This window comes from Alligator mississippiensis, chromosome 1, assembly GCF_030867095.1.
Source record: "Alligator mississippiensis isolate rAllMis1 chromosome 1, rAllMis1, whole genome shotgun sequence".
NCBI lineage: Eukaryota > Metazoa > Chordata > Crocodylia > Alligatoridae > Alligator > Alligator mississippiensis.
Window position 1 is genome coordinate 126,310,867 of NC_081824.1, and position 576,716 is coordinate 126,887,582.

At 43.9% G+C, this 576,716-nt stretch overlaps 2 protein-coding genes across 7 annotated transcripts; both read left to right on the forward strand.

Moving 5' to 3' along the window:
• The first annotated feature begins 775 nt into the window (after nt 1-775).
• On the forward strand, nt 776-48,033 carry RAB32 (RAB32, member RAS oncogene family). The gene is made up of 3 exons (XM_006271632.4): nt 776-1,105; nt 40,178-40,455; nt 44,527-48,033. The coding sequence occupies exons 1-3, from the start codon at nt 871-873 to the stop codon at nt 44,674-44,676; spliced, it is 663 nt and encodes a 220-aa protein (XP_006271694.1). The 5' UTR covers nt 776-870; the 3' UTR covers nt 44,677-48,033.
• Nucleotides 48,034-83,495: 35,462 nt separating this feature from the next.
• On the forward strand, nt 83,496-382,532 carry ADGB (androglobin). 6 transcript variants are annotated; one of them, XM_019488360.2, is made up of 37 exons: nt 83,540-83,627; nt 102,054-102,103; nt 108,873-109,032; nt 115,077-115,169; nt 126,585-126,656; nt 129,680-129,889; nt 151,281-151,420; nt 157,296-157,382; nt 161,988-162,190; nt 164,885-165,013; nt 177,831-177,925; nt 183,263-183,437; nt 185,915-186,005; nt 202,896-203,040; nt 226,917-226,962; nt 236,979-237,147; nt 238,334-238,397; nt 240,104-240,206; nt 241,489-241,630; nt 243,559-243,673; nt 245,182-245,349; nt 254,383-254,521; nt 281,435-281,569; nt 289,579-289,672; nt 298,505-298,639; nt 300,452-300,605; nt 317,005-317,192; nt 318,390-318,574; nt 329,966-330,162; nt 336,782-336,893; nt 347,712-347,849; nt 358,320-358,504; nt 362,305-362,460; nt 365,249-365,357; nt 369,343-369,451; nt 374,461-374,644; nt 376,486-382,532. In XM_019488360.2, exons 3-37 carry the CDS (start codon nt 108,895-108,897, stop codon nt 376,675-376,677), a joined length of 4,797 nt encoding a protein of 1,598 aa, XP_019343905.1. In that variant the 5' UTR covers nt 83,540-83,627; nt 102,054-102,103; nt 108,873-108,894; the 3' UTR covers nt 376,678-382,532. The 6 variants fall into 6 exon arrangements, with proteins under 6 accessions (XP_019343908.1, XP_019343906.1, XP_019343903.1 ...); XM_019488358.2 differs by lacking the exon at nt 102,054-102,103 and having other exon boundaries at nt 83,511-83,627; XM_019488361.2 differs by lacking the exons at nt 102,054-102,103; nt 298,505-298,639 and having other exon boundaries at nt 83,510-83,627.
• The last annotated feature ends 194,184 nt before the right edge of the window (nt 382,533-576,716 follow it).

Consider the following 576,716-nt stretch of genomic DNA (forward strand, 5'->3'; position numbering starts at 1 on the left):
TCTGGGCAGCCTCTTCCCACTGCTTTCCTCCCCTCCCAGGTGAAATAGTGTTTCCTAATATCCCACTTCAACTCCCCTTGCTGCAACTTGAGCTCCTTGCTCCCTGTCCTGCCTTGTCCCCCGCTGAGGACAGTCCAGCTCATGAACGCCGCATGCCCCTGGTGGCTGGGGGGGGCCCAGCCGCGGCGCTGTCAGTGGTGGCAGCAAGTGGGGAGCTCCCGCAGGCGGCCACAGCGCTGTTGGTGGCTGGAGGGGAGGATGGCAAGTGCCGACCGGCAGCCCACGACCACCAGCAGACCCCAATGAGAGCGTCATTAGCTGCCAGAGACTATTGCGGACTGCCTGTAGATGCCATGGGCGGTGTTGGCGGTGGCGAGCGGCAAGCGCCTGCAGGTGCTGCTGGCAGTGTCAATGGCACCTTTTCGCAAGGGGTGCACCCGCTACGCATCGCTAATGCTGAGGCCTGTCCAGCTCCAACCTCTTTGCAACCCGCCTTCCCATTCCTCAGGTGTCTGAAGGGTGGAGACACAGCAAGGAGCAACGGTGGCAGCAAGGGAAGTTTTTAGAGAAGAGGAAACAACTTTCCCACAGGGAGAGGTGGGGAGGGGAGCGAAGCGCTGGAGCAGGCTGCGCTCGAGGCGGCCGACCGGCTGAGGAGTCCCCGGGCTCGGGCCGGGGGAGGAAGCACCAGGCTGCGGCTCCTCCTCCTGCTGCTCCCGCCCGGCGGCCGAGCGGGGTTATATAAGGCTCGGGGGTTTCCGCGTCCTGTGACTGTAGTCAGGTGGTTGCACCTCCCCTGCCGGGGCGGAGCGGAGCGGCTGCGACGAAGTTGCTACAAAGTTGCGGGGTTAGGAAGTTTGTGCCGGGAGGATGGCGGGCGGGGAGGGCGCGGGTGGCGGCGGCGGGGCGGCCGAGTGCCGCGAGCATCTCTTCAAGGTGCTGGTGATCGGGGAGCTGGGCGTGGGCAAGACCAGCATCATCAAGCGCTACGTGCACCAGCTCTTCTCCCAGCACTATCGCGCCACCATCGGCGTGGACTTCGCCCTCAAGGTGCTGCACTGGGACAGCAAGACCCTGGTGCGGCTGCAGCTCTGGGACATCGCAGGTAAGGGCCGACGCCGGGGCTCCCCTGCGCCTGCCGGGGCCCGGCCCCTGCTGGGCTCCGCATCCTCCTGCCCCTGGAGCCGCAGGCTGGGCCAGCGGTCCTGCCGGCCGCCCTGCTGTGCCGCAGGTAGGGTGTCCGTCCCACGGGACACTCCAGTTGGCTGCTACTCCATTGATACGAAACCCCGTGCCTCTGTCCTCTGTTTTTTTTTTCTCCTTGAGAGAAAATGGGTAAATCTCTTTCAAGAGAAACAAGAGGACATCAAGGCACCAGTTTTCATATCAATAGAGGACAGAGTAGCAGCCAACTGGAGTGTCCTTTGTGAAGAGATTTATCCATTTTCCCTCAGAGGAAAAACAGAGGACATAAAGGTGCCCGGTTTCATATCCATAGGGGACAACTGGGCTGGCCTCTACGACGGCCACCCTAGCGGTGATCCTGTCTCTCCCATTCCTCCGGTGTCTGAAGGTTAGAGGGCTGTGGGGTGCAACAGAATGAGGAGCAATGGTCTGTTGCAGCCAGGGAAGTTTTCTAGCTAGGAGGGGAAACTTTCCCAGGAGGAGGGGAGTGAAGCACTGGAGCAGGCAACCTAGAGAGGTGGTGGAGTCCCTGAGAAGCACGTGCACATGGGATGGCAGTCCCCACCCCTGAAAAGCACTCGCTGGACTTCTTTCTTTTGAAAACCTAAAACGGCAGGTCATACTGCTTTCTTTCTCAGGTGTGGTCCATTTGCTTCAGGTTTTAACATGTCCTTGCATGGTTTGGTTTGGTTAGATCTAATTGCTGGGCTCCAAAAAGAAATGACTTCCTCCCCCCAGCTTTCCCATGAGGACAAGGCAAAGTAGCTTATGTGGTTAATAACTCCTTTCAGTATGGCAGTAACTGTAAAGCTTCTGGGTTGCTTTGCTTTAACCCATGCAGAGTTGTTGGTTCAAAAATGGGTAAATCTGGCTCTTCTGCACCTGGCTAGTTTTAGGCTGACTTGAAGTAACGCTCAGAAAAAGCTACCAGCAAAGATCACTTGGCTGGGATCAGGCATGCCCACACTACCTTATCTGGGCCCACCTTTATGTGAAGGGCAAAATTGGTCTTTCTGCAACTTCTGGTGATGCAATAAGCATTGCTTCGTGGTTAAGGTGGCTTGTTTGGGGGGGTTGGGTTTTTTTTGTATGTTCTTAATCTTTACCAATACAGAAGAGTGTAAATAATCCTCATGCATTTCTTGTTACATGCATCTAACTTCTAGTTTACTAACCTTGAAAAAAGAAAGGGGGGGGAACGCCCCCCCCCTCCAAAACCTGCAGCTGAAATCTTTGCTCACATCCTGCAGTTATGTATAGAAGAAAGAAATGCCATACAGTGCAAACATCATGTTTCTGTTGAGGCATATCTGGTTTGGAGAACTGGGCCAATTATAAGGGTGTTGCTCTGTCAGCTTGTCTGCTGCTGCTGTATTAAGTAACCTTACAAATGTGATACTACGCGTTGTTTGCTCATCTCTAATCCATTTTGTATGGCACTCTAATCTGGTAATACCGTTATCATTTAGTTTGTACATAGGCCTTGGGGTTCAGCCAGACATCTGTTTTCCATCCTCCTTCCAACACTTCTTCTAACTAGTCTTCCTAGGGCTGAGGAACTAAGCTTCAAATTTCACCATTTTAATATGTACTTAACCCCATGAAAGCTGTCTTAACACTTGCCTTCAAAGGGCAGCTTCTGAGTGTTGGCATCTTTCCTGGGAGAAGTAGCTGCTGTCTTACTCCTGATAATATTTTAACCATATAAAATGAGGTAACTACTTGCATAACAACAAATTATCTTGTCATTCACAACTTCAGTTCAGGTACCAAAGCTGATTGATTCAGTAGGAAAAAATACAGAACTGGGATGCAGGACAAAAGGCTAACAAAGTGAAAACACAGATGAGCAAGGCAACTATTCAGTGATGCACTCGGGTGACTTTTGAAAAGCAACTACCTGTTAGTTGCTTTGTGTTTCCTAAGATTGCATAACTTCTCTTTTATAGTGGCTAACAGTAGGATGTGGTGATCCTGAGTTCAAGATGGACTGGATAGAGAGAAATGAAGAACTTCTTGAAAGGAAGAGTATATGAAAACTTATGCTTTGCCTCTCTGGCTTTGTCTGTAAAATGCAAATATATCTTGCCTTCTGCCTGACATCAGACTGACTTACTTAAAATCAAAAGACTGGGAAGGAGGGCAGGGATGGGAAGGGAGGAGAGGGCAGTGCTGAGAGAAGCAAGTGTGTTGGAGAGAACAACAGAGTAATAAACCCTACTGACTTAAAGCCAGTCCAGGTAATGGGATAAGATCCAAAGTGACTACATTGTCAAATTGATGGTGAAACAAATAGGTGGTCCCAGTAACTATGTTGGTATCACACCTGATCTTTACACTTTTGTTGAAAGGGTTATATTCTGGAGTAGTGGCAAAATGGCACACTTTCTCTGGATGCTGATCATTTAATTTTATTGTTTGGGTGGCTGTCTCACTAGCAATTTCCTTTAGCTGGTCACTGGCCTTCTCTGTAGTTGTATGTCAATCTTTGGCACCAAAGATTTGGCTTTGGTTATGGTATGATAGCAGAACATCAAAGAAGCTTCTACAGTTGCTAGAAGGACAAAGATTAAAATTTTGTCCACTGTTTAGTTTGTCTCTAATGAATTCCTACATTATTGTAAGTACTGCTGTTAACTCCTTGATGGAAAAACTAGTACATAACCCATTACACTAGAGCAGAGGGGCTGCATCTACCACAGATTAGCCCTACACCCTCCTTAAGTGCCACTCCAATCCTCTTCTCCTGCCTAGTCTGCTTCCTGCTTCATTCCCCAGGCTCCCTATCCAATTTCCTGCCTTGCTTTCTGCTTCCTGCCCCATCTGTTTTTGTGCTGCATGTCTCCTACCTCATCTGCAGCATGCGACACAGGTGCTGCCCACGTACAGGGTTGGGCAACTTGTGGCTAGAGTAAGCTTATAGCGATCTTTTTCACTTGACACCAGCTTCTACAGACAATCCTTTTTGTTTTGCCGTCTCACAGATACTAGAAGACAAAAGTTGCCTACTTATATGGTTCCCATAATATCTATTGGTGGCTCTTAACCTCTGGCCTATATTGCCCACAAAGATGCCTGCTTTTATGAAATGGAAAAATAAGCCTGTTCCTATTCTTGGTGTCCATTCTACTGAAGTCACTTTCAGCACATAGCAGTTTCCATAGCACATCTCGCCTGTTACAGGCTTCTGCAGATCTTCATGTATCAGCTGGTCTGTATAGGTTGTCTACACAATCTTGGTTACGTCATCATTTTGGTAAGGTAGCCTGCAAAAAGTACAGAATTTAAGTGATAAATCTGGCTTGCTTAACTGCTACAGACAGGTTGAGATGGAAAAGAAAAAGCTACTGCTTTAAAAACGAACACAGTAACAGGCTTCCTCATAAATAGAATTAATATTATATGTGTTCTCAAACTGTCTTTTTATCAAAGAGGGTGACTGAGAATCTGAACATGTGATAGTCATTCCCTTTTACTCAGATCAGCTGTCCTCTGGCCTTGTATAATGGGTGTAGATAACTGTGGCTGCCTGAGTGTACAGCATAACAACTTTAGACATGGTTTAGGAAATGTAATGCATTAATTATTTTTGCTTTCAGCTGTTTGCATAACTCACTTCAGAGACAGGGAGAGTGGAGCTCAAAGTAAAGGTACATAGTGCTTAAAGTGACTGCATGCTGAAAACTGATGTTAAAACAAAATCACTTCTAAACTTGAAATTTTTCTTGCAAATTTGAGCTTGAGGCTTGACTGGGGTGGGTGGGTGTGGGGAGAGAGCAGAGGGGTGAAAGTATGATACTAGTCCACTTTTACCAGGGGCTTTTTTTTCTAGATGGAAGGCTGAACTGAGGATTCCTTTTCAGTTTCTGAACTCAAAATTATTAGACAACTTAGCTCTAGGACTGGATTCTCATTGGGTTCTTGCCGAATGATAAGTTATTTTATTTATTCATATGGAATACAGCAATCAAATGACAGAATAACCTATAAACAACTGCACTGAGGGATAATACTAGTGTGACAATTTTGATATATGTTGCAAAATGTTGTCAGTAGCCTGGTGCAGGTCTTCATTGCAACCATAAAAAGGATAAATAGGTTATCTTCCCACACAGTGTGTGCTATAGTTCAGATGTTTCCACAATCATGCTTGGGGTATTTAATAAAATTTCATTTATGTAGTGGGTAGTTCCATTTACCTTGTGCAGTAGAAACCCTCTTCAACTTTGTCCAGCTCTGCGTTGATAAAGTGAAGCCAAAGGGTTTTTAATGTGGGGTCTGTATGTCTGAGGGGACTAGGTCATACTCCTAATGTGGCTCACTTCTGAAGTGATCTTTTGTCTTGGTACTAATTGAAAAGAAAATAGGGTACACTTGCACTTTGCAGACTAACCAAAGTCAATTTACTTATAATCGCAAGCTTTTGTGAGCTGGTTTGTTTCATCAAATTCTCAGCTTTGGACCTTTAGAATTCCCTAGTGTAGAGATGGCCTAGATATAAAGTAGGTGCCAGGACTCATTTTCTCAAATTGAGAATGTTTCCCCTATGTAGGAGAAGAGAGCATGCAAGATAAAGGGAGTGGAAAAAAAGTGTATGTGGATTTTTTTTTTGTTTACTGAAGGCATTGTGTCACATGTAGTCACTTAAAATAACGTAGGGTTGCAATCTTTTGAAGGTTAGGTTAGTGGATCCTTAATCATGAGAGAGAGAGATTTGGAAACCAAATGTCCTGAACTCTTCAAATCTTGATCCTGGTATCTCTCTTTTTTTTTTTTTAAGGAAAATCTATGCAGTGACTACAAAGGCATTTTGCTTTTGGAGGCAAAATCCTAAGGCACGCTTAACTTAATAGAGAATTTTTCAATTCTTTTAAAGATCTGGTAATGTGATTTGACCAGGCATTTGCCTTCATATGCCTCTATATAAATGTAGTTTAACCAGCCTGGTTCTAACAATCCTTAGGAGCGTGGAGGGAGGTACTATGACTCGTTCTGGTGTGATTTCACAGCATTTAATGATAGGTGCCTTAAAGTTAAGGATTTTGTTCCAAGTCTCTCAGTGTATGGTGGAGGAAATTTTCTTGGGTATTATGTTTTAAATATTAATTTTAAAAGCAACTGGCTTTAATGGCACATCATACTTCTCCAATTGATCACTGTGGAAGGGGCACTTTTTAGAGACTTCTGAATTGTAATCTTTCTTGCTGTTGGGCTAAATATGACCTGGTCAGTAAGGTCTGTAACATTAAAAAAAATGTCAGAAAATATCATCCTAAAGAAATGACTACGGTTACAACAGTATGTTGGCTGATTTAAACCCAGCATGGTATTAAAATACCACCGTTCAGCAAAGAAAAAGGCATGGGCCTGGGATTGGTCTGCTTGAAATAAGGTCACTAACTTCAGTGGAAGATGATGGTAAAAGCACTATTGCAGTTTAAATGGCTGAAAATACTTGGTATGAATTTTGGTAGCCTGTTATCAGTCTCAAACTTGGGTAGAGAAAAATGGATCCAAAACATTAGATGACCAGCATGCTTTAAATAAAACAGTACGACTGAAACTTGCCAAACTTTCTCCTGATCTCGCATCTTGTGTGTACTTCAAACAGCTTCAAATGAGAAACTATGCTGAATTCAAACAGATGCCTATGCAAAACTTCTGGGTAATGGGGCTCTGAGTTGCTACAACTTTTTCTATTTTGAGGACTTCAAAGCACTTTGGCAGATGTGAGGAAAGTGACATGGGTGATGTAACTTCATTAGAATCCATGAGTCGGTGTAACCAAGAGCTAAGAATAAAACCAAAGGAATATATTACAAAAAGGTTTAGGCACCTGAAGATAACTGCAACTCACTTAAGGACCTGTTAAGATTGGCAAAAGTTGCTGTCTCCCTATGACCTCATAGTTTACAGGGAAGCAGATGCTAGAAATTGGGCCAGTAATATAAGGAAGATGAACTTCATAACCTAAACCTACCTGTGATTTCCCACTCTTTTTCTTCCCCAATATTTCACTGGGGTAAAGGCAAACAGAATGCACCACTCCCTTCACACGGTCAACAACAAAAGTACATTGTTGGGTAATAAATAAACTTTCGTCAAATCTGTTTGCTTGCTACATATATATGGAAGGTTACTGTAATAAGGTTTTAAACGGACTTGTAAGTGGAATTAAAGCGTATCCTTAGAAAAATGTTAGGACCCCCCCCCCCCCCCCAAAAAAAAAAACCAAAAACAAAATAAAACAGTTGCACATTTTAAATTTTGTTCCTCTTGTAAAATCAAGTTGGGAACTTGTGTAGTTCAGTCTCTTCAACTCTAGCAAAACTTTATTTATCTGCATGCCCTCATTACAGAAGAGTTTTTCAAATATTAAAACTGATCTTGTATAGAGCCTGCCTCTCCAAGTCTGCATTCCAAAGCAAGTCTCAAATTCTGCATTTGGTTCACTTTATCTTGACATGGGGCTTGGCAGAAAGTAAATTCCTTAGACCCTGCAAAGTAAGGAGACGTAAAGCAAATAGTAAAAGACTTTTTGTCGTATAAATAAAGAAATAGAACTTTTAGTGGAGATGAAAGAAATCCAGCTATTGCCTGCATGTTCCAAAACTAAAATGAATACTTTTTGCTTGGTTTATAGTAAGGGTTTTAGTATTAAAAAAGGTGGAGGGTGCAGGATAGTTGATGTTGATCTTTTTTTGCTTTTGAGATGAAAGCACAACTCCCAAGAGCTTTCATATGCTTGATCTGGGCTAGACAGTTTCACATGCTAATCAGTTCAGTGTTCTGGAAACGAAGTGAACCTAGTTGCTGTATTCCATTACTAGTTCATCCGTTGATGGCTCTAGTTGAAGAGGTTACCTGAGCTGCCCTGCACTGGTAAACAAACCCACTCAAACTGGAATTGGGTGTGAAGAGGCTTCTGTAACCTGTTTGGGGGAGGGGAGGAGCAAAAAGAGGGTGGAAAAGGCATGACTGCAATTTCTAAATCCACCTGGGAAGAAAAAAAAAAAAAACTACCACTCCCTTCCTTTCTTTCCCCACCCCTGAGCTGGGGTAAACTTGAGGCGTGCATTACACAAAGAAGAAGGTTTCTTGCTGGTCCAGAAACTTTGACTGGTGGGTGGGTGTGCATGTGGGGGTATCGGTGACCACATTCATTCCCACCGCTCTGGGAGATCCCTCCAACCTGGGCCAAACTTCTGGACCCAACTGTGCACTATATTGGGTTGGTCCCTTGAGTTCCTCTGTGGCTCGGGCATCTGGTTTGACCCATCATGCCAAGTCCAAACTCATACATTGGCTTTAGAACCATGTGCCAAGCGGGGCCTGGTACACCAAGTCTGGGTTCATGGTGAATCTGGGACTTCAGACCTGAGGTATTTACCTGTAGTCCAAGGTGAAATCTCCTTTCCTCCCCCCCAATAAAAGATTGCATATTACATTTGGGGGCATGCTTGTATGTGAGGAAAATACAGGTATTTAAGATGATGGTAATGTTAGCAAGATATACCCTGGCCATGAAAAACACTGAAGCTGTATTTTAGAAGGTGGCTGACTAGCTACAGTGTGAATTTTTGCAAGAGCCTCCCAGCAGGACTTGAGAAGATGGTAGGGGAGGGGGTGGGGCAGGAGTGGTGCTTGCAGGAGTTCAGGAGGAGGGAAGGGGGATGAGGATGAATTGCTAAGGTAAAACTTGTAGGAGTGGAGCATTGTAAATGTGATTGTCTAGGAAATATGCAAGTTTCTTCTGTCTGATGTATACAGTTGGTCCAATAAAAGATATTTCCCCCCCCCCCCAAAAAAAACCTTGCTTCTGTTAAGATGATACATGATCAGCTTGTGAAAGGGGATTGTATAGTGACTGAAGACAGTTTAATGTTTCAATGAAGAATGCCTTGCATTCAAAAATTTATCTAACTTTTTTTTTTTCTTTTTATTTAATCCCAGCCATGCAGCTGGTCCAAAAAGACATCCCCCTTCTTCCCCAACCCCAAAACCTTGATGCTTATATGATACAAAGTAACTTACTGTGCTGTGGTAGAATACTAGAGCTTTAGTTTTAATTTAGTATTCTGTAAGGCACTATGGGATCTCAAACTTCATAATTTTAATGCTATAATCACTTTACATAACACAGTAAAATGAATCCTAATAATTGGAAATGAGGGCAACTTTATTAGAATGCCTTTCTCTGTGTAAGACTTTTAATAATACATATGGAAAAATGGCTATAGCCACCTCTTACGAAGGCAAGCAGCATAGTTTATGTATAGTGGCATCTTACATATTACTGTTATGTGAGAGAGGATTGCGTTTGTTTGTTTGTGTAGTTTTTTGTTGTGGGTTTTTCTTTTGTTTCTGCTAAATAGCAGATTTAACTTCAGATGTTCATTTACCGAAGCAGCATATGACAACTACAAATCACTGCAACCTGTGGGGGCTGAGGTGGTGTGGGTGCTACAGTGCATGGTTGACAGCCCAGAGGTTGCAAGTCAGACCACATCAGAAGCACTCATAGTGCAGCCCTGTCAGATTCCAGTCAGTCTGCAAATTCTGCTGAATACTTTGTGACAAATACACAAGGCTGCAGTCCTTTCCTTTGTATGTTACAAAGGTGTTCATTCACAGCAGTCTTCCTACTTGGAACAACCACTTTTGGCAGGGGATTTTTGTGTTGCATTGCTCCACCACAGTTGAAGAAAGTGCCCTGAGCAGAAAACTATAAACATTACTGTGCCAGTCCCTTCTGACTTCATTTAGTGCTTCATGTTTGCACACATTCATTGCTCACTGCAGAGACTTTTAGGTTCTAAGCAGTAACTGCTGTTGGAATCTTAGAAAGCATTCAAAATTACAAGATGTACTGGCTGTCCCATTACAAGGTTGATCAGGATGCATTAAGTCATTTCTAGGAGGATGGAACAAGAATACTGCAGTACATTTTCCTTGTAACTTCACTCTGAAGTATGAAGTGGAAAGGTCAAGTGAATTCAAGCGCCACTGCCAAAAGGAATAAATACTTGAAATGGATCATCTAAACTTGTATACATGTCATTCTGCAGACTATGGATGATTTCTGTCTTGCATGACTAGTTGTGGGGGCAAGGTAGGTAGCTTGGGAATCATTTGTGGACAGCTAGTTTCAGTATATTTCAAGCGGAGAAAGGTATTTTAAAAAAAGCTAGAGAGGAAACAACTGGAGAAGTCCTTTAAACTAGTTTAAATGGGAACTGACTTTGGCAGGCAGTATGGGTGGATCTGGCAATGGGGCTAGGTCACGGATCCTTCAGGGATGGTTCACAGATGTAATGAGCTCTCTTCATTGCATATTCGTCATAGATAAAGGGGATGTGGCCATAGACCCTCTCTGATCTTGGATGCCAGTGAGCTCTTGGCAGCATGTGCTGTGAACTCTGTGCTTCCCAGTGCAGGGTCTACCCAGCATTTCTGCTTTCAAGCAGCTCCCAGAGCCTGCTGCTCTCTTCTCTTTCTCCACCTCCCACTGCTGAATTCAGCATCGGGGAAAGGAGGTACTGCAAGCCTTTGGAGTTGAGTGAAAGCAGGACCTGCACGTTGCCAACTGCTTTCCTTCTTTCCACTGTCACTGAATAAAGGGATGGGGGGGGAGGGGATGAGCAAAAAGCAGTAGGTCCCTGGATCTGCTTGAAAGCAGGGGCTCCAGGCAGAGTCTGGGTCAAACTACAGTGAACTTATATTGCTTGCAGCACACATGAAACTCCCAGTGCTGTACACAGGGTCTAACCCAGGGGCAGGCAGTTAGTTTTGGCGGAGGGCTGCTTACCGAGTTTTGGCAAGCTGTCAAGGGTAGGTAGCCCTGCCCCTTGACAGGTGCCCTGCCCCTTTGTCACCATCTTGTGACAGGAAGTCGCTCCTCTTGCCCCCAGCAGTATTCCTTTCAGCAAGTGGTTTTGCCACCTCGGAGCAAGAAAAATACAAATTATATTCTACAAAGCAAACATCTACAGCATTCATTCATTTGATTTCAAGAAATATTTTTTGTCTTGATTTTTATATACGTTTGTGTAGTGTATATATGGAGGTGATTGCACAATAGCTTAAAATTAAGTCTTACCCCATAACCACACACACAATACAAGAGTAAGGGCAGGGGGTGTGGGTGCATGTGTATGGCAAAGGGTGTGTGTGTGTGTGTGTGTGTGTGTGTGTGTGTGACTCTTCCTATGAACATATGCGCACAAACTCTACGCCTTGGCCTGCACACCCCTGTACTGGTGTAGTCCTGTGCTCGCAGGCTGCATCACCAGACTGTGGGCATGTGGTGCTGGAGCACGGCCAGGGCAGGAAACTAGCTGGGGGTGGGGCAGGCTGGGCTGATTAAGCTTGTTAAGGCTCCCTCTGTGTCCTACTGCCCCTGTCTCCTTCCAGCTTTCACATGCAGCCAGAAACTAATAAATACTAATTTTATTAAATTTTTAGGGGTCCCACGGGCTGGACAGAATGGCCTGGCAGGCCGAATGGCCCACAGGCTGTAACTTTTGCCTGTCCCTGGCCTAACCAAAGGTGGGTGGGGGTGTGCATTGGGAGGCTACAGCTATGCCAACACATCACATCCCCACCCTGTGCAGACAGAACGTGTTCACACATGAAGGTAAATGATAAATTTGGCTTGGTGATAGTAGTGTGGTGTAATTTGGTGATAGGCTGGAGGAGGAGTCTTGTTGGGATTAGCTAAACAAATCTCTTTGAATTCATTTTTTAAATGGGTGTTCTCAAGAGTGAATAGGAATTAAGTTGTCTTAATGACTGCAGTGCAGCTTGTATCTGGTCGGCAAACTCTTAATTTAACTAAGAACTCTTTGTTTGGTTATATAAACAGCTTTTAACTTGATGTACCTATTGCCTGCATAAAGACCACCTTCTTTGGTAATGAACTTGACCTGATTAGTTAGAACTTGGGTTTTTGGTGTGTGTGTGTGTGTGTGTGTGTGTGTTTAGTTTTTTATACAAAAAAGCAAGGTCTATCTCCTCAAAGGGAAAATTCTCTGTATTTATAAACTGGCTTAAATAGGGCAGGGGAAATCCAACAAGAGGCAAGAGGGTCTCCATTTATCTGACAACCAACCTTTCTGTTTTCTCCTCCTCCTTTATCCCTGTCCGCATCTTGTACTGTTCCACCAATTGTCCTGTTTGTTGCCAGAATTTCTATAATTACCTGGAACTTCCAGATACTTTGTGTTTAGAAAGTATTCTGCTGGCCCAGAAGCAAGTAACTAGGAGTTGTCTTCTATACCATGGAGGGATTGAGAAATCCCACATTATTCTTTTAACATATTTTGTCCTTTCTAAATAGTATAGAAATGATTCTAGACTAGAAGTTGTTGGCAGTCCCTTGATAAGAGGAGATCAGTCTTCCAGTGAACAGGGAAATCATTTGGTGAGTCCATAGTTCACTGAGGAGACTGATTTGGGATGCACATTGAATCATAGAAAGAAGGACTGGAAGGGACCTATAAGATCATAAAGTCTAGTCCCCTGCCCTGGGCAGGAAGTAATTGGGCTCAAACAAGTTCAACAAAGTATTTGTCCAGCCTTCTCTTAAAGACTGCCATGGCAACTGCACCGCCACTGCTGGAAGTGTTCCAGATTCTGGTTACCTGTACAGAAAAGAAGTTTTTTTTCCTTATGTCCAGCCAGAACTTTTCCTTGACTAGCTTGTGTCCATTGATCCATATCTTCCTGTAGGTGGCTTTTCTGAAAAGTTGTTGTTTACCTAGATCCTGGTGTTCTCCCTTGATGAATATTTATAGGCAGCTGTCAAGTTGCCTTTCAGCCTTCTTTTGCTCAGGCTGAGGAGTCCCAGATCCTGAAGTCCCTCCTCATAGGACCTGTCCCCCCAGGCACTTGAGCATGCAGGTGGCCCTTCTCTGCACCCTTTTGAGCTTATCTCCATCCTTCTTGAAGTGTGGTGCCCAGAACTAGACGCAATACTCCAGCTGTGGCCTCACCAATGCCAAATGGAGGGGGAGGAGCACCTCTCTGGATCAGTTGGCAACACATCTGCTGATGCATGCCAGAGTTCTTTTTGCTCTGTTGGTGACTTTGTCACACTGGTGGCTCATTCATCTTCTGGTCAATTGTCACCCCTAGGTCCCTTTTGGATACAGTGCCAGCCAGTGGACCACCACCCATTGTATAGATATGATGAGGGTTCTTTCTACCCAGATGAAGGACCTGGCATTTGTCCCTGTTGAACCTCATCTGGTTTTGTTCAGGTCCTAGGACCAGCTTGTTTAAAGTCATCCTGAATCCTTGACCTGTCCTTTTATGTGCCCACTTGTCCCTACAGTTTGGTATTGTCTTCAAACTTAATTGCACTTTTCACTCCCTCATCCAACTCATTAATAAAGATATTAAAAAGCTTGGGCCCAAGCACTGATCCCTGGGGTACACCAGTGGAAATGGCCTTCCAGGACGAGGCCACCCCATCAATCAAGACTCACTGGGATTGGCTGCTGAGCCAGTACCCAACCCACCTCACTGTAGCTTGGTCTAGGCCAGAACTCTCCAACTTAACTGAGAGGATTTAATGGAAAACGGTATCAAAGGCCTTGCTGAAATCTAGATGGATGACTTCCACCTCCTGTCCCATGTCCAGGTGGTTAGTTAACAGATCATAAAAAGACACCAGGTTTGTTAGTCATGCCTTCCCCTCTACAAAGCCATGCTGGTTGCTTCTCTGCACCCTGCCAGATGTGAACTTGGATGTCAAGGAGGATGTCACCCACATGTTTGGTTTGACTGTGGGTGTGTCAAATAGTTTGCAGAGGAAGGAGTAGATTCTGGCCATGTGGGTCACAGTTCTTTCCCTGCCTCTACTTCTGATAATCTCTCTCTCTGTCTTGTTGTATGTCATAGTACCATTGGGGACACTTCAGTGCTCGAGTCTCCCAGGTACTGATTCTAATATTGTGGTTGTTTTTCAGGTTGGTCTTTAACATGTCCTTGAATCTCTCCTACCTATCTCTGGAGCAGTGATTATTGAGTTGGGAGTATAGGTAGTCAGGCATTCTTATAACATGCCCTGTCCAGTAGACCTGGTGCTGTATAAACCTGGCTTCAATGCTGGTGATGTTGGCTTGAGCCAGACCACTGACACTTGTTCTTCTGTCCTTTGAGTTAATGTGGAGGATTTTCCAAAGGCCTTGCTGTGATTGATAGTAATGGACAACTTCAGAAACACCTAACAGAACAAGTTTCAGACCCATGTAACAGGGTAAGGATGGCAGTGGCTTGATAAAGAGTAATTTGGTTGGGTCTTGATGTAATGATCACTGAAGACATCCAAAAACAGCACTGGCAGATTTTTATCCTGCATTGAATATTGTCTTCTCTTTGGGTAGCTACCTCTTCACCAAAAAGAAGCAAAGGGGAAAACTTAGCTTTCTCCAGGGATTGCCTTCTAGTTTTAATGTGTAGAGGATTAGCTATTTGTTAGGGGAGGCAGGGGTAAAGCACCTTGGTTCTTGTGTTTTAGTAAGCCCAAGCATTTGGTATGCCTTGTAAAAGCAGTCAGGAGTGACCTAGAACTTTTCAGCTGAGTGAACACACATGACATAATCATTAGTGCACTTCAAGATCATTAATGGAGGTGTGGGTTTCTCTTTTCTTGGATCTGGAACATAATCAGTTGATGTTGGAGATTCCTATCCATGTGATACTAGATGCTGACTCTAAACAGACATCTTTCTGCAGTGAGATGTGGAATAGCTGCAATATAGCTAGAAAAGAGTTGGCTCACTGCAGTTCAAACAGTGAAGGGGTGTGTTTCTGAGCAGTTGCTTAGGATGGTTGCTGCTGTCATGTTGTCAACAAGGAATTTGATAATGGTAACCTTTTGGCAGGCATCTAGATCAACACTTTGGTTATAAAGTCTGTTGGGGAAGTAGAAAGCTTTTAAGGTGATTTTTCTCTTAGTGGGCCAACTGCATAGCTGGCCCAGAGTTAGACAAGCTTTCGGATGCAAGGCAACTTTCTTTAGGGTCCTTGATTTGTCTGACTTTGGTTCCAGTTATGCAGTTGGTCCAGTAGGAAGGTATTGCCCAAAAAATCCTTGCCTTTCACATAATTCCTGGACCATCATGGCTACAACACCATTCTACTGCTGCCATACAAGAAGTAATTGCTTGATGGTAAGAATCTTCTCCTAGGGCTATTCTTCATAACGCTCTTTGAAATGTATAACCAATTTCTGGAGTGAGTGGCTTCATTCTTAGTGTCTTCATGCTAATGCCTTTTTAAGGCAAGCACCCCACCTCCAAACAAAACTAAAATTTCATGTCTATTGAATATACTTGGGTGTCATGCCTTCCTTACCCAGGCATTTAGGAAGAAAGTGGCTTCCAGCTGAGGCTTTATGATCACCTTGGTCTTGATTGGCAGCAACAACAGCCATGAGTTGATTATGGTCCTACATCTGACATCTCTGAGCTTTGTGCTTAATTTACTTTATTTTAAAAAAAACAAGCTTTTTATTCCACATTAATCTGCTTCTATTCTCTTCTCCCTCCCCTGCTGTCTCCTAGGAAAGCAAGGGGATGAGCACAGTAGTATTGTATTCAGGTTTGCAATGTTTAGAAATGTTTAAACTAACAGATGCGATTCCAGTGAAGCTGCAGGAGAACTCCCACCTGAGGCATTCCACAGAATTGCCAAGCTTTGCTTAAACCAAATTTAAGAGCTAATTTAGACTTAAATTCTAACTATTGAGCTTTATGCCTCTTCACTGAATATCTGTGTAAGAGCAGCTTCTGGTTTGAATTTTTTCTTGTTTTGTAATCCAATACAACTTTCTACTCCAAATGCATTTTCCAGTTGAAATAGAAAAATCCTGATACAGTACCAACATCCTGGGGTGAAATACAGAAGTACTCCTTGACTCTGCCTAGCTCTGAAAATCTCTAAAGGTCGCATAAAGATTTCCCCCCCCACCCAGCTACATCTTGATGACTTGCATCTGCATAGATTTGGGTAGAAAGTCTCATAAAACAAAACTGGCTGACTTGAATCTCTTTCCCTGCAGTTTAGGGAAAAAGCTCACTGAACAAACAGAAGCAACTATTTCTTGTATAAAAATACATGGCTGTATACTAGAATATTACATTCAAATTTTTGAATTTGTATCACTGGTTTATCTAGAAAACACCGTTTTAACTGACTCTTAATCCTATTGGGAGTTTGCCTGTTAATGTAAAGTGGTTAGCACTTCAGAAGAATGGCTCTTCTGGCATTTTGGAAAATGGCAATATTTTTACAGAAGTCAATTAAGGTAGGCTTCCAGTAAGCTCTGCTGGCTTTGCATGCTCATTTGTCTCAAATATATCCATATGACTTTGAGTAGTTTAACAAATATAAATAGCATAACTACCCCATACTTGTTCTAGCTTAAGGATTTGGAAGTGCCCACTCTTTCATGAAAACAATAACACAAATAGATTATGGTGATTCAAGCAAAAAAAAAAAAGATAGGTTACTAATATGCCCGCTTAATGCCACATTTTAAGTTGTCTTTCAGTTTGTTATGCCTCAGTATTGTTTCTAGCTTTTCCCAGTACCAAGCAGTGAATATAGAATTTGCAAAGACAAGCAACTTGACAGTTGGTCAGTGCTCAATTCTAGTTGCTGAATTTGAATTTAAACATTTTACTATGGGGAAAGTTCTAACTTTTTTCCATACTGTCTCTTGTTTCTGGAGAAAATGCTTTAGGGAAAGGATATTCTGTACTCTGGATTGAGAGCAGTTGGATTTTTCTCTTTCAGTGGTACAAAATAAGGAGCCTCAGCAAGCTGTGATTAATTCTTTTGAAAGCTAAAACTATAGGAACTAAGTTGGTGTTTCCACAAATAACCCTTTCTCAAAGCTCCCATACTTGGTAAGATGTTAAGCAATTCAGTCTTTTTCTTGACTTCAGGTAGATATTTATAAATAATCAATCCCTTCAGTATCTCTATCCAGACCTTTTATGGATCAGGTAGCATCTAATGTTCTAAATGAATCAGCTTGTTCTTCCAGAATATCAGAATAGAAGGGCCACAGACATGCAGTAAAGCAGAAATGTTCTATTCTGTTGACTCAGTTGCAGGTACTGTGACAGAAATGTTTAACTTGCTACAAATCCTCCTTACTATTAAATAAATAGCTTCACAGCTGTCTCTTCCAGGCTTGGATTTATTTTCATTATAATGTATTCAACATACACAATGCATTTCGTTACCAGACTAAGGACGGAGCACAAAACCAGATGAGGAGCCTAGACACTACCTCACTTATCATAATCCTGACCTCCCTTTCCTCCCCCTGTAAGAACAAGTTTTTCTGAGGTGAAGAGATGCAGACAGCTCACAGTATCTCCTTGAATAGCTGTTGTTTAACTAGGATCTAAATCAAAAAGAGAAGGTTCCAGTCACCATAGCCATTTTCTATGGAGATGAAATGGAGTTGTCCTAACTGCATGGGAATGGAAAGCATTATTCTGCATTATGAAATTGAGGTTGGTCTTCAAATGCATACCTGAGTCTCACAACTATAGTGCAGTAACCTAGCTATGAAGTACCAGATGGGAATGACTGGCAGGAGTGATTCCCTCTTAAAATCGGTCTCTGGCTTGTAAAGTTGCGTAACTTTATTTCTAGCTGCTAATGAAGTCTTCAATTTGTAGTTAAAGGACCAATCTAAGATGGCCCCAAGCTTAGTAACTACTCCTGTAATTACAGTCAGACTTGCTTAGTAGCCTACTATTAGTTCTTTATGCAAGTCAGCTTCAAAACACTTCTTGTTGTTAATTTTAATGGGAAATCTGGTGAAGTAATAATGGCAAGACTGCTGTAACTAGTGGCTGGATTTCAGGCTATCCAGGGATCTTGCTTAGAAAGATGCCTCTTGGCCTGGATACAAAAAACATTGTCACTAAATGTGCTGTTTTTAAAGTGAGGCCAAATGTGATCCAGAAATCTTTACTGTTTTCAGTGGTTTGTGCCTTTTAAAAGAGGACCTTTTTCCTTTTGTGGGGAATAGAAAATGGTACCAATTTGATCACATTTCTGGCCAGTGTTCTAGACTTCTAAATATTAAATGGCTGTTTTTGCCTAAAAGTTGGAATTCTATTTGGTAGCAAACTGTGCCACAACACATCAGCTAACAATGTCTTTCAGTCCCCCGATTACAGTATTGTCTAGGGGTAGATAGATTTTTTTTTTTTTTTAATGGCATTACACACCATCTGGACTTAACTTCCTAGGGAAATGGTCCTCGCCCCTACCTTGGGCAAATTCAAAAAGAGGTTAGATGATCACCTGTCTGGGGTCTTGTGAACCCAGCATTCATTCCCGCCTGTGGCAGGGGGTCAGGCTAGATGATCTGTTCAGGTCCCTCCTGACCCTAGCTACTATGAAGCTATGAACACACCATGCACCAGGAGTATCAGTGTCTGCTTATCACTGCTGAGTGTGCCTTGCTGTGTTGGCTGCTTTCCAGCATGCTGGAGGAAGGATGGGAGGTGGGACTTGAGAAATTGGAAGATGCTAATCTTGCTTAAGTAGAAATCCATGCTGTGGTCTGTAGGCTTTAATTGAACCAAGTCTCTCATGAGTGGATCTGTACAAACTCTTTAGCCAGTGTTAACGACAGAAAGGAGGGGACTTTGAATGTTGCTCTTAAACAGTTGTCAAAACTAAAGTTAGCTTATCAAAGCCAAGGCTGAACTAGTAACCATCTTCCCAGGGCAGGAAATCTCATTGACAAAAGACTAAATTTGTCTGCCTCTGCTAATTAAATAAGTGAAATTGATTTCAGTTCCTCTGCTCTCAAGATTACAGGTGGTGATGCGCTTTTTTTTTTTTTCCTGGTAGTTACATGGCAATGCTGGTGGGGGAAGAAATATTGTGCATATGTGTATGGATATGGATATAACATGATGAGGGATTCACTCATACCTGAGCTGTTTGAAGTCTTTGGAGTCTTGACAAAAACAGAGCAGAATACTCCAGATGCATGGAATTCTTGTCTCCGAACTCCTCCTGAGCTTTCTCTCTTTTTTTTTTTCAATACAGTTGGCTCTTTTATCACTTCAACATAAGCAGGGTCTGTCTAATAACAAGCTTCCTCTAAAAATCCTTATATTGTATAATATCTTGCAGCCATTGTTACAAAAACATAAGAACTGGCACTTATTGGGTCTTACCCAGTATTGTCTCACAGTGGTAGAGTAAATGCTTAAAGGAAGAATGAACTGAGTATGACCAGGACTTTTTTCCCCACTGTCCCTCTCACTTGTAGTCTCCAGCATTTAGTGAGCTCTGATTTGGAGTCTGTACCCATAACTTTCATGGTCAATAGCTACTGATACCCCTTTCCTCCCAGAAGGTTCAGTCCCTTTTTTTTTTTTAAACTGGGTTCAGCTGCCAGCTTCCACGACATCTTATGACAATACATTCCATACTTCAAGTGCATGCAGGGGGGGTCCTTTAGGGGTTTTTTGTTTCATTTTGGTTTGCTTTTTTAAATGAAACTAGTAAGTTTATGACCCCTTAGTTCTTGTAGATTACTTACTCTTTCAATACCTATTTTACTTTCACCATTTAATGTTTTGTAAACCCTTATCACTTTTTTTCCCCAACTGAATAGACCTCGTCTCTCCCCAGATGGAATCTCCCTCACACTACTGATCATCCTTGTTGCTCTTCTCTACCTTCTAGTTTTCCTGTATCCTTCTGAGGTGTGGGGACCAAAATTGGCCATTATATTCCAGGTATGCATACACCATGCATTTTATAAATGAGCATAACAATACTTTGTTTTGCTTACAGTTCCTAATAATCCCTAACATCTAGGGCTGTGTGTAGATAAAACGCGGGGTGTTTGTGCACAACACTTTAAAGTGGGCTAATTGCTTTTGCACTGCTTTAATGGTGTCAGTGTTTTGCATGCCTCAGCAGTGTATTGTGCATTTAATTCCAGCTGCTGTAGGAAATTTGGCAGTGCAATGTGCCTTAAATGACTTGGGGTGCAGCAAATTAAAACTCCTCAAAGGCGTTTGCTGCCCCTACAGCTATGGAGTGAAGTACTGGGCTCTGTGCAGCTCTGGGGCTCTGTAGGAAGACCACCAGGTAGCTTGGCAGCAGCCCGGGAAAGCAGGCTCTGCCCAAGAAAAGTGGCAAGTCTGATCTTTCTTCCTTCCCCTGGAGCTTGCCTGCCTGCCTACCTGAGTTGAACAGGGGCCCAGTGCTTCCTTCTGTGGCTGTGGTGCCCCCTGGGACCACCTGCTCTGAGTGCTTGCAGGGGGGCTGCTGCTGCTTCTGCAGAGGGTAGCACCAGCCCCACACTGGAGCCCAGGGAACTCTGCCCACTGGCAGCTTGCCCTCTCCTCTCCACCAGAGAGGAAGGTAAGTTGGCGGGGGGGTGGGGGGGTGCACGCATGACACAAGTGTTTTAAATTGACCCTAAATTGAATTGGTCTTTTTAAAAACCCACCACTTCAACTTAGGGCCCTTGTTTCATCTACACACTCCCTTGTTTGATTCTATTGGCTGCGGAGCACTGAGTTGATATTTTTAGCAAACTGACTCCCAGATCTTTCCTGTCTGGTAATGGCTAATGTAGAGCTCAACATGGTAAAAGCCTGACTTGTATTTAAGCTGGGTAACTGTGGGCGCATCTATGTGATGCGTTTACTACAGAGCTGCCTAATTAGCTCCTCAGTAAAGTCTCAGTATCTACTCTACAGCCCTCTTAGGCTGCAGTTAACTAATGAACTCTGCTGTAGATTTAGTACAAGTAGTATTCTATGGTGGTGGTCTTTATTGCTTAGCAACGCATGTAGTAGGGCTGTGCAAAGCTTCAGTCACAGATTTTTTTTTTATTTTTTATTTTAATATTCTGCCTGATTCTTTTTTGAGGTGGCCAAATCTTTGAAATTGGATCGAATTGGGAGATGCATTAAAAGGTCCAAATTGGATTTGGAGATATTTGGCTTGGCTGGGGAGAGACAGGCACAGCCAGACAGCTGCAAGTTCCCTGGGTGGGGGGAGCCACGGGAGAAGCCCCCATTGCTCCCCTGCCTGGCCCTAGCCTCCTAGCACTTCTTTTAAAAAGCCCCACACTCACCAGCTGCAGCAGTGGGAATTGGGGCCTCTGAGGGCTCATGGAAGAGCCCCCCCACCTCCCTCTTGTGCAGTGGAGGGGTAGCAGGAATTGCCCCAGCTGCCCCATGGCATGGGTGCAGTAGTGTGGCAAGGTTCTGCTCATGCTCTGGGAGCTGGAGCTGAGCAGTACCAGGCTCTGGCTGACTGCTAGAGCCTCCCCAGCTCCCAGATGGTGCATGGCACCCTGCCAAGCTGTGCCACACCTGTGCCAAGCTTGGGAGGGGGCAATCCCTGCTGTGCATGGGGGTTCTGTCATGAGCCCTCTGAGGCCCTGATTGCTGCTGCCACAGCCAGTGAGTGTGAGGCTTTAAAAAAAAAAAAAAAAAAAAAAGTGCTGGGAGGCTGGGGCTGGGTAGGGCAGCCATGGGGGCTTCTCCTGCAGCTCCCCCTGCCCCAAAAGAAGCAGGCACAGCCAGAGGAGCTGCAGGAGAACCTGTAGCCACCTGGCTATGCCTGCCTCTTCCCAGCCAATCCGAATTGGCACCAAACTTCCATTTTTTGTTTTTGTTTTTTTTTTGGGGGGGTGGTGGTGTTGTTTTTTGGAAGAATCGGATGGGAACAGATTCGAATTGCCAAATTGAATTGCTTTCCTCCAAATCTGAACCAAATACTTCTCTATTGGCACAGGCCTAATGTGTAGCCACTGGTGGGGCTGGCTGGGGCATGAGAGTGCTTCAGTGTAAAGGCTGCTTGCCAGCTAGCCCTGTACTAGAGCATCCTTATGCCCCAGCCAGCCCTTCCACAGCACATGCATAAACATGGCACCTGGGAGCAATAAACTCTGGTATGGTATGTGCCATAGTTTATTGTGTTGCATTAATTGCATTTGCAGAAATGCTGTGTGTGCCTTTAATCTAGTTTTTGTGAAAGAGGTTTGCCTCTGAACTGACCTGGCATGGTAGCAAAATGAGTGGAGGGAACCTGGCTCTTGGGTTTACTATCCATCATGGTTAGATGGTGGGAAGGTAGTTTTGGAAGGTCTCATAAGGGAAGATGTAAAATAGAAATTCCTGGAGTACACTGGGAATGCTGCCATCCATAATACTTATGGGCTCCTTTACTTACCTAAGGGAGTTGAAAGTGCTGGAATATATAAGCTGAGGAAAGTAAGGGTACACTCATCTAAAACGGTGAACTTGTTTTTGAGACAAGGATTCAACTTCCAGTCTTGCTAGTAGCATCTTGCCGAGCTGTAGAAGTCATTTATGCCCAGAGCTTTGGAGGCATTTTAAGTGCCTGACTCCTGAATAGACTCCTTAAGTGTTGGAGAGTTGGGCAGCAAAGTAACTTGGAACCTCTGGGCCTCAGTCTCTCTACATCTTTAAAACCAGATGTTTTCTTTTCTGCTGCTTAAGGTCCGAATATGACAATGGCCAGAAAATGGTGAGGTAAAGGGGCCTAGGCAGGAAGCAGGTGCTGACTAGCCAAACCTCTATCTCCTCTGCTACTTAGAGGAGGTGACGGAAGCAGGAGTTCTGTAATCTGAATATTCAAATCTCTGGGACATAATCTTTCTTACAACTTGTTCTCTAATATTGTTAAATGTGGGGGGTAGGAAGAGGGGGAACCTACTAAAAAAGAATGGTCTCCTTTAGATAAAATTTGCTTTTAGATGGAACATTTCAAATAATCCAGTATTTGAATATCTAATTTTCCTGTGTATTTGAACAACACTAATTTGTTCAGTGAATGTTATACATCCTTTTTTTGCTTCTGTGCTGATTTGCAGTACGTTTGAATGATTATTCAGGCTCTGAGGTAGGAGCTTGCTGAAAGTTCAGATTAACGAGCTGCCAGGTTACAAGGACTCAGTTGATCAGACTTTGACTTCATTTGAATTATTTACCCAGTGATCAGCCCATGGAGCCAAGTAGCATTGAATTCTTGCCATTGGGGCTCCCCACAGATCCAGAAATTTGGCAGCAGGGTACAAGTAGCAGTATTGCTTCCTGCAGCTCTGGGAGCCCCATGGCATGAATTCAGTGCTAGTATCTTGGACCCATGGGAAGCCCCAGAGTCCAGCAGACATGGCCCTAGCATGCAGCTGTAGCCCTAGCATATGACCCCAGTTGCACCTTAATCTGCCCTTGATGACTATAAATTTGAGGGGGTTTATTATGCATTTGTCAGCAATATGTATGCAGTTCTGCTGTTCCTTTCCTCTTATGGGTCTTGCCCAGCAACAGTGTTTTGGGGGGGTGGAGACTGGAAGATTTTGTTAAAGGAAGTCATGGCAATAAGACCGTTGGCAGGAAAAGTACAGAAACTTAATTATGCTCTGTGATCTGGTCTTTCAGAAAGACTTGGCTACAAGCTTAGGAGAAAATACCTGTACATGAGACGCTCGTCGTAGCTGGCTTTATGGCCTGGTGCTGGATCTAGACCAGCCGTGGAAATCCTAAAGTGCAGATCAGGCCATTGACTAATCATTTGGTGCATAATGTGGTATGTGCTTGGAGAGGGGCAGGGCAGTAGTAGCAGCAAAGGGGAAAGTTTTCAATTAACAGCAATTATTAAATGCCTACTTTGAATTAAATAGTATGTAGATTGAAGGTTGTTTGAAATGTCTGGACCTTGAATGGGATCTAGCATTCATAGTTTAGTGTTACACAATGTAAGAATTTCTCCTAACTGACAGGATGTTCCTGTCACTCTGTGCAATCTTTATCAAAGGCAAGGACCTGACCAACTTGCTCAATATCAGTGACTAAGAAGCTTCTCTGTGGAGCATGGTTTTGGCAAGGAATATGAACAACCTCTGTAGGACCAGAAGTAACTGCTTTTCTGCCTGCAGGAATACAATGACCCTGCAGATGCAGAAGTGTAATTCAGCCTGTATGTTTTGAAAATTTAATGTTAACTAAATATTAACTGAGCAATGGCATGCTGGTGCTAGGACCTGGTTGCTGCTACTTCTTCCTGCCAGCAGGGTGAAGTAGAAGAAGGGTAGACTCCTGGCTGTGGTGTGATGTGGACAAAGCTTTTGCCACAATAGCCCCAGCTCCACAAACTGCATCCAGTGGTTCTGGGAGATGGATCCAATCCATAGGGCATAAATTGTCAATCCCTGGACTGGACCAGTAGTTCTTGGCTGGGGAGCTGTGAGCAAGCTTTCAGGGGGACCATCGTGTCTGGCATGGGGAAGAGCTGCCTCAGCTCCCTGGGTCTGAGGTGAGTTGCAGTGCAGGGACAGGCCCACCCCGCCTGGCCCCACAGCTTCCATCTTGTGGATGGTGCTACAGGTGGGTGGGTGAGGCCCTACACTGGTGCTAATGCTGCTCAGGTGCTTGGGGTCCCAGGGCTCCATGACTGCTGCACCCAGGGCTGTGCAGGTTGTGCTGGGGAGCTGGGCAGTTGTTGTGGCACAGGTAGGCTGTGGAGATTTTGTAGCATGCTGAAGGGGTGGGTGTGGAGGGGAGCTTGGGAATGGAAAAAAGGTTGAGAACCCCTGGCCTAGATTATGTCCTGTGAGTCCTTCCGACTCTGATTCTGTTCCCAAAACTAGCCATTCAAATCAAGAACCAAACTTAAACTCTATTCTAATCTGTTTTTTAAAATGCCCACTATGTGACTAGGACGGCACAATCCCAAGAGTTCAGGCTGGGGGTGTAGCATCCAAAATGTCACCTATGAAAGCCAGCTGCTTTTTTTTTTTCTTGATCTCTCCTACTTGCTGTAATGCCCTCCGTTTTTTTTTCTTTTTCTTTTTCCTTTATCCTTTGTATTTAAATGATGTCACCAGCTTCTATTTGGTTCTCTACCTGCCAAACAGGAGTTTGCCTGTCCAAGCAAGTCAGTCTATAAGATGTCACATGCATGCTGCATATGATTTTTTGCAATGACCTATGACTCCATCTAATGGGTGTGAACAAGATCTTTCTTTGGACATTCTATCCTATTTAAATAATGCGTCCTTAAGTAATAAAGCATACTGCAAATCAAATACTGCAGTTGTTTGTTACCTGAGGATGTATATTAAGCATGAAAATACATTACCAGACCCAAAATATTATGTACTAGTTAACATGTCATTTTTTGGTAGTAAAAATGCTTTGTCCCTCCCTCTATGCATTTTAATTTGACTTAACTTTTTTTTATTTTTGGTTATAGCTGAGCTTCCTGAGAACTGAAGAGTTACTTTTTTTTTTTTTTTTTTTTTTTTTTTTTTAACTAATGAATGGCTTGTGCTAGTTGTCAGGGTCTGGACACTTGTTTTTAGTGGTTGCTACACTAATACTATTTCCTTTTGACCATGACATTAAAAGTTCCCTGCAGCTTGTTTCCCAGAAAGGAAAACTTGAGGGACAAGACTCTTGAGGTGTTGGGAACTGATGATGGGGGGGGGGGGGAGAGATCACCACAGTGATGGAGAATTTAAACTCAGCATTACACATCATTTAAAATTTGCCCTTACTGTTTGGCTCAGTGACGGTTTTAAAATGTGTGCTCACTGTATGGGTGCAATAATCATTTACAAAGCTGCCTAGCTGTAGAGAAGTAGTACAGCAGAAGAGGGAAACTTGGATGTGGGGAGAGGGAGGAGGACACGGCACAGTGGGGGTTGTTAGACCTTGAATGTGAAATCCTGATAGCAAGAGTACCAAGTGTCTCAGACTTCCCAATGGCCTTAAGAGGGGCTGCTTCAAGTGACAGTCAGTGGTTGACCTTCCATATAGCTAGGCAGCACCACACCATAGCTTGGACTTCAGGGTGGAAAAGTTGGTTAGTGCTTTCAGAATGACCCTGGAGGGAAGATTGCAGCCCTGGACCTTGGCTGCTGCTAACCCAGGTGATACCATTTAGGAAGGTTGGCAGAAGCCTGTTGTCCCTGCCTGCAGCTGACCCAATTAGCACCTTCGAGCCAGACTGCAGAGTTCCATGGATCTTTAAATGCTGCCAACCCAAACAGTGCCTTAAGGGAGGACCAGAAGCCCATGAACCTGACCATTGTCAACACAAATGGCGCTTTAAGGGCAGACAGCATAGGCTTCTGGCCCTGACCACTACTGACCCTTTCCCCTCCCTTCTTTTAAGGGCCATACCCTTGCTTGAAGTTTAATGTGGACAGTAGGTACATGGAAGTCCCACAGTCGCAAAGCAAATGGCCAAGTGCTGAATTCCCATAGTAAGCTGGGCAGCAGCCCTTGCAACTTGGGCGCAGAGGCACACTACACAGTCCTTGGGAAGAGAGGGTATAAGGAGCTCCGCAACATGACCTCTCCCTGCTTGTGCTAGCTGCCTGTGGCTTGATGGTCTTCCCTACCAGGCAGTCCCAAATCCATCTTGAGCTTGCTAGTATTATACCACAGGGCCAGCAATTTTTTATTTTATTTATTTATTTTTACTTGCTCAGGACTGATGAGGGAAAACTGCAAGCAGTGCCTATAGGACATGAGGAGGACCCACACCACTCTCCCCATGGTATTAAGGTAGCAGCATATGTCACTTTAATACCATGAGGCAATGGCTGCAGCTGGCAACCAAAGCTACTAACAGTTTTTCACTACATCTACCACTGGACATTTGCTCAGTACTCCCCCAGCTGCCTACAGTGAGCACCAGATTCGGAGGACACTGCTTGTGTTGGTCTGCAGCAGGATCCACAGGCAGATTCTGGGCTCAGTCCTGCTGTGATCGATGACCAGACCAATGGTGCATCTGAAGGCTATTTCAAGGGATGGGTAACAAAGATACTACCTTGGAATAGAAATTAGTAGCAAGCTCTTCACTAGATACAAATACTTCCCGTGTTCATGAAAAGTAAATCCCAAAAACCAATTTGAAGCAGGAAGTTTAAAACTGCACTACCAGTAACAAATTCAGTGAGGGCTCAAATGAAAAATGTGAAATGTATTAGAATATTGATCTTTACAAGGAAGGTACCTATAAAAATTTATTTATTACAAATTTTGTTTTAGAACATCGTATATCAAAAGAGGCTACAAGCCACAGGAATTCTAACCATGTTGGAAGTAGTTGTGATTTAAACTGTCTGATAGGCTTGCAAACAGCAAAATTCGCACTGTTCTTATGAGGTTCCCTGAAACATTTCACAGTTATCATGCGAGACGAGAGAGAGAGTCTTTTTATCTAGAGGCATGGCATATCTATTTCTGCCCATCTGAGCCACATGTAAGTGTCAGACTAAATTATCTCAAGTCTATGGAAACTTGCCACTCTTAACAAGGGTGAAGTGGTGTTTCCAGGCTGTTTCATTTCTAGCTTGTCTTCTTTAACTCAAACTTGTTTTTGAAAATGCTGCTTAAAACTAGTCTTTTGGGGGGGGGGGGGAGGATTGTCTTGGTTTTTTTTCCCTACATTCAATCAAGAAAGAACTTGGAATGTAGCAAACTAGCATCATGAATTGTGGCAAGTGCAAGTGTTGGCAAGTGCCTTGTTAGTCGCATGGATTATAGCCACCTAGTAGCACCAAGTTTTCAGGACTACAGCTAGCAATATTTAATTAATTATTAAGCATGGCAGCAATAAAACACTAGCTGATATAGAGCAGAGAAGTCCAGGTTCAATGATTTGAATACCTAGGACTGGTATGTACTGGAGCTTCAAATGCTACTATCTGGTATGTTTTTAGCTGTGTATTTCAATGGACACGGAGGTGGAAACTTGTTAAGTAACTTCTCAGTAACCACTCTCCCTCCAACTAGAGCATCTCCATTCACTTACTTTCTACAATAGATGAATGGAGGTTAGGAGGCACTCTGACTATAAGTGTGTCACGCATTGCAACAGGCTAGTTGTGGAATCTGCTTGGCTACTTTAAAAAGCACAGACACTTGGCTGGAATGTTTTAGATCCTGCCTTGTGCAGTGGGCTGGACTAGACCTTGTGAGGTCCTTTCCAGCCCTACTTTCCTACAAACAAGATGACATGGCTTGGAATTTGGACTTGAAAGTTTTGAATGCTGCCATTAAAAGAACAGATGTCACTACATGTACAGCTAGGCTTACAAGTAAAGTAAGCAAAACTTGAATATCTTAATACTCTACTGTAGTGATTCTCAATCAGGGTACCTTATGTTTCCTGGGGTGCTACACAATGTTAGGCATGCAAACATGATTTGTAAGAGAAACCCAGAGATTTCAAGTAGTGAGTCATAATGTTAGAAGCATTCTGACCTGCTGTGGTCCTTTGAGCTCTTTGTAGTAGAAGAGTTGCTCTCTTCTTTTTTTTCTGTAGCCCCCAAAAAACCCAAATGAAAACTAAGAACTGGCACTTTCTAAGGGGTGCTTCAAATGTAACAAGGCTGAGAACCTCTGTTACTGACCTGAACATCAAGTGTCTCGCAGCAGAACTAGATCTCACTGTCAGTTCCTTACATAGATATTGCTCTTCAGTCTTGTAACGATAAATAGCATAAGTCCTGTTAGCTGGCTCTCATCAAAATGCTGACAAGCAACAGTAAAAATACAAGAAACCAAGAAATTTTCTGGTGGGGGGAAATGGCAAAGTGTACTTCTTGATAGATGCAGGTTTTCCTTCATCTTGGCAGTAATATTCCTGGAAGAAGGGACTGATCACCTGAGTCTAGTCTGTGGGCAGTGATGTCCCAGAGACTTAAGGCCTTTTGCAGGGGTGTCAAAGATTTGACCCTCAATCTTTTATCACCTGGCCCCTGGTGTGCTGTTCACATGTCTTGGATGGGACTTGTGCACTGCATGGGGAGTGTGGCACTTGATGAGACTGGCACCCTCTGGCAAACTGCAGGTTAAGGCTAGGGTAAAGCCGCATCAGTGATGGACATACGGGATGATGACAGGATCACTCTACCTGTATTTTGTTTTTTCTTTAAAGGCTCTATCAACCAGAAAACTAACTTTTTATTTCTCTCTCCAGAGGACTGGAAGAGGGAGCAGATATTTCAAAACTCAAGCTGTAGTGAGGTGCCAGTGTTGGCTTATCACAAAGTTGTTTTTTTTTTGTGAAACCTATCAGCAGTTTAGTAAATTGATTGCCTTTTGCTATTGAAGCAGTCGTAGCATTAATTTTTCTTCTCTTGAAGAGACGTGATTTATATTGTATGCGCTGGGCTTGTATACCAACTGCACTACACACCTTTTTCACAAAACTACTGTATTGTTTCCCTGGTGCACAAGAGCAGTGGTTCCTGAAGCCACCAAACCCCTATCCTAGCTCTGAGGGCCATGTGAGCTGATGCGGATCCAGGCAACTTAGGCTGGCAGTGGTGGTGGTTCACCACCTCCCAACCCACTCTTCACAAGCCTTGGAGGTAATAGTAATATCTGACCTATTGCAGAACCCCAGAGTTCATGGGGGAAATGAATTGAAAACCACAGCACTAGAGGGAGCTCATTCTCCTATGTTGTTTCCTGAACTCTTACCAATTTCAGCTATTTCTTTCCTTCCCCTGACACTGAGGTGAGAAGGCAATTGTAAGGGTAGTTCTGTTCCTGTAGCTCTCTGGAACAGGTTTAGAAGCACCCCATGGATCTTCATTCTGTCCCACAAAGCCCCATAACCCTCCAGTCCCTATTAAACACCTCTATTCGGTATGCAGCAGCAACATCCATGTATTGTTAAAACATGGAGACTTCTAGTAAAAGTACTTCCATAATATTGATTAGATTCTACCCACATGCATACTGCTAGCTTCCTGGAAGGGATGGCTATATTTTGGGAAGAAGAAAAGGGAGGGGAGGTGGGAAATAGTAGTTTCAGATAGAAAAGTGTTGCTTAGTATTATGGTACACAATATTTGGATGGTGGAGAGTAGCCTTGCAATATATACCCTTGTACACTTAACTGAGATTATCTTCAAGGAAACTAACTTACTTAGGTGTATTTCAACACATGGTGGATGACTTTTGTAGTCAGTTGAGGTGGTATGTTGGAGACTGGGTGTGTTGGCTTACGTGAGTCTATAGAGTAAATAGCAGCGGAGAAAAACTTTTGGATTTTCTGAATACTCAAAACTGGCAATTGGATTTAAGCAAATCATTATGTTAAGTAATGAGGATTACTTTAATGTAAGAGAACAAACTGATAGCTGTGGTGCTGTGTGGGAGTAGGCCCCTTCATGAAATAGGTTTGTCTCCTCCTGGAGGAAAGGAAGTAGGATAAAATCTATGCCTACAATAGCCCAAAGCAAGCTGTATAAAGAAATAGTACCCTTTCTTACTGCCAGGGCAGATAAAAAAAAATCAATGATTTATTTTAATAAAAATCTGGGGGTTTTTTGGGTTTTTTTTATAACTTAAATCAGATTTTTTTTAATCTATTTAAATTTTAAGAGGGTTTTTTAATGTATATAAAAAGATTTTAATTTTAAAATAGCTTTGTGCTCAAAGAGATCATTATGGAATACAGGTTATAACTACTTATTCATACTATTTAAGATGCACCTTCATGTAACCTTTTTAGAAAAATATTATAAATGGGTCATAGCAGGCCATGGACTATATTAGGGGCCCAATCTTATGGGGTTCCCAGCAGCTCCTCTATAGATTAATAAAGGCTAAAGAAAAACACTCTCCCCATTGGGACTTGGTGCTTATTGTAGAAGATCCCATTAAGCATCTGAGAGAACTGAAAGTAAGCATCAAACTGGATTTGTGTCTGCAGCAACAACATCCTTGTTAACAGCAGTGTATGGAGATGAGAGATATAAAAGAGCTGATTACCATCAGCACTGGGGTCTCTGCAGGTTTGTGTTCACAGTCGAGCCCTTTCCTTTCTCTAAAAGTGTAAAGTTTTGAAGAAGTTAAATTAATAGAGAATATCAAACAAGAACATACTTTTTGTAGAAAACAATGATTAAATTGAGGTTTCCTGGCCAGTGGTTTTAAAATCTATTTGAATTAAATCAAATCCACCCTGCTTACCACCCCCACACCCCTCCCTACCTCCTTGGCAGCGCTGCAGCTGGAAAACTAGTACACACTTTTCCTATTTTCATGTTCATTTTTTTTTAACATGCTCTTAACAGCTACATCACCTTCAAACAAAGTAGTGTGGAGAACTTGAATGTAACAAATCAAATGGTGGTTCTCTAGTTTGTAAGCTTATGACTAGAGCTTTAAATTTGTCATATAATTTTTGTAACATCATGACTATAATGAACACACTAGTAACTAAATGGGAATTCTGTCAGCCTGATCATGTGTCTCTAATCTCTTTACTACTACATAAATACTTCCCAGAAACTTTGGCTTTAGTCTTTCAGTGAATTACTTCTGCAAATTTTTGTATATGCAGTAAAGGAACTGAGTGAAAGCAATCTTTAAAGAGGGTTTTGTCTTCAGACTCATTTTAAGATGTGGCCCAAACTGTTCTCCCAACAGGTTGCAGAGATCCAGTTGATCAATGTACTTCTCATACTTATTAGGGGTGCACCAATAAAGTTTCTTTTTAATTTTTATTTGTTTTTGTTTTTTGGCCGATACTAGTGGCCAATTAGTAACCAGCCATATCGGCCAATACTGATCCAATAGGCCATATGGAGCACGGCAGCTTGGAGAGCAGCGTCCAGCCGGTAGGTCTGTAGTGTGGGGAGGGGCATGTGGGAGGGAAAGGATTTGGAGGGTGCAGATTGAGGCCCCCCACCCCCCCCATGGGGAGGGAATGGGGCTGGGGTAAGGGTAGGCGCTGCCCAGCTGGGGCAGGGCAAGGGACAGCCACGGGTGGTTCATCTGGGGGTATGGGGAAGAAGGACACTCCCTTCCACTGCGTGCATTCTAGGGGGAGGCATAAGGGCATCTGCCCCCCTGGATTTGCATGCAGGGCAATAGCAGGCTGCCTGCTGTGGGCTTGGGGCCAGGGACTGCGCTGGTCTTTCTGGCGGGGGGGGGGCTGGGCCAGGGCTGTGGTGAGGGCACACCAGGTGGTGGTGGCACTGGAAGGAGGGCTACAGGTTAGGCTACAGCCACCCCAAAACTTGTCATGGTCTCCCTTCTCAGTGCTGCCTCCACCCACCCTAAGTGCAGCCCCAGCACAGCTGCTGGCTCCGAGCCCACAGCAGGCACCCTGCCTCTACCCTGTGCACAAATCCAGGGGGTACATGCCCCCCTATATGTCCCCCAAGGGTGCATGTAGTGGTGACAGCTGCCCACCTGCCCTGCCTGGGCAATACCCACCTTTGCCCCTGCCCCACTCTCTCTCACCGTGGGGGCCTTGATCTGCCCCCTCCATGCTTCCTTCCCTTTGCAATACGCCCCTTGCCCCACGATGTACTGGCTAGATGCTGGTCTCCCAGCTGGCTGCATGCATGCTGTGACTGCACCCAGCATTTAACAGTAACATGTACTGGTTAAACCAGCCAAAAAAAAGTTAATTGCTGATGCAAGGAAAATTGACGTGATTGGTGCCAATCTGATGTGGACAGATATATCGGTGCACTTTTAATACTTATAAGTAGTCTGTGTCAGACCCACTGCCAGAGAGATGCCCTCCTTTCTATCTCCAAAGCTTCTGCTTCTGTAACTCAACTCAATCTCTTCTCTTCGGGTGTCTGAGGTTAAAATTTTCTAACTTTAATTGTCATGGGTGAAAACTTAGTCTGTGTTTTAAAATTGGTTGCTGAAGGTGCAGTTAATTTTGTAGTTGTCTCCTTTTTTTAGGCTTGCTGACTCTTACCAACAGTGAAGTGTTTCTTTGGAATAAGGAAATAGCATTACCTTTTCTTGGGGGTGCTTAGCTTTACTTCAGAACCTCTTTTGGTAGCTTCCCCAAGCATCTGCTGCTGTAGCAGCAGTAAGCATAGATTCATAGATGTTGGGGTCGGAAGGGACCTCAATAGATCATCGAATCTGACCCCCTGCATAAGCAGGAAAGAGTGCTGGGTCTAGATGACCCCAGCTAGATACTCGTCTAACCTCCTCTTGAAGACCCCCAGGGTAGGGGAGAGCACCACCTCCCTTGGGAGCCCGTTCCAGACCTTGGCCACTCGAACTGTGAAGAAGTTCTTCCTAATGTCCAGTCTAAATCTGCTCTCTGCTAGCTTGTGGCCATTATTTCTTGTAACCCCTGGGGGTGCCTTGGTGAATAAATACTCACCAATTCCCTTCTGTGCCCCTGTGATGAACTTATAGGCAGCCACAAGGTCACCTCTCAACCTTCTCTTGCGGAGGCTGAAAAGGTCCAGTTTCTCTAGTCTCTCCCCGTAGGGCTTGGTCTGCAGGCCCTTAACCATATGAGTGGCCCTTCTCTGGACCCTCTCCAGGTTATCCGCTTCCTTCTTGAAGTGCGGCGCCCAGAATTGCACGCAGTACTCCAACTGCAGTCTGAGCATGGTTGAGCATAACAAACTGCCCCATTAACACTGAATAAAAGTTGGATAAAACTAAAGTCATGGTCTCTTATACCTAAAAGCACTGTTCCAAAGTTGGTGTGGTTTTCTTATTGGACTTGGGTGCATACTTTTTTAAATCAGTCAGCTAAAAATACTCTAACTCCTATTTTTATCCTTTTTAGCTGACTTTGAAGTTCAGGGCATGAAAAGCTAGTGGCATGTTCCTTAGCACTGATACTAGTAGGCTACCTCACGTTGAATGCCTGTGTGTTCTCGCTGGGTTTTGGATCCCTCCATTGGTATATGCATCTGCCCATGGGTACATTTGGCTTTCTTCAGAGACTATAAGCCCCGCTAGATTTGTTCAGCTTTCCTTTTGTAGTAGTAGATGGGAAGCCCAAGAGGAGGAAATATTTTTCAGCAACTTGTACCATTTCAGTTTAATATCCCTCCCATGAAGGAATCTGTTTAAGAGTACTTAAGACCCCCTCATGTGGGCAGTTGTTCAGTATAAATTTACAGCCTGTCCCCATGTCTCAGTGGATATAAGACATGGGAACTACTGGCAGAACGAGATCAGTGGAGAAAACAATGACATGCTTTTATAGGCCATCTTCATGAGCAGCTAGACATTGAATTTCTTTAAGGTATATACAAAAGAGACAAATCCATTAGTTACATTCCTTTATTCTTAAGCCAGAACTTTAGGCACAAATAGTGGAGAGAGAGAGTTTTTAAGCAAGCTTTTGTTTTACATGGCTAACTTCATAGTTTGAAACTTAACATCACTTGGGGTTTGTCCCTTCCCTCTTCCTCCCCCCACCCCACCACCAGCAGAGACTTTTGTATGGCTCTGTTCACAGGGGATTAAAAAAAAAAAAAAAAACCCAAATTTATGAAATACAAGAAACAGCCTCTAAAGCTGTAGATTTTTGTGAAACTGACCAAATGCCATCCAGTAATCTTTTTTTATATAAAAAGATTAAAAAAAAAACAAAATGGCTGTATACTCTAATCCTATATAATGTAGTACAAGTGAACCATAAAGCAGCTCACTGAGGACTTGTTCTAGCTACAGCTTATTGAACTTCAAGGGGCATTCTAGCATGGTTAATGTAATAATTTCTGGAGTTAATGACCATGTATAAAGTTGAACTAGTCATGTTTGCCGCTAATACCAATTGCCATAAAATGAGGGAATGCAGCTGCTGTGGTTCTGGCCCCGACCCACACATGCCAGCTGTGCATGCCATCACGAAGTAAATACTGCAAACCACACTTGATACTTGATGATGAAGAAACCATAGTTTGAATGCTTAAAGATGCTACTATTAGAAGTTTAGATGACAAATTCAACATGCAGAAAAACTGTACAGACTTCAACTTGGTGCTCCTACTGTCATCCTGCACAGTACAGCAGTAGAAGAGGCTTAAGCTAGACATGGCTCTAGTATGATCACTGGCTTCTATTGGAGAGGCTACTGTTTTTGCATGCTAGGCTTCCCTGACAAAAACAGTTCTATAATTCAGTGGTCAAATAGAAAAGATGCAAAAGGACTATAGGACAAAATGACTTGTTTGCTGCTTTGTCCTCTGTTCTAATAACTGTGCAGAAAACCCTTTAAACTCTGCCTTCCTGAAGCTTTTTTAACCTTGCTGAACAAAGGTCAGTCAGAAATGGAAAAAGCATTGCGTTGGAAATTGGTTGTTCTGTCACGGAAGATCTGTCATGAAAAAGGTGAAAATGAAGGTCAAAATATAGTGCGGCCAATTGAAAATACTATCAGGGACTTATCTAGAATCTAGTTAGGATTCTTGAAATTAGAACTTTTCACTGCAGGACTATTGCAACAATGAGCTCTTCTGTTAACTACAAAATTTCTTGGGCAGTCTCCCCATGTGGGAACTAAATATGATTATGTACTTGATAAATGCCGAAAGCCTGCTTACAATCTACTAGTTCTGCTTACTAATAGATGGTCCAGGATATAATGGCTTTACTCTGATATATCACAGAGTTTGTTTTTTGTTTTTTTTCCAGAGATTCATGATTTACTTTGGAAAGAAACTTCTAATGTTAAAGAGAACCACTTTTTCTGAGAAATTGCTATTGTTTCTCATCACTTGAAAAACCAGTAGTCTCCTTCACCTGGTGTTGGTAACATCTGTAGCGTGATTTCACATGCATCTCTTTTGGTAGCACTCCCATCTTTTAAACTATATCACTTCTAGCAGAATGCAGACCATTTCAAGCATGCCATTATTTTGGAAGATAATCCAGAGGGGGGAAAGCAAAATGGGTCTAGACATGTTGGAACAAGACTACTTCTTCACATGTAGATGATGCCAAATCCTGCAACAAATGTTTTAGTTGACAATCCACCTGTAGTTAGAGGGGCCTTGCAATCAGTACAGGAAAGACATTCCACTCTGAAAAAGCACAATTGAGATCAGGGATGATCTGCTTCTGCAAATGATGTATTGAGCATGACGCTAAAGTGAATGTGGTATGGGGATGGCTCTCAAAAGAGAAGAAAGAAGTAGGGCAGCATTTTAGGGGATAGGATTTTGACTAGGATTAAAACTGAATTAGCACAGATGAATGGTGTCTAAATTTACCAGAGTAGGAGATAGAGAACAATCTTGGCAGCTTTCCTTTGGACTTTATCAGGAGCAAAACTTGAGTGTGCTCTTTGGGTACCAGTTGTGCTGAGTGGCACCCAAGGTATGGATACTTGTTCTAGTGTCCAATAGTTAAACTGAGATTCCAGAAATTGATTCTGCAAGAAAAATAATGAATAACCCTTTAAAATAATCTTACTCTTTCTTAAATATCAAAGGCATACTGAATCTTGATGTCTTATACTGCTATATTAATATCCTCCAATGCTGTATGTATGGCTTTTGTAATGTTTCTGGTTTAAGGCTTTGCATTTTGTTATGTGGTCATTTGCACTGACTAGCTTGTGCACCGGGGAAGATGGGGTTAATAGGCCCCTCTCTAGGACCTAGAGCTGTCCTACCTGCAGGAGGAGACAAGATGCACCTCCAGCAACAAAGAATTAAATAGCCTTGTGGGGTGGGCTTTGCAAACATTCCCTTGTCAGAAGACTCCTTGCTGCCTGAGAAACATTAAGGGAAAGAAGCAGCTTAGCATGAAACTGAATAGCAGAAAAGGAGGGTGTCCTCTTGAGGGCTAAAGAGACTGGAGAGACAATCATGGAGCTTGCTTTTGGGTGACCAGGGCTATGTAGATTGGAAAAGGGTGACTGCTTAAATCTTTAGAGGGGCTAGAACTGCTTGCTATGCTGTTTTGCCCAATAAAGGCCTTCTCCTCTTTAAAAGAGGAGCAATCCTTGTCTTAGGATTTTGGAGCATTCTTTCACCCTTTGAGAGAGGGGCTTACCTTCTAGTTCAGCTCCTGAAGAGAGACAGTCCCCTGAAGGAAGGCCATGGGTAACTAAGGAGGGTTGGGGACTGAACGGCCAGGTCAAGACTGGGGTTTGGATTGAGCTAGGATTTGCCCCACTTCAAAAGCTATGCCTGGGCTGGCTTCAGAGGCTACATAAAGCAGACAGTCCCAAGTAAATGCTTTCCTGGGGAGTCCCTGACCACCAGCTACACTTTCTTCAAAATAAATAAGGGGTACACCTAAAACTTATCCAGCATTAACATGGCTCCCTTACATAAAACCAGCTGTTCAAGGTAAAAGTCTCCTTTTTTGTGAGTGCCTTCTAATTTTATAAAGGAAAACATGACTTTGTGCAGTATGGGTATGCACTTTATTTATTTGCATCTGATGTGCACCACTTCACTGAAATTTGGGTGGCATGTATTAAACTAGGATGTGTGGAGCAGAGATCCTGTAGGAGCCAAATGGCCTATTAAAGTGTCTGGGCAGTCAGTGGTGCCTGCTAGCTTTCAGCTGAGAGTCTACCTGGCTTGAAGAGAAAAGGGTTGACATGGATAGCTTGGCTCCAGCAGAATTGGCCCTCAGTTGAATTGGTGGATGCTGCTGGCTACCTATCTGGCTAGAGAAGAGGGGCCAAGCTGTTCTACCTCAACCACTACTACCTGCTGAGTCAGCTGAGGGCTGATCTTGCTGGAGCTGAACTGCCTGGCTGCTCTCCTGGACCAGTGGACAGTGAGCAGTACCTGCCATGTCCTGCAGCTAAGGAGTTACAAGAGTTGCAGGTGTTTTTACCCTGCAACAGCTGCCTGTCTTCCTTGCAAAAATACCATACTTACTACTATTTGCAAGGAAAGAGCTCTTCTTTGTTCTGCCTTTTGAAAACCAGGTGCATGGCTTTATTCAGTGGCATGTGAGAATATAGTAATATAGTCTTCAATCCAATCTGTTCCACTTGATCAATTAAATAACCTAAATCTCTGCAGAGAAGATTCCTAAATTTAGAGTATATTTATGGCTCCCAGTGACGCACAAGAATCCAACTACTTACAACTTGAAGGCAGATTTTGCTACTGCTGTGTGGCACACTTGTAACTAAGCAGTCATTGGCATGAGTTATAACAAGTTTGTGCATTTTTACTAAAATGGCGTCATTTATTTTGGCACAAGAGACTGTTTTATTGACTCCAAATTTTAGTTTGAGGCAGTGTACCCTTCAATTGAGCTGCTATAGAATTGCCTCACCAAGTAAAGGAAGATTTAAAATAGCTAAGCTTCACTATCTAAGTAATTCTGGAGGCACATACTATGAGAGCAGAGCTGGCAAATTCCTAATAAATATTTACCTCAGGCCTTTACTGAAGGGAACTATGCTGGTTTATTTGCATATGGCCAGCACTTGTTTTTATACTAATTGATCTAATTGAAAACACTGCCCTGAAAACTACTGGCACTCTGAACACACCTTTTCCATATAGCCCAACTTGTCATACTTAATGTACAAATTCCCATAAATAACACTAAAGCATAGGGATGGAATTGCCTGGGAAAATGTCACTATCTAAAACTAATTTATGGAACCCAGTTTAAGGTTTGAAATATTCAACTGAATTGCTATGGCCATACCATAAATCTAGCAGCAGGACCCTGGAGTGCACTAGGTTCAGGCTGCTGCTTAACAAAGCTTTATGGTTGTATGTGTGTGGTGCCATGGGAATGCAAACTGGCAGTATTTCCCAACTCTTCCAAAATACTGTGGCTACACTGCATCAAATTCTGGCAGCCCAGGTGGAAAAGAACAGTAGAAAAAGCACCTGGAAGAATGAAAATTTTAACCTCTGCATTAGAGTGAGCTGCCTGAGCCAAAGACCAACTGGCTGTTCTATATGGGCTGAATTGCCTGGAAAAATACCACTGTATGTTCTGAGTAGTTCCTAACCCTCCCTAACTAACACCCCTACTTATGTTGGTCATTTGAAAGGGCTTTCTCATTTTGCCCTATAACTTCATTCAGTTCAGAAAAGCTTTGCAGTTCTCTCTTTACCCAGTTCCATCCTTGGGAATGTGTTGCCTCTTGTCTTATTTGGAGGATATTGGACTTTGGGAGAATGAGTTTGCTTTACAACTTTGGGACTTGAACATCACCTAGATTCTATGTGACCCTTTTTTGATAGCTGTACCCTTTTTGAGTGGAGCCAGTTGATGGCATTTGGACTTAAGAGTGACAGAATGAAGGCAGTTTCTTCTCTCAACTAGCTTGCATGGTCTCCTACAGAGACTCTTGTGTTTTGTCTTCTGTTCATGTGTTAATTATCCTATTGGAGTAATATATCTTCTGGCTTTTTTTTCCTTTTTAATAAAGTCCAGACAGATGGTTCTTGGGTTCTCTGCATTTACTGCTGACTCCAGGTGATATTAACAGCTGCTTAGCTGGCATTTTTTTTAATCCTAGGAAACTCCTATTGGGAATGAGCTCATCACAGACTGCAGTGAAGTACTGATCTTATTAAAATGGGGAGACTGCTGATATTCTAGTGAGCAAAACAAATGGTTCGGTTCCTTTTTTTAATGAGCTGAACAGCACTGCCAATATTTTTTTTTCTTGGCTGAGAAGAGCAGTCTCTCTCCCCTCCTTTCCCGCACTGTACCTGGCTGGATACAACTGATTTTTACTTCAACTTCATTTCCCAAAAAAGTAGCAAGACGAATGCCTCTTAAATATTGCTCAAGTGAGTGTAGTACTTTACTAGTAGATAATAAATTCCCATCTCATTTTGACTACCTCCTGTTTCTGAGCTTGCATAACACTCTCTAATCTTTGTTTGATTTGGTAAAATTGGTCTAGCTTTAGTAAAAGAACAACCACTTAAAAGACACTGCTAGAGTTCTGTAGGATGCAAGCTATGCACTATTGTCCAAATTTGAGATGAAAATCACTGGCTTTAACTACTGGCAGATACGCTCCTAATACCAACCAGCATGTGGCCCAATTCCTGTTTGCTCATCCAACACCTTCACCACTTTTTAGAGTTGATCGCATTTTATAAATCGGGTATTGACTCATCTAGCCCTCTGTTTCAATGGGGTGGGTGGGTGTGAGACCAAGTCTTACTGATTTACTTTTTGTCTTTCAGGCCAAGAACGATTTGGTAACATGACAAGAGTTTACTATAAAGAGGCTGTTGGTGCTTTTGTGGTCTTTGATGTCACAAGGGGTTCCACTTTTGAGGCCGTTTCAAAGTGGAAACATGACTTGGACAGTAAAGTGCTACTTCCAAATGGCAGTCCCATCCCTGCAGTTCTTCTTGCAAACAAGTGTGACCAGAAAAAAGACAATGGCCAGACTCCTTCTCAAATGGACCAGTTCTGCAGGGAAGGTGGTTTCGTTGGATGGTTTGAAACCTCTGCCAAGGTGAGTAGTTTAATAAAACAGATGTGTTCAAAAATCTCTTGAGAGATCAAAGAAAAAAAACAAATCCTAGCAAAGTTCATAAATAACCATGGGCAGGAGTATGGAGTACAGGACACTTACCTACACTACCTGTTGTAGCAGAGACTAGAAAAACTGTTTTCATAAAGGTATTCCTTTACTGAGAGACTTGCAAAATGTGTTTAATTATACTGAATGAGGGTTAATGCTATTCTACAAGTGAGCTAAATGCTTTGACATATCAGAGTAATGGTGGGAAGTATTCAGTCTTGTTTTTGTAGAACTTCATTTATTGAATTACAGTTACCTTCAGACCATATAAAACTAGATGATTCAGGAGGCAAGACCTGCTTTATCAACTTCTCTGATCCTGTTTTGGGACTGATTTTTATACTAAGTAATCTGTTAAATGTTTCTGGTATATGACTTATACATTGATCCTGTGCTGTTTATAGGCAGCCTAATTGAACTGAGGCAGTGTAAAGCAGCTAACTTAATTTGTGGGAAGAATGACTTAAAATAACTGTTACATTTGGTTATGGTGTGGACAGGGAGACAGAAGTAATTGACAGCAGTTTTACAGGGCTCCTGTCTCCCAGTAAAAATGCAGAACAAACCAAAATACCACTTTACTTGATGTGCATGTGCACTGAAATAATTATTGGCAACTCAGACTTTGTTACCTATAGCTTAAATGAGGGAAGAATAATACCCAACTTGTAAAACGGCACAACAGGAATGAGTTTGTAAAAACCATTCAGTGTGTTTACCAGAGAGGTGAATGTCTCCCGAAAGCCTATAGATGACTTGCTTAATAATTTACAGAATTCTAGTTACTATTTAAATTTTCCACGTTGGCCTATCAGTGTAGTACCCGAGTATTGTCAGCCTGTGGCAAACCCTCAAGTTTCTAAAAAGCTTCATAGAATCTGGCTCTCCTCCTTTTTCATTTTAGTAGCTTATAGTTCAGACTCAAGTTGGCTTTATCTATCTGGTACTTACAAGCTACATTTTTATAATGCAGCCAGTAGAGAACTCAAACCACAAAGCCTCTCATCTCCTTCCCTTTTGCTTGCTCACTTCCCTTTCAACTGTCACATGAGACACACGGGGGGGGGGGGAAAACAGACTTAAATGTGAGGTGGCCGTTCCCAGCAACTCCAAGTGGTTGGAAAGGGTTGGTTTGGGGTGGGGTTGGGGAAGCCTTGAGGCAAACAGATACCTACAAGAGGGGAGTAGATGGAGCATGGAATGTGCATCAAATGCAAGGAGTAATTCAGAAAGGACATCTGCTTTTCTGAACAGAAGATGCTTGAGCAATGAGGTGTATAGCCTCTTCTCAGGACTTCTTTGCTAGTTCAGACCAGAAAAATATGACTACTGTTAAAAGACCTCAAGAGCAGTCTGTTTCTTTAGGGAGCTTTGCTGGCAGAATGATCAACCTCTTTTTTAAAACTCGTATGGCAGAATAAAAGCTTTTTTCAGTCTGAAATTTTAATTATGGGCAGTGCTTCTGCCCACTTGAAACTTCAGTTGCCTCATGAAGTGAAGCAGTAAACTTAGCAGTTTAATGCATCATGAAATAGTGTTATTAGTAAAGTGTGTCTAGGGTTCTTGGAGTGAAGAACACTTCAACAAATAAGGTACAATTACCCAAAGCATGAGCTGAACATCAGTATGTTCTGCAGCAGTGAAAGGAACTGCAATTATTCTGTTAGTACAGTAAGCAAGACGTGTCTTGGCAGGAAACTAATCAAGAAGTCTAACAAATACTTGAAAGTCTAGTTGAACTGACTACATCTCAAAGGTTATATGCAGGGCCTCCAATTAAAATACATACTCTAGCGTGAGCTACGCTTAAACTGTTTTAAAGTCCCGTAAAACACGCCTCGCAAAAGAACCCAAATAGTTGGCTGTTTGAAATGGAAAACTTAAAGAAATAGTATGATCTGAATGAGCACTTTTTTGTTTTCTTTTCAAATACTCCCATAAAGGTTGCCTTCAATCTTGGTGTTCTGATTCTAAGTAGACAGTTTATCGTACTGCTGGTGGCTTTTTTTTTTTAGAGAGCAAATATTAGAGCTAAAATACACTGCAAGGTCATGTGCTGTCTTGTGGTTGAGTGGCAAGCTTCATTTGGACAGGTAGGGGTCACAATGCCTGGGTGACCCAGGTGGTCACAACTATCTCCAGTTCCCAGTGGACTTGCACTCCACTGAATGGACCATGAAGTCGGGCATTTATTCTCCAGCAGCAAGAACAGGATCCAGAAACCTTAAAGGTCTGTAACTTGAGGCTTCCAGTCCCCTGGCTCCAGTGCAGTGAGCTGGAGAGTTCTGAGCCCCTGGTTCTTGGGCAGTCCTTGTGGAGTCGCAAACAAGAAACAGCATGGCTTCCTGCCAGGTCGCCTTGCGTGCTAAGTTCTGTTGCACTTGCTTGTGTTTCACTAGTTTGTTTCAACCAACTTCTAATGAAACATTTTGCATTCACCCAAATGCCATTTTTTGTTTTTCAGCAAAACAAATTATCAGAAAATTCCCATAAAAGCACCCACTCTTTCTCTACAACTTTGAGCCGCTAATAAGTAGGACTATTTGGATTCAGAGTTGGCTCTGTGTCAATTGAAGATTTAATTTGAAACCAGTTCAAAAGTTCAAATCTAGCCCTTTAAGGGCCTGTGAACGGCTCCAATTTAACTAAAAATCTTTTATTTCATATTGACATGGAATTTTAGGCTGAACACAATATAAGCCTTGGGTGGCACCATCTTTGGCACAGAAAATGGCTCTTATGTTTAACTCTCTAGGTTCTTTCATTGGTAATTCTGATACTGGTGCAGCAGAATTCGGTACAATTTCCTGTTGGGAGACCTTGTGGACTGTTTCCTGGCTCTCCTGCTGTAAGACTTTGCTGTTGCTCATGCCTGCCTTCTTTCCTGCTTTTGTCTCCGATGAAGCTAACTACAGATGAGGTGATCCTCTTGGTCTTTCCTAAAACTGTGGTGTAGGGCTATATGGAAAGCTGGCTTGTCAGAATAATGCACTAGTACAACTTTTAACTTGAAATTTACAGCTGTACGTGCCAGTAATATGTACTGCATTCTGTTCTGGGTGGTGCATGAGTTGAACAATGTACCAACTCACTACCTCAAACCTTTTAAAAATGGAAAGCATGCAACTGAAAGGGAGCAACTAAGAGCAAGATTTTATATATAACCATGGCTATCCACCATGTCTTTGCCTCTTTTTAGTGTCCAAATATATGGTTCTGTCTCTTGGCTTTTGCTGCCCTATATAGTATGAGAGTACAGATCATGTTTTCTACTTTTGCCTTGTTTGTGTGTATATAGTTCTAAATGCATGCTAGTCTAGTGTTACTTTTAAACTAAGCTATTTGGTTTATTTCTGAGCCAAATTAGTTGTGTTGTATTCCAAAGTCATTCTTTCTCCTACTCTGTTTTTGCTGAGTGGGTAAGTACCTGGGGGAGAGAATAGACATTCTTAGGGGATTTTTTGGCTCCTAAGCACTTATCAAAGCTTTCTGACTCCTCATTTGCATGACTAGATGGGTGCATGCTCCAAAATGAAGGATGCTAATTTAATTGCTTTCCCTTTTGTCTTGAACTAATAAGTGCTATATACTGTCATCTGCTTGGTGGTATAGGTGGGTGAATATCCAGTTTCTGCAGTTACAGATTGAGGTAATTGCAGCACTTGCATAAACCAAACATGATTCTCCAAATAGAAGCTACCAGCCCACTTCAGTTTTACTAGGGTAAGCACTGGCCAGAATACCTGTACTTATAAAATTGGTGAATTTTCCCCTTTGCTACAGAGAGAATCTACGGAGAGATTGGATCAAGCTTTTCATGTCTTTATGAAAAGACTTCTAGCACTTTTTTCCTTCTGTGAAGCTACATCATGAATAGATTTGTATCTAAGCTGCTGCCTGTCATTTGCACTGTTTTGCAATGGCAAAGAATTGGCATTTGTCAGACTTGTAACTGATTTATATATGATTAACTTTAACTTTATCTCCCTTTTTTTGCTTTAGGACAATATCAACATAGATGAAGCTGCTAGATTCCTGGTGGAAAATATACTTGCCAATTACAGGAGCTTTCCTAATGAAGACAACGATGTGAGCAAGCTAAAACTGGACCCAGACCCCTTGAAAGCAGAGAGTAAATCACAGTGCTGCTAATGTTACTGTAACTGTGCATGCAACTTCAATGGAATGAGCAGCAAGACTTGTTACTTGGCTCAGACTACTGCTATGGTGCTGCATTATGACAATCAAGTGGGATGTTCTATTTTCTGTAAGTGATTATTGAGGTGTTTATACATCTTGTTTGGTATGAAACTGCGTATCTTCTGTGAATTGCCATTCTTCCTTTAGTAAAACAGCAGTTACATCTCTAGTATTCAGCTTAACCACTTTGACAAAAAAGAGGATGGTTTACACTTAAAGGAATAAAAGTAACCTTCAGTTTGGAGTTGCAATTTCTAGGATGAATATAGTGTTCCATTCCAGAAATGGAGAACGAACTTGCCTTCAGTTGAATTAGTACTTTTTTCTCTGCCATGAGTTCCTTCCTTGTCCCCAACAACCTCTTCTTCCTGCATGCCTCTTTTCTATCGATGCACACAGTTCTGATTGTTCACTACCACTGGGGCTCCCTAACAGCCTTCAAGGAGCCATCCAGTCCAGTACTGACTGGATATAGGTGCATGCCTTAATCTATAAACAAAGTCACAAAAGTCCCAAAGTCAAATGAGCACACTGCCTGGAAAATTAGAGGAACAGGATGGGAAAACAAGTGTCATGCATAGCAGGGAAGTGCAGTAGACACTAAAAGTCTAGAGATTATTTTGCTTCAAGTGCTGTTGCTATTTGGAGTGTATTTTCTTAGTCAAACACTTGCCTTTCTCTTAGTTCGCCTGCACAATTAACATGTTTTAAGGAATGTCATCCATAACGTAGTAATTTTTAAATAGCCAGACAAGACACTTATTCATGCACTAACACTCTTTTGCAAAGTATTGTCTTTAACTTCATATGGGGATATTGAAAATTTAAATGAAACTACCATACCCTTTGGTTACTTATCTTTAAATACTGTTAAGTCTGCATTCATTCTCTTTGTAGTTGAGCCTTCTGAGTATTACCAAATGTGCAAGAAGGATGTCTTAGTTCATAGTAAGAAAAAATAACTGCTCTTAAAGACTTTTTTTCACTAGCTTTGATACTCCATTCATCTATTTCATACAGGCTTTCACTAATTAAGAATGCTGCACTTAATTTATGTGTGAAGAGTGAAAATGGATGTTCAGTTTGGAACTTGGATATAATAGGAAGATCTAAAATTGTTACCAAGCAAGGAAGCTAATCTACATTGGTTTACCTCTCTCTACTCCTGGTGGCAGGCAAAATAGGTCATGGCTTGACTCTTCCTCATAACATCTTTTTTTCCAGATCTGGGGAGCTTCGGCTTGCTGACTTGAAGGTGTAACATCTTCAGTATCTGGTGATCTTGTATTAATTGTACTCTGCTTCCTCCCTGGCTTAGGCTGCATTTTTGGCTAGGCATAACATAAAAAATGCTGCTGATGTCAGAAGTCTCTTGCTTGGTCTGTTGAAAGTGCAAAGTAGCCCATAAACTCTGCTCATGTGTTTTGGTTTAAATGCACTAGAATATGTATGACAACTTTTTTTCTAAGCTGCTTTTTTTTTTTTTTTTTGAGATAAATGTGCCTAAACTGGTTTGTGTTGTTTCTTTTGTGAAATAAATGTCTTGCACATTCAAGTTGTCAAAAGCCTACGATTTACACAGACACTTTCACTGAAGCAAACTTCCTTCCAATCCACTGGCTGTTGCATGAAAAGTCCACCCCCAGTGCCTAGTGCTGTATAACATTAGGCACAGAATTGCAACTGGACTGTAGTGGCTTCAGTCCTTGGATTGTTCTCGATTTTTCAGAAACCTGGCCACTCTTACATATTAGCCTGTCTTTCTGAAGAAGGATGAACTTTAAAAGAATATCCCCGCTCACAATTAAAGAAGAGTCATTTTAGGGGAACACTATCATCTGAAATACTTCCACTACAGATGGGGTTGAGTGGGGTCTCACACTTAATTCATACATCATACTAGTTTTCAAGACCATCAAAATCTGTGCGCTAAATATGAGCTGTAAAATCCTATCTCTTATAGGGGCGTACAAGAAAAATGTACCAGCTACATTCATAACCAAAGTGTCTTTAACTGGTCAGCAAGATGCATGATGTCCTATTATTTGATGCTGTTTAAGTTATGTGCAATATCTTCTGAAAGAACCAGGTCTTGTTTGATTGTTTTCATGCTGACATGGTTTCAAATATGTATATCACTGATATGAAGTAGTATGCTAACTTCTGTGCAGTAGGTATGGCCTGTTTTAAATATTCATTCTTGTGACCTAGCACTTCATATTCATAGAAATATTCATTCTTGAGACCTAGCACTGTTGTTATCCAATTGACTGGTTTTTAAACAAAGTGGGGGAAAAATGTAAAAACAAAACCAGAAGAAATGTAGCTTATGGAGAAATGGTGTCTGTAATTTCCAAAACCATGTGCCTTATGGAATAACTGCTAATGGGGAAAAATATAGCTGTGTGTGCATGCACACTTCTTAAAACTTTTTTATTTTGCTATTAACATTATTGCTTTTCTTGGAAAACAAAGCATTTGATTTAAAAAATGATCATATTCATTTCAAGGTAGCAGTCTTAAACCACAGAATAACTGCAATAAGTGTTGCAGTGTCAACACTTCTTGAAACGAACTATTAAATACTTTGACCTGCTTTTTTGGTAAATGATCATAAAAAAATTAGTTTAATTTGGTACAGTTCTTAGTTTCAGCAGTTTTTTTTTTTTTTAAATATTCTTTTTGAGGACCTTGGATTGATGGAAATAAACATTTCTAGATGGCTTTGAAACCACTTGCATGAATGTGTCAAAACCAAACTCAAATACAGCCATATAAAAGGAGACATCTTGCTTTCAAGTTTTCTAGTTTAAAAAAACTTGGTTACAGAGTTGAGGTTTGATTGCAATGAAGTAGTTGAAATTTAAAAAATATTCTCAAAGTAAAGCGAGTGAATGGCTTAAAAAAACACAGCCCTGAGACAAGTTGTTACCCTTGTACTTTTGTATTAATAATGCTGCAGAGCAGTCTGAGACTTCTATTCCTAATGATAGGTTAGGTATAACTTGAAATTTTGGTACAGTATCTTGGTTTAATGGGAAATGGAAGGAGGCTTTGAACAGATTTTAAAAGTTACTATTTAAAAAAAAAAAAAAAAAAAAGCTTAAGTGTGACTGATTGCTCGTGACTGGAGTATTGAATTTCTGTAGTGAATAAATACTGTTGTGAAATAGTTGAATGAATCAGTTAAGCAAACTTTCAGCTTTTTATTTGGTATGTATATCATCAAAATGGGCCCCAAAATGTAAGTTGCTATCTCTTACACTTCATGTTGCTAAAACTTGAAACAAAATAAAAATGATTTGCAAACCTTGTGTTTCACTACTGGATTAAGTAGTTACTGGCCTAAATGTCACTTTTCTGATGACCCTCTCCTTAAACTGCCCTTAAACTACACAACATTTCTTTGCATTATCCTTGTGCCGCCATAAATTTTTATAGCAGCACAAGGTTGCAAGCAAACACTTTCTTGCACCTGGTCACATTCCATGTAGCCAGAAATGTTGCTGTGACCAAAGGCTGTCGTGTGTGGGGTTTTTTTGTGTTTTTTGTACTATATCTTCACATGTGCTTGCTGCATAGCAGGCTGTCACACCCCAATTTAGGGCTTGTGTCTGCAAATGGGGAAGCCCCCTTCCCCTACCTGGGACTGTTGTCCCACAGGTTTGGGGCCCTGAAGCCCTAGGCGTAGGGCAACAAGGCAGCAGCTCTGGGTGATGTCTATAAATGCCAGTGGAATAGATTGGCTGTGCCAAGACACATCCCAGCATAGCTGGTCCTGCTCCAAAGATGACATCTCTTACCCTGAGATGATGATGTGTTCATGACCTTTTGTTCTTTTTTTGCTTAGGATCCTAACTGGACTGTGCTCCTACAAATGTGCGTACCTTAGTCCCAGTTCCAGAAACTTTCTTAATTATTAGACCGGCTGAATCATGCGTATGTAGGGATGGCTTCTTTGCATGTTCAGGGATCTTGTTTCCCACTACAGAAAGGAGTACTCAAAATAACTGACCATACAAAGTTCTGTTTAAATGCATCATCATGAAAATAATTTTTCTTTTGCCTTTAACCTGGGGCTGCTTTGAAGCATACGGTATAGAAATGTTTCAGGCACTTGAGTTTTTACTTCCTCTGTCCTTGCAGCCCAGAGCTGATGGTCTAAATTTTGCCACAGGAGATAATTAAACTTTTTTTATTGCATGCTATTAACTAAGTTTTTACTGGATATTTATAAAATAAAGAACTTGGGAATCTATTCCAGTGTGCCTTTTTTTTTATGTGGATACCATGTAGGGAGAACTGATGATGCACCTCAAATGTTATTGCCGTAATAAAATAGTTAAGGGGCTGGTTTTAACTTGGTATCAATCTTCACATGTTTAAAGTGCTCCATCACATTAATTAGAAGTGGACTGATATCAGGCTTGGGTCCCAAATGTAAGGAACTTTCTTTTGCTTAAAGTCAAAAGTACTTTTGTTCCGAAGTGAAACTTGTCTCGGTTTCAATAATATTCCCCTGAAATTTTTCCAGGCACTGAGTTATTTGGGGTCTTGGTTTTTAATTGTGAAGTATTGCGCTTAGTGCAAAAGTGGCCTCAATCCACTTAAATTCATGTGTCATGGTGTCTAGAGCAATTGAGTCTTTAGTATGGAAATTTTTGAGGGGAACTAACTGTGGAGGGTAATGGAGAAAAGTTTCTTTATGAAGAACAATATTCTATTTAATGTTTTAAGTTGATTCAATTAAGTCTGTAAAATTTCTTAGTTTTTTATGTTGCTTCAGTAGGGAGCCAGCATCTTTTTATATTTTGAGCAGCCCTACACTAACCAAGTGATTGCAGAGGAGATATGGTAAGGGAGCAGTATTTTTTTTTCTTTTTGAGTAGTTACCTAGTGATATTGAATTTAAGCAACTCAATTTTTAAAAACATCTTTTCCCCCCCCCCACACACACACTTAAAGTAGAATCCATAGCACTGATGTTGAATTAAAATCTTTTTTTTTTTTTTTACATAAAAGACCTTTATGAATTATAATAAAACAAGCTGGTTTGAGTATGTTTGGCTCGGTGTGTGACAAGAAATATTAAGGAATGGAAGCTCTAGTATGTTTTACAGAAATAGAGAAAAGTATATAGCAAAACATCATTATTTACTCCACTGAAAGTGTATTGAAATGTTACCTACTTGACAGTAACATGAAAGGTTACTCACTTTAGACAGAAGTTTAATCCTACAGTAGAAGAGTGAAAATATGAAGCTATAAATGAAAAAAATCTGAAAGTAAGGAAATCTAGAAAATCATATCTGGAATATTTGCCCATATCAAAGCTCTAGGAGAAAGTGATGAGGTTTATGGTAAACCTAACAACTTTTACATGCATTTTAAAAGTATTTCCAAGAAATTATAGCACCTAAGAATGCTGCCTCTTTAATTACACCAGCACCTTGGCTTTTTTCTGTCCTTTTTAAAAAAGAGTACCATTCCTTTAATAAAATTGTTTAACATGCTCATGTTTAATATTTTTATGTTTATAGTTGTATGAATAACTTTTTATATGTTCCATCTTACTGACTTGAATAAATGTGCATACAAAACACTTACTAGGTGCATTGCTAAGATTCTGGTTTAAGTTGCTACTAGTACTTTTTCTATGGGTAGAGTCCCTTTGCTGGTTGAGTCTAATGCATGATGGTGCAGAAAACCATGGAAAGACGGACTGTTTCTCTTATCCCAGCAGCAGATGGACAGAGCATTGCCACTAACACTTTCCTTCCTTAAACACCTATAAAGAAACAGCATCCCAGTCTCACTTGCTATCCCCACCTCAGTGAAGCACATGCCTGTCTCAGGGAACTGGCCACCAGGAATTAATGGCACCTATCTTGCCTTGCCATGTTCTGGTTACGGAGAAGTACTGCTACTAGATCTAAGTGTGGGGGGAGAGGGAAGAAAGGGTTTCTGACAGCAGGAGTGGTAGAATCCCTTTCTGTGTTACATAGGGATTTGCTAATATTATATTTATATTATATTATATTTATATTATATTTTCTGGATTTATTGGTCTAAAATGTCCTTTAACAACTTCTCTGGGACTGGCTGCAGGCCAGATGCCCAGCTTGGGTTGGAGCGGGGAGGCTAGAGCTCAGCCAGTGCTGCTCCCCACAGCAGCATTGGAAAGCAACTGCTGTCAAGACCCCTTGGCTGCAGGCTGGATCAAATGGTTCCATGGACTGAATCTGGCCCATGGACTATAGGTTGCCAATCCCTGCTGTAGATCCAAAGCGCTCGACTTTTAGAAGCAAGCTAACAAATATGGACAGCCTACTGCTCCTAAAGAAAAACATCTGGTCTAATAAGCAAATGCACATCTCTAGGCTTTCCAAGGATTCAGAGGAAGAAGTATGCAAATGACTAGGTAAGAAAACATACTTAAGTCATACCTGGAGAAACAAATGGTGTATCGCTATTCCAGCATGCTGGAGACTTGATCTTGTAGTGGGAAAAGCTGGGTGATACAAGCTGACAGTCAGGCAGGGACTTGGGCTTGGTCAAAAGTAAAGCTGCCCTTTTAGGGATATGATGCAGGGAGGTAAGATGAAATCATTGTTATTTTCTTTGGCTGTTCTCATTTCTGTGTCAACACAAGTACTGATCCTTTTATGATGCAACTTGCATAATAAGCCTTTTGGCTACTACTTACAATTTACTTCCTGTTTGTGATGAGCATGATTTTGGAGCATTTGACCAGACAGCTCTCCTCTGCTGAAAAGTCCCATCTGTGACTTATTCAACTTTGGGGGAGGGGAATGAGTTGTCTTAGCTTGCAAAATCATCTGTGCTAAGAGCTGGTAAGGCCTGGGTGAGAGAGGAAGCTGAGGCACACTGCCCCATTGGCACCTCTGGTATGTAGAAGCAAAGCTGCTTGGCACTTCCAGAAGTGTTCTTCAGCCCCAAGCTCCTCTCTCTCCTGTCTGCTTGCTTGTCTTCAATGGACAGTAGAGAGGAGATTGGGGCTGAAGGACACGCCTGGAGATGTGAAGTGCCTTCTTTCTGAGTCCTCTTGCCCCTCCTTCGAGCCTGTGTGTTTCATTTTACCAAAATGATTTGGAGACTTTCTGACTTCATACAATTTGATATCACTCACCCATTGAATCTTGATATCAAACTAAAAAGCTGTGCCTAAAACAGGTTAGCTTCAGTGCATTATCTACTACTTACCTAGGCAAGCTGTTTCAACACTTAACATTTGTCATACTTTGAACTTTGAGGTCTGGATTTTTTAAGCTCTTATCAGCTACCTTTCAGGAACCCTGTAATACCAAATCCAGTGTTCCTGTCAGAAGTAGGTACTCCAAAAAGTAGGAAAGTTGCCTTAATGTTCTTGTACATAAGCTAATAGTTTGAGTTCTGCAAGTCTCTCACTGGCAGATATATTTACTTTGCCTTCATAGATTCATAGATGCTAGGATCGGAAGGGACCTCAGTAGGTCATCGAGTCCAACCCTCTACCCTGGGCAGGAAAGAGCACTGGGGTCAGATGACCTCAGCTAGGTGCTTGTCCAGGCTCCTCTTGAAGACCCAGAACAAGCAGGATGAATTAGCGCTCCTGCTTGCACTAAACAGGAACAAGCAGGATGAATTAGCGCTCCTGTTTGCACTAAACACCTATGACTTAGTGGGGCTAACAGAGACCTGGTGGGATTCATCCCAGACTGGGCGGTATATATGGAGGGCTATAGATTGTATAGAAAGGACAGGTAGGGGAAGAAAGGGGGGGGGGGGGTTTGCACTTTATGTCAGTGAGCAATATACATCAACCCTCATCAAGACAGAATCCAAGGTTGAGGAAGTAGAAGGATTGTGGGTTAGGCTACATGGGGGGCAAGAAGAAAGGGATTTGGTGGTAGGGGTCTGCTACAGACCCCCACACCAAGGGGAAGAAATAGATGCGGGGCTCCTGAGGCAACTCTTGGAGACCATAAAAGCTAAAGAGGCGGTAGTCATGGGGGACCTAAACTACCCGGACATCTGCTGGGAGTCACAGACAGCAAGGTCCCACCGCTCACGCAGGTTTCTAACCTGTGTACAGGACCTCCACCTGACACAGGAGGTGCATGGTCCCACTAGGGGGAATGCCATACTGGATCTGGTATTGGCAACAGGGGATGACATGATAGGGGACCTCCAGAGCGGTAGCCATTTGGGAGACAGTGATCACCTTATAATAGAATTCAACATAAGACGGCGAGTGGGTAAGGTAACTAGTAGGGTGAAAGTGCTAGACTTTAGGAAAGCTGATCTCAGTGCACTCAGGCGACTAGTCAAGGACGCACTGCAGAGTAGGAGTTTTGAAGGGATGGGAGCCCAAGAAGGGTGGCTGTGCCTAAAGGAAATGATCCTTTGGGCACAAAGCAAGACGATCCCCGAGCGAGGCAAAAGAGGGAAAGGGGCCAGGAGGCTTCCATGGCTGACCAGAGAAATCCAGGGCAGCCTAAGGGCCAAAAGGGGAGCACATAAAAAGTGGAAACAGGGTGAGATCACTAAAGATGAATATACCTCCTCTGCTCATGCTTGTAGGGAGGCAGTTAGGCGGGCCAAAGCTACCATGGAGCTGAGGATGGCAACCCAAGTAAAAGACAACAAGAAATTGTTTTTTAGATATATTGGGAGTAAAAGGAAGGCCCAGGGAGGAATAGGACCCCTGCTAGATGGGCAGAAACAATTGGTGACAGACAGGGGGGACAAGGCTGAACTCATCAACGAGTTCTTTGCCTCAGTATTCCTAAGTGAGGGGCACGACAAGTCTCTCACTGGGGTGGTAGAGAGGCAGCAGCAAGGCGCCAGACTTCCATACATAGATCCTGAGGTGGTGCAGAGTCATTTGGAAGAACTGGATGCCTTTAAATCGGCAGGCCCGGATGGGCTCCATCCTAGGGTGCTGAAGGCACTGGACGACATCATTGCAGAGCCACTAGCAGGAATATTCGAACGCTCGTGGCGCGCGGGCCAAGTCCCAGAGGACTGGAAAAGGGCTAACGTGGTCCCCATTTTCAAGAAGGGGAGGAAGGAGGACCCAGGCAACTATAGGCCAGTCAGTCTCACCTCCATCATTGGTAAAGTCTTTGAAAAAATTATCAAGGCTCACATTTGTGAGAGCCCGGCAGGTCAAATTATGCTGAGGGGAAACCAGCACGGGTTTGTGGCAGGCAGATCGTGCCTGACCAACCTAGTCTCTTTCTATGACCAGGTTACGAAACGCCTGGACACAGGAGGAGGGGTGGATGTCGTATACTTAGACTTCAGGAAGGCCTTCGATATGGTATCCCACCCCATACTGGTGAACAAGTTAAGAGGCTGTGATGTGGATGACTGCACAGTCCGGTGGGTGGCGAATTGGCTAGAGGGTCGCACCCAAAGAGTCGTGATAGATGGGTCGGTCTCGACCTGGAAAGGTGTGGGCAGTGGGGTCCCGCAGGGCTCGGTCCTTGGACCGATACTCTAATGTCTTCATCAGCGACTTGGACGAGGGAGTCAAATGTACTCTGTCCAAGTTTGCAGATGACACAAAGCTATGGGGAGAAGTGGACACGCCGGAGGGCAGGGAACAGCTGCAGGCAGACCTGGATAGGTTGGACAAGTGGGCAGAAAACAACAGGATGCAGTTCAACAAGGAGAAATGCAAAGTGCTGCACCTAGGGAGGAAAAATGTCCAGCACACCTACAGCCTAGGGAATAACCTGCTGGGTGGCACAGAGGTGGAAAGGGATCTTGGAGTCCTAGTGGACTCCAAGATGAACATGAGCCGGCAGTGTGACGAAGCCATCAGAAAAGCCAATGGCACTTTATCGTGCATCAGCAGATGCATGACGAATAGGTCCAGGGAGGTGATACTTCCCCTCTATCGGTCGCTGGTCAGACCGCAGTTGGAGTACTGCGTGCAATTCTGGGCGCCACACTTCAAGAAGGATGCGGATAACCTGGAGAGGGTCCAGAGAAGGGCAACTCGTATGGTCAAGGGCCTGCAGACCAAGCCCTACGAGGAGAGACTAGAGAAACTGGACCTTTTCAGCCTCCGCAAGACAAGGTTGAGAGGCGACCTTGTGGCTGCCTTTAAGTTCATCATGGGGGCACAGAAGGGAATTGGTGAGTATTTATTCACCAAGGAGCCCCCGGGGGTTACAAGAAACAATGGCCACAAGCTAGCAGAGAGCAGATTTAGACTGGACATTAGGAAGAACTTCTTCACAGTTCGAGTGGCCAAGGTCTGGAACGGGCTCCCAAGGGAGGTGGTGCTCTCCCCTACCCTGGGGGTCTTCAAGAGGAGGTTAGATGAGTATCTAGCTGAGGTCATCTAGACCCAGCACTCTTTCCTGCTTATGCAGGGGGTCGGACTCGATGATCTATTGAGGTCCCTTCCGACCCTAACATCTATGAATCTATGAACCTGCAGGGTAGGGGAGAGCACCACCTCCCTCGGAAGCCCATTCCAGATTCTGGCAGCCCTTACTGCAAAGAAGTTCTTTCTTATGTCCAACCTAAATCTGATCTCCATTTAATTTGTGGCCATTGTTGCCCTAGTAAATAGAGCATCTCCTATTCCCTGCTGCCCTCCCCTGATTAACTTACAGGCAGCCACAAGGTCACCTTGCAGCCTTCTTTTGTGAAGGCTGAAGAGATTTAAGTCCCTCAGTCTCTCTTCGTAGGGCCTTGGCTGCAGGCCTCTGACCATACGAGCGGCCCTCCTCTGAACCCTCTCAAGGTTCTCCACATCCCTCTTAAAGTGTGGTGCTCAAAACTGGATGCAGTACTCCAACTGCAGCCTGACCAGTGCTGCATAGAGGCGAAGCATCACCTCCCTGGACCTGTTCATCATGCGTATGCTAATGCATGATAAAGTGAGGTTAGCCTTGCTGATCACTTCATCACGTTGACAACTCATGTTCATCTTGGAGTTGGGTATGATCCCTTTCCACTGCTGTGCTGCTGAGAAGGTCATCCCCCAGCCTGTAAGAGTGTTGGTGGTTCTTTTTGCTCAAGTGCAGCACTTTACTTGTCTTTGAACAGCATCCTATGTTATTCTGCCCACTTTTCCAACCTATCGAAATCTGCCTGGATCTATTCTCTACCCCCTGGTGTGTTAACTTTGCCTCATAATTTTGTGTCATCTGCAAACTTGGACAGGATGTTCTCCACACCCTCATCCAAATCACTGATGAAGACACTGAATAGCACCAGTCCAAGGACCAAGCCTTGCAGGACTCCACTGCCCACATCTTTCCAGGTTGATATCAACCTGTCCACCACCACTGTCTGGGTGCAACCCCCAAGCCAATTTGCCGCCCACCTGACCGTGTAATCATCCACATCACAGCTTGTCAGCTTATTTATGAGAGCAGAATGAGATGCTGTATAGAAGGCCTTCTTAAAGTCTAGGTAGATGACCTCTACCTTGACTCCTGCATCTAAGCATTTTGTTACCTGGTCATAAAAAGAAACAAGGTCAGTCGGGCAAGACCTACCTGCAATGAATCCATGCTGATTTCCTTTCTGCATTATTTCCCCTGCTGGGCTCCCACAAATTTTGATCCTTAATGATTTTTTTTTCCAGAGTTTCACCAAGGATACAGGTGAGAGCTAACTGGCCTATAGCTTCCTGGTTCCTCCCTCCTCCCCTTCTTGAAAATAGGGACCACACTGGCCCTTTTCCCATCCTCTGGGACCTGGCTGGAGTACCATGAGTGCCCGAACAGCTGTGCCAGTGCCTCTGCTATGACACTGGTCAATTTCTTCAGCCCCCTTTTTGAATGAAGTTCATCTGGGCCCACTGATTTGAACATAGCCAGTCCCTTCAAGTACCCCTTTGCTAAGTCTGTGTTAACAGTTGGTGGGCTAGTGTCCCTCCTGTGTCGGTCTATGATCCAGTTGGGAGATATGTCTTGGTCTGTGTCTAGGAATACAGATGCAAAGAACTCATTAAAGAGCTCAGCTTTGTCCCCTGTCTGTCACCAATTGCCCTAGTTTGTCCTGTAGGGGTCCTATGCTACCCTGTGCCTTCCTTTTGCTCCCTATATACCTAAAGAAGGACTTTTTGTTGTCCTTTAATTTTTGTTGCCAGCCTAAGTACTAATCCTGCTTTGGCCTTACTGACTGATTCCCTGCAAGTGCAAGCCAGGGAGGCATACTCCTCCTTGGTAGCTACCCCCTGTTTCCACAGTCTGTATACCTCTTTCTTTGCCATTAGGCTTTCCTGGACTTCCCTGTTCAGCCAAGAGGGCTTCTTGGCCCCTTTGCTCTTGTTATGTGCAATGGGATTGTTTCCTTCTGTGCCTGTAGGATCACTCCCTCGAGGAACAACCACCCTTCCTGGACTCCCATTTCACCAATGCTCTTGAGCTTTAATGACTCGCTAACTAATCTCTTGAGCACACTGAAGTTAGTCTTTCTGAAGTCTAGCACTTCAGCCCTGCTGGTTAGTTTACCCACCCTTTGCCAGGTAGTGAACTCAATCAATCGATGGTCACTATCCCCTAGGTTACCTTGTACCTGCAGATTCCCCACCAAGTCATCCCCTGTAGGTAACACCAAGCCCAGTAAGGTGTTTTCTGCTAGCAGGATCATATACCTCCTGCACTGGGTCCTAAGCTCCTCCAGCCCACTGACCACCACCCTATGCTCCTTATCCATGTGCGTACCAATGACACTACTCAGAGTGCTCTGAGGGATTTGGGAGCAGGGCTAAAGGGTCTGGGGGTGCAAGTGCTGTTTTCTTCGATTCTCCCAGTCTCGGGCTATGGGCTGAGGAGGATCAAGGTAGTAAACCATAGGCTGCAGCACTGGTGTCTTCAGGAAGGCTTTGGCTTCCATGACCACGGTCCGCTCTTTGGTGAGAGAGGCACCAAGCTGCTGGGAAGGGATGGCCTTCACCTCTCTCCACTGGGGAAGAGGCTCTTCTCAGCCATACTGGCCCACCTGTTCCACCGGGCTTTAAACTAAGCCCACCGGGGGATGGGGGGACTACTGCCACTGCTGGCCTGCTGAGCAGCCCTTGCAAAGCCAGCAGGCCGAGGCACGTAAGGGAACCCAGCCCTGGAACAAACTGTAGGCAAAGGCAGGGCCCCCAAAGGGCCGCTTGCCTGCCTATACACAAATGCCAGGAGCTTGGGGAATAAACAGGAGAAACTTGTCCTCCTGCTAAATGCAAATAACTATGATGTCATAGGGATACCAGACACCTGGTGGGACTCCACCCATGACTGGGCCACAGGTATAGATGGCTATACCCTGTACAGGAGGGATCGAGTGGACAAAAGGGGCGGGGGTGTAGTTCTCTATGTCAAGGAAAGCTGCGTGTCCTTGCAAGCTGACATTGGCATCTATGGTGGACGACTTGAGACCCTCTGGGTTAAAATCCGTGGGAAACACAGCACAGGGGATACTATGTTGGGAGTCTACTACAGGCCCCCTACCCAAAGTCGAGACCTTGACCAGGAGTTTGCCAGGAAATTGGCTGAGGTCACGCACTCCCAGTGTATGGTTGTCATGGGAGACTTTAACTACCCAGACATCTCGTGAGAGGAGCGCTCAGCCAAATCTGAGAGGTCGCAAACGTTTCTCTCATGCGTGGATTACCTCTGTCTGACGCAGGAAGTTTATGGGCCGATGAAAGGTAAAGCACTGCTCGACCTGGTACTGGCAACTGGGGATGACCTAATCAGCAACCTAATGATCGATGGGAGGCTGGGTGACGACGACCATGAGCTGATCACCTTTACCATCTGCTGTAAAGCTGGCAAGTCCGTCAGTAATGCAGAAGTCCTCAACTTCAGGTAAGCTGACTTTGAGAAGCTAAGGAGGCTTGTCAGTGAGGCCCTAAAAGGCCACAACCCAAAGGGGAGGGGAGTTCAGGATGAGTGGTAGCTCCTCAAGGGAGTGATCCTGGATGCGCAAGCAAAGTCTATCCCATCTCGAAGGAAAGGCAGCAAAAGGGCACAGCAGCCCCCTTGGCTCTCCAGGGAACTGGTGGACCTCCTTCATCTTTAATAGGAAGACCTACAAAGGATGGAGGACTAGAACCACCACCAAGGAGGAATACTCTGCTCTGGTCCGGACCTGAAGAGAGCAAACCAGGAAAGCCAAAGCTGCGACGGAATTCCATCTAGTTACAAATATCAAGCACAATAAAAAGTCCTTATTTAGATATATGGGGAGCCAGAGGAAAAGCAAGGGCAACATTGGACCCCTGCTAAACCAGATGGGACAACTGACAACCGATGCACAGGAAAAAGCGAACTTGCTAAATGGGTACTTTACATCAGTTTTTCACCAGTCCCATGGGATGCCCCTGCCCACTGTGGGTCAGGGATGACAGGGTGAGGGAGATTCTTTACCTTCCATCAAAGCTGACCTAGTGAAGGAACACCTTGACAGGCTGGATACCTTCAAGTCAGCCGGCCCTGATGGTTTACACCTGAGAGTACTCAAGGAGCTGGCAAGCATCATAGCTCAGCCCCTGGCATGGATCTTTGAGAACTCCTGGCGCTCAGGTAAAGTGCCCAAAGATTGGAAGAAGGCCAATGTGGTGCCTATCTTCAAGAAAGGGAGGAAAGTGGATCCGGCAAACTACAGGCCCATCAGCCTGACCTATCCTGGGGAAGGTCTTGGAAAAGATTATCAAAGAGGCCATCTTTAACAGACTAGCTGATGGAAATATACTGAGGGAATAGCCAGCACGGGTTTGTTGCAGGTAGGTCTTGCTTGACCAATCTCACTTCCTTTTATGACCAGGTGACTTATCACCTGGCCAAGGGGGAAGAGATTGACATTGTATATCTTGATTTTTAAAAAGCCTTTGATCTAGTTTCCCATGATCACCTTTTGACAAAACTGGCTAACTGTGGCCTCAACCTCACCATGATCCGCTGGCTGGGGAAGTGGCTCCACAGCAGGACCCAGAGGGTGGTGGTTGATGAAAGTGAATCATCATGGTGCACTGTGACCAGTGGGGTCCCTCAAAAGGCTCTGTCCTAGGGCCTATACTTTTTAACATCGTCATCAATGATGTAGACATTGGTGTCAGAAGAGGGCTGGCCAAGTTTGCCGACAACACCGAACTCTGGGGTAAAGCATCCACACTTGAGGACAGGAGGGTGCTCCAGGCAGATCTTGACAGGCTCAGGAAATGGGTGGATGAGAGCCTGATGGTGTTCAACACCGAAAAATGCAAGGTTCTCCACCTTGGGAGGAAAAACCTGCAGCATCCTTATAGGCTCAGCAGTGCTACGCTGGTTAGCACTACAGATGAAAGGGACTTGGGTCATGATTGACCACAAGATGAACATGAGCCTTCAATGTGATATTGCGGCTAGTAAAGCAAGCAAAATGCTGGCTTGCATCCATAGATGCTTCTCAAGCAAATCCCAGGACGTCATTCTCCCGTTGCACTCCGTCTTGGTGAGGCTGCAGCTGGAGTACTGCATCCAGTTTTGGGCTCTACAATTCAAAAAGGATGTGGAGAAGCTTGAGAGGGTGCAGAGGAGAGCCACGCGCATGATCAGAGGTCAGGAAAACCGACCTTATGATGAGAGGCTGAGAGCCATTGGACTCTTCTGTCTGGAAAAGCACAGGCTCAGGGGTGACTTGGTGGCCACCTGTAAGTTTATCAGGGGTGTTCACTAGGATCTGGGGGAACGTCTGTTCACCAGAGCACCCCAAGGGAGAACAAGATCGAATGGTCACAAATTCTACCACGACCGATTCAGGCTGGACATAAGAAAGAACTTCTTTACTGTATGTGTCCCCAAAGTTTGGAACAGGCTGCCACTGGAGGCGGTTCAAGCACCCACTTTGAATGCCTTCAAGACACATTTGGATGCTTACCTTGCTGGGATCCTATGATCCCTGCTGACTTCCTGCCCCTGGGGCAGAGGGCTGGACTCTCTGATCCTTCGGGGTCCCTTCCAGCCCAAATGTCTATGAAATCTATTAAATTAACCTGCGTACAAGACCTCCACCTATGTAAGCAGTTGGATTTACTTTAAACTCCATACACTCCCATGCCAAGCACAGCATGTGCCCAGAAGAGGCACTGCATGCATTTGGACCCGGCTCACCCAACATCTGTATAGATTGGGCACTTTACTGGGGTTTTTTGGTGCTTTTATCTAATAGCTCAGGGGTTGTCAACCCGGGGTGCACATACCCCTGGGGGTACTTGGACTAAGGGGTACGCCTGGGCAGGGATGGACCAATGCTGCCTCCCAAGAGCAGGGCTGGGACAGAGTGGTGGCAGTGGTGCCCTTCTGCAGGGAGGGGAAGCTCGCACATGGCAGCCACCACTGCCACACACCAGCCCAGTGAGCTTCCCCACCTTGCAGAGGGGCCCTGCTGCTTGCAATCCAGCCCAGTGAGCTCCTTGGCCCTACTCCTGGGAGGTGGTGGTGCTCTGTCCCTGCCCACCCATGCGCCGTCCCCACTTCCTTGCTCCGTGTCCAACCACGCACTAATGCCACACACCACTTCACACAAATGCACACCAACTCAGCATTTGGCCACTGGGGGTACTTGGACTAAAAAACATTGAAAACCCTTGTAACAGCTGATTGATTCCGCTATAGATAAAACTACTAAAAAGCCCTGGTGCAGAGTCAGGTTGAAGTAGCATATTGCGTCTTTTAGTAAACTATAGGGCTTTTTGTTTTGCGTCTTGTTTTTGTTTTTGTTTTTTTGTTTTTCGTGTTTGTTGGGGTTTTTTGTGTTGTTTTTTTGAGGGATTTAATTAATTAATTTAGACTTTAAATATCTGCAAGCAGCCTTTGAGTTAGTCTTTATTCTATGACTCCTATGAACTTCATCATGAGGGTAGCCAGTTAGTATTAGATTTTTTTTTTTTTTTGGAAAGTCTTGTGGTTCCTGCTGCTATGCAATTTGATTGGAAGGAAAAAACGTTCCTGCTGTTGGATGTTATTTTGGACTATCACTGTAAAACATAACTTAGGGTTTGTGCTTTGCTTCAGTTCCTATATACCCTAGATGCATCCTTTCTTAACTGTAAATGACCACGCCTTAGCCAATGTGATTTAGGGGGTTGCAAACCTAAACCTTTCTAAAGCTGAGAGATCTCTTATACTTGTAGGAGAATACAAATTGACCGCCATGAAACAATTGTCTTGCACATGATGATTACTTCTGTCCTCTTTTTCCTCTGGCTACTTGAAGTGCCAGAGTTTCTTGTTCTGTTCTTTTGTTCACAAATGCTTTGCCTCTACATACCTGAGGTTTTCACTTTCCAATATTGGTTATTGTAGGAAGGCTTCTCTAAATTTACTTTTAAACAATGATTTTCGATTAGATCTCCACTCAGTACTGTTCTTTGGCTCCTAAATTTAATCCACAACATGTGGTTGTTTGGGGTTAAAGGCCTTGATAGCGAAGTGGTTTTGGCACTTAAGCGCGTACCGTCACCACTTTCTTTGGCCTTTTTTATTAACTGGCATACGACTCCTGAAGCATTCAAAGAGAGATGTGGGGGGGAGCAGTGGTTTTCAACTTTTCCAGAGTTAAGTCACCTCTCAGATTTGCCAGCTCTGTTTTTGCTTGTGTTTTGGCTGCAGAGAAAATAACAGTGCACTTCTGTTGCAAAGAACTCAAAGACCACAACAGGTCAGTGTTCTTAATGCTAAAAATTCATATTGAAATTTCTGTGTCTATTTTGTGAATCATCATGTTTGCACACTTACCAGTGCTAATGTGTGGCACCCCACAGCACACTTGAAAGGATCTCAAGGCACCCCAAGGTCTCGTGGCACCCTGGTTGCCAATCAGTCAGAGGATGCAATGAAGCAATGGAGCATTGCAAGGGAGCAATGAAGAGCAAAATTTGGACCAGTGAAATCGAGCATGTGACTTGTTAATGTGGTGGGAGAGAGAAGAGGGTTGTTTTGTTCCAATTTTTTTTTAATTCTATACTTTGGGCACCATCTTTAGTTCTTTATTTGGGGCTACTTGTTTTAGAGTACATTGGCCTCTTTCTGGCTTTGCAAAATGAAACCAAGAGTGAAATGAATAAAATAAATAACTAAATTGTGACCAACAAGATTTGACAAAGTATCTTTTTACTCTTAATTCAGCTTGCATTCTCTACTAATCCTTAAGTAACTCTGCTCTTCATAGCATAAATGACTTTCCAATTAAACTTTCACTTGGGGAGAAATTACAGATACTGTATTGTTAATTACTTTTAATGTTGTACTGTTAATATGTTAAAGATGTACATTTTCAAATCTGTTAAACATCTTAAGGGATAGAAGCTAATTTGTCAAAATATAGATAAAACACCCATTGAAAACTAAATTCACAAGTGTGGATTTAGAGCTAAATGTTAAGTGGTGGTTGTACTTCTACCACTGATCCTCACAGTAAATAAAAGTAAGGCTTGGGTTTAGTTGCTTTCCAAAAGTTGTCTATATTTAAAAGAAAAAAATGCAGGGGTGGGAACATTTAGGGGCTTCTAGTAGCCTGTTTTTTCCCCTCATACTGCATGTTAAATCTCACTATTTTTAGAACACTCAGTTCAGTTTCCTACTACCCAATCCGATACCCGCCTTTCTCATGAAACTAAGAGGCTATTTGACCAATAAGAGAAGGGAGGAATTTAAGTACTGTACGCCATATTTCAAGTAAACTCTCTAACATTAATTGGGAAAACTGTTTTGATGTTGATCAAGTAGGAAAGGAGACCTACAGGTCCTTCAGAAGGACACAGGCCTATAGTTTTATATGAAGACACTGTCTCAGTTGGCAGTGGAAGAAAAATGACTGAAGGGTGGGACAGCTGTAGCCAGCATCATATGTGGAAACAGCTGTTCAGACTTTGATTTCCTGTGCTCACTTCCTCTGATGCATTGTCTTTATTTTGCCAGATAAGCCTTTCAGTTGTTGCAAGAAAATGAGAAGAAATGGGCTTGCCTGACTCTCCCTTATTGCTGCTCTTTTTTTGCTTTACACTATTTAAGGGTATGGCCCCCCTCCCCCAAATACTGTTGCAATAGGTGTACCATTCTACAAAGCATCCCTAGTTGTCTTGTCTGACAATTCCTTGAGAATTTGCATGGGACTTCTATGTCCTTTTTAAATAACAGGACCTCTGACACAACCCCAGAGAATTTGCCAGAATTTTTTTTCTGTCCAAAAAAGTCACTTCAATTGCTTGGCAAGAAACATCCTTGAAATAAGATAAAATACAATTTAAAATACAATTTTATCCATCTTGCTATGGGGTTTCTACATGAAATCTTCTCCGGAACTCTTCTGCTTTGCTTCTGGCTATGGACTTAAACCAACAAACATGCACACAACTGTAACCTGTGATCAAAGGAGATTTCACTTAAAATTGAAGGACTCCCTCTGCAAGCAGACAGACTTCTTTTGGGGAAAATGCCATTCTGGTGTTGAATGAAAGTGACAGTTCTGAGAGCAAAGGCTAAGCTTAGCAACACCAATTAACTTCTCAAATCTTGGCATCTGCCTCTAAGTCTATAGACTAGGGTGCTGAATCTTTTCACAGATGTGCCAGGCAGTTGATTTAAATCCTTATTTTTCTTTCCTTTTAGTATAAGTTTGTGTATATGGATGTGATCTGACACCTATGGAGAGAGCAAAGTTGCATGAGGCTCTAGTAATTAACATGAAAAGTTGTCTACATTCTGTGATGTTATTAAGGGGAGGTACAGGTAGAGTGTGTGGGGGGGGGGGGAAACACCTGAAGTTTAACATGTTATATCATCTGAATCTTGCAGCAGGCTTCTAATAGGTGTTGGAATCTACCGGAAATAAAGTTTATTGGCAAACGTTAATCAATGTGGTTCTAAATTGGTTGCAAGTTGTGTATAGTTATCCACATAAAAACAGAACAGTATGTTTATAACTACCTGACAGCATTGTACAGAGAAGGCTCAGCACTAGAAGGGGTAGTGGGAATAACTACACAGCCGTGACAGCTATGACTGCAAGCAAGTCTGAAACGGGTTAGCTCAGGTAACTAGCTCTGTAATATAGAAGTCAACACGGGCTGTAAAACATGCTCAAGAACTATCTCGGGGTTAGCTAAGCTCTGAGCAGCCACAGCTATGCTGCTATGTGTACTTTACCAAACTACTGTGTTTATGTCCACACAGTTGTTGTAGTAGTAAAGCACCCAGAGATACACAGTGCCCACAAAATGCAGTGGAAAAATGAGAGTGATAACATTAGGTAACAGTTTACTAAAATGTATTGCTAATAACATAATATTTATATTTTGGGAAAGCAAGTGTGGTAGTTAGGCAGTAGAAGTGAGGTAGGATAGTGGTTGTAACAACCAAACAACAGATTTTGGCCATGGTAAACTTGCCATGCCCAACAGTAGTGACTTGATGCTGTTCTGGTTTGCCTCCTAAACCAGAAACAGTATAGCTGCATCAAGGAGGCACTATATATATGGGCTAATTAGTTTGGACTTGGTTGTGCCCAGCAAGGTACTGCCAATTAACTAATTATCCTGCCTAAAATACTGTACAGCTGTGGCTTCCTGTTCAGAAGGTAGCACACCAGGCTGAGCACTGCTGTCAGGTATGGTAAGTTTACAGTACTAATATGGCCTTTGCAGCACCCGAGTAGGTAACAAACTGTGTCCATTCCCCAAGTAATTCTATACATCATTTTCAGATGCACTAAAACACCCTGATAAAAATGCACATTTACATTTTTACCTTAAAAAATATTGTGGAATATAGGGTATTCTGAAAACGGCATTAACTTGATGCTGTGTCATGACTCATAAAAATGATACTCTGCAGAAAATCCCATTTTTGTGATATGACATTTTTTGTACATCAAAGGATTTTTTTCTTGCACGTGGCATATTGAACACATCAAACAGATAAATAAACTGTTTCATTGTGAATTAAGACTCTAGATTTCAAAAACATAGATTTCACTTGACTCAAAGAATTAATAGCCATAGTGCCATGGGATGATAGACTGAAAGATAAAGGCACCTAGGAGGGCACAGTATTGGAAGCCCAGCGAGAAACTGTCCCAACACAACATGAATAGCAAGATACTAAGGTGGCTGCACAAGATGCTTTTAGGCTGTCTCAAATGCAGAAGGAAAGTATACAGGCAATGGAAGAATGGCTGTCACCAAGAAAGCATACCAGGAAACAACAAGAACCTGTAGGGACAAAATCAGGAAAGGAAAGATAATGAATGAGCTACACCTGGTGAAGGAGGATGTTGGCCAGAAAAGAAGGACAAAGGAAGCTGTGGGTCCACTGGCTGGAGGGAACTCTTAACAGAGGATGGAAAGAAGGTGAAGCTGCTATGCCTCAGTCTTCTCACAAAAATCAGATTGCAGCCAACATCTAATTAAGGATTATATAGATAAGTAAAGGGGCAAGCTGAAGGATGAGAACAAAAGAGATGGTAAGAGCGCTTTGGATGGGTCTGATTAATTCAAATCAGCAGGACTGAATGAATATCATACCAAGGTACTAAAGAACTGGCAAAGAAGATCTCCAAGTCCTTGGCAATGATCTTTACGAAGCTGGGGGGAGATGGGCCAGGTACCAGAGGACTGGAAAGGGCCAAAAAAGGCAAAGAGGATGGATAACATGGGGAACTAGACTGATTGGCCTCACCTCAATACCTGCAAAATTACTGGTGCATAGCTTAAGAAAAGCCATCTATAAGCATCTGGAGGAGGAAAGGCTCATCGCAAACAGCCAGCATAGATTTATAAAGAAGAAATGGTCAAACAAACTTGAGCTCCTTTGAGGAGCTGGACCAGGAATTTTCAGGCCAGCTTGCAGAGGCACTTAAGGCAAGAGATGTAGTTGTCTGGGTAATTTAGATCACCCATAACATCTGCTGGGAGGAGCAGTCAGCCAGGTTGGACTGCTCCAGGAGGTTCCTGGCTGAGATACGGGACCTCCACTTAACCCAGGAAGCGCACAGTCCCATCAGAGGAAATGCCCTGTTGGACCTGGTCCTGGCCACAGCCGATGATCTGGTAAGGGGGCTCCAGGTCCTTGACCACCTGGGTGATAGCGATCATCGCTTGCTGGAATTCATCATCCAGCGCAGGGTGACAAGGGCCTGCAGCAAGGCGGTAGTCCTAGACTTCAAGAGGGCCAACTTCAACGAGTTGAGGAGATTGGTGGGAGAGGCGCTGGGGTTCTCGAGGGCAGGGGAACTCAGTGCCCAAGATGAGTGGTCGTTCCTTAAGGAGACGATACTCAGGGCCCAAGGGGTGACGATCCCAACAAGAAGCAAGGGGGGAAAGAGTGCCCAAAAGCCCCTCAGCTCACCAAGGACATCCAGGAATGCCTGGTTGCCAAAAAGGCGCGTACACCCGGTGGAAGCAGGGGGCTATCTCCAAAGAGGAGTATACCTCCACTGTTCGGGGGCTGTTAGGAAAGCTAAGGTGGACATAGAGCTAGGACTAGCGTCCAAGATCAAAGATAATAAAAAGTTCTTTTTCAAATATATAGGGAGGACGAAGAAGGCCCCGGGAAATGTGGGGCCCCTGTAAGATACGCTGGGCAATCTGGTGGTTGCGCCAGAGAAAAGGCAGACCTCTAACAAATTCTTCACCTCTGTTTTCTTGTGCAGGGACCGGGACTCCCCCAACGTGATTCAAGACAGACTCGAGGGGAACGCCTCCAGACCTAAGGTTGAGGAGGACTGAGTTAGAGTGCTTCTGGAGGGGCTGGACGTGTTCAAATCAGCAGGTCCAGATGCTCTCCACCCCAGGGTGTTGAGGGAGCTAGCAGGGGTTATTGCAGGGCCCTTGGCACGGCTTTACAAGCGCTCGTGGTGCTCGGGCCAGATGCCAGATGATTGAAAGATAACCAGTGTAGTCCCCATCTTTAAAAAAGGGAGGAGGGAGGACCCGGGCAACTATAGGCCCGTCAGTCTTGCCTTAATCCTGGGGAAACTCTTTCAGAAGATCATCAAGGAGCACATCTGTGATGGGCCAGCCTCGGGGATGATGCTCAAGGGCAACCAGCACGGTTTCATTAGGGGCAGGTCATGTCAGACCAACCTGATTGCCTTTTATGATCAGGTCACAAAAGCATTGGATGCAGGTGTCACCGTGGATGTAGTCTTTCTGGACTTCAGCAAGGCCTTTGACACTGTCGACCTCCCCATCCTCATTAAAAAAAAACTAGGTGACTGTGGCATCGATGCCTACACAGTCAGATGGATTGCAAATTGGCTGAAGGGTCGTACTCAGAGGGTGGTGGTGGACGGGTCATATTTGACCTGGGGGGAAGTGGGCAGTGGAGTCCCTCAGGGCTCGGTCCTTGGGCCCGCACTGTTCAATTTCTTTATCAGCGATTTGGACAACAGGGTGAAAAGCAACCTGTTTAAATTTGCTGATGATACCAAAATTTGGGGTGACGTGGGCACGCTACTAGGGAGGGACAGACTGCAGCAAGACCTGGATAGGTTGCAGGGGTGGGCTAACAAAAACAGGATGCGTTTCAATGTAGACAAATGCAGGGTGCTGCACTTGGGCAGTAGTAACCGGCAGCACACTTGTAAGATGGGAAACTCCCTTCTTGAGAGCACGGCGGCAGAAAGGGAACTTGGAGTCATTATTGACTCCAAGATGAACATGGGCCGACAATACGAGGTCATGGTCGGCAGGGCTAACCAGACCCTATCGTGCATCCACAGGTGCATCTCAAGTAGGGCCAAGGAAGTGATCCTCCCCCTCTATGCGACACTGGTCAGGCCGCAGCTGGAGTACTGTATCCAGTTCTGGGCACCCCACTTCAAGAGGGATGTGGACAACATTGAGAGAGTCCAGAGGAGGGCCACCCGCATGATCCGGGGACAGCAGGGCAGACCCTACAATGAGAGGCTATGGGGCCTGAACCTGTTCAGCCTTCACAAGAGAAGGCTGAGGGGGGACCTGGTGACCATCTATAAACTCACTAGGGGGGACCAGAAGGGTTTAGGGGAAACCTTGTTTCCCCTAGTGCCCCCCGGGATAACAAGGAATAACGGCCACAAGTTGTTGGAGAGTAGGTTTAGATTAGACATCCGTAGGAACTGCTTCACTGTTAGGGCAGCTAGGATCTGGAACCAACTTCCAAGGGAAGTGGTACTGGCTCCTACCCTGGGGGTCTTTAAGAAGAGGCTTGATTCCTACCTGACTGGGGTCATTTGAGCCCAGTTTTCCTCCTGCCCAGGCAGGAGGTCGGACTTGAAGATCTACAAGGTCCCTTCTGACCTTACTTCTGTGATTCTATGACAAAGTAACTACTTGGATGGATGGAGAGAACACTGTGGGTGTAGTGTATCTGGACTTCAGCAAGGCTTTTGACATAGTCCCCCACAATGATCTTTTGACAAACAAACTGGAGAAATGTGGGCTGAATAAAATGACTACAAGGTGGATAGATAACTGGCTCAATAGCCACAAGTAACTTCACTGTTAGAACAGGGAGGCAGTGGAATAGACTGCCAAGGGATGTTGTGTTCTCTTCATCACTGGAGGTTTGCGAAGAAGTTGGACAAGCACTGGTCAGGGATGATCTAGGCACAGCTATGCCTATATTCTACTACGGGGATTTGCCTATGTTCTACTGTGAATATTTCCCCGGCTTCTGGACTTTGCTGGTTGACTTCTGTCCTCCACAGCCAATTCTGCCTACATGTCAGGGTATTTTTAAACCTTCCCCTGAAGCACTAGGTTTTGGCTGCAGCCAAGGCTGGAGACTTTAACTGTGGTGTGCTAATGCTTCTGCTGGGATCAAAACCAGAAGCTAAAGGGTCTTAGCCCTCTGCTTAGGGTCAGACTGATCACCATATTTGGGGTCAGGAAGGCATTTTTACACAATGGTCAGATTGGTAGACACTGGGGGTGTTTGCCTTCCTCCATAGCAGCAGGTATGACCCTGTACCTGGGATCTCTCAAGTGGACATTAATAACCTTTTATAAACGTAGGACTTTGGCTGCCATGGTCCACCTACATTTACCTGTGGTTGAAGGGTTATGTCTTGTGTTGTATTAGGGTTGTCGGTAGTTTTTCAAAAAGTTTAGATTATGGATGTGTATAAGATGGTTAGGATAGGGATGATCTTTCCTCAGGCACAGGGCTGGGTCAGATGACCTCTGGAGGTCCCTTGCAGCCCTACTCTATCACTTCTATGATGATCTCTGATGTGAACAGTAGTATCTCACTGGAGAGCTGTATTAGTTAATAATTAATTACCATTCAATAACGCAGTATTTGCCACAATAGTACTGTATACTGTTTTGGAGTTTTACAAATGGTTGTGTTCAGAACAGACTTCAGTTCAGCAAGAGAACTAAGCACATGTCTGACTAAACATGTGTAACTCATTGAAATCAATGGGACTATGTGAGGCCCTAACATTGGCAAATGCTTAAGAGGTGTGCTAATGCTGACACATGAAGATATAACCTCCACTAATCTCTCAATTTGAGGCAAAAGTGGTTCTAGGAGTAGGGAACATGATGAAATAAAGAAGCAGGTAAAAGGCAACTAGAGTTCCTCAAAGTGTAGATGATAAGCTGTAATTTTGTTGCAATGCATCTGCACTCTTGGGAACCTGAGACTAAGGGCATGTTGGGGGCAGCACAGAAGTAAGGTCAGGTTTTTTTGCAGGGGGGGAGGGGAGGCAGGTATATGGAGGGAAGGTGAAGCTCTTCTCTGAAATACAGACATGCAGCTCCTTCAGAGAACTGATTAGTCCTCTTCATCTCTGCCCCACCCTCCAGACAAATCAAGTTCACCATCATCCTCCATATCTAGTTCTACTCTTGATCATCTCACCCAAGATATCCGTTTTTGTCACAATCCACTGCCCAACTCCTAAGTCCTCATGGACTTGAGAAATGGACTGAAGAGGAACTTAATTCTAATGAAATTCCTGTAAGATGACAAACTGCAGCTGCTTATCATTAGCCTTGGATTCAGTCAGTTTGTTGGAGCATGGCTTTGTTACAGCTCCAATCCCTCACACTGTGATCTCCACTCAAGCAGAAACTCATTGTCCTTACCCCATTAACTCTGCATATATTCCAGGTTTCCTGAACGCTCAAGAACTGGGGTCTAGAGCCACACCCGCAGATGGTCACGTGCTGATGCCTCATTTGGCACAATTCTATTGTCTTGTGAGACAGACGGATGCCTACTATTCTGGTTCTCCTGAGGTCTACTGCTTGCTGCCATTCCATTCCACATGATCACTTTAACAGCCAGGTTAACCCTTTTGCTCTAGAGCTTCCCTGTCCCCACCCTTGTTCCTGGTTCCTGCACAGATCTTTCTTCTTCCCCTTTTCCACTCCTACTGTGCCAACTCACCTCCATTGTCTTCCACCCACAAGTCTGCTTTTAGACCAGAGGTAACCAACCTGCAGCATGGGTGCCACCTGTCCCCTCCCCAGCCTGCTGTTGTGCATCGGTGCACAGCAGCCAGTAGGGCAAGACGCAGAAAACAGAGCAGGAGATCAGACAGGGAGCACAGGTCAGGAGGCAGAAAGCAGAGCAGGAGATTGATCCCTTTCACCTGCTCAGAGTGACACTTGGTGATGGTACAGAGTTAACCTGTGGTATGCCTGCCAAAAAGGCTGGCACTGCTCTCGACTTCCCTAACATCCCATTTAACCAATATGTACAAAGGCAGTAGATGCAACAATTATCTTAAATTAATTCAGCAATAATTACATTTATATGAATTGGACCTTAGTGTTATCTTTTATTTTAAAAAATGCAAAAATGGCTTTGCTCTCACCTCCTGACTGTTTGGGCTGTTGACTGTTGTTTTACTGTTACAAAAGCTAAAATTTTTAACTTTTGTGAAAAGCTTTTCTCCCCACCTTGCTTCAAATCCATTAACACCCTTCAGAGAAACAGGGGAGCAATCAATTTCATGAGCAGGCTCTCTCTTGGGGAAGTCATGGTGTTGCTCCTGTCAGCCTTTGGTGGGCCTGTCATCTCCAGTAGCACTTACAGCAATCCCGCCCCCCCCCCCAAAAAACCCCCCCCCCAAACAAACAAACCCAAGCAAAAAACAACATTTTGACATCAAAGTAACTCATAAATGCTGTTGTAGATGCCAGTGTAATTTTTAAAGGGGGCAGGGGAAAGATAGGAAAATTTAAACCAGTGCTTTTAGAGGTGCGGGAGCATTCATCCACAACTAATGAGTACCTCTGTGTTCCCAGGATCTGTTCAGCTGCCTCCCAATGGGACCTTCCTGCATACTTCACTGCTTCTTGCAGTTTTCATTTTTCTTGTACATTTTTTATCACTTTCTGTTTTTAAGGTTGCTACAGTCTTACCTCTTTCCCTTGGGAGCTTTCCCTGGGAGTGTTTCTATATAACACTTGATGATCTGGGAGGCTTCTGAAATATACCAGTCTAGCACAAAATATCGGTTATACCTCCTGTAATGAGGAAACATGGCATTTGTAGTGCAGATTATTTTCTCTTTCCAAACAAACTGCCCTTGTCAGTGCTCTTAAGTTTTTAAACTAATTTTTCTTATGTAGATAAAATAGCTGGGCAGCTGCAGGAAGAAATCTCAGAATTTTTCCTTTCCATAGAGTGCACAATCCAAAGAACTGCTGCCAGCTCAAGCATTTTTTCTCTGTTGTACTATCTACATTTGTATACAGAAAAGCACATTTTTACTGGAATTTTAATTAAAAGAAAAATATGTTTAAAAAGCCCTTAGATCTTAGTATGTACTAGCTGGCTGTCTGCAAAACAGAAGACAAAGGGAATTGATACTCATGGGCTTGCTTTTTGTCACACCACCGGTATTTTTACCACACACTTGGCATTAAACTGATTATGTTCCTGCAGATTTCCCAGCTGCTGCTCCATCTCTTCTGTTCCCTTGTACTCAATTCCTAGACTAGAACCAGTCCCTACCATCTGAACTGGGATTCCCATTGATTTCTGTGTGTATTTATGTAACCCTGGCACATGGTGCTACCCCCGTGCCACGTCCAAGCGCTGGAAGCCGGGGGTGCCTAGTGGTATATGCCTCACTTGGCTCTTCTAAGAGCCAAAACGAGGCTTTCTGGCAGGGAGGGCCCCTCTCACACTTACAAACCCTTTACAACCACAGATAATTAAATATTTGTAAATAATTATATCTACAATTTAAATATATAGACAATAAGATCTAACTAAAGCAGATACAAATTGCTACCAAAATAACTCTATACATTACACAAAACTGGCACTGGTGACATAGGGATAGTCACTTGGGTGTCCAGAGGGTTCACAAACTGATAACGTCTCAGCTCTGATATAAGTTAAAGGAGAAGCATAAACAATAATTAGACATCAAAACACTAACAAATAAATTGCTCACTATTAAAAAAAACAACAAACAAAACCCCCAAATAATCCCCACCTATTCCCACTGGCACTGTGGCAGGTCCTTCATGGCTGGGGTCCTCCCAGGTTGGCCCAGGCATCACCACGCTGCTGGCAGCTGCTCCCCTGTCTGGGTCCCTGCATCACACAATGTACACTGCCCTGGCTCGCAGCCTCTGCACAGTGGGTTGCGCAGCTTGGGCTGCAGGCCAAAGCAGATACACTTCTCCTATCAGTGAACACACGGGTGCACTGGGTTTGGCTCCCACAGCCTGCATCCCTCCCTTTAGGTCATGTGCATACTGATGAACTGGGGCTAGTTCTCAGTCTCATCTGTCCTTGCCTGAGCACTGGAATGCACCAAGCTGGACTTTTGTAGCCGCACACATACATACCGGGGCTTGCTTCCCCACCAGCAAACACATGTGCTCCTCAGGCAGCTGCCTGAGGGGATCAGCCCACTCCCTCCAAAGCCCTGGAGCTGTGCGTGCATCTCTGGCCCGCCAGCAGCTCAGCACAGCTCCTGCGGGCTCTGAGTGGGTGAGTCACTGAGTTTGGACCTGCATAGCCCTCTCCTCGAAATGCATATCCTTCTTTCCCCCTCTCTTCTCTTGCTGGGCAGGGAAAACTCCCTGCCTTTAAAGAAACTCTCCAGGTCAAGCAGAGGTTGGGATTTTCACGGGTTTTCCCTAGCCATCCCTCTCTGATTTCAAACTTCTCTAGCCGGGGTTATTCCATTCTTTTCCTTTATCAAGATATCCCTGTCCGGGACAGCTTCATTGTCTACTACGCTTATAAGCCTCTTCATGCATAAATTGGCAAAGATATGACTGTCAGGATCAAGTACCAGTCACGTTTGTAACAGACTTCATGTTCACACACAAGTATTTCCAAGGCCACTATAATAGCAGATTCCAAAATTCCTCCTAAAATACAAGCAATGCTAACTGTCATACTTACTGAGTATTATGAACTCATTTAACACTACTTTGAACTTTTCCATTGGCTTTTTGAAGCTGGTGATGGTAAAAAACAACTTTCTGGCATTAATGAATTTGTACTTATGAATGACTGACTGCGTGATCTGGTTTTATGTGTTCTTGAGTATTATCAGCCTTGTGGTAGTAGTGAAAATACATTACTTGTCCCACTAGATTAGAAACTTGAGTAAGGTCAACAATGTAGTGGAGAGAAACGGGGAGAGCACATATCTGTAAATGTGGAAGAGAGCCATCATCCCTCTGGCTAGACCTTCCTCTTACCTTCTTTCCTCCACCCTTATTAATGTAACAATTTTGCCTTGGGTGTGGAGTGTCTTGCCGCTTTTCACTGTCTCGCCCTCCCTACCTGTATAATACAAGCTGTGTTTTTGGGGTGCTATGGATCCACAAACTGTATGTTCTGAAGTTTTGGAAGGGATTTTTTTCTCTATGTGGCAAAAGAATTGGTAGAAGATGTTTCAGCTTCTTCAAACATCCTGGAAACATTGTTGATTAGAAGTAATTTATGGTAGATTTCAGCAATTAATATGAATCATTTATAGGAATGTTTAGTTTGGAGACACTATAAGCCATAACAGTCTGGTTAAAATCCAAAAGAAGTAGTAGTTCCTAGGTGAGAGAGAGACCTGTGATTTTGCAAAAGGACCCAGTGCCTAAGAGCGAAGGAGAATTCTAAAGTCTTTTGCAAACAGTGGTCTCCCTTTTTGAGATGAGAGGGTTCTGGAAAGAGAACCAAATCCAAAGTGTGCTGGGAAGAAATTCTGGTGATTCGCACTACACTTGCCCAATTTACATGCCTGATATGTGTACCTGGGCAGATGGAATGTAAATTAACACTCTGGAGGGATAGTATACTAATGTTGTGGCTTGCCACTTCAATTTCTCATTGTGCTATCTGCATTCACCTGTGTGCTCCGATCAATATTTGATGATGTAATTGTCTGGAGAAGGACCAGCTGCTCAGTAAAAAGTTATCAAATGAACCCTGTCCCAAGGCACCTTTATTTAAACAAGATGATGTTGGACACAGTGTCTGAAGAAAATGTCAAGAGGCTGAAGAATTTCCCACTTTGAACTTTTATAACAGTTCCCTGGCCTTCTGTCATCGTGATATAGTCCAAGACCTGTTATCTGTGTGAAATAAAGCTTCCAGGTGTAGCAGCTTTTGACTAGGAATGAATAATCTTCCTGCATCTTTTTCATTTATGACTTCACAAACAAAATTCCATTGATTTCCAAGCTTCTAAAAGACTTGATTTAAATGAGCCAGTGATTCAAAAGCAAGTGAAAATGTATGTTTTCTTCTATCAGGTTCTTGCCTTAAGTCCTAAAGGTATGAGAATATTAACTTAAACTGAGTCATTCAGAAAATGGGATTTGATGGTGGAAATCTTATTTCTCTAGAATATACTTCAGGAAAAAAACTTCTTTTTATTTTAGTTCAAGTACCCAGAGATTTTTCAGATCCATTAAATTAAAAAAAATATTTCACCATTGCTGATTAATTTGTATATTTATGTGAAATTAATGTAAATGCATTCACTTCTATAGACTTCATTGAAAGTACTTCGGGAATGTATTGTTTTATCATTTTGAAAGGAAAAAAGATATTATTTAGAAGTGACAAACAGAAGTGACAATTTTCGCTGAATCTGGACACAGAAAGTAGTTTATAGCTGTGATCAAACACAAGTGCATGGCTGCAAACAGCTTAAAAAATGGCCGATTGGGTGAAAATCTGACCCCTTATTGCATGAGGTATCAGATAAAGATGTTACAAAATGCAGCATCTTTTGTAACTTGTGTCTGCGAAGCTCCCAGCCTGTCACTGCTTTCAGAATGGGAGTGGGGAAAGGAGCAGAGGGAGTTTAGTCTGGGTTTTTCAGCCCTCCCTGGAGGGTGAGGCGAGTGTATTGCAGCTGCCTCCCTGCCCCCAAAGTACGGGGCTCCAATTCACTCACCGGAGGAAATGAGCTCCCTCGGCTGCCTTTCCCCCCTCCCATTCTGGACACAGGAGCACTGGCAGAGCGCCCTGGCTGTTGCTATTTTACCACTATTTTCATGTGTTTTGTTCTGTGGCAAGCAGTGTATATACATAGGTATGTGTTACAGATTAGCCAGTATGATTAAACTTTAAACAGCTAATTTTTTTTAACAATATTTACATCCCTAACTTAGAAGCACTATCTAGTAAACAAAAGACAATAGTCATCTTATTAGGTGTAAGTTTACCTGATTTCATACCTACCTGATGTATTAAAACATTTATTATGTGACACTCATTACAGAACTAAGGTCTTAAAGGTGACTTCCTCAGAAGTACTTAAAATTGTGGGTGGCTGGTTGGTTGGTTGGTTTATTCATGCCTTCTTAAAAACTTTTTTCCACAGCTCAAACACTCTCTAGCATGTTGAAGATCTTGTAATATTATTAAGTCATTGGTCATTAACTTAGTTATATTAACTATATATTAAGTACATTTTTGAAAAAAAAAATCTTATAAAAAAACACTTCACTGCAAAATCTAATGTTGCAAACAAACACATTTCTTTATGCATACTACTAACAGCAAGTTAGATCTAAAAAAATAAACGTTATGTTTAAAATGTAATTTATTTGCTCCTTGTTTATACAAGCTGCTGTTTGTTTCTTTCACTTCTGTTTATAGTGAACTTTACTATTATGTGCTACTGTGTTTGTATTGTAGACATGAGCTTCATGTTAACTAGTTAAAAATGGCTAATTTCCATTAGATCAAATCCCATCTCATCTACTTCTCTGGTGAGTACTCTTATTACAAGACTATTAAAAGTTGGGTAGCGACAGAACCACCACCCCAATTTCAAAAGAAGAGTGAGCTACTTCATGGGAAGATTTTAGGCTCTGGAACTGTAGTGGACAGAGGTACCTATCTGGACAAGTTACCTTTCCTCAGGTCCCTGAAGCTATTCCCAAGAGCTTGTCAAAAACTTCTCCCAATATGCAGTTTGTCCAATAAAAGATATTTCCCCCCAACATCCTTGCATGTGTGCATCTGCAGGACTGACATTGTATATGGGGTGTAGAGAGGTACTAGGACAGTCACGTTTCTTCTGTATATTTTGGATCAGTCCACTAGTTCTCTAGTTGTTCAGGGGACTGGGACCTACCCTCTGGAAACTGGTAAGATTTTAGCAATTCCTTCTGGATGACTGTGTGAGGCTTCTGGCACTTCTTGGTGCATGGTTTTTATTTATTTGGCTGGTTTTTGAGGCATTTAATTTTCTCCATAAATTGTGTAGGGAGCTTAGGCACCCAGTAGCCCTGAATTCCACTGTAGCATCATGTGCCTAAAAGTTAGGTATCGCATAGCATACATCTTCTATTAATCCTTTGTAAAGCATTTATTTTGGTAATTTAACGTTTGAGCCAAATACAAATATGGAGATTCCTTTTAATACACCATTTTTTAATGGAGGAAACAAAACTCAAACAAATAATCAGACTGAAACTGTATGTTTCTAGGTGTCTATGTCAAGTTTAAGGTATATTGCCAAGCTGGTATGCAGAAGCTTTGAAACGGAAGTCTAGTACACATTTTTAAGTGCGATAGAAGGGTGAATTTTTCTACATTCTGGTATATACCTCCTCTCACACATACGCTGTCCTCACACTTTGCATAGATCCTTCACACTCCTCTCTCTGCCTATAACATCCATCTACAAGTTGTAAATACCTTGCATTTCCCCCTTCCAAAAGCCCGCTTGTTAGCTCATGTCAGTCTCAACCTTATCAGCCCAACCTTAGTTTTCTGAAGGAATTATTGGATCTGCTTCTATTGATTTCAGGATTATGATAAGGGCCATGTCCATAGAGACTGCAGTTTCCAGGATTTCAAACACTGTAAGGATGAAAAAGGCAATGAGCCTGGCTCAAAGCATATGTAAATTAGCCATTATTAAATTGCATACTCTGTCATCCCCTATGTACTGGGTCTCAGATTGGATGACTCCTATAGAACAAGAATGTTCCCATCTATTGCTGATATCAAAGACAACTCCTTAGGCCCCCAACTCCTTAGGCCCCCCCAGAGGAGCTGGTCTTTGCATGTCACAACAGCAGTTTTGCAGGTGATAGTGTTGGAGTGATGCTATAGTTGTGATGGTCCAGGAAATGTGAGAGGAAAGGATTTTTTTTTGGGTGATGCCACTTATTGAACCAACTGCGTACTTGAGAGATTTTAGATCAGCTCTTGGGCACAAGTTACCTTTCAGGTCCCTGCAGCTATTCTCAGAAGCTTGTTAGAAACCTCTCCCAACTATGACATTTGTTGAATAAAAGGTATTTCTCCTCCAAATCCTTGCCTCCTTATCAAGTTTAGCATGTGTGTGTCTGCAGGTCTGACACTGTATATGGAGTATATAGAGGCAATAGAGATTGCTAGTACAGTTGCCTTTCTTCTTCTGCATGTTTGGATAAGTCCACCAGTTTTCCAGTTGTTCCTAAAATACTTTAGGAACAAACAGTGTATGTGAGAAAGTAAACTAGAAAAAAGTAAACAAAATCTTTCAAGGTCTTTGTTTTTTATCATTAAAAAGGAAGTAGTGGATTTTTTTCCTCCCCACTCTTTTTGTAGGACAAATAGGATTGGAAGGGATCTCAGGGGGTTATCTATTCCAAGCCCCTGCACAGGTGATGCACTATTCCTAAACAGATGAGACAGATACCTATTCAGCCTTTTCTTCGGTGAAGGGGATTCTGCAACTCAATCTCCTTCACTGTAATTTTTCAAGAAGCAATTAGAGAAGCACTGGTCATAAATGTATTAGGAGTAGCAATGTCTGTAGCGTGATGTAAGGAGCAACAGTTAGAAAAGCAAGTTCTCGGACACGCATTTCTTAGGACAACGAAAAGACCTCTCTGCAACCCAGAGCAAGTGGCAACTGGAGAAGACCCTGCCTAAGCAGAAGGAGAATGAAGCAGAGCTTCCCAACAAGACTGGTTAGGAAAGATGAAAGGGAGCAAGGCTAAGTTTATGAAGGTGATGGGATGATAGAAAAGGGCGTTTGGGTTTTCTGGTCAGGGTGAGAGGTGCATGGACTCATGTTTGCAGTGCCCATGTTACAGAGCAGAGTGGAGGCTGTCTGATTATTTTATGCTTCTGGGCTTTGCTGGTCACTAGATCAGGCCAAGAAGGAAAATTTTCCCTTCCTGTGTATTTTAGTCCTATCCTCTAATGTCTGCAGAGTCCTCAGCTTGTCTTATCTGCAAATTTTATCTGTACGCAAGTCATTGATAAAAATGATCAACAGCACTGGACCTAGAAAGACCCTCGTGGAACCTCACTTGGGACCTCCTGTCAGTTGGATCTCAATCCACTTAGAGTTATTCAACTAATTATATAACCACTTAAAGGGAGTCTTATCAAGCCCATATTTCTTTAGCTTTTGTAAGAGGATGGATTTTGAGAGGGCCTGTTGAAGTCTTGCTAACGTCTGTTATGACCCAGGACCTTCCCGTTATCCACCACACTATCTATCCTATATTAGCATAATTTGTTCTTAAATATCCATGACCCATCATTTTCCCTTCATCCTTCATGTATTTATAAACTACCTATCTTATGATTTTGTTTGAGTAACACACGTGTGGGAGTCAGGTTACCACTAACTTGATCCCCTCTTCTAAAAATGACTGCTATGTTAGCCCTTCTCCTGAGTTTTGGGACTTCATCTGTTATTCTTGAGTTTTCCAATATTATTGCCAGTAGCTCTGAATTTTTTTTTTCAGCTAGCTTGTTCAGCACTGTCTCAGACCCTACTGACTTGAATTAATTCATATTACTCACAACTTATAATGCATTCTTAGCTCATCACAATCAACATCCCATATCCTCTGTAAACATTCATTCTCTTGGCCATAGTATATTTTTTGTGTGAAGTAAAATTGGCATTGCTCAGTTCTACCTTCTCTGTTTTCTGTTTTAATAGATCATCATTTCCACTGAGTAGTAGACCCATCAATCTTATTTTTTCTGACTGTCATACTTCTAGAACTTCTAGTTGTCTTTTAATACCCATTGGCAGTTCTAACTCCTTTTTTGTCTCTTTGTCCTTCAGTTCATGCTGTCTTTGTATGCTTTCTAAGTGACATTCTTTTCTTTAACTTGCCTCTTTCAATTTTTAAATAGCTAAAATACTTTTGCCTGTACATCAGTCTTGTGCATTTCTTTTCCACTTTCCGCTACTGGAATTGCTTGATGGTGATGCTCCAGTAGAGGCACGAAGGAGGTGATCCCCCTGATCACCTCCTGAGTCTGGGGGGGCACCAGATCACGAAGAGGCATGGAGGTGATCTGGAGGTGATCGTGCCTCTACTGGGCACTGGTTAGATCTCATCTAGAGTACTGTGTGCAGATCTGGGCTCTGTATTTTAAAAAGGACATGCAGAGAGAGTCCAGAGGTGGGTGACAAGGATGTTTGTAAAGTGTTTGGAAAGCAAGTCAAGAGGAGAGGCTGAAGGAGGTAGGCATGTTCAGAGAAAAGGGAAAGCACCTTTTCTCTCTCGCTGTAGAGAGCAGAATGTGGACCAATGGCTTTAATCTGAAACAAACAGCTTTAGACTGGATATCTGGAAAAAACGTCTTCCCTGTTAAAATAGAGCAGCAGTGAAATAGACTACCTAGGGAACTCTCCATTATTGGAGCTATTTAGGAAGAGATTGGACAGCCACTGGTCCAGTATGATCTAGGCGTAGCTATGCCTATTTTCTACTATGGGTATTTCCCAGGCTTCTGGCCTTCGGGTGCCACATGGGGCTGGGAGGGAATCCTAACCTGCCTGCACCCCTCCCTCCTCCTTCTGCTACTTCTTAGGCTGGGTTTTAAGCCTCTGTCAGAGGCACCAGGAGTTGGCTGCAGCCAAGGCTGGGGTTCATTGCATATTGAATTGCATTGGTGATGCGTAAGGGGTGAACATGGGTGTACATACACCCTGAGATTGACCGTGCACCCCCTGGAAGCACCAGCCACGAAACTGCAAATGCACTTCTGGTTTCGCTGCTGGTGGTTCTGTGCTCAGTGATCGGCTGTGAGGGCTTCCCCTCCCCACCTGCCATCAGTGATCTGGTGCCCCCCAGACTCAGGAGGCACCAGTTAACCATGCTGGGGATTTTGATGAGAGTGTGCCAATGTTTTTCTTGGACTTAAAGCTAGAGGTCTTTGTTCCCCTACTTGGGGTTAGACTGATCATGCTATTTGCAGCCAAGAAGGAATTTTACCCCATGGTCAAACTGTTATGGACTGTGGGTGTTTTTGCCTTCCTCTGTAGCAGCCGGTATGGCTTTTTACCTGGGTAAATTAATGACCTTTTACAGCAGGATACTGGCTGCTGTAATCCCCCTGCTTTACCTGTGCCAGGTTATGGTTATGTCTTGCTTTGTGTTGATAGTCATCTTAAGTATAATTTAAATTATGGGTGTGTATAGGATGGTTTGGATAGGGATGATCCTGTCTCAGGCAGGAGGTTGGAATAGGTGACCTCTGGAGGTCCCTACTAACCCTACTCTGTGATTCTCAATCAAGGGGCCAGGGCAGGCTGGGGTGCCTTGATACCCTATCAAGGGTGCCATGAGGTGCTCATAGTCTCTAAATAATAACCTCCTGACCTGCTATGGTTCATCCTGAAGTCTAGTTCTAGTAGTTTTAGAGGTGAGAATGAATGAGTACAAGAGAAAAACCATATTTATACACACTGTATGCTGTTCTGAAGCATAGATACTTTATTCCAATTCTTAATTTTACATTTTTGTCATGCTGCATTTCATTGACTTCGATTGGGGACTGGGGTGGCACAGGCACTAAGGTGCATGTTTGACAGCACAGAGGTCACACGTTTGAGGCCATATCACAAGTGCTCCCCCTGTGGCCTGTCAGATTCCAACAAATCTACAAATTCTGCTAAATACCTAAACACAAAGACAGGAAAAGGGAAAGGAAAGTAAGAACCAAGCAGTGGCATTTTTGGAGAGCTGCCTCAGGGCCTTTGTACACATAGGTGACTGGTAGGTGGTGCACGGGAGTGCACGTTCCCCCCTGACGGGACCGGTGTCCCCCCGACGGCTGACACTGATGCTGTCGGTAGGGCTGGTGCCCCCCTCTGACAGGGCCACCACTGTCAGCGGCTTCTGTGGGTGCCCCCCCAGATTCAGGAGGCACCAGCCACTCATGTTTGTACACATCACAAAATTGGCCTTTAAAGCGGCTTAAATGCCCTTTTGCACCGCTTTAATGCCATTGCTATTTGCACGCTCGGCAGAGTATTCCGCTTTAAACGACTTTGGTAGGTAGCAAGATAAAACATCTCTAAGGTGTTTTAGTTTGCTATTTAACAAAGTGCAACAGTGCATGGGGTGCTGGAAGCCGACAGGCTCGAGGCTTAGTGGGCCCCGCACAGCTTGGAGGCTGTGGGATCTGGCGACAGCCCATGCAGGCAGGCTCTGCTGAACAGAAGGAAAAAAAAGCGGTGACCCTCTGATAATTCTTTTTCTAAGGGGAGCCTGCCTGCCTGCCTGAGCTGTGCGAGGGCCCAATGCTTCCCTTCGTAGCTGCGGCGCCCCCTGGTACTGCCTGGGCCGGGTGCCAGCAGGCGGGTGCCACCTGGGGGGTCCCCTATGCAGTTCAGCCTGCTGGCAGCTCCCTCCCTGCTGCCGAAGAGGCAGGTAAGGATCCTCCTGGTCACGTCCCCCCTTGTGCACACACCATGGGGGTTTAGTTCTGTTTAATTCTCCCTAAATTGAAGTGGTGTTTTTAAAAACTCACCCTTTCAATTTAGGGATAAGTAACTCAAATGAAACCCCCATGGCATGTACAAGCAGCCTCAGCTCCCAACAACCAAGCGGCAGATTTTCTGAGGGCCGCCTGGGCTCCTAAAAGCTGGTGAACCGCTGACTTCGGAGTCCAAAGGCAGTGGAGAGCCAGGCCTTCAGCAGAGGCTGAGCAGTTCAGTCATTCAGGTGCCAGCCTGTAGTTTGAAAGTGTCCAATTTGTATTGTGGTGCTGATCTTTTAATGCGTGCTCAGCCTGCCAGGTCTAGCTAGGAAAGTATGTAAATGGCCAAACCGTTGAGGAAAAGGTATTAAAACTTCTTCTGCTTTTCAGGGGTTTCTTAGTGAAGGGCTCCCAAACTGCGGTGGCGCCAGCCTCAGGGCCCACCGCTGTCGCCCCGGCCAGCAACCTGTCCCAACCCTCCCCGGATGCAATTAAAAGTCCTCTGCACCACATTATAGGTGACTCTGTCGGTTAGATTTTGTTGTTGTTGTTGTGGTTAGATGTTCCCGGCTGGCTATAGCTGCCCGGCCCCTTTGCCTTCTGCCTCAGGGGCGGGGCACGTCTCCTAGCGACACTGCGGACGCGGGCCGGGCCGGGCGCCGCAGCCATGTCCTCCTACAAGCCGGGGAAGAGGAGGGAGACGCTGACGCGCAGCAGCTCCGTGCACGGGGGCAGCCCCAAGGAGTAAGGCGGCGGTGGGGGCTCCCGCACGTGCCGCTTTCCCGCCACGAGCGGCTGTTCCCGCGCTCCGGGCGCTGGCGAGGGGCGGGGGGGTGTTGGAGCGCTGCGCCGCTGCCCCCTGCTCCGAGCGAGCAGCTGGTTGGATGGACTGGGCACGTGACTCGGGAGGGACCTGGGCTTGTTGAATGTGGAGTACTAGCGGGGGTGCGTTTGATAGCGGGTTTCAGTGAGGATGGGGCTGGGCTGGGCTGAGTGGGGGGACATGACCAGGAGGAGCATAGGGGTCAGGGTACAGCAAGGGGAGTTGAGGTTGGAGCGGAGGGAAAGCTTTCTCACAAGGAGGAGAGAAAAGCATGGGGAAAGGTGGTGGCCTCTCCTCTTCAAGACCTGGGTAGACAAAGCCTTGGACCTGGGATGGTCCTGCTTTGAGCAGGGGGGTGGAGTAGATCAGTGGTGCTCAACCCTTCTTTGGTACCAGGACCCATTTGGAAACGTGGATGGGCAGGGCACCTCACTCCCGACCTGCGTGGCATGTGCAAGCACGAGCATGGCAGTGCATGTCGCACACCTTAGAGGGAATGCTGCCCTCCACCCTTGGTATGTGTGGGGGGCGGTGGGAGAGGGGCAAGCAGCCCCTCACAGGCTGGAGCTCTGCCAGCCTGCAAGGGGAAAGCCCCAGTTGCCCCCGTTTTTCTCCTTTAAAAGCAGAATCCACTTTGTTTGTTGATCCATTTTTCAACTTTGTTAAAGAACATTTCATATATTCTTGCGACCCACTTGTGGGTCACAACCCACAGGCTGAGTCACGCTGGACTAGATGAGCTCCTGAGGTCCCTCCCAGCCTTCCTTGTCTATGATTCTGTGATGGGCACCAGGGTGCCTTTGTGTCACTTTGCACCCACTCCTTCCAGACCAGACCAGACCAGACCAGCCCAGCCTAGCCTCCACTAGGCCTCCACCAGCCATTCAAAGGAAGATTTTGGCCTCCAAGCAGCTGCAACCAAGCTGGCTTCACTGAAGCCTTGTGTAGCAATGGCTGGGCCAGGCCTGCTGGAGTGCCAGTTGTCACTGCCCAATTCAGACACCCCAAGTCAGTTGGCTGTGTTTTCAGCCTGATTCCTTCCCCCCAACCTGGGTGCACTGTTTGCTGCAGTTGCAGCTGGGCCTCAGCAGAATTGTGCCCATGAAGCTGTCCTGCTGCTCACACCTGAGCAGGAAGGCCTGGATGGGAGGGAGCCCAGTAAAATCAGTAGTTAAAAATGTCCTGCCCAAGTTCAGGCTCTGCCTTTTTTCTCCCTGTGAAGTTTCTCTGTTTTCTTAAAAATAATCAGGTCTTCAGCTCTAGTGCTCACCACAGTTTTGGGGGAGGTCTTGGTACAATTTGCCCCTCTTGGTACTGTCAGCTCCCATGATGTTCTTCCAAATATTTAAACCAGTGATTTTCAGCCAGGGCCCTGTGGCACTCTAGGGTGCTGCAAGATCCTTTGAAGTGTGCTGCAAGGTGTGAGGACACAAGCAGATAAGCCAGGGGCAGGCAATTATTTTGAGTGGAGGGCCGCTTACCCAGTTTTGGCAGGCTGTCAAGGGCTGTATGGGTAGCCCCACACCTTAGCAGATGCCCCACCCCTTGACAGGTGCCCTGCCCGCTGGTCACCATCTTGGGACCAGTGTCCCAGGGACAGCACTGGTGGGGCCCAAAGGCTGGCAGAGATCCACGGAGCTAGGTTGGGCTACACCAGCAGGGAGAGAGGAGCTGGCCTGGCTCCATAGAGCCTCTGCCAGCTGGGACCCCACATTTCTGCCACCCTGCTCTGGGCCCCACCGGCCTTGGCCCTGGGACACTGGTGCAGGCCCCATGCTCCCGCTGGCTCCCCACCTGCTCACACCCAGTGCCCCCCAGGCCTGTGGTACAGGTGGGGGGCAGTGCACAGCCCCAACCTCCTGCTCGCCAGTAGGAAAGAAGCTGGTGCTGAGCATGGGGAAAAGTGCCCCCTCACCTGCCCCATGGCGCCCTGAGTTGCAGGCGCTTGCAGCCCATGCAGGGCTGTCTGGAGCAGGCACAGGCAGTCCCAGGCAGGCTGTGAGCGGCTGCAGTGCGGGGCTCTGGCCATGAGGTGGGCAAAAGGCCACTTTTCTTCACACTCAGCACCAGCTTGTAACCTGCCCCACTGCCAGCCATTTTTGACAGGCAGAGAAATATTAATTTTCCAGATTTTTTTAGGGGCCCTGTGGGCCAGATAGAATGGCGAACCGTGGGCCATATTTTGCCCCTCCCTGAGATAAACGCAGACTAGGGCTTATCCTGCCTAGCCCAATCCCTCACCCCTGCTACGAGGAGATAAGCACTGTAATATATAGATTTGGTTTTTTTTAATTGGGTGTCACTCAATTAACAAAAGTCAGGGAGGGCACCTTGAGTCTGCTGTGAGATGCCTGGAATCTAAAAAGGTTGAGAATCATGGATTTAAACCTAGAAAAAAAAAACATTTCTTCCTCTCTCAGGGCGTAAGACAAACTGGTAGACTGGGCAGAGGTGGGGTCTCTCTTTACTTGTGTGTTGTGTGAATATGTTGAAATTGCTCTGGGAAAGTGTAATTGAGTAAGTGAACATTGAGTTTAGTTAAGAAAATGGCTCGCTTTTAATGTTCCTGCAAGAAAAAGCAAGACCTAAGCTCCAGAGTTTCGGTCCAGCTCTTGTGACAGTCCTTTTCCCTCGATCATGATCCTCCTACACTGGTTGACAATTTAATTGTTCCCTTGGAAAAGAGCTGTTTGTGGGAGGTCATGATTACAGAGGAAGACCGAACTTCCAGGACAGCTAATGTCAGCCCTCTGGAGGGCATTAACGAACAGTATCTTGTACAGTAATGGGTTTTGCTTTCAGTGAGGCCTGAGAGAGAATCCCTGTGCTTTGCTTGCTCTCTTTATAGTATGCTATGTTGCTGATTTGGGAGGCTGCTTTTTTTTAGAATTTGTCCAAGATGTGCAGCTTCCTAGATCAAATATAAGTGGCTGCACATTCAGACCGCGTGGAGCACACAGTGGCCTGTTGTGGCTGCATGTTTTTCTAGTAGTGTGGAACTTGGTTTTCTGGCCAGGTGAAGAAAGAGTTGGGTTTTACTACCATTTGGATCCCAAGCTGTCGACTGATTTAGAAATTTGACAATAGATGCCTTCTGTAGCGGGGGTTGTTATTGAAGAGGTACACTTTTTTTCAGAGTAAAATGGCCCCTGAACTGATCTGTATTTGCACAAAGGAAAGGCAATACATAGTGTTTGCTGCATGTTATAAAACACTGAGGATGTTAAGTATAAACAACATTAGAAATATTTATGCACTGAATAGAAACAGCATGTAAGCCTCATCTCTTGAGAGATTTAAAACTAGACTAGACAGGAGTAAAGCACTACCAAATATACTGCAGGGAATATCTTCCTCCAGCAGAGATAAACAAATAAATAAATAAAAGCACAGTGTAGAATGACATGATATTTTCACTGCTTCTTATTTAAGCTCTGTTCTGTTCCCTCTCTTCATTTTTAAATGTAAAGGGACTTGATCTTCCTCTAATTCTCAAGCCTGTAGATCATGTATAATCAGGATCCGTGCCAGGGCACTGGATGACAGCCCTTTTAATGGTACTGATGGATGTTCTCTTGCTGTTCTTGAATGGTGGGCAGGCACCTGTTCTCACCATCTTGGATCTCTGCATTATTTGGTGCTGTTGATCATGAACTACTATTATCTTTCCTGAGACAGGTGCTAAAATGGGTCTAGTCCTTCCTGCAGCTCTTCCTCACAGGTACAGTCCTACTTGTATCATTTTTCGTTCTCCCTATCAACAGTTATGTTCAGCCAGTAGGTGAATTTTTGAGTCAATAAGGAACACCAGTGCCACTCATAGGCATACAACACAGCTCTATATAGCCTCCACAATGACACTAAATCAGTAACACTAACGTGTCCCATTGCTTGGTTGACATAGTTGTGGATGAAAAGCAACTGATTGAGGCTGAACTCAGACAAAGTAGAGGTTATGCTGGTTTGCAGTGTTTGAATCCACTATGCAATCTCCCTTGACTGAAGGCACCAACTGGTCAGCTCAGTTTATAGTTTAGGAGTGATCATGGATTCCTCACTAATGGCAAGTTGCTGTAGCACAGCATTACTCATGAATGTTGCCTTCTGTCATTGGCTAAAACTTCTTTTTCTGTTATGGTGGATGATGATGATCTGATATCATCTATTATATACACCATCATCTTCTATCTGTCTGGACCAGAACTATGAATCCTAGCATGAAGTTATTTGCTCTTTGGAAACTGACTAGTACAGTGTTTTTGTATGGTTAACAGCTCCACGCTTCAGGCACAGTGGAACATTTTGCCTTCAGGATAAAGTTAGCTTACACTTGACTCCTACGTGTAAGACATGCTTTTTCAGTCATGCTTTCTCTAACAAATACACAGTAGTTTGTACATTTAATTATTTTTTCCCCTCTCCCCTGAAGAACTACATTGCATATGCAATTCAGCCTGGGGAAGAGGATGAGAGAAAATATGTTAGTTATGTCATTTACCTCTGTATGGCAGTACAGTATTTGGAAACATTTTGTAGCAGCAAGCCAAAGTGACCCAGCTCAGTTGTGAGATGGGGTGGCACTAGGACCTGACCGCCACTGCTGCAACTGCCCCTTCTCCTGGCTGTGGCATGGGCAAAAGCCCTGCCATTGCGATAGCTGGTTGTGGCACAGGCAAAACCTTCTGGGTCTGGCAGATCAAGTTGCTGACCGCCATTCTATGGGAAAGTGTTTGTTAAATGCTTCTTTGATCTCATTGTATATAAAATTTGCATTTATCACATAATGTGGTCCATCTCTCCTCTCTTACCTGCTGCTGGATTAGAGCAATTAATATGTAGATAACTCTGTCACAGCTCAAATTTAGCACCTTTAATCCTTTGTCCTCCCTCTTCATCTCTGCATTTCCTTGCTTAATATTAATAATCTAATATTATGTTAGATGATTGATTATTTATCTTTTAGCTATAGCTATTTGATTACAGTTAATAATTCCATGTTTTAATCCAGTATTCAATTTTAGCTAATCCAAATACAACAACCTTTTTTTGTGCTGCAATCATATTTCTTTGTTTTCCAGCATACATCTATTTTAGGGAAAGGCTGTCACTTTTAAGTTCACTTGTAGTGAAATTTGACAAAGCCAGTATTTCAAATCCTGTATTTCAAATTGGATCAGGAAGAAGTAAGCGACTTCATTAGAAACTGAAATACTTATTTCTGTGTAGTAAAATCACTAAATTGCACAGCACAGTTTGCAAAAAAAATCATCATTCAAGTGAAAAAATGATCACATTCAGTTAACCAGAATAACATTTGACCTTTTCTTTAGTATCTACCTCTTGCTTCAAGCTTTATCAAATGTGAACACTGTGGGTTTGTCAGAAAATGAATTCTTAATGTCATGCTGAGACTAGCAAATATGTAATTAATTATAAATTATGTGTCTGGTATTACTTTTTGTTGAGAGAACTTCAAAAGAACAGGAGAAAATTCTGACATTCATTATATTTGAGCTTTAATATTGGAAATAAAAGACACAGGGCATGAATCATTGCTCACCTTGGTGTAAGCTAAGGCCCAGATGCCCAAAGGGACTTAGGGATGATAAGGTTTGCTACACACAATTTTTGGTACCTAGCTCCAGAAGTGGAATTCACATAAGGTTAAGTGCCAAGTTCTTTGTATAGCAATCAAGAAAAGTTATATATCTTCAAGCAGGATTCACAAGTCAGCTTGCTGAGCAGGGGGAAATCAGACAACAGGAGATGTTGAGGAGAGGTGCTTTAAGAACTTTGCTGGTAAAATCTTTAGTGCTTTTGAGCTAGAGACAGAAGTTGCACATAACTTAGTTTAAGTGATTGGAAACCTGTTTAAACCTGCAACAGGACAGAAATTCAGTGCACGTAAACCAGTTTCAAAGTGGCTGAACCCAGCTGAAGGTATAACCTGGATGGATGTAGTATCAGACTTAACTGATTTAGATTAAACCAGATTGTGGAACTTCTGTTCCAGATTCCCTTCCAATTCAAGTTACTTCATAGTCCCCTAGGATCCCAAGATTCTTTGCAGGCCTGGGCTGTGCTGTCTGCTCCAGTGGAGCAGAGCTGGGTCTACCCTCACTTGTCACAAAGCTGAGGCAGTAAATCCTCTGCTCCTTAGCTTGCTTCCTGCCTGTGTATGTCAGCCGGCTGGGATGGGGGCAGGGGAACAGGCCCCCTAGCTCTGGTCTGCACAGTGCAGGGGGAGGGAAAGCCCTCACAGTGGGGGTTTTTAGTCTCTCCACAGCCTGGAGAACCAGGCTAGGATCACACCAGCCCCTCCTGCTCACCGGCCCATGACCTCTGAGAGGTCATAGAGATGGGGGAAGGGGGGTGGTGGAGGGGAACACACTTCTGGCCCAGCAACAGCCCTCCCCACCAGGGATCTTTATGGGGGAGCCCTCATGTGGGGGGACTTTTTTCCCCCGCCTGCAGCCCAGTGAACTGGGCTGCAAAAGCCCCAGCCCTGCTCCCTTGCCTGTCATGCAGACCCATAAGAGGCAGGTGGCTGGAGGCAGGCAGGGATGAGGAGAGAGTTGTCTGCTGGCTCTCCCCCTACCTGAGGCTGAGAGCAGGGGTGGGGATGGGGTTACCAACATCCAGTCAAGTATGGGTTGCCAATCAACTGGGTTTGGCAACTTTCAGTGTCCAGCATGATGGGAAGCCCATATGAGCGCCCTTGTTTCCTGGCTTGGACCAGTGCAGGCGTCTGCCTGCTTTGGCCACTGCAATACTTAACATTGGTTCAGTTCATTATTGGTTCAATCTACACAACTTGGAAAAAAATGCAAAGATTGAATTGATTCAACCCTGGGCTTTTTGAACCTCTGTACTTAGACTTTGCATCGAAGAGACCATAGGTGCCTTAGCAGGTTAAGCAGAGTTTTTGAGGATTTCTTGAGGACATTTTTCTTTTTCCACTTTTACGTTCATCTGCACCGCCATCGTGACATAAAGCAGGGGTTCCCAAACTGTGGTACGTGTACACTTTGGGGCATGCAAGATATCTCAGGAGTATGCAGGAAAAATTGCGTAATGGTGGATTTAATTTTCATTATAATAATCAGCATTGAATGGGGTTACAATATAAAACGTATGCTGGTAGGGGTATGTGGTCAGCTGGTAAATCTGGAAGGGGGTATGCAATAAGAAAAAGTTTAGGAATCTCTGCCTTTAAGCACCCTTAATACAATCAAGGAGCAGGCCCTTGGTTGCTGGGGCTAGATGTTAAAAGTTTTTAAACCCTCTGATGCATGTGTTCTCTATATAATACCATATATAGTATCTTATAAAATTGCCTGCTACTTGGGCATACACAAGCGTACAAACTTTTTTTTTTTTTTTTTGCTTGAGTAGCGACACAAATTGTAACATAGGATAGAATCAGGCTCTATTTCTTTGTTACTAGTGAGGACTAGAAATTCTGGCAACACTAGGATAAACAAATCTATTTGAGAAATTACCTAGAGTTGCAGTAATTCTGGTATTGTAGTCCAGACTAATCAGTCTCTCTTTACATTCTGTCAGTCCCTCATGTGATTAAGAACTTTTGGATGTCAACAGCCCAAGTTGAAGGAATGCCAGCTCAGGACAAAATATCTCTTGTAGTTCAAGAAACTATCCAATCAGCCTTCTAGTCTTAGCTGTCAGGAAATATTTAGGTTTAGCTTCTGTTTAACGATATATAGCAGATTTAAATCAAGAAGAGAAGGCTGGTGGAAGATTGTTATAAACTATTAAGATGTGATATTTTTATCTCCAGACAGATGTTTTACAGGAAGGCTTTCCCTTTCCTTCCTGTCATGAGAAAATAATGATCAGTCTTTTGCTGTTCCTTTAGTGGTCTTCCTGCCTGTCCGCAGGTGACAGTGATTGCCATTAATGAGTTGTGCACGTATACTCACTGCAGAATGCATTAGGCTTCGGCAGCGTTAATCCTGACAGACAAGTCTATAGAATGATGCAGAAAGTTTGAGTAGGAGACAAATATTTTCTTAGTGGCTTTAAAAGTCCCTGTTTTTGCTGACTTTTAGGAGAATTTTTGTTTCAAAAAGATCATTCAAGAAAATAGTTCTAGTGTTGAATACAGTAGACAAATCAGCTTTAATGTGCTTTAAATATGTGCTTTAAAGTTTTCCTCTCAGTTTGTTTATTAGAGGAAGGAATTCTTTGTCATTGTTTGCCAAGATCGAATAGAGTACAAGTGGAATAGAGAAGGAGCATTTTTAATTGAAATAACTAGAATACCAGGAATTTCAAATGAGCTTGTTCATGTGCTGTAAGATATATGAAAATAGATTTTGAAAAAATACTAGACTTTGAAATGGTGTCTGGGTTAACACTTTTTCATAGGCAGTGCAACTTCTCAGCAAAGAAGTTAGCACACTTAGGTATGCTCCTTGAATTTAAGATCTGGATGAGAGTCTGATGCTAGTGGTGTGGGAGTTTTGCCATTTGATTTCAGTGAGCCTTGATTTAACCCTTGAGATGAGAAGTGACTGGCTGGTGGAATGGCTGGCCTTTTTTCTTATTCTGTTGTGAGCTAGTGCTACTCAGTCCCCTGAATATTGAGGCCCAGATTTTCTTACCTTTTAATCAAGCACATCTTTCTTTTTCAGCTAGGCTGTAAACAACATATTTTGGTCACCATCATGCAGACACTGTGCAACGCATTACTAAAACCAGTGAAAGCTATGGGAATCTTTCCATTGACTTCACTGAATTTAAGATCATGCCCAGAGGAAGTAGTAAGTGTTTTTGATTTTTGACTTTTCAGAAAATGCAGCTTTTGAAATATGGTACTGAAGGCATGGAAAGATGAACAAATTAAATCTCTGTAAAGGAAGGGGGTTGCTACTTAAGAAGGACCATGTCAGCTTATCCCCTGTAACTGTTAGGTCTGTCTGCTCTTACTCCTCAGTAAGTCAAGCCAAACTGCAATAATTTACCTTTGATTAAAACCAGGGCAATATAACTGAAATTTAGCTTCACTTTCTACAAGTTATACGTAGATAAAACAGTTGCACTGAATTCACTTGAATCCTTATAAATCTTCTAGCACCCATTCCAAAGTGTGTGAGTATGTAGTCTGCTTACTTTCTGTCTTTGGTTAGAAAAAAAAAAGAGCATGTTCAATTTTCCAACACAGTGAAGAGCTAACCTGCCAAAATGTTTTAGGTGGTAATGGTGGAATGTAGGAATTAATTATCTTCATGTCGAAATAGAAGTCTTTGCAGCAAGAGATGGGCTGTCTATATTTGGGAAAAGATTATGGCATGGATCTGCAACTATAGGATAAAGGACTACAGGCAACCCCTGCTTAATGTGGTTTCGCTATAGTGCTCATTTAAAATACATACCTGATTTCACTTAGCGCTCAGAGCGTTTTGATATAATGCTCAGTGTGGGTCTAGAGAGAAGGAGCAATGGCGGCGGCAGCAAGTTCAGAGTTGAATGACGGCCAGCAGAGGCCCAGGGCGGAGCAGCAGGAGAGCGGGATTTGCTCTTGCATGTGGTGCTGGGGCTGGCAGGAAGAAGCGGTGGCCGTGAGAAAGCAGGGCAGGGTGGGGGGGCAGCGGTGGCATGACCACAGAGCCTGGGCTGGTGCCCAGGGCTGGCAGGGCCCAGGGTGGGGCCGCAGGAGCCCGCAGCCGGCAGGCAGGTGGGGAGGAGTGGTGGCAGCAGCAAGAAGGGGCAGGTGGGCAAGGGGCGTGAGCGTGGGGCCCGGAGGGGCGGCAGGAGTGCGGGGCCCGGGGTGTCAGGACATGTGCGCGTTGTCCTCTGCTCTAGGCTGCAGTGGGGCTGAGCCTGCACAGCCTTCCCTGCTCCTGGGTTGCAGCCCCCCCTACCCCATTCCAGTCACACACTCAACCATGAAAACCGTCCTGGGCTTGCAGCAGTCTGGTGGTGGCAGATAGTTCCAGTGTTGGGTGCCTCCGCTGGGCAGAGCAGTGAGCGGGTGCTGGTGGGTTGGTGGCCCCACTGCTTCCCACGTGCTGGCCAGAGCCCCGCTGTCTAGGGTCTGGGCCAGCAAGCTGTGCAGAACCAATTATATTTATTTACATTAAATCCTATGGGGAACTGGGTTTCACTTAATGCTGTTTCGCATAGCACTCTGTGTTTCTGGAACCAATTAAGAGCGCTAAGCGGGGGTTATCTGTAATGCTTTTTTTCTTCTGGGAGCTAAGACTTGCAACATGCAAGTTGGATCCATGCTGCTTATGCCCAATAAAATCCAACAGGGTTTGGAATAGATTCATAGATGCTAGGGTCGGGAGGGACCTCAGCAGATCGAGTCTGACCCCCTGCCTAGGCAGGAAAGAGTGCTGGGTTCAGATGACCGCAGCCAGATGCTTATCCAGCCTTCAATAGATTTTGAAAGAGAGATTAAGAGATTACTGTTATGTGACTTCATTATCTCCCTGTAACAGGTTGCCCCCCCCAATGGCATTCTAGTGGCCTATGAAGGACACCCTTGAAGTCCTTTAATACTTCACTTCTGTATTTTGTCTTGTATCCCATCTTTACTCACCTGCCACGTCTTGATGTAAATATTGTTTAGATGTTCTTACAAGCGGAAGACTGCCTATTGCACTTCTATGTTAGGGTTCTCAGCCACCACGGGCTTTTCCCTTGTCTTTCTCTAGCTAGGCCTACCAGCCTAAACCCCCCAGGTAGGGTTTGACTCTGAAGATCTAGCTCCCTAATACTCTGGGCCCATGGCCCTCCTTTTGTGCCCACTATGGCATCAGGCCTTCTGGTCCCCCTTTCACACTGTGCCCCTGGGTGCCGGGTTGTTGTGTCTTCTGCCTCTTCAGGCTTGGCCGCTTTCTTATAGCTCGGGCTACTAGCCAAGATCCACCCGCTGGCACCTGGCTTCAAAGTTCTGCAGCCAGCTCTAGGCCACTGGCCTTAAACAGCTGTACCCACTAGTGCACTGGGCCCTTTGGACTTTTATGACTGCACCCCAAGGTGCTAATGAGGTCTCCTCCTCCCCTACAGCCTCAACTACAAACCACCAGATTACCAGTCAAACACAAACATAAGCCAATGGCCTATAACCAAAAAAAAAAAAATTAAAATTAAGTAAGGTTGTCTGCCAGCTCACATTTTTTCATGGCTCTGTACTTCTACTTCCCACCATCTGCTATGCCCCTTCTTGTAAGGCTACCACAGCTTCTCTGGGTGTCATCAGGAGTTCACCCCTTCTGCAGCCAAAACTCCCTTTGCCAGCTCAGCCCAGGGTTTTTATAGTTCTGGGCTGCCCTCTTCTGGTCACCTGACTAGCCGGCAAGGCTCAGCTTTTAACCCCTACCCTGCCAGCAGGCTGTGCCTGGAAAGTTCTGGTCTTAAAGGGGCTGGCCTGATTTCTGGTAACAGGGTAGCCAAGATGATGCTGGGGGAATCACACAAGTCTGCCAGAAAGAGATAAAAGGCATGACCCTCAGTAGTGCCTTGTCATCCAGCACCTGACCTACAGAGACAGAAGGATAAGTAGGCAACCCCCTTCTGGAGAAGACATTGCCTTGAAGGAAGCTGACCATCAACAACAGACTCCAGGGCCTCAGATAGGTAGATATACTGACACCAGTGTTCTCACAATCACTACAGCAGCTACTATACTACATGGGTTTAAATGAGATGGGTTTGAATGAGTGAGTGCATGTGTGTGTGTATGTGCTAAGGTGACCAATGCCACCCATAACTCAAAGTTTGCATTTATCATTTTATTGGTAACTTCACATTCCGTCCAATAAACTAGAATTTATTATGATTCCATGAGTTGATCCTTTGTAACCAACACAGTCAGCATACACATAATATGTAACTAGATTAATTGAGCCCAGACAATGTAATAAGAGGTGTAACAAGGGCAGCAGTGACTGCTGGGCTTTTGGTATTAGCAATGCAGTCAGCTTGTAGCTGCAGTGGATACTATTTTTATGGCCCTTTCCCCCATTCCCCCACATAAGTTGGTCCCTGGGGCTCCTGCCCTAGTCAGCCCCCATTAGTTATGTGACTCAACGTCGTGAAGCCTGTCTCTCTCTGTTAGTAAAGGGGATGGATGATTGCTAGTTAGCTGAGAAAAATATTATCTTGTAAATTCAGTAGTTTGCAAGGTAGATTATTTCTTATGCTCTAACATTTTTTATAAAATGACTCTGTTGCTGAGTGTTTTTTCTCTGAAGCAAACTTTGCTATGGTAATTGTTTTGTATTATCTTGTTTTACTACTTGTAAGCGATATTTATTGTTATCCAGTACATGAATTAAATCACTAGACTTAAGAAAGTACTAGTACTATAAGACTAAAAATGACTGAAGTCTTGAAAATTGTGAAATCAGTTGTGAATAATATTGAAAACTAATTCCGTAAATTCGGGTACTATAATGTTTATTCACTTAGCCTCATTTTTATGATCTACATGTGACCAGGTTATTTTCAAGGTGTGTACAAGTCATGCATACAGGTAGCCTCAAAATGTAATTTCTTGCCCAAAGTAGCTTTGCTGGATTGCCTGGGAGGCTGGACTTTTTTGCTTTTTTATTGAGCCATTACAGTCTGATTCTGTTTAAGACGTCTGCCTGTAGAGCAGGCCTAATTGGTCTAGTATTATTGGTGTAGCCTTTATTACATGAGGTTGTAATTTTCATTATAAGTCATTCAGTGTCACAAATGCCCTGGTATCATGGCATATGATCAAACCAGTGTGGGCAGAGTCTGCAATGTTTTTAAGCTAGCAGGAGCAGTGTATTTCTGGAGCTAGTTGCTAATGCTTTCTTGATAATTCTTAGGACTGAGAGGCTTGAGGCGAGTTTGATTAGTAAGATTGTGTCAAGCAGTTTTTGAGGATGAGCAGGGCACTTTTGTGTTTTAAGTGGCTGTTAGAAAGACTTTGTGAGGAAGGCATTGACTGCTTCTATTATCAGTAGGCCAAAACATCCTCTGTAAGTCTTGCCCATACACAAGCATCAGGAGTCCAGTTCACAGACGGAAGCATAGGATTTCTGTAGCTCTGAGGGCAGAACCTTGACAAATTGACAAATGAGAAGTATGTGGTTAGCTTGATATTTTAAACATGTGAAACTTTGGGTGCAGGAGATTTATCATGGAGTCACCCGCTCTTGTTTTCAAAGTAATGTTATTCATTAAATTTGTTAACTATTGCAAGCTTGAATTGGATTGAACTATTTTGCTCCTGAATTCCTACCTTCCATGCTGTTTTGTGCTACAACATTGCACGGTCGTAATCTTTGTATGTAGGGTGAAGAAACATGCAACTATAATTCTTGTACAAATGCTGTCGCTGTGGCTGATAAAAATAGCAGTACACTTTGTGCCTGTATATTGTCTTTTCTGCCTAAGTATAAAAGATCACTTTTTCACGTTAGCTTTTTGTACCTGTTTAAGTAGTTTTGCTTACACATGGCATTTCTAGTCTATGACTTTTTGTCTCAGCAATAGGTTGAGTATATCTGTAGGTTTTGGTAAATGTGTTGACATTCTGGCATACAAACCATGTGAGTTTTCTTACAATGGGATGAAGTTCGAGATTTCAAAATTCTTGTGGGTTTGACTTCCATTGGTGCTTCGTGTACACACTTTCCTTCCGACTTTAACCTGTTCATGGTCAAGGATTTTTTCTCCTTGGTGGAGCATAACCATGCCTAGTGTTCCTGTACAAGGTTGGTTTGGTATAATACACATTCTTTTTGCAAGCTGGTGCCTATTAAAAACAGGTTGAAAAACCAAGATGTTAAAGAGAATATTTTCAAGAGATTCTTAATAAATTGTAACCTAGAATTAAATACACAGGGACTGTATTGCTTGCAGACTATCCCCAAACTTAACATCAGTGCAGAACCCTTCATTTTGGAGAAAATTAAGTCAATTCTGGGTTTAAAGAAAGAACTTAGTAGGTACTCAACATCTGCAGTAGTACAAATAAAAGCAAGAACGTAACGTGACTAGCAAAAGGGCTTAACTTATTTGATTTATTCAAATAATTTAATAACCAACTGCTGAAGAAAGGAGGTCTGATGGATTGTAACAACAAGAATGGAACAATATTTCTTACAGTATGAGCAGAAGTTTATAGTAAAATGATATTATGGTGGATGAAATAAATGGAAGACTAGCAACAGAGACGAATAAATGGGTTGCAGAGAAGTGTACAGAACTAATATGCATTGTGAAAAGTCCTAGAAAATGCACTAGACAACAAAATGCTAATTGACATTGATCTTTTAATTATTTTATTATTATTATTATGATTATGGCTTTATTATTTTAATTGGCTTTGAAAATCCTTTTAATAGTCTTGATGAAGACATTTTATGGGAAATAATGGCTAGTTATGGGGTATTCCAAAGATAAAGTAATATAAGATTTTCTGAAGTCTTATGGGTGCTAATGGCTAGCTATGGGATATCTCAAAATATATCTTTCTAAAGACAATTAATTTTATTTTACTTTCTTCCAAAAACAACAGGGTGGTTTAATGTAGTAATAGGGGTTGAATAAGTACATGCATTACTGCTTCTAATTTCTAGATAGACCGTAGCTTGCCTATGAAAAAAGCTGTGGCATTCCTTGAATTGACAGTAGAAAACTTGAAGACCTAGGCTTTGTGGATAACATCTTTCTCCTTTTATATGTAGCTATGCCAAGGAGATAAAAAGTTAAATGACAATTGATATAAGGAAGAAAATAAGACCAGTGGTTTCCATAAAAAAGACCATGATAGCAGAAATGGATAATATACTCAGTATTAAATGGTTCGGAAGAAATAGAGACAATTGAGGTACGTAGTTGTTTTAGTAATCTAGTAGCAGATAATTTTTCTTCCAGACAACAAGTTTAAGAGGCAGGAATAAAAATGCAAAAAAAGGAAAAGCAGCTGGAAATAAGACCTGAAGTAACAGAAAATCTGCTGATACATATGAAGATGCATCTATGTAATAGCAGTATAACATTAAAATCAATGCTAATTTATGGAGGAGACAAATAGACATGGATAACAACGCTTTTAGCAAAATTATATATTTTTGACTCGGGTTATATAGGAAGAATAGGATTCATGTCATCTCAGATATTCAGGGGATATGTGGATGGACAAGGTTACAAATCTGGAAATATGTAAAAATACCAGCCAAATACCGAAAGCTTAAATTACTAAAGAAAGGGCAATGAACATGCATTAGGTAAATAGCAAGAATGGAAGGAGTAAACTAAAAGGTTAAACAGAAAGAGTGTAACAGGGCCCCTAGCTTGTTACTAAGAGGGGGAAGCCCAGAGTGGGACACGGTACCTTCAAGAGGGTATATAATCCAAGAGAGATAATCCAAAATTTTAGACTGTGGAGGGGCTGCTGCCAGGCCCAGAGCTCTGGGAGAAGTGGCAGTCAACCTCCACAGGGCTGAGAGATGCTACCCATGTCCCGCTTGATGGTGACATTAGGCAGTAGAACTCAGCTGCCAGAGTGCCAAAGGATTATATTAGGAAGCTGCAGGATTCAAACACCGAGCAGAGGCTGGCCAAGGCCCAGCAAACTGTGACTGAGCTACTAATGCCTTGAGCATCAGTACAGAGGGTACAGGAGCCCTGAGAGGTAGTGCAGAGAGCCCAAGAGCCCTGAGAAACTGGACAGAGGGTAGAAAGAGCCCACTGACTGAGCTGAGGGGAGAGAGCCCGATAAACACTGCAGAGTAGAGTGGGATACTCAAAGCCACACCCTGGTTATTGGAAGGCAGTCTTCCAAATGCTCCTAGTAACATCAAAGTTGTAGCAGGCAGGAATGAGGGATATGATGAATGGAGTGCCTAATTTCTAAACAGGTCTCTGTGGGCCACTAGAGCTCTCCCAGAGCATTTATACACTTTTATGCAGCATTTTTTGTGTTGCGATGCTCCAGCATGCTGGATCTCTGGTGCAGACTTGATTAATCGAGTCTGCTCTGTGCGCGAGCTGATGCGCACTGTGCTGTGCTGCTTGCTGTTGTATAAGTGGTGAAATGCGCATTAGTGCAGAGAAAATGGTGGCAGTATGCTTTTGAACGAAAACACCTATGTGTATTATTTCAAAAGTGGACCATCGCCATTTTTTGTGCGCTGGCATGCATTTCACCACTTATACAACTGCATGTGTTACAGTTGCATACATATGTAAAAATGTATATGTACATAGGTACATACTGTGGTGCGTACGTATGTAAAAATACCTCAAGTGACTTTGGGGAACTGAGGCCTGTTACAAGACAATGGCAAGAAATACTAACAAAAACCTGGGGGTAAGCTGAAAAAAAGCATAAGAATTTGTCCAGGAACAAATTTTTTTTAGAAATACCATATACTTGCTACTGGGCGCAAAAAGAGACAAGAATTGAGTAATGCAGTGGTTCTCAAACTTTTTAGACTCGAGGCACCCCTTGGAAAGTGCTAGCTTTTAGCTTTCACTCATTTTTTGACTAGAAAAATAATAGAGCAATTCTGTTACAAAGTACTCAGAAGGACCACATCTGGTCAGATTGTTTTTAACCTTATGAATTATTATTTCAAATATCTGGGTTTAACTTGTGAATCATGTTTGCATGCCTAATAGTGCCAATATTGCATAGCACCCTATTGCACCCTCGAAAGGCTCTCAGGACACCCTGGTTGAGAATCACTGGAATGAGGTGTAGTTCAAGGAGGATTGATGGATTCAGCAACAGTTCACAAGTTCTTGAGTGGGGATGTGAAGATGCATAATAGCAGTGGAAGAGAGGAGAAGTTGCAGGTATGAACTGTGGATGGTGAGGCAACAGAAAAGCAGGATATGAAGCCAGAAAAGCAGGATATGAAGGGCTGAACTATAGATAGCAGCAGAGTGTATCAAAATAGAAGTAGGAATGAAAACTAGCAAGAAAGAAGCTTGTGGAGAATTTGATCAGGTAAGATCTATTATTTGGTAAAAGACTGGAACTAAGTCTGTGCTGTTGTACATCAGGGGAAGATCTGAACCTGAGAAGGGCCAGCAGTTTGTAAACAAAGGGTTGGATTACAGTGGTAATGATAGAGCCATGTGTCATTTTGTAGAAGCTGCTCCTTGCAAAACTCTTTCCGCTTTTTATGTTGCATTATTTCCAATTAACATGATCAAAGTTTTATATATCAGGGAGAATGGACCACGCAAATGAATATGATCAAAATAACGTACTAAAATAGCACGAAGGCAATCAATTAATTTAATGTATGAATTGAGTAGATTATATTTTAATTAATTAGGAATTTATATATTCAAATTAGTATTTCCTAGCTAATTCTAATTAAAACAAATTAGATATTTAATTAGACCATCCCTATATTATTATGATTTATGAAGAACAGAAAAAGTTACATTCAGCAGGAGAACTATGGGGTAGAATATGAATTAATTGTACCTAGATTTTTTTCATCTTCAAAGGGTTTTGAGGTGAGGTTTATTATTTTCCATTCATCTCATGGGGCTAAGGTAGTCTTTAGGATTTTTAGGGAGCTATCCAGGAAGTGACAACTGAGGAAAAGCAGTTTTTTTTTTCTCTCATAGTGTAGGCAGAGTATAATAGATGCTTGACACAACAAATAAAAGCACACAGGTCTAAATCCGCAATAGTATTGTGGTACCTTAGTGTTTGTCCATTAGGTATCCTGGTGCTGCCCAGTGGGATTGTCATCCCTGAATAAGGTACCTGAATTCCATGTTTGATTGATTCATTGGATAATTAAGTGAGAAGTGAGGAAGCTGCATGTAGAGTTGCCTAATCTAGCAAATAGGAAGTGCTGAGGAGAGGGGTAGTACTGAAGTCCTGTCCTTCTAAGGTAGCCAGGTATTTAAACATAGGTTTCCCACATTCCAGGAACATATACTAGCTGTCAGGCTGTTGTGCATCTTGGGATGATTCTCTTGTTGATTCTGTTCCATTTTTTAAAAAATATTGACACCTTTGTTTGGCCAAAGAGATTGAGAGAAAATGAAGTTGCTTCTCCATCCCTGTGGTTTAGGAACTTACCTGAGATATAGGAGAGTCAAGTTAAAGAATATTCTCCAGTGCATATTATTATATTATTTGTATAACATGGAAAAGTTTCAACAGGAGAGAGACTTGCCAAGAATAGTAGATAGCCCTATGGGCAAAACATTCTTTAAGGATATGGGACATCTGGTCTCACACTTTGATTTTAAATCGGTCATAGTAGGTATTTTGTCTTCCAGCTGATTGTCCTAATAATATCACATAATTGATTACTTCTTAGCCCTTAAAGTCCCATTCTCTGCTTCTTTTCGGCCAGGCCTGTCTGACATGTGTGTTCTGAGAATGTCTGCAGGATTCGATCCCAAGGTAAGAAGCTTAGAGTGCTTATTTTGAGCTAGGGTGCTGAGTAGCTTGGCAGCATGAGGACATAGGTGGTTTTACCACAAGCAGAAAGTTACCCGTGATCCTCCAAAACTCAGCTGCCCTGTTTACAGTGCTGCAACAGTAGATCCTGGCAATAATGGGCTCAAACATGCCCTGCTTACCTGCGCCCATTGATACTAAATTGGAAATTCCCTAGTGCAGTTGTTCTGGGCTCACCCCCATCAATACTCTCACAGACTCACTAAAGCCCAAAGCTTCAGGATTGCGTTCAGAGGTAAAAACCTAAGCCACCTCACTGATGTATTTTTGAGTTTGGTGTGTGTTAGTGGACCCAGTGAGCAGAGATGAGCAGGGGATGCTTGGTCCTATTCTTGCCAGGACCTGCCATCAGTACAGCAATGCCTCTCAGTGGTACCTATAGTAGGAATTGCATGTCTAGCTCTGTGATTTTAACCTTTTGGTCTCTACCCCAAAATTCTTTCCATTCCATTTAAATGCATTGCAGTAAGTTAGAGTAGCAAGCACTAGGGATATGGAGCACTGTGAAAAATGGCACACAGTGTTAAAAGCATATGGTTAAAGAGTTCAGATACAGGCACATGAAGGTTCTGTTATAAGGTGGTTCAGTTATTTGATAAAGACTCACTTTTTATGAACTAATTCAACCATGGCTCTTTTTCTAGAAATCATGGAAGAAATCTTCAAGAGGGATCTTAATGCAAAAAGGTTGTTGGCCTCTTATCGTTCGGTTTCAGTAATCTCAGAGATTATCTGTAATACCAACAGTTAGTTTTTGGCAATGAGTTCCTATAAAGTACCATTAGAAAAGTTCAGATCCGTGAGGGCCAACCTTTTTGGTGTGTCACTGGCAGAGCTAATTTCATGGGGGGGCACACTGTGCCCCCCTACCAGCTGGAGCACTCGCTGTCAGGAGGGGCACCAGCACTCTCGGGGAGGGGCATGAGCCCTTTTCCCCCCCGCCTCCCCCATGTGTCACCTATATATATGTGTATGCGTGCAGGTTTGTATTTACGGATATCTAATATATAAATCAGTGACGTGAATATGCAATGGAAAAGGTCTGGCTTGGCAGTAGGATTGTGGGAAAGGGTGTGGGAGCCATAACAAATCACAAATGAAATGCGAGTCAGCAATATCTTTCAAGTGAGAAAAAAACAAATTAAGACTTATAAATAGGACGGTCATATGCAAGACCCATGAAGTAATTATAGAAAGTTAGGGTTGGAAGAGACCTTGGGAGGTCATTGTTGACAGGAAAGCATCAGGGTCTCTGCTTGAATAAACCCAGAGGGTTGTTCTCCCCTTTACGCTGTCAATTAAAGTTTTGGTGGGCTTAAAAGGGACTGTTCCCTAGGTATAGACCTATGGCCTGGTCCCGCCCAGATGGCAATAAACCAGTAACTCCAAGACAATTGGATATAAGTGCAATTAAAATATATATAACAAATCCAGTCGCTAACATAACAGCACTAACAATAAGAAGAAATAAGAATCACAAGGTAGAACAGCATACAGGCAACCCTCGCTTCACGCTGTTTCGCTCAGCACTATTTCACCAGAATGCTCATTTTACATAGATACCCGATTCCACTAAATGCTCAGTGAGTTTCCTTATAACGCTCACAGGCATCGTACAGCTGGCAGCAGGGAGCGTACACTAGCGCCCCAGCGCATCGGCAGCACACAGCCTCCTTGTGCAATTTAGCGCCTGTTTGTGTTGCCACCTTGGTTCATCAAAAAATTGGTTTCGCTTAACGCTCGTTTTTTTGAGAACCAATTAAGAGTGCTAAGCGAGGGCTGCCTTTATACAATACTAGCCAATTGCCTGTCTGGGCCTGCTCCCCATTCCTTCCTGCTGCTTGGGGTCTGGGCCTGCTCCCCCCCCCTCGCCCCGCCCCGCTCCGCTCTGTCCCCCCCATCATGGCAGCGGGCTGCCTTCTGTCAGAACGCCTCTTCGCACTTGGATTGGCTGTTTGCAGCCAATCAGAGTGTGAATGAAGCGGTATGGACGGACAGACAGACGTAGGCTTTGATGATATCAGAATTTACAAAAAACAGCCCAACCCCCGCTGAGGTACCACAAGAGGGCAGTCAAGAGCACCAAGTGCCTAATGTGGAGACTGCGAGCGCTACTTCAGCCTTAGCCACGGTCACTGAGGCTGTCTCTGCCCTTCCCCAAATGGGTACCAAGCACCTCGGATACAAAGGCAGGCGATACTTTACCCTCATGGAGGATGGCAAGTAGATCAGGCAGGTGCGTTTGTGTATGGCGGGAATCTCTCCACAGCTCAGTGATATCCTGGGAGTTCGGCCCCTCGCTCACACAGGTGCCCTTTGCCTCAAAACAAACACTGCATACTCCCTTTCAGAGATGCAGACATGACTAGTCCTCTCACAAACTCCTGCAACCCAGCAGTTCATTATCATATTTTTCCTGCCATGATAGTTGTATAATCCTGACAGACCCTGCATGCTTGCAGCTGGGAAGCAGGTTGCAGCATCACCAAGGTCAGAAGTTCACAGATTCCAGAGGCTTGTAACCTCTAGTCATCCTACACATGTGTGACCAGGCCAGGACTTACTGCTAACAGTTATCTAGTCCAACCCCTGAACAAAGTAGGAGCATCCCCGACTAGATCATATTAGCCAAAGCTTTGTTTAGCCCAGCGATGGAGCTTCCACCACCTCTCCGGGTAACCTGTTCCAGTGTTTTACTACCCTCCTAGTGAGAAAAAATTCTTTCTAATATTTAACCTAAACTTCCCTTGCTGCAACGTGAGACCGTTGCTCCTTGTTCTGTCATTTGCCACCACTGAAAACAGTCTAGCTCCATCTTCTCTTTAACTCCACTTCAGGTAGTTGAAGGCTGCTATTAAGTCCCCTCTCAGTCAGTCTCCTCTTCTTTAGATTAAATAAGCCCAGTTCCCTCGGTCTTTCCTCATAAGTCATGTCCCCCAGCTCCCCTCACTATGTTTGTTGCCCTCTGCTGGACTCTCCAATTTGTCCACATCCTTTCCATGGTGGGATGTCCAAAACTGAACACAGTACTCCAGATGTGGCCTCACCAATGCTGACTAGAGAGGAATAATCACTACCCTTGACCCACTGGCAAGACACCTACCAATGCAGCCTAGTATGCCACTAGCTTTCTTGGCAACAAGGGCATACTGCTGGCTCATATTCAGCTTATTGCCCACTGTAACCCCTAGGTCTTTTTCTGCAGAGCTGCTACCCAGCCAGTCAGCCCCCAGCCTGTACTGGTGCATGGGATTGTTCTGTCCTAAGTGCAGGACTTTGCACTTGTCCTTGTTGAACCTCATGAGATTCCTTTTGGCCCAATCCTCCAATTTGTTTAGGTCACACTGAATCCTAGGCCTACCATCCAGCCTATCTATTACACTTCCCAGCTTGTTGTCATCTGAAAACTTGCTGAGGGTGCAGTCTATGCCATCTTCCAGGTTGTTGATGAAGACATTGAACAAACTGGTCCCAGGACTGACCCCTGGAGCACTCCACTTGACACCAGCTGTCAACTAGACATCGAGCCATTGGTTAGTGCTCTCTGAGCCCTATGCTGCAGCCAGTTTTCTTTCCACCTTACAGTCCATTCATCCAGCCCATGCTTCCTTAGCTTGCCTGTGAGAATGTTGTGGGAGACCATACCAAAAGCCTTGCTAAAATTAGGCACACCACATCCATTGGTCTCCCCGCATCCACAGAGCCAGTCAGCTCATCATAGAAGGCAATCAAGTTGGTTGCCTGCATAACTTGTCCACGGTGAATCCATGCTGACTGTTCCTAATCACCTTTTTCTCCTTCAAGTGCTTATAAATGGATTCCTTGAGCATCTGCTCCATGATTTTTTCCAGGGATTGAGGTGAGGCTGACTGGTCTGTAGTTCTCTGGATCCTCCTTCTTCCCTTTCTTAAATATGAGCACTATGTTTGCCCTTTTCCAATCGTCCAGGACCTCTCCTGATCACCATGAGTTTTCAAAGATGATGGCCAGTGGCTCTGAAATCACATCAGCCAATTCCCTCAGCATCCCCAGATTCATGTTATCTGGCACCATGTACTTGTACACATCCACTTTTTCTCAGTAGTCCCTAACCTGGTCTTTCACCACTGAGGGATGCTCACTTCCTCCCCAAACTGTGCTTCCTGTTGCAGTAGTTTAAAAGCTGACCTTGCCCGTGAAGACGGATGTAGAAAAACGCATGGAGCACTTAAGCCTTTTCTGCATCCTCTGTCACAAGGTTGCCTCCCCCATTTAGTAAGGGACCCACACTTTCCCTGATCCTCCTCTTGTTACCAACATACTTGTAGAAACCCTTCCTTCACATCCCTTGCTAGCTGCAACTCCAGTTGTGCTTTGGCCTTCCTGACTTCATCTTTGCATGCCAAAGCTAATGCTCTTATATTCTTCCCTAGTTATTTGTCCAACTTTCCACTTCCTTTAAGCTTCCTTTTTTTTATTTAGTTTACCAAAGAGATCCCTGCTAAGCCAAAGCTGGTTTTCTGCCATATTTGCTAGTCTTCCTGCATGTTGGGATGGTTTGCTCCTGCACTCTTAGTAAGGCTTCTTTGAAGTACAGCCAGCTCTCCTGGACTCCTCTCCCCCTCAGTCTGGCTTCCCAGGGGTCCTGCCCATGAGTTCCCTGAATGAGTTGAAGTCTGCTTTTCTGATGTCCAGGGTCCTTACTCTGCTGCTCTCCATCCTTCCTTTCCTCAGGATCCTGAACTCAATCATCTCATAGTCACTGCTGTCCAAGTTGCCATCCACTACTACATTTCCCACCAATTCATCCCTGTTTGTCAGCAGCAGGTCAAGAAGAGCATGGGCCCTAGTTGGCTGCTTCAGCACCTGCACCAGGAGGTTGTCCCCAACGCTCTCCAAAAACTTCCTGGATTGCCTGAGCACTGCTGTATTGCCCTTCCAGCAGATGTCAGGGTGATTGAAGTTCCACAGGAGAACCAGGGCCTGTGATCAGGAAACTTCTGTCAGCTGTTTGAAGAAAGCCTCATCTACCACATTCCTCCTGGTCTGGTGGTCTATTGCAGACCCCTATCACAACATCACCCTTGTTGCTTTCCCCTCTGACCCTAACCCAGAGACTCTCAACAGGCTGATCTCCAGTTTCATGTTGGAGTTTTGAGCAATCATATGGTTCTTTTACATTAAGTGCAACTCCTCCTCCTCTTCTCCACTGCCTGTCTTTCCTGAACAGTCTATACCCATCCATGACAGTGCTCCAGTCATGTGAACTATCCCACCAAGTCTCTGTTATTCCAGTCACGTCATAGCTTTGTGATTGTGCAAGGACTTCCAATTCTTCCAGCTTGTTTCCCAGGCTCGGTGCATTTGTGTACAGGCATCTGAGGTAACTAGTTGATTGCCCTGATTTCTCAGGAAATATGAGAGCACCTCCCTTTTTGTCCCCTCCTGCTTGCTCTTCCTCCGTCTCCCGCTTTCCCACTTACCTCAGGGCTTTGGTCTCCATCCCCCTACAAAACTAGTTTAAAGTCCTCACTAGGTTAGTGAGCCTGTCTTCAAAGATGCCCTTCCCTCTTTTGTTTGGGTGGATCCCATTTCTTCCCAGCAATCCTTCTTGGAAGAACATACCATGGTTGAAGAAGCCAAAGCCCTCCTGGGGACACCACCTGCACAGCCATGTGTTGATCTGCAGGATGCACCTGCTCCTTTCTCTTGACCGGAAGAATTGATGAAAACACAACCTGAGCCCCAGACCTCCTCACTTTTGCACCCAGATCCCTGTAGTCACTTTTGATATGCTCAGGGTATCATTGGAAGTATCATTGGTACCCACATGGATGAGCATCATGGGGTAGTAGTCAGAGGGCCAGATGAGTCTCGATAGTCCCTCTCTGACATCTCAGATCTTGCCTCCAGGCTATCAGTAGACCTCCCAAGACAACAGGTTAGGTCAACAGATGGCTCCCTCCATCCCTGCAGAAGGGAGTCTCCAACCACTGCCACCCATCACTGCTTCTGGGTGGCAGTCATCTCAATCCTTCCCACTTCGAGTCCTGGCCTGCCTTCCTCCATCAATGGAACATGCTCCTCCCTCTCTGCTGGTAGGGCTGCATAGCTGTTCTCCAGACGAATTACTACAGGTGGAGGTGAAGATCTTGACTTTCTGCCAGAAGCCACAAGCCTTCAGCTTCCACCATCTTGGGTATCCACGTCCTTTCTCTTCTCTAGTGCTGTGTCTGGCATTTCTTCCTCCACAGTCCTGGAGGTCTCCAGCATTGACTCCATGAATGCCTCATGGCAGAAGATGCTTCGGAGCCTTGCCAGCTCTTTCCGTAGTTCTCTTGCCTGTTCCCTGAGACATATCACCAGGAGGAACTGCTTACGCTGCAGGCACTCCCCAACCTGGCCGTCACTGGAAGGAACCTGCAAGCCACAGTCTCCATAGCGCCAAATTTGGACCTGGGTGGAAGCGTCTATGGTGAGTGGTCCTGCCTCACAGATGCAAGCAGAGGCAGTGGCAGTGACTCTGGCATTGCAATGTCCTCCAGCCATTGAGAGCTAATTCGCAAGAACTCAGCAACTGTAATGGAATCCTTCTGTTCTCCTCAACTGTTCACTATACTGTTCCCAAATAGTACATTATGAAAGTTTGGTGCTTGAAGATTCTCAGAAGTATGTTTTTTTTTCTTCTTCAGTGTATTCTTAATTTTTAATTGTGATGTTGATTGCTTTCCAGGGGAAGCTCTGTTTCAAGCACTATGGGTACTGCTGCTGAATCAAAGAAAGGGAAGTTTCCCATTTGGCCAGAATGGAATGAAGCAGATATCAATGCAGAAAAGTGGGATACAGGAAAAACCGGAAAAGAGAAAGATAAATCTGGAAAAAGCCCTGTTTTAGTAAGTTGCATGTGTTATTTCAGGTTTATTTATTTATTTTAACATATGCTTAATAGAGTAACACTTTGGCCTAACTTCAGTATAATGTTTCGGACAAACATTATTTTCTTTAATGTATCTTCAAAATCATTGTCTAACTTTTAAGTGGCTTCTCACTAAGGTAATTCTAGTCTTAACATATTTTGCCTAATTTTATTCATTTTTTTAATTTGCCATATTAATTATCAAATTGTTTGTGCAACAGTTCTCAAAAATCCATCAAAGTAGAAAATAGTTCAGAAGAGAATTAACATGGAACCAGTTGTGGGATCAAACAGTTTGTTAGAAAAAGATACAAGTGCAATCCTTACCCAGCGTAGCTGTTATTGTAGACTACAAGTTTAGAAACGGGATTCCCTTTTCAAACAATGGTTAAAAATACATTATAGTTATGGGGCCAGTTTGGGGCCCAAGTCTTGCCACATAGACTTCCATGTAGCAAATACATTTTCCTTTATCTGAACTGGCCTCTGCAGCCATAGGGTGCTTATACACGAGTATGGAGGCTGCTCCTATGTGCTGTAATTACAGCGCTGTCAGAGCAGACTCAAATAATCGAGTCTGCTGGAGCATGGTAATTACCGCACTGCAGCCAGCCTCCATGTCTTGTGTATTAGTGTCCCCACGCTTCAAAATGGTGGCGAGGGGTGCTTTATCTAAAGCTCATTGAACAAGCTTTAAATAAAGCACCTCTGCCACCATTTTGAAACTTGGAAACACTGATATATGAGATGCTCCAGGCGCTTTAATTAGAGCGGCTCTCCTAATTAAAGCCCCCCCCCTCCCCCAGAGCATGTGTATAGATGCCAGGAGAGTGTAAGAGTTGTCTTGAGGAGACATGAGCTAATTTTCAAGAACTCAGCATCTGTAATGAAATCGTTTCTGAGTTTTTCTGTCTGCTGATATCAAGATTGGTGTGCCTTCTGCGAAGCAAAAATGAAGTCACATTCCTTTTTACTGTTACATAGGGCTCCTCTACACATGCAGATAAAGGCGCAATGGGATCGGATGCACAGTCCATACAAAATTGTGCCTTCTGCCATGTACACATGCATGGAAGGGGACCTGATTGTGGGATGGTGCATTAGATCCCATTTGGCTTTATCGCAGGTGCAGGGAGAGCGTGGGATTCCAGGCTCCCTCTATATCAACTCCTGCATCTGCAAGCCCTGCAGCTGATGGGACTCACAGCAGGGGCGGCGTTCCTTGTGTTGCCCGCACTGCGAGCCCCACAGCTGACTTTCTACTGCCACCGCAGCAAGTCCTGCACATTGCAAAGCTTGCAGTGGAGACACCAGGGAGAACTCCCTGCTGCAAGCACCTCAGCTGACAATGCTGCCCCTGCTGCAAAGTCCACAATGGGAATGCTGCCAGAACTGTGAGCCTTGTCAGCTGCAGTGCTGATAGTGGGTGGTGCACCATGTGGCTGGGAGCTCCCAGTTGATGGGGCTCCCAGCCACCTGGGAGCACTTGGTCACATGTTCAATTAATGGCATGATTAGAACAAGGTACAAAGTTATTTCACATTTTTTGTGGAATAACTTTGCAACTTATTGCTTGTTTCATCACACCATTCATTGGTTGAACATGCAGTTGTGTCAGCCTAAGGCATGGGACGCCTGTGCCTGCTACAGGGCCGGGAAGTCCGGGTGAGGGTGATCCCCTGCCCTCCATTAATGCTGACTTTGTGAAGGAACATCTTGAGAAGCTGGATACCTTCAAGTCAGCCGGCCCTGACAATCTTCACCCCAGGGTACTCAAGGACCTGGCGAGCATCATAGCCCAGCCTCTAGCGCGGATCTTTGAAAACTCTTGGCGCTCTGGTGTAGTGCCCGAAGACTGGAAGAAGGCCAACGTGGTGCCTATCTTCAAGAAAGGGGGGAAAGTGGATCTGGCTAACTATAGGCCCATCAGCCTGACTTCTATCCCGGGGAAGATCTTAGAAAAGTTTATTAAGGAGGCCATCCTTAATGGACTGGCCGACGCCAACATCTTAAGGGATAGCCAGCACGGGTTTGTTGCGGGTAGGTCTTGCTTGACCAATCTCATTTCCTTCTACGACCAGGTGACCTATCACCTGGACAAGGGAGATGAGATTGATGTCATATATCTTGACTTCAAAAAAGCTTTCGATCTGGTGTCCCATGATCGTCTCTTGGAGAAACTGGCCAATTGTCGCCTTGGGTCCCCCATGATCCACTGGCTGGAAAATTGGCTCCGGGGTCGGACCCAGAGGGTAGTAATTGATGGAAGTCACTCATCGTGGTGTCCTGTGACCAGTGGGGTCCCCAAGGGCTCTGTCCTTGGACCCATACTGTTCAACATCTTCATTAACGATGTGGACACTGGAGTCAGAAGCGGACTGGCCAAGTTCGCCGATGACACCAAACTTTGGGGCAAAGCATCCACGCCAGAAGACAGGCGGGTGATCCAGGCTGACCTGGACAGGCTCAGCAAGTGGGCGGATGAAAATCTGATGGTGTTCAATGCCGATAAATGCAAGGTTCTCCACCTTGGGAAGAAAAACCCGCAGCATCCTTATAGGCTCGGCAGTGCTATGTTGGTTAGCACTATGGAAGAAAGAGACTTGGGGGTCATCATTGACCACAAGATGAACATGAGCCTGCAATGCGATGCTGCGGCTAGTAAAGTGACCAAAACGCTGGCTTGCATCCATAGATGCTTCTCAAGCAAATCCCGGGACGTCATTCTCCCCCTGTACTCGGCCTTAGTGAGGCCGCAGCTGGAGTACTGCGTCCAGTTTTGGGCTCCACAATTCAAAAAGGATGTGGAGAAGCTTGAGAGAGTCCAGAGAAGAGCCACGCGCATGATCAGGGGTCAGGGAAGCAGACCCTACGATGACAGGCTGAGAGCCCTGGGGCTCTTTAGCCTGGAAGAGCGCAGGCTCAGGGGTGATCTGATGGCCACCTACAAGTTTATCAGGGGTGATCACCAGTATCTGGGGGAACGTTTGTTCACCAGAGTGCCCCAAGGGATGACGAGGACGAATGGTCACAAACTACTACAAGATCGTTTCAGGCTGGACATAAGGAAGAATTTCTTTACTGTCCGAGCCCCCAAGGTCTGGAACAGCCTGCCGCCGGAGGTTGTTCAAGCGCCTTCATTGAACACCTTCAAGATGAAACTGGATGCTTATCTTGCTGGGATCCTATGACCCCAGCTGACGTCCTGCCCTTTGGGCGGGGGGCTGGACTCGATGATCTTCCGAGGTCCCTTCCAGCCCTAATGTCTATGAAATCTATGAAATCTATGAAGGCATGATTTACTAGTTAATCACATCTAAAGTGTAACGTGTAGAGGGGGCCATAGTAACAGGTACGTTTGTGATCGGTCAGTAAACTAAGGAGGAAAAATACATTAAAAAGAAAAAAGGCTGTTTAGTAAGCCTTCCAGCATTACTTGGTGATGTTTATGCCTTTGACATATATTATTGTGGAATGGCAATTCATGTTAGAATCTTATCCATAATCTGATTTATACCTATGGGCTGTATTTTTATATATTTGTGATACATATGTAGGATCATAGGAAAGTAGGGCTGGAAGAAACCTCACAAGGTCATCTAGTCCAGCCCCTTGCTCAAGGGTTGATCAACTCAACTCAACCATTCCGGTCAAGTGTCTGTCCAACCTGCTCTTGGAAATTTCCACGGATGTAGATTTCACAACTACTAGGTAGCTTCTCCCAATGCTTGCCCATCCTCACACTCAGAAAGTTCCTCCTAATCTCCAACTTAAATTTCCTTTGCTGCAATTTCAGGTCATTGCTCCTAGTTCTGTCTTCTGTGGACACAGAAAAGCCCTTCTCCATCCTCTTTCTAATGCCCTTTAGGTATATAAAGACTTATCAGATCCTGCCTCAGTCATCTCTTCTCCAGACTAAATAACTGTAGTTATTCCAGCCTTTCCTTACAAACCCATATAGTTGCTACAGGTTGTGTATGCATATTTATATATAAATAACTAAGTATCTGTTTCCTCCAGCTAAGTTTAAATTTAAGCAAAACATCAAATAGATATGTATTAAAGTGGGACTTAGAAGTCCTGCACCCTATTCCCAGTAGTGCCACTAGCCTGCCAAAGCAAGGTATCTCAGTTCTCTTTGTTTTTGTTTCTTTCTTCTCTGACCCTTCATCTTTTTGGGGTCATGCTTCAAAGGGTTGCACAGTACATTGTAATACAAATAATAAGTAAAAATAATTAGAAATGAAAATCTGTTGTCTTCAGCAACTTTCAAGGCATTTCGCAGGTCACGTAAGCCTCTTGCATCAAGCTGTGTGCAGCTTTTACATGTTTGATGTGGGAGAGGGATGCTAAAAGTGTTCGTCACACCATGTGTGATCATACATTTTAAAGAGCTTTATGTAGTTACTGTCTTTGAGCAGCTGGCAAAAATTCAAGTTCTTGCAGGTTAGCCCATTTAGGTGGTAGATTCTGGTATGAGAATGTACAAAATCCTGCTTTTCTGAAGACCAGGGGAATCTAGTTGGAGACAGTTTCTCTCTTCACAGCTCTTGACTCAACAGCCCTTTTTCTTTAGGTTTCTCTCAAGGCAATGTACCACATATTTTTCAGATTGCTGTGCCTTGTTTCTCACTTTTCCCATGCCTGTCTCCCATCCTCCTCTCTTTCCCAGCAAAACTCATAGCCAGTCAAAGCCCATTAGCTTGGAGCATTCATATTCTTGAGGGACCTTGATTCAGCTTTTGGTTATTGGCAAAACCACATGCCTAAGGCCCCTAGCACATGTTACATGATACAGTTAATGACATCTTAAGTAATTATCTGGCCACACGTTAATGCAATGAATAGTGTGATAAAATAAGCAATAAGCTACAAAGTTATTACACAAAATGTGGCTTACTCCTTGTTATTACACTGGTTAACACACAAAGTTATTACACAAAATATGTGTAATAACTTTTGTGGTTGGTTCCTATCACACCATTAACTGAACTTGTGGCTAGGCTAATTGGAGCCCTAGCCTCCAGACTTTACTTCCATGTATTCCTGAGGCTAAGAGTGCTGATCAGTTGATTGTGGGTCACAGCCTTGGGGGCTTTCATGATCAGCTGCTGTTCCCAGCCACAGGGACACATTGGAGCCCTTGACTCCAATATGCCCTCCTCAGCTGAGATCAGCAGCGTATCAGGGCTTCCAGCCTACAGAGTGCAGTTAGAGTCAAGGATTCCACTGAGCCCCCATGGCAGGTAGCTCTGATCAGCTGATGGCTCCTAGCCATGGTTGCTGATCAGGGCTCCCAGCCCCAGGAGCTTGCTATTTGCCAGTGCAGGGGGAGCCCAGGATCAGGCTCCAAGGTTCCCCCTGCACCAGCACTATGGCATGATGGGATCTGATGGTTGATCCTATAGTCACATCTCCTGCCATGCATATGTGGCATGATGGGAAGTGTGATTGTGTGGATCGTGCATGAGAACCCATCTCACCTTTAATTGCACATCTGCCAGGGACCTGTTTCTTGTAGTTATCCTAAATGAAAAAAAAATCTGTTAATATCTCATATCAGATAATATCTGTTAATATTAGATTAACCTAATATCCAATACCAACTGTACAACTATCTGATACTGTACCAATATCTGATACCTACATACAGATATGTTTCCACTCCTGAGAGCATAATTCAGGTCAGTATTTGGAACTCTGTTGACTTGAGCAAACAGGTAACTTTAGTCTCTCTAATAGTAAGTCCTTCAACCCAACCTATGAGGCTTCCTTTAGACTTTCAAAACAGTAACTATTTCTTAAAATCTTTACATCCATAAACACCTTTCCATTTTTCTCAGATACAATTGTTACTGTTCAAGTCGCAGATTAGTACACTGAAGTTGTAGTTTATAAATAAAAGGGAGACGGTAACAAAAGTAATGAGTATTTGTGGGTGGGTGGGTGGGTGGGTGTGGAAGATTCAGTAGGTTAGCAAATATACATTCTTCAAGTCTTGTACATGTATGTTTTATGTAGCATGTCTTTGAGGACCCTGAAGGGAAGATTGAATTGCCACCATCCTTAAAAGTGAATTCATGGAAACGCCCACATGAATTTTTATTTAATAAGGTAAGAAACATCTATTTAAGCAATACACAGGAGTAGGTACGAGCAGTAAATATAGAAATGTAGACTTTGGGTGAAAATGAACTGATAGCCTTTCTGATAGCTTGTTTTCCTGAATATTTTTTATGGAGAAACCTGGAAGTTTGTGTTTTACTTGCCTTCTATAATGTCTTACAGAAATTATGGGACATAATTGTGTCATTTTACTCAGTTTAATGATGCCTCAATCTCTGAGTTGTCCCAGTGAAAACAACTGCATTATCTTGTTTGTTTGTTTTTAATACAATTTAAAAAATGTTATGATTACCTGCCAGCCAAGTATTGTCAAAGATATGGACATGTGTAGGCAGATCAGAGAAGTACAACACTTAAAGTGGGAGTGGAAGGAGAGAAAGTTGATTGTTTTGACCTGGACAAGAAAACTGGATGGACATGGGAGGGATTTATTGCAGCACTGGTAGAAGCTACAGTGGTTGTCAGACTGATAGAATCTAAACTCACCATTATTTGGGTATTGTATTGCAAATGCTTGGGTTGTCTTTGGTGGATGAGGTAGCGACTACATTTAGGGTGCTTGTACACGTGATGCCATTACCATGTAAAAGTGACAAAAATATCACTGTGCGGCTTAATGGCATCACGCTGTCCACATGCAAGAGTTTTGGGGATTTTAAATGAGTTTGCAAATGGCCGGGGGGCAAGCTCACAGCTGAATTATTGCAATTTGCAATGTTGCAAACTAAACTACATCCCAATGTAGTTTAATTTGCAACTTTGCAAATTGCAATAATGAAGCAGTCAGCTTGCCCCCCCCCAGCTGTGAAGAGATGGGCAGGCTCCACAGAAAAAAAGGATTTGGCACCTCGCTGCTTCTGTCTTCAGCAGGCTCCTGTGGCCAGCAGGATGACTGGGGCCAACTGAGAACAGTCTGGTTTGCCCCTGGGGCAGTGCAGGAAGGCGGCAGTAGGGCAGCCAAGTTTGCTGATGGTGGGGATGGTGCACGAGGTGATGCAGGCCTGGGCAGGCTGCTAGCTGGTTGGGTGCTGCCCCAGCTCAGAGGTGCCTGATCCTATGGTTCCTCAAGCCTGCCCAGGCTTCCACCACCCTGTGCACCATTCCCACCAGCTTCTCTGGCCGCCAGCAAACCCAGCTGCCCTCCTGCCACCTTCCTGAGCTTCCCCAGGGGCAAGCCAGCTTGTCCCTGGCTGACAGGTTGCATTTCTTTCTCAGATATACCTTTCAGTTTTTTATGACCATATGAATGTGCTCTGACATGGGTTCACAGGTAGCAGTTAAATAAAAAAGGCACTGCTCTGCTGGTATCTGACATTATGTGACCCTCGGTGCCTTGGGGAATGTGTAATACAGTAATGGCTTGCCAGGCAATGAGAAGCTACATTTATTGTCTGAAGGAGGTACTACGTACCAAATTTAAGGTATCAATCTCCAGGATTTCTGTAGCTGACATGCAAAAAAGAGTGCATTTGTGTGGACACAGTTTCTAGTTCCTTCATTTTTAGTTTCTTTTTCAAATAATTGAGGAAAGATAGCAAGATGGTTCCATAATTAGGAAATGAATCTCTTCTAAGGTGTCCTCCTGGGCACAGGAGCTTGCTGAAGGCAGAACCAGTGAGGGGCCTGATCCTTTTTTTTTTAAATTATTTTTGGTAGAGCCTGCCAGCCTCTCCTGCAACTAGGGGGTGAGCTGCCAGCAGGCCAAGCAGCCCCTGGTCTGCAGGGGGCCCTGGTCCTTCCCTCTGTGGTAGTGGTGCCCTGTGGGGCTGGCTGGGCAGACTGATGTCAGGCCGGGTGCTGCCTGGTCAGATTCAACTGTTCCCTGAGTCGGCTTGGGGAGCAGTGCCCAGTGGGCTTCCAGTGGGTGGGCTTGGGGAACAGTTGGATTGGGCCAGGTGCTGCCTCTGACCTGGGGCAGCACTTGGCCCACTAGCACCGTGCCTGGGCGGCCCCAGGGGTGGCGCTGCTGTGGAGCAAAGGAACACAGCCCCCCCACATAGCTCAGGGGCTACGGCTGTGGCCATGTCCTTCCTCGGCTGCAGGCAGGCTCTGGCTCTGACCAAAAAAAAAAAAAAAGGATCAGGCCCCTCGCAGTAATGTGACAGAAAAATTGAAATGCTGGGTTTCAATTAAAAACCCACTGTTTCAATTTAGGGGGCATGGAATAAAACCCGGAGGACTAAACCCCCATCAGCTGTACAAGCTCCTTTAGAAGAGATTCATTTCCTAATTATGTAACCATCTTGCTATCTTTCCTCAATTATTTGAACAAGAAACTAAAAATGAAGGAACTAGAAACTGTGTCCACACAAATGCATTCTATTTTGCACGTCAGCTACAGAAATCCTGGAGATTGATACCTCAAATTTGGTATGTAGTACCTCCTTCAGGCAATAAATGCAGCTTCCTATTGTCTGGCAAGCCATTACTGTATTACACATTCCCCAAGGTACCAAGGGTCACATAATGTCAGATACCAGCAGAGCAGTGCCTTTTTTATTTAACTGCTACCTGTGAACCCATGTCAGAGCACATGCATATGGCCATAAAAAATGGAAAGGTACATCTGAGAAAGAAATGCAACCTGTCAGCCTAGCATATTCTTAGGACAAAGATATGTCATCTTGATTTTCTGGAGAAATCAAAGTTCATGTACCTCTTTTTTCCCCTCTCCTGTTTGAGAACTGCAAGTTTTTGGTGAAATACAGTATAAGTCAGAAGGTCTGATCCTAATACTTTCATGGGGCTATTCAGACTATGGCTTCTCTTGAGCAGAACAAAGAAGTAAAGATCTGGTGTACAGACCTTACATTGCTGTGTACCTAAGATTTAATGCTCTCCTTCCGCTCCCACTTCAAGTGTTCTACTTCTCTGATCTGCCTACACATGTCCATATCTTTGACAGTACTTGGCTGGCAGGTGATCATAACATTTTTTTAATTGTGCATAGCTCCTTTTAATTAATCTTCAGCTGCTTCTAAATAGAAACCAAACGAGAAATTAATAACATGTTTGTTGCAGGCTGGAGTGCTCTTCAGCTCAGAAAATCTGTTGCTTCTGATTATGTTCAAAACTGTCCTTTTCCCCTTTTGCTTCAGTCAAAATGCTTAAGTTTGTAAAGCTTTGCCCACTCCTCTAGCTTTTCAGCTTTTTCAGTTTTTTCAGTTTTCCTTTTGTCAGCTTGTCAGTTTCATTTTATATTTAATATGTACTAAGCTGTGTGAAGTTTAATTTTAATTGGGGAAAAATAAATTGACAAGACCTAGTGATTACACAAGAAATGCTGCCAAAATACATAGATTGACTAGAGAGAGATATGTGAAAGATTGACGCAAAACAATATGGCAGGCAGAAATAGATAAGAGTATCAGAAACCACATATTAGAGTCTAACATCCATTTTCAGAACCCAAGGAACAAAGCTATTTTTTAACAATGTAATTAAATTTGGATCTTGGCTTAATTAGTCACTACAGTTATCGGAAGCATTATACATTATTCTAAAATTGATCATAAAAACTAGTGGTGGGAAACAAAAGGATGTAGTCATTAACAAATTAGGCACTGGCAAACGAATGTGTGTGTATAGAGTAGTAAGGAAAGACTCAAGCAGTTGATGAAAAATAAGAGGTACAGTTTTGTTTGGTTTCATGGCTACAATCCTCATACCTCTTATTGCTTGATTGACTTATAACAGGGCTGTATAACTGAGGGCCTGAGGGCCACATATAGCCTGAGAGCTTTTAAATTGTGGATTGCAAATGAGATGCACCTTGATGCCAGGTGTTTGCTGAGCAATATCAGTGATTAGCCCATGAGGTGGGGCTGCTTCTGTCCAGATTGTGGGGTAGCTTCACTTGTCCTGGGTCCAAGTTCTGGCAGTCACCATGCTTGCGGACTGGGGACTGCTTCTCTGTGGTGGTGCTGGGCTGCACATTATCTCTGTTCCTACCTCCACAATGCTCATTGCCTTGGCTAGGGCGCTGCTTTTCCACAGTGTACAAGTGTGGTGGGGAACACCCTATTGGAGGAAGGGAATACCTTCTGTTTCTCCTTCCTTCACCCTCCATTCCCTCTGCATTAGTCCAAAAAAGTCTGGTGTTATGTGCCCCATAATTCATTGCATAATTCACCAAGAATCTTTGTGTGGAAAATGTGTGAAACAAGTTGAAGATGTAAAAAGTGGTTCTGAAGGTTACCGGTCTCAGTGGTGGTGGAGGTTAAATTTTCGTCATGCAGGAAATTCCAATAATTCTTGGAAGAAATGCAATCTGTGTACAGTGATTTATGTCTTCATTCAGAAATTTGCTGGCTAAGTGCTGGTAAGGTTCTCACAAGGTTCTTTGCTCTCCGAAAAGATATTTCAGTTTTCCAAAAGAGAATAAATAAAAGTATGAATGGATCTAGTATTCTGAAATGGGAGGGTGCAGATGGTGTGGTGCATCAGCACATGTAACACAACACATACTTCTCCAGGTAAAAAGAAACAAGAGGCTTCTATGCTAGAGGCCTACAGTTATATATTCAGTTTAAGAGTACAGCAAAAATAAATATAACTTAATTGGAATGTATATTATTTGCTATATGTAATATGCTATGTTATATATTAAAAACATAATAAGAAAAAATACTCAAAAGATATTATTTCTTAAGTCCTGTACTCATTGGGATTAAATATACATCGTTCAGATTCATATAACAAAATCAAGGCTTCTTGAGCACCTTGACAGTGCATCCAATGCTTCATTGCGTTGTTTCCACACCTGAGTTAATGTTTTTAGCTAGTGTTAAAAACAGTCTGCAAGGCTATGAAATAGGAACTACATTAACAGGAGCAGCTAGCAGATAACAGAAAGAAATAATAGCTTAATTAGTGGAACGCTAAGACCATTAAAAAAGAGAAAGCATTGTTAGCACTTGTGAAATGAAGAGTTTAGAAGGAATCGGGCAGATTATAATGAGCCATGAACTCAAGTGACTCCCTCACCACTACCTGAATAGAAATGCTGCTGCCACTGCCAGACAGTTTGTTCTAAACTTTGGGTAGACCAGAAATCAAAGGGTGTGCAACTGCAGCACTGTACCTACCTTCCCCGCCCCCACCATCTGCTCCTGAGTGAAAGCCGACACTGCAGAACTTGAAGAGACTTCTGTCTCTAGAATTTCTGTCTGAGATGGTATTGCCATTCACTTAAATTCAGTTCATTTAAAAATGCAGGGTAAGAATCTGATAATAGCAGACCTCTTTGGATGCTTGAGTGGTTTTCATAGCAAGCTTATACTATTCAAGGCTACCTTTTACAAGGATGATCTTACAGATTTTTTCCATCTTGCAAAGAATTGAAGAAAGAAACAGAACAATTTAAAAGTGGTTTGGGAATTTTCATCCAATGTGGCAGTCATGATGGAGGAATTTAACAATTTTTTTTTACCAAATTGAGTTACTGAAGAACAAACTGATGCTCTTCAACAGCTTGCTCAGAGTTGCAATTTAAAATCAGTCTTCCACCATATACTTTGAGCTGTGTGATTTACAAGCCAACCCATTTTGCTAGAACACAAGAAACAGGATGGTACTTCTTTAAACTTGTAGCAGAGAATCTCTTCCCAGATATAAGGGACCTCAGTTTAAAGAATGTTTTAATGTTTGGCAGCACATACCTATGTGAAAGTGCTTTTCCTACAAAGAAGTTTATAAAATTCTGGTATAATTATTGATTTACAGATAAGGCGCTCACTCACTTGCTTCAGCTGGCCTTAACTGAGGAGGGAAGAATTCTTGTGAGTGATATCTTTTATTGGACCAATTGCATAGTCCAATAGAAGATACCACTCACTAGAATTCTTGCCTCTGGCATATTTCCTGGATAGTCATTTTAGCAACATCACCTCATCACTAACTTAATTGAAGTCAGTTGATATTGATTCTTTTATGCAGTAAATGGATTATCTACACTTCTTACATTAAAAAGTTGTTAAATTACTACATTTTAATACTTGTAGTTGTTTCATTTAAATATGTAGATGTTTTAATTATGCCTCTTCTCTATACTAAAACACACACAATCATGTATATAAAATGAATTACTTAATTTAAGTACTTATAATTTTAAATTAATATGTATTATACTTAAACTATATATAATATAAAGTTAATTATATATCTACCTGTCTATATCTATATAGATAGATATATAAAACTAATTATTTGATTTTTATCCACTCAAAATAAAAAAAAGATCCAGCCCATGAGAAAGATATGAATAGAAATCTTGGCCTGTGGTAGATCAGAAGTTGGACAGCTCTGATTTATAATAGGAAAACAAACAATTCTGTGTACACAGGTAATATACATAATAGCAAGATGGTAAATTCTCTGTCAGTACCTTGATGGACTCTGAAATTGATACAAGTTGATTCTTAGCTTGGATTTTGTATACTTTCACTTGGAAGCATCAATAATTGAGATCAGACTTGAGTGACTTTCTTAAAAAAATGTGTACTTATGTTTTCGCTTGAATTCCTGTCAAAACATAAGCTGGCATGCAATTAAATTGTTTGGAGAAGAGACAAGTAAAACAAGCTGGGAAAAAGTAGACATGTCTAATGAGAGAGAATGTGAATTTCTAAGTAAAGCTGACCAGATGATAAGAATACTAGTTTGCATAAATTGTCAATAAGTTGTCAATATATGGAGATGAAACAACTGATGAAATAGATTTAGCTTGAAGAGAAGAAAAGCGTGTTAAATAAATAATTCTTAGGAAACTTGAAAAGTTTGCTTAGCTAAAAAATGAGTAAAGATTTAAGGCTCAAATAGAAACGAACAACTGTTATCTATTTTAAAAGTGTCTACTAATATTCAGTGTAGACATATGCTAATCTCCCAAGAGCAGTTGCATTAACACATATCTTCTGTTACGTGTTATAAAGTACAATAAAACTTTTGAGGTTCACTGTCACTCCTGTAGTAAAAATCTCATTTCATGTGATTATTATTTAACCATATGATCCTAGAATGATGAAAGCAGAAATGTAAACCACAATAGAACATTGATTATCCAAAATAGTGTCACCATTATTCTAGAAAATCAGTTTTTCTGTTAATCAAACATCTCACTCAGTGTGAAGTTCTGAAAATAATTATTGTACAGGAAGTATGGGGGGAAAAACCAACAAGAAATTGAACTCTTGGGTAATGTTTTAAAATCTCAGAGCACCCTAAATAAGCAATGCACAGTTATCTCACTGAAGACCAAAATCTGAAAGTGGACGGATGGTTTTGTTAATACAAAACCTTCTATTTTATTGACTTTCTAGATAACACTCTACTGTACAAGCAAATAATCAGTTTTTCCATTAATTATCTCAGAGGAATGATAGTCCTAGCTGAATTAAGACAACCTTCATCGCATACTATACAGCAGCTCTGCAAAACTAATATCACAGTACTTGTATTGCCCAATTCCATACCTCATAATGGTTGTAGGCTTTGGAAGGAAATTTTCAGTATCTGAAGTCAATTGGGTATTGAGTCAACTTATTCCTCTTACAATTATTAAAATTACAAAACGTGTAATCACTTGTAAATCCTTAGTTCTGGAAAGGCTGTTTTGACAATGGATAAATTATAAAACGAATAGAGATAAAAATGACAGGGTTTGCTAAGTAGATCATCAGCATATATTACACTCTGGTGATGACTCAGACCCAGATGTCTACATCTTTGTAAACTGTTGTGCTACATTTATGCAAATAAAGTGAGTGTTCTTATTGAATGCCATAGCAAAATTTACATCAACTTCATTAAAAACAGGGGTGTAATTCTGTATTTTGTAAAATACAATTCTCAGTGGCAAGTTATTCAAGAATTTTTTTGATATGTTGGTAGAAAATAATTCTCTTGGACCCTCTCTAATAATATACCTTCAATTAATCTAATAATCATAAAAAGTACTCAAGTTGTTAGATCCAGCTGTAATATAAACTATCTTCCTTTGGAAATATGCCGGTGTTTCCCTTTTGTTTTTCAGCATCCTTGGTATATTAAAGTTTATCATAGTTGTTTTACAGACTCATTTCCACCTGTGAGAAATGAAGCAGTTTCTTTCAAGACGTAGAAAAAAGAACCCCTAAAATTATTTGTACGTGATTGTTTTTAAAGCTGTAGTTGAATGTTGTACAATAAAAGGAACAAATCTATTACAGTTAATATTTCATCCTAGAGTTCAAAGCCAGAAAGATCATGTTTTCTGGCCTCCTGTATATCATAGGATAGTACATTTCATTCAGATATCCCAATATTAGGCCTCAGGCCTTTACATAGGCTAAAACATTTCAGTCCTCAAGAGGCAAAATTATTGTGCATCACTGACAGAGAATTGAGCGACTCAGGTGCTACCAATTCTTGAGACCCATGTTGTGTCAATGATTTGATTAAGCAACATATGGCCACATGGTTCCTCTCTTGGAATTATGCTCCTTGTTACAGAGGCTATAAACTCTTAAGGTCCTTTCCCAATCTGATTGGAAGGACAGTTCCTTACCAAGCCAAATCTGATGGTCAGTTTCACCCTGAGTTATATAAGCAAGACATGTATAACATCTAGAAAAGAGAACTGTCTTAACTAATTCAGTGCAGCACAGAATACATTTGACTAATTTGGAATTGGAGGAAAAATTATTTTTGGACTCTTATTGGTGACCACTAAAACCCTGTAACAGAAAATTAGCATATAAGTTTCATAATGCAGAGCTGCAAATACTTATGAGTATGTTGAGAGCATCAGTTATCCTTTACGCAAATCCTTTTTGGTTTTGGTTTTTGAGAAGTATCACTTTTTAAAGAAGGTTTTGATGCAGTTTAATAGTGATTAACTTAAGTTTTAAACATTTACACTGTTTTGTCATTTTCTGTGTTTTTCTTAAAAATTTTGAAGCAGATGACTTGACATTCTTTTATTGTATGGACAAACATATTTTTAGCTGAATTAAAAATGGAGACAGAGCTACTGCTCAAGGGTACACATTGATGGTTATAGATTCATAGATTCATATAGAGTCAGAAGGGATCCAATGGATCATCGTGTCCGAACCCCTGCCCCTAGCAGGAAAGAGGACCAAGGTCAGATGACCCCAGCCAGGTGATCTTCAAGAGGAGGCTTGACAACCTCCAAGTTAGGTGATAGGACCACCTCTCTTGGAAGCCCATTCCAGACTCTGGCCACCTTTATTGTTAAACATTTCTTCCTTATGTCTAATCTAAATCTACTCTCCACTAGTTTGCACCCATTATTCCTAGTTACTCCCTGGGGTGCTCTGGTAAACACCGCATCCCCAATTCCCTGCTGTTCTCCCCTGATACATTTATAGGCAGCTACAAGGTCACCCCTCAGCCATCTTTTGTATAGGCTGAAGAGATCCAGATCTCTGAACCTCTCCTCATAGGGTCTTTCACAGAGAGTGCTAATCATGTGAGTGGCCCTCCTCTGAACCCTCTCCAGATCCTCCATGTCCCTTTTGAAGTGTGGTGCCCAAAACTAGACACAGTACTCCAACTGCAGCCTGACTAATGCTGCATAGAGGGGGAGCATCATCTCCCTCGATCTGTTGGTCATGCATCTGCTAATACACAACAAGGTGTGATTGGCTTTGTTGATGGCCTCGTTACAGTGCTGGCTCATGTTCATCTTGGAGTCAACTGCGACTCCAAGATCTCTCTCAGCCTCTGAGCTGCTGAGGAGGACATCCCCCAACCTGTAGGTGTGCTGGGGATTCCTCCTTCCTAGATGGAATACCTTACATTTATCTTTGTTGAATTGCATCCTATTACGTTCCGCTCATTGATCCAACCTGTCCAGGTCAGCCTCTAACTGTTCCCTACCCTCTGGTGTATTAACTTTGCCCCATAATCTGGTATCATCCGCGAACTTGGAGAGGGTGTTCACCACACCCTCATCCAAATCGCTGATGAAGATATTAAATAACACCAGCCCAAGGACTGAACCCTGTGAGACCCCACTGCCCACCTCCTTCCAGGTCGAGAATGACCCGTCAACCACCACTCTCTGGGTGGGGTCCCTAAGCCAGTTAGCCACCCACCTAACTGTGTAGGCATCCACTCCACAGCTTGTTAGCTTCCCAATGAGAATAGGATGCAAAACTGTATTGAAAGCTTTCCTAAAATCCAGGTAGATGACATCGGCCTCCGCTCCTGTGCAAAGCAGTATGTGACCTGGTCATAAAAGGCTATAAGATTTGTCAGGCAGGATCTACCTGTGATGAACCCATGCTGGTTTCCTTTCAGCATCGTTTCCCCTGCTGGGCTTTCACAAATATGCATTTTGATGATTTTTTCCTAGTATTTTCCCAGGGATGGAGGTAAGACTGACTGGCCTAAAGTTACCTGGCTCCTCTCTGTTATGATATAACTGTTATATCTGCACAATGCTGTATTCTTACAGCTTATCTACATTTCTGTAACCTTGATCCTGAATGAGATAAATGTTAAAGTTTCAGGGAATTTGCTACACTTGTACCCATATTTTCTTACATATAATATGCACCCTATTTTTCAAAAAATCCCAAGAAGAAAAAAGAATTTACCCTGGAGTAGAGCCAAGTACCTGAAGTCTGGGGTCTCTGTGGTTGAGTGTTGCATGCTGGGGCTAAGAGCTGGGGGCTCAATCTGGTGTGCCAACACTGGGGCTGCATGATAAGGGCTTGATCTGGCATGCTGGTGCTGGGGCTGCACAATGGGACTCCATCCAATATGCCTGCACTGGGCCATGTGGGCACTGGGCACTCGGGAGCCATGTGCTGGGTCTGACCTGGAATGTAGTCCTGGACTTGACATGTGGTCCTTGACTCAGTATATGGTCCCAAACTTGGCATGCTGGGTCAGACTCAGAAGATGGCTGCAGAACTAGTACATGGGTTTAACCTGAGTGTGGGTTGCACCTGGTGCCCCAGCCATGGGCTAATTATGCATGCTTACCTGATCTGATTTTCAGCTGTGATGGGGAGAGGGGGCAGCATTAATAGGTGATGTTCCCAGAGCTGCAAAAAATTAATGTTACTCCTTCACCCACCCCCCACTGTATGGGGAGCCCTTTTCTCTGCATATAATGTAAACCCCAATTTTACCCGGGGCAGGGGGGAAGTGTGGGTTATATGCGGTGCTTCTACACTATCCTTCAGATGTAACAGTTCCATAGTAACAACTTCTATTGGTATTCTTTGATATTGCTAACAACTCTTATGTCTGTCTATACACTTAACTATGCACTGACACATTTAGGATTTGTGCAGTATTACACTTATAGGGTGCTATTTCTGTTCATTGATATTTAGTCTTTTCAATGAAATAATGATAGGCATTTAAGCAAAACCTCCTCTCTTTCAGGTTCCTGTGGTAGTGAAAAATGAAAGTTGGTTTGACCTTTTTTCAGGAAATGAACACTTATTTGGTAGTGAGGTATGTAGAAAATGGATGGTAGCTCACTTTTAAAAAAATGACTGATCCTACAATATAGGGGGCATGGGAAATGAATTGTGGGCATTTTTTCAGTAGGAAAAACATGCAAGACAGCCTTTTCTCAGGAATCAAATACAATTTTAATAATGGTTAGCTACTATTAGAATTTGAAAGTATAAATATATAGATCATGATAAAAGGCTGACCAAACACATTTTTTTAAAGAAAACAAATCTAATTTGTGACTAAGATTTAATACTTGATGAAAGTTAACATATGTTTATGATAAAAGGTCAAAAAAGAAAAGAATAAGGACATATTTTTATATTCACGTGGAAGTACAGATTATCATTTAAGGTTAAATTTATTCCCACAAACAGCATTTTAAGTAGTGCTCAGAGAAGTCAAATCAAAGGCTGTCAGTTTCAACTTGACCAACAGAGATGACAGAAATACTAATAAAAATGAAAGTACGTTTCTAGGCATACAATTTTAAGTTATGTATTTCATGTATTATTTCTTCTTTACATGTATATCACCATTTCTTTAGGGCAGGAAATCTGTGCTATAGAATAATTAGTTTTAAAGTAGTCATATTCCTGTTTAATTGATTAAACCATAGTTGAGTAACATAAATAAAACAGAGGCTTAATTCTCTAAGCCTTGCAGAAAAGGACCTGGGAGTTACAGTTAGGGCTGCACTGATGAAGATTTTTTGGGCTGATACTGATGGCTGATTATTAACTAGCCATATCAGCCAATATCGATCTGATAGCTAGTATGGAGCCTGGCAGCTTGGAGAGCAGCATCTGGCCAGTAAGTCTGTGGGGGAGGAAGGGGCATAGGGAGGGGTGCGCTGAGGGCAGATCAAGGCTCCCATGGTAAGGGAGAGAGTGGGGCTGAGGCTGATGCAGGGTCAGGGGTTGCTGCTGCCCAGCTACGGTGGGGCAGGCCGTGGGATGGAGCCATGGGCAGCTCGTCCAGGAAGTGCAAGGGGCTGGCTCCCACCACTACATGCACCCCCGCAGTAGGCATGGGGGGCATGTGGCCCCCAGATTTGTGTTCAGGGTGAAGGCGGGCTGCCCGCTATGGGCTCAGGGCCAGGAGCTGCATTGGCCTCTTGCTGGCGGTAGGGCTGGGCCAGGGCTGAGCTTGGGGTGGGTGGCAATGGTGCTAGAAGAGGGTGTATGGAGGAGGGAGGCTCCTAGCAGGGAGGGAGACTCCCAGCACCACCCCTGCCCACCCGCCCACTTGCCCTGAGCACAGCTCTGGTTCAGCCTCCCTGCAGGGAAGAGGCCAGTGCAACCCCTGTCCCTGAGCCTGCAGTGGGCAGGCAGCCCGCCCTTGCCCCGTGCACAAATCTGGGGAGTGCATGCCCCCCTGTGCCTCTCCTGGGAGTGTGCGCAATGGCGAGAGCTCCCCCCCTCTTCCTGCGCCCCCTGGATGCCCCAGCCACACTCCCTCCCTCACTGTGTGGGCCTTGAGTTGCACTCTCCACACCCCTTGCCCCCCACAGACTTACCAGCCAGATGCTGCTCTCCAAGCCACTGGGCTGCATTCCTAGTCGCATACATACTGTGGCTTGCGTGCATGCACGCAGCATTTATTGGTGATATTATCAGCTACATTAGCCAAAAAAGCCAATTGCTGGTAATGTCAATTTTCCTTTTATCAGTTCCAATACGATATGGACAGATATATCAGTGCACCTGTACTTACAGTGGACAGTAAGATAGATGAGTCAGCATGTGCCCTTGTTGCTAAGAAGGCTAATGACATACTGGGATGCATTAGTAGGAGCGTTTCTAGCAGATCAAGGGAAGTAATTATTCCCCTCTATTCTCTACTGGTGAGGCCACATCTGGAGTACAGTGTCTAGTTTTAGGCCCTCCACTATAGAAGGGATATGGACAAGTTGGAGAGAGTTCAGCAGAGGGCAACAAAAATGGTTAGGGGGCTAGGGGCATGACTTCTGAGCAGAGGATGAGGGCACTGGGTTTATTTAGTCTACAGAAGAGAAGACTGAGGAGGGATTTAATTACGGCCTTTAACTACCTGAAGGGGGGAGGGGGGGGGGTTCAAAAGAGAATGGAGCTAGACTGTTCTCAGTGGTGAGAGTTGACAGAATAAGGAGCAATGGTCTCAAGTTGCAGACAGGGAGGTTTAAGTTGGCTATTAGGAAAAAAAACTTTCTCACTGGTAGGGTGATGAAGCACTGGAATGGGTTACCTAGAAAGGTGGTGGAGTCTCCATCCTTGGAGGTTTTTAAGGCCCAATTTGACAAACCTCTGGCTGGTATGATATAGTTGGTGATGGTCCTGCTTTGAGCAGGACTATATGACCTCCTGAGGTCTCTTCCAACCCTAATGTTTTATGATTCCCTAATGTTTTATGATTGTATGATTTTATGATATTAAGTTGCCCTATCTAGCATATTTAAGAAAAAAGATTGAGAAAATCCTTCCAGCGAAATTTGCACCTGATATCATAAGTATATGATACAGAATGTGTGATCCAGTTATAAGAAAGACAGCTTCCATATTTTACAAAACTTGTTAGCATTTCTCTTTTGATTAGTACCAGCTTATATAGGGCTTATTATATTTTTGAATCCTGATTTGGTTAATGAAGTGGACAATCTTTCTGCTGATAGACTATTGCTCTGTAGTAGATACGTGCATTTTCTTGAAATGAAATTAAATGCCATAAAATACTGATTGCACTCTGTACAAAACTGAGCCCCTTACACTTAGGCTGTACTTTTAGAGATAATGTCTTTGTAGTATAAACTTTAAACTTTCAGCATGACTTTTCAGATCTTCTGATTTATAAATCAAAACAATCGAAGCATAAAATTAATTTTTGATGGCATGTGTTAACTTATATTCTGTCAATTAATGTTAATTGACACTTAATATTTGGAACTATCATGTCTTTTATTAATTTAATGTAATTTAATATCAACCTTCAAATATTTCAGGTGGAAAACTTGAGTCTGTTTTCTGACTTTTCTCTATTTTCAGCTGATGAGATGGATAATAAGTGAAATTTGCGCTGCATGGAGGCTATATAATGCAAATGTTTTAATTAATGATGGCAAAACTAATATAAATGAAACACCTGCACTCTTTTGGAAGCCATGGGAACATATATATGCCTTATGCAAAGCTATCAAGGGACATATGCCACTGTACAATAGCTATGGAAAATATGTGGTGAAGCTTTATTGGATGGTAAGTGATTGTCTTCCTTTATATAAAAAGTTCTTTTTATGCACAGTTCCTGAAGGCAATATGGACATGCTATAACCTTTTTAGTTGTCCAAGTAAGTATTTTTTTTACCCACATACTTTGATGAATTGAAGAAAAAGTGATTTGGTCCTTCTCTACTACAAAATTGAGGAACTGAAAATACCGTTTTAGATTATTATTTTTAAGTGACCTGTTTTGAACTGTTCTAGTATCTCAGCAGTTTGCAGTGACATGTCCACCCCATACCTGATCAATTAGGGTACTCTGCTGAGACTCCATATGCATGGATTTAAGGCTACTGAGGCTGACAAGGGTCCAGAATGTAAATCTTTCATCTTCTGAACAAGGTTTCTAACCACTAAGGTATTTTGTAGGAAACCAAAAATCCTTATGCTACTGCCCCTGTAGAAGTCTTATCTACTCTAGGAGTCCTGTTGAGACATATGACTTATGAAGATGGGAAGAAGTGAAATTTTGAGCACGTAGAGACATATCAGCATCTTAGGTTAAAATTCCCAATATACATGGAATGAGGGGAGCCATATGCCACCAGGATAACTGAAGATCTGTCTCTGGAGTCATGTAAGTGGGTCCCATTGAGATGAAAATGACGACAAATGTTTGTTTTTGTGAGGTAAAGTACTGATAGAGTTCACTTCTGTAGGAGCATGAGTTTGGTGCTAGCTTCTCATTGGAAGTATAGAAGAACTACTCATTGTCATGGGATGGAGTCCTCAAGGATGGCCGTGTTACCCCTAGGCCCCCTCAACCGTGCCAGTATGGCCTGCTGGGCACCCTCTATTCTCACCCGCCACGTCTTGATGTAATGGTAATGAGTAGGGAGGCTGCCTCTAAGCCTACTTGAGCATGGTCCTGATGGACTTCCCTGAACCCCAGGGGTCCTGGACCCCTTGTGGGTCCCATTTCAAAATAGATGTCCCAGGACACCCCAGCCTTATGGGCTACATGCGTGGCTCCAACCGTCCCTTTACCACGCCCTAAGCATCACAAATGGCATTGACATTGTCCGGTCTAGGCCTTGCTGTGATTTGGCCCCCTTGTCCTCTCTGGGCTCTCCGCAGCCTTGTCTCTGTGCCTCACTGGTGCCTGGGCTCTCTGCAGCCCTGTCTCTTTCCTCTGCCTCTGTGCCCCTAGTGTCGCGCCCTCACTGGTACTGGGGTCTGTGCCCTCAAAATGCCATGCCCTCACTGGCGCCGGGCTCCCCACACTGTAGTGGGGCCCCAGTGAGGCCTCCTCTTTCCCCAAATAGCCTCACCCAAACCACCAGTGTTATAAACAGCAAACAAATATAAGCCCCTGGGCTATAACATAATACAAAAGACCAGGGTGTGCTCTGCCCCTTTAAAAGCATCGAACTTCATCCCTGGCACTAAGTGTCTAGTAGGCAAGGGTACCTGCGGAGCTCATGGAGCCCCATTAGCCCTAGGTGCAGCATATCAGGCAGTTGCTGCATCACTGGGAACTTCCTCCCTGGAGGCTCCTTCACTTCTGGCTGCTAGCAGGGAACTGCCCTCCCTAGTTCCAGCCTGGGGTTCATGTGGGCCCAGGGCCCTGCCCCTTCTGGTCAGCTGACCACGTGCAGGTGCAGGCTTATTTGCCCTGTGGTTTGTTGCCCTGGTAACCTGCACCTGGGCTTCTGTCTTTCTCTTTGGGATCTCTCCTCAAGCAATTTCTGCTCTTCTAGGAGCGGGCACCTTACTGGCCTGTGACACTCATCTACACAGACAAAGTAGAATGCCTTCCTGATTCTGATTTTGTAAGCCAGCTACATATTTCATGTCTAGCAGAGAAGTATAACTTAGAACTTTAACTCTACCAGAGACTCTTAAAAAGTTAGAGGGGCAAATTAACTAGGTCTTTCAAATTTGACTATAGAAGTAAGGCCCCAATTCTAGTGTGAATATATGTATATATGAAAATATTGAACAATTTTTTAAAGGTTAAATCAGGCATTTATTTAATATTTGAGAGCCTACTAGAAAATTCCATTTGCCTTGAATTGAGGGGGGGGGGAGGGGGTTGTGGTGATTATAGTACCCTTAAAACATTTTATAATTTATAATTTGCAAATATTCCTTTTCTCTTTTAAGATGAAAAAGATGGCACTCAGTACTATTCACATCATTTAAGAAAACTTAAAACAATATACTATTCATTCCACTGGTGCTAAGTAGAAATTTTAACAAAGGGTAGTGAAACTTGACCATCTGGAGCATCCTTAAGTGATTTCCCTCACCCCACCACCAATTATCCTGGAAAGAGACATTTTACAGAAGAGGGTGCTGAGTAAAAAAAAAAAAAAAAAAAAAGAGAGAGAGAGAGAGAGAGAGAGAGAGAGAAGGGAAAACATCAGAATAGTATGAGAGAAGCAATTATTTTGCCAGAAAAAGAGCACAATTATATAATTAATAAATCCAGCACAATCTTTAAAAAAATGTGAAACTAGTTTTAAATGAAGCATTTAAAGACATTATGCAAAATATTTCTAATTTTGTGGATTGAGGGATATAATATTGAGACTAGATGCAAACGTGCCGTCGATTTAGATTAATAGCCAAAACCTCTAGGGTATTAGGATTAGCAATGAAGTCCTTGTCCAAAAAGCTCAGTGTACTTGCTTTTAAGTAGCTGTTGACATCATTACCATTAGAGGTAATGAGTACTTAAGACTTCAACCTGAGAGACATTTGCTGGACATTTCATGCAGCCATTAACAAGACTTCCTTAAAGTTTTTTAAAATGATAGATGATGATTTCTCAACACAAAGTCCTGCAGAGATTATCAGTAATTGGACCTTATTCTGACAGACAAAGACCAATTGATCACTGACCTAATAATTAGCAGTTGCTTAGTAGTAGTGATCACAATCCAGTTACAGTATCTTTCTACCAAAGGAGTATGGCACTAATCAATATAACTGGAAATTTCCTAAACCCTTATACCAATTATTGGCATAACTATCTGGGAACATAAACTTTAAAGTGGTAATTATTAGTGGGATCTTCGAGTTGTTCAAGGACATCTTGCTGGACATCCAAAAATTCACAATTCTGTGGACACACAAAATTTATGGTGCGCAAATACCTTGATTAAAAGGTTCTCTGAAGGCTAAGCTAAGCCATAAAAAACTGATATTAAAGTTAATTAACGGGGAAATTATTGTCATTGAATAAATTTATAAATTAAAAATGTAACAAATTGATAAGGGAATCTAAGGACATCAATGAAATACGAATGGCTAATAGGTTTAAAAATAATAAGACATTTTAAGCAGATTGGAAATGAAAAGAACAGTAACTCAAATATCTCTCTTCTTAGATGCTAATGGGAAAATCAATCAGTAGCATCATAGTGAGGCACAAAATGCAGAAATTTTCAAATGATAGGTCTGCTCTATATTTGGGATGGACCATATGATGTTGTAGATGGAACAAAGTTAATGTGCAATAGCAGGCTGCATCTTGTAAAATCTAACATTTTCAGACCTGGATTATTTATGTTTGGAAGTCTTTAAAAAATGAGCTGAGGAGCTCTCTGACCCAAGTTTGGTGATTTTTAGCAAAACTTGGAAACCTGGGGAAATTCTAAAGAGTTGGAAAAAAACGTTGACCCAGTGAACTATACAGATTGGCTGTATAGCCTGTTTTCAGTCACAGACAAATGAATGGAATGGTTCATTCAGAACTATTGATAAAACATTAGACACTGAAAATGCCAGTAAACAAGGTTTTCTGGTCTTGACAAAAAAAATATTGTCTTTTATTGATTGGTTCACACCCCACCCCACCCCTCACGACTGACCAGCGCCAGCGGCTCCCCCACTTGCTGCCACGGCGCTCCCACCACGGCTGCTGTGCCCCCCCAGCCACTAGGGGCATGAGTTGTTCATGGGGCGATCTACCAAATACCACCCAGACAGGCATTTGAGGGCCACTTGTTCATGGAGTGAGATTTTGGTGAGGAGTTACTGAAGAGTAGCAGAATTCCCAAGAAATAAGGACTGTTGGGAAGTTCTGTCCAAAAGAGGAAGACTAGTTGAACTGAAAGAACTGTCAGGGTGTTATTAGTCTGGAAAAAAATGTAAGGGTTTATTTTATGGACGAGAACATATATAATTGGCCATAAACTGGTGGGAGTACCCACCTTCTAGCCTGGCATAGCTGAGGCATCACTAGATTGATGTGGCTAAACTGTTTCTTGATTGGAAGGTGGCAAAGGCAGAGCGAGCTTGGAAAGCTCTACATGTTGCTGCCTTTCACTGACATAACACTGCTGAAGCAGCTGTGTTATGCCACTTCCTTTTTTAGTGAGACTGCTTCTACTTCCAGAAGATGTGCAGAATGTTACCTGGAATACAGGTTTCTGGTAGGTTGGCTACTGATAAAAGACACAAGAGATAGGACTACAGCCTGACCTTTTATTATTTACATAGCAAAGCACAAGAACAAGCACTCACCTGTGCTGCCTGGGGGAGACTCAGGAAGTTGGAGAATGATGGCACAGACTGGCTGTGGATCTTTTTGAATTTGCTGAGTTTTCCAATTTCCCTCCAGCCTATACTGCTCAAGTATATATGGCTTACTTTAACAAACATTCTCTGGGCATGTCATTAATGCGCCATAATTATGGTGCATTAAGTTAGTACCTGTTATTATGTTATAGATTCATAGATGTTAGAGTCGGAAGGGACCTCAATAGATCATCGAATCTGACCCCCTGCATAGGCAGGAAAGAGTGCTGGGTCTAGATGACCCCAGCTAGATGCTTATCTAACCTCCTCTTGAAGGCCCCCAGGGTAGGGGAGAGCACCACCTCCCTTGGGAGCCCGTTCCAGACCTTGGCCACTCGAACTGTGAAGAAGTTCTTCCTAATGTCCAGTCTAAATCTGCTCTCTGCTAGCTTGTGGCCATTATTTCTTGTAACCCCCGGGGGTGCCTTTGTGAATAAAACCTCACCAATTCCCTTCTGTGCCCCCGTGATGAATTTATAGGCAGCCACAAGGTCGCCTCTCAACCTTCTCTTGCGGAGGCTGAAAAGGTCCAGGTTCTCTAGTCTCTCCTCGTAGGGCTTGGCCTGCAAGCCCTTAACCACACGAGTGGCCCTTCTCTGGACCCTCTCCAGGTTATCCGCATCCCTCTGGAATTGCGGTGCCCAGAATTGCACACAGTACTCCAACTGCGGTCTGACCAGCGCCTGATAGAGGGGAAGTATCACCTCTTTGGACCTATTCGTCATGCATCTGCTGATGCACAATAAAGTGCCATTAGGTTTTCTGATGGCTTCATCACACTGCTGACTCATGTTCATCTTGGAGTCCACTAGGACTCCAAGATCCCTTTCCACTTCCTTGCCACCCAGCTGGTCATCTCCTAGGCAGTAGGTGTGCTGGACATTTTTCCTCCCTAGGTGCAGCACTTTGCATTTCTCCTTGTTGAACTGCATCCTGTTGTTTTCTGCCCACTTGTCCAACCTATCCAGGTCTGCCTGCAGCTGTTCCCTGCCCTCCGGCATGTCCACTTCTCCCCATAGCTTTGTGTCATCCGCAAACTTGGACAGCGTACACGTCACTCCCTCATCCAAGTCGCTGATGAAGACATTAAAGAGTATCGGTCCAAGGACCACGACTCTTTGGATGCAACCCTCCAGCCAATTCGCCACCCACCGGACTGTGTAGTCATCCAAGTCACAGCCTCTTAACTTGTTCACCAGTATGGGGTGGGATACCATATTGAAGGCCTTCCTGAAGTCTAAGTATACGACATCCACCCCTCCTCCTGTGTCCAGGCGTTTCGTAACCTGGTCATAGAAAGAGACTAGATTAGTCAGGCACGATCTAACAATTTTTTGTTATCCTTAACTTGGGATCCCATCCTCAGCTGCATGGTAGGTTTGGCCTGTCTAACTGCCTTCCTACAAGCGCGAGCAGAGGAGGTATACTCCTCTTTGGTGATCTCTCCCTGTTTCCATTTTTTATGTTGCCCCCCTTTTTCGCCCGTGGGCTGCCCTGGATTTCTCTGGTCAGCCAAGGAAGCCTCCTGGCCCCTTTCCTTCTTTTCCACGCATCAGGATTGTCTCCCTTTGTGCCTGAAGGATCATTTCCTTAAGGCACAGCCACCCTTCTTGGGCTCCCATCACTTCAAAACTCCTACTCTGCAGTGCGTCCTTGACTAATCGCCTGAGTTCATTGAAATCATCTTTCCTAAAGTCTAGCACTTTTACCCTACTAGTTACCTTACCCACTCGATGTTTTATGAAGAATCACTTCTGGTGAATTCGTCCCCCAGATGACCACCAATCTGTAGGTCCCCTACCATGTCATCCCCTGATGCCAGTACCAGATCCAGTATGGCATTCCCCCTAGTGGGACTGTGTACCTCCTGTGTCAGGTGGAGGTCCTGTACACAGGTTAGAAACCTGCGTGAACGGTGGGACTTTGCTGTCTGCATCTTCCAGCAGATGTCGGGTAGTTTCGGTCCCCCATGACTACCGCCTCTTTAGCTTTTATGGTCTCCGAGAGCTGCCTTAGGAGCCCCAAATCTAGTTCTTCCCCTTGGGGTGGGGTCTGTAGCAGACCCCTACCACCAAATCCCTTTCTCCTTGCCCCCCATGTAATCTAACCCACAATCCTTCTACTTCCTCATCCTTCGATTCCGTCTTGATGAGGGTCGATGTATATTGCTCATTGACATAGAGCGCAACCCCTCCCCCTTTCTTCCCCACCCTATCCTTTCTGTACAGCCTATAACCCTCAATATGTACTGCCCAGTCATGGGACAAATCCCACCAGGTTTCTGTTAGCCCTACTAAGTCATAGGTGTTTTCTACAAGCAGGAGCACTAGTTCATCCTGCTTGTTCCCCATGCTCCTAGCATTAGTATATAGGCACTTGAGCCCTGTGACTGGTGCCTTTGCTGCCCCCCAGCTCCGAGTCCCAAGGGGCCCCTTATTTCTTACCTGCTTATTGCTTACCTGTGCTGTACTGCTGGCTGCCCCATGGCTCACAGGTTTCCAATGTTCTCCTTCTTCAGGCTGGGCTGTCCTTGTGGGTGCCACATGGTTTGGTGGTCCACAGCTTCCCCCGCCCTCATCTTCCCCTCCCCCCGATGAGCCTAGTTTAAACCCGCCGGAGGAGATCCGCCAACCTAGAAGAAAACACACGCTTACCTTTGGGGGACAGGTGAAGCCCATCCCAACTGAGCATGTCCCTCGTTGTGATGTGCGGGTCATTGTCCAGGAAGCCGAAGCCTGCCTCGAGACACCACTGCCGAAGCCGCCAGTTGGTCTCTTTAATGCAGTTCTCATGTCGTCTTCCTTGTCCGTTCACTGGTAGGATGGAAGAGAATACCACCTGTGCACCAAACTCCCTCAGCATGCCGCCTAGAGCACTGTAGTCCGCCATCAGGTGATCAGGGGTTCTTCTGGCCGCATCATTAGTACCCACATGGACTAGGACCATGGGGTAGTAATCGGTGGGCTTAATCCTGGCCTGGATTACCTCCTTCACGTCCCGAATCTTTGCTCCGGGCAGGCAGTAGACCTCTCGTGTTGAGGGGTCCTGGCAACAGATGGGCCCTTCCGTACCTCTCAGGCTGGAGTCGCCTATGACAAGCATTCGTCACCTCCTCCTCTGGGTCTGCGTGGATCTCTTGACCTGTTTGGAGTGTGGAGAATGTGGTGTTGCTTCCTGCCCAAGGGTTTCCTCCTCTCTTTCCATCTCCTGCAGGGTCGCCAGGGCCGCGTACCTGTTCTCCAGTCGGACTGGAGGAACTGGTACCAGTTCGCTGCGAGCAGCTCCGGTCCTGGATGTGACCGTCTGCCACTGTGCTGTGGAGGGCACTCCCTGGGATGCTTCTTTCTTAGGTGCCTGGTCCTGCAGGGAAAAGAAATAGCTGTCAATTTCATCCTCCGCTTCCCTGATCCCCCTCAGCCTGCTAACCTCCTCCCGGAGCTCCCTCACCTGCGCCTCCAGAGCCCTAAGACGGGCTCCTGCCGGACAGGTGTGGGGGCCTCCAATCTCTGCCCCCCCCGACCCTGCTGGGGATCCCCTGCAGGCCAGGAGGTAGGGGGACATCAGCTCCCCCATGGGCTCGGTCTGGGTGGAGGCCTCAGACCAGCCCCGGGTAGGCTTGGCCCCCTGGGCAGAGGCCCTAGCAGCACTCCTCGTCGACACCATTCTATAAGATGCTGTTTGTAGATCTGTGTGGTGTCTACGCTCTACCCTTACAGGAGTCTCTCTCCTGGCCCTTTCTGCCCGCCTGCCGGCGCGAACGCCTGCGCAAACGCCAGCGTGCTCTTACAGAGTGCGCCTGTTTGCGCGCTCTTTTTGCGCTGTGCGGCTCGGGAGCGCGGCTCCCTACTGGCTCAGCTATATGGGACCCGGGGGGCTTCCCCTCTGGATCTGGCTCAGCTGTGCCAGGTCCCTCCGCCCCGCTTACCTTCGGGGGATCAGCTGTTGCTGACCCCAGTGCCGAATCCTCTGCTGCTGCTGCTGCCTCCGCCTCCAGTCAGCAAGTTAATAAGGGGGCACACATGCGTGCGGGACACATGTGTGCCTGGATCCTCTCCTTCCCGCTGCTGGTTCCCGAGTGCTGGGAACTACGTCACCCCGTGGCTTTTAAAGCCCGCAGTTTGAATTTCCCGCCCCTGCCCCAACAGCCAATCAGGCGCCCCAGTCTACCCGGAAGTGCCTGCCGGCAGTTCCGCCCCCTACACTATTATTATAGTTTATATATAGTTACACTATATATTATAGCACAGTTATTTTGTGCTGTAATTGGCACTACTGTGCAGTAGCACCACTGCATGCTTTTTTGTGACACTAATGCACAGTAGACTAATTCTACTCTGCATTAGTGCATTAGCATGGTTTTTGCCTCCTGCATTTATGCACAGTAGAATTAGTCTACTGCACATTTAGTGTCTTGTGGAGATGCACCCTCTCATTGGTTTATTTAAAATTCTTTGTTTCATTGAGACTTTGGGAATTAAACTAAAACAGCTTTTTTTATGGAGCTGGGGTGGTATGGGTGCTAAGGTGCACAGCTGGCAGCCCAGAGGTCACAAGAACGAGGCCATGGCAGAAGTCTCAGGGCACAGCCTGTCAGGTTCCAGTGAATCTGTGAATTCTGCTAAATGCCTTGTCACAAGGACACAACAAAGGAAGGAAAGTTTCTCCTATGCTCTTGAAATGGTCAATTAGTGGGGATTTATGTCCTTGTGGAAATTAAATTTTTTTGAAGGCAGGATGTCTTTATCTCCTTCCTTTACCATTTTAGAATGTTGCATGCCACCATTGTGTTTTCTTTTTACTGATATGTGGTCCTCACTGACAAGGTTGCATTGTTTTTACAATTTATCTAAACCTTTAAACACTAATAGATATATTATAGCAAACCTATATTTAATAGAATTGGTCACATCAATCAATATTACTCACCAGCTGAAGCTATAATAATGTAATATTCTGTATTATATTTGGATTATCTCTTTTAAGGCCTCCTTGTTAAATATTTCCTTTCAGGCCTTTTACCCTTTTTAATTTAATCTCATTACTGGTTTAGTTTAGGTTAATTTCTTTTTTTACTGTGCTGACCTAGCTAATTGTAACATCTGCAAAGGTTCACTGTGTGGTTATTCAGAAATGGGATTAGGGCCTTCTGCTTTAGCAACATTTCTGCAGCTTGGCCTAGGCTAGCAAGAGGATCTCTTTTATAGTAAAAAAAAAAAAAAGAAAAAAAAAAGAAAAAGTTTTTTTTTTTTTTTTTTTTACTGGCATGGAGGACTGAAGTGATCCTGGAAGGACCAAAAGCATGTCCCATCTCATCCCCTTCTTTCCCCTCCTTCACCTGGCTTTCCCCAGTGTCCTGAGGGACAGGGAAGCACCAAAGCCCTTCCTGCCTGCTGCACAGGGATGGGCTCAGTGGGAGACATAGACAAGAGCAGCAGGGATGGCAGGAGGGTTCCCCTTCCCCTTCCCTTTCCCCATGCCTGTTCCAGGACTGGGCATTGTAGGGAGAACTACTCTCCAGGTACCCTGTTGCCACTCTTCCTTCCCCAGCTGAGCCCAGTCCCTACTTTGCCTGGCTGGGTCTGGAGCTGCTTCACCCTCTCCCCCTCCTCGAGAAAGCAGCATGGGGAGGGAGGGATGATTTTCATCTGCTTTAGGGATTTTAAAAAGTTCCCAAGAGGCTGCTGCAGTGCAGTCTGCCTGCACTGGAAGAGGAGGCTGGGAACAGAAGATGCAGCTGTCTTTGTAGTACAGATTGCTGCTTCTGCCTCCCGTTTTGGGAAATTCTGGAGCCAACCCTGGGCACAACAGGTGTTTGTTGGGTCCCTGCTTACAGCAGTCTCTCTGAATTAGTAAATGTTTGCTCTTAAGGCTTTCTGCAGAAAACATGAATTGTTTCAGTTCTCAGCTACCAAGACAGTTTTACATTTTGATGTATTTTCTGGTTTAGCTCTCAACTACACTCTCCCTTACTGGCCTAAGGTACTAGTTTTCCATCCTTCAGAAACCCACACCCCTTGCTCTGTATAGTTTTTTGCTTGGTGTATAGAGTGTTTGCCTGTTGGAGCTCCACTGAGGCAATGATGCGAGTCTCACTGTGCTGCTTGAAAATCCTTCAGCCCGTTAAATAGCTGCTTTCTCTCTTGTCAGAGTCCAGCAGGTTCCACAGAGATTTCTACCTTTCTCAGCGTGAAAATCAGATACTGTTTTGTGTTCTAAAGAAGTGACAGCAAAAAAGGGCACTCAGACATTTGAAGAAAGAGGGAGCTTATAAAGAAATTTGTGTGACTATGTAGTCTCATAGAGAACTGAAGAGAGGATTGCCCTAAAGAGTTATACTTTAAACACAATCTTTCCCCATCCTTAGCTCCTGAAACCCATGCCCATTTTTCTTTTATTGTTAACCATATGTCAGTCCCTTCACACTTGCATCCCAGAATCCTTTGCAGTCTTGGGAAAAAGTTCTTTGACCTTATTTATTGCTCCCTTATAGACAGAGCTCCCTACACTCCCACTCAGCAATTATTTTCCCTTTGTTCTGAAAGACTAACCATTTATTGCCTGTACTCAGTCCATGATTGATACTCTATTCTTTGTGCTATACTGCCGCACAGCAAGGGACATAGCTCTGCTTACCTGTCTCATAAAAAGTGCATTGCTGTATGCACAAAAGACCTTGCAGTGATGAGAGCTGGAATACAAAAATCATAGAATCCTGTGGCTGGAAAATGCTGCTACTGGACTGGGATAGCAGCAGGTATGAACCTCATCATGAGAAAATAAGCTGGGTTTTGTGGTAGAAATATTGAAATATTGCTTGTAATATACATTGCCTGTTGCTTAGCAACTACTTGACTTTGGGTTCTTTCAGAAACCTCTATAGATAAAAATAATTACCCAAACTTCCATGACCAGTGCAAAATCACACAAATCCCCCTCTGATGTTTAGAACTGCTGCTTTAGCAACTATATTGTGTAAGCTTTCTGTGAGGGGAAAAAAAGGTCTCTACTTTTATCCATAACTGTTTGTTTATGGGCCCTTGTGACTTTTGGAATGAACACCAACTCAAAGACGAGGAGAACATTTAAATATTAGTTCTTATACACATAGGTAGCATTGCAATCTTGTATGTCTTTCATAATAGAAGATAAAGCCCTGTGGATATAGCCATGCTTTTGTTTACTTTACTACATCATCTCTTCAAATTAAGAAATGCACACCTGCCTTATTTTCCATAGCCAAAACATGAAGTTTTACAAGGTCATTTTTTTCATGTGGAAGTAATTCAGAAATGTTTTCACAGATTTTTTGTAAAGACTCTTTCTAAGCAGGTTTGCTTATAGGACTAGCCTGGACATGTGATGCTTCTCAAAAAGTAATTTAAAAAGACACCTACAAGTAACTAAAATGGAAGTGTCAGTCCATTCATAATACAATATCATGAAGTGCTACATTGTTTCCGTTTCAGCTTGCCTGGAGTAAGGATTAGTGAGCTACTGAAGGAGCAGGCACAGGAGCAAATTAAAACTCTGAAAGGCTCAGCTCTGAAAGACTCAGCTAATTCCCTGGTTCCTTCACTTTAGTGGGGAAACAATTTGCTACTGATCAATGCAATACTTAGCTTTGATGGCTAGTGTGCTTTTCAGGGTGAAGGGAGGGCAAGTCTTTTCTCTGTCTGCTACCATGAGACCCTAGATCAAGAGATCTTTGGGCTAGGGATAGAAGTTACACATATGTTTTATGAAACTTCTGTCCCAGACCCCACTTCATGGTTCCAGTTAAATCAGAGCCCCACCACCAGCCCAGCATGCTTTGCAGGCTGTGCTGTGTGATTCAAAGAGCAAGGCTGGCCCCTACCCTCTGCTTCCTAGCTGGAGTAGTGAGGGCTGCCTTGTATTCTGGGGAGGGGTCAGTGGCCACCCTATTCCCTCCCCTTCCTGCCCTTCTACCTCTTCCTCCCCCCCACAAACTTCCTGCCTACTGCTGTTACTTTCTCTATAGTTTGGGGGCAAGGAGACTCCAGACCCAGATGGCCTGAGCAGGGGCTGGGCTCAGCTGTGGAGGGGACAGTGGCAACAGGGAAGCTGGAGAGTAGTTCCCTCCCCCTTTCCAGTCAGTTTGAGACCAGGTGCACTGCTGTTGTTGGCATCCCCAGCTGATCCCAACCCCCACTCAGGGTCAGGAATGGTACTATCCCAGTGCTTCCCGGCCCCTGGGATAGCAGGCAAAAGCAGGTGGGGGAAGCCGGGAGCGGGGGGCATGCCTTTGAGCAGGAAGGGAGGATTTTCACTTGTTTTAGGGACTTTAAAATTCCCTGGAGGTTCCTATGGTACTCTGCAATCCAAAGGAAGGAGTGCACTTGTACCATTGTACCCACTCTGAATCTGCCCCTTGTTGGTCCAATAAAAACACCACCAAAAAAACCCCTCGTTGCTTCTGATATATTTCCTGGACCATGACAGCTATAAAAACCCTATTACTTGTACTAAAAGACAGGTTACAAAGTTCATCAATAAGGCCAACCCAAATGAAATTGCAGCAGATAAGAGATCTGAATTGGTGGGAATATGTATTTAGTGCGGTGTTGATGACAGAATTTTGCATGCTTCCATGAGTATTTTTGCCTTTATTTATGTCAAGGTTTTATATTAGAACTGTGCAAAATTTTGCTGGCTGTTTTATTTCAATGCTGTTTCAATTCATTTCAAGCTCAAAATGACAAAAATGAAATGAAACAAAGGACTTTGAAACAGCCTCAAAATGAAATGAGGGCAGTAGAAATATTTCAAAAGTTTTGAAATGTTTCGAGTTTCAAAGCTCAAGCTGGGCTTGCCTTCAAGGAAAACAGAAAGTAAGGAGAGGGACGGGGAAGAGGGGGAAGCACTATTCTCATATTGACTGTGTAGCTAGCCAGTGACTGTGATCCTTCCCTGATGTCCCTTCCAATCCCAGTGCTCTGGGAAAGGAATGGAAAAACAGCATAAAAGGCAGCATTGTTTGAACTGGCCTGCTTTTTGCCTTGGGGTCTGACAGTTACTGAGCTGTGTCTTCCAGCAGCTCAGGAGCTTTAGACAACAAAGGCTACTAATAGCATTGATTTGAATGATTTCATATTTGCTACCCTAGCCTAGCAAGTGGGATTCAACAATACCTTTTGCTTTCTTCTAGACCCTTTTATTTTATTATTATATTCACTGATTTATTCTTTTCAATTTTATAATTATATTGGCAATTACACTATAGAATTTATATAGGAAGGGGGATACATTTGTATTTTATTTCTATACATTTATGCCTTGTGGCATATACATATATTATAGAATTTATACAGTAAGGGAGATACATTTATATTTTATTTCTATACGTGTATACATTGCAGCATATACTGCACACCTTATAGAATTTATATAGGAACACAGATACATTTATATATTTGTCTAAGAACAAGATACTGTGAAACACACCATGAAGTGTGGTGGAAAGGCAGTTGGCAAGCCTTCAGGGAGGGGCAGAAGAGGGGATAGAGGGAGAGGTTTAAGTGCCCCTCCCCCCCCCAAACTGAGATGCATCCTCTTTCCTACAACTATGGAGGAGGAGAAGCAGCAAGGAGAGGGGAGCAGTGTCAGTGCCACTGCCTGTGCCTGAGACTGCATCTCCTCCAAAGGCACCTGCCATAACCACCCCACCACCACCATAATGACAGCAAGCACCAGCATGACAGTCTCCTCCACCCCCATTTCACTTCCCATGCTGAGCCTTGCAGTGCCAGAGAAAGAGCTGGAGCTGATTCTGGATCTGAGTGCCTTAGCAAGGGAAATTCTGGGGAAGGAGGAGGAATCAGCTGAGTTTGTGCTCCACACCCATCAAGTGTCCCCTAGAGCCAGGTCCCCTTCCCCAGAAGGCACTTCAAAAGAGGCTGAGGTAGAGGTTGTGGAGGCAAGCAGCTCAGCTGAGTCCACTCCTTCTGTTGCTATGTCTCTGCCTGCTGAGGAGTGGGAAATTGCAGCATCCAGACATGCAGCTGCATGCCAGAAGCAAGCGGATAGTGTGGTCTGGGATCATTTTGAGCTGGCAGATGATCCAACATATGCTATGTGCCTGCACTGCCAAGCCAAATCCAGCCGGGGCAAGAGCACAAAACTCAAGAGCACCATGGGGATCCTGATGCATCTCTGCAGGCACCGCCCCCTTGCCTTTGCCCCTGTCCCCGCAAAGCAGAGGGAGGCCACCCTGGAACAGTGGGGGAAAGACGGACAGAAAGTGGGGAGTGTTACAAGGGCAAGCGAGATCACCAAGAGCATTGGGGAGATGCTTGCTGTCGATGGCAAGCCCTTCTCCCTACCTCTCCCTTACAGGGCACTGGTGCGACCAGTCAGGCCATCGGTGGGCTCTCCTTCAAGCCGAGGTGATGGATGTGTGCCACACAGCAACAGAGATCTTGAGGGCCATGAGCTGTTTGGTGCAGGGGTGGCTCATTAGGCAGAGCGAGCTTACCTGCGGGTTCATGGTCACTGACAATAGGGCCAGTATGTTCAAGGTGGTCCATGATGCCAACTTTGTTGGCATCCACTGCGTAGCACACAAGTTCCACTTCATTGTTAGGAATGCCTTGGAGGGGGACAGGGCTGCTGGTGGCTGCTCAGTTCTCAGTGCCTGCTGGTGCTCAGGTCTTGGTGGCTGCCTATCTTGCCGAGGATGTGGAGTCACTGCTGTGCGACCCCTTGGCCTACTGGGCAAGCCACAGCCAGATGTGGCCAGATCTAGCCGCGATTTCCCGCAAACACCTGTCCTGTCCACTGACCAGTGTTCTGAGTGAGAGGTTGTTCAGCATTCCTGGGGATGTAGTGACACCCTACTGCACCTGCTTGGATCCTGGTTTGGTGGAGCAGCTGGTATTCCTGAAAGTGTGGCCTCTATGCGACACTGGTCAGGCCGCAGTTGGAGTACTGCGTCCAGTTCTGGGCGCTGCACTTCAGGAGGGATGTGGACAACATTGAGAGGGTCCAGAGGAGGGCCACTTGCATGATCAGGGGGCAGCAGGGCAGGCCCTACAAGGAGAGGCTAAGGGACCTGAACTGTTCAACCTCCACAAGAGAAGGCTGAGGGGGGATCTAGTGGCCCCTTACAGACTAGTCAGGGGGGACCAGCAGGCATTGGGGGAGTCCCTGTTCCCCCGAGCGCTACCAGGAGTGACTAGAAACAATGGTCACAAACTGGCAGAGGGTAGATTCAGACTAGACATCAGGAGGCACTACTTCACTGTCAGGGTGGCTAGATCTGGAACCAACTTCCAAGGGAAGTGGTGCTGGCTCCTACCCTGGGGGTCTTTAAAAGGAGGCTGCATGAACACCTTGCTGGGGTCGTTTGACCCCAGTACTCTTTCCTGCCGTGACAGGGGGTTGGACTTGATGATCTGCTCAGGTCTCTTCTGACCCTCCAACTATGAAACTATGTCCCTGCTGAGCTTCCGTGCCAGGATGAACTTGGAGGTATTGACTGGGGCTATGGGGAAAGAGGAGGCCCCAGGTCCTGGTCATGACTACTAAAACTGCAGTCTGCCAGGGTTGGGGAGGCCTTGTGGGATTCCTGGTGGCTTGGCAGCCCTAGGAAATGCCAGGACTGAGGATCCCCCTGGTGAAAGGTGGGTAGGAGGTGCCATAACCTTCAGGTACCACATGCACGCACACAGTGCTGTCTGGGAAAAGCCCAGACCTGTCATGTCTTTGACACGTGTGAGGCTTACTGGTTGCAGTGGAGTTGTGTTTCGCCAGGTGAGCTTAGCTTAGCTTCCTGGGATGCCAGCTTTCGGGTTGAAAAACTCTTTGTCAGGATGAGGAAGCACCTGCAGTTGTTGTTGTGTGTGTGCTGTTTCTGGATGGAAGGAATAGTAGAGAAGCCAGAGGCTGGCCTGCAATGCAGACAAGAAAGTCAGTCACTGAAAATGGAAATGGAGGCATCAGGGGGTGAGGGACAGGCTGCGGGGGGAGGGGATGTAGCAGTGCAGGTAAAAGTGGAGAGGTGCCTGGGGAGTCAGATGTCTGGCAGGTTGTAGTGTGTCAGAATTCCAACATTTATATTGAGTGCATGAGTTTCTGTACCTAGGAGGCTGATGAAGTGCAGTTCATAGGCTCAGCTGTGAAAAATGGTTTGTAAATTCCCTTTCAGGATCAAGCACCAACTGTAGGTGCTTCCTCAGCCTGACAAAGGGTTTTTCAACTCGAAAGCTTGCTAAGTTTTAGTTCTGTAACTGTCTTCAATTGGTCTGCTAAAACATACCAGATTAGATTGACCCAAAGGACCTTGTTTGCCAGTGCCACATCCTTAAACCAACACCCCTAGCACCTGACCGGAAGGACATAGGGCCCTGGGCACATCTAAGCCCCAGGGCTGGGGCTGGCAGGGAGAGTTCTCTGGCAGCTGCTGGAGAAGAAGCTCCTGCAGGAATGAAAAGAAAGGCTCTAGTCTGTGACAGATTGGCTGCCTGAGATGCTGCTGGTGCTACTGTGCTGCTTACTAAGTTATTACCTGTTGTCATTAAAAGTGGTGGACTGGGATGAAGCTGTAGGGGAGAAGGAGACCTCATTGGAGCACACTAGTGTGTCATGTAGAAGCCCCAGCGCCAGTGAGGGCGCACCTTAATACACACACAGTGTCACCCATGTCACGAGTTTTGCTTGTCGGCAGCTTGGGCTGCAGTTTCCCATAAACCCCTGTACCCCTGTCCTTGAAACTTGGCAGGTTTTGTGGCCTGAGAAGGGGCTACCATCCCTGTAAGTTTCATCTGAATGAGGCAAGAAATGACAAAGTTATAGGCAGTTTCATGCTTTCCATTGTAGCCTACGGGCGAAACATTGAAACAGTTTCGATGAAACGAAATGGAACAGTGCTTTCAAAACAAAACAAAACTCAAAATGAAACACTGTCCCATCAAAACATCGAAACAGAAGTCGAAACAGAATGGTGCTGTTTCGCACAGCCCTATTCCATATGCTCTAGTATATATTTTTGCAATACTGATCTTGATATTTCCTCACGTGTTTTTCCCATCTTACTCTTGAATTCTGAATTATAAAAGTTCATTGATAGTCCTGTGTACAAGGTCACGATTATGAAAATGGGAAGAATTACTGTTCTACTTTTTGACATGAATATTTAAAACTTTGAAATGCTCCTCATTTTTAGAGGCTGTCAATACAAAACCAGAGGGGGTTGGACTTTCATTAATAATACTAAATTAAATGTGAAGTTTGATAAGAAGCTCAGATGTGATAATGGTAGGTCACTCTAAATCCCTGCAGAAATTGACAGAACCAACAGCATCTTTTTTCCTCTCTGTATCTGATTTAGACTATTTTCTTGGGAACATATATGAGATATAAGAATATATAAAATGTGTACATGAGAATCTAAACTCACTTTTTGCTGAATCTGCTGATTGTAATTAATGCATAGTTTTACCTTGTGTTCACAGTATATTCCAGATTTACCAGTCTGGCAGCACTCTTACCCACATTGTAGCTAGAGTCATTTTATTTCTGAATGCCCTTGGATAGCCACAATGGCACACACATCTACTATTTCAGTATAGGTTTTTATTACCATACCTTTCACCACAGTATCTAGGCACTTTGAACAGAACTTACAGTAACATGACTAACATTTTTAGCTTCAGATACAAAAACAACATTATTGAAAAGCTATAGGATTACTTGTATTTATAAATCAAGTATATGCATACATATTTCCAGGACTGCGGCCTTTGTGAGGCATTTGTACTGGTTGTATCTTACTTGAATGAGCATTTATTTTTTCCCAAGCTGAAAAATATAATAACAACATTATCTGTGCATACATTTGGAAAATAGCTGCAATTAGATTGCTGTATTAAAAAAAAAAAATCAGATCAATAAAGTAGGGGTGCACTGATAAAGATTTTTTGGGCTGATACTGATAACCGATTATTAACAGGCCTTATCCAATTACTGGTATGCAGCCCTGCAGCTTGGAGATCAACTCTGGCTCGTAAGTCTGTTGGGGAGAAGGGGCAGGGGAGGGAAAGGGCATGGGGGGACAGATCAAGGCCTCTGTGGTGAGAGGGAGTGGGGCTGGGGCCGGGACGGACACTGCACAGCTGGGGCAGGGTGGGGTATGAGATGGAGCCATGAGTGGCTCGTCCAGAAGACATGGGCGGGGAGGCAGCTCCTGCCACTGTGTGCACTCCTGTGTACACAGTGGCAGGAGCTGTGTGTCCCCTGTATGGGGGCACACATAAATTGTGTGCCCCCATACAGGCTGTGTGCCCCCATACAGGGCAAAGGCGGGCTGCTGTTGTGGGCTAGGGCCAGGGTCGTGCCAGGCTTTTCTCAGTATGGGGGCTGGGCCGAAGCTGTGCTTAGGGCGGGCAGCAGCGGTGGCACTGGGAGGTAGGGGCTACGGGGATGCTACGACAAATTCTGGGATGTATCTAGCCTCCCAGTAGCCCGCTCCCAGCGCTACTGCCTGCCCCAAGCTCAGCCCCAACCCAGCCTCCCTGCCAGGAAGAGCCCAGTGCAGCCCACAGCAGCAGCCCACCCTCTCCCCGTGCATGAATCTGTGGGGCATGTGCCCCCCATACCTCCCACGGGTGTGTGTGGAGCAGTGGGAGGCTACCCCCCTCATCCGGGCCCCCCCTGCACAAAACGCTTATGGCTGTCCTGTACCCCACCCTAGCTGGGCTGTGCCTGCCCCTGCCCCACTCTCTCCCCGATCGCGGGGGCCTCAATCTACCCCCCCACACTCCTTCCCTCCCCCTGCCTCTTCCCCCCCCAACAGACTTACCAGCTGGATGCTGCTGTCCAAGTTGCCAGGTTGTCTGCGTGCATTCCGTGGCTGTGCACGTGCACCTGGCATTTATCATTGACATTATCAGCCATATCAGCCAAAAAATGCTGATTGCCAATACGATGTGGACTGATGTATTGGTGCACCTCTAGTTTGGACACATTTGTCAGTACATCAGCAAAACTTTCAACCTCTATCGGTGCACCTCTACAATAAAGGGTTTTCCATGAATCTCATGTTCTTATATTTCAGAACCAGTTATGGATGTGTTAGAAATGTTAAAATATGAACACAGGCATGAAAAAAGCATATACATATTTAAAATTTTTGTCTGCCTGAAGCATGTTTGGTGTGTGGAGGTGTACAAAATGCCAGATTACAGCCTTATTCAAATTATTTGAAAATTAATACTGAAAACCCTCGCTATTCATGGGTTTGACATTTGCAGTTTCAAATATTCGCGAATGCTGAACACGCATCTTAATTACACTTAAAGGAGCTCCTTAGGAGCTCCATGCTTCCCACAGCTGGGCTCCCACTGCTGCTGCTGTGCTCCCGCTGCCACTGCCACACTCCCACCGTTCCCAGTGCAGCCGTGCCCCTCCGACCCTGAGCCGCCAGAGGCACTACGTTCATGAAGGCAGACGGCATTCATGAACACAGTGCCTTATTCGTGGTTTTTGCCATTAATGGGGGATACAAGAACGTATCCCACCTAAAAGGCGAGGGTCTCTTGTATTAGGTTACGATCTAACTTGGCAAAAGTAATCAATGAGGATAGTAAAATTAGATATAATTAATCAGTGCCAGATTTGGGCTTAAGCTACTTAAGCTACAGCCTTCAGATGTGTGCAGATGAAACGGGGGACCTAAATTGAAGTGGTGGGTTTTAAAAAACACCGCTTCAATGTAGGGCTGATTAAACCCCTGTATCATGCACACACCCTGCTAACTTACCTGCCTCTCTGGCGGGGAAGGGAGGGCGAGCTTCCGGTGGGCGGAGTGGTCCCTGTGCTACGGTGGGAGGAGGAGCGGTGCTTCCCTCTGCAACAGCAGTGGCACCCTCCAGGTGGCCCCTGCCCACAGGCACATGGCTCGGGTGGTCCCAGGGACACTGCAGGCATGGGGAGAAGCACCAGGCCCCTATGCAGCTCAGCCAGGCAGACAGGCTCTGGGTGGGGGAGGGGAGATCAGGCTTGCTCCTTTTCTTAGACAGAGCTTGCTTTCCCAGGCTGCTACCAGGCTACCTGCAGAGATTCCTACAGAGCCTCAGAGCTGCATGGAGCCCAGTGCTTTGCTCCATGGCTGTAGGGGCGGCAAACTAAAACTCCTTGAAAGAGTTTTAGGTTGCTGTGCCCCAAGTCATTTAAGGGTGCATTATGCTGTTGAATTTCCTACAGCGGCTGGATTTAATGCGCAATATACCGCTGAGGTGTGCAAACATCAACACCATGAAAGTGGTGCAAAAGCATTTAGCCTGCATTAAAGCAGTGTGTGCACATGCCTCTCGTTTTGTCTACACACCGCCTAGGGCCTCACAATATGAGCAGCCTGTAAATAAGAAAAAAAACCTGGTCATTTTCATTCTAATATGGCAAAAATATACATATATATGACTCCACAGTTAGTATTCATATTGACTTCATAAATGTGTGCAGAAATTATAATAATTCATTTTAAAGTGTCATGAAAATCCATTTTTGTGGATTTTGTGCATTATTTTTATCATATAGGGCCTCTTAAACTAGACATAGTTTAGGGCCTTAGCATGTCATTATCTGGCACTGTAATTAATTAGATATAAAGGTCTTCCAAGGTAGTAGAGGACTTCAGTTTCTATCATACTGATTGCACCTAGTAGAGTTTCAAATTGCAATCTGTTACTTTATTTATTAAAATCATCAGTACTATAAATCAAACTACAATAGGATTGGGTTCTTGGGAGAGTATAGATATTTCATACATAAGCTGTTTCCATTTTCATTCCATCATTTTAATGTTTCTTTTCTTTCTCGTTCATAGGGGTGCTGGAGAAAGATCATTGTGGATGACACTATGCCTTTCAATGAAGAGAATAATTTGTTGCTTCCGGCTACAACCTGTCAAATTGAACTTTGGCCAATGTTGCTGGCTAAAGCTATCATTAAGCTGGCAAACACTGAGTATGTCTATGACCATTTTTTCATTTTGTTCTAAGAAATCAGATAGAATTAATAAGCAAAATGCCAGTTTTAATATACGTGAGGAATGTTTATTGGCAATTGTAATGGTAAATCTGTACTTTTTGAGTTCTAATGTGAAAACTGGCACAGTAAATCAATATAGTATGATTTTCATTTTCTCTAGCAAGCATATCTCCTCTCTCTCTCTCTCTCTCTCGTCTAATACATAATGCACTGAAAACTTTATACAGAAGCTAATCTGAGAAATCTTCCCATCTTCTTTGACTGCCTACATTATTTTATGTCCCAAAAGATTTTACACGCTGCCTTTTCCACAGTGAAAGCATTTCAATTTTTAAATGTAATTTTAATTGTCATTTTTAATCAGTCTAAGAATAGTGGGGGCATTTGTATGTGCAAAGGTAATTTACATGCAATATTGTCATAATGTATCAAGGTTCCTGCGTTTAGTTTGTGGTTTTTTTTATATTTATTTCTTATGTTTTTTGCTTTTCTAAATATTTTTTTAAAACAAAAGCCACCAAAGCCATCTACAGTCCAAGCACTCAGGGACCCAACCTCCTTAAGACCTATGGATGGAGGACATCTGATCAAGGAAAGGGGAGCCATCAACACACTTTGGAAGGAGAATTTTGAAGACCTCAGTTGAGACTCTGTTGTTGACAAGTGTTCTTAGCTCCTTCCCACAAAACCCAGTCAGGGGCAATCTCAGCATATCTTCAACCTTTGCCGAGGCGAGGAAAGCTATCAAGATGTAGAATGATAAGGCATCAAGTGGCACAGCCAACATGACCTTCACTGCTCGTCAGCTACAGGAAAGATACCAGGAACAACATAAACCTCTCTGTGTGGCCTTCTTTGACCTCACAAAAGCCTTTGACTCTGTCAGGCAAGAAGGACTGTGGAGTATTCTTCTGAGGTATGGATGTCTACCGAAATCTATCACCATTCTTTGGCTGCTCCATGACAGTATGTGGCAGTTTTTCTTTGCAACAGATCTATAACATCTGCTTGAGGTTAAAATGGGAGTTAAACAAGGCAGTTTCATCACTCCAATATTCTTCTCAATATTCCTCACCATGATGCTACATCTGACCATCAACAGGGTTCCAGTCAGAGTGAAGCTAAACTACCAAAAACACGGTAAACTGGTTAATCTCAGCCAACTCTGAGCCAAAACCAGGACCATGTTGACCTCAATCATCCTGCTCCAGTATGCTGATTAGGCTGTGGTGTGTACTCACTAAGAATCAGATCTTCAGGCAGTCATCAGTGTTTTTACTGAGGTTTACAAGAAATGGGACTGACACTTAACAACCAGAAAACTAAGGTCCTCCATCAGTAAGTTCTTAATGAGCAGTTCCCGGCTCTGTAATTCAGATTTATGGTGAGACTTTGGAGAATATTGAGTATTTCCCATCCCTTGGAAGCCATCTTTTGCAGGAGGCTGACATTGACGAAGAACTCCAACATTGCCTCAGATGTTCAAGTACAGCTTTAAGAAGCTTGAGGAAATGGGTGTTCAAAGATTACAACATAAGATTCAAACCAAAGCTCATGATTTTTCAAACAGTCATAATCCATACCTTACTGTATGGAGCTGGGATATGGAAATACCTCAAGTCATTGGAAAACTACCATCAGTGCTACCTGTGGAAGATCCTTCAAGTTCAGTGGGAAGACAGACGCACCAACATTAGCATCTTCTTGCAAGCAAACACCATAAGCTTTGAGGCAATAATAATCTTACATCAATTTTGCTGGGCCAGCCACTTCATCATGATGTCTTCCAGATGATGTGGAAAACTTGCTTCAAGAGGACTCCAGACGCCTGAAGCAAGTTTTATTCTCCCAGTTCAGTCAAGGTGTGTGCTCAAGAGGAGGGCAACAGCACTTCAAGGATGCCCTCAAGGCCAACTTAAAGTAATGCAACATCAACATTAACTCATGAGAGCCTGTTACTCAGGACTGCCCCACATGGAGGAAAAGTCTGTTGCAAGCATCTCAGTACTTTTGAAACTTCACAATGACAACAGGAGATGGAAAAGCAGGAGTGGCAGAAACAACGTGTCACAGACAGATCCAAGAATCCAGAGCCACCTACCCCACACTGAAACATGTGCCCAATTTTGCAGTAGAACCTATCAATCCTGGAATGACCTTGTGCAACCATCTTTGGACCCGCGAATAAGGCAATCATGGAAGATTGTTCTTGACTGTGAGGGACTACCAGTGATGATGGTGGCTTTGTTTACATTTATTTCTTATGTTTTTTTGCTTGTCTAAATATTTGTTTAAAACAATGACACTATATTACCTAATACTTATCTAGTCAACAGTGGGCAGTTGATGTTTTGGATCTTGACAAATATAAAATAAAATTCAGCACAGAATTCATTTCCCTTCGAATACCTAAATATTGGTTACTGTGTACTTAAAATAAGTAGTTAGAAATTGGCATTTGAAATGGGATATTCTGGGTGTGAGCCAGAGGGATTAGTAATAGTAATCCATGTTCAAGAGTTTGGTTCTAGTCAAGGTATTGCTTGCTTCCTAAGCTAAAGATTTGAAGTGCTATTGCATGCTCAGTCCCTTTGGCAGGGGCAAGAAGCTAGTGTTTCTGGAAAAAACCCCAAAAATATAAAAAGAACTCTTGCAGCTAATTAAGGAGTAATACCAACTTATTCTGAAATTCTGTCTGCTCCATCTCTCTTGTACAGAAAAACAGTGCCAACATGGACATAATATATAAATTAGGGATGATAGAGAAATAGACCTCATTGCTATAGCTAGAACAGAAAAGAAAAAATAAAATTAAGAATGAATTTTCATTTCTAAAACTACCAGGCAACCAGTGTTGGATTGTTATTTTTAATAACAGAAATAATTAATATATTTTATTAGGGCTTTTTTTTCCTTGAGTAGCCTTTGAAAATAATTAGCACACCTGATTAGGAAAAGGAAAATAAAAAAAAAATGGAGCAGGGTGCCCATCCTAAAAAAGTATTGTTTGAATGGCAATATTTATTTATGCTGCAGTTTAGTGGCTGTTTTTGGTTAATAGTATAGAGGTGCTAGTCCTGCGTACTTTGCATGTGTAAGACTTAACAGTCATTTAAATTATCAGTTTAAAAAGTTCAGTCATGTACTGGAACTTCTTTCACTCCATCTTGGGTTATTTTCTATTCATTGTTAAATTATTCTAATAAATACCAGCATGCATTCTTGTGAAAGAATAACTGCAGAAATAAAACCATAAATTATGGAAGTATTCATAAAGGAGTGTTATTTAATAGGTATTGGGCACATGTTACTTCTGTAGCCCTAAATATGCCTTTATAGCAGGGGTGGGCAAAATACAGCCCATGGGCTATATCCGGCCCACTAGGCAATTTCATCCACCCACTAACTCATTGTCCCCCTCCCAGCCCTAATTCTACCCCATCTGCCTGCAAGGGTGGGAGCAAGAAGTCCACATATACACCTCCCCAACTTACCTTATTGTACCTTGCTCCTGCCCTTGTGCGTGGAAAAGCTCAGCCCAGCTGCTGTTGCTACTACTTCAGCCACTGGGGGGAGCTGCTTGGCTTCCCTGGCATCCCGCTTGCTCCAGGTAGCAGGTAGGGAAGTGGCAGGGGTGGGAGCAAGGGGAGAGCTGCAGCTGGGTGGAGGCAGCAAGCACAGGGCTGGGGTTGGTGGCAGCATGGAGTCTGCACCCAGAGGGGCAGCAGGAGCATGGAGCTTGGGTGGGGGTGTGTGTGGATACTCTCCACACACTCCCCCCCCCGGCCATGGTGCATAGCCCACACCAGTAACAGCAGCAGCAGGTGAGAGTGCTTGGGGTGCTCATGCCCAGTGCAGGTGCTGCAGCTGGCAGCACATGGCTCCAGCCAGCGCTGCAAGGAGCGCAGTTCGCCTGGCCCACCTCTATTGCACAGAGCTCCATATGGCTCATGTGCAGCTTCTGAATTGCCACCAGGGGAAGCCCTGTGTGATGGAGCCAGCTGCCTTCCCCATCCCCTGCTGTACAGGTCCTGGGACTCAGCTGGGAAGCAAGGATCAGCGCTTCCATCCACATCTGGTGGAGTCCTGAGACCTGCATGGCATGAAGCAGAGAAGGCAGCTGGCTCCATTGTGTGGGGCTTCCCCCCAGTGGTGTGTGAGTGTGGGAGCTGCATGTGCTCCGTGGGAAGCCCAGCACAGTAGAGATGGGCTAGTCAGGCTACATTCCTCGCCACATATGCGGCACTGGCCAGAGCTGCACACAGCCAAGCAACAGTGCCTGCTGCTGCTGCTGTCACCGGCAGGGGCTGTGCACAATAAGGGAAGTATGTGGCGGTTCCCCACACCCTGCCTCCCTCCCTCACACCCCACACACCCACACCCTGCTTCCACAACCCCCCTCGCATACATACACCCTCCAACATACCCTATTGCCCCCACACACAGCCACACCCGCTCACAACCCCCCACACATCCCCCCATACCCCACCATATGCACCCCACCACCCCCAACTACACCCCACACCCCTCACACACAATATACAAGAATAAGACTTTATTTTTTGAGTTATTATGTAATCACCTCTATATATACTACACAAATACAAATCATGACAAAAATATTTTTTGTAATAAAATTAAAATGTTATAAAGTAGGGGTTTGACTTTTTGTATGAGTTGATTTTTTTTTTTCTCCTGGTTTCAAGATGACTAACCTCCCATCTCAGAAGGAGTATTTCTAGTGGGAAATGGGAGGGAATTCTGGTGACAAAGATTAAGGGTTAGGGGAAAAACACCCGGTCCCAAGATTGTGACTAGGGGGTGGGGCATCTTTCAAGTGGCGGGGCTACACCTGTGGCCCTCAACAGCTCACCAAAACTCATTAAATGACCCTCCAGCTCAAATAATTGCCTGCCTCTGCCTTACAGCTTTACAAAAAGTGAGTCTGTAGTCATTCAGGCTATTTGTACCACCACAAAGCTGGCTGGGTCCCCACTAAAGTTTGTTTCAAACAGGAAGTCCATTGGCACACTTCCTTTTGTAGAGTTACTGTAATGCATGCACAATTACATATAGTACTATGAGGGGTCTTCCAGATCCCCATCCTTCCATGGTGCTCTGCAAAAGAGGAGGGAGGAAAAGCAGTGATTCCCTGAAAGCCCAAAGGGAACAGAACTGCAGCTCTGACAGGCTTCATGCAGGCTGGGAGGAGCCTGAGGGATGAACCCCTTTGCCCCTCGTGGTAGTGTGCCACTTTGAGGCGTCTGTAGTATGCCAGCAAGGGGGATGTGCACTTGTGCATATACCAATAGCACTCTGTTTTTGTAGGAATGTGTGTCCAAGGCCTAGGACTTGTGCTGGGGAATTCTGAGTTTTGGTCTCTACTCCAAGGATTGTTTGCAGTTTTTTGCAAGGGGCAGGGGGGGAGTAACTCCATGATTGCTTAATATGAAATGCTTAAAAATTCCTGTGGCAATTATAAGCGACAAGAACTATCAGGATAAACTTGAATTTGTAGCAAACCCCTTGTATGATATCGGATAAAGAAATACCATGGTCTTTCTTGAACTATAACTTGTAGCAAAATAGATTTTTGACAAGGGTGTGTTATCTACTTCGAATAACTTAAAAGGAACGAACTTATGCTAATGAGGCTGAAAAAGCTGAAATGTCTATTGAGAAATTATCAATAACAGTAGATTCAAGACTACCTAAAATTTCTGTCTTACAGTAATATACTGATTTGATATTCCTGACCTAACTTATATTTGACAACAAATGGGAAACTCTGACTGTGGATTTTAATGAGGGTAGCAGACAAATTTGTATTTATTCTTTGTATTTGTTACAGCATACATGAATCTGGAAAAAGAGAATTAGGAGAGTTCACTGTTCTGCATGCCTTGACTGGATGGATACCAGAACTCATTCCTCTCCAGTAAGTTCTTCTACTAAAAATTCCATTTATTTGTTATTTCATATTTAGTTTCTCTAGGTTTTCCAAAAAGATCATAGAATCATAGAAGTAAGGTCGGAAGGGACCTTGTAGATCTTCAAGTCCGACCCCCTGTCTGGGCAGGAGGAAAACTGGGCTCAAATGACCCCAGCCAGGTAGGTATCAAGCCTCTCCTTAAAGACCCCCAGGGTAGGAGCCAGCACCACTTTCCTTGGAAGTTGGTTCCAGATCCTAGCCACCCTAAAGTGAAGCAGTTCCTACGAATGTCTAATCTAAACCTACTCTCCAACAACTTGTGGCCATTATTCCTTGTTATCCCGGGGGGCTGTAGGGGAAACAAGGTCTCCTCCAAACCCTTCTGGTCCCCCCTAGTGAGTTTATAGATGGTCACCAGGTCCCCCCTCAGCCTTCTCTTGTGAAGGCTGAACAGGTTCAGGCCCCATAGCCTCTCATTGTAGGGTCTGCCCTGCTGTCCCCGGATCATGCGGGTGGCCCTCCTCTGGACCCTCTCAATGTTGTCCACATCCCTCTTGAAGTGGGGTGCCCAGAACTGGACACAGTACTCCAGCTGTGGCCTGACCAGTGTTGCATAGAGGGGGAGGATCATTTCCTTGGCCCTACTTGAGATGCACCTGTGAATGCATGATAGGGTCCGGTTGGCCTTGCCAACCATGACCTCGCATTGTCAGCCCATGTTCATCTTGGAGTCAATAATGACTCCAAGATCCCTTTCTGCCTCCGTGCTCTCAAGAAGGGAGTTTCCCATCTTATAAGTGTGCTGCTGGTTACTACTGCCCAAGTGCAGCACCCTGCACTTGTCCGTATTGAAACACATCCTGTTTTTGTTAGCCCACCCCTGCAACCTATCCAGGTCTTTCTGCAGTCTTTCCCTCCCTACTAGCGTGACCACCTCACCCCAAATTTTAGTATCATCAGCAAATTTAAACCGGTTGCTTTTCACCCCGTTGTCCAAATCGCTGATAAAGAAATTGAACAGTGCGGACCCAAGGACCGAGCCCTGGGGGACTCTGCTGCCCACTTCCCCCCAGGTCAAATATGACCCGTCCACCACCACCCTCTGAGTACGACCCTTCAGCCAATTTGCAATCCATCTGACTGTGTAGGCATCGATGCCACAGTCGCCCAGTTTTTTAATGAGGATGGGGTGGTCGACAGTGTCAAAGGCCTTGCTGAAGTCCAGAAAGACTACATCCACGGCGACACCTGCATCCAATGCTTTTGTGACCTGATCGTAAAAGGCAGTCAGGTTGGTCTGACATGATCTGCCCCTAATGAAACCGTGCTGGTTGCCCTTGAGCATCATCCCCGATGCCGGCCCATCACAGATGTGCTCCTTGATGATCTTCTGAAAGAGTTTTCCCAGGATCGAGGTAAGACTGACAGGCCTATAGTTGCCCGGGTCCTCCCTCCTCCCTTTTTTAAAGACGGGCACCACATTGGCTATCTTCCAATCATCTGGCACCTGGCCCGAGCACCACGAGCGCTTGTAAAGCCGTGCCAAGGGCCCTGCAATAACCCCTGCTAGCTCCCTCAACACCCTGGGGTGGAGAGCATCTGGACCTGCTGATTTGAACACATCCCGCCCCTCCAGAAGCACTCTAACCCGGTCCTCCTCAACCTTAGGTCTGGAGGCGTTCCCCTTGAGTCCGTCTTGAATCACGGTGGGGGAGTCCCGGTCCCTGCACAAGAAAACGGAGGTGAAGAATTTGTTAAAGAGGTCTGCCTTCTCCTCTGGCGCAACCACCAGATTGCCCAGCGGATCTTGCAGAAAGATATTACTCTGAGTTTCGGATATTAAAATCAATCAAAATCAATTTAGTGAAAGGTCACATATTTAACTTCAGTATTTGGGAGATGTACATTAAAAGTGGTCAGAAACTTGCAGTTCTTTAAGAATTTTATTCTGTTTTTATCTGTAAGGCCTAGGTGCTTGTGAATCTGCTACCAGAGAGGAAGCTACTGATTTTTTTTCCTCCCAAGTAATTACACCAGTAATTGTCATTGAACTCAATAATCAAAACAATTCCATTGATTAGATACAAGGCTGTTTCAGAAACTAATGACAATTTTGAACTAAAACTATTTGGTATGCAATGATTATTTACTGGGCCACATTACTTCTGTATATAGTTGTAAATGATGGGTACATTTAACAATGCAATTGGTGTTCCAAGCTGTTATGTAGTTTCCCACTTGCTGCAGACATACAGCATGGGCAGCCATTTTGCCATTAGTTTCTGAAACACCCCTTTATTGGTAGTTTATTTTAATATGCATAATTTCTATATGAATTCATCCAGAAAATGCATTAAGTCCTATGTGTAACTGGGAGTGAGAAAGTTTAGTTCAACTGATATTTTTTCATACTGTTTTCACATTTCCAGGGTGGTGCAACTCATGTACTTTTATTTCCAACCAAATTGTAATCCTGACCTTCACTTATAAGACTTGTTTGTGTGTCTGTTTACCTTATGAATGGGAGCTTATTGAGCTCACTTCTACAGCCATCATTTTTTTGTGCCCACACTCACTTGTGCTCACAGTTTAGATCACTTACATATCATAATGTGTCTGTAGACATCAGGCTTGCCTAATTTTGTCTCTTGTACTCCACCTCCCAGTGCAGCAATAAAAGGTACTGTTTGCAAATCTATCCCATTTATTTTGACCAAATCGAAAAGTGTGAGTATAAGAAAATGTTGGTAGTAACAGTATGGAGTTAGATATAGCTTATTGTCAAACCAACTCTTCAACTCATATCCCCAGATTTTTCAGCTGTTTCCATGGTGTCTTTTCAGTTATTTTTTCTCTATGTCCTTTGATCAGTTTCTGTTCTGTTTCCGAGCTCAAGATGCCCCTGTAGTAGGGTTGTGCAAAATTTTGCCGGGTGTTTCATTTTGAAGCTGTCTTGATGCGTTTCAAGCTTGAAACAGTGAAATTGAAACAAAACAACAGCCTTCGAAACAGATATGAAATGAAACAAGGGCACTCAAAATGTTTTGAGTTGCGAAGTTGGGCTTGGCTTCAGCGCTGGTCCCAGATGACAGCAGCAGCCTCCTGTCATCCAGCGGAAATATGCCGACCGTGCCCTCTGGGAAGATTCTGGCACAACCCTCAGCCCTTCCATGGGGCACCAGCCCCCAGATCTGTGTGCCAGATGACAGCATACTGTTGCTGCCAGCTGGGGCCAGTGGCAGCTCCAATTTTTCCAGCGCTGGATGCAGGCTGTGCCCAGCATTGGTCCCAGCCGGCAGCAGCAGCCTCTTGTGATCCAGCAGGCAGATTGGGGGCCCCACAGCCCTCCTGGGGGTGCAGATCCCTGATCTGCCTGCTGGATTACAGGAGGCCGCAGGTCGCAGCTGACAGCAGCAGCCTCATGTCATCTGGCAGGCAGATCAGGAGCCTGGCTGCACCCCTGGGAGGGCTGTGCTGGGCTCCTTCTGGGGGTGTGGACCCCCAATCTGCCTGCTGGATCACAGGAGGCTGCTCATGCTGCTTGGGACTGGTGGCAGCACCAATCTTCCCAGTGTTGGGTGAGGGCTGTGCCCACTGCCGGTCCCAGGCAGCAGCAGCAGCCTCCTGTCATGTGGCAGACTGATTGGGTGCCACACCCCCAGGAAGAGTCAGGTGCAGCCCCACATCCCTCCCCCGGGGTGGGGGCCCCCAGATCTGCCTGCTGGATGACAGGAGGCTGCTGCTGCCGGCAAGTTACAGTTTTGCTTGTCAGCACCTTGAGGTGCAGTTTCTGCACCTATCTCCTTGAAACTTGGCGTGCTTCATGCCCTCAGAAGGGCCTACCATTCCTACACGTTTTGTCCAAATCAGGCTAGAAATGACAACGTTATAGACAGTTTCATGCTTCCCCATTATAGCCTATGGGCAAAATGCTGAAACAGCGAAACAGTTTTCGACAAAATTAAATGGAACAGTGCTTTCAAAACAAAATAAAACTCAAAAGGAAACTCTGTTCCATTGAAACGTTTGAATGGTAGCTGAAGCAGACAGGTGCTGTTTTGCACAGCCCTACTCTCTAGAGAACCAACACAAGAGCTGCCACTATATTGAGGAGGTGTTGGTCCATATTGGAATCCCTGGGGAGGCTGTTGCAGCTGTTAAGTTATCAGGATTCTGGAACTACTTCTGGAGGGGAGTTTTATGTAGTTTTAAAGCTATTGTATTATATATTCTAGTTTAAAACTACACATTAATATTTTGCTGTTGCAAAATGAACTATCCAAGGTTCTTCCTCATTAATTCTTGATAACGTACCATTTAAGTACTGGTACCCTATTAAAGTACCAGTATTGTCATGATATTGTTTCTTAAATATACCACTGTCAGCATTCCTGATAACTAAAATGCCCAGTTTTGCCTACTTTTGCTGACTCTTGTTAGTTGTTTGTAATAATGTCATACAAAACATTAAAAAGTGTAAGCTTTTATAATACATTAATATTTCTAAAGACTTTGATTCAGTTGGACCATTATAATCACTGAATAAAAATCAAGAATTGAATTCTGTTAAAAATAAGTGACATTGAAACGTGCATCTGTTTTTTGTTCAAGGTCTGGATATTTGGATAAGGTTTGGATCTTTTTAAAAGATGTAGTACCAGAATTTAAGCTACCAAATGAGACCATCCCTGAATTCAAAACTCCTTTGTCAGATACAAAAGCTAAAGAGACCAAAGGTCCTGAGGTAAAAAATGAAACTTCCACTTCCAGTAAGCAGTTGGAGAAGCCTGAAAAAGTGGAGAAAATTGGCAAAGGTAGGAAACTGTAGAAACTGTAAAATCTGAAGACAGACAAGGATGAAATAATGATCAGTGTTCAGATTTATCACTCTTTATTGCACTGCGTACTACTGTAGACCCAAGTTCACTTCCACTGAAGTCACTATATGACGTTCTGTCATACCTTTATAAACTGGGGAAAGTGTGGTTTTAATTCCTGATCTCAGTGGAAGTAGGGCTCAGCACTAATTTTAGGAAATGTTTGTTTTCTTTAATTCATTTTATGGAAGAATGCTGTGTTCCATTTTGCTGCATGGGTGTTTTTCTTAAAGGTTGTTCTTTGTAGAAAGATAACAAGTGTATCAGTTGCAGTTTTTCCTATGATAATATAATTCTGACCAAAACGAACTTAGTAGGAATATGTATTTCATTACAAGTGTTACAAAGAAATGATTACTTACAGATTGCTCTGAAAACTTAATTTAATATTCCTCTGAAGTTTTTCAAACAGAGTCTTGTTTCTTTTAAAGAAAAAAAGAAGAACAGCAAGATTTTTTATTTTGTATCTTACGATGGTGTGAAGATTAGAATCTCACCACTTTAAGCAAGGGCCTAGTTTTTAGATTTTTGATACTTAAAATGGATATTTTTCTGTAGTCACAACTTTGTAGATCAATAACAGAAGTAGGTATTGAGATTACGATCCCTTTTTGTTTTGTTGTTACAGGCAAAGCTGATAACACCATGTCCTTTCGAGGCTGCCCAGTGTTACAAGACCTTTTTTTCAAATGCTTATAACTCTGCTAAGTTTTAATCAATTAGGGTAAAAATATCTATACCAGATATCTTCCTACAGTTGAACATTTTTGATAATTTTCAACAAAAATAGTTCAGTCAGAGAACAAGAAGAGAAAAAATAAATTTTGCTTATATTAACACACTTAATGTGACTTACTTTGAAAGCACTGGCACCCCCATACTTTGGAATAGGGGCTTACCCTGTTATCTATTTGGTCAGGAACTTGATTTTCGCTGTCACCTTGAAAATGCATCCAGACTTTCCCACTTAAAAAAATTGAGAAATGGTAGTTTGCATTTGCACGGTGAAGACTTCTGAGATTTTTACCTACCGTATTGCCTGAAAATTCTGTTTATGCTGGATATAGTCTAATCTAAGACTAAGGAGGAATTTCTATGCAGTGACAGTCCTGGCACCTTTGATTAAGAAAAGGAAAGAAAAAAGGGAGCTGTGCCAGTTCTGGGTCCAAGGCACCTAAACTCAAAAGAGCCAATGTCTCAGTCACCCTCATGGTGGGGTGAGGTATATTAGAAGGAGAAGTCGCCTGATCTAAATGCAGGTAGGTTATAAATTAGACCAGAGCAGAAGGGCTGAGGTTTAGTTCAGTAGATTGGGGGAGACTGGAAGCCTAGTTGGGTTGGGACTTGAGGCTGGGGTGGGACACTGGGGCTGGGAACTTTGGCTGGGAATTAGCAGTAGGATGTGGGGAGAACTGAAACAGAAGTTGGGGAAGGGAGCCTGAGCTTCCATCACTGCTACCTGACAGTATTTTTTTCTAGTCTGTTTTTTTTTAAAGGAGCCTAGGAAATTATAGGGCCTTGTTACACAGTAATTATGCAGCTCAGTTATGTCACTCCAGCACAGGATTATCCCTAATCCATGCTACCCAGCTCATGTTATACTAAGGTGTAGTACTTCTCGGCTACATCTTAGTGTAAACACTTCACCTATCCCAACTCCTCCTGTTGGCTTGGATCAAGCCCACTTCTCCACCACCTTCCCCATCACCCCAGATACCTGCTCACTGCTGCCTCAGTAATTCCCCCTTTCCCCTCCTCCTCCCCCCACTCCCATGCTTATTTGTGGCTTCCCATGCTGTCTACCATGGGAGAGCAGGCAGGGAAAGGTTAACATGTCTACCTGGCCACTTCCGCTGCTGCTGATCTCTGGGCCATGCTTAGCCTGGAGATGAGCAGCAGCCTAGTGGCAGTGGGGGCCCGGGAGGTAGGCTAACCCTTCCCAGCCTGGTCCCCTGGGACAGACAGTATGGGCAGCCACAAGTACATGGGGACAGGGGGGAGTCCCAGGGGCAGCTGGGGATAATGGGAGTATTCTGGGGACAGGGGGCAGGGGGAAAGCCTGGAGTGGGTGGGAAGTCTTACCTTTCAGTTCTCCAGGCTCCTTCTGGCCTGAACGTGTGACTGGTCCAAACTTGAGCTAGTGCTAAGACCAATCAACGTTTGTGCGGCTCAGTGTAAGGTATAACAAGTCCCATACATATAGACACAAACTCACACAACCAATTAAAATAACACTATTAAGGCTGCAAAGACAAGCACTCAAAAACTAGGAAGTACCACAATTAAAGTGGTCTGTTTCCCATCTTTGCTTTTATTGGCTCCATAGAGATAACTCCAGTTCCTCATCTTAACTAATTTTATATAGATTTCTCTCATTGTAAAAATAGCAACAAAATCTTTTTTATGTTGTGAAAGCATAGATTTCCTTTTTACTATATCTTTCATCTTTACTTCCACTTTTCAAACTGGAGCAAGAATTATTTGTCTCTTCATTTATTTAAAAAAAATAAAAACTACTTGAAGTCCTATTATTTTAAATACTGCAAATAAGTAAAACATATAGAGTGAGGATGCATGACTAAAAGCTAGTTCATAGAAAGAAAATATGTAATCTTTATTTTATTTTGATAGAAAAGTCAGAAATAAAAGATATTGTAAAAAAGAAAAGTAAAGATGGTGAAAAAGAAAAAAATAAATCAGCCCCTCATTCCGCACGGACCCTTACAGAGACTCGGAGTTCTCTTCAGTCCTTTGTTGAAAGTAAGTTATAAATCTCATATAGGTAAAATTAGAGTTTAATCACCACTAAGAACCTGGTGTTATGCACAAGATAGATATTAACCTGTGTTTTGGAGGTTTTTTGGTATTTTTATTTAAATATGTTTTTCTTGTTCAAAATAAAGCTATTTAAAATTATTTGTTGATTTATATAACCTATATTAAGGCAGCTCACCATGATTTATTAAAAATCATTTATATTGAATTAAAAATGCATGGTTCATAGATGGTACTCAGGTCTTTTTAAAAACATTAAACCACTGAATTTGCTGAGTTGCTTTGGAACCTGAGGCTGTTATTGTACTAATCTAGCATTTCAGCGGTATCCTGATCTGCAGTTGCAGAATATTTTTTTTCATTTGAGATAATTCAGCTTATTCTGTTCAGTGTTTTATATATGCAAACGTGAGAGAAGAATTAGGGGAAGAAAAGGTAAAAAAATCTAGTAACCTTTCAACTGTGGAATAAAGATTAGGTGTGAGAAGGTAATTCTTGTTTCTAAACTCTTGAAACAGCAAAAATCTGTTCATTAATTACAGAAAAGAAGCCTTAAATGAAAAACATATTAGGCTTTTTATTTTTCCTTATGCATTCAGCACATTTAACAGATATTTAACATATATTTATTATTGTTGCTAATCATAGATTCATAAATTGTTAGGGGCTGGAAGGGACCTTGTAGATCATCGGGTCCAGTCCCCTGCAGTAGGCAGATAAAGACAATTGGGGTCAAGTGACCCCAGCAAGGTGACTGTCCAGTCTCCTTTTGAAGATTTCCAGGGTAGGTGACTGCACCACCATTGGAGGAAGTTTTTCACAGTCCGGACACCCTGACTGTGAAGGAGTTTTTCCTGGTATTTCCTGAAGTGAGCTTTCAGGAGTTTGTATCCATTGCTCCTGGTCTTTCCCAGAGGTGCCCTGGTGAACAGCTGTTCACCGAGTACTTGATGTACTCTTCTGATGTAATGGTAAGCTACTACCAAGTCCCCTCTCAGCCTTCTCTTCTGTAGGCTGAAGAAGCCCAAGTCCCTCAGCCTGTCCTTGTATGGCTTGTCTTGCAAGTCCCTGATCATACGGGTGGCTCTTCTCTGAACCCTCTGAAGTTTTTCCACATCCTTGTTGAAGTGCAGCGCCCAAAACTGAACACAGTAGTCCAGCTGTTGTCTCACCAGTGCAGAGTACAGTGGGAGTATCATTTCCTTAGTTTTGTACGAGATGCAATGGTTAATGCGTGTTGTTTGCCTTGCTGGCCACAGCATTGCACTGCCAGCTCATGTTTATCTGACGGTTGATCACTACCCCAGGTCCCTTTTGGCCATGGTGCAAGTCAGATTGTCGCCACTGAGTGACAATAGTAATAATTATAATTATTATGCACTTAAAATGAAAATCCATTTTCCTTCAAAATTCAGCTTTATAAGCAAAAAAAAAAAAAAAAGGAAAAAAAATCATTATCCAGTGAGTAAGAAATGTCATTTGATGTATACTAACTTAAGTATGTAAAAAAATTAGGTATCTGAATAAATGTATATTTGGCTAAATCAGTGGTGCTCAGGATCTAACTTGCAGACCAAATCTGGCCTGCAGGGCTATGTCACAGGGAAACAGTGGCAACATTAATTGCCAACATGCAGGGTTTCTCTGCAGCCAAATCTGGTACACAGGTTTCAGCCAGCACTTGAGGTTACTCTGTGGCCAGATCTGGTGCAGCAGATTGCACCCATGGACCAACCCCTCTACTGACCCAGCCCATAGAACCTGGCCCATTGGGTCAATGGGCACCACAGGGTAATTTAATTGCTGAAATAAATGTGTGTAGGTATAGGGCATCATCCTGGTTAGCAAACATATGAAACAAATCCAGTATAAAGACTTTGTTAGCTGCAAATCAGCACATTTTAATGGTTACTAATCACTGTGAATCAATCTTCTTTTTAGACAAACTAAAATTACAGACACAAAATAAAATCAGTTATTTAAATAATGATTTCCTGTTTGATTGCTTAAATTGTTATTAACATTGTTAATTTAAATCACTTTGATATGTATAAATCTAACCTGATTTTTCAAAGCTGTTTGTTATCAATGCCTGATATGAAGCTTCCTAGTTTGACATTCTGATTTATATTCACTGTTAATGGAATAAAGCAATTAAACCTTTAAAAGTTGGTTCAAGAAAATATCTCATCCTATGCTTCAGTTTAATAGTTGTAGAAGTGTGAATGGATCACCACTGGATCAGAAGAAAAAAGGAAAAACCTGTGTGTCGTATTCAAATACAAGCTTCATTTCTAACAAAAGAATCACTGTTTTTCTAGCAGAAACCAGGAGCATACAAGTGTTCATACAATTTCTCCCAGAGAATATATGTCCCCTCCAGGAGAAAGATCTTCCAGGTTGATATCTGGGTAAGGGCAGGGGCCCTTGTCCCACTGCTCCACGCCTCCTCCCCCCCCGCCCCTGGACCAGTCCAGGAGGGGACTGGACCAGACACCAAAGTCGTTTCCCCAAATGAGTCACTGCCCAGTCTGGGGAAGACGCAGGGGACTTTGCCCTGCTGCTTCAACCACTCTGCTTCTGCTGACCAGTGGGGGATCAGCAACTTTCCTCAGTCTTGGGGAGGTGCAGAGAGTAGGGGAGATGGGGCAGCTGCAGGCTGAATACCTGTATGCTCCCTTTCCCAGAAAGATTTCTAGCCCTCTTTGATATGTTAAAATATGGAAGGGCATAAGCAGAATCTCATGTAATTGAGAAATTTTAGAAACTGCCAGACCAATAAAAAGACAGGCAGAATCATCGAATGATAGTTGATGGTATATGATACAAGATAGATACAAAAAATGGGGGAGGAGACTGATTCAGGTTGTACTCTGATGGAATCAAAGTACAGTTTGTTCCTAGCCTATTTCAGAGAGGGAATGAAAACTCATAGTATACAACATGTGAGAGACTTTGTTCTGTATGCAGCACAGTTTAACAGGACAATGAAATCACTTGGTAGAAGTGATCCAAGATGGAGGTAAACTTCAGCCAGGGTTTATTAAGAAGGGAATTGTAAACCAAACAGAAAGCATCATTATGTCCCTTCATAAAATCTATAGTGCATCCATGGATTTGCCCAGTTCTGGTTCCCACACCTCAGAAGAACTAGAGAAGGTACAGAAAAGGACAATAAGCATGATTAGTGGTGTGGAGGGACTTCCATATGAGGAGAGACTAATGAGGCTAGGCCTGTACAGTTTAGAAGAGATACTTGAGGGGGGAAATGATCAGGGTTTACAACATAATACAATAAATGGTGAGGTGAAAGTACATAGAGATTTATTATTTTCTCTCTCAATACAAGAACTAGAGGTCACAAAATGAAACTAGAAGGTAGTAAGTTTAACAAAAGGAAGTTTTTTTCACACAGCATGTAATTGAATGTGGAACTCTATCACAAGATGTTGTAGAAGCTGGCAGTTTAGCTAGCTTCAAAAGGGGACTGGAGAAATTCTTGGAGGAAAGGGCCATCAGTAGCTATTGAGCATGGGAGTTAGGGATACAGCCTCTGAATCAGAATTTCCTAAATCTTAAATACTGGTGGCTGCAAGTGAGAGAGGGACAGTGGAAAAAACTCTGGTCATACCTAGTTCACTCTCCCTTTGAACATCTATTCTCTGCCACTGTGTGACACAGGATCCTGGGCAAGATGAACCTATGGTTTGACCCAGTAAATGGAAATTTTTAGGTTCTTAAGTTTTTATCAATGGAAGTAACACATACCAGATTTGTTTTTTGACAGTGAGCACATGCTTAAACTCTTGACCAATGAGAAGCCATACCAAAATATCTAAAGAATTGTGTGGAGAAAGAGCTAGGAAAGCTAGATCAGAGCCTAAATGAAAATGTATTCTGGAAGCATTACCATGATGAAAAAGAGCCTGAGAGAAGTTCGGTCAAGGATAGATGATCTAATATTTCACAACTGAATGTGATAAGAAGTGGAATAGAATAGAATAGCAAATGAAATTAAACTTGCAGTTTTTAAAGTAGAAGGCAATGTGGTGGAAAAGGACAGTAAGACTGGTTGGTTGCAAAGAAAAGCAGAGAATTGTATTAAATATTTTTTTTGACCACAGCATTGGACATGAGAGTGGAAGGGAATGCCTATACGAGTGCACAAATGCAGTATGCAGCAGGACAGACCCATCTGCGGCACTACACGCCACACATATCATACATGCAGGTGTTCCTGGTGCTGCTAATTAGCAGTGTGGGGTAGGGGGAGATTGATATTGGGAGATTCTGGTGCTACAAAAAGTCCATGCTAGGAAAAAGTGGACCATGTGGCGGTAGCATGCACTGCCTGAAACCAGAGCCTGGCCAGATGGAGCCCCACTCCAGCTGCCGGCCAGGATTGCCAGGTGCTGGCCTCAGCATCGCCTGCCCCACCTGGGGTAACATGCTGTGTGCCAGAGCGCATGTGCATGGGCATTCCCTGGGGAAAAGTAGCAGCAGCATACTTGTCTGCAGGGAAATGCACTTTTCCAGTCATGGGGACATGCCCAATGAGGTTTAAGTTGTGTTAAACACTTTTTAGTAGGTTTCTTTTCAAACACAGCCCTAGTAACATTATGGAAAGGAATTTTTCTTATGTAGGTGCTTTTAGATGGTATCTATACATTCCTCCTAATTGTAATGGTTATCTTGTATTAATTAGGGGTGAACCAATTAAAGATTGTTTTTGACCAATATCATATCGGCTGATATCGATCCAATAGCCAATATGCAAACCGGCAGCTTGGAGAGTAGCATCTGGCTGGTAAGTCTGTGGTGGGGAAGGGGCATGGTGGGGGGAAGAGGAATAGGGGTGCAGATCGAGGCCCCTGTGGTGAGGGAAGGAATGGGGCTGGGGCAGGCACTACCCAGCTAAGGCTGGGTGGGGCATGGGACAGAGCTGCAGGTGGCTCGTCTGGGAGGTGTGGGGGGGCCGGGAGAGTGAGCGACTCCCCGCACTGTGCGCACCCCTGAGGAAAGCACAGAGGGCCTGTGCCTCCTGGATTTGTGCATGGGCTAAAGGTGAGCTGCCTGCTACAGGCTTAGGGCCAGGGGCTGTACTGGCCTCTTCCTGGCGGGGGTGGGGGCTGGGCTGGGCTGGGCTGGGCTGCACTCGGGGTGGGCAGTGGTGGTGCTGGAAGGGGGGGGGTTGAGAGAGGCTACAATGAATCTTGGGGTGGCTGTAGCCTGTCCTGTAGCCCCTCTCTCAGCACTGCTGCTACCCACCCTGCCCCCACCCACCCCGAGCACAGCTCTGGTTTAGCCCCGCCACTGGGAAGAGGCCAGTGCAGCCCCCAGCCCTAAGCCTGCAGTGGGCAGCCTGCCCTCACCCCACACACAAATCTGGGGGGCACATGCCTCCCATTCCCTCCCTCGGGTATGCACACAGCTGTTGGAAGCCACCTCCCTCCTCATTCCCCTCGTATCTCCCAGACAACCACTCATGGCTTAGTCCTGCGCTCTGCCCCGGCTGGGCAGCCCCTGCTTCTGCCCCAGCCCCATTCCCTCTCACCGTGGGGACCTCGATCTGTTTGCCCACAGCCCTTCCCTCCCTCATGCCCCTTCCCCCCGCCACAGACTTACCAGCTATATGTTGTCCTGCAAGCTGCCGGGCTGTATTCCTGGCCACATGAATGCTGCAGCTGTGCACATGCAACATGGCATTTATCAGTGACATTATTAGCTACACCAGCCAAAAATCACCAATTGCCAATAATGTCAATTTTCCTTTCACTGGTGCTGATCCCATAGACCAATATATCACTGCACTGCTCATATTAATGTGAGTCTTTGTAGCTCTCTTGATACATTCAATTCTTTGCATTTGAGTTATTTTTGTTCCATGATTACCTACTCATCTTTGGTATGTTTTGGATCAAAGATGAATTGAAGCTGCTTCTGTATGATATCAGTTCGTAAGGAAATGTCCTAAGAAAATATTATAATGGATTTACAATATGTCAGGATTTGTCAAGGGCTTGATGAATTTACCTTCAAAGGTAGTAAGCCATGTTAGTCTGAAGTTAGGTAGAAGGCAAGCTCAGGGTGGCACCTTATAGACTAACTCATTCAGAAACATAAACTTTCATAGGCTACAGACTAGTTTGTTATATACCAAAGTAGTCTGTAGGCTATGGAGATTCATGCCTTTCCGAATGAGTTAGGAAAAGGTGCTGCCCTGCCCTGCCTTCTGTCCATCTCCAGAGTTATCCATATGTGGGAAATTTATTAAAAATGTCCACTATGACAGGTGTGTCATTGGCCAGCTACAAGAACATCTAAAAGCGACAACTGAAACAATCCACTATCAAATACTGTTCATAGAGAGAAAATTTACAGAACTTGACAGTATAAAAGACAGAAACAGAATAGCTGGGCATGGATCAGCTTTGTTTGTATATGGAGCATTAACAGTGTAGAAAAGATTCAGACACGGAATCATAAAGTCGATCATGGTTGCACAAGATTTATGAATTCTTGCATGTCCTGGAACAGAGTATTATTACAATTCTTTCTTTATGAGGGAGGCATAAAACATATTTCCTTGAAGCAGTATCAAACTGATTTTCCATCTGAACAAGATTTCACTTAACCAGGAGAAATCTTGAGGAATATAAACAAACTGATCCTGCACTTATTGGGCATGTCCACACATACAGGCATGTGCGCGTCCAGCAGCTCAAATAGAAGTGGTGCAAATTTGAGCCAGGGCTTTTTGCCTCAGCGCACATGCTCTGGTATGGAGCGAATTGTGCCCCTTGGGGCAAAATAACCCTGCCTGGCTTCTTCTGGATCTGTAGCCAGGGGGAGCTAGAGGCTGGGGCCAGCACCTGTGAATTGCTGCACCTGTTGGGGCTGCAGTAGCAGCTGGGGCTGGGGCTGCACCTGTGCTGGCCCCAGCAGTATAAAAAGCTGCCTTGGCAAGTAGCTCAGGTCTACTAACTCTCAGGAGCTTCTGGGGCCCGGCCAATTGGTACCTGGAGACACTACCCCTTGTGCTAGCTGGACTACTGAAGCATCCCTGAGAGTTCCCTGCACCCTATATTCACTTCAGCAGTCTGGCAGTGGGGGCTGCTGCCTGGCTGTGACCTGTTGCCACCTGTGACAGCATGTGGCCCTAAGGCTGCACACCTGCCAGACCCGGATGGGGACTGCATGGCCATTAGAGGCATCTGCCCGTCTGGGCCAGCTGCCAGTGGCCTGCGGCTGCACAGGTGGCCTTTGTGCAGCACTACTGCCATGTGTGCCACTTCCCAGCCATCTGGGCACCTATTACCTGGAAGATGTTCTCAATGTGGTGGCCTGCTTTGAACTGTCAAAGTATGTCCTCCTGGTCCCAAGTGGCCAGGAGGTCAGCCTCCTCCAGCTGGGTCCCAGGTGCCAGCTCTGAGCAGGCTCCTCTGTCTGGGTCCTGCCACTTGCCTCATTAGGAGGAATTCTAGTGTTACCTATTTAAAAAACTGCAAAATCCTTGATAAAAAAATCCCAAACTCACTCTGTAAAATGCTCCCAAATCCAAGTAAAACAAAAGACCACTAGACATATATATATATAGAGGGAGAGAGGGAGAGAGAGATCGATCAAATCAGTTGGGCAATGTTTTATTGATGTATTTCCAATTCTAAAGCAATTTGGAGCCTACCAGTGCCTCTGTCCTCATAATAAAATAAATTCCAAATATCTATACAGTTTGGCATTGGCTTTTGGCTTTTTTGTCATAGAAAAATCAGAGCTGCCCCTACCCTCTTCACTCATCAGGATGTGCATCACTGAGTAGCACTGATATGCCAGTGCTCTGCCCCTGCCCTTGCCCCGACACTCACAGTCCACAGTCTACCACCCACCCCAGTCCCCTCAATCCTGACCCACAGGGCCAGATACATGGGTGAGAGGTCTGGGGGGTGGGGGAGGGGGGCTTGGAGGTGTGGGGTTTGTGGGTGGATTGTGGGGGGACTATGTGTGTGGGGAAGCCTATGGGGGGCTTCTCAGAAGTGTCCCCTGCCCCCTGCAGGGCATAGCCCTCCCACAGCTCACAGGCTGCACCCCCATAGGCCCACAGTCCCTCAACAGGGGCCACAACCCCTCAACAGGGGCCACATCCCCCCCAACAGGGGCCAAAGCCCCCCAACAGGGACCTCATGCCCCCCTGCAGGGGCTACCACCTTCCCTCCTGCAGGACACATGGCCCCCCGCCTGGCCCCAGTCACCAGTCACCCCCCTCATTCCCCTGACAAGTCCCAGCCCCCAATCCCTGCCCTGCCTGGCCCCAGCGTCCCTGTACTCACTGGCTGTAGCAGGGGCTGTCGGTGCAGTTGGGGACAGCAGGGATCAGCCCCAGCCACCTGGCACCCGAGCTGCCACTGCTGTATTGCCAGAGTGCAACCCAGCTGGCAGGGTGCCACGCAGTGCTGTGGGCTGTTTGGCAGCTTGGGGCCACTCAGGCTGAGTGGTGCCAGCCTCTGGGGGACAGCTGGAGCTGCCAGACAGCACCTGGCAGTGCCCTGCTGAGCTAGGCTTCACCCATGTGATGTGGCAGTGGCAGCACTGGTGCCAGGTGGTGGAGCCAATCCCTGCTGCCCCTCACTGCCCCACACCATGCAGGGGAGGCTCTGCTATGAGGCTCCGAGTGGCCTTGACCACCACTGCTACTGCTGGTGAGTGTGTGCTGTGTGGGGGGCGGGCAGGGGAGCAAGCAGGGAGCAGGGGGAGTGATCAGGGAGCAGGGGAAGGTAGGGGAGCGATCAGAGAGAGGGAGCTGTGCAGGAGAGTGATCGGGGAGCAGGGGCTGGGCAGGGGAGTGATTGGGGAGTGGGGGCAGGGCAGGGGAGCATTGAGGGAGTGGGGGCTGTGCGGGGGAGTGATTAGGGAGTGGGGGGAGCAATCTGGGAGCTGGGACCCGGCAGCGGAACAATCAGGGACTGGGGCCAGGTGCCACCCACCATGGTCCCCTCTCCCCTCCTCCAGCCCCCCTCCCTCCCACCCATCTTACTTACCTGACACAAAGCCAGATCCAGGTTCCTGCAGCCTGCGCTGCTGCTTGCCCCGCATGGGCAGGTAGAGTGCTTTAGCACTGGGGCAAGGGCCAGCCATAGTGATGCTCTGGTTGGCTACCAGAGCATCTCTGTGGAGGAGCAAGCCTCCAGATGCTTCAGGGCACGGTCCTGGGCCATGCCTTGCTCCACTGTTTGGCGGTGCGGGGGGGGGGTTTGCCTCCTGGATCCAGGGGTCTAATTTTACCCCATGCTGCAAATTTGCTGCATGGGGATTGTTTTTGTGTTCCCACACATGCAGCTTGCAGCATCTCAAAGGGGGTTTGAGACGCTGCAAGTGGCACGTGAGTGCTCGTCTGGACGCACCCATTGAGATGAACTTATCTAGGTTGCTATTTAATGACTTCTAACAAATATATATTTTGTTTCTAAAACGGCAAAATAACTTGTTTGAATGATTGAACTCTGAGTATTTGTCCTGTGTTGTTTTAACTCTTGGTATCTTGAGTCTGTTAATATTGTTATTTTTAATCACTAAACACATTTAACTTATTAACAATTAATCAGTAGGTTTTATACTTATTTAAAGTGAAAAGATGTCACCTGGTAAAGGCAGGTACCAAAGGGTTTGCTCACCTTATGGAAATAACCTACATTTTGGCATACTATGTCCCCCAGCAGTTCATAATTCCATCTGCTATCCTCAGTATCCAGTTACATTTGATTCTAGCCCTGCCTTGTGCATACTGGGCAATCACCAGCCTTCTTCCCTGCCTAAGCTCTAGATAATTCTTTATTTTTCTCCCTGTTTCTAATAACCTCAAACAGCCCCAAAAGGGATGATATTTCTATAGATAAGGGGCTAGGCAGGGTTTTGAAGACTATTTTACTACAGATTTTTGGTGTGATTTGGGGTAAATCAATCTCTTTGTGCCTCAGTTCCCCCATGTATAAAAGGAGATGATAGTATTTCTCCACTTCTTTGAAGTGGTTGGAGAAATGCAAATACTTTAAAGGATTATGAGACACACAGAGACCATAGTAATAAGGGCCATATAAGTACCTAAGATGATTATTATGTACAAAAAGAACTTTGTTCTCACCATTTTGCTTTTTTTCTATTCAGAATAAAGTTTTCAGTCACAGATTGAAATTAGAACCTAATATTATTAGTACTGAAAATCTTTCAAGTATGTTATTATCATTTTGAGATACTTACAACACAAAGACACATCCTGTTTCTGTGAACAGGGAGAAATGCCTCTAAAACCATACATACACACACTAAAATTTTGGCCAGGCCTCTAAATTGAGTTTAATGGAGAAGCCTTACTTGACCTAATTCTGGTAATGTTCCAATGGTAAAGGGGGACAGTTTGGTCCAAATGCATAGCTCATATTACCTTTCTGTGACAGAATTTATAAAAGAGCAAAATGGTGTGCCTGCTAAGATCTGACATCTTTTCCTGCTAACTGTGCAATTCTTAAGTCCTCAGTGACCTATCTAATGATAGGCAGTACTGAATCTAAGCATTTACCAATATCATGGTCTGCAGACATTTCACCTAATAATTCACATATAGCAATGTTTTCTGTTTTAGCCAAAATCACAGACTTTGATTTTATGCTAGTCAGCAGCATACTTAGTGTCATATAAAGTGTCATAGATAACATTTTCATCTGATGGTTTTTAATACAGTGAAAAAATAAGCAAATATTGTTGCATTTCTAAAAAGCAGTTTCTTTTTAATATTCCACTAATATGAATAAAGTGGATATGATACAGCAGTTGGCTAATGATTTCCATGCTCTAATAATTTATTCTGTGCCTTCTAGACATGTCATTTCACAACCCATCTGGACTGGGGATTGCAGCTTTAGGTTCCACCTGGTAGTCAGTGAAGTACTTGTTTTCTCACATGAGATGAGATTAGAATGATTTATGGCACTTACTGTTCTGTAACATGTTGTACATAGGGAGCTTTTGGTGCTGCTTTTGTAGCAGATCAGAAATGTCTGCAGGGGACTGAGATCACACCCAGATGACATCCTTGCTTTTACATAAATGAAACCCATAGCTAACATAACAGCTATGGTTAGCACTGGAGTCACAAACATGTGGAAAAAAATAATAAAGGCCAACTGGAAAGTAGTTCTAATGCAGAAGCAACGTATTTGACGGAGATGCTGAATTTAAAGAGTTTTAGAAAGATTGTTCAAGAACCAGAGCTATTCAAATAGATTTGAATCTGCACATAACCTTCAGGTCATTGGAGTATGAAATCTCTGAGGAAGCTATATACTCTGTCCACTTGCACATATTTTCTAGCCACTTCTTGTCAGTATAAACTAAAATGTTATTTGTTTTGAAAATTGTATGTGTGTGTATATATGTACACACACACACACATGCACACACACATAAATTGATATGCCCATCTATCTTAGGGGCTTGAGGCAGAGCAACAAGCCACTCCCCGCATATTCCTGCAACAGGCATTGGTTCCACAGGCAGGGGCATGCAGGGAGTGAATCACTGCTCTGTCCTGGTCCCTGGCCCTGCACTTTCACCACCTGGTGATCCTGGGGTCCTACGCAGGCAGGGCATGTGGCTGAGTGGATGGGATGGGGCCACGGGTGGGTGGCGAAAGGCATCCTGCTCCTGGACACTGCTCCTTGCCCACCCACAGCTCCATCTTGTTTGCCTAGCTGCAAACCTGACCCACACAGGTCCCAGGTCAGTCTCCATGGAGACTCCATAGACTGATTCCCTTTCATTTGGGGTGGGCTGTGGTGCCAGGTAGCAAGGGCAAGTTCCACACCCCCCCAGTGGCAGACACTGGCAGTGGCAGCTAGAAGGAGCCGCCACTGCGGGGACTACCAGGAGGTAGAGTCTGGCTGTTGCACTGCCCCTGCCTGCTGCGTACCCAGGGGCACCAGAACCAGCCACACATGCTACAGCTTGGGCTTCTCTTTGCACCTATGCTGCTTGGTGCTGAGGACCCTGCCGCAGGCCAGACAAAATCCTTTGGCAGGCCAGATCCGGCCCATGGACTCTATTTTGCCCATCCCTGATCTATCTTCCACAAGCATGGGAGAGTCATTAGCCTTCCTTACAGGCTGAAATATCAGAACAAGAACAAAACATGTCCGTAAAAGACATTTTATGGAATTTATTATGAACCCTTTGTTTTTGAGTCAGTTTTGTAGTCCATGATTTAAGAACTATATTACAAAGTCATGATATCTTTTAAACTTTCCTTCACAGTGATTTCAAGTGTCTCGCATGCTTCTCACAAATTTTTCCCTAAAGTCTTTTTTTAATTTTTGTAAGATCCAATATTAGAAATGGAAATTGTCTGTCTATACATTTTTATCTGTTCTGTCTAGATTTTTATACTGTGCTCTTTACTATGACAATACTATTATCTTAGCATCTGCCAGAAAAATCTCCCCCAGCCCAAACACCAAAAGTTATCTCTTGACCTGTAGCTTTTTTGAAGAAGGTCCTCCTGCAATGTTTTGTGTGAAACAATGTATTTAAAAGGTGCTAGTGTGCAAAATTGTCATGGACAAAAAAACCAGCAGGGCTTTTCTAACAGATTCCTCTGTGTAGTTTTTAAGCATCTCTCCCAAATGTAATATTTCAACCATACTGTAGAAGGATAGTATTGCACTGGGAATTAGAATCATTTGGTGTTATGTTTTTCAAAAGTTATTTTATCTTTGTTCAGTTCTCAGAAGTTCTAATATCTGTCTTTGTTTTCTAGGCTCTTCAGTGCCAACACAGCCACAAATGGTGGTGTATGCTAACTGTATACCTCTTCATTTGTTTGACGAAAATATCTTTGCATTAGCACAAATGGTAAGGTTTTATGGTCTCAGAAAAATAACAGCTATTTTACAATTAAGGCCCCCTCTACATGTACAGGTGAAGGTGTGATTGGAATTAGTGTGTGATCCACACAGTCACGCCTCCTGCCATACCAGGCATGCTTGGCAGGAAGCATGATTGTGTGACTGTGCATTAGATCTAGTCATAGTCATGCCTTTTCGCCCAATCTTGGGCTTTCCCTGCATTGGCAAGAAGCAGGCTCTCACAGCTTGGATCCCCCCTTGCTAAGGGGGCTTCCAGCCATGGGAGTCAGGCACAGCGGGAAGCAAGAGTCCTGTGTCTGATGGGGCTCTTGGTCCCAGCTGCGCATGTGGGCCCTGGGGTTTTGCGCACCCCCAAGCTTTGGGGATGGTAGCAGCTGCGATCCCCAGGGCTCAGGGGTTTCAGGCTGGGCATAGTGCAACCCTGCAGCTGGGAGCCACAGGGGAAACCCTGCTACATGTGCAAATTAAAGCTCAGTAGCAACCAGCTATAAACATAGTACACATTTTTCAGGTCTAACTTTATAGCTTGTTGGAGCCTTTTATCTTGTGATAGCTACTTTGCACACACAGCTGTTCTTAAGGTAGTTGTACAATTAACCAGTTCAATTGCACAATATCTGTAATGTGTATAGCGGGCCTAAGATTCTTATTTAATAAAATGTATGTTGTAAAAAAACTCATAACCAAAGAACAAATCACCTGGTAATGTGTATTTGGTTTTGTTTATTTCTGAATACATTTAATCCTGGAGGTGCAGTTAGCTGTGTTAGTATTAAATTAAGACTAACATGGCTGAAGCCTGCAGAAGTTTGAAAGTGTGTGTATGTGTGTGTGTACAAAATAAGTATCTTAAAATGTAATAGTATCTTAATATATATTATGGTTAGTCTGTAGGGTGGAAATCTAGCCTGCCTTCAACATTTAATTATATTGTCTTCCTTTTCGCTACCATAGTCTTGATAATTTATGTTTTTCATAGTTTCATAGTTGGTAGGGTCAGAATGGACCTGAGGAGATCATCTAGTCCGACCCACTGCTGTGGCAGGAAAGAGTACTGGGGTCAAACGACCCCGGCCAGATGTTCGTCCAGCCTCCTTTTAAAGACCCCCAGGGTAGGAGTCAGCACCACTTCTTTTGGAAGTTGGTTCCAGATCCTAGCCGCCCTGACAGTGAAATAGCGCTTCCTAATGTGTAGCCTGAAACTACCCTCCGCTAGCTTGTGTCTGTTGTTTCTTGTAACTCCTGGGATTGCTCGGGGGAACAGGGACTCTCCCAATGCCTGCTGGTCCCCCTTGACTAGTTTGCAGACTGCCACTACATCCCCTCTCAGCCTTCTCTTTTGGAGGCTGAACAGGTTCAGGTCCTTTAGCCTCTCCTCATAGGGCCTGCCCTGCTGACCCCTGATCATGCGGTGGCCCTCCTTTGGACCCCCTCCATGCTGGCCACATCCTTCCTGAAGTGCGGCGCCCAGAACTGGATGCAGTACTCCAGCTGTGGCCTGACCAATGTCGCATAGAGGGGGAGGATCACCTCCTTGGACCTGCTTGACATGCATCTGTGGATGCACGACAAGGTATGTTTGGCCATCCTGACCGCGTCCTCACACTGTCGGCCCATGTTCATTGTGGCATCAATGATGACTCCAAGATCCTTTTCTGTCTCAATGCTGGCAAGAAGGGAGTTCCCCAGCCTGTAGGTGTGTTGCTGGTTCTTCCTCCCCAAGTGCATTACTCTGTACTTGTCAGTGTTGTCAGTTTTTATCTAGTCAATTTTATATTCTTGACTCCCTCTATTTAAAGTTTTTATGGTCATGGAGGTCATGAAAATTTGGACTAAAGCTTGTTAAATTAAAGACTTACTTTAATTATACTAAATACATTAATATTTATAAAAAGCAAAATAAGAAAATGTGAACAAATATATATTTTAGAATGAAGATTAATTAATCATTTGAAGTATACTTTCTAATAAAATAATATATTAACAGAAAATAGCCAGTAAATGTTCATTTAACTTGTGAATGTCATGACTGATGAAAGTAAATGGATACTAGATGTAGTATTCCATACTTTGGCAGAGGGTAGAGGGAGGAGAAGCAGCGGGAATTTGAATTTATTTTTGCAATTAATCATTCAAGCAACCCAAAAGCTATTTACAACGATAGAGGAAAGAATTCTTGAAATAATAGCTTGTGTTTGTGGAAATAAAAACAGATTCTTTTTTTCAATTTGATTTCTGTAGCTGGCAACTAGACCACTTAAATGCAAGTAGTCTTTATAGAATAAGGAAATGTATGGTGTTATTTTTCTAAAATGTTCTGAAAGATTGGTGTTTAATTCCACTTGATTCCAGGATTATATTCTTTGTTTAAATTATATTGTGTTCCTATAAGGACCACTTTGTCATCTATAATTTTATACTGTATAATTCAAGTTGTTTTACACTGTTGCATCTAACATAGTAATAAGAAAATAATAGTCATCAGAAAGCAGTTTGGAAGTGGTAGCTTAGTATTTACATTCTCTCCGGCCTTAAGGGAACTGATTTCCAAACTTGTCCTCAGTCTCTAAGGACAAAGAGATTATTGAAAAAGAGGCTTGATAGTCCAGATGGGGTGAGACTGACAAGTCACTAGATGTCTGACATAGTCATTTTATAATGAATCATGGGAGTATGCAGCTTAAGAGAACTTAATTAGAGAAACAAGAGTATTTTTTTCTGGATCTCACTGGGGCAAGCTGAGTTCAAGCTGCATTTGTTGTTTAAGGCTGGAGCTGGCAACTTTTCTCAAGCCTCAAGCCAGGACTACCCAGCTTCGGGCTGATGCAGGCTGGGTTGCTGCTGCAGGATGTCAGTGGCTGGCCCGTTTGCTTGTGCCCATGCCAGGGCCTGGCACCTGGGAGCTGCACTCGTGCCCCAGCTGGGAAATGGGGACTGGGATGTGTGCAGCTTCCAGCCAGTGTGGAGCAGAGCCAGGGCTGGGCAACTGAAAGCTGCATCTCTTTTGCTGCTGCTGTTCTTCGCACTGTGGGCAGTGGGGGGGCGAGATGGGGGGCGGCGGCACAATCAGGGGAGAGAATGGCAGCAGCAGTTTGCAGCTCCCTGGCCCTGAAACAGCTCCCCACCAGCTAAAAGGTGTGTCCACATTACAGCTGGGGAGAAGCTAGAAGTAGAGGGAAAAAGCAGTAGTGGCAGTGCCTACAGCTGGAAGTTGCCTGGCTCTAGTGCAGTTTCTTGCTGCTTATCATGGGCGTGGGCACAGAGAAAGCCCATAAGATGGATCCAATGGCTCCACTGGCCAGAACCTGCTTGCGGGCTATGTTGCTGACCCCTGGTCTAAGGAATCTACCAATGACTATAATTAAATTTTGGAATATTAGTTGAATTATTGGGATGAAAGCTTAGCTGTATTGAAGTCAATGGTTGTTTTGTCATTGACTTCATTGGGGGTCAGCACTTCCCCCAAAGATTTTGGCATTTTCTATTTTGTCCAGCCTTGTTAGGGAGTGTGTTTCTATAGCATCCCGTAGCTATATTTGGCTGCCTTCTGAAAGTTTTTTTTTTTTAAAGGAAAAGAAAAAATATCAATATTTGAAAACTGTTCTAGGATGTATTTTAGGCAACAGTTGACTGCTAACCTCTACAGTAAAACAGTTAGAATAGTTCCCTTGTAATCATTTTAAACACAGGTAATATAACTTATGTCTGTTTGAATATGTATGCCACCAGGCCCCTCTTCTATGAATTATCTGTCCAAATCAATTGTCAAATGAAATGGTTTGTCGATTTTTTTTTTCATTCTCAGTTGATTTGCTCCCTTCTCAGTCATGCCAACAAACATAGCCACAGTAATCTTGTGGGATTTCTAGTTTATAGTCACAGGGACAACAGGCAATAAGCAGGAATGGTGAAGAATGCTGTCTGATAAGTGCATTTAAAGAGTATTGGTGGTGTCTTTACTAAGCATTAAAAGATATGTTTGTAAAATAGAAACATAGAAGAGTTTCTATGAATATTATCTACAGATAATATATCTACAGATATTAAAACTGAACATTAAGTAGTGAAGGAATAGCTTAAATATTAGACAGTAAGTTTTTATGGAGTGAACATCCCTCAATCCCATATATAAAGTCATGGACAGATGTACATTTTAAGTGTTTTGCATTCTACTCCAATTTGAAATGCTTCAGATATGGAGCATTTTAGTGCCATCCAGATGTATGGCCCCTACCTGCCACCCCTCACCTCTGCCACAGGTTGCTCAGTCCTGAAGGTTCCACCTCCCAGAACCCAGAGAGGATTCTTCTTGTGCCTCCTGGGCATTGCAGATTGCCGAAGATGGCTAAGCATACAGGAGAATGCTCATTGGTGGTCCACCCCACTCTTCCCTCTTCCCCTCATGGGGGATGGAAGGTAGCAAAGCACTTTGGGATGCTGGAGGACTGAGCAACCCCCCTTTCTGTTTCTTAGAGCATACCGAACTTTCAAGAAATGTTTCAAAAGGAAGTACTTCAAAGATGTTCCTAATTTTTGAGGATTGTTTTTTAAACACTGGTCATTTTACACTGGTAAAATTCATAACTCAAGAAACAATGGATATTCATAAGTCAAGAAACACACTGGTAAGTGTTTGTTGAGTTATGAATAGCTCTATATTCACTATTTGAAGCACTTCAGAGGTGTTCAGAGCACTTCAAGCATTGCATCTCTCCATGGCCTAGAGCTGTTCTTAAAAGTTCTGACTGTAAGAGCCAAGTTTAGTACTTTATACATGAATGAGTTTTCTAAAGTAAAAATTGAGATTAAGGGTTAATCCCATTTAAAGAAAAAAAATAGCCACAGAGTCATTTTACCCCATAGAGATTTTTACAAACCACATAAATGACCAGTTTCTCAGTAGAACTGTACCTTACTATATGACTCAATATAAAGCAGAAGCCAGTGCTTTAGAAGAAAGGATTTAAAGTGTTGTCAACCTTTCTCGCTTTATATTCTACCTTACTTTGTGTTTATCAAAAGAGCCTGAAAGCATACATTTATATATATTATATTAACTAAACACCTTTTGTAGCATAAATTTCAGTATGAAAAGTAAAAAAAAAAATGTAAACACTTATAAATGTACTATTATACTTTTCTGCTGAATAGTCATCTTTGCTAGAAAATGTTTGGAAAATGTTTGGAAAGAAGTTGCCAACTGAATTTTTCTTGCTTATTTAGTACCCAGAGAAAAATATTTACTAAGATTTGGTGTTTACTGTTTAGGTCTATTAGAAAAGAGAGCTTGCCCTCATTCAGATGATCTCTCTTTGTTTTGTAGGCTGATTCTTCTGAGAAGTTGAGGCAATATGGCCTTTCTCATATATATAGTCATCCTGTGCTGGTGACCAGAACTAGGTCCTGTCCTTTGATAGTGCCACCAAAACCATCACCAATCCCTCAATGGAAACTTTTCCGCCAAAAAAAAGAAACCATTGTGACAGATGAAGCCCAAGGTTTGCTTTTTCAAGTCTCATAAACTACTTTGAATTAGCAGTAAATCCCCATTAAAGTTTTTGGTGTCACAATTATGAATGTGTATTTGGACAAATTCTAGCATAATTCCAGGAATGAACATCTTATTTTTTATCTTTTTCTTTTTCTCTCTTATTCTCCCATCCACACACTCTTTCATACAGATGTATGTCTATGTCTGAGTAGAAGGATAGCTCATAATGTTTTTAAGAAATCCCCAAACCTACATTAGAGAGAGCCAGTGATTGACCTAGCCACATCCTAACTGAAAAGGCAAAAACTGCAAATAAATAGTGCTATAGGAGCATTCTGAGACTGAGTCAGAAAAGCACTTAAATATACTTACCTTTAAGTATGTGAATAATCCTACTGCCAGCATTGGGGCTCCTTACATACTAGGTTATCTGTGTACAGAGAGTTAGTGTTGACCTTGTGACCTCCATTTAAACTACAGACCATCTACACTGAAAAACTCTAAGACTGACATCCAGTAGTAGCTGCCTGACCCTGAAATTTCTAGGTACAAAGCTGAGCCTCCCTCTTAGTTCACTTCTCTCTGCAGGATGTTTGGAAGATACTGCAGGTTATAAGAACAGGACATCTTCAGTCAACAATTTCTAGATTTCCTGTTCTTGATTTCCAGCCCTCTACTGGTTGTACCTAGTCAAGTACAGAAAGAGAGACAACAAACAAATTCTTAGGAGGGCTCTCCCTGAGGAACAAGAAGCATAATGTAGATGGTTTTGGGGAAGGTTGCAAAATAACACATTGATGGGGAGTGGTAGCTCATATGGCTCTGCCTGAGTGAAAGTTGCCCTTGATCAACCCTAAATATTAAGGTAAATATACCCTTAGAATTGGTCTGTGTTTTAGGGGATAACTACATTGCTTGGAGATGGATACCCAAGCTAGCTTTAGACATGCTTTTGACAACTTTTGTATTCAACAAAATAAGCCAGATCATAACGAATACAGGATAGTCACGTTAGGCAACATTTTATCCTTAAGAAGAAGGGTAATTAGATCAGGCAGAATACTGCACCAATATGCCTATACTGCTTCTAGTACAAAAGCTAGCTCAGGTCCTCCACAAAGCACTCTGGAATTTCTGTACACATACAGTACATGCTCTTGCTCTGCTTTGTAGCACTGTGGATGACTGGGCACTTGAACAGCTGTATGTCATGTCATATTTTCCTAGCACTACCAGGGGGCAAACAAGCATTTGTGGGGCCTGCCTGAGGTTTAAGCATCTTATTTTAGGCCACCTAAACCAGGAGTGGCATTGGGGTTTGCCATTTGTTGGGCGTGGCATGAGCAGCCAGAGGAAAGGGGGGGACTGGTGGGGCTGGGAGGAGGTTGGCACATCCAGTAGGGGCTGGCAGGTCTGCTGAAGAGGGCCAGCAGGTCTGCGGGAGGAGCTACCCTGTCTGGAGGGGAGTTTATTGGGGGGGAGGGTTAAAAATAGCCCTGTCAAGGTTGGGACGGTGTGCGGGGAGAACAGCACAGCCCTGGGGCTGTGGTGTGTGGCTGGCCTTTCCCAGCCCCGGGGCTGTGCTGTGAATGCATGCAGGCATTCACTAGGTCAGGTCTACCCCTTATTGATCTAAAGTTAGTTTACCTCTGAAGTGAATAACTTCTTATCAGGCATCCCATTTTTAGGGTGACCTAAGCCCTGTGAACACTTGCACGCAAGGGCAATCAGATTGATCAAACCAGGGCTGATATAAAAGTAATACTTATACAATACAAGTGGTTCCAAGTGTCCTAGGAACCCTACTAGAGGCCCTGAAAAACTTAATGCAAAAGGTGGATTGGTCCTCTTCTTCCTTGGTGCTTTTTTATGACTCAGTCTTAATGGTCAGATTACAGTGTGCTAAAACGGTGGATACATTAATGGATTTTCAGCATTAGAATCTGACCCAGCATTCATGCAGATCTTGGTATGAATGAAGACTTCTTTTTACACATTAAGTATTTTATTATATTTATTTTATGCTTTACGTACATTTTTCAGTGCATCTATCTAAATCTAATATCTTAATTAGTCAAACTTTATTGATCTCAGCTGGAATGTTCTTGCTAGACTGAAATAAAAATTGAACAATGCTATCAAGATTTGGTCCTATTGGTTTGATTGCTTTCAGGATACTATTAGAGCAAGTCAGCTGTAATGAAGGTTTTAAACGGATCTCATGAACAGAAATGATACTGTGAAATCGTATTTCAAAACTCCTGGTGTATTCTGTAAAGCATATGTCCAAAAATAAATTATTTTTCAAAAAGTATAATGAATTGGAACTTTAACAAGTTATGTACTTTTCTAATATGCCACATCTTAGCTTGAATTATACCAAGAATAGCCTGGTATTAACCTTTATTTGTGAATATTACTTTGAACAATGTCACTGTTTCATTACTTAGCACACATAAGAGGCTTTACAACATTTTTTTTCAGAGCCTATAGTGAAGAAATCCGAACAGCATATTGAAATTGCCAGTCCATTTTTGAATTACAGACTTAATGTTATCACAGTGCCCACGGATGTGTAAGTACATTAAACTTTCTGCACAGTAATGGAATTTATATGTATTCACTTAGCTGTTATAATATAGTGTTAACAGTCCAGTTTTAAGTTCTGAATAATAGCAATATAAACAAAAAAGCCTTCCTTTATGCTTTCAGTATATGCTTATATAAATTAATTGCTCACTTAAGGGTCTGTAGGTTTTATCTGACATGTAACAGCATGAGAACATGTTCTTTTTTAAAATGATGTTTTGCCGTTTACCTTTCCTACAGTATTTCAGGCATTGTGCCTGAAAGTTCTGTTCCCTTCTTCCTTCTCCTAACAGACACCAGATTTAGCCTCAAAACATTGATCATACGCACAAATGTCTGAAGGCACAAAACTCAAAGCCCATCAAAATCAATAGTGGTTTTGTTCTGATTTAAGTAGGCTTTAGATCAAGTCCTATAGCATGCTTAGGAACTTCTTATAGTAGTTACTTCTCTTTTGGTTGTTTCCCCCCTGTATTTCTTATTATAGCATTGATAAATGGAGATTTATAATGAAAATGACCTATATAGCTCCTGAATCTGAGGAGTTATTAAATATTAAATGACTATTTCCCTCAATTATGGAGGTGTTAGTTGAAATTGGTCACGTACGTTAATTGTATATGAAAATTGGCTTTATTAGTTCATTTACAACTGCATGCAGATGGCAGAGGCCCACTTTTTCCTTCAGTTCCTCCTTTGTAGCATCCTGCATGATACTGTTGTCATGACCCAAAGGTCTGATTTTTTGTGTGTGCTTCGGCACTAAGAATTATCTCCATGGGTTTACAGCTTCATTGCACGGAGGAGTTCTGCTGCGCAGAGAACCCGCGTGCAAAGGTGTGTTCCCACCACTTTGCAGCGGCCTTTGCAGGGTGCATTTTCTTTGCAACACAGAAATGCATGGTGCAAAGAGTTCCTGCTCGTCGTATGCAAATTCGTGCCCCGCAATTGGCTAGTGCTAAATTATTCCCACGTGGCGGCTAGCGATTGGCCTGCTAGCCGTATAAGAGGCTTGAGCAGTTTCCACCCAAGCCGAAGAGGACTCCGCATCCATCTCGTGGGGGCTCTGGGTGTGCGCGGCAGGGTAATAGAAACCCTGTGTGTTGCTCAGAGGAGTTTGGCGGCCTGATCCACCGCCCACCTCTTCCCATCTTCAAACGGAGCCTTCTATAAGACGTATCGACGAGTTTATGTGCGCTTGTCCTGGACATCCGGAGTTTTGTCTGCGTGGAGCCTAGCAAACTCCACGTGATTGTTCGAGTTTTGTCTGCGTGGAGCCTTGCAAACTCCACGTGTGTTCGTGTTGTCTGTTGTAACCGCAACTCAAGCAAGTTCTCAGCCTGCACCGCGACCATCTCGGTGTAAGTAAACAATCTTAAAATCAACCGTTAAGTGTCTGTGCCTAATTCTAGCTCGGCGCCCGCCCTCTCCGACCCGGCCTGCCCGGGCTGCCAGCCACAGCCCACGTGCAGAGCGATGAAAAGGGCCCAGGGCCCAACCCGGCCCGGCCCGCACAACTGTAAGAAGAATTCACATAAATAGCTACATATGTTCTTCCTGAAGTACAGGGTGCATAGAATTGCTGTTCAACACTATTTAAATGGAAAAGAAAACATGGAAAAACAACTTCCATTTTCTGTCATCAACAGGATGTACTAGTCAGGCGATGGATCAAAATTTTTAATTAAAAGTGTGCTTATACTTAGAAAGAAACCCTGCCTCTAAAGATTTGCTTAATAAAAGGCCTCTTGCCTCAACTTTGAACTTCGTCTTTAAGGCATTCTGCCAGTTGCTATATTCACTGGCACGAGAACACTGTCATGTTAACACAAGTTAGGGACTTCACAAAATCAGTTCTAGGCAACAGCTTGTGACAGCATTTCTGCTGCAATACAGGTTTCAGATCTCTTCTTGAGCCCCAGAACATCTATCAGATCCTGTCTCAGCTTACTGGGCCTCATGGCCTCTTGTCACTACTTTAGCCAGATTCTGTAGGGAGACTACTGAATGACTGAGTCAGTACTGTTCACTGATTTCACCTAGATGTTATAGACAGACCAGTGGTACCTCTTGCATGCTCTCTTCTCAGTCCAATTCCACTGTCTTTAGTATTGTTGAGAGATACTACAAGATTTAAGGAACTTTACTGGATCACCTCATAATCAAATTCTTCCATACATTCTAGTTTTAACATAACGTGATGTAATATCCTGGAATTCAGAGCAGTCTGCATTTCTCTCCTGTCAGGGTCTTTGCACATTACTGAACAATTCTTCTACTATGTCTTATATTAAAGGAAAGTAAAAGCTGTGTATAAAAAAACATTGTTAGTGAAGTTGAGTACCCTAAATGTTGAATTAAGGTTTCCTAGGCATTCACCTTCCTTGTCAGCATGCCTTATGAAGCATTATTTAATTACATGATCAAATACTATTTTTTACACTGGCCGTCTTCTTGTGTTAGAACACAGAAGAGAATGCTCTGGGAATGAATAAGGTCTGTGTAGTGATTGTGATTGTTGACCCTAAGGTCTGTGGTGAATGAGGTAGGCAACTATGGAGGAAAAAGGACAGCCTGATGATTAAAATAGTCAAAGGGCAAAAGTGGAAAATTGGATTCTGTTCTTTCTTCTGTCACAAGTCCTATGCAGTGCTTGCAGGTCACCTAGCTGCCTCCTGTGAATATTTTGTGTTCTTTCTTTCTTCTTGTTCAACTTAAGGCATTCTGTATCTTCTTTGTAAATTGGATCTTTGCTCTAAAAGTATCAGGTACTATAAAATGTTAAGTATTCTGCAAAATTAGGTCACAGGTTGCTAAAACTGGACACCCCAAATTAATGGACACATTATTTAACTTTGACTTTAATCTCTGTCCTCAGTTTCTTGTCTGACGGTTGCTGTAAAGATGAATTCATTAACATTTATGCTTCACTAAAAACTCATGATGAGGGCAACATAGAGAATCTTGTGAGGAAATTAAGAATTCTGAATTTTGTGTGGTATTTGCATCTTGTGTCTTAAATAATACATTGAGTGACACACACAATGATGAAGATAAAAAGAACAACTGCAAATGCTCATTCAGGCTGTGCAGTGAATGAGACAGGAAGCCTCCTGGTACTGGCTACCTTACTTTTGAAACTTCCAGCTTCTGAATTCTTTACTTTGCAGACTTCAAAGTGCTTTATTGGGTTTCTTTTTAAGTGTAGTTTTCTACATTTTTAACTTACAAAATGGAGAATCAGAAGTTCACAGTGTAAACCACTCACGTGCCTTTTCAGTAGGGCTGTGATTTTTAGTAGGTTTGGGATTTGCACATCCACAGAGCAGTCTTCTGTGATGAGGTGACAGAATAACTGGAAGCCATAGTCAGGTGTCATTTTTCATATAGGTGTACCAATAGGAGGTTGAAACATGCTTCTTATTATGGTTTTCAGTTATGTGCAGAAATATGGTTCCAGATCATTCTGCCCCTACTACTGCAGCTTTTATCTTTCCTTTCCTTTGTTGCTGTCCCTTCCTGGTTCTTGCTTGTCCCATGATATCTGCCTCTGCTCCCTCCCTTCTTGCTGTCCTCCCTCCCTTGCTATCTTCCCCCACAACTTTGGCCCTTTGTTTTCCATGTTCCCTTCCAGGGGCTTCTATTCTTCCACCTCCAACCTGATCCCCAACCCCTCCCCCACTATCTCCTTCACCCCTTCTGGTTCCTTCCATTTCTTCAATACTATGCATCCTTTCACCTTTATCCATCTTACTCATCCCTTTGTATTTGAGCTTCACCCTCCATGATACTGGAGTGCAAGTAAGAGGGATAAGAGCCCATGAATCTCCCAGCTCATGAATTGCTAGGAAGGTTTCCTCCGTCTTTATAACCTCAGCATGTACTGGGCTTACTCCAGGGGTTGTATATGTGCAGTCTGATCTGTATGGAGAAGCAATAAGGGTGTAGAATAGATTTGATGCTGGTAAAATCTTGAGAGATGTCAGCTGCAAAAACCTATGAAGTTTCTCTTAAATGTGTGTAAATTTGGGAATTTTTGAGGTTTACTAGTTTATCAAATTTGGGGCAGTTATTCCAGGTGATACAAAGGTGACAGTGTGGCCAGAAATACAATTCCTTGACCCCCCAAAATGGAGTTGCTAGAATGTTAATGAAGCATTTTTAAACGAATAAACAATATATTTTCCTTAAGCCTGTCTTCAGAAATGGTGGAAACCATTTATCTTGAAAAGGTTGAAAACATTGATCTGAGCCAGATACCTGGCATGCGAAATTCAATCTGAATAGTTTAATTATGATAAAATGTTAAGCAACAGTCTTATAAGAGGGAGTGTCAGGCAACAACTTGCGTACCTGTGCTGCCTGTAAATGACTGGCAGAGTACAGCTCATTCCACACATACTTGGGGCTTGATACAATGCCCAAGTATGTAAAATAAAAAAACTCCCATTGACTTCAATTAATGTTGTATCAAGGCCTTATTTTCTTATTTTCTGTTCTTGCTACAAACTATCATGTAAGAGGGCATCAGTTCACCACATGACCTGAACACTCAGTGTAATATACAACCACTAGAATTAATGGTCTCCTGTTTCTCTGTCATTCAAAGTTTATTTTATAGAGTAGCATTGATTGGATAAAGGGGACATGGAGCAAAAGTTGATGTTTTGGTGGAGGTTCTGAGAACTTTTATTTTCCCAAACCTGGGTCCAATTTATATGATATTCCTTTTGATACATATGCTTAGAGCTGTTTGCCATTACAGACATTCAGTTTCTTGTGGGATCATAGAACCATAGGAAAGTGGTGCTGGAAGGACCTCATAAAGGTCATCTAGTCCAGCCCCCTGCTCAAGGCAGGATCATCCCTCACTAAACCATCCCAACCAAGCGTCTGTCTAAACTGCTTTTGAAAGTTTCCAAAGATGGAGATTCCACAACTTCTCTGGGTAGCCTGTTTCAGTGCTTGACCACCCTCATAGTCAGAAAGTTCCTTCTAATCTCCAGCCTAAATTTTCCCTGCTGCAGCTTGAGGTCATTGCTGCTAGTCCTGTCCCCTATAGCCACAGAGAAAAGCCCATCTCCATTTTCTCTGTAATCATTCTTCAGGTATTTGAAAACTGTTAACAAATTCCCTCAGTCTTCTCTAGGCTAAATAAACTTAGTTCTTTCAGCCTTTTCTCATAAGTCTTGTCTCCCAGGTTAATGTCTTGTCTCACCCCTGATTAATGTTGTTGTCCTGTGCTGGATTCATTCCACACTATCCACATACTTCTTGAAGTGTGGGGCCCAAAACTGGACACAGTACTCCAGGGGAGGCCTCACTAATGCTGAACAGAGCTTAAGAATCACTTCCTTTGATTGACTAGTAGTGCATTTTCTCTTGTGCCTGTAAAAACTAATGTTAGATTTGGAGGTCCTGCTACAGTGGTCACAAGTATACATGGCATTAAGGGCTACTGTACTGATGGGCGATTTCCTTTGGTCGCGTTTCTGTTGCAATTCAAGTGACCATTTCTTGTCGTGATGTTGGACTCCATGATTGAGAAGGGAGTGCCACTTTGTCCTGTCTCCTGTTAAGGTTTAGGTCAATTCCAAAAGCCTTCATATCCTTCTTGCAGACATCGTTGAAGAGCGATTTCTGGTGCCCTATCGTTCTCTCCCAATCTGCAGTCTGCCCATACGGGATGTCCTTTGGGATGTGCCCATCTTCCACCCTGCAAAGATGGCCAAGCCAGTGTAGACGTTGCTGTTTGAGTAGTGCAGTGATGGTTGGTTTTGGCAATGACCTCTCTATTGGTGATTCTGTCTTGCCACTTGATGTCAAGGATGTGTTGCAAACTGCATAGGTGGAAGCTGCTCAGCTTCTTTTCTTGATATTCATACGTTGACCGTGTCTTCGTATACAAACAGCTTAGTTTTGATTGTGAGTTTTGCATTGTCCCAGACTCATTTGGAGAGCTTACTGAAAGTGGTAGCTACTTTTCCAATATGCACATTTAGCAATTTGTCTGGTGATAGGTTGACACTCACTGTGGATACAGGGTAGCAGAATTTGTTCACTGCCTCAAGTGGTGTTGCCAAGGCTGATAGATGGTGACTGGTGAACACCCTGTCCTAGAACAACAGTCTTCTTGATGCTGATGGTAGGGCAAACATCCTGCAAGAAAGGGAGAGGTGATTCATGAGTATTTGTAGTTGCCTTTTGTCACAACCCAAAGTTGTGATTTTTTGTTTATGTGTGTGCTTCAGCACCGCTAAATTATTTCCCTCCATTTTTGTCGCTTTCTTTGCACGGTAGAGCTCTCTGCTGCTAGAGGGAGCTCTGGTGCAACGGGGGATTTCCCGCCAAAATTACAGCTTCTTTGTAGTGTGCATTCCTTTTGCATCGTAGTGATGCTCGCCGCAAAGAAGTTCCAGCCATTTGTATTAGAGTCCATGCCATGTTTTTGGCCGACTCCTAATTTAGGCACACGTGGCGGCTAGCGATTGGCTTGCTAGCCGTACATAAGGCTTGGGTAGTTTCCGCCCAAGCTGGAGGAGGGAGGAGAGAGAGTTATTCTGTGTGAAGATCTCCAAGTGCTGTGGACCCTCGCGGATCCAGCGCGCCTCCCCTAAGCAGGCAGAGAGAGGCAATAGAGCCAAGCCTACGGAGCTTTCGCTTCTCGCCTCTCCCCGTCGCCGAGCACAATCCTAGACGTATCCCTTTCCTATAATTTCGGACCCCGCGGAGCCTAGCAAACTCCGGGGAAAACTTATCGGACCTGCGGAGCCTGAATAGCTCCGGGGAAACTTTTCGAATTCAACTTAACTGGACCCGTGGATCCTAGCAAACTGCATGGGAGCAATCGTTTTGTCAGAGTCCTCCAACGAGGGCTCAAGCGGGAGCTGTGCCTGGAAACCTGTCCAGCCTACATCATGCCATCTTCGGTGTAAGTAAATAGTCTTTTCAATAAACCGTTACGCCTCCGTGACTAATTCTAACTCGCGTGCACAAGATCATCCCGCGGTTTCTCCCACCCCGCGTGTCCGGGCTGACGGCCACAGCCCGCGTGCACCGGAGACGGGTCCGGTACGACCCCGGTTCGCCCCTGGCTTGCCCATGTTGGCCAGAATGGGATCGGAATCACTGCCGTACATGGCGACGAGGGTGGGCTCGGGGCCCAGCCCGCACACCTTTCTTCATGGGTGGTGAGTGCAGCATTGTCAGTAAAAAGGAGCTCCCTAATAAGTATGTGCCTCACTTTTATCTTGGCCTTTAGACACGTGAGATTGTAGAGTTTTCCATCTGATCTTTTGAAGGTATATGCCTTCCTTCAAGTTATCAAAAACGTAGTGCAGCAGCCTAGAAAAGAAGATTCCAAAGAATGTGGGTGCCAGAACACAACCTTGCTTCGCTCTTCATCTCAAACCTTTCAGAGGTTGATCCATCAAACTGAACTGTGGCCTGCATGTGTTCATAGAAGGAGTGTATCATGCTGAGTAACATTGCAGGGCATTCAGTCTTTACCAGGACCTTGAACAAACCTGCTCTGCTGACAGTGTTGAAAGCTGTCATCAGGTCAACAAATGCTACGTACAGTGACTTATTTTGTTCTCTGAATTTTTCTTGCAGTTTTAGTAAGGAGACTATCATGTCCACTGTTGATCTCCCTGCTCTGTGAATCTACACTGTGATTCTGGGTAGATGCAGTCAGCAAGTTGTTGCAAGTGTTTCAAGATGACTCTGGAAAAAGCCTTTCCTGTGATGCTGAGGAGGAAGATGCCCCTATAGTTGTTGTAGTCACCCTTACCTCCTTTGTTTTTGTAGAAAGTGATGATGTTAGCATCATCATGCATGACTTGGAATACTTCATCTTCCTTCCAGCAGCACATTAGTAGTTGATGAAGATGTGGTAGCAGGCTAGCTTTCCTGCACTTGAGAAACTGTTCTGGGATGCCATCCTCCCCTGGTGCTTTCCCATTTGCTAGAGAGTCTCTGGCTTTGCTAAGTTCTTCGCATGTAGGTTCTTTGTTTAGCTGTGCCAGCACAGTTAGAGTTGGAAGTTGATCCAGTGCCTCTTCTGAGATGTCTGTTTCATTGAAGTAAAGCTCTAAGTAATGTTCGACCCAGCATGACATCTGCTTGTTCTTGTTAGTGATTTTTACTTTGTCATCTTGAGACTTGAGGGGGACAACTTTAGTGACAGTTGGGCCAGGAGCTTTTTTCAGGGCATCATACATAACTCACAGGTTTCCTTCATCTGAGGAAAACTGTATCTCTTGACATAGGTCAGTTCAGTACTGGCTTGTGTAGTGTTTGACTATTTTCTGTATCATTGCCCTGGCATGTTTCAGCTTAGCTTTGGAACTTTCTGTTGGATTCTGGTTATTTCAGGTAGGCTATGTTTTTAGTTTTAACAAGTGTTCTTACTGTGTATCGAAATCCAAGAATGCAGGTCCTGGCCAGCTCGAGAGGTGAGGGCAGTTTCTGTCTCTGAGCTTTGTGCCAGTGCCTCTGGCAATTTCTCCCACCATGCTGCTTTGCTCACCTACTGGTGCTTCCGTCACTCCAGGAAGACTGGAGACGCCACTCTGCAGACCAGTGAAGGTCCATCACGTGCAGGTCGGGGGGCAGTTCAGGCGGTCCCCTCTGAGTCCGGTCTGGCGGTGGTTCGTCTGGTGGGGTCGGTGTACTGGCGGTGGCCCGTGATGTATTCCACGTAGATGTCACAGGACCAACGGATGGTGCCGAACACCATGAGGCAGTGCATGAGCTTGGCGTAGTGGCGGGAGACATGGCAGGCACTCAGGACGCTCTCGTTTCTGGGGTCCCAGGCTCCGAGCGTTCCCATGATGAGAGTGTCGACCGTCACGTCCTAGCCGCGGCCCCTCAGGGTGTTATCCAGCAGGGCGTACTTCTCCTGCTTGCGAGCCTGGCCGTCGGTGAAGGCTTGATGCCAGTTCTCAAAGGGGATGGTAACGTCCACAATCACGACCTTCTTGGCCTCTTTGGGGATCACTATGTTGGGACGCGTCTGGCTTTCGCGGCCCGGGACGGTGGCGGGCTCAAAGTGGCATCTCCAGTCCGGGACGGTGACGGACGCCCCTGGAGACGTCACTTTGCAGGAAGACTGGAGATGCCACAGCAAATAGGCAGAGCTCTTTTCTCCCCAGCACCACCTGGGGTGATGAGGAACAATGGTCATAAGCTGATGGAGAATAGATTTAGGTTGGAGATCAGAAGGCAATATTTTACAGTTAGGGTGGCCAAAATCTGGAACCAACTTCCCAGGGAAGTGGTCCTCACCCCTACCTTGGGCATATTCAAGAGGAGGTTGGACGATCACCTATCTGGGGTCTTGTGAACCCAGCATTCATTCCTGCCTGTGGCAGGGGGTCAGGCTAGATGATCTGATCAGGTCCCTCCTGACCCTAGCTACTAGCTACTATGAATGAGTGGTAGCATCTCTTCCAAGTGTGCCTCAAACCAGTTTTTATTTGACAATTTCTTTTCCCCAAATTCTTCTGTGGCTGTTTCCTGGATGACTGTTCTTAGTCCATTCCAAGTTTCTTCAGCATTTGCAGTTGGTGCTTTTGCAGACTTAGCTAGCTCAAAGGTCAGATTTCATAGATTTCATAGACATTAGGGCTAGAAGAGACCTCATAAGATCTTTGAGTCCAGCCCCCTGCCCCAGGGGCAAGAAGTCAGCAGGGGTCATAAGATCCCAGCAAGATAAACATCCAAATTTCTCTTGAAGGCATTCAGAGTAGGTGCTTGAACCACCTCCAGCAGCAGTCTATTCCAAACCTTGGGGACTTGGACAGTAAAGAAGTTCTTCCTTATGTCCAGCCTGAAACAGTCCTGGAGGACTTTGTGACCATTTGACCTTGTCATCCCTTGGGGCGCTCTGCCGAACAGATTTTCCCCGAGTTCCTGGTGAGTACCCCTTATAAACTTATAGGCAGCCATCAGATCACCCCTGAGCCTGCACTTTTCCAGGCTGAAAAGTTCCATAGCTCTCAGCCTCTCATCATAAAGTCTGTTTACCTGACCTCTGATCATGCACATGGCTCTCCTCTGAACTCTCTCAAGCTTCTCCGCATCCTTTTTGAATTGTGGAGCCCAAAACTGGACGCAGTACTCCAGCTGCGGCCTCACCAAGGCTGAATACAGTGGGAGAATGATGTCCTGGGATTTGCTTGATTCTTTGAAAGTCAAGGCACTTGCTTTGGACTTCTGTGCTGTGTATGTTAATTCTTGACTGACTCTTATGCTTGCCTCTATGCAGCTTCTTTGGTATCACTTTCACTTTGCTGCTAATAAGGGAGTGGTCTGTGTCATAATCTGCACTGTGATGAGTGTGGGTATATTGTACACTGGGCAGGTCTTTTCTTCTGGTGATCATGAGATCTTATTGATGGCAGTGGCCAGATTGTGAGTATCTCCATGGTACTTTTTGATGCTCTTTTCCCACAAAGTAGGTGTTAGTGATACACAGGTGGTTTAAGGTGCAGAGTTAGAGACGACATTGGCCATTTTCATTCATTTTCCTGATGCAGTGATGTCCCAGGTATGTTGGCCTAGAGTCATGAACTGCACCTTCTCAAGCATTAAAATTCCCTAGGAGGAGAAGCCTCTTGTTTGATGGTAGCTGCTGAATGATTTTTTCTAGAGCATCATAGAAGTTATTTTTACCATCTGAGCTTGCCTTTGGTGCATAGGTGCTAATGATATTAACAAAACCGTCAGTTGATTGTAGTCAGAGTGAGATGATGCAATCTGATGTTCAAATGGGGGTCTCAATGGTTTTGACCAACCTATTACAAATTGCATATCCGACCCCATGTAGGTGAATATCTTCTGCAGTCTTACCTTCCCAGAAAAAGGTATAGTTGGCCTCATGAATGGGGACTGAGTTAGCTAATCTGCTCTCCTGAAAGACTGCAATGTCAACATTAAGTTTTTACAGCTCTTGATCAATCATTGTGGCCTTCTGGATATTATCTGTCATCTGTAAATTGTCAGTCATGTCAAGACACATCATCCTGACATTGCAGCTTCCCAGCTGCAAGGTTTTAATATTTCTTTTCTTGTTGCCTGGTTCTTGATTCTCTTTTTTTTACTTTTGGTTTAACCCCACACACCAAATGAAGCAGGTAGACCATGACAGGTTAGCACTTTAATGGCTGGGAGTGCCCAGGTAAGGCGGGTGGTAGCTGACCAGTGAAACACAATTGGTTCCTCCCACTGACAAAGGTGACCCATGGTGCTCTACTCCACCAATTGTGTTGATCTTATAACCCATGACTGCCCTCTTCTTTGTTGCGCCCATGCAAGTAACAAAGGTGGAGTATGCTCTCCATTTAGTTTTAGCTGCAATGGCCTGGGAAGTTGATATGGAGACACTTGATTTGTCCATATATCAAGGTTCCCGTCTTGGCCCAGCTAGTTGATCCCAAAGGAGAGGCAGAAGCTAGTACATTTGGAGCCAGCTTGGCTGCAGGAACTGCTGGTACAAAGAACACCTTCAGTCTGTCCGCTTTTTGGGGCTCCACTCCTAAACTGATTGCCAAACAAGGCTGGAGAGCCCAGTCCACCCTGCCATGACACCTACCTTTTAGTTGCATTTCTTCCACCAGGAGTAAGGACTATACCCATGCCCCCCCCCCCATTCCCCCTCCTAGGTTGCTTCATTGCCCAAATCCATTGACACCATAGAGGTTGCTAGGCTATAACCTGCCACCCAGCCCTTGGCATTGAAAGATGCAGATAGTCTTGTCTACTATCATAATAGTAGCAGACTTGGCCTGGTCTAACCTGACATGTATATTCAGCTAATGGTCCACTGTAACCCCCAAGTCTTTCTCTGCAGTATTACAGTCTAGGCAGTTGTTCCCCAGTCTGTATTTGTGTATGTGGCTATTCCATCCCAAGTGCAGAACTTTGCATTTGTTCCTATTGAATCTCATCTGATTGACTGCAGACCATTTCTTCAGGTCATTCTGGATCGTAGACCTACCTTATTGCAGATTAGGAGTTTTGAAGTGATGGGAGCCCAAGAAGGGTGGCTCTGCCTTAAGGAAATGATCCTTCGGGCACAAAGGGAGACAATCCCGATGCGAGGAAAAAGAGGGAAAGGGGCCAGGAGGCTTCCCTGGCTGACCAGAGAAATGCAGGGCAGCCTACGGGCCAAAAGGTGGGCACATAAAAAGTAGAAACAGGGAGAGATCACCAAAGAGGAGTATACCTCCTCTGCTCGCGCTTGTAGGGAGGCAGTTAGATGGGCCAAAGCTACCATGGAGCTGAGGATGGCATCCCAAGTAAAGGACAACAAGAAATTGTTTTTTAGATATATAGGGAGTAAAAGGAAGGCCTAGGGTGGAATAGGACCTCTACTAAATGGACAGAAGCAATTTGTGATGGACAGGGGAGACAAGGCTGAACTCAATGAGTTCTTTGCCTCAGTGTTCCTAAGTGAGGGGCAGGACAAGGCTCTCACTGGGATTGGCAGCAGCATGGCGCCAGACTACCATGCGTAGACCCTGAGATGGTGCAGAGTCACTTGGAAGAACTGGATGCCTTTAAGTCGGCAAGCCCGGATGAGCTCCATCCGAGGGTACTGAAGGCACTGGCCGACATCATTGCATAGCCACTGGCGAGAATTTTTGAACGCTCGTGGCGCACGGGCCAAGTCCTGGAGGACTGGAAAAGGGCCAATGTATGCCCATTTTCAAGAAGGGGAGGAAGGAGGACCCGGGCAACTATAGGCCAGTCAGTCTCACCTCCATCCTTGGCAAAGTCTTTGAAAAAATTATCAAGGCTCACATTTGCGAGAGCCCGGCAGGACAAATTATGCTGAGGGGAAACCAGCATGGGTGCGTAGCAGGGAGATCATGCCTGACTAATCTAGTCTCTTTTTATGACCAGGTTACGAAACGCCTGGACACAGGAGGAGGGGTGGATGTCGTTTACTTAGACTTCAGGAAGGCCTTCGATACGGTATCCCACCCCATACTGGTGAACAAGTTAAGAGGCTGTGACTTGGATGACTACACAGTCCGGTGGGTGGCGAATTGGCTAGAGGGTCACACCCAGAGAGTCGTGGTGGATGGGTCGGTGTCGACCTGGAAGGGTGTGGGCAGTGGGGTCCCGCAGGGCTCAGTCCTTGGACCGATACTCTTTAATGTGTTCATCAGCGACTTGGACAAGGGAGTGAAGTGTACTCTGTCCAAGTTTGTGGATGACACAAAGCTATGGGGAGAAGTGGACACGCCGGAGGGCAGGGAACAGCTGCAAGCAGACCTGGATAGGTTGGACAAGTGGGCATGAAACAACAGAATGCAATTTAACAAGGAGAAATGCAAAGTGCTGCACCTAGGGAGGAAAAATGTCCAGCACACCTACAGCCTAGGGAATGACCTGCTGGGTGGCACGGAAGCAGAAAAGGATCTTGGAGTCCTAGTGGACTCCAAGATGAACATGAGTCGGCAGTGTGACGAAGCCATCAGAAAAGCCAATGGCACTTTATCGTGCATCAGCAGATGCATGACGAATAGATCCAAAGAGGTGATACTTCCCCTCTATCGAGCGCTGGTCAGACCGCAGTTGGAGTACTGCGTGCAATTCTGGGCGCTGCACTTCAAGAGGGATGCGGATAACCTGGAGAGGGTCCAGAGAAGGGCCACTCGTATGGTTAAGGGCTTGCAGGCCAAGCCCTACGAGGAGAGACTAGAGAACCTGGACCTTTTCAGCCTCCGCAAGAGAAGGTTGAGAGGCGACCTTGTGGCTGCCTATAAGTTCATCACAGGGACACAGAAGGGAATTGGTGAGGTTTTTTTCACCAAGGCGCCCCCGGGGGTTACAAGAAATAATGGCCACAAGCTAGCAGAGAGCAGATTTAGACTGGACATTAGGAAGAGCTTCTTCACAGTTAGAGTGGCCAAGGTCTGGAATGGGCTCCCAAGGGAGGTGGTGCTCTCCCTTACCCTGGGGGTCTTCAAGAGGAGGTTGGATTTGCATCTAGCTGGGGTCATCTGAACCCAGCACTCTTTCCTGCCTATGCAGGGGGTCGGACTTGATGATCTATTGAGGTCCCTTCCGACCACATCTATGAATCTATGGAGTGTCTGCAGTTCAACCCGGCTTGATGTCATCTTCAAATTTTCTAAGTGTGCACTTGATCACGTCATTTAAATTATTAATGAAGATATTAAACAATACTGGTCCCAGGACCAACCCATAGGAAACTCCTTTTGATACTTCCTTCCTACTAGATATTGAGTTATTGAGGACTGGTCACAGAGTGTGATGATCCAACCAGCTACATATCCACTTGACAGTACTTTCATCTAGTCTGTATTTCCCATGAGAAACCATGATTTTGCTCTCAAAGTAAAGATGGTCACTCCAGGAGAAAAATAACTCGGGAACAATTAGAGTTAAATCACTCCCAGGAGAAACCAATGTCTGTTTATGTTCCCTTCTGAAAGCAGCCATTACGCAATCCTCCAGCATCCCAGGGTGCTTTGCTCCCTCGCATCCCCCAGAGCAGGGACTACAACACAGCCCTTTACAATTCCACAGAGTGCTGCAGGGAGACACAGGCTGACTCTGAGCAATCTGGGTCAGCCATCAAAGCTACTCTGTACACTGCTGTCATCTGTCTCTGGGCCTGCAGAGCACCCTGACGTGTTCACAGGGTCCTCTAGCTGTGGAGTGTCAGCACTGCAAGCTCTCTGCTCTTCAGGGTTCAGAATAAATGTCTATTCAGGCATTTCTGGGTAAGTTTTTCTACCAAGAGAACAAACCTTGGAGAAATCTTCCAGATCATTTGAATGTGTGTACTCAGCCTTTGACAATTCTATTATGATGTAATACAACCATGTGATGTAATTGGAAAACTCTGTTTTAGTGATCACACCGAGGCATGATGCAGGCTGGATTTTTCAATCAGCTAATTGGCCATGTAATAGTGTTTTTTTAAAAACAAAATTAATAATTGCCTAAAAATATGATTCTGAAATATCAGTGGGATAATGATTTTTGTCTATTTTGTTTTATCTCTGTATAAAAAGAATTGTATAAGCCGTGTGTAGATGAAATGAGGGGCGTGTGTACACAACACTTTAAAGCAGGCTAAATGCTTTTGCACTGCTTTAATGATGTCAGTGTTTGCATGCCTTGGCAGCATATTGCACATTCCAGCCACTGTAGGAAATTCAGCAACGTAATGTGCCTTAAATGACTTGGGGCTGCGCCAACAGCCATAGAGTGAAGCACTGGGCTCCATGCAGCTCAGGGGCTCTGCAGGAAGCCCTGCAGCAGCCTGGGAAGGCAGGCTCTACCCAAGAAAAGCCTGATTTCCACCCCCTTCTCCCCCTTCCCGGAACCTGCCTCCCTGAGCTGTGCGGGGGCCCAGTGCTTAATTCCACAGCTGCGGTGTCTCCCGGGAGCACCTGAGCTGGGTGCCTGCAGGTGGGTGCCTCCTGGGGGAGACCACCACTACTGCGGAGGGAATTACCAGCCCTCCCCCGCAGCCTAGGGAACACTCTGCCTGCCAGCAGCTTGCCCTCCCCTCCCCACTGCTAGAGAGGCAGATAAGTGCAGGGTGTGTGCACAACACAGGGGCTTTAAGGGCCCCAAATTGAAGTGGTGAGTTTAAAAACCCACCGCTTCAATTTAGGGCCCCCATTTCATCTACACATGCCTACAGATGGTAAACTAGGGCAACTGCATGTCTTATTTTTCAATGTCTTTAGCAATTTTTTCTAAAAAATATAGCTGGAGTAGTAGCCTAAACAAAAAGGCAGTATCAGATAATAAGTGAAGTAATATTTATAAATAAAATGTTGTAATAGACATATAACCTACTCTATGGTATGTTTTTCAAATTTAACAAATTGCTTCCTGGTCTGTTTTACTCTGTCAAAGATGACATACTTAATCTGTTAGGTTTCCATGACAATCATCTAATTTAATATCCTGTGATTTAATTAACAGGTAGTAACCAAAAATATACAGTGAAAATGAACATTTTACTAAAGTAATAGAGCTGTTTAAATAATGTAAGCTGCTTAAATGATGTTAGACTCACAATTGGGACCACAACTATTTTTAATTTCCTACTGTTGTTCTAATAAATAATATAAATATTAAAACATTCCTTAAGAGAAGATAATTTTGCTAGTGTTGTTGCTTAAGTATTAGACATTCAGTTCTCTTTTAAGAAAGCAAGTTTGCACTTTCCTCTGTATTTTCTTACTGTCATACTATCGTTAGACATTTATATATAATTGTTTTGATTTAGTGTGGATAGCTCATAAAATAAGTAATCAAATGATTTGTTTCTAACAGTCATTTATAGTATGCTTTTACTCCCAGTGAAGTCAAAGACAAAGCTCATTTTTATATCAGTGGATGTAAGATTGGGCCATATACAAATTACCCTGGTTTACCACTGTTTTTTAATTGTCTGGTATCCATGGAAACCTATTTTATCTGAAAAAGTAAAACTTCATCCTTTAGAAAGGAAAGCACAGTTTCTTTCTGCCTCCATTTGTTTAAGTCCTTTTATATGCATTTTTCCCAGATGCCAAAGAAGTCCTTTATTCCTGATGTCTATAATTTTGCAAAATGGGTTTAATTTATCTGGGAGCAAGGTGATGGCTGAGAGGGAGTATATTCTGTTTGTCTGTGTATGTGGTATTAAGGCAGGAATGGTGCATAACATACATATTATTTAGGTACTCTTCCTACCCTATTAAGTTTATGAAATAAAAGAAATATATGTTGTTTTGACAAACCCTTCTTTTCAAATAAAGATATTTCTGAAGGCAATTTAAAAACATGTGTGGATTAATGTGCCTGCACTTGCTTTTATGTTACTGTTATTTAGCCAATTTCTATCATCTGCCATCAAAAAAGGATTTCGTCTTGCATCCACCCTCCCTTCAGTCGTTGAGTGTGATGAAAATGTAAATGACACTTACCTGGATGTGAATCAAATTATGAAACCCTTGATTATGGAAGAGGCTTCTCAGGTAAAAAAATAACTTTTTTTTTAACTTGACCCAATTTTATGCTGGAAAGGTTAGTGGAAGATGGACCATCGAATACTGAATCCCTGGAGATGTAGATTCTTAAAAACTTTTTTACTAAGATGGTTCTTTCTGCATTTAAATTAATTTGTCATTTCTTTACATTTTTATAGTTATATTGATTCCTGCTGAGTGGAAATTCCCTACCAGCACTTTCATTCAAACTTTCTGTTTTTCATAATTTATACTATATTTACTTGAATCCAAGACCAGGGTTTTCCCCCCTCATTTAACATAGGAAAAAGTGTGCTTGTCTTAGATTTGAGTACAAGGCAAGGGACAAGCATCTGCTGCAATTCCCCAGAGTTAGTCACAGCTGCTGCCTGCTCCCCACAGCTTCTGCCCTCCTCACCTGCCTCCTGCCCCCCTCCCCACAAGCACACAGCAGTTTACCCTCTGCCAGGGCCAAAGCTGGCAGCACCACTGCCGCCACTTGCTTGGCTGTAGAGCCCCTGCAACTCAAGCATGTTCTGGTCTTTGTGACCCTGAAAGATGGGGGGAAATCTTTGAAAGCCACCCTGCAATACATGCTGGGTGAGCAGCCATAGGTGGTACACCTCTTCACAGAAACACCTTGTGTGTTCACTGTAGCAGCATCATTCCCAGTGAAGAAGCAGGTTGCAGCAAAGATAGCCTCACCCATGCCAGGGGAAAACAACCCAACCCCAGGATACAGTGCCTTCAGGGGATGATGTCAATGGCCCTAGTGGGGAGGTGCATCTCCCAACGTTCAGTTGTTGTTCTGTGGAATCAGGCCAACTCTCAGGATCTCAATATTATGCTGTTAGACAGGAGGGTGTAACACAATTTCACATATACAAACACACAAATCAATTAGGTGCATACACACGCACACTACCAGCTCAGGCACATACACATTCAAACCAGCCTAGGCACATGCATATCTATCACCAATTCAAGCACATATACTATACACCCCAAAAGCTAGACACAGATCATTAATTCGTATATCATGCACACAATGCCATATATATACACACACACTCTCACTAGCAACTCAGATACACACACGTTCAAAATAACTAGTCTAGGTTCATGCACACCCATCACCAGTTTAAGCCCATACACGCTACACACACCAAATTTAGACAGAATCAGTTACCAGTTACCAACACCTGCACATCCAATAAACATATGTGGATTACTAATTCATATACCACACACACACACAATGATATGTATATATATGTGTATTCACTAATTTACACACATACTACTCACCTACACATACACACTGGTGAGTTCCTAAGTTGGGTGTTGTAATGTGTATGTATGTATGTGCTTGGTATACTTGGGATACCTGGGGAAAGGTTAAGGTAAGAAAGTAGAAGTGTAGGGAGTTAAAGTTACCAGAACCAGGATTAGAACCGGTAGACTACAGGGCCTGGGCTGAAGAACTGAGGCTCGGGGGTAACTTTAGGTTAATTGATCTTAATTGATTAAAATACAACGCCCAAAGCCTGCAGAACAGGGAAGCCATGCCAGCACAGAGGCTGGGACTGGAGCCAGAGCTATGGGGGAGCTGAAAAGGTAGGTGGGGACAGGGAAAATAGGACTATGGGAAGGTGTGGGTGTTAAAGAGGGGATCTGGATGTGGGGAGCCAGAGGATGACTCTGGGGCAGCTAGAGAAGTTGCAGGTAGCGGCAGTAGGTGCTGGGAGCTGGAGAAAGGCTCCAGCTGCTAGAGAAAACTGCAGGACAGCCATGAGGAGCTGGGAAACTGCGGGGGGGGGGGGGTGACTACAGAAGGTGCAGGGGAAGCCTGAAAACAGAGAGATGGACAGCAGAAAATCACAGGAAAAGCAGCAGGAGAGACTGAAAGGTGGCAGGGGCAGCAGGAAAGCAGAGAAAAGCAGCAGAAAGTCACAGGGAAAAGGCAGTAGGAGCGTGGGAAGCAGGGGGACAGCAGAAAAATTACAGGAAAAGCAGCAGGAGAGGCTGAAAGGCAGCAGAGGCAACGGGAAAGCAGAGAAAGGCAGCAGAAAGTCACAGGGAAAAGGCAGTAGGAATTGAGAGGAGATCGGGAAACTAGTGGAAAGGGGTGGGGACTGGAATTGAGAGAGAGAGAATGGGGCTGGAATTTAAGATAAGGAAGGGACTGGGATTCAGTAAAACATGACCCAACTCAGGGTTGTTTGCAAGTAACAGTGGTTTTATTGAACAGGGGAGATGGTGACACAATGTCTAATTGGTTCCCTTGCACCCACACACACATACACACGCACAATGGCAGCAGGGGTTAGAGAGGCTTGGTGCAGGGGCTGAAGTCCACTGAAGTCCAGGAGGAGAGAGAGAGAGAGAGAGAGAGAGAGTCCAAATTGTAGGAGGAGGTGTGCAGGTAATATCTACCTATCCAGGCTGGAAAGGGGTCCTTGTCCAGTCAGTGTTGTCCAGAGGGGGGTTGCCAGCAATGCCTCTGGATGGATAGGTGGTGTGGCATGGTGCTGGTTCAGATGGAGAGGGCATCCCACTGGGTCTGTCTTCACTGCCCCTTTTTATAGGGGCAGACCTTGTGTGACCCTAGTAACAGGAGGCATGCCCAGGCAAGGGTCAGCCCCTAGTGTACTGAGCATGTGTGCTCCATGCAGAGATGTGCAGTTTTGGGTGTTTGTAATGGTGGGGTACAAAGGTGGAGTTGCTGGTTCTGCAGGGTCTTTTGTCTTTCAAATGCTGGGTTCCTGACTCTTCCTGGGTGAGGTCCATGGTTCCTGGATGAATCAATGCGAGGTGATAGCTCAGTTGTTACAGGCCATTCAGTAGAGGTCTGCTACCATTGTATTTCAATCATTCCCAATCATTCTCATTCATCCGGGCACCAATTTACATGGGAGGGGTACATGACTCATACAGTTGCAACACGGAATGCCCAGGCAGAGGACAGAAGATGGAGGCTTGACATATAAAATGGAAACTTGACATGACTTTGGTTCACTTATAAACGCAGGCCTAAACCATACAATATCCATATGAAACCATAAAAATCAATACGAAAATGATAATAATACAATATACAACAGTAAAAAAAATCAATACAAACCTAATAATTATACAATGTAAAACGGTGGATATCCAAAAACTTGCTACCAAAATAAAAATGTTTAAAGCTTATCCTAAGTCTGAGCTCACTCATACTTATCTATAGGAAATAGAGAGGGAGAGAAAAAGTCAGAAATGGTTGGGGAAAGGGGAGGGAATGCATTTTAAAATAAATAAATAAATAAAGGTTAGGTTCCTTGATGAGACCAAGGGAACCTAGAAGGTCAGGAACCAAATAACTGATACTTCCCTGACTATGAATGTTTCCTAGTCTTGGCTCATAGTGTGACAAAGAAAGTGTTAGCCAAAGAGGCAGCAAAACTGTGCATTTAGAGTTTAAAAATTTAAGATGATAAACTGGAAAGGAAAGAGCAGTTTGCTAGTAGAAAACAAGTCCCTTGACTGCAAAGGGAAATTTTTGATCTATCCTAGATGACCTACAGCCCTTCCATTTTTCTCCATCTTTCTTCTCTGCCTTTCCTATCACCTTCTCAAATCTCTCACAATGCTGATCTTTACTCTTGGCTCGCTCAACATACACGGATACAGGAACTCCCAGAAAGTGAGCATCTCTGAATTCCAGAACCAGGGATGGTTAGACTTCACCTTCTTGCAAGAGACGCCTACAAACGGGGTTAATGAGGCATACTGCACACCACATGGAGGAGAAGAGCTTTTCTCAGCTACAGCAGCCACTCCATCATGGGTGTTGCCATCCTCTTTTCACAAAAACTATGGCTGGTTTCAGTAGTTGCTCAGGAAGTCATCTCATTGCATGCTATTGGTCTGAATCATTTTGGAGCAGTGCCACCTCATCCTGTTTAATACCTATGTACCCAAGAAAGCGGGGAAGAAGGTATGTTTTTTCAGGATTCTGGCTGACCCCATAGAGATTGTAACCAATGACAACAACATCCTCATCGTATGGGGTGTTTTTGCCATTAGGAAAGTTTAGACTGAAATGAACTGGAGCCCCATTGAACAGTACCACAGTGAACTCCACCCTCCACCCAATAGCTACAGACCACCATTCTGTAAGACAGCATACCTTCATGAAGACGAACTGCAGTGCACATCAGCATACACTGCACATCAGCATACACTGCACATCAGCATACGCTGCAGCATACCTACATGAAGCCGAGTTGCAATATTCACAGATGAGCTGTGAATACCTGCATGAAGACGAGCTGCAGTGCACTCTCTATGGCATGCCTAGATTGGATGTATATCACTGAACACCACCTGCCTCTACTTCACTGAAGCTATGTTGTTCCATCAGGACGCTCAGACCACAGGTCAGGTCTGGTGTGAACTGGACTTTCCTGACTTGATTCACACCAAGTACTCTACAGGTGCCTCAGCATTAGCTTCCTTCAGGATACCTACTTTTGCAACTGCTTCATGTATCTCTGGAGGACTTGGGTGGCCTCAAGAAGTGACTTTCTCTTCTGGAAGCAATGATAGGAAATGGGAAAAACACAAATCAAGATTTTCTGCTAATAGTATACATAGCAGATGATCCAGTATTGCTCCCACAGTGTGCAGGAACTTGAAGTAGACCTTACAGAGATTGAGGCTGCCCTGAGGGATGCTGATAATGACCAGGGGCTGTATGAGAACTTCAGGCTCCATAAAAAGTGCTTGAGAGAAATGGTAGAAAGAACAGGCCAGGGCTCATGAACTGAAGCTCTTTTCCAAGAACCCACAGTGGCTGATTCCTTGGCCCAGTTCTTTTTCAATTTAGAGAAAAGTATGCAAAACAGAAGATTGTCAGCCACTTTAAAGCCATGTTGAGCCAAGTGCTCATGGATCCTGCCAAGATCCGAGAGCATACTGTTAGCTCTACAAGGACCGGTGTGCAACTGAGCCTGCCTTCCCAGAGACCATTCAGCACCTGCACAAGGGCCTCCTTAAGCTTTCCACATCTGAGGTGGATGAGCTCAAACAAGAGCTTTTTTAGCACATCACAACCACTGAGGGCCCCATCATGGGGGAGGCACCAAACCTTGATAGAATACCTATGAATTCTTGAATTCTACAAGCCTTTTCTAACTCTCCTTGGCCCAGACCTCCTCCACATCTTTCAGGTGAGCCTTGAAGATGGGACCCCCCCCCTCCCCATGTCAGCTGCTAATGGGTAGTTCTCACACAATTACTTTATTTGTATATAATTGGTACTACTTTTAAAATTGTGATAAAGAGTCTTTAAGAAAAGGGTCTTTAAAGGAAACAATTAGTTGCTGAAAATGAAACCATACAATAGGGTGCAAACTAAAGGAGGTACTACATAGTCTGAAGAGCTTGAGGGTCAAAGTCTAGATTTGTGTAATGGTCAGAGTTCCATTATTTTTAATGTAACAGGTAAGAATAGTATTTTGCACTTTTATGGTCAGTCAGATATTCTGACAGTTAAGCCCAGAGACATTCTGAGCAGGTAATAATAGAATTTGACCCCCAGTGAGCTTTAAAACAATCAAAATTCATGACAGTCATTTGCCATCCAGCATACATATAATTGTATAATGCATAGTAGTTCTCTTTCAGTATCTTGCATTAGACATTACACAGACATAGCCTAATCCCAACATGATTCTTGCCTGCTATAGGGGAGAGTAAAATAGAATGAACTGTGCACACAAACAAATCAAGACACAGTGTGATTAAAATACAGAAAAGCATTAACTGGAAAGCCGTTACTGTGGAATTTAGTCACACACACTGCTGAGCTAGGAGAAGGAAAGAGCAATAAACTCTTTACTACCTGAGCTCATTGCAAAGCTATTACAGATATGACCTAATTATTTTTGTCATCTGTGTCTAGGACAAGTGGAAAATATAAATAGGACAAGAAAGTTCTCCCTTTGTAAAATTTAGAATGGATGTTTACCAGCAGGATCATAAAACATATTTGGAAAAAACAAAGATTGAATTGAAGATACTACTGAGCTTTTTTACAAGCAAAGGAAACCTCTTTTTATTTTAAGACATGCTGTTATCTTTGTCAAATTCCAATTTCAAATAAGCAGTCTTTAATGGATTTGAAATAAAAAATTGTAGGATTGTAAATCATTAATATGATTCTAGTATGGAACTTCTAATATCCTTTTTAAGGAGTATTATCATTATTATATATTATTATTATATAGCATTATTCTGTAGTATTATTTATCATTACAAACCAGAGGTGCCCAACATCCAGCCCATGGAGCCTTGGAGTCTGGCCCACAGAGCTCCCTATGGATGGGAAGTTTGGTGGTGGGGAGCAGCGACCGTACCACCACCCCTTTCAGCTGCCAATAGTACAAGCCTCATGGGGTGGGTTGGATCTGGACCATGACCCTCCCCCCACACCTCTAGATTCAATCCAGGCAATGCCCCCTTCCTTCTGGACTGCCAAGTTGGGGCCAGGCTGCACCTTCTTTTTCCCACAAGGGCACGCCACGCTCCCTTCTTCCCACAGGGCTGGGCCATGCACCCTTTCCTCCACCCAGCCAGGATGGGGCTGGGCCATGACCCTTCCTCCCATGGATTCAGGCAATGATCCATCCCCCTGTATGGCTTGTTTGGGGCTGGGCCATGCCCCCTCTCTTTGCCCACAGAGCTGGGCCATACATTCTTCCCTCTGCCTGGCCAGGTTAAGGCTGGGTCATTCCCCCTTCCTCTCACAAAGCCAGGTCATGCCACCTCCCCCTGTGGGGCTGGATTGGGGCAAATCATAGCCCTTTCCCTATGTGGGGCCAGGTTGGGTCTGGGCCAGGTTGGTCCTGGCCCAAGCCCCCTTCCACTGTGTAGCTGGATCACGGCTGGGTTGTTCTCTAGGGCAGCGAGATTGGGCCCCCCAGGATCTGGATGCAGAGGCATCAGGCACTGCCCATCCAGCCTGCCAGTCAAAATGGTTGAACTGCACTGATGGAGCTGCACTCTGTAGTGTGTATGTCAATATAATGTTTTTGTCATAAAGTTTTCCATATTTATGATGGAAGGAAAACCTTAAGACTGTGTTGTTACTTACTGGGTGCCTCTATATGTGCAGTTATGGCACATGAATAAACTGTGGAGTTTATTGCTCTGGAGTTAATTGCTGTGTGGGCATGCCTTTTGAATATGTGCCCAGGAGCAATTCATTTTGCAGTTTATTCAGGCACAGCACATGGAGCCCAGGTGGAGTAACCCTGGCTGGCAGGAGGCTTGGCTGGGGGGAGGGGGGCAGGGGCGTGGTCAGCTTGCCAGCCCGGTGCTGCTTCCCCTGGCTCAATGTGCTGTGAAGGGGCTGGATGGGGCATGAAGGAGCTTCAGCACAGGGCGTTGAATTACCCTTGTGTCCCAGCCAGTCAGGCAGCATCTACATGTGTGCTGCTGCAGAATTTTTTACTCTACAGCAGGATAGTACTTGTAAATAGTACTTATAAGTACTATCCTACTGCAGAGTAAATTTAGTTTACTCCAGCCTAATAGGGGAGCATGTACAGACACTGAGCCATTTACTGTACAGTTAATTAGTCAACTGTATAGTAAATATCTCATGTAAACGCCCCTACTGTGTACTTATATGTGTTTTATGTAAAAAGAATATTTCTCTAGTACTTCATGACCAGCTTTACATTTCTTTTTATTAATTAAAACTCACATGAAAGTCTTCAATCAGGCAGAAATGTGAAGTTGTGAGTATCATTCTAATGCATATCGTGATTGTGTGTAGCATTACTGGTTATATCTCTGTATCTGAGCAAATATATAGTTAGCTAAGGGATGATTGACATCTATGTGCAGAAGCATAAATATTGCTTGGAATATTATTTTAATTTTCTCCAGCGGTTCATGGATGTAGAAACTATTCTATTTGTAGAATTGTTCTGCCACAAAAGGAGAGTCAAGGGCAGGTAAGACACAAGACAGACATTGATAAAAATGGAATTGTAGGAGGCAGACATGACAGTATGAGTCAGTTGGAGGGCAATCTGAATCAGAGATGAAGTATAAGATGTCACAGGCAACTGTTTGACCTGTGTTTGCTTGAACCTTGCTTTTGCTGCAATTTAAAAGTCAACTGAGTCTCATACTGTTTAATAATCATAGTATGCAAATAGGGATAGGAAAATGCTCAAGTGCACACACTTATATGCATGCATCTACACACATACTTATGCTGACTGCTACAAACATTAACATGCGACTTGCTGAAGAATACTCCCTATTTCACACATTAAATGCTTTTTGTAGCAGAACTCACTTTCAGAAGCAGAGGGGTTCAGCTGGTTGTACTTCCTTATGGAGACCTCTTTGTTTTAAAACTTGAAATAGCTAAGAAAAAAGTTTCATTATTTTTAAAAAAAGGTCTAATTTTGAGAAAAATGCCAGATAAGTATAATGCTGTGAGTGATATCTTGCTCTACCTTATTGACTAGATTATTGTCTGTCTGTGTCTACAGTGTCTGGATATGCATTTTACCATTCAGGGGTAATTTGTGCTTAAAATCTTTAAAACATAAACTTGTCAAATCCGAGGCATATGATCTTTATAATTTAAGATGTGCGTGACGTTTAGCCATCAAGTTGCTGAAATTACTGCACAAGATCCTCTTCTAGTATAAATTTACATCGCTCCACTGAAGGGAATGAAACTATGTCAGTTTATGCCAGTTTATGATCTGGCTCAATATACTTATGGTAATGGCCTACTGTAAAGACAGTAGATATTAGTGGCAACTAGAAGCTATGCTTGGCTGAGTGGAACGTGCTAGAGTCAGATTATCATATTCCAAATGGTTACACATGGGCAATCTCGGAACAATACAAATGTAGCAAATCTGTTCCAACTTTAAAACTACTTCATCCACATGTAACAATTAGAGTGTAATGCCTGTGGCTCTTTTAAAATGCCTCCAAATGTAAATATATCCTTTCAGTTAAGAAGCAAAGAAAATATTTATGACATGAGATGAAAATTTGGCCTCCTCAATGTTTTAATATGTGTATTTAAGGCAAAATATCTGTAAGGGGTCTGCAAAGAGGTCTGATTCAGCCCATGGAGGTCCAGTCTAGCACAAGGGATCAGCCTTACCAGCCTGGGACAGACATTACTTATAAACCCCTGTTTCAAAATGTCTGAAACCTGTTTGAGATAAACCTGGTTGAATACAGTATCAGACTTAATTGATAGAACTCAAACTGGGATTCCGGATGGCCCCAGGGGAGATGCAGCCAGGCCCAGGGTCAGTGAGGACCTAGTCAGGGAACTTCTGGAGGGACTAGACGTGTTCAAATTAGCAGGTCCTGACGATCTCCACCCCAGAGTGCTGAGGGAAATGGCAGAGGTTATTGCGGGACCCCTGGTGCAACTTTATGAGCACTCGTGGGGCTCTGGTGTGGTGCCAGAGGACTGGAAAAGGGCCAATGTGGTCCCCATTTTCAAAAAAGGGAGGAAGGAGGACCCAGAAAACTATAGGCCCATTAGTCTTACCTCGGGCCTGGGGAAACTCTTTGAGAAAATTATCCAGGTGCACATCTGCAAGGGGCAAGCAGGGGAGTGTATGCTTAGGGGCAATCAGCATGGGTTCATTAGAGGCAGGTCCTGTCAGACCAACCTGGTTGCCTTCTATGACCAGGTCACAAAAGCCTTGGATGCAGGTGTAGCAGTGGACCTAGTCTTTCTGGACTTTAGGAAGGCCTTCAACACCGTCTCTCACCCCACCCTCATTAAAAAATTAGGCAACTGTGGTGTTGATGGGTGGGCTGGGCTGCAGGGGCGCGCGGGGCTGGGCCATGGGGGCGGGGCCACCCCCAGCAGCTGTAGCTCGGTGACAGGGATGCTGAGCCCTGTCAGCAGCACAGCCTGGACTGGCACACACGGTCCACATTGGAAGTGATGTGGTTCCTGCAGATAAAATTATATGGCTAGAACCTAAAAATATTTTGCAGTATTAAAGGTATACCTAGGTTGAGTGATGCTTAAGTGATTTCTATGTATATCTCTAGATCTCATAATATCAAAGGAGTGTTTAGTGAGGTAGGCCAGCCTCTCATAGCTATCCACTTGTAGAAAATCATTGGAGCCACTAAACAGTCACAAACCTAGAACAATTGTAATCCAAATTATTATTTACCCTTTGAATTCTGAGTGTCTCTTTAAAAAATTCTCTTTTTTTACCCAGGGTACTCAATAAGCACTTTTCAAAGAAGGAAAAAATATTATCCACCAGTGGAAGAGAGACTATATAGTCATGCAAAATTAAGGAACTGGCTTCTTTGATATGAATTCTCTGGAAACCAAGTTCCATGTTTATTCTTTTACAAGAAGGAAAAAATTAATTATTCTCTTTATTTAAGTTTTAGGCTATTTTAAAGTATATTCTTAGCCTTTCTTTTGATTACAAACATTTCCTTAGGGAAAAATGGTTTCCTGTTCCAAGAAAATGTCACAAATGCATTTTTTTTCATTCATTTTTATACTTTTTCCCTAGAAGGTCAGGAATGGCAAAAGTTTTGCCTTCAGCAGATTAAATTATATGCATGTCAGCTGTCCAGAACAGTAATTCCAGTGAACTCTTTTGAGGGGAATATTGATCCAAAAAGGAATAATTCTTTGTAGCTCTGCCAAAACACACTTGAACAAAATCCGTTCTCATAAATTCTCTAACACGGGTTAACTCCAAACCCACTGGGAAGGAAAAAGACTCCCTGATTTCTCACCAACCATAACTTAAGAAAAGCTTGAACCAATGAGTATTAAGTGTTCTTGTGCCATAGCCAGAAATCTTCAGAAGACTGTTGTCCTCTTATCTCCCTTCTCAGTTACTTCAGCCTCATCCTTTCTGACCTTTTTGACATTGCTTCTCTAGAGGACAACTAGAGTGCAGAGAGCAGTTTGTAGGACTGGGGGTTTAAATTTTAAGATTTTCAGGGCATTTTGAAAACTTTGAAAATTGAACTCAGGAATTGACTGTAAAAGTGGTTGGGCTTTTTTCTTGTTTTATAGGTTTTTTAAAATGTATTTTGTATCTTCAAAACTATGCATTTTCAACATTGTTGCTTCACTTCAGATTACATGTATAAGAGCTAATTCTGGGGCAGGGTGGGGAGGTGACAAATTCCCCCATCACTTGTGGCATGTGGAAATGAAGTATAAGAAATCCTTTTAGTGGAAAAACATAACAGAATTATAAAAAGATCAAGTAGGTTTGAATATGTAATATCAGTTCTGGAATTGGAAACAACTTAAGCACACACAAGAGAGGCTGACCAAACACAAATGCATTTAAAAAAAAGTAAATATAGGGTATGAATAAGATTTATTAATACCTATATGAAAATATGTATGCATGCATACATGTGTAAGTTAATAATGTAAAAATCCTTAGAAAATAAATTGAATTTCTTTATCATTTTCTCCCTGTTTTACATTCAGTTCTATTGACCAAGGTTACCTGATTGATATGTAGGAAGGAACAATAAATAACTCTTTCCAAACCTGTGTGCACATGTGACCACATGTATGACCTTTCTTGTGCTTAACAGATGGAATCTATTCTTCTTTTTATCTCAGTCTATTTGAAACATTCTTGCTATAGCTCAGGTAGTATATTTCCCTTGTAGTAGAAAAAAAAATCCTTCAGTTTCTTTTTATGTTCTGGGCTAAGTACAGACATTTGGGGAGGCTATGTTGTGTTAAAAAAGGCTGCCCAATTTAAACTTCGCTCATCCTGGTGCCAACCTTACACTTATAGACCCGGTCTCAGTGACCGGCAATCAGTCTAAAGCTATATCTGTACAGAAACTCCATGCACACAAACTGGTCTAAAATTGCAGAACCCAGTTTAAGAAAAACCTGAATCTATGTAGTATCAAACGTATTCAATTGAAGTCAAACTGGTGCATGGAACTTCTGTATGCTTTCCCTGTGCAACCCTAGGGCTGGGAAAACTAAGTCACTGGCCCCAGCCCCAAGGCTGCTCTTTTCACCTGCTCCCCACCTGCATTAGGCTACTTTTTGTCTCCCTGACCCCTTGCTCCCCCCTATCCCCGACCAGCCAGCCCTCTCAACTGGCATCCCACAAGCTGCTCCGGATTCACCTGCTTAAATCAGCATTTGCTGCTGCGGAGCTGAGCAAGTAAACTGAGCAAGTGTGGGGAGTGGTGGGACGGGTGGGGATGTAGGTTCACCTAGGGGGGATCCCCCCCCCCACCTGTGCATCATGCCTGCCCCCCACCTTTCGTGGGTTGTGCCTACTACCCATCCCCTGGCAGACCCTCAATCCCTTCCAGCCTGCTGGACCCCCAATACTTCCACTACCCCCCCCCCATTCTGACTTACCTGATATGGGACAGCCATTTTGAGCTGATTTAACCACCCCCTAATGCCCCCAAATGTCTGTACTTAGCCCTGATGTCTCGCCATCACAGCTGTGGTAAGAAATATAATACAGGAAGTGGAAACTTCTGCTCCCAGTTGTTCCAGAGGAAATCCAGTAAGGACAGAACCATAGAGCAAATTAGGTCCCTTTTTCAAACTGTTGCAGGAGTGATCACTTTTGACTATATAATAGCTTCCCTGAAGACTGTAGTGTACTAGATATCTGATCCACCTTTAAATAAGCTTGCCCAGGTATCAGATATATAGCAGTACAGAGTTCCTTATAGACTATTTCTTGGCAAGGTAAATTAGCCTTTGTGGCGCTCCATGTTGCTTCAGTATCCAAACTATCTTGTTTAAAGCTAACTACCCCTGCACTCTGCTTTGGACCTGTGGAACATACCTTATATTATATTAGAAAGGGAGATTTGTGACGCACACACTGAGCAGTGAATATGAAACAGCATGGAGTTGGGACTGTGCTTCAACTTTGCATAATTACATTGGCAGTACTCTATTCAGTTTGTCTCTAAAAACAGCTTAGTGCCTGAACCTTAAAATTGGTTCACATACCCTTCAGTACTTATACGCTAGAACAGGGGTCAGTAACTTGTGTCCAGCAGGCTGGATCTGCCCTGTAGAGCTGAGGCTTTGGTGGTGTTTAGTGGTGGAGGCTTTGCCCATGCCACACTGCACTGCATCAGCAGTCAGTAGAAAGCTTTCCCATGCCATACCACATGACAGGGGTTACTGAAGTTTTGCCATTTCAAAGGGCCATCTTGGGTGTAACTAGTGTGATTGAACACATGCTCCCTGCATGCCCTGCATCAAAGGGACTTGTGGGTTGCATGGAGCCATACTTTGGGAACCCCTAGTCTAAATTATGCTAAAAATGTCTCCAAGAACCAGGGTAATTCAAAATCTTGAGGGCATATCATGATTCAAAAACCATTGTAGCCTTCAAAATAGGTTAAATGTGCAGCACAGGTTCTCACCTTTTTGTCTTCTAATGTTGTCCAATTTAATGCTGTCAACTTCAATGACATCTTTGACACAAGGGAGAAATCAACACCTGAGAATAGCTGAGAAAAACAATGAATGAAAAAATCTGTCAGAAGGACAGATGTCACAAAGGAATGAGTTTCAGTGACTTAGGAAAGCTGTAACAGTTTTTAGTACAAAAGTAAGGCAAGTAAAGACATGGATTTTATTTTAAAGGGAAAAGGATTTGTGTTCAGATTCCTGGATAATTGTAAACTCAAGTTAAGTTAGTAACATGTGGATAAACACTACTCTTTATCATGTCTTAATGCTAAGCTAAGGACCATCTCTTTGTTGTATTTGTACTGGGTCCTTTAGGAACTAATTATAATACAAATAACTTCTATAAATTTAATAAATAACCTTACAGAAGAGCTGGTTGAATTGCCTTCACCTTCAAGCACAGGAGTGGATACTTTGTTCAAATTAAATCAACCTCCTAGTTCAGAAATAGGGTTAGTTAGATGATATTTTTCATTATGCATGCCAAAAAAGAAAACAGAAGTTTTCTTTATTTGTGCAACCAATGCAAAACAAGAGATGGTCTGAAAGTAAGACAGGCTATTGAGAATAAAAACTGAGGTACAACAGCCATAGCAAGGAATATATGCTTGACAATTAAAAAGTTCATTTTTTTTCCTAACTGGAAATCAATATAGAATGTACCCTTAATTAAAAAGCGGGAATACCCAGGACCAGCTTTATTTTTGTGAACTAGGCCTGTGAAACTTTCTATCTCAGTCTCAAAAGACAAACTGCCATTATCACATTGTTATGCAGAGCTGACCCAAGAATTTTGAGGAGAGTTTGTAAAAAGACTTTTGTGAGGTTCCTCAAATCAAATGAGGCTTATTTTATATCAAAATGTGCATGGGTGGGGGGTGTCAACTCACTACAAAATTCCTGTGGAAGTGAGAGGAAAAGGCTAGCTGTGTGTAGTTCCCATGCTTTTTGACTTCTATAATTAAATCTGCAGGGAGCATGTCCAAGTGTTTAGTCAGGCTAGTTACAGCCGGGACTACCATTTTGAAATGGCCTTTATGGGGCTTATAGAAAGGTAGTAGTCTAGTCTACCATAAACATTTATGTGTTAGGGTGAATTTTAGCCATATACAGCACTTTTTGTAAAATTTAACCTTCAGCCCAGGAAGAACCAACACCATGCATTAAAAGTGCCCAGGTGCCTTCTTCATGATAAAGGTATTTCTTGAAATTAAAACTGCCAAAATTCTACAAAACTATTTCCTTGACCAAAGCAGGGTGCAGAGGTTTATTGGCTTTTTCTCTTGTTTCTCCCCCTCTGTTCCAGGACTCACTACAGAAAACAACTTCTTTCCAACAGTATTTTTCCAAATTAGCTCAGCCCTGTATAAGAATCACTTAAACCCATAGGTCTGAAAATAAAACAGGGCTTGCATGCCACATGCTCCAAGTTCTTAAAGTAACAGATTACCCCGTTCCAACCAGGAAATAGGTAAAGATTATAGTCTACCATACACGTCAACGAAACTGAAACAGGCAGTTCAGCAGCCTTGACTAGGTGCACAGAAGATCCCTATGATTCTGACGGTCATTAAAGTAAAGGCACGATGAATTCTGATGCGGAATCCCAACCATTGTGCTTCCTTGTCGTACGGTCAGCTGATCACAGCTCCCAGCTAGGGGAGCGTACTATGAGCTCCTGTGGCTGGGAAATCTGATCAGCTAAGGGCCACTCCCAGCCTCTGGATTGCCCAGAGGCTTTCGTATGCTCCAGAGCCTGGCCACTGGCCACGCATTCAATCAAAGGCATGATAGGGACCAGCCAAAAAATCATACACATTTTATGTAATAACTTAGTGGCTTATTCCTCATTTTATTGCACCATTGAACGTGCGGCCACTACTTAAGACATGATTAACCAGTTAATTATGTCTTAGGTGTAATGTCTGTCAGGGGCTTATGAGAAAGCTGGCATTGGAACCCAGGATTTCTGTATTCTCAGTCCTGCCCACATTACATCTTTGGTCATCATACCACTAAACAGCTTTCTCTTTTGCTTAGAGGTCATGTTAGCTGTTCAGTACATCTGAGTAGAAAGCAGGCTTTTGAGAGTGAATTTACAGCAGCAGCCACTTCCGACAGCACTGTCCAGCACGATTGCTTTGGGGTTTTCCTACAGGTCAAATGTCCTGTGACCAGACATTTAATGAAGGCAAAAGGCCAGTTCAAGGCAACTGCAGTGGTGATGGACAATAAACTGTGATCTTTAAAAGAAACCTATTGACACATTCCTAACCCTAATGATCAGTTTATTTTTTCCTTTTTGCAAGGAAAAGAGAGAGAAAAGTACTCTGTAGAATGAAAACACATTAGCCCTGACACTTCTAGGCTCCCAAGATAATGGTGCTGCCTGTAGGCTTTTCAGGTTACACAAATCTGGGAATGCATCACAAAATATTTCATTCTGAATATACACATTGAATATTGTTGCGATTGAAGTTTTTTAATTAAAGCATCAGAGGAAATAAAATTGCTAAGCATTAGCTAATCTCAAATAATTCAGACAAGATTTTCACCAAAAAATTCTACCTGATTTATGATCTCATCACTGGCCAGAGATCCTTATTAGAATTGTACTATGAACTTGTATTGCATATTAGTTATAATGGACTTGCTCTTCTCTATCAGAAATTAACCTTTATATTTTATTTTTTTCTGGGAGGCAAAAGGGAGGAAAATAAGAACAATGGGATGGTATTTTGAACTGTCAGCTGTCAAGTAATGGTTTGAAAATAATTACATTTTTCTTCTGGCCTCACTCCACAGCTAAAGCAGTGCTTCTTCAGGTAAATTTTGATGCAATGATCTTCAAAATTAGATTGTACAACTTGAGCAAGGAAATGGGTAAAGCACCTCCATTTCTCTCTGAGTTTCACAGCAGAATTGAATCAATTCTCTAGTCTATAGGATGTTGTAAATAGAAAACCTTCACCACCCATTCTTTTGTAAATAGAAAACCTTCACCACCCTTATTGTATATTCCCAACACTGTTTTTTGTTTGTTTGCTCATTTCCTGAATTTTTCCTTCTTGTTCTTCAACGGGGTCATGGAATGAAAGCAACAATGTCAAAAAACAAAACTGACCTGACTTCCTCTTAGTGCTTGTTAAATTAATGATGAGCCATGAAGTATTTATGATTTGTGATTCCTCTGCATTATGCCCCTTTTTGTAAAAATCAAGCTTCGTATTTTATTTTTTAAAGTAGCTTATTTAGACTAATTAAATTCCAGTCTGATTCACATTCTTTGGACAATCTGATGCAGGGAGATAAATGCTTTTACCCATCAATATTACCAAGTTATGCTATGGCGGATCCTCAGCTGGTATAAACTCTTGCTGCTCCATTAACACGAGTGAAGCTATGATGGTTTATGTCAATTGAGTATCTGCCTTCGTGTATTTATTTCATATTAAATGATAGATTGGTCCAAAAATGCTTTTTGTTATATCTTTGGCAATGTTCACTCACCCACTTTACCACATGTAATTCAGAAAAAGCCCATGGATTTTCTAATATGACTGGTACTACATTCCCCACAATGGTTCTTGGCTGAACAGCCTAGAGGTATGGTGGTTCCAAGGCTGCACTTGCCTAATATGCCAGAGTACAATACTAAAAGAGGTCCATTTATTTTATAAGTTGTAGAAAGTGCTGTTTCTCAGCGTACTTTCCCCAGGACAGTATACGTGCTTTTCCTCAAGACATTATAGCTACATACCTTAGCTAACTGGCGCAGCTAAGATGGCCTGGCATTTGCCTGCTGAAGAAAATCTTCTGCAGCAAACTGTCAAATGGAGTATGTTCTCACGACACACCAAAGAGGATACCTTAATGGTGTCCTTAAAGAGTTTCGGCATTGACTTGGAGTTGTGGGAGCAAATTGTTCGCAACTGTCCATCCTGGAGGTCATCAATCCAGAACGGAGCACTGCCCTTCGAACAGCAATGCACAGCAGAAGCAATGAAGAAATATGTGGCCAGGAAAACGAAAACCTCTTGTACCCAGTCCTCATTGCTTTCCTGCCCCTGCTGCAGCAGATTGTTCAAGGCAAAGATTGGGCTTATAAATCACCTATGTACCCATGCGACCAAGCTGCCACCCCTTTCCTTTCTCTTTCCTCTCTCTCTTTTTTCCTTTTTCATTTTTTTTCTCTTGTCTGCCTCCCTGTTTCTTTCCCACTTCTTTTTTCTTCTCTCTTCACCCTCTCCCCCACCCACTGGATTCAGTCATCTTTGCCCGCAAAGGATGAATCTTACCTTAGATGCTTAAGATGTACTCAGAACGACAGTTTGGCATTAGCTATGTCTATATTCACATACAAATCTGTCTGTCTATAGGTAGCTTGCTGACCCCTACGATAAATAACATTTATCTAGTACCATCCTGCCTAACTTCTACCCATTAATCCACCTTTCCTGATGTGTGATATTCTAAACTTCAAACAGTCTTGGTGTTTTAAAACCAGGCTACCAGAGCAATGCTGCTTTCTTTTCTCTAAATGTGGGATTTTCTTCCAGAATTCCAGGACAAGCAATGTGGTGATCGAGGAAAGCATTTTCAAATAAAAAAAGCCAAAGATCTCCCTTTTCCAGTTGAATATATAACTTGTTTCTAGCCCTAAAAAGTAAAAGGCATGCATTGATTGCTACAAAATTTACTTCATTTTCAAAATTTCTAAAATGTAGAAAAATTGTGTTTTGGTCTGTGCAGAAGTTGGCTAGAATCATGGTCAGAGCTAGAATGTTAGGTAAAAGTAAGCTTGACTTTGCAGGTAAAGAAACAGATCTAAGGCATTTCTCTTAACTTTTCTAAAATATTTTCCTGAAAAATATGTTCCTTTTTATAAAATACCAGAGTTGGTATAACATTTTTACTGATACTTACTGTATTTACTTGAATATAAGGTGCTGCTCCCCCTGCCCTTAATCAACATGGGGGGGAAAGCCAGTCCTCTTATATTTGCTAGTCAGACCCACAGTAGCCTCCTGCCCTGCCCCACATCCCCTGTACAGCTTTTCTCCACCCCCACCACCTTCCCCTACTTACTGTCAGGCATAGCTCAGCTCTGGTTCAGACTGGGGTCTTTCCTGGGCATGAAGCACACAGAAACTCCTTCCTCTGTCTGGCCATTCAGCAGCACTGACGCTGCTGCACAGCCAGGTAAGGGCTGAGCTTCTGGGACAGAACAGGCCAAGCAGCATGTGGTAGTAATAGGGGGAGAGGCAGAGACTGCTGAGAGTTGGGGGGGAAGGGGCAGAAAGTGGGGAGCAGGGGGTGGGGAACAGGCAGAGCCTGGGAAGCAGTTGGGAAGAGACAGAGACTTGGTGGAGTCTGGGGAAAATAGGCCGAGACTGGGGAGTCAGCGGGGAAAAGGGTGGGGGTCATTCCCACTAATCTTGATGGCTAGTCTGTAGATGACCAGGTTTGACCTATGGAATAGTATGCTGACTTTGGTCATACAATTGCACCCAGACATCTATTCCCACCACTCTGGTGGCACAAGTTGCCTTGGTATACAGGACAGTTGAAGCACTTTAAGTTGGAGGGTAAGTGGCATGTAGGTGGCTTTTGACACATGCTAACGCTGACCAATTACAGCATAGATGTTTCTTAAAAAATTATGGGGTGGCAATGGTGACAGCAAGAAAGCTTTTCTTTTCCACTGCATCTACAAAATGTCATCATCCAGTGGAACCATTCCAGGTAGTGCGGGGTTTGGGGTTGTTGTTTTTTTTCAAAGCGTATAATGATACAGTGATCACAAAGCTGGGAAAAACATATTCACAATTTTTTGTCCAAATTTGCAGCCAACTGATTGCCTCAGCTGTAGTATTGTGCAAATCCAATAGAGTTCTATTAAATACATGGAGAGGGCATTCATAGGTGCTGTGAGTCCAAGTTTGAAAAGGAACGCCACAGTCATAGTTCAGTGAGCTAATTTAGCCCCATTGACATAACAGAAATCAGCATCTGCCATGTCCTGTCCTGATTCAGTTTAGAGAAGACCAAATATGTCTAGGGAGATCAAAGTCAGCTCGTCTAATGGTGGGATTTATTAATTCATAGATGTAGGATTGGAAGGGACCTTGTAGATCTTCTAGTCCAACCCCCTGCCATGGGCAGGAGAGAAAACTGGGCTCAAATGACCCCAGTCAGGTAAATGTCGAGCCTCCTCTTAAAGGCCCCCAGGGTAGGAGCCATCACCACTTCCCTTGGAAGTTGGTTCCAGATCCTAGCCGCCCTGACTGTGAAGTAGTGCCTCCTGATGTCTAGCCTGAACCTACTCTCTAGCAACATATGGCCATTATTCCTTGTTACTCCGGGAGGCGCTTGGGGGAACAAGTTCTCTCCCAAACCCTGCTGGTCCCCCCTAGTAAGTTTATAGACGGCCACCAGGTCCCCCTTCAGTCTTCTCTTGCAAAGGCTGAACAAGTTAAGGTCCCATAGCCTCTCCTCGTAAGTCTGCTCTGCTGTACCCGGATCATGCGAGTGGCCCTCCTTTGGACCCTCTCAATGCTGTCCACATCCCTCCTGGAGTGCGGCACCCAGAACTGGATGCAGTACTCCAGCTGCGGCCTGACCAGTGTCACATAGAGGGGGAGGATCACCACCTTGGCCCTGCTTGTGATACATCTGTGGATGCAGGACAAGGTTCTGTGTTCTCGCATTGTTGGCCCATGTTCATCTTGTGGTCAGTAATGGCTCCAAAAGCTCTTTCTGCCACTGTGCTTTTGAGAAGGAAGTTCCCCAGCCTATAGGTATGCTGCTGGTTCTTACTGCCCAAGTGCAGCGTCCTGCACTTATCAGTATTGAATCCCATCCTATATTCATTTGCCCTGTAACTTGTCCAAGTCCTGCTGTAATCTGTCCTTCCCTTCTAGCATGTCCACCACACCCAAAATCTTGGTGTCATCTGTGAATTTAAACAGGCTGCTCTTCACCCTGTCGTCCAAGTCACTAATAAAGAAATTGAACAGTGCGGGCCCAAGGACCGAGCCCTGGGGTACCCCACTCCCCATTTCCCTCCAGGTCGAAAATGACCCATCCACCACCACTCTCTGAGTGTGACCCCTCAGCCAATTTGTGATCCATCTGACTGTGTAGGCATCAATGCCGCAGTCATCTAGCTTTTTAATGAGAATGGGGTGGGAGAGTGTCAAAGGCCTTCCTGAAGTCCAGAAAGACTACATCTACTGCAACACCTGCATCCAGTGATTTTGTGACCTGATCGTAGAAGGCAATCAGGTTGGTCTGACAGGACCTGCCCCTAATGAAACCATGCTGGTTTCCCTTGAGCATCATCCCCACTGCTGGCCCATCACAGATGTGCTCCTGGATAATCTTCTCAAAGAGCTTCCCCAGGATTGAAGTAAGACTGATGGGCCTATAGTTGCCTGGGTCCTCCCTCTTCCTTTTCTTAAAGATGGGGATCACATTGGCCCTCTTCCAGTCGTCCAGCACCTGGCCAGAGCACCACTTGTGCTCATAAAACCATGCCAGGGGCCCCATGATAACCTCTGCCAATTCCCTCAACACCCTGGGGTGGAGAGCATCTGGACCTGCTGATTTGAACACGTCCAGCCCCTCCAGAAGTTCTCTAACCCGGTCCTCCCTGACCCTAGGCTTGGCAGAGTTTCTCCCGAGTCTGTCCTGAATCTTGGTAGGGGAGTACCGGTCCCTGCACAAGAAAATAGTGGCAAAGAAATTGTTAAATAGGTCTGCTTTCTCCTCTGGTGTGACCACCAGATTGCCAAGCATATCCTGCAGGGGCGTCACATTACCTGGGGCCTTTTTCATTCTCCCTTTGTATTTAAAAAAGGACTTTTTGTTATCCTTGATCCTTGATGCTAGCCCTAGTTCCGTATCTGCTTTAGCTTTCCTAACAGCTCCCCTACAGACCCGAGCGGTGGATGTATACTCCTCTTTGGTGATAGTCCCTCCCTTCCACTGGGTGTACGCCTCCTTTTTGGCAATAAGGCATTCACGAATGCCCTTGGTGAACCAGGGGGGCTTTTGGGCACTCTTGCCCCCTTTGCTTCTTGTTGGGATTGTCACCCCTTGGGCTCTGAGTATCGTCTCCTTAAGGAATGACCACTCATTTTGGGCACCCAGTTCCTCTCCAGGACCCTAGTGCCTCCCCCATTAATGGCCTCAGCTCGTTGAAGTTGGCCCTCTTGAAGTCTAAGGCTACTGCCTTGCTGCAAGCCCTTGACACCCTGCGCTGGATGGTGAATTCCAGCAAGTAATGATCGCTATCACCCAGGTGGTCAAGGACCTGGAGTCCCCTCACCAGGACCAGGTCCAGCAGGGCATTCCCCCTAGTAGGACTGTGCACCTCTTGGGTTAAGTGGAGGTCCTGTATCTTAGCCAGGAACCTCCGTGAGCGGTCAGACCTAGCTGACTGCTCCTCCCAGCAGATGTCCGGGTAATTTAGATCACCCATGACAACTACATCCCTTGCCTTAAGTGCCTCCACAAGCTGACCCAAGAATTTGCAGTCCAGCTCTTCCCCTTGGTTAGGAGGTCTGTAGTAGGCCCCCACTGTTAAATCCCTTTCCCCATGACCCCCCTGTATCCTGACCCAGAGCACTTCAGCCTGCCCCGTCCTCTGAACCCATCCTGCTGGTTGAGGATGAGTACTGCTCTTTGACGTAGAGCACCAATTATGTAATAATAATTTCTGTATTAAGGGGGGAATTGACCCACCCTTGCATCCAGGCATCTTGGATGTTAAATGAGCCTTGCTCAACTTGAAGTGCTGTTCTCCAAGTGGGATGTCTTGATTTTAATCTCAGACCTGGTGGGTTTCAGAGATCTTTGTGTAAAGGTAGCTGCAGCTATTTTTTTTTAATTTAGTTTATAATTTAGTTAAGTCATTTTTTTCTTCTTAATGGGGGAGTATGTATGTTACTAAGAATAGGGAGTCATTGAAGAGGGGTGGATCAGATTGTTCCTGTAATGATTTGCATTGTTTGGTTGAATTGTATGTCACCCTTATCAGTATGAGCACTGGTTAACCAGATTGGGACACAGTATTCTGTTTAAGAGTAGACTAGAGTAGACTGGCACATCAGCATCAACTCCCCAAGAAGTCCCAGTAAGCTTCTGGTGAGGAGTCTGCAACCCGTTCTTTCAGATTTGGATCTGGCTTTCATCATCCATACCTTCATAAACTCAAGGCTAGACTACTGTAATATGCTCTGTATAAGGCTCTCTTGAAAATCTTCAGGAAGCTGTAACTGGTGCAGAAAGTGGCAGCCCTCCTGATGGGAAAGCTTCAACAGAACCATTTAACACCACTACTCCAGAAGTTACACCGTCTCCCAGTAGCTTTCCAGACACAATTCAAGGTGCTGGGGTTGACCTATAAGGTCCTAAAAGGTCTGGCCCTTTTTCCTTATACCCCATTGTGAAACCTAAGGTCAGCTGAGAGCAACTTCTAGCAAGCATCATCAATATACTGAGTCCACTTGACAAAATGTGTGCAAGGTCATTTTCAGCAGTTGGTCCTCAGCTCTAGAACTCCCTCTCTCATGAGGGCTGCCAGAGGTTGAGTCTGGACATCTTGTTGAAGCACTGTAAAACATTCTTTTTCGGCCAGGCATTTAGCAAACAAAGCTAGACTGAAATATTGTTTGGGGGATCTCTGTTTCATGTTGATATTCTAGTTCCCTTTTATGTTGTTTTGTTCTCTTGTTGCTCAACTGTTTTGTAAGTTATTGTGTTCTCTTCTTGTTAGCTGCTCTGAGCTTTTGGCAGGAAGGGCAACATAAATTGAACAATTTGCTGCATATGAAAGTTTTATGCTATACATCTCTGATTTAATTAGTCTATGAGGTGCAAATCTACCCTGCCTTCTTTCATAGGTTTGACATAACTCAGGTGTCTAACTGGTGGGCAGTTGCTGCACGGTGGGGAAAAGACTAGGACTTTGTGTGTCACTGGCGCCACTGGCACAGCCCGCAGTTTGGATGGCAGCGGAGCTGTGTGTCCCTGGTGCAGCCCATGTGCTGGGGATCCCAAAGGGACCTCTCCTGCAGCATGTGGATGGCATCGTGGGTGGGCCAGGGGCTAAATGCCAGCACCACATGTAGCTCCCTGTCATGCCAAAATTGGATAGCTCTGACCTAATTTATTCATTAATGTTCCATTTTATATATATTGAGTTCTATGAAATCCTGATTTTTTTCTTATGCTTTCTCTTTAAATTTAAAATACAGTCTTGATACAATAACATATAGAAACTGTTTTGTGGGTTCCATATATTTTGTTTAAAAATACCTACGTTTGTCATGACAAGATTTTATTTTATTTTTCCATATAGGAGGCCTCCTTCGTTCAGCACCACAACACAGAAGGACCCATGAAAGGTAAGGGGATTTGTTTGTGATTAAAGTCATTTATGTTCATATTACTACTGATCTTATGTAACTTTGGGTCTCACTTTTACTGTTCATGAACACCATGTCAGAATTCTTACTGACTTCACTAGGCCCTGGATTCATTTTGTCGTGAAAGATTTTGAGTAATTGAAAATATGTCTTAAAAGTGGCTTTATGAACTCTTAATTTGCAAAAATGTTGGGAAAAATAAGTACTTCTAAAGCACCTAAAATTTACTTTGCAACACACTTTCCTTGAACATTATGAATGCTGTTTCTATTAGAGAAAAAAAGTAAAAGCCAAGAATAAAGGGAAACTTTAATTGTGAGAAATGTGACATTTTAAATCTGTCTCTGCAGGAGATCGCTCTGCGATTAATGTAGTTTTGAACCATGATTTAGACAGAAAATGCCTGGTCATTTTTCAGAATGCATCTGTGAACTGGAATATAAGTTTATTTTTATTCAGATGCCTGTTGGGTCTTGATAGAGGAAGAGGCTGAAGATATTTTAACAATTAAAGTGCAGAAGTGTTATGAATATTTTTAGGTATTGGAGACTTGAAAATCTGTGATTCAAGTAAGAGTATTAAGGGTTCAAATTTAATAACAGCCTTCTAAGACACATTGGTGATGAGTGACCGTATCTGCTTCACACCCAGTTGGATGACCTATGCAGGAGAAGGCCGCTTTGCTATAATGGGCTCCTAATTAACAAAAGCTTTTCATGCTGGCAGAGATGTCAGTAACTTCACAATGAAGAGCAGTAATGTAAGACAGATTCTATCTGTCTTTACCATAGTTTCCTATGCTTGATGTTTCCTTGATCTCTTAGTTCTGGACACAGAAGCTGTAGTATTTACAACCTTATGATAACTCTTAAATGCAGATCTAGCAAAAGAAGATGCAGGGTGAAGTAAAAAAGGCCCCCTGGTGCCTAAAACAGAATTTTGGTCTTAAGGCCAAAATACCCCAATCCAGAATAGTTCAGTCCATTACCTGCAAAACCACTGGGCTCCTAAATTCATACAGTAGCTGCATTTTGATGCTGATGGTTCTCTTGACACCTAACCCCAGTCTTCTGTGCATGTGCAGAAGCACCCTTGTGTGAGCAGCTATCTCCCACTTAAAATTTTGTCCCAAACCAAAACAGGGCAAAGCTATATCTTAGTTCTGCTTAGTTTGAGAGGCCCAATCCCATGGGCATACTTTATGCTCACTAGTACACACAAACAATATTGAGTCCAGCCTAAAAGATAGCAATTATAATAATTTTAATTAAAAAAAAACAGCCACAGGAGGGTGAAGTGCCTTGCAATACCTAGTACGTAGAGGACTCAAGCAGAAAATAGGAAACTTCAGTTCTAGACTTGTATATCAGAGAGCTTCAAATATACACTGTCTATTTCCCAGGGGAAGTTCCTAATGACTAGGTAATAAAATAGTTGTGGGAAGGAGATGAGGACTTCTTTATCCTTCATGTTGAAGCTGACCCACTGAGCTACCAAGCTTGTAAAATCTATTGGGAACCTGACTACATAGCTTAGTACACAGGGCATTCAGCTGGGAAGGCTGAAACCTGGGTTGTAACCTGTTTCCCACACTGTTTATGCCTCCTGCACTAGAAAGTAATTGCATAACAAACAGGAATATTCTAGAAAGCATAGACTGGAGTCTGTGTCCTCATCTGACCCTCTGCCTTCTGCCTCCCTGGAACTCGCTTGCTACTGAAAGGGAGCAGGGTAGAAGAAATCCCATTGGGCAGAGTTAACAAGACAAGACATCTGCCAGGATTCATCACACTAGTGCTCTTCCACTGTGTGGGGGCAGCTCAGTGTGGAAGGAGTATTCAATGGACACATCCTCTGTGTGCTGTGAGTTATCTACACAACAGGAGGCAAAAGTTGGGAGAGATGGGTGGGTCAGAGCATTCATTTCCTTCTGGGGCTGAAGAGTAGGGCTGTGCAAAATTTTGATGGGCATTTTGTTTTGACACTGTTTCAACTTATTTTGAGGTAGAAATAGCAAAATCGAAATGAAACAAAGGCCATCGAAATAGCCTTGAAACAAAACAAGGCTAGTCGAAACGTTTCAACCATAGTGCTGGGGATGGGAAGTCAGTCCAGCTGGGCTGCCTCCCCATCCCCTGGCTAGATGGCGCCCCAGCTGGGCTGCCTTCCCGCCCCTGGAGCAATCTAGTGTTGGGGACGGGGACTTAGCCCAACTGAGTCCCCATCCCCAGCAAAACTTCAAAACAGCATTGAAACAGCCTTTCTGTTTCGATGGAAAGGAACGGAACAGCTGTTTTGAATCAAAATTAAATTAGAAATGGAAAGCTGTTCCATTAAACTGTCGAAACTCAAGGCAAAATGGAACAGTGCCATTTCACACAGCCCTACTGAAGAGTACTTTGGCAGGTTCCAGTTGGCAAGAAGTCATGTGGCCTTTTCATGTTCTGCCTCTTGCCACCCTCCTTCCTGGAGTTTGCGGGGAGCTCACATAACATAGGGCTCCTCTTTGTCCAAAAAGTACACACTGTCTACATGGTTCCATGCCCGTCCAGCACTGCAACAGTGACTAGCATTTCATTTTATGGCCTGCAGTACCAGGCTGTACAGGTTCTTTGTGTCCTGGTTCCCTGTACGCTGCCTCTATGCTGGATTGCATCAATCGACATCCAGCAAATGTCCATCTATATGGACAATTTGGAGACAGCAGAATATCACCCTTGATAAATATTAATAATCATAACAGTATTGAAAAGTTACATGTACTGGTTCCTATGAGATGTTCCCTTGATGAATTCAGTGTGTTTTTTCTAGTAAAAACTTAATGAGTATTTAGTATTATTTTCTAGAAGAGGAAATCCTTTGGTTGGGGGGAAGGGGAAGACTGTTAGTGCTTTGGTCTAGTAATTTCCATTATGTCGTGCTTCTATAGGTTAGAGCAATCAGATCATATTATTTCAAAATAATTCTCTATGACTCATTCAGTTTTATAAAATATGTCACAGCATGAAGTATGAACCAGTAATGAGAGCAATGGCATCTTCTTTTAAGAAATTCTTTATTTAGGAGCCATTTGCTTAAAAACACATTTTTCTAGGGCTAAAAATTCTTCCAAATATGCAGGACATTTAGACTGAGACAACAATTACTTTAACTATTAAGAATTTACTTACAGGTCAGTAGGTAGTTAAATACATGAATTGCCTGACGGCTAGCAGGCAACTTGACTTCATTTGAAACAATATTAGAATCTCTAGCTGGTAGTTTGGTTTAGCCTTTGATGAGTTTTGCTGTTTTAGAAATAAAAAGCAATCTCTATTTTTCTGTTCTTGGATATTTCTCTGAAATACATGGCAGCATAGAAAGTTAGGGTTGGAAGCAACTTCAGGAGGTCATCTTGTTCAACCCCCAAAAACCCTTTTGGTTCAGGAAACTTTTCTCACTTTTATTACTTTGAGAAACTACCTTTTTCAAGTTCTTAATCACAGTTGCTTTAGATACCTGTTTATAAATGTTTTCATTTCCTGGGGTAGTCTGCAAGGAGAACTGCATGGAGAGACCTTTGCACTTACAGATTTCATAGATATTAGGGCTGGAAGGGACCTCATGAAATCATTGGGTCCAGCCCCCTACCCCAGGGGCAGAAAGTCAGCTAGGGCTGTGTGAAACAGCGCCGTTTCGAAGGGACAGTGTTACGTTTCACTGTTTCAAAACACTGTTCCATTTCATTTTGTCAAAACTGTTTCACTGTTTCGACAGTTTCAACGTTTCGCCCATAGTCTATAATGGGAATCATGAAAATGCCTATAACTTTGTCATTTGTTTCCCGATTTTGAATGCAAATAGCAGCCATGGTAGCTCCTGGGGAGGCCACAAAGCCTGTCAAGTTTCAAAGAGATAGGTGCAAGGGTTTCTGGGAAACTGCATCTCAAACTGTTCAGAGCAAAACTCACGTCACTTGCAAGTGTGAAGGTACAGGGGGATGAAAACGGCAGGCACGGTAGTCCTTGATAAAGCCACAAAGCCTGCTAAGTTTCAAGGAGATAGGTGCAAGGGTCTCTGGGAAACTGCACCTCAAGCTGCTGACAAGCAAAACTCATGTTGTGTGCGCTTAGGGTAGAGCAGGATGAAAACAGCTGTAATGCTAGCCCCTTCTGAGTCCATGAAGCCTGCCAGGTTTCAAGGAGATAGGTGTAGGGTTTTCTGGGAAACTGCACCTCAAGGTGCTGACAAGCAAAACTCGTGACGTGTGACTGTGCATGCGTATCTGGTGCCGCCTTAGTCAGGGGGGGCATGTGTCCCCCCAGCAACCAGTCAGTGATGGGGGGGTCCCCTCTGTGGCCAATCCCACTGACGGGTGGGTGGAGGAGTCCCTCCATGGCCGATCACTGCCCACTCCCCAGCTGGTGCTTGCAGGGGGGGCAGCAGTGCTCTCACCTGCCCCCCCTCTGCCTGTTGCTTAAGCGGTGAGCATGGCAGGTCAGGGAGTGCACTAGTGCTCTCAGGGGGTGCATGTGCACCCCTGTGCACCCCCTACATGTTGCCACTGACTTTGTGTGTGTGTGTTAAGGTGGAGTGGGGTGAAGACAGCAGGCATGGTAGCCCCTGCTGAGGCCGTGAAGCCTGCCAAGTTTCAAGGAGCTAGGTGCAGGGGTTTCTGGGAAACTGCACTTTGTCATGGAGTAGGTTCCCTAGAGATGGCCGTGATACCCCTAGGGCCCAGTGACAGTGCCAGCTCTACCCTGTGGGTGCCACTTCTTGTTGGAAAAGATAATAGATAGGGAGGCTGCCCTTGAGCTTCAGCTCCGTCACAGTCCTAATGGTCCCACTAAACCCTGTAGGTTCTTGGACCCCGTGAGAGAAACCACAGATTTCTTTTCTGGGGGAAAAGAAACAAAATAGACTAACTAAAACAAAAAGAGGATTTTGAGGGAGGAATACATTGAAAGGAATAAATATAATAATAAAGGGTATTAGGAAAGGAAAAGGTAGGAAGTGATAGCCTTTCTGATGCTGAGACACAGAAAGCTGACCCCAAGGTGCAGAGAAAGCTCAGTTCAAACGATGCTTTTTATGCTTTTTTTCTGTCCCTCCCCCAGAGCACTGGGATTGGAAGGGACCTCAGGGAAGGATCACAGTCATTGGCCAGCTACACAATTAATATCAGAGCAGTCTTTCCCTTCTCTTTCCCCTCCCTCTCCTTAGTTCCTGTTTAGCTGCAAGCAGGCCCAGCTTCGAAACCCGAAACGTCTCGAAACTTTAGAAACTTCTTAAGTGCCCTCATTTCGTTTTGAAGCTGTTTGAAGCCTTTTTTTTTGTTTTGATTTTGCTGCTTTGAGCTTGAAATGTGTCAAAGCGGCTTCAAAACAAAATGCCTCCCAAACTTTCGTACACCCCTAGCTGGGGTCAGATCACCCCAGCAAGATCTGCTTGGAAGGAGCCTGTTAACTTCAGTGTGGTATTGGGGGCCAAATACATGGAGCAGCTTTCAGGGCTGAGGCTCAGGGGTAAAATCTTCAGAATGCTCAAATTGCTTAGGTTCGTAAATCTCATTGAATGCCTAGGGGATTTAGGCTCCTAAAATGCTTTGGTTAAGTTTTTAAAAACACTAATGTCACCTTCTCCTAGTATGCACCCTAAGTTTATATATTGGATAGTCTGTTTGTTAGGTACTGATGAGATTCTATTGTTCAAGTTAATTCTGAGAATAAGGTACCAAATTATCTGATGTTGTTTTATTAATTTTAGCGAAGTTATATCTGGGATGCTTCTAGGCCAAATTAGTCATTAGTTATATAGCAAAATGGAGAATGTGTGTTATTGTCAGAAGAACTCACAATCTTTCCCTCACATTTTGCCTGTAAACATAAAACTATATATACTCCAGTTCATAGATTTCATAGACATTAGGGCTGGAAGGGACTTCATAAGATCATCGGGTCCAGCCCCCTGCCCAAGGGGCAGGAAGTCAGCTGGGGTTAAAGATAAGCAACCAAATGTTTCTTAAATGTGCCCAGAGGAGGTGCTTGCACCACCTCTGGGGGGAGTCTGTTCCCGGCCCATTCCAGATCCTGATGCACATTTTTTGTGTACTTATAGGCTTCCACCAAGTCACCCCTGAGCCCGCGCTTCTCCAGGCTGACGAGTTCCATAGCTTGTAGCCTCTTTTCATAAGGCATGTTCTCTTGCCCTCTGATCATGTGTGTGGCTCTCCTCTGGACTCTTTCCTTAGGGAGTGAATTCCTATCCTAAGCTTTTGAAGACATATTACAAAGTACATTGTGCCTTCATTTTGTTTAAGTAACAGAATGACCTCCATTTCACACAGCTGTAGAGCTGCTGTTTTCATTAGTGTAAATTATTTATATCCGTAATACTGATTCATAAAACTAAAGCATAGGAATGCTTTTTATTTAAGAAATTAATCTTATACCAGTTTAAGCTTCCATTAGCCTACAGAGTTTTTCTGGGGTACATTTTGTCCTGCATTTCAGCCATAACATGCCTTGTTTAATGTGATTTGATGTTTTCTTTAATGATTTAAAAAAGGAAAATCTTATGACATAGTTCTTTCTCCCTCTGATCTCTTTTAGGGAGGGAGACATTTTTATCATGGGAAAGGTCTGGTAAAATCAGTAGCAAAACTGCCACAGACCTTTATGAAAACTGATTCAGGCTTTATGTAATAACTGAATATTGACATTTGAAAAGACTGCAGTAGCTTCAGTAAAGTCCAGAATATTTCCAGAAAAAAGCTCATTCCAAAAAGTCTAGGCAGGTTTCAGTTTGTTTCATGCCTGGCAGGCATAGCACAGAAAATTTGATAGAAATCTGGGTAGAAATAGAGTGCCTCAGTGAGAGTTCTGGCTAAAATGACATCCGCATAGGAGGTCATATGCTTTTCAATTTGTTAGGGCAAGAATTGATTCTAATAGAAAATATGAATAGGATTTTACTTTTTATGCTTTCTTGAGATTCTAAACCATAACTTAATGTACACATACATGTATATGCTTTATCTACCCAGCTGTCACAGTATAATAGTTACATTCTCATGATTTAATGCTTCTCTGCAGATGCTGATTGCTAGTAGGGCTTAGCTTGAAAGCTCATGTATTTTGATTTATTTGTTGTTGAAGCATGAGGTATCACATTATTTATTTTGTTGACCACTATCTTGCAGAAAATTGTTGCTTTGATTATTCACCCAAGCAGATGACCACAAATAAACAACCAGATGCTGAACCTGAAAAACACAATGGGAAAATCAAATTTCCAATTGACAAAATAAATATTTTATTAAATAATGTATAAATAATGTTTATATAGAAAAGATATGATGTACTAAAATAGTGTGCTGTTAACTAGTTTTTCTGTTTATGATTACAGAAAGTGATTCAGTAGGGGTTAAAGTTTTATCAATCTGGAGATGCAATTAATAGATGTGGTTACCATTAGTATTACTACATTTTTAAAGTGGATGAAGTTGGCATGCTTCTGTGCTTACATAGTAATGCAGAGAACTAAAGTGTGTGTCTCATATTGCTGACTATTTTCCATATTATTTGAATAAAAATGTCTTCATATACATGAGATTAGAAATAATAATTAAGTAATAATATACATTCATTGGCTGGAAAACATTTGAGACAGGAAAATAGGGGCCATGAAGCTGAACACAAGCCTCAGTTTCCTCTTATTTTGTTTTTCTTCCTTTTGTAGGGAATAATATATTGTTTTCATACCATGAATACCTATTTGAAATCTCTGGGTTTATCCTGTAAATCATGTTTGCACACCTAAGGGTGAAATTACGTGTTAGAGTTAGCAGGTGCTAATTCTAAAGAATGTTAGTCTGTATTAAAGTTAACAAGTGCTGTTGATCACTCACACGTTGGGGTTAATGCCTTCTCTAATATGCACTGTTTAGATCTGCTGCTAAAGGGTTAAGGAGCAGGGAAATGGATAGAGGCTTCAAGTTTGTTCTGTGTCTGCTCACTGGTGCTTTAGCCTCAATATAAGCTGGGGAGAAGGAGGGGGGAATTCCCCCCAACCCCCCAATGGATGCCTCTTCCAGCCCCCAAATTGTCCCCTACCCCTGGATTGACTTCCCACCCCACAATAGGCTCCTCTACTCCTGGATCACTGCAGTCACAGCAGCATCAGGAGCTTCCCCCTCCCTGCATGCTCCCAGGCTGCCTCCTGCTCGCACCATCCCCACACACCTAGATCCAGCCACTACCAGGCCCCACAGCTGCTCAGCATCTCCTTGCCCCCCCACCTTATGCCCTCCCCCCTACCCATCCTGTAGTTGGAGGGGTTGGCAGGGGTTGGCTGCTGGATTTTGGTGCACAGGATCAGAGGTAGTCTCCAGGGACCCCAGAAGTAGGCAGGGAAGGGGAACCCCCCAGCAGTGCCTCTACCACTCTTGGGCTGATCAGGATGGCAAGGCAGCAATTTGGGAGTGGAGGGACCAGTGGGGGGCAGAAGGAGTGATTGGGATGGCAAGGGAGCATTCTGGGGATTTAGAAGTTCATTCAGGGGGGCAAGTTGGGGAGGAAAGGGGGCAGGAGCCTGGTAGCTCCCCACCCACCCATCCACTTCCTTTTCCCTCCTCCAATCCTATCTCCCTCTGCTCCCCTAATCCTCTTCACCCTTTTTTCCTCCCTCTCCGCTCACCCCATCCCTCCTACCTGTTGCCTGGCTGTCCCCAGCTGTCAATCCTGGGAACAGCCAGGCACCTGGGAGCAGTGCATCCTGGGAGATTGGAAGACTGCAGAGTGGTGGTTTTATCTCGGGTAAACACCTAGAAGTTAGCTCAAGCCAAGTAGCACAGCTCAAAGATAATCTTTGCCCAAAGTAATGTAACTTTAAGATGCCTAGAGGGCACTTAGCTAACACTATGTGGCATGTCAACACCCTTGAAAGGATCTCAAGGTACCTGGCTGAGAATCACTTTCCTAGGCTAAACAAGCCGAGATCCTTTAGTCTCTCATTGTTGTAAGGCTACCTCTCCATTCCCCTGAACATTTAGCACTTCTTTGCATCTATTTTAATTACTATTAATCTTTTTTTAAATGTGTGCTTGCAGTTAGCTGGTAATTGCACTTCTGGTGCACAAGATAAGCAACAGCTGATTTAGTAAAAATAACTTCTTCAAGTCATTATGAAAAGTATCAGTTTGATAATCTGGGTTTATTAAAGCTCCCATGTATAGAGCAAATAAAGAATGGAAACCAACAGCATATAATCACTTAGGCTTCTTTGTTCACGCATAAATCTAAACACTTCCTCGTCTTTATCTACTAGTAAAGCTGTTAATTGCAGAATACCGCACAATGTGTACATTGCACATTATGGCATTTGTTTTTTCCTTGATAGCAATCCAAAAAGGAATTTTCATGTCCATATATAGGCTATGAATTAGACTGTGCCTGGTTTAGCTCTCCAAAGATTATGTTCACATAGTACTGTCAGGCCCTGTGCCTGTAAGCAACTGCGCACATACGTTTCTTTACTATCCTGATTAGCTCTGTAATTTGTTACTATAGTAAAGGTAACACATGAAGCCAAGTAGTTGTGGATCTTAGTGCTCAAAATTCAGTGTGTGGTTTCTTTTTCATTCTCCTGCCAGTTCTGCTTTCTGCTGGGTATGTAGATAGGAAAAATAGTAGAAGGTGCCTGCAATTTTTCTTATGGAGGTGACTTTGTGTTTACTATTGTGTACATGGGGTCGAGGGATATTTCAAAAGTGCTGAAGTTCCAGGGTATGCTATGGTATATTATTCCAAATATGGTTGTTTATTGAGACATGGTAGCTAGGAATTCAAGATGCAGGCATCTTGGTTATATATTATTTGGTTATGTTTTATTTAAATGTTTTGGATATATGAAGAAAAATCTTGTCAGGTTTTGTGCTCTGCAATACAGAAAAAAAAAATTTCTATAATTTGCACATTCTTGACATGTTGAATTCTATGTCTCCCTCATCCATGCAGAAGAATTAACTGAATATATAAGTAATGATGTGGCGCAGACATCAGAAGCAGCTGATACTGGTGTTTACAGCCAGATGGTGGATAAATCACAGGAAGATATTGAGACAGAAAGGAATTCTGTTTCTAGGGAGACATGGATTAATTTTGAAGACTTCTGTACTTGTTTTCAGTAAGGAACAGAGGTTTTATTTTATATTTCTTATAATTAAAATTATAGTTGTTCTATGAAAAATAACAATGTAAAATATGTTTATTTTTAACAGATATGTTCCTTGTCTGCATGCAGTGTCTTACTAGGTTTCTTTTAGGGGAAATATGAGTTGTTCGCCTCTCTTGCTGCTGTTTGTGCTACAGAATCTATGCAGCTGAATGAGGACAAATGTGATTCTATTCCTCCTTTTGCATCATCAACATAATTCCCAGTCAGTTACGCCTTTTCAAACCCAGTAGTGGGGTTGTATGCGTGTCAGTGAGGCTCTGCAATGGCCTACAGAATTTCTTTATAACAGTTAAAGCAAGAATTCAGCTCTGGTTCTGACCTGCTACGCGGGGCTTGGAAATTTAGGAATGGAGGACAGTAGTTGGTATTTACCAGTATTCCCCTGCCATCAAGGTTCCCAACTTGTGGGAAGCCACACAAGTTGGTATGACTCTGTGGGCCAGATTTGGCCCATAGGCTGGAGGTTGCGCATCCTTGATATACATCATATTAATATACATTATATTTGATATGCATTGGTTTTGAAGAATATGTCAGAGCTTCAGTGAGGACTTTGAATAGCTAAAACCTTTCTTTATATAAAATCTTGCACTCTAAGTTGAATGCTGCCTTCTATTAAAGTTGAGTTCACTGAGACTGATTCATTCAAACCGAGCTCAGAAATTATTGCAGTGGGAATTTTCAGTCATTATCTAAGGATGAGTAAAAACTGATAGATTTCATAGGAACATTAACAAACTACATAAAGAAGTATCAGCACTATGAGGGGTACTTTTGAATTTTGTAATTATAGTGATTTTTTTAGGTATTAAAATTTTATGGTAACTTTAGTTCGTTGCTGCTTGCAAAAAAACCCCCTACCTGCCTGATATGCACAAGAAAGACTTGGAACTGCAACAAACATATTAATCAATGTCAGCAGCTTTCACTGGAGATCAATTGTATTCATCTTTTATGAAGCTGCAAATGTTGAACCATTTTCAAAAAACACTTTTGATTCTGTTTCACAAAAAGAGATAGCTAATTATAGCACATTCATGAAATAAAAGTTAGTGCTTTTTGCTATGAATGGAGCATTGTTTTTAATATACACTATTTAAGTTAATTGTTCCACATACTTTCCTTTTCTTCATAGGTACCTACATATTTTCCACAAACCACATACGTATACTTTTAGTTATCAGAAGGCAGATTTTAAGGTAAGTGGGATGACCTGCAGAGTTTCTTTACAACAGATAAAGCAAGAATTCAGCTCTGGCTCTGACCTACTATGCAGGGCTTGGGAATTTGGTAGTGGACAAGAGTGGCAGTATTAAGTTCCATCACTCACCTGCCGCCAAATGTCTCAACTTGTGGGGAGCTCCATGGGCCAGATGCTCTGGCTCCGTGGGCTACATTTGGCCAATGGATTGAGCACCTCTCATATACATCATATTAATACACATTATGTTTGATATGCATTGGTTTTGAAGAATGTGTCAGAGCTTCAGTGAGAAGGTAAGTGGAAGCCTTGCATTAAGTTTTATTTTTAATTGGGGAAAGCCTTGTAAATCTTTTAACTCATAAATTCTGAACATCTGTATTAAACATGTAAAGCAACTCCTACAGATAAAATAGATGAAATACACATGGGAATACTTATATCTACTAGTCATAATTCAATGTAATTGATAGTAAATCTGGCAAAATAATGTAGCAAATATTTTTCTATATTTAGAATTAGAAATGGCTGTGGTACTACAAATTGTTGTCATGTAATAAAAGATGAAAAATATAGATTATGTTAATCAGGAAAAGACTGCAGGTTGGACAAGATCCTAAAGTTCCCATTGTCATGCATCTTAAAACTCAAGTCAGCAGCTGATGCCCTCTTCCCCTCCCTTTCTCTTCCCCCACCACCCAAATCTCTGAAATAGGTGGGATAGAAATGTAGACCATGCTTCTGTGTGTTCTCAATGGAAGTGCAGCTGTGATGAATCTGAGGACCTATGCCAGTCACTGAAATTACATTATAGACATCAGTTACAGTATATAAGCATTATAGTAATGCTTTTGGACATCTGTGCTTCAGTTTACAGAACTGGAAGATTTAAAACTAATAATAAAATAATATGTTAAATAACATATTTCACCTGTGGTTTTGTAATTTCTACATTAATTCTCTATAACTACTCCCCCTTTAAAGTTCATTCTGCATGAGTCTAGTATGAAATCCTACACTTAGAAAGTTAACTCTATATTACGTAAGTGCAGGGAACCTACAATATTATTAGTCTCTACGTTGTAAAGCCTAACTAGGTTATGGGCCTGTTTTCCTGTTTGGACTTTGCAACTGCATGCAAATGAAAAATATACTATACATTAAAAAAATTAACCAATAATAAGGCAGTGTATTCCTGTGTGCTAGGAATCAAAATGAAATATTTTATGGAATTGCTCCATTTAATGTTTACAATATTTGCAAGGTAGAAATCATAATATGCATGTAGAATCATTTTTGTTCTGTTAGCTCTGTTAAATAGCCAAATCAAAAATCTTCATGGTATTGTATGTCTTCAGGTTTACTGATGTTAACCAGAAAGTTGCAGAACAATATCTTCATGTTTTGTACCATTAAAATAGCATAATAAAGAACCAAAAATAGTTATTATAAATTGTCAGCTGGCAAGAAGGACATTCGTAAATTAATTATATCAGAGGAAGACTAATTTCCCTTAATTTTTACTTAATCTGCATGCATAAGTGACTTGTAACTTCCTCAGAAGTGCTTCTGACAATTAATTGTTTAATTTATGTACTATGCCTTGAGCCACAAAGTTGGATTTTTAAGTCTGTCATTATAAAAGTCATTGTTACATGGCAGCATTTAACTGATATTCAACATTAATGTCTTTTCCCCCTGCAGTCTACTGATGATCGAATCTTCTATTATTTATTTGTGGACAGTTTGAAGCCTATTGAAATCCTGGTTAGTTTTTCTGCATTAGTGCGCTGGGGAGATACTGGAGGTAAAATCAGTACAAAGAAAAGAGCGTGTATGTTGTTATTGATTGTTCTGTCTTGCTGAAGATTCTCTTTTATCATAAGATATTTTTAAACTTATATTTTTCTTTTCTTTTCTCTTTTATTGTGAACTTGTGTGACACTTGAAGTCTAGGTAATTTAATAAGAATTGGGATAGTTCTGTTTGATAATTCAGAGTTCTCTCATCTGCAAAGCTGATACATGTTGTCTGTACTATCATAACGCTTTTTTTTTTTTTGTTAACTTCTAAGAAATAAGTCGCAGTAAATCAGACCACCAAGCTATATTCAGTTATGCAGTATTTTGGCACAGGTTATATACAGTTTAGAGTTAAACTGAACAGGAAATTACCTGCAGCAAACATTAACATGTTCACAATTTTGTTTTTATATTACTACAAGTATATGATAGACCCTGTGGGCATGTTTACATGTGCAGTTAATGTGAAGTATGAAACTCGAGTTTATTGCTCCTGGGTGCACCATTTAAATATGCACCTGATATAGCAGCACGTTGAGCTGAGTCAGCATCCCCAGCTGGCAGGGAGACCCTGGGGGTCAGCCTGCCAGCCCAGGGCTGCTCCTCCTGCCTCAACATCCTATAGAGGGGCTGGTTGGTGTACAAGGGCACTGCAGTGTGGGACTAACTAACAGGCAGCTCTCACACTGAAGTACCCTCAGGCCCAGCCATCCCGGACAGTCTCTACATGTGCGCTGCAGCACAGTAAAAAACTCCACAGCAGGATAGTACTTGCACTTATAAGTACTGCCCTTACCCTGCTGCCGAGTTAATTAGTTTATTCCAGCCTAACAGAGGTGCACATGTAGACATGTGACATTTAATGCAGAGCTTATTAGTCAACTCCGCTGTAAATGCCTCATGTAGAAGCACCCTGCGACACATGGTACAGCAGGACTAAATGGCAGGGGAGTCTGAAGGAGTCTAAAAGGGTCCCATTTACATCATCATAAATCATTTAAAAATAAGGTCCTATTTTTGTACTTTAACTGTAAAAGAGGACAGCTGCTCTGTTTCCCCCTGACTCAAGGGGCTGTCTACAACATTAGCAATGGGTGGAGAAGCACCAGCAATAGATATTTTGTCCTTCAGTTTGTTGGGGGGGGGTTGTTGTCTTTTTTACACGCACCAAATTGCATGGCTTATCTTAGAGATGTGTTGGCCAACATTTCTTCCGAATTCTGTTTCTAGATATTTATATTAATTGACCTAATAACTTATATTTTTCTCTCTATTTTTTCCTAACAGCCACACAAAAAGAAGGTTCTATTGTACCAAAGGGCACCCTCATAGTTGAAAATTTCTCCTGGAAAAATGTGTCTCCTGGACAACTCTTACTAAAGATACATACGTATGCGACTAAAGCTACTGTATTAAACCTTCCTGCTGGGTATGTACCCATCTCTCTTCCCCTTCCCCACCCCTGCACCTGTCTCTCACCCATTGACTACCTCAATACACATTTCATTTTAAAATATTTTGTTGAAGAAATAATGATATTATAGCAAATTTTATTCTTTTTTAAATGGACTTTTTCCACACAAAAGGGACAAATGAACACATAAGACATAAACTGAACAAAGGTAGTGCAGTTCTTAACATTTGGGAATAAAGTTATTATGGAACCATGACATCATGTCACCACAGGATTTCCTGCTCTCAGCAGATAACCTCAGATATTCAGTGTAGAGCATTTTACTTGTTACTAAAATAAAAAAAAGACAGAACACTGTAATCTTTTGACACTAGCTGGTTTCTGAACAGGCTGCTGGTGAAAGAAACTAAATATTCATAGATTCATAGATGTAGGGTCGGAAGGGACCTAAGTAGATCATCAAGTCCGACCCCCTGCCCTGGGCAGGAGAGAATACTGGGCTCATATGACCCCAGCTAGGTAATAATAATATGATCTCTTACCACAAGAACCAAAATGTGGATTATTCAATACCTTTTGCTTTAATTAAAAAAAAAGCTTGCTGGTTTATAGTTTCAAAGAGATACCATAAAAATCAACAAGAAGGACTGTTGTGAACTTTTAGCTTGTGTTTCTAGTATAATTTATCTTATGCAAAAGAAAAACATATATTACAACAACAAATGTTATAGATACCTATTGTATTAATAATACATACAAAAATATCAGACATATTTGACATATTGGGCACATCTACACGTGGCTGTACAGTACCTTTCTTACTGCGCCATCATTTAGTACTTCCTTTTGAAAGTGCTAAAAGATGTTGCAGTAACAGCCCGTATTGAGCCTTGTTGGCTGCTCATGGTTATTTTTGGCCGCTATGTCACTGTAGCAAAGCTCTATAATGGCTGCAAGGGAAGGGTCTTCAGCTGGGAGGTAGAAATCCTCTCAGCCCTTCCTGAAGCCACTCCAGTGCAGAATCCTGGGACTCAGATGAAACCAGGACAGGGGAGGGACACACTCTGTGCCTCACTGACACAGGCTAGAAATGTGGGGTGTGCCACTGGCACTGCCTCACTCCAATAGCTCACAAGCCCCATGTCCCACCCCCCTCCACCCCATGGGTGGCCCCCCATACCCCTACCCCAGACAAAACCCAGGGACCCCAATATTAACTTATGCTTGCCTATGTACATGTAAAAAATGGTAGTGTAAGAATTATGTTGTAGCTGTGATGGTCCAGAAATTATGTGAGGCAAGGATTTCTTAGGATGATATCTTTTATTAGATCAGCTGTGTAGTTGGGATAGAGTTAGACAAGTTTTGGAGTGTAAGACTTTCTTTGTCAGATCTTGCGTTTGTCTAACTCTATCCCAACTACATAGTTGGTCCAATAAAAGAAAGCACCTTTAAGAAATCTTTGCTGCTTGTATGTAAAAAATGTCATTATGGTAACACATGACCAGGACTATTGAGCCTTAATTTGGGTATTTGAAATCAAATTTATGACCTTAAAAGGGAACACCTTTGTGTTACTAGTAGTATCCAGAAATTGCAAAGAAGGCATGGTCATTAAACCAAAGCATTGATTCTCTGTTTTCCTGAAATGCTAAAGCAATTTGTAATTTTCATATGTAAAAAACACAATTAGGAAATAAGTATTGGATACTGGCTTCTCTATTTCTCAACCTGTAACTAACTAGTGGTTCTAGGCATGTTTCCTGGTGGTCTTTCCAAGTGCATATTTTGAGAACCAAGCAGTTAAAATTGTGTATTGAAAGAGAGGTGAGGGGAGAAAAGGATTTCACTGTTAGTCAGTGGAATGAAAAGGTTGAAGAGCCACTGTTTATTAAAAAAAAAAAAAGAGTGCCTTGATTAGTGTATTTTGTTCTTTAATGTAGGCGACATGTGTTAATCTTCACTGCAAGTTCTCCTATAGGGCACCATATCCATCTCTGTAGCATGGTTCCATGTGTCTTTGGAGAAGAGGATACTGTTATGCCAAACCTTGAAAAGGTACATATTACTGAAATACTTCAGCAAGGATACTACAAGTTGTCAACCATTGTTTATTTTTATTTTATTTCAAAACCTGCATATTGTCTCATCTTTATTTAGAGTTGATATTTCTTGAATTATATTAATATCTGTAGAATGAATGAATGACAAAGGAAAAGAGTTCAGAGGTCTGGGAAGGGGGAAGAGGGAGGCACACTGAATCAGACATTGTAATATCTGCTTGATATATATCTCTAAATGGTATTGGATGTCTTTCTGTTTCATGACCAATAGTTGAAAATTCATTTAGGTAACAATATAAAAATAAATGTTAAAGAATCTGGTTAAAGTATGTAACTTTAACCTGCTATATGATCTTTCCTATGGCTGCATGCTACACATAATGCACCTAGAGTTGATTAAGCTGAGTTCAGAAATAACTGTTAGATTTTCCAGTGTTGCAAACTGTTCTTCAAATCAGTAAGGGTTTTTCCTCCCATAGGGTTGTGAGTTTCCTAATAGATGTAAAAATAAATTTTATATTTAAAATGAACTATTGATCTAAGGGACTTTATAGTACCTCTGATAACCTTGGGGGCTAATTAACACCTTTTTACAGCTATTGGTTAGCAGGTGTGCAGATGTAGACACTTGTCACTGCAAGGCTTACACTCAGTCCATATTTTTCAAGGCCTAAAGACTAACTTTTAATGTCTGGAACACAGTTGTGCAACAGTTTTGAAATGGAGATTTTGTAGACATTTATGCAGCTGCATAATTGAATAATCCTGACACTAGGATATTAAAATAGTTTGAGTAAACTTATAATGGGTATTTTAGCAACGTAGAAATTAGCTCATTCTAAAAGTAGAAAATTGTGTTTCCTGGTCCTGGATTGTCTCATTCTTCTTTGCCTGTGTAGGTGGAACTTCCCTTACCATAATACAAGAAAATAGAAGACCCTTTGCAATTACCATTTGGGGTCATCTTTCTTTTTGCAGGAAACAGGCACTTTCCACACAGCACCATTTCCATCTTAGTCTCCAGATTTGCTTATAGAAATCTAAGTGAAAGCTAACGGGCTTCCTGTAACACACACATTGACAAGTTGTTCAATTATGCACAAATAACATCTACATACTTTGAAGGCATAGGAATAGAATAAATAAACTTTGTGCCAAAAAGCGTATTTCAATTCAGAGCATAATTGCTGTATTTATACTCCCATTATATTATAACATCTTCATTTTGACTAAATATTCTACTGTGCCTGATACAGAAGCAAAGTAATCAATAGTTGATGTAAAAATATTCACTATCTGATAAAATGATAGCAATTTCCTTTCAGCTAGAATGAGTTGAGCTTTTGTATCCTTTGAATGCCAGAAACCAAAGCAGCTTGATATCATATCAAATTAGCAATGATTTAATACTTCAGTACAAATGAGATACTTGTATGCTTTGTAATATAAAGAAAGATTCAAGAATTCTATGCAGTAATAGTTACTTATGTCCTCTCTCTCTAGGAGAGCTACCGGTTTATAGAACAGGCTACAGCAATCCTGAAGGCTATCGCAAATGTGATAGATAATTTCAGCAGTGAGCCAAGACTTTCCAAAACCCTGAAGGAGTTGGAACTAAGTCACTGTCCTCCTGGTCTCAATGGTACTGGGATAGTGAAAGAACACTTCAAGGTGAACAAACAGTATAAAGAACCTGCTGTTTTTAAAAGACCGCAAACTGTAAAGAATATGTATCTTTAACATTTGCTTTGTTTTCTTCAGATAAGTTCTCTTTATGATCCAGATTTTCAAAGGGACCCCAATTCTGCTTGAGATTTTTGCATGAACTGTTTAGTGCTCATTTTCACTTGCATATGCAAATGATAGAATTTGTAAACAAGGACGGCAACTGTCTTTCTTTTCTATTAACAAATTATAATGTATGCAGAACTCCACATGCTAAATCAGAAGCTGTGTTTTGGCAATTTTGCCATGCATGTTTTTAGACATCGAAATGGAGCAGCTTTTAACTGTGACCTAATTCAGGGTAGGAAAGTGAAGAGATTAACTGGAGTTCTGAAAGCTAGGCATGGCATAATTGCCTACTGCAACTAATATTCATGATGCAGGGAGAAAACGTATTTTTGTTAAGACAATAAATTATTTTCATGTTGATAGCATTTCCACATTTTATATTAAAATAGTCCAAACATATTATTGTTTGTACTTCCATTTTAGTATGCAGGAGCTAAAGTGAATCAGGTACTCCTGCAGAACTAGTAAGGTCCCTTCCAGCCTCTAACAACTATGAAACTATGAAACTTTAAATAAAAATAATTAACATAGACCTACATGTTCATAGATTTCTAGTGTCAGAAGGGACCTGGTAGATCATTGGGTCTGACCCCCTGCTCCAGGCAGGAAAGAGCGCTGGGGTTAAGAGACCTCAGCCAGATGCCTGTCTAATCTCCTCTTGAACACCTCCAACGTAGGGGAAAGCACCACCTCCCTTGGAAGCCCATTCCATATTTTGGCAACCCTTACCATAAAGAATTTCTTTCTTATGTCCAATCTAAATCTATTCTCCTTCAGTTTGTAGCCATTATTTCTGGTAACCCCGATGGGCACCCTGGTAAACAGAGTGTCTCCTATTCCCTGCTGACACCCCCCTGATGAGTTTGTAGGTAGCCACAAGATCGCCTCTCAGCCTTCTTTTGTGGAGGCTGAAGAGATTCAGGTCCCTCAGTTTGCCTTCATAGAGTCTAACTTGTAGGCCCTCAACCATAGGAGTAGCCCTCCTCTGAACCCTCTCAAGGTTATTCACATCCCTCTTGAAGTGCAGCGCCCAAAACTGGACGCAGAACTCCATCTGCAGCCTCACTAATGCTGCATAGAGGGGAATTATCACTTCCTTAGGCCTGCTCATGATGCACCTGCTGATGCAAGAAAGAGTGCGGTTAGGCTTGCTTATTACCTTGTCACACTGGCGACTCATGTTCATTTTTGTGTCAACCAGGACTCCAAGATCTCTTTCCGCTGTTGTGGTGCTCAGAATGGTACCCTCCAGTCTGTACGTGTGTTGGAGATTCTTTCTCCCCAGGTGCAGCACCTTGCCTTTATCCTTGTTAAATTGAATCCTGTTCTGATCTGCCCACTTCCTCAGCCTGTCCAAATCTGCCTGAATTCACTCCCTGCCCTCCAGTGTGTTTACTGTACTCCATAGTTTAGTGTCATTTGTGAATTTGGACAAGGTGCTTTCAACACCTTCATCCATGTTGTAATAGCAATGACTAAAGATAATAAAGAGATGACAACAAAAACTAGAGATGCTTACTAGGGGTGTGCAAAATGGGCCATATTCAATTCAGATTTGGATTCAGCCCAAATCAGGGACAGCGTTTGATTCACTGATTTGGATCACTGACCTGATTCAATTCAGCTGAATCCAAATCTGAAGATTCGATGCTGTTTTGGAGAAGTACTTCTGAAGAAGTACTTCTGGTCCACTTCTGGATCCACTGCCAAGTGCATAGGGGCAGAGCTCAGCAATTGGCTGCAGGGGGAATCTGGGTGCCTCCCTCAGACCCAGGAGGCACCAGTTGCCAAACCAGGAGGAGGGTCTCCTGCGCACTCCGCAGGAGACCCAAAAGTGGACCGGAAGTGCTTCTGGTCCACTTCCAGGTCCACCGCCGAGCTTGCTGTGCACCCCCTCACGCTACTGTGGGATTCTCCATCCACCCCACCATCTCAGCATTCACGAGCCACCTAGTACCTTGAGGTATGTAGACAAAATATTTAAAGCTGTGTCTATGTCCGAATCATCAAATCACTCTGAATCAATTTGGAGGGTTACAATTCAATTCGGAGAGATTAAAGGGTCTCCTGATTCAGATTCAGAGATTTAGCCACTGAAATCAGGCCAATCAAATCAGCGACTGAAACTTCACACAGGCCTAATGGTTTGGCCTAACAGGGCAGTCTGGCAGACAGCCCTGAAGTAGGAGCCAAGCTATGGGTGACTAGTTGGCACTTAATAAAAGCTGAGATCTATTTACTTATGCTTGCCTGTGCATATGTTAAAGAACAGTAGTCTAAGAGTGATGTTGTAACTGTGATGCTCCAGAAATTGTGTGAGAGGCAAGGATTTCTTAGTAGGGCTGTGTGAAGCTTCGGGTGCTGATTCGATTTGGAGGAGATATGGCCTGATTTAGTGGCCGAATCTCTGAATCCGAATTGAATTAGGAGACCAGTAAAAAGGTCCGAATCAATTTGAGCTTCTTTGAATCGATTTGGAAAAGATTCAGAGTTTCAGAGATTCAAGCAGTCCCCACTTGTCATCGCAGGGAGCTGGACCCAGACTCTGTACTGGTAAGTAGGGGTGGGAGGGGGTCCTGAAGAAGGAGGGGACCATTGAGGAACCCCTGCCAGGCCCCATCCCCTGCCTGCTCCCCCAGCCCCCCTGAGCACCCCCCCAGCCCCACCCACTCTACCAGCCCCAGCATCCTAGCTCTTAAAAAAAAAAGAAAAAGCCCCACACTCACTGGATGCTGCAGCGACTGTCAGGGCTTCTGGGGGCTCATGGCACAGTCCCCCACACAGTGTGGGGCAGTGGGGGGCAGCAGCCAGTGAGCGCAGGGCATTTTTTTTTCTTAAGGAGCCAGGACCTCTGACAGGGCAGGGCAGCCATTGATGGGCCTGGGAAAGTGGGCGGGGGGTGGGGCCTGTTTGATTTGGAGATTCGGCCAAATCGGCAGCAGCCGAATCTCCAAATCAGATTCAGCCAAATTGATTCGGGACAGTGATTTGAATCACCGAATTGAATCAGTCTCCTGAATCGGTCAAATTTGAATACTAGCCGCTTCACACAGGCCTATTTCTTAGGGTGACATCTTAGGGGGAAGAGAACAAGGAGCTTGAATTGGGGAAGAAGCAGTTTGAGGCCAGGAGATGGGTTGAAACCCAAAGGAGCTTGCTAGGCCAAAGCTAAAAGGCCCTCTCCTGCCACCTAGAAAAAGATGAAAGGTTTTGCTTTGCTCATTTGTTTGTATGGGGCAAGGGTTGTTGGCTGTGTTTTGGACTATTGCTTGGAATGACAGACAAGATCCAAAGGCAACAAAGTCCATGTGCCCAGGAGCACGCACACCAACCCACTTGCATTTACACAGTGATATAATAAGTATTTGGCTGCCCCCCCACAACAGTTACTTTCCTGAAAGTATTAGTGATATTAGAGTAATGCTACCCTGACTTCTTTTTCTGCCATCAGTATTTTGTGTGTTTGTTACAACTTGAGCTACTTGTATCTAGGAACTGAGAAGCTGATATAAATGATAGTATATTTAGTAGGTTAGATTTTCCTTTAAAAGTAGATATTAATTCTGATATTATAAAAGCCTTAGTCTGTCTGTCTGTCTGTCTGTCTGTCCATAACGCTTTATTCACACTCTGATTAGCTGACTGAAACAGTCAGAGCACTCTAAAAGTTTTGGGCCAGGAGCACTGCCGTAACAGCAGGGACACAGGGGACAGAGCAGATGGCAGTGATGGAGGAGAGTGGGGAGAGCGGCCCCGACCCCAAATCAGCCTGTTCCCTCCCCTCCTCCATGCAGGCAGTGGTAACGGAGGAGGGTAGTGGGGGACACAGGGAACAGAGCAGGGGGCTGGGCCAGACCCCGTGCACCCCCCCCCCCAGCCGCTGTTTTGGGTGCTGCACGAAATCAAGAAAGCTGTGTACCTGAGTCCCAAGAACATGCTGTAGTGAGAAGACAGTTGGATTCTTTTCGCTCTGCAAGAACATGACAAAGGCAATTCCTAATCAGAGACAGTCATTTCTTACAAGAGAGTCAGAAGTAGAAAGGCTGCAGTAAAATGGATGTCGTTTGCCAATTTTGTCATTCTTTAAACTTCACAACTGAGCAGCCATCAGATGGAAAGTTTAAAAATTGCTGTTGCAAAGGAAAAGTGAGGTTGCCTTACCACCACAAACTTCCTCCATTACTTAAAGAGAACATGAGCAAACCCACAGCATATGTTTTATGAGAACTTTCAGACCAACATTAGGTCATTTAATAGTTCTTTAAGCTTTGCATCTTTGGGAGCAAAAATTGTACCTGTTCCTGGACAGGACCCATATTGCTTTCATGTCCATGGAGAATTCTATCACCCAACACCTCATTTACCCCCTAGAGAAGGAGATATAAGATCCTATGGCCAGCTTTATATTTTGGATCCCAACAAAGCAGTTGAAGAATGGTTCAATCATCCCCAAAATCACCAATGCAATCCTGCTTTAATGCAAGACCTGGACACTTTACTGAGAAACATCAATCCATTTTCAACCTCTTACAAAATGTTAGGTGAAGTTGTAAGAGAAGAAGAGCAAAGAGTGGCTGAGGAAAATTGTTCAATTGCAAATATAAGCACGGTGTTCTATCATGACCGAGAATCTGAAAGAAGAAGATATAATTTGTCAAACGATGATTTTCCAAAATGGCAAAGGAGAACCGCCTTTCCATAGGGATATAAGAATTTACTCAAGATCTCAAGGCTTTGAAAATCTAAGTATTTTGAATGCTAACTTAGATCCCATGACATATGTTGTGTTTTATCCATATGGCATCCAGCTTCAAAACTTCCTGGATATGAGACTTCAACATCAAAAAAAGTTTCCATGTTACAGTTCAAAGTTGCTCAAACAGCAGTTCATCAAAATGAATTTAATCCAATTTTACGTGGAGGAAAATTCACTCAACAGTAGATTGTAGATTCACATTTACAACTTGAGGCAAACAATTTAAATTACATTAGGCAACAACAAGGAAATCTTAGAGTAGCACAATACAGTGGTCTTATGGACTTCTTAACAGAAACTGCTGAAACCTCTGGTATTCAATTAGGAAAAACTGTAATTTTACCATCATCATTCCAAGGGGGACCAAGAAATATGTGAGAAAGATATCACAATGCCATGGCAATAGTGAGCAAATATGGACACCCAGATCTGTTTATTATATTCACTGCAAATCTAAAATGGCCTGTTATTCAAGAAAATTTGTTTCCTGGACAAAATCTCTCAAACAGACCAGACTTAGTAGCAAGAGTATTCAAAATTAAGCTGGCATCTTTACAGGATGATGTTATAAAACAAACTATTTGGTCCAGTTATCACCCAGGTATACACAATTTAGTTTAAAAAATGAGGACTCCCACATGCGCACATGCTATTTATATTGGAAAACAAGCTTGACATACAAGCAGCCATTGATCGTACAGTTAGTGCTGACATTCCTGATTCAGATACAGACCCACTTTTATGAGACACAGTAAAAAAAATACATGATACATGGACCATGTAGTACTTTCAACATTAATTCACCATGCACAACTGAGGGACATCATACCAAAATTTTTCCCATGCCAATTCAACAAGAAACAGTAGCTAATGTCAACAGATAACCTTTATATAAAAGAAGCCAAACACTTACAATCCAAGTAAGCAAACACAGAGTAGACAGTCATTATGTCGTCCCATACAATAAATATCTTTTGTTAAAATACAACACTCATATCAATGCTGAAGTATGCACATTGATAAAGTCAATCAAATATATCTTTAAATACATTTACAAAGGATATGACTGTGGCAATATTAAAATAGTAAACAATTAACAACTACAACATGACGAGATAGCTAATTACCTTGATGCAAGGTATGTGACACCACCAGAGGCTATGTGGAGACTGGAAAACCAGATGCATGACAGATCTCATGGAATCATTAGATCAGCAATTCATTTGCCATTCCAACAGTCACTATATTTTCAACCAGGACATGAGCATGAGGCTGTCGATAACGTAGATATTTAAAAAGCAACTTTAAATGCTTGGTTTTCACTAAATCGCAATTGTCCTGAAGTGCAACAGTATTTATACTGTGAAATTCCATACCATTATGTATTTCAAAAGGGTGTTTGGCAAAGACAACAAAGAGGTGGAGACAGCATTTTTCCTAGGATGTATTCAGTAAGTCTAAATGATATAGAAAGATTCTGTTTAAGAGTTCTACTACTGCATGTCTGTGGAGCAACCAGTTTTGTAGAATTATGTACTGTTAACAGTGTCCTCTGCGATACATTTCAAGAAGCAGCAAAAAGACATAATTTGCTGGCCAATGATGAAGAATGGAGCCAGTGTCTGTAGGAAACAGCTGCAATTCAAATGCTAAGACAGCTGAGTCACAAATTTGCATATTTTATAAGCCATCTAATGCATTTCAGCTATGGGAACAATTTAGGGATGCCATAACGGAGGACCATAGGAAAAATGACAATGATGATGTTGCAGTACAAAAAAGGCATTGCAGGATATACAAAAATTGTTGATGGTCCATGGACTAAATTGTAGTTCTTTTGGTTTCCCTGATCCAGGCACCATTGTTGAACAGAGAAATGACATCCTTTATAACATTGACGAAGAATTTGCAGAGGCAGAATAATGAATTAGAAACTTCAATGTGCAACAGAAATATGCCTTCAATCAAATTGTTACTGCTATAAATGGAGAGAGTGCAAATCACTGCTTTTATTTGGATGAACCTAGGGGATCTGGGAAAACTTACTTAAAGAACACTTTAATGTGTTACATTAGAGGAATTGGACAAATTGTTCTCCCTTTTGCAACAACAGGAATAGCTGTTCTTCTTTTAAAAGGGGGAAGAACAATACACATTGGCTTCAAATCACCCATCCCAACACCTGAAACATCTACTTCATGTGTGAACTTATAGTCACCTGAAGCTGCCACAATGAAAAAGGCTACACTAATTATAATTGATGTGGCCATTATGATGCACACTCATGCACTTAGATTCATTGATTTATTGCTCAAAGAGATTATGCAAAATGAAATGCCATTTGGAGGAAAGTACTTTTGTTAGGCAGAGACTTCAGACAAACATTACCAGTCATAGTACGATCTACAAGAACAGAGATGATAGAGGCATGCATAAAAAGTAATCGTCTGTGGTCAGATTTCACCAAAATCAAATTATCACAAAACACGCACACTGAAGGACATCAATTCCATGACTGGACTCTCGAAGTTGGTGAAGGAACTATGTCAAATGATTATAGATTACCATTAGATCTAACTGAAATACCAGAAAATGTTATTGAAATGGAGTCCATTATCACAGCAGTTTATAGGAACCGCATTGAAGTAGAAGACTTGGAGTCCCATGCAAAGAAAATTTTTGTAACTCCCAAAAATAAACACAATGGAACTGAATACTAAATTAATTATTATAACCTAGCTGCCTGGTGAAATGAAAAGGTACTGCAGCACAGATTCTATGATCCCAGATGCCTGAAAATCAAACTACCTATCCCACTGAATTTTTAAATGCACAGACACCATCAGGACTCCCACCACATGAGTTGCACTTGAAAATTGGCACTATTGTTATGTTACTCAGAAATATGAATCCAAAAATGGGACTGCAATGGAACTTGACTGATAAGAGGATGACACCACAATTTCAAAGATGGTGAAATAATTACAGGTACTAATGTAGGAGAACGCATCATCATTCCTTGCATTGATTTGGCTCCATTGGACACACAACTACCTTTCTTTCTGAAAAGGAAACAATTTCCCATAATAACATTGTTTGCAATAACAATTAATAAATCGCAAGGACAAACATCAACTCTGTTGTCCTCTACTTACCTGAACCAGTGTTTTCCTGTGGACAATTGTATGTAGCCCTAACGAGAACCAAAAAAGAAAACAACTTAAGAATCTACATTTCACCGATGGCAAATAAACAAGGAAATCTAAACAGTGATGAGAAAATATTCACCAAAAAGGAAGGAGATATTTGATTATATTTTATTCCTGCCACACCATCTGGATGCTTAGCCAAGCTGTAAGCAACCCAAAGAAACATCGGGGACCCAACCCCAGTGGCATATCAAATCACGGAAGAAGGAAACAATTCATATCTTTACATGTTCAGCCTACTTAATTTAATTTTTCAATATATTGCCTTAATTTACAATCATATAAAAAGTAAAATCTACTTGTTTGTTCCTCTTATTTGTAAGTCATCCATCATTCTGCTCCTTGGAGGCAAAGGGGATTCTGATGATTACACTTTAAACAAACCACCAAGCCATTTTCAAGTAGTAATAACTGGAGGCCAGCAGTCAGCAATGTTTTTAAGCTATAAGCTGAAGCAACCCAACTTCACCAGTGAGGCTGGCTGATGTTCCGATCTAGCTGCCACTTCTTGCCCTGTCACAGGCTCAACTCCCTTCTGCCTGATGCCAGTACAGTTACACTTTGTTTGACACTTGCATAGGGGCAGGCAAAGCCCTCACCACCAGAGAGTTGCTGAAGCCCCAGTTCTGTGGGCTGTAGATTGCTGACATTTGCTTTAGGTCATTAGATTCTCATTTGTATTGAGCATATGGATAATAGGTTTATTTCCCATTTTTTCTCTGAAATTATTTAGGTCTTTAAAGATTAATGTTTGTGATACATATTTATGTACTAACTAGAGGCTGTTTGGATGGTAAAAAACTTGTCACATTCTTTTAAATGGAAAATAAAATAATTGTTTTTGAACATTTCTGAATAAAGTATTAATGATCAAAGAAATTAGCAGTTAGCTTGCTTGAAAAATAACAAATTCTTGTCTAAATCTTTTTCTTCTTTTAATTTTAGGTTTTCAATAATGCTTTTTGGCATTTGATCAAACAAGTACTAGGTAACAAGGTTCCTCCCAATTTTGAATTCGCTTTCAGATCTTTTACTTTGGACTTTAAAGCCAAGGATTCTTCAATGGAAGACATTTTATTTTCAGGTAAAGAATTAATATCATTAAGTAATTTATATAGCTTTAATTTTCTGTTTCTAGTCTAGACCAAACAGATCAGCATCATAATATTTAGAGTGTCTAATACTTTACATTATAAAACATTTGTGAAACCTTTTCATTGTGAAGGCCTGAGTCTTTCATTGTTCACAGCAGGCCTTTGAAATGGCAGTGAAAAATCTTCAGACTAGAAGTTCCTTTTCTTTGCACCAGGAATTTCTGTTTCAGTGAGTTATAAGCTGTTAAGATTGTCATTCTCTTTCTCTTATTCTCTTTCTTATTTTGGAAGAGCACATGGGTAGCATGCAAAAGTATTAACTAAACATTAGCATTTCAAATAGTTGTGTCCATGCTGCTGGTAAATTAGACAGATACACAACACAAGGAATACCTGCAGTTTTCAAATCAGCTATGATATTACCTTTTTTCTGACTGGAAGAATGGCCAAAAACATCCCACACTTCCTTCCTAACCTAGTAACGAACAGGATATTACCCCACTCCCATGATGAGAGAAGAAAGTAAGTCAGACTGGGCTCTTGGGGTACCTATAGATGTGCTCATTTGTGTTTTAATTAAAATACTCCAGCATCGCTTCATCATTACATGTATTAAGCTCCCACATGTTTCAAAATGGCTGTGGGGGTGCCTTATCTAAACTTCATCTATTGAGTTTTAGATAAAGTGTCCCATGACCACTTTGAAATGCACAGGGGCTTAATACACATGACAGTGAACCATTTTAATTAAAGCGGCTGTCCAGGAACTGCCCTAATTAACCTCTCCACCAGCAAGCATGTGTATAGGCATCCTTAGCCTTTCTGCTGGCCCCTGTTATATTATAGTGTTTGATCATGTGATGAAATAACTTTTTTTCTCATAGGCGTGCTGCCTTATTCATTACCCAGGCTAGATGCATAAAATGGTTAAAGTTAAGTTTACCCTGGCATCCAAGGATATGGCACTTCCCTATTTTTTAGTACTTTATTTTGCAAAATAAATAACTTTTATCCCATGACATTTTATGCATGTAGCTTATAATGTATATTGTTACACATTAAGTCAGAGAAAATTATAAACTGAAAAGTTGAGAAACTGGCAGGAAGATAAATATCCATTGGTTTAGGCCATTAAATCAGGGTGATTTAGCATTTCATTGTGATATTACCAATTTATGGTGACATTCCTTACCCTTGGTAAAGCAGAAGGCCCTGATTTACTTCTGTTAATACAGATATTTTTTAAAGCTTTACTACTTACAAAACATTTTTTTTACAATTTACAAATATAACTATGCTAACAAAACAAAATAGCATTCTGGGTCTCGGAAAGGAGAGAATCTGCCACCATGAATACAGACTGTACATAATCCTTAGCGGAGGTTTTTTTTCCTTATCCGCTGCTGATTCACTGGGCCTTGTTACACATTCACTTGCAACAGTTGCAGAACATTGGAATATAGTGACCTATTAAGGTGAATAGGTGTTAGGGCCATGTTACATGGAACACTTAGTATGTAGAATGTTATGCGTTATTAAAGTTAGGACATGTTCTGAACAGGTGCATGATAATGTTTACTACGAATCCTAATATACACAGTTTGTGCCCTGCCACTAGAAAGCTGGAAAGCTTGTATTCTGGCATGCCATGCTAAAGTGACTTTTCCCAATTTTCTGACAGTGGTCAAAAACAGCCAAGTGCAGTGGAAAGTACTGACTGACTAACAGGCCCACTCTGCATGTTACAGGTATTGACCAATTAACTGGTTAATTGTGCAATTACCTGGAAACCAGCTACACATACAAAGTAGCTATCATACAATAAAAAGCTCCTACCAGCTATACAGGTAGACCTTGAAAATGTGTATTAACTTTGTAACTGGGTGCTGTTAAGCTTTAATTTGCACATGTAGTGGGGTCTTCCCTGTGGCTGGGAGCCCCATCAACTGCAGGGGTGCATCGTGTCCAGCATAAAACCCCTGGGCACTAGGGTTCACAGCAGCCATGGTCCACAGGATCCAGGAGTTTTATGCACCCTGGAGCCCTAAGGATCATGGCAACTGTGATTTCCAGGGTCTAGGGGGGGTTTCCTGCATGCCCAAGCCCTAGGGAATCATGGCAGCTGGAAACCCCTCGGCTCTGGGGATCATGGCTGCTGTGATCCCTAGGTCTCAGGCCTGCAGGAAACCTCTGGGATCGAGGATCACCATAGAGGCGGCCCCCTGACCTGGGAGTATGGGTAAACCCCTGGGGCTGGAGGATTTCCACTATGGTGATCTTCTGGCCCTGGGGGTTTCCTGCACCCCTGAGGCAGGGAGATCACCACAGCAGTGATTCTCCAGTCCCTGGAGCTTCACACTCCCCCACAGTGGGGAGATTGCCTCAGCAGGGATCCTCCAGCCCCAGGGGTGTGTGGGGCATCCCAGCAGCTGGGAGCCTCTCAACTAGGGTGACAGGGGCTCCTAGCCACAAGACCTTGCTTCTTGCCAGTGCAAGGAGAGCTTGGGGTTGGGCTCCCTCTCCACTAGCAATAAGGCACAATGGGATGTAATGTATGATTCCACAATTGTGCCTTCTGCCATGCACCATGTGACATGCCAGGAGGAATGATTGTGTGCATTGTGCATTAGATCCCATTGCACCTTTACCTACGTGTGTAGAGAGGGCCGCAGGCTCACTGAGGACTCAAATTCTAATCCCTCCTTGGCCTGTCATGGGATCTCCAATCCCTCCTTGACTGGCTATCCCAGCTAGGAATGGATATTCAGGAGCTTCTTGAAGATGCCAAAGGATGGCCAGAAATAAATCCCTGCCCTGACTACCAGTGAGCTCAGACAGATGGGAACTCATACTTGGAATCTGTGATGATTAGCAGTGGCAGTAAAACTTTAGGATGTCCTGTGGTACATTCATGGACCTTTATGCTAAGTTGGCCCCTATGCTCTGCTGTCAATATATTGGGCTTCGGCACTCCATGTCCATAGAGAGAGAGATGCATGGCCCTTATGATTTTGAACTTGGTGAACAATGACAGCCTCTGTTCTGTAACCAGCTAATTTGACAGGAGGAGGACAATGGCAACCAAGTCCATGTATGAGATGTGCAACACCATACTTAAGGAGCTTGGGGCTTGGCTTCTGGTTTGGGGACCCATAGGAGGTTATCACTTGGGGAAAACATATGAACTTACCGGACTATGCAGGGGCTTTGATGTGGAATACATACCCAAACTGTGCCACCAGCACTGTGCCTCAAATTACATAAATCATAAAAGATAGTAAATGAGTTGGTCTAATACATTAAAATATTGATATATTCATATATGTTAATATATGAATATATTGATGAATTAAAAGGCTAATAAATTAGTTGGGCTAATAAAATTAGTTGGTCTATGTGCCCGCCTTTGCTCCATTAGGCGTTCCTGAGCCGCCTGCGCCCGGGCGGTCGATCTGATTTGTCCCGGGCCTGCGTGTGGACCCCGGAGGGTACCTTGGCTGACATCAGGAAATCCCCCTAACTCACCTGCCATGACTTTGAATGGATCCTCAGTGGAGGGGGTCCCCTTTGAGGGAGCCTCCAGGGTCGTCACGCCCCTCAGCGGGCACTCACGGGGCTCTGACCTCCCCTACACCCCGGCCCAGCGCCACCTTCTGCGATGGGTCTTGAAGCCTCTCTTTATAGCTGGCCCCCACTGGTTCCTCCTCCTGAACTTCGTGTAGCCCCTCAGCAGCGAGCCCTGGTGTCCTGGCCGGGCTCCAGTGTGAAGGCTAAGAGGCCCTTGGGTTCCAGCTCGACTACCCGGTGTCCCTAGCCTCAGTGTCCACTGTCAGTGGCTCCCCGTGTGCCCCTTGCCCTGAGCTGAGCACTCTATGGACCTATCGTAACAAGAGGGACCATGGCACTTGCCTTGATCCTTACCCCTCTTCCCAAAACACCTGATGTGACACAACGTGAACCCCCACCACCGTGACTGCCGGTGAGGTGTAACCGCAGGGAAAGAAGGAGCTGCGATAGAAAATAGAGTGCCCCTTCCCGTGGGGTCCCTGTGCTCCCCTGGTGCCTCAATGTCCCTAGGCCTGGGCACTTGCCCCAACCGGGACTCTTCTCTCTCCCCCTAGGCTCAGCTTCTATTCAGGGTTGTAGCCCCAGTCGCCTGAGGTCAAATCGCTACAGGAGGCTCTTCCTGGGGTTGCCGTGGATCCCTCTGCTGGCACCCTTAATCCCCGCTGGGATTCCCCGGTTCGGGATCTCCCACTGCTTTCACCGCAGCTATCACCGCTGGCACTCCCACCAGCTTCCCTTCTGTCGTCTTTACTATCTGCCATTCCTTGGCTCCGAGATCCCCTGTAGCTCCTACTGCTTCCCCAGCGCTCGCTGGTCCCACGGCTCTTGCTGCTCCCGCGGCTCTCGACACTGCAGCATCCACTGCTACCCCTTCTGCCGGCTTCTCTGCCGGTGTCTCTGATCCCTGCCGGTCCTCTCTGGCTCAGGGATTCCGTGCTGCTTCCCTCACCATTGCAGCCCTTGCCGCCGCCACAGCTGCAGCTGCCTCCACCATCACAGGCAGCCAGCCGCCATGGCTGCACGCCTCCAGCCTGCAGGTTCCCCGCTGGCTCTCCGGTCGTCAGCCACGCTCCTGCGTCCTCAGGACCGCCCTTTATCTTCGCCAGGTGGCGTCTCCTCCTGACGTCACCCAGCCCCTCCTGGATCTGAGCGCGGCTAATGAACCACGCGGGCAGTTTCCTGGCGCGCACTCCCTTGCTCCTCCCGGCCCCTACGGAAGGTATGTTGGGGCTTTGTTTTCCTTCTATTTTGAACTGGGGTTTGCCTGTAACCCCAGATTCCTCCTCTTCTAGACCTGCGTCCCTGGGACAGTCTAATAAGAGATATCATATTTGCTCAAAGAACCTTGCCTGCCTGTGTCCTTAGACCAACATGGCTACAACCAAAAACCCAGCATAAATCATGACGGTTTATTTTCAGTTATTCTCCAGGGATTCTTGGAACACTAGGAACACTTCATTTCTCTAACATCGGTGTTGGGTGGTGTGACAGGCGGCCATCCCTGGGCCTGTCCAACGTTGGCCTGACCCTCTGTTTCTGGGCTAACCACCCACCTTTCTCTTCTGCCACGCCTTTAGGGGATAATAATTATGATGTTACTCAGGTGGGAGGCTGCCCATTTACTACCCCAACACCAGGGGTTGCTATCCACTGCTCTAAGTCTCCCCTGCATGGTGGCCCATGCCTCACAAATGATATGTAAAGACTAACACTTTTTATTCTGACTTGGCATTCAGTGGTCTTGGCCTCACTGCAGCCCTGTCTCTGTGCCCTCTCTGGCACTGGGGCTCTATACCATAGTGTGCCCCTGCCTGAGGCCTCCTCCTCCCTAATAGCCTCAGTCCAGTCCACCTATTGCAACAACAACATAAATATTAACCCCTGGACTATAACATAATATGAGTCATGCCAGTCACACACTGTCTCTTTAAAATGCTTGAAATTTTTTTAAAACTCTTTACATTTTAAATTTTAAAATCCTTGAGTATTGAATGCCTCCTAGCCCTGGGTACCTTGTAAACTCCTGGAGCCTCATTGGCCATATAAATAATCTATCCGGCAGCCACACCATTCCTGGGTAGTTCTTCCCTGCAGGAGCTCCTTCCCCTGGCAGCTTGCCAGAGAACTAACTCCTGCCAGCCTTGGCCCTGGGGTTTGTATGTGCCCAGAGCCCTGTCTCCTTCCAGTCAGCTGACTGGCCTGTGTGGTTGGGCTTTTAACCACTATGGCTGCCCTCCTGATACTTGGTGTTCCTAAAGACTCTGGTTTTAAAGGAGCCACCTTACCTACTAGTAACAGGGCCAGGGTTCCATGTTACAGGTGGTCAGGCTGTATACAGGACGCCCACATATTCAGGAGCTCTGGTTCCCTAGACATGATGGAGCAGGGGGAGTTTGTCTTCAGCAATTCTATGACTTAGTAGGGCTAACAGGAACCTGGTGGGATTCATCCCATGACTTGGCAGTACATATTGAGGGTTATAGGCTGTACAGAAAGGATAAGTTGGGGAAGAAAGGGGGAGGGGTTGCGCTCTATGTCAATGAGCAATATACATCGACCCTCATCAAGACGGAATCGAAGGATGAGGAAGTAGAAGGATTGTGGGTTAGATTACATGGGGGGCAAGGAGAAAGGGATTTGGTGGTAGGGGTCTGCTACAGACCCCACACCAAGGGGAAGAACTAGATTTGGGGCTCCTGAGGCAGCTCTCGGAGACCATAAAAGCTAAGGAGGCGGTAGTCATGGGGGACCTAAACTACCCAGACATCTGCTGGGAGATGCAGATGGCAAAGTCCCACAGTTCACGCAGGTTTCTATCCTGTGTACAGGGCCTCCACCTGACACAGGAGGTACACCATCCCACTAGGGGGAATGCCTTACTGGATCTGGTATTGGCAATGGGGGATGACATGGTAGGGGACCTACAGATCGGTGGTCATCTGGGGGACAGTGATCACCAAATAATAGAATTCTTCATAAGACATTGAGTGAGTAAGGTAACTAGTAGGGTAAAAGTGCTAGACTTTAGGAAAGCTGATCTCAATGAACTCAGGCGATTAGTCAAGGACGCACTGCAGAGTAGGAGTTTTGAAGTGATGGGAGCCCAAGAAGGGTGGCTGTGCCTTAAGGAAATGATCCTTCAGGCACAAAGGGAGACAATCCCGATGCATGGAAAAAGAGGGAAAGGGGCCAGGAGGCTTCCTTGGCTGACCAGAGAAATCCAGGGCAGCCAACGGGCCAAAAGGAGGGCACATAAAAAGTGGAAACAGGGAGAGATCACCAAAGAGGAGTATACCTCCTCTGCTCGCGCTTGTAGGGAGGCAGTTAGACGGGCCAAAGCTACCATGGAACTGAGGATGGCATCCCAAGTAAAGGACAACAAGAAATTGTTTTTTAGATATATAGGGAGTAAAAGGAAGGCCCAGGGAGGAATAGGACCTCTACTAAATGGACAGAAGCAATTGGTGACGGACAGGGGGGACAAGGCTGAACTCCTCAACGAGTTCTTTGCCTCAGTGTTCCTAAGTGAGGGGCAGGACAAGGCTATCACTGGGATTGTAGAGAGGCAGCAGCAGAACACCAGACTACCGTGCGTAGACCCTGAGATGGTGCAGAGTCACTTGGAAGAACTGGATGCCTTTAAGTCGGCAAGCCCAGATGAGCTCCATCCGAGGGTGCTGAAGGCACTGGCCGACATCATTGCACGGCCACTGGCAGGAATATTTGAAAGCTCGTGGAGCACGGGCCAAGTCCCGGAGGACTGGAAAAGGGCCGATGTGGTCCCCATTTTCAAGAAGGGGAGGAAGGAAGACCTGGGCAACTATAGGCCAGTCAGTCTCACCTCCATCCTTGGTAAAGTCTTTGAAAAAATTATCAAGGCTCACATTTGCGAGAGCCTGGCAGGACAAATTATGCTAAGGGGAAACCAGCACAGGTTCATAGCAGGCAGATCATGCCTGACTAATCTAGTCTCTTTTTATGACCAGGTTACGAAATGCCTGGACACAGGAGGAGGGGTGGATGTCGTATACTTAGACTTCAGGAAGGCCTTCAGTACGGTATCCCACCCCATACTGGTGAACAAGTTAAGAGGCTGTGACTTGGATGACTACACAGTCCGGTGGGTGGCGAATTGGCTAGAGGGTCGCACCCAGAGAGTCGTGGTGGATGGGTCGGTTTCGACCTGGAAGGGTGTGGGCAGTGGGGTCCCGCAGGGCTCGGTCCTTGGACCGATACTCTTTAATGTCTTCATCAGCGACTTGGATGAGGGAGTGACGTGTACTCTGTCCAAGTTTGCGGATGACACAAAGCTATGGGGAGAAGTGGACACGCCGGAGGGCAGGGAACAGCTGCAAGCAGACCTGGATAGGTTGGACAAGTGGGCAGAAAACAACAGGATGCAGTTCAACAAGGAGAAATGCAAAGTGCTGCACCTAGGGAGGAAAAATGTCCAGCACACCTACTGCCTAGGAAATGACCTGCTGGGTGGCATGGAAGTGGAAAGGGATCTTGGAGTCCTAGTGGACTCCAAGTTGAACATGAGTCGGCAGTGTGACGAAGCCATCAGAAAAGCTAATGGCACTTTATCATGCATCGGCAGATGCATGACGAATAGATCCAAAGAGGTGATACTTCCCCTCTATCGAGCGCTGGTCAGACCACAGTTTGAGTACTGCGTGCAATTCTGGGCACCGCACTTCAAGAGGGATGCGGATAACCTGGAGAGGGTCCAGAGAAGGGCCACTTGTATGGTTAAGGGCTTGCAGGCCAAGCCCTACGAGGAAAGACTAGAGAAACTGGACCTTTTCAGCCTCCACCAAAGAATGTTGAGAGGCGACCTTGTGGCTGCCTATAAGTTCATCACGGGGGCACAGAAGGGAATTGGTGAGGTTTTATTCACCAAGGCGCCCCCGGGGGTTACAAGAAATAATGGCCACAAGCTAGCAGAGAGCAGATTTAGACTGGATATTAGAAAGAACTTCTTCACAGTTCGAGTGGCCAAGGTCTGGAACAGGCTCCCAAGGGAGGTGGTGCTCTCCCCTACCCTGGGGGGTCTTCAAGAGGAGGTTAGATAGGCATCTAGCTGGGGTCATCTAGACCCAGCACTCTTTCCTGCTTATGCAGGGGGTTGGACTCGATGATCTATTGAGGTCCCTTCCGACCCTAACATCTATGAATCTACCAAAGACTTAGGTAGGCTGACCATTCCCCTATTGATCACTGGAGACCTGGCCTACCTCCTGCTTCATACAACCATACACCAGCTGGCTGGATGCCAGGAAGGATTTTTCAATTACTGGCTGAGCAGGTGCTGGATAGTGATTCAGTACACCTTTGTGTGCCTAACAGTATACCAGAGGTCCCTTAGGGTCTGCCTTAAACTCAGGCTGAGGGACATTCCCAGCTTCCTGGCCACCACCTGCATCCTCAACAATATATGTGAGACAGGGGAGAGGGAAGGGGAGGGGAAATTCTGGAAACTGGGCTGGTTGCACGCTGGGGAAAGCCCCTGGCACTTTAGATGGTGCCTGGGCCAAAGCAGTAGGGGTTTGTGAAGTGGGCCCTATTTGATTCGGATTTGGATTTGGCCCAAATCAGGGACAGTGATTCAATTTGTTAATTTGGATCACTGTCCCTGATTCAATTTGGCTGAATCCAAATCTGAAGATTCGATGCCGATTCACAGAATCAGTGATTCAGACATAGACAAGTCCCCTATTTACAGGTTTCCCTGATGGCTGGGAGGATCCTTGGTAGTGCTGTGGTATGGATGTATGCTTCCCCCTCCCACCCCGTAGTTGGAGCTGGATGGCTTCAAGGAGTTTGATAACCACATCTCCTTGGGTAGGTCTGACTCCACACTGCTGGGGAGCTGAGTGGGGACAAATACACCCAGAGCCCATCCTCCCATCTCATCAAAGGAATACAGGAGAGCTGGCTGTACTTTAAGGAGGTGCTTTTAAAGGTTGCAGGAGCAAGCTATCCTGATGTGATGGAAGAATGGCAAGTACAAAAGAAGACTGGCCTGATTAGGCAACAATTCTTTGATGAGTTGAAACTCAAAAAGAATCCTACAAAAAGTAGTATTACGGATAAGTATAAGAGCATCTAATGGGCATGCTGGGGAGAAAATGAGGAAGGCGAAGGCACAATTTTAGATGCAGTTGGCAAGGGGACATAAAAGGCAATAAAAAAGGATTCAAGTGTGTCCAAATTAAGAGGAAGACCAGTAATTTGATAGGTCCCTTATGAATTGTGGAAGGCAATCTAGTTTCAGAAAATGCAGAGAAGGCTGAAGCATTTAATGCCTTTTTTACTTTAGTTTTCACAAATAGGGCTAGCTACCAGATGACAAGTGCAATTAGCTGCAAAAAATAAGGCAGGAAACAAGCAGCCTAGAGTCATAGACAAAGAGGTTAGGGATCACTTAGAAAAGCTAGATGCTTTCAAGTCATCAGGGCCAGATGGGATACACACTAGGATACTGAAGGAGTTGGATGAGGTAATTTCAGAGCCATTGGCTGTCCTCTTTGATAACTCATGCAGGTTAAGTGAGGTGTTGGATAACTGAAAAAGGGCAAATATAGAAGAAGAAAAAAGGAAGCCAGGAAATTAAACCAGCCATCTTGATCTCAATATCTATAGCCATGCCCATGCATCACAGATGTTGCCAGTTATCACTGCAGCAGAGCAGCTTGCTCCAATGCCAGGTTTGTCCCACATAAACCTCCAAGTCTTTGTTGAGGGTTTCAGCCTGCTTGGCTTTGACCCCATTTCTCCGGCTGGGCCTCGCTTTAGCCTAAGTCCACTGTGCCAGACTTCAGCTCTTGGGCACCAGCCCTCTCGCACTGGGCCCCTGGGCCCTGTCTCTTGCTCTGGACCCTGTCACCCTTCTCAGGTTTTGATTCTAGCCGTCACAGGCTCATGCCATCTCTACTGACTTTCCTATTTTGGGCTTTGACCCTCTTGGTTTCTGCCTACCTGTGTCCTGAGCCCAGGCCCCTGGCAGGGCTCAAAACTCCACGTGCCCCTGGGCATCCCTGTGGTCTTCTCTTCTCCTCTTTTACCCACAACTTGCCTGCTGGTCTAAACTAGAACATAAACTATCACTTTAACCGAAAACTTCCCCTCTCTGGGTAAACAAACAAAAAATGCAAGGTGTCACTTTTACCAAAACCTTCTCCACTCTGCGTAAACAAACATTAGAGCTGCCCTCATCCCCTGGGCTCTTACTGCTCTGTCTTTGGAGCCCTTTGGTGCCTGCAAGGGGTTCTCATGCAGCCACTGTCCCTGGACAGCTTGACTCCCTCGGCTTATCTTCCCCAGGGCGCTGCCCTGAGTCAGGTAACTCATTAGCCTGCACAGTTCACATTTACGTCTAATGGACAGCTTGGTCTTCCCCATTGCAGCTTAGGTCGGCTGCATGCAACCCCTGTCTCAGCTGCTTATCTGCCCACACAGCCTGCTGTGTTTTCCCCTCTTTATCATAACACAAGCCTGTAACACACCCCTAGAGTCCTGGGTCACTTAGCACTTGTTTTACTGCTTGAACCTACGGTTGCTTGTGTTTTAAGTGCATGTAACACATACTAAGTATTCTATGCAACATGGCCCTTAGGAGAGGACCCTCACTTGAAAGAGAATAACTTTACAGCACTTCAAAAGCACTTAGCACGTGCTAAACTGATTAAACATGCATCTGCATTTTAACTGTATTTGGTCTTAAGTTAAAAATGTAACACCATCCTCAGAGATCTCAGGGATAATGTATTGCCTAGCATGATAGAGTAACTTGCAATGACATCCATGAATGTTATTGATATCCTGTGGTAGAAGCACAGGAAGCAGGTGTTAGCATCTTGAGATATGAGACAACACTTAACTCATATATACTTGACATCCTTCAGGATGAACTGTGCTCCTCATTTCTGTGTTCCACACAAAACTTAAGCTGTATCATTGATAGAGGAGTTAATACGCCATGACTGAGGTGTTGTAGCAAAGGGGGCAAGAAAGACATCAGAAGTGTTACAGCATCTTAGGAATACAGGGCTAGATGACACCTCAAGAGATCATCCTGCAAAGAAGCAGGATCAAGTGTACTTATGTTGGGATTCTTTGAAGGCATCAAGAAGAATCAAAGATGATAAAAGTTTTTTCCTTCCTTAAATACAATTTACCCTCCAGGCATGACCTAATAAAAATATATCCGGTTGTAATGGAGACAGAATACTTTTCTTATTCAGCATGACTATTTTGCATTCTTTAATAACATTTTTTGTAAGAACAAGTTAAATGGGTTCCTTCAACTTTCTTCTCAGAAGTTTAGAGAAATAGGAAACCTACATGTTATGAACATATAGTATAAGCCAGGAGATTGAGAGATGCAGGAAATAGGTAGATTGCAAAAAATAATCAGGTCAATGGGATTGTCAAAAGGTTTTGGAGGACTAGCAGCACCTGAGCTTTTTATTTTCCGTGCACAGTGGTCATCATAAAAGCTAAATTCTGGCTATATTCCAAAGCATATCAGCAAGCTTGAGTGTAAAGTACCACCACCTGATTGTGAGAGGCTTCTGTATGAGAGAGTGGGAGATGCCAGTCAGCTTGTGAACTCCATTTTCTGCTGGGACCTCCATTTTTTAATTAGGATCATAATTTTGCATTATGTGCCAATGGCAAGGCTATTATGATCTATTCAGATCAACTATGCAGCTCAGGAATGCTTTTTATTTAAGGATCTCTGAAATGCCATCAACCAGGGACATTGATTTTGGTTTTCTCAAATACCATCCATCCCCATGAACAATTGGCTCTCTGTACAGGACTCCACAGATGCAGACAAGCAGACAAAGGAACACATGGGGGAAAAGGGACAGGCAAAAAAAAGGCAGGATAGATGTCTGTGAGATAAGCAATTCACTGCTGCAGAAGACTACTGGAAAGAGAAAAAATAAGAGGATCTCTGCCTAGTCTGAAATGCTGCTGATGGACTCTGAGATATGAAATCAGACCAGGGAAGGGAATATGTCAGGATTTTTGTTCTTAGAGAGTTGTATATCTTTGCAAAACCAGAAAACATATCTTTGCATTACTGGCGGGAAGTCTCTTTGGTTAATCCTGCATTATTTGCCTTCTTACTGCCTTGTCCCTGAAGGGGTTTTAAAAGAATTTAAAGCAGTGGGTGTCAATCTTTTTGGCAGGCATGCTACAGATTAGCCCAATACTGTCCTGAAGTGCCACTCCAATCCCTTTCCCTTACCCAGTCTGCTGCTCAGCTTTCTGCTCTCTGTCCTGTGCTCCCTGACCAAGCTGCTGCTCTGCTTTTTGCTCCCTGCCCTGTCTACCACCGTGCTGCCTGTCCCCTCCCCAATCTGCCACATGGCACACAGAGGCTGCCTGTGCCACTTGTGACACCTGTGGCACAGGTTGGCCACCCTTGATCTAGAGTGTTCATAGTTACATGAAACTCTAGATGAACATATGAAAATAACTGTATCCAAACAGGCTGAGGCACTGATTGCAGGTTGGATAACTGGACTTCTGAGTTCCTTGTCCCTAAAGCAAGACTTAGAGAAAGTGTTTGAGCTTACAAGAACACATTAGAGCAGTGGTTCTCTATCTTTGTGGCTAGGGACAGACATTACACATAAACCAGTTTAAGTGATCAGAAACGGGTTTAAACCTGTAACAGAACAGATGATCAGTGCACATAAACCAGTTAGAAAATGGCTAAAACTGTTTGAAATAAACCTGGTTGAATGTAGAATCAGACACACCTAGCATTCTGGCATGCTCTCTGGGCTGGGCAGGGCTCTCTGCTCCAGAGCAGTGCTGGCCCCTCCTCTCTGCTCCCTTGCTGGAGCTCGGCAGAGACTGCAAGCATCTACCTGGCTTCCTTCTGCTCTCCTCCCTCCCTCTCACTACTCCCTGCTAAGCAAGGATCCCCGTCCCCTATACAGACACCTCTCAGCAGTAGCTTGCAGACCGCATGCTGGATATAGTTCATGCTGTGGCAGACGGGACAAAGGCAGAATTAACAGGTAGCTGGTAATGTCCCTCTGTTATTTTCTTAATGGAGTGATAAACACTGATTTAGGGGTGATAAACACTGTGTTATCAAATCCCTGCTGGGCTGGGCTGGTCAGGATGGGGGGAACCCCTCCCTAATCAGAGTGTCCTGCCGGGGCCTGTCCACACCCCCCTCAGCTCAGCACTATGGAAGGGGAGGGAGGACTACTCTAGCGGCCCCTTGGCTTCTAGCCTAAGCCACTGCAGGCATGTTCCTGCATTTTTCAGTCCAGAGGGCATGTCTTTACAGTTACAAACTGATTCAGCCGAGGCAGGTTAGACTAACCTGCAAAGATTGAATCAATTTAGGCTCAGGCTTTTTCAATGTCTTTCCCTAGCCTTTAGGTTTAAGACACCCCTCCATAAATTTTCTGAATTTAGTGGCACCGCATTTCAAAAACTATTTTACTTACTTTTTGACTTCAAAAAAATAATAGAGCAATTCTTCTGTTAAAAATAACTCAGAAGGACCAGATTTTGATACTGTGGATTCCTATATGAATCCCTGAGTTTGCTGTGAACCACGTGTACATCTAACCATGCTAATATTGCACAGCACGCTTTAAGGGATCTCATGGCACCCCACCTAAGAATCACTGCCCTAGAGGCTCAGATGTAGTCTAGAACAATGACTAGATTCAGCCCAGATACAGTTGGGTTACAAGTGGGACCCAGAATTAGATGTGGGACCCAGTATTTACAGAAATATTTTCAACAGATTGGACTAGGTTGTAAATAACCCAGTTTAGACAGAAATTGGTAAAGGGAGAACACTCAAGAGCCAAAGCTAACTTTGCACTGAAGACAAGGCCTAAATATTTCTTTTTGCTAAAATAATGCACTGCCATATATTTCAGTTTGACATTTCTATTGATGTCGCTACATTTCAGATAAGATCCCTTTGAGATGAGGGCTGATTCACCTCTCAGTTACTGTTTTAGACTGTCTGCAGGTTCAGCAAGACAATACATTTGCACTGAACTTTTTAAGGCTTTCTTCACAATCCTGATTGCCCAAACAGTCATTTAAAACCAAATTCTTGCCTAGGCTGTGTACTACCAAGGAGTGCAAAATTTATTAATACAGAATCAATAGGGCCCAGGCTATGCTCATAACTCTTTTTCCTGGTTTATCCCCTTTTTATATAATTTTTTTCTCTTTTGATTCACAAATTGTTATTAACAAGAGAAAATCCAGTATATTAGCATCAGAAAATTTAAGTTTCTTACAATATTTTAGATGTGACTCATAAATTAAATTTCTATCTATACATAAAGTCATGTTGATTCAAAATAAAAGTGCACCATGCTAGAAGTTATGTATTTGTGATGTATTTTTTATGTAGGAAGCGTCTCTCATAGGTATTTCCTTTTGCCTTCAAGTCAGGCCATCAGCTATGATAATTTTTATTTACATGCCAAAGGATATCAAGGAGTTCCATTCTAATAATAGAGCTTCAAAGAGCAAACTTTTCCTTCTTCCAGACACATGAATAAAAGGAGTGATCACACAGGTATTCAGGAGAACATTCAAGGCAGTTCTCAGTTTTTGAACTTTATTAGGATTTGAACTTTAATTAGTCTCAGTAGAAAGAAGAGCATAGCATTATTTGGCTGAACATGAAAAACATCTGCCTGTGCTCTATGAAAAAGTGAGATTACTTGAAAAGCTTGTTTTGGAAAAAATGTTTATGCTCTGACTGCCCAAGTTGCTAGGAGGAAATTATAATAAATTTCATACAGAACAGAACTTTGCTAGGCAACTGTAGAAATTTTGGTGGTAATGTTGCTGCTGCTGCTGTTGTTATATTTTGCTATATATCATGCTGGCTGAAAATAAAAACTAACCAGCTTTTGTTGAAAAATGCTGATATACGTGATTTGAATTGTTTTGTAATAACATATGTATCTAGCTGAACATTTTAATGGGAAATTATTGAAAAGTGTGTGGTCAAAAGAAAACTTTTTTATAAGGTCAGAATATTTCATTTTTGTCTTTGTTTCTTTATTATACCAGTCAAAACATTTTGACTGTTACAACAATACATAGCAGAGCCCGGACCATTCATATCTGGGTGGTTCACGTCCCACATTATTTTGCTACAGGTTACCAAATTAAAAATGAGTCACTCATCTGCTTGCTGCAATTTTTACTTCAGAGTGTACCTTCTCCACTTTGCAGCACAGCAGTGGTCCCAGATGGCTCATTGTAGAAGTGGTGTCCTTAGAAATAAAAGTCATAGCTAGCAGCTAGAGCACCTCAGCATCCCATGCAGCTGGTTGTTGCGGTTACATGTGCCATGGGTACTGTGCAAATCTTTAGAGGCTGAGGAACCTAACGCTATGAAAAATCCAGGTGCTGCTGTATTTAAAACAGTTTAAATAGAATGTTTTGGAATGCTAAATTTCACAAGAAATTCTAAGGTTTCCATTTTTTGTTCTTCTTTGGGACAAAACAAAATTCGGTGTTATACCTGTTCTAAATCACAACATGGGCATCAAGTTTTCTTCAGCTCCATGTGTATTTTTTTTGTTTCTAATTATTGTACTAATATATTTATAAATAATTTTCATATAAGCTTAAGCTTTACAAAAATGTATGGAGTTAGTATTAGTGAAAGTGGTTGGTTTAGCATCCTTGAGGGTGTCAGCAGACTTAAAGATACTTTATGGTAGTGTCTTAAAGACGCTGCTCTACCTGCCTGTGTTAGTCCTGATCTAGGAGAGGCATTTCTGTAGTGATCACAGAGAGAACTGAGGTTCAGTTACGTTAGTTTTTCATCTGGTTTGCCAATTCATGCAATAATGAATTCGTGAAATGGGACCTAGAATGAAGGACTGGTGAACTAGTGATATATAGAGGCCACCAAGCATCCTTTAGAGAGGAAAAATTTTTTGAGCCTTCCTGATCTTGGCAGGGTTCAAACAAGTGATCTTTAGATGAAAGAATTCGTAGCCTCGTGAGGCATGTGTAGACAAAATGGGGTCCCTAAATTGAAACGGTGTTTTAAAAAACACCGCTTCAATTTAGGGCTGATTAAACCCCTGTGTCATGCACACCCCCCACTGACTTACCTGCCTCTCTGGTGGGGAGGGGAGGATGAACTGCAGGCAGGTAGAGCGGTTCCTGGGCTGCAGAAGGAGCTGGTGCTTCTCTCCATGACAGTGGTGGCCCCCCACCAGGCAGCACTCGCCTGCAGGCACCTGGCTCAGGTGGTCCCGGAGGGCACCGCAGCTATGGATGGAAGCACTGGGCCCCCACGCAGCTCAGGCAGGCAGGCAGGCAGGCTCCAGGAGGGGAGGAAAAAGAAAGATCAGGCTCACCGCTTTTCTTGGGTGGAGTTGCTTTGTTGGGCTGCTGTCAGGATGCCTGCACGGCTGCCTGCAGAGTCCCTGAGCTGCACAGAGCCTGGTGCTTTGCTCCGCGGCTGTAGGAGCAGCAAACTAAAACTCCTCAAAGGAGTTTTAGTTTGCTGTGCCCCAAGACATTTAAGGCGCATTTACACTGCCAAATTTCCTACAGTGGCTGGAATTAATGTGCAATATGCTGCCGAACCATGCAAATACCGACACCATTAAAGCAGTACAAAAGCATTTAGCCTGCTTTAAAGTGTCATGCGCACACACCTTTAGTAATTTGCTAAAGTACTGAGCCACTAGGTCATGCTACACCCTGAGGAATGAGGGCTACTTTTTTGAAAGAGAGGTTTAGACCAGAATCTAGAGCTTAAGCAGGCAAAGTCTTCTATTCTGTCAGTACACATACAGAATTACCCACAATGCTGTTCTGCAAACACACTTGCACACATTCAAGAATCAGAAAATATGCTATACTGTTAAACGTGCAACCAATATTAACAAATGTAAATAAAATAATAAAACTAGTTTTTCACACCTTATCTACAATTTTCAAATTTAATTTTAAAGGCAGTGCTTTGCAATATAAAATAATTTCTAAATGTATTTTAGGGTCTTCATACTAACCTAAGAGAAAACACCATTGCCTGTGTAAAGTGAAACCTAAGGGCGCTTGTACACGTGACTAACATTCAAGTCAGTGGTATTTACTGTCTCTCATGTTACAATAGTATTCCTCAGGTTTCTCTTCTTGCACTAACTGGAGACACTCAAGAAGACGTTTTAGAAATGTTTAAGTTTAAGAAACATTATGCTGGTCACCTATGACTTAGTGGGGCTAACAGAGACCTGGTGGGATTCATCCCATGACTGGGCGGTACATATTGAGGGCTATAGATTGTATAGAAAGGACAGGTCGGGGAAGAAAGGGGGGGGGGGTTGCACTTTATGTCAGTGAGCAATATACATCAACCCTCATCAAGAGAGAATCCGAGGCTGAGGAAGTAGAAGGATTGTGGGTTAGGCTACATGGGGGGCAAGGAGAAAGGGATTTGGTGGTAGGGGTCTGTTACAGACCCCCACACCAAGGGGAAGAAGTAGATGCGGGGCTCCTGAGGCAACTCTCGGAGACCATAAAAGCTAAAGAGGCGGTAGTCATGGGGGACCTAAACTACCCGGACATCTGCTGGGAGACGCAGACAGCAAGGTCCCATCGCTCACGCAGGTTTCTAACTTGTGTACAGGACCTCCACCTGACACAGGAGATGTATGGTCCCACTAGGGGGAATGCCATACTGGATCTGGTATTGGCAATGGGAGATGACATGATAGGGGACCTCCAGATCGGTAGCTATCTGGGAGACAGTGATCACCTTATAATAGAATTCAACATAAGACGGCGAGTGGGTAAGGTAACTAGTAGGGTAAAAGTGCTAGACTTTAGGAAAGCTGATCTCATTGCACTCAGGTGATTAGTCAAGGAAGCACTGCAGAGTAGGAGTTTTGATGGGATGGGTGCCCAAGAAGGGTGGCTGTGCCTAAAGGAAACGATCCTTTGGGCACAAAGCAAGACGATCCCCGAGCGAGGCAAAAGAGGGAAAGGGGCCAGGAGGCTTCCATGGCTGACCAGAGAAATCCAGGGCAGCCTAAGGGCCAAAAGGGGAGCACATAAAAAGTGGAAACAGGGTGAGATCACTAAAGATGAATATACCTCCTCTGCTCATGCTTGTAGGGAGGCAGTTAGGCGGGCCAAAGCTACCATGGAGCTGAGGATGGCAACCCAAGTAAAGGACAACAAGAAATTGTTTTTTAAATATATTGGGAGTAAAAGGAAGGCCCAGGGAGGAATAGGACCCCTGCTAAATGGGCAGAAGCAATTGGTGACAGATAGGGGGGACAAGGCTGAACTCCTCAACGAGTTCTTTGCCTCAGTGTTCCTAAGCGAAGGGCACGACAAGTCTCTCACTGGGGTTGTAGAGATGCAGCAACAAGGCGCCAGACTTCCATGCGTAGATCCTGAGGTGGTGCAGAGTCATTTGGAAGAACTGGATGCCTTTAAGTCGGCAGGCCCGGATGGGCTCCATCCGAGGGTGCTGAAGGCACTGGCCGACGTCATTGCAGAGCCACTGGCGGGAATATTCGAATGCTCGTGGCGCACGGGCCAAGTCCCAGAGGACTGGAAAAGGGCTAACGTGGTCCCCATTTTCAAAAAGGGGAGGAAGGAGGACCCGGGCAACTATAGCCCAGTCAGTCTCACCTCCATCCTTGGTAAAGTATTTGAAAAAATTATCAAGGCTCACATTTGTGAGAGCCCGGCAGGACAAATTATGCTGAGGGGAAACCAGCATGGGTTTGTGGCGGGCAGATCGTGCCTGACCAACCTAGTCTCTTTCTATGACCAGGTTACAAAACGCCTGGACACAGGAGGAGGGGTGGATGTCGTATACTTGGACTTCAGGAAGGCCTTCGATACGGTATCCCACCCCATACTGGTGAACAAATTAAGAGACTGTGATGTGGATGACTGCACAGTCCGGTGGGTGGCGAATTGGCTAGAGGGTCGCACCCAAAGAGTCGTGGTAGATGGGTCGGTCTCGACCTGGAAGGGTGTGGGCAGTGGGGTCCCGCAGGGTTCGGTCCTTGGACCGATACTCTTTAATGTCTTCATCAGCGACTTGGACGTGGGAGTGAAATGTACTCTGTCCAAGTTTGCAGATGACACAAAGCTATGGGGAGAAGTGGACACGCCGGAGGGCAGGGAACAGCTGCAGGCAGACCTGGATAGGCTGGACAAGTGGGCTGAAAACAACAGGATACAGTTCAACAAGGAGAAATGCAAAGTGCTGCACCTAGGGAGGAAAAATGTCCAGCACACCTACAGCCTAGGGAATGACCTGCTGGGTGGCACAGAGGTGGAAAGGGATCTTGGAGTCCTAGTGGACTCCAAGTTGAACATGAGCCGGCAGTGTGACGAAGCCATCAGAAAAGCCAATGGCACTTTATCGTGCATCAGCAGATGCATGACAAATAGGTCCAGGGAGGTGATACTTCCCCTCTATAGGGCGTTGGTCAGACCGCAGTTGGAGTACTGCGTGCAATTCTGGGCGCCACACTTCAAGAAGGATACGGATAACCTGGAGAGGGTACAGCGAAGGGCAACTCGTATGGTCAAGGGCCTGCAGACCAAGCCCTACGAGGAGAGACTAGAGAAACTGGACCTTTTCAGCCTCCGCAAGAGAAGGTTGAGAGGCGACCTTGTGGCTGCCTATAAGTTCATCACGGGGGCACAGAAGGGAATTGGTGAGGATTTATTCACCAAGGCGCCCCCGGGGGTTACAAGAAACAATGGCCACAAGCTAGCAGAGAGCAGATTTAGACTGGACATTAGGAAGAACTTCTTCACAGTTCGAGTGGCCAAGGTCTGGAACGGGCTCCCAAGGGAGGTGGTGCTCTCCCCTACCCTGGGGGTCTTCAAGAGGAGGTTAGACGAGTATCTAGCTGGGGTCATCTAGACCCAGCACTCTTTCCTGCTTATGCAGGGGGTCGGACTTGATGATCTATTGAGGTCCCTTCCGACCCTAACATCTATGAATCTATGGTCAGACTACAGGTCTGTCTAGCCCAGCATCCTGAATTTCTCAGTAGCAGAGAGTAGATTTGAAGCAGAAGAGTATTTATCCATGACCTGTCCAGATTGATAGGTTGCAAGCCTTTCTTCCCTTACAGTTTGTAGCATTTAAAGGCCTAGGTAAACCTAATTTGAAGGTTGCAACCCTACTTTCTTGTTAAATAGCTACTGATGGAATTCTGCTGCATTAACTTGTCTAGTCATTTTTTTAACCTACTTATATTATCAGCTTCTGCAACATCTTGTAGCAATGAGTTGTACAAGTTAATTCCATGCTATATGAAAAATCTCCTTTGTTTATTTTAAACCCTTGGGATAATAACTTTATTGTATGTCCCCTAGTTATATTATTGAGAAAGATGGAAAATAACACTTTCTCCATTGCATTCATTATTTTATAAACCTGTATCTGATTCCCACTGCCCCTTGTCTTTTCTCTACACTGAAAAATCTTAGCTTATTTAGTGTCTCCTGGTCATCATTGCTCTTGTCTGTATTTTTTTTTTTTATCTCTACTATGTCCTGTATGAGGAACCAGAGCCGAACAAAGTCAGTTCTTGATTTGAAACTAATAAAACAACAAACTGAAGAAGACATGTTTATACCATGTTACCACCACCTCTCCCTTCCCCACTCCCCACCCCCCACACCCAGAAAAAAAATTTTACAATGTCATGTAACATTTCTGCAGGTCCAGTGAGTAAGAACTGCATTTCTGCCATGTTCACTATTAAGAAAGGTTGAAATATACTAACAGCATTGGTAAATTCCAGGAAAAAACATTCGTTTTGCAATATTAGTTCAGTTGCCTTTTGACCTGAGCAGACACATTGTGATACGATTTTTGATTGCTTGATTATATATTCATTTTGTCCTATATGGGCAGTCATCAGGTTTTTTAATAGGACTCCTGTATCTGCAGTACATACCTGTATCACTTTAGTAAAACAAATTTGCTTAGTAGAAGCATATACTTGGGTCTGGTCTTGGGACCAGCTACTGTTTCAGTGCAACCCCCGAGAATGGATAACAGTATTTGAAACTGAACAATAGGAAGCACACAAGGATGGATGAAGGGGTGCAGTGGTGCAGTCACACCCTGCTTCAATTCCTCCTCCCAGTAGTGAAGTATAGTGGAATGGAGTGGAGCAAGGCCAAGATGATATTACAGAGGCCACTAAGAGCCAGACTATTTATCTTTGACTCTGTAGCCAGCACCAAATTTTCAAAGATTTCATAGATTTCATAAACAGAGCTGGAAGGGACCTTGGAAGATCATCAAGTCCAGCCCCCTGCCCAAGGGGCAGGAAGTCAGCTGCGGTCATAGGATCCCAGCAAGATAAACATCCAAATTTCTCTTGAAGGTGTTAATGTAGGTGTTTGAACCACCTCCGGTGGCAGGCTATTCCAGACCTTGGGGGCTCGGACAGTAAAGAAATTCTTCCTTATATCCAACCTGAAACTGTCTTGCAGTAGTTTATAACCGTTCAACCTCGTCATCTCTTGGGGCGCTCTGGTGAACAAACGTTCCCCCAGATACTGGTGGTCACCCCTGATAGACTTATAGGTGGCCATCAGATCACCCCTGAGCCTGCGCTTTTCCAGCCTGAAGAGCCCCTTAGCTCTCAGTCTGTCATTGTAAGGTCTGTTTTCCTGACCTCTGATCATGCGCGTGGCTCTTCGTTGGACTCTTTCAAGCTTCTCCACATCCTTTTTTAATTGTGGGGCCCAAAACTGGACGCAGTACTCCAGCTGTGGCCACAACAAGACAGAGTACAAGGGGAGAATGATGTCCTGGGATTTGCTTGAGAAGCATCTATGGATGCAAGCCAATGTTTTGTTCACTTTACTAGCTGCAGCATCGCATTGCAGGCTCAGGTTCATCTTGTGGTCAATGATGACCCCCAAGTCTCTTTCTTCCATAGTGCTAGCCGGCGTAGCACTGCCAAGCCTATAAGGATGCTGCAGGTTTTTCCTCCCAAGGTGGAGAACCTTACATTTTTCAGTGTTAAACACCATCAGGTTCTCATCCGCCCATTTGCTGAGCCTGTCCAGGTCAGCCTGGATCGCCCTTCTGTCTTTGGGTGTGGATACTTTGCCCCAGAGTTTGGTGTCATCGGTGAACTTGGCCAGTCCGCATCTAACTCCTATGTCCACAACATTAATGAAGATGTTGAACAACATGGGTCCAAGGACAGAGCCTTGGGGGACCCCACTGGTCACTGGGCACCATGACGATTGACTTTCATCTATTACTACCTTTTGGGTTTGACCACGGAGCCAATTTCCCAGCCAGCGGATCGTGGTGGACCCAAGGCCACAATTGGCCAGTTTCACCAAGAGGTGATCATGGGATAGCAGATCAAAGGCTTTTTTGAAGTCAAGATATATGACATCAATCTCCTCTCCCTTGTCCAGGTGATAGGTTACCTGGTTGTAAAAGGAAATGAGATTGGTCAAGCAAGACCTACCCGCAACAAACCCATGCTGGCTATCCCTCAGGATGTTGGCGTCGGCCAGTCTATTAAGGATGGCCTCTTTAATAAATTTTTCTAAGATCTTCCCCAGGATATAAGTCAGGCTGATGAGCGTGTAGTTTGCCGGATCCACTTTCCTCTCTTTCTTGAAGATAGGCACCACATTGGCCTTCTTCCAGTCTTTGGGCACTTCACCAGAGCACAAGGAGTTTTCAAAGATCCATGCTAGGGCCTGAGCTATGATGCTCGCCAGCTCCTTGAGTACCCTGGGGTGTAGATTATCAGGGCCAGCTGACTTGAAGGTATCTAGCCTGTCAAGGTGTTCCTTCACGAGGTCAGCATTGATGGAGGGCAGGGGATCATCCTCACCCGGACCTCCCTGTCCTGTAGTGGGCATGGGCGTCCCATGAGACTGATGAAAGACCGACGCAAAGTACGCATTTAATAGGTTGGCTTTTTCCTGGGCGTTGGTTGTCAGTTGTCCCATCTGGTTTAGCAGGGGTCCAATGTTGCCCTTGCTTTTCCTCCAGCTCCCTACATATCAGAAAAAGGACTTTTTATTGTCCTTGATACTCAAAGCTGGTTGGAGTTCAGTTGCAGCCTTGGCTTTCCTGGTTTGCTCCCTGCAGGACCGGACCAGTGCAGAATATTCCTTCTTAGAGGTGAATGCCACCCTCCATCCTTTGTAGGCCTTTCTTTTTAACCTCAGGATGTCTGCTAGATCCCTGGAGAGCCAGGGGTCTTCTGTGCCCTCTTGCTGCCTTTCCTCCAAGATGGAATAGAATTAGCTTGTGCATTGAGGATCGCTCCTTTGAGGAGCAACCACTCTTCCTGAATTCCCCTCCCCTTGGGGTTGTGGCCCCTTAGGGGCTCACCAACAAGCCTCCTGAGCTTGTCAAAGTCAGCTTTCCTGAAGTCAAGGACTTCGGTTTTGCTGACTGACTTGCCAGCTTTACAGCAGATGGTGACGGTGATCAGCTCATGGTCGCTGTCACCCAGCTTCCCATCCATCACTAGGTCGCTGATTAGGTCATCCCCAGTTGCCAGTACCAGGTCGATCAGCGCTTTACCTCTCATTAGCCCGTAGACTTTTTGGGTCAGGTAGAGGTCATCCATGCATGATAGGAAGCTTTGCAACCACTCAGATTTTGCTGAGCGATCCTCCCATGAGATGTTCATAGATTCATAGATGTTAGGGTCGGAAGGGACCTCAATAGATCATTGAGTCCGACCCCCTGCATAGGCAGGAAAGAGTGCTGGGTCTAGATGACCCCAGCTAGATGGTTATCTAACCTCCTTTTGAAGACCCGCAGGGTAGGGGAGAGCACCGCCTCCCTTGGGAGCCCGTTCCAGACCTTGGCCACTCGAACTGTGAAGAAGTTCTTCCTAACGTCCAATCTAAATCTGCTCTTTGCTAGCTTGTGGCCATTATTTCTTGTAACCCCTGGAGGTGCCTTGGTGAATAAAACCTCACCAATTCCCTTCTGTGCCCCCGTGATGAACTTATAGGCAGCCACAAGGTCGCCTCTCAACCTTGTCTTGCGGAGGCTGAAAAGGTCCAGTTTCTCTAGTCTCTCCTCGTAGGGCTTGGTCTGCAAGCCCTTAACCATACGCATGGCCCTTCTCTGGACCCTCTCCAGGTTATCCGCATCCCTCTTGAATTGCGGCGCCCAGAATTGCATGCAGTACTCCAACTGCGGTCTGACCAGCGCCCAATAGAGGGGAAGTATCACCTCCTTGGACCTATTCGTCATGCATCTGCTGATGCACGATAAAGTGCCATTGGCTTTTCTGATGGCTTCGTCACACTGCCGACTCATGTTCATCTTAGAGTCCACTAGGACTCCAAGATCCCTTTCCAATTCCGTGCCACCCAGCAGGTCATTCCCTAGGCTGTAGGTGTGCTGGACATTTTTCTTCCCTAGGTGCAGCACTTTGCATTTCTCCTTGTTGAACTGCATTCTGTTGTTTTCTGCCCACTTGTCTAACCTGTCCAGGTCTGCTTGCAGCTATTCCCTGCCCTCCACCATGTCCACTTCTCCCCATAGCTTTGTGTCATCCGCAAACTTGGACAGAGTACACTTCACTCCCTCATCCAAGTTGCTGATGAAGACATTAAAGAGTATCGGTCCAAGGACCGAGTCCTGCGGGACCCCACTGCCCACACCCTTCCAGGTCGAAGCCGACCCATCCACCACGACTCTCTGGGTACAACCCTCCAGCCAATTCGCCACCCACCGGACTGTGTAGTCATCCAAGTCACAGCCTCTTAACTTGTCTGGGTAGTTGAAGTCACCCATGACAACAATAGCCCTGGAGCGTGCGGCCTTAGCCAGTTCCCAGGCGAACTCATGGTCAAGCTCTTGGCTTTGGGTGGGAGGTCTGTAGTAGACTCGCACCATCAGGTCCCTTGTGCCATGTTCCCTATGGATTTTAACCCAGAGGGTCTCCAGTCGTCCACCCTGATCACCAAGATCAGCTTGCAGGGACGTGTAGCTTTCCTTAACATAGAGAGCTACACCCCCACCCATTTTATCTACTCAATCTCTCCTGTACAGGGTATAGCCATCTATACCCATGGTCCAGTCATGGGTCGAGTCCCACCAGGTCTCCGTTATCCCTATAACATCATAATTATTTGTGTTAAGCAGGAGGACGAGTTCCTCCTGCTTATTCCCCAAGCTCCTGGCATTTGTGTACAGGCCGGCAAGTGTCACCTTGGGGGTTCTTGGCTTGCCCACAAATTGTACCAGGGCTGGGGCAGCGGTAGGCTCCCTTAAATGCCTTGGACTGCTGGCTTTGCAAGGGTTGCTTAGTGGGCCAGCAGTGGCAGTAGGCCTTTTGGCCTTTTTGATCTTTCTTTGCTATATAAAACTGTACAACCTTGCGATTTAATCTATATTAATTACTGAAGATACAATATTTGTCTGCTTCCTGAGGCCCTTGTGAGAAATAAGGGTTGTAAAACCTGATACATTTTTAAATGTTCAGTAGAAGAGATGAAATGAGGCTCTATAGTCTTCTAGGTCCAAGCCTGAAGCAGTGTGCTGTTGGCTTAAAGGCATTTTATAGTAGTATTTTCTGTCTGTCTAGTTATATCTGAGATTCTAAGTGACATTCATGTAGGTATGACAGGACTACTAATACCCATGTATGTGTCACAGGAAATATATCTCTTAGCAAGTCAGTAACAAGTCCTTGGTAAACGTTCTTTGATCTTCTTGTGTGTTTTCCTAGTAGAAGCTGAGTTGAAATTTTTAGTACTTACACAATGAAAGTGTTCAAGTAGTAAAGTTTTACAGTTAACAAAATCTTTCAGAATTATTGGACCCATCAAACTCTGGAGCCCTAGTTTCAGGCTGTTTGCAAACTCTAGCAGTACTCCAGCAATTTATAATCAATGCACATTTTGAAGGTTCTTTTGCAAATAGAATGAAAGGCTTAATTAGGAGGAAAAAAATTAAAGCTGTTTAAACAAGATGGCTGCCATTAAAGATAAGCTCAGTAAGCCCCTGCTACTTGGATCAATTTAACTTTTGGCATCAGAAAGAAAACCTAGATGACAATATTAGGCAATTGCCCAGGATATATAATCATCCTGATTTGGTACCACATTCTAACAGAGATTTAATATATATTGGTTCATACATAGTATGACAATAGTACATCATAAATGCAGGATTTATGAACCAACCAGTGTATTCCTAGAGAACAGATAACAAAGTCCTTTAGATTCATTTTAAACAGCTGTGATTGCAGCATTTGCATCATGTTTTTGACAGAACTGTTCTCTTTTTCTTATAGATGTGCTAGAGCTTAATATTCCAGTTTCTTGGCAGAACAGAATTGCAACTTCTGAAGAAGAAGCTGCAGCTCTTAAACTGCAAGCCAGCTGGCGAGGGACTTATATTAGAAAAGTGTTAAAAGGTAGAAAACCAGGTAAGCCTTTAAAAATATATTTTTTAAAAACATATAGTGTATCCTTTAATTAATTATCAAGAGTCATTATACATAAATTATCTGAATAGCTAATTTAAAAATATATAGGAAAACTGTGAAATATTACAGATGAATAGCAGATAGTGTAACAGGGGGGCCCAATCCTTGTTACTAAAGGTAAAGCCAAGGAGCCAAGATAACTGGCTTCAAGACAGTACAGAGAACCTGGTTACAGAGCTGTAAGTCTGCTTTCAGACAGGCAGGCTGCTGGTGCAAGCCATAGAGAGGTAAATGCCAAAACAATAAGCCTGCTATTTGGTAAAAGAGGAACCCCTGTACCGCATAAGGGAAAGAAACCTTGTTACTGGAAGAAGAGGAGGCAGGCAGGGATATATACACAGAGCTCTAGAGATTTAGTATGGCCCTGATTTGGAAGGGAGGAGGAGATTTGCAGAGAGAAGACTTGAGATATGTAATTTTTGTTCTATGGTTGTTTATGTTTATGTTTTAGCCATGAGGCATGGGTCTGGCTATAGCAGAGTAGGGAGGTCATGGTGAGTACAAGGGGAAGGTATATGATCCATGGGCATAGAACCCCCTGAGAAAAGCAGACTGACTGTCAAGGAGCTAGGGCTGGAGAGCTCAGGGAGAGAGATTGACAATCAGAGAGCTAGGGGAGGAAAGCGCGGAGGAGAAACTGATAATCAAGGGATGGAGACTGTGGGCCCTGGACAAAAGCAGCCTTTTGCAAGGTGCTATGGGAAAAGTGAACCCCAGATAAAGGCTAAAAGTCTGAGTTGGCTGAGACCAAATATAAAAAGAAGATGCCTTGCTCATAGGACTAAGTTTAAAAAAAAATCAGGCTGTACAAAGACAGTCTGCTGAGGGGGGTGCAGTGAAATGCCTCTGGTATTCTGAGCACAGCTTTATACATGTGTGTGTGTGCGTGCACGTGTATATGTATATGTGTGCATGTGTATATATATGTGTGTGTATGTGTATATATGTGTGTATGCTGTGTGTGTGTGTGTGTGTGTGTATTAGGCCTGTGTGAATAGAGAAGTATTTGATTCGGATTCAGATTTAGCCAATTCAGAGGACAGTGATTTGATTCAGTGATTCAAATCACTGTCTCCATTAGATTCAGCTGAATCAGAATCGGGGATTTGGTGCTGATTTGAAGATTTGGATTGGCAGGGGAGGAGCAGGCGCAGCCAGGCAGCTGCAGGTTCTCCTGTGGCTCCTCCAGCTGTGCCAGCCTTTCCCTGGGTGAGGGAAGCTGCAGGAGAAGCTCCCATGGCTGCCCTGCCCAGCCCCATCTACCACCCAAATATAATTCCTAGGGCTGTGCGAGGCTTCGGACAGAATTTCAGATCCAGAGAAGCTTTGGACGCTTTGGGATCCGAAGCAGCACATCCGGGTTGACATGCTGGCCTCGTTAGGCTTCCCAAAGTGGTTCGGAGCTCCTGAAGAGCTTCGGAGCCGCCATAGAGCTGCTTCGGAGATCCGGCCATAGGGTATAATAGGGAAACAAAATATCTATAACTTTGTTGTTTTCTGTCTGATTTGGATGAAATTTTCAGCAATGGTAAACTCTGCAGAGAGGATGAAGTCTGCCAAGTTTCAAGAAGATTGGTGCAAGAGTTTGGGGGGAACAGTACCTCAAATTCTTGAAAGCAAAACTCATGTCACATCTAGGCGTTACAACATAGTGGGGTGAAAACTGCAAGGGTGGTAGCTCTTATTTAGGCCACAAAGCCTGCCAAGTTTCAAGAAGAGCGGTGCAGGGGTTTGGGGGGACCTGCCTGTCAAGCTGCCTCTCATTCTCTCACAGCTCTGTGCGCAAAACTCATGCCATGGGTGCTGTGGGACTGACTGTGTCTAGCTTGGGATGGGGAGGGAGACACTACTGCAGGCCTGGCTGCTAAGCTGTTGTGTTACCAGTTACCAATCAATCGATCAATCCTGATTCACTTAGGGACCAGGGACTCAGGGACCAGCTCAATACACAGCACCTAGCTACTACATAATGACTTAACAAGCATCAATTAGCACCTACAAAACCAGGCTAAGGAGAGGAAAGAATCAATACAGACAATCAACTACCCAGAGACAGAGGCAGTCTTGGCACGAGTTTTGTCTGTCAGCAGCCAGAGGCGCAGGGCCCCAGAACCCCCCTGCACCAATCTCCTTGACGGCTGGCAGGTGTCACAGCAGGGGTCACCATCCCTGCAGCTGTCACCCCGCTGCACCTTAACACGCGCCGTGTCACCCATGGAATGAGTTTTGCTTGTCCGCAGCTTGAGGGGCAGTTCCCCCCAAGCCCCTGGACCAATCTTCTTGAAACTTGGCAGGCTTTGTGGCCTCAGTAAGAGCTACCACTCCTGCAGTTTTCACCCCCCTGTGGTGTGACACACAGCCGTGACGTGAGTTTGGCTTTCAAGAATTTGGGGTACAGTTCCCCCCAAACCCCTGCATTGATATCCTTGAAACTTGTCAGGTTTCATGCTCTCAGCAGAGGCTACCATCCCTGCAAGTTTCATCCAAATCAGACAAGAAACAACAACGTTATAGATATTTCATTGATTCCCCATTATACCCTATGGCCAGATCTCTGAGGCGGCTCTGAAGCTTCGGAGCCACTTCGGCCAGATCGAGGCAGTAACCCAGTCTGGAGCTCTGGATCGGATCGCGGCCATCCAAAGCAGCCAGATCCAAAGCCGGATCAGATCACTGCCGACTCGCACAGGCCTAATAATTCCTCCCAACAATAATTCCCCCCAACAAGCATGGCAGGTGGGATCAGGGCACTACCATGGAGGGCAGAGTGAGAGACAGGATTAGCGTGACTGCCATGGGGTGCCATAACCATCCTTGGTGGCAGGTCTTGTTATAAATGGCTGCCAAAATTTAATAAACTGCATGATACAATGCAATATGACACTGGTGCACCTGGCAGATGTTACATTTAAAGCATAATTAATGTGTTAATTGTAACTTACAATATGTTGTAGCACTTCATCACCTGATAAGTCATAAAAATGCCAATCCAGCCTAAAAGATGTTACATATTAAATGTAGTACATCTTTGTAACTTGCTTGTATCAAGCTTTAATTTGAATGTGTGACATGTTATACATACAGTCATAGTGCTTGGCCAGGTCCTCCAAGTACTCCTTCCTCCCACCCTCTTCCTGCAAGGATACTCTCTGTGACTCATGCTGAACTCTGCTGGTGCAGTAGCAGGAAATGTCATGACTCACTGCCCCTCATCTCTTCTCACAATCAGTCTTCAAAGCTGCTTCTTTAAGAAGCTATTTAGGACTTCTCCCCTGTGAGAGCCAGGGTGTAAACACTTAACATGACATGCTTTACTTAGATACAACGTGAAAGATATGGGAGGGAATTTGTTTGGAAAGCTATGAACATGACAAAAAAGGGGAGAGAGGAAAAGCACGTATGCAAAAACACCTCATAAAGTCTCCTGGGTGCTTTTGTAACTTGCTGATCCTGACCCCTTGAGTCCTTCATCTGGATGTTCCCTGCACAAGGGCTGGGGAGCAACTCCTTCACTAAAAGGTGCTCAACTGACAAGCTGCTGAGCTTAGAGCTGACTTCTCATTAGCACAGCAGAAGGTGAGGGGATGACAGCCCTTTCCAACAGCTCTTTAGCTACTCTTGCCAGAAAGTGCAGACCAAGTTCCCAGAGCACCTTTTCCCCTGCAAGGTATCTTGCCCTGTGAGCATGAAGCAGGTCACATGATGCAACAGTTTCCTTTGACCAACATTACTATTGATTGATGGAAATAACATCTGGCAGGGGCCTGAGTCTCACTGATGGCATTAACTATGGAATAGGATTTTGACCTCTGGCCCCCTGAAGCCCTTTGGAAAAACTCTAATTGCTTTTAGTAGGTGCTGAATTAGGGCCTATATAATTCTGGCCTCAGTTAGCTCAGAATAATGTAGAAGGTTTAGTTTGTGGAAAATAAAATATATATGATATTATATATTCCATGTATATTATCAAATTCCATATCATATTCCAGCTGTATTATACATAGCTTTCCCAGGAGAGTATTATACTAACACCCCTCCCTATTCATTTGAAGTATTACTATTTTTTTAAAGAGATGTAATTGCAAGTATTCAGAGAGATGTCTGTGAATAAAAGATCTCAGCATATTGAAACAGTTTATTGCCATCTCTATGTAAAGGTTTATATATATTTTACTAAAAATATTTGAATATTGTGATGCCCATTTGTAATGAAACATGCAGTAGCAAGTTCGAGTGAATATGTATGAACAGCTGTCATGGATGAATCATGGAGACATTGAGAAAGTAGAAAGAGTTGTATTTTGGGGTTTGCCAATTAAATTTTTTATGTTCATTTTTCATGTAGATATTGAAGAATGTAGACTGTGGAAAATGTGTACAACATTGGCAAAGCATTCTGGTTCAAACAGTCTGAGTGAGAAAGAGACTTTAATAAAAATAGTATTAATAGATTGTGTATGTGTGTGCATGAGAGAGGCAGAGAGAGGTCCTGAGTAAATAATTGTACCTGTGCCAAGTATGTACCAACTATAATGTTAAAGTTGATGTAATCATCCGATATAACAAAGTTGTAAGATAATGACTTAAGCAATTCTAGCCTAGAAAATCAAACTTCATCTATTGCATGACCAGCTCTTTATGAGACAATTACCTTCAACATCTCTCTCTCTCTCTTTAACTGAAAACAGACTTTGCCTTTGTGCCACCATAAAAATGTTTGTGCCTTTGCAGCTACTTGAGGAAGGTGCTCCCGTTTCCTGTGGGGAAATGTAGGAAAACTCATGTTTGTAGACTTGCAAAGGCTCACCTGATGATTCTGACACAGGGTATTTCTCTGCAAACTGGGGAATCCCAGGTTTTCCCTTTGGCAGCAGGTGCACCCCGAGGTTTATCCTTCAGGTCTCTGAAGCCCTGGAAGTGGACAGGGCCCAATTCTGTAGGATAACAGGCAATTTCTATTTTGCCAGTGAAGCAGATCAGCTGTGCTGGGATGATGTTTGTTTATACCCTTTAAGTCACTGCTTTGCAACACAGTCTCCACCTACAGGTATAACCTATATGCTTGGTTCCTGACTGTTTTACTTTACATTTTGATGCATTAAAACACATCTTACTGTCTTGCATACAACATACACCTTTTCCCAAATCAGCTGCTGGAAGTTGGGTGCACACGTTAAGTGAGGAATCACAGTAACAGCAGCTTCTGCACCTCCAGCCTGTCGGGGAAAAGAGAAAATAGTGCCATATGTGCTGCACAGGAAGCACAAGGGGTTTCCTAGAGGTCACATGTGGACACACACTCATTTCCCACTGCAGAGGCTTGTCCTGCAGAAGCTGCTACTTGTTCAGCTAGGTGGGCCCTCAGGTGACTCCACAGGTGCCACTGACCAGAATTGGACTCAGCTGACCTGGTAGGTGCTATAGGCTTCCCACCCAGCTCAGTTTAGGAAAAAAAGATGGATAGAGTATTTTGGCTCAGCCAGTAAACCTGCAGGGACCTATCCCTATGGGGTTAACAAAACAGCCACAATGCTTTGCTTGGATGGTTTAGCAGGGATGATCTTGCTTTAAGCAAGGGTTTGAACTAGATGACCTTGTGAGGTCCCTTCCAGCCCTACTCTCCCATTATCCTGATTGAAAAGAAAAGAAACAAATGGCAGCAGGCAGTAAGGACCAGAATCCAAAACTGCTTCCTTTCACGCAATGTCTCTGGCCTCATGACTCTTGCACTCCCAGCTGTCCAGTGGACCACTTTAAAGAAGGGAGGAGGGAAAGGATGTTCCACCCAGCCCAGGGCATAGTCTGGTGGTTAAAGCATTCTTTTTGGGAAGTGGCAGATGACAGGCTGAATCCCTGCAAGGTGAGAAGAGGTTAATAGCCCAAGTCTCATCTTCCATCTGAGCAGTTTGGTTTCATGACAGAAATGTTTCCATTGTGTAACAGACTGCCAATGTGGGCTCACCAGATTGGCTTGAGATACTTACCCTGGGCTAGAAACAGTGCAGGTGTACTCTAAGCAACCCCAAGGATAGAGCAGGGGAGCCCTGCCCTGTGGAAAAGGAGAAGCCAATGGAAAAAAGGAGTTTTCAATCCCCTCATTCACATGGAAGGGGGATGGCCGGAGTGGGGGACCCAGCACCCTGAGCCCTGGTTGGCCGGTTTGCAAGCCAGGGAGGGACTGCTGGAGGGGATAAAAGCAGCAGCTGAATTGGCGTGTCGGAGCTGCTGACAGTGACTCTGCTGGAGGCCAGGAAGGCCTAAAAAGAGCTAGGGAGAGCTGATCCAGCAGAGGGAGCAGAGAGACTCCTCTGGAAGGCCCTGGGAGAAGAAGGCAGTGGCACTCAGCCATGCCTCCAGCCCTGCAGCAGAGAGGGAGCAGCCATCAAGGCTTGGGACAGAGAGCTGGTGCCCCAAGGCCCCATCGTAGTGTGCTGGACGTGCCAGGTATCCCAGATCTAGGGGTGGCAGTCGACCCTCCACTCCACTGCTGAGAAAAGGCAGAGGCCAGGAGTGCAGGCAGCATCCTTATCCAGAGCAGGGAGCTGGGCCGGTGAGTTGAGGAAAACCCTTACCTTCCCTGGGGAAGCGGGACAGCAGCAGGCAAGGCACCGGGATCCTGAGGAGCGGCAGAGCACCAGGATGAGGATCCCTGGGAGCTCGGGGTGCAAGCCGGCACTCAGAGTGGGATTGGCGAGCCACGAGGCATGTGGGTTGCCCGGCCAGTCATCTGGAACAGGGTTTTAGAGCAACAACCCCTGGGAGCTGCCTGTGCTACTGACCCTCTGCCACTGACTGCCTCAGAGGGGACTCAGTCCTGTCCCTTATTTTGCAGCTGATTGTCATCAGCTGGAGTCCCTGAGCGTTGTGCTTGGAAAAAGCATAAAGCTCCTAGGCACCAATCCTGTCTTTTTAGGTCAGGCTCCTTCTCATTCATTTGGATATGTCCTTTAAAATCTCCTTCAAATGAGCCATCTTGTGTTCTTCTCTATTTCTGTAATCCCAACACCTTCCCTTTCTTGAACTATTGTCCCAAGTCTTGTCTTATATAGGCTCTTTTCTTCTACCAATGTATGTTTTGTAAGCCCTATAATAAAAGGGCTTTAGGCTGTATATATTACTTTATTTTTGGTTTCTGCAATTTCCTGACCCCCTGAATCTGCTTTTCTTGAAGTTTAGTTTTCTATTTGTCAGTTGCCAGGTGGGTATTTCCCAACTTCTTCCTTTCTTTTGTCTGCAATGGATCTTTTTTACTTCCCAAGATTTTTCTCTAATGCATTCCATAGTCTTTGCTTAAATGTTTTTTTTTTAATTTCTATTATGTCTTTCCAGTCATTCTCATAATTATTTTTTTTCTCCTTTCACACATATACCTATGACTTTTTTCCTCTTGTTTCTTGATACAGCATCTATTTTTTTCTCCAATCTTCTCATGCAATATTTGCCATTTCTTTTAACAGTCATTTGCTGTGTGGCAGCATACAGCAGGGGAAAAAAGCAATTTAATTGAAGTTTCAATGTGCTGATAATTGTCTTCCATAATAATTGAGGTTACCTTATTTCACTGTAGTATGGTAATACTACAGTGAAATAAGGTAACCTCAATTATGGTAATACTACATTGGTCATACATATTGTATTATGCTATACTAATATACGTGGTATATTAGTATAGCATAATACAATATGTACGAGAATATGTAATTCAGTAGAAGGTACAAACATCTCTCTCTACTGTAGCAGAAGGGCTGATCTTCATGTGCACATGGAAGACTGATATCAAAGGGTCTGTAGTGATCTATGAGGAAAAACTGGTTTCCTCATATGGGAGAATTCTGTAAAATTAAAAATAAACTAAATACATAACACATTTTACTTACTTTGGTAATTTTTTCACAAGTCTTTTTGTATTTTTTTGAACATCAAAATTTAATAACAAATTTTATTTTCAGGGACAAAGGAAAATGCTAATGTCAAAGAAAACCTGCAAAAATTGTGGAGTCTGATTGATCCAAATTTTGAACAGTGTGCTGTAACTCTGTTAAGGTAATAAGTAATAAATTAACATTTTATATTGTGGTCTATTCAGTAGAATCATTTTTGTACAATCATAAAATCAGTTGGTCATCAGAATACATTATGAGAGTGACTAATTTTGAAATAGTGAAAACTATGCTTAAAAGCATTTGTGATTCTTAATGAAGGTATAACATGCAGATTTAAGCCTACTGCCATGTACACCTGAAATATTTGCCAAATCCTATCAGTAACTCTTCATGTTTATATTTAGAGGTTATTTTAGTTGTGCCTACACTAAGATTTTAACTAATACATCTCTATCAATTAGATTATGAACTTTTGTAACCCTCATAAGGGTTCTAGCCGTGCCAGAAAAATGTTAAAGTGTATCCCATTCTGATGCTGCCTTTGTGACAATCGTCAAAGTTTTTATGAACTCACTGATCCTGGCTAGCTGTCATTAATTAGGAGCATATAGAAGCACAGGACTGGAAGAGGGTTCTCTGGCCATCAAGTCAAGTCCCCTGCATTTGGCAGCAGCCATTTAACTAGTGTCTTAAAAGTAGTCCATTTCAGCCCCTCTTACACTCCACAACCATAGCCTGTATTGTCAAAACACACCAAAAACCAATTTTTTTCTATGAATAAGGAAATAAAAACAGACATATGAAGAAAACCATTTAATACTTTAAACAAAAAATAAGAACATAGGAATGAGGGAAGATCATTTTTACTGCTTATTGAGGAGCATGATAAACAATGCAAACCTTTAAAATAGCAACAACTAAATAAAAATGGTCAGCCATATGCTTTTAAAGTTACGTTTTTAGGTCTGTCAGACCTACCAGATGGAAATATTACAATACTCCACAGATAATAGGTAGGAAATAATAGGTAGCAAAGGCCTTTTTGTAAGATATGTGAATGTATTGAACGTGCATATGAGAACTTACTTTTTGTTGAATCTGCTGGTGGCAATTAATGAATAGCCGACCCGATGTTCACAATACATTCCTTGCTTGCCTCACACTTGTGGCTGGAGTTGTTTTGTTTCTGAAAGCTCTTGGACAGACACACCAACTGGGAATGAGGATGGGATCCTGCAAGCAAGGTATGCTTTAATGTAGCTTTGCAACAGTATGACCCACTTCTGGTCACATTTAAAGGAATTCAGCTGCTTTTGAACATTTAAAATATTTCAACATTTAGAAACTTGTATTTAAAATTAAATGTGCTCTTGAACAGCAGGTAAAAGTTGTTATTATTTAGTGCTGGTTGGAGTCTTAGCCAATTAAAGTTACCTGAAAAATCACTAAGATTTTGCTATGAAGGTTCTCCGCAACCTCTAGCTTCAGGCTTTGAAAAGTACTAGAATCACATTTCAAGCTGTGACAAACTCAATTTATTTCTACCTGCCTTCTAGACTAAAATTACAAACACCGTCTTAACAAAACCTACAACTTATAGTTTTTGTAGCCAATACTTTTTTTAACAAGTGTTAAAAATAGTATTTTCCCCTAATGTTCTTTACAAAATATGCCACCTATATCTATGGAGAAACTCCGTTTGTGGGTTCCAGGAGTGTTGAAGGCTTGAAGCATCCTTGAAAACTGGTTGAAGAAAGGGGCAGCAGATTTCAGTGTAAGTCTCAGAGAGTCCTCTTGCAGGAAGGGGTTATGGAGAGAACCCTGGGAGGCTGGAGGACCCAGTCAAATGTTATGATACTATCACCCTTAAGTGTAACATGCCACGTATTAAAATTCAAGTAGGATACAAAAGAAATCTTACATTTATAGAGTAACATTTTTTGTGGCTGGATTTCCATATTTGAAGCTCATTATCAAGTGATAAATGTCTTAAATGTATGACATTAAAATGTATTGCTCCGTTAAAACATGAATCACACTTTAAAAGCAATGTCTGAGAGGGGACAGGATCACTGTTTCTGAAAATTTCCAAGTTTGATTAAATTATGACACTACGTAATGTCACTTGAAATGTATTCAGAAGTCAATATAATTTCTTTGTTTTTTTTATGCCACTTGTCACTGATAGAAGGACCCCTTGAGGAAAAGCATTGTCAAAACATGTTTCAGACCCTCTCACTTGAAATTAATCACATACAGGAGACAAACTTTGATATAATTCAGACATCTAAATCAAGTGAAACTCATACTCTATTATTCATTAAAAAATCATTGTGAGGATAGTTGTTTTGTAATGCTTCACTGCTATCTATGGAATGAGGGGAACACCAAATGTATATAAACCAGGTTTATTATGTGGAGAAATTTCGTAATTTAAACAGAGAGAAAGGTATCAGGTAAGATTAACACTTAAGTAGACTTAAAAATCTTCTTTATATAACTCCATGATATAAATTAAATTAGAGCAATGAAAAGACCATAGTAATAATCTATCTATATATAAAGGGCTTAGTCCATCTGTCTGTGTGTCTGTCTGTCCATAATGCTCTTTAAGGGTGCCAGGAACCTGGCACAGCAGGAAGGACAGAGGGAGGAGCCAGCTGAGGAAAAGTGGAAGCTGGGCTCCTAGCTACTGTGAGGAGACAATTAGATGCACAATGCCATCAAGAAAGTAGCTTCACAGTAGCCAGGAGCCCGGCTCCTGCTTTTCCTCAGCTGGCTCCTCCCTCTGCCCTCCCTGCCATGCCGGACTCCTGGCGCCCTTAAAGAGCATTACAGCCAGACAGACACACAGTCAGTTCGAAGACCTTTAACTTGATAGCATTCTATGGAAACCTGGTGTAGAGAGTGGATGACAGGTCTGATGATTTGTTGGAGGACTAAGCCCTGAGGGCCCAGCTACACGAAGAAGGCAAGTGGACTCGAGGCGACATCAAGAGAGCCATGCAAATGAGTCCCAAGAAGAGGCTACTGTGAGAAAAGAATTAGATGCACAACGTCATCAAGAACTCCGTGCAAGTGAATCACAAGAGGAGGCCTCTGAGAAGACAAATACACGACGTAATCAAGGAAGTCATGTAAATGAGTCCCAAGAAAATGCCACTGTGAGAAGACAATTAGATGCACAACACTATCAAGAAAGTCACCATTCATCTGTCATTTTTTCTGGGCAATTCGCTAGTACATAAATAATGATATACTTGGACACAAAGCCATATGGAATACAGAATGAAGCTGCATTCTTTTCATCAACAAATCGTCAAACCTATCATCCACGCTCTACACCAGCTTTCCATAGAATGCTATCAAGTTAAAGGTCTTCACTGCCTATCTTCAAGGCAACTAGCACTCTGTATTCATGACAGCCAAATTATTACTTTAAGCTCCGAAATGAAGTCCCTAGTAAACAGTTCAATTCACCACAGAAGTGTGTGCAACAGGGTAAGCTTTGTCTGTGTAGAAGGCAAACAGCTTTATAGGGCCTGTACCAGTCTGGATTCAACTCAAAGGAACCCTCTATCAAATTGCCTTGGACTTTTGTGGTACCTTGCATCGCAGCTCAAATGATTGTTTTGATGAGAAGTCATCTGAAATGATCCCACTCATAGAAAATAAACAGTCAGCTCTCCTTAAATGTAAATGTGACCCTAGCCACTCCAACTTGCAGGCACTTCAAGAGATCCAGGAAAAGGTCAAACGATGATTGGCTACAACTGTGTGAAAGTATCCAAAAAGCTGCTGACTGATGTGACGTGCAAGCAATACAGGGGCATTGGGAAAGCTCTGAAGCCTGTTCTGAGGAAGACTGTCCCTTTAAAATCTTCCATAGGTGAAGTCATCAATGACCTCAACAAGTGGATGGATTGATAGGTTGAACATTACTTAGAACTCTACTCTCATGAAAATGTAATCCATGACTCTGCTTTCAATGCACTTGAAGACCTCTCAATCCTGCTAGTGGTTGACCATGAATCTACTGTAGATGAAGTAAAAAAAGCCATCAATCAGCCTGCTTGTAGTAAAGCCCCAGGTGCAGATTGCATACTGGCTGAAGTTATAAAGTGTGGGAAATCCATCCTCCTTCCCCTATTTGCATGCATTAATATATATATGTTGAAGAGAAGGTGAAGTTCCTCAAGATGTGCAGGATGCAAGCATAGTCACTCTGTACAAAAACAAAAATGATATGAGCAACTACAATAACTATCATCGTATATCCTTACTTTGCATCATTGGAAAGCTGTTTGCCAAAGTCGTCCTGCTAAGACTGCAGACCCTTACAGACAAAGTCTACCTTGAGTCTCAATGTGGTTTCAAATCTGCTCAGTCTATGACAAATATGCTATTCTCCTTTAGACAGTTACAAGAAAAGTGCAATGAATAAAGGAAATCTTTGTGTATACCATTTTTCGATCTCACCAAAGCTTTTAATCTTGCCAGCAGAAATGGTTTGTTCTGAATCCTGAAGATTGGATGTCCTCCTAAGCTCTTAAGCATCATCAAGTCCTTCCACCTCGGTATGCATGGAGCGGTGCAGTTCAATGGGTCACATTTGGAAGAATTTGAAATCAAGAGTGGTGTCAAACAGGGCTGTATCCTAGCTCCAGTGCTTTTTGGGATTTTCTTTACTGTCCTACTCAAATACACATTCAGTGGCTCTTCAGAAGGAATATACTTTTGGACCAAAACTTATCTGATGGGAAATTCTTTAACTTCAATTATCTCAAAGTGAAAATGAAAACTCAAGAAGTTCTTGTCCATGAAATACTCTTCGTTGACACTGAAGCGGTTGTTAATCATTCAGAAGCAGAACTGAAAGTCTTATGGATCACTTTTCTCATGCTTGTGATGATTTTGTTTTGACCATTAGCCTAAAGAAAACAGTAGTCATAAGTCAACAAGTTGACCACCCTCCTGAAGTTAGAATAAATGATGAAAGTCTGGAAATGGTTGAAAAAATCGCTTACTTGGGCTCCGCTGTCTCACAAAATCTTGACTTGGAAGACAAAAATCAATGCTCATATTGGAAAGTCAAGCAATGCCATGGCTAAACTTTAAAAGAGAGTTTGGAAAAACAGAGCGTTCACTCTATCAACAAAGGTGTCCATACTGTGAGCTGGCCGCTGGCAAATGTCACCTTGGATGGCCCAAACTCTGTTTGATTGATGTCTGCAATAAAAACCTTTGTGAGCTGCACAACAATGGCCAATACTGGGAATCAGTTACTTCAGACTGCTGCAAGTGGAAAGCTGCTGTGAAGCAGGTCCTATGTTGCTTCAAGATAGAGAGAATCAATGATGCAGGAAGCAGGGAGCACCTACCATATGGTGGTATCAAAGGCAGGCAAGACAAGATGGTACTGGGCATGCTAATGCAAGCTCAACCAAGTTTGTATGTGTAACTTGCCAGAGTGTCTTCATGTCACACATTGGACTCCTCAGCCGTTCAAGAAGCTGTGGTGGCACGCAGTAACCCACCAAAAGCACAGTCTTCATGGTCTCCTGAGACCAATGACCAGTCTGTGAAACAAACTCTTACAGGAGATACCACCTCAAATACCATTGTGTTTTGTTCCAAGTACAAGTTGTACTGCACTGGTCTTGTCTTCAATTTTATAAACATCTGACACATATACCTACATATCACAAATAAAACACTCCATTATACTCATAAAATTTCTCTCAGAGAAAGAAAAGCCTGGGGGAGAGAGAATAAAATAAATGCATATTGTTATTCACTTCTCTTAACATAGTCATGGAAGGTAGCCTACAGTGATGAATAGAATAGAATAAAATAGAACTCATATGCCATGATGTCACCAAAGACAGATTATATGTCTGCACTACATTAAACATTCAGCCAAACTTATCAAAAGGGGTTTGTTCTTTGACCCTGCTGGCTCTAGGACTTCTGTTTGGTTTTGGGGTTTTTTCCTTTTGTTCAATCCTCTTTCCATATTGTGCTTTTCCCATTGAGTGCTATATATATCCCACATCGGTGTCCCAACTTCCAAAGTGGCATTTTACAAGGGCATTATCTTTACTATGGGAGGAAATTGGTAAAATACATTGTGCCAATATACTGCCAATCACGTTGGTTACAACCAACCTTCATAGATAATAACAACTTGAGGTTTGCCTCATTTATGATTTTAAAATGATAATCTTGGATTTCTTCCCATGAAAAAAGAAAGGCCATATTTGAAATGTAATTTCTTTTAGTTTTTCTTTAAAAGCCCTTTTAAGAAATGTTTAGAATCATAGAGAAGTAGGGCTGGAAGGGATCTCCAGAGGATATCTAGTCCAACCAGCAAAGCCCAGAACCATGGGAAATACCCATAGGAGAACATAGGCATAGCTATGCCTAGATCATCCCCAACCAGAGTCTGTTCAACCTCTTTTTGAACACCTCCAGTGATGGAGAATCCATAACTTCCCTAGGCATTTTATTCCACCGCTTCACTATTTTAACAGGGAAGAAGTTTTTCCAGATATCTAGTCTAAACTTACTTTGCTGCAACTTCAGGCATATTTGTCCAATGACTCCAGTAAGAGAAAAGCTGCTTTCCCTGTTCTTTATGGCAGCCCTTCAAGTATTTGAAAACTGCTATTATGTACCCTCTTAAGTGCCTTTTCTGGAAGCTGAACATGTCTAGCTCCTTCAGCCTCTCCTCATATGACTTGCCTTCTAAGCCCTTGATCATCTTTGTTGCCTGCCTCTGGACCCTCTCTAACTTCTCCGTATCCTTTTTAAAATGTGAAGCCCAAAATTGCACATGGTACTCTGGATGAGGCCTAACCAGTGCCGAGTAGAGAGGCACTATCATCTCCCATGTCTTGCACCTAATGCTTTTATTCGCACATCCCAAAAGCGCAATCCCCTTATGTGCAGCTGCATCGCACTGGAGACTTATACTGAGTCTGTGGTCTACCAAGACTCCCAAGTTCTTTTCCATAGTGCTTCCATCCAGCCAGGTGACATCCATTTTATATTTCTGTTTTTTATTATTCTTCCCAAGGTGTAGCACCTTGCATTTGTACATCATCCTTTTAGCTCTAGCCCAACTTTTCAATTTGTCAAGATCTTTCTGAATTACCCTCACTTCCTCCAGTGTGTTCACAGTCCTTCCCAGTTCTGTGCTGTCTGCAAAGAAGTAATAAAATTACTTTAAAACTTCTAATAGAACCTCAGATCAAAAAGTACAAGATAACAGAATGATGTAAGAAAAAGAAAAGATGATGAATGGTTAGAAAATCTTCTAGAAACAGTTGGATTTGACCTCATTCCATACCTAATAAAGGGCATAATCCCAAGATAGGTGCCTGTAATGCTCTTCAGTCCCAAGTGCAGCTGAGTGTACCTCAGACACACTCCTGGGGTATTTTCACCTCTTCAGGGGTGTCCTTCAGCTCCAAACCCCTCCCTGCCATATGCTGCTTGACCACTGAGAACAGACTGAGATGCTCAAAGGTCTACTCCCTGATTTATGATGCCTCACATATACTCGTGTCACCCAGGCTTTGCCAGCTTGAAGAATCACACTATGGTCTGGTCATGCGCTCAGAGAAGATAGATTCCCACTTCTGGAAAAGAGGCCTGCCTGTATGGTCAATTACTCTAGAATCATGGTTATCACTGACAATAAGTGGGTTAAAAAGATAACAAGAAGGGTTATTATAAAAAACAAGAACAAGGCATAGGATATCTGTAACCATATGCTGAGATACAGAAAGAGATATAAGAATAAACAAAGGAAAATACCAGAACAACAACTTGTTCTTACCCTGCATCTGAAATCCAAGGATGCAGTTCCTACCCACCTCAATAGATTAGCAAAGTTTCTGTCTCTGACCTGTCTGCCAGGACCTCTTACTATTTCTTCTTTTAGCCTGCTTTACGCAGTCAGCTGACCGAAGGACTCCAGTGCTTTACTGGGGCTGGGCTCTATCTGGGCCTGGCTGCAGCAGTGGTAGTGGGTGGGTTCCCCCTGCCTGCTTAGTACCCCTGGGTGTTCCCTTACAACCTGGGACAGGCACAGGGAGACTGCTGCTGCTGTCCTGGTCTGTGCCCAGCACCCACGCAACCCAGCTAATGTGGCTCTGGAGCTCCTCTCACATCTGAGATGGTGTGGACTGTGGCAGCAGTGGGCAGGATGGAAAGGGAGGGCATGCCTTTGAGCAGGAAGGGAAAGGGGGAGAATTCTTACTTTCTTTTGGGACTTAAAAAAGCCCTGACTGCTGCTTCCATGGGGTTGTCTGCCTCCCCCAGTGGGAGCCCCTTGGTAAAATCCTAAATCTGCTTCTGTACCTCCCCCATTGGATTCTCAGCGAGCCTGCCCAGCATTTAACTGCCTACTTCCCACCCTCCTCCGAAAGGTGAATGTTTAACCAGAGGAAAAATCTTCCCTCATCTATTCAGAACCAAGAGAATATTTACATCCTTTCAGACATGAAGAACACTAATCTAGTATCCTAACAGTACCATCTTTCACTTAGTTTTCTTACCCTAAGAAATGTCCTTCCCCCAGGAGTTTGAATAGCCAGGCATTGTTCTTACAGCCCCACATTTCCAATGTAAAGTCATTGTCTGAAAGGGCTTGATTCCTGTGCCTCAGAGCATATCTGCAAGGGAGATGAATAAACAATTCATGTCAAATGATAATTAGTGAATTCAGCCACCTGAAGACAGAAACCAGGTTTCCAGTTCCACAGGACAGAACTCTACCAGGTGAGCAAAAGGACCATCTTTATTAGTCGCTAGCAGCAGTAGAATATTTTCATTTCATGGTAACCAAGCTCTAGAAAAGAACTTGTAACTCGCACTTTACCAGTACGTTAAATATATACTGGTACTCTTCCTTATATGCAAAAGTTCATCAAGATACATGTCCTCTGCTTATTAAGCATAAATATTTATCTCACATTTTTTCTAGAGAAATGTTTAAAAGTAACTGTAAGTCAATTGAAAAGTTCCCCTGTTATGAAGATGAATGGACTAAGACATCTTTTGCTGATTATGTTGTAACATATTCTGATCAGCCACCAAATTGCTGGTTTGTGGTTTTTAGGTGAGTTTCCCATATACCTATACTAAGGTTAACATACATCTGGGTTTTCCTGGACATGTCTTCTTTTTGCACCTCCAAACTCCCTTCTCCATCTGGGCGGTTTTTAAGAAATATCAGCAAGTATCCAGTATTTTGCTCTGCCTGTGCTTTCCTGGCAGTTCTTGGCTTGCTCCAGCAAGGATCTGCTTGGGGCTGGGGGCAACAGGGGGAAGTGATTGGAGGCCGGGAAGTATGTGTGCATGCACATGCCTACCGCCGCTGGGGCTCCAGCAGGGCGGGGAGGTGGTGGATGGGGGGGGAGGGGGAGGGGGGAGGGTCTTCCCAGACAGCAAGGAGCTGCATGGGCACTAGGGCTAAGGAGAGCAGGGGGGTGTGGGTCAGAAATGAGGGGCATTGGCAGGGCTGGGGGGCCAGGGGCTGCAGGTCAGGAATGAAGGGCACCAGCAGGGTTGGGGGGAGTGACAGGCTGCAGTTTGGGAGTGAGGGGTATTAGCAGTGAGGGGGACTTGCGGGTTGGGAGTGAGGGGCAGGGTACTGTGAGTCAGGAATGAGGGGCAGCAGCAGGGCTGGGGGTGGGGGCTGTGGCTTGGGAGTGAGGGGCAGGGGCAGGGTACGGGCATATCACTGTCCCCCCTCTGCCCCCATAATCATATACTCTCTGCCTCCTCTCCTCTTCACAGGTGTCCTCTTTTTTGAAACTAGAAATGTGGTAACCATACTTATACAGGAATAATTTATTACGGAGTGGCAGGGGCCGCCGCACTTTAAAATCGTAGCCAGGTTCCATTATAAAGCTTTATTTTACCATCCTAAAATTTGGCTTCAGAATTGAATTTTTATAAATATTTTCACTATTAACTGAAAACAGAGGAGAATGTTTGTTTCTGCAAAGTGTGAAGACAGTTCATCAAGCTGGCTTTGAACTGCTTGTAATGAAAAAAAATGGTCTGATGTAGATTCCTATATTTTTGGTTGTTCAACTTGGTGCATCCATGTTAACACATCCAACTCGAAGGACAAGGTTTGATTTTTTTTTTCAGATGGCAGGTGCTCCCTGCTTCCTGAAAATCTTGTCATTCAAAATGTTGCAAATTGGATGACAAAGGATTACATAATCAAATATTTGTTATTTAGTTAGAAAATTTTGTCCATGGTATTCAATGATTTAAAAAAAAAAAAATTATTCCATTATTAGAAGTAATATTACTATTAAGTTGCTACGAAAGTATTAACAATATAAAATATAAAAATAATCAAATTTTATGCTGGATTTTTAGAATTAGAAACAAAGAGACAAATAAGTATGTAATAAACATATTTTTCCTAAATGTTAAGTAAGCTATTGCATATACAAACATGTTTCGCATATAGTAGTTACACATGTGCCTTGAGTGCCACATACTTTCAGTTGCGTGAGCTCAAGCATTTGCTGTAATTGGGTACTTGAAGTATATTTTTACAATTAAAGCTAAATTATTAATTTTTTTTAGATCTCTGCCCCAAGTACAAATGAAATAAAAAGTTCAATTAAAATTAATGTTTGTAGCTTTATGAAATTTAATACACATTCATTTTTTAAGTCAGTGCCCAAAGTCCACAGCTCATTTTTGTCATTGTTTATTTGTTTCTTGGTTTGGTTTGTGTTAGGACAAAATAACTTCCAGCAATTTGTAACTCTGAGTGATTGGAATGCATGAAGACACAAACCCATCTACTGCCATAATTATTGATGCAATATTCACTTTATTAGAGAAAAGAGATTTGAGACTAGAAACACTTTTTAAAAGTAGTGTCATTCTTCTTTTATTGTAGGGAAGTATTTCATGTGACAGAAGATATGCTTGTAGTACCAAAGGTATATACCACCATCCCTACCTGTATACTCCATGTTGTTGATAATGACACACTGGAGGAAATGCCACATGTCTTCCTCAAAGTGGCACCTCGAGTTTATAGCAAGAATAAGGTAAGTACACACATTAGTGGTGTATAACATCACTCTAGCTATAATAACTGTTGTTACAAAAATATATGGCCAAATTCAGTGGACTTCATTCAGCCCTGAGGCTTTTAGGCCAAGACCATACACAGCTTAATTGAGTGGGGGGCTTTTTAGGGGGGAAACTGCCACACCTACAGTAAGTCTAGTGGTACAGATCTAATTTCAAGTTTAAATTCATTCATAACCATTTTTTACCCATATTTTCTTGTGCTTAAATAGTTTTTGCCTCTGGGGCTTATGCCTCTGATTTATTTATAAAGAGCAATCATAATTCCTTTCAATCTTCATTTTGCTGGACTAAACAAACTTAATACTTTTAGTTTCCTCTTGTAAGATTAGCTCCTTTCCCCTGATCATTCTACTAACACTTCTCTGTACCTACTTTCAGTTTCACTTAATTTTACTTTAATGTGGATGATAAGAATTGTACACACAACTGCTGATATGAAGGCTCATTGATGCCTTGTACAGTGGCAGTAATCTGTCTGCCTCTACCAAAAATACTGTATTTTCTCACAAATCACACACTATTAAATACGACATGCAAGTTGTTTTGGGAAGGCAGAATGAAGGACAAAAAGATTTTTCCAGAATCACAGCTGAATCATGATCACAGTGGATCCTGACCACATAGTTGGGTCCTGACTGTTGTTGCTCAGCCAAAAGCTGGTTTGAACCCTCTCATACCTGCTGCTGAATTGGCAGCAGTTTTTGGCTGGTCAGCCAGAAGCTACTACTAATTTGGAAGAGGCTGTGAAATGGTTAACATTAACTGTGACACTGAAGAGTGCACTCTACCCCTCTTTCCCTGTGACAGGGAGAGAAAGACAGCCCTGGCAGCCATTATAGTGTTCCTACACAGCCTTTACAGTGGCCTTATGCTTCAATTCTAGCACAAGAATAAGAAATCACTAAGATACACACCCCAGTTTTTGAGGGCTAATTTTTGGGGAAAGGTAGGTATAGTATGTGAATAAATGTTTCTCCTAATGCATTAATGCATCTTTGAATTGCATTTCCCTTTTTCCAGCATTGGGAGCTTATAGTCATTCGTGACTCACTGGTACACCAAGTTCTTTCCCCATCTTAGATTTCCAACTGATTAGCTCTCAGGTTATGGTAGAATTTTTGGTTACTAGTCTACAAATGCACAAGCCTGTTAATTTAATTTGCTTGTTCATCTGATTTCTAATCCAGTCCTCAAGGTCCTCCAATTCTTTCTTCATGGTGCATTATCCTGATCTTCACATGCATGATGATACCTCCCAACTTGATATCACCAGCAGATTATATGAGGTGCTCCTAATAATGATACCAGGTCATTTCTGAAAAAAACTTAAGCAAGTTCCAAGACTGATCCTTGAGGAACCTAAGTAATAACTTTACTCTGGCCTGATACTTCCTCTTTCAGTAGCCACTACTATCTTCATTCGAGTCAGCTCCCTCTCCATTTTACAATTCCTTTACTAATCCTAATCTCCATTTTTTAGTAATACTACCCTATTCAGTACCACAGCAAAAGCTTTAGTGAGGTCCAAATTGATAAAATAATTGATGTTTTAATTAAACATAGGAGATGCAGTAGATGTTATCTGTGACAGCTGTCAGGTCTGTCTAGCATTGTTTACCTTTGAAAAGCCTATGTCTGTCTGTCTGTCTGTTTGTTTGATTGATTGATTTCTATGCTGCCTTTCCCCCAAAAAGGGTCAGGCCTGCTTACAACTAGAACAAGATAAATTATAAAACCAGAATCAAATAGTAAAGTAAACTGATAAATAGCAAAACAGTTCCCCACATAGGACCTCAGAACTACTCCTGCCTGTTAAAAGCCTACTTAAATGAGGTGTTACAACACTTCTAAATGATGCCCAGGATCAGGCTCTTCTGGGCCTCAGGAGGAACAGAATTCTAAAGCTGAGGAGTTGCAATCTCCCATGTGTTTTTTCTGACTGAACTTCGTGCACAATGAAGTTTACAGGAGGTTCTTCCCAGCTGTCCATAAGGACTGCAGTATAACATAAGGCAGGAAGTGGTCCTTTAAGTATGTCAGTCCCAGGCTGCTTATGGGTCAGAAACAACATCCTGAACTGTGCTGGCTATTGGGAGCCAGTGCCGACTCTGAGGCACTAGAATAATGTGCTCCTGATGACCAGGGATCTTGGTTTTCTCTGATTTAAAAAAAATCCCCAATTTTCGGTTAAAAAATCCACATTTTTCCCTTATTAAAGAAACACCACTAATATATATCTCTATATATATAGTGGTGTTTCATTTTAATCATGGCCGAATATGGATTAGGCTCTTTTTTAAACCAAAAATCGGGGATTTTTTTTAAATCATAGAAAACCTGCTGATGACCCATCCCTGTTAAAAGGTAGGCTGCCATGTTCTGAATTACCTGTAGTTTCCAAATGGTTGTCAAGGGTAGCCCTAAGTGGAGCAGTTTGCAGTAGCCTGCCCTCAAGGTAACAAAAGAATAGATAATGTTTATTAGATATGAATTGGAAAGAAAGGATTGCAACCAGATGGAGTCGGTGAAAGGCACTCCTAGCCACCACTGCCACCTGAAGATTCAGCTGCATTAGAGGATCTAGGAGTATCCCAGAGCTGCAAACCTGAGTGACAAGGGGAAGCTAAATCTCATTCCATCTCTAAACTTCTCGGTCCGCCAACCGCCATCACCATCTTGCATCTAATGAAGTGAGCTCTTACTCATGAAAGCTTATGCACCTCTAATTCAGTTAGTTCATAAGGTGCATTTCTACCCTGCTTTCTTCCTGACTTCAGACTAACATGGCTACTACCTGTCATCTTGCATTTTAGCCCATTTTCCCTTTCCCTCCATGCCTTTCTTTATCTTTTCTTTTCATTTGTATGGTCTAATTCCAGCTTTATGTTTTGGTATTTCTCATTTTATTTCTATCCTTCTTAGGTTCAAGACAGTTTTCTTTGTTGTTCAGTCCTTGTTTCCATTAATTCTAAGCTTTCAGCTCATTCTTAGGGCACCTATACATGTGCAGCAAGGCTGCTCTGATGCACTGTAATTATGGCATATGGAGGTAGACTCAATTAACTGAGTCTGCAGGAGCTTGATAATTCCCATGCTTCAGCAGACTCCAGCATCACATGTATCAGTGTCCATATGCTGAAAAATGGTGGCAGGGGTGCTTTAACTAAAGCTCTCAGAGCTGCTTTAAGTAAAGCGCCCCTCCCCCTCCACTCCTGGAGTATGTGTATAAACTCCCTCAGTGTCCTCATTAAAAAGGTTCTTTCACTTAGACTTCAACGCCACTTTCTAAAGTTATTTTATCCTTCCTTGATATATAGATTCCTGATAGTCTTAGCAATTTTGACTTAAAGAAATTCTAGACCCCTACACATCAACATCTCTAAGCTTTTCTACTTAACTGACTTTACTAACCAGTTTTCCTGGTTTATTAAAATTTAGCCTTATGAAGTTCAAAGACTTCATTTCAGATCTACAGCTGTTCATTCTTCCATTTAATTTGAACTGAATCAACTTTTTTCATGCAAATCACTGCTTTTTGTTATAATCAGCTTTTATATAACTTCCTCGTTACCTATCCAAACTCAGTCCAAATAAACATTGCTTTTTATTTGGTTAAGACAAATTTGTCTGCTGTCACATCCAGGAATAACAGGGGTCTAAGGCTATTAGTAGTATGCGTTCTTCACTCTATATCTGAGAAACTAAAGTTTCTCATAATGACATAATTTCCAGTAGTATTTATGTAACATCAGAGAGAGCTGTGCCTTGATACAAATCTGGCCCTGGTGGTATGAGGCAGATTCCCTGCACTACCCCAGTGGAACCTCTTTTACCATGGTTTTTACTCCAAAATATCCTGTTTTATCCATGCTATCCTTTCTTAATTCTTTAATACCTGCACATTGTAAATGTAGGGTGCTACAATGGTCTTAATTTAATTTCTTCCTAAATACTATATGTCCTCCAATACCATTCCTATTATCTCTGTATTGTCCATTTTCACATCCTGAACCAGGGATCTCGGAGTCATAGTTGACTCCAAGATGAACATGCGTCGTCAGTGTGATGAATTGATCAGTAAAGCTAACAGCACTTTATCATGCATTAGCAGGTGCATCACAAACAGGTCCAGGAAGGTGATACTTCCCCTCTATGTGGCACTGATGAGGCCACAGCTGGAGTACTGCATCCAGTTTTGGATGCCACATTTCAAGAGGGATGTGGATAACCTTGAGAAGGTCCAGAGGAGGGCCACTTGTATGGTTCAGGGCCTGCAGGTGAGGAAAGATTGAGGGACCTGACTCTCTTCAGCCTCCGGAAGCAAATGCTGAGAGGGGATCTTGTGGCCATCTACCAATTCATCAGGGGGGGACAGCAAGGGATAGGAGATGCTCTGTTTACCAGGGCACCCCTTGGAGTAACTAGAAATAACTCCCCCAAGCTGACAGTGAGCAGATTCAGGTTAGACATCAGGAAGACTTTTTTACGGTAAGGGTTGCCAGAATCTGGAATGGGCTTCCAAGGGAGGTGTTGCTCTCCCCTACCTTGAGGGTCATTATGAGGAGATTGGCCAAGTACCTGGGGTCATCTGACAAGCACTCTTTCCTGCCTGGGGCAGGGGGTCGGACTTGATGATCCATTGAGGTCCCTTCTGACCCTTAATATCTATGAATCTATGAAACTTGAATAATTATGTGTGCAAATGATATTTGTGAAGATAGTCTAAGAAGATGGCAAACTAAGAGTCACATACATTATTTTCAGCTATTATCTTGTCCTCCATTCCCTCACTCCACTCTGTTATTGTTACCCACTGTGTGAGAGCTGTAAGGTCAGGAGTGTCAAACATATGGTCCACAGGTCAGATTCAGCCCACAGTGCCATTGTATCTGGCCCACTGGGCTACTGATAGGCTACTGGAACTTGGGGGTGGGACCTGCCGCAGAATTTGGGGGCCCTAAGACCCACTGGACGTAGCCATTGGTGACAGGAAGTCTAGTGAGGGCTGCATTGACACATTCCCACTTACTCTGCAGCCACTTGACTCTACCGCCACTTGACCCCACCACTGCCACTGCTACTTCCATCACCACCAGTGGACCCACCACAGCTGCTTTTGCAGCCACTGGTTCTGTGGTTATGGAGTAGGGGGAGCCCCATGGTCCAGAGCTGGCCCAAGGTTCAGGGGGGTGGGAGAGGTTCATACCTCTGTCACAGGGAAATAATTCATTGGCTTTAATATGGAAAGCATTCAGCACAGTGATGCTGTAGCACTGCTGTTTTAAAAATAGAAATTATATTTGGGTCCTGGCATGGTTTACAGATACAGTTCACTCACTGATTTTGGAAAAAATCTGTCCCTTAATTTTAACCACTACTTAGTAATGTTTTGGTTTTGAGAAATCTAGACATTTAACCCTGATTATAAACCTTCATATCACAGTAGCACTGATATGCAGGAATTGATAGTCATATCTCATAAGTCATACCTAAAACAATTATAGTTTGATTGTAATAAAATAGTAAAAAAAAAAAAAAAAAAAAAAAAGGAAATCTTAAATCCATGATTTAAATTTTCAGTTCAAGTAATAAGTTGATTTTGGGGAGGGAACCCCAGGGAAGATGCTCCCTTTCAACTACAACATAACACAAATAAATGTAAATGTTTGTAGGAATCAGTGTTTTTATAATTATTTCAATTTTGACAGAAGTTGATTGTTGCTAACATGCTGGTCTGATGATCTCTTAAGCTGCCATGTGTACTTTTTTATCAAAATGATTGTATCTCTTTAAGAAACATTGGCCTAAAAGAGCTCCCTGCATCACTGAGTCCAGTGTTCTGCTACTAGAGGCAACCACATCATATAATCACTATTCATAAACTGGTCAGGCATTGTACAAGGCACATAGGTATTTGGAATTCTGTGCATCATGGCGGTCAAACTCAAATGAGCTGGCAGGCTATTTTCCCTGTCAGCTACCAGGGGATGTACTATAGGCAGGCGATAGGTCATCTGGCCCACGGGCCTTCTGATGGTCTGGATCACCCACTTAAGATTCAGGCCACAGGGTTCTCACTGTGGCTGCCAGAGCTGCTGTGTTGGCACTGCCAGTATCCAAGGTGTTAACTGCTGCTGCTCACCTCCCTTTTTTCCCTTGCCAATTACTGCTGATTTTAGTCACTAATTGCAACCAAAACCCAGAAATTTGGCAGCAAATTGAGAGGGCCGTGAGTAGGGGTCTTAACTTTCTGAGTGCTTGTCCAAGTGCTGACACAGTGACTCTGGCAGCTGTAGAAATAAGTCCCACTGGCCAGATCCACAGGTGGATCATTTGCCTTATGGGCTGAATGACCTCCTTTCTGTAGGCCAGACCTGGCCTATGGGCTATAGGCTATACTTTCTCTGAATAGCCTAAGAATATGGACTGTCATTCATCTGAAGCACTAAACATTTTCCGGAGACTATCAGCATGATAAAGGCATAGCAGGAGGTACACATACAGGTGTTCAAGTGCCTGGAGCGCTGTAGAGCCTGGCAAGAGCATGTACTGCCAGCATTTTGAAGCCAGGTGTGCTATGGTCCCAATATGCTTTACAGGGAGCCTTGTGTGTAGAGGTTCCTGAGGACAGCTGAATGCAGAGAAAAGTGCTGATTGGCTGGCTGCCCAAGGAGCCACACCCACCCAGAACTTACCCCACCTCCCCACCTTCAACTGGAAGTGCAAAGCCATTGTGCACTTGTTCATTTTCCCCTGACAATGGCTCATCAATTTGACTTCCAACCTGCAATGAATCCTTACTGCCCTGTGCCTCCCCAGCTCTCAGTCCAGCAGTGCCAGCAAGTCCAGTGTGTGCTGTTCTTTTGCCAGCACAGTCAAAGCCTTCCGCTGCTTCTTCAGAAAGCTCATTCAGGTCCTGTGCAGCATGTAGAAATGACTGAGCCCCTGCTCTGCATAGGAGCTCCTGACTCATACCAGGGATACACTTAAGCCTGGGAGCAGGGCAGGCAAGTAAAATATTGTGGATTTATCTGGAGAACTCCAGTGGTTTGGAATTGGGACTAGTGGGAGAGGTTGGTGGTCCCAGAAGGCCCAGAAGCAGGGCCAGAGCCCAGGAACGGGCAGAGGAATGACTGTGGACAGGACCTAGGACCCAGAAAGGGGCAGGCATTAGGCTAGAAAGCCCAGCAAATTGATTGAGCTGGGGAGTAGGGCACAGCCTGGCAGTAGGGCATGAATTGATTGGTAATATCTGCAAGGTTTGAGCCTGGCTAGAAGGGAGGATGAGGAGGCCATGAAATTAGTCTTTAAGGCGATGAACATTTACACCGTAGCATTTGGGTGGATGAAATCTTGCTCAGGGATGCCTGAGGCAGCTTTCTTTTTCTAAATCCGTATTCACATCAAGGTGTGGCAGACAAGCAGAAGGCGAAGAGCCACAAGAACAGGGTGAATAGAGGCAAAGTGGCCAGCATGGGGCATCATGGCCACCCCTGGGGCAGGCATGTTTAAAGAGTGGGAAAACAGAAGAGAAAGGGAACATATGAATGAAAGAATAAGAAACAACTATCGTTTTTGTTAGAGAGAAAGAGAGGGTATGCGCAAAGTTGTAGTGACATGAAGTGTTACTTTTAATTTTTTTGTAACATGAAATCATAGACACACATAATTATACCAAACTTTAAAAGGGTATATAACCCAGAGAAGTTGGAGAACCCCTGCTTTAGCTTAAATAGTTCATTTCTCTTCTATATGTCTTGATGCACTTACAGACAGCAGTAATACCTCCAAGCCTTTATTTTGCTAGGCTAAACAAGCCAAGATTTTTTTCAGTGCCTTCATATAAGACAGGCTCTCCATTCTCCTGGTCACTCTACTAGCCATTGCTGTATCGGATCCAGTTTGGATTTATCTGTGTTGAAAAAGAGTACCCAGAATTATAAACAGTATTCTAAATGAGGTATTAACAATGCCTTCTTCAATGGCATTAATATTACCCTATTCTTCTGAGAATTCCTTACTTGATACCTTTTAGGATCTCTCTTACCTTTTTACTGTCAAATCGTCTAGTGGTTTGAGATCATCCTGTGCTCAGGTAATACAAGCAGCTCAGCTAATACCTCCTAGTTTTTTGTTACACTGATGAGCTCCACCTTTAGAAAATATTTTTTGGGTCCCTACATGCATGACCTTATACTTTGTGCAATTAAATTTTATTAAGCTAGTTTTACAGAGCAGTCCAAATTCATCTATCTTATAGAAGTTTTTGTCAATAAGCATATACATGTTTAGTGTACTTAAGAAGTTCTGTGCATACCAAGTGCTGATAATGTGGTATGTTGTACCAACAGCTGCTTGCTTGCCTATGATTATTTCCAGCCTGCAGAGACATCACATCTGGTTCATGGGGCTCCCCATGGGGCAGGAAATATGGCAGCAGGGGAGCTTTGGCAGCATTAATATGATCATCCTCCTCTCCCTGCCAAATTCCCAAATCCCAAGCCCTGAACTCCTAGTTGCAGCCAGCAGGTTGGGTTGGGGGCCAAGCTCTGACCCCTTTCTCCCTGAGGGGCCAAGCTACTCTTCATTTTCCCACGATGGGACCAGGTTGGGGCTGGGCCATACCCCTTCCCCTCCACTTGCAGTGCTAGACTACACCCCCTTTCTCCCTTTAGGGCCAGATTGAGTCTGAGCGATGCCCTTCCCCCTATGGAGCCAAGCCACACCCCATTTCCCAGGGGGTAGGTCATGGCTGTGTTGCCTCATTCCTCCTTCCATGTGATCAGAAGGTACCCACGGGATCAGGGCTGCCAACTGGATTTGGCCAGCAGACAGTTAGGGCACTGCTCATCCGGCCTGCTGGGGAAGAAGGCTGAGCACCACTGCTTTAAATGACGCAGGAGGAAAAATAGTTCAGGATCTGAGTTTAAGACCAGAATTATGCAGTTATGATGCTGTAGTTTTTACACTGGAAATTTATTTTCAAATGCTGCATCTCTCAATAAAAATACAACATTAAACCATACAGCTAGTTATAGTTATTATCTCCAAATTTATATATGGTTAATTAGAATTCCAGTGGACCAGTAAATGACACAAACAACCACATTAGTTTTTTTTATGGGATCTCTGTAGTTGCTCTAACATGCAGTTTATCATGCTGTTATAGTAATGTAGCTGCCATAGAATATCAATGCATGCTACACATTCTTTATAACAGTAAAATATAAAACATGGTAAAGATGTGCTACAGTAAGCAAGATATGATATAATATATCCAAATTCCTATGTCAAAATTAATACAGAGCAAGCTTTTTTCTTGAAATAAGCCTATCATTTAAGTTTATGCTTCAGAAACTATGAATCAGCAACTCACAATAAAGCTAGAAAACTGTATCAGCAAATATTATTGCTCTGCTGAAAAACCTCTCCTGAAACTTAATTTCAAAATGATTGACACTGAGGTTAAAATCTGCAGAATAGCAATAGTATCTGTCTACCTTCTGCAGGTATTACACTCAAGATACATATGTTAGTTCTATCTTTTGTGGTATTGGGAAATATACCTTTTGGGTGGGGGGGAAGAAGAAAAGGGAACAAAAAGGAATTTATAGTCATGTCTTCCATTACTAAACAGAAGCATTTTTTCATTATTCTCTTTGCTGTTCACAAAGCTTTTGAATTTGTGAACTCCTGAATCTTCAACTGAAGATTCCATTTTGAGCACAAGTAGGGTAAAGAGTTTTAAAAAAGATAACTTGTAAGGAAAAGCTGCAGGAATCAGGCTTTTGTATTAAAGAGAAAAGAGTAAGGAGAGACAATAAATTGTCCCTCCTTACATAAATATGTCCCTCCTACATAAATATGTAAATGAGATTATAAAGAGAATAGTGATCAGTTGTCCAGCTTGTCTCCAGGAAAAAGAACAAGAAAAAATTGGTTTGATTTGCAGCAAAGAAGATTTAAATGAGACATTAGAAGGACCCCCCCGACATCCTAAATATAAAGGTAGCAAAACACTTAAAAATGTATATATAAATATTTTCCTGAAATTTAGCCTTATATTCACCATTGGCCAGTGGTGATTACTTAACTGGGTAAAGTTACTCATATGTATAACTTTTTACAAGACAAGATTTTTAAATTAATACTGTCTTGTCTAAGTATGTTCTGCTTGAATTGCAAATATACTAGACTTCTCATCTTCAATGGCAATGATCCCTTTTTTTTAAAAAAGGAGCTATAAATCTAAGCATGCTATTGGTGTAAATTTTTCTTTTTGCCATACAAAATACTATTAATTTTATGTCATATCAACACACAAACACAGATTCTTCTCCTAAAATCTGGTGTATAGGCAGAAATGAGAACTAGCTTTTCTTAATATTTTTGCTGTGACAAAATACTTTGTTTGCCTTCTGGTGCATTTTTTCAGACTCAGCATAATTTTCTTAGTGTACAGAAAACAGAATTGCATCTAATCTGTCAAATGTGCTATTAGAAATTAGGACATGATAATTCTTCAATTCTTATTATGTTTAAGTATAAATGCACCTGGGTCAAAGTTCTTCTTCTGCATACTACACAAGAACAAGGACCCTCAGCTTAAAATGTTAAATGCACAATGTATTGTAATATGCCCCATGTTCCAGGATTTATGGCAGAGTAAAATATCAAACCAGACACAAAGATATTCCTCATTTAATGTGGAACATCTTTGTGGTTGATTTGTGTCCAGATTTAGATTGAATGTGTGGCATGTTCCCCAGACCTGAGGCTGTCGTCTGCTTGGTACCAATGATTCGTATTAGCAGGGATCCTGGTTTTCTCTTATTTAAAAAAATCCCCAATTTTCGGTTAAAAAAAAAGTAACTCCAAATCCACATTTTCAGTGATTTAAATGAAACACCACATATATAGTGATGTTTAATTTTAATCATGGAAAAATGTTGATTTGGGGTTATTTTTTAACCAAAAACTAGGGATTTTTTTGAATCAGAGAAAATCAGGATCCCTGCTTATTAGGTTCAAGTATAAAGATAGCCTCACTTTCCTGGGTCAAAGCTCTCCTCCTTCATGACATTCAAGAACAAAGACTCTCAGCTCCCTTTTTCACTTTAAAACTCTTTTTTTACTCTTTCTAGGCCATCTCTCTTCCTAACTATTCTCGGAATTCTTTTTCTCATCTTCCCACATGTTTTTAATCATTATTGATTATATTTACTAAAGTGAATAGAAAAGTTAGCTATTTGGAATTTTACCAGTTCAACATGACAACTTAGGTTCATCTCATTCTTCCTTCATGAACTAAATTGTACTCAAATTTAAGATGACCCTGAATTTAAGGTTTTTATAAATTTTCCATGTATAGAATCTAATTAGGTGGTTGTCTTTAATTCATCCAACCCACTGCTGCAGGAGCGCAAGCAGTGAGTGGAGGCATCAAGAAGCTTGCCTCTGCTTCCCTGCTCTCCTTTACCCTTATCCTTACTCTGCACTAGCAGGCCACATCCACATTATAGCCTGATGGAGTGAGCACAGCCCCAGCCCAGCTCCCATAGCAGCCATGTGAACTGCATGCCACTGCTGCGGGGCTGAGCTGATGCCATGCTCAGTGCTCCATGCTGCAGTTTGGACATGCTAGCATGAAATAAGGGCAAGGAGGAGAGGGGTAGAAATGGTGGGAAGAGGATGCAGGGTGCTAATAATGGGGTAAAGGAAGGTTGGGGGGGCAGGCAGGAGCTATAGTGGGGACTGGAGGGTAGGCTAGGGTCTAGAGTCTAAGCCACAGCAGCTGCTTGCCCTTGCCCCCACTTTCATACTCAATTCTAAGATGATGGGCTTTCCCCACGAAGATACTTCAAGGGTTGGGGGACCTCATTTTAGAATTGAGTAAATACAGTATCTCTCTTTCACCAAGATCTATATTTTATGCCTTTCCATGTCCAATAACCCCATTTTGTTCTCTCTGGTTTTAATAGGCAGGACATTTCTGTTATTTTTGCTACTGAACTTATGGTTTACTCCATGACCATGCCCTGCCCCACTTTTTTTTGTTCCAGTTTTTTTAGACCCCTGGATATCCAGGGGTCTAATTTTCTCCCCTTGTGCCAGCTGGACTGCTGCAGCAGCATCCCAAATCCATTGTTAAAAATATCCCAAAATCCATGTTCTTCCACAGTTAACACAAAAAACCACTCTATACAGACACACTCACATACACACACACACATATATATATATATCTAGACAGAGAGAGAAAGAGACAGCAACCAGTTGGGCAATGCTTTATTGGAATATTTACAATGTTAAAGCAATGTAGAAGCCTGCCAGTGTCTCTATCATCATGATAAAATAAATTCTAAATATCTATATGTTGATGTGTATTTCTGGTTTTCTTCGCACATGATGGGTGTGTGATGGGGGTATGTGGTGTTTGCAGGAAGGGTGTGGGAAGGTGGGTGGGTGTGTGTGGAGGGATGTGGGTTGGTGTGTGGTGATTGCTGGGGGGACTGTAGGACCTTGTGGGGGGCGCTGCTCAGGAGGGGTGGGTCCCCTGGCCCCCACAGAGTGCAGCCCCCACACACAGCACATGGAATGCTTTCCTGCACAGGGCCCCAGCCCCCCCCCCCCCCAGGGTCCCAGGCAGCCTGGAGGGCCACAGCACCTCCCTGCCCAGGGTCCCAGCTCCCCCTGGAGGGCCTCAGCATCCCTGCCCAGGGTCCCAGGCACCCTGAAGGGCCCCAGCCCCCCTGCCCAGGGTCCCAGCTCCCCCTTGAGGGCCACAGCCCCCCCACCCAGGGTCCCAAGCACCCTGGAGGGCTCCAGCACCTCTGTGCAGGGCCCATAACTTACCTTTAGCAGCAGCAGCGGGAGTGGAGCACTCTGAGCCATGGTGGCAAGACCTGGCGTGGCATGTGGGGACCATGTGCTGGGCCCAGCTGGGTCCTGCCAGCCCTGGGAACTGTCTGTTACCCAGCTGGGCCAGGCCCTTGCTGGCAGGACCTGATGTGGCACATGAGGACCGCATGCCGGGCCCAGCCAGGTCCTGGGGCCTCTCTGCTGCTGGGTCGGGGCCTTGGTGACAGGACCTGCTGCCCTCGGGGCCCCTCTGCTGCCCGGCTGGGCTAGAGCCTTGGTGGCAGGACCCAGCATGGAGCATGGGGACTGCATGCCAGGCCCGGCTGGGTCATGCAGGCCCTGGAGTCCCTCTGCTACCTGGCCAGGCCAGGCCCTTGGTGGCAGGACCCGGCATGGCACGTGGTCCCTGCATGACGCACCCACTGGGTTCTGCCAGCCCTGGGGCTGCTTCTGCTACCTAGGCAGCAGGAGCAGCCCCAGAGCCAGCAGGACCTGTCTGGGTACCAGGTCCTGCCACCCTGGGCCCAGCCCAGGTGGGTGGCAGAGGGGCCCTGAGGGCAGCAGGGCCTGGCTGGGCAGGGATCAGGGGGGTCTGGGGTGCTAGCAGAGGGAGGGGCTGGGCAGGGATCAGGGGGGTCTGAGGGACTGGTGGGGGGAGAGGCCAGGCAGGGATCGGGGGTCTGGGGGGCTAGCGGGGGGAGGAGCAGGGCAGGGATTGGGAGGGCGGGTGGGGCGAGCAGGGGTCCCTCCCATAGTCCCCTCCCCCCTCCTCCAGTCCCCCTGACCCCTTACTCACCATCACTGGAGCCCTGGTGTTGAACACATGGCCTGGTGGGCCGTGTGTTTCAGCATCAGGGTGAGGGGCCAACCATGGAGACACTCTGGCAGCCAGAGCATCTCCATGGAGGACGCAGCCTCCGGTTGCCTACGGGAACAGTCCAGGACCATGCCCTGCCCCACTTTTTTTTGTTCCACTTTTTTTAGACCCCTGGATATCCAGGGGTCTAATTTTCTCCCCGCGCTGCAGACTTGCAGCACAGGGAACATTTTTTCATTCCCACATATGCTTCTTGCCCCACCTCAAAGGGGTTTGAGACGGGGCAAGAGGCACATGCATGCTCATCTGGACACACCTGTGTGTAGCTGGGGGACAGGAGCCAGATAGCCTTTCTGTGTGGGAGCAGAGCCAGGCTACCTGGTCTGCATGTGGTGAGGGGGGACACAGTGAGCTGCATGTGTGGCTGGGAGCAGAACCAGGCAGCCCAAACTGCGTGTGACAAGGGGAGGGGGAGTGGTTTGCCTATTCAATAAGAAAGCATGTGTCCCTGTGAATATGTGGCCCAGAAGCTGGACAGCCCTGGACTAGACAACAGAAATGTATGTTGCTACACTTAGATTAATATTTCAGAACTATCTACTAGGGCTGTGTGAAATTTTGGCAGCTGTTTCATTTTAGAGGTGTTTCGGCCCATTTCGACACCCAAAACACCAATTTCGAAACTAAATGGAAGGCTCCAAAACATCTCCAAAATGAAACAAAACCATCTGAAACATTTCAAATCTGTCCCTGAGGTCCCTTCCAGTCCCAGTGCCCTGATTGCCACTGCCGGAGCTGGTGAGTACAGGGCTTTTTTTTTTTAAAGGTGCTGGGACTAGGTGGGGCCGGCCAGGCAGGGGATGGGGCCGGGCAGGGCAAAGCAGCCATGGGGGCTTCTCCTGCAGCTCTCCCCACCAGAGGAGCTGTGGGAGAACCTGCAGTCACCCAGCTGTGCCTGCCCCTCCCTGGCTGATCTGAATCTCCAAAACAGTGTTGAAACTCTGAAACAGATTCAGCCACATCGAAATGGAACAGTGATCTGAAACACCGAAATGAATCACTGTCCTCCAAAACAGCCGAATCCAACCTCGAAACGAGACATAGCCGTTTCATACAGCCCTACTATCTATACCCTTCTCACCTTTGCTTTCACCAGTTATTTCCCTACCTTTTCATTCCTGTGTACCACCACCTATTTGGTTTTCATCAGTTGTTTCTCTTTTCCACCTGTCATTACTTCTTATCCACTTATTACAAAGTGGATACTTTACCTTTGTTACTTTACCGTTCAAGATTTGTTTTAATTTATCCTATAATAGAAATCCTTATCAGAAATGCCTGAGTCTCAAGTCAGTGTTGAAATAATGCTTTCTAGAAACTTGCTTTCTTTTACATTAGTATTAAGATGGGGTGTGTCTTATGGAACCACTATCACTGGGTATTGTCACTGCTCTCAAACAAAGACAATGACATAGTGTAACTGTTGGAGGATGTTACTGCAAATGTAGATCACTGTAGTTTTAAAAAATGCACCTTATAAACTTTTCTGCTTCTAAAAGCATCTTCAGCTCCTCTTTTAGCCAAGGGAGGATCTATGAGGGGTGAGATGGTACAGTCTCAACCCACCTTTTGGACACTGCTGTGGGAATAACAGCCAGGGACTTTTTTTAAATCCCCAAAGGAGGCAAGAATCTCCCCCACCCCTCTCAGCACCACTCTCCTTCCCCTCTTTACTCAGCAGCACCTCCCATCCTCTCCCTTCCGTTTCTCCCATCCTCCACCCACCGCTGTTGCTGCCTCTGGCTAATGTGGGACAGGGGGAGCTCCAGAGCTGTTCCAACCTCATTCCAACCAGGCTGCGTGGGGAGCTGGACTCAGAAGGGACAGCAGCAAGCAATGGCAGCAGCAAGCAGGTTCTCTGTTGGTGCCTGGTCCTTCATGTGTTCCCCACCAACCTGGGAGCAAGTGAAGGGCAGGGGAATCCACTGGCAACCATTTCTGTCCCTGACAAAGCCCAGTTTCTTGCACAGCAGCCACTTGCTGCATCCCCAGCTGTAGGCAGGGCAAAAGCAGCTAGGACAGTGGCAGCTGCAGGTAGATCCAGAGATGTAAGTAAAGTGGATCAGCGGTGGATGGGAGAGGAGGAGAGGTGCTGCTCAGCACAGAAGGGAAGGGAAGGATGCCAAGGTGGGGGTGGAGATGGAATTCTTACCTGATTTGGGAGCTTAAAAAAGACCCCAGCTGCTGGTCCAGGTGGTGGTGGGGAGGCTGGGAGTAGAGTGCAACCACCCCTGCAGCACTGCTCACTGTTCCTGCACCCTCTGTTTTAAAATCCTGGATCTGCTTATGCTTCCAGCTTAGCCATGACTATTTATGATAAAGCATAGAGAGAGAACGCACGTGTGAAAGAAATGAATTGCTTACAATTTTTGTTGCTATTGATATTCCAAGAAAGGTGCTTAACAGTATAAAACATACTATAGCAGCGTAAAGACCCTAAACAGATAAGAGATATGCGGGAGTTTGTCACACATTAGGGTAATGTAGAAGTAAACTAAATCACAGTGGTGTTATTTTTACCTTTCTTGGATATCAATCATGTTCATTCTGAAGCGGGGGTCATAATGAAGCACAAGCTGCAAAAAAGGCATGTTATCTTATTTGATCTCTTCCAGAAAGGGTACACATTTATGGCTGAAGCACAGACTGGTGATTCAGCTCTGGCTGCTGGGAAATGGAGACTCCGTCTTATTGGTTCATATAACCCACTCCCCTCACTCTCTCGTGATGCTGTAAACAACTCTTATTCCACTAAGGAAATAAAAGACTATTACATACCTAATGGAAAGCACATTATATTCAGGTAAATTTTGAACATGTCATTTTTATAGAAGTACTAATAGAAAATAGAACAAATTTCTAATATAATTTTTTCTGATAGAAATTTTTTTATTAGAAAATTAGAAAAATAACTGAAGGAAGAAGGTGGTTTTAAAGCAAATTATGTTTATTTAAATCAGATTTAAATTCACAATTCACAATCAAGGGCTTCATTTTCTAAAATATTAGCCCAGTTTAGTGTGGATAAGGGTGCCTTTGTGAAGGAACAGTATATTTAATTCATTATGTCAAAATAATATTATTAATAGTATGGATCAAAAAAAATCTTATCCACTTTAATGATTTAAGCTTCATAATATCTGTTTGAGTTAGGAAAATATAATTTTTCAGATGGAGGATAAAATTAAGTGTATGTTCTCTATGTCACTAAGATACTGAACAATATAAGACCCAGGTCAGATCCTGAGTGAACTTCACTTGAAGCCTCTTCCCAATTTGAGTTATACTGGTTGATGATTACTCTTTGAAGACAAGTATCCAAGCTGTTTTACAGTCATCTTGACCTAGTTAAAGATAAACCACATGCATAAGCTTTACACAGTCAGGGTCTAACTTTATACCTGTTCTTGGTAGAGCAGTACTATCTGTTCTTGGCAGGGTAGAATATTTCATGACAAAGCTTGAAATCAACAATGAGGCTATTTAGCATGAACAAAGGTGGCAGAATCAGCCACGAGTACAAATAGTTAAATTGCAAAGATGAAGATTAAATGGAAATATAACCAAATAAATTCTTCTTGTTTTCTGTTGCTGACACTTTCAAAAAACGGAATTTTAAGACATTTTTCAAAAAACAAAAGTTTTTGCTTTAGGGTGGTGCACATACACAATTGCTATTTTTTAGTTTATGCTACCACTTTCACAGTATTTACAAAAAGGAATTCTGGCAGTCCTGTTAAAACCTTAGTTGATATCTGGTGATTTGACTAAGAGCATGTTGTAACCTTCAAGCTGAGACTTGCTTTCTAGGGCTTCAGTTATGAGAACAGTTTAAACATGTGCTAAATCTTTCATTTCAAGAAAGCCTTTAAGCAAACACTTTAAGCATATGTTTTTGGTGAAGCATTCATTTAAGTGTTTTACCTGAATTTGGCTGCTTTACTGAATCGATTCCAAGTATCCAATGCAGTTTATGTTGATGGAATTTTCTCCTATTTAGGTATGCCATAAAAGTCACAGCATCCCATATTGCCACAGTGCAGGTACAGACCTCTAAATCAGATGTATTCATTAAGCTACAAGTCCTGGATAATGAGGAAGAAATAGTGAATACCATTGGAAAGGGCCATGCAGTCATCCCTGCATTTAATTTCTTCTGTCCTGAAAGACCTTTAAGTTCTCAATGTAAGTACTATATTTTGTATTTTATACTTGGTCCCAGTGAGAGCACTCTAAAATAACTTTGGATAAGGGCTGATCTTAAACACTATCACAGAAACTGTTCCTTAATTTTTTTTTTACTTGTTAGTTATATCATTTTCCTTACTTTCTTGTCCCCTTCTACATTCTCTGTTCTGCTAAGGGGATCTGAAACATGGGGGAGGGGGGCATGTATTGCCCACAAAGACAAGTATAGATTGAATTGACGGAGGAGCTGTTTCTAACATTATTTTGTGTGTGTGACTTTTGCCTTCATTTTCTGTGTGCTTAATAAAGCAGTTCACATTTGTTATAAGGAGCCAAAGAGACAGAACCAGAGAGCAGGCCAGCAAACAGGGGAGACTGAGTGGGTGTCCTGCCTGGGAGAGGAGCAAGAAGCCATGGCTGCATGGGGAGAGAGTTTGTTAGTGCTGGTAAATACGAAGGCCTGCATGTTTCAGGCTTGGTGATGTAGGTTTAGTTTGGGAGCCATTTTGCAAGGTTGTTTGGAGAAATTAGTTGATTGTGCCTGATGGCAGTGTAAGCAAGGAGATGGGGCTTGCCTGGGTAGAAAGGTTAAGCTTCCCAGAGCACAGTGAATAAGGAGGAGAATAAAATGATGAGGAACAGCCAGCATGGATTCACCAAGAACAAATCATACCTGATCAACCTGATTTCCTTCTATCATAAGGTGGCAGGCTGTGTAGATGTAGGGGAGAGCAGTGGATGTGATATACTTTGACTTTAGCAAGGCTTTTGACACAGTATCTCATGACATTCTCATTAACAAGAGATGAAATACTAGATTGAAGTAGTGTAAAGTCGATACATAACTGTTTGGATCATCATATGTGTAGTTGGGAGGAGGTATCAAGTGGGGTTTCCCAGGGGTCTGTCCTGGGTTCACTATTGTTCAGTATCTTCATTAATGATTTGGACAATTAAATTAAGTGCATACTTAGCAAACATGCTGCTGACACCCAGTTGGGTGTCATTATAGATGTTTTGGAGAGCAGGGCTAGGATCCAGAATGACCTGGATAGACTAAAAAAATGGTCCTCAATCATTCAGATGAGATTTATCAAGGACAAGTGCAGTGTTATTCACATGGGACAGAATAACTGCATGCACAAATACAGAAGGAATGATTGACTACTTTACAGTACTTCAGAGAAAGACCTGGGAGTTATAGTAGACTATAAGCTGAATATGCTGCAGCAGTGTTTTCTTGCAATCCAGGTGCAAAAAACGTCAATAGCAGACTGGGTTGTATTAACTGGACTGTCACTTAGAAATCAAGGGAAGTGATTCTTCCACTCTTTTTGGCACTGATGAGACTTCACCTGGAGTACTGTGTCAAGTTTTAGGCCCCACGCTTCAAGAAGTACCTGGAGTACTATTCCTATCAAAGACAGGAATACCCAATTACCTGTGGGGGCACATTTCTCACAAGAAGACCACTCTCTCCAATCTCTCAGTCCTGATACTCAAAGGACTCTTACAAAACACTTCCCAGAGATGAGCCTATGAACTCCACTTCATCAACCTCCTGGATACTAAAAATCATGAACTAAATGTAGATATTGGATTTATGACACATTATAACCTGCCTGACATCTGACTCCCCAGGTACTTCTCCACTATTCATCCCCCTTCTCCCCCCGCCACCCAGCCTGTCTCTCACCCATGACTCCTCAATCTACATCTTCACTGACTGCCTGTCTTGTATGCAGACCAGCACAGCCTCTGGCTTCTTTACTTTTCATTCCATCCAGGAAGAGCACACACCAACTGTTGAAACTTCTTTACCCTGATGAAGGATTTTTGAACCCGAAAGCTTGCTTAATATTTCTTTTCCAACTATTTAAGTTGGTCTAATAAAAAATATCAGATTCACCCAAAGAACCTTGTCTGCCTATGTCCTTAGACCAACACAGCTACAACCTACACCCCTGTAACATGATTAAGATACAAGCATTTATGTCTTAGTCTAGGAAATGGCTCTTGACAAGCAATATTTTCCCCTTTCTCCTGGAACAACAACTATTTTATTCAGGGAAAGAGGAGGATGGGAGGATTCAGAAGGAACTGCTAATTATACTAGATTTATGGAAGTTATAAATGGCCATAACACTATTGTCAGGTCATTATAATAACAAGAGAGATTCAGATAAAAAGTTATCCTGTAGGGGCACATTCCAATTTAAACAAAATTCCCTTTGGGACAAAATTTAATTGCCAGTTACAACACATACACCACTCTCATCCTAATCTGAACATTTGTGCCTCAAAAGCTGAGCTTGCCCTGCCTCAGAGACATTCTGCCTTGCACCGGCTTTCTCAGATGTCCCATCCTTCTCTGAGTGCACTATCCACACCTGACCTGAAGCACTGTAGCCACCTACAAGAAACAGGCTAATTGACACCATCACTCAGCAGTACTAATTGGCCTGTCCTCAGTACATACAAACTCAACTACATTACTTTCAGTCAGGAGAGTAATACATAACAGAGCACTACAGCTCGTTTGAAAGCACTGCTGCCAAAAATGGTCTATTTACAGTCTAAACATGGCATGAGTGAGAAACTTACCTTTTTGGTCAAAGTTTATTTTCTTTCACTTTAATTTGTATATAAGTCAGCAGGACTGGATGAACATCATCCAAGAGTGCTAAAGGAACTGGCTGAAGTAATCGTGGAACTGGCAAATCTCTTCCAAAACTTTTGGTGCTCGGAGAGGTCCCCAAGGACTGGAAGAGGGCCAATGTTGTGCCCATCTTCAAGAAGGGGAGGGAGAACCCAGCTAACTATAGGCCCATTAGCCTAACTTCTATCCCAGGGAAAATCCTAGAAAATTGAATTAAGGAGTCTATATGCAATAGGTTTGCAGAAGGTAGGATTCTGAATGACAGCCAGCATGGCTTCACTGCGGGCAGGTCTTGTCTTACCAACCTCATCTCCTTTTATGATCAGGTGACTCACCACCTGGATAAAAGAGAGGAGGTTGACATTATATACCTTGATTTCCAAAAAGCTTTTGATCTGGTATCCCATGAGACAGTCAGGTGGGTAGGAAGCTGACTGCGGGATAGGACCCAGAGAGTTCTAATGAATGGATCTGTGTCATCTTGGCAGGAAGTGGCCAATGGTGTCCCACAGGGGTCAGTACTTGGTCCAGTGCTATTCAACATCTTTATCAATGATTTGGATGTTGGGGTGAAGAGCCCCCTGGCCAAGTTCATGGACAGCGCCAAGTTATGGGGAAGCATGGCCACACTTGAAGATAGGCTACAGATACAGGCAGACCTAGACAGGTTTGCAAGCTGGGTGGACTAGAACCAGATGAAGTTCAACATCGAGAAATGTAAAGTGCTCCACCTGGGGATGAACAATCCCCTGCATATCTATGGGCTTGGCAACGCCAACCTGACCAGCACTATGAATGAAAGGGATCTGGGGATAATAATAAACCACAGTATGAACATGAGCCAGCAGTGCAACGCTGTAGCCAGCAGGGTTAACAATACCCTGGAATGCATCAATCAATGCATCTCCAGCAAAACCAAAGAAGTGATTCTTCCACCCTTCTCTACATTGGTGAGATCACAGCTGGAGTATTGCGTCATGTTCTGGGTGCCACACTTCAACAAGGACATAGTAATGCTTGAGAGAGTCCAGAGAAGGGCCACCCGTATGATCAGAGACTTGTATGGCAAGGCATACGAGGAAAGGCTGAGGGATCTGGGACTCTTCAGCTTGAAAAAAAAGAAGGCTGAGAGGGGACTTGGTAGCAGTTCACCGCTACATCAGAGGCATACATCAAGGGCTCGGTGAACAACTGTTCACCAGGGCACCCTTGGGGAAAACTAGGAATAATGGTCACAGACTCCTGGAAGACTGTTTCAGGCTCAATGTTAGGAAAAACTACTTCACAACTAGGGTGTCCAGACTGTGGAATAAACTCCCTTCAGAGGTGATGCAATTACCTACCCTGGAAATCTTCTAGAGGAGACTGAATGGTCACCTTGCTAGGGTCATCTGACCCCAGTTGTCTTTCCTGCTTGGTGCAGGGGGCTGGACCCGATTATCTTCTGAGGTCCCTTCTGGCCTTACAATCTCTGAACCTATTAATTCTATTGCCACATGCCATATTATAATGGGTCATCAACTCAACTAGAGTTATAATAGGAAACCAACTGATGTTTAAAGATTACCTCCCAGCGTCTTCATGGCAGGAAAAAAATCTTTGTCTTGGATTCAAGTAATAGCCCAGAGCAGGTGGTGGCTTAGCTCTGACTTTAAAGCTAGAGCTGAGCTGCTCTCTGCCCTGGGCTGGAATAGCTTGTTTGGTGGGGGAGCGGGCATGCAGCCAGGGGCAGCGTGGGGGAGATGGCAGGGTAAAGGAAACTGCCATCTCCCCTATACCCCTTGTCCTTTATGTCTGTGCCTGTGCCTCCACCCCCTGCTGCAGCCTGCCACTCCACCCCTTTCTCCCCTCCTCTCAGCTTCCCCCACCTCCCCTTACCTTCTGCTCCATCTCCAGCTCTGACCCAGCCAGGCAGGGAGCTGCTGCTTCTTCCTGGCTGGTCTGAGCTGCTGCTGTTGCTGACTGCCCCAAAGGAGCAGAGCTTCAGTAGAAGGTAAGGGGGTGAGGGGCAGGGAGTGGGAGGTTAGTGGGGAGGCATGGGGGTCAGAAGGCCGAGGTTAGGTACAGGCATGGGGAGCTGGGGAGGACAGGAAGATGCATGGGAGGAGCAGGCAGCAGTGAGGGCAGGCACAGGGGGGACAGGCATAGGCATGGGGAGATGAGGGGCAGGGAGAGCAAGAGGCAGTGGTCTACCCCCCTGCTCTCACCACTGCATTCCCCAGCATAGCAGTGAATGGGGACAAATTTAAGACAACCTTCCATTCATTAGATTCTATACATGGACAATTATAACAAATGTGTACTTTTCCTTGTATAGAATCTAATTATTCTGGGGTAATCTTAAATTTGAAATCATCTAGAACAGTGTTTCTCACTGGTTCGTGGGTCACGAACCAAAAGTGGGGTCACAATAATATATAAAAGGGTTGAGAACAACCTTTAAAAATGAATCATCAAACTTTAAAAATGGATTCTCCATTAAAGAAGAAAAAAGTGGGAAACTGTGGCTTGTCCCCTGCTGGCTGTCAGAGTTTCAGCCTGCAAGGAGCTGTTTGGGGCCTCCCCCTGCCCCACACACCCACCCTCTGCCCCACACATTAGGGGGCTGGGGCCTGGGGGTGGAGAGCACTGGGTTTTAAGCCAGGGGGACTGGGTCAGGGCTGGCCATCGATGTTTACAAATGGGTCCTGGTACAGAAAAGGCTGAGAACCACTGGTCTAGAATTCTGGTGACTATGGTATTTACTCATTTGGTCCTTTTTAAGATGTGCTAGGGAAATGAATGGAAGCATCTAGTCTGAGAGCAACAGAAAATTTAGAGGCAACCCAAGTAACATTCAAAAGAAAATAAATTACACATGCAGTGCTTGTTGGGAGATGTGTCTAGGCCTCTTTTCCTGTGAGCTGTGATCTGAATGGCTCTGGTTTGTTGGGGAGCCTGAGCCCTTCTCCCTGCCTCATTATGAGTGCCAGGGGGATTGCAGCTTGCAGGGAGATAGCAAAAGATATATCTGCCTCTGCTGTGATATGAGGAGGTCCAGAAAGTAGCCAAACATTAAACTTCTAAAAATAAGGAAATGTAAACTGAAGGTACACCCTCCCCCCCTACTCTTTTTACAATAGGAAAATGAGTCAGAGGTAGGGGGAAGAGGCCAGCATGGGAGGGGGTGTTAGATGAAAGCAGGTCAGGAGCGTGGCTGTGGTGATCTGACAAAGGGCAACTAGGAGTCATAATATGGTCAGGTGTCCAGTTTATGGTAAAGCCCAGGCTATATAAACAGAAAGTATGATTCTTCAGCAATTTGCTGCCAATGAATGTTCACAGTAGTCTAAGGTATCATATGGCAAAGAGCATCTTCTTAACTTGCTCATAGTTTCATAGTTTCATAGTAGCTAGGGTCAGCAGGGACCTGAATAGACCATCTAGCCTGACCCCCTGCTGCGGGCAGGAATGAATGCTGGGTTCACAAGACCCCAGACAGGTGATCATCCAACCTCCTCTTGGATTTGCCCAAGGTAGGGGCGAGGACCACCTCCCTGGGAAGTTGGTTTCAGATTCTGGCCACCCTAACTGTAAAATATTGCCTCCTGAAAAACTGAAAAATAAAAAAACTCAGAATTTAGTTTAGATAACTTTAATTAGAGCCCTCCAGCCTACTTTAAAGACTCAAAGGAGCTTTACAGAGGCTTGAAAAGGGGTTTTTAGATACAGTAAGTCCTTATGAAAGACTGACCTATGCTAAGCTTTATGCTTCCTGGCAGCTTTAATTGCATTGATCTATTAGAAACAATCTCTGACAAATGAACAGTGAGACACTGGAAAAATATAACTATGGAAGAGTGACTTCTGCCACAAATACATTCAAGGGGTCTTTGGAGCATGCTGTAAATATTTTTTCTTGAAGTAATAATAATCTGTCAGTATCAGACATGCAATTTCTCCACGTGAGTTTTAAAAACATCTGTTGCTTAGTTTTAACATATCATATTAATGGGAAATGAACCGATATTGCTATTTGTGGTATATATATTTTTAAGCTGTGTCAAGACCATCTTGAATGTATGGCTAGGAATTCCTAAGCAAGTCTGTGCCATAAGTGATTCAGTAAAATGAAGAATAGGCAACCCCATCTTCATAGTTTCATAGTTGCTAGGGTCAGGAGGGACCTGAACAGATCATCCAGCCTGACCCCCTGCCACAGGCAGGGATGAATACTGGGTTCACAAGACCCCAGACAGGTGATCATCCAACCTCCTCTTGAATATGTCCAAGGTAGGGGTGAGGACCACTTCCCTGGGAAGTTGGTTCCAGATTTTGGCCACCCTAACTGTAAAATATTGCCTTCTGATCTCTAACCTAAACCTATTCTCCATCAGCTTATGACCATTGTTCCTCGTCACCCCAGGTGGCGCTGGGGAGAAAAGAGCTCTGCCTATTAGCTGTTGATCCTCCTTGATGAGCTTGTAGGCAGCCACCAGGTGCCCCCTCAACCTCCTCTTGCTGAGGCTGAACAGGTTCAGGTCCTTCAGTCTCTCCTCATAGGGCCTGTCCTGCTGCCCTCTCACCAAGCGAGTAGCCCTCCTCTGAACTCTCTCCAGGCTGACAACATTCTTTTGAAGTGCGGCGCCCAGTACTGGATGCAGTACTCCAATTGTGGCCTGACCAATGTCGCATAGAGGGAGAGTATCACCTCTCTAGACTGGCTTGAGATGCATCTTTGGATGCATGACAAGGTATGGCTGGCCTTGCTGGCTGCGGTCTGGCATTGGCGGCTCATGTTCATCTTGGAGTCAATAATGACTCCAAGATCCCTTCTGCCTCCATGCTTTCAAGAGGGGAACTCCCCAGCCTGTATGTATGCTGTGGATTCCTTCTCCCAAGGTGCAGCACCCTGCATTTGTCTACGTTGAACCCCATCCTATTCTCATCTGCCCACTTTTGTAGTCTGCAAAATCTAGTTGCAGCCTCTCTCTCCCTTCAAGTGTGTCCACCTCGCCTCACATCTTAATGTCATCAGCAAACTTGGACAGCGTGCTTTCAACCCCCTTGTCCAAGTTGCTGATGAAGATGTTAAACAATGCGGGCCCGAGGACCAAGCCCTGGGGAACCCCACTGCTCACATCTCACCAAGTTGAGTATGACCCATCCACCACTACTCTCTGGGTGCGCCCCATCAGCCAATTTTTTACTCATCCAACTGTGTAGGCATCAATGCCACAGTCACTTAATTTATTGATGAGAATGGGGTGAGAGACAGTGTCAAAGGCCTTCTTAAAGTCTAGAAAGACTACGTCCACGGCAACACCATCATCCAAGGATTTAGTTACCTGGCCATAAAAGGCAATCAGGTTGGTCAGGCAGGACCTGCCTTTGTTGAACCCATGCTGGTTGTCCCTGAACATGATGTCCCCTGCTGGCCCCCCACAGATGTGCTCCTTGATGATTTTCTCTAAGATCTTCCCAAGGACCGAGATGAGGCTTACAGGCCTATAGTTACTTGGGTCTTCCTTCCTCCCTTTCTTAAAAATGGGGACCATATTAGATAGTTTCCAATCCCCCAGCACCTGGCCAGATGACCACGAATGCTTACACAGCCAGACCAAGGGCTCCACGATGACCCCTGCCAGCTCCCACAACACCCTAGGGTGGAGGGCATCTGGACCTACAGATTTAAAAATGTCCAGCCCTTCCAGAAGATCCCTAACTACATCTGTGCTGACCCAAAGCCTGACAGAGCTATCCCCGAGATTGTCCCTACCTCTGGTAGGAGGGATGTCTTGGTCCCTGTTCAAGAAAACAGAGGCAAAGAAACTGTTAAAAATATTGGCTTTCTTATCTGGTGTAGCCACAAGGTTACCATTTGAGTCTTGCAGGGGCCCTACAGTGCATGGTACCCTCTTCTTGCTCCCAATGTACTTGAAAATACATAATAGCTTCTACCATGCTAATAACTTTATAGGGTGGAAAGGAGAGGTGAACTGGATTTGGGGTTGGGATAATGAAATGAAACACACCGGTCTCCTGTCACTCACCTAGTTACTGTAACCACCAAGTAATAAAACTGTCAACATTTGGGCACAGACCATATCTGTGATTTTTCTCACTGGCCCTGTTAGCTACTGTACTCCAAACATTTCATAGTACAACCATAATCCCCACTATACCATAGCAAACTACACTGGAGACTAGGGAAGCACTTAAGAATCATATAGTGTTCTTTATTTTTACTTTACCAGTCTCAGTCCAATACCCATGCCTATTTCAAAGGGAGCATGAATCTCAAGGTTGAATATTTATTCATACCCCAAGAAAAAAAAATAGTACATTGTATCACAGCACCATCTGGTGACATCTGCCAGAATAGTTGCTTTCACTAAGTAGTGTGCATTTTGGGGAGCCTATTTTAATTGATTCCCTACCAGCTTGCCAGTAAAAAAAAATCTCACAAGTTCCTACTAGTCTGAGATGATTCATTTCTTTTGATGGGGCCCCTCTCTCTGTGAGCTAGAAATAGTGTTCTACAGGCCCAAAATCAAGTATTATTTTATGCAGAATCTTATCCATCCTGTTAATCATGTTTTAAGTGAATTTGTTAAACCGACTGCAGATCTCCCATCTGTCACTAGAGCGTTAGAAATAGCCTTGTGAAGCCCATCTGAGCCATTCTATGAAATGCAGTGTACTTTTAGTCAGGCCTTAAAGGGTGTCTGTACCACTTATGATATCAGGTAGCTCCATGCAGACAGACTGTGCTCACTCTGCATGCATTACCACCTGAGTCAGAAAGGATATAGCCATCTTAGGTAATACATAAAGAAGTGGACTGTCTGTTAGCACAGCAATGGTTGCTGCCACCGTTGAGCAGCATAGACATACCATTGGTGACCACCAAAAAGTTATTTACCAGCTTTGTGATCTTTTTAGAATGTTTTCTTTAACTTTGTTGCAAAAGTGTATTCAGAACTTTGTTGAGATTCTTTTAAAGACATATTTTCAAAAGTAGCCTCTAGTGCCATGTACCATGACCTTCTTACAAAGAAAGTACATAGTTAAACATACTTAAAGAAACCTTCCTTCTCTACATTGGAATCAGCTGCCTGATAATACCTTTGTAGATGCTTATCACAAAAATACAGTATATCTCTGAGACCTAAAATGTGGCTTATCTGGTACCAGTGGGCATCTAAATATGTACTCCAGGGTGGACAGTTTAATTAGAGGGCACTTTAATTAGAGCAGTGTCATGTGTATTCAGTGTCCCACATTTCAAAATGGCAGTGGGTGTGTTTTAACTAAATCTCATTCAACAAGCTTTAGTTAAAATGCCCCTGCCACCATTTTGAAATGTGGGGACACTGAATTAGCACTAATTAGCACAGTGCTGAAGTGCACTAATTAGCACAGTCCAGCAGAGTGGCAGCAGACTCAATTAATCGAGTCTGCTCCAATGTGTGCTGATTAGTACACCTTGTAGCAGAGGTCCATCACGTGTATAGGTGCTCAACATGTCCAAGAAAAAAATCTTAGAATTCTTATGTGCTAAAATCTGCTGTTTAACAAAATCATACAATGTCCCTTGAAAACAATATTAATTAGACATTAATGAAGCAACAGTTTAATCAGCAAATGTTTCCTAAGCAAATGTATAAGGGACATTATAGGGCGATTAATTACTTGTTAGGCAGAAGCCAGGGTACAGTTATACCTTATAAATTAACTCTTCAAAGAGGCACAGGCTATAGCCTACATCATCAGATACTACAAATGGAATTGTAGAGAACAGGGCTATTCAAAAGAAAGGAATAATGTTGTTTAAATACAAAGGATAGGGAAAGTGGGAGGGAAGGAAGGGAAACTGCTGAAAAATACAGCTACAACCTGGATACTTGGCTATAGGGTAATGCTCAGCCAGCATATAATATAAACCTTATTACAGATTATAGAGAATATGCCAGTCATGCCAGGCCTCTTGGTCTGCTATCTGGTACCATGTAAACCAGTACAGTATGTTTCATGGCCGGGTTGTTAACAACTAAACTGGCACCCCCATGTGGGCTAGCCTGGGTGAGGAGTGTGTATAAACATGCAGCAGGACTAAAAATAAGACCTGTCAAAGGCTGGATGAGTTCCCTGCAAGCCAATGGCCATCCATACCCCTGGAGAAGATATGGGTGCTATCAGGTCACTCTGCCTGAAGACTCCCCAATGATGCAAAGCAACTCGACTAACCTCATGCAGGATGGAGGAGGGTTGTTACAGCATCTAAGGTGCCCCGATTGTCACAGCAGCTTTGGGACTGACTTGACTTGACTTGATAGAGAATATATACTGGTTTAATATAGAGGCATTGAGACTGTAATTCTTGAAGAAAAGAATCATAGAATGGTAAGAAAATCCAAAGAGGAGTTTTCTAACTGTTTCTATCCATTCCTTTTCACACACACATGTGCACACACACACACACACACACACATACAAACAAACACTATATTTTTTTTTCATTCTTACCTAGTTTTTAAAGATATTTCTGATCATCGTGCAAAAAGAAAATAATTTGGCATAATTTTTATTGAAGTGAGACTGTTAGCTGGAACCTTGTAAGCAAAATGCACAGGAAGAAAATTAACTATAGCAACTCCTTTTTATGTATGTTTGTCTCTCTTTATCTCAAGCTACTAGTTTGTAGAATTCGTGGAAACTGAAGGTTGACATTTTTATCTCCCTACCAGCAAGCAAAGGTCAAGTTGGCCAAGGCAGTGCGAAGAAGGACCCGGAAGCAGGGGTACCAAAAAGAAAGGCTACTATTCCAAGTCAGAAGGGCAACAAGCCTACTTCCAAGCCAGGATATGTACAAGAAGGCCAGGCTGTAATAGAAGATGAAACTGTATTGTCAACTTTTGAAAAGAATGCTGGAGGTCCACAACAGGTGAGAGATTTTAAATGCAAATGACTGGAAGAATTTTGGAACAGGACAACAGCAAAAATGGTCTTGATAATTCCTATAATAAATATGAAAATAAGATGTCCTTATATTGTATAAATCTTTTATTTACAGATATTGGCTTCACCACTGATGTCATTTCTTTTATTTATGTAGTGAGGGTCATAAATTATTACAGTAATTCACAAAATAGAATACAGAGGCTCTGCACTAAGAATATCAAAATCTGAGGTGCTAAGCCTTCAAAAAGATACACATTTTCCCACTCCTAGAGTGCATCTACACATGCGCTTAACTGCACAGTAGACTAATTTGCTGCGATGTAAAGTGTCACCGTATACACATGCAACACTTAATAGACGACAGCAATCTAATTTTCACCACCATAAGATTACATTACAGGGGTGGTGAAAATAACTAGCCTAAACGCACGTGTAAATGCTGGCCTGTTTTCTTTTGCTATGACAATTTATTTCTGCCTTCCATCGCTCTTTATTTTCATCAATATGGATGAAATGCTGGGCAAATGCTAAAACAAATCCACAAAAGACCAGAGGCTTAATTTTTCTGCTCCACCTTTTCTAGAGGTAGTCAGGTGACCTAGTCAGACCTAAGTGGAAAACGGCTTACATATTTGAGACTCAAAAGTTCAAAATGAAATGAAGATCATAGACTCACGTGACAGTCTATTGGCAGACTTCTCCAGTAGTAGGTGTGAGATGGTAAATGTTTAAGTATAAGCACATAAACATATAAATGCACATATGGGAGTAGGAAATGGGGAGTTTGCTTTGGCCCCGTGGAAAAAATGTAAAAATGAAAAATGGACATGTGGTGTACTGGGTTAGGAAAAAAAGTTCTACTTAAAAGGGCTACTGTATAGAGGATGTTACATTTCCAGGAGCTATAAATATATAGTTAAGGTTATGGACATACAAATAATTTAGCATGTGGTAAAAGAGGGTAGAGCTTGATCACAGTTTAGCTGTTGTATGGCAACTGCCCATGCACAGTCTCTCTCACTGTAGTAAACAGAAGTTAAATCTCAGTAGTTTAGTTGTCAATGAAATGTAGAGAAGTTACTATAGTTTGGCTTTCATGTATAATAGCATAAGAGTATGGGTACTTACCTGGGAAGGCTGATCTACTTCTCATCCTGTGGTAAATTATTTGTATCTTCATATCCCTGAGAACACATTAGCTGAAGAGTATGAGCAGAAGACAAAAGCTGATGATAGCAGAGAAGTAATGTGAGATTAGTTTGTGTTAGTATTTGAAGTGAAAACAAGAAGTCTGAAGTCAGTGAAATATTAAAGAGTAGGCCATCATAGGACTGAGATTACTCAGTATGGAAGTAGTTTTGCAGTTGCATTCCAGATGGATTTGAGAGCAATGTTTGTGTAGTGGAGACCATGTGAGAAGAGGTTGTAGAAGCTGATGTGATTTGATTGGAGGTTAGCATCAGGTTTTAAAAGTGGGTCAGAAAGGTAAGGATGAATTTAGAAGAGTGTATAAAAGAAAAAACAGTTTTATTGGCAGTGTAAGGGTGGAGAATATCCCCTCAATAATATAGTCTATTTTCTGGGCTCTGGTTTATTCCCCTGCAGTTGTGTAATAGTACTTAACTACTGCTTGGGAGTGTTGTAAGACTTAACTTTCCTCTGTAAAGTAATTAGAGATCCAGGGATGAAAGTCACTGTAAATGCTCAGAAATACTATGACTACATTAAGGTGAATAAGTTTTCATGCCAACACCATTTAATAACCTTAGAGACATATGAGTTCTCATGCAGTGAATTGAATTTTACAGAAAAATGTCACAATAGGTATTCTGTATTACATGTACAGTGTAAGAATGTGCACTGGGGCCTTCACATAGAATCATAGAAAATGAGGGTTGGAAGGGACCTCAGGAGGTCACCTAGTCCAACTCCCTGCTCAAAGCAGGACCATCCCCAACAAGATCATCCCAGCCACAGCTTTGTCTAGGCGGGTTTTGAAAACCTCCAAGGATGGAGCCTCCACCACCTGTCTGGGCAACCTGTTCCACTGTTTTATTACCCTCCTAGTGAGAAAATTCCTTCTGATATCTAACCTAAACTTCCCTTGCTGCAACTTGAGACTGTTGCTCCTTGTTCTGTCATTTGCCACCATCGAGAACAGTCTAGGTCCATCCTTTCTTTAACCCCCATTCAGGCAGTTGAGTCCCCTCTCAGTCCACTCCCAGTCTTCTCTTCTCTAAACTAAATAAGCCCAGTTCCTTCAGTCGTTCCTCATAAATCATGTCCCCCATCCCCCTCACCATTTTGTTGCCCTCTGCTGGACTCTCCAATTTGTCCACATCCTTTCTGTAGTGGGATGCCCAAAAACTGAACACAGTACTCCAAATGTCACCTCACTAGTGCTGAATAGAGGTTACTACTGTAACCCCCAGGTCCTTTTCTGCAGAGCTGCTGCCCAGCCAGTCAGCCCCCAGCCTATACTGGTGCATGGGATTGTTCTGTCCTAAGTGCAAGACTTTGCACTTGTCCTTGTTGAACCTCAGAAGATTCCTTTTGGCCCAATCCTCCAATTTGTTTAGGTCACTCTGAATCCTAGCCCTACCCTCCAGACTGTCTACTACTCCCTCCAGCTCAGTGTCATCTGCACATTTGCTGAGGGTGCACTCTATGCCATTTTCCGGGTCATTGATGAAGATATTGAACAAAACCAGGCCCAGGGCCAATCCCTGGGCACTCCGCTTGATGCCGGCTGCCAGCTAGACATTGAGCCATTGATTACACTCTCTAAGCCCGATGCTCAAGCCAGTTTTCTATCCACCTGACAGTGCATTCATCCAGCCCATACTTCCTTAGCTTTCCTGCAAGAAGGCTGTGGGGGACCATATCAAAAGCCATGCTAAAATCAAGATACACCACATCCACTGGTCTCCCCACACCCAGAGTCAGTCATCTCATCATAGAAGGCAACCGAGTTGGTCAGGCATGACTTGTCCATGGTGAATCCATGCTGACTGTTCCTAATCATCTATTTCTCTTCCAAGTTCTTAGAAATGAAATGGCTTCCTTGAGGATCTGCTCCATTATTTTTCCAGGGACTGAGGTGAGGCTGACTAGGCTGTAGTTCCCTGGATCCTCCTTTTTTCCTTTCTTAAATATGAGCACTGTCCCTTTTCCAATCATCCAGGACCTCTCCTGATTGTCATGAGTTTTCAAAAATGATGGCTAATGGCTACAATCACATCAGCCAACTCCCTCAGCATCCCCAGATGCATCTTATCTGGCACCATGTACATCCAGCTTTTCTAAGCAGTCCCTACTTTCACCACTGAGGGCTGCTCACCTCTTCCCCAAACTGTGCTGCCCAGTGCAGTAGTCTGGGAGCTGACCTTGCCTGTGAAGATGGAGGCAAAAAAGGCATTGAGCACTTCAGCCTTTTCTGCATCCTCTGTCACAAGGTTGCCTGCCCCATTCAGTAGGGGACCCACACTTTCCCTGGTCCTCCTCTTGCTGCTGACATGCTTGTAGAAACCCTTCTTGTTACCCTTCACATCCCTTTAACTGTAGGGATTTTCACTGTTTCTGAGTACATGAAAAGCAAGTTCTGTTGTAGTAGATTTGAAAGTATATTTTTCCTTTTTTCCCTTTGACTTATGCTAGTTGGTTTTCAGATGTGCCAACCCAATAAAGCAAATACACTCAAGAGCATATTGAGTGCCCACAGACTGGGCACTCAAATATTGCTCTTTGTCTCTTCTGACAAGGCTCTGAAGATGCCACATCACTAGCTGACTCCTGCAGGGGCACTGGCTCCTATGTCTGAGTACGCACCAAGCTTAGATATGAATGTGCCAGCAGTTTTCATGTGGGATTTGGTTATAACATACTGGCAAAAATTAGCTATTTCATCAACCTGGTCAAGAGATTGTTTTACCATTTGAATCTCTCTTACTAGGGAAAAGTGGCACAGACTCTCAGAACATGTTTATCTGTGACAAAATTAAGCAACATAGGTTTGCAGTCTGGGGAATTTTAGGCACAATGCTCAGTACATAGTCGAGCACAGTGACACCAGCCTACAGTAATAAGGGAAGGCTTATATGCCTGTCCAAATGACTGACTGCTGATTAGCCTTCAGTGTATTTTAGTTATCTTACAGAGGATTTTTATTTTTCTTCAGGATTTTTTCTCACCTGAAGCCCACAGTTTTAGCTAACCTTTCAGTTTTAGAGCTAAAAGCCAAAAAAGGCCAGTTTAACAACTGTTTTTCTGACATGCCAGGATGGATTTGTCCATGAAACATTAATCTAAAAAAAAAAACTTTTTTTTTTTTACCAACATAACTGGTTTTACTAGAGAAGCACCTTTGACCATCTTCAGGTCTTTTGTCTCCAGACACTATGGCCAACAATAAGTTGCAATAAGCAGAGCAATAAGTTTCTACTAGAACCAGATTTGCCTTTGGGTATCTTATGGCATTTTTACACATGCTTCCAGACAAGATTCCTTGGGTGAATTTGATATCTTTTATTAGACCAACCCAAATAGTTGGAGAAAAGTTATTAAGCAAGCTTTCAGGTTCAAAAACCCTTCGTCAAGCTAAGGAAGTTTCAGCAGTTGGTGTGTGCTCTTCCTGGATGGAATGAAAAGCCATGTATGTAGGATAATGTGGATAATGAGGAACTCTAATCAGAGGGATGGGATCGGAAGGAGCTGATGTTCTTTTTCGCAGGTTTTTGTAGAGCAGAGAGCTAACAGGGATTTGGGAGTATGTGTAATGATTCTCTCTGAGCAGGGGAACTTGGAATATTCCCGGTTGTAAACACCACTGTTGTTAAGTGTAGAGAGACTTCTTCCTGCCATTCCCAAGTATTCTTTAGCACCCGAAGGAATGAGCCTATCTGGGAGGTATCAGTGGGCAAATTCAGAAAAAAATTAAACCCCTTGTGGTTCTACTAACAGCAAAGTAGAACCTTTTCTTCTACTATAAATCTAGTCCAGTAGAATGTGAGAGGTGAGCCCTTGATTTTTGCTCACCAGGTTATTATGGTCTTTTCTGGAGGTCCTTGTAGCTTGAGTAAAGGAGAGAGCAGAAGACTTGCCCATGTTTTCTAGCAGAGGTTATACATTCCAGTTTCTGACACACATCTGTTATAGATTTCTTCTTGAATCTGGGGCTATTTAACCCTGTATAAAAGAATTAAAGATATTTTTCTGCACTTAAATCCGAGGCTGTGTCCACATGAGCGTGGCTGTTTGTTTCCCTGGGGACGAGAAGCAGCAGCACACCTTGTGCCACTGCTACTTGTCTCTGGGGAATGTCTATGCCACGCACCCTCTGGTGTATGACACATTACCCTGGGTGGGGTAGGGGAGGCTGGGGTCAGCAACTATTCTGTCTCCAGCAACCTTACCTGGGGTCATGGGGGCCATAGCAATCCTGCTTCTCTGAAGATTACCTCTGAAGAGTTAGTCACAGAGCCCAGGTTGTGAGTGACAATCAAGAGCTGACAATCTTAATTCCCCTCTCCAGGCTTAGCATTTCTGTCTCAATCTCTCAATATAGAGAGTGCAGAGTCCTCCTTTAAGGGGAAGTGGTGAAGGTACCATCTACCTTTTTTATATAATAGCCTAGTATTAGAGCGCTCTCCCAGGAAGTGTGAGATCTGGGTTTTACTCCAACCCCCCTACAGCCAGAGGAGATGCAAGCCCCCATCTCTTACTTCCCAGAAGATTGCCTTAACCACAGAACTATAAAAGAATCTGAGCGGAGGTACCTTCCTGTTGATGCTGGGCTATTGTTCAGAAAGGAATGTGAGAGTACTGAAAGCAGAAGAAGAGCAAGCAAGAGGGAGCCTGCCTCTGTTGCCTAGGGGTTAGGGCATTCAGCTGGGAGAGGGGCAGCCCTGGGTAACTGGTCTTTTATCTCAGGATTATTTCTGGTCTCATCCAATGACTGTCTAATGCCAAATGCATAATCACTTGATATCATCTGCAAATTAGTAGACAGATAATTTGGTCTTGCTCCTGTTCTCTGACTGTCCTTGGTTTGTCTGCCTCAAACGTATTCCCTAGTAGTTTAATTTGATTTTTTCTTGATAATGATGTTTCATTTAAATAAATATATATTAAAAGAAAAGAATTTTAATTGCACAGGTAATGACTCATACCTATTTGCAGTGGTAGTTCCTTAACCACAGAGCTAACTTTAGAAGATGAACAAAGTAAGAAATGTTATTAGAATAATTTCCTATTCATTGTAAATAATGAATAGCATAATGTACTGGTCTCATTTCTCTAGTGCAGCTTACATCATATGCCTTAGCATTAGTGCTGAAAGATCAGTAGGATACTGAGAGCTTGAAGTTTTATGTTAAATAAAAGAAGTCTTTGTCTTTGCACACCATATGCTCGGGAAAATGTTACATGAGACTACTTTTGAATTTTCATGAATAATGTAACACATGGAAGTTTGTAAATTAATTGATTGTTCCACTTGCTGTATTCAATATTCAATAGTTTACTGGACTGCAGGAATTTTGGATGATTAATGTAATGCCTATTCATGTCATCGATATTTTAACACATTACATTTGGTTTCACAGTCTCACAAGTACATTATACAAGCACTGGTGTTGTATGACAGTTGGCCACTTACTGAGAGTCAGTTGGCATTTGTTCAGACACTGAAAGAAATGGAGAAAAATGAAATCAAAGGTATGTCACTCAACATCCAGATGATGGAGTATACAGGTTTGTGTTATAAAGAATGTTATGTTGTTTTGTCATAAAAATGTTATGTTCATCTTTATTCAGTAAAAAAATAAGCTATTAATGTAATTTGTATCATTGACTTTCAATAACAGCATCATACATGTTCACAATTTCAATAGCAAAGAAAGGATGGTTACTAGATAAATGCTGCTAAACTGAAATTTACAAAACATTTTCTTTCTACAGGCAAGTTGTGGTCCAAGGAAATCCAAAGATTAAAAGGCATTCTTAGCCCTAATTCAGTTTTAGATCGCAAAATGAATAACTTCCTATAAGAAAGCCAAATCTCAATCCAAAACATTTTTATCTTTATTATTTATCATTTACAGAATATAAAAATAAATGAATAAATACATCAACATCAAAACAGGCTAAATGACCTATCCCAGATTGTATAATTTCATTACCGTATTTTTCTTAGATTTACTTGCTTACTATATACCATATTACATTACTCTTTGCTCTATGACTTGCAAAGTCAAAAATGTAATTGCATGATTTTATAACTGCATCTGACAGCTGAGCAGTCATTTGAAAACATTAAGCCATATTGTGCAAAAATTACATTGGAGTCTCACGGGTGCATCTACAAAAAAACGTTTACTGTGCAGTAGACTAATTAGCTGCACAGTAAACATCTCAGTGTCTACATGTGCACCCCTGTCAGGCTAGAGTAAACTGATTTACTCCATAGCTGGATAGTACGTGTAAATACAAGTACTATCCTGCTGTGGACTAAAAAACTCCAGCAGTGCACATGTAGACACTGCCCCAGCTGGCTAGGTCATGAGGGCGTTTAATTGAGGGGGCTGTCTGCCAGCTAGCCCCTCACTGAAGTACTCTTATGCCCCAGCCAGCCCCTCTGCAGCAGGTTGAGCTGGGATGGAGCAGCACTGGGCTGGTAGGCTGACTTTCCCCCACATCCCCTTTCAACCGGGGCTGCCCTGATGCGGATCAACGTGCTGTGGTCCCACAATAAACTCCAGTCCCACAATAAACTCAAATAGCAATAAGCTCCGGAACCTGTTGCTTCCAGGTGCAGGTTCAGTCGGCCCACCTGGGAGCAATAAACTCCACATGAATTGAACATGTAGACATGCCTATGGAGATATGAAAATTAGACTTGGCTTTATTCAGAAATGTTCATGACTTAAGAATTACAGCAACAGGTAAAATGACACATATCCCATCATCCTAGCTTTTTTGTTGGTATCAGTCCCACCTTCTGATTTTGTTGTATTTCTTTTTTCTCTTTGTATGTTGTATTGCCCTCCATTCTTTTTCCCAGAAGTAAAGGCAACTGTTTCTTGATTTAGTTATAGTTTGCTTCAGATGTGTTTTCCAATATCTTGCGTTTCATATAAAATTCAGGCCTTATTTCACTTTGTTGTGAAAAGCTAATATAATATGGTTCAGTATTATGGCTTTGATATAAATGTGCCTAGATTAACTCTCCTAGGAACAGAAAAAATGTATAAAACATAGGCAGCATCTGACTCAGAAGGTATATGGCACCCTGAGGCAGAGGGGGCAAAGAGGGGGTTATTCACCTCTCTACCCCAACTGCCCCTGGGGAACCACAACCAAGTATGCCTGCCCGAACTGCCGCTGTTGTTCAATCCCTGCTTGGGGAAAGCAGCAGAATAACCCCCCTGCTGCCCACTCCACTGAATGCTGGAGGGAGGAGGAATAACACCTCTCCCTGCCCCCACCTAAGGGACTCTGACAGCCAGCCTCTGGCTGTGCCCTGACCCCTCCGCTGCATTGGTGAGGGGGCAGAGTTCTTGACTGGGGCAGCAGCCCCTGTCACAGTGTCCAGGGAGTGCAAACTTCTTCCTGGCAGGGGGGTGTGCTGCCGGTTGAGCAGAGCTGCAGCAGACTGTGTGCAGGAGCACTGGGGCTCAGACGGGGTGAGAGTCCTCCAAGCCACTGCAACCACTGCGGTCCGCAGCAACATTCCCCACTCCTCAACGTGGCCCCCCCACCAGGAAGGGGCTCGCACTCCCCAACCCTATGACAGGGGCTGCTGCCCCCATCATGGTCGCTCCCCCGTCACCACTCCAGCAGCTGGGTGGGGGAAGGGGGTGTGGCTAAAGCCAGGCTGGCAGGGCCCGTTAGGTGTGGGGCAGAGAATGGGTTTATTCCCCGCTCTGCCCCCGAGGCGCTGCAGCAGGGTCTGCAGGCAGTGACTGCCACCACCACAGCCACTTGCTGTGTGTCCAGGGCAAGTGGTAGAATAAGCCCCCTCCAGTGGAAGGGGAAAGTGGGGACTTATTCCACTGCTTGCCCCAGGCACAGAGAGAGTGGCAGCAGCAGTCAGGGTGGACAGACCCTGCTGCGGTTCCGGGGGGGGGGGGCAGAGGTGGGAATAACTCTGTTCCCTGCCCCTCTGCTTAAGGGTCCCTGCTGGGGGTGTGACCATGTGGGGAGCAGCCCCTGTCGTGGTGTTGGGGAGCGCAAGCCCCTTCCCAGCCGGGGGGGGTGGGGCACTGTGGAACAGGGAAAGCTGCTGCAGACCATGGTGGTGGCAGCAGCTTGTAGGGCTCTGTCCGCCACAGCTCTGCTTGCCCCATAGCATGGCGCCCCCACTGGGAAGAAGCTTCTGCTCCCCAGACACTGTAACAGGGGCTGCTGCCCCCATCAAGAGCCCTGCCCCCTCATCTATGCAGCAGCAGGGCGGGGTGTGGCCAGAGGCCAGCTGGCAAGGCCCCTTAGGTGTGTGGCAGGGAAGGAAGGTTATTCCTCCTCTCACTGACATCCAGCAGAGGGAGTAGCAGGGTGTTTATTCCTCTGCTTGCCCCAAGCAGGGGGCAAGTAAGGATGGTGGTTGGGGCAGGCAGACTCAGCTGTGGTGCACCAGGGGCAGTGGAGTAGAGGGGGGAATAACCCCTCTTCCTCAGGGGGCCATGCCACCCAGTGTCCGGCTATGCCCAGCCCTGCAGCTGCAGCAGCGACGGGGAGCACCCAGCAGACCTGGCTTGGGTCCCTGCCGGTGGGACAGGAAGTAGTGAATTAAACCCCTCTCTGGCCAGCCCAGCCAAGGATACTTCCAAGGCTGGACATGCCCCCACAGCTGGAGCATCCAGCACAGAGAAGTGCATGTCCATGCTGGTGGGACAGGGGTGGGAGGGGGGGAATAAACTTTTCCCTTGTTCCCTTCTGGGGCCAGCATCAGGCCAGACCTGTACCCCTGCCTTTTCCCTGCCCCAGCTGGGGAGCAGAGGTTTGCCCAGCCCTACTGGAGCAGAGAGCCCAGCCCAGAGAGCATGCGGGGATGCTGGGGGACTCTGGTTTAACTTAAATCAAGAAGGGGCCTGGGACAGACATTGCATAAACCGGTTTGAGCTCAATCATTTAAGACCGATACTACAATCAACGAGGTTCATCTCAAGCCAATTTTGGCCATTTTGAAACTGGTTTATGTACACTGAACTTATGTTCTGCTACAGGTTTAAACCAGTTTCTGATCACTTAAACCACTTTATGTGTAATGTCTGTCTCTATTCTATATGGTACACATTGAGCCCGATAATGCATTTTTTAGTGTTTTATTTTTTCTCCAGAATATTCAATCCACATCGTTACAGGGGCTGTTTGTAAATAAAACAAGCAAACAGATAAACCAATGTAAAAGTGTTGACTGAAAGTTTTCCAGTTTTGAAAAATTTTAATACTCACTGTATCCATGCTACCTTCCAAACATGACATTACAGTATCTCTATTCAGAATGCCTGGCATTAGTTTATCTTTGTATTTGGATGGCTTAAAGCTTGGAAACTGTGAGGATATGTCCACTATTTCTTTTAACTCTGTGGCAGAATGAGGGCTAAAGAAGGTCATAAGGACAAATGACCAAAATGAAGAAAGACCAAATTATATTATTCCTTATGTTCTCATAAAGATGCCTCGTTAAGTGTTTGAATAGAGATATAAAGTTAAAACAAAGAGTGTCAGAGTTAGAAGCAACTACTACACTCAGGAAATGGCTTGGAAGTCAGGCAAAAAATTCCTAGTTTTACTAGTACTTTTACCCAACCTGACATCTAGGTAGCAATTTATATATTGCAGTTATTGCTTAAAGAAACTGGTAGTGAAACATTTTGGCAGCCTGCTCAGTGTGTATGTGCTGATAGATTATTTATGAGTGTCTCTTGTCTTTTAAGGTGAAATAATCTGAAAGCTTCTGATAACTAAATGATATACAACAGGCACTCCTACATACACAAAAAAGGCTCCCACTTCTGGTTATAACAGTGATTTTTGTTTTAATGGCACTAATCTATGTGAAGATGTAGTCTCTAACCTGTGTTTATAATTGGTTTTGGAGCCATATTTATTCTCTCTGTTTCAACTCTGTAACTGCTTTCAGGTTTATGTAACGGCTTTCCACTACTGTTGTCTGATTCTATTGTTGTGGGATATAATTTTCAAACCAACAGTAAACTGTTCATTTCTCTTTTAGGAGAGGTCACTTTAAGCTTTCGAAATCTAGAAATATGTCACACTGAATGCAATTCAGCAGGCATCTTACGGGCTACAGACGTTCCACATACAGAGTCTAAGGATGAGGGATGACCTATGGTTCCACAGTTATACAGCCTGCAGCCACAGAACGTTGGCTTCTGTCACAGGCCAGAGAATAAAGTAGTGTCTGTGCTACAGAGGAGCTACTGGGCTGCCTTGTACCTTGGTCATGAGTTTAAGAATGGGATTGCATCCCATCAGTCAGCTCCATTATAGTTCCCTTCCCTGAACATGCTTTATTCTCCCTAGGAAAGAGAACGTCCATGATGACATCTGGGCTAGGTACAGACGTTCAAAAAGCCTGCGGCAAAATCGATCTAAGTTGCATGGTTTTCTGTAAGCGGCCTAGATTAGATGGGTAGCAAACAGAGCATATGTTCACCTATTGGTGACAGCCACACAGGCTGCCTGCAGTAGGCAAGGCCTGCAGGTTGGAGGCAGTCCTGCACACCTCTCAGCAGGCCTTGCAGGCTTACCAGTCTGCTGGAGACTGCTGAGTGCCCAGGCCACCCCTGACTAGCATGCCCCCACATCCCTGCACCCTAGTACTCCAGGTCCCAGGAACATCAAGCCAAAAAAGACTTGCAGCACTCCAGATACCCATGGCCTGGGTACCCGCTGGCAGAGGCCAAGCTGCAGAGGTTTTGTCCATGCAGGTTCAGCCCCCATGTTCTGCTCCCTACCACCCCAGCCCACCAGAAGTGAGCTGCCTGCACCAGCTCCTGCCTGTGAGGGAGGGAAGAGGGTCCATACTGTGGTCCTGGTAGCAGGGTGCCTGTCTCTGGCCTCTGAAGTGAGGAGCCAGGGTCAGGCTCCAGGGACCTGTGTGTGAGTACCAGGGTTTTTCCTTGGCTCAGTGCCAGGTGTGTGTGTACATTGTGGAGTGCTTTATGATACAATGCAGGGGCACAGTGCAGAAACATGGGGGCTTAGGTCTTGGGGCTCGTGCACAGGACACAAATGCCTCCATCCTGCCTCCTCCTCCCACTGCCTGCCTATGGCTGGCAGATGGTGGGGCTGGGGAGAGGGTCTGTGGTGGCTTAATTCTGTAAGAACTTGGGAGCAGGGCCCTCTAGTCGCTCAGCTGGAGCAGCCAAGCACGGGCCAAGAGAAAGCGTGCCTCCTTGCATAGGGGAAATGTTGCAGGGGGGCTGCAAAGGAGGCTGGGATGCTGGAGGACAGCAACATAGTTTGAATTGATAGGAATCTGGCAGATGGAATTGCAGGCTGTGTACTCAGGAGACTGCATGAACTTTTCAGACCCTGGTTTCTTGGGGAATTGTGGTAGAGGTGAAGGAGGGTAAAGAAGGAAAGGAGTCTATGCCACAGCTTTGGCAATGTCAGGTGACATAAAGCAACCTATGGAGCTGGATTGGGATTCAAGGCAGGAGTAGCCTGCACTCCTTGAAGTACTCCAGTGGTGAGTATATGTTCCTGGGTAACTGAGATCTCAGTGACATGTTTTGCCTCCTCATAGGACAGTACAGGTGCACATCATCATTTCCCTTAACAGGCAACATTAGGTCCATTCTGACTTAGCATAGTTTAGCAAGACATTCTTAAAAATAAGTCAGATCTTAAATTCTTACCATAGTCAAATCTATCTGTTAAAGCCTCTGTAAGTTTCAAAGGGCCCATCTACATAAGACATTTAATGCAGAGTTGACTAATTAACTCTGCTGTAGGATAGCACTGCCAGACACAAGTACCATCCTATGGCTGAGTTACTTACTTTGCCTCAGTGCACATGTAAATGCTGACTGGGCTGCCTAGGGCATGAAGGTGTTTCATTGTGGGGCTACCTGCTGGCTAGCCCCACACTGGAGTACTCTCATGCCTCAGCCAGCCCCTCTGCAGCATGTTGAGCTGAGTCACAGTAGCCCCGGGCTGGCAGGCTAATCCCCTAGGCCCCATGCCAGCCAGCGTTGCTCCACCCCAACTCAACATGCTGTGTTCCCAGGAGCAAATGTAAGCATGACACCTGGGAGGGATAAATTGCAGCATAATCTGTGCCAAAGTTTATTGAGCTGCATTAATTGCATGCGTAGACGTGCCCAAGGAGTATTAATTGCTAAACCATGTACCCTAAAGTGTGTAACCACTGATTCACCATGTTTCCACAAACTAAGCTGTATCACAATATGTAGTGTATTCCTAGAAGTGGCCAAATGAAGATTGATTGTTTTGATCTTTTGGTAGTTCACTAGTAAGTGATCCTAAATAAAGAAATATTGATGTTCACTTCTGTCTGCATGTGCATCTCTCACCATTACAGGTAGATATGATGGGTAACATTAGAATTAAGAAACAGGCTCTGAGGTTCATCTCCCTGCTTCACAATTTGGTGCATTTGGTGTAAATTTAAATATTCAGCAATTGACTGCAAAATCCAGACTGATTTCTACTGGTGCAGAGCATCCCCACAGCAATGTAAAAGCATTCAGAGCCCACATCATCTTTAATTTCATCTGCAGGTATCCCATGTACATCCCAAATAGATACTGTTTATAAATAAGAGGTGTAACCAAGACGTAAGCTAGCTAACAGAATCTTATGACAGTGACACTTAGTCTGTCATCTTCCACATGAGCCTTCCCAGCATGCTGGTGCAGAATAGTGCAGAGAGGCACAGTTCCCACCTGCCTATGCCAGCTGTGGTGATCCTGGCTTACTGTAGGTAAAAGCTTACTTGAGCCTATATTTAACATTTCATATTATTGGACTGAGCAAATCTGTTTCAGTGTGTTGTGAGTCATGTCATTTTCTGTCACCAAACCAGTCTAGACCTAAACATGGTGTTCAGAAAAATGGTTCAATATACATATAAAGTATCATTCAGCTGATTAAATGTTTGCTTAGAGCAGTAATTCTCAACCATGGTGTCAGGGCACCCTGGGATGACACAAGATACTTTTAAAGGTGCTGTGGGGTATTGCACAATATTAGCATTGTTAAATGTGCAAAGACCTACAAATGATTCAGAAAATAAACCCAGAGATTTCAAATAGGAATCCATGGTGTCAAAAGCATTCTGACCTGTTGTGGTCTTTGGGTTCTTCTCAACCGAAGAATTGCTCTAGGTTTTGTTTTGTTTTGCTGTTTTTAAACGGGGGGGGGGGAGAGGTGTTCCCATGGTCAAAAACTGAGTGAAAGCTAAGATCTGGTATTTCGCAGAGAATGCCTTAAGTTGAACGAGGAGGTGCTTCTTGATCTAAAACAATCAAGAACTGCTTGCTTAGAGTGAATTCTATGGAGATCTCATTTTATAGCACTGGACAGGTCATGTGCTAATAAAATCAGTAAATAAACTACAAGTGTTGTAAAATGCACCTTGCAAAAGTGACACTTCAGAAGCAGCTCCAAAGTATTAAGTTTAAAGAGCCACTGAAAATTAAATGTAGATTTTTCTCTACACCTTGAAATCCACCTGGGATTTAATCTACTGCGGAGAAGTTTTTCACACAAATTTCTCTCATCTGAATCCTTCCTTTTTGTGACTGGAAAATTCTGTTATCTTAAAGCATTAAATATATTATTATAATATTTCAGAAATTCCCCCAAAATGTCTTTGAAACAATAGAACAAGTTTAGAAGTAATCTTATAGTATTTAGGTTTGGTTTGGTTTTTCAGTACTCTTAAGAACTTTGAGCTATGCCAGTTTCTCAAATATTTCCTCCCCCTGCTTATAGTTTCATAGTTTCATAGTAGTTAGGGTCATGAGGGACCTGAACAGATCATCTAGCCTGACCCCCTGCCACAGGCAGGAATGAGCTGGGTTCACAAGACCCCAGACAGGTGATCATCCAACCTCTTTTTGAATTTGCCCAAGGTAGGGGTGAGGACCACTTCCCTAGGAAGTTGGTTCCAGACCCTAAGTGTAAAATATTGCCTCCTGATCTCTAACCTAAACCTATTCTCCATCAGCTTATTGCCATTGTTCCTCGTCACCTCAGGTGGTGCTGGGGAGAATAGAGCTCTTCCTATTTAATGATGATCTCTCCTGCTCTTGCAAGATTATTCTGCATCACAGATCTTTCTCTGAATTCGCTTCCACCACCCTGAAAAAATTCTTCTCCTTGTGGTGTTAACACCCTTCGTGTATTTATCATCTAGTATCAAAATTCTCCCTTAATCATCTCCTACTCAAACAAAAGGAACATAATTGGCTTTCTGATTCTTATAAATCAGTCCTGCCAGGCTCAAAATTGTTATTTCCCTGCTCTGAATATTTTTTCATTAGCAACATCTTATAACATATGTCGTATAACATTTTGTCATGTGAAGTCATATGACAGGCCTGAAATAAGGATTATTAAATCTGTGTTTCATGTGATGCCTGTTATGCAGTCCAGGACTGCAATTTCATTTTTTGCTTCCACACTGCAAATGCCCACTTAGTTTTGTGGACCTCTTGCAGCATTACTGGTTTCCACCTTTTACCTCTAGTGGATGTTTCCACAGACACATAACCTTACAATTTGACAACTTGCATCTTATTTTGTAAGTCTTTGTTAAAGGAGTAGCAGAGGCTTCAGTCAGGATCAGAACCCTATTGTAGTAGGTGTTGTATTAACACTGAAGCAGAAACAATCTGCGCTTCCCAATCTAAGTGTCATGCCAAGATGTGGGCAGCAATGTCTGGGGGTCACCCAGGGTTAGAAGAAGCAACCAGGATCTGAGGGAAGTGTGCAGAATCAGTGTAGGGAAGCCAGAAGCCAGGAGATCTGTCTGGGGAACCAAGTCCAAGATCCAGAGGGTCAGGCAGAGCATGAGGTCAGGACGCTAGTCAGGTCATGTATCCAGGAGATCAAACCAGCGTTGGGCAGAGACCCAAGGGGTCAGGCCAAACTCAGGGTCCATGGGCAAGCTTGGTCGGGTATCCAGAGAATCTGTCAGAGAGCCAGTAGTCACACAAGGCAATGGCACAGCCTCCTACATACAAGGTTGAGCCTTGTTGCCTTGGATGCTCTCTCTTCCGGGTCAGTTGAAAGTGGTGAAGGGCCAGCTGACCCTGGCTGGCCACCCCGGTGGCAGGGGTGTGTGTTTAGGCCTAGATGGAGGGTTCTGGCCACCTGTGTCTGCCTCAACACTCTGCTCGGGAGATGGCAGACTGGGATATGTGGCTGCATCAGGCAGGCTGAGGCCCCAGCGTCAAGGTCATGGCCTGATACTAAGAGAATGAGTAAAGTGTTGAAAGTAGAGGAAAAAGTTGAATAAATACAATTTGATAATAGATACGCATGAAGTTTTATACATGCAGATACTATTAAAGTTTTGCTATTACTTCATTGACTATATCAGCAATGGTCTTTGAGAAGGGAACCAATAGAAGAAAAGTAGCAGCTTTAGATCATCTCAGAGAAGGTATTTCTTCAAAAAAGGAAAGAAATTACAAAGACATTAGAGCAGAGTGGACAAGCAGGTAGCCAAGGCCACGATCACTGGCAGCATGGAGGAGCTGAAGTGCATGACTTGATGACAGACAAGAACATCTATGTAGGGAAGGATAGATCTATGAAGAGCCTAGAATGTTAGATGTGGTAATGAATGGAGAGTTAGCACAGGGATTCAGACAGCAAGATTATATAGCAATAACCTTAGAAGCTCCAGATTGTGTGCAATAAGAAGAGACTGAAAGCCAAAGAAAAGGAGCTCTATTATCAAGAGGAAAGGCAAATATATATATGTATATATATCATATCTGGTGGCATTCTCAACAGTGACAAAGAATGAAGAAATAGGTTTTAAAAGAAAGATCTTGAGTTCCATTTTAGCCATATTATAGTTTAGATAATGGGTTAGTAACCAATGGCCCTTAGGGCTTTTCTGTCCAGCCTGTGAAGACAGGGCTTCTGTAGTGTTTCACTGTCACGGGCCTTTGGTGGTTGTGGGCTTCACCCAAACAGCAGCAGCCCAGTGGCAAGGAGAAATGATGGCCAGTTTGGAAGAGCTGGCCTGCCTCAGACCAAGCTGTGTAATTTCAGGCCAGTGATCCTGGAGCATTGCCAATCCCTGCCAATAGGGGATATCAGAAAGACAGGCTAACGTGGTATGGGGTGGAGGAAGGCAGGTCAAATGGCAAAATATAGTCTGGAATCATTGGTATAAAGCTCTGTGCAGTGAGGGAATTATTCATACATTTCCCTCCTTTACTCTGCAAAAATATTATCTCCCAAGTCTGTGTTTTTCCTTTCTTGACTTAAACTGAGGGTCTGTTTTCCATCCTCATCCTCCAGTACTACCCTGGTACTATTGTGGCTGTCCATGGGCAGATCCAGGATTTTGTAAAGGAGAGTGCAGACAGGTGCCCGACAGGGCAGGCAGACCAAGCTGCAAGACAGCAGCCAGGGACGTTTTTAAAGTTCCCAAACCAGGTAAGAGTCTCTCTCCAGAGCTATTGGGACCCCTCAACCCCATTCACACCCTCCCTTGCCTGCCACTGCCTCTGTCCCCAACTGCCCTGAAGGAAAAAGGAGCTCTAGAGCTGCTCCTGCCCTACTCCAACTGAGCTGCACAGGATGCCAGGCTCAGCCAGGGACAGCAGCAGCAACAGGCAGATTTCCCTCTCCCTGAACCTGTTCCTGGGCTAGTGGGAAACACCTGTAGGATTGGGCAGGGAAGAAAGAACCCACCCACTGCTGCCATTGCCACTGTAAACTAGACTGATAGGGGTCCATAATGAAACTCAAGACAAGAATTTGAGGGAAGGGAATAAGGGAAGCAAATGGGACTGTACTAAGAGGAGGAGTTTAGCCAACTTTTTTCCATGAATGTCACCAACGTGCCTTAAACCTTTTCTCCAGCTCATTAATAAAGATGGTCAACAAAATCATACTTAACATCAGTTCCTACAGCACCCCACAAGGCACTTCTCCCAAACTCTGTAAACTTTCACATATCATCATTAATCATTAAGTTCCAGTCAGTTTTTAATCCATGTAGTTTAGGGAGGTTCTGGGAGACGCTTTACTAAAATCTAAGCATCTACTGCAATTGGATAATCTAGCAATTTGTTTTATATGTGCACATACACAAAATAAAGTTCATTTAGCAAAGTTTGAGATATATTAATTCATGCTTTTTTGCCCAGAATATATCTTATTTCCTAAATAGTTACACCTTTCTCTCTTATTGTTTCATTTTTATTTGGAACAGAAATTAGAATTAGCATTCCTTTTTTGAGTAGCACATTTGATTTTCTGTCTTTTTGAATCCTCCCTAATTGTCCAGAATTACTCAGCTAAATTTGCTGGTGGCTTAATAATGTTTTTAAGTAATTATGTGAATAGTTTGAATGTATGTCAGCTGGACGTGCTTATTTGTATACACTGACATTTTCCAAACATGCCTTATTCTTTCCCAGTAATTTGCTACATTTTTCCAAAAAAATTTAATCTCTTTCTTAGTTGACTAATTTTCTTTTCACACGTCCCTTCAAAAAACTGATTTTGAAAGGATATTTTTAATCTATAATTAGATTCTGAAATACTGTTTCCAGACAGGGTTTGATCCTATGCTTTTGAAGTTAATAGGAGTTCTGCTATTGATTTCAGTTAGAGAAGTGATTCTAAACTAGCATGCTGTGCCAGCCTGGTATGCCAGGAGATCCTTTCAAGGATGATGCAGAGCACCATGCAACATTAGCACTGTTATTTGTGTAAAAATGATTGACAAGATAAATCTAGATATTTCAAATAGGAATTCACAGTGTTAAAACCATTCTATGCTGGTGTGATCTTTCTTAATTCTTTGCAACAGAAGAATTTCCCTGTTGTTTTTCCATAGCCAAAGAATGAGTGAAAATTGAGAGCTGGCCTTTTCCAAGAGGTTGCTTGACTCTAAAAAGGTTGAGAACAAGCTCACAGAGTAGTGCTTCTCAACATATTCAAGCTCAAGGCATCCCTTGTTAGACTTGGAAAATGCCAGTTCTTAGTTTTCACTCAGTTTTGGCTACAAAAAAATAATTGAGTGATTCTCCTGTTGCAAAAAAACTCAGAAAAACAACAACAGGTCAGAATATTTCTAGAACTATGGATTCCTGTTTGAAATCTCAAACAGGAATTGTGTATGCACACTTATCAGTGCTAAGATTGCATAGCACCCCAGAGTACCCTTGATAGGACACATGGCAGTCCAGAATCTTTAAGAGAAATTATTAGGAATTATTTGGCCTGATGTCACTGAGTCTACACAAGAGAGTAATAGCTTCCTGACTTGGCCTAGTATGAACATTTTAAATGGGTGAATAATGTGACCTTGCTTAATGGTTAACAGAGATTTCTCTAGTCCCTGACAGTAGCTGTCTTCCAAACTAATCGGATTCTGTTTGCACTTAAAATTCTGTTTATGCAGGGATCCAAAAGTACTGCATTGTACTGAAACAAAAAAATGCCTAATTTAAAGGCCCCCTAGTCTGTCTTAAAAGTAAGGTACATAATAAAGTACTACAAATTAGGTTAATGGTAATATTTGTTACTTGTACCAAAGGTAATACTAATAGCAGTACTTGATCTGGACAGTTTAGAATAGATAGCACAAGCTATGTTAATACTACATTAGAAATACTTGGCAGCAAACATGATTACAGATTTTTCTGATTATGAAATAATTATTAAAGCAGTTTGGGCACAGGGCTTCACCATCTCGGGCTCCCTTGGGGTACAACAAATTAAGTTTTTTTTTCCCCAGAAAATTAGAAAACCACAATACACATTTAAAGCCAGGATTGATTTTTAGGCACAATTCATACATATAGCAATATGGGTACATAATTGAAAGGATACCATCTCATGATTGGAATTTTAAGAGTTGCATTGATCCAGATGGAAAATTCCTGTAACAAACCTTCTTGTTTCCTGATGGCACTTCTTAATGTAAGACAACAGTGCCCCCTGCAGTATGTTTTTGTACGGGAGCTAATTTGTCTTTTTTATATTAACATTAGCATTTGCTGAGTTTTTAAAACAAATCTACTCATGTCGATCATAAATAACTCTACAGATGTTTTAGATGGAAATGAGCTCTTCGGCATATGAAATATGTTGTGGTTTGTAAAATATTATGTCCACCTATGGTGCTCCTGTAGGTGATGTGTTTGAGCTACTAAATTTTTAATTTGGTTTATGAACCTAAATATTAATATTAATTTGGTTTATAACTTTTCAGAGTTTAGAGGTTTTCAGTTACAGAATTTGTGTTCAACCCAAAATCAAAGTTAGACTTGGGGGAGCTAGTTCCAGTATCCATATCTGTAATCCTGTTGCAGTTGAAAACCAATACCCTGCTCAAATTTTTTAGTTTCATTTACCATTTTTTGCTGGAGTTTCTCTTCTTCTCCTTAAAATCACTAGAAGTGCTTTTTTATTTTTAATGATGCTAAACATTGTTCCACAAAGTAAACTACATTACAAGATCATTGTTTAGGTGTCTGCATCAAGCATTCGAAAGGTAGAAAATGCCAGAGTTTTGATTCTCTATAACTTCAGTTCTGTCCCTGTGTTTCCATACCTTGCAATGAAGAAGGCAGGGGTTCTATGGAAAAAAATAGTATGTGATCATGAAATGCATAATCCATATACTCAGGGGAGGGAAAGTAATAGACAGCTGTCCATTCAGCATATTCTAATTTCCAAGTGCTTGAAACTTAAATAACTTCAAGTTTTAATGTAAGTTTTGAGTGATTATCTACTTAAGAAACACAAAAAACAAAAAAACCAGTAAAAACAATTTTTGTCATATGTAAACGTAACAATTTTTTCCAGTAGGATTTGAATCCCAAAACTTCATCACTGTGGTACAGCTTGTCACTGCAAGAGCTACCAGCTTAATATAACTAAGTGGCAATAATACAAGGTTGCTTTTTCCAGAATAGGTTAGGGATTAGGTTTCAGGTTCCATCAGGTTGGTGGACATGAAGTTTGGTCTGGTCTTCAGGGACACCCAGCTTGCCCTAGCTCTCCCTCCATTGCTTATGGAGTTAGGGGAGCTCCTACCCTACGTGTTACCCCCCACAGGAGAGAGATGGGTACTAGCTGGCGCCACTAGTGAGTGTAAGGGGTCTTTGTAGAAAGTCTGTCCTGGACTCTCCCTTTATCTTATACATTCTCTTGGGAGGTGTAGAAATCTCCTGTCTGATGTGGTGCTCCACAGAGTTGGGAATAAATGAGCCACTGAGGCCATGCTCTAGTCTGGAGCTTTATAAAGGAAAGCAGACAAGCCCAGCTCTGTTCCTATTCCTTTACTTACACCTGACTCATCTGTAATTACTCTCCATGGGCATCAGCGTGAACCAAGCCTCACCATGTTTACTGATTTAAGTAACTTGCCAAGAATGGCAATTAACACTTAATCTCTCACCTAAATCTGAATGGGATTTCATGGGACAAAGAAAAGGCACTTCTGTTACCGAAGGGCTTATCTCTTGGCAGATCTCAATGGTCAACTGCAGACAGGAGAAGCATAAGAGCTTCTCAAATATAAGTCAGAAGAAGTATGTTCTACCTAAGGGTATGATCATTTTTCCATCACTTGAAATCAAAACTGGATGTCTTTTTGAAAGATAAAGTGCATCTCAGCAAGCAGGTATAGGCTTGATTCAGGCATCACTTGGTAAGATCCTTTGGCCTGTGTTTGAATGATGATAACAGCTTCTTTAGTCTAACGTCTGTGGGCACAGGCAAACAAACTAATCACCATGTGATAAACCAAAGGGAGAATTTATAATGCCATGCTGTTATACAGTAATTGCCCCTATGCCACTTAGACTGTGGTTAATCCATAGTAGATTTCCCATGTTTCACTAAGAAGCAGGTTACTGTGGCTTAGCTTTCATTTACTGCAAGATGAAAACATGTGCATGGACAGTAACGGTGTAGGAGTGGACATGTTTTAATTCCTTTGCTTGTACACCCAATACAACTGAATAAGTGAATGGAAAGGGCTTAACAACTTAAATGTAAGTGTAACTCCTGAAACATTTTATCATTATACCAGAACTCTCATTGGTTCCATACGTCCAAGCTCTAGGGCTACAAAATGTCTGTCACTTAATTAGCTACTTAGATTTGCCATAGGGTACAAATGAAGCAACTTTTGAAATGTTTCCAAGTGAATCACACTTGGAAACACTTCAGAAAGCAAATGTGTCAGATGTGTACATGTGTACAGGCTCTGTGGTGCTCTGTAGCTGGAATATTTCAAAATTCACAGTTGAATGCAACCGCAACTCTCCAGCCAGAGGATGCAAGAGGAGGTGGAGGAGATCTCTGGAGAGGGAGGGTTGGTGGTGGGGGCTCCTCAGGTCTCACTGTGGGGAATTCTGATGCTCCACCCCAGTCTCCTCTACCTCTCTTCCTTCTGTCTCATGGAACAGAGGTAGAAGGAACTGGGGCTGAAAAGCCTGTCATGTAGCCAATGTTTCCTCTAAGGAGTAGCAGTCGTGAGCGTGCCACTTCAGTCTGTGAGCGTGCAACTTTGGTCCTGCCTCCCCCTTTCGGCATGGTGTGGTCTGCCGGTAAGTGTGCCAAAGTAAGCGTCCAGGTGGGAGCAGGCAGTGTTCGGCCACCACCCTTCTCCATGCTAGCTGCTGCCCAAAGCAGCACAGTGGAATGCTGTGGGGCAGCCATGGGCTAGACACAAGCAATTGATAGAATTGATGCTGTGGCCTGGGCATGGGCCAGACACAGTCAATCGATAGAACTGAAAGGCGTGGGACACTTACCAAAGGTAATCTCCTCACTCCTCATGCAGGGCAGGCAGCGGCTCCTCCCCAAGGTGAGGCAGGGGTGGGGACAGAGACAGGGACAGGGATGGGGGCTCCACTGGCTCTGGAGAACTGCTCCATGGGCTCCACCGGGTCCGTGGAACTGCTCTGCTCCCCCGCATCGCCTCGGGGAGTGAGGAGACACATGGCATCAGGGCTGGAGAGTGGAGCAGTTCCCTGGAGCTGGTAGAGCCCTCGGAACAATTTCCCAGAGCTGGCAGAGTCTTACATGGGGCAGGCAGTGGCTCCTCCCCAGGGTGAGGCAAGGCAGGGCTGGGGGCTGGCGTGGGCTTTGCCGGTTTTGTGGAACCGCTCCACTCCCCAACCTTGATGCCATGTATCTCCTCGCTCCTCGAGGTGATGTGAGGGTGTGGAGCCCCAGCCCTGCCTTGCCTCACCTCGGAGAGGAGCTGCTGCCTGCCTCGCATGAGGCTCTGCTGGCTCCAGGGAACTACTCCACTCCCCAGCCCTGACGCCATGTGCCTCCTCTCTCCCTGAGGCGATGCAGGGGAGCAGACCAGTTGCCTGGAGTTAGTCCCAAGTCAGTCTACACACACAGTGTTACTGCCCAGTAAGGTATCTACATGTGCGTTACTGCATAGTAACTAACTGGGTGCTCAAGTCGGTGCAATCTGCCATATTTACTGCACAGGATGGGCATGCACATGTAGATGTGCACCCATACTGCGCTGTAATTTTGGTTACTGGTCAGTTAATGTGCACGTGTAGACGTGCCCACTGGGGCAGTTCTCAAGAGATGATTTCAGTTAGCTTCATAGCATCTGCACACAACTGGAGCAATGTATCTGGGATGATCACTGTTAGTTTTCAATATACCTGAAAGTGTAGGGAGGGGCTGTTTAAAAATGTGTCAAGTCATATGTTGAGTTCTACAAGCTCTCTACAGTTTACACATCTATCCATGTTACACTTCTATCCATGTTAGAATCCATGTTACTGAAGACTATCTATCCCTTGCAGTGTCTAAGAACTGATCTATGTGAGAAAGGTATTGTAGAATAAGCTGCAGTGGGATTTAAAAGCATACTAGCTGCTTTATACTATCTGTCCCTGTGGACTTCCTTGGCACATGCTAAATGCAAGGTAACGTGTTCCACTTGCAGAATGGAGGAAACCACCTCACACAAGTTCCCCTGCTTGGTACATATACTTACAACTCAGAATATGATGGGTCTGAAGGTTAAAAAGAAATCAGCTACATCCTGTTACATGGATGACTGTAACAAGCATTGTTTAGCTAATGACAATGCCATGTCTCTGGAGCATTCATATGAATGAACTTTTTATATACAAATAATTTAACTTTACAATGAATAATGCACAGAAATGGGCACATATACCAAATTTATTTATTGTGGAGATATGTTCTACTAATATGAAATTAAATAGAAAGTAATTTATGCAGTAATATTGTAATTTGAAGTTGTATCATCAAGATTTATTTTATATTAGCATTTCTTCTAGAGTTACTTTATTATCTTCAATATTTACAGTTAATTCTTTAATTTTTGCTTTCATTTCTTAATGTATGCTTCAGTGATTCTGAATCAACTTAGGTTTAGCACTACAGTGCCATCATTTATTATTTAAATAGCATGAGAAAAATATTTTTTTCAACATAATAACAATAACGTATCAATGTGTACACAGAATGTATATTTCTCCATTTTATATTTATTATTACATGTTTCTATATAATCTCAAGAATGACACTATATAGCACTTATCCAAAGCTCATTTAAGCCAATGGAAAAACTCCCATCTTTCCATAGACTTTCAGTAACCTTAGGCTGGGCCTTATTACACAGTCGTTTTTACTCACTAGAAGAGAATAAGAACAGCAGTAAGGACTAGGGCTGTGGAAAACACCATTTTGTTTCGACATCTGTTTCACTGCTTTGAAGGGACAGTGTTTCATTTCATCACTTCATTTTATTTCAAAGTACTGTCCCATTTCATCGAAGCTTTCGCTGTTTCAACTCATTTTGACATTTTGCTATAATGGGGAATCATGAAAATGCCTAAAATGTTGTCATTTCTTGCCTCATTTGGATGTAAATTGCAGGGATGGTAGCCCCTTCTGGGGGCATGAAGCCTGCTGCTTCTTGGAGAAACTGGCCAATTGTCGCCTTGGGTCCTCCACGATCCACTGGCTGGAAAATTGGCTCCAGGGTTGGACCCAGAGGGTAGTAATTGATGGAAGTCACTCATCATGGTGTCCTGTGACCAGTGGGGTCCCCCAAGGCTCTGTCCTTGGACCCATACTGTTCAACATCTTCATTAATGATGTGGACACTGGAGTCAGAAGCGGACTGGCCAAGTTCGCCGATGACACCAAACTTTGGGGCAAAGCATCCACACCAGAAGACAGGCAGGTGATCCAGGCTGACCTGGACAGGCTCAGCAAGTGGGCAGACGAGACTCTGATGGTGTTCAACGCCGATAAATGCAAGGTTCTCCACCTTGGGAAGAAAAACCCGCAGCATCCTTATAGGCTCGGCAGTGCTATGTTGGCTAGCACTATGCAAGAAAGAGACTTGGGGGTCATTATTGACCACAAGATGAACATGAGCCTGCAGTGCAATGCTGCGGCTAGTAAAGTGACCAAGACGCTGGCTTGCATCCATAGATGCTTCTCAAGCAAATCCCGGGACATCATTCTCCCCTTGTACTCGGCCTTGGTGAGGCCGCAGCTGGAGTACTGCATCCAGTTTTGGGCTCCACAATTCAAAAAGGATGTGGAGAAGCTTGAGAGAGTCCAGAGAAGAGCCACGCACATGACCAGAGGTCAGGGAAACAGACCCTACGATGACAGGCTGAGAGCCCTGGGGCTCTTTAGCCTGGAAAAGTGCAGGCTCAGGGGTGATCTGATGGACACCTATAAGTTTATCAGGGGTGACCACCAGTATCTGGGTGAACGTTTGTTCACCAGAGCGCCCCAAGAGATGACGACTAGGTCAAATGGTCATAAACTACTACAAGACCATTTCAGGCTGGACATAAGGAAGAATTTCTTTACTGTCCGAGCCCCCAAGGTCTGGAACAGCCTGCCACCGGAGGTGGTTCAAGCGCCTACATTGAACACCTTCAAGAGCAAACTGGATGCTTATCTTGCTGGGATCCTATGACCCCAGCTGACTTCCTGCCCTTTGGGCAGGGGGCTGGACTCGATGATCTTCCGAGGTCCCTTCCAGCCCTAATGTCTATGAAATCTATGAAAGTTTCAAGGAGAAAGGTGAAGAGGTTTCTCAGAAACTGCACCTCAAAGTCTTGAAAGCAAAACTTGCCATCAGCGGCAGCCTCCTGTCACCCTGGGCAGATCCAGGGGATCACCCCCACAGGAGGGCTGCGGAGCTGTGCCAGACTCCTCCCATGGGTGCAGGCCCTCAGATCTGCACTGGATAACAGGAGGCTGCTGCCTGGGACTGGCGTTGGGCGCAGCCTGCACCCAGCATTGGAGAAGACAGATCGTGCCACTGGCCCCAGGTAGCAGTGGTAACCTGTCATCCGAGCTCAGGTCCGGGGGCCTGCATCCCCGGGAGGAGTCCAGCATAGCCCCACAGCACTCCTGGGGGTGCGAGCCCCTGGAACTGTGTGCCGGATGACAGGAGGCTGCTCACAGCCCCATGGAACTCAGCCCAGTGGCGGGAGGTGGAGCACAGCGCTGGCTCTGCCCACCTCCTGCCACCGAGCTGAGCTCCATGGGGCTGGTGGAGCTGATCGGAGCGCAGCCCAGCAGCAGAAGATGGGGAGACCTAAGGCTGCGCTTCCTGCCAGGCTGAGCTCCATGGGGCTGTGAGCCGCTCAGAGCACAGCCCTAGCTCTTCCTTGCCTCCCACCACCGGCCTGCTTTGAAACTCAAAATGTTTCAAAACTTTGAAAACGTTTTGAGTGCCCTCACTTTGTTTCAAAGCTCTTTTGATGCTTTTTGTTTCATTTCGATTTTGCTGTTTCAAGCTCGAAGCGCATTGAAACAAATTCAAAACAAAACACTTGGCAGAATTTCACACAGCCCTAGTAAGGACACTGCAAATAGTGCCAAATGATGGTCTTTTCAGGACATGCTGATGAGCTATAAAACAGTCATGTTTTTCTTGTACAATCTCACCAATCCTTATTTCCCAAATAGACTCACCTGTTTCTCTATTGCAACAAAATCAAGAAGTTAAGCATATTTTTTTAAAGTTTTAAGGAATTTTAAGTGGCAATAATATTCATATTCCAAACTCAAACTTTTGCTTTTCTGGTACACCTAGAGATATTGTTCACCATTTATTTCAATATATAAATGCCTCATGCTCTTTTAGATTTCTTTATTTTTCTTTATCTCTTCCATTCCTTGGAGTCTCAAAACAGCAGAGACTTCCTATGTTTGAAGACAGGTGATTGTGCCCAAAAGCTTGCAAAGAACTTTTTTCCAACTACTCAGTTGGTCTAATAAAATATATCACATCTACCCAAAGAAACTTGCCTGCCTATGTGTTCCTGACCCTTTTCCTTTTCTTTTTTTTTTTCTTTTGTGCTATATTTTCTTCTTCCATTCCTTATACTTGGGGGGTTATAAGGGCTTTGGAAAAAATGAAGCATTAGTTCTGTCTTTTCCATCCCCAGTCATCCAACAGGCTGGTCAATACAACTCTGTTAGTACATCAGCTGGCATATCTACTTGTAGTACATGGAGAACCCATGAGTTAGGCTATAATTTCTGAGTCAGTCTGCTTTGAGGCTGGGTCAGTACAGCAATATACAGGGCTCATGGAAAATGCACAATTTGAACCCAAGGGAAAATACTGTATGAGGCAAATGAGGGTATCAGTATGTGACCACTTTTAAGCTAAATTGAAAATGCAATTCTTCCCTAATGTTTTTAACCCCTTGGTCAGCCAAAGAATGCTATAACTGAATGTTTCATGTTTCCAATTCAGTAACTCATTTTTCTTTTTCTTTCTACATTGTTGAATGGTTTTCTTATTCCATCCCACATATAATATGGGGGACTTTGTTCACAACTGACCATGATGTCTTGCAATTCCTCATCCCTCATGAATATACATATGAACAGTACATGGTGAGAAACATGAAGACCCTATTCTTGCAGTAAACCAGGATACATACAATTTTGAAGGCCAGAAATCTGCAAGTACTCCTAAACCGACCAGAAAAACAAAAGATAAAGCAACTGAAAAGGCAGAAAAAGAAAAGTCTAGCAAAGATAAAACAGCACCTACATCTCGACCTGAATCTCAGGTAACACTAAATTCCTGAAGTCTTATCGCTAATGCTAACGAAAATATATTTTAGTGCCATGTTACTGTATAAACCTCATTGATGCTACTGCCCATTTACAATCAAAAGTGACATCAGACTCTGTACAATCAAAATGAACAAAGATCCAAGTCATTAAAATAGAGCCAAGGGCAAAGGCAAAGATCAACCATTTTTAGTACCCAGTCCTTATTAAAAGGTCTAATTGGCCTCTGTAGATTGCAGACACACTAACATGGAACAAATAGGAAACCAGTATTAATTCATCCTCTAATAGACCTAGCATTTGTCCTGGGAAAAAGCCTTTTTTCCTGGCATTCTACAGACATACATACCCATTATCCTGCTTGATGTACCTGTGAAATATGTGGGATGAAATGTACTGTCACCTTTTCCCAGGGCATGATATATGTCTATAAAGTTTTTGTGACTCATTCCAGGAAGACGTTCAAGCTGTATGCTATCCCTTGCCACCTACTGGCAGAGGAGCAGCAGTGCATCCTGGAAGGGCTACATGTGTAAATAGCTGTGCCACTCCTGTTTCAACACAGGCCAAAATCCAGGACAATCAGATCCATCTCAAACCATTTGTCTATATACTCTTAGAGGTTGATTACTCTTTTTCAAGAGAATCCACAGGAAATGCCTAAAGGTCTCCATGGCTAGGGACAGACTTTCAAAAAGCCAGAGCCTGAATTAATTAAATATTTGCAGGTTAGTCTAACCTGCGTAGATTAAACCAATTTTCAAGTAAATAGACATTCACTTTTGACTCAGGAAATGCAAGCACATGCCTGCAGTGGCTCAGACTAGAAACCGGGGGGTGCTGGAGCATGCCCTCAGCTGCAGGGAAACTATGCTGGAGGTGGGAGGGAGGCATGGCCAGCCCCAGCAATAGACTTAAGTGAACTGGCCAGGGAGGGAGTTTAGTTCCCCACTCCCTGTCCCACCGACATGGACTGGAGCCGGGGTCTGCCTGGTGCTCCCACCTTGCTTCTGCAGCAGCAGGGGTGGGTGCATGTTCAGATACTGGCTGGAATGGCCCCCTGAGGCAAAGGGGGCAGGGAGGGAGTTTATTCCCTGCTCCACCCCTTCTGCCCCTGAGGGACCGCAGCCAGGGTCTGCTAGCCCTGACTGTGTCTTTGCTGATTGGTACCTGCATGGGATGAGCGGCGGAATAAGCCTCTCCCTGCCCCCTTTGCCAGACGCCGGAGGGAGGGGGGAAATAAACCCCTTCTCTGCCCCCTTTGCCTAAGGGGGCCATGCCGGCCAGACTCTGGCCATGCCCCTGCCGCTGGCCCTGCTGCTGGAATGGCAAGGGGGAGTAACTCTGAAAGGGCAGCAGCCCCAGTCATGGTGTCCCAGGAGCACAGGCCTCTTCCTGGCAAGGGTACTGCACTGCAGGCAGGAGCAGGTCAGGCAGAGCTGCTGCAGACAGCATAGGGCAAGTGACAGCAGTGCACTGTGTGGGAGAGGCTATGGCCAACCCTCCAAGCCTACGTGCTGCCACTCACCCTGCTCAGTCTGCAGCAGCTCTGCCCACTCCACTCCCACCCACAGTGCAGCCCTACTCGCCGGGAAGAGGCTTGCGCCCCTGGGACACCATGACCTGGGGATACTGCTAGGGTCGTTCCCCACTAGCCACTCCAGCAGCAGGGGCAGAGGCATGGCCAGATGTTATCCTGGCATTGCTCCATTAATGTGAAAGGTACAGGGAGTTAATTCTTCCCTCTCTCCCCACCCCAGGAATCACAGCCAGGGTTTGCCTGGCTGTGGGTGAGTGGCAAAGGTGGTGGCCAGGACTGGCATACCCCAGCTGTGGTCCCCAGGGAGAGAGGAGACAAAGGGAGGAATCAACCCCCTCCCTTCCTGGCTACGGGTGAGTGGCACAGGCAGTGATTGAGGCTGGCAAACCCGGTCCCCAGGGTGAGAGGGGATAGAGGGAGGAATTAACCCGCTCCCTGCACCCTTTTCCTTAATGGGGTCATGCCAGGATGGTATCTGGCCATGCCACAGGTGGCAGTGGAGTGGGTGGGGGGGAGCCAAAGATGCAGCATGGTCCCATATATCAAGTGTGGGGTGCTACCCCTACGGCTTCGCTGCCGCTGTACCAGTACGGCCAGGGCGGGCACCCCGATGGTGACAGCGACAGCAGTAAGGAAGTTGCAGGGATGGCGCCTGGTATACTATGCTGCGCCCCTACCACCAGGTAGGAGAACAGTGAACAGGGCACACCAAACTCAGTGCCAGTGGCTGCAAGTAACAGGGCTCAGGTCTGAAGGGGTGAGCCTGTGCCGTGTGCACCACTGTGGGGGCCAGGGCTAGGTAGAAGGGGCTATCAGGCAGGAGCTGCTTTCCCAGCTGCATGCTCAGCTGGCTGTGCCCTGGGCTAGCTCCATGTGGGTGGGACAAAGGGGAGGAGGGAATTAAACCCCACTCCATTTCCATTTGCTGGAGTTGGCTGGTGATGCCCCCCTGTCTCCTCCCTGCAGCAGCTTTGGGCAAGGGGGTGGGAAATGCCTGACAGGGGCTACTATATCCTGGCCAGGCAGACACTGGCTGGGGTCCCGAGGAGAGAGAAGAATAAACTACCCCTCCCCTCTTCACCTCAGGGGGCCATGGCAGGCCAGCTTCTGGCCATGCCCCTACCACTGCTTGGGCTAGAGAGCAGAGGGGCATGGCCAGCCCTATTCTCTGGAGCAGAGAGCACAGCCCAGCCCAGGGCTGCAGAGCATGCTGGGATGCTAGAGGACTCTGATTTAACTTAAACCAGGAAGGGGTCTGGGATGAAAAATGCATAAACTGGTTTGACCCAAATAAGTTAAGTCCAATACTACATGCAACCAGGTTTATCTTAAACTAGTTTCGGCTATTTCGAAACTTATGTTCTGTTACAAGTTTAAACCAGTTTCTGATCACTTAAATTGGTTTATATGTAACTTCTGTCCCTAGCCCATGGGGCTTTTTATGCATAAACATCTCTCCAATTGTATGGTAGGTTTTACCAAACAGTCAGCGAGACCTGCACATAAACCCATAGATATATCCATGGCTTCCTCCCAGTTCAAATCCCTGCTAATATGGCTTTCCAGCATCGTACCCTGAGCTGTGGTGAGTACAGCATCAATTAAACTCTTCTGGCAGAGATTCTGCATGTGGAAGTCATGGCTATGGAAATGTAATATAACCTCAGGCAAAGTTAGAGTTCTACCCTGGACCATGCTGAGCTTGGGAAAGGAAGAATGCCCAGGTTAGTCTATCCTTCTCTCTGTCTGGATCCGGGAGAGCCTCAGAGGGTCCTTTGCAGGATCCAGACAGAAGGATAATATACTGCTGTGAATGCAGTGGAGTCTATTCCAAGAGTACTACACATGGACCAACGTGGCGTGATTTGGTCTGTAATCAGAAAATTTATGCTATCCATTTCCAAAGTGATTGCCTACTTTATCTCACTGTTATGATAAGTCTGAGCAAGACCAATTTATGTTTAAAATGTGCTTCTAATGGATTAAGAAAACTTTTTGTGCTAATTTAATTCAAGCCATCTGCTTTGCAACTGCTGCCTGCTAATTGTGAAAATATCTGTGCACATCAGGCTGGCACTTCCATCCCTTAGCATAAGAGGCTTCTTCTGCCAATTGCTGTTTACGTGTAAAGCATATCAAAGTAAAGCTGAACTCTGGGGTGCATGAAAAATAAACAAAGACCAAAAAATGAGTTTTAAAAAAAGATAATGCATTTAGACTAATTGATTGGTTTCTTTTATTCCATTCCACCTTTAGCAAGCTGATCCGAACAAACCTTACTGGATCTTACGTTTAGTGAGTGAGCAGGGTGAGACTGAAACACTAGAAGTGAAGAAAGATACTGAAAGAGCAGATGAAATCAAAGCCATGAAACAAGCATGGGAGTCTGCAGAACCAGGCAGAGCTGTCAAGGTACTTGGAGTTTATCCTGTTACAGTTACATCATTAAAAAAATTCCAGAGGCTGGTGTCATGGCAGGGCAATGCCATAGAGAAGATATAACTTGATGCCTACATATTGGCTAAGTACAAATTTATGTACTGATGGGTAGGGACTCGGGGACTTTCACTTGTGGTGTGAGGAGTGAGGAGGGGGCGAGAAACTGTAAAGGGATGCTTCTTGTCAATTACTTTAGCCTGGAATCAGGTCTACATGTGCAGACCCTTGTAACCATGAAGACCTGGTTGCAGGAATATACCCCCCATTTCATGAAGTTACTCGGGTTAAGTCTGGAAAGACCAGCGGGTTATTTAAAATTATCTCATTATTATTACTTTAATTATTTTGCTAAATCTAAAAATATATATAATTTTAGAGATTTTTTTTTACTTTTGCCCCAAAGTAAAGCAGACTAATAAGACCACTAGATCAAATTTCCATGCAAGTCGTTGTTACCTATTATTGAGTGACATTTCTAGTCCTGCTATTTCTTAAAGTCAATGAAAAGTTGTTTATATTGTTTAAGTGTTGGCAGTTCAGAGGTTCAGGAAAACCAAGGAAACTTCTTATGCTATAATAGCTGGCAAGTGCTAGGCTGATGTAGACAGGTATCTTTACAACTACTTGCTAGAAGAGTGGATCTCTATGGCAGAAGAAAGATCAGACAGAGAAGGCTTAGAACCCAGGAAGGGTATGGAGAGGAAATAAACTGCTGAGGTTAGGCCAAGGGGAAGGGGTAAGGGCTGAAGAGAAGAGACCCAAGGAGGTGAAGAGGAATGGACACCCCCATTCTGGTAAAGAGTCCTGCTTATGCAGAACTGACAGTCTCCAAGGTAAATGGTAATCCCTACCACCACCCTATCCCACCCTGGGTTATTCCAAGAGAGAGTTGGAATGGGGAAAGGAAGTCACAGTGGATGGGCTGTGAGCCGGATGGAGCAGGAGATACTTAAAGTATAATTGATTAAGTGATGAGAATCAAGGGGTTTTAGCATAAGGAAAAAGGAGCTAAAAACAGTTGGATTATATTCTGGAAGGAATGTGACCATATATATAGTCTAACCAGAAAATGAGCCATGAGAAGTAGACCACTGTGGTTCCATCAGCAAGAACATCCAAGGAGAAGACCCTGCAGATCCAGTGATGAGGAGTCATGCCAGCCAATGAGTGGCATTTTGACAAGCTCCTAATACAACCATAATAGCTTAACTGGAGGGGGAAATATATTTATGTTGAAATACCTAATGTTTTGTCACAGCTGCCTTATGTCAGTTTAAGCAATGATCCAACTTGCATTATCTTGTGATACAAAAGGCAGCAGGGCATTCTGTAAAAGGCTGCTTGTTTCTGCAAACTTACTGAAGGTGACCCAGGATCAGATCTGTGTAAAAATCACAATGTTTTGTTTCCTGCCTCAGGCAGAGTTATAAACTACAGGATATTGATAAGTTGTTTACTGAGGAAACAGATGGCATCAGTATCTCTGTGTGGCATGTCCTGTATATATCTGTAATGCAGTGAGTATAATGATAAGGAATTGCCCACTTGAGGTTCAAAGCATCATTAAGATGAACATTAGCCGCCAATGCCAGACCGCAGCCAGCAAGGCCAGCCATGCCTTGCCATGCACCCAAAGGTGCATCTCAAGCCAGTCCAGAGAGGTGATACTCCCCCTCTATGCAACTTTGGTCAGGCCACAGTTGGAGTACTGCATCCAGTACTGGGCGCCACACTTCAAAAGGGATATGGCCAGCCTGGAGAGGGCTCAGAGGAGGGCCACCCACGTGGTGAGAGGGCAGCAGGACAGGCCCTATGAGGAGAGACTGAAGGACCTGAACCTGTTCAGCCTCAGCAAGAGGAGGTTGAGGGGGCACCTGGTGGCTGCCTACAAGCTCATCAAGGAGGATCAACAGCTAATAGGCAGAGCTCTTTTCTCCCCAGCGCCACCTGGGGTGACGAGGAACAATGGTCATAAGCTGATGGAGAATAGGTTTAGGTTAGAGATCAGAAGGCAATATTTTACAGTTAGGGTGGCCAAAATCTGGAACCAACTTCCCAGGGAAGTGGTCCTCACCCCTACCTTGGACATATTCAAGAGGAGGTTGGATGATCACCTGTCTGGGGTCTTGTGAACCCAGTATTCATCCCTGCCTGTGGCAGGGGGTCAGGCTGGATGATCTGTTCAGGTCCCTCCTGACCCTAGCAACTATGAAACTATGAAGATGGGGTTGCCTATTCTTCATTTTACTGAATCACTTATGGCACAGACTTGCTTAGGAATTCCTAGCCATACATTCAAGATGGTCTTGACACAGCTTAAAAATATATATACCACAAATAGCAATATCGGTTCATTTCCCATTAATATGATATGTTAAAACTAAGCAACAGATGTTTTTAAAACTCACGTGGAGAAATTGCATGTCTGATACTGACAGATTATTATTACTTCAAGAAAAAATATTTACAGCATGCTCCAAAGACCCCTTGAATGTATTTGTGGCAGAAGTCACTCTTCCATAGTTATATTTTTCCAGTGTCTCACTGTTCATTTGTCAGAGATTGTTTCTAATAGATCAATGCAATTAAAGCTGCCAGGAAGCATAAAGCTTAGCATAGGTCAGTCTTTCATAAGGACTTACTGTATCTAAAAACCCCTTTTCAAGCCTCTGTAAAGCTCCTTTGAGTCTTTAAAGTAGGCTGGAGGGCTCTAATTAAAGTTATCTAAACTAAATTCTGAGTTTTTTTATTTTTCCTCTAGGCTTTTCAGGAGCGCATTCAGTTTATTAATAAGTACACACCGAAAAGCTCAGCAGAGCCTGCAGCTGAAGCTGAAATTAACAGCATTGTTCCTGATCCAGGAGAAGGAGGTACTGGTTTAACTTTTCTGACAAACAAGATCTCTTTCCCTGCAAGAGTGTGTATATATATTTTATATATACTTAGAGAAGATATATAGAAATGAAAAGTCTATAAGTCACTTAAAAATAGGTGTGAGCCCTAAAGCAGTGTTTTTCCTTGCATCCCACATGCCCTCAAGAAAGACAAACACCTTGTTTTGGGGAACACAGAATGCAGAAAAATATTTTTCCAGAGTTATGGTACATAACTCACCCTTCCTTTCCTGCTTACCAGAAGCTGAAACTGTAGCTGCGGCTGAAGAATGTTCTCTACAGGTGGATCTGTGATTTTGAAAAGAGCTAAGAACAGTCTGTAAGGCTGTGAAATAGGAGGAGAGAGACCAGGAGTAACTAAAATACAGCAAAATTGCTTGAACTTGATTATTGGAACATCAAGAACATTTAAAAGGAGAGACCATCATTAACACCTGTGGAGTGAAGAACATGGAGCCATTAAGCCAATTGATTCCCACAGCTCCCTGAATAAAAATGCCACTGCTTCTGCGAGCAAGAATCAAAGTAGGGTGTTTCTGTTCTAGGCAGAAAATCAGCTTCTCCACTTCAAAAACACACCCCAGTTTTGGGGGGCTAATTTTTGGGGAAAAGGTGTGTGTGTCTGTGTGGTATTCAGGTAAACACAATATAGCCCACGTATGCCTTAGGTTTTAATGAAGGTACATGATCTATGGAGATTAAATACTGCAGCAGTGACTATTATGAACTGCCTTTCTCATTAAATGCTTATCAGTTGGAGAACATGGCTCTGATCAATGCAGACTGGGATATTTAGCCTTTGTGGATAACCTCAGTGATTTTTAAATATTTGAATCATTCTGATGTTATGCGCTCAGACATAACTTGCTTCTGGCAGTTTGAAACTTGCTTTTGATTGAGGAAAGTTTGTCAGAACCCTGCACTGGAATTGTAATCTTAACGTTGATTTAAATGACTAATAAACACTTCAGAAGTTCATTTCATGTGTTTGGTGCAGACGTGCTTGCTTTCTTGATTCAAAGTTTGATGTTAGAGGTCATAGCTGTAGAAATTAAAAATTAATACAGAAGCTGAAATATTCACGAAGGTTCTAGGACATTAATATCACTTGATGTTCATTTTCCCTTTTTATTCTACTGCTTATGAAAAGTGCCAGATTGACAGTTCTGGAAGATGAAGTTCTAAGGCCAAGGAACAGGACAGCATGTACAGCAGTGGCACAAGCATCCATAAATATCATCCAATTTTATTTAACTGGGAGTATTTCTAGGGGTAGTTCAGTTTGCATTTCCTACCAGTGCTTGTCCTCAAATGGAAATTACAACATGGGTGAAATTGTGATGAAAGGCTTTTTATTGTCTCACTTTTCAGCTGCATTATTCTTAGCAATTAACAATACCGAGACCACAACACAATAGACTAATACTGAGTGTAACAACTTTTGGTAACTGTAATGTGGCTGAAACTTGAATTTGTGACTAACACATGTGAGAATTGTCCCATTCCTGAAACCATTAGCACAAGCGCATTTTCAAACAGCTAAGTAATTCTTATTCCATGTCTCAGAACTTAAAGCAGAAAATGTACTCCAATATACCTTGTTCTGTATGCATCCACTGCACTAACTACTTCTTGCATTGCAAATGAAGATGAAACATTTGGGAGTTCTTATTTCCTTTTAGCTTAGGTTGTAGGACATATACCTTACAATCTTGAATTATGCAGTGGCAGCTTTTCATTCCACATAGCTATGCTCTCCCTGCCCTTACTCCCTGAGTATGCTCAGTAGGCTGCACTCTGGTTCTGTAGGAGCCCTGGGGGAATAAAATCATTGAGGCATGCATGTAACAGTGTAAATACCAAAATGACAGTCACAAAATAAACACTAGTGCTGAACGAAACGGGCCATGTTCGATTTGGATTCAGATTTGGCCCAAATCGGGGACAGTGATTTGATTTGTTGGTTCAGATCACTGTCCCCAATTTGATTTGGCCGAATCTGAACCTGAAGATTCAATGCTGATTCAGAGAATCAGTGACTCAGCCATAGACACAGCTTTAAATGTTTTTTCTACATACCTCAACGTACCAGCTGCGGCTCGTGAATGCTGCAATGCTGGGGTGGATGCAGCATCCCACAGGAGCGCAGGGGCACCCTGTGTGTTCGGTGATGAACCTGGAAGCGGACTGGAAGTACTTCCAATCTGCTTCTAGGTCCACTGCCGAGTGCACTGGGGGGCTTCCCTGTGTGCCCTCACTCTCCCCCTGGCTCGGCAATCAGCCACAGGAGGACTCTGGGTGCCCTGACCCAGAAGGCTCCAGTCGCCAAGCAGGAGAGGGGAGTACCCAGCGTGCTCCCTGGTAGACTTGCAAGTGGACCAGAAGTGCTTCTGGTCCACTTCTGGGTCTGCTGCTGAGCATGCTGGGGAGCCCCCCACACTCCTGTGGGATGCTCCATCTGCCCCAGCATCTCAGTATTCACAAGCTACCTGGTACCTTGAGGTATGTAGAAAAAATATTAAAAGCTGTCTATGTCCGAATCATTGAACCTTTCCAAATCTCTCCAAATCAGTTCAAATCAATTCAAAGGGTTCCAATTCAATTCGTGGAGATTAAAGGGTCTCCTGATTCGATTCGTATTTGGAGATTCGGCCACCGAATCTCTGCCAAATCAAATCAGGGACCGAAGCTTCACACAGCCCTAATAAACATGACTAGCAAGGGGAGAAAGATGAAGGAACATCCACCTTTCAGTCCACTAGCTCGGGAATTTCCCCAGGGAGTAGTAGACCTCACCCACAAGAGAACTGAAACTGCATCTCCTAGTTCCCAAAATCATCAGAGCACTCTTTAGCTCATAGTTTAATCTCTGTGCTCAAAGAGACAGGACAAGAAATAACCATCTTAAATTGCAATAACAGAAATTTAGATTAGTATTCAGAAAAAACTTTCTTATCATAAAGCTGGTTAAACACTGGAACCGATTGCCCAGAAACAAAGAAATCTCTTTCTCTGGAAGTGTTTAAGAGCAAGTTAGACAAACACTTGAATTGGATGGTTTAGGCAGGGGTGATTCTGACTTGAACAAGGGGTTGAACTGAATAACTTCTTGCGATCTCTTCCAGACCTATTTTTCTATGATTGTAAAAAATATCTTTTCATTCCTTGCTGTAATAAATCAGATAATGATATTGTTTCTATAAAACTATGATTATTATATCTTATGTCTAGAAACTAATTAAATTTACCATAAAATACCATAATTTACTAATTTAGAGAGGGGTCAAATTGAGATCTCAATAGCCCACGTGTTGGGAGTGCTCAGACTTAGGAATGAGCTGCATAACTGTGCAAGAAGGATCAACTGTAAAACTGAAATCTGACTGGTCTTGACTCCTCTTCTTCACTATATCCCACATTTATTTTAGCCTTAGATTTTTGCTTTGGAGCCTTCACTACTTACAGTATTATGACATTCTTTCAACATTACCAATATAGTAAAGGTTTGAAAAATTGTTTCTGTCATAACCCTCAGTATTAGTGGACACTTTTCCCTTTGAGGCTGGTGTTTTCCTAACTTAATCTCTTCCCAGAGTTGTCTTTTTTTAGCCATAGCAAAAATTATTCATCCACAATTTAATTGAGAGATGTTTGAAGAGTGCACTGACTCACTGTAAAAAGCCATGTGTTCAGCTCTTTTTAGGGATAAATAATAAATTGTTAAAATGCCTATACTCATTATCCTTCCTGAATAAGATAAGTTTTCCTATGTTTATGCCTCAAATGGATACATGTATGGTACTTTCCAATTTCTGTGAGTCTATAATGATACTATTAGGAATAGTAGTTAAATCTCAATTGTTCTCCTGCTCAAACTTTAATAAGAGGAGGAAACAATGTTATAAGGAAAGGAAACAAAACTCTCCTGCCAAAAAAATAACCAGATAAGTTTCTATTTCAGGTGCAGTTTCTCCTGTGCCTGAAAAAAAATCATCACCAGCACCTGCTGATCCTGTCTCACAGGTTCAGCAAAAAGAATGGGAACCTATAGACCTTACCCCCTATTTCAGGTAAATTGCAGTAAGTGTAACCTATAAAAGCAATGTTAATGCAATATTATGGTTAAAATTATGATATGAAACTTCAGAAATGTATTATATCGTTTCCACAACTGTAACTCGTTCTCAAGTATGAACAGTAAATACTACAGTATTTTGTATCAATATGTATGACATTAATCACTATTCTTTAACTTACCTTGCCCAAACCATAACTCTGTAGCATAGTGTACCTTTCACAGTAGTTGTAGAAGCTGTGACACATTCAGGGTACATACAGATATTCAGGGAAGTTATGGGGAAGTTGCAGCATGAGAGACTCCTTGGCAACCGTCGATCCTTCCGGATCATGGTGTATGCATGACAGGTCACCCAGACCTTCGATGCATATGCCATCACAGGCAGGAGTTTGGAGGAATGGAAGTTTCCCAGACACGGAGGTTAGATTATGTTAAAAATGGACACTTAATCTAAAGTGAATCAGGATGGGAGGCCTCGCAGGGAAGCTTGAGGGGATTGGGAAGGTTAGTGGGGTCCACAGCTGGGGGTTGGGGGGAACTGGGAGGGCTTGGTGGAATCAGGAGGAGAAGCAGCGTCTACAAGGGGCTTGAAGTGGGGGAGGTAGCTAGTGAGGTCCATGGGGGGTGGGTTGGTGGGGTCCTGGAGGGTGTGGTGAGATCAGGGGGGACTAGTGGGATCTGCAGTGTGCCTTGGGGGTGGGGGGATTCTCTATCTCCCTCCTACAGGGTAGGGGCTATTTTTAGCACCTGGTCCTGCACCCCTAGATGGATAGCCCCTGCCTATGAACCTACCCGCCCATTTCTGCCTGCGTGTCTCCCTACCCCAACTTACTTCAATCAGCTCCCAGCACCAGGAACAGCTTGTGGGGTGGGGGTTTGGCAGGCTTGTGGGGGCTGGCTGGACTGCAGATAAGGGTTGTTCATCTGAAGGAGGCGGCTGGGGAACTAAAAATAGCTCAGTGCCAGGGGAGCAGGTAGGAAAAGCGCAGCCCTAGGGCTGGGGCCAGCAGCTGGGCTTTCTCAGCCCCAGGGCTATGTGAGAACTATACAGAAGTTTAATTAGTTTGGTCTTGCTGGGCTTGATCTAAGTTAAACTGCATCTGAGGTAGAGTTAACTTAGATCAGATTGGCCATTTTTAGACTGATCTAAACTTTCTGAACTTCTGTACAGTTCACACTTAGATCCCTAGTTAGGTCAGTCTAAGTGTGAGGTGCACACCTGAGTGAATTAAGTTATATCGGGTGGCCATTTTTAATGCAGTCTAACTTCCCCCTAACCTCTCCAAATGTCTGTACCTAGCCTCAGATGTCATTTTCACACTGTGAAACCAAAGTAACTCTACTGAAGTCAGTAATTATTAAGCCTGTGTGAAGTGGCTAGTATTCGCTTTGGATTCAGCCAGTTCGGGGGACAGTGATTCGATTCAGTGATTCGAATCACTGTCCCGAATTGATTCAGCCAAATCTGATTTTGAGATTTGGCTGGTGCCAAATCTCTGAATCTCGAATCACCCAGGCCCATCCCACACCTCCTCTCCCGGCCTGGCAATGGCTGCCCCGCCCTGCCCCAGCTCCCCGCACTTTGAAAAAAAAAGCCCTGACTCACCGGGTGCTGCCCTGTGAGGGGCGATCCCTGCTGCCTTCCACTGCCCCATGCTGTGTGGAGGGCTTTGTCATGAGCCCCCTGAGCCCCCGCCCTGCTGTCCCAGCACCCCCATAGCTGCCCCACCTGCCCTAGCTCCGGCCTTTTAAGGAAAAAATAAATCCCAGACTTACCAGTTCCTGCCCAGCAGGGGACGAACCCCACAGCCCCACACTGCCCCGCACTGTGTGTGGGGGGCTCTACACAAGCCCCACAAAGCCCCAAGCCCACTGCAGGAGCTGGTGAGTTTGGAGGTTTTTTGGGGGGGGTTCTTAAAGATTTCATAGATTTCATAGATTTCATAGATATTAGGGCTGGAAGGGACCTCGGAAGATCATCGAGTCCAGCCCCCCGCCCAAAGGGCAGGACGTCAGCTGGGGTCATAGGATCCCAGCAAGATAAGCATCCAGTTTCATCTTGAAGGTGTTCAATGAAGGCGCTTGAACAACCTCCGGTGGCAGGCTGTTCCAGACCTTGGGGGCTCGGACAGTAAAGAAATTCTTCCTTATGTCCAGCCTGAAACGATCTTGTAGTAGTTTGTGACCATTCGTCCTCGTCACCCCTTAGGGTGCTCTGGTGAACAAACGTTCCCCTAGATACTGGTGGTCACCCCTGATAAACTTGTAGGTGGCCATCAGATCACCCCTGAGCCTGCGCTTTTCCAGGCTAAAGAGCCCCAGGGCTCTCAGCCTGTCATTGTAGGGTCTGCTTCCCTGACCTCTGATCATGCGCGTGGCTCTTCTCTGGACTCTCTCAAGCTTCTCCACATCCTTTTTGAATTGTGGAGCCCAAAACTGGACGCAGTACTCCAGCTGCGGCCTCACTAAGGCCGAGTACAGGGGGAGAATGACGTCCCGGGATTTGCTTGAGAAGCATCTATGGATGCAAGCCAGCGTTTTGGTCGCTTTACTAGCCGCAGCATCGCATTGCAGGCTCATGTTCATCTTGTGGTCAATGATGACCCCCAAGTCTCTTTCTTCCATAGTGCTAACCAACATAGCACTGCCAAGCCTATAAGGATGCTGCGGGTTTTTTTTCCCCAAGGTGGAGAACCTTGCATTTATCGGCGTTGAACACCATCAGATTCTCATCTGCCCACTTGCTGAGCCTGTCCAGGTCAGCCTGGATCACCCGCCTGTCTTCTGGTGTGGATGCTTTGCCCCAAAGTTTGGTGTCATCGGCGAACTTGGCCAGTCCGCTTCTGACTCCAGTGTCCACATCGTTAATGAAGATGTTGAACAGTATGGGTCCAAGGACAGAGCCCTGGGGGACCCCACTGGTCACAGGACACCACGATGAGTGACTTCCATCAATTACTACCCTCTGGGTCCGACCCCGGAGCCAATTTTCCAGCCAGTGGATCGTGGGGGACCCAAGGCGACAATTGGCCAGTTTCTCCAAGAGACGATCATGGGACACCAGATCGAAGGCTTTTTTGAAGTCAAAATATATGACATCAATCTCATCTCCCTTGTCCAGGTGATAGGTCACCTGGTCGTAGAAGGAAATGAGATTGGTCAAGCAAGACCTACCCGCAACAAACCCGTGCTGGCTATCCCTTAAGATGTTGGCGTCGGCCAGTCCATTAAGGATGGCCTCCTTAATAAACTTTTCTAAGATCTTCCCCGGGATAGAAGTCAGGCTGATGGGCCTATAGTTAGCCGGATCCACTTTCCTCCCTTTCTTGAAGATAGGCACCACGTTGGCCTTCTTCCAGTCTTCGGGCACTACACCAGAGTGCCAAGAGTTTTCAAAGATCCGCGCTAGAGGCTGGGCTATGATGCTCACCAGGTCCTTGAGTACCCTGGGGTGAAGATTGTCAGGGCCGGCTGACTTGAAGGTATCCAGCTTCTCAAGATGTTCCTTCACAAAGTCAGCATTAATGGAGGGCAGGGGATCACCCTCACCCGGTCAGAGCTCAGAGGGGTGGGGCAGCCATAGAGGAGGCTGGGACAATGTGGGGGGGGCGTCATGCAGAGCCCCCCCACACAGCATGGGGCAGTGGGGGCAGAAAGGATCGTCTCCCCTCCACCAAGCAGCACCCAGCAAATCGGGGCTGTTTTTTAAAGCACTGGGAGCTAGGGCGGGCGGGGCAGCCATGGGGGGAGCTGGGGGAGCAGGCGGGAGATGCTCGGGGGGAGTTGGGGGAGCAGGCAGGGGATGGGGCCTGGCAGAGGTCTCCCCATGGCCCCCTGCACCCCCCCTACTTACCAGCTCCAAGTCCAGCTCCAGCTCCCTGGTGCAGTCAGTGGGCACTGCCCAAATCATCGAAGCTCTCCGAATGTTTTCCGAAGGTTCAGAGAGCTTCAAATCGATTCAGACATTTTTATTAGTCCCCTGATTTGATTCAGATTTGGAGATTCAGCCAGCAAATCCAGCCGAATCTCCTCTGAATTGAATCAACTCCCAAAGCTTCGTATAGCCCTAGTAGTTATCCCACGCTTAGTATATGTGATGGCAAAATTTAGCCCTTCCCCATAAACTCCCTGACTTTTCTCTGTTACAAAATCTGTTCCTTCCTACATGTTGTTTCAATTACTGTTCTTAGTTCAACAAACAACAGAAGAATTTCATTAGCACACAGTGCGAGAAGCAAGAATTTTGGGAGGTGATAGTATATTTCACTGTATTTCATAATATTAAGAATAAACATGGTTAGTTAATTTGCAGTAGGTCTGTGGAATACAACATTCAGGCAGTATATTTAGCAAACATGTATGTTTAATGATGAATTTAATAACCAGATCTATCACTGTAATAAACAAATGCTTTATGGAGTGTCTTAATGTGCTGTCTAGTTATTTGTTTATCTGATATACTGCGCATAGGCCTCGGTACAAGATAGCAGCGAAGCAAGTGTATAAGTTCATTCCTATTCAGGACAGTATCTAAGAACATAATTGACTTCCAAAGGATTTAAACACATGCTGGATGCTTTCTTGAATATGATCTTTAATTGAAGAGGAAACTGGCATAATTAAATGAAGACAGCAGAAAATGTCACACAGTCTTCTCAAATGCTTTCTTTTTGCTAGGATTATGTGCTGTCTTCAGTTCTGTATAGTGTGTTCGTTGCTCAATATATTTTTTCAAACTTATCAAGACAAATTAACTCTCCCTGGAGGACTACCAAGTTTGAACTTAAAAAAAAACTAGACATTTTCCTACTTTTGTGACGCTCACCCAATGGTCATTTCTAAAAAGGGCATAGAACAAAAATTACCTCCTTAATTATACTTAGCCAGGATAATAGTGTTTGGATGTACAAGTTAAATATATTGGATGTAGGTGTTCAATCACCTAAGATCTATACTGATCTGCCTCTGAAGTGAGATAAATATTCTTTGTATTTCCTACAGAAAAACAATGCCTGAGCCTGTGCTAAAAAACGAGTTTATCATTCAACAGCAGGAAATGCGTAAAGCAGAAGAAATCAATCATTTTAGGGAACTTCGAAAACAGGTTCTGGAACAGAGAGAAAAAGACCAAAAAGCTCGCATTTTATTGAAACAACGTATGCTTGAAATGTATGAACATCTACAAGTAAGTTCACATTTTCAGTAATATTTACTGTGATTTCCAATCTAGATACCCTCCCCCCATTCTTTTGAGTTGTATAGTCAGGACTTCATTAGAAAGGCAGTTAATGAGCTTGGAATTTCACTAGTCTATGGTTTAACTTAAAGATTCTGGAAAAATATTGTTACACCATATTGTATGAATGACACTCGGTGTATGTTTTGAGCTATCACTTTCAAATGGCATTACTTTGGAAATAAATGAAGTGAAATGAATCGCTTTGGAAATGAATCAAAGTGAAAGAAAGGCAAGTGCTTAGACAAATATTAATCATCTCCCAATTTTTGAAGAAGTATATAGTATTTTAAGTAAGTATATGTATTGATAATAAAAAAAACTAGAATATTTGTGACAAAGGACAATCACTGCTCATATTTTCAGAAAAGAGGCTGAAGAACACAATATTGGTGTTCTGCAGATTTTCTGCAATCTGCATAAGGCCAAACCAACACACTACTGGGATTATTTTACTTGGATAGAACCCAGCTACAAATAATACATTCAGCAGGTGGGACAGCATAAGTGATAAACATCAAAGCTAAGATGAATATAATTGATTTAAGAAATGAAACTGGTAAAAATACAAAATTGACTAAATCTTTAGGAGTCAGTAAGAACAGGACTTTTGATAGCCAACTCCAGTGAAAATGTCTGAGCAATTGATTTGTTGCAGTCATTTTAAATTTCTCTTTCATAAAAGCTCCCAAATGCATAAATAGATAAATCAGACACACTGACTGACAGGCACTGGTCCCTCTGTTAAAAGTGAAGGGGAACTTGTAGGTCTGACTCCCTGATACATGTCAAGATTTTCAAATATCAGTAAGGATTTTGTGTGTCTAAATATTTAGATTTCCAATTCAAGACATCCCTAAGTGGCCTGGTCTTTAAAGGTCTTCTCTGCACTTCCTAAAAATCAGGCCCCTTTCTGATGTCTTGTTTAGAATTCAAATGCATTTAGTTACTTCTCAGTATCTTGGTCTCTCTAATCATGCTCATATAACATTTTATATGGGTCTTGGAGATTCTACAGAGATGATCGAGTATAATGACTCAGTGTACAGATGCAGTATCTGAACATGGAGAGGTTGCGGGGAAAGTTTTCTCATCAGAATTCCTTACAACTGAGGCTGTTCAGTCATGTTTGAAAACTCCACTTGTGCTGCAAAGTACTTTTGAAATTTTTATCCTGACTACGTTAAATCAGAGCATATCAGTGACAGAAATAGGATTGGACCAGGAACCCATCTAGTCCAGTGCCTGATCCTACATCCAGCATTAAGAGCAGAATTCTGTTTCTACCACGATGTGTGCTATTCACAGAGTTTTTAGATATCTCAGGCCCCTAGCACGTGTTCATTTAAAGGCTCCATGGGATCTGATCCTCAGCCCCAAAAATTGTTGTGCCTCCTGCCCTGCCACGCATACATTGCAGGAGGCACACATTTTGGGATTGGGAATCAAATTCAAATCATACCCTTTCAACTTGCTGGAACATAAGAAGTAATCAAGATCTTGGGCTCCCCCCTGCACCAGCAGTTTGAAAGTCAGGGGCCTACAGGTTATCAGTTCTGGACTCCAGACTCTACTGGGGTGTCTACCAGTCCTGGAGCTGGGACCAACAATCGGTTTTGTCCCTAAGAAAGGACTGTGAGAAATGAATGAGTGGAGAGCAGACAAAAAGAGATATCTTCTATTCATGCCTATAAAACCATAATACATTTGGAAAATAACAGAAGTGTGGGTATATTTAGAGGGGTACGTGAATCCATTGTACATATGAACATTCATTTGTTTTTGGATAGGAATCCTTAGATGAAGCACGAGGCAGGGTTCTCAGTGCTCGGGAAGCATACAGAAGTAAGTTACTAGAGGCTGAGCTCAAAAAACAAGAAGCCCTGGCTACTGAAGAAACAGCCCCTCGAACAGAGCAAGAGAAGAAAAGCCCAGATGCACAGAAAAAAAAGCAAGGAAAAAGTGCAGGGAAAAAAAAGTAACTTTGTCTGAGGTGTTGGCCATATTGGCTTCTTCATTGTTGAAGAAAGATGATCTATTTTTAATGATGAAAAAAGTATTCAGCGTTTTTCTAAGGCAAAATGTATTACCCATATAATAAGCTGTCTCTCTCATTCAAGTGTTATTACAAATCCTTCTAGCATTGTTTTATCTTTTTAATATGACATATTTTATGGTTTGGGTATTATAAATACTATCAATATAGTCTGTGTTTTACTGCAATAAATTGTTGCACTAAAATATTCCTATTGTATCAGGACTTTTATCCCATTACTATCATTCCATTTTTCAACTCAAAAAAGTACCAAGAATGAACTGAGAGGAAAATAGTGCCTCTGAAAGAACTAAATCAAAAGAAAATGCCTATTGTTCTTAGTAGGACAAACAGATTCAAGAGACATTGCTTAACTATATCGATTTCCAATTAAAAATATTTCCAAATCTCCAGCTGCAAGAGTGAACCAGATCCTTTTCAGGGTTTATTCTGTTGGCCTTAAGTATGTTAAAATAGTTAATTTGTTCTGTTAGATTTTAAGTCTGAACGTTGCATACCAAGAGCTCCTGAAGTTGATGATGATTTCTGTTATGTATACTGACTGAACACCATCACCCTGTTTTATTACTATGTCTCGCTAGACACCCCCAAACTATTTGTTTACTGTAACGGTGTTCTTTTTTTAACTACATGGCCAGCTACTTTTACACCTTACAGTGCACTGGCCAAATTGACCCCCATATTACAGTTTTCAGAAGCCACATGCTTAATTGAACGTTCATTTAAGGAGTGATGTTCTCCAATAATACAGTTTCTGCTCTTCATTTACAGTCCTTGTTTCTTATTTTACCATTGTAGTTTCATTGATTCATGTGATTCATGTCCCCAGGTCATACAGTACAGGAGCTGCTAAGTTTTCCCTTATGGAGCCTTGATTGGAGTTTAAAGCTGTTCCTCACAGGTAGAAACACCAGATGTGTGCAGTGTCCTCCTCCCTGAGAGCTGAAAACTTTTCTGGAAGAGCTGCTTTTATAGGTGTAGAAGACCACCCATGTACACATATATTGTTACCACATGTGCTCTCCATAGGTAGCAAATTATAGCCAGAAGCTATATGTTTGAAAGTTCTGTTAGACCTAGATAGCTGTAATAAGTGACTGAAATAATAGTGAGAGCAGCCAGCCATAGGGGATGTCCTCTATTGGACTCCACTTTCTGTTTTTATGAGTGCTTGCAGAATAAGCAATTCTTCCTTTATTAATAAAGGAACTGACTCCCACTGTTTTGGTTACCTCTCAAGATAATTAGCTTCTCACCGATTGATTTGAGTACCTCTGTTTAATGTCAAAGTCAGAGAGTGACTGGCATCCTGTTTCCGCCCCTGCACCTCCTCCAAATATACTATCTGCATTGTAGGATCAGTCTCATCTTAAAAGTGCTCACTGTAAATACATTTTATAGTCAGCTTTCACCAAATAGCCTCACACCATTTGGATAACCAACAGGGAGCAACTTAGAGCAGTGGCTATTAAAATTAGTCAGAGATGGTCCTAAGAGGTCAGATTGCAGTTATATTCTCTGTTCATCCTTTCATTTCCCTTCCTGGTGCATTCCCATCCATCCCCTTGTGCTAGGGTCAGCAACCTATAGCCCGTGAGCTGGCTGCTGCCTGTGGAGCCATTAGATCTGGTACATTGACCTGGGGAACTTTGGTAGGATTTTGGTGGCAGGGGGCTTTGCGGAGGCTGCGCCACAGCTAAATGGCCCAGAGTTAGGTGGTGGCAGGCTTCATCGGTGCCATGCCTATGCAGCAGGGAAAAGTGCAAGTGTTAGCCTAGCATCAGCATGCCTCCAACCTGAGCCAGGTCATTCCAGTTTCCCACCATGAAAAGGTTGCTGACCACTGCCCTTGCTATTTGCTGGTCTCCCCAACATCCTTCCCATCTTAAGCATCATGACTCCCCCTCCACTTGTTCTGTTATGTTCCTTTTCTGTTCTGTACCATATCTTGTGAACTTACATACAGCTTCTGTAATGCCTGTTCTTACCTGTCCACTGCTCTAAACCTTTGATCTAATTAATTTTGTGTATACACTCAAATATGAAAGCTCAAACAGATTTCTGATCTTGCACTGGCAGCTTATATTGAAGAATCAGGAGTCTAGTACACTATGCTTTATTTGTGCAGGCTGCAAATGAAAAGCTGTGTCAGTGTTCTGTGGTACCAGCTCACTTCGTTCTCTGCATTTTGGAATACAGCTGTATTCTCCATGATATCCAATACCGTTTCCATGGCAATGGCACATGTTAGCCTTTCTTCTTCTGTGATTCAGTGATGAGACTTCAGGAGAAGATGAGGCTGAAGTTATATTCTTGATGTCACAGTAAATGCTAGCGTGACATTCTGTTGTAAAAATTGAACCAATTCCAAAAAACCCCCCAGCCCTCCATCAAAACAGATACATAAATGTCAAGAATGATATTAATCCATTTGATGGCAATCAGTCACTGCATGTAATACAGTTACAGAGTTTCACTTGTAGTCACAGTGTACTCTGATCTTCACCATCAAACCCAGTTCTGTTAAGATATGCATAATCCTAATTTTCATAGTGTCTCATATTAAAAGTTGTTGTGGCACAAGATTCTCCTATGTAGTTAGTAAAGTGTCTCTATTGGGTCATCTATCATTTTAGCTATGTAAGCAAGGTGATGGAGTAACTCATGACATATGCTATACAACTTAGTATAGTTAGGAGTATGGTGCACAATAAAGTGTATTCACTCCAATCCAAGATGACCTTGAATTTAAGACACCCCTCCAATAATTAGGTTCTATATACGGAAGATTTGTAAATTTGTTATAATTTTCCATGCACAGAATCTAACTATTGGAGGGTCATCTTATATTCTCCCCCTCCACCGCTGCAGAAGAGAAAGCAACAGCAGGGGAGCAGGTGGCCTCTAACCCTTCCCCCCCTTGCAGTCTGCCCACCCCCCCAGTAATGCTTGCAGCCCCTCCTCCTGCATGCTCCCACAGCTTCTACCTCAACCTTCTGCTCCTTTCTGCAGCCTCTACTCCCTGCCTACTCACCACAGCCTCTGCCCACTCCCTCTCTGCAGCCTCTGCACCCCTGCCTGCCCCCTGCAGTCTCTTACTGTCAGCTCTGGCTCCAGCTGCAGCTCAGGCACCATTCCCTCCTGAGCACAGAATACATGCAAGATCTGGCCCCCATCTGGCCACGCAGAAGCAGAATTACTGTTATGCTGTTGCGTGACTAGGTCAGGGGCCAGAGCCTGCATGTAGGGCAGTAGTGGGGGTGCCAGGCAGAGGTGGGGGCAGGCAGCTCCTGCAGCTCTGACTCCCCACCTCCACCTTGTACTCAAAACAAAAACGAAGGGCTTCTTTTCCCATGTTAAATGTGGGGGGAACTTCTTCTTGGATTCAGGTAAATACAGTTTGTTTTACATGTTCTGTACAAACATAATATCTGGTCTACTATAGACAAAGCCTTGCAGAAAAGACACTTGGTTTACAGTTTGTACCCCAGTTACTCAGAATGCTAGGAAACTATATTCCAAAAGCATCTGAATGCTGATGTTCCTATTGTGTGCTTGTTTCATGTTTTAAAGAATCCACCTAATCTTTTTCTTGTCATGCACTGCTCTACATTTTAGGCTACATATTTAATAATCTGAAGAAGGGGTCACTGCTGAAATATATATGAAAGTGGGTCTGTTGCACAGATTTGTGGATGTAAAGTATCAGACACATTGCAATGCATAGGATATCCATATATAAATGATGCTATGTATTTAAATTGACCTAATTACTACCTAGAATCAAAACAAGAATAACAAGAGGCTATAATATATTTTCAGAAGTATGATGCACTTTTGCACTGTACACTTAGGAAAGTTTCCAGCATCCAGGATTTAAATCTTGCTCAATATGAGCTCTTTTTCAAGCTGTTACCCTTTTATTGAAGAAATATATTTCCAATGACCTGTACAAGAAATACCAGTCTGCTCTTAATTTACAGGCTGTATATTTCACAGTACAGAAATAGCCCACATTGTGTTAAGTTTAGCATTTTCTCAAGATTCCTAGTAAGAAAAGCCATGAAATTTGCACAGCTGTCATTGCTGTTTGTATTAGGCTTAACATCCAGACCAGGCACTTAGGATCAGATACAACAAAATGCATAAAAGCATAGAAAAGTAGGCCTGGAAGAGACCTCAAGAGATTATCTAGTCCAACCTCCTGCTTAAGGCAGGATCATCCCTGTCTAAGCCATTTCTTCCAAGTATTTGTCTAACCTCTAAAAAAAAAAACTTCCAAGGATGGAGATTCCACTGCCACTTTAGTCAATCTGTTCCAGTGTTCAACTACCTGCATAGTTAGAAAGCTCTATCCTACCTAGATGTTCCTTGTAACAATTTAAGATGTTTGCTCCATAAGTGCATGCTTAATTGCTTCCTGTTGCATAAAGAAATTAAGCATTGTAGCCATTAGGACTGAACTACATGCTCAAATCCTTTGCAGAATAGGAATGGCTTCCTTTCATATGCGCATACGAAGGGAAACCTGCTTAAGAGATGATGATGATGATGAGCAGCACAGAAATAGCTGTGAGTAGGTCAACATGATGGGGCAGCTGACAGCATCAAACACAGGAGCATATTCACATAGCCTCTCAGCTACATGACAAACAAATCTGCAAAAGTTTGCATTTAGCTTTATTTCTCCACCCCTCCAATTTTTTGTGGTAAGAACAGGTCACACATAAAGAACCACTTAGCTCATTGTGTTAGCCTATACATTTTGAAGTTCAGTTGACTTGTGGCTTGATTTATTCACCTTTCCCTGCAACTTTATTCACCTTCCCCTGAAAAAGCAGGCGATTGCATCTCAACATATTGTCTAGTAGAAGGGTCCAGCCTTCAAAAGTGATGGATGGTGGGAATAGCTGTACTCTCCCAATCCCTGGAGAAATGAGAGCTAGTTTAATATTGTGGTTAGCTTTGTTTTTTTAACTGTGCTTCCACCACAGCCTCTATTTCCAGCCTACAGGCTGAGCCTGGCACCATCCAATCCATATCCCCATAACCCCATGGGCAGGTTTCCTGGAATTGTGGTAGTACCTGCAGGTTGTGCTGTCTGACATAAGAGAACAGATCCAAGAATCAGTGGCATGCCACAGTCTGAATTTATTCTTCCTCCAGATCAGCTCTGCTGCCTCAGAGATCTGACAAAATCAGAGCATAAGGCTCTGTTGCAGGTACTTTACAAGAACATTAGCTGATGAACTATATTTTTATTTAGCCCAGGATAACCAAGGACCCTCAAGAGGACAACCTTTTCTCCTCCACCTGTGTAGTGTTGTTTGCTACACTAAAATACTAACATCTAATTTTTTTTCTGTGTTACATTAGATGTAGCAAGTGATATAGAGAAAAAAATTAGCATTCTGCTAAAGTTTTGGAAAGCTCTGCAGTAGAAGATAAGCCACATGGAGGAGCATTTTCACCTTAAAGATTGGGTTGCCAAGAATTCCAACATAATTGCTGGAATTATCTCCAACAACTATTTCAGCAAAGAACTGTGCCTTGATTAATTAACAGAAATGAGAATGAAAACCAGCCGTAACTTTAGAACCAGAATGTGCTCATTAGTAAATCCATGATATATTTTTGGCTCTGCTGTGCTTGGTTGTTCTCCTTTTTCATTTCAGGGAAACCAGTAAAGTTTGCTGCAGACTTGCTGCTTCTGCAAAGCAATGCAGAAAACTAGAGAAGAAATAACTCTCCAACTGCTCATGGGTTCACCCATGTGATGAGGTAATCACTCATAAAAATAATTGCCTATTGGTATGTTCTGCAAAAGTTTAATTACTAGTGTGGATGGTTTACTCCCTTTTCCATTCCTGTTGATCAGTAGTCACGAGCTAGAAAAGTTTCTTATAATTAAAATGCATTTCAAAATGATCTTATATGCAAAAAATAATTTAGATTTTCTTTAATTTTGTTTTTTAAAGAGGCAAATAGCTTCATTAATCTGAAAATGCCTTATCCCATCTGCTTTGCTTTAATTTAGCTGGGATTTGTGTAATGAGTGAAAACTTGCCAAGTCAGTACCAGGATGTCTTGTTGAAGTTCTGAGCCAAGCTGTGCGTAGTGAAACGAGGCTCAGTCCTGAAGTGCCAATCTGCTCATCCCAGCTATGTGCAAAGTAGTCTAGACCAGCCAGTCTCCAGCCATGTGAAATCTCATTTTAATGCAAGGACTAGACTGGAAGGATACAGCATTTATGCAAACACACAGTATTACCACATTTCTTTTCCAAAAGAAAAGAGACCTGTCTACATATTTTGTCTGGCAGAACACCTAGGGGAACAGCTTCTGCATAACTAAGCTGTAAGCTTGATAGCAAAAGGAAAGACAACTCTTTCCTTTAGAATTCTGAAAAGGTATTAATTCTAAATGTTTCCTGTGCATCCACTCCCTCGATAAGCCCTACTTTATTTCCCCAAATTTTCTAATTCATCTGATTTACCTGTGATTAAAAATTCTTGTTGTTTTCAGAAAAACAAGATCCGTATAACACCAGCAGAGGGGAAGTGTCCACCTCAAAAGAAGATAAAGCCAGGAAGAAAAAAGAAATCTGGGGAAGAAGAAAAGAAAATCCATATGGCACTAAGAGAGATGAAAGAGCAGGAAACAAAGGGACATTCAAAATAACATGTCCATGATCTCTTAAAATAAGAAAAAGGAAAGTGCTGTGATCTGTGCAGAACTGAGGGTCACTGCCTTTAATGGGACATAAACGTATGTTTAACATCAAGTATATTTGTAGTGTTTTGCTGAATACAGATGGAGAAGGCAAATTGTGCCATAGTTAGCATGTTCATCTATAACTCAGGAGAGTGAAGTTCAGTTCCAACATTGGCATGAGTTTCCTGTGTGGCTTTAGGGCTCCGTTTGCTCTCAGAGGTGCTTAAAATGAGATATGAAAAGCAGAATTTAAGTTCCGAAGAATGATAGTTTGGTACTGGTCTGAGAACTACAAAACTTAACTTGGGTGATGCTTCCTTTTTTGGAAAGCAGTGTTCTCTAAGTGCCTATACTTGGGCATCTAGGAATGTCCAGGCAGCTTGATCAGCTTACTGCCTACTTTCCACACTAGATTCAGAAGACTTGCCCCGTGCCCACCTTATTTTATCAACAGCATTAAATTCAGCTCAGAAATGATGGTCATGAAGGCTACTGCTACTGCACACCTTTTTGCCCAATAGCAGTAACATAACTAGAGAAGGGCAACTGGGGCACTTATACACATACTTTTTTGTCTCTACTTGCGAGCAGACTCAATTAATCGCACTGCGCTGTACCATGTTCAGTTGTATAAGTGGTGAAATGTGTGCCGGCACATAGAAAATGCCGATGGTTTTGAACTAACACCTCCAAAGTGTTTTACTTCAAAAGCTCACCACTGCCATTTTCTTAGCACTAGCACACATTTTGCTGCTTATACAACTGTAGATGTTGCAGTGCCGGGCACTTTTCAAAGCACCCAGTGCTGCAGCACTTACATGTGTAAAAATGCCCCTAAAGTGCATAGGCACCTGACTCAGCTGAGCATTAGGCTCTGCCATTCAATTTTCACCATGCCTAGTCCTACTTCTGCAGGTAGGTGGGTGGTTGCAGCAGTACCCATCCCTTGCCCAATATCCTAGTGGTTAGAGCACTCATCCAGGAAGTAGAAGAAGTAGAAGGGCTTGACTCAATGACCTCTGGAGGTCCCTTCCAGCCCTACTTCTCTATGATTCTTTAAATTTTAATAGCTAATTTAAGCATCAATGTGTGCAAATACTAGCCGCCTCCAACCTCAGATTCCAGGTGTTGAGTAGCCACATACCTTTCAGGGGTTTTATTGAAGGTTAATTATTGTTTATAGCATAGAATATTTGAAGGTGAGCATGTCTACCTGAGACATTTTCTGCACAGTTGACTAATTAGTTGCATAGTAAACACCTCAATGTCTACACATGCCCCCCTGTTAGGCTGGAGTAAACTAATATATCTTGCAGCAGGATAGTACTTGTAAATACTATCAAAGTATTACTAAATACAAGTACTAAGCACAAGTACTATACTGCTGTGGAGAAAAAAATTCCACAGCAGTGCACAGTGCTGCCTGGCTGGCTGGGGCTCAAGGATGCTTCAGTATGGGGGCTGTCTGCTAGCTGGCCCCTCACTGAATCTCCCTCATGCCTCAGTGAGCCCCTCTGAAGCACACTGAGTTGTGGGGAGCAGCCCTAGGCTGGCAGGCTGACCCCTGGGTCCCCTGCCAGCCAGAGCTGCTCCATCCTAACTCCATGTGCTATGTCTGAATAAACTACAAAACTTATTGCTCTGGAGTTAATTGTTCCCAGGAACCCATTCAAATGGCATGCTCAGGAGCAATTAACTCTGGAGCAATACACTCCGCAGTTTATTCAGGCACTATAATTGCATGTGTAGATGGGCCCATTTTCGAGTAAAGAAAAATTCACTTGCGGTTTGTAGTGTGTGGCCCGAAACATAAATATCATAGGTGAGGCTTAGGGAAATGGTACCCTATGTCCTAATTCTAAGTATCCTTGAAGCCTGGACACATGTAGAACTACCAGCCAAGGCTGAAGCTGGTCCCCTCCCAACAGAACCCAGGACAAGAGGGGATAGAGAAGGAGATGCTAATTTTGACCTTATGGGTGTGTCTACACATGGTGATTTAATGTGGATTAACCCAATAGAAGCCGCAGTAGGGGTGCATGTCTACACCAGAGGGCTTAAAAATGGCCATTTTAGACTACATGAACCTAAATTTGATACCTGCCCAAACTAAGTATCAAATTTAAGAAGAATTAGTTAATGTAGATTAACGCATGTGTAAATGTGTTACTCCACATTAACGCAGAAAAGTTAGTCCTGGGATTGCCCAGCTACAAGGGGGCCGGTTGGAGCCCAGTCCCAGGACTCCTGGCTGGCCGCCTCTCCTCCCCCATGCCTGGACTGCTCTCTGTATAGTTTGTCAGTTGTAAGTGGGTTTTTTATTGTCGGTTGGTGGCGAGGGTGCTGGATGGGCACTGTTTGTTGAGGTAGGGAGAGGGATGGGTGTGGAAGTTGTGAGGGTAATGAAGTTTTTTTTTTTGTTTCAAGCATGTACATGTCCTGAGAGCGGTGCTGGGGGTGGGCAGGGGATAGCAGGGGTGTGGGCAGCAGGGCAGGTGAGCTGGAGTGGAGAGTGCAGGAGGAGGGGACCAGGTAGGGCCTCCTACAGCCAGTGCCCTGGCCCCCACTGGCAAGTGCACCACTCTCCTGGGGCCTGAGTGGCGGAGTGCCTGCTGGGGCCAGCACCATGGCCAGCAGGAGCATGGGGCGCTGGTCGTCACTGGCAGGGGCCGGGCTGGAGCAGCAGAGTGCTGGGCATTGCTAGCAGGGGCAGACCCTGGTGCAGGGAGAAATGGTAGACAAGGAGGGAGCTGCCTCATGCTGCCCCTGTGCTGGGCACACAGCTCCTGGGCAGGGAAGGGACTAACCAGGAATCAGAGGGCAGGGGCGTGTTTCCAAGATGGCTGTCAAATGCTGGCAGCTGGCTCTGGCTTCAGTATGGCTGCCAAGTGCTGGCAGCCATGTCTGGAGGCTGGAGTGCCCTCTGGTGACCACCGGGGCACATGGCAGGGCTGAAGTGACCCGGGACTAAAGTTAGTCACAAGTCCCACCACATGTAGACACCTGCCAAAACCTACTTAATCTGCATTCATTTAATGCATATTAAATTTAAGATAGCTTAAATTCATGTGTAGATGCACCCTACATGTTTAACATCACAGGTGTACTCCCACTTCAAAAAAATGCAACCTTCATACACTGGGGTATGGGCCCAAATGTTAGACTAAAGATAATTTGTTAAATGTGTATTGCAAGTGCCTTGAGCAACTTTTCTCTCTCATCCATTTGAAACTGCTTCTCTGGACCAGTGATGAGAAGACCTAGGCAATGCAGTTTCTGAAGGATAACAGTCCTAGAAGCATCTCAAAGATAATAAACTAATATTACATTGTTACAGAAAATGCCACTCTTTCCTTGCTGTTAGGAAAATTTTATCACCTCTAACTATAAAAATGATAAGAACTTCATTGTTGGTTTGGGTTTTTTAGTGAATAGAACATCTCAGTGATTTCAGTTATATTCCAAATGGACACAGTTTTTATAATCAATGCTCTAAACAGGCATAATTTATCCACATTATATTTGAGAAAGATGCTCAAGTGTCACCTAGACTCCTGCTTTTTTGTTTCTACTTGTGTGTTCTCTATCACAGACTCTGAATTACTCCCAAAACAAATTAAAAGAAAATCAGGGATATATTTTGCTAAGTGACAAGATTGAACTTTGCTGTCATGTCATTTGCAAGGAAATGAAAAGTTGACTTAATGTCTGATCCAACTCCCATTTCCAATCTTTCCCTTCAGTTTAATGGGAACCAAATTCTCTGTTGACTGTGCCCCATGTTGCATCACTTAATGCATACTAAATGGCTGCAAAATGCTATCATTCTGATTAAGTAGCATTTAATATGCATTTGGCACTGTTGTACCTTACTACACAAGGGCCACGTCTATGCAAGACACTGACTGTGCAGTTGTTACTGTGCAGTCATTTAATACTTGTATAAACAAGTACTAAATGACTGCACAATAACTGGAGTTACTGTGAAGTAGCACCAAGGAATAGCGTTTTCATGACATTGACTGTGCAGTATCCCAAAACTACTGCACAGTATCATCACGTCATGCTTTCTGTCACAAACTACTGTGCAGTCAGCATCTCGTGTAAACGCAGTCAAGGTGCAGAATGATGGAACATAAGATACAACTTACAGAGTGAAATCCTAACCCCATTGAAAACAAAGGGGTGTTTTGCCACTTTCTTAAGTATAGTAATAGATTCATCCATAGAGGGATTTAATAAATGGTACATCTACACGAGACGCTACTGCACAGTTGTTACTACAAATTTATTTAGTACATCTATTACCAAGTACTAAATAAAATGCACAATAACCAGAGTTGCTGTGCAGTAGCACTGGCAAATGTCTTTTAGGTGATGCTATTGCGCAGTAGCTTAATAACACTGCACAGTAGTGTATTAACACTGTCCATGCTGTGATGTGCTACTGCGCAGTATTTTCCAGCTACTGCACAGTCACTGTCTCATGTAGACATGCCCATTATGACATATATATGAGTTGTAATGTTAAGAACCAAGTAATTTTGACTCAGAATTTGATCAAATTAAATTACAATCCAAAGAACTGACTTAATGATGTTGTGATTTGGGAATGTGACCTCATTCTGTGACAAACCAAAATTCTTACCTTCTCTTGGACAAATAAAAGAACTCCTTAAGTCAGGAGTGGGCAATTATTTGGGATGGAGGGCCACGTAAAGAGTTTTGGTGAGCTGTTGCAGGCTGGGGGTGGGAGGGAGTTGCTTACCCAGCCTTGGCCCCCTGTCATGGCTGTTTACACCACCTGGCATGGTAGGGAGAGAAGGAGGCCAGGGAGATACCAACTGATCCTATTGATTCCCCAGGAATGTGCAGGGAGCAGGTCATGGCTCTGCCCTGGGACCCAGACCCAAGCTATCACTGCTCCATGATCCTGGGCCCGGCTGCAGCTCTGGCCCTGCCCACCCATCCCACTCGCATATGCCACTCCCCACTTGCCTGCAGCCCCATCCCATCCACCTGGCCAAGTTTGCCCCATCCACAAGCTTTCTGCTTGTCTGCTCTGTCCAGCACCCCCAGGAGTGGGTGTGGGGCAGATGGGCCAGGATGCCCAGGCAGTGGTGGTAGGGACACTGGCAATGGCAGCTGGAGCATGAGGGCAAAACTGAGCCGCCACTGCGAGGGCTGCCGGGAAGCTGAGTCTGGTCACCCCACTGTCCCCACCACACTGCTACACTGCTCAGCCCTGCAGACTACAGCTCCTGGAATACCTGAGAGCTGTACATGAGGATAGGGTGGGCTGTGATTTGTGCCAAGTGGCACCTCCATGCCTGGGGGTGGTGGAACTAGCCCAGGCTGACCTTGAGCTTGGACCCACCATGGGCCAGATAGAATCACTTGATGAGCTGAATCCAGCCCACATATTTTTGCCCGCCCCTGCCTTAAGTTTTCTCTTCCAAGCAGCTTCCAAGATAAGCATACTCCTGGCGCACACGTTTGGAATCCTTGGAAAACATCGTTCTACGGCAGAGCAAAAGACTTTGCTTTACCCACTAGGAAGCCTGGAGGGATGAGTGTTTCTCTTTAATAAAATAAAACTCTTTCTTTGTTCAGTAAAGGTAGGTGAGGCTATCCTAAGAAACTGCTATAAAAGTTTCCCCTTTCAGCAGCTGCTTTGGTTAATTTGGGAAGTGTAAGGAATTGTCACAAAGGATGCTCTAAACAAACATAAAAGATGGTGTATCTTTCCTTCTAAATGTATGCTAGAATCCTTTTCATTGGTAGTAGCAGAGAATCTCACTAAAGTATTCATATTGTTACTTAAAAATATACTATTGTGGATGTGCTATAAATACCACTTTAAATAGTAAACACACTGAATGTGGCATAGCAGCTGACTCTTCTAAAGAGCTTGAAAGCCCTATGGGGCGCATCCATGACCGGGAACATGTGTTTCCCTGGGGACAAGTAGCAGTGGCACACCTTGTGCTCCTGCTACGTATCCCTGGCAAACGCCCATGCCACGCATGCTCTGGTGCATGGCATATTACCCCAGGTGGGGCAGGGGAGGCCGGGGCCTGCAACTGTGCTTGCCCCAGGAGTGTTACCTTGGGTCCTGTGGGCTTCTGGGAGCTGCAGCCACAGTGCTTCTGCAGCAGGGAGCCCATCTGGCAGCTGAAGCATGGTTCTAGCCAGCCCGGCTCCAGTTTAGTGTGGCGCATGCTGTCACCCCATTTTTTTTTAAGCATTTTTTTTTTTCACCCTGGGATCTCCCCCGTGCCCTCCCCCCCCACCCCCGAGCTGCAAACTATCAGCACGGGGAATGCCTGCATGTCTGGACGTGCCCATAAGGAAGCAAGGATGATACAGTTAAAAAAGGGGCAAGATGTACTTTTAGCCAATGAATCCTGGGACCTGAATTGTAGCATTAGCAAATCTTCATGGTGGTGGATTGCTGCTATTAATAAAGATTCAAATAAGAGTATAATCCAAAATGTGAATTGTGTCAGTGCCAACAGGTATTATATATGCTGCCAGGGATAAGGTAATTAACAGAGTATCTATCTTAGAAAATTACTTGTGAACTCTGTACTGAACTTATATTGAACAGCACATCCAAATTAACCATTTCTATGATTTATTGAAGACATAACATACTTTTGGTAACTTTGCGGAGTCTGGCTTAGACAAATAGTCATTCTCACCCCATCAGATGACTTCCAGGCATCATTCTTCATAATACATCTTCAGCCAAATAATTGAGCTCTCTATGAACTAAATCTTCTTTGCCATATTCACTATAAATATAGATACAGCTGATGATGCTGTGTGTGCTTACCTTCAGGCAACTGTTGACATCTTTACCAAGGCATACAAGAAAATGGGACTGATGCTTAACATTCAGAAGTCCAACGTCCTCTGATGGCTAGAAAATGGTATTTAGAGATTGGCTTTTAGGAACTGGCTTCTAGGCAGAGTAGATATTGCATTAGAACAAATGTCCAGGGCAATGGCAAGGGTTAATTGGTTTCTAAAAGCATGTTTGTGACAAAGTTTCCCAGCCTTCAGGGCAGACACCATGTCTGAGGCCAAGGGACATACAGGCTGGGAAATTTGCACACTGTTCCCTGAAAACCCATAACAGAGATAAAGCATTGGCGCCAGGTCACAGTGCCCAGCTGCAAAATCCCTGGGATTTCTGGTTTTCATGAAAGTACCAAATTAGGAGGCCAGGCATGCCCAAAGTAAAACACTGGTACATGCCTATATTGAGATGTATGCATGTGATGGGTTTGTGGAAACAAAGGCTGACAAAACAGATCATGGACACTATGACAACCACAGGGAAACCAATCAATAATGCCTGGAAATGAGTCATCAGGAGGAAAAGAATACTAAAGGGGGGATTTCAAAGCAGCAGGTGGCTCCGGAGTGTGGAAGGACACATCACCGGTCCATCTCACTCATCCCATTGCGGGGTGGGCCTCCGCCCTCAACCTCCAAGGCTGCTGACATATGGCATTCAAGAAAGAACCACGGGGTGAAGCTTTCATACTGGCCAGTTGTGCCTTTTCCCTATGACACCCTTAAGGGGGTTATTTTGTTTTGTTTCCCTGCATTACTTTTACCTGGTATCACTGTGTATCAATAAAATTTGCCTATTATTGAATGGAAGAAGTCATGATTGGTCTGAGGGTTTGAGTCCACCCAGAATAAGGTATCTGGGTCATAAATCCAGTGCCAACTGATGCAGTAGTGTGTGCTCACTGGGAAGGAGACCTTCAGGCAATCATTGACATCTTTACCAAGGCATACAAGAAAATGGGCCTGACCCTTAACATTCAGAAGATGACGGTCCTCCACCAGCAAGCTCCTAATGAACAGTCTCCAGCTCTGGTAATCCAGATACTCAGTGTTCTCCAGAGTCTCACTGTGGATTTCCCATACCTTGGAAGCCATCTCTCATAGAAGGCTGACATCGATGAAGAAATCCAACATAGTCTCAAATGTGCAAGTGCAGCTTTTGGATGCCTGAAGAAATCAGATCCAAAACCAAGCTCATGTTTTATCAAGCACTCATGATCCCCGCCTTGCTGTACAGAGCTGAGACGTGTACATGTACAGGAGATATCTAAAGTTGTTGGAAAAGTGTCATCAATGCTGCCTGCGAAAGATCCTCTGAATCCAGTGGGAAGAGAGATGCATCAACATTGGCATCCTCCTGCAAGCAAGCACCACAAGTATTCAGGCAATGATCATCTGACATCAACTTTGTTTGGCTGGCCATGTCATCTGTATGTCTAACTTCAGACTCCCAAAGCAAGTTTTATTCTCCCAGCTCAGCCAAGTTGTATGCTCAAGAGGCAGGCAGAGAAAGCACTTCAGGGATGTCCTCAAGGCCAACTTAAAAAATGCAGCATTGATATCAACTCATGGGAGACTATTGCCCAAAAGCGCCCCAAATGGAGGAAGAGTCTACTGCAGGGATCTCAGTACCTCATGACAACAACAGGAGATGGAAAAGCAGGAGCAAAAGAAACAGCATGTCGCAAATCAAACCAAGAATTCAGTGCCACCAACCCCACATGGAAACACGTGTCCAAGCTGCAGTAGTCTGTCAATCCTGGATAGGCCTCATCACCCATCTTCAGACACACAGATAAGATAATCATGGAAGACAATCATCCTTGACTGCAAGGGATTGCCAAAGAAGAAAGGATAGATATAGATAGACAATTTCTGGTCAGTCTGTACAAGAGAGTTTGCATCTTTCATCACAACAATCAACATTTCAGATCAGACACATCAAACACTGTTCTTACAAATGTATTATATATAACAAATGCTAGCATATTAGCAAGGGCACTTTCATTCATAGATTCCAGAGCTCTGTCACTACTAATAGCTGTCCTGTCTCTGTTCCTAGCAAAGATAAGCCTCTCCCAGAGCAACACAGGAGACATGGTAATGGCATTCCCTTCCTCAGTTTTAAAGGTCAGGTATACTCCGGGTGCAAATTTAAACTCAAGAAAGAAAATTATACAAAGCATGAAAAATTCAGGCAGCTACACAGGCCAATTGAAAATAAACCAGCAATTTCACTATTTATTCACTAGAGGGAGTCAAATGTGTATGTGTCTTGTTTTTAAGTCTTGAAGCTGACTGGGGCTGCTTCAGTTTACAAGTGAAAACAGCTTCCTATATGCAGGCTGGCCTGCTTGAAGCTCATTTGTCACAGCTACCTCCATAGCAAGCATTTCATTTCTACAAGTGCAACCACAGAGTTGAGTTACTGGTGAAAAAAGCTCCAGATGAAACCAATATTATTGATTAGTTCCCCTCAAACAGCCAGAATGCAGGAAGAAATGAGTATGCCTTCAAGCAAGGGAAAGCATAGGAGAGAGAGGCTGAATCTCTAGTTTGTTCCTGAGGTATTGTAAGCAAGTTAACTATCTTTTTTAATCTTACATTTACCCTATAGCAAAATAAGTACTTAGTTTTTAGTGGTGCTATAGATAAGCAAGCTATGTAAAGATTAACTGAAATGCACTGGCTTGAAAAATAACAAAAGCATAATGCTTTTAGAGAAACTACTTAAAGCTGCACCACCTCATGTTTTATCCCAGTGACAGTTCTTGTAGACTTGTAGTAAAATTTATATGCACTGTAAGTATCCTGTATTATTCTCAAGCTTTGAAACCATAGATATATCTGTTATATAGTAAATTCCAGGATCATTTGGTACATCAAGGGTAGCATGGATTTGTGCATGGGTTTAATTACATTGTATTTTTGAGACCTAGAAAAATTGTTTCTGTCTCATGTTTTTAATTTTGACCTCATACTATATAACTACTTAGCAGACCTCCTTTCTCTAGCAAGGTAGACTGTGCAACATAGTATTGATCTCACTGAAGTACAGAGACATGCTGAAATATTGATAGCCAATTACTTTGTACAGGGCTTTCAGAAAGTACAGTAAACTTTCAGAAAGTACAAGTACTTGTTCAGGGGTTTGATGGACTAAATCATTAAAAATGCCTTCTGACCGTTGCTCCTCTCGGAAGTCATTGTGCTGTATCCATGACATGGTTTATTGGCTCATTATAAGGATATAATGCATTAGGGAGTCAGTACCTTGCAATAGAAGTATCTACTTACTATCCCATAAATCCCCTCAGTAATCTTGTATCATGCTACACTATGCAGACAGGCCATAATGTTCCAAATCAGATATCTATAGCCAGGAATCTGACTAAAAGTGACCTGATTTTTGTTTCCCCCGCCTAAGGAGCTGAGCACCCACAGGTCCTGAAAGGCCCTTCCAAAAAGCAGGCTATGTCTCCATAGTTTCTTATATATGGCTCCAGCAAACTAACTGTGATGGAGTTAAAATAATGGCTACAACCTGTGTGGTGCACCTTTGTACCCTCTTGTTAAGTAAAATACAGTCATTTTAAAACAGATCCTGAGAGGAATCAACTTTTAGACAACATCAGACTCTTTTTTTCTGTGGCCCTGGAAATATTTGTGCTGATCAAGATCTGCTCAGTTTCACCCCTGGCAGTATCACTGGTGCCCGCATGGATGACCAGCATGGGGTGGTCGTCAGATAGCTAGATGAGTCTCATTAATCCTTCTGAGACATCTCAGATCCAGACTCTGGTCAAGCAGCAGACCTTCTTAGTCAACAGGTCAGGTCAGCAGATGGAAGCCAATCCCCACAGAAGGGAGTCTCCAACCACCACCACCTGTTGCTGCTTCTTGATGGCAGTGGTCTCGATCCGTCAAACTTGGGGATGCCTGGTCTGTCTTCCACCAGTGGAACATGCTCCTCCTCCTCTGTTGCTAGGGCTCCATTTTTATTCTCCAGACAAACCGCTGCAGGTGGAGTTGATGAGTTCTGCTTTCTACCAGAGGTCACAAGCTGCCAGTTTCTGCCTTCCTGGGACTCAATGACCTCTTCCTTCTCTAGCACTGCCTTTTGCAGTCCTTCCTCCACAGTCCTAGAGGTTTCCTCCAGCACTGAATCAATGAAGTCCCCATGGTGGAGGATGCTTTGGAGCCTTCCCACCTCCTCCTGTAGTTCTTGCCTGCTCCCCAAGGGACACCACCAGGAGGCAGCACTCACATTGCAGGCACTCACCCACCTGGCTGTCACTGGAAGGAAACTACAAGCCACCATCTCCACAGTGCCAAACCAAGACCTGTGTTGAAGCCTTGTTGGTGAGTGGTCTTCCCTGGGAAAATGCCTTACAGGTGCAAGCAGAGGAACAGCTGGCAGTGGCAGTGGCTCTGGCATTGCAACACCCTCCATCCATTTCTCTGAGTCTCTAAATCTGCCACGTCTTTCTTCCTGCTGCTCTTTCCAAGCAGAACTTCCCTAGCAAATTCCCCTGTAAGCTGGACTGTTCCCTGCTCCTTGGTCCCAAAATGTTCCCTTTTCCCTGCTTCCTCTCATCAAGCTTACAGTAAAGGAAGGTGAAAGAAAGTTTCAGTTTCCATTCCACAGTGTGGCCCAGGGGAGACTTCACACTAAAACAAACAGGGCACATTGCACTTCAGTCTGGATCTTTTTCATCCCCTGTTAACAGAGATCCAGGACACTAAGGCAGCAGCCTTTTTCCAGTGGTCAGAGATAGACCTGTTTGCAATGGCTCTGTGCAGTACATTCAAATAATTGAATGATCTTTCCTTTTAGTTTATGAAACTTTTACCTTTCAGGAACTCTTTGAGTTTACAACACTATCTGCTTGCTTAGGCAGGCAAGATTCTTTGAGTAGATGTGATATATTTTGTTAGACCACTGAGTAATTGGAAAAAAGTTCTTAGAAAGATTTTGGTCACAGTCACCCTTCTTCAGGCATATGAAGTCTCTGCTGTTCTTTGTATCTGCTTCCTTTGTATATTTTCTATTTTTCAAATGTAAAAAAACACCAGAGGCTTGGATGATCCAATGGTCTCTCAAAAGAGAAGGGATGCAGAGAACCTTTCCCTCATGAGCTTTGTGGATCATCTGCCTACACTGTAATGCTATAACCAAGCTAAACTTTTACTGTGTGGGGGCAACAAAATTGGATCTAAGATTACCAGGCTTTGTTCACAGTTTTAAAATGCAGTGAAGCCTTCACTGTAATTACATTTATGTTTATATTAGGTCATGACATTCATTTAATGATGAGGCTTATGGTCACAAATGTCAGTCTGCTGTTTTAGCCAGCTGACATTGGAATTAATGGACAGTGCATGAGCTAAGACTCCAGCATAGGGTTCTCTTTACCTACTTTCCCCATCCATTGTATTCAGTACAGTTAATGAAACACCTTTGGTTTTACTTTCATCCTCAACAATAAAATAAGAACTAATTGGGCGGCAAATAGGGTATTTACAGGGTGCATCTATACATGCAATTACAGTGCCTAAATAAACTTCAGAGCTTATTGCTCTGAAGTTAATTGGGTGCACCGTTTGAATGTGCACCTGTGACCAATTAACTCTGGAGCAATAAGCTCCATAGTTTATCTGAGCATAGCACATGGATCGGGGCAGAGAAGTCCCAGCTGGCAGGGGGCCCGGGAAGCTACCTTGCCAGCCCAGGGGTCCTTCCCCCCAGTTCAATGTGCTATGGAGGAGCTGGCTAGGGCACTAGGGAGCTTCAGTGTGGGGCTAGCTGGCAGGCAGCCCCCAAATTGAAGCGCCGTCATGCTCCAGCCAGCCAGGCAGCATCTATATGTGCTCTATGCACTTCTGCAAAAGAAATTAGGCTAGAGTAAACTAATAGGAGCTCACTTGTAGATGATAAGACATTTACTGCACAGTAAATGTCTCATGTAGATGTGCCCATTGTTCTGCAAAATTTACTCACCTGCCTATAATACTTCACACCTATACAGCACTTTACAACCATAGAGCTTAAAATGCTTTGCAGAAGAGTTCAGATTTGTTTTCCCCTGTTGTTTACATATGAGAAAAAGGACAGCAGGAGGAGAAAAATTCAAATAGCTGATCTTTGTGCATCTTAGGGGGGAATGACCTCACATCAGGAAGCTCCTGTCTAAATCAGGTCACTGACAAAATACTCTCATTAGTATGTGCTAAGCTTTAAATAATAATAATAAAGCTCCTATCCTGCAATATGACCTGTGGAGCTGGATCCCTTTGCTTGCAAGGAGTTTCCTGAATCTTAGTGAGATTCTTTATGGGCTCAACAATATCTTCCTAGATAGATCAGACAGGGTGCAGGTCTAGAACTGGAATCACAGAATGGACAGTAAAGTTGACAGTGGTCTAGCACTTCAATCAGTAAATCTTCACAGCATTGTCCATACACATGTAGATAGATGGATTTATGCCAACAATTGCCAGGAGCAAGTAGCTCTTCCATAGTAGATTTTTAATGGGAATTAGATAGGAGTTATTCTAGCAGCCCAGTTATAATGGTTTACTTTTTCTGCATTTCATACATGAGGGATACTTTCACCTAAAACCGCAATTCCAATTTACTTTCACATAGCTTTGCTGTTTACCCCTAGCCCAAATTTCCAAACTTTTGTAATTAAAGTTGAAAGCAAGGTTTGTGAGGGAAGGTAATAACTCTGGGCGCATCTACACATGCATTAAGGCACTTTTTATAATGCACATTAAATTTAGTACCTCTGGGTGCCTATACACGAGTATTGAGGCTGCTCCAATGTGCTGGAATTCTAGAGCATTGAAACAGATTCAAGTAACTGAGTCTGCTGGACATTTCAGCAGCCTCCTACATCTCGTATATCAGCATCCTCACACTTTAAAATGGTGGTGGGGCACTTGAACTAAAGCTTGTCAAATGAGCTTTAGTTCAAGCACCCTCACCACCATTTTAAAGTGTGGGGATGCTGGTACAGAAGATGAGGCAGTGCTTTAATTAGAGCAACTCTCAGAGCTGTGCCCCCACCCCTGAAGCATGTCTAAAAGTGCCCTCCAATGTGAGGCACTAAAGAAATGTGCTGCCTTAAGGTGCAGTAACAAATGCAGTTGGTTTTTAAGAGGTGCTTAATGCACAGTAGCCTATTTTACGGCGCATTAGCATAATTGCATGTTTTTTTACGTGATGCTTTAATGCAGGGGTCTTCAACTTTTTTTAACAAGCATACCCCTTCTCTCTCAAAGTTCCAGATCAGGTACCCCTTTATATTCTTTTCTTATTTTTTTGTGGGGGGCAAATTGAGCCCTCCATGGTGAGTGAGGGAGTGGGGCTGGGGCTGCACAGCTGGGGCAGAGTGCAGGACAGAGCTGCAAGAGGCTCATCTGGGGGGTTTGGGGAGAGGGTGGCAACTCCCACCACTGCATGCACCGCGGGACAGCATGGGGGTGTATGGCCCCAGATCTGCACATGGGGCATGGGCAGGCTGGCCCAGTGGTGGGGGAGGGGGTGGGGCTGGGGCAGGGGCAGGGGCAGGGGTAGAGACTGGGGCTGCCCAGCCAGGGTGGGACACAGGACTGAGCTATGTGGGGGGTGGCTCCCACAGCTATGCACACCCCCCGGGAGGGCATGGGGACATGTGTCCCCAGATCTACATGGGGAAGGGTGGGTTGGTGCTGTGGGCTGGGGCTGGTACCAGGCAGTTCCTGGTGGGGGCTGAGCTGCACTGCCCTCGGGGTGTGTGGCAGCAGTGCTGGGAGGCGGTAATGGGGGGGCAACAGCAAATTTTGGAGTGGCTGCAGCCCCCCTGTAGCCCCCTCCTAGTGCCGTACCCAGCCCAGCCCCTGCCAGGAAGAGCCTGGTGCAGCCCTTGCCCCAGCCTGCAGCAGCATTCAACCCTGCCCTGTGCAGATCTGGGGGCACACCCCCACCCCCGTGCACTCTCAGGGTGCATGCAGCAGCAGGCACAGGGTGCCATGCCCCTGCACAGCTCAGTCTGGCGCCCTACCCCAACTGGGTAGCCCCTGCCCCAACCCCACTCCCTCTCCCACCGCTGGACCCTTGATCTGCTGCCTCCTCCCTTCCCAGCCAGACCCAGCTGCTCTCCTGGCCACCTGCATGCTGCACTGCAGTTGTGCACATGCACGCAGCATTTATCAGCCACATTAGGTCTGAGTACACCCTAGGACCTTTTTAAGTACCCCTAGGGGTATGTGTACCCCCTGTTGACAACCAGTGCTTTAATGCACAATAAAATAAGCTGCTGCTTCTTAAAGCACAAGTGTAGATGCACCCTATGGGAAAGATAATAGACAAGCTGTTGAGCTTCAAGCTTTTTTTGTCAGGTCTGAGAGGGAAGCAGTCCTAATGTAAGCTAACAGTGAGTAGGAATAATTGGACCAATCCAATTGGACCACTTGAAAGACAAGTGGGCAATAACCACTGACGGAGCTAAAAGGAGTCACCAAAGGGAGGAGTGAGAGATAATTTATAATGGGCCGTAAAACCAATATCTGTTTCTTATTTTTGGTGTCCAATAAAGCTATGTATTTCTGTTCTCTGGGTTATGCTTTGAAGGTATTGCATGCATTTCCTTTAAGGATAAGGACTATGAAGTCATAGCTGGAGTGATTGTATTGTGGAAAATGTGTCATTGGAGTCACAGTTCAGTCTTCTTCTTTTTCAGGAAACCATTTATTCAAAAGGGTCCATAAGAACACCCCTTTTTCCAGTTTGGTCCCTTTTGTATGCCACAGCCACGTAATCTCAGATAAAAGTAAAGTTTTGATGTGCCAGAGAAAGAGAATAGGAGAGACAAGGATGCTACAACGACCTGTGATGAAAAATGGAATGACAGGATGTTTGTTATGTGATGTCCATAAAGGACAAATATATGTATATATAAAGGACAGAAAAATAAAAAAATATTTTTCTGTGTCATTTCATTCTAGAGCACAATGTGCTGGGTTTCACAATGAAGGAATTTGGTGCACTGGATGAGATGCATCACGTATCAGGACAGGCATGTTTAAGATCCGTGGTTTTGATTGTTCTGTTGTGGGATATATTGATTGTGGTAGCAGAAGGGATGCAGTCACTGCTTTTACATTTGTTGTTTTGTTGGGGTCTGCTTCCACTCAGAGTTCATTGGTCCAAACGGGAATTTGCTCCTGATGAGTTTACCAAGGTTTGGGTATTGTTTGACGTGTCTCCCTAGTCCAGTACCTTGGTCACAAGTTCATGTTCCTTTTCTTGCTAATTGATTGTATACAAAACCATATTCTTCTTGACCAAAAACCCACACCCCTGTTTGGTTAGGATGAACACTTTCTGTAAGTAAGGTAAGTTACACTTTTTTTTTTCTTATGTCATTTGAAATTTGTAAAACTTTGGTTGTCTAATATAAAATACCATTCATCCACGGGGAATTACTGTCACTGAAAAGAAGCAAACAAATTCACTTCAAGTGTGGACTCCAAAATAAGGGCCTGGTTACACATTACACTGTGAGTTGCCCAAATGTTGATGAGTATTAGCACTAACTTGAGTTTGGAGCAGTCACACTTCAGGCCAGCAGGGATCTGGAGGACTGAAAGGTAAGAATCCCTCCCCCATTCCAGGCTTCTCCCTGGGGCTCCCCTTCCTGTCCCCGCCCCCTGCTTATTTGTGGCTGCCTGCCCTGTCTGTCCCAGGGAAGCAGGCAGGGAAGGGTTAGCCTGTTTGCCCAGCCACCACTGCTAGGCTGCTGCTCTTCTCTGTGCTGAGCCCACCCAGAATGCAGTAACAGTGGTGGCAGCTGGGCAGGCAGGTTAACCCTTCCCTGCTTGTTCCCCTGGGACAGACAGCACAGGCTGCCACAAGTAAGCATGGGAGGAGCAGTAGGCAGTGACCTGGGATCAGTGGTGCTGGGGAGGGCAGGTGGGGTGAGCTGTGAGCCAATCTGGGCCAGTGATGGAAAGGGGTGGGTTGGATGTTTACACTAAGGTATAGCCTAGAGTAGCTACATCTTAGTGTAACATGAGCTGGGTGACATGGATCAGAAATAATCCTGCCCTGAAGTGGTGTGGCTTTGAGCTACATAACAAGCACTTAAAACTAGTTTCAGGTGTTAATGTGTGGACAATCCAGGTATTAACTCTAGGAGCTGCCCAATTACCATGTAACAAGGCCCTAATCTAAGCTTATACAATGTAAATATTACCTGCACAGACAATGACATCAGCATAAAGATCATTTCAAATGACTAGAGTGACATCTAGCGGTGGGAAAATACCCATAAGTAATTGCACAGTAAGGGCCAACATACTGTCCAATAATTTTTAGTCCAATAGATTTCTCGTGCTGCACTCAACATGCAAAATCTGTCCTGTGAAGCTTATTTTAGCTTTTGTCCTTGTAGAATTTTTTCCTACTCAGACTAATGGAAAACAAATACCAGCCATTGACACTTAACTGGACAATGTACTGTACTGGGTCTTTAACCTTTTTTCTTTTCTAGTGCAAAGTATGCAATGTTAACATCATCCCTGTCCTGCTTTCTTCTCATGGAATATTTGTTTTACTGTTGAATAAGAATTTAACAGAACAAAAGGCATTTTATAACTTTGTCTAATTTAACTTTGTCCATTGTTGAAGTCTACTGAGGTATGGATATGTCATCGAATCAAGGAGTTGAAAGGGACCATCTGGTTCAACTCCTCAATCAGTGGTACGGGGGACTTTCCCTTGCTACTAAAAGAACTTTTAAAAAATGACTCCATTTTGTTCCCTAAACTCTTTCCATCTCTTACACAAATAAGATTCAAGTAGTGAAACAAGGTAAATGCCTGGCCTCTATCTTGGCTCATCAAATCAAGCTTGAGGAATGCCAGCAACGTAGCATCAACACCATCAGTGAGGGGGGTCCTCACAGAAAAAAGGAAGGGACCTCTCTGCTCATGTTGATGGATGTAGAAATAGTGTTTGGCTCTAGTCTTTCTGCATTTCACATTGTGTTGTGTCCACTCGCTCTGGGTAAAAGTGACTCTGATACAACAGGGCTCAGGCACCCCTAAATCTTTCAAAACAGACTCTCAGTGAGACTTTAGTGATTCATAGCCTTTTGATGTTCCTCTGAGAGAAGGCAGTGGTTACCTTTGCAGATAGTGATAATTGGCTCTCAGCCAATGCAGTCCTTAAAGACCCCATGTGTCTGTACCTTCTAAGCCAGCTTCCCATGGTTCATGGGTGGCTTAAAATTTAATGAGATTTTTAAAACCTAATCTATTTTAGGTTCTCCTACCTTCTGGTTTTTGAACCTCTATGATGCCTTTAAAGCTCTTCTCACACCTATGAAGAGAACTGGAAACTTAACCTTTTCTTAATGAAAGGTGAAATTCTCTTGTATTCAGCTGAAAACAGAAGCTGGGGCTTAGGGGAAAATTCTTGGTGATAAATTTTTGAGATTGGTAATGCTGCAGATGGGTTCTGTAAAGGGAGAAGAGTCAGGCTTGTGGCTTCCCTTTTTAAACCAATGTGCGTCTTTCAGGAGGGGATGTCTAGTATGAAACGGTGAGGGATGTAACAGAGTGCTGCAGAACCATGAAGCTAAAGGAGTTAGTTTGCCTTTTCCTTCTGCTGAGGTCATTTTGGTGTCGCTGCATTTTGGGTGGGAGGTCTTCAGCTCCCATATGAATTAAGTCCTCTTCTGTGAGTTTTCTGAGTTGTGTGACAAGAGAACAAAATGGAGTGTCTGCTTGGAATATTTTCCAGCTATGGACAATTCCCAGTGGTGCTAGCTATCGGTGCCGCAGAGGAAGGGGGATCAGTGAATTAAATATAAATAGGGCTTGAACCCACAAAAAGGTTGCCCTTCTTTCCTCAGCAATTAGCAGTGATGTTATACCCTCTGGTCAAGAGGCAGCTGCATTACTTCTAGACATACTATGAGATCACACAACCCCAGCTATAAAGATTTGAGGATCTAATCCTCTCCTGAAGAGAGGTTGTGGGATGTACCTTGCCTGCTAGGGCTCACTGGGCCATCAGTCAGTGGTTACCTCCAAAGAGCTGACTGCAGTTGTAGAATACACTGTATTTCCTCTGAGAGCTGGCTTAACAACAATTATGGCATGGAGGTTACTCCAGGATAGAGGTTGTCTCTTAGAAGGGGAGACAAGCACAAGGATTTGCGTTGCTACACAGTGCTGTCAATGGGTTGCACCAAGCAGTGCATCAGACAGGTCTCTGACCAGCCAGTAAGTTCTTGGCAAATCAAAGAAGCATAACAGATGGGCCAGTCCCCTGTATTGTCAGTTCAAAACAACAAAGGAAATGGTAATCAAGAGCAGCCAACTCCTGCTATCTGCCAGCTAGCCTCTCTCTCTTTCTCTCTCTCTCTGAGACTGACCCCATGCACTTCTAAAGAGCTCTTTCGTTTGTCAGCCTGCCTGCGTCAGCATTAATAGAAAGGAGCTCAGCTGCTGATCATCCCTGCTGATATCATCTTGGGAGAAATTAGACAGGCAAGGCATGCTGGCAAGAGGGAGAATGGGTCTGAGGGAAAGCAATCACAGGAACATTGACAAGGAAAAAACGAGTTCACAAAAAAATGAATGGGGCACTGTCAGGCTAAAAAGGACATATTTTTAGAATGATATAACAGTCTCAATTCAGTTTCTAAGGTCTGTGAAGCCAATGGAAAGATTTTTTGTGGGCTTCAATACGTTTTGGATCAGGCCCTCAGGGAAAAAAATGCTCACAATGTATTGGCGTTCTGTCCTCTAGAGAGCCTAAACCAATGGGCACCAAGACTGAGGTATCACTTCATCCACTGATGAGATGGGGGCTGGGATGGCATGGGCATTAAGGCACATAGTTGACAGCCCAGAGGCTGCAAGTTTGAGCCCATAGTAAAAGGACTCATGGCAAGGCCCTGTCAGATTTCAATGACTCTATGAATTCTGCTAAATACCTTGTCACAAGGACACGAAAAGGAAAGGAAGGACTGATGCGGTATGTCCAGCTCAAAGTTAAGGCATTTTAATGGAACAGTACGAGCAAGTTTGTTCTGCTTTCCACATCCTAGGGCGTGGGTAGACGAAACAGGGGTCCTAAACTGAAGTGGAGGGTTTTTAAAAAACACCGCTTCAATTTAGGGCGCTTCAAACCCCCATGTCGTGCGCACACCATGCTGACTTACCTGCCTGTCTGGTGACGAGGAGGGGAGAGCAAACTGCCAGCAGGCAGAGCAGTCCCTGGTCGGGGGGGGAGCTGATGCTTCCTTCCACAGCAGCGGCGCCCCCCCCCTCCCCCAGGTGGCACCTGCTCGCAAGCACCTAGCTCGGGTGGCTCCAGGGGGCACCGCAGCCATGGAGGGAAACACTGGGCCCCCATGCAGCTCAGGCAGGCAGGTAGGCTCCAGGGTGGAAAAAAAAAGATCAGGCTTGCCACTTTTCTTGGGCAGAGTCTGCCTTCCCAGGCTGCTGCTAGGCTGCCTGCAGGGCTTTCTGCAGAGCCCCTGAGCTGCCTGGAGCCCAGTGCTGTGCCCGAAGTCATTTCAGGCGCATTACACCACCAAATTTTCTACAGCAGCTGCAATTAATGTGCAATACGCTGCTGATGCATGCAAACACTGACACCATTAAAGAGGTGCAAAAGCATTTAGCCCACTTTAAAGTGTCGTGCACTCGTGCCCCTCATTTCGTCTACACATGGCCCTAGTGGTCAGCAGAAAACTTGTCTTGTTATGAGCTTTTAGACTGAGAGAGGCGATGGGAATGTATGGCCTGTTGGCCAGATCCAGCCTGCCAACTGGTTTAATCTGGCCTGTGAAGCCCGGATATTAGCAATGTATTGGTGGGGGTGGGGATTCTGTTGCGGGTCATCTATGCAGTGGCAAAGAGAAGCAGCAGCAACAGACAGATTAGAAAAACCTTGGATCAATCTGTATTATTTCAGCCCATTGGCTCCTTAAAGGTTGCTGACCCCTTGTCTAATATATTTAGGTCCAGATTCTAAAACCCTTTCTCTCAATGAGTTATATCTTGTTCCATCTCACTGATGTCTGTGGGAATATGAATAGAATACAGAATTAATGAGGATAAGCAATGGTATCAGAATCTGATCCATGATGGTTACCTAACCAACCAACTAATAAATTTGGTATAACATTAGTTAAAAATAGCATACGTTAGTGCTGCGAGATGAATTCATAGTTAGTACTATTAAAAATCTAATTGTATAGTTCAGTGTTACTGTTCTTTATTGACCCCTTGCATTCTACCCAATTCTGATGCAGGAGCTAGACTGTTCTATTTCTATTTGGATTTGCTTCCTGATTATCATGCGCTAGCACAATGCAGTTCTTTTCATTGAAATTCAGACTAGATCAGGAAAACATAGCAGTAAGGTCACGAAGTTTTTGTACAGTCTTTATCTGCATAGCTTAAATAGACCTGGCAGCAGGACAGATTTTGATCCAATGTTTGGGTGAAGCGAATTAACTCTCTCAAGATCATTTACACCTACTTAAAAACAGTGCAAAATCAGAATTAGGCCTAGTGTCTCTTTTTAAATGCTGCAGTGCCATAGGGGTGTATGGCATATATCCATGGTAGCAGTGCCCTATTGTCCTATGATGTGTACCATGCATCATCGTATCCCATTAAAATTTCATGAGGGTGAGCACTACAGGAAGCTTTGTGGCCAAAGTGCCAGCAATATGTTGGTTTTATAATTCCATACAGTGAGTTTTAATTTAGGAAGCTATCATTTTATGAAAACAAGAGAGAAACAAGTGTGACTAAGCAGAATGAAGGGGGTTTTATTATTATTATTATTATTTTATTATTAATTAAAAGGCCTTAATACATGTTACCCTTAGGCCATGCTGAAGATAGTTAAAGTACGAGCATCCATGCATTAAGGAGGGAATACTCATTCCAAGCACACTCTGAGCATCTTAACAGTAGGCCACTTAGATCAAGGAGTTTCTCTGGGTTGTGCTACGGTAATGCTGGTCAGGTCCCACAGGGATAAAATGAGCAATTTAGGTTATCCAACATCCCAGGATGCACTATTCCCAGACACGCACTCCAACTCGGTAAACTATCTACTGGCCCTCCCAAGCTCTGGCACCCCACTGGTGCTGGAGCTGCCACAGTAGGCCCCCTGCTGCCTCAAACCCAGCAGGCAGATGGTGATGTGGCCACCCCATGGCTCCATGCTTCTGCCACCCCAACCCTGTTCCTGGAGGCTCCATATTCTAGCTTCCCTGATAAGCAGAGAGCTGCATCCTCTCCACAGCACAGCCCTCTCCTACCCACCCTCCATCCCAGGACAAGAGTGCAAGGGAGCTGCAGAGGGAAGCTACAGCCCCTAACATGTCACCTAGCCAAAGGAGAGCAGGCAGAGCTCAGGGCAAATGTGGCCAGGAGGTGTGGGGAAATTTCAATTAACTGCGAGTAACCATGGCTAACTGAACTTTCCCATGGCTTTTGCCAAGCTCTGGATGAAAGGTGTAGCCCTCTACAGGGAAGGCTGGGTGTCTGGTCCCTGGTATGGGGTGGGGCAGTAATTGGGAGTGGGCTCAGCTCAAAGTCTCCCTGCAGCACATCCTTCCTTCCCCAGCAGGAATAAACTCCAGGAATTCTGGCTCCTAACCATGCCCCTAGTCACCAGCCCTCTACCTGCAAGTCTGCTGTGCAGGTCAGAGATCTCATTAACCCTTAGTATGTGACTGCTCAGAGCACGTTCTAGTCTGAATACATACAACATCCCATAGTTTTAGCACATGTGAATTGTAGCATGTAACAACACCCATAGAAAACCATGATCTTGGGTGGCTCATTGTAGGAGATGCTCAGTTTAGGACAGTTCAAAGAGAGTTCATCTCCTGAGAGTGTGAAGCATTCCCTCCCTGGAAGTCAGGCCCCAGAGGCATCTTAGAACAGGAGTTCTAACTGTGAAGCAGCTAAAATCATTAGTCACTTCTTAAAATTTTGGCCAGCTGCTATATTTGAATAATCAAATACCATGATTGCAAAGCCTTTCCCAGAAGAATTGTTTTGCTTTTTCTCTGCCTTTTCTCTGCCTGCCATCATCCTGCCCAGTCAAAATGCATTTCATAGTCTTGTAAAAAAAATATTCAGTACCCTCCGTTCTCCTTTTCAGATGCAGGCAGGCATTCTTTGCTAATAAGCCTGAAAGGGAAAGCTTAGCTCAGACAAGTTAAGAAATGTCTTAAGGGCTGTTCGTTTTGGCAGAAAGCACTTCATGCCCTCTAAGGGATGATCATAAGCCATTGCCTGACTGCTAGTTCATAAATTATCAAGCAAGAGCTAGTCTGATTATTCTTCTATTTATAAGAATATTTAAAATCAAAGTCATTTCTACTCTGGATTGTGCCATAGCACTGGGTTATCAAGTACTGAAGAGAATGACATGTGGAAAAAAAAGCCCTTGGCCAGTTTATAATACTATATGTATGTCAAGAAGAGATTTAGCAAGCTTAGGGGTCAAGGAGAGGGAGGAAATGGAAGAATTTCTTCAAAAAGGCACTGCTTTTGTCCCCCTGCTTCTTGCTGCCTCTACAACTTTCTCTTTCTTTGAGACATGATTTGCACAAGCTCATTAAGATAGAATGGAAAAAGCCTTTTGTTACACAAAACACTACAGGCAGCCGATTCAAAGTTATCTTAGAATTAAAATAAAATATTTTAAAAGATGTAGGTGGGCGGGTGGATGGATGGATGGATGGATGTGGAGTTCGCGTCCACATTCCCTCACTGGTCTTTGATTTTTCCTGGGAAATCTCCAGGTTGTGTACTGGCTTCTTCCTATTCTGCTTGTTTGGCCTTCACTTCCATATGTTCCAGTGAATTTTCTGAAACTCTTCTCACAGCTACTCTATTTTTCCTGTTTCATAGATTCATGGACACTAGGGCTGGAAGAGACCTCGGAAGATCATCGAGTCCAGCCCCCCACCCAAAAGCAGGAAGTCAGTTGGGGTCATAGGATCCCAGCAAGAGAGCATGCAATTTTTTCTTGAAGGTGTTCAATGTAGGTGCTTGAACCACCTCCAATGGCAGGCTATTCCAGACTTTGGGGGCTCGGACAGTAAAGAAATTCTTCCTTATGTCCAGCCTGAAACAGTCTTGCGGTAGTTTATAACCGTTCAACCTCATCATCCCTTGGGGCGCTCTGGTGAACAAACATTCCCCCAAATTCTGGTGGTCACCCCTGATAAACTTATAGGTGGCCATCAGATCACCCCTGAGCCTGCGCTTTTCCAGGCTAAAGAGCCCCATAGCTCTCAGCCTGTCATTGTAAGGTCTATTTTCCTGACCTCTGATCATGTGCGTGGCTCTTCTCTGTATTCTCTCAAGCTTCTCCACATCCTTTTTGAATTGTGGGACCCAAAACTGGACACAGTACTCCAGCTGTGGCCTCTCCAAGGCCGAGTACAAGGGGAGAACGATGTCCCAGGATTTGCTTGAGAAGCATCTATAGATGAAAGCCAGTGTTTTGGTTGCTTTACTAGCTGCAGCATCGCATTGCAGGCTCATGTTCATCTTATGGTCAATGATGACCCCCAAGTCTCTTTCTTCTGTAGTACTAGCCAGCGTAGCACTGCCGAGCCTATAAGGATGCTGCAGGTTTTTCCTCCCAAGGTGGAGAACCTTGCATTTTTCAGTGTTAAACACTATTGGGTTCTCATCCGCCCATTTGCTGAGCCTGTCCAGGTCAGCCTGGATCGTTCTCCTGTCTTCAGGTGCGGATGCTTTGCCCCAAAGTTTGGTGTCATCGGCAAACTTGGCCAGTCCACTTCTGACTCCAATGTCCACATCATTAATGAAGATGTTGAACAGTATGGGTCCAAGGACAGAGCCTTGGGGGACCCCACTGGTCACAGGGCACCATGACGATTGACTTCGGTCAACCACAACCCTCTGGGTCTGACCACAACCCTCTGGGTCTGACAATGGAGCCAATTTCCCAGCCAGTGGATCGTGGTGGACCCAAGGCCACAATTGGCCAGTTTTGCCAAGAGGTGATCATGGGATATCAGATCGAAGGGTTTTTTGAAGTCAAGATATATGACATCAGTCTCTTCTCCCTTGTCCAGGTGATAGGTCACCTGGTCATAAAAGGAAATGAGTTTGGTCAAGCAAGACCTACCTGCAACAAACCCATGCTGGCTATCCCTCAGGATGTTGGCGTTGGCCAGTCCATTAAGGATGGCCTCTTTAATAAACTTTTCTAAGACCTTCCCTGGGATAGAGGTCAGGCTAATGGGCCTATAGTTTGCCGGATCCACTTTCCTCCCTTTCTCGAAAATAGGCACCACCCACTTTATCCAACTTCAGTACTTGTTTCATCGCAATGTCACAGGATGGGGGGAGGGGCGGTCCACCCTTTTCTTGTACTGGGAATGTTCTCTACAGCTCTACAGGATTTTATTTTTCTTCCATTTCATCAGATGCTCTTCCATTCCAGTTCTGCTATACAGCTACCTCTTCTAAACAGGCTAGATGCTTCTCAGAAAACCCATCTCTGACCAATTAGATTTAACAGTGGTCCCCAACCAGTCGACTGCAATCAACCAGTAAGTTGGGGAGCCTCTTTTAGTTGATCCTGGGCTGGAGGGGCTGGGTGTGTGAGTGCATGTGCATGCCCCTCATCCCCTCAGTAGATCAGTCTGGAGGAGGGAAGGGGTAGGGGCCAGATCGAGGGATGGATGGTGCGGCCCAGACAGGAGCAGGGGAAGGTAAGTGGGGCCCCAGTCCAGCTAGGTGGTGGGAAGATTGGAGCCTGGGAGGTCATCCAAAGGTGGGGGCGGGCTCCCATCACTGGGTGTACCCCAGTGGAGGCCCTGGGGGCACATACCCCCCCATCTCTGTGTGGGGTGGAGATAGCTACCACTGCACCTTGACCCCTGCTGCATCTGGCCATGTGTGGATGCGGCTCAGCCCAGTGGTGGGATGCACATGGCATCTGGCCACTCCCAGGCCAGCTGCAGTGGGGCTCAGGGTGCAAAGCCCAGCCCACAATGGCAGCTGCCTCTGCCGAGCACAGATTGGGAGGGGGGGCACATGCCATCCCCAAACACGGGGCAGTGCAGGTGGCTGAAGCAGCAGTGAGGAAGGAATTGGGGCTAGAGCAGGGGCAGGCCCTGAAGCTGGGTTGGGGCAGGATGGAGCCATGAGCAGCTCATCCAGAGGTCATGGGAAGGGTGAGGCACGCACCCCTGGAGGGCACAGGGGGCACATGCCCCCAGATCTGCACATAAGGTGGGGTGAGCTGCAGCTGTGGGCTGGGGCTGGGCTAGTCCTAGTAGGAGGTTTGACCAGTGCTGTGCTCAGGCTGGATGGAGGCAACGCTGGGAGCAGGGATACAAGGGGGGTTGCAGCCACCTGAAAATTTACTGTAGCCCTCCCAACCCCCACTCCCAGCACTGACACCACCAGCCCTGAGTGCAGCGCAGGCCAGTCCCCCTACCGGGAACAGCCTGGCACAGCCTTCCCCTCCCCATTCCCCTTCCCTCCCCTAAGGGCATGTGGGGGCTGTGTGCCTGGGTTCTGCATAGGGCTGGGTGGCTGCAGCTGTGGGCTGGGAGGCTGCACTGGGCTGTTCCCAGTGGAGGCTGAACTGCGCTGCACTCAGGGTGCATGGTGGCAGCTCTGGGACTAGGGGTTCTGGGGGGGCTACAGTGAATTTTTGTGTGGCTGCAGCCCTACCTTTTCCCCACCCCTGTAGCCCCACTCCCAGCACTGCCAAAGCCCAGCCCAAGTGCAACACAGGCCAGACCCCCACCAGGAAGAGCCCAGCCTCTGCCTGCAGCTGCAGCTCGCCTCACCCCACCTCACCCTACCCCATGTGCAGATCCAGGGGCACACAGCCCCCGTGCCCTCCAGGGGTGTGTGCCCCTCTCCCCCCCCCCCGTGTCCCCCAGACAAGCTGCTCATGGCTCCATCCCATCCTACCCCACCCTGGCTTCTGGGCCTGATCTTGCTCCAGCCCCACTCCCTTTCTCACCGCCACTGGAGGGGAAAGATCAAGGCCCCAGCAGTGAGGGAGGGAGTGGAGCTAGGGGTGGGGCCTTGATCTGACTTGCCCCCCCAAGGCCCTTTCCCCTCCACCCGCCCCTTCCCCCACAGACTTACCTGCTGGGGGCGTGCCCCCCAAACAATTTTTTCTCCCTCTGCCATGATCTTCCTCCCCCTTCCCTCTCCACAGATTTACCTGCTGGGCGGGGGGGCGGGGAGCAGGGATGGTAGATCTTGGGTTGCTTTTAAATTCCAGAAGTGATCTCCTACTTTAAAAGGTTGGAAATGACTGAGTTAGAACAGTCCCTGGACAGTTACATCTGGTCAAAGTCAAGAGGCTGAATGTGTTTACTCCTCTAGTTTCCTTAGTCTTCATAGTTGATAATGCACTCTAGGCCATGCTGGATCCTAATAGTAGAAAAAATAACTGGTAGTGAATTGCACTATTAGGTGGCATATCTTGTTACAGAAGTAACTTACTGCCTTTATGCCATGCCCCGTCATTACAGACAATTTTCAATATATTACAAATGCTGTCCACAAATCTGGCCATAGAAAATGTAATGCAAACAAAGCAAAGAAGAAACTATACATGATACATGAGCTTCTTGCCCTGTTCATTGTGATTTTCCTCAGCCTGGAAAAGAATATATTTTATATTTATGGAAGACAAAATGCATGCAGTGAGTCAGGTCATAAGCATATTGCACTCTTTCCAAATGAAAAACACTTGATTCTACAAGCAATACACAAAAAACTGAATCTGCAGACTAACAAGCAACCCAGCCTGCTATTTTTTTGGCCTCTAGATGTCAATCACTGGTACCAAGTTGCTTGTTTTTCAGCATCTACCCTGTTACAAAGTTCCAACCAAGTTATTCTATATGGCTAAATGCAGACAGTCACGAAACCCAAGGCTGAATCCATTCAATCTACCCAGGTTAGTCTAAGCTGCATAGATTGAACTGATGCCACATGCCTGCAGTGGCCCAGGCCAGAAGCTAGAAGGCACTAAAGCATGCCTTCCTGGTCAGCTGGAGCCAGACAGCTTGGGCCAAGGCTACCCCACTCATTCTGCAAGGAGGGGTTTGCAGGGGAGCGTTTGGGGCATTTTGAAAGCAGTTTATGTGCACTGAACTTCTGTTGTATTACAGATTTGAGCCAGTTTCTGATAACTTACACTGGTTAATGGGTAACTTCCGTCCCTAGCCAATATGTTCAAATATACTGAAGAGGCTGAGCTGGCTTGACAGAAGTACAGGTCTCTTAAATCTGACATACTGAATTTTGTTGTCTCTGCTTTGATATTTCAGAGATTTAATGTTGATGCAGCAAACTGAATCTCCACCAGCACAGCTTTGGGTTAGAAATCTGCATTACCAACCATACATTTTAGAAGCAATGGGTAACATTTGAGATGATGTTCCATCCACTACATTTTTAGCTGCTTTTTCTTGTGCTAGTTCAACCTACAGTCCATGTATTTTACATTGGTCATGTTGACTAAGTGATAGAAAAGTTTCATCACTCCTTTGAAACATTTTTTTCAGTTATGTTTCTGTGTACAGTTCCTGCCTTTTGTCTTTAATTAGATAAAGCCAGATTTCCACAGAGACTGATGTAAGCACCATCAGCCTGTAGTTTAAGTCCCCTGTCACTTTTTCTCAGTTGTTTCCTTTTCTCTGTTGACTCCCTTGGTGGATCTAATATGCTATGGTTTAAAGTTCTACAGCTCAGTGTAAATTTCCAGGCTTACAGGAGCTGGATGGAAAGATATGTATGATGCATGCATGGATGACAAAGGATTAGACCCAAAGACTTGATTCTGCTCCTTCAAAGGCATTTAAGCACAAAGGCTAAGTACAGGCATTCAAAAACCCAAGAAAGAAGTGATTTAAATTCTCAGCTTACTCTAAAAGCACCCAATCTTAGGTCAGGACTGAATAGAACGGATGTTAGCCCTTTTGGGGCGGGGGGGGGGGCACAGAACCTGATTGCACTGGTAGGTAGGGAGGGTCCTTGCACACCTCCCAGTGTTCCCTGTGGACTCCCTGGGTTGCCAAAGACTCCTAAATGGAACCAAATGAGTGAAACACCCCAGTTGACTACTGGGTACAAGTCACCATACCCACAACCCCCTGCCATCATGACTTGTATGTGCGTCTGGAACAGAAAGATGCCTTTCTGTCTTCTCAAATTACAGGTCAGAGACTCCAACATGCCACATTTCCTGTCTTGGATACCCCTCACCCCACCAGCACCTCCCAGACAGGGCATGGTGGGGAGTGTTCCCCCACAGTTGCCATCCTGGGTTCCCCACCTTGGGACCTGTGTTTCTGTTTCTCCTGGAAAGAGTCCCTGGAGTGGGGCACAGCATGAAGTGGGGGACTGAGCAGCAGCCTGTCCCACCACTCCTGTCTGGGAGGGCTAGGGGATCTCCATTGAGATCTCCAGAGGGAGACTGGGGTTTGCCCTGAAAGGTCATTACAGTGAGTGCCTGCACTGTGAGAATCAGAATCAGCTGGTGCCCTTTGGACTTCACCCACAGCGTAGATCAGAGGGAAGGGGGAGAAGTACTGATGGGCTGCTTGCCAGCATGTTCAGGTGTGCAACCTGGAGTCACCCTGCCAGTGAGAGCCAAGTGGCTGAAATAACAGTTCCCACATGGGACTCCTTCCATCACCTGTGTGCCTTTCCTGGACTTGGAGGGAGGGAGAGCTGGGGGAGTGGAGGGGTCTTATTCCTGCTATACCCAGACTGCAGCAGTTGTCATACATAGCTGCATGCTATCTTCTGTCCATGACCTTGGGGTGCTCTGTGCCAAAATTGCTTTTTACCCTTTGTCTGATGAGTTCAATAAACACTATTGTTGCCTTCCTGTGAGTGTACTGGGGAAAGGAGGAGCTGTAAGTGCTAGGAGTAGCTGTGCTAAGGTTCAAATCTTCCATGGAGTACAGCATGGCCCTGAGAGATATGGAAAGGAAATGTCAATTAGACAGATTTATGTTCCCATTGAATGGGACATAGCCTCTTAAGCACCTGAGACTGAGGGGGTGGGAAAGAAGAATTGGAAAGAAAATTGGCTGGACTACTGGGCTGGGCTCAGAGGATAGTAATCAATGGGTCGATGTCTAGTTGGCAGCCGCTAGCAAGTGGAGTGCCCCAGGGGTCAGTCTTGATGCAGGTTTTGTTTAACATCTTCATCAACAACCTGGAAGATGGGATGGAGTGTACCCTCAACAGGTTTGCAGATGACACCAAGCTAGGGGGAGTAGTAGATACACTGAAAGATGGCCCTAGGAATCAAAGAGACCTAGATAAATTGAGGGATTGGGCCAAAAAAAAATCTCATGAAGTTCAATAAGGACAAATAAAAAATCTTGCATTTAGGATGAAATAATCCCATGCATTGATACAGGCTGGGGATCAACTGGCTATGCAGCAGCTCTGCATCAGGGTTACAGTGGACAATAAGCTGAATATGAGCCAACGGTGTCCCCTTGTTGTGAGAAAAGCTAAGGCATACTGTTCTGCATTAGCAGAAGTGTTGCCAGTAGATTAAGGGAAGGGATTATTCCCCTCTATTTGGCACTGGTAAGGCCACATCTGGAGTACTAGGTCCAGTTTTGAGCCCCACCCCACCCCTTACAGAAAGGATGTGGACAAGTTGGAGAGAGTCCAGCAGACATCAACAAAAATGGTCCAGGGGCTGGGGTACATGACTTCTGAGGAGAGGCTGAGGGAACTGGATTTATTTAGTCTGAAGAAGAGAAGACTGAGAGGCAATTTAATAGCAGCCTTCAACTAGCTATAGGGTGGTTCCAAAGAACATGGAGCTAGTCTGTTCTCAGTGGTGGTAGACGCTGCAGCAAGGAAAATTTAGGTCAGATATTAGGAAAACTTTCTCACGAGGAGGGTAGTAAAGCACTGAAATAAGTTACCCAGACAGATTGTGGAATCTCCATCCTTGGAGGTTTTTACGACCTGGATAGTCAAATCGTTGCCTGGGTTGATCTATTTGGCAATGGTTCTGCTTTGAGCAGAGGCTTGGACTAGATGACCTTCTGAGGTCCCTTCTAATCCTAACTTTCTATGATTGTATGTTTATATGACTTCTCTGGTGTGTCTGTGTCACTGTAGGTGTGGGAGGTGTCAATGGCCCTGTTCTTGGTGAGGAATTGGGACATGTCCTTGTAGAATGGCATGTTCTGCCTCTGGCCCACGGACCTATTGTTAGTGTCAAGCATGCAGTAATACTGCCTCTTCATCACAGGGGTGTTGGTGAGGCACTGTGACCAGTCCTTGTTATTGCCCCATACCTGCAACTGCTGGGTGATGCACTTGAAGATATCTCTGAAGCCGGTGGCTTTTCTGGAGCTGACCCTGGATCTCTTCCTCACCCCAGATAGTGATGAGATCCTTTATCTCATCAAGCTCCCAGTTGTAAACCTGGATTTAGCTAGAGGCAAAGGACAGGGCTGGTTCTCCATGGTCTGTGGTGGTGCCTGTGGGAACTCGATGTCTGAGTGAGTGAGGGTCTGGCTGTAAGGGGGTGGATGGAAGGGTGGATAGATGAATGGAAGGACTTCCACAGTCTCAAAATTTCCAGGGGCTTCCAGCAGATGCCCCGTGATTCTGGCAATGCCCTGTGCCCCACCTTGTCTGTTAATTTCAAAGGTCCGTGACCTCCACCATGGAGGCAGCTGGCTGTGCCCCAGGTGGTCCTGAAGTGACCAAAAATCTTTTCCATGCCAGATGCTCACGGGCCAGGTACCTGCTTGCAGTGCCTGAGCCACGGTGGCCACAGGGTTGGTTCTGTGCAGGCCCAGTGCCTCTCTCCTGGCTCCCGCCACCTGGCTTCTACTCAGGGTCTGGGTGCCAAGGTGTTTGGCTCTGGGGTTCCCTGGGATGGTGGGCAGGTGCAGAAGCTTGGCTTCCGTGGGCATGTGTCTCATAGTTTCATAGTTTTATAGTTGGTAGGATCAGAAAGGACCTGAGCAGGTCATCAAGTCCAACCCCCTGCCATGGCAGGAAAGAGTACTGGGGTCAAAAGACCCCAGCAAGGTGTTCATGCAGCCTCCTTTTAAAGACCCCCAGGGTAGAAGCCAGCAGCACTTCTCTTGGAAGTTGGTTCCAGATCCTAGCCACCCTGACAGTGAAGTAGCACCTCCTGATGTCTAGTTTGAATCTACCCTCTGCCAGCTTGTGACCATTATTTCTTGTCACTCCTGGTAGTGCTCGGGGGAACAGGGACTCCCCCAATGCCTGCTGGTCCCCCCTGACTAGTTTGTAAACAGCCACTAGATACCCCCTCAGCCTTCTCTTGTGGAGGCTGAACAGGTTCAGGTCCCTTAGCCTCTCCTTATAGGGCCTGCCCTGATGACCCCTGATCATGCGGGTGGCCCTCCTCTGGACCCTCTCCATGTTGTCCACATCCCTCCTGAAGTGCGGTGCCCAGAACTGGATGCAGTACTCCAACTGCGGCCTGACCAGTATTGCATAGAGCGGGGGATCACCTCCTTGCACCTGCTTGAGATGCATCTGTGGATACATGACAAGGTACGGTTGGCCTTCCTGACTGCATCCCCACACTGTCGGCCCATATTAATTTTGACATCAATAATGACTCCAAGATCCTTTTCTGCCTCTGCACTGATGAGAAGGGAGTTCCCCAGCCTGTAGGTGTGCTGCTGGTTCTTCCTCCCCACGTGCAGTACCCTGCACTTGTCAGTGTTGAAACCCATCCTGTTCTCATCCGCCCACCCCTGTAACCTGTCCAGGTTTGATTGCAGCTTATTCCTCCCTTGTAGCATGCCCACATCCCCCCACATCTTAGTGTCATCTGCGAATCTGAACAGGGTGCTTTTTACCCCCTCGTCCAAGTCACTGATGAAGATGTTGAACAGTGAGGGCCCAAGGACCGAGCCCTGTGGAACCCCACTGCCCACATCTCTTCAGGTCTAATAAGACCCATCCACCACCACTCTCTGGGTGTGGCCCTCCAGCCAATTAGTGACCCATCTGACTGTGTAGGTGTCAACACCACAGTCTCCCAGTTTTGTAATGAGAATGGGGTGAGAGACAGTGTCAAAGGCCTTCCTAAAGTCCAGAAAGATTGTGTCCCTGCGACACCAGTGTCCAAGGATTTTGTTACCTGGTCATAGAAGGCCACCAGGTTGGTCTGACAGGACCTGCCTCTAATGAACCCATGATGGTTGCCCCTAAGCATAACCTCCTCTACTGGCCCCTCGTGGACATGTGCCAGGATAATTCTCTCAAAAAGCTTACCCAGGACCAACGTAAGACTAACAGGCTTATAGTTTCCTGGGTTCTCCTTCCTCCGTTTTTTGAAAATGGGAACCACATTGGCCCTTTTCCAGTCCTCTGGCACATTGCCAGAGCACCATGAGTGTTTGTAAAGCCATGTCAGGGGTCCTGCAATGATCTCTGATAATTCCCTCAGCACTCTGGGGTGGAGATCATCAGGACCTGCTGATTTAAATACATCCAGTCCCTCCAGAAGTTCCCTAACTAGGTCCTCTCTGACCCTAGGCCTGGGTGCACCTTCTTGGGGCCTACGGGGGTCCCAGTGGGGGGGATGACCTCGCCCCTGCTCAGAAAAATGGAGGCAAAGAAATTGTTAATAGGTTAGTTTTGCTGTCTGGTGCGATGACCAGATTTCGTAGCGTGTCCTGCAGAGGCCCCACGTTACGCAGTACCTTCTTTTTACCCGCTATGTATTTAAAAAAGGACTTCTTGTTGTCCTTGATCCGGGTAGCTAGTCCCAGTTCCATCTCCGCCTTGGCCTTCCTGACCGCCCCCTACCATCCCAAGCAACAGAGGTATAGTCCTCCCTGGTGATCATCCCTCCCTTTCATTGGACGTATGCCTCCTTTTTAGCTAGGAGATGTTCCTGCATGCTTTTGCTGAGCCATGGGGGCTTTTGCGCCCTCTTGCCCCCTTTGATCCATGTTGGGATTACCTCCCTTTGGGCTTGGCAAATTGTCTCCTTAAGGAACAACATTTCTTCTTGGACACCCAACTCCCCTCCCCTCCAGGACTTCAGTGCCTCCCCAACTATTCTCCTTACCTCGTTGAAATCTGCCCTCCTGAAGTCCAGAGCTGCTGCCTTGCTGCAGGCCTTTGCCACCTTGCGCTGGATGGTGAATTCCAGCAGGCGATGATCGCAGTCGCCCAGGTGGTCAAGCACCTGCAGACCCCTCACCAGGTCATCGCCCATGGCCAGGACCAGATCCAACAAGGTGTCTCCCCTGGTGGGGCTGTGCACTTCCTGGGTTAGATGGAGGTCCTGTATCTTGGCTAGAAACCTATGTGAGTGGTCAGACCTGGTTGACTGCTCTTCCCAGCAGGTGTCTGGAAAGTTTAGGTCACCCATGATGACCATGTCCTTTGACCTAACTGCCTCCATGAGCTGACTTAAGAATTCCTGGTCTAGCTCTTCCGCTTGGTTGGGTGGTCTGTAGTAGACCCCCACTGTTAAGTCCCTTTCCCCTCGACTTCCTTGTATTCTAACCCATAGCACTTCAGTATGCCCCTCCTCTGACCCAGTGCTACTCATTGAGGATGTATATTTCTCCTTGATGTAGAGCACCACACCCCCACCTTTTCTCTCTGTCCTATCCCTCCTGTGCAGCCTATAGCCCTTGATATTCACTGCCCAGTCATGCATTGGGTCCCACCATGTTTTGGTGAGTCCCACTATGTCTGGGTTGGTGTCAGCTAGCAGGGGGTAAGTTCCTCCTGCTTGTTCCCCATACTATGAGCATTAGTGTAGAAGCATTTGAGGCCTCCTGAAGATGCATGCCCTGCCCCCCTAATCCCAGTACTACCCAGGCCCCTGTTGCTTACCTGGGTATTTGTTCTGCTCGTCATCAGTCTAGGCTGGGCTGTTCTTGTGGGTGACGCTTGGTTTAGTAGCCCAAGGCTTCCTCCACTCTCATCTTCCCCTTCCCCCAACGAACCTAGTTTAAGGCTCAAGCCTAGTCTCTGCACAGGGGGTTCTCCCAGGCACTGCATGAGGTCTATGGGGTGCTTTGTGATGGAGTCAGGGGGCAAACCCTGGAGAACGAACTTTATTTCAAGCACCCCCACCACCATTTTTAAGTGTGGGGATGCTGATACATGAGATTCAGGAGGCTGTTGCAGAGTGGCAATTGTCATGCTCCAGCAGTCTCAATTAATCAAGCCTGCTCTGATGTGCTGGAATTCCAATATGTCAGAGTAGCCTCCATGCTCATCTATAGGTGTCCTCCATTGTGAAGTATTAGGAAAAATGTCTTAATGTGCATGGTTTTTAAATGATGCTTAATGTTCATTAACTAAATAGCATGTTTTTTAAGTGACACTTGAATGCACATTAAAATAGGCTAAAGCACATTAAAGCACACATGTAGATGCACTCTCCATTGTAAGGTACTACAAAAATGTGCATTAGACTATTTTAATGCATATTAGCTAAAGAGAATGTTTTTGTGATGCTTTAGTATTCATTAAAATCGGCTAATACACATTAAAGCGTATGTGTAGATGTGCCCACTTTGTACCAGAGGGTTTTCATGTGATTGCTGAGTGGCTCTAGAAAAGCAATACTACATTAAGACCAGCAAGGCCATTAAATATTATTATTCATATAGCCCGGAAAAGTGACTACTGTAAAATGGTAACTAATAAACAACGTGGCAGCTTGACAAAAAAGAATTCCCAGAGACAGCTGCCCTATGTATCACTCTATGGGACTCGCACCTCAAACCAGCATTCCCTCTAAGCTGTGTGCCATGCGTGGCCATGCAAGTGTGCTCATGCTGTGCTGCCAGACATGCCTGAATGGCCACACATGCCACACAGCTTAGAGGGAACACTGCCTCAAACCATTACATGTTTCCAAACCATTTCTAGAGTGATAAGAATTATTAGAGATTGGCCTTAAGGCATGAGAACAGAAAAAAAATCTGTTTCTTTATGGACTACCAAAGGTATCCAAGGTTTCTAGGTCTTCAGATTTGTGAGCTGAACTCATGGGTTTCGGGTCCTGCATCATATATTGAGCACAGACAGTGTAAATGCTTCTCATAATCTACATTTTACACATATATTCAGTTTCCCCAGACAAGTTGGAAAACAGTGATGCTACATATTAGTATGTATAGGTGTGCTGATATACATTTGGGCATGTTCAAGTATATTTTTATAGTACATTTTTACAGTAATAGGAGTTGGGGTTCCTGTCTACGCTAGAGACTCTGTAACTGTGTTTGAAAAGCATAATACAATTAGACAATGTTACAGAACTATTAGGTACCTTAGTAGACGTTGGGGTTACAGGGCATTTCCATCACCAAACTTATCTTGATACCATTCTGAACCATGTTAAATAGCCAGGATTTAAACATGATTTTATGTCAAAAGCCTCGTGTCCATTAGGGAAATTGCCCATTACCAAAAATCAGTGCAGATGAATCAATTCTTAAGACAGGTGAACTGTAATGACAATATGCAGTAAGAGAAATTCAGCAATAAGCAGTTTTCTTTGTGTGGCTGAATCTATTCTAACTGGAGGGAGGATGTGGGCGGGCCTGGGGACAGAGGCTTCACTGACTCTTGTCAGTGACAACCCAGGGGTGGAGCCAGCCTGGCACTTGGGCAGACAAGTTGAGGCAAGAGCGCTGCCCTGCAAGGAGGGTGAGCGGGGCGCCATGGGATGCCGACAGAATGTGACGTACCATGAGTCGCAACGCACGTTTGATACAATGCTATAATCTACAATGTTGTACTTGGATATTACATCCATCCAGGCTTATCTTAGCATGAGATCCACCATTTTTATAGCACTCTATGGGCCTTGACTGTCTGTTCACTTACGGCAGTAAAACACTTTCTGCACTTGTATCGCGCACTAAGTGTAATGTCTGGACCAGGCCTTAATTCCTACTAAAATCAAAGGGCATTAGGCCTCTGAGTTATAGCCGTGCAATTTTTCTATAGCTATGGAGGCAGAGGTATAACCTGCCCAGGACAAACTGCTCCTGAGCCTATTAACGCCACAGGGATGTATGTGGAGTTTAAAAGCAAGAATACAGCAGTGAATAAAGCAGGTATGGGGGTTAACCTTCTGGCTCCTGGCCATACTGGCATCTGCAGCAGCAGCTTCCCACGGAAGAGAGGTTCTTCCTGACACCAATCCTGCAGCTGCTCTCCTGCTCTGTGTACCAAAGCTGTTGCAAGAAAAGTGCAGAATTAGTGGAGGGATGGGGAGATGCCTCCTGCCTCCACTCAGGCGTCCCCTTCTTAGGCAGTGTCTGGGGCTTGGGCCTCACCCACCCACCTGCTCTTATGCTATTGTGTGCAAAGCCCAAGGAGAGACAGGGAGAGAAGAGAGGCACGAGGGCCTCTAGTTCAGGGGCATCTCTAATGTAAACCTAGGGCCACAGCAGTTCAGTACCAAGAATCAGAGTGGCACCCAGATTTCATAATGACCTTCCCAATGCCCCATAGAAGCTAGATATTTGCTTGGTACAGGGTAAAAATCTGGGCCACAATATTCCCGAGAGTGTCACACAGTGTTATTGTGATACCCAAGTGCTCTTCTTTCTTAGTCACAAGGTGGCCAGTTGTTGGAGAAGAATTTCCAACTTCTGTGGTTTGTGCTAAAATTGGCCCTGGCTTTGCCTCCTTAAAAAAAGGCTTAAATAGTGTGTGGAACACCCATAAATCACAAGCTTAGGATGGATGTTCCAAAGCAGGCCTCTCATCTTTTTTCATTTATTTTCATTGTTTCAGCAAATTGCCTTCTTGTCATCCTTCCCCTCTCCATTCTTGGATGGCTTTTTCAGCAACTCACAGATCATTGTCCACAAATTTCTGTTCAGGGGCATAATCAACAGAATTAAGTAGGAAGATGCTTTTCCCTGAATGGATGCTTTAAAGCCATTTTCTGGTCATTTCTCATGTTTGATCAGCCATCTCACATTAATATCAGGGTTGATTATTTTAGCCCTTCCTTTAAGCTTTACTCTGTTTCTTCCCTTGTAGTATCTATTACTGGGCCTGTCCATTTGAATCTCTCCTGGGTCAAGCACTTCAGCAACTTCTTTAGACCACATCACTGAAAGTGATGTATTAGTATAAGAAAGAAAATTCAACTCAACTCTTATCAAACTCAAGTGTGCCCCTTTGTGACCCCCCTACTGCAGGCTATGATTTTTTTGAGGTATGGAGATCAGTGCCCTGACACCAGCTTGTCAGAGTAGAGGTTGGTGATGCAACCGCTTCCCAGAGGCCTCTGTCCTGACAATGGCATACAAAAAAAGCAAGAGCTGAATAAACTGAGGACCTCACTGAAGTCTTTGGCCTGATATAAGCTGTGGAGAAAGCTAGAGATCACTGATGAAGGGACCATAGACAAGTGACTGCTCTAATGTTAGCCCTGCAGCAGGTAGAAAGCAAACGGTCAGGGATGTCACAGAAGCTTCTGTCTTGGTATCTGCTGTGTTGCAAGATAGGGGGAAGGGCAGGTGGCACAATGTCATGGCATTGCTATAAATTATAGGAATTAAAGGGAAGTCTGAGGCCTACAAGGCTAGATGATCAAGGAAGAATGAAAGGACTGGCTAGCAGACATGGAATAAGAGGGACAGTTGGGTAACACAAAAAGAAAAGGCATCAGCACAACTGGTGATAAGACTTTCATTAAAAGCACTTGAAGTTATGGCCAATTATCTCCAACTCTACTTTGATATCCCAGCATGCACTATTGCAGCTGTTAGGGAATTCTGTTACATCAGGGACCCAAAACATCACAAGGAGTCTGGACAAGAAGTCCGACAAAATGTGGTATAGTTTTGGAAAGATTGTTGTGTATTGTTTCACATCCCAAATGGCTATTGTTTTATACAGTCACTAGGACTCCTTCTTCTCTCTGATGAAAGAAAGATACATTACCACCATGCACCATGCAATAACCGTGGGCCCAACCACCCTACATTAAACTTGTCCATTCCATTGCTATGCAAGCTGTCCCACCTGTTCTTGCAGATTATAATGTGAACAGATGTGCACAGATTCCAACAATATAATATTTTTAGATGAGATATAGATGTCTGAATAATGAAAAGATCAAAAATTTCATCTTGTCATACTTAAGACTTTCACATCTATTGCAGTAGCTCTTAGGGGCCTCCACAAATATTAGAACCCCAGAGACCAAGGTGCTACATACATGGGCAGCTTTAGGATTTTGAAAAGAGGGGTGTAGATAGTCTGGTTTATCATCACATATAACACAATGCATACTTTCATCAAATTAAGTAACTAAACAGTTTACTAGAAAGCTAGTGACCTAAAGCTATATTATTCAGTTTAAGATTGGAACAAAAGCAAATATCAATTTGCTGTAATATATATATTATGCATATGTAAAAAACATGAACAACACCCAAGCAAAAAATAATCAAAAGATGCTTCATTAGTCCTCAAGTCATTTGAACCAAATGGACACCTCTTTTTTAGATTCCTAAGATAAAATCTAGCCTTCACTGAAAGTGATTTCCACACCTGAGTTCATGTTTATAGCTAGAGTTAAAAACAGTCTGCAGGGATGTGAAATATTTCCAGGAGGAGCTAGCAGACAGCAGAATTGCAGAAGAAAGAGTAACTTGATTAGTGGAACATTAAGACTATTAAAAAGGAGAGAGGGTTGCTAACATCTGTAGAATGAAGAGTTTAGAAGGAATAAGGTAGATTATAATAAGCCATGAAGTCAAATGACCTCCCCCCATTGCTGCTGCCTGAATAGAAATTCTGCTGCCAGTGCCAGGCAGTTGGTTTTAAACTCTGCATGGAACAGGAATCAAAGTGGGGAGGGGGGTGCAACTGCACCACTGCCTTGCCCCCCACCCCGGCTTCCTGGATCTACACCTGGCTACATATGCATGCTATAGCTAGCTCAGCATAGACTCCCATAACGGAGAGGCTGCATATGCTGTTGGGAAGTGCTTTTCTGCCAGTGTAATTACACTGCTTTCCCAAGCTATATCAATTAAGCCAAGAACCCTCTTCTTCTGACACAGCTACATCCAGTCCAGAAAATGATTACATCCCCTATTAGACATAGCTATGCTGGATAAACTTTGTACCAATGTGAACCAGACCATAGTAGGAGGTGTTCTGGAATAATAGATGATCTCACTGCAAGGACTCCACAGTCAAAATAGACAAGACAAAGGATGACTGGAAGGAAGTAGTATCATTCCCATGTTACAACTGGGAAGATTAAGCAGAGAGAGAGATCAAGGGCTTTGTTGCACGTTACAATTAGGACACGCTAACTGCAATTAAAACGCAAGTGTCCATGCATTCAAGGCAGTAAAACATGTGCTAAGTGCACTCATATCACAGCAAAGTTAGGTTTTTTTATACAAGGAGTATCTCCAGGTTGTATTACCCAGTACATGTTCAGTTATTGTCAGATCACCTCACAGAGACAATAGAGCAATTTGCAGTCCTCACTCAGCCATGACATCAGCCTGGGACCCCTCCTTTTGTTCCATTGTCACAGCTCAAGGCTCCTCAAGGCTCCATTGTCAGTCCGAGCTTCGGCATGGCACTGGAGTCCATTCAAATGTGGTGCTGGGTCTGGCTATTTGTTAGTCCTAGCCCCAGCATCACACTGCACTGCATCAGAGTCTTGAACTGGCCCCAGTACAGTGCCTGGTCTGAGACTAGGGTTGCCAACTCTGTTTGAATCGACTCCGGGAGGTTTCTGGAACTCCAGCGTGCCCACGACACACAGCGCCAACATGCCTGCATCATCGCGTATATCAGTTACAAATTACAGTGCACAGACTTTATGTCAGGAAGGCAAATGCACATTACTATTACATTTTAAAAGCCCACTAGACTACTGTTTAAATTGGATTCAACATTTAATATTTCTTTTAATGAATGCCAGTTCATTTATCTCCCAGGTGATTCTCAGCAGTGCCCTGGAGGTTTATATCTAATTCCTGGAGGCTCCAGGGCAATCCCAGAGGGTTGGCAACCCTATCTGAGGCCAACAGGCAGCAAGCTGTACATGTAAGAGATCATGCTAGAGATCATACTAAACATTACTGTGTTACTGCTCAGAACATGTTCTAACTTTTAATACATCATAGTATTGCTTATCACTATATAAATAAAACATGTGCTAAGTGCCCTGCGCCCTAGCCCTAAATGATACAAAGAAACACAGAGAGTCTATGGCGGATCTGGGAATTCAGGCTGAATTTCCTGAGTTAACTGTAAGACCATCTTTCCTCTGGAGTAGTCAGAGGAAATATGATACTAATAGGAATAAATAGAACTGTACATACTGTAGAATAGCAGTACTAATAAACTCAAATGAAATCCCTGTTTGAGGCATGCCTGACCCCTTTCTTATTTGGCATGTAGGATTCTCAAATAGGAACTGATTTTTTTCCCCATGTCTGTAGCTAAACCTGAAATGAATCAAATTCAAGAGCTCTGGGAGGTTTACAAAACCCAGACCCTAGTCAGCTTCAGGCATGTAAGCATGATGCATGAAGTCATCAGTACTCACTGCTGTTATTTCTCTGCCATTCATGTTACCCATTCTGAAGATGTGTCACAACACTGAAACAACATGGAAACAGCCACTTCAATCAACCATATTTTCCCCATCTGGTAAATATCCATAAGCATGGTAGTCCAGCTTTTACCACAGATTTTAGACAGGAAAAGTTTACAAGCAATAAAAAAATTAACAGCTCGTGTATGTACGTGCAACAAACAAACAACAAAGTCCCTTTTGTATGCACCTGACTGGATCTAACTCAAGCTGTGACTAAACTGGTCACGTTTCCCTGAAATGTTGTGCCTGAGGACATGCAGTATGCAAAGAGTATGTGATTCATCTCAGCAAGAGCGAGATCCAGAGTGACAGTGAGAAGCTAAGACTATGTGCTCAGAGAGGCAGCCGTAACAGTAGAGGAAAGCAGGAGCACACAGTTTTGCTCACACCACTCTGCCCATCCTCCTTAGAGTGGTACCAAGCACTTACAATGAGGTCTCCACTTCCAACCCTCAACTCTACTTTGTGTAGAGCAAGGATGTCAAACTCAGCCCACCCACCGGGCTAGATCTGGCCCAGGCGAGTCCTTGCAGGCTGGATGTGGGCACTGCAGCAGTGGGGTGAGAAGTGGCATCAGTGCAGAGGGTAACACAGCTGTCACTTACCCCCCACTGCCTCACCACTATCTCCCACTGCAGCACCAGCTGGACTCTGTGCCCCAGATTTGGGCAGTGGGCCCAACTGCTCTGCCTCTATCCGAGGTCTTCAGGCCATAAATTTGACACCACCGATGAAGAGATTATGCTGCTGCCTTTTCCCTCCATGAAAATGAGAGAACAGTGTTGCTGACTGTCAAATTCTGTTCTTTTATCTCATTTCAGGTTTAAAGTGTTCTGCCTAATCTGTCTCAAACAATAGCGGATGTAGAACTCTTTAGGTCACATCATTGGAACATTCTTGTGGGCACAGAGATTTTTCCAAGAGAGTAAGCCATGCGGCATGACAGGGGCGCCTTTCTCATGGAAATCTGCTCAGCACTCTAGATCGTATTTTATTAATAAAAGTACATCCTTTGAGGTGACAAAGATTAGGCAGTTCTAAAGGCATCAGAGCAGTGCAATCTGTATTTGACATCCTGTATGTCATGCCACTAAATCACTTGTTTTGGTTGTATGGTGAATGGAATCAGGTGGTAATCATTTATATGTATTCAAGGCATTTTATGATACTGTATTATCTTGCTTAGCTAGCACAAGTGCAAATGCTAGATGCATAGGCAGATAAGTATGGGAACTGATTTTCAAAATCCTGTGCTTGTCATTTTCAAATTTGGCTCCTTCCACTCTCCTCCTGTTGTTATTCTCAATATGCTGCCTTGAGAGGAGACAAACTCAACACAGTGTGCTATATGATGATGAGTTGTAGAGGTGGTCAGGACTTTGGGGGTGAACTGTTTTCTCATTCAAAAATGCTGCTTTATCAGAACTGAAATTATCTGTGCATCAGTTTCAGTGAATTTCTCAAACCAAAAAAATTTTGGAGTCAAGTTTTCAGAATACCACAATATCTCATTTTGACTTTTAAAACAAAAAAATAAAGTTTACCATTCAGAATTTTTTTGTTTTGATATTTGAGTTAGTTTTAGTAGGAACAATTTATAGAAAGGTAAAAACTGGAACAGAATATTTCAAAGTGATCAGAAGGAAATATTTAAATTGACCTGAAATGATTTTTTGGTTCAGTTTCTTGGTTTGTGAAAAATTTCAAGATGCTGACTTTCTGTACCAATTCAGGATGGAATTTGTTTTAAAGATCTTAAATACTTTCCCCAGCCAAGAAAAGAATTCCCCAGCCCTTCTTATTTCCTGCCTTAAACAATAGCTCCAGTTTTACTTTTGGCTTCAACTACCACCTTTTTTAATTAAATAAACTAAATGTTTAGTTGATTTCCAAGCTGGGAAGTTACGTCTAGGTAATAAAACTCAGACAAGCTGATTATGAGATGCAAACAGAAGATATAAAAAGCATACTGGGAAGGAAAGGGTAACTGTAGAAGAAAGGGTAGATTTCCCCAAAATGTGGAATACTTATACATTTTTACCAACTGTCATGATTTTTCATGATTTCAAACCTCAATACACCTAATGTTTTACTCATTATCAGCTCCTAAAGCTATAAGATTATGGAAGAATTTCCATGGATGGACCTACCATGCAAATAAACAAATAATAATTTTCTACCCTTCACAGGTGCAGAAAAATGCTTCAAAATGTGACACTCCTCACCCCCCCCACTCAAAAATCTAGAAGCTAATAAAAATAATCAAACATGCTTCTTTTTTTAAAGCTTCCTGATTTTTAAACCAATATAACAGCGGGGGCCCAGCATAGCCTTTTCAGTGGCTGAAATCAGCTATGTTGTTTAGAGTCTATTTTTTCTGCTGTTTGTTTCTGGTCTCTCAAAAATAGCTCACCTTACAATCCTGCTCAGTCCCTTTGCAGGCAAACGTCCATCATTGTAGGTATGAATTGTACAAATGTACTTCTCAGTCAATCCCATCTGGCCTTGACACGTTAAAAAACATTTTAAGCAGCAGCTATTTGAAAACTCAGCCATCTTTCCATCTATTTCAAAATAGAGGAATGTTCTTGGGCTTTCTTTTACAAACAAGGCAAATCAGATCAATGGAAAACTGAAAAAGGCATGATCTGTCATCTGCTCAGGTGTATAGCAGATGTTACAGCAGATGTAACAACTGCCCAAGAAACTGAGGGAAAATTAGTTAAGTCATTTACTGTCTTAATGTTTATCAGACCCATTCATACCCTAAAAGATTCTCAGAGCAGAAGCCACTTTGAAGGTCTGAAAAAGGGAAGAAATTAAGATCCCACCCTTTTTCTTTGTTTTTTTGTTTTGTTTTTTAATTCCAAAATAAAATAACCTGGTAAATATTTTTGTTAGTTAAACAGAGCTCAGTAAATCTTTCTTTCCCCAAAGAAACCAAAGGGAGCAGATTGGGAAGCAACCAAAAGAAATACTATGTTGACAAGTCTCTCTGAGATACACTGATATTCTTGTTCAATATCTAAAAGTCCTCAGGGAAGCAACCTTATTTTTTAAACTAGAAACAAATTAACTAATGTCACCTCCTCCATGCAGACACTTCTCTGATCTTTATTTTAAAAACTTTACATAATGTCTATATGGACAATCATTAACAATAAGAATCTTTTTACTAGGTCATAATCATCTGATCCCTTTGCTCATCTTAGCACATCTCAAACAGTGACCTCCTCAAACAAGAAATGTTTCCACTTATGACAAATGTTAAGACCAGAATAATCAGGTGTGACACGGTGAATCACCAACAATAGGATTTCACCCAGATACTGTGTGGAGTCCAGCAATTGGGTTTGACAAAAATGTACCTTCTAGAAAGACATGTGGTCTTGAGTTGAAGACAGCAAGAGATGGAAAAACTGCCAATTCGTTTGGTAGTCTGACTGAGGAGTATTCATCCCCACTGTTGGATATTTGTACCTCATAAATCTTGTTGATCAGACTCATATGATGTCTGTTTTGATGATAAAAATCACTCATTTTTATTTTGGGAATTTTCTCTTATTCCTGGTTTGAGATGAAATCCCAGTACTGCAGTCCCACAATCAGATCCATGCAGACCTAAAGTGATTGAAATCTGAGCCATTTGCAAGGTCTGGAATACTTTAGCAATGCAAATCTGTCAGTCACTGCATTAAGCTTCTTACAGCTGAATTCCTTCTGGCTAAGTTATTTTTTGAATACTAAGTTCCTCCTTGAATACTGTGAATGCTTCCTTAAATACATTAAATGTCCTGCATGAATACTTGTTGTAAAAAATATGAGCTAGGTCCCATCCTCAATAGCCCTGGTAAAAATCTGGAGTAATTTAACTGACTGTAGTATGGAGTTACTGTATCTATTATTAAGAACAGAATCTGGCCCTTTGTGTTTGGTACAATTCATTAAGAGGAAACAGTCATATGGGTCCTTCAAGCCTTTCTAAATTAGTAAAACATTGTTTCACAAAGAGAAAGCATGAGAAAGAGAATGGAAATGTTGCTGTGGCCATCAGCAGTTCCCCGAATTAAACCTCTCCTCTAGACTTTCTCAGATGAGTTGAGGGAGAGGCAGGGAGGTGCTGCATGTTGCAGCTTCAGGGTATGTACAGGTGTGCCATTTAGACTGACCGAACAAGGGTTAGGTCAATCTAAATGCCCATCTACCCAAGTGTTCAGGGGGGTTAAACTGGGCAAAAATGGCAGCCTTACGTTAGTTCACTTCAGCAGGTGAGCTAACTTAGATCAGAAATTGGTTAACCCAGCCTATCGAATACCTGTACACGTTCGGAGCGCATCCCTGGGGATGGGAAAGCCACACCACTTGCCCCAGCCCTGCAGCCCTACTCTTCCTACCACTCTGACCTTGACTAGACTATTTTTAGCTCCCTGGCTACCCCACCCCTGGAAGGACAACCTCCCACAGACCTGCCACCCCTGCAGATGTGTTAGCCTCACTCCCTGATGCTCTTAAAAAGTCCTGTAGGCAAGTCAGGTAAAAGTAGACTACCATGGTTCCCCTGTTTTACCTGTGGCAGGAGAGGGTATTGTGTCAGGTCTGACAGTAGTCTTTATACAGAGTTTAGATTATGATTTTATAGGATGGTTTGGATAGGGATGATCCTGCCTCAGACAGGGGTTGGACTAGACGACCACTGGAGGTCCCTTCCAGCCCAACTTCTCTATGACCCTGGACAGAATGCAGTGAATGCCTGTACACATCCTTGGAAACTGAACTGAAAATATCTATCTTTGGATGTGAATATCCCTTAAAATGCCAAAATCCAGATGCAGACATCCAGATACAGCTTTTTATTATTTTGCTAGTTTAGCTATGTGGTTTGTCTGATCTGGATGGGGAAATGGTGGTGTTTTGGAGGGCAAACTCTGGAATTTTCACAAACTGCAACTTTGCTTTGGCATTAACTTCTCAAATGTGCTAACTCTGTAGTTCAATTTTTAACTATGCTTAAAAACAATATCTTGCAAACAACAGACTTCCTGAGAAGAGATAAAGGGGAGGGCGGGATTTGTTTGGTTTATTTTGATTATGGCAGTGCAGTACTCTACCATCTCTTTCTTATCAGTGCAGATTTCCTTGCCTTCATTAACTGCTAACCTTTCCTAAGATAACAAAAGGAGACTCTTTAATTTTCCTCAGCAAAATGAAAAAGATCTGCAAGGTCTACCAAGGCCATTCCTTTCACATTTCCTAAAGTCTTTTTCTCTCTTTCACCTGCCAGTTACTAGCACGTTTGCAAGTGTGTGACATTTTCTGCTAAGAAGAATGTCACCCAGAGTGGTGACATACTTATTATCAATTCACACAAATGCTGCTCTGCCCTATGCTAGAAATTAGTCAACTGAGTCTGAATAGTGATAGTGATTATCAGTTAAACATGCCCAATTCCTTTGTTTTCTCCTGAAAATAACTATAAAACATCAAAAGTCATACATTAGTTAGCTTTTTCAATAATGGTAGATATGTAAATACTGAAATATCTAGGTCTTTTTATTCACAGATTCATAGAATTTAGGCTGGAAAGGACCCTGGAAGATCATCAGGTCCACCCCCCTGCACCAAGCAGGAAAGACAACTGGGGTCAAGTGACCCCAGAAAGGTGACCGTCTAGTCTCCTCTTGAAGATCTCCAGGGTAGCTGATTGCACCACCTCTGGAGGAGTTTTTCCTAATGTTGAACCTAAAATGGTCTTCCAGGAGTTTGTGATCATTGTTCCTGGTCACATTTCAACAAGGCTGCCCTGGTGAGCCCTTGATGTACGCCCCTGATGTAGCAGTAAACTGCTAGCAAGTCCCCTCTCAGCCTTCTCTTCTTCAGGCCGAAGAGTCCCAGGTCCCTCACCCTTACCTCTTATGGCTTGCTGTGCACGTTTCTGATCATATGGGTGGCCTTTCTCTGTATTCTTTCGAGCCTTTCCACGTCCTTGTTGAAATGTTGCACCCAGAACTGGACACAGTACTTCATCTGCAGTCTCACCGATGGCGAGTAGAGCAGAAGAATCACTTCCTTTGTTTTGCTGAAGATGCATCAATTGATGCATGCCAGAGTATTATTAGTCCTGCTGGCTACAGCATCGCACTGCTGGCTAATGTTCATACTGTGGTCAGTTATTAACCCCAGGTCTCTTTCATTCATAGTGCTGGCCAGATTGGCATTGCCAAGCCTGTAGGTGTACAGGGGACTGTTTGTCCTCATGGGGAGCACTTTACATTTCTCCATGTTAAACCTCACCTGGTTCCTATCCGCCCAACTTGCCAGCCTGTCTAGATCCGCCTGTATCTGCAGCCTACCTACAAGTGTAATCACGCTTCCTCATAACTTGGTGTCGTCTGCGAACTTGGCCAGTGCGCTCTTCACCCTCATATCCAAATCATTGATGAACGAGGTTCTATGTAGCCTGTCATTTTGCTTATAATAATATAATACATTTCTATCTTTCATGTGTTCAGTAACTTTTTTTTTACCTTGTAGGAAAATATAAGGTGCCAGCCATGAGCGACTGGTGCCTCCTAAATCTGGGGGGGCAACGGCAGAAGCCATCAATGGCAGCAGCCCTGTTAGGGGGATACCAGCCCTGCCGACAGCATCAGTGTTGGCTGTTGGGGGGAGCACTGGCCCCAACAGGGGTGCCACGTGCACCCCCATGCATCCCCTACCAGTCGCCTATGGTGCCAGTCCTCTAAAGAGCTTTCTGTAGTGCTTTCCCCTTTGTCTCTATTTCAGTAGCAGACTGCAAAGTATATATATGCAATATTTGCCTGCAGTGTTGTTTGCTTAATTATTGCCTTAGTCTATAGGATCTGGTTTCAAGTCATTTTTAGCCAGTTCACAAAATTCCAGGGCATCCTGGAATCATCAAATGTCTTTCATATTGTGATATACAAAAAACTAGAACTCTTGGTTCTGAAATGATACCTTTTATTAGACCAATTGGGAAATCGCAAGAAAATTGTCCTTTCATATCTTGGACTTCTTTGGCAAGTAGATTCCAGCTATAAGGCCTAGTCTACCTGGAGTTATGGACTTTTTTTGAAGACTGTTCAAATCAAAGTATGGTCCAAAAGATATTCAGACTCCATTTAGAAGCAGAACAAGGCATCCAGACTATGCAGTGTGGGTCTGCTATTGCTGAGAGGGGGGAGGGCGTTGTTTATTTGAGGGAATGATTGGTTTAATTTTTTGGTTGGTTTCTCTTTAGTCATTACTGCACAAAACCAAGTTAACTAATGTAAAAACCAAAGTCAACAACCTTAATGATTTTTTATTTCAAATTCAATTTGCTGCAGGTCAAAATCCAGTCTGTGTCAGTAACATGAAACACCAGTTACAGCAGGGTAACCATACTTGGAGGCGTATTATTGACCCAAGATTTTTTAAGAGGATTCTCACTGCAGCATTTATAATTGCTTTGAGACAAATGACCTCAGTGCCTATTTGATGTCTTTGCCTCAGCTTCAAAATAAAACCAAACTCCTTTGGAGGGGATATCTAGCAATAGTGTCTGCAGTAACACAAACTTTGCTTAATTTTTCTGCTTCCTGACCCCTTTATCTTGTAAACAATCAACAGACTACTCAGTTCCTTCTCCTTTTTGGTAACTGGTACGCAACTTTTTTCATTCTTGCTAATAGAAGTGTGTGTGTAAGACTTCCTGTCATTTTAGGGCCATTCTTAACGGGATAACTTTTAATTTGCTGTTTCTACGCTACGGTATAACCTTGAGGTGTGTTTGCATCCGAAGCATGACAGTTTCTGTGTGGTGGATGACAGTAGCAGCCAGGGTTGTGGGTAGCTGAGGTGGCAGTGACAACCATTACTCTTACTTCCCCTGGTACCTTGGCCACCCATCCTCTAGTTATGCTACTGTTTTGCATCAAAGTATTTCCATCCAAGTTTGATGTTAGGAAGCTACATACTGTAGTAGTTTGCTTGTTTTTACATTTTTTTCAGGCATGAGCAAACCTGAACCAATCTGGGTTCAAAGCCCCATGTATGACAAACCTAGCCTTAAACTACTACCCCATTGTAATTGCAACAGTGGCAGCTCTTTAAAGGTCTGAACCTGATTGGGGTGGCTGTGATGCTGTGGAAATGCAGTGAGTATTAGATACATTCTAATGAATCTGAGGAAGACTGACTTGGGGGAAAGCAGCTTCTTCACAGGGGAACAGCACTTCCTAAGTCATGTTAGCACTACATCTGGACTACACTAGAGAGTGTCATAGTGAAGCACAGCATGCCCATTCAGCATGCATTGAACCCCAATACATATGTAATGCAGCCATCTTAGCATGACATCAAATGCAGATGCCGTTATGCATACCCAAGAGAGGGCTTATTGGGAAGCTGGGCTTTTATGAAGCAGCTACATTATACTTGTGGTGGGGTAATCATCTACAGTATTTTGTGGACTTTATTTCCTACCCCAGATCTTGAGATATGGATTTTAAACTATCCATCTCAGTCTACAGTAATTTTTTTCCCTGCCTCAGTTTCTGTAAAGATGCCTTCATCTGTGATCTCACAGTCGTGACTGTTGTTAAACAATCATGAATAGGTGGAGGAAAAATCATGGGGTGTTGCTGCACCTGAAGAAAGAATCTTGATTTCACTACTTAACTTATGCTGCATCAAAACCAATCAGCAACAAGGAGGTCCAAGAAGAGTGCCACCGTCTCATTCAACCAAAGTCACCACTATTAGAAGGAAACTGAGTGGTGATTCAAGTCCAGCTGATTCTGGAAGTAATGGCATAAGAACATTTCCACTCATGCTTGATGGGAGATGCCTGGGTCTGAGCTGACCTTGCCCTCCCCTCCAAATGGGTTTGCGGTTCCTCTGTTCCCAATTTAGTTTACATGGCCCAGCCCAGAGCACCCCCACAATATGCCGCTGTTCTCTTTCAAGTCTTTGGTTCTCCAAAGCTAGTCTCTGACTCCAGACTCTCTTTCAACTCTCCTCCAAAGACCTGAAACCTTTTTGTTCACGCTTCCCTTTCCATTGTTAAACTCATCATACTCAGCTTCCCCTCAGCATCCTGGGTATACACCCTCTCCACTTTGTTGATATGGGAATCAAGCTACTCAAGACTGTGGATATAGCAAGTCCATCTTGTATTGTCCCATAGGTAGGGAAGCCTAGCACTTAACAAAGTCTCTATCATCTATTACCTTGTTTCCTTATGTGCTACTATTGCAGGTAAACTGAGTCATGAAATATTAAAACATAAATAGAGTTAACACAGAAATATTCCAATAAACCCCATAGTCCATCACAACAAGATTGCTATGAAAAAAACCTCAATAACCAGGAATTTGTAACTTTAGTAATGGTTCAAAGTGCAGTTTTAGCACCTTCCAAAATAATTTAAAACCACCCACACTCATGGTGAATTTACTGCACAGTATGTATTTTACTGCCAAAGGGTATGACTTGTCTCTTCACTTCAAGATAAGGTGGGGAAAAGGATCCTGCATGCTGCTGGCAGAATTCTGCAAATTCCCCTCTGTAACATTGGCTCCCCTAGGAGTATATGGTGCAGAGTGATGTGGTTGGTCACCCACACAGTCACCAAATATGACTCCACTCCTCTGACTCATAAATGCACCAGGGTCATTGGATTATTGCTGAGCAATGTGGAAGATGCACTTACTCTACCTCTGCAAATGACTAACCAGTGCTGGAAATCAAAGCTGGGGCCTTCAGGTGACAGTGTAGAATACATGCTGGGTGTTGTGATGGTCCCAATGAACACTGTTAATGCAATATGATGCCATGCTACTATGCATAAAAATAATCATAAGCAATATTAAAGCAATATTAGCACTCACTGCTTGTTTATCAGTGAGAGTGAATAATTACTCTGTTTGCTTAGGAAGAAAGGCATTGTACTCAGTACTCACAAGACACATGCAAAGTCAGTCCCTTTGACACTAGAGTGGCTTTAATGTTAAATTAAAATCTGATGCAATGGGTAGTTTCTCTGACTTTGCAGGATGTTACTGGGACAAGGTACTGATTGTAACTAATTAATCTTTTCAGCTAGAATTGTTAACTTCATTGTGCGCAGAGGGCTCCAGTGTTAAACACACACCTAGACTTCATTTGTGCTGTTAAAACCCACAGGCCTCTTTCAGGATTAAGACCTAACTGAGCTAAGTACTGTTCAAACACATGGAGACATCCTTTTAGATTGCCTTAAAGGACAAACGGGGAAGGAGTGAATGATCTATTTGACATGGTACAAGCAAGGTGGCCCATATTCTGTTCCATATTTTTCCTCCCATTCCCAAGAGATGAGCACCTGAATAAGTAAAGATAAATAGTGAAGTTAAGCAAAACTATGCATTTTATAAAAAAGCAAGTATTATAGAAAATGAAAAAGTTAAAACAGGTGTTTTAATTGATTCCTCATTCACTCCTAAACTGGCCATGATGATTCAGTCTACTCACATTCCTTTTTCCTTCCTGACAGGCTGTATTGTCATGACCTGGTGAAAGCTGTATTGTTGTGTCTATGTGATTGTACCACCATGAATTGTAACATCTCTTTATTTTAGTGTACTAGGAATGCTATATCATCCTTCTACTGAAACGCTTTCTTTGACCTGAGTGTAATAGCCCCAAGAGAGACAGTTATACCTTAAAACTTTTTGAGTGTACTCGCTGATCTCTATGAATAGCTACACCAATGTGCCACAGGTGGCGTGCACAGCCACTTTGTGGGGCATGTGGCAGATACAGTAGGGAGCAGGAAGAACAGCAGCAGATAAAGTAGCAAGAAGAAAGAAGAATAAAAGATCAGGCAAGGAGAAGAAAGTAGAGCAAAGGATTGGATATGGGAAGGGGATCAGAGTGGAACTCACGGAGGGGCAGAGTTTATCTTGTGGTATGCCTGTCAAAAAGCTGCCCCCAACTGCGCTACACAGTCAAATATTCACTTCCGTTCAATGAGATTCATAATTATTATTTACCTTGTATTTATTTGTGTCATATAAACACTCTCACAGCAGCATCTTGTTCATGTCTCTAACACCCTGCACCAAGCACATTAGTAAGCTCCTCCTTTGAAGCCACAGCTCTCTAAGATGTACTACTAACTCTGTTTTAAATCTGCTTACAACTAACTCCTCATGAAGATTTCATAGTTTCATAGTTTCATAGTTGGTAGGGTCAGAAGGGACCTGAGCAGATCATCACATCTGACCCCCTGCCATGGCAGGAAAAAGTACTGGGGTCAAATGACCCTGGTAAGGTGTTCATCCAGCCTCCTCTTAAAGACCCCCAGGGTAGGAGCCAGCACCACTTCTCTTGGAAGTTGGTTCCAGATCCTAGCCGCCCTGATAGTGAAGTAGCGCCTCCTGATATCTAGCCTGATTGACATGGCTGTACTCCTAGATTGGAAATGCTCAAAGTTTGAACCATAGAAAGACTCCTAACAGGTATTCAAAAATTATGTCATGTGCTGATCCTACACTCAAGGAATACAAGAATAAGGAAAGGGGAAGAGAGGAACCAGTAGAGATTTACTGGGGAGGCAAGGTTAGGTGGTAGGAGGAAGAAACTAATATTCTGTGCATGCTTTCAGGGGCAAGATAAATAGGGTGATAACTTGAAAATCCCCTTCTCTTCCACAGAGGTCCTTTCCTGACATTACACAATTACTTAGGGTATGCATACACCACAGAGTAGTGAAGGTGTATCTGAACCTGCTTTAAACTGATTAGATTGGGTAGTGACATCGGTCCTGCCATGGTCATGAGGTACTCAGACCTGGCTGACTACTGGGATATTTACCCTACTTTTCATGCTGAGGGGCAGGGAAAGGGATTGTAACCCCTGCTGAGTCTGGCTGCTGCCACAGCCAGACTTCTATCCTAGCTAGCCAGTATAAAGTCAGCTTGGGTATGCCTATACTACATTGCAGTCAGAGCAGAGTAAACGTATCCTTAATGTCACTTCACCTAAGGGCGCATCCACACATGCAAGCACGTGTGCTTGAAGCAGCTCAAACAGAAGCGGTGCAAATTTGAGCTGGGGTTTTTTGGTTCAGCACACGTGCTCAGACATGCACTTTGTTGTGGAGCAAACTGAGCCACTTGGGGCACAATAACCCTGCCTGGCTCCTCCCAGATCTTCAGCCAGGGGGAGCTAGAACCCGGAGCCAGCACCTGTGCTGTCCCCAGCAGTATAAAAAGCTACCCTAGCAACAACTGGTACCTGGGGACACTACCCCTTGTGTGAGCTGGACTGCTGAAGCAGCCCTGAGAGTTCCCTGCACCCTCTACCCACTGCAGCAGTCTGGTAGTGGGGGCTGCTGCCTGGCTGTGACCTGCTGCGCACCTGCCAAACCCAGATGGGGACTCCACAGCCAGTAGAGGCATCTGCCCCTCTGGGCCAGCTGCCAGTGGGCTGCAGTTGCAGGGCTGGCCTCTGTGCAGCACTACTGCCATGTGTGCCCCTGCCCGGCCATCTGGCCAGCTATCACCCGGAAGATGTTCTGGGTGTGGTGGCCTGCTTTAAACTGTCAAAGCATGTCCTCCTGACCCCATTTGTCCAGGAGGTGAGCCACAGCCAGATGGGTCCGAGGTGCCAGCTCTGAGCAAGCAGGATGTCGTTTCTACTTTTAATGTTATTGGCCTGCTCTTGCCTCAGCTTTCTTGTTGGTGTAAAACTGCTCATTTAAGTGTCATGCTGTGAAGGTTTTGGCTGGACACACAAATCTTCCTGGCTCGAATATACATACCAAATGTCTTTTGCCAGTTTGGGTTCAGGAGAGTTGGTATTATGGCACAATGGTATTTTGATATCGTTGATACTATTGTATTGCAAGGCCAACCCCACAGGACTATGTATCTGAGTGAGGGATGCCAGCCAACCATAATGGTTGTTGAAGGAGAGTCCATCTTTAGGTAAGGGAAAAAAGACCACCCTATTTCCTTAATGCCAGCCATAGCTGCTACCATAAATGAAATTTTGAAGAACACATTCTCCTGAACGGGCACAAAACAGGTATTATATCAAGATGCAGCTTGGGCTAAGGTTAGGGATGATCTACCAAAATTTAGAGCTGTAATTCTTCTCCAGACCATGACCATGAGTTCTTTGAGTTTTCTTATATTCTCTTCATCTTTAGAATTTGTTTCCTTTCAAGTTTCCTTTCACATAAAACTTACATAAAACCTGGCAAAATCATTGTTAGATAAAAGTTTTCTCTCAGTAGAATAAGGAACATACAAGTCAGACAGGGATTTTTCTTATTGTCTATAACAGAAAAGGAAGGAGAGTTTGTATCAAATGTTTTTATTTTGCTAAAAAGACAGCACAAAAAAATCAGAATTCCCCTGTACATGGAGGATATTATAGTAGAGGTGTATAGAAATTGTAACACTCAGCCTGTGCATCTCAGTCTACTGTTGCACTGGACTTCTGGAAGACAGTGGTTCTCCACATTTCAGTCTATCCACAAGTTAGACAGATACTGTGTAAGCCAACTTTTTTTTTTTAATTTAGTTTTCTAACAAAATGCACCAGTCCTCTCACTCTAGCTGTATGTGCCAAAAACAGTAAAAAAAAAAAAAAAAAAAAAAGAACTGCAAAAATTTTGTTCTACTACACTGTCCCATTTAATAGATGTCAACCCTTCTAAGTCTATTTGTGCTACACCTGATTTTCATGCTTTTCAAAATGTTTGGGAAACAGATGAGTCTCAGAGCACAGTCAATCTGAGATCAAATAGGAAAAAAGAGCTTCAGAACAGAATACCCTTTCCTGACGGCAGCCACCTCCTAGGTAATCTAAGAGACCACTAGCAAAAGTGTGTCTGATCTGAAGTGCTGTGATTCTATGTGGAGGGTCAGACACTTGTCAGATAGCCAGGACCAAAAATCACTTAGGTGTATGAACTGGGGAAAGAAAAACTAATTAACACATTTTTATGCTTTAAAAGAGCAGTGATTCTCAACCAGGGATGCCTTGAGGTACCCTGGGGTGCCTTGAGATCCTTTCAGGGGTGACATGGGATACCATACAGTGTCAGCACTGTTAGGTGTTCAATCATGATTTACAAGTTAAACCCGATGCTTTCAAATAATCCACTATGTTAAAAATAAAAAACTGACCTGTTGTAGTTTTTCTGGGTCTTGCAACAAAAAAATGTCTGTATTATTTTTCTGTAGTTGAAAAATGAGTGAAAAGTAAAAGAGAGCATTTTCCAAGATTGCCTTGAGCCTGACAAGAGGTATCTTGAGTTTAAAAACGGGGAGGACAACTACTTTAGAGAAGAATTTTGATGTCCCGTAGAAATCAGAGGAATAGCTCATAAAAGAACACTCTTCCACCAGACACCTATGGAGAAAGTTAACTAGAAAGTGAGCACTTCCTACAGGGAATTTTTCAGCTCCTGTAGATGAGAAAAATAATTGTGACCTGGAATTCTACAATATGATTGAAAAATCAAAGGGAAATTACTTTCTTTTAAACTATGTTAAGTTTGAATAATTTAGGCTAGGTACAAATGTTACACCCATAGGCAGATTACTGCATGAGCCAGCTGGGCACAAGCCCAATTCTGGGCCCTAGGTCCTCATCAGCAGGGAAACAAAAGCAGGGTTTTAAAACCCCGGCTTTCACATTTATTTCCCTGCTGCAGCCAGGAGCAGAGCCTCTCCCCCAGTGGGCTGGGGGTCAGGCTGGGGCCAGGCTGGCTGGAAGTGCCGTGCAGCACCACACCTTGGGGGGAGGGCCTGGGTCGGGAGTACCACACCACGCTGTACCTCTGCAGGTGGGCAGTGGCGCTAGATGTGGTGCTTGGGGAGGATATATCCCCTCAAAATTCATCTTAGCCCCCCCACAACCACCCTTCCCAGCACTGACACCTGCCTGCAGAGGCGCAGCATGGCGCGGTGCTCCCGGCCTGACCCAGCCCGGCCCCGTGCGTGTGCACGGCCAGACGCACACAGCCGGGCACCGCTCCCTGCTGGTCAGTGCAGTGGGGCCAGCGGAGAGTAAGATGCAGCTGTGGATGGCTCATGGTGGGGAGGGGGGAAGGGGGAGGGAGAAGGGGGCTGCCTCATAGTGATCCAGAGTGGGGGAGGGGGAGGTCCTGTTGGGAGAAAGTGTGTGGCTGGGTGTGTGTGTGCATCACTGTGTGTGTGCATCTGCTTGTGTCTGTGCATCTGTGTGTGCGCGCGTGTGTGCAGGTTTGTGTATGTCCGAGTGTTTATGTGTGTGCGTTTGTGTGTGTGCATGTGCATGCCTGTGTGTCTGCATGCGTCTGTGTGCATGTGTCTGTGTGCATGTGTGTAAGTGTATGTGTGCATTTCTTCATGTGCATCTGTGCGTGTATACATCTGTTTGTGTGGGGACATGTCTGCACATCTGTGTGTGTGCACACACATCTGTGTGTCTGTGTGCATATCTGTGCACCTATATGTGTCTGTTTCTATGCACCTGTGTTTGTGTGTGCATATGCGCATATCTGTTTATTGCAGGGAGACTGTTTTTGTGTCTGTGTGTCCATGTGCAGGCAGTGAGAATAGAGTGCACGCCCATATGTGTGCATGCCCGTCCATGTGTGGCTATGTGTGTGTATGTATGTTTGGCCATAGTGAGGGAGGGGGGTGGGAAGCAGGGAGAAAAGCGGGGCATATGCCCCCCCCCCCCCCCAGCCTGGCAAGGTTCCCCCAGCCTCCCCTGCCAGTACCAGGAAGGGAAGGGGCCCTCCCAGCCCCCTGCAGCCTAACTCCTGTGGGGGGAGGGGGCCTCCAATTTTGTATTTGCCCAGGGCCCCAATACACCTTAATCCACCTCTGATTACACCTATTGCACTATAACTACATAGAAAGTGCTGTATCTCCATAACAGAACAGATATTCATGGCTCACAAAGCACTTTAAAAGTGGCAGATTTTTAAATTAATCTAAATGAACCTTCAATGGATGTGTTATCAGACTAAAGCACTTTAGATTAGAGTGTTTTTTTGAATGTCTGTGCCACATCCTATCGGGTGTTAAGCTAGGTCACATTCCCTGGCACCACCGGGGCCCCTTGCAGGGTGGCATGCTCATCTCAGGCAGAGCCCGTCCCCTCAGCTGCCACTGATCCAAGTCAGTGACAGCCTATGATCCTAGCCCTGCATCCTCTCTGTGGCCAGCTGTGAGCCAGAAGGGGGATTTCTGTCCCCACAGCCACCCCAGCCTCACAGTGTGCTCCAGGTTGGCCAGGGGGGCTCCTTTCCCCCAGCTGCAGCCAGGAGCTTCAGAATGGTGCCATGCTGGGAACTCTGGCTGGGGATGTGGAAAAGGAGTGCCCCTGCTAGGCAGCCCCCCAGCTTCCCAGCTCAGGTCCTGGTGGGGACTGGGCTAGGCCTTCCCATGGCAGGGAAGCTCCTTTCCCCACAGTGTGGGGCTGTGCTGCTTTTTGCTGCACCAGGAACTCTAGTGAGGTGGGTGAGAGTGGTGGAAAAGGAGCCCCCCTGCCAGGCAGACTTAGCCCAGCCCCTACCAAGACCCGAGCCGGGAAGCTCAGGGGCCCTGCTCCGCAGTGGGCTCCTTTTCCACTGCCCCCCTTGCCCTTGCCAGAATTCCTGGTGCAGTGAAAAGCAGCACGGCCCCACAACTGGGGGAAAGGAGCCCCCCTGCTGGATAGGCACTTCCCAGCTTCCCAACTCAGGTCTTGGTGGGGACAGGGCCGGGCCCCCTGCAGCATGAGAGCTGTTTCAACACCCCCTCTCCCCCCAGTTCCTGGCACAGTGAAAAGTAGTGCAGCCCTGTGCTGCCACTCCACCTGGATCTCTGAGAGAAGCAGGGTTTGGGGGTGTGTGCATGCATGTGTATGTGTGGGCCTAAGTGGGGCCATGGCGTGGCAAGGAGCAGAGTAGAACTGCTGCAGCTCCTGCTGCCACTACTGCTGCTGGGGCTCAGGGCTTGTGTGTGTGTAGTGGGGGGAGGGAAGCGGACTCTAGCCTGGCCCTGAGTAGGGCCCTGGTGCAGCAGGGTGGGGAGCGGAGCTACTGCTGCTGCTGCCACTGGCGTTCAGCAGAGTGCAGGACTTGGGGGTGTGCATATGTATCCATGTCCACGTCCAGCCTGGCCCTGAGCAATCCTGCCCTGCACCCCATTTGTGGCAGATCCAGGCACCTCTAGTCCCCACTGAGGTTCCAGAGAGATGTCAGTGCCTAGTCTGTTCCGCTGGCATTTGGCAGGCAGACTCCCCACCTGGATCCTAGTCCCTGGGTGTCCCCAGCTGAGCCTGGAGGTCCCTCCAGCCCTGCTTCTCTGTGATTGTCTTCTTACTGTCACTGACAGAGCAGTGGGGGATGAGAAATAAGGGACTGCTCCCCCATGCCAGACAGCCAATCAAGGATGGTTCACCCATTTGGCTGTATTCTCAAGTCTTCAGCAGCCTGGTGAGTCCATGGGGCATGCTAGGGGGCATGTGAGAGCTCCCCCTAACTGCTGCCTCAGGCAGTGAAAGCCCTGCCACCAACCAGCGAATGTCTCTTCAGTTTAAACACGGTCTAATTTATAATGCTTTAAGTAAAGTGCGATAGAGCGCTTTCACTGCAGGCTTTTTGAACGTCTGTACGTAGCCTTAATGTCTAATTATAGAAGCAGAATCTAGAGCCCTATTTGTACTGTCCTACCAGAAGTCAGCAGATGGCACTGTTACTCAGTGTTGCAAGGGTAGTGTATGAAAAGGCACTAGGCCCACTGAGACAGGGTACAAGAATGGCAGCTGGTGCAACAGCACTGCTCAGCCACCACTGCTGCTGCAACTGGTATGGCTGCTGCCACCATCCCTGCCACCACTGTTGGCCAGAACACAGACCATAGTTGTTAGGCCTCTGCCAGGCTGTGCACACATTGTTGCATCTCTTCAGAAACCCTGTATAGTTTGGATTTCCTGGTTAAGTTTCTTTTGGGAGATGCTATTGTAAACAGCTGGAGCATTTGCTTTATGCTTTACTTGTCTAACAAATGGCAGGTTTTGGGGGGCAGGGTTGCCTTTTGGGGCTTGGCCAAAAATGGAAATGAGGGAAGGGAGTGTTTGCAGACTGTTTGACTACCTGTTTTTGAAGGTGGGTGTAAATGAGCAAGGTACACTAAGAGAATATCCAGGTTTTTGGATCACTCTCCTTCAACAGAAACCAAGCGCAGGGCTCCAAAACTCACTACTGCTTGGCAGAAAGGGGGTGACAGAATAACACTTAATTTAAATTCTGTGGAAATTAGAGATTTCTTCTATGTTGAAGAGATTTCTTGGAGGATTATTATATATTGTAAATACACAGATTCCCCTCTCTCACAGAATATAAGCAATACAAAATCAAATGAAGTTAACACTTGGGTTTATAGTTTCTTAGATAAACATTGATTGAGGTTATAGGCATAGATGTTGAGATCTAGATTGATAAACTAGGTACCTAAGCAAGACTTCAATGGTATTTAGCTGCCTAAAAGCCTTATTACACCTTATGCCGTTCCAGGAGCTGCACAAGTATGGATTGATGTTAGTGCTAGCTTGGAGTTTGGAGCAGTCACATCCTTAGTCTAGAAACCTTCTCTGACTGTCCCCCACCTGCATAGCTGTGACTTGCCACTAGAGGTCTGGTGAGCAGGGGCAGGAGCAGGAGTAGGAGCTGTACCTGTGAGTTGCCACTAGAGGGCTGGTGAGCCAGGACAGACTTTTTATCCCTGCCCTATGGGCAAGGGATGTGAGAGATTCTGAGATACTGGAGGGCTTCAACCTGGGCAGCTCATCTGTGGGGAGTGGCCACACCTTAATGGAACAGGAGCTGAGAAGTGAGGATCAGAGATAATCCTGCCCAGGAGTGGCGTAACTTTGAGCCACATAACAAGTGCTTAAATCCACTTTAAGGTGTTAATGTGTGGACAATCCAGGGGTGAAGACTTCCAGGAGCTGCCCAAAAAGAGATTCAGGACCCTTTAATTACCTATTTGTATTTTGAGCTATACAAATCCCTACACGTATAAACCGGCTTCCATGTTTTTGCCCTCTTCGTTCTCAGGTAAGCTGTTTTGAACTCCCGGATGAACGTCGGGCAGTTCCAAACTCTGAGTAATGCCCCAGAAAGGCACAATCTGTCAGGTGTCCTGTGAACATACCTAACACCAGCAACAACATTGAGTTCAAAATAAAGGGCAGGAGTCTCCATCGCTTCATTTAAAAAATGCATCTGGTGGTAGTGCCCATCTCTTGCATAATAGCCTTAGGCAAGTAAGTGGAGGACATGGGTTCTGAGCTGTCTGCAGCCTGAAGACTTTTAACTGACACCTCTATCTACCAAAAATGTCCACTAACCATCAATAGTTATTTCTGTATTTTATCCAATGCCTACTCTGGGAGTATGGTCCAGCATCCAAGACTCCAGACTCCCAGACTCCAGACCTGTAGCCCCTCATGACTGGGCTATAGGTCAGAGTGCTAAAAACACCTACAACCTTGATTTGTAAGATGTTGGTGTGCCAGGGGTGGATGGAGGGGGACCTGTGAGGGGCCTAATCTTTGTTTCATAGTTTCATAGTAGCTAGGGTCAGGAGGGACCTGATCAGATCATCTAGCCTGACCCCCTGCCACAGGCAGGAATGAATGCTGGGTTCACAAGACCCCAGACAGGTGATCATCCAACCTCCTCTTGAATTTGCCCAAGGTAGGGGCGAGGACCACTTCCCTGGGAAGCTGGTTCCAGATTTTGGCCACCCTAACTGTAAAATATTGCCTTCTGATCTCTAACCTAAACCTATTCTCCATCAGCTTATTACCTCGTCGTTGTTCCTCGTCACCCCAGGTGGTGCTGGGGAGAAAAGGGTTCTTCCTATTTGCTGATGATCTCCCCTGATGAGTTTGTAGGCAGCCACTAGGTCCCCCCTCAGCCTCCTCTTGCTGAGGCTGAACAGGTTCAGGTCCCTCAGTCTCTCCTCATAGGGCCTGTCCTGCTGCCCTCTCACCAAACGGGCGCCCTCTGCTGAACTCTCTCCAGGCTGGCCACATCTTTTTTAAAGTGTGGCGCCCAGTACTGGATGCAGTACTTCAACTGCGGCCTGACCAAAGTCACATAGAGGAGGAGTATCACCTCTCTGGACTGGCTTGAGATGTACCTTTGGATGCATGACAACGTATGGCTGGCCTTGCTGGCTGCGGTCTGGCATTGGCGGTTCATGTTCATCTTGGAGTCCATAATGACTCCGAGATCCCTTTCTGCCTCCGTGCTTTCAAGAGGGGAACTCCCCAGCCTGTATGTATGCTGTGGATTCCTTCTCCCAAGGTGCAGCACCCTGCATTTGTCTACGTTGAACCCCATCCTATTCTCATCTGCCCACTTTTGTAGTCTGTCAAAATCTAGTTGCAGCCTCTCTCTCCCTTCAAGTGTGTCCACCTCGCCTCACATCTTATTGTCATCAGCAAACTTGGACAGCGTGCTTTCAACCCCCTTATCCAAGTTGCTGATGAAGATGTTAAACAGTGTGGGCCCAAGAACCAAGCCTTGGGGGACCCCACTGCTCACATCTCACCAGGTTGAGTATGACCCATCCACCCCTACTCTCTGGGTGCACCCCATCAGCCAATTTTTTACCCATCCAACTGTGTAGGCATCAATGCCACAGTCGCCTAATTTATTGATGAGAATGGGGTGAGAGACAGTGTCAAAGGCCTTCTTGAAGTGGCAGCATAGCCCCGGTCCCTTCCCCACTCTCTGTTTTGAGGTGCAAGTACCAAGCAAAATGCCTTTGCGTGCCACGCTCCAGCACCCGTGCTGGAGGTTGCCTACCACTGCACTAGGTTATTATGGAAAAGGCAGGTGGCACTGCTGCACAGGGCCTTTTCTCAGAAAATGGCTCAGCACTGGGTCTTGGGAAAATGGAAGTGCCTGTTATGCAACCTAGACAGGTGCTGAAAGGATTTCAGAGGTGTCCTTCTCATTGATACTTGCTATTGCCTGACTCTATGACAAAGAACTATAGATCAAAGAACAGCTAACTTTATATCTGGACTTTCCACCAAATGTCTGGGATCTCTGAAGGATCCTTCAGAGATGCCTAACACTATCCATTGACTGTATTAGGAGCTGAGGTGCCTAACTTTGATTGTTTGAATCACCGTCCTGGGGGTTTTAAGCCTTGTGATGCTTAAATTGGAGGTGTTTAAGGAACCAGTCTGGATTTTGCCCAGAGATCTTTGTATAAAGATCTGATATTATCTTGCCAATACTGCAGATGAGAATGACAAGGATGGATCCAGTAGGGGGTCTAGTGATGGAGACACACCTCCCCCCACCCCACCCCCTTTCAATCAACCATGTTGTGGGAGCAGCAGCCAGGGATTTTTAAGTTCCTGAAACAAGTAAGCATCTCCTCTTCCTTACTCTCTGTGCTCAGCAGTTAATCCCCTTCCCTCCCCCACCCATTGCTGCTGCTGTCTCTGGCTGCCCCAGGAGCTGGGGCTGGAGTCCCAGACCTGCACCTACCCATTCCAGCCAGACTACATACAAAGCCAAGCTCAGGCTGGGACACCTGCAGCAGTGGGAGGGCTCCTCCTCCTCCCTGCCTTGTCCCTTAGGTGTTCCCTGCCAGCCCAGGAAGAGGCATCAGGGAAGGGAACCCACCTGCTGCTGCCACTGTCTCTAGCTGAGGCTGGTTTCATGTGCAGCCCAGCTGGAATGGGGTAGGAGCAGCTCTGGAGCCCCTCTCCCACCCACAGTTCAGCAGGGGCAGCAGCAGCAGTGGTGGAGGGCAGGGGAGAGAAAGAGGAAGGGAGAGAATCTGCTGCTGAGCATGATGAGGAAAGGAGGAGGAGGGAAGAATCTAGTGTGGGAGAAGGGAGACTAGGAGCTGAGGCCAAGGTTCCCTCTAAGGTGCATGCGTGCGTGGCCGTGCACAACTTAAAGTGTGGCCGCACACAGCCTTTTCAAGGCCACGCACCAGGAGAGGCTGGGGCGGGAGCCTGGCATGGGCTCTGACAGCTCCAGGGAAGTGCTCTGCTGCCCTGCATCAGGGCCGGGGAGTGGAGCACTTCCCCAGAGCCGGCAGAGCCCACGCCAGCCCCCTGCCCCAGCCTCCATCCCTGCCTTGCCTCACTCCAGTGAGGCTCTGCTGGCTCTGAGACATTGCTCCCAGCTCCAGCCCCTGGCCCCAGCCCCTGGCTCCTGGCCCCAGCCTCCGGTCCCTGGCCCCCAGCCCTTATCCCCCTTCGGTAAGTGTCCCATGCTGGACTGAGGCGGTGCATTCACAGACCAAGGTAGCTTGCTTACAGATCGCGGCTCCTTAGAGGGAACATTGCCTGTGGCATAGGTCACTACTCCTGCCCTACTCCTAGATCTGCCCATGGAGAATGGTTACAAGGTTTGCAAGAGGTTGTGATATTATAATTTATTTTGTAGTTCTTTTTAGTGGATAAGGCCAATGTTTCCTTTTTTAGGTCTGCATGATCTAAAAACATAAAGTTAACTGTTCTTTGATCTATATTCTCTTTGTCACTAATGTCAGGTGAGAGCTCTGTGGTGAAATAGAGTACTGGGCTCAAGTATTCTGAATTACTTTTCTTTTCTTTATCTCAGGCTTACAAAAGAGGTAAAGGGTGAGAATGCTTGAGCCCAATATTCTCCAACTCTTTTGTAAACCTGAGATGGAGAAAAGAAAAGTAATTTCACTAATTGGAAGTCATTCTAGGATATGACATATCGTAAAGGAAGCACATAGGATCATAGGAAAGTAGGGCAGGAAAGGACCTCATGAGGTCATCTGGTCCAACTCCCTGCAATAATTAAGCCATTCTATCAAACATCTATCTAACATGCTTTTGAAAATGTTCCAGGGATGAAGAGTGTACAGCTTCTTTTGTTGCTTGACCACCCTCATAGTCAGAAAGTTCCTCCTAATCTCCAACCTAAATTGCTTCTGCTGCAGTTTGAGGTCATTGCTCCTAATCCTGTCCCCTGCAGCAACAGAGAAAAGGCTATCTCCATCCTCATTATAATAATTCTTCAGGTAGTTGAAGACTTATCAAATCTTTCCATAATCTGGTCTTCCCCAGGTTAACAATCCTAGTTTTTTCAGACCTTCCTCAAAAATCCCATTTCCCAGGCCTCTAATAATTTTTGTTGTTTTCTGCTGGAGTCTTTCCAGTCTGTCCACATCTTTCCTGAAGTGCAGGACCCAAAACTGGATACCATACTCTATGTGAGGCCTCACTAGTGCTGACTAGAGGGGAAGAATCTTGATTTGCAAGTGATGCTTCTGTTAATACAACCCAGTACAGTATATTGTTGGGGGGGAGGGGGTGTTCCAGCAAGAGCACACTGTTGACTTATAATCAGTTTATGGTCCGCTGTAACTCCCATATCCTTCTCTGCAGTAGTGCAGCTTAGCCAATCTTTGCCAGTCTGTATTTATGCATACAGTTATCCATCTGAAGATGTAGGGTGCCTATGAGAGCACTGGAAAATAAACAATGTAAGGCCCATACCTAATCCTAAAATATGAATACAGAGCCCAGACGGAGCCATGTCTCCACCAGCTAAGATGCAAGCAGAGCCACTTAACCAACAAAAGTCAAGTGATATTTTAATTGCATCTGCTAAATCAACACCAGAGTTCATGAAGTCTGAAGTTCCGCTCAGATGATCTTACAAACAAATCTTGCTCATTGGGGTGCAAAACAGCTATCTGAGCCAAATGCCTAGATGTTTTAATTAGGAGGTTGAGGCAAGAAGCTTTAGGAGGCAGGGAAGTGTCTAGCAAGCAAAAGTAGACTCCGTGACTTAAGGAACAGAGAAAATAGCAAAACCATCGGACGGGTAAATGGATACTCAAGTGGAGAGTATGAGAGCAGGGACAACAAGGGTGGGAGCAATTTGAAAAGGTCTTTAGCACCATTAAAACAAGCAGAGTGAAAAGAGGCACTGGAAAGTTCTAGGAAGCTTTAAAACTCTGGAGCTGGTCATAATGCATGAGTAGCTGAGCAGATGTTTGTGGATTAGATGTCAATGAGTGGCAGAGAAATTAGGAATAGGTCTGAGTGTAGAAAGCACCACCCAGTGCTGGTCTGACATAAATGAAGTCTCAGAAGATTGCTGATTCAGTCTAAGGCACTGACCCAAAATATTTGTGGCCGTAACATACATTGTTCCTGTTGATTTTGATGGCAATCGTAACACTCTAAACTGGGGTTGGGATTGGTTCCAGGTGTCTTGCAAAAATCTCTGGTAATGGACAAAATGTGTTGCTGTGTTGCCTATGCCTCTGATTTACGGCCGGTTATGCTGAGACTTCTGTGGAACATCTCACTTCAGTCTGCCTTTCTTTGGGGCTTAAATACACATACCTACACTCTGGTTCTGACCAACTGCTTCTCTAGGAAAAAGAATTTGCCATTTTATGAAAATGAGGCATCAATAACATAGGGAGCAGATCCTGTTTTATCCTAAATTACTGCAAAATTCATAAAGGCAGGGGGTTATTATGCCTCTGAGTCTAAAAAATACCAGCAGGATGTTTCCATTTAGCTCAGATTTGCTTTTGGCTCATGCAAATTCGGAGAGATCCAGGTCCCACTCCAGGCATTCTCCACCCTGGCTGGATTCGAATTGGTTCATTCGTAGCTTCATGCACTAGGTAGAGGCAGCTGAATAAGGTGAAAGTTGAGGACTTTCTTTATAACCTTTATTTTTTAGCCTTTCACATTTACAAAAAGTCTCTCTATTCAGCTATTAATTCCTGTCAGCTAAGGTCAGCATCCCATCCATATGATATAATAGAGAGTCTAGTCTATGCCCTGTGGAAATTTGGAGGGTGCGTCCTTCCATAAAAATCTCAACCAAGTACTTACAACTGGGTAAGTTTGCAAGCAATTAGGAAATACAAAACTCTAAAAATGTCCGTCTATTTATAGTCTATTGTGTTTGTGGCTAAAGTAGTCACAATTTTCTCTAGTTTATAGAATACACTGTAGTAGCTTCCTGCACAAAAAAAAAAATAAAAAATCACAGCTGAAATAGGGCTGGTAGAAATGGTTCAGTTGATTAATGCTCTGCTTTGGGCTGTTGGTTTTTTATGATTCTGCAGCTAAATTGTTCATCAGCCATGGAATTTATTAAATCAGAAGAACTGAAAGAGAAAAGCACCTTAAGAGATGTATGCAAAACATAGCCGCTGTATTGTGTGTGTGTGTGTGTTAATTGTTTCAGTACTGCCATATCTAGGCTAATAAAAGACCACTCATCCTTTGATTAGGGCAAAAATTGAAAATAAAGGGAGGTTCAGGATACAACAAATGGAGGTAAAGAAAAGAATATCTGAATACAATTGTATAATACTTTTCATGTCAATTACGGCTTTTATATACCTAAATCGATATTTTCTTTCAACTCATATGTTCATATTTTCTTAGCTGTAAGGTTGTTTTTGTTTAACTTCTAGCTTTGATAAAAGTAGAAACTACAGCTAAGATATTAAAAGGGTGGGTGTTAAAAGTTAATCTCCTTAGTCCATATTTAGATGCCTGAATAAGTGGCTTGATCTTCTTGAGGCCTGAGCATCTAGTAGCTTTCATTTGCCTAGCACTTAAGAAAATCAAGCTACTTATTTAGGCATCTAAATATGGGTTTAAGAACCTAACATTAGGCAGTCCTCTTTTAAAATTGTTGCCACTGCAGTCTTGTCCCTGACTCACTGTAAAGGTATAAAGGCCTCTTTAAAATCCTATTATTTCAATGTCTATCTTTCGAATGGGCTGTCTTGGTTACATTTTTGGTGATAATTTAAATTTTTATCCAAATAAGCACGCAATTGGGGCTACAGGGAAAGAGGCTGCAATCTGGAGGTGGCGGGGAACCATCTGTTTTTACAGTAGGTGTCTATTGCTTCAGCTAAATAATGATTATGCTAGCATCCATTCCATTTGGACTAGATTTAAAAGTTGGTAACATTAAACCCCCAGGTATCTGAATTTTGGAACTGGTGGGAAAATAAGGCGTTGCCTCCCTGGATTGTACCTTCTTGATATACTGCGTGGATGTAGCTGACTCTGTCATCTTGATGTGCTTTGTTTTCAGTCTTATTCTTCTACTGTGTTAGGGAGGTTTCAGTGGTGGCAATTAGCCCAAAAAAACCTGATAGCCATTGTTCCCCTCAGCAGTGCTATGTTGTGGAGTGATATTACTATATGATGTTAACATTTCTTATATCTTTGTGTGGAGATCATGTGAAATTTCTGTCTTATTTCTGTGAAAAGCACGTATGACTCAGTTTCCCATGCTCACTTTTTTACTGTCACCTGTTGAAATGCAGGGGTTAATTCTTTCCTGGACAGGGAATAAGCAATTAATTGACTAAGTGTGCATCACGTAGGCATCACACAATGTCACAAGAACTATCAATATGTTAATAAAAGTATTTTGCTGTTAAAATAGAGACCCAGAAACCAGACATTGATTTTTCATGTCCACCCTTACCAGTATGATTTCATCCACCAACCTCTTTCTGGAAGTTGTGGATAGAAAGAGCAATACTTGTAAAACCCACATGATGAGAACTTGGGACAAAGAACCTGAGGGTGAAATCCTGCTCACTCAGCGCAGGAGGTTTTGCAGTGGTTTGGGTTCAACCAATTGTCAAGTAAGGCACATAAATGGGGGATTCGCTTTGCTTGACTTATCTAATCTGATGTCCCTAATTTGTCTTGGTTTTCCTGCATTACTTCACACATCTGCTGATTGCATTGCCCCCAAGAGGGTAACTTTCTAACCAGGGTCCAAGCCCTTTTGACTGGTACTGCCAGAGCCAGGGCCTTGTCTTGGAGATTAGACCCTTCATAAAAGGTGGGGGTCCAAGACCCAAGACCTTCCAAGATGGATTCGGTCAGAGACATAAGCCTTTTCTATATTGCTTCCTTGCTGAACCCAAGACTGCTGTAAGAAACAAAGTGCCACCTAATTATTCCTACCTTACCAGTACTCTAATATGGCAATTAGGCAATGTAGAAAAGGCAGAAGGGACCTGAGTGTGTCCCCCAACCAAAGCCCATGTGAATGGCACCTGTGAATGGTGAATGGTGTGCTCAGGATCACTCTGAACTGTCTGTTCTGCCTAACTGCTAGACTTGGGTATGGGCAGAACAGGAGCAAGAGGGTAGGGCATATTTCTATGTGGCAGTCCTAGATTCAGTAGGAAAGCAATATAGATATGGCCATAGCCTGGCCTCTACATCCATGACACCTTATCAGATATTAGTCATTAAACATGTGCCACTTCCATTCTCAAGAGACAGTTTGTTAGCAGATCCCTTGCTGCATAGAACAAGTCTCCTGCACTAGCTAGGGTTCTCAGAGGCATTTAAAAGCAAAGTGCCTTTATTTGCAACCTGCCTGAGCACAAGATAATTTTAGTCAGTGTGAGTTACTCACTAAGAATATTTCTGAAGGCCACTGCAGATCTGTCACTCTCTGTGGGCAAAATTGTTCACCCACTGTTTGTGGGTAAAATTTAGTCTCGGGTAAAATCATGAAGATCCCTTCCTATTTCTGCTCTTTCGTGCACCAGTATCCTATTTCCCTATGCAGCTTTTCTCAAATATTTCATCTGACTTAGCTTAGTGTAATGTATTTGAAAACTCTCAAACCTCAAGCCAGCTAGCAGTATGTGATCCCTAATTGTTTCTCCTGCACATGGAATGCTGAAAGGATTGTTCTTTTATTAGATAATGGTTGCTGGTGGTGTTTATAGGAAAGGCAAAGAGAGGGTAATTGTCACAGACCATGTTTTGCTGCAATATTTTGTCTGTCTGTCTGCGTATTCTGGAAACTGCTGAGTTTTTTTTCCTTGCTTCAAGACTAATGACCCTGAACATGGACTTCGTCATAACTTCAGGCACATTTTTCATGGTACACAGACAAATGACACGGTAATGTAAATCATCAGATTTAAACCAAAATTAATCTGATCTGCTGCATGGAAGCAAAAACAAGCCAATTCCTTTGAGGCTGTATCTTGGATGAAGACCTTAGCTACAATAGCAGATATTCTCATATCTCAGCAAAAGAAGGGAAATGTTATATCATTGCTATTGATACTTATAATGTTATCTGTCCTATACTCGATCAGTCTGTCTTTGTATTTTGAGCTTGTCCAGTAACACAACCTTATTAGCACATCTGTCAGACTCTCCTAAGCCATGAAGACTGTGAGTCATAAGCATGTGCTGAATTCACTGAAGCAGAAACATTACACATTCTCCCCCTTCCAATTTTTTCTGCTCTGGGGGCAACTAGTCAACATAGTGGGAAATCAGCCTCTGAGTCTGACATGGAAAGTTCACTGTAATTCACCACATAGTTTCATGTGCTGATTGGGAGAGACTAGGTGTATTGCTAATGGAATGGTATTCTTGACCTCAGTTGGCTACATGATAGCACAATGTACTGTCAGGTGGGAGACTTATAGTTCAGGAACTCAAGAAGCCCTACTGTAATGATCAACTCATAAGTAACCTAAGCAAAATGGCCACCCATTTTAATGAATGGCTCTGGGAATCTTGGTGTGGTGATATATTCAAGCAAAATTAATAGAGAAATCGCCTCATGAAGAATCTTATGCTGCTAGATTAATGCCTGGTCATATAGTCAGACAGCAAGTATTTGACTTAATCGTCTTCAGTCCATGTGTTTTTAGGAGCTTATATAAAATGTTGTAAATTGTAAATGTATAACCATGAAATAGTGAATGGTATCTGTCTCATTCTCATTTCATGTTCTAGAATGTGGGTTTGGGGGGATTTTTTTTCCTTCTATAAGCTGGTGAAATACAAAATGAAGTTGCTAATGGAGGAGGAAAAGAGTCATCTTTTAAAACAAGAGGATAAACTCAAGAAAAAATGTCAGTGACTACTGGAATAGATGTAGGACCAGGCTCTATTCCATCTGTGGGCATCTAAGTAGACATAGGTGCTTAAGGGCAATTCTAGCCCACCATTTCTAGTCCCTGAAAATCAATCAACACAAGTTGGCAGCAAGCAGGCTGTGGAGCCTGTGGATCTAGCTTACACAGCTGTATTTTTGGTGGCCTTTGGTAGCAGGAGGCTCTCTTCATGTCTCCTTGTGCCACAGTTGGGTGTCTAGGGCTCTGGAGGAGGGGGAGCAGTCCCTGCACTGTGCCACACCTGGGTGGCACAGAGAAACAGTGGACGTAGCTGGGTTCTAGTGACTCCTCATGTCAAACTCAAGCTGGGTCATTCCAGCCCCCCCACCAAAAAACAATGTCCACCCATCTACTTTTGTTGCACACAATCTGACCCTTATGACTGAGTCACAAAACTTCAGTAAGGAGGAGGACTTGCCCATCTTTTTGTATTAGCAGTTTTTCAAAGACCTGAAGCAGGGTGGAATAGAATCGCACTTAGGTACCTCAGTCCATGCACCTAATCGGTGGAATAGCATCTGGCCTGTATGCAGTTGTGCTGAAGGCCAATACCCCAGCTGAATATGAATCATGGGGCACAGCTACATGTGATGTTTACTGCAGAATACACTAATTAGCTCCACCGTAAATGTCTCATGTCTACAAGTGAGGCCCTATTAGGCCTCAGGAAACTGGCTGTGCAGCAGGGTAGTACTTGTAAATACAAGCACTATTCTGCTGTGGAGTTTTTTTACTCTGTAGCAGCACATGTGTAAATGCTGGTGCAGCTAGCTGGGGCATGAGGGTGCTTCAGTGCAGGGGCTTGCCTGCCACCTAGCTCCATAATGGAACTCACTTGTGCACCAGCCAGCCCCTCTACAGTACATTGAGTTGGGTCAGAGCAGCCCCAGGTTGGCAAGCTAACTATCCAGGCCCCCTGCCAGCCAGGGCTGCTCCAACCCCATACAACATGCTGTGGTCCTGGCACACATTCAAACAGTGTGCCTGGGAGCAATAAATTCTGGCACGATACACGCCGGAGTTTCTTGCTTCGAAGTAATTGCACATGCAGATACACCCACAGAAAAGCAGGCTTGGAAGGGGCCTCAGGAGGTCATCTAATCCATCCCCCTACTCAAGGCTGGATCATCCCTGATACCCATCTCTGTCAAGTGTCCAATGTGCACTTAAAAACTTTAAAGGATTGAGATTGCATCAGTTTTCTGAGTAGCTGGTTTGAATGCTTAACCACTCCCAACCCACACTTCAGTGTTAGGCATTTCAGAACAGGATCCAGACTAAGCAGTTTACTGGGTGAGGGGATACATAAGTTAGATAATAGCCTCATGGTGTGGTTGGGAGATCATTTTGGAATAAGATAGGACTGTCTTTACTAATCTGATCAATGGTTATTTGAGGAGAAATGTACTGATAAATGTAGAGAACGTTGTTGAAATTCTTGACAAAGCCAGATAAAAACCTACCTAAGCTATTATCATGAGAGAAGCAGAAAGCTTTCTAAGCAAGTCAGCTGAAAAAAGAATGACTTTTAAAAATCATTTTTGGACATTATGGGCCAAGCACAGCATTGGTGTGAGGTAGCATAAATTAAATACCAGGTGTGAGTGACAGAATATCTTCTGTCTCATCTATTATACCACACACCCATTTGATGTCCATCAGGTAAGTAAAATGAGTGTAAATATATACCAAAGAGTAGAAAGGGAGGAAAAGGGTGGCGAGTAGCTAGGGCATTAACATAGGACTTGGGAGACCTGGAGGCAGTTCCCTGCTCCATCCTAGATTCCCTGTGTTTTGTATTCTACCGTGTAAGATTTTGTCCCCCCAATTAATGTTTTCATATATTAATAATCTGTATGCCAGCATGTGTTCATAGCTCAGTGAGTGAAGTTCAGTGGTATAAATCCTTGGAACTCTATAGGGGTTACACTGATTCAGGTCCACACTGGGTGCATTGCAGTGAGGTGGGTGTTAATTTGATGCCTGCATGATGCACGCATCAAATTTACACTTGATTAAAGTTATTGCACAGTAATGCACATGTAGCCTGTTTTCTGCTAACAAAGTTTGTATTGGTTCACCTGCATGTGTGTTCTGGAGTGGTGCTGGGAGTGAATGGGGGGGTCCGGGTTGTGTGGATAGCAGGGTAGGTGGGCTGAACTGGGGAGCACAGGAGGAGGGAGTCAGCCAGAGCCTCCTGCAACCAGTGCTCTGGGCCTGGCTGGTGAGTGCATGGCTGCTCTGGGGCCTGAGTGGAGTGGGAGGTGTGGTGGGGCCAGCAGGGCCAGCACCATAGCCAGCAGCAGCGTGGGCTGCTGGCCACCAGGGGCAGCGCTGATGTAGGTGGGCAAGGAGGGAGCTGCAGTGTGCTGGCCCTGTGCTGGACACACAGCTCCTGGGCAGAGGAGGGGCTGGGCTGTGCTGGGCTGTGAGGGCGGGGATGAGTCCTTAAGATGGCCACCATGTACTGGCATCTGCCTCTGGCCTCAGCATGGCTGCTAAGTGCTGGCAGCCATGTGGCTGGAGGCTGGAGCTCCCCCTGGTGGCCACAGGGGCACATGGCAGGCTGCTAAATCTAGTCCCAGATTGCCTGCACATGTAGATGGTGGCCTATTCCTGCTTGCTGCGCAGTAATTTACTGCGTAGTAAATTTCAGCTAGCATAAATGTACATGTAGACATGCCCGCTGGATACATCTATGTGAGCAATTAATGCGATGAAATAAACTCTGGCACAGTTCACACTGGAGTCAGTTGCTCCTAGGCACAGCATTTACATGTATGCCAGGGACCACGGCACATTGATCCAGGGTGGAGTAGCCATGGACTGGCAGGGTATCTAGGGGTCAGCTGTGAGCTCTGGGTGGCAGTGGCTGGCTGGGGTACAGGGGTGTTACAGTGCAGCGCTAGCTGATAGGAAGCTCTTGCACTCTAACACCCCCATGTCCCAGCCAGCCCCTGTTGCAGTCTACATACGTGTTTGACCTTACACAAGTACTCCGATGTAAGATAGTACTGTCCCTGACAGTGCCATCTTACAGTGAAATTAATCTACTGTGTCCTCATACCAGTGCACATTTAGACTGTGACACTTTACTGTGAAGCTAATTAGTCTACTCAGTAAAGTGCTTATATAGATGTACTCACTGAGATCAGACTCTGGCTGACTGATTTGGAAACCAGGAAAAATATATGCATATTTTGAGAGGTTCCTGTACTTTTAAAAAAAGAAAATTGTGCATAGCATCTATTTTTTAGTATAAGCAGAATATTTCTTTATTTCTTCTCCTCAGAAACTGCTCAGTTTAAAAAAACCCAGAATGAAATGGGTTTTCTTCCATTTTAAGAACTTACCTATTTGGGAATAGGTAACTGCCACACAGTTCAAAGTTCACACTTTTGCTCACCTGCCAGGTACAATGTAACATTAGGAAAAAAATTCAAACTTCTCAATTATTAACAGTAATGAATTACCAAAACCTTAAAAAAGGAGATTTAAGCTGACTTAAATGTCACCAGCCAAAAAGAGCTAGAAGCTGGACTGCTGGTTAAAGGCCCATCCTCCTTTTTGAGCTTTGTCCCTGTGGAAACTTTTCCTGTAAAAGGAATGGAAAAAGTAAAGAAGGGATGTGGGGGAGAGGGGTCCTGAAGAGAGTCCTTGGAGAATTACTGTCTATACCAGGGATAGGCAACATTTTTTGTCTGGAGTGCCGAAAAAAACACATTGTCTACCTTGGAAGGTGCCAAATTGCCGACATGCCAGAAAAACAAAATGAGGGTGGGGGGTGGTACAGCAGGACACAATGCGTATTAGTATATTTAATAATCATAAATGTTGCCTTTGTGTATTCCTTTTTTGTTGAGCATGTTGCAATGAGAGAGAGAGAAAAAAGACAAATAAGAGAAAGAGGAGAGAGAAAAAGAACCAGACACTCGCACACAGAGAACCACATGCACAAACACAGTGTCTGAACACACCCAGAACAGACACATGCGCGCGCACACACAGAACCAGACAGAGGCAGACAAACGCACAGAACCAGATGTGTGGGTGCATGGAGCTGGGCTCCTGGGCCATTGGACAAAGTCCAACCCAACAATGCCCTGGTCCCGCCAGAGCCCCTGTGCTTCCCTGGGGAACCAGCCCCCAGGCTGCAGTGCAGCTGGCTGAGGCCCTGGCCTGGAGCCTGCCCATCAGCTCAACCACCCACCTACCCCACACAGCTAAGCCTGCGGTGCTTCTGGCAAGGGGCGGAGCCAGCCTCATCCTGGTGGGGGACTGGGTCGGGGCTGGGCTCAGAACAGGTGGGAGTCAGTCAGGCTCAGCTGCAAGCCCTGCTGCAAGCGCCCTGGGCTCTGTGTTTGGCAGCAGCTACCAGAGCCTGGGCTGGCTGCAGCTGGGAGGCTGCAAACAGCTGCTCTGGGCTCTGGCATCAACACCATACTGGCAGGTGCACATGCTTCTCAGAGCGGACATTGGGGATAGGGCCTGAGGCAGCACAGCCCTGCGGCTGTCCGCTCTAAGGTGCACATGCAGTTGCCGCCAGCATAGAGCTGATGCCAGGGTTGTGGAGTCCAGGTTGGCAGTGGTGTGCCGAGCAAAATGGCCTTGCATGCCATGCTTGGCACACATGCTGGCGGTTGCTGACCCCTGGTCTATACTAATAACAAGTTCTCTTGTAAAAAAGACAATAATGGATTATTTTGAATGCCTGTTGACCATCCTTTACTAGTCTGGCCTAACCTTGGCTAAAGAGAGTGAAGTACTTGTCTTCAAATCTTAGTCTTGTAGCTTTGGAACATGCAGAATGCCTGGGAGAAAACAAATGACTTGTGCCTAACAATGCAATTAAAAATATACTCTGTTAAAAAGCTAATTTGTAAAGAGGTCAACCAGGATGAGGCCCTTTTCTCTAAACAAATAAGAAAAGCCTTCTTCCAAATGCTACAGTGAGTAACTCAGTCAACTGCAATATCAAAATGTATGTTTCAATCCGTTAGCCATATGGGCATTGCTGCCTTTTATGTCTTGAATTCAGTAATGGCACTGGGCCAAACTCCTGTTGGTGCAGACAGACAACTTGATCAGGATTATTTTTGGTTATGGAAGACCCTAAACTGTGGAGTTCCCTATTAGCATAGACAGTTACTATGTGCTTTAGACCTTGTCTTCCCATGCCTACCATCTCAGTTGCCTCCTACATGCATTTGTTGTATTACTAGACTCCAAGCTAGCTGAGAGAGTTATATTGCTACAATGTCCAATGGAAGGGGGCTCTGAATCTTTTTGTATGCTTTCGTTAAGCCAGTGATAATCTCAAAGGGAATTTTGCCTGAGTAAGAAATTCACATTTTGTTCTAGTTATGAACATTTCAGTACAATGACCCTATAACAGAGTAATGACTTGGCTGCTCCGCAAACAAACTTAGAACTTTCTAAGAGAAATGGGAAATAACTGCAATAACAGCAGGATTGGACCAGCAACCACACCAAGAGGAAGGCATTTTTGTAAGGTTAGAAGACGTAAGAAGATTGTGCGACTGGGCTGTAAATATTAAAACTCAGAAGAACAGGCCTGTTACCTGACCTTTTGATAACAGTAAAAAAAAAAAAAAAAGTATGTTACTTATGCTCCCCAAAACTATAAAAGCGAGGCAGCGAAAGGAAAAGTTTTCAGTTCTATGCAGCTGATCTGTTGACAATTTTGCTTTGTTTTGAATAAGATTATCTTTAACAGTCTCTACTGTAACATTTTAATAAGTGGTACTCAGTGTGGGGGATAAACATATATGGAGAGCTCTGGGTGCTGCTGCATTCCTCCTGAATTTTTCACCTAATTTTGTACTCTACCAAACATGTTACCTGTGAACCATGGAGCTCTGCATGAGAACACTTCTCATTTAATGTCCAGGCAGCAATCTTTTTATTGGTGATAGCAGCCCATGTCCCCCATTGAAAGGCCAGGATAGTAAATCTGCTTTCAGAACATCACATGGGAGATGGCTACAAACCTTTGGCTCTATGCACTGGTCAAGGGATCTCCTTTTTACTAAGGTACACCCCAACTGCTTTTCATGTTTCTTTTTTCTTCTGAGATGTGAAAACTTTGAAAAGATCTGACAACTTCTGGGAAGAACTAATAGGGAGAGAAGATCTGGGATACATAAGGAACAAGGCCATGCTATAAAGAATTATAGCTCCTCTTTGCTTTCCATATGCAATGTCTGTGCCTGTTCCAGGCAGAGAATTCACCTTATCTATGGGGTAGGAGCAATATCTTGCTAGTCTAACAGGACTCTCACTTCATCCCAGATAGAGGAGAATCAAAGTGGATTACTCTCTTTTTTATTCTTATTTTTAATCTTATTTACTGAAGAGGCTTCTCTAAAAATTATGAATTTTCTGCCTTAATGTTCCATACAGCTCTGTGGTTTTATAGTCTTTTCATATTAACTTTACTGCAAACCTAATATGGTAGAATGACCTCCATGTCAGTATCTCTTAATTTTTCTCTTTTTGTACCAACATTTGGCTATTGAAAGAAAGTGAATGCCTGGTCAGTCATTTCAAAACTAATCCAGCTGATGTGGAAGGGAATTGTTTTTCACTGTATGTATTTTTAGAAGAGATCTGGTCTCTATTAGTTCCCATGTACTACATACTTCTCTCCCTACCCCTCTGTACTTAATGCTTCAGTCCCAACTCTGACAATTAATTTTTTCCCTCTTAAAAAAAAATTCACATCTGATCTTAGGTTAACAGATATTTAGATCCTTATCAAGCACACAGGAGGCATCTGACTTCTTCCCCCGATCTCTATTTCCATATAGTCTGCTCCTTAAACCCTATAATAAGAAATTATATTCCGTCTCAAATGATTGTCTTCTCTTCTGTATCCAATGCCATTTTCTATGAAGAAAGTGTTTTCTTTCCTTTTTAATATATCTCAAGAATCAGCATGTGAAAAGATTTAATAACAAATGTCACTATCCTTAAAATTAAATTACCCAACTGTTGTTTATCTTGCAAGATACAAAATATCTTCGAGGAGATAATCATCCTATGCGTAGCAAAAGTGATAGATCCTGAAGTCTACCCTCATATAGTTGGTGCTGCCTAATGTAGTCCCAGTTTAGCATGTCTTTTGTTTAACTTTATCAAAATCTCAGGAATGTTATGTATCCTGAGATTGGGGTGTTTTATGGTCGGGTCTTTTTGAGATAGGAAAGCAAGACCTTTGAAATGCATTTGTTTTTCTCCTCAGACTGACAGACTAATGGCTAGATCTGCAAAAGGGTGTAGGCATGGAAACGCTAATTGTCACCCTGCATAGCAGATAGGTGTTAGTCTGCCAGAATGGAATATACAGGCCTAAGTGGCTGGTTTCCCATGGGAAGAGTCGTGGGACTCAAAATAGCAGCTTGTTGAGCAGGGGAGATGCCTAAACTAACCAATGAACAATACTTAAGACAGAGGGGTGTCCCGTCTCTGGAGCTTTGGACTGCAGAAGGGTCACTATGTCAGTTTGGGAATCACACCCATACCCTGGTATCTTTTTCCTTTGGCTACAGAAGACAAAAAAAAAAGAAGGCATAATGGATGAGGAGAAAGCAATGATTGCCCACCTCTGTACTAGCACCTCTGTTGGGGATAGAAACAATCCCCCTACTCGCACTGTTGAAGATGTGCCATGGTGCAACAAAGACTGACCAGTGGGGACCAGGGGAGGACATGGTTACATTTATCTGGGGTCAGAAATGCATAGGGGTTTGGTTCTAGACCCTGCTTCCAGGACTGTGCCTGTATTTTATCTAACAAGTGTTTAATGCAGAATGCATAAATAATCCTGGGAGTAAGGACCTAGAAAGCATAACTCCTTCTTAGCTGGGCAGGTGTCTTCCCTCACAGGAGGGTATCCTGCTCCTTTTTGCATGGCCTTGCTCTCTTGTCCAATGGATTTTGCATACCTTGTTGTCCATTGGCTCCCACCTTACCCCAGAATAGTATATAATATGATGATAAGAGCAGTCTCCTTTAAGATGGGAGATGTGAGGGTTTAATTTTCTCAAACTGAAGAGGAAATTGAATTTAGATCTTCCAGGTGAGTCCTCTAACCATTAAGATATTATATAAAAACAAAAGCCATAATTACCCTCATCATCCTTAGCCCTGTCAAGAGGGCTTTTGTTTTTATATAATATCGTAGTGGTTAGCGGACTCACTCGGGGATCTAAATGTATCCTTCTGCACATGCAGAATAGTAGAGATCCCAGTACCTAGGGAACTTTGCTGGAAAAAAGGCTTAGATCCCTATGGATTTTCAGACACCGAAGGAGTTGGACAGGGGTTCCGAGGTTCACATTCTTTAAAATAAGAGCGTTTATACATGTGCTTCAGGAGTAGGGGAGGGGGGCACTTTAATTAGAGTGGCTCCGAAAGCCACTCTAATTAAAGCGCCTGGAGTGTCTTGTGTATCAGCATCCCCATGTTTCAAAGTGGTGGTAAGGGCACTTTATCTAAAGCTCACCAAATGAGATATTTTGAAGTGCAGGGATGCTGATACATGAGATGCTGAAGGCTCCTGGAGCATGGTAAATATCATGCTCCAGCTCTGTGGTTGAGTCTGACTTGATTAATTGATACTGCTCTGATGTATTTTAATTATAGTGCACTGGGGCAGCCTCACTGGACATATATAGGCGTTCTAATTGTCTAAGGCTCTTACAGGTCTTGCCCAAAAGTCTTATCCACATGCAAACTGTAAAATGTTTTAATTAATGTGTTCTTAAAACCATCTTAGTTTTTAAACATCTATGGCTAGACAAAGCCCTAGAATTTAGGAGTAAAAAAAGTGACTGATTCTTCTTCTTCTTCTGATTCCAGTAAAATTGAAATTTTTGTGTGTCTTGGATCACAAAATGGGAATTTAGATTATCTCATGGTAATGTGTGCAACCTACTGGTACAAACAAGTACTAAATGCCTGCACAGTAACCGGAGTTACTGAGCAGTAACATCCTTGAATGGATTTTAGGTTATGCTGGCTGCGCAGGAGCATCATGTCAGGCTTCATGTCATGTGATGCTGCTGGGCATTAATAACAAACTACTGTGCAGTCAGTGTTTCGTGTAGATGCAGCCTGCTTCCGCCCTCTAGGACACTTCCGTTTTACCTTCTAGGAAACTTCGTGAACCTTCTGCAAAATGTGATGGTTCTTTATCCAGTAGTCCCACCAATCCACATTGTTAACTGTGGACAAGTCATTTAACTCTATTTCACCCATGTATGAAGTGAATATAGTGTTACTGAGCTATGGACTGGTCAGTACAGGAATTTTGACCAAAATATTATGGGCATCAAAAGAATTCAAACCCCTTGGGACTCCACTGTTGCCATCTACATAGTAAAATATATTAGATTATCTTGCTAATTGCACGCACAAGTTCATTTTATTTTACTCATATGAATAATACTATGCCACTGACTTCATAGCATCTCCTCAATTTTAGCAAGGCAAGTGGGATTTTGTATCTGGGTGCCTGTACAAGAGTATGGAGGCTGCTCCTGTATAACAGTGCTTTAGAGCAGACTCTATTAATTGAGTTTCCTGGGCCAGGACAGACATTACACATAAACCAGTTTAAGTGATCAGAAACTGGTTTAAACCTGTAACAGAACAGATGTTCACTATACATAAACCAGTTTGAAAATGGCTGAAACCAATTTGAGATAAACCTGGTTGAATGTAGTATCAGACTCAACTGATTTGGGTCAAACCAATTTATGCAATGTCTGTCCCAGACCCCTTGCTGGTTTAAATTAAATCAGAGTCCTTCAGCATCCCAGCATGCTCTCTGGGTTGGGCAGGGCTCTCTGCTCCAGAGTGCTGGGCTGGCCCTCCCCTCTGCTCCCTGGCTGCAGCTCTGGCAGAGACTTCAGGCACAATGTTGCCTGCCTGGCTTCCTCCTCCTCCCCCCACTCCTCCTCACTACTTCCTGCTGAAGCAGGGATCCCCTGCTCCCCTCTGCCTTACACAGGCACTTCTCAACATTAGGTGCCACACCACATGCTGGCTACAGTCCATGCTGTGGGAGATGGGACAAAGGTAGACAGCACAGTGTTAACTTAGCGGTTTTTGGAGCTAATCAACAGGTAGCTAGCAACGTCCCTCTGTTCCTTCCTTGGAAAAAGTTGTTTAAGAAGAGCTTGAACTAATGAGAGAAGCTTTTGTTTTCTTAATGGGCTGATAAACACTGAATTAGGGATGATAAACACCGTGTTATAAACTCCCTGCTGGGCTGCTGTGGGGATGGGGGGGGAATCCCTTCTTAATTGGAGCATCCTACTGGGGCCTGGCCATGCTTCCCCCCCCTTCAGCTCAGCAGTGTAGAAGTGAAGGGAGAGCTGCTGTAGTGCCCCCCAGCTTCTAGCCTGAGCCACTGCAGGCATGTGCCTGCATTTCCTCAGTCCAGAGGGAATGTCTATGCACTTGCAGATCAGTTCAACCTAGGTAGGTTAGACTAACCTGCAACAATTGAATTAATTCAGGCTCAGGCTTTTTGAATGTCTGTCCCTAGCCCTGGAGCATAGTAATTACTGCGCTCTAACAACCTCCAATGTCTCTTGTATCATCATCCCCACACTTCAAAATGGTGGTGGGGGCTGTCGGAGCCACTCTATTTAAAGTGCTGCCCTCCACCCCACAACCCCAGAGCACATGTAAAAGTGTCCTATAGGTCTATTGTGTGTAAGTATAAATGAAATCTTACCTCACTCTATATTTGCTCAGAAATCCCTTTTTGTTTTGATTGGTAATTTATATTTGTGAGCAAAGTAAATACCTCCACAGATTGTCTTCTGTTTCTTTGTTGCATATGACTTGTGTATAAAACTCAAGGGATCTAGGCAAATGTTTTCTCTATCCCACCCATTGTATATCTACCTTAAAATACTGGGATTCTGTAAATATTGGAATCAGCTTGATGTTTCCTAATCTCTTACTGACCCTAGTCTTTCTAAATGTATAAAGGACCAGTGAGACAAACTGCCTAGATTTGCATTAGTAGAAATACTTTCATTATAAAGAACAACAGTGACACCTTAAAGAACAAAAGTATTCTGGAAAATAATTACTTTTTTATTTCAATGTCATTACATGAGTAATTGATGGTACAGTTTGTCCTTGTATTCTAACAGAACGCCAGCCAGTGTATGATGGTGTAGCTGCATTGAAGTCAGTGGAGCTAGGCTGATTTATAACATCCAAAGTTCAGACACCTTATTTCTGAGTTAAAATTAGGTGTAATTTAAATCTTCTCTCTCTGCTTTTTTGAGATGCATATCTTTAACTGTCTTCATATTTTGTTATTACATTTTTATATCTTTTATAGTGAGTATTTGCTATTCTTATATACTTGGAAAAATATTGTGCCAAATAACTTCCACATATAAAGTGAACTTTAGATAATCAACTGTTCTGAAACTGTAGTTTGGACATCAGATATGCATTTTCTAAGATTTACTTGCATTTAAGTAAGAAGATTTTTTTAAAAGAGCAGAGTTTTTTTTTAAATGTAACTTGGGGAGGGGATAATTTTTCCACCATTTTAAGTAGGAAAAACCAAAACAAGCAAACAATGATGAAAACTTGTAATGGAGATGAGCAATAATTTATTCCTCATTCAGGACCTATGTACTCAGTGAAAGCTAAGAGCACAGGAAAAGGGAATTGCAATGAGTTTTTCTTCAGTGATCTTCTTGGAAAGAAAAAGCTTATTCTAGATCATTTTTATTACTTTTTAAATACATGATTTCCAGTGAACAACCTGTATAACCTTTTGATTTTTTCCCCCCTCTAATTCTTTCTCATTGGATGGAAGAGGCTGTACTGAACTGCTCTGCTAGCCAGCAGTTGCTAGGCACCAAGTAGGCCGTTGGCAAAAGGAAAAGATAAGTGCAAGGATTTAAAAATACACAAGAAACCATTTTAATTCCTAACCTGCATCATCTGCTTTGAAGTTATCTGATTCTATTATTCTAAAAACAGGCAATTAGTGAAAGCAGTGGGCTAAATTGAACTTACTTTGCTTTATTCGTTGTATATACTATGTTTCCAGAACAGACCTTTAGGTAGTTTGCATTTACTTAGAACCAAAAATACTCAAATGAGCTTTCACACCTCAAAAAAAAATTTACGCTAGTTAAAAGAAGCACAGGCAAAATATTTTTATCAATAACAGCTAGATGTAGCGAGGCTATGTACATTGTGCATTCCAGCTGAAATGACTCTGTGGTCTCATTTTTTTAAGTTGGTTTAAAACTTGTATAGTAACTTTTCTAGCTCCTTAAACACTCTGATTATTAATTTGAGAAAATGATATAAACTTGTATTTTAGCATTCACATATAAATTCTTTAGTTGGTATATAAAAGGCAGAGATTTAATTGTAGAAACTAATGGGATAGAATAAGTAATGGAACCAGTTAAGAAATACATGCTGTTATCTCCTGAAAATTGTCACAAATGCCAGTATCCACCATTTAGACTGTAGATGCAAGTCTTTGACTCCTTAAGGGCCCCTTAGAAGTATGATACACAGAGACAATGGGATTCAGAATTCCTGTTCTGAAGGAAATGCCAACATTTTTTCAAGACGATCAAAACCAGTTTTTATTTCAGCTCTGAAATATTTGGCCTACATAAGATCAAAATTACTCAGGTTTGGTAGGGCTGAAATGTTTTATTTACATCATATTGATTTTTATGTATATTAACATTTAAATATTTTGTGTATGTCAGGAGCAGAAGAAGAGGAAGATAATTATTTTTGATGGAAATGATGTGTATATCTGTCTGCCTGATTGATGATAATCTAACAAGGAGTTGAATCTACTGGTTCCGTTAAGGAGGAAACAGAACAGTGGTCTGAAAAAAAGACACCTTGAATGTAAATTTCAGAGTCAGAGGTGTAGTAGAAGAATGACTGGGCAGAGGCATAACAGAGCAGCTCCATGCCAGGGACAGCACCAGCTACTGCCACACCAATTGTGGTGGTAACTACTTTTGCACCCTCCCCACAAAGGCAGCACCTAGGGCTGCTGCCCTAGACACCCCCCTCCCCCCTCAGTTATGCTACTCGGATTGGGCCATTAATTGGGAAGATGTTATTTCTAGGTGTCATGTAGTTAATCAGCTGGTTTGCAAAAGATGAAGCTCTGAGATGAAAACTTTTCTGCCAACTCAGATTGTCATGGAACATACTGACAAAGACAGAGGCCTTGTGGGATGTGTGGGAAGCTAGGGGGGCCTAAGGTTTGAGGGAAACAATAAGCCTTAGGTAATTCTCAGCTATCTAGACCTATTACTGTTGTTTTAACCCTTTTTTTTCTTGTTGCTTTGTGCCTTTGGTGAAGGAAAAAACATGTTTGTTCAGAAGTAGTTTTGATTCACTTTAAACACTTGTTTGTCACAAGCTCCCAGAGGGCACCTTCTTGTGGTACCAGTACAGTTGGCCCTGTTGTACTAACATAGTTGGAAAACAGAAAGCCCAGGCACCCAATCTGGGACTAGTTGAGTCCCAGCATTCTTGCTGAGAGAGAAGTGCAGGAAGGGAAGTCCTGCAACCATGACACCATGTTATAGTATGTCATGCCATAATAGTAAAAATCTTTCAGCTGTTGTTTCATCATCTCAGATTATGCTCTTTATTCATTTTATTATTTTAAATTAGAGTTTGATAATTAATTTCAAATCATAGAGTAATTGGTATTCTAGTTGGTTTGGTAATTAGTTGTGGTTTCCTCCATTGGTAACTGGGTTTTTTTTCTATTCTAGTTGATTTGGCAACTGGTAATTTCCTCGAGTAAGTGGTATAACAAAATAGAAAGAAAACAAAATGACATCAAATCATGCCATCTCTGAATATAATATGACCAGTATTAATGGGTATGTTCATTAATATAATGTGTATGCATGCATTTCAATTAGTTTTCTTTCTGCTTTTAAAATGTTAGATTACAAAGGAATAACACATTTAGTTGATATTTTCTGACAACATTCTGTGTGGTCTCTGTAAACTGGTTGTGTGCTATGTAAAAGCTGAGTGTTATTAAAACAGCAGCATAAATGTTTCAGTAATCATTGAGATTTATTTGCATGTGCTCAGGTCAACAAATTTCCACCATTTCACATACTGGGCACATACTAGGCACATGATGGGCACAGTCATCTCTTGTATAACTCATTTTGGGTTCAATGCTGCCCAAAAGGAATGATATAGGTTGCAAGTAGAATATTTGGTCCACTAATTTATTTTTTGCCCAGCTGCAAGTGGCTGCATACAGGTGGATCTTTCTACTAGAATAAATTTCTTCCAGTAGAAAAATACCCCAGAAACCAAGGTGTACAGACATGTCTCCAGCTTGATGACTGAAGAGCTTAATGGGTAATCTCTACAGTCAAGGGGGCACTAAATGGCTGCTCCCAGGACCATGCCTACCCTTTGGGGAGCCCCTTATTGGACAGCTTGCTGTCTCCCCTGCCTGTGAATGGGGCACACTGTCAAGTGGCTGTTGCTAGCTCCTGAAAACCAGCAGCAGCCACAGATAGCCAAATTAGATTCTGGTTGGGAGAATGTACTCACCCCTCATTAGATGATTGACAGGAGGGGAAATTCTCCCATGATAGGAACCCTCCCAGTTCTCCCCCACAAGTCAAGCTAACCTGGAGTAAAGCAGGGAGTGGAGGTGCTCCAGGACCAAAAGCCTGAACTTCTATACACTGGTTTCTACCAGGAGAACTATGATTCTCCCAGTAGAAACCAAACATCTATACCTAGCCAATGTTCCCACCAAATCACTCTTCACAGGAAAAGGGGCTATAGATTAATTTTTCTGCTTTGCAAATGTTTGGAAATATATTACTAACCAAGACAATTATGGATAGAGTTGGTTTGTGCTTCTTTTACTAGACCAGCTGGGAAAGAAGTTACACAAGCTTTCAAGCTTTCAGCAGTTTGTGCTCAAAAGCCTGTCTAAATTCTCCCCCCATGTGTACAGTTGGTCCAGTAAAGTCACAAAAAAAAATCTTTGCCTATTATACATTACTTGGACCAACGCCTGCTAATCCCACCAAGACAATCAAGACACTGCTATTGTATGTAGTCAGTTTCCTCTCCCAGTCACAGTGGGCTGTAGTAAGATATGTAGCAGGCAACATCTGCTTTTGCCCTCTTTTAAAGTTATTTTTCATTTTATATAACAGAAAAGGCCCAGCTGGGAAAGTAGTTGCTCCTGAGAACAAGAAACCCTCATTTTTATTTCAAGAAGAAAAACAAACATCTGGATCAGATCTTCAAATAAAGTTAAGTATCACTAATACTAGGCAGGCACTAGGTGAGGCCAGTTCTCTTGCACCACTGTATCCAGAAGCCCAACTCTGAACACACCACCTAGACAGTTAAGAGACATTATACAGGATAGTTGGGACACTTGCCAGAGTGTCAAATTTATGAATCATTCCAAGTCAAATACCACATACTATATGTCAAGATATTACAGAGGCTATCATGAAAGCCAATGAGGAAGTTTCTTTTTTGCATAAGCAATGTTGGAAAATGTAAAGAAAGTGTACATATACCCTTACATCTATAATAAAAAGCCACGCAAAATATGCTAGGGATGGTTTCAGACAGAAGCACTACAGCAAATGATAGGATAACTTTTTAAGAATATAGTTATTTCTCTATAGACTTTGAGAAGAAAGTAACTCTTGGGGCCAATCTAAATTTTGCACTTACAATTAATCAGACCACTATCCAAGTACATAAAAAAAATCATGTATCAGTGTTGTAGCTCACTTAGACAGCTAGCATTATTGGAAGGGGATCTTCACACCATTTGTCCAGTATGTAGCTGCATTCATAGCCAATTATGAATTACCCAAGAGACAGCGCAGAATAGACTGGCCTCTTTTACTGTTATTTAATCATAAAATAAGTATATTGTATTCCCTCCATGTTCGAACTGTAATAAATCAATAAGTAACTATTATACTGATAGCAAGGAACATTCAACATTTGTAAGACTCACTCAAAAGTGAGCAGTTAATTTATTCATGGTATATCATAATTCCTTAGGCTACTGAGAGACCACCAAGAAACTCCAAAGATAACACTACCTTTTGAAACAGACTTTTGACCTAAGCTGAGTTTGCTTATTGGGTTTATCAGGCATGCTTCATTTGTATTTGGTAGGTAAATGCAGGGTACATAGTTCATGCAATCTGGTTGGAAACTTCCTGAACACTAAATAACTGACAGATTTTGTCTATGTAAATATGTAAAGAAGTTGTTTTTCTTCCTTTAGCAGCCAGCTAAGCTTCTTTGTTTACTGCCTCAGCTATTATTGATATACCATGTCCTTTCCTTGATCTATGCTGGATCAATATTCCCCCACTGTTCTCATCAGAGTGACACAAATGAGGCTTCCCTATTATCTGACTCTTGTTCTGTTGGCCTTATCAGTAATAGAGTTATAAGGAATTACTGAATACAAAATGGCTACTTGAGTGAAGAAGCCAGCCCTCTTTAAATCTGTCTCATCCTTGCTCTCAAAATACACAAACACTTTTAGATTTTGTCATCTCTATGCAAATGCCAAATTTTCTTTAAAACTAAACTCCTCTGTCTAATTGAATGGCCTTGATTAGGTAACAATTTAAACTACAATTCTGCTTTCATTAAAGTTAACGACAATTTTTTTTGTTTGCTGTAAGGATGGGCAGCGATTTTGAGTGTTTAGTGGTAGAAGTAGTGAGTAGTGGCAAGCAGTGATGGTGTGTGGAATGAACTGCAGTCACAGGGGTTATAATCCTATCCTGTACCTCTTTTACTGCCTGGAGGAAACAATTCCTTGAGGGTCTAATATACATATACATATATATAGCAACTTTTTTTTAATCCATGACTAAAGGCACTAAACAGCTTGAAATCTAACATGATAACTTCAATCTCCAATAGTGGTTTCCTACAGTTCCTACATTTATACATGTTATCTGTATAAATCAGAGCTGTGTAACAGTCTTGGTGTAGATTTCCTATTGTTTGCTTCCACAGTGATGTCTGTTTGTCTCCTTTTGCCCTCAGATCAGCCATGGTACACTATGGCTATACGGATGTGTTTAAAGGTTGAAATAGAGCAAATAAACACAGAAATTAAAGTAGTTGGACCATGGAAGTCTGTAAAGGCTTCATTTACTTTAAGACTAGTTTGATCAGAGCTAGAATATCTTCCTAGGGTCTTGACAGCCCGTCTTAGCAAGACTCCAGTCCAGACCTGCTCCTCCTGAAGTCAATGTCAGTCAATCCATTCAAGACACAGCAAGATCCTATATATAGGCTGAAAGATGAATAAAAGATATCTTCAGCAGCAGCAGCATTGATGGCCTCCAAAGCATCTATTCACTCTATGAATAAGCAGTTTTCAATAAATGCTGTTAATGCCCCTGCCTGGTTTGACTCTAGATTTATTTTATTAACTAAGTGATCAAGATGCTGTTCATGGGGGAGGGGGGGGGGGTCCTCATTTGAATAACTCCAGTTATCTTGTATCACAGTTTATCATTTCTAGTTAGCTTTAATGGATGCTTACTGGCCTTTGTGAAGGGATGGATAATGAGTTTTGATGATACTAGTTCCTGGTTTTTTGTTTTTGTTTTTGTTTTGACCTAGATCAACCCTGCATGAAACCACCACATTATTGAGGCAAGTACACTGAAGAACAGAAAGTACACATATTAAAGCATCATCTAGCATTATGCAGTTGGCGTCATTTTATACACAAGGCCGCCTGCGTAGTTTATCCAGCAGGCAGGGTTATTACTGTTTTTTTCTGAATTGCTCTCTTAATTACAAAGAAGAAATTGCTGAGAAATTATTTCTGTTGAGTTTCTGAAACAGACATTTTCAGTTGCAAGTGGTAATTATGATACATAATTATATTTAATTTAATTTACATGTAAATTAAATTATACTTCAGTTGCAGCCCAAGTCACTCTGGCAAGATTATTACGAAGTGGAAAGAATGAGTCAGCCCTGCCAAGAAAAGAGACTTTATGAACCGACAATAAAATTCCAAATTATCTTTCAAAATTTCAATTTTAACAAAATAATTGGTGTCACAAGGGCCAGGCTGCTGCTAAGATAACAAGAGGTTTGTAATATAGACCCCTGATTTGCCATGCACTATCGTTTGACATATACTGTGATATTATGAAACATGGCTCATTTTGTCAAAAATTGCTTTTTTTTTTCACATGCAAATTCCTATTGACTTCAGTGGAAATCATGCTTAAGAAAGCTAAACAAGATTTGCCCCTGACTAGTCTAGGTCTAAGTATAATATGGATTTAACTTATGCTCCTTCTCCCAAATAACTATTATATATCAATATTTACAGGGACTTTGCATTAAATGCTGGTGCCCATGGAAAAGAGCTATGAGGGAAGTAAGAGAGAAAAATATGTTTTGTATTATTTTAGGCTCTAGGTCTTTTTTTTCTTAATACTTTTGGGGGAGATCAATGTTTTAGTGTACTTTGGACCTTCCTTTTACATCTTGACAGCAAAGGCTTTGGTCGTGACTACGGAAAGCCACATTTTCAGCGTTGGTAGAAAAGACACTTTCTATCAGGCCTCCATTTTTTTTTACCCATTTGTGTTTAAATAAATAACTAATATAGATAACCACCTGCAAAACTGGGACAGAGAAGTGAGGCTACTTAATAAGGAGGTGGATATTTCTGGTTTTGTAAATTGGGATGTTAAGCTTGCAAGTCAAAGCTTATAGTTTCCAGGGAATCCATTGGGTTCATCATATTCTGAAAATTTAGTCTTTTAAACATTCACAGTGCCATACTTTTCTGCATACTGTGTGCTCCTCCACCTCCCCCCACCTCCATGTCTTGTTTTGGGAAGGCAGAATAAAGAAAACGCTTTTTCCAGAGTCATGGCCAGAAGCTAACTGCATGAAGCAGCTCACTTGCCTACAGCACTGAAGGTCACTGGCTATTTCACGCAAAAGCTAGAGCTACAACCCTCTAACAGCAGCTGCTGAATTGGCAACAGCTATTAGCTTTTGGCTGCTTAGCTTAGTAAATAAGAAAAAAACACAAATACAAAAAATAGTCTAAGTGGTAGTATTCTCTCATTTTCACTTCAGACTATGGGAAACGCACACGCACATGCATACACACATGCACACACGAATACTTAAGTAGAATGTTTTCTACTTCAGCAAAAGTTGCATAACTAATAAACCTCTGGTTACCAGATCAGCTGTCACACATCCTGGGGCACCTGTTTGAAGGTGGTTAGGCTGGCTTTTGTAGGAAAAACTGTGCCACAGGGCTTGCTTAGTAATGATGTTTTCCAGAGTGGGAAAAGAGAGTAAAGATGAAAGGATACAGGAAGAACTTACAGGGATACAGTGGGATTGCTATGAGGAGAAGCTCGGACAACCAAATGAGGAGAAAGGTGCAGAACAAAAAGCTTCTAAGAAATGAGTAGGAGTGGGCAGTATGGGAAGGAGTTATAGTAGGGATAGAGGAAATATAGATAGGAGGGAAAAAAGGGAAAAACCTTGCAAAAAATGCCGGAAGAATCAGCAAGTGTTACTGCTGTCTTACTGCCACATACCTGTGAATAATAGGAAACTAGTCTTTTCTCAAAAATGAGGACAAACAGTACAAAGTAGAAGGGAGGAAGAGAAGAAAGAAGTCTGTAAGACCTAGTATGAGCTTCTAGAGGTCTGAATAAGTTTCCAAAGTGTTTCATTCTCTCTAGAGAGCGTTTGCCTGTTGAATTTCCATATTAAGTTGCTGCACTGAGAGAGAGGATTATTTCTTTGAGGGTTTTTTTGTCATAATACTTGGTGTAGTACAACAGCATCTACTAACTAACTGATGTGTCATCATGGCATCATAATGCAGTGTCTAAGGTAGGGAGTGTTAGCTTCAGTAGAGTTTTGGCACAGACAGTAAAATACCTTCCTAATAAAAACAGCTTAAAAGCCATCAGTTCTGAGACTGAGATAGTTAAGATACACAGACTAAAACCCATCCATTATCTGAGTATCCAATAGCTACCAGATCCTATGCTTATTGAAGAAACTATTTCAGGAAAACTTAATCGAGTTACACAATTTAGCATTTACAAAGCACTCATCAATTCAAAATACTGTTTACATCAGAGCTGAATTCGGTCCTGAATGAATCCCCTTACTGCTCTCAGCAACAAAAAACTGAGTATTGGAAACTGTTGGAAATGACTAGGTACAGAGAGAGGGAAGGAGGGGAGGGGTGCCTATTTTCTGCATTATTTGCTACAACAGATGTGTTCTTCTGTGGGATTAACAGGGAACTGGAACTTGAGCTGAGTAGGCTTTATATTTGGCCATTAAAAACCAAGAGCAAACACCATGTGATCCAGCAGCTCTCCTCAGGCCAGCATCAGGTGAGCTGTGGGGCCAGGGTTTGAGGAAAACTGTTAAAACATTTTAAGAATTAACAAGAATGAAATATACAAGTCAATAACCGATATATGTATACCACTTTGCATTCTTAAGTATTCCTGTGTTTTTACTTTAGGGATTTTTTTTAAACGGGAGAGAGAGATAAGAGAGAGCATGCGTACTTCCCCATAGTCTGCAGTGAAGATGAAAGAATCCCACTTAAATAGTTTGTTTTTTGTAATTTTTAAAAAATATTTTATTTGCTAAGCTATATACAAATATTACATGAGCATAGTTATGGCACTGAATATTAGTAAAAACCTTTCATTGAGTCTAGCTTGTAGATATCTTAATGCCATGTTAGATTACCTGTTATCTGGTACAGAACTCACTCAGGAACTACTTAAAATTGCCATGAGAATATTGGCTTTCATGTATTTGTTTCTGATTAATTAGACCTGAAATAGATACAGGCATGCATTGCCTACACAAGGAAAAAGAAAGGATGAGCTGACTTTTAACCCTTTGTTGTGGGGCTTTGCAATCTGGTTAAAATTTTATGCCTTGGCTTTTGCTAGTGTTGCAAATGCACATCAATGTCATCAATCATTCAAAAAAATGGTCCATTTTTAGTTTGTATACATGGGTTTTTTTTAATTTTAGGCAAGCTGGGTCTCCCTGATGTGTCTTGCTTTGCCGTTTGTCTTTTCATCTTTGGCCATTTATATTGCTGACAAATTATCATATTTCTAGGGTAAAGGGCTAAGAAATTGGGAATCATTTTGGAGCATGTATTTCATGAATAAATCAGATTGTAGTCATATGCTAAAGAAATCTATATTTGCACGCTGCACACAGCTGTTCTAATGAATTATCTCTTCATCTCTATTGACTGGTTAGTCTGAAGTTCATTTTGGATTCCCAAAAACCTAAGACTAAGATTCCTTTCCAGGAATCTTTTCAGACAGTTTTGTTTCACACTTGCATGGCTTTAAAACAGGGCTATTCAACTGGTGGCCAGCAGGCCACATGCGGCTTGTGAGGGGTTAAGTTATGGCCCCAGGCTCCTTCCTGGCCACTGCTCTCCCCATCAGTCAGATTGCAACAGCAGCTGGAATCCCCCCCAGCTCGTCCCTCCTCCAGTGTCTGCTGCCTGCCCCTGCCCCAGAGGGTGGGGTAGTGCAGCTTGGCTTGGACAGGGGAGCTGTGAGTGAGTCTGGAGTCATATGGGTGCAGCAATGGTGCAGGGGGAGCACAGGCACATGGTGCAGTGGTGGGGAGTGCTCCCAAGTAGTGCAGCAGGGGAGACAGGGGGGCAGTTCATTAGGGAGGGTCTCCACACAACCTACAGCCCAGGGGGCCTGTGGCTTGCCCTGGAGTCACCTACATGGCATTCAACCCCCAGTCACTTAGAAGTTGAACAAGCATGCTTTAGATAGTTCTGTCTTTCTGAGCTGGATGAATAAGATGGCTATACCAGCCAAGATAAGTAAGTCACAGTTTCTATTTGTTTCCTTCAATAAATGTAAAAATGATTTGCAAAATCTTTAACAAAGTCTCTCAATTAGCAACATGAACTGATCAGGCTAGGACCAGAGATGACTGCTTGAAGCTTAGCCCAGACCAAGATGGTTTTTAAACTGTATTACTGCTCAGCCTGAAGAAAGGTTGGAAATACCTGAAACAAGTGTCAAATAAGACCAAACCATTTTCAAAGACAAGAAATTCAGGGTTAAGCATTGTAACAGGGAACCCTAGCCCTGTTACCAAGAAACAGAGCGGTCCCTTTAAATCCAGAACTTTCCAGACACGGGCGGCCAGTCCAGTAGGGGCCAAGGATCGAGCCCTGCCCATTGGTCAGGTGACAGGAAGGGGAAGGCCAGAGCCATATACACTGCAAGTGGAGAAGGCCAGAAGGGAGGCAGAGAGGGGGACTCCCGATGACTGGTGCTGCTGCAACAGCCTCTTTGGGAAGAATACGCCATGCTGTGAGACAGAAGCACGACCACATAAAGTAAGCGGGCACTTTGCCTCTCTTATTTCTTTATTATTATTTCCATTATATGGCCAAAGGAGCCTGTGGTTTACCTTTGATGTTAAAAAAAGGCTGGTGGTTTGTGGCTGAGGCTGTAGGGGTGGAGGAGGCCTCATTAGTGCCATGATAGAGGGCTTAAGAAGCCCTGCTGCACTAGGGCCTTGAGCCCAAGTGAGTTAGAGAGCTAGAGCCTCGGAGTCAAATCCTTATTAGTGGGTTTTGACTGACAGGCCTATTTAGAGAGAGAGAGGGGAAAGCCCACAGCGGCTGAGACCCTAACATAAAAAGAAATTTATAAAACCATCTGCAAGGCACGGGGCATGTCAAGGGGAGGTAGGAGTGTGCATTTTTGCCCTTAAGGCGACACCTCGTTATCCTATGGGTGGTGAGCCCCGAGCCTGTCTGGGAACCTGTGGGTCAGCCTCCTTCTTTCTTTAGAACCAAGTAACATCAAGAGTAAAGCGGGGGGAAGCTGATCCCCAGAGAAGAAAAATCCAGCAAGACTTGACAGGGGCACACGTACCGGCATATTTTAAAGAAAAAAAAAAATGCAACCAATGATGCCCCCTGTCACAGTTATGCAAAAATAACTTCAGTGTCTGAAGGTCTATATTTGCCAAAGGGTGTGTCTGCTGGTATGTTTTCTTGTTCTTCTTTCCTGGATTGCTTTTGATTCTCCTTCCTTCTATCATCATGCTCTGGAGTAAATATCTTTTTATCATGAATAACTGGTATCAAAAAACATTTCCATTGCTTTGCAGTCCTTTATCTAGCAGCTGAAGGCATTTGTGAATCGACCCCTGCTTATGGTAGTTGGCTAAGGCCAATGAGGAAACACTTGGTGAAATCACCACCTCACCAACTCTGTCACTGCTGGAGAGTGTCAGCACCTCCCTTTAGCAAAAGAGGATGTCAGGGGTACACTGCTAGTGGCCAAACCTGCTGTCAAACCAGTTCAAACTTTGTCTTCTTATTTTGTGGCCTTAAGGAGGTTCATAATGGAACCATCTTTGGAAACAAAGTTTATAATGCATATACCTTCTTCTCCATCAGTTGTTGTTTTGCAAGATGTTCAGCTCCTTTAACCACGTAAGAGCTGGTTTTAAAGTATGTGTGTAGGTGGCAACTGTGGTTCTGTGCTACAAAAGCTGATCCAAAAATGTTTTCAGCACCCCAGGTGATTAGAAAATGTCCACATTTGTCTTGTTACAAACGTACAGCTGAGACAGACATTTAATTGCTTTGTGTAATGTCGGCAGATTGAAGAAATCTCTCTACAGGGGAGAGTTGACCCTTAATGGCATCGTCTTCCAAAGGAAATGAGCCTCCTGGTGTCAGGATCACAAATAATAGATCTGAGCAAGTATGCATTTCCATATGCTCCTGTCTCTATCTCACTAGGAAGTATTTCTTTTTATCCCTTTGGAAGGACAAAGGCTAAGCAAGCTCTGCTGAATTAGATCCATTAGACTATATTATTTTCTTCTTTCTCTAAGCTGAGTAACACATTTGTTTGTTATCCTTTTGTTTAGCCCAGTACAATTATAATAAAAGAAAATAGCATGTTTCTTAAAAGCTAATGTTGTTGTCAATTGGATAAATTAAAATCCATTTCTTGTTTTTGGAGAGATTTAAAAACTAAAATGTTTTGTGGCCTCTACAGAAATATGGTGTGGGTGTGGGGGGAGGTGTATCTAGCTCACCACTGCTATATCTAGGCAAAAACCTGGGAGTGTTTATAAAATCTCCAGTAAATATTTCTAGAAATTTTGCATTTTTTTGTCCCCCCAGTGCTTCCACTGCTCACCCTTTTAAACTGCCCAATATTGTGATTGAAGAAACTGTCAGTAGTTTTCCACCTTGTTAGACTCCAAATACCCCTCAGAAAATGCCAGCTTCTAGTTTTCACTTGATAGGAACACTATGGTTTCCTATTAAAAATCCTTGGGTTTAACTTCTGAATCATGTCTACCCACCTAATAGTGCTAATGTCATATGGCACCTTGTAGTATTCTTGAAAGGATCTCAAGGCACCCTGGTTGAAAATTATTGATCTGTGCAGTTCTGGAAAACATGTCATGGAACTTATTAGAAGCTAAACGAGATAGATAAAGGTGTGAAGATCTCATCACATTTATATTAGGCCTAGATAACCTCCTGTACTGCATATATAGTTCTTTATGTGCTCAACATTTTTAAAAATTAGGTACCTATCTTTGTGCATGCAGAGAGGCCCAAGCCATATACAAATGGAAAGTAGGGCAGGCAACAAACCATCCATGCATGTGATAAGCACTTGGTATGCCATTACGGTAAATGTATATGTTGCTATATAGTAGATATTCAAATTTAGGTGCAAGGGGGTCCTGTGCAGCATTCCCTTTAAGCTGCATGGTGTGCACAGCTACTCGGGCATGCTCATGCTGCGCTACCAAGCGCACCTGCGCAGTCGTGCATGCCACACAGAGGGAACGCTGGCCCTGTGCATATTAAAGTCTGGTTCTTCCAGATGAATATATGAAGATTCATCTTTTCAACACTCCTAGGCAAGTGTTGTTTTCAGTAGCTTGCATATATATATGTTGAAAGGAGAAGACAAAATTTTCAAACTTTGGTACATAATAGATGATCATGCCTGCTGGCTTTGGCTATGTGTACAGGTGCCAAATAACTAGACAGAGTTGCAGTTCCCAAATACAGTTTTGGATGCCTAATTCCAGTTGTCCAGGTATGAAAACTTCTGCTGCATGTGACTGACTGAAGTACATGGATATATTTGGAATATGCTAATCTCTTGTACTCAGGCCAGTTTTTATTCCTAGAAAGCATGCTGCCTTCCAGAGCAAGGCAACACCATGAGCTGAGCTTAAGGCAACACTTCTTCAATGTGATGCATTTAAAAAGTGAGGTAATAAGCACACATGACCACGTTAAGAATATGGACTGGAGGGGGCCTACCAGCTGATTAGGGCTACTTCCTTGATATAGCAGACAGCCATGTAGTGTCCACAAGCCCTCCTAGAGATAGATCCAGAGGGGTGCATTGCTGGAGTACCACCCCCCTCTTTGGCTGTGCATTGCTCTGAGATCACTGACTGGTTGGCGTAGGGAGGACTGCCTGGAGCCCCTGCTTTCATGTAGCTCCAGAGCTCTGGGAGTGAGTATTGCTGCTGATTGCTCTTCCCTTCTCTCCTTCCCCAACTCTAAATTCAAGAGCAGGGGGAAAAGAGGGAACTAGTGCCAATGGCAGCATTCAGCCCCAGCTTTCACACAGCACTGGAGCCCATGGGCTGAGCACTGTTGCCATTCATCCCCTCTTTTCCCCTGATGCAGAATTTAAAGTGGGAGATGCAGCCGCACCCCCTTTTGCCTGGTGGCACATACACAGGTTTATCCTCTTCCCTGTGCATGCACCACAGACAAAGCTGGCATGGAAGCAGCCCCCTCTTCACCATGATCCTGGTTCCACCCATGGGCCCACCTATCGATATCCTTTGTTACAACACAAAGAACCCCCAAAGAAGCTTAGCATCTCCTTTAATATGATTGAACACCTGAGTCTTGTGACTTTTTTTCAATACAATCTCATCGGCTTCCTTCCTCCTATGCCCCTTTTAATATCATTATTGAGGCCCTCTGTTTCTTGGTCCTCCCCAGACTAGCAGCAGAGCTAAGACATTAGACACTGTAATAAGTTGTAATTATCTCTGTGGTAAGAGATACCAGTACACTTTGCTGAGTACAAATGCACAAGACCTAGATCTCTCTGTATGCTGTCACTCTGCTAGGTCCTACTGGCTTCCACAGAAGAAGTTAGGCATTCCTGTTAAAAGGCCCAAGGCATTTATACTTTATACTAGCAAATTGCCCATCAAGAATGACTGGGGGGGTGGAGCCCCACGTCCAGCCCTGCGCCCTCCCCCCAACACCCCACTTTGGGTCTCACTCTGCTTCACCTGCTGCTCTGAGTCTGGCCCAGCTCCACCCACCGCACCCCCCCGGCCACTCTGGGTCAGGCCCTACTCCAGGTCCGGCTCTACTCTACCCCCACACCGTTCCGCATCCACCTGGCCTGTGTCCACCTCCCTCCCTTCCTGCCTGCTGCCTCCCCTTCCCTGCCAGCTGTTCTGGAGAGTGGTGGGGCTGGGTGGTAGGGGGGCACTGCCACCATGATCCCCTCCTTGTCCTCAAGCAAGGAGGCATGGGGAAGTCCCGCTGCTTGGTCAGCTGGGGTGTGTTCAGCACCACCACAAACTTCTCTAGCAGCAGCTTAAACTTGGGCCCGTGCAGCTTGGGCTGCACAGCCAATAGCCACCCTCCCTCTCAGGGGTGCATGCACGGTTGCCCAAAAGCATTATACACAGGCAGACTAAGCCTTTTATTATATTAGATTTCTATACCCTGAAGGACAGTATTATCAGCAATTATTGTATGACTTGGCAGCTGAAATACAGAAGTATTGAGAACACCATGTCTGTTCCATATATAATAATCCTGAAAAAAATGAAAGCTGACCTTTTTTTTTCTCTAAATTATTAAACTTTGTTTTGGGTTTTCTTTTGTTTTTTAAACTGACAAAAAATGGCAGACATGGAGTCTGGATAATACTGTGTGTTAGGACAGTACTGAGCATATTAAGCCACTGACAGATGTTAAAAAAGTGTGATGGGATCTGATGTCTGATTCCAACAATCGCGCCTCCTGCCACGCACACGTACAACTTGTGCATGTTACTTCCATATGCTGCAGAGGCTGAGAGTACTAGTCACATGTTCAGTTAAAGGCATAATAGGAATGAGTGATACATTTCTTACACATTTTTTGTTTAATACCTTTGTCACTTATTCCTGGTTTTGTCACAGCATTAACTGAACATGTGGCCAGGTCACTACTTAAGATATAGCTACTTAAATTTTACTTAAACCAGTATGTGGCAGGCTTGCCAGGTTTTGCCCAGCTCTCCAGGTTTAGGACACTGTGAATGCGATTAGTGGGGCAAAACCCACCAATTGGAGACAGGCAGGGGATGAGCCAGGAGAGTCCACTCTGCCTCTACTTCACAGGTGGGGGGCAGGAGTGGACTTAATTGGGAACTGCAATTGCAGCCCCCTGATTGGTTCATTTTCAATTTGGGGGCGGAACCCCAGGAAGGGATATAAGCAGCTGCATGTGGAGCACACAGCGCAGTCGGCAAGGGACAAGGAAGGAGGAAGAGGTCCCAGGGACAAGAAGAACTGGGAGAGCTGCCCAGTAAGTGTATCCACCTGCCTAGAAGAGCCCAGAAGATTCTGCCAGTGGACAGAAGCGGTGGGTGGTGCAGGCATCGCTGCATGGAGGGTCCACCAGGGACTGAGACCCTGGGAGCCACAGTGAGGTGGCTTGGGTCTCCAGCCCCAGCACAAGGCTGGGCTGTGGTGCAGGCATCACTGCACAGAGGGTCCATGAAGGACCAGGACCCTGGGAGCCACAGCGAGGCAGCTCAGGTCTCCAACCACAGCATGAGGCCTGGCACAGGAGCCAGCACTTCCACAGGGTGAGTCATTGCAGCGTGTAGGGCCCTGGAGAAAGAGGGACCAGGCAGTCTGGGACCTATTCCCTGTAGTGGGTCCACAAGGGCCCCGAGATGGAGTGGTTCCCAAGCATGGGGAGCAGTATTCAGAGTGGCGCGGCCCTAGGCGTACACAAGGTGGCCCAGGCCCACAACTCCCCCTGAGAAGGATTGAGCCACTGGGACATGTGAGCAAGTCACACTGCTCCCCTGAGGCCTGGAACTGAGATCCTCCCCTGGAGAAACATTAGCCAGGCCAGGGGAGCTTATGGACAACCCCCACCCGGCTCCTTGGGACACGTGAGTCAGTGGGGCAACAGGTTTCCCACTGGTGGAATGACACTCAGGGGAAGTAGCCTCACTAGGAGAGGCAGGAGGAAGGGACTCTCTGAAGGAAGGGGACCCCCAGAGAACTCTTGCACCTCATATTTTGGAGTGTTTTATTGATTGTTTGACAGGTGCATGTATCTTTGGAGTGTTTATTAACTATATGCCTTGTATTTTAAAGTGTCATTTATTGTTGTACTTACCTGTTCATATTGGTTGCATATATATCCATTATGCTTACCTCCTTGAATATGGGTATGTGTGTGTGTGTGTGTGTGTGTGTGTGTGTGTATATGTGTATATATATATATATATATATATATATTGTAACCTGTAAGTATTCATTTTAGTTCATATATATTAAATTTGTACCTGGTTAAAACATGTTTTCTGTTCCTCCTCTATTGAGACCCGATAGGTGGGAGGGAACTGCTAGCAGACTGCAGTTTCCATCCCCAGCACAGGTGCCCTGCTGGCTTTCCCCTTCTATTGGTGAGAGGAGACACTTACTTGGGGACACCCGGGTTACCAGTAAATCACATCTTAAATGTAATACATGTTAGAGGCCTTAGAAAGCAAAGTATTGTCTGCTATACATGTTATAAAATCCCACTGCTGTACTTTTTGGATTCCTATAAAGCTTGTAGGATATGCAGAACTAAATCAATGAATTTCCTAAGAAAAGGCAAGAGATACAGGGGATTTATTATACTCTACCACTTAGAAGAGGAAGTTGGAACATTAATGCTGAGGAATCTGGCTAATACCCAGCACAAATCAGTTTCCTCCAGACATCAGTTTAAAGGTATAAAGTGGAATGATCACTTACCAATAAATGCATGCAACAAGGTGAACAGGAAGTTGACACTGAGACCACAGCAAGCTTTGCTAATGATGTCGTTGTAACAACTTTTTTCATATTTCAAGCTTTTTGCAATAATCTCACTCATGCTACACAGGGCTTTGATAAGAAAGAGCTGAATTAATCTCGTTTTGCATCACTTGAAATCTCAGCATAATCAACTTGAAATCTCAGCATAATCAACCCCCCAAGATCAGGCAGATGAATTCTTGAAGTGTAAAACATGTCTTAGCCCCTCACTGTAGAATGCATTTTTCTCACACATCAATGCCACTCCTTTTGTTCTGCTTCCCAAGCTCTTCTGCCAAGCAACAGCCACTCAAAGGCTCTGTGCAAAACAAATGTGACCATAAATAGTGCTGACAGCATTTTTGCCAAACTTGCTTCAGGGTGACTATGAAAAGATTGTGAATTTGATACATCATCACTAGGCCTAAAATTCTCAAAAGCAGCTACATCCCAAATCGGACTCAGGACCAGATCTTCAAAGTGTAAGGGTGCTTAAAGATGCAGAGAGGGAACTAGTGGGATTTTTCATCTGAGCAGTTTAGGTGCCTACTAACTCCTCTGACTAGCCTCACCTGGATTTCTTTTCTGAATGTGATATAATGGTCCTTTCAATGCATGTGTAGGCCCCTAGCTATTCCCTAAGTGGAGATGTACTTGATTTTTATCATGTTTTGGGTTATGAAGGGCTCCATTAGCTTAACCAAAATTTAAACTCTTATTTTTAGTTAAGTTTTTTATCCTCTTGTAGTTCTGAAGAGAAGCTTCCAAATGAGAGCTGATACACTGCTGTTTTCCTGGGTTTGCACAAGCTAGCAAGACACGTTTCAGAGATGTGAGTGCCCCATTAGGATAAATGTGTTGATTCTGAATCTTAATGACTTCAGTTTAATTCACTCAATTAATTTTTTAGTATCGTTTATATCTAATATATGGGTCTATTTAATGTGCTTGGATAGCATAGAAGGTAGAGACTGAAAAAAGCCCATTCATATCATTCATCTTTCTAGATTTTTCCCTACAGCCCCTTTCCACTGTCCTTCCTTTCCTCTCACAAATATCCAGTTTTAATGACTATAGCAACTGGGTTTTTATCATTTACTCCTGAGGAAACTATACCACACTTTCCCAAATCTTACTCTAAGGGAACCTGTCATGATTTTTCCATGCTATATTTTCCAAACTTAATTTTGCCCCAAACCACCTAGCTATATGGTGTTTTCTAAGTGAGACACCAGTAAGAGGGAACAAAATGCAAGACCCATTGGAAGAAGACATAGGCAATGGAATGGGGCCAGTTATTTATTATATTTTTTTTCTTTCTTTGACACCTGAAAGTTGAGATAACAAAAATAAAATGTCTCACATACACACAATACTTTTCATCAGGACACCCCAAAGCAGTCATAAAGGAAGCAAGTGTCATTTATCCCCATTTTAAAGAATGGGAAACAGAAGACCAGAGAAGAGAAATGACTTGTCCAAGGTCAACAGGCAGGCCAGGGATATAGCTGGGAATAAAGTCCAATTAGCATTCTTATTTTCTATCATTTGTAAGAGATTTAGGCTTGTATGCAAGACCACTGGGGAAGAAAGAAAAACAGGGAAGAAAAATACAGGCAATTTCCTTCTATAGTTCAGAGGTGCTGCAACTTTTCATTTTTGTGGAATTGACAGAGAAATCCTTTCTTTAGTGCATCAATCATCATTGCTTGGCTTTCAAAATAAATCGTTCTGCAGGCTGCCAAAATAGCCCACAGAGCACCAGCAGTCCATGGCCCATAGTCTGGGATCCTCTGACCATCTGTCCTCATGGACCCAAAGTATTTCACAATCCAAAAAGGCACATTTTACCATATAGATTTAGGATGCGCTTACACTTAGCCATTCCTCGGCTGGTTGCCAGCCCACTGAATTTGTAATCAAAATCTGTAGTGGAAAGAACTCAGCTTTTCAGGGCACACACATCTCCTTATATCACAGGGCATTACATTTTATCTGCTGTACACAGTCATCTCATTTTACTCTTCATTTTCTACAGTACTCTTCATTTTCTAGTTACACCTTGTTTTACAGTGCAGTGTCCATGAAGTGCATAGGCTGTGCTTCCCAGGCATGCTCCTTTGACAGTACAGGCTTGCCCTACAGGTTATTATGCTGTGTTCATTGCCCTAATACCTGAGTGCTTTCCAAAGATGCAGTACAATATATATCTGTTATGTGTTCTTTCATCCTTTCCCAAAGATGGGAAGTATGTACTGAGTAATTGTATACATGACGTTTTGCTTTAGTTTGTCGGCAGAAGGTTATATGGGAGGATTCATTAATATTTGTGATGCTAGAAAAAACACATTGCACTTAGGAGCAGATGTAGAGAGGGTTAGGATGGTGGTTAATTCCCAAGGAAGTTCATGCCAGGGTCTTGGATAGGTGCATAATGAAGTTGGGTGTGATTGTTTCATGAGGCACATTGCCAATACCTCCTGCTTCAATGAGGATTATGTTGTTACTTCATAATTTTATCTCTTATAAGCTTTCATCTTTGATATTCTGAAATGTTATTTACGCAAGAGGAAATATATTCTTATGCAAGAGGAAATTTGGGTGATATCTTTCATTGGACCAATTGTAGCTGGGATGAAATTAGACCAGTTTTTGAATGAAAAGCACTCCTCTTCAGATCTGAGGAGGAAAGTGATTGTTAAAAACAGTGAGTAGAGCAGTGATATTGGAGGGAGGGAAAATTCCAAATGGTAGCAGAAAAACATCAGCAGAAGAAAAGCAACTTGATTCCTGGGAGATCAAGACTAGTCAAAAGGGACTAGGGCCATTATCATCTGCAGTGTGTTGGAAGAATTTCAGGAATCAGGTAGATTATAGTGTGTCAGAAAATCAATATTGATGTTCAGTCTTTTGTTCCTGGTGTTCAGTCAGCTTATGAATTTTTGTTCCCAACCTCACCTTTAAAGGTGTTTGGTAGATTTCCCTGGAGCATGAGGATAGTGAGGTCAGAAAGGAAGTGGTTGTTCTGTGAAAAATGTTATCCTACTGATATATACACAAATGTCCTTTATTTTTTTGTTCTGTGAGAGTTCATGCTGGTGCATAATGTTTATTTTCACCTATATTATCATGAGGGCATGTAGTATATTGTATCATAAATTTCTCATTTTAGGAAAGGCATGTATAGGAGCCATAGATTCTGATGGGTTCATTGTGGGGGTTGTTGATTGTAACAGTAGTGGAGATGCACTGACAGGGTTAAGCATCTATGGTTAAGGCAAGGCTGTCTCATTTGATATCTGTTGAGCAATGGGGAGTTTGCTTCAGATTTCATAGATTTCATAGACATTAGGGTTAGAAGGGACCTTGTGAGATCATCAGGTCCAGCCCTCTGAGCAGGGGCAGGAAGTCAGCTGGGGTCAGATCACCCCAGCAAGATAAGCATCCAAGCATTTCTTAAAGGTATCTGGAGTAGGTGCTTGCACCACTTCTGGGGGGAGTCTATTCCAGATGCTGGAGACACGGATGGTTAAGAAGTTTTTCCTTATGTCCAGCCTAAAACAGTCTTACAGCAGTCTATGACCATTAGACCTTGTCTTCCCTTGGGGTGCCCTGGTGAACAGGTGTTCTCTCAGATCATGATGCACGCTCCTTATATACTTATAGGCTGCCACCAAGTCACCCCTGAGCCCGCACTTCTCCAGGCTGAAGAGTCCCATGGCTACCATAAAGCCTGTTTTCTTGACCTCTAAAAATACGTGTGGCTCTTCTCTGCACTCGCTTAAGCTTCTCCACATCTTTTCTAAACGGTGGAACCCAGAATTGGATGCAGTGCTCCAGCTGCGGCCTCACCAAGGCTGAGTAAAGTGTGAGGATGACTTCTTGGGTGTTGCTTGAGACACATCAGTAGATGCAAGCCAGAGTTTTATTTGCTTTGCTGGTTGCAGCATCACATTGGTGGTTCATGTTTATCCTGCGATCAGTCATGACCCCAAGTCTCTTTTGGTTGTGGTGCTAGTGAGTGTAGCACTGCCGAGCCTATAAGTGTGGTGTGGGTTTTTTTCTCCCGAAGTGGAGCACCTTGCATTTCTCCATGTTGAATGTCATCAGGTTTTGATCTGCCCACATTGTGAGCCTGTCCAGGTTGGCCTGTATTGCACAGCCCGCACCCAGTTCCGGGGAAGATTGCTGCTGCCACTGTCCCAGGCAGCAGTGGCAGCCTCCTGTCATCTGGCATGCAGATCCAGAGGCTTGCATGCCCGGGAGGAGCGTGACACAGCCTGGCAGCCCTCCTGGGGGTGCAAGCCCCTGGATCTGCATCCTGGATGAGAGGAAGCTGCCTCTGCCACCTGGGACCAGCACTGGGAGAGTCTGAGTTTTTGGCACCGGGAGATTCCAGTGTCAAAAATCCCACTCCAGGTAAAGCAGCACAGTGTACATGGCAGCAACATATGCCACCCAAAGCTAAAGCCTGACCACCAGAGTTATGCTCCAGCTGCCAGCCAGGCTCCACACACCCAGATTGCCACTGCTGGAGCCCCAGGTAAGGCTGCAAGGGCCAGCCCAGGTACTGGCTCCAGCCTCCCCTACCCCAGTCAAGGGAACTTGCTATGCACCAGAGTGCACATGCAGGGGTGCTCCCTAGGGACAACTAGCAGCAGCACAAATATATACTGCTGCCATTTGTCCCTAGGGGATGTACATTCCTGCTTGTGTGGACACAGCCATTGATGTAGTCTGGACAGTTTTGAGGATGACTATAGCTCCACCTTTGTCTGCTGGTTTGATTACTACTTCATTATGGATCTCATGAGCTGTATGGCTTTTCCCTCTGAGGGAGAGGGGTTGTTGTAGTTTTGTCTTTTGTCGAGAATTTTGCTGTTATCTTTCTTCCTGAAATAGTCAATGTGGTCGTCTAGTGTGTGGCTGTGTCCACTGGGAGGTATTCAGTCTGATTTTTGTTGTTGTTTGTTTTATCTGTTGTGACAGGAAGGCTTTCAGAGATGGGTCCGTCCTGGTTGTGGAAGAATTCTTTCAGATAAAGTCTGTGAAGTAACTCTTCACCAATTAGTATTTGTCAGTTGTTTCCCTGGGAAGAAGTTCAGGCCTTTGGAGAGTACTGATATTCCAGAGTGGGATAGGGCCTGGTGTGATAAATTCACGATGTTAGTGTTCATACTGCCACTCTCTTGATTCTCTCCTGTATTGCTAGTGGTTGTGGTGACATCCACTGCCTATGAGGTATCTCCTGTTGTGAGAGCCCATTTTTAATCCTTATGTTGAATGGCTGCCATCAGGTATTTTTAGTAGTATGTTGGGATCTGCTGTATAGTATCCAGGTAAGCTTTTTGACAAACATGGAGCTGGTGCTTTATGAAAAATGGAAAAACTAAAAGTCCAAGAATTAATGACCAAAGTGAATATGCTTTACAAATGTGCATTACTAGCTGGATTTGTCTCTGGTCTGACTGTCTTCAGGCTCATATTCTGTAGACTGTGATATGACACACCAAAACTTCCCTCAGAGTGACCATTTTGTTGTGGTTGAAAGAACCTAGAAACATGAATAGAAAGTAACTGATGTAATGGGGTCTATTTGCATTTTCAAATCCTATGGCCATAACTCTAAGTGACATGATCTACCCCATTCATTTTAGTGGAATCTAATTCAGATGCCCACTCATAATACAAGAAATGTCTGTATGTTAACATCCCACTCATCAAAGCTGTGAAAAAGGAGAAGGAAGATCACTTTATGAAGATTTGCATGATCTTGTGAGCAACAGCCTATTCTGGCACTGTATAGGAGGGGCTTGAAGGAATAGCATTACTTGCTTCTTACCCCTAGTCAAAAAAGGGAACAGATTCCAAAGAGCCCAGCAGGGTATTTGACCCCTTTGGAAAAAAGATATGCCCAAATGGCCCAGCAGAGCCTTTAGGCATACTGAGATACTGCTGAGGGTAGATCATCAACTCAATCTCCTGTGAGCAGTTTCTAATGTGGGTGATTTTTGGAAGAGTCCTAATACCCAATCTGAGCTCCGTTTTCAGAATAAAAAGCTACTCTTCACTTCTTCTTGCTTAATATGTGGCATAGTGAATTGGTTACATGTATTTTTGTACACACAGTAAAAATTACAGTGGCAGAAGGGATCTTGGTTTGTTCCTGACTCCCTGTCTTACATTGACAGCTTGGGCACTTTTTCCTAGCTTGGCTGAGCATAGATATGTGGATCCTGTAAACATGACTATCTGTCCCTTTTGCAAAGGGAAATTAGACCAGGCTATGGCCCCATTCATAGTTCTTCCTCATTAGAAAGTGACAAAGGGCACGCCTACACATCACCCTATGGCGACATAGCAATATGGTACGTCGCTGTACAGCACCCTACAGCGATGTAACAATCACATGTGTCTACACGTGATCACCAGCTATGTCACTATAGCAGTGCACTCCCCAGGTATAGTGTGTGTCTGTGGCAGCATAGTGGTAAAATCTACCCATGCGCCTCATGTACAGCACAGTAACTGCCCATACTACGCTGTGCTTTAGTACTTCCAAAACATAGCAACATTGTCATATGGCAATGTGTAGACATTTCCAAAGAGCAGGGAGAGGGAAGTGTTAGGTAGAGTTGGTAGCTTCTGCATAGCTTCTGCATAAGAGTCCACTAAAAAATTGTTTACTAATTGAAATCAAACAGATCAAGGGACTGTCCAAAGTCTTATTTTAGTCTTTCCACAAAAAGATTCAAAACAAACAACCAAAAGAAAAAACATTTTTACTAAATGTTAAGATTTAGGTTAAAAATAAAAACCTAAAGCAAAATTGTATTTTAAAAGAAATGCTGAATGAGAGAACCAAATTTTTTCACAATTTCTCTTATTTTTTTTCCAGGAAAGACTTGTTTTTTCTGAGCAGCATTATGGGCTACTATTATCTTAGTTCCACTCCCTTTTTTCAAAGGGGGGAGGTGGGGGAGGAGAGTTGTATCTAGGAACTTCCCTCTTTTTCCTTTGAATATTGATGGTTATTGGGGTGTAGTGGTAGTTGTGGACCCAAAGGCGTTAAGTGTGATCCTCACTCTGAACTCACAGCAAAAGCTGCCCTCTACTGATTCGACTGTAAAGCAGTACCTCATCATTTGGTCTGGGAAGTCAATGATGACAGGACATGATATACACTCATTTCCATAAATGCTGCTGACTATGGGAATTGGGGCACCTTAACAAATGCTTGGAAGAAGCCTTTTTGGTTAGCAGTTGGTGGCCATATTCATTTCATAGTCATTGAAGTGAATAAACCCAACAAGTCTAACTTTTGAAGGATCTGACAATAAATTTACTTAATGTGAGTTTGGAAGCAGTTGTTTTCTTTACTTCCTTGGGAATTTGCTACAGTTAAAGGGAGAGAGGTTTTGTGATTATGCTAAAAAGAAACTGTTTCTACTGATTCTTCCTCATATTATATTTCATTTTAGGAACCTGAACTGTTTGCAGAGTATTCTTAAAGTGTCATGGATTTGTGGTAATGGCTTCAATGTGACAAGAGTGCTGGAAGTTTGTTGAATAAACTTGCAAAGAAACAAAGATTTAGGAATTTAATAACTTATTTTGTGTTTTAAAATTATGAAATTAAAACAAGCAGCTATTATTCAAGTTCTGTTGGCTTTATAATATTCAGCTTTGGAGGGAAAATGGGTCTTGTGCTGAGATGCTGATCTAGGCATCAAGATATTTAGGGTGGTCCTAAACCTATGGAGTGACCAGGGGTAAGTCCTTTAGGGCTAGAAGGGACAACCTGGGTCACCTTTCCAGTTGCTGGTAACTACACACACAATCTCATTCATAAGCTTATATGGTATTTAAAAAATATCAAGCTAATTTTGGTATGATGTACCTTTGGTAAAACTATGTTCCATTTTATTCCATTTTATTTCCATTTTATTCCATAAACCAGATAGCTTTTATAGACTGTTAATGGGCTGATCAAACCAACTGATGTAGGGGATGAATGCCAGGGTACACACATTTAAAAATACCTGAAAACAAAAATATTGTATGTGGGTGTATGTGTGCAGAGCTCCTTGTGGGCCAGATGCAGCTTGGGATATAAGGAAGCGGTGGTGGTGGTGGCAGCTCCTGGAGCATGTGGCAGTTCTGGCTCTAATACAAACTACATGGCACTGGCAGTAGTAGTGACAGCTCTGGCTCCAACCCGGAGCCCTGGGTAGTAGTTCCAGCTCCTGTCATGTGCTCTATGCCAGAGCTGGAGCTGCTTCCACTGCATGCTCAGTGCCCCATACTGGAGCTGGAGTTGCTGCCACTGTGTCCCCCTTGCCCTGTATTGAAGCCAGAGATGTTACGTGCCCTGTGTTGTCTGATGTGGCAGCAGCTCCAGCTCCTGCCCCAACACAGGTCACATGGTAGAGACTGGTGGCCAGGGAGGTAGGTCTCAGCAGTACAGATGGGCAAAATGGCTAGAGGGTGACTGGGGCTGTCAGTCTTTGTTTCCCCTTCTGCTGCCAATTGCCATGTCCACTGGGGCCCAAGAGCTCTGGACTGTCCAGCAGACCACTCCCCTTGGCCATGCCAGTAGTCCAGTGGGTTGGATAGTGTGGTTTACAGGCCAAGTCTTATGTTTGGCACCCCTAAGTTATTCTTGAAGATGGGTACTGTCTAACTACTTATTGAACCAAACATTATGAAATTACAATCTCCACAGGGCTTACTGTACCATTATTACAATTCTGGGATTTGCTTAACCTCTTCTCCTCCACGTAATAAGTGTTAACAGATATTGAGAGCTGTTATTCAAGGGAAGTTCACTCAAGGTCACATCCCCTCTCTTCTGTTGCTCTAAATTAAGGCCAAGTTATGCTCACTGATCCACACAGGCAGACTTCTCAGCCCATGTGGAGTCCATTGGCATGGTGGGGCTCCCTGCAGGTGCAATAGCCAACTTATGCAACATAGCTGGTCATATTTAAAGCTGCAATTATATTTCATGGTACCATAATAAGGTGTTAAAACTGCTTAGTTTAGGTAATTCTAGACGTAGCCAAAATTTGTTGGGTTGGTTTGTTTGTTTGGGATTTCTGTTACAAAGTTACCAAATAGATGTCTGATTGGAATCAATAGGTATATTTTCAAGTCTCTTGTTACAATATAACTAACCAAAATAACCCAATAAGTTTTTGTACATGGATTTTTTCCCCCTCATTTTTAAAACATCTGTACATGAGGAAAATCTCCAAGCAGACAGTGTAATATGGGCCAAACCAAACTTCTATTTCTGCCTTGCCCAGGAGATCTTAAAGAAACAGTTAAGAAATTATACTTAAACTTGTAGTTGAAAATCTCTCTCAGGTGACAATATAGCCACATCCGCCCTAACCCAGTAATCCCAAATTACTGAAGACATAATAAATACAATCAGAGCTTGTCTTCCTGTAGTTTAGACTTTCATTCCAAACGGTACCAAAATGCTCTGCAGTGATGTGATGTATGAACTATACACACTGGTTGCTTCACCCACCTGCAATTTGCCAAGTCCATCAAGCAAGAGAACATAAGTATTTAACGACTTTAATATTGCTATAGTGTTACCAAATAACAATTTGGAATTGGAAGTGTCCCAGGGCTAGGTCAGAGTAAAAATGACTGGGAAAACGTAGGTAGGCAAGCTGCTATTACCTGGTTTGGAGATCTGACCAATACACTGGCATGAATGCCATTAGCATTACTGATGCCTTGGTCTCTCCTGCTGTCTTGTGGCACTGTAAGCTTTTTCCTGAATGTTTTGTGGCTTTACATTTATGGTCCTCAGGAGAGGCAGTAGCAGATGTTTTTCAGATCCTTTTGGATAAATTGTTGCCTGTGAATGAAGAGGACACAAGGTCCTGTGAAGTCCTTTCCTGTCTCATATTCCCTTGCATTTGTCAAAAATACCATGGGATTAGTTTATTGACCACAAAAAGTCAGGACTTTGATACTGAACAAAGCATTTAGTTTTGTGTTGGGGACTATCGCTTCAGTGAGAGAAAATAAGGCGATAAAATTACCCCACTGTATTTTATTTTATCTCAAAAGAGGAGAAAGAAAGCGTGCAGGCTTTTCTCCTTGGGCTTGGATTTAAAAAAAAAGATCTTATCAAATATAGTATGAGCAAAGAATTTCCTCCACCTGCCTTTAAAACAAGTTTTTGCAGATACTCTCAAAAGTAGCTTGGCAACCTTCAAGGCCTGGAGAACATGTAGTGACTTATTTTAGTGTCAAGCTAAAATTCAGACCTGGAGTGGACATGGAATAACAAAACCTTAGCAAAGTGACCTTTTATCTGCAGTTATGAGAAACTATTGTGCCTGACTGAGCAGATTGGACAGTCATAATATTTTTCACTGTAGAAAATTGGAATAAATGTTTAATGAAAGGGATGGTGAATTGCTGTGCTGGAGTAAAGAGTGGACTCATGAGAATAAAACTAAAAACAAAGCAGGGGACAGTGATATTAAAATGCTGCAAACTTTATGAATACAAAGGAAAATATCACCAGCCTTGAATTAATTTCAACTTCTGGGCCAAATTCAACTCTGGTCACACCAGAAATGAATGAGTTTTTTAATATGCTACAGTGCTTTAGCCTCTAAGTAGTGTTAGAACCCTTGTCAAACATCAGCTGCGTTATCAGCTCCCTTCTTTTAGCACTGTTGTGCCTCATTTTCCCTAATACACACTTCATCCTTTCTGTGATCCAGAGACGACAATTTGAACCTTTTCTAGGCCACCATCATTGTTGCTCTATTAAAGGGTTGATCCTCAAATATCTTGCAGAAAAGGACAATTTTCTTGGCATTTTCCAGTTGGTCTAATAAAAGGTATCTTCCTGGAACCGAGAGTTCTAGTTTTTTCTATGTCTTTTTGTCTCTGACCAACACGGGTACCAAGTACACCCCTTCATACAGTGGTGGCATAGGAAGAGACCTTTCTCATTGCAACAGGGGTAAAGTGTTACCTTAAAAAACAATCCATCACCCACCAGAAGGACTCCTGTTGTTCTAAAGAGCAGTCTCCTACTGGGCTTTGAAGCAAACATTACAGAAAGTCAACAAATGATCATGAGACTTGGTATAGCTGAACCTGAACATTTTGCAGGGTATACAGAGCTACAGAAAACAGCTGCTTGGGACTGGTGAAGCACACCAGCTGTTTGTTATGACTTTTATTTTAAAGGGCACCACTTCTCTGATCAACTACATGAAACCACTGATGATTTCCAAATGACAGAAGCATCATCTTTTTAAATAAGCACCTTGGTAAACAGCTAAGTGGCTCAGTTCCTAAGTGGGTAACCTATCGCAAACCCCCCAAATACAAATAGCCCAGGTTCTATGATAGGTAGTATGAGTTTACACAAAGTGCAAAAAGACTTATTTTGGATTCCTTTCTCAGAGTTAAGTAACACTTTTTTTTACAAGCAGAGAGAGGTACTTAGCCACGTTAAACTAAAGTCAGGCAGAAGGCAGCATAGAGATGCATCTGGGATGCATAGGGCATGTTAGTTGTAGCCAAATTGGTCTAAGGACATAGGCAGACAAGGTTCTTGGGTAAATATGATGTCTTTTATTAGACCAACTAAACAGTTGAGGAGATTGTTCTTTGAAAGCTTTTGGGCACAAACACCTTTCTTCAGGCATATCAACAGTCTGCTGGTGAACTGTGAGCTCTCCTGGGTAGAATAGAAGCCAAAATGCAAAATGCAGGTCTGTGAAAATGCAAATGCCAAGCAGTGAGGATCAGAGGAGTGGAAGACAATAGGTGTGAGAGGAAGCGAGCGGGGAAAGGGGGGATGTTGAACTGATGATAGAAGAATGTAGCTGGTAAAATGCAAGTAAGGTACGTGGGGTTACCAGCTGGCAGGCAGGTTATAATGTGCCATAAATCCAATGTCTTTATTATGATTTTTTTGTATACAGTAGATTTATGAAGTGAAGTCTGTAGGTTCAGCTACAAAATGTGTTTTGTATATTCCCTTTGAAGATTAAAACTGAGAGACTGGAGAGAGAGTGGTTGCCTTGTGATAAGTTTGCACCCGCAAGTAATTGGATATTTTTGCCTTTGATAGATTTTTGGTGTACATTCATTCTGGTGTGCAGTTGTTGTTTGGTTTTTCCTACATATTTTCCATCAGGGCATTTAGTGCACTAGATGAGATATATTACATTTCTGGAGGTATCCGTAAAAGATCCAGGAATGTTGATGGTTCTGTTGTGTAGTGTAGTTATTGTGGGAGTGGTGGAAATGTGTTAGCAGGTTTTATATTTCTTGTCCTGGTATGGTCTGGATCCATTGGGTGTGCTTTGGGCCACAGGAAGTTTGCTTCTGGTAATGAGGTTGGCAAGGTCTAGTGCTTATTTAAAAGCTAGGTTGAGTGATTCTGGAAAGATCTTTTCAAGAATTGAGTCTTCTAGTATAGCTTGCAATTGTTTCGAGGATTTTCTGTATAGGTTCCAGGGAAAAATGATATGTCATAACTAGTAGTGTGCAATTCATGGGGATTTTCTTTTTGTACTGTAGCAATTCTTCACGTGGTATCCAGGCAGCTCTTTGAAAAGTATGATCTGTCTTTCCAGAGGAGTATCTTAAGTGAAAGCCCTTTTGAGATCTGCGAGGTGATGAGCGTGGGTATTCTCAGTGCAAATTCAGTGGCATTGGAGGGCTTGGCTGCATAAGCAATCATGAACAAGAGTACACTTCATAAGATGCTGTGTAAGGATATGCACAGAGCAGGCTATCAAACAGACAAGAGTGATTTGAAAAGACAGGGAAGATGGGGGAAACCAAGAAGTGGGGCAGTGTGGAGGAAGGCAAACAGTAATAATCCCATAGAAAGAAAGGGGGCACAAAAGCTAATCCAGGTAATGGGATAAGAATCTGTAGTTCCTATTTAGACCATACTTAACAAAAACTGGAACATTTTTCACATTGAGTTGGCTTTTTAAAATTTTGCTATATCAATTTTGCTGTATATTCTGAGGTCAGCAATTGAATGTCCAGGAAAGTTAAATAGGCAGACAAGTTTCTTTGGGTGAATCTGATATCTTTTATTAGACCAACTTAAATAGTTGGAAAACAATTTTTAAGCAAGCTTTCAGGTTCAAAAACCCTTAATCAGGCTACGGAAGTTTCTGCAGTTGGTGTGTGCTCTTCCTGGATGGAATGAAAAGTAAAGAAGCCAGAGGCTGGGCTGTTATGCATACAAGACAGGCAGTCAGTGAAGATGTAGATTGACTACAACAGACTAGTGAAAGATTTTGTGCTCTTCACCAAATCAGTTTTGGCTTTTGCTTTCATCAGAGTATCCAAAACCCCACAAACACATTGATTAGTTTGTAACCCCTAGTGCATAGCATTGTAGAGCTAGTGGGACTATCTTGTTAGTATCTCCTTACCATGTGAAATATATAACAGTTCAAGATTAGTTTGAAAAAACTGAGAAGCATTCTTTGACTGGGGTTCATGGTACAGCACATCCTTTAAATTACATGGATCCTTTGGAAAGCACCTGCTGAAAAAGCATTAAGATCACTGACTTCCTTTGGATAAGTGAAGCAGTTACAAATTACTGTATCAAACTTAAGAGTAGAGATAAGGTATTGTATTGATGTTTAAAAAAGAACATTATACAATACCAACAATTACAAGGTTAACAGTATATTAAACAAAAGAGTAGAGATACAGCTGTGTATTAAATAAAGCTTTAAAAAAGAATACTTTGCCACACCATATAAACAGTTACAAGCTAGTAAAACAAAGCTGTCATTCAGGTAATTGCAGGTTCAGATCACTGAGGATCTACCTTTAAACTCAACTGCTTTACAAATATAAGATATTGATTAACAATTCACCCTTACCCTGGTGTCTTGATTACTAAATGTTTATGTAAGTAACAAGATGGGCTCTGTGTACAGGAGAACAATAGATGTCATATACCTTGATTTTATCAAGGCTTTTGTCATGATCTCCCATGAAGTCCTTGTTACTAAACTAAAAAAGTACAAACTAAAGTACTGTACAATAGATACATAACTGGTTGGATCACCATGCATAACATGTAGTCATAAATGACTCAGTGCCTAAATGGGAGGAGGTATCAAGTAGGGTTCCCCCAGGTCTGTCCTGGGTCAAGTGTTGTTTAATATCCTCATTCATGGATTTAAAGGATAATATTAAGCATATTTTTAGCAAATTTGCAGACTACAAAAAGTTGGGTGGAGTTACAGATGCTCATCAGGGCAGTGTTAGGATTCAGAATTACCTTGATAAACTAGAGAAGTGATCCACAATCAATTGAATGAACTTCAGTAAGATCAAATGCAAAGTCCTATACTTAGGACTTAACAATTGCATATAAAAAGAGACTGTAGAATGACTGGTTAGACTGCAGTACTGCAGAGAAAGACGTGCAGGTTACAGTAGATTATCAGTTGAATATGTGTCAACAGTGTGCTTTTGTTGTAAAGAAACCCAACAGTATATTGAGTTGTATTAAAAGGAGTGTCATTTGCAAATTAAGGGAAGTGATTCTGCTGCTTTATTCAGCACTGATGAGGCCTCACCTAGAGTACTGTGTCCAGTTTTGGGTCCCACACTTCAAAACGGTTGTTGATGGTTTGGAAAGAGTCCAGCCCAGGGCAACAAGGTTGATAAACATGTGACTTATGATAAAAGGCTGAAAGAACTTGTCTTATTTCGTCTAGAGTAGGTAAGACTGAGCAGGGATTTGATAACAGTCTTTAAATACTTGAGGAAAGACTCTCTGGGGCTGTAGGGAACAGGACTAGGAGCAATGGCCTCAAGCTGCAGCAGGGAAAATTTAGGCTGGAGATAAGAAGGAACTTTCTGACTATGAGGATGGTCAAGCATTGGAACAGGCTACCTAGAGAAGCTGTGGAATCTGCATCCCTGAAACTTTTCAAGAGCAGGTTAGGCAGGTACTTGATTGGGATAGTTAGTCAAGGATTATCCTTCTTTGGGCAGGATGCTGGGCTAGATGACTGTGGCAGAGTACTGTTGGTGCCTGCCACTTTAACAGCTGAGCCAAGCAGCCAGCATGTGCTTAATTGCAGCAGCCATGTTAGATCCATGGCTGCCTATATAAACAGGGCAGTTCGCTGCTGGCAGGCCAAGGCAGTAATGTTGCTGGCTAGGCTGCTAGGCTCAGCTGATGCAACATCCTGGAGGTAAGGGCAGGAGCTGTAAGGGATGGTAAGGAGGCTCCTGGTCCTGGGCGTGACCTAAAGCTGCACCCTGCCAGGAGTGGGTGACCTGGTGAGGCTCTCAGTGGTGCAGGAGCCCCCCAGGAAATGCCAAGCCAATTATCATCCCATCAAAAGGTGAGTAAGGGCGTGTGGAAGGGCACTGTTTGTGCCTGCCACTTTAAGGGCCAGAAGGCAGCAGCCAGCAGGTGCCTGATGAGGGCAGCCATTTTAGATTCAGGGTGGCCCATATAAACAGGGCAGTTCTGATGCTGAGGGGCAGGCAACAACATCTCCTGGCTGGAGAGCTGCTGATAACATCTGGAGGTAAGGGAGAAGCTGTAGGGGATGGCAGGAGGCTCCTGGTCCTGGGTATGACCTAAAACTGCACCCTGCCAGGAGTGGGTAGCCTGCTAGGGCTCCCAGTGGTGCAGGAGCCCCCAGGAAATGCCAGGCCAGTTACCACCCCAATTAAAGGTGGGTTGGGGGGCCTTAACCCCTAGCCCCCATGACTGGGTGGGTTACCCCTTGTTGCAGGGTCGGGAAGGTGGACCCCATGAAGAAGAGTAAGGGCCATTGACTCAGGGCCTGTCTGAACTTCCCCTGACTGGCCCATGCTGGGGCCAGGACCAGAAGGGTCAAAGGGCTGGGGGCTAACCATGAGGAATGCCCAAGAGCTGAGGGCCTGGGGTTCTGACTAGCCTGGAGGTGGGCCAGGGCTAGAGAGCCAAAGGTCCCGGTGGGGGGACCACACCTGAAGGGGAAGCAGCTCAGGGAGGTATGTTGCCCGGTATGATGGCAGAAGAGTCCCCCTGAGGGGAGGAATCCAGATGGGGTTCAATAGTAGGATTCTGGGGCCCAGAGTGAGGGGCCGGTGATTATGAGAACACAGATGCCATCTGCGAGGCTTGGGTTGCAGTGTAGGGGAGGAATGGAGCCACAGATAGTGCCCCCTGGCATCAGGGCAGTAAATGGGCAGCCTCCTGCTTAATTCACGTCCATTAATTAATTATAACAACAAGGTGTGGCAGGCAAGAATGCAGGCAGTCCGCCCAGGAACAGGTTCATAGATTCATAAATGTTAGGGTCGGAAGGGACCTCAATAGATCATCAAGTCCGACCCCCTGCATAGGCAGGAAAGAGTGCTGGGTCTAGATGACCCCAGCTAGATGCCTATCCAACCTCCTCTTGAAGACCCCCAGGGTAGGGGAGAGCACCACCTCCCTTAGGAGCCCGTTCCAGACCTTGGCCACTCGAACTGTGAAGAAGTTCTTCCTTATGTCCAGTCTAAATCTGCTCTCTACTGGCTTGTGGCCATTGTTTCTTGTAACCCCCGGGGGCGCCTTGGTGAATAAATCCTCACCAATTCCCTTCTGTGCCCCCGTGATGAACTTATAGGCAGCTACAAGGTCGCCTCTCAACCTTCTCTTGCGGAGGCTGAACAGGTCCAGTTTCTCTAGTCTCTCCTCATAGGGCTTGGTCTGCAGGCCCTTGACCATACGAGTTGCCCTTCGCTGTACCCTCTCCAGGTTATCCGCATCCTTCTTGAAGTGTGGCGCCCAGAATTGCACGCAGTACTCCAACTGCGGTCTGACCAACGCCCTATAGAGGGGAAGTATCACCTCCCTGGACCTATTTGTCATGCATCTGCTGATGCACGATAAAGTGCCATTGGCTTTTCTGATAGCTTCGTCACACTGCCGGCTCATGTTCATCTTGGAGTCCACTAGGACTCCAAGATCCCTTTCCACCTCTTTCTCAGGTGGGCGGGCCACTCTGAGAACAACCCCGAGCAGGGCCCCTGTTACAGGGCACCTTAACCCCAGCCCTCACCTTAGGGTAGGCCATATACCATAAGAGCAGGGTAGGCCAGGTAAGCTTCTGGAGGTGCCTGAGCCTGCTGGGGGAGTGACCCCGCAGGGCCAGGCATGCTTCCAGGAGCACCTGAGCCAAGAATGGGGGACCCCGGTCCCTAAGTGCAGGCAGGAGGCGAAAACCCAACTGAGGGACTTGACTGGTCAATGCTGGGGCCAGGACCGAAAAGGTCAAAAGGGCCAGGGGTCCACCATGAGGGATGCCCTTGATAAGCAAAGAAGCTCGGGGTCCTGACTGGTCTGAGACAGGGCCAGGGCTTATGGAAGCTGAAGGTCCCATGATTGGGGCCACAGCTAATGGGCAAAGGGGACAGTTTAGCCAACTGCCTGAGATGCCATCTGCAAGGCTTAGGGGTGGAATGGAGCTGCGGATAGCTCCCCTCACTTTCAGGGTGTAAAATGGGCAGCATCCCACCTAATTAACACTCAATTATGTTCCATCAAGGCATGGCAGATGAGACAGGTGGGAGGTGTGCCCAGAGGCAGGTGGGGAAATTAGCTCTGTGGCTATTCAGGGACCCCCACTTTGCCACAATGATCTGCTAAGGTCCCTTCCAGTTCTACTTTTCTATGATGCTAATGGATAATTAGTTTGGAGAAGAAAAGTGTGAGGGGCTATTTGATAACTCTTTCTCAAATATCTAAAGGGTGGGTATATAGAGGATGGTGACCAATTATTCTCTGTAGCTAGAGCAGACAGAACAAGGAAAAATGGCCTCAAATTGCAGCAAGGCAAATGTAGGTTGGCTATTAAGAAGAAATTTCTCATTATAAGAGTTTTCTTGAATTTCTAGACTCTGTCCTTCAAAGTTTTTAAGGTTAGACAGACATTGTCTAGGATAGTTTAGAAGGGATGATCCTGCCTTGAATGGGGTTGGACTAGATGACCTCTTAGGGTCCCTTTTAGACCTTCCTTTCTATTATCCTATATTGTATTTCTATGAAATGTATATTGTTTTAGTAAAGTACAATGTGTGAATACAATTAGATCAGTTATACTGTGGAGTAAACAAAAAACTGTAACTGTGATATCACAAGTGAGACTTCCTATAAAAACTTGTCATTATTTGTTACCATATAACTATTGAAGTTTTAAGTTATTCTTGCTGCTTGTAGGTAAGATACCAGTTTCTCTTGTGTCTCATTGACCTGTGCCAAGCTTTGCTCATATGACATCATATCTACATCAAAGATATCATAACTACACATGTTAAAACAGCTTTTGACAGAGCATCAGGCCATATGCAAGTGCAAGGTGCTGCACGTGGAGAGGAAGAACCAGCAGCATACCTACAGGCTGGGGAACTCCCTTCTTGTCAGTGCAGAGGCAGAAAAGGATCTTGCAATCATTATTGATGCCAAAATGGACATAGGCCAACAGTGTGGGGATGCAATCAGAAAGGTCAACCACACCTTGTCATGCATCCACAGATGCATCTTGAGCAGGTCCAAGGAAGTGATCCTCCCCCTCTATGCAGCACTGGTCAGGCCACAATTGGAGTACTGCGTCCAATTCTGGGCGCTGCACTTCAGAAGGGATGTGGACAGCATTGAGAGGGTCCAGAGGAGGGCCACTCGCATGATCAGGGGGCATCAGGGCAGGCCCTACGAGGAGAGGCTAAGGGACCTAAACCTGTTCGGCCTCCACAAGAGAAGGCTGAGGGGGGATCTAGTGGCCTGTTACAAACTAGTCAGAGGGGACCAGCAGGCATTGGGGGAGTCCCTGTTCCCCCGAGCACTCCCAGGAGTGACAAGAAATAACGGTCACAAGCTGGCAGAGGGTAGATTCAGACTAGACATCAGGAGGTGCTACTTCACAATCAGGGAGGCTAGGATCTGGAACCAACTTCCAAGAGAAGTAGTGCTGGCTCCTACCCTAGGGGTCTTTAAGAGGAGGTTAGACAAACACCTTGCTGGGATTGTTTGACCCCAGTACTTTTTCCTGCCAATGGCAGGGGGTTGGACTTGATGATCTGCTCAGGTCCCTTCCAACCCTACCAACTATGAAACTATATATTGTGCATTTCAGTCACTGAAGAAAGCACCAGCAGTTTGGGGGCAAATTCAGGTGTAACATAACTCCCAGTTTCTTTTTTTCCCTATTTATATTTATATTTTATATAAATACACATATATATGCGTGTGTTCCCCTTCCCTTCCCCAAGTATTTCTGACTTTTCTTCTCCCTCTCTGTTCCCTATAGAAAATTATAAGTAAGCTAAGATATAGGATCAGCTTTAACATTTTATTTTAGGTATTAAGTTTTATTTTTCTCTCCCCTCTCTGCAAATAACTGCCCTGATATTTTGATATAGATATCCACTGTTTTATAATTGATAATAATTATGTTTGTATTGGTTTTGGTTTTTTGTTTTGTGGTTGTTGGTTTTTTTTTTACTGCTTTTATATTGTGTAACTACTGTTTTAGGCCTATATATGTAAGTTAGCATAAGTTATGTCAAGTTTCCATCTTGTAATGTCAAGCCTCCATCTTGTCTCCCCTGCTGTGTAACCCATGATTCACAGCTACCCCTCCTATGTAACTTGGTTCTTGAATGAATGGGGATGAATGAGAGTACTTGAGAGACAATGGCAGTAGGTCTAAAAATAGCTCCCTCTGAATGACCGAACCATCAACACCAATACCTGGACCAATGACCCAGCCCTTGGAAACACCCTCAGCATTCAAGAAACAAAAGATGAGGCAACCCACCATTGTGCCAAGGCTGCACATGCTCAGTAAGAACACCTGGAGCCCTCTGGAACAGGACTGACCTTGTCTGGACAGGCCCTCCCCATAGGAGATCAGAGGTAGTCTACCCCTAAAAAGGGGTAGTGAAGACTGACTCCTTGGGAAAGCCATTTCCATCTGGACGAGACCAGCTCCACGTCACACTGCCTATCTACCCCAGACGCCCTGTCAGCGACCCCCTCTGGACAACACTGAGCTGAAGGAGACCCTGAGTGGCCATCAAGGACCCACTTTCAGCCTGGGATAGGTAAATATCACCTGCATATTTCCTCCTCCAATTTGGACTCTCTCTTTCCCCTCCTGGCCTCTTTAACCCCTGCTGCCATTGTTTGTGTGTGCGTGCGCGCAAAGGAACAAATAAAATGTCGTGTCACCATCTCCCCTGTTCAATAAAACCACTATCATTTGTAACCTGAGTTGGGTTGTGTTTTACTGAGCCCCGGTCCCTTCCCTATCTTAAATTCCAGTCTCTGTCTGCCTGTCTCTCCCTCTTGGCTCTCAGCCCCGCCCCCACCACTTTTTGCCTCTTGCCAATCCCTATCTCTCTCTGCCTTTTGTGTGTGTGTGTGTGTGTGTGTGTGTGTGTGTGTGTTCTCCAGCCTCCCTGCCCCCTACTTCCAGTTTTTCTCTCCCCGCATACCTCTTGGCTTCCCTGTAGCCTTCTTACTCCAGCTCCAGCCTCCAGGCTTCTCCCTGGCATTGCTTCTTTGCTCTGCTGGCTTTCTGCTTTCAATTAACAACAATTAACCTTAAGTTACCCCAACTTCTCTCCATTCTGCCAGTTCTAATCCTGGCACTGGCAACTTTCATCTCAGTCTCCACCAGCAGTAAACTAAAGTAATCCCAAACCTCAGCTCTTCAGCTCAGCTCTCCTTCTAATCCCGGTCCCAGCGACTTTAACCCCCTACACTTTTTCTCTCTCTCTCACCTTAACCTTCCCCGAGGCATCCCAAGTACACCAAGAACATACATACACACCACAACACCCAAGTTAGGAACTCACCTGTGTGTATGTGAACTGATATACATGTATGTCACTGTGTGCATGATATATGAATTAGTGATCTGTGTATGTGTATTGGGTGTGCAGGTATTGGTAACTGATTCTGGTCTAATTTCTTTTGGTCTGTATAGTGTGTGTAGGTGCTTGAATTGGTGATAGGTGTTCATTTGCCTAAGCTGGTAATTTTGGATGCGTATGTGCTTGAATTGGTAGTGTGTGTGTGTGTGTGTGTGTGTGTGTGTGCACACCTGGCGGGGGTGCATGCACCTAATTGATTTTTGAGAGTGTGCATGTACAATTGTACACCACATCCTTCTGTATAACAGTGCAATATTGAGATCCTGAGAGTTGGCCTGACCCCACAGGGCAACACGGGCACTGTTTTTATTCTAGATAAACTATGGACACAGCTGTTTTCAATTATGATAGTACCCAGGCCCAGCAGGAATATCAGTGATATAGCCCATGGACTGGATACAGCTTTTGGGGCTGTCATCTAGCCCTTGGGGCTCCTGCAAGGGCCAGGAATTTGAGGTCAGGAATGTATTTCCATGGAGGGGTGGGGAGGAGAATAATCCCTGTGGCTCCCAGAGCCAGCCCAGCAGCTAAGGGAGCTACAGTGATTAATACCCCTGCTGCTTCCCCTGATACTGGAGGTTAGTCCAAATCTAACCTGTAAGGCTCCTCGCAGTCTGGGCCTGGCCCAGGGAGCCAAGTGGGTTTGATACCTCTACTTTGAAGGGAATATATGAAGCCTGATGTTAAACCCGTTGTTTGTGATGAAGTGTCTTGGTTAGACCACAGTGCCACAACCCCAATTACCATTTGCCAATGCATTGTCACTGACTTAGTCACTTGTATATCCTTAATGAGGTCATGTAATTTTTCTTTCTCAATTTCTCCAGTGAACCGATAGTGGTAGAAAACACACAATTCCCAGAGGCAGTACAAATAATTTCTGTATCCACACATTTTTCTTGCTTTGTTGTTTACTGTAATTAATCATTGTAATGTACTGTGATTAATTTACCAAATGAATTTCATACTGTAATTAATTAATTTCCCTGTGTCTGCCTAAAGAGGTTAGCAAAGCCATGCATATTATAAATAGTGTGTTTCTCCTCAGTGACCAGACTCTCAAGACCAATACACCTATAGACTGGGAATGTACCATTCTGAGTACCATGACAGTGGAAAGAGATCTTGGAGTCATAGTCGACACAAAAATGAACATGAGTCGCCAACAAGATAAGGTAATAAGTAAGGCTAACTGCACTCTTCCTTGCATTAGCAGGTGCATCACGAACAGGTCTAGGGAGGTGATACTTCCCCTGTATGCGACATTGGTCAGGCTGCAGCTGAAGTACTGTGTCCAGTTTTGGGCACTGCACTTCAGGAGGGATGTAGATAACCTTGAGAAGGTTCAGAGAAGGGCTACTCGCATGGTTGAGGGCCTGTGGGTAAGATCCTGTGAAGACAAACTGAGGGACCTGAATCTATTCAGCTTCCACAAGAGAAGGCTGAGAGGTGATCTCATGGCTATCTACAAACTAATCATGGGAAGCTCAGTAGGGAATAGGGGATACTCTGTTTACCAGGGTGCCCATCAGAGTTATTAGAAATAATGCTGCAAACTAAAGGAGAGTAGATTGGATATCAGAAAGAAATTCTTTATGGTGAGGGTTGCCAAAATATGGAATGGGCTTCCAAGAGAGGTGGTGCTTTCACCTACCTTGGAGGTGTTCAAGAAAAGATTGGATAGGCACCTAGCTGGGGTTATTTGACCCCAGCATTCTTTCCTGCCTAAAGCAGGGGGTCAGACTCGATGATCTACAAGGTCCCTTCTAACCCTAGAAATCTATGAAACCATGATATTAAACATGTGACATACAGATTTAGGGACTATTTTTATAAGATGATAGTTTATTTTTGAGAGAGAGGGATACAATGACAATTCATTTGTTTTATGCAGTGGTTATATTACAGTAACAAAGACTTTAAAGCCATAGAGCCCTATATGAATTTGACATTATTTGCCAAAGTTCTGGGATAGATATAGTAGTCACACCATTTGGTGGTCCAAAGTGGAGGGCTTCTTTCCACCAGTACTTCACTGGTTCCTGGCAGAAATGAATTGTGGGTGTCCACTGACAGCTCATAAAGTACAGTTTCATATTATTAGGATTGGCCATATGTTGTTTTGACACAGGCTAACTTTTTTAAAGAAAAGGGATTTTCCCTGAAACAGATTGAGTTGATTTGCATGGTAAGTTTACAATAACAGACTACATTAAAAATGTCTAAATTTTATACACAAATAAACACCATTTGCATCAGTAAAAAAGACCCAGATAACTACAGCTGCACCAATGCAGTTGATCACCAGATACAAGCACTTGTTCTAGTCATAGCCCAGGGGTCAGCAACTTTTTTGGGCAGAGTGCCAAAGACACACACAATCTTGACTTGTAAGATTGTTGGTGTGGTGGGGCAAACAGCGGGGGAGCCATGAGTGGGCCAGTCTTGGTGTGGCAGTGCAGCCCCTTCCTTGCTGTCTGCTCTGAGACACATGCACCAAGCAAAATGCCTTCTGCAAAGCATATCAAAGGATTCTTGACCTTTTGCTAACTAAAAGGTGTTGGCTTGAGGCCTTTATCCTTGGGTTCTGCTGAGCTAGGTTATGCTTCATTGCTGCATTTGATAGAAGCCTGACCTGTTCATTTAACTTTCCATTCATTTTCTCTAACCCTTTTATCAAAGCAGGCCTTGGCTTTTTTTTTCATTGTTTTCCCCACATTGTTATCAGCATAGAAATCCACTTGTTTAAGTGCTCTTGCAATTTTTACATGGACGCATCCATTTTGAATGCCTTTTTTTAGGCACATGGCTCATTTCCCAAAATAAATGTTCTAACATCCTCTGTTCTCTATCTGTTGTTACTTTAAGGGGCATGCAATTTTTTCCAGTGGCAGAAGTAGCCCTTTACTGCCCTAAGGATTAATGGAAGAAGGCTGTCCTGATTCTTTCAGTTCATTTAAAAAATATATTCTCACCACGCGTTTAATACTTCTGTTTGACTTTTTTTTCTGTATGTCCCAAAGAGCTAGGCTCTTGGGCAACAGGGATCTTCTGCCTTCCCTCCCTCCCTGCCTTCCCACTGACCCTTTTTCCTTAAAGTAACTGAGACCAGTAAATGGCAAAACATTTTTCATGGAATGAGTTTTCTAACCCAATTCAATTTTGTCAGCAAAACCCCCTGGGAGAGTACTTGTTCTGCAGACACATGAGTTGTAGCTGACACAATGTTGGCTCCTAACAGCCGTGTAGGGACATGGTCAGGCACCTGGAATATGGGGGCAGTACTGACTTCTGCTTGTTGCCACAATTGTGATTGCACACCTGCCAGCAGCAGCACTTTTTTCACCCCCATCCACCTAGGTTGGCTCCTCCCATTTGCCCCCACCCTAGTTATGCTGACACTGGAAAAGCTTCTGTTCATTTAGAAAAGCCACAACCAAAATCTATTTCTAACTTTTAGGAACATAGTTTCCCTTAGTCCCACAAAATCAACTGGCAGAATGAATTAGTGAAGTAGACCATTTCCAGTATTTTCTGCTCTGCTCCAGGAGGAGCAAAGCTCTTATTGCCCATAAAATTATTTGTGCACAAAATGAACAATTATTATAGTACTCTTTCAAATTGTTTAGTCAATGATGATTTTACCTTGATGATGATATTGCCTCATGAGGCCTCTTCTAGCTTTACTTTCCTATGATCCCATGATCTTCTCTAATGTTGTACCACTAGTTAATTGTTTGCAAACTCCACAACATTATGCTTGTCCCCCAAAGACACATCAGGCATTGACAGAAGTGAAATTTATCACACGATCAGCCCTCTGAAAGTTCTCTATGGCTGTGCCATGACATACGTACATGGCTGCAGAGCACTTTAAAAGTGACTGATTATGCAATAAATTAACCCTTGTCTAAATATCAAATGAAGGTGCTCCAAAGTGGAGGACCTGAGGAAACTTATGTGCCCTAGCGTCAGTCTATCAGCATGATTGGGGCTGAGCTGATGCAGCCCAGACCTGCCCCTGGTGCTGTCTGCAGGAAGGGAGAGGGAGGAAGCTTCAGGCTGGGGTTAGCCAGGCCTTGGCTGGAGGGGGCATGGGTGGATTGGAGCCTCCCTGCCTCATGCTCCCCTTATCGCCCCCCCAGCTCAGGTCAGGCAAACCTGAGCCCACAGCTCCCTCCCCCTCCCTTTCCCCCCTTCCTTCCTGCAGACAGCACCAGAGCTGGTGTGGGGAGTGGGGGTGAGGGGGGAGCTAGGGGAGAATGGAGCTGATCCAGCAGAGAAGCCTGTTTGCAGCCTAAGTGGAGCTTGATTATTATCTGCCTGCCCCCGCCTCCCCTCTGCCCCCCCCCCACACACACACCCTTTCCCTGACTCAGCAGATAAATGTCTGTTGGGTAAAGGGGTGTGGGGATTGCTCTAACTCATGGCACTGTATGTGAAGTGCCATGAGTCAGAACGAGGACCTGCATGTCTGTCAGCACCCGTAAGGAACCAAATAAATTGCATTTGTCCGAATCTGTTCTGGTAGTACCCACAGGATCATAGGAAGTAGGGCTGGAAGGGTAGTCATCTAGTCCAGCCCCCTGCTCTCGGCAGAATTATCTCTCATTGAACCATCCCAGCTGAGCTTCTGTCTAACCTGCTCTTGAAAATTTCTAGATGGACAGTGTCATGAACTGCACCATGGTCTAGGGTATTCATGGAGTGTCATGCCTGTTTTCTTGATGTTTGTTTTATTGATATGGCATGTGTTGTCTCTACAGATAGGTAGTGTCAAACTGTATTTACCCTTATCATCTTTCTATTTATATGCATTGTGTTATAAGAAATTCATTTGATATCAAATATGTTATATAATAAGACTGGGATTGCAAAGTATGATAATGACTTTAGTGATAACCAATGAGTTTCTTTGGCACCTAGAAGAGACTCGAAGCCTAAATGCCAAAGAACAGTAGCTCATAATTAGCATTGGATGTGCATTGTTTACTCATCTCCCTTGTGGACATGCTGTAAGGCACAGGAATCAGGCCCTTCCAAACACTGATGATGTTACATTTTAAATGAGGGGCCCTAAGAATATCACCTGGCTTTTCAAACTACTGGGGGAAAGACATTTCTCAGTGGGGAAACTGAGAGAAAGAGACAGGATTATTTAAGATCTTGTTTTTAACAATTTTCATGTCTGAAAGAACTGGGCTTAATTACCAGAGCAGAAATCTGTCCTGAACAAAACACATAATGGGGCCTCCTCCAATATTCAACTGGATGATAAGAAACATTTCTCAAGCTTTGGAGGGCAGGGCTCTGTATTCAGTTTTCCTGGGGCATAAGGTGATGAAGGAGTCCCTCAGCTAGAAGGCTAAGTAGAAACTGCTTTTTTGAATTTAAGGTGCAGAGTAAGAACAGGATATTGTTCTGATATTTCTTTTTGTGTGTTCTTATATCTCTATCTGTATTTCAATATATGGTTACTGATTTATTTGGCTTGTTCTTGTTTTTATAATAAACCATTTTGTTATCTGTTTAACTCGCTGATTGTTAGTGTTAACTGGAATCTAGCTGTGCTGCACGTGGATCCCTAGTGAGGCTCAGGGAGCTCATACATATATAGCCAAGGGCGGGGAATTATGCCAGCACAAGAGGTGAAGCAGACACAAAACAAGTTTTAAAAATAACTCTAGTGGCAAGAATTGGGTCTTTCCCAAATAGCAAATTATCATAAAATGATTTTTAATATAAATATGGTTAATAATAAATGGAGAGTTTTTTCTTAAGTGACTTATACTAACTCAGTCAGGACTCATAGAAGTTAAAGCTCATAGCTACAAAATCACAGGCCCTTGAACTTCAAGGGTCATCTAGTCCAGCTCCTTGAAGAAATGGAGAATTCCTAAACCATCCCAGATAGATACCTATTCAGTCTCTTGAAAAACTCCAGTGAAGGAGTTTCTACAAAGTCTAATGGACTTTGTTTTACTATAACAAATCAGTTACAAAATCTTTGCTAAACAAGGTGCATGATGAAAATAGCAATGACTTTTCTTGCATACAACTGTCACCCTCCAGTTTAAGCAATAGGTAACATGAAGACTGCATCAGAGAGGCAAGCACTACCGAAAAGCAGGATCTTGTACTGTTAGATCAAAAAGGGTGAATTTAGGCAGGGAAAGAACAGTCATGGGACTTCCCCATAAAATGTCATTAATCAAAGCTAATTTTAGCAGCAGAAAAATGTGTACTCATGTATAAAGAGAATGGGTGTTTACTAACAGTGTGCTCTTGTTGCAAAGGAAAAAAGCTAACATCATACTGGGGCAGAGAGGAGCCAAGTACATGGGCATCTGAGGGCCCTGCCTCCCCTCCCCCCCCCCCCCCAAAAGAGGGCGTCACCTGAAATGCGTAAAAATTTCCACATGTCCATCATCTAAACCCTTGGCAAAAATAAAGGTCAGCAACTCATACTGGGTTGTATTAATAGGGGTGTCACTTGCCAATCAAGGGAAATTATTCTTCCACTTTATTCAACACTGGTACTAACCTGGAGTATTGTGTCCAGTTTTGGGCCCTACACTTCAAGAAGGACCTAGACAGTTTGGAATGGAGAGTGACAAAAATAATTAATGGCCTTGGATATATGGCTGAAGAGAAGAGGTGAAAAGAACTTGGGTTATTTAGTCTGAAGATCCCAAGACTACAAGGGATTTGGTAACAGTCTTCAAATATTGGACGGGTGTTTGCAAGGAGGAAGATAACTTTTTCTCTGTGACCATAGGGGGCAGAACTAGGAGCAATGGCCTCAAGCTGCAGCAGAGGTAATCTAGGTGAGAGATTAGGAAAATATTGGAACACCTAGATAAATTATGGACTCTCTGTGATATGTCCCCATGTAGCACTTCCAAGGGGCAGCCGTGACACCACCTGGTGGCTCCACAGGAGCATCTCTACTGCGAGTCCTGACTGAGTTAGTATATGTAACTTAAGAAAAAATAACTCTCCATTTATTATTAACCATATTTATATTTACACTAAAAATCATTTTATGATAATTCACTATTTGGGAAACACTCATGTCTTGCCACTAGAGTTATTTTTAAAACTTATTTTGTGTCTGCTTCAAAATTATGGGGTTAGGGGGACATGCGTTGTCCAATAATACCACTCCCCTATAAGGAATGACATTTTGGAAAACCAAGCCACTCTTTAAATTTGATAATTAATTTCTAGTTGTTAGCCATTTTCCTAAAAAGTTTGCCAAGTAGAGAATTACCTTAGGGAGCTGGTGGACTGACTTCTAGGTTGTCTAGTCAATTAAGATATTCCTATTCAAGATACAGGATACATTAGATAGGATGTTCCTGGCTACTATGTTCACTGTTAAATGCAAAAACTTGATTAAATCCTCTCCACCAAGATTTTTGTCATTAGATTTAACTCAGCTTGGAGGGATTTATTGTCCAACATGTGATCCATATTATATCTTGGGCACTTTTCATTCCCCTTCTACTGGCTTTGGGCACCTTACTAGAATACTGTTTTGCCTTTGGATTCTACCATGAACCAACTTTCTTTTGGGTATTTTTCTGCAATCCAAGATTTGTCTCATTTGGAAGCATATTTCTGATAATAAAAATAATCACCTTAACTGTCAGTGTTGTCTATATACTGAAACTTTTTACTTGTGGGAAATCTTATGATTGCCCTATACTCTGGAATTAGCAATACGTCCAATTTTCCTTTGCTTCTCTAAGCTTTGGTTTTGGTATCCATTCCCTAGTTCTAATTGTTCCACCTGCTGCTTTCCCTTTAGCTTTAATTTTGTGCTGGATCCGGTACATGGGGGTGGTTTGGCATGGACGCTACATGCAGCCGTATGCAGTGCAAGCTGGACTCGCCTCACATGCTGCATGCAGCACTCAGGGTTAGATCTGGCTTCACGTGTCATGAAGAATTTGGGGCTGTGTGCAGCATGGAGCCCAGTCCAACCTGATGTGGCACACAGAGCCAGTCCAGTATGTGCTGCATGTGATGCACAGGTCCAGTCTGAGACCCACGTGTAGCACCACAGGCCATATGAGAGGGCTTTGTGGGCCAGATGCAGCCTGTGGACAGTATCTTTGACACCCCTGAAATGGAAATGCATCTTCAATAACCCATCACTATTGTTTTTTCTTTTTTCCCCCCTTTCCCTTCCCAAGACTCTTGGAGCAATCTCAGTTAGATTTTCTATAAACCCTGATGTCTTGAGCATCCTCTAAAAGGATGAGGAAAGCAAATTTTAAAAAAACATTGTAAAAATATATTGACCACCAAATGGAGCTGAATCACAGCTTTAAGAGAGCTCTTAATAGCATTTGGAGAGAAACTCGGCAATTTAGGTAGCCCTGGGATTTATGATTAAGCCAAGAGTGCCTTGTCTCTCTTCCTCTTTTCTACCTCTTTCCTGAACAAATTATATCTGATGTGCCTGAAAATTTTGAATGTTCAGTTTCTCTTGGAGATGAAAAGATACATTTGATTTTGCAGATCATATGGATTTGTTAGCAGGATCAATAAGGGAACTAGCAGAATAAACAGAAATTATACACTATGGCAACTTCTTATATGGATGAAATCAGTGTGGCCGACAGAAAGGTTGTGTGCAGAAGAATAAGAGACTCAAACTTATCTACATTAAACTGAATGTCTTTTAACATTTGGAACCACCATCACAGATGACTGTAGATCAAACAAAGAAGTATAGACAAGAATTGCAATTGTAAAAGCAGAACAGAGAAAACTGTTGAAATCTTTAAGTGTAGTAGTATTTACTTCAAATAGGAATTCATTAGGTTAATGGGAGTGGCTGGGCTATAAGACAGATAAAAAAGCCAGATACAAGCATGTGATATGACATGCTATTAACACGTTTCAAAGATGCCAGCCCACATCTTACTTGATCTCTTAAGCATTTAAGTGAACTTACGTGCCTACAAGTGATCATGAAAAACAGTTTATGCAAAAGGTAGGTGGGTCTTCCTCCTGTTTGCTGCTCTTGTGACTTATGATTAAGGCTAATATGAAAGTGGATGAGAGAAACAGGTTCATCAGTACTTTTTCAGGGACTTTAACAGAATGCAATAATATCATGTTGGGCGCCTGAGTCCACTTAGACACCTCACAGATGGAATGCAATTTAGCCCACCAAATGCAGCTTCAATTTTTCAACTTCATATGAGCAAAGTCAAATTAATACTTTCCCTGTTGCACTTGCTATGAAGGAAATATCTCAGTAGGCAGTCAGCAGGAGAGAAGTGTGGATCATGGTGGAATGGGATGTCTAACAAAGGAACCTGAGGATAATAATAACTGAAAAACCAGGGGATGAGGTACCTGTGAGAGCTGTAGAAAGCTAAAGAGGCAAGGCAGGCAGCAGTAGGGAATGTCTGCTGCATCCTGTTTTAGGATGGGTGGTCAGAAAGGAAGAAGAGGAATAGACTAATAGTGAAGGAAAAAAGAAGGCAAGAATGTAAACATCAGCCCACCCTGCTTGCTGGATGGGTTCAGGCATATAAGGGCTCAAGTCCTGTTCCAGTTGCCATGAATGAACATTGCCTCCAACTGCAGCAGCAGCAGGAGGCCCTAAAAGTGTACATTGATCACTTAAGTTCTGCAAATGAGAAAGAAATCAAAGGCAGGGGGTAATTAAAGTACAGGGTGATCTGCAACCTAGGTTACAGCAGTGTGTTTCCTTTCTGCAGATCAGTTGCTGAGGATGCAGAAGGAGAACTCTTCTCTGTAACACTGTTTAGACAAATGATGGATGATTTCAAGGCCAAAGCCCTAGTTCACAGGTAGTATATTATAATAACTATAATAATGGTATTGCAACTACAGGGCAGGCCAGGCCATCACCTGAGTGACTCGGTGGAGAGAGGACTTTGGGAAATCCTGTCCGCTAGGAAGCAGAAACCAAGGACAATCATGGTTTTCACACTCTGAATACAAAGAAGTTAGTTATGAGGGACTGTAAAGTAGGAAAACCTCCTTTGCATTGTTTACAAGTAAAAATTAAGTCAGCTTAATATCATGAGAGATCCTAATTTTAGCTAGTTCTGTACTTCAAGGAGAAAAGTGAAAAAAATGGATAGATAAATCAATGAAAATGTGGGTAGATAACATTACTGATTGGACAAGAAAGACCATAACAGAACTTGCTGATCTGAGCAAGTTACACTATAAGTTGCCATACTACCCTGCCTTCTGCCTAACTTCAGACTAGCATGGATAACAACTTCTCTCTCTTGGTTAAAGAATGCAAATAATGGAAAGATTATAAGCAATCTGTTATGATGGCAAACTGTGACTTTGGGGGCTTGGGGGAAACTGACTGAACAGCACTTTTCAATAGGAGTGAAAGTAACTTCCCAACAATTTTGGTCAGTATATTATACAGGAAAGTTAGGCAAATATAATGGGGGGGGGGCGTTAAAACAGTTTGCAATAATATTTTCCCAAAATGTTCTCACCTTCTTCCTCTGCTTTTAAGCCCATGTATTCCTGACAGTTACTTAAATGTGGACCAGCTTCCATTCATGTGTAGAAGCTACTCTTCCCATTTTAATTATGCTGAATTAATTTAGTTTTTGGTAAAGGAAAATCAATGTTCTAGTGCAAGAGTAGCAGTAAAATTAAGCACTTCTAGTTTTTTGGACAAATTGGGCCTTTCCCATACATACCTACATTTTCCTCATAACCACGCTCAGATTCTGGACTTTCCCACACACAATTCTGATCCCTTGTAAATTACCATGTAATTTCCTTTGGAGATCATCTACCCAAAATTACTCTTGTTGGTTTTAAATCAAACATATGCTGCCAACCTGCAGGAGGATGTGGGGGAAAAAAATCTGCAGACAGTTGTCCTTAATATGCCAGAATTGGATAGCAGATTGATTTAATTAAAAATAAATAAAAAATAAATATAAGTGAAAACCTGAGTAAAATATTCTAAGATTAGAACAAAGACACATGAATTAAGCAACGCAGCTGATTAGTAGCTACAAAGAGAAAAAGGTTAACTGAGGAAAAGATAAGTTTGATGTAATTTTCTGGTAGTATGGATTGAAATGCAGTGTGTGGGTAAAACCTGCTGGCAACTTAAGGCAGGGATAAAAAAAGTGAAAGTGTTCTGAGAGTTCTGTTTGCAAGACTGTATCACCTAATTAGGCACTCTGTTAGTATCAGCTCTTTCCCTATTTAAAAAATGGGCCAACTCCCATTCATCAAAGGGAATACTGTTCTTTAGATCCTGTACTTGAGAGTGTAAGTTATTTTTGATCCCATGATTAAATACCCTAAACCACAAATCTGTTCCACTGAAAAAATATGATATTGAGTCACAGTTATTAAGGGCGAAGAATGTCACTTTATTTCTGATTCTGAACAAAAGTAGAATTCAACAGTATTTAAAAAATGTATCAGCTTGTTTTCCTAACAAGACTTTTGTGAATGATCTGTAGTACTATTTTTGCTTTTAAATAAAGGGAAAGCCATGCATTTTAAAAAAGCAGATAAAATTTAGAAATGTGCCTATTTTTAAACCCTTATATTCTTTTAAGATGGAGGCAATAGAAGCAGCTAGTTAGATATGACCATAGGAGATTAATTACTAGTTAGAAGTATTTCATCTGGAGCAGTTCAAGTCCTTGATCCTTAACTTAGAATCATAGAAAAGTAGGGCTCCAAAGGACCTCCAGACATCAACTAGTATTTCCTGCTCAAGGCAGGTCATACCTATCCAAACCATCCCAAACAAGTCTATGTCTAATCTGTTTCTAAAAGTACACGGCATAGTTCCCAAAGACATAAACAGTACCCTAACCTGCTGTAGGCAAAGCAGGGTGACAGGGCTGTCCATGACCTGTCACTGCAGGTATTGTTAAAATATACTTGAGAGATCCAAGGAAAAGGGACATGCCCACCTCCCTGCTACTGACCCTCCTAGAAGAAGACCAAATAACCCATAGACGGTATCATTCTAGTCACTGGATAGCATTTCATTTCTGATCCCGATTATGGCAACAAGTCTGACCCTACACAGTAAAACAAGACTGTGTAACCATGAACTTCTGGGTGTAGTCCCAACAGAAGCATTGGCATGCCTCAGTCAAAATCCACAGCCTTGGCTGCAGACAACACCTGGTGCTTCTGATGAAGGCAAAAAAGACCCCTGACACCTGTAGCAACAGGTAGGGGGAAATAAATTTCTTTCCAGCCCCATGAGGCAATCAGCCAGCCCAAAGCATGGAATGAAACAAACATCCTCTATTCTGCTCCTCAACCTGGAGACAGCAAGCACAACTCCTAAGTACTCAATTGCCTGGGCATACCTAGAAGATCACCTAAAGCTCCAGCTTTATCCAGAATAAAGACAGCACTGCACAAATAGGCATGATGGGAAATCCTGTCATATGGATAAAGCTCATCTGTGAAGGAAATGGAGGACTGGCCTGAGATGGTACAACAAACTTCAACTAGAGCTAATGATCATCACCAGCCTAAGTGCAAAGAACGTTTCTTTGATCTGCCTTCTATAATGCAACTACATACCAATATGTGTATTTGTACCGTACCAAAATAAGACTTCATTAAATACATGCTGCTCCTCTTAGAAAAAAAACAAAGAGAGTAAGAATGAATGACAAATGACTCACAGATGTTACTCATATCAACCACTGCACTACTGGAAGGCTCTTGGGCCCAAATTTGCAAGGGTACTTATGTGCCTGCCCACATCTGCACAGATACTGTCTAAACCTGTAAGTGCTTAGGTAAGGGCTTTGTTACACCTAACGCTGTAAACTACACAAACTAATTGGCTTTGCATTGTTTGGCTTAGTGGAGCACCTTAAGGGATAAAGCCATCTCTAACTGTCCTACACCTGCACAGGTGTGACTTGCCACTAGAGGACTGGTGAGCAGGGCCAGAAATAGGAGCTAGAGACTGGATCGGCTCTCTGCTCCTACTGGGCAGATTGAGCACCACAGCCCCAAAGTGCCTGGCGGCTGCAGTACCTCCCACCGCCACCTGGACTGGCTCTCTGCTTGAGCTCCAAGAGGCCCAATCCATTTTTTTTTCTTGGGAGCCTGCTGCCCCTGCCCAGGTGGCCAGATACTGCTTGAATTCTGAAAAGGATTAGGCCCCTTGGAGCTCAGGTGGCACCCAGCCAGCCGGCAGCTGATTCCCCACCCCCCATGCCACTCTCAACTGGGCTGCTGGCCAGATGGGTGTTGCCTGAGCTCTAAGAGGCCTGATCCTTTTTGGAGTTCAGGTGGTGCACAGCTGGCCAGTGGCCCAGTGGGGGCAGCCTGCCAGCTGGCCAGGCACCACCTAAGCTTCAAGGGGCCTGATCCTATTTTTCTCCAGAGCTCATCCCCCTTATGCCATGGCTGGTGGGAGGAGGCACCACACCTGCCAGGTGCTCTGGGGCTGTAGCACTCACTCTGTCCAACATCCCTGGGCTGCAAGGTGCTGTATCTGGCTCCACTGCACGCAAGCATCCCCACTTGCCCTGACTCAGGAGAGGCCACTGCATCCTGGGATGCTGGAGAACTTCAGTTTGGGTGGAATAACTGTAGGGGGTGGCCACATCTTAATGAAATAGGAGCAAAATTAGGCAGACTAGAGATAATCCTGCCCTGGAATGGAGTAAGTTTAAACTGAATAATGAATGCGTTAAGCCACCTAATGGTATAATGTGCAGCCAGTCCAGGGGTCAAGAGCTCCAGAAGCCACCTAAACTTACCGTGTGACAAGGCTCTCAGTCCCCTACACAGTTAAGTTTCAGCCAGCGATCATACACAAAGCTGGCAATGTGCTGATGCCTCACAATTAATGTTCTGCTCAGAGCCCAAGCTTAAACTGGAATCCCAAGAGCCCCAAAGCAGAATTATCAAAGCAGAAAGGAGATCATTTTTTTCCTGTGGTGTAGCATGTAGGTATGCTTTGAAAAGCCTAAACTGGATGCAGACTAAAAAAGATGGTCAAGGGATAAGCCAGAACTTTTTGAATGCTTTTGTGTCCGAGGGGTTAAGGCAATCACTTGGGATGCGGGACACCTATGTTAAAATTCTCCTTTTGCTACAAGGACTTGAATCCCACAACCCAGATATACATCAGGTTTGTTCTAGGGAAAGTTTCACTCTTTCTTGTATGTTAGACTGAGACTAGATTGGCTCCCTAAGACACTTGGGTTCCTAACACCAGGTTCATGATTCCTGAGATGAGTGGAAAGAAGCACCTTCCTAACCAGAAGTAGAAACCAGTCTCAGTCCAGGCACACTGGTAAAGTGCCTATGCCCCATCCCTTTCCTCTACATTCCTGGCAAATCATGAGCAGTTCTCCACTCAGTTTCTGAGGCTGGTATAAGTTTTTATATAGAATAGACGTCTCTCCACCCAGAGCTCAGGGTAGTGTTCAAGTCATGGATAGTCCTTTCTCCCCTCACCCTGATGAAGGTGCTGCTGCTCTTTCTGCTCCCAGACTACTGCACCTGCTCTTTCTGTTTCTAAGCAAACCTTCTGCATTGGAGTTGCCACTAGTAGTGAGAAGGACAGGTCTGGTACTGCCTGAATGCTCTCTGTATATTAACTTTGACCTGAATCATGGCAAGCTTCCCTGTTAGCAGCACGTGTCAGGTCAGAAATAGCGCTATCAAATCTCCTTTGTGAAAGGAGATCTGGATAAAGTGATTTTTCTGACAAGCATTTTTTTCATGTTCTAGGAAGGCAGATCCGGTATTATAAATTTATAAGCTTTTCCACTAAGCACTTGAGTTCAGTCTTTTCATACCTATAATATCCCAGCTCTGATTCAGTCTAACTTTCACGCTTGGAAGAATAAAAATCTTCAGTCTCCTAACAATGACATTTCCCAGATGACAAGAGCATTTGAAGCAAAGGAATCTGTGAAAAAAGAATATTTTCAAACTTGTAAACCACATGCATATTACTAGGGTTGGGAGAAAGGAAGGGATGGGAGGAGAAATCATTCTGCCTATTTAATGCAGTGGTTCTCAACCAGGGTGCTGCGACACCCTGGGGTGCCTTGAGGGGTGTTGTAGTATGCTGCACAATGTTAGCACCGTTAAGTGTGCAAACATGATTTACAAGATAAACCAAATGATTTCAAATAAAAATCCACAGTGTTGAAAAAAATATAACCCGTTGTGGTCTTTCAGAGTAATTTGCAGTAGAAAAATTACTGTATTATTTTTCCATAGTCAAAAACTGAGTGAAAAGGAAAACCCTGCATTTTCTGAGGGGTGCCTTCAGTCCAGAAAGGGTGAGAACCACTGTTCTAATGCTTCAATGCTCTAATAGTGGAGAATGTTTTAAAATATAACCACAGGCTCTGAATCAAAGTTCCTATATCTCTACTTTCCAATACAAATCTAAACAAGCTGAATAAAGTCACTTAAGATTGCCCAGAGTGAAATAATCCTCTCAAATCTCATATTGAGCTTCAGCTTCTATAAGATTTACAGAAGTAGTACGCTAAAAAACTTTTTTTTACTATATTGAAAAAGCACCTGAATTTCTCATTTATAAACCTCAGGTTGGCTATAGGCATTGTCTTATACCTTTACTTATAGAAGCCACCTAGTGCATGATTCTTGATTCTGTCCTAAAGGTATATTCCTTTAGGGAGTAAGAATTTTATAATATGTAGTCAAACTGGACCAGAAAACAAATTTTATAATCCATATAGGTTAAAGAATTTATTCAATACAGATGAATTTTGCAAGCTGGTTACGAACAGGTATGTGGTCAAATAGGATGAGGAATCTCCACAAGAAAGTCAGTAACTGGACAGATTTTGTTTGGTTAGTTATTTGGTTGATTTTGGGTGTATGTGGAAATAAAGTAGTGGTTTAGTCCAGCTAATGCAGAAGTTGATGCTGAAATTCTGATTGATTCCAATGGGAGCTGAAATAGAACTTAAATAAATAAGCAAAGGTGGCACTTAAATAAATGCATTGGTGCAATGGCGGGATGCAAATGTGTCAGGCCTTAGTGATGATCTGATCTTGTTTCGTAGGGCCCAGGTAGTGTATGAGAGGCAAAAAAAATTTTTGTGACATCTTTTACTGAGCCATCTTTATAGTTGGGAGAGCTTTGCTTCTTCTCCCAACCTCATGGCAAAATTTGACTTAAATTTCAGCTTTATACTTTATAGTGCTGTGTATAGAAGAGTGTCTACAAAAGAGGCAAAGAGAAAGAGAGGAAAGCCATTTCCTGTTGCTCATTGCATAAACTCATCAATCTTCACAGTCAAGGTCAGCTCCCAGGCTACTGCACCTGGCAGCACAGCTTGGGGAGTAGGTGAGCAACCAGCAGTGCAAAAGAAGAGGTTAGGGACTATTTAGAAAACCTGGCATGTACAAGTCCATGGGGCTAGATGGGATACACCCAAGGGTGCTGAAGGAGTTGGCCAGTGTGATTGCAGAGCCTCTGGACATAATCTTTGAAAACTCATGGCAATCAAGAAAGATCCCAGATGACTGGAAAAGGGCAAATATAGTGCCCATCTTTAAGAAAGGGAAACAGTAGGATCCAGAGGACTACAAACCAGTCAGCCTCACGTCAATCTGTGGCAAAATCATGGAGCAGATCCTCAAGGAATCCATTTCTACGCACTTAGAGAAGAAAAAGGTGATTCGAGACAGTCAGCATGGATTCACCAAGAGCGAGTCATGCCTGACCAACCTGATTGCCTTTTATGATGAGACAACTGACTTTGTAGATGTGGGAAGACCAGTGGATAGGATATACCTTGAGTTAAAAAACATTTTGATATGGTCTCCTACAACATTCTTGCAAGCAAGCTAAGGACATATGTGTTGGGTGAATGGATTATGAAGTGGATGGAAAACTGGCTGAATCATTGGGCTCAGAGGGTAGTAGTCAATGGCTTGATGTCTAGTTGGTAGCTGGGATCAAGTGGAGTGAGCCAGAGGTTCATCCTGGTTTTGTTAAATATTTTTATCAGTGACCTAGAAGATGGGGTGGAGTGCACCCTCAGCAAGTTTGCAGATGACACCAAGCTGGGGGAAGTAGTAGATACACTAGAGGGCAGGGTTAGGATTTAGAGATCTAGACAAATTGGAGGATTGGACCAAAAGAAATCTTATGAGGTTCAAGAAGGTCAAGTGCAAAGTCCTACACTTAGGACAGAACAATCCCATGCACTGGTGCAGGCTGAGGACTGACTAGCTAAGTAGCAGCTCTGCAGAAAAGGACCTGGCGATTACAGTGGACAATAAGCTGAATATGATCCAACATTGTCCCTTTGTAGAAGGCTAATGACATACTAGGCTGCATTAGTAGGAGCATTGCCAGCAAAACTAGGGAAATGATTATTCCCCTCTATTTGGCACCGATGAGGACACATCTGGAGTACTGTGTCCAGTTTTGGGGCCCCCATTAAAGAAAAACGGTAAATACATTGGAGAGAGTCTAGTGGAGGGCAATGAAAATGGTGAAGGGGCTGGGACACATGGCTTATGAGGAGAGGCTGAGGGTTATTTAGTTTCCTCACCCTCTCACCCCATCCTGCTCTTCTTATTGACCACAGAAAGCAGCGTCATAGGATATGTAGTCAGGACCCCTTTAAGCTCTATGCTCTGCCTAATTCTAGGCTTTCTTATACATAAGGAGGGAGCAAGTGGGTGAGACTTGTCTCTCAGTGGCGTTCCTGAGCTCTACAGGGAGGTCGTATAGAGAATAGGGGTGTGCGAAATGAGCCATATTCGATTCTGGTTCAGCCTCAGCCTGAATCAGGGACAGTGATTTGACTCATTGATTTGGATCACTGTCCCTGATTCGATTCAGCCAAATCCAAATCTAAAGATTTGATGCTGATTCAGAGAATACCTTGAGATACTAGCCATGGTTCGTGAACGCTGCAATGGTGGGGTGGATGGAGCATCCCACAGGAGTGCGGGGGGGCCCCCGCTTGCTCAGGGTCTGCCGCTGAGTGTGCTGCACCCCCCCCCCGTGCCCTTTCTGGCTCGGCAGTCAGCCACAGGGGGACCCTGGGTGCCCCTCAGACCCATGAGGCACCAGCTGCCAAGCCAGGCGGGCCCCCAGTGTGCTCCCTGGTGGACCTGGAAGTGGACTAGTGCTTCTGGTCTGCTTCTGTGTCTGCTGCCAAGTGCACTGAGGAGCTCCCCATGCTCCTGTGGGACACTCCATCCGCCCCAGCATCTCAGTATTCACGAGTCACCTGGTACCTTGAGGTATGTAGAAAAAACATTTAAAACGGTATCTATATCTAAATCGCTGAATCTCTCCAAATCGATTCAGATGGTTCTGATTTGATTCAGAGAGATTAAAAGGTCTCTTGATTCAATTCAGATTCTGAGATTCAACCACTGAATTGGACTGAATTTCTGCCGAACCAAAGCTTCACACAGCCTTAATAGAGAAGGCTTTGGTCACTATTTAGTCTTTGCTGTGTCTCTGAAACAGTGCAGCTGTATAAGAAGGTACCAATAAGAAAGTACCAGTTCAGCTGCTTGTGAAAGATATTTTGGAAAGTTAAACTGAGACATATGATTCCAAAGGTCAAAATCTGGTATGATGACATGGTACAGCTGGCATCTATGGAGAGTCATGTTAGCAGGCTTAACGGCTTTGAAAAGTTTAGTGCAGTTTGGAAAGAGTTCTTAGAATATTCTGGTAACTAAATTATTACTCCTTGTTCACTTTTTTTTTTTCTAGTCCTCACTCTTCCCTCCTTTTTTTCTTTTCCCCTTCATTACTTATTGTTTATGACAGACATGTACATAGTTCAAACATATGATGCTGCTGAAACTCCTACAAGTAGAAATGGCATGATGAATTTTTGCCTCTTTCATCAGCTGTTGTGGGGTTTTCACATCTGCTTGCCTGACTATTTAACATTTCCAGCTCATATGGTGAAAGAGCTATGGATGGTACCTGCCAGCAAAAGAAGTGAAGTGGAGAGGGAAGTATGGGCCCTCTCCAGTCTCTCACTGTAGTCTATGCTGCTTCTATAAAAGAACAGGAGTGAGAAGGGAAAAAAGGGAAAGATGATAAGAGGCAGAGCTAGGGAGGAGATTAATGGAAAAGAAAGGAATACCTCTCGGTCCACTTCTTTTTCCCCTTTGGCATAGCCTATTCTGTCCTATTTCTGTCATGCCCAGCATTAAAAGTCTTCAATAACTTTGAAAACTCTTGTTGCAATTCCTTTTTGCTATCTTTGGTCCAGTTGTCCTTCCTCTGCTCTGCTGAGTTGGCTCTTTAGAAAAATCACTGCTTCAGGCATTGACTGACAAAGTGCTGCTTTCAGTCACACTACAGTAGCAAAGGAGAGATTCTGGAAACTGGCTCTTTATGTGCAGTGGGGGATGTTATACTTCCTGCTTTCCCTGTTTCTGCATGTGCACATTCATACGATGCAGCTGTAGGCCATTCTCCTCTGCCTCCCTACTTAGGTTGGCACCATTCCTATAAAACAAGACCTCCCCACTATCTCCCACTGTGTGCATGCCCGAGCCCAGCAGTAAGGCAACATAGATTAGTTCAAAGAGGCCTGGAGTAGTGCTGTGCGAAACAGCTATGTTTCATTTCAGTTTTGGATTCAACTGTTTTGGAGGACAGGGATTCATTTTGGATCACTGTTCTGTTTTGATTTGGACGAATCTGGTTTGGAGTTTTGAGGCTGTTTCAGCGTTGATTCGGAGATTTGGATTCACTGGGGAGAGGCAGGCACAGCCTAGTGGCTGCAGGTTCTCCCGCAACTCCTTCAGCTGTGCCTGCCTCTCCTGGGGAGGGGGCGGGAGTGCGGAAGAAGCCCCCATGGGTGTCCTGCCCGGCCCTATCTGCTGCCCAGCCCCAGGGACAAAAGGGGCTTCAGGGGCAGATTGTAGATACTGGCCAGGTACAGATGACAATATCAGAGCAGTCCTCCCCACCCCTTCTCCTTCCCTCTTTTGAGTTTGTTTTCCCACAAGCCCACCTCCAAAACATCTGAAACATTTCAGATGGTTTCATTTTGTTTCAGAGATGTTTTGGAGCCTTCTGTTTCATTTCGATTTTGGTGTTTCAGGTGTCAAAATGGGCTGAACCACCTCTGAAATGACATGGATGCCAAAATTTCACACAGCCCTATCCCAGAGCAAGTGCTCTAGTGTCACTCTGAGGCTCTCTGTCTCAGGAAAGACAGAGAGCGGTGCTTAGGCACATGCTTAGGACTCCTCTACAGCTATATCCAGACGAGTGTAGACATATGGTATGTGGCATCACAGACCCATCTGTGGTGCCACTCACCGCACATGCAGGTGTTCCCTGTGTGGCTGCCTTGCAGCATGAGGGGAGGGGTTTGACCTCAGGAGATCCCAGGGTCAAAAGAACCCATGACTTAAAGTGGGGAAGCACATGTGTTGGCAGCATGTGCCACCCAAAACCAGAGCTATACTCTGGCTGCCGGCTAGGCTTCCAGCTGCAGGTGCACTGCAGCTGCAGCTCCCAGAGACCCCTAGGATCCTGGGTAAAGCTGCTTGGGCCAGCACAGTTGCTCCCTTACACCTCCTGGGGTAATCTGCCATGTGCCAGGGGACACAGCAGTGGTGCAAGGTGTGCTGCTGCTTTTTGTCCCCAGGAAAAAAATGTCCATGCTTGTGTGAATGCAGCCTACCTAGCTGTCCATGAAGCAGGAATGATTGGGAAAGGTCCACTTCTAGGTAGTGTCAGGGAGCAGGGCGGGCAATAGAAATGTAGCCTTAGTAGTACTTTTGGCTTCACAGGATTGTGACTCAACAAGACCAACCTCATTTTAATAAGAAAGTCCCTATGCAATTAATGCAATTTAAGGAACTGGGGATTCCACCTGGGAGACTCTCTGAAACAAATCTTTTTAGTAACAGTTTTGCTTGGGCCATATACATTATGCCTCATGTCTTTTTATAGTATTTACTGCTTAAGTCCTGTCTGCACTGGTGGCTTTTGCATGGCAGTTGCTATATAACCATGCCAGTGGCAGTCCTTAACATGGACACACCAAATAGGGACCAAAATGGGCATTTACCCGTGCAATGGAACCTGGATGCAATTATGGTAAGCTGTCTGGTATAAGTTATGTTTTACACCTATTCAAAGCAACTATACTCAAAAATGTCAAAGGTCTCTTCTTGCTGAATAATTTATCAGGTTAGTGTGATCAAGACACACCAGGTTCTGTAGCCAACTGGACACCAAGTTAAGATCTCTCCAACCTGAACCACCAGGTACTAATTTATAACAGGGCCAAACTTCAGCATACATCAAGAAGGGGGCTTGAACTCATGCCTGACGAGCTATTGCAAGATGATGGTTTAACTGCTCAACTATCACTCAAGGGCAGAAGCACTATAGTAGAGGTTAATGTTAGTGCAGATACAGCAGTGCAAGAATCTTCTTTGTAGACAAGGCCTAAGAAACCAGTGATTTTTGGGATGACAAACTTACTTTTCCTTCTGCTGAATGAATTGTCTTTATGGCCATCTGAGATTTTTGTAGAATGAAATTCCTCAGCTGACAACGTAGCTCATGTTGTGATATCACAATTAGATCTGGTAACAGCAATATTCAGCAGAGAATTCAGTGGAGATTCAGACTAAATAAAGAATGTAGTATCAGTTCTGCACCTATATCTTATTTCTGTATTTATGGTTCATATCTTATTTATGTATTACAGAAGCACTCAAAATATTTTGGGAATTGTCTATGCTTGTAGAAACCCAGATATTACCCTGAAGTGTTTTATAATTTTTAAAAATAGGCAAGAAGAAGCATGAAGAGAAAGGCATATGCCATGTCATAATGATCGTGATGCAAAGGGTCAAAAGCAACTAGTGATTTTTGGGTGCATAACTTGAGACTTTTCTGAAAACGTGAAGCACATACTCTCTAATAGGCATATTCTCTGATGTGATTTTAATTGCTGACCCAAAAATTGAAGTCCACAAAATCGCTAATCACTTTTAGAAACTGGAAACCTTATTATTAAAGAAGCAAAGCAGAGATTCAGGACATCTCTGTTATGTCATTAGAATTTCCTTATTTGGCACATTTCTTAGCTTCTTGGCTCTTTAAATCAAGATTATAAGGGAGAAGGAGTGGAACCTGGCATGAAATTGAGCAAGAAAAGAAAGAAGCTCATAAAAGAAAGAATTCCAAACTTGACAGAACATCAACAAAATGCCCTAAAGTTAAACCCACAGGACTTGGGCTTGAAATGAGGAACAGACCTGAAGCAGAAAATCACAATGTATGACATAGCACATAAAAAGAGCCAACAGCCTGCTGAGCTGATGTACTGCCTCGAGGGAAGGCCAAGAGTGCAATGTCATGTAGAATACAGGCTGAATGGGAAGGCAACTAAAGACTTCAAAACTGAAGGAATATGTTAACTTGAAACAAGTAAGGATCATAGCTGCAGCACTGGAATTGCCACAGAGTCGTATGAGAAAGCCGTGAAACATTACAAGTAGCTAAGACCAGCAGCAGAATGCATAGACGACTTTTGGACAAAAGAGGTCTTAATTCTTCGTGTTTCTACAACAATAAAAGGGCAATTAACACAACTCATAGGTGGGCCATCAGAGAAAATAGGAGCCATTTATGGGGGGGTGGTGGGGGGAGAAAGGAATTACAAGCTTATTTGTTGTACCTTTTCCTCAGGTCCTCGGTGAAGACAGATTGAATGCATGCAAGCAGGAGAAAGTAAAAGTTCAAATTAAATAAATTACAAACATATTGATGTGTCAAGGGGATATTTAATATAATCCTGCTTTCTCCTTTGTGGCTACAAAGGAACTGCTTATGATTAAGTTGCAAGAGGAGCAGCATTTTTAAGCTTCCTACAGAGGGGCTTCTCTTACAGACTGGGGCAGCTGTAAGTCAGAGAACATCCACTGATCATGGTCTCCTGATGCTTCAAAAGCAGAACTTAGCAACTACAAGGCTTATTGCAGGCTCAGAGCTGCAGTAACTGCTGTAGGAAAGCTCCAGTAATCCTTTTCCCTACTTGCACATGCCTCCTGCAGGAAGCATGCTCAATCAGGCTTAGTGTGCATGAAATGGAATGGAAGATTTTCCACAAATAAAGAACAAGTTTAGTCAAATGCAAACTTGGAACTAACTATGCATGCTTACCAACTATACCAGAGAGATGGTAGCCGGTGCATTGTAGTCAAGCTTTTGTATTGCTACAAACAGAATTTATACTACTTGTCAATTCTGTAGATGTTTTTCATCTACAAAACTTGTGGAGGAGCAATGTTTGGGTTCATGATCATGATAACTCAGTTCTTTATCATTATCATACCTTGAGCTCAGACCCCAAGTCTGAAAATGTCTGTAATTGGGGCACTGGTTTATATTAATGGATAATCAAAAATATAAGGCTTTTAGGATTAGGTCCTCATGCTTTCTGCCATCATTTTGCAATGTACCTTGTGGGGTAAAGAAACAAAGATGAACCCAAAAGCACCACATCTACAAATATTCAGTGCCAAAGTCATACACTACAAATAGGATGACTGGGAAATTCTCAGCTCAAAGACAAAGATATTTATGGCAGGGCACTGTTGATGCCTGCCACTTTAAGGGATAAGCCAAACAGCCAGCAGGTGCTTGATTACGGTGTCCATTTTAGCACTCTGGCTGCCTATATAAACAGAGCAGTTTGCTGCTGGCAGGCCAGGCAGAAACATTGCCTGGCTGAAGGGCTGTACAAAACATCTTGGCAGTAAGGACAGGTGCTTATGGGGATGGTTTGGAGGCTCCTGGTCCTGATCCTGACCTAAAACAGCACCCTGCTGGGAGTGGGTGGCCTGGTGGGGTTCCCAGTGGTGCAGGAGCCTTCAGGAAAATACCGAACCAGTTACCACCCCTGTGGAGGGCAGGTCAGAGCACCTCAATGATCCCTACCTGCCCCCCCCATCACTGTGGGTAGTAGCTGGGGCCAGGCATGGCTATGGCCATCTGAGCCCCAACCTGGGAGGGAAGCCCAGTAACCCCAGTGAGGGGGTAGAAGATCTGAAGCCCCAGTAAAGGTAGGCCCCAGTGAGGGGGGGAGATGTGGAGCCTCAGTGAAAGGGAAACCAGAGGGCTGGGAGCCTGGTGTATATGTGTGAGAGTTTGTATAGGGTTGCCCCGGGAGGGGCCAGGGCAAGCTTGGGTCTGGTTGAGTAATTGGCTGGCCACTACTGCAGTGGGGGTTGTGGGAGAGGCCCAAAAGATGGTACATCTGCCATCCAAGGTGTGTGCTAGCTAAAGCCTATGGCTGAAGGGGTCCGCTCCAAGAGGGAGTGAGGCAGTATAAGTTGTTGATGTGTGGAAGAGACCCTGTGAGAGGGGGTGGAGTGTGAGAGGCCCCATTGAAAGGATGGTCTGAATGTGTGTGTGTCTGAGGCCTGACAACAAGGGCTAAGCTTAGTCCAGGTGTAGGCCAGGAGCATTATATTACCGGGATGCTATCTGCAAGGCTTGGGCTGCAGTGTAGGGGAGGAACAGAGCCACAGATAGTGTCCCCTGGCATCGGGGCAAGAATGGGCAGCCTTCCGCCTTTTTAGAACCAATTAAGAGATAACAAGGCATGGCAGGAAAGGAGGCGGGTGGTTGGCCGAGAGACGGGTGGGTGGGGCAGTGGCAGACTGGCCCTGAGAGAACCTCCTGTTACAATCTTCTTGGAAGGAAATAGTGATTATAAAGTGCCAGGTATATTTTTCAGACTTTAGTACACGTTCCCATCCTAGTAAGGTTCTGAATAGTTAAGGAATAATTTACTCGGCACTAATGTTGAAACACGTATTGTTCATCTTGGACACCTGGGCCTTATTCACTTCTAAGGCACTTAATTGACTTCCTGTTCCATCCTGCTCCAGTCCTTGAAAAAAGCTTAGCAGGTCAAATTTTATAACATACTTTCATCTGACCTAAGTGACAAAAAGCAGCAAGGAGGATGAAAAAGAGGACCTTTTATGTTTACTGGTTCACCTTTTGCATTAATGGTTTAACATGGACTCCAGCTGAGGGCAGAACAGTCATCTTTAGCTTCCTAAATCCCACTCAGGTGCCTTAGGGGTGAAATAGGATTTGGGTTGTGGACTGTGCATTCATTCTGTTTTTCCAAAAGCTGCAGCTGGCTATAGGCCCTTTGATACCTCTTCTTCGTGAGATATTCAAAACCAACCAACCAACCAAGAGACAATGCCTCAGAGGTGGTATAAAACAGACTTGGTGTGTGAGATTCAAAATGCAACACTGGCCACTTCACATACTTTCAGGAACTTCCTATCTTGTTTAGACAATGAAGGCACCCCTCCCTGTGGAGTGATAAATGGTGAGATCTGAATGGTGCCTGATTTTCTTATTTTAAGGTGGTAATGTCCCTCTTCTCCACCAAGAGGTCCCAGACACGCATGATGCATGGTTTACACCCATTGTTTAGTCTCTTTCATTAAGTACTATCTACGTTTAAAGGGTTATGGGAGTGCATTCTTTGTAGATGTATAAAGCAGTGCAAATACCAAAACTCTAATATGGTATATTACAGAGGTGGGCAATTATTTTGGCTGGAGGGCCTTTTAATGAGTTCTGGTGAGTTGTTGATGGCTGCATGGGTAGCCCCACCCCTTAACAATTCTGGTCCCATTTTGGGGGTGGAAATCCTGCCCTTAACCCCTGACCTTTGCCACTGGAAGTCCTTTCCCTTGCTCCCTGGAAATTCTCCTTTTGGGGGTGGGGGGGGCTTTGCCATCTTGGAACCAGAAAAAAAAACAAATCATACATTAAAAGTCAAATGCCTACTATAACATATTTTAATTTGATTACAAAAAATATTTTTCTTCTGATTTGTGTTTGCATAGTGAATATAGATGATTGCATAATAACTAAAAAATAAAGTTGCACACCATGGGGCGGGGGAGTTTTGAGGGGTCCCCACAGCCTGCCACCATCTCTCTCACCCACACCCTGCCGGCCCAAGCTGTACGCTGCTACCACCTGCCTGGGGGTGGTCTCCATGCTGCCACCAGCCCCAATCCCAGCCCCAAGCTCCCTACCCCTATCCAGCTGCAGTTGTGCCCCTGCCCCCACCCCCACCATTTCCCTACCTGCTGCCTGGAGTGAGCGGGATGCTGGGGAAGCCAAGCAGGTCCCCTGGCTGCTGCAACAGTGTTAGCAGCAGCCCTGCATGGAAGCTGGGCCCTTCTACTCATGAGGGAGGAAGCGAGGTACAATAGGGTATATTGGTGGGTGTGTATATGTATAGGTCCCTCACTCCCACCCTTGTAGGCGGAAGGGCTGGGTAGGGTACAATTAATTAGTGGGCACCCACAGGCCAAATGAAAGTGCCTGGCAGGCCGGATCCACAGAGCAATGTCAGAGTCTGTGCTGCCAGTGGCAGTGGCCAGGCCAACAGCAAACTACTGCTATTTTTGAGCACTCTTCCAAGGTGAGCACTTGGGGCTGGTGTCCCAGTCACCCCCCCCCCCCCACCCTTTATTATACTATTGTACATATGTTTTGAAATTGTTTTCCAAGCTGTCTTAGTGAATTTTCTTTTAATGGTTTGTAGCTTTAAAATAATCATGATTTCCTAAATTCATGACACTCCCTTCCACTCCTTGCCTCCGCAACCCTTCTCCCCTATCTTAACTGCAATCTCGAGGGGTGTTTAACACTAGCAAAGATTTTTGTTTGGAAAATATTTGTGACCTAGAAGATTTCTGTACAATGGCTTCACTGGATTAAGGGGCACAAAGGATGGCAGCGATAACATACTAATTAAAGGAACAGCAAAGAATTAAAGGATTATATAACCTAAATGTAAAATGAATACATTTTTTTAAAAGAAAAAAGCCCTGGGGAGGGGGAAATGAGGGTTTTGCTTATAGTAACTAGCAGCCAAAACAAGTTTTAAGGCATTTTTTAAAAGTATGCATAAAAATGTACACGTGTGCTTTCTAATTAATAGAAAATGAAAGGAAACCCCAATTGGATATAGATTAACATAACACCCATGTGCGTCAATCCACAACACATTTCCTTCCACTTCCCACATACAATCCCTCTACAGCTCACTCAAACTCACAAGCTTAACTAAAACCTTAGGGGGACTGAGTGTTCTTACTAACAGATGGACACATTCTATAGATATGCATAATATGGTTTTTGCTGTGTTTTAAAGAAATCTGGAGTTAGCGCCCAAGTATTAGCTGTTGCCTGGAGTGGCACAAACTGGTAACCAGTTGATTATGTGGATGGAAAGCAACCTTGCCATGCATTGGAGCAAATTGCCTTCCTACTCCTACCACCCTGTCTCACCAACCACAAAAAAAGTGTCAGATGGAGGAAATAGGAAAGTCCTGATGTCTCCTAGCCTTATCCTCTTTTCTCCATCCCAGTCCTCCTGGTATTGTCCATCCATTTCCTCACACCCCTTCCCTGTTTCTTCTCATCTCCCTATGCTTTATCCATTCACTTTTTTTCATAGCATCTTTACTTTCCAACAATGAGGTTCATTCTCTCATGCTATTCCCAGAAGGCTACACTGTCATAAAACTCCAGATCCATAGTAGAGTGTAGTTAGCAAGTAAAGACTTCTTATTTATATTTACTTCCTCTGGAGAAATTCAGTTCCGTTATGACAAATTACAGCAATAACTTTGGAACTTTAATATTTCAAGTTCTTCTACTTAGCTTTTGTCTTAAAGACTGTAAAGAAACATTACCAGCTGAAATGTAGAGCTTGTGAACATTTATCTTTAAGTTGGAGGAGCCCAAACAAATACGGAAATTGTGGCATTTTTCTTTTTGAAAGGAAAGAAAAATTACTACATAGTAGAAAATTCAACTGAATGAGAGTATGATGCCAAATATGAAAATTAAACTTTTGAACTGAAAAAGAGAATTTTTGGCCTTTAAGTGGAAACCTCAACATAATTTAAATAAGAGTTGCTCCCAAATCCTACACCTAATATGACTGAAATGTTGGCAGTCCAGTGGAGAGGTTCTGCTCTTCCACTGTTCTACTTTTCATGTAGTCATTTACAACAGTAAAAATCAGTGTATCGCACATTGTTTAGCTTTTTATCTCTAGTTTGAATTTAGGCTAGATCAGAAATCTAATGACTTGCCAGGGACCAATATGAAATGAGTTGGAGTATCATATATTCATAATGGGCAGCTGCCTATCTCACACACACACTCACACACACAAATAGCATCAATTGATAGCTATGTTGACAGCCTCAGTAGAGACACCAAAAACTGAATGAAACTGGATTCTTGGTACTATCCATGGTCACCCAATCTGTGAATAAACAGAAGGATGCATCATCTGAAGCACTGTGTAAATGCTAAAATGTGCACGTGCTTATAAAAGGGAAGGAATAAAGCCTGCTTGCAGACTACCATCTCCTAGCTCATTTTTCTTACCATTTAACAATATGATGAGCAAAATTCTAACCTTCCATTTGAGGACACTTAGCTACCTAAGTAGTGCCAGAGTCCATTAGTTTATTAGACCACACCTTGCTAATTCAGGCAATTCAGAAATATTTGGCATGCAAAAGGATATATGCTGTGAATCATTGGCATCATAGGAGAGAAATCCACTCCAACTCACAAAGCTATCTAAACCATAAACACTGGGAAGTGACCATGTCTCCTGAATTCTGTGGTAGCCCATCCTTGTCATCTGGTATTCTTTTGCAGGTACAAAAAAAATCCCATGCCACTGTAAAATAAATTGAGTCTGAACCGTAATTTTTTTATTCCACCTCTGAAACTTTTTGAAGTTCAGAAGCAGTTTAAGATATAGGATTTGGGTTTATTCCCATTTCTACTGTAATTTAGGATTTTGCATGCAAGTATGGCCAGCCTGGCTCTGAAGTGTTAGGTGTATAATACTTCAGCATTCCCATACACTTTGTCTTTCAGCCAGTTACTGAAGAGACAAAATGGTCACAGGCAGTATTCCAAATATTTAGGTGTTTGCAACTCAGTTTGTGTTGTTAACCTGTTTTCCTAACATTTCATGCTACAACAAAAATCAAGAAGTATAGGAATAAAATAGGCTTCTCTAGCACTGACTCCTTCCTTTGTCTTTCCTAGTACTTCATGATGGATCTGAAGTAGATGACCTCATCCCATTGGATAAATTAATTGAAATTCTCACCAGAAACTTGGCATTCAGTGACTTGATAGAGAAAGGACCACAGCAGGGGTGGGAAGGCCACCATCTGGACAACATGAAGGTTTATGCCAACTGGATCCTAGCACAGGAAGGGAAGATGAAAGGTAATGGTGACACCCTGCTTTAGTATGTGTGATTGTCCATGTTTTTTGTTGCTTTCTTGGCTACATCTTCAACATGCTTGTGAGAGGGGAGGCAAAATCCCCCTGAACATGTCCCAAACCCCTGCCCAACATACCCCAATACTCACCGCAGAAGTAAAGATGAGTGGTGCTGGGGAGCGGGGAGAGAAACACTGGCCAGGAGATGCCAGCTGCACAAAGCTTGAGCCCTAAGCACCAGAGAGAGGGACTGGGCACTTGCCAGAGGACCCAGATAGGCAAGGCAAAGAGCATGAGCCCTAGAAGCCAATGGGGGCAAGGTTGTGGCAGGCCAGTAGCGGGCACTTCTGCATTGAGCCACCCACCTCACTGCACCCGACTACCTTCCAGGCTCTGAGTGCCTCCCTGGGGGTGCCTCACATCTGGCCGACCCCCTTCCTGGAGCATACCCACTAGCCTGGGGGTAACACTGCCACCACCTAGGGCTGGGCTTGATTCTGGCTCTGCGCACCCTGGGGCACAGGCCTAGTAGCCTTCAAGGGTACTTGATTCACTTCAAGAACTTGGGATGCTTCCCTCAGTCAGAAGCACAAGTAGTGATCACCCTTAGTCAGCCGAACCAAGGGAACCCCAAGGCATAATCAAGACCCACTCCCAATAAGTCTCCCACACTAGGTATAAAAGAGAACTTTATTGGTTACAGAGGGTAGGGTTGCAATAGGGTACAGGGTACAGCAATATCAGAGAAATCCCATAGAGCAAACTCCCATGGCTAGGTAGCCTTTGATCACACATCTGAGTTACTGCAAGCTATATATCTAGTTAGATCTTGGGTAGCTTACTCACAAGTATCATCCAGAGGCAGGTGGAGATTCCCTCTGGAGGCAGGCAGTTCCTTGATCATGAGTTTTGAGAGAGAGAGAGCAAGTTTCAGATGGTTCAGCTCTTCTCTGTCTCTCTGAGTCTTCCTCATGGCTGCTGCCCCCTCCTCCTGGGCAGTCCTTAACCTATATAGCCTTGTGACCTCATTTACCTGGTCCGATGGAGGTCAGCGCCTGTTGGCTGTCAGCCAACCAATTTGAAATGCATCACTAGTTGCTGGACAGACTGGCAGTTCCTAGCTCTCCCAGGAGCTCAAGCCCCTCACCCAGGTATGTGATGCCAGTCATGTAGGCAGAGGAAGCAGGTTCCCCCCTCCAGGAATGTATCCAGCTCAGGTTACCTAAAGAGATAGGGTAAGGTGTGTATCCTCTGCTGGACCCATCCTAACCAAATTGTCACAGAGCAGAGTTTTTGGCGAGAAACAGAGGTAGCCTTCTGCCACAAGGGAGCCCTACCAGGGAGCAGCAAGGGAGCAGCAGCCTTATGGGACACCACAGGAGAATGGCGGTGCTCTGACCGGGAGCTCAGGCACCATGACAGAGGACCGCCCCACAGGATCGCGGGCACCTCTGGGCAGTTCCACAGTGAGCAGAGTGCGAGGGATCACAGACCCAATGGAGAGGAAAGTAAATGATGCCAGCTGGTGGGACCAGGATAGCTCAACTACAGATCAGCCGGGCCCCAGGGAGATCACCCACAGCTTCACATGGGCTGAGTTGTCTGGCAGGGCATGCATCTACCTCCTCTCCCCTCTTCCCCACTCCTTATCAAAGGCCCCAGGGAGCAACTCCCAACATCAATTGTGACCAAGAAGGTCTGTGTGCAGCTCCCAGCACCACACCTGGGTAGGCAGTTGTGGCCTGCTCCCCTGCAGTGGGGTGGGCCAGGGCAGGTGCTGGCCTAGGGCTCCACATGCCCCAGCTGGGATCAGGTATTTGTTATCAGTTAACCATTTAACTGCTATAATTAGAGAAGGTTAAATGGATGCATTTTACAATGATATTTACATCCTAGTAAGTATGCGTCTGCAAGTGATCATCAGTTTGATGGTTACTGTATTTTCAGGGTATCTTGTAATCAGTTTGTGTTATGCAGAGCTATTCTCAATGTCCTTGAAAATAGGACTCTATTTTCAAGAAGCTAAGTGTTGGCTTTATAGTTGGGTGCACTCTTTTAATTAAATGTGGTAGCATATAAGAAAGTATGAAAATATTTCCCCCTTTCCATTCTGAAGAAGTCCTATGAGCCTGTGCTAGGCCTGCTTCTACAAAAGATGTTCAATATCTGTTTTAGGAGAGGAAGTTTCTGACTTTGCTGAAGAAAATATTTGTATCTAAGCCTCTAACCAAGACACCAGGACTTGAAATAGACAAGCTAGTTAACTATCATTCTGGATGTAATCTGCCATCTGTAATCTGCCTAGTTAAGATTACTGAAAGGTTATAATGATATCACTCTCCCAGTAACTACAGCGCATTGACTTGTCATTCTGGTCCCTATCCCAGGGATTCTTTATGCATTCTATAAAGTCTTTGACTAGGCTGCATCATTGCTTCCTCTCTCTGGCCCAATGAAAATTCATTTCTACGTAGTGTAGAACAGCTTCAGCCAAAAAGCTGATAACATCCCACCCTAGTATACAGCTTGGTGGTTGAGACACTATCGTGGCAGGTGTAGGCTTAAATCCTCGTAGGCTGAAAAGAGCGTTGAGCACAATTTTACCAAACTTTACTGGCTGAATCAAAGATACTAGGTAAAGAAGAGGAAAGGGGAGGCAAATGAAGTGCCCTCCACCCTTTGCCACATATCCTTTTGAAAAAATGTAACTCTTGTGGAGGTCACTCATATCCATGTATATCATGCCTTAAACTGAATTGCACATGTGACCAATTACTATTTAAGTTATGATTAACTTGTTAATCACATTTTAAATGTAACGTGTCAGGGTCTGATTGAAAACCTAAGGTACTTATAAGGCTAGGTGAGTGGGGGAGGGGTTGAGGATCAAACTTGTAGTCTTAGGGCATGTCTACATGTTCATCAATGCACTTTTGCTAATGCACATTAAATTCAGTATCTCCCTTGTGAGGTACTAGAAGAAAGTGCATGAGTCTATTTTAATGTGTATTAGCAAAGGTTATTTTTATGACACTTTAATAAGCATTAAAATAGGTTAATGTGCATTAAAATGCATGTGTAGATACACCCTTAGACATCTCAAGTTTGCCTAAGACCTTTTGTGGATGAAGGTTGTAGACTCTTCAGAGACCTAAGTTCCACATCTGTAAAGTGGAGGTAAAAATACTTCGGGAGTGCTGTGAGAATGAATATATTGAAGGTTGGATCTCGGGCCTAATTGTCCCAGGCTATGACTTGCATCAAAACAAGCTCAGAACAGTATTTTTCACAGGCAGCTTAATGGCAATTAATTCAAAATTAGTCCTAATTGTCCCAGGAAAAAAGTCTTACCTCAGTACTTACCTCACAGGTATTTAGGGTGAGGCAAATGGGTTGTACATCTGTAGAATCCTAGAATAAAAGGCTTTGTCCTGGGAAAAATGGTCATCTATTTTTAGCCTAATATCACAGCCAGCTAATCCATTCTAAACACAAAATGCATTCTTGCATCACATACAAATGCCCAGGCTGGTGAATTTCAGCTGAGGAATCATAATGGGGATAAAAGACTATATAAAGAGAATCAAGAAAGAACTAATTGCTGATTATATGTACTATTGCAATCTTAAAGTTCAGTTCTGCTTGTAATGTACTTATAGCATTTAATGGAAAAATGATACTGTGCTTTTGTATTATATTGTAGAGCATAGTTGAGGGAAGTGATAAACCATTTTTTCTTCTGTAAATATATTCATCTCCTATTATATGGATCCATATCTGACTAAAAATTGTGAGCTGGACCACTTCCATTGTTAGGCCTCCGCAGCATATCAAATTCAGTTCTTAGCCTCTAGTCTATTTACCTCTTTTATTTTCCCAATCATCCTGCCAGGTGTTACTAGTGAGCAGGAAGGACCAGGTTCAATGTTGTCTAGGACTCCCTTTTAAAATAAGTCATTTTCTTTACCTCCCCCAACATATCTAGCTTTTAGGGTTCTAAGAACTCAAACTGTAACTCCTTAGTTATGTTTCCATGCCTTTCCAAGAACACTAGGATCATTGAAAATGTGAAAACACAAACATTATTTATTTTTAAAATACACAATAGCCATATACCTATATAAAAATAAGAACACCCAGTATATCAGGGGCCTACACCTTAACTGGTCCAGTTGCTGAGTCCCAGAACTCTTTTCATAAAAGAATATTCACCCATCTGCAACCTCACTCATAAAATCAGTCAGACTCAGTGTGGTCATATGGATAAGGAGGTGACTGTCCTGTGTGTATGCAAGCACCAGTGCAGCAAAGACTGTTACTACAGTTAGCTTTAATCTGCAACTACCCAGTTTGCTCCTCCTGAGCCAACTCTACCTTGCCTAGTTCCATCCAGTTACCTTGACAAAGGGTTCAAAATATCTGGCTGGACAACCTAGAGTACACCAGAGCTCCTGCTCTGTCATGAATTTAAGTACCAGAAGCAGTATGGCCACATTAATACAGCACTCTGCCTAAACTAAATTGGTCCTGATGGGTCAGGTATCTTTAACACAGCCCTGTCCAGTGCTGTGTAATCATACCTCAGTAGCAGCTTCCTCCCAAATTGTTGAATTTCTTCACCTTTCAAACTTGGAGTTGTTGGCACTGGATTTATGACCCAGATACCTTGTTCTGCGAGGACCCAAACCCTCAGACTGACCACAACTTTTTCCATTCGATAATAGGCAAATTTTATTGATGCACAGTGACAACAGACAAAAATAATGGAGGCAAGGCAAAGAAAATAACTCCCTTCCCATCCCCCTCTCCTCCCATTCTATATCTACCAGTCCTAAGGCTGTCACAGAGGGAAAGTATGTCTAGCCAGGGCATGAGTGTCACCCTGTGGTTCTTTCTTGAATGTCAGCAGCCTGGAGGTCAAGGGCTGAAGCCCACCCCTCCCAGTGGGCTGGGTGAGATGGGCTGGTGGTATGCCCTCTGTGCATGGTGGCCTTGGTTTCCCCCCTTAGGGCCCTTTGCTGCTCTGAAGTCCTTCCTTTTGTATCCCTTCTCTCCTCTGATGACTCTTCATCTCCAGGTGCTGTTGACAGGTTTCCCTGTGGTAATTATACTGTCCATGTTCTGTCCTGTCAGCATATTTCTTTGTTCCAACAAACCCGTTTCATGCACAAATCTTACCTTGCTCATTTACCATTGTCTTAATTTGGGCATGCCCCAACCTCTAAAATTGGTCTATCTATCAAAACCAGAAATCCCAACAACTCTGCAGTTGGGCACTGTGACCTATTACCAATGCTGCAGAGTCCTTTATATCTGTTATGAGTACACTGGGTGTGTCTACATGAGATGCTTTATTCAAAATTAAAGCAAATTACTGTACAATAAGTGTCACTGTCTACACATACAAACACTACCCAGTAATTTGCTCTAATCATGAGTAAATTTGCTACCTGTAAATACAAACAGCAAATTCACTCGGGAGTAATTACTGCATAGTACAGCATGTGTAGATGGCTGACTGGGAGCAAATGTGATTCTGGGCAGCAGGGGGTGGAAAATTGTTCCCTACCTCAGGACCGGTGGCAGAGTCCACCCTGGCAGCAGGCAGCTCCTGGGGGCAGGGAACAATCTTCCAGCCTCTGCCAGGAGACAGCTGTCTCCTAGCCCCATGCTCCCTGCCAGGCCCTGGACTAGAACCCAGGGGGAGCCTAGAGCTCCCCTTGGCTACTGCAAGGGGCCAGTGCACGGCCAGCAGGGATGGGAGTAGACTTCTACCATAAGTAGAAGATCTGCTTCTGCTTCTCCACATATGTAGATGCCTGCCCAGGGTGGGTTTACTCTAGAGTAAATTGCTCTAGAGAAAACCCACCCCAGAGCATTTACATACACAGATGTGTCCACAGTTCATGTTATGTAGCTTCAGGGAACAGTGTGGTACAAATCTTCAATTTCCTAGCCTGTATATGCCCACTGCAGACACAGTGGGCCTTGTAGGAAACTGTCACACACAGGCTTTTAGAAACCACTTAACCCTTGCTGTTTCCCTGGACTATTGTTCTAATGCAATTAAACGCATTTTTGGTGCCAGGAGCGGGCTTCCCCCGGGCTTAGTTGGCTAACTTTGTATTGCATGTAACCTAGTTGCGTTCCCAACCTCACCCCCATCCTTCTATTGTTAGTCCCTCACCCAGGCGTTCTGTATTTCCCTATTAGCTTTGTCATCTTTTTTTGGATTTACCATCCTTACCATCTACTAATAAAAGTCAATCTGTTCTTATCAGTTTAATCGCTGATACGTCCTCGATGTGAGGACCGACGCATCTACTTTACCTACAAGCCAGTTCCCAAAAGCAAATCTCTAAATACCATCTTCTAGCCATCAGGAGTTGAAAAGTTCTTCATTGTTGCTCTGCAGCTCCCAGAGACATTAATGATGACTCAAATGAACATTTCTCTCAAACAGTAGCCACCTAACAAGTTTTCACAGAAAGTTGCTCTGGGGATGTCTTTTATGCACTTGCTGGATAAGAGACCTTACTCTCTCCCTCTATTACTCTTCCTCCCTGTGTGCCTTTTATAATAGTTTCTCCTTTATACTGTCACTGCTGACTAAAGGATTATAATTCCAAAGAGGACGTGGCATTTACTGGTAATTTTTAGTCAATGGATGTGATAAATACTGAGACTTAAGTGTGGTACCTTAACATCCTCAGTGAGTTTGTTTTCCTCCTCATAATTACAGCCAAATTCATGCCTATTGTAATTTTAACAAAGTCAAAGGAGTTTCACAAAAAGTGATTTTATTCTTAATTCTTAGCATATGTGTGTCCTGCAGCAGTGTCTGAAATAATGCTGATCTCAAAAGGCTGTCTCTGTTTTAAGCGAGCGATTTAAAAGAATATTTTTTTAGTTTTGAGTAAGATGATTTCAATGTTTCCCCTTCACAGTATAAAATAGAAATAATATTTTTAAAACATGCATAAAGCTGTACACAATCCTTTTTATTGGCCTAACTAAAAATAAGAGGCCTGCTTCCATTATTGTTGGGAAACTGTAAAAGGCTGTGGATGTGATTTACTTGGTAATGTTATTGAGTTTCTCTGATAGTGGCACACTCATCAATAACTTCTCTAGTTACATTTTTGTCTTCTATAAATAGCTGTTTATTTGATTTATTTATTATTTATATTTTAGAAATATTTGTGCGATAGCTCTCTTTATGGAATAATTAATTTTAGCTTATAAATTACAGAACTCCTTGAACAAAATTCAGCATGAATATATCATAAGATACCATAAGTCATTTAAATCTCATCTCTGTTATGTATTACTAATGTATTACTAATGAAAAATGAGACTGCAACGCTCATGTGGAACTAAGCTATCATGATGCCACAGGGGGCTGGCCCAGTAGGTATGCTGGTAGCATGATGCACAGCCAGATAAGATAAGTAGTTCTGGATCTCACATCAGGATAATGCACACTGAGGAGGAATGGAAATGTTATGAATCCCTCTAGGCATGTCTACACATGGCCATACAGTGCTGTTGTTACTGTGCCCTCTTTTATTGCTTCCTTTTGGAAGTACTAAGATATGGTGCAGTAACACCCCATATTGCACCATGTCAGCAGCACACGATCATTTTTGGCCACTATGTCGCTGTAGCAACGCGCAATAATGAGAGAGTGCATTGCTATGGAAACATAGCGGTGGCATCACAGTTTTTTTGCCAGAGGATGCTACGGCACTAGCGCGTTGCTATGGCGCCATAGGATCTTGTCTATATGCTCCCTATTACACACACAGTGAGTGCAGGAAGAAAAGACATTACACTCAAGGCTCTATCTTGTAAGGGACTAGTAGGAACATGTTTCTCCCACTGTGTATTCTGTTAATGTGGTGGGCAACAAACAAGTAGTTTTAAAGAGGAAAAAAACCCTGCCATTTTAAAATAGCAGCAACAGCCTCAGTGAAAAACATTTTCTGGGGATTAATAACTGGTTGGAGTTAATTATCCAGGACACATTCTGGACCATTAGTTCCTCCCAACTGGTTATCAGCCCCCTGGGAAATGCCCTACACCTCAATCACTGTTGCTTAATTATACCAGCGTTGCTGGGTTCTGCTAGTTGATTGTGATGTCACATCTCCAACAGCTGTGTTTTGCCATCCACTAGAAAAAGGTCGCTACCCTATTCAAAATCTTCTGCAGGGAGAAGGACACAAGTTTTGTTTGATGGGCAGCCACTTCAGATTCCATATCCTGCTGGCTCTGCAGCACAAGGATGTAGACAGGGGCATACTACATAGGGAGAGGAAAAAGAGTAATAGTTGCAATAATCAGATATGGATCTTGATCATTGTGAATATCATCTAATTATCAGACCCAACAAACTCAATGGCTGCATGCACGGCCACGCTCACATGAAGTATTTGGTGCTGCAAACATGTCTGCAATGCCACAAAACACACATTTAGATGTCTGCGCTGCAAGGGAGCGCTGCCTGTGTATGCACTGTTCCACTTTTTTTTCTGAACAGCGCATGCACAAGCAGCACATGCCACTTAAAAGCGGAGCTGGGCTACCCAGAGCTGTGCTGTGGCTGCTGGCTAGGCTCTGCATGGCAGAATCGCTGCTGCTGCAGTCCTGGGAGGCCCCCAGGACCCCAGGTAAGGTTGCTGCAGCCAGCCCAGTACCCACCTGGGTAACTTGCTGTGCAGAAAAGTGTATGTCGCATGGGCATTTCCCAGGGACAAGTAGTGGTGGTGCACGGTGTGCCACTGCTACTTGTCCCTGGGGAAGCAAACGTCCACGGTCATCTGGACATGCCCAAAGGGGCACATCCACATATGCAGTCATGTACACTTGCAGCAGCTCAAATAACAGTGGCACAAATTTGTGCTGGGAATTTGTACCTCAGAACACATGCCTGAACATGCATTTTGGTCTGGGGCAAATTGTGTCGCTTGGGGCAAACTGGCCCTGCCCAGCTCCTCCCAGATCTTCAGCCAGGGGGAGCTAGAGGCTGGGGCCAGCAGTATAAAAAGCTGCCCTTGTGAGCAACTCAGGGAACTTCTGAGGCCCAACCAGTTGGTATCTGGGAGCATTAGCCCCTTGTGCCAGCTGGACTGCTGAAGCAGCCCTAACCTAGAGTGGCCCCTGAGCCCTCTACCCACTGCAGCAGTTTGGCAGTGTGGGCTGCTGCCTGGCTGTGACCTGCTGCCACCTGAGACAGCATCTGCCCCCTTGGACCTGCAGCCCCATGGCTGCGCACCTGCCAGACCCAGACAGAGACCACATGGTCACCTGGGCTGTGGTATGGGCACTGTAGCAGAGCCTCCTGCACCTCTGATCCAGCTTCCAGGGGACCTTCACAGCTGGCCTTCATGCAACACTGCTGGCATGTCTTCTGGTGCCCCCACTCTGCCATCTAGGCAGCTATCACCTGGAAGATGTTCATTGCAGTGGCCCACTTTGAACTGTTGAAGCATGTCCTTCTGGCCCCAAATGGCCATGAGGTCAGTCACCTTGTCTGCACTCCACCAGTTGGGTCCCTGGTGCTAGCCCTTAGTAGGCTCCTTTGCCCAGGTTCTGCCACTTGCCTGACCAGCAGGGATCCTGGTATTCCCTGTTTAAAAATTGCAAATTCTCTGATAAACCCCCCCCCCCCCCAAATTCTCTCATTCAAATATCCACAATCCATGTTCTTCTGTGATTTTAAAATGAAAAACCACTATATAGAGAAATCAGCTGGGCAATGTTTTAGTGATATATTTACAATTGTAAAGCAATTTTGAAGCCTACCAGTGCCACTATCATCATCATAAAATGATTTCTAAGTGTGTATACACTTTGGTGTTTCTTTTCATTTTAAAATAACAGAAAAATTAGAGCTGCCCTTGCCCCCTTTGCTCACCAGGATGTGGGGTGCTAAGCAGCACTGGGTTGCTAGTGCTCTGCCCCTGGCCCTGCCCTGGTCCCTCACTCCTGACCCACAGCCTCTGCCTGCCCCCAGTAGCTGCCTCCTGGCAGCAGCTCTGTCCCAGCACCCGGACATGGGTCCAGCTGCAGCTGTCCCACTGGCTACTTTGTGGCTCTAAGCAGTGCCATCTCTTCCTGTTCTGCTCCCTGCACCTGTGCCCAGGCCCCAGTGATCCCCATGCTGTTCCTGGGAAGCCTTCAACTGGGGCTCAGGGACGGGGCTGGGCAAGGCCCTTCTCTTCCAGGCTGGCCTCCCCCTGTACAGGAGGCAGGGAGGCTCTAAGCCTACCTCTGGTGGCCTCTCCTAACCAGAGCACTCCCCCATCCCTGACCTCTCGCTCTCTCTCTCTTTCACACACCCCTGCTGCCACCTCCATCCCTCCCCCTAGCCCATCACACCCTCCCAAGTGGTTCCTGAGACCAGAAACCACCCCAGGCTGGGGTTGCATGTACCAGCACCAGTGTGGGCATGGGGCAAGGCTACATTGTGGCAGTTTACCCTGCAGCCACGGCTCCTGCCAACAGGTCCTGTTCTGTCTGGCAGCTGGACACATAGGGCGTGAGGTTTTTGGGGGCAGGGGGGATGTGGGAGTTGGGGGTGGGGTTTGTGGGAGGTTGGGGGTGGGTGTAGGATGTGTGGGAGTAAGGTTTGTGGGGGTCATGTGGGACTTGTTGCAAGGGTTTGTGGAGATAGAGGTTTGTGGGTGGATTGTAGGTGTGGGGAAATCCTGGTATCAAATATAGAGTCTGCACTGCAAATACGCAGTGCAAGGAACATTTTTTCATTCACAGCGTGCCTCTTGAAGTCTCTCAAGCTGCTTTGAGATGCCACAACAGACACATATTCACTCATCCGGACGTGGCCAATAGGGGTACTCGCAGACTAAAACATTGCACATCATGAGAATCTGGCCCACAGTGAATGGCAGTTTAAATCACTGATTTGTAATTAGAACTGGTCTGAAAATTGTATGTCTATTCTACAGGAAATTCTCTTACAATTTTCTGTCTGTTATGAAAAGCCAGCATCTCCCATTTTTGTGTGGAGTGAAATTCTGAAAGACTCAACTGGTCCTTTTATCATGTCTTGTTTTGATAATGTCAGATCCTTTTGACAAGATAAAGACTTCCTTTCAATTATGTCAAAATACAGTTCAAAATGCTAAATATACTAAGTGTAATATTAAATATATACAGATTAATATTTTAATGTAATATAAAACTTGAAGCAAAATAAACCAAAATGCTAATCTGGAAATGAAGTGCTTCAACATAAATGAAATTAAATGAAACCATTTATTTTGACTTTTGCCAAATAGTTCATTGAAATTGACATATTCCCATGGAAACTTTCAGTTTCAATGAAATAGTGGTTTCTGATTTTTAAAAAAAGAAAATTCGCTGTTGGAATTGTTTTGATCAGCTCTGTCTTCGGCATGTACCAATATTGATAATAAAGGCTTTCACAACTAGTATTTCTTCTATCATAACATCACATTCTACATACCATGCTGATTATACTCTAGGAGAAATTTCCAAATACATGATGATCCCTACAGCTGAACCCCAGTGGTTTCACCACTGTCCATGACACTTTTAGGTGCGCATATTTCATATGGCAATAGGATTTATATTCCTTCTCTCCCTGGGGTCAGGATCATTTGTGTTTTAATTTTTTTATTCTGTTATTATTTGAAAGTTATTCTATATTTTTACTTTTTCCAATGTTATTCCATAGATGTTGTCGTGGTGTGGGGTCCCCAGGGATGTCCACGATGTCCCTAGGGCTCCATGACCATGCAAATCTGCCCTATGGGCACCTTCTTCTCTCACTTGCCATGTCTTGTTGGTATGAATAATAAATAGGGAGGCTGCCCTCGAGTTTCTGCTCGGTCACTAAACCCTGCGGGTTCTTGGACCCCTTGCTGGGTCCCACTCTAAGTAGATGCCTCACAGGATACCCCAAGCCTTATGGGCTAGATGTGTGGCTCCAATTCCTCCTCTTTACCACACCCCATGCCTCACAGGTGGTATTTCAATATTATCTATTCCTAACAAAGTCTTGGCCTAACTTGGCTTTCTGTAGTCACTGGGCTCAGCAGCCTCTATCATTGCACTCTCTCTGGCCCTGGGATCTCTGCAGCCCTATAGTAGAGCCCTCTCTGGCCCTGGGGCTCTGCCCAGTAGTGTGCCCCAATGAGGCCTCTTCCTCCCTGATTAGCCTTATCCTGGTCCACTGGTTCAAAGGACAACAAAAACAGAAGCCCTTGGCTACAATGTAACAACCATAGCAATAACACCTGAGGCCACACTCTGCCTCTTTAAGATGGTAAGCTTCTTCCTCAGTATTGTGTGCCACCTAGCCCCAGGTATCCTATGGGCTTCTGGAGCTCTATCAATCTTGTAGGCAGCAGATCAGGCAATCAAACCTCCCCAGGGAGCTCTTTCATGCAGAAGCTGCTTCCTCTGGAGAGTGTTAGAGAACTAACCTCTGCCAGCCCCAGCCCTGGGGCTTATGTATTCCCAGGGTTCTACCTCCTTCCAGTCAGCTGACTGGGTGCAGATGCCAGCTAATTCCTTCATTAGCCTGCTGCCAAGGCAACCTGCAGCTGTGGAGCTCTGCCTAACTCCCAGTACTCTCTATCCAGGCTGCTACTGCCCTTAGGAGCAGGCACACCTCAGTGCTCTGCGACACACGTATTAAGAGAATTAACCAGTTTTCTTACTGTTTGAATCATCATGCTCAAGGAGTAGTTGTCAATAGCTCAATGTCTAGTTAGGAGGGGATATCAAACGGGGTTTCCTAGGTGATAGCCCTAGGTCCCATTGCCAGCGTTGGCCATTTTTAAAGGGCCTTAGTGAAGCTGCAGAAGTGTGGCTAAGCAGAAAGTCCTAAACCCTGTTTTTGATTTACCATAGAATGAACCTTTGTGGATGTGACAACCAACTCGGTCAGCAAAGTAAAGGAAGAAATCAACACATCCAGCTAAACCAGTGAAGTGATCCAATTAAATAGAGCACAAAGCCTGAAAAAGAGACATTATATGGAAAGACCATACATGAAATAATCTCAATATACTATATTATAGCTTTAGCATGTAGTAATTGATGTAACCAAATGTATTAGAATCTGTTTTGCCATAATAGATATATTTTTGTTAAGATCCTTAGATAAGTTGTAAAAAAAACAAAAAACAAAAAAGAGCCTTGTTTATGGAAGGCCATAAATTTTAGGTAGGAAGAAACAGAATTAGAGCAAGCAGTGTTCCATAATGGTGAAGGAAGGAGATAAGAAATTCTTCCTTTCAAAAGTGTAACTTTCACAGAAGCATAAATCCCAACTAACTGACACTTTTCATGTCCACAAGAAAGCTAGCTCAGTCCAGTGAAATAAAGAAATTTAAATGAAACCAGTCGGAGAACATTTGTTAAAATATTAGAACCAGCCATCTGTAAATATGGGGTATAGGCTGGAGGGAAATTTAAAGAACTTAGAAAACTCAGGAAGGCAGGCTGCCAATCTGCATGCCAACCTATTTCCATCTCCTGAGACTCCTCAGCCAGTATAGGTAAAAATCTAGGTTGTGTTGTCACAGGTGGCCTGATAAACTTTAGGATAAGTGTTTGCTTTTGTGTTTAGAGGTGAAAGCAAACAAAACGGGCTATAGACCTGGTTCTGCCTCTTTTACCAATAAACCTGAAAGGTTACCTGTAATCCAGGTAACAGTCTAATATTGTTTAATATCTTCATTAATGATTTGAATAAAAGGATTCAGTACAGCCAGGCCTCAGTTTACACGGTATTTGTTTGCACAATTTAATTGTGACCCTTTATTTTTGTACACGGTATGGATTCACTTTTACACAGTGCAGCACAATCACCAAGATATGCAGATGTATCTAGAATCAGCTGGTCACTTCCCACCACAGATCCACCATACTGCTTTCAATGTAGCTGGTAAGTGTGTTGTGCTGTGGTGGAAGGGGAGGGGAGAGAGAAGGGGCATGGGTCTGCCCCGCCAGGACATGGCAGGCATGGGACAGAGCCATGACTCATCTGCAGGGTTGGGGGTGGGGGGCTCCTGCCACTGCAAGCACCCTGGGAGGGCACGGTGCGGGGCGGGGGGCGCCTGGATCTGCATGAGGCAGGGTGGGCTGCAGCTGTGGGCTGGAGCCAGGGCTGTGCAGGGCTCTTCTCAGCAGAGGCTGAACTGGGCTGGGCTTGGAGAAGGCAGCAGCAGCACTGGAAGGAGGCTATGGGGGCCTATGGCAAAATTTGGGGTGGCTGCAGCTGCCCCTGCCCGTAACCCCTCTCCCAGCACCACTGGCACCCACCCCAAGTCCAGCCCCCACCCCGGCTCTAGCCCACAGCTGTAACCCGCCTGCCCTGCCCCACGCAGATCCAAGGGCACAAGCCCCCACCATGCCCTCCCAGAGTGCACACAGCAGCAGAAGCCTCCCCCATGTCCCCTGGATTAGCTGTGGCTCTGTCCCACACCTGCCCCAGCTGGGTAGCATCTCCCCCTGCCCCTTCCCCATTCCTCCCTCACTGTGGGAGCCTTGATCTCCACCCACCCCCCATGCCCCTTCCCTTCCCCCTTGACCACACCAGACATAACAGCTGCATGCAGCTCTCCAAGTTGCTGGGCTCTGCTCCTCCTGGCCTGAGTGCTGTGCTGCAGCTGTGCACCTGCGTGGGCATTTACCAGCCAAATTATTGGCCGCAACTGGAACCTAAACCCTTAGTTCCCATAGACACTCGGTATCTTTTTACACGATTTCTGTTTGCACGGTGTTTTTTCAAGAATGTAACCACCATGTAAATTAAGATCCAACTGTACTCCTTTAGCAAATTTGTGGATGATACTAAATTGGGTGAAGTTGCAGACATTCCATAGGATCCAGGATGACCTGGATAGATAGATTGTGGACCATTTCTCTAATCAAGAAGGGTAAATGCAAAGTCCTGCATTTGTGACAGAATAATTGCGTGCTCAAGTAAAGACCCGGAATGGCAGGCTAGGCTGCAGTACTGCAGAGAAGACCTGGGGGTTACAGTAAACTATAAGCTGAATATGAGCCAATGTCATGCTCTTGTTGCCAAACAAAGCCAACAGCATACTGAGTTGTATTAGCAGGAGTGTCACTTACAAATCAAGGGAAGTGATTCTTTTGCCCTATTTAGCACTAGTGAGGGCTCACCAGAAGTACTGTATCAGGTTTTGGGCTAAGTCCAAAGAGCCTAGCACAGGGCAACAAAAATTATTAGGGTCCTTGGAGATAAGATTTATGAGGACAGGCTGAAAGAACTAGGGTTCTTTGGTCTGAAGAAGAGAAGACTGGAGGGGGATTTAAGAAGTCTTCAAATACCTGAAGGGTTATTCCAGAGAAGATAGAGATAGGCTTTTCTCTGTAACTGTAGGGGGCAGGACTGGGAGCAATAGCCTTCAGTTACACCAGGGGAATTTAGGTTGGAGATTAGGAGGAACTTTCTGACAAGTGTGGTCAAGCATTGGAACAGGCTACCAAGAGAAACTGTGGGCTCTTCATCCATGGACATTTTCAACAGCAGGTCAAACAGACATTTGGCTGGGATGGTTTAATCAGGGACAATCCTGCTTGAGCAGGTGGCTGGACTACCTGACCTGGTCCCTTCTAGCTCTACTTTCCTATTATCCTGTGATCTTAAAGAAGTTGAAAGAATTTTCTCTGGCCCAAATGTAGCAAAAACATGTCATTTAAATTATATCTGAAAAAAACTAAATATGTACTACTTATATATGAAAAAACCCATGCATTTCCATCCATAAACAGCCCCTTATGCAGAATGGATAACTGTGTATATAAACATGGAAGTGTAACTTCCCACTTCCTTAAACAAAAATACAGATAAGTTTGAGATGTCTGTGAAGACAGTGGCAAATTCTGGAAATGGAGTTTAGGTTACCAGGTTGAAAAGTTTTGCTCTAAATTACTGCTTGCCAGTCAGGATCTCATATCTGTAACTTTTGCATGTGAGATAATATGAGGCCTCTCACACTAGTAAACTGGTCTTTGTGCTCATCAGGGGAATTAAACAAAGCAAGAAGGATTTGGAACTTCATGGAGCCTGGAGTAGTGATGTCTTCTCTGAACCATGCCCTGCCCGCGTCCTAGAAATTGCTATCGAGTGACCCAGCTATAATGGTGTCTAGACGTGTGGTGCTAGCTAATTGCTCCCCTGTGCGCTGTTCTGGCATATCTTAAGCATGTTAGTTAAGTGGGCTGATAGACTCTGACATTTGCCAAAGCATAGTAATTCCCAGTAACCCGAATAAATCTCAAGCCCTTTTACACACCTACTCTTAAGGAAATATAATAAAGGGGAACAAGAGGTTAAAATTTTCCCTGAGGGATGCTTTGAGTCAGCAGGACAAGAAAGTTCATAGATTCATAGATCCATAGACATTAGGGCTGGAAGAGACCTCGGAAGATCATCAAGTCCAGCTCCCCGCCCAAAGGCAGGAAGTCATTTGGGGTCATAGGATCCCAGCAAGATAAGCATCCAATTTTTTCTTGAAAGTGTTCAATGTAGGTGCTTGAACCACCTCTGGTGGCAGGCTATTCCAGACCTTGGGGGCTCGGACAGTAAAGAAATTCTTCCTTATGTCCAGCCTGAAACAGTCTTGCAGTAGTTTATAACCATTCGACCTCGTCATCCCTTGGGGCACTCTGGTGAACAAAGTTCTGAAGATGCTCTTCAAATCTCAGTGTCTTCTGGTCTGTTTCATTCTGTCTCATTTTATTCTTTGCCACTGATCCTTAAATTGAATTTATGAGTGTCCATTTTTACTCACCACCTTTACAAGGTCACAGCTGTTTCCATTCACATTTCACAATGATTATACTGATATTGTCAGGGAAAATGCACAATCCAGAAAAGAGGGGGAACAAGAAACCATCACCAACATGAAATGCAAATTCATCTTAGCTGCAACAGAAAAGAGCTGGAGGTAATGGCTTTGCACATTGTGTGGCAGTGATTTCACTGTTAGTCCTGTTATGGCTAGCATGATCTTGGTAAAAAGCTGATACAGGTTATGGAGGAATAGGTGGTATTTTTTCAGCTTCCCAGTAGAAAATAACTTTTCTTTTTTGGGGGGCAGACCACATTGTATAGATTTATCAAGAAGTACCCTGAAGCCCCAGAAACTGTCAGGTAGACAGACAAGTAAGTAATTTCACCCTTCATCAGGCTTTCATTTATACCTGAAAGCTTGCAAAGATTTTTCCCAAGTATTTGAGTTGGTCTAATAAAAGATATAAGATTTACCCAAAGAACTTTCTCTGGAGGTAGAAAAGACACTGATGAGTTGGTGAAATTCTTCATCCTAATCCAGTGAGTTGTTTATGAGCACAATATGAATTCCAAAATGTATAAACCCCAGCCCCACTGGAGGGGACCCCAAGCTGGCCCACTCCCCACCCCACCCGCAAGCCCCACTTACCTCAAAGGCCCCAGGAGGGAAAGTCAACCTGAGCCAAGCCCCAGATGACTGAGAGTCTCAGGTCCTGCACCTTCCCCTTCTCCCTCCCTCTTGGGACAGGGCTTAGGGTTTGCTGCCATTTTGGCAAGAAGCTCTTGTAGGCTGGAACTCTGCCAGCCTGCAGAGAGCTCTTTACAAAAATGGAAAATCCATGAATATCTCTGTTAAAATGAAAACTGTTTTTTTCCTCTGTTAAAAGGGAAAAATCCAAGGGTTTTTTTTCTGTTTTTCCTTGGGAAATGGAAAACCCATATCTGTGGTGATAAGGACCCTTTCATAAGATAATCTGCTTTGCTATAGATGAGGTTGCTGTTGTAGAATTCCTGGGCTGTGGAAAGGAAAGAAATGCACAAAATCTAGTGCCTGTTATAAATATTTCCACCTGTTTTGCTAACTCAGGAGTTTTGAGTGGCTTAACTGAACAACCATGTTTGTTAATTATATTCTAAAAAGAACTGAGAACCTTTTAGAATTGTGTTGTTTCTCCATCATAAACTGCAGAAGTTTATCAAATGCATACTCACCATGTGGTCATTTTTGCTGATACACTTGCCAAGTTATGAGGAGCTGCCAGCCCATTTGTTTCTTACGGCATGCAAATAATCGAGAGGTTTGCATAATCATTAACCTGTAGTACTTTTACACAAATGTCTGCATAGCTTACTTAAAAGCAAGCAGAGCAGTTTCCTTCTCAACTGAAAACTGCTTCTAAACTCTGCTTTCAATTGACAAGTCAGTTCTTTAGATATCTTAATTTATTTCCTACTTGATAATGTGATAGCTGGACCAGAATAGAAGTGCATAATGATTCCCAAAATGATATTATTTCTGGGTCTTTCTGGACAGTACTCCCACCACACAAGAACCTGCCTGTCAGACTCTTTAGGCCTTTGAAAAGAGGGTAAAAAAGTTCCCTGAAAAACTGTTTAAGTGGAATGACTGCACTTCAAAACATCCTTCCATTTTCTTCCTAGCCAAATGTTAGACGGGCTGGGCTAGCATATCATTTTAAGGTGTCCCAAGATAGAATTCTTTGTTTAGAAAGTAGGCATATACTTGTTTGTGTCTCAACTACTCACAAATAGAGCATTAAATGGGGTTAATTTTAGAAATGTGACTAGATAAAAACAGTACCTGTTTTATATATATATATATGAGACGGATACAGTTTTTATCTAGTCTCACACACACACAGACAGACAGACAGACAGACAAACATTGATTTATATCTATATAAACAGTACCTGTTTTACAGAATGATTCTGCTCCTGGGGTATATTCAATCAGTATATTCTGCCAGTCCATATTGACAAAGAAAGTTTAAGCGACAATCAAGGATTTCTGTGGATGAATGCAATGCAAGGCTTGTCTAAGCCTGTCCCAACCATGTGGTTGGTCCAATAAAAGATATCACCCAAGAAGTCTTTACTTCTTGTATATTTGGTCTGTCGTCATAGGTACAACATCACTCCAACACTACCAAAGAAAGTTAATGATGCTTTTCATTCCAGTTAGCACTGAGGAACCAATAGGAAATTGAGTTAAATGCTACTTTGATTTATGAATCATCTGTCACCTATGACTTAATCAGTGATCTTTATCAAATGGAGAGAATACAGTTTTATTTTTAATGGATCCTAAGGTAGGTTTGTGGGGCTAATAGAAAATAGAACAAATGGAAGTCAATGAGAGATAATAAATACAAAATTCTAAGATATCACTTTGCATATAGCTTAAAGATTACTTATGCCTCAATGGAAATGTAAAATGGCAAAACACATCCAATACAGAAATAATTTTAATATTGTATATTTTCAGAAGAAAGAAAATATTTACTTCAGTGCTTATACATTTGAAAAGAAGCCCATTAATGAGGGATTCAGCTTTGCCTGCTGCTTATTCCTCCTGTAGTCATATACTTTATAACATTGCAGTCATTTACCATGGATATTATTATGATGCCACAGAGAATAATGACTGCAGATGACAAATTAAGAGCAGAAGCAGATGAACTGCATTAATGTTTCTTGTTTATATCTTTCAAAAAAAAAAGCTCTCTCAAAACCTGCTAACTGTACACACAGACAGCCTGCATATGTCCACACACTTATAAACAAGATTAACTGTGATAGTCTCTATTACTCATTTCCCCTTGTCTTAATGTTGGACTGATTTTTTTTTTTTTTTTAGCTTGTGGATGTCTAGCCATCCGTATAGGCCTATAGGAATACAAAGCAGAGCTCTTGATCTCTTCCCACCCTGTTGAAACCCTTCTCCTCCTTTCTTTTTCAGTCAAAATAGGTAACACCCCCCATCCTCCCCGTCACTGTGATAAATTATCTCAGGGATCCGGGTTTTGTGTTTCCCATGGAAAAACAGAGAAAACCATGGATTTCCCAGTTTTATCTGAGAAAATGTGGATTCTACATTTTAGCAGAGAAACCCATGCATTTCCCAATTTTGCAAAGAGCTGTGCAGGCTGGTAGAGTTCCAGTCTGCAGGAGCTGATTGCAAAAAGGGTGGGAAACCCCCAACCCTGCCCGGAGGGGGAAGGGCGGGACCTGAGGCTCTTAGTCAGTCCTAAAGCTTGCTTCAGGCTCACTTTCCTTCCTGGACCATGTAGGGTTAGGTAAGTGGGGCTTGCAGGGGACTCGGGGGTTGCAGGGCAGAGCTGGGGGGAAGCTGGCTGGGGGCTGAGCTGGTTGGGGGGAAAGCTGGCTGCAGGGAGCTAGCTGGTGGCTGAGGAGTGGGGAGGTGTTAGTGAAAGACATGGAGTGCTTGACTGGCTGCACATGGACCGTGAGCAACGCTATCGGCCCAACCAGGCTCTGTGCCTCCACGTGCAGCTTCCCTTAATGGCCGATACTGCACTGCTCTGGTTCTACATGCAACAGGGTGGGCGGGCACTCCATGTGGGGCTTCCCCTAACACCTCCCCCTCCCTCAGCCCAGGTAGGCAGGGATAGAGCGGACCTGGTGGTGCGCCAGCAGCATCACCCTCAGTGCTTTCCCGTACTTTACTTCTTTCCTAGGGGAAAGGTGCATCGGGTGCTACTGGCCTCACACAGTGCCTTCCCACCCCCTACCTCAGCTTGCTGTCCCAGGAATATGGCCAGGGGGGCGAGGGTAGAGGTGGCCCTCTGTGGGCCACACATGCACTGCCTGGCAGGGGGGAGGTGGTTCACATGTTATGGCCAGCTCTGCCAGTGCATTGCCCCTGTCCCTGCCATGCCCCATGCTGCTTTCCCTCATCCCCTATCCACATGCTGCCAGCCAGGCAGGCACTCCTGCAGGGAGCTGGTGGTGGTGCATGTGGTGGCCGCCACATGCACCACCACCGCCGTTGCCATGCTGCTTGCCTGCAGAGCCGGATGTGCAGCCAGCCATGGGAAAGCAGTGCGGATCGCAGTGGCAGTAATGCGGTCGTGATGCTGGCTGCCACATGTGAACTGCCAACCCCCCTGGCTGGGCAGCTCATCTGTGGCCTGTAGAGGGGCACCACTGCCCTCACCCCCACCCCCCGCCCTGCTCCTGAGAGCAAGCACAGAGAGTGAGCTGACGTGGCAGGCAGGCAGGTGCCACAGTGTGCTGCATGGGGCCAGTGGTGCCCTGCGCACCACCCCCCTCTCCGGGAAAGAAGGAAAGTATGGGAAGGTGCTGAGGGACCACCATGCCTCCAGGTGCACTCCATCCCTGTCCATGTATACCCCCCCCAATCTTCCCCCCCATTCTTGATCTTCCCCCCAGCCCCTTACCTTCCCCCCCTCCACCCTTTCCCCCCCACACACACACCTGCTGGGGTGTTTGTGTCTGTGCCTGCATGCCTGTGTCTGTGTCAGTGTCTGCATGTGTGTCCGCATGTCTGTGTCTGTGTGTGATTGTGGGGCTGTTGTGGGGGGGGGGGGAATGAGGGGCACCACCAGAGCTAGGGAGGCTGTGGAGGGGAGTGAAGGGCACCAGCAGGGCTGGGGGAAAAGGGAGCTGTTGGGGGCCTTTAATATAAATCACAGATTTGGGGGGGGGGGGCGGGGGGTATCAGAGAATTTGCAATTTTTTTATCAGAGAAAACCAGGATCCCTATCTGTGTGCTTTCTTTGATCCTCTCTCTAGTGACCTCATTCAGGCCATGTCCATATTTTGCTACATCTTCCCAAATAACATCCAGGAGATTCAGCCTTTCCTTTCCATTGGCCCAATTAAATTTATCATCAAGGCTCTTCCTACCTCATATTTAGATTCTTGAAACCTCCTGTCTTGCCAGGATGAACCCCATCCTGGGAGGGGGGGGGGGGGGAGATCAAGGTCCCCATGGTGAGAGAGGGCGTGGGCCAGGGGCTGGAAGTGCTGCCCAGCGAAGGTGGGGTATGGGGCCGGGGCATAGAGCAGGACAGAGCCACAGGTGGTTCCTCCATGGGGCAGGGGGGCAGCTCCCTCTGCTACATGCATCCCCCAGGGAGGGATTGCGGGGCATGTGCCCCCCACCCCGATTTGTGCATAGGGCAGGGGTAGATGGGAGCTGCCTGCTGCAGGGTCAGGGCTCCCTGCCCTGCTGCTCTCCCCCAGGTAGCCCCATGCTGCCATGGTGACCATCCCCCTGCCCCCCCCCAGCAGCAGCAGGGGCAGTAGTGGCATGGAGTTGTGTCCCCTGCTGCTGCTGGGTGGGCACAGGGTGTGCAGCTGGTGCAAGACTCCCAGGGCAAAAAGCAGCAGGGCTGGGAGCCCCAAGCCAACAGTGGGCAGCCCCATCCACACCCACTCTGCTCAGCTCTGTTCCAGCCATGCCTCTGGCAGAGGCAGGGAGAGGAGGGTAAGTGGGAGTGTATCCTGCCTTTATATCTTAAAAAGGTGGTCACTCTATCATGCCCATCTCCTAGCTTCCCCTCTTATAGTGTATCGAACAAACACGACTTGTTTGTACTTTTGTCTCTCCCTACCCCATCTCTTATCTCTTGTATACTATTGAGATGTTGACTTCCCCTCCTATTCTGGCGGCACTGCCACTCTTCACCTCTGTTTGTTAAATAAAAGCAATATTCCTAGGCCTCATGTAGGGGAGGTGCCCCCCATGAACATGCACAAAGCTGCTTCATTATCTTTTACAAAACCTTCTTCTGCCATGATCCCTACCTAATTGTTAGGCAGCTACTGTGCCCTGACCACAACTTAGTCTATTATTGTCTCCCTTTGCTTGCCTTATACTCTGACTTTAAACTCTTCAAGGTGAGGAATGCCTCTTGGATAGAGGTTTTGTAGAGTACCTATCAAAACCACACCCTAATTCACAAACAGATCTATAGTAGGTACTGGAATGCAAAGTATAAATTACTGTAACCACCTGAGAGCAGCAATTGTGTTTGTACAGTAACCCTTTCTGACTAGGACTTGTATTTGCTTTCATAATATAAGTAGAAATAACTACTGCAGGGGGGGTAACAAGCAGTTTCTGCACCCTAGGCAGTGGTAGCCACTATTCTTGTGCCTCTTCAAAATTAGTGCCAGAGTTGGTCCTGCTTGCCCACCCCTAGTTATATGACTGAGGCATTGAGTCATGTAATATTCCAGTAGTCCTACCCATATCATTATAGGCAGTTTTTTTGCCTGGGTGTTCTTTAGGCATTCACTAAAAAATATTTCTATTTGGAGAGAAAGAATGGCCATGATTAAACTTTGTTAAAGAGATGCTTGACCTCTAAAAACTGCACCACCAGTGAATTAAATGGAAATTCTCTGTGGTGCAAGAGAATTTTTAAGACCAGCTGTAACAGAATGATCTTGCTCAATAATGTGACACCCTAGGCAGGCACTCTGCTTTTAAGGGTGCAAGGGGAAATGCCAGTAGGAATGTTCCAATCTAATAGCTTTTGTGTTTTTAAAATGCAAGAAGTGAGTCTGGTGACTTCCAGCAGAGCCCTTAGCACCATCTGTGGTCCTTGAGTTCTTGGTATAATGGGGCTAGAAATGTTCACTTTGACCATACTATGAGTACTGTATACAAAGTCAACAAAGATTCTAAATTAGGCACTTTACAGCATTTCATGACATATTAAAGACTTCTGAAAGGTAGGAGGAGCAGGGAGAAGGAGAAGAATTTGTTTGGTTTTTTTTAAGGATGTTACATGGAATTGGATGTGATAGACAGTTTAACATCTGAAAGCTATTCTTGGAGACAGAAGAAATCAGTTCATTAGAAGTATTATTAGAAGTTAGTTAGTTAGAAGTATTTCATATGAAAAGGCCCTAGAGGGGAAAAGTAGCAGCATTATGAAAATAAATACCATTGACAATAATTATAAAACAATGTCACTTATTGGGCTTGTGTATAAAATGATATGATTTATTTTAACATTCTGTACATTTAAAAAAGTAATTAATGGGATTGTTTATACCAGAGCAGCAATGGGTCCTGACATTATGGGACCCAACCATATGTAGCCTCAAGCCTGGGGTCTTGGCCTGCCCAGCATAGCCAAACATCCTAGCCTACCACTTCTCCAGCTGCCTATTCATGCTGAGAAACCAGCCACAAACCTCCATCTGCCCACTCCCTGTCACCAGAGTGGCTGACTAGGGTAAACTAACCTATCACTCCCTCCCATATAAACTTCTGACCTGGAAAAGGAAGTGCCAGGGCACCGGGTCTCAACTCCTATTCAGACTGCCTTGCTGTTCTTGCAGACAAGGTTCTTCGGGTGAATCTGATATCTTTTATTAGACCAACTTAAATAGTTGAAAAACAATTATTAAGCAAGCTTTCGGGTTCAAAACCCTTTGTCAGGCTAAGGAAGTTTCAGCAGCTGGTGTGTGCTCTTCCTGGATGGCATGAAAAGTAAAGAAGCCAGAGGCTGTTCTTGCTGTTCTTTATGGCTTGTGTCTCTACCTGCCCTCTATTTGATCTCTGGGCTACCCATCCTCGTTTTGCCCTCTGACTCCATGTTCTGCCAGGCCCTTCAACTTCCTAATTCAATGTCTTGGAGTGACTTCCTGGCTTAGTGACCCAACCCATGACTGGATTCCACTAACTCATTCTGACCCAGGTTGGCACCTTGTTCCCTAAGTGGCCACAGATCTGGCTGCCCACGATCTGGTGTGACACACCAGCTCATACATGCAATCAAATACCAAACCCATAACTACACCAGTGAGACTACTCCAAGCATGATTCTGTAGTTCTTCTGAGCCTTCAGTCTCCAGCATGCCTAAGGGTGACTACTAGACTGGAGTTACTGCTGTGCTGGAGAGAAGGCCATTATGGCCTGAGCAAGTGTGCCTCCAGGGAAAGAGGACACCACCTTCTACTTATCCACTTCATTTCCTGTTTTAGGATGGCTAATTTTCTATAACTAATATGGATTCTTATATGCTGTCTTTTCTTCACACATCTATTTGTCACCATCACCAACCTAGCAGTGCCTACATGAGATGCAACCTTGACCACATTCTGCCTTATTGTTTATTTCTGTCCACATTTGACCAGATTATCCACTCATTTATGCAATCTGGCATCAGTTTTAATCAATTATGTTTAACCAATTCACACCTGATATACTCCAGAAATAGAGATGGAGGAGAATCTGGCCTACTTCAACCTGTTTTGTCCATTGTAATTCTCTATTATGATCTTCCAACATTTATATTCTTCAGTTTTGAAATCTAATTCACTTTGTCCCTTTGTGCTATGTTAAACAGTTATGTTCTCCTATATATCAAGCTGTATATCTTTTCTCTCCTATTCATCTGCATAAGAAAAATAAACTCTGTGCTGTTGTGCACAAATTTTCTTCCCCTATTTAATGTTTCTGTTCAACCCTCGTTCCCCTTTTTCAGCTCTCTGTTCTTCTAGTGAACATAATAACATTTCATAATACTTGCAAGTAGCCCCTAGAGGCCTCAAAGTCCCTCACCCCCATTGTGCTGCTCACTTTACATTCACGTAATCAATGACAATCTCTGCACCAAAGAACTTGCCATTTCAATTAAGAAATCAAGCAAAAGTTTGAAGGAAAGGAAGTGTTTTCTCCATAATACAATGAAGAACTGAGACAAAAGTCACTTGTGACTTTTTCAGGGTCATAGAGAAAATCTGTAGGATAACTAAGAAGTGAATTCAGATCACCAGAGTCCCAACTGAGTTTTTCAACTTTTTTAATATCTTTTTCTTCCACCGTTTCTGTATTTGCTCTCCATCATTTCATTTTCTGTTTCCCAGATAAATTGTTTAGGCTAGTATCTCAGTGTGTGCATAACTCTGCATAGATCCAGTAAAGTCAACAAAGCCATGCTATTTTATACCAGCTAGATAGCTGTCTCTGTTTCTAGGAAACATACTGGTAGCTCTGTAATTTCTTTAGAGGTGTCATTATCATATCATACCATTTCATATCATACCATATCATTCTAAGAAGGGTACCTTACACAACCATCAATAGTTTGATTTTTTTTTTCTGTAAAGAATATGCCTACCATCTGAGTTAGTCAGTTGAAGGACAGAAGAGTTTAGAGTTTTTCTGATTAAAAAGAGAGAACTAAATTGCTGAATGGATGTAATAAATACAAAATTTCTACACTGTTTTTATTGAGAACTAAGAAAGTACATACTTGTTTTTTAAAGGTTTTGTGGAAAGTAAATATTAGCATTACCTTGTTATTCCATCTAAAATAGCCTGTCCCCAATGAGATTGTATATATGTTAGTCAAATAGGTCAATATAGTTTTTCCATTTACAACTGGGGATTCTTTCTTGTATCAGAAGCACTAGTTCAGTTTCTGCATCTTTTTACATAAAGCATAAAGGTGTTAAGTCATAGGAAGTGTTATGGACAAGAGAGTTACTGCCAGGGTAAGTAACTGTCAATTGGATACATGGATTTGTTGTCTTATATCAGTATTTTATAAGTCGTTTTATGTTTTTTTGACAGGGAAGATTAAATTGCAGATCACTCTGAGAGAGAAGTTTATATTGAGCGGAAATAGCAATAAAGGCAAATCCAGCCACACGCTAAACAGGTGCATGAAATGTTAAGAGAAAAGAGATGAGATTCAGGAGAAAGTAATGTGCTGATTGACATGAAAGTTAGGAAAAAAAGATAAATCAATTTCACAATAATCAAAGTACATGTATAAATTAACACTTTCAGCAGCATTTAAGTACAAACACTCCAAAACTTGCCCCCTTAAAAACATGGAGCTTCAGCACACTATAAACTAAAACTTACGGAAAAATTAATTACTGACATGTATGCCTGAATCCACTGCTAGAAAGAATTTGTCATCTGGGCCTCATACCGTATTATCTCCTTGGCCTAGTGCTGAGAATGCTTGGATATTTGCTTAACTCATGTGTAATTGATCTTTAATAACTTATGAAACAAAAATCAATATTCTCTTTTACTTGATCCTGCATAATGCTGAGTACCCCCTGCTACTATTTGTGGGCCTGGTACTGTAAAAGGACAGCTCCCTTGTTAACTGCAGGGGAAAGGAGAGGTATCATGAATATTTTCAGAAATGCCAAAGTTATTTATTTCAGTTTTATGGTCAGATCTTCTTAAAACCAGTTTTGTTTTCCTTCATCAGAAATTTTCACTTGCCACTATTGAAGCTTTTCAGCAAAATGAAAAACTTTTATAGAAACTTTGGTTGAAACATATATAAAAAATTTTGATAAAAATATGGAAGTTCTAGCAAGAGACCTTCTTCATCATGTCGTTGTGGTTGCGATTGTTGTTGCTGTTGCTATTATTTAGAAGGATAGTAATGGTGATGATTATGGTATCATGTGTAGTTATATTTGATCAGCATAACTATGTGTAGGTTTTCTTGCAGAAAGTCTATTGTTTTTTAAAGGAGTTAAATGTCCTTAGCACCTTGACAGAAGTGTTTAGCCTCAGGCAAAATTAGGCTTTTATGAAACCTCAGTTCAGGCTTCCATATTCCCTTGCTTTAGGCTACATCTACACTAGACGCCTGCCACTCAGGGGTATGGAGAGGTATTATCCCTGAATTATTCCTCCTCTCACTGCTACATGTATCAGCTTTTTGCCTTGCTCTGTAACAGGGGGCATGCCTGGCCCTCTTCCTAGGATCTCTTGAGTGTATGTTAATAACCTATTACACAAGCAGGACATTGGCTGCCATGGTCCTCCTACTTTATCTGTGTCAGGTTAGGATGTTATGTCTTGTGCCAGGGTTGACAGTAGTTTTACTAAGAGGTTAGATTACTGATTTCTGTAGGATGGGTTGGATAGGGCTGATCCTGCCTCAGGCAGGGCGTTGGACAAATGACCTCTGGAGGTCCCTTCCAGCCCTACTTCTCTGTGATTTCTATGACTAGCCTTTGAACAAGTAAAGCTTCTACACTGGCAAAACTGCACTTCCAAGCAGTATAGCTCATTCCACTTCTGCAGAGGGCATTTTACAATAGTGATACAAAACAGCCTTTCTGGCATAATGTTGTCCATACAAGAAGCATTTTGCCAGTATAAGGTACCAGTTTTCTTATACTAGTAAAATGCTTCTGGAGTAGCCCTTGCCTTAGATATTATGTGCCCAAATTTCTTCTCTTATTCTGACAAAGTACAAAGAAGCCAAAACATGTCCCTAAATGCCCAGCTGAAAATGCTCTCAGAGGATACTCTCTGATTTCCTTTACATGGATCTAGGTGGAGGAGAGACTCTGGCCTGACCATCAGTAAGTCCTAATGTAGCAATTGTACTTTATACTAGCTTAGTTCCTAAAACAGCCATCCTGAAGGAAATGTAAACCTGAGCCCAGGTCTCCTCAGGTAAAAATAAATAAATAAATAAATAACCTTTGAATACTGCTTAAATAACATAAAAATCTGTCAAACTGGGTTTTTGTTGTCACAGAGAGCCCATGTGCAATACACATTGGTATTTTATGCTCTCATTTTAGGCAAAGGTGCTGATTAATCCTAACCATTGAGAAGTAGTTATTTTTTTAAAGTGATAACAATGAAAAAAGTGTGATTGTTAATATAATTACTGCGACAGCACTAATGTGACAATCTATCATACAGCTGCTTTAAACTGCAAAGCAATTAAAATTGTACATAGTTAATGATCTTAAGAACACTTCTCCCTAGCAAGTGTGCATCATAGAATAGACTGGGAATTAGTGCTCTTATCCTATGCCATACTAAGTTAATTCAAAAAATAAAGGAAGAAAATATGGAGAAAGACAGCAAATGTCCGTGTTAATCCACCTGAATGATATACAGACTTTCAGTGAAAACTGCTCCTTGCATTTATCCCTGCCTCACCAAAAAGAACTTTGAATTCAAAGTCCAGATTTGGTCTTAGAAGTTATCTCTACGTAGAAATCAAATAAGGGTGATATTGTTTGTAGACTAAATGACATAAGGCTTCCTCCTGAATGTCACTTACATGGTAAAGACCAGAATTGTTTGCAGCTGATTTCTTTTTAGAAGCCTAAGTGAAGGAAACTAATATCTCATTCCGGTCCCAGTTGATGAGTGTGCATATGGCAATACCACCTTCATAAGTTTACAGATTCAAGCCCCTACTGGCACAGGGAATGAAACAGAAAAGTGAGAAATCTAAATCTTCTGAATAGGATTGCAAATGCTAAAAGCCAGTTAGCCCCCTTGTTGACAGTTGCAGAGCTGCAAAGGAGAGGCCAAAGACTAAACAAAATATACTTCAACTAATATTCTGGGTTCAGTCATTTTGTCAGAGGAGTATGGACAGATTAAAGTCTCGCTTAATCTCAGGAGAGATTTAAATAAGGGTAGGGAGAAACAAGCTAAGAGAAATTTCCTCATTCCTCTTCCCACTGTCTGTTGAGAGCAGAGAGGCAGATCTGCAAGTGGTCAGGGCAGAGCCACTTGTTGAATCTGTGTTGGTGGATGAAAATGGCCTTCTTGTCTTATCACTTCCTTGTCCTCCTCTGTTGGTCTGTATCCATTTCTTTCCTCTTGTCTTGTATTTAGGTTGAAAGGTCCTCAAGGCAGGGACTATCTTTTTGTTTCCTATTGCAAAATGGATTCCAGATCCATGATGAGGTACTACCTCAATGCAAACAGTGAAAAATAATGCACATTAGGGCTGTGCAAAGCTTTGGGTGGTCATTCAATTTGGAGGAGATTTGGCCTGATTCAGTGGCTAAATGTCTGAATCCGATTCAAATCAGGGGACCAATTAAAAAGTCTGAATGGATTCAAAGCTCTCCAAATCTTTGGAAAAGATTCAGAGAGCTTTGATTTGGAGAGTCCCCGGTGGCTGCAGCAGGGAGCTGCAGCCAGACTCGGAGTTGGTAAGTACTAGGGGCAAAGAGGGGGGCTGGGGGAGGGGAGTGGAGACCATGGGGGGACCCCTGCCAGGCCCCATCCCCTCCCTGCTCCCCCAGCCCGCCTGACCCCACCATGGCTGCCCACCCCAGCTCCCAGTGCTTTAAAGAAAAGCCCCAGTGCTCACCAGGTGCTGCCATGTGGAGGGGTGATCCCTGCTGCCCCCACTGCCCCACGCTGAATGGGGGCGCTCTGCCAGAAGCCCTCCAACCCTCCCTACTCCCCCAGCACCCCCCAGGTGCCCTGCTCACCCCAGCTCAGGCCCTTTAAGAAAAAAAAATGAGAAAAGCCCCAGGACTCACCGCTCCTGCAGCAGCCTTGGGGCTTCTGGGGGCTCATGCAGAGACCCCCACATGGTGCAGGGCAGTGGGAGGCAGCAGAGATCACCCCCTGCCAGCAGGAACGATGAGTGCGGGTTTTTTATTGGTTTTTTTTCTTAAAGGGCTGGACCTGGGGTGGGCGGGGCAGCCATGGGGGGCTGGGACAGCGGGGGGGGGGTCAGGGGGCTTGTGCAGAGCCCCCACACAGTGCAGGGCAGTGGGGGGAAGCAGGGATCGGCCCCCTGCCCAGCAGCACCTGCTGAGCCAGGGCTTTTTTTTTTTTTTCAAGGAGCCGAGAACTGGGGCAGGCAGAGCAGCCGTTGCCGGAGCTGGGAGAGTGGGCGGGGGATGGGCCTGGGTGATTCAGAGATTCGGCTGAATCGATTCAGGACAGTGATTCGAATCACTGAATTGAATCACTATCCCCTGAATCGGCTGAATCCTAAGCGAATACTAGCCTCTTTGCACAGGTCTATTGCATATGACTTATCAACTAAGGAGAAAGCTGAACAATGTTTAGGAAACCTGAATTAAAAATTAATACCATCATAGGCCATCCTAATGCCAAAGCAAGCAATGAACATGCCAGCATGAGTGCTTTTAGCATTTGCAGTCCTATTCAGAAAACTTAGATTTCTTACTTTTCTCTTTCATATCCTGTGCCAGTAGGGCCTTGAATATAGTAAATCTTATACAAGATGCTAATTCAGCTTCTCCAATATCTTGTTCCTTAACAGCCACTATCAGATGTTTCAAAGGAAAATTCAAGACAACCTGTAGAGGACAATTATGGAATAAATTTCGTTGACCCCATCAGTTAATGGTTAGTTTATATGGTGAAGCAGAAGAGTTTAGCAGTACTCAGCTTCTCAAGGGAAAAATATTTTTTTGAGAGAAGGAGAATTAAGGAAAAAATAGAAGGGATTCTCTCTTGTCAGATACAACCCACCTGTCCCTTAGGAGAACAGAAGCGGTCTGTGATTTTTGGGAAGGGAAATTAGGAAATAATAAGAGACAATAAAGATGATGAGAACAGTGGAAATAACAGCAACAGGATAGCAACATTAACCTAGAAACGTTCAGTAAGTGGAAGATAAAACTGTACTCATGATGTGAACAATAGTTTCCTAGCTCTTACAAAAAGAAAAGAGAAGAGACCTGAGGCAATAAGCATAGATACACTGGTAAAAATGAAGATTTTCTTTTGTAAAGACATGAATGGACTACTACAATGGGGAGCATGATGGAAAATGCTAAGGGATGTAAAGGAAGATAGAGATTGCAGAATTAAAGAACTGGTATGTACATGATCCAAAAAAAAAGAGTAAGGAAGTATAAATGCAGCATGTCAGCATTCATAGGATATTTTTGAGGGAAAGGGACAAATGATGAGAGGGGATTGCTAAGAAAGAGGCAATTGCTATGGAAAGAATTGGCTATGGCAATTAAGTCAGCATTTAAAAATTGAGACATTGTGTACTTTACTCCTTCTCCTTCTTGTGTCCTGTAACCATCTTCAAATTTGGGTACAGAAACAGGCACATATTATTGTTCAATCTGTAACCTTAGCAAGATCTTTATTGTTACATGGGCCAGCCAGAAGAGTTCTGTAGTCTGAAAGTTTCTTCCACATTCACACATGATGTTTGCATCCTTGAAGTATTCCCCATAGTTGCACGTTAACTTTAGTCTTACAAACCCCTGCTCAGAGGTGATTTAAGTTTCTCCATGTTGGCCAATCAAGTTCTGCACCTACAAGGTGATGTTCAGCAGTTTTTCTATTCACCCTAACTCCCTCCTTGGGTCACTTTTAGTTGTGACTGTCACTTTTTTATTCATGTGGTGGTTGGTTTTTCATCCAGTGGCTGCGTTGTAGAAGAAAATTTTCTATGATTTCAGTCTACTGTGAGCCGCAGTGTGACCATGTAGTGGATGCTTCCTGTCTTTGGTCTTTTGGGTGCCTTCTGTTTTGCTTGCTACTGCTAGCCTGATATCTGTAGGGCAATTCCAGTAAGAAGATGGAGGCTTGGCAAGTAGATGGGCATTTGTTTAAGGTGTGCAGTAATACACATACAACTTTTGTTCATCACAATATCTAGCTTCTTTGCATGTGCCACTCTTTCCCAAACTGGGCATGCATATTCAGCTGCCAAATAACAAAGGGCTAGCACAGTTGTTTGTAACATTGTTGGGTTGGCCCCCCATTTGGAGTTGATGAGCTTCTTTTGTAGAACAGTGAAAGTCCACGCATGTGCCATATGACCAGAGGTGAAAAGTTTCTAGAGGGATTGAACTCTCAAACCTTGATGAAGTTGTGACCTACTTTTAGGTCTGGGCATGCATAGTATATAATGGTAGTGTATATAATGGTTAATTAATAAGGCAGCTATGATAATGTTGCTTGTATTGAATTGAAATAGTTTGAATTGATTGGTCCTTTTAAGTATTGCCCAGTTTTGAATATGATTGAGTATTGTGCAAAGGGCGATGATTGGACCATTGGGTGAGTGACAGGTGGCATGTTTAGAAGGCTATAAATCCTGTCTGGTGCAGCCAGCAGGAGCTCTGGGGCTCAGGCTTGGGCTCGACCTCACTCTCACTCTGGCTGGACAGTCCTGACTCCGAGCTCTCAGGGTCTGAGAGTTCGTCGAGTGCAGGTTCCTTGCTGTGACCTGGTCATTGGGATTGAGCTCGCTGAGACTTGCCTGTCTCGCGCTCTTTCCTTTGGTCTTCAGCTGTGGAAGCTGCAGTTGGGTAAAGTATCACTCTTTCCCTATTTGAGCTGCTGAATACCTAAGCAGGGAAAAGCTTAGAAATCCTCAGGGACTGTCAGGGTTTCTCCTGCTGATTTGGCCCAGGGCTGCCATCTGTGGTTTCTGGGTTGTCTGTGAAGTTGCATAGCAGTTAACTATGTAGTGACCGAAGCTCACTGTAATATGTAGTTGATTGGTTGTGCGACCAGGGACATTGGGTTTGGGATATGCGTTGGGTTATTTTCTCGTCGAGTATATTTTATTATGTTGCAGCTCAGGTGTTACGGGAATATTACACTGGGTAGTTGTTGCACGGATTTTGTTGTGTAATACAGCTTATACTGCTCAACCTACCTATGTTGTAGTGTGTAGCTACTCTTCCTATCTCTGAGTGGGGTTGGGCAGTAGATCAATGCTCATGGAAATTAACTTATTTTAATGCCCCTGAACCTGAATACCTGTGGGTCAAAGAGAATTAATGACCCTCTGGATTAATTAATTGAGTTAATTGGCATCCCCACAGATGGTCCTTCACTTTGATATGTTGCTCCAAGAATTAACCCAGAAGTTAAGTTCACTTAGTTCATCTATGACAGTTTTAGGACTCTTATGGTGTGTCCAGACTAGCCCGCACATGCCTCTTGAAGGGTCTCAAACCCCTTTGAGATGCTGCAAAAGGCACATGCAGGAACAGGAAAAGGTTCCCCCCCCCCCCCCACTGCAAGTTTGCAGCACGGAGGCAAAATTAGATCCCTGGATAGCCAGGGGTAAAAAAAAAAACAGAGCTAAAAAATGTGGGGCAGGACCAGAGGCAACCAGAGGCTGGGCAATTGGAGGCTGGGTCCTCCACAGTGATGCTGTAGCTGCCAGAGCATCTCTGTGGTTGGCCCTTGCCCTAGTGCTAAAGCATACTGCCTGCCCATGCCTAGGGTTGGGGGGGTAGCCTAGGGGTGCAAATGGGGGATGGGGCCTGGCACAGCAGCCATTGGGGGGTCTAGAGGAGCAGGGGAGTGGGGCAGCCATCAGGGGGACTGCAGCATCCGGTGGGGGATGGGGCCAGGTGGGGCAGCAGTTGGGAGGCTGGGGTGGGGCATGTGGGTCCTTTGGGGGGATGGCCCCTGTTAGTGGGGGCGTAGCCCCTGTGTGGGGGCCATGGCCCCTGAGGGGGGGAAGCACAGGTGCTGACCCCGGGCTCTAGCTCCCCCTGGCTGCAGATCTGGCAGGAGGCAGACAGGGTTATTTTGCCCCAAGTAGCACAATTTGCTCCACAACGAAGTACATGTCCGAGTTTGTAAGTTTAGGCAAAAAGCCCTGGCTCAAATTTGCACTGCTTCTATTTGAGCTGCTGCAAGCGCATGTGCTTGCATGTGTGGAGACACCCTTAAGGTTTCAATATCTCAGCAGCAGCATGTCCCAAGCAGCATGAGGCTAAGGGATTGAACAAATTCTTAGAAGAAAGGTGCATCAGTAGCTATTGAACATGGGTAGAGCCTCTGAATCAGAGCTTCCTGACCTCAAAGGCTGGAGGATTCAAGTGCCAACATAGGGCAAATCCTGGTCATACCCTGTTCACTCTTCCTTTCAGCATCACAGCCTGCCACAGTGTGACACAGAATACTGGGCAACATGGACCTACTATCTGATACAGTAAATGACAGTTCTTATGTTCTTAACCGTGTCTTTTCTACACATTCTTTATATGAAAGCATAGATTCATAGATTCATAGATGCTAGGGTTGGAAGGGACCTCAATAGATCATCGAGTCCGACCCCCTGCATAAGCAGGAAAGAGTGCTGGGTCTAGATGACCCCAGCTAGATACTCATCTAACCTCCTCGTGAAGACCCCCAGGGTAGGGGAGAGCACCACCTCCCTTGGGAGCCCATTCCAGACCTTGGCCACTCGAACTGTGAAGAAGTTCTTCCTAATGTCCAATCTAAATCTGCTCTCTGCTAGCTTGTGGCCATTATTTCTTGTAACCCCCGGGGGCTCCTTGATGAATAAATACTCACCTATTCCCTTCTGTGCCCCCGTGATGAACTTATAGGCAGCCACAAGGTCACTTCTCAACCTTCTCTTGCGGAGGCTGAAAAGGTCCAGTTTCTCTAGTCTCTCCTCGTAGGGCTTGGTCTTCAGGCCCTTAACCATACGAGTGGCCCTTCTCCGGACCCTCTCCAGGTTATCCGCATCCTTCTTGAAGTGTAGTGCCCAGAATTACACGCAGTACTCCAACTGCGGTCTGACCAGTGCCCGATAGAGGGGAAGTATCACCTCCTTGGACCTATTTGTCATGCATCTGCTGATGCACGATAAAGTGCCATTGGCTTTTCTGATGGTTTCGTCACACTGCCGACTCATGTTCATCTTGGAGTCCACTAGGACTCCAAGATCCCTTTCTACTTCCGTGCCACCCAGCAGGTCATTTCCTAGGCTGTAGGTGTGCTGGACATTTTTCCACCCTAGGTGCAGCACTTTGCATTTCTCCTTGTTGAATTGCATTCTGTTGTTTTCTGCCCATTTGTCCAACCTGTCCAGGTCTGCTTGCAGCTGTTCCCTGCCCTCCGGCGTGTCCACTTCTCCCCATAGCTTTGTGTCATCTGCAAACTTGGATAGAGTACATTTCACTCCCTCGTCCAAGTCACTGATGAAGACATTAAAGAGTATCGGTCCAAGGACCGAGCCCTGCGGGACCCCACTGCCCACGCCCTTCCAGGTCGAGACCAACCCATCCACCACAACTCTCTGGGTGCGACCCTCTAGCCAATTCACCACCCACCGGACTGTGTAGTCATCCAAGTCACAGCCTCTTAACTTGTTCACCAGTATGGGGTGGGATACCGTATCGAAGGCCTTCCTGAAGTCCAAGTATACAACATCCACCCCTCCTCCTGTGTCCAGGCGTTTCGTAACCTGGTCATAAAAAGAGACTAGATTGGTCAGGCACGATCTGCCTGCCACGAACCCGTGCTGGTTTCCCCTCAGCATAATTTGTCCTGCTGGGCTCTCACAAATGTGAGCCTTGATAATTTTTTCAAAGACTTTGCCAAGGATGGAGGTGAGACTGACTGGCCTATAGTTGCCCGGGTCCTCCTTCCTCCCCTTCTTGAAAATGGGGACCACATTGGCCCTTATCCAGTCCTCCGGGACTTGGCCCATGCGCCACGAGCTTTCAAATATTCCCGCCAGTGGCTCTGCAATGATGTCGGCCAGTGCCTTCAGCACCCTCGGATGGAGCTCATCCGGGCCTGCCGACTTAAAGGCATCCAGTTCTTCCAAGTGACTCTGCACCATCTCAGGGTCTACGCATGGAAGTCTGGCGCCTTGCTGCTGCCTCTCTACAACCCCAGTGAGAGCCTTGTCCTGCCCCTTACTTAGGAACACTGAGGCAAAGAACTCATGGAGTTCAGCCTTGTCCCCCCTGTCCTTCACCAATTGTTTCTGCCCATTTAGCAGGGGTCCTATTCCTCCCTGGGCCTTCCTTTTACTCCCTATATATCTAAAAAACAATTTCTTGTTGTCTGTTACTTGGGTTGCCATCCTCAGCTCCATGGTAGCTTTGGCCCGTCTAACTACCTCCCTTCAAGCACGAGCAGAGGAGGTATATTCGTCTTTGGTGATCTCTTCCTGTTTCCACTTTTTATGTGCTCCCCTTTTGGCCCTTAGGCTGCCCTGGATTTCTCTGGTCAGCCAGGGAAGCCTCCTGGCCCCTTTCCCTCTTTTACCTCGCATGGGGATCGTCTTGCTTTGTGCCCGAAGGATCGTTTCCTTAAGGCACAGCCACCCTTCTTGGGCTCCCATCACTTCAAAACTCCTACTCTGCAGTGCGTCCTTGACTAATCGCCTGAGTTCATTGAGATCAGCTTTCCTAAAGTCTAGCACTTTCACCCTACTAGTTACCTTACCGACTCGACGTCTTATGGTGAATTGTATTATTAGGTGATCACTGTCCCCCAGATGGCTACCGATCTGTAGGTCCCCTACCATGTCATCCCCTGTTGCCAATACCAGATCCAGTATGGCATTCCCCCTAGTGGGACCGTGTACCTCCTGTGTCAGGTGGAGGTCCTGTACACAGGTTAGAAACCTGCGTGAACGGTGGGACTTTGCTGTCTGTGACTCCCAGCAGATGTCTGGGTAGTTTAGGTCCCCCATGACTACCGCCTTTTTAGCTTTTATGGTCTCCGAGAGTTGCTTCAGGAGCCCCAAATCTATTTCTTCCCCTTGATGTGGGGGTCTGTAGCAGACCCCTACCACCAAATCCCTTTCTCCTTGCCCCCCATGTAGCCTAACCCACAATCCTTCTACTTCCTCATCCTTGGATTCCGTCTTGATGAGGGTTGATGTATATTGCTTATTGACATAGAGCGCAACCCCTCCCCCTTTTTTCCCCACCCTGTCCTTTCTGTATGTCTCAGGGCACCTTGGTGCCTGCTCCTAGAGAGGAGAAACTGCCAGGGAGAGAACCCTGGCAGAGCCAATTGAGCACAGCTGTGGGTTGCCGGAGCAACTAAGCGGAGCCAGCTGCCTGTAGGGGGCAGGGCCTGGCCCTCATAAAGCCCAGGGCTGAGGCCAGGCTGGCAGTTCTCTGCCAGCAGCCAGAGAGGCAGGAGCTCACGGGGCTAACAGCAAGTACCGCTCGAGCGAAAGTTAAGCCATGATGTTAAGTTATAGCCAGGCAGCTTTGGGTTGTGTTTGGAGTTATAGCCAGGAGGCTTGAAGTTGTGTTTGTGATATTACACCCGGAGGTTTGGGTGAGGCTGTAGGGGTTGGAGGAGGCCTCATCGGGGGCTCACAAGGGAGTGTGAGGCCCCGGCGCCAGCGAGGGCGCGCTAGGCCCTGAGAGTTGCAGGGCAGAGTCATGGGCTCAGTTGAGCTCAGAGAGGAGTGGCTGAACCTCATAGGGACCCCAGAGAGTGTGGGGTGCCCTAGCGCCAGTGAAGGCGCAGCTTGCACGCCAGTGCAGGAGCAACTGGCAGCAAGGAGTGCAACCAGTGGGTTGCGGGCGAGGAACGAAGACCCCGGGTCATGTGCGGGGTATGTAGACCCCAGCCCCGGAGAGGGGCGGCTTTGTGAGGCCCCAGTGTGGGCATGACGAGCCCCAAAAGGGGGCACTGCTAGGAAGCCCTAGCATAGATGTGGCGAGCCCCAGGAAGGGGGAGCGCACTTTAGAGGAGCCCAGCGTGGGCCCAACAAGTCCCCGAGAAAGGGGGGACTATTGAGAAGCCTAAGGTGGGCACAGCGAGCCCCGAAGAGGGGGGAGCGCCATATTGAGAAGCCCGAGACGGGCGTAGTGAGCCCAACCGTAGGCTAGTGCAGCAACACCCCTCAGGCAGAGGCAAGGTGCTGCAGTTGTCCCTGAGGAGAGGGGATAGCAGTGAGACGAGCCGGGATCAGAGAGGGTACCCGTGCGGTTGGCCTGAAGGACCGGAGGCCCACTAGAGGGTCCGTGAGTGGGACCACACTTTCAGAGAAGGCCCAGAGTGGGCTTGATGAGAGGCCCAGTGAGAGGCTGGGTATTAGAGAGAGCCCAGGAGTGGGCTAGACTACAGGGGAGGCCCAGGAGTGGGCAAGATTACAGGGGAGGCCCGGGAGAACTGGCATGTAACGTGACAGACCAACGTCCAGCACATCAGCGAGGCTTGGGGTGTGGTATTAGGGGTGGTAGGAGCCACGCATAGCCCATAAGGCTGGGGTGCCTAGGAAGCACCTATTGTATCGGGAGACCCCCAGGGGGTCCGGAAGAACCGTGGGGACAGAGGTCCCGAGTAGCCGTGCCCAGGGAGTCATAGGCAGCCTCCCAACCTTATATATACCAACAAGACGTGGCGGACGAGAATAAGAGGGTGCCTTGGGCCGGCCTGACACGGAGCGAGGGACCTTGAGGAGATCACGGCCCTCCACGAGGACCCCGCTGTGACACTGTACAATCTATAGCCCTCAATATGTACTGCCCAGTCATGGGATGAATCCCACCAGGTTTCTGTTAGCCCCACTAAGTCATAGGTGTTTAGTGCAAGCAGGAGCGCTAGTTCATCCTGTTTGTTCCCCATGCTCCTAGCATTAATATATAGGCACTTGAGCCCTGCGACTGGTGCCTTTGCTGCCCCCCCACTCTGAGTCCCAAGGGGCCCTTTGTTTCTTACCTTCTCGTTTCTTACCTGTGCCGTAGTGCTGGCCTCCCCATGTCTTTCAGGTTCCCAATGCTCTCTTTCTTCAGGGTGGGCTGTCCTTGTGGGTGCCACATGGTTTGGTGGTCCACAGCTTCCCCCGCCCTCATCTTTCCCTCCCCCCAATGAGCCTAGTTTAAAGCCCGCCGGAGGAGATCCGCCAACCTAGAAGAAAACACACGCTTACCTTTGGGGGGCAGGTGAAGCCCATCCCAGTCTAGCATACAGTCTAGTGTCACTCCAAAGCAGGTAGGATTTGGATTCGGGTGAAGTTAGGTTGAGCTGCTTATTACAATCTCAGTTCCAAAGGTGGAAGAGACTAACCTGTGTTGTATATGGATTAGTATGTAGTTGACTTTTTACATAATAATTTGACAAACCATTGAGCACTGATGCCAGCATGGCCTTGACCTGGACAAAGTTCTTAGCTTGGATGGTGGTCTACAAATTGTCTGTAGAAATAAACCTTCTTATGCCTGGATAAACTGGTTGATCATTGGTATAAATTTTAAATGGCATGGGTGCAAGCACACACACTTGAGGTAAACCATTCCTTTGTTTTCACCATTGGCTCCACTTCTTACATAATTTGACCTTGAAATATCAGTTTTTCCAGCAAGGATTTTATTATTCATAGTAGTTAGCAATCTTTCATCATATCATATATTTTTGCAAGGAGACTCAGGTTGTTTACAGCATCATGAGCTGCTAATAGGTCTATGAACACAGCACCAATCTTTCTTTTCTGAACATAGCAGGAACCTTCATATCACAGCCCCTGTCAGATTCCTCAAATCTGCTAATCCTTCCTATATACTTATCACCTCAATCAGAGCTATGTACTTTACTCATAATTATCCAATATCTGTAGCCTTCATTAGTAGAAACAAGGAGCAGAAGAAAATGAGTTGCCTGTAGAGTTAAACAAAAAATTGTCTTGGCAGCAGAGCACTGCTGCTTTTTATCAGAAATATCTGAAGGAAAAAGGGTTAGAAAGAGAGAACTGTATGTTTTCTTAAACAGTAGATTCATAATCTTGCATATCTGTCTTTTTGTCACGTCTGTAATCTTTCTTGTACTCCCATTTTTTTTAGTTCATCATAACCTAACATTTTGGTGAAAGGTTCTTCTACTTCTTTCTTCTTCCCTTTTTTTTTTTTTTTTACTGGATTGTCTATTGCAGGGTGTGAGTGTTGAGCTACTCCCATAAAATAAATTACAGTTTTTCATTTTAATATGAACTGGTTAATTTCCTTTATTTCTTCCCTGCCACGACTTTGATGGAATACGGTAAGGAAATAAACACAGTCCTGAGAGACGAAGAAGATATCACATTTGTGGTTCAGCAAAATAACTCTTCTGCACAGTTATTATGTCTCTCTTAGACAATTAACATCTTAGATATATTTAGTTCCCTCTCTCTTTGGGAACTCTCACTTCCTTGTTTGCTTGCCCCATTCTCCTTCGCACAGGTCCCAAGCAATGGCAGTTTTGTGCCACCTTGTATTTTCTACTGATATCAAAATGTGGGGTTCTCTTCCCTTTGTTAATCCTCATCCACTCTTGTTTCTTTCTCTTTTAGGTCCCCACGAAGGTACCAGACGTCCCCAGGTATCAGACTCACCAACTCGGAGGTCTCCATCATCACCTCGCTTCAGCTTCCCAGGTAAGTCTCTTTCCAGGACTCTTCTTCCATTCCCTTCTCTCTGCCATCTGTCTTCTCTCTCTTATAGTCTCTTCATATTTCTTCTGGGTGCCTTTCTTCTTCTTTCAGGAGCTAAATCCAGGCTCCGTTCCATTTTAAATCCTTCCGGCCATCTCCTGCATCTCTCGCAGCCAGCACTCTCCCCTCGCTCCCTCCACACATGCAGCTCTTTTTTTTGTTTTTATCCGGGTCCCACTCTTCTCCATCTGGGTATCCCCACCCCTTTCTCTCCTTGGGCTCAAGGTAAGTTCTCGGTTTCCTTTTGCTCCCCAAGAGTTCTGTGACAGGGCAGACTTGTTGCCTTGTCACACAGGGGTATTCAACCTCTGGTCTGTGGGCCAGATTCAGCCCATGGCACCATGTCATCTAGCCCATGGTGCGCCTCATGAGTCCAAAACTTTGGTAGCAAGACAGCAATGGCACTGCTCCTCTGCTACCAAATCTTCAAATCCATGGAGAGGCCTGGATCCTACATGGTGGATCTGGCACCTGATCCCAGTGCACAAGCCTGGGTTGAGGAGGCACTGTGCCCCAGGCCCCCACCCTGGCATGTGGAGGGTTGGAGGGGGCAGTGCTAACCCCCTAGAATCCAATCCCAATATGCAGGCGGTAGAAAGGCAGGGTGCCAGCCCCTCCCCTCCTGGACCCAATCCTGGCATGTGGGCCATAGAAGGGGGCAGTGCAAAGCCCCCATGGCCCAATCCCAACATGCAGAGTAGGGAAAGGATGGTGCTAGGCCTGAGGGTGCAATCTGGCTCACAGATGGCCTGACTGCACCCACAGGTGGGCTCTGCACCCCTCATCTGGTGCATGGAGCCAAAAGGTCAAACACCACTAGTCTATTGCATGCATGTGGCCTAATCATATGTTCAGATGAAGAACTACAACACATAGCACAACAATGCAATTTCAAGACATAGTAATAAAAATTCTTTGCACTGAAAAAGTTGCTATGAACACCATTATATGGTTACTACACTTTGGAAATTGCACTGCAGTTTGCCTTTGAGTTTCCTGACAGAGAAAAAAGACTTTAAAGTTTCCAAGAGCCAGACAGGAATTAAACCTTCCTGCTTCATGAATGGCAGCAAGCTCTCTCATTGAAGTCATATCCTGAAAAACTTATCTCATCCCTTTGTCTTCCGTAAGTGAGGAGAAGAGGAATAGAACATTTTCTGTTAGAGAAATAAAGACCTTCTATGGTCCTTTTTTCTAGTCATTATTTTTAATCCAGTAGAAGATAAATATCTTATAATTGGGGAAAGATTTCTGAATCTGAACAGATATATAGTTATGTTAGTCCTGAACCTGAGAGAGAAAAAAGTGACTGTGACTTTACGACAGGGCTTTCCAAAGCATGGCCCATTGGCCAAATGCAGCACATGAGCCCTTTGATGTGGCCCACAACCAAGGACTTCCCCTTTGAAATGGTCCTTTGGGAAGCCCTGCATTAAGGAATACGTCTCATGGTCTGAGATTCTTAGAAACTTAGTTATAAGCTAGCAGCTTATTATGCCGAGGGATGTATAAACAGGTGCATGCATCTACACAAGATGCTTTTCTACACAGCAGAGCAGTTTTCTGTGCAGTAAGTTATCCATATCTATATGTGCAGATGCTTACTGTCCAGTAAAATGCTCTAATCATGAGTAAATTTGCTACCTGCAAATGCAAGTAGAAAATTTACTCATGATTAGTAACTGCACAGCAACACAGGTTGTGCTGGTGGCCAGGGCAATGGAGGTGACAGAGGAGGACCACCAGGTGCTGGACACCATTGTGGCCCTGGCAGTCACTTTCATGCCACCCAGTGCCTTGCCCCAAGCTACAGCCCTGCCTGCCCCCTGGCAGCTGCCTGCCACCCAGCAGCAGGCCCCTCCCTGTGAGCCTGGGCAGAGGTACAGCACCACCTCCACTGGCCAGGAGTCCCTACCCTGGCCCCCATCCTGGGTCCCCTGTCACCCAGCCCACGCACCTGAGCCCAGCCCTGCCACTCACTCCAGCTCCATGCAGTCATGGAAAGGAGCTCCCCACACCTGTCCCCAGCCTTCATACCCTAGACATCCCAACCCCATGGCCCCCCACCCCAGGAAGACACACACAACCATGTAAATAGTTCACATGGGGAAGAGGGTGTTTTATTGGTGGTGGGTTGTGGAGGGGCACTGTGGGCAGTGTGGGGTAGCATGGGGGGAATGGGTGACCAAAGTGGCAGGCCAGCCAGGTGGCAGGCCAACTAGGTGTCCGTGGGGAGGGGCTGCCACGTGGTGGTGTCCTGCTGCTTCAGGTGAAGGTG

What these genes read in the sequence shown, in the direction of transcription:
- RAB32 (XM_006271632.4), top strand. Translation starts at nt 871, where the DNA reads ATGGCGGGCGGGGAGGGCGCGGGTGGCGGCGGCGGGGCGGCCGAGTGC. An exon ending in GCAGCTCTGGGACATCGCAG is followed by an intron (nt 1,106 to 40,177) that starts GTAAGGGCCGAC and finishes TTTGTCTTTCAG; the next exon opens with GCCAAGAACGATTTGGTAAC. An exon ending in GGTTTGAAACCTCTGCCAAG is followed by an intron (nt 40,456 to 44,526) that starts GTGAGTAGTTTA and finishes TTTTTGCTTTAG; the next exon opens with GACAATATCAACATAGATGA.
- ADGB (XM_019488358.2), top strand. Translation starts at nt 83,551, where the DNA reads ATGTCCTCCTACAAGCCGGGGAAGAGGAGGGAGACGCTGACGCGCAGC. An exon ending in TCTTCAGTCCTTTGTTGAAA is followed by an intron (nt 165,014 to 177,830) that starts GTAAGTTATAAA and finishes TTTGTTTTCTAG; the next exon opens with GCTCTTCAGTGCCAACACAG. An exon ending in TTATGGAAGAGGCTTCTCAG is followed by an intron (nt 203,041 to 226,916) that starts GTAAAAAAATAA and finishes TTTTCCATATAG; the next exon opens with GAGGCCTCCTTCGTTCAGCA.